Source organism: Mustela putorius, unplaced genomic scaffold, assembly GCF_011764305.1.
Source record: "Mustela putorius furo isolate JIRA1106 unplaced genomic scaffold, ASM1176430v1.1 tig00000127_pilon_pilon_pilon, whole genome shotgun sequence".
Taxonomy (NCBI): domain Eukaryota; kingdom Metazoa; phylum Chordata; class Mammalia; order Carnivora; family Mustelidae; genus Mustela; species Mustela putorius.
In genome coordinates, this window is record NW_025421288.1 from 9,212,663 (window position 1) to 9,678,446 (window position 465,784).

The following is a 465,784-nucleotide window of genomic DNA, read 5'->3' on the forward strand; positions in this document are numbered from 1 at the left end:
ATCCCAAGGGCCCACGATTGTGACGTGAGCTGAAGGCAGACACTTAACTGACTGAGCCACTCAGGTGTCCTTTTTTTTTAAGATTTTATTTTATTTTAAAGATTTTTATTTATTTATTTGACAGACCGAGAACATGAGTAGGCAGAGAGGCAGGCAGAGAGAGATGGGGAAGCAGGCTCCCTGCTGAGCAGACAGCCTGATGCGGGGCTGGATCCCAACTCTGGAATCATGACCTGAGCCGAAGGCAGAGGCTTTAAGCTACTGCGCCACCCAGGCGCCCCAAGATTTTATTTTTTAATAATCATTAGACCCAGTGTGGGGCTCAAACCTTCTACCCTGAGATTAAGAATCTTACCCTCCACCAACTGAGCCAGCCAGGTGCCCCTCCAAACCATTCTGCCTAAGAGGGATAGGGCTGGGCAGCAGGTTGAGAGGACCCTTGTTTACAGGTCCATTTGTATACTGAAGAGACAAGTCTGGGGTTTTTATTTATTTATTTATTTATTTAAATCCACGCATTTGTCAGAGAGACAGCGAGCACATACAGGGAGAGCAGCAGGCAGGGAGAGAGAAGCAGGCTCCCTGCTGAGCAAGGAACCCCAAGTGGGATTCGATCCCAGGACCCTGGGATCACCACCCAGGCCACAGGCAGAGGCTTAACTGACTGAGCCGCCCAGGTCTGTTTTTTAAGCCTGACACCCACCCCCGGGGAGGGAGGTGTTTACTTGGTGTTGGCAGCCTGGCTGGGCTCTAGCACCGGGTCACAACTCGCACTCCTTCTCACTTGTCAGAGCAGCTGTTTCCTGCCCTCGCCGTTAGTCCCAACCCCAGCTCCCTCATGTCCCTGTCTGCCCCACGGATGCCCTAGTCAAAATATGAAGGTGTAGAGGCGGAGTGGTCTTAACGTAGTTTTCGTTTTCAAGATTTTGAAAAGCCAAATAGAAATCATGTGGCTGTCATCAACTCTCTTAGCTCCTCCTTGGGGAATACCAGTTCTGCTAACTGGAGAGCTCACTGGCAGTTCCAGATTTCGGTGTCAAAATGGGGAAAAGGAATGAAGAGTTAGGTAAGCACCGGTCCAAACAGGGTGGACACTTTGCTTTCTTGAGCTCTGAAGCAACCCCAAGGCTCAATGATCCAATAAATAGTAGTTTGCAATGCTGCTGGAATACAAATCTGGCTGCACCTACCCCAGGACTGGGTGTAGCTCATGAGAATATTCGGTCATATTCCACTCCTGCACAGCCAGCGGGGAGTCTGAGGGGTCTGCTTGGGACTCAGGCACAGCCTCCTCCCGGCCTCAGACACTGCTGAAATGTCACGAAGAAGTTGGGAAACTGAGCCACAAACTAATTTCTCTAAACAATAGCATCTTTAGCATCTAAGACCTGCCGCTTTTTTTTTTTTTTTAAAGTAAACTCTATCCCCAATATGGGGCTTGAGCTCACGACCCCAAAATCAAGAGCTGCACGTTCTACAGATTAAGCCAGCCAGGCACCCCGCCCTTGCTGCTCCTAAACTTATTTTTGGGTAATTCACAGGCAATTTTAAAAAAATATTTTATTTATTGATTTGACAGATAGTACAAGAAGACAGAGAGGCAGGCAGAGGGAGAGGGAGAAGCAGGCTCCCCGCTGAGCAAGGAGCTCAATGTGGGACTCGATTCCAGGACCCTTCGGATCATGACCTAAGCGGAAGGCAGCCACCCAACCGACTGAGCCACCCAGGTGCCCCAATTCACAGGCAGTTTTAATAGGCTACACAGAGACATCCTGAGTGCTCTTTACCCAGTTTCCGCCATTGCTAAATCCCGCAAAACTACTGGACAGCACATACCAGAGTATTCGTACACTGTCAGGATATAGAACATTTCAGGGGCACCTGGTTGGCTCAGTAGGTAGACCATGCAACTCCTGATCTCCAGGTGGAGAGTTCAATACCTGTCTTGGGGGTAGAGTCTCTGAATCTCTGGTTGTGAGTCTGAACCCCACATTGGGTGTAGAGATTACTTAAAAATAAAATCTAGAACATTTCCATTTCCACCATTTCTAGAACATCTCCATTTCCATCGCTCCTGCATCCTTTTTACAATCACAACCACTCCCCTCCGGCCTCCCAACCCTTCCCTTAACTTCTGACAACCACTAATGTTTTCCATTTTTATCAACTCAAAAAGAGGAGGGGGGACTCTGCTTTTCTCCTAACCAGAGAGGCACGGAGTCCAAAGTTAGGTTCCAAGACTTTGGCCTTGACCGTAAGGGACGTTCTCCCCGCCGGAACAGGACACCGACGTCCGCTCAGAAGCGAGACCCCGTGGAACCGGGCGGTGATGCCCTGGGGCTCCCACGTTAGCACGATCCTCCGCCAGGCTCTCCCCACTGCAGGCGGTGCCAGGAGTTCCGGGGTCCGCAGCAGCACCGCTGCCTCCGGTGATTTTAACCTCACCTTCCCACTCATCTCGGTAACACAATCCGCGCTTCGAACTCCAGTGCAAAGAAACCTGAATTGCCTCCGGGAGGCTCTTGCCGTCGGGAACGTCGGGCAACGGGAAGATGGAGACCAGCAGGAGTGCGGCTGGAGGGTGGGCGGGGCGGCAGCCGCACCTGACTGCGAGCCCCACAGGTGACTGCGCCCGAGGGGATCCCGTCGCTAGGGGCGTTGCCAAGGAGGGGCCACGAGGAGGGGCTCCCTTCCGGGAGGAGGGCAACTGCTAACCCGGAAGCGGTCGGCAGTGCGGCGCTGTTTAAAGATGGCGGCGGAGGAACCTCAGCAGCAGAAGCAGGAGCCGCTCGGCAGCGACTCCGAAGGTACTGACCCGGGGAGGACCACCCGGCCCGGGCTAACAGGGGCGATGCCGGGTCGCCGGTTCCCGAGGAGGCTGGGCACGGGGCCGCCGGCGGCCGGAGGCGAAACGCACGGACGGCCCTTTCTTCCACTGCCACCGCCTCCCCTCCCCCTCACAATGGAAGGAGCCGCTGCCGCGACCCTCGGCCGGCCGGGCCGGCGGTCGAGCGAGCGAGCGGGGCGGGCCCAGGCCTGCGGCTCTTTCCCTCCGCGCGCTCCCGGGGCGGGGCCTGAGCCGCCCCGCCCCCCGCCCAGCCCCTCCGCGCCGGCCGCCCGGCTCCCGGGTCCCCAGCCCTCCGGTCCCAGTCCTTGCAGTCGGGCCGGGGCCTATAGGCCGGGCCCTGGCAGCCCGCCTTCTCCAGAGCAGCCCGCGCCCGGCAGGGCGTCGAGTTACGCCAGGCCGCGGAGCACAAAGGACTGGGCGGGCCGCTCGGGATGCTGCGGGCGGCCGCCGTGCGTGCCCCTGAGGACTGCAGCCTTCGTTTCCGGTAGAGCCCCCTCTTCTGGCTTTGCAGCCCCTTTCCGCCTGCCTAGGCATTGTTTTCTTAGACCTCTGGAGGGGGACCTTTCAAAAACGGTGCCGCCCTCTCCCTTTCCACCCACGGTTAGGCCGCGGGGACCGAGTAGGTCAGTTGAGTGGGAGAGACTGCCGTGTTTCAGGGCAGCGTAAGGGACGGGTCAGGGCCCCACTGAGGATCCGGGATGCCCAGGCCCGAAAGGGTTGGTCTTAAAAATCATTTAGCGCACACACACCCACTTCTAACCGCACACTGGAGAGACTGAATGCTGGGAGGCGCAGGCCCCCGGCAGGGACTTTCTCGGGATCACACGAGAGAGGGACCAGAGATCAGGTCTTCTGGCTTCTCACCAGTGGCTGTTGAGGGTGGGGTCCACAGGTTCACTGATGAACACTTACCAGTGTGCCTTCAGGGTACCCCCCCTCCCTCTTGACACTTCAATGAGGGGAGAAAGGTGGTGGTAGCCCCGCTTTCCAGCCGAGGAAAGGCCTCTGCAGCGAGGTAGCAGAGGAAATACTGTGGTAAGGAGCCCAGACTTTAGAATTAGGCACACCTGGGTTTGCGCTCAGGCCTTTGCTAGTTATGACCTTGGACAGGTTATTTCGCCTGTCTGCGTTTGGTATTTGTAAAAGGGGCATTAAGAAAACCCAGCACAACAGAAGGCGGAAGGGTGTGATGGACTAAAGTGCAGGTTTATGGGACGCTGTCCTCCAGCCCGGAACTCTGCCTCCTCATCTTACTTTCCCCAAGAGACCCTGCCTGGCCCCAGAGCATTCTTGGGCTGCTGGGAATTGATGTTAGAAAGTGAGGGTCAGGGGAGGGGGTGTTTAGAGCTGAATGAGTACACCTTGGGGCAGAACACATCTTTGCCCTTTCATTTTAAAGATGAGAAAATGAGGGCCTGGGAGGGAAGGGAGTTGGCCAAGATCACACCATCGGGGTAGAGCAGTGTGTGAAATGCAGACTTGCAGATTCCAGGCCTGCCCTTCCTGGTCCTGGCTGCTCGTCACTGGCCCAGCTGCCTGGCATGGAGAGAGCTAGGGCCCACGGTAATCCTTGGCTTGCTTCCTTCTTCCAGGTGTTAACTGTCTTGCTTATGATGAAGCCATCATGGCTCAGCAGGACCGAATTCAGCAAGAGGTGAGGGGCTGTGGCCATTGGCCCTGTTGTGGGGAAGCATAGCCTGGGCCTGAGGCCTGTTACTTATCTCTGCTGTGGAAGCCTCCTCCTCTCCAAGCTGTGCTAGGTTCTGGATGTCTTGGGGAGGGACAGGATGGGGGGTGTCATTGTGGCACGGGGTGATTGCTTTAGCTCTCCTCCTTTAGGTGTTCTGGCCGTTAGGTGTGGGTCACTCCATCTGCGTGCCAGAGCGTGATAGATTTCCTTCCCCCTGCAGATTGCTGTGCAGAACCCTCTGGTCTCGGAGCGGCTGGAACTTTCGGTCCTGTACAAGGAATATGCTGAGGATGACAACATCTATCAACAGAAGATCAAGGTGGGAGCCTGGCTGAGGGGTAGGAGTGTGTCTGCTTCAGACCCGCTCCTTGCTGGCCTGGCCTCAGAGAGGGTTGCGTGTTGGGGGAGCCCTCTGCTTGCCTGTTCTCAAGTGTGCGGGCTCAGGAATCAAAAAGACCTCGATTGCCAGCCTGACTCTGCCGTGCAGCAGCTGTGTCCTCGGCAGGTCCTTCAGTGTCTCTGAGCTGTGGAATCCTCTGCTGTGCGATCAGAATGAAGCAAGCATCTGCTCATGGGGTGGTTGTTGAGGCCTGTGGGGCCTGGTGCAGGCTGGGTAGGAGCTGCGGTCTCCTGCTGCTCGCCAGGGGGCTGAGCGGCTGGGAGAGGCGGGTCCTGGCAGAGGCACTTCCTGCTGCCTGTCTCTGGGATCTTGTGGAGCGCTAGCCAGCAGTGGGGCACAGGGGCCTGCGGACCTGTGCAAGGCCCAGCTCTCTCACAGCCTGAGGTGAGACCCTTAACCACTCGCTCTCCTTGGGAGCCCACACAGTGAGTGTGTGTAAATAGTATCCGGTGGGCACAGCTTGAGGGTTTAGTAAATCTCCCTACCCCCATCGCCGTCCCAAGATCAGAGATGCTTCAAGCCTTCCTCCTGAAGGGAGGGGCCTTTGGGGTTATGCACATCAGGGGCCAGGGAGCTTGGTGATGGAAAGTGGCCAGGGAAGGTGGTAGACGGTACCGCAGCTCTAGCAGAAGCCCCCAGGGCAAATAAGAGTGTCCATGCCTATCACTCTATTGTTTCTGGATTTGTTTTTCCAAAACAATCCAGAAATAAGGATTTTGATGTGAATCTCCTACTTCAAATGTAAAATGTTCTGTGGCCCAAACAGCACACCTGCAGGCCAGATCCTGTGGTGTGGGGCCTGTGGTCTACTCTGACCCCCAGCTCAGAGTGTGATTTACCCAAGAGGACTATGGAGAGCTGACGGCACTGGCTTTGGGGCCTGATAGATCAGGATTCAAGTTCTGGCTTCACTTTTGGCTGTGTGAATTTCGGCACTGAATTTCTTGGAGCCTCTGTTGTTCTTCCCGCTGAGTCATTCAGCAAATGTTTGAGTGTCCACTGTGCGTGGTCTGTGCGGGTGGTCTGCCCTAGTGCTGGTGACACCCCTACTCTGTGCCAGGAAGGTCCTCAGCCTGGACAGCAGAACCCAAGCAGACGTGGGCGCCTCTGCTCCTCTGTGAGGGTTTAGGGCAGTGGACACTAGCTGGCCGCAAAGGGCCTGGCACGGGGCAAGTGCTTGGGATGATTGTAGTAGCTTTTCCAATAGCTACAACAATCTGGGCTCTAAGTGTGCATTGTGTGCTGTAACTGACCGTTTGTGAGCACGTGCTGGGGGCCGGGCACTGGTCTGGGTACCGGCAGCAGAGTGAGGAGCTGACTCGCTCCTGCCCCCACAAAGCTCGTGTGTCCCAGTGGGAAGACGGAATCAGGCAGAGGGACTTAGGGTGTCAATGGCAGAAGGCGGTGAGGGCTCTGGAGACAAGTATAGCCGGGAAGGGAGAGAGGGAGTGGGAGGTCAGGTGGAGGGCCGAGCCGAGAGGGTGGCGTTGGCGTGATATCCGGGGAGCAGGCTGTGGGCGCTGGGCGGAGTGGGGCAGGCCAGGGCCGGGCTGAGGTGCTGCGGGGGAGCAGCACAGGGCTGGGAGCCGGCCCGGGGCCAGGGAGAGGAGGAGTGTTCACAGGTTTCTCTGGTTCCTCTGGCTGCTGGAGCAGGGACACCTGGGAGGAGGCCTGGAGGTGGGAGTGGGGGTGGGAGGAGTGCCCGAGGGTCTTGAGAAGCTGCCGACAGGAGACTTGGTGGATTGAAGCCTGTGTTGGATTGGGGGTGGGGGGCGCTGGCGGTGGTGATAGGTTTTGGCTAGAACAGCCAAGGGGCCGCGCCTCGCACTTGCCCCCCACCCCGAGGGGTGGGCTCTGAGGTGAGGGGCCCCGTGGGGGTCAGGATGGGCCCATGGGGTTGGGCAGCCCAGACAGGACAAGCAGGTGAGGCACAAGGTTGGGAGTCAAGGGCCGAGACGGGGCAGGCGGGGAGTTACATTTGTGGCTGTTGGAATCCCGAGAGCAGCAATGGTGAGGGATGAGTGACGCTGTCCCAGGCCCGAGTGGGGTGACGCGTGCCGCGCCCCCCCCAGCCCCCCCCGCCGCCATCCCATGCAGCCACTGCAGCGGGAGGGCGTGTGTGCAGGTGGCGCGTGCTGTGTGCTGTCTTGTGTAGTTTGGTAGCGGCCCTGACAAGGTGAAAAGACAAGGAAGACACGGCGAGGCTAGGGCCCGTGTGCTGTGCACGGGACAGGCTGGACGAGGAGGGGTGGAGCGGTGGGTGGATGGATCACGTGACGGGGGGCGTTTCCCCCACCCTCGTGGCAAAGGCTGTGAGCAGCCAGTCTGGGGAGGAGCGGGCTTGGCCCTTGGATTGAAAGGGCAGGTGTGGCCTTGACTAGAGTGAAAGCCTGCTTGGATCAAGTTTGCGGGAGAGCAGTGGGGACTGTGGGCGCCGACGACGTCCAGAGCAGTTTCGCTGTAAAGGAGAGAAATGGGGTGGTAGCTGGGGAGGAGTTCGTTCTCGTGAAGCAGAGGATTTTTTTTCTTTAAGCAAGAACCAGCCTTATATTTGTATGTTGAGTCTAAACCAGTAGGGAGAGGGAAATGCGTGATGCAGGAGGGAGGGGGCGCTTCCTGGAACAATGTCCTTGAGCCCAAGGGAGGGGACCGGCTCTGAGGTGGACCAGGGGGGCGGCTGGGGGAGCCTCAGCCCCTCCGGGGAGCAGGAGAGAAGGCTGCGGCAGGTGTCCCGGGGCTCAGGGGTTCTCGGTGAAAGTCCTCAGGAAGAAAGCGAGGTCACTGGGAAGAGGGGGGGTTAAAGTGAATGGAGCGAATGGAGCGGGCGTGAGATGGCCCAGGGGAGGGAGGCCTGGCAGCCTCAGTGGCCCACGTGTGTGGGGAGGTCGGTCAGACGGAGGCAGTGGCGTCGGGTGACGGGAGGAAAGCAGAGCTGGCCCTGAGCAGGGGCCTGTGATCAGGCAGCGGGTGGAGGAGACCAGGGATGCTGTTCTCCAGGCGGGGATTGCCGTGTGGAGCCCAGCCCTGGACCCGCATCCTAATTTTTTTGCCCTCGACTCATGATTTGAAAGACCGCTCTCTGGAAAAACCGTGTTCGACCAGCACGAATTCATCTGGCCATTTTCAGGAAGAAACGGCCCGTGGGCCCAGTTGCCCGGCAGGCCCGGGGGCTGGTGACGACGCCCGGATGCCCAGCAGTCAGTGTGTGCCTAAGTTCTGGGGTCCTGAGGCTGCTGGGGCTCCAGCCAGTGGGTCTCCCATCCGACTCCCATCGCCGGAGTCAGTGGCCAAGGATGGCAGGTGGCTGCTGGGAGCTCCGTTGGCCCTGCTATGGTGTGACCTCTGTCAAGGACAAGGATGGGGGGTGTTCCCTTGGCCTACCCTGGTTCTGGCCTGGTGTTGACGGGCCTGGGGGTGGGGTGGGGGTGCTGCCTCTTTGCAGGATCTCCACAAAAAGTACTCCTACATCCGCAAGACCAGGCCTGATGGAAACTGCTTCTACCGAGCTTTCGGATTCTCGCACTTGGAGGCGCTGCTAGACGACAGCAAGGAATTGCAGCGGTGAGGCGGGTGGGCGCCTGGGCGCAGTGGGAGTTCCAGGAAGGGCCGCCCGGGGCTCCTTCCCACTCTTGGGGCCTAGGAGGTGCAGCCCCCAGCTAAGGCCCTAAGGCTGGGCTCCTGCTTTGGTGTTCCGTGCTGAGCTGCACCACTGTGCCCCCCTGCCAGCCTTGGCCGGTGCCCCAGCTCTGGGCCAGCCTTGCTGCTGCCCCGTGAGCCCATGCCGGCCTCCCTTGCCCCCTCCCCCTAGGTTTAAGGCGGTGTCTGCCAAGAGCAAAGAGGACCTGGTGTCCCAGGGCTTCACTGAGTTCACAATCGAGGATTTCCACAACACGGTGAGCCCAGCCATAGCCCCATCGCCCTCCCGGCCGGGGTGGGGGTGGGGTGACCCGGCCGCGGCGGGGCTGACCCCTCTGTCTCTCGGGCGGCAGTTCATGGACCTGATCGAGCAGGTGGAGAAGCAGACCTCCGTGGCCGACCTGCTGGCCTCCTTCAACGACCAGAGCACGTCGGACTACCTGGTGGTGTACTTGCGGCTGCTCACGTCTGGCTACCTGCAGCGGGAGAGCAAGTTCTTCGAGCACTTCATCGAGGGCGGGCGGACGGTTAAGGAGTTCTGCCAGCAGGTGCCGCCCCCCCCTTTCCCTCTGGCCGTGGGGCGGGTGAGGGGCACGGGGGGGGGGGCAGGGTGTCCCCCCCCCCCCCACTGGGCTCTGACCACCCCACCCCGCCCTGCCTGTGCTGCAGGAGGTGGAGCCCATGTGCAAGGAGAGCGACCACATCCACATCATCGCGCTGGCGCAGGCCCTCAGCGTCTCCATCCAGGTGGAGTACATGGACCGCGGCGAGGGCGGCACCACCAACCCGCACATCTTCCCCGAGGGCTCTGAGCCCAAGGTGTACCTCCTCTACCGGCCAGGACACTACGATATCCTCTACAAATAGGGCCGGCCCCGGCGTGCCACGGCCCCGCCTGCCCTCCCCTCTGCCAGGCGCTAGACATGTACAGAGGTCTTCTGTGGTTGTAAATGGTCATATTTCACTCCCCCTCCCCCCGCCCCATCACGCAACCTTCCACGTTTTATTAAAGGGGATGCTGGTGGTGAGCCGCGTGTGTGCGTGTCCCTGCTCTGCTGCTGCCTGCCTGGCCGCTGTGTGTCTGGCTGTCCCCCTGCCGCCCCCTGTCCACACCCGAGCCCCCCCACCAGGAGCAGTTTTGAGGGGCCTAGGCCTCTTGGGGACCCCTCCTGGTTACCTGCTTCCTTCCCTTCAGGCACCCAGGCCTCCCTTCCTCTCCTTAGCTGGCTCAGGGGCTTCCACGAGAATCTGGGAGGTTCTTTGGGGCCTTGCCCAGGGACCTAGGATTTGGGCTAGCCCAAGCTTCAGGCTGCTCCCTCCTAGGCCCTGACTCCACCAAGCTGTCCTGCTCAGGGCCGCCCTCCCCTCAGGACAGGTTGTGAGGGTCGGGCACCCCCATGGACCCCGCAAATGGTACCCACCTGGCTGGGGAGGGGCAGCCTTCAAGCCGGCGCTTGGTCCGTGGTCCTGAGGTCGAGGCAGGGCTTTGCCAGGCGCCGTTCCTCCCCACCTCTCCCCCTGCCTGTGCCTGCTTTGCACCCCCTTTGCTTGGGCCACAGTGTCTCTGCATCGCCTGCCTTTTTGCCTTTACCTCTCTCTTCCTCCAGCCCAGCACATGTGGGCTCTTGGCCCCCAGGCTGTGAGCTCCTCGGGGGCAGGCCCTCAATAAATGTCAAGTGCTGCCGCCCACCTCTGCCGTCCAGCCCGTCCCTCCGCCCGCCCGGCTCACCAAGCGCTCTCGCCACCCTGTTAAGCCAGAGCCACCCTGTTAAGCCAGAGCCACCCTGTTAAGCCAGAGCCACCCTGTTAAGCCAGAGCCACCCTGTTAAGCCAGAGCCACTCATCTGCACCTCTGGGCTGCAGCCTCCTTCCCCAGCCAGCACTCAGACAGGAGGCCTGCTGCAACAGGGGTGGTCTTTATTAGAAGCCTGGAGGTGGGGGTTGCTGGGAGAAAGGGGAGGTGCTGAGGGAAAGAAGAGGGTGGGGGGTGGGGCCCAGGCCCAGCTGCAGCCTTCAGGGACCTCTTAGAGCTGGGAGCGAGGTCCAGCAGGCCCCGGCCAGTCTGTGGGCAGAGCAGAATGGTCAGGGAGTGGGGGCCCTGGGCTTCCCCCAGCCTCCCAGGCTGCCCTCCTGGCTTTCCTGCGTGGGGGTGAGTGGGGGGCAGGGAGTGAGCCCCTGTGTTAGTGGTCAGGTTAGTGGGCAGCCACGTGGTGGGCCAGGCCCTGCTTACCGGTCCTGGGCAGGGTGGGCGGCCGGTGGTTAGGCTGGAAGGCAGAGGACAGTGAGAGCCTGCCTGGGGTGGCTGGGGGCGGGGTGGAGCCAGCGAGGGCGCGGGGGGGGGGGGGGCGCTACTCACCCACGGGGAAGTAGTGGGGGAGCCGCTGCAGGTAGATGCTCTCGTCCTTCTCCAGGAACACGCAGATGATGAGCCGGTCCACCTGCGCCAGGACCGGCTTAGCCTTGGCGGGGGCCACCCGCACCCAGGCTGCCTGGCCTCACTGCTGCCCCCACCGCTGCAGGTTTTCACCTGCCTTGCTCCTGGGGGTGGGGGAGGTGCCCACAGACCCTTCACCGAAGCTTCGCGGTTCACCGCGCTTGACCGCCCCCGCCCGGGCTCAGGAGAGCAAACTGGTCCGAGGGAAGGGGAGGGGCTGCATCGAGGGCTGGTTAGCGGAGTCGGGGTGCACCCCCCTCATCCCTGTCTGATCCCCTGGACCGGGCCCAGGACTCACCTTGTCCTTGTGTTGCTCCAGCCACTCGCGCAGCGTGGCCAGCACTACCTCCGCCGCTGCCTCGCTGGGGTAACCTGGGGACCCCGCCGGGCGGGAGTGAGCCCAGGGTCTGGCCCGCCCCCTCACCCTCTTGGGACCCGCCCAACTCCACCCCTTTCCCCCGTCGGCCGGGGTCCCTTCCAGCGTCTGGGCCCACCCACTTCCTAGCCCCGCTCCGCCCCCTTCCATACCTTCCCCCCCCGCCCTCCACGCACCGCCCCCAACTCACCAAAAACGCCGGTGGAGATGCAGGGGAATGCCTGGAGCGGGCGCGGGAGGTGAGAGGGAATTGGAGACAGCGTCACTCTCCGCCCACCTCCCGCCGGTCGCCGGGGTGGGGGGTGGCGCGAGGCTCCTCCCGGGGGCCCAGGGTCCAGGCCGCCCCCACCCACCGCCTGGAGCCCCGCCCCCTCACCGCGGAGCGGAGCCGATGCTCCAGCAGCAGGTCGAGGCTGCTCAGGTAGCAGCTGCGGAGCTCCGCCGCCTGGCTGGCGCTGGGCTCTCCGTGGGCGATGGGTCCCACCGTGTGGATGACATCTAGGAGAGGCGACGGGGTCAGACCGGCCGGGGTGTCCACGGGGTCAGAGGCTTACTCCCCCTGCCGGCCTGGGCCTGGAGGACACAGGAAACAGGACCTCTCCCCAAATTCTGAGAATCCCCGGGGAGGACCCCACCCATGCGGGGACTCAGGTGTGCCCTCGAGCTCAAGTGCTCTCTTCTATAGTGACTGGCAGGTCCGCCCTGCCCTCACCACGTCTGTACGGACCCGGCTGAGACGTGGGGCAGAGTGGGCGAGCGAAGGTACTGCTCCCTCAGCTCGTCCCCTCCCCGGCTCCACGCATTCCTCTCCCGCCACCCGCTTCCCGGTGGGTTTGAGCGGGGGCCGGCTCCTGGCACTAAAGGTTAATCAGTGACCCCTGAGGGGGCCTCCAGCAATTCTGTGGGGGCTGCTCCCCTAATCCCGCAACTCCAAAAACTGCCCTGTCTACGCCCTACAGGAGTGGGGGATGGGGTAGGGACTCACACTTGGCCGGCAGCCGGTAGCCGCCGGTGATCTTGGCCTTGCCGGTCTCACAGCTCTGCAGGGTCCGGCACTCGTCAGTGAGCAGGGGTCCGGCGGCGCGGTGGATGCAGCCGTCCACTGTGGGGCAGGGGGCAGTGAGCCCTGGGGCTCCCCGCATCACGCCTGAGCCCCTTTTACAGAAGAGAAGGCAGAGGCCCGAGCACAGAATACTCCAATCCTCTCGGCTGTGCCAGGACTTACCGGGCCCCGCGCCTCCTCCCGCGGCCTCCAGCCGCCGGCAATACCCGCCGCCCCCACTTGTTCCACATCTGGAGAGGCCAAGGCGCCGAGGCAGGCGGCGGCGGATCCGGGAGGGAAGCGGCGCGGGGCGGCCGGCAGGGGGCGCGCCCGGCCCACCCTGCTCATTCCCCGCCGCGCGGCAGGTGCGCGCGCGGGGCGGGGGCCTCCCCCTGCCGGAGTGGCTCCGTTAGGCGGGTCCGCGGCAGCAGGCTAGGGTGTCTGGCCAAGGGGAAGGTCGATCTTCCGGCTCTGGCCCGGATGCCCCACCGTGGGGCCCGCGACCAGGGGCCGCCTCCGCCCGAGAAGCCCGGGGATGCCGACAGGCACCGCGCACCCGATCGCAAGGCGACCCCTCCGGGCCGCGTCCAGGACCCACTTCACAGATGAAGAACCTGGGGTCACCCAGTTACAAATGGCAGATGCGGTCGGGGCCTGGAGCCTGGGTCTTCCAGCCCCTTCCGTGCGCCACGCGGGGAGGTGGACGGGGCCGCGGATCCGGGGAGCGCAGGTGGATCCGGGAGCGCGCCCCTGCTCGTTAGCGAGTTGCCTCGTTAGAGCATCCGGCTTAATTGCGGCGGGCCTGGGCTTGTTTATCTGAGGGCGGCTCCGCAGCCTCAATAGGCAGCGACCCTGGGGACGCGGGCCCAGATAAACACCTCGGGCCCGGCGGGAGGCGCGGAGGAGACGCTCCTTCAGCCCGATCTCTCTCAGGCGCCACAGCCCGAGCAGTCCTGGCGGGCAAGGCCAGGCGAGGCTCGAGTCCGCTGTGCCAGTGGGGCACCCCGGCGAGTCCTTTCCGCTGGGCGTCCACGCCTCATCTGGAAAACTGCCACAGCGACCCCACCTCCGGGGAGGGGTTGGCACCCTGGCCAGGAGAACGTGACCCACCTCCGGCCGCTCCCTAGCTCCCGGGGCACCTCAGGCTCCTATCAGGAGCTCCTTGGCTCTGGCTGCCTGCACTCACCATGCCCAGCGGCAGGATAGAACCCCCATTTCTCCATTTTGCAGATGCGCAAACCAAGGCCCTTCCTCCTTCATCCCAGCCCCACCCCCAGTATCTTGGCCCAGGTCCAGGGACACCAGCTGGACCACCCCCTCTTTCTTCTCTTTTCTTTTGTGCCCTGTGGGGCCCAATTAAACCTAATTTTGTGACTTCACTTGGAGCCGCACCAGGCGATTTCCCAGAGCATCCTGCGGGGGTGGGGTGGGGGATGGATAGGGTAGCGGAGTTGGGAGAGCCCTGGGAGGGGTCTGGGGTAGGACCCTATCCCCTCCTCTCCTGTGCAGGGATGGGTAAAGGCAGGCCCAGCCGTCGGAGGGGGCGGAGAGTGGGACCAAGGCAGGGCCCCTGAGCTCTGAGTCCAGGTGGTGCTCAGCCTGCATTATACAGTGTCCCTGCGTGGTGGGCCCCATTCTGGGTGAGGTGCCAGGTGACTCCTGGCTTGCGCGTCCAACAGCGGGGCCTGGGGAGCTGGGCAGCCTGGGTTCCAGCCCCGGCTCTGCCAGTCACAGATATGTGGCCTAGAACATATTACTTAACTTCTCTGGTTCTCAGCGGCCCCATCTGTAAAATGGGCTAATAGTAGACATCTATCTCCCAGGGCTTTGGGAAGGATTAAGCAAGTTAATTTCTGTAAGGGGCTTAGGGCACGGGTGAAGGTGACATGTGTGTGTTGGCTGTTAGGGCAGTGTGATAGCAGGAGAATGTGCTCCGGGTGTGTATTCCTGGGAGTGAGGGGAGGTGGGGTCCAGGCATCCAGGGCTTGGGGCGGTGGTAAGCACAGGCACGGGTCTCAGCCTCCGCTCCCTGGGGCCTCCCCACCCTGCCCCAGCTGTGTCAGCCACTTGACACCGGGCTGCCTGCCACCTCCTGGTGCTGTCCACCCTGCAGGCGCCCTTGGCCTGCTGTAGACACTGTGTGGAAGTGAAGCTCGGCGCCCTCTGTGTTGCAGGGACTTAATGTTTCCTGCAGGGAAACAGGCCCTTGGGACTGACCTAGGAGCATGAAGGGGCGGAGGGAATCCAAGCTCGAGGAAGCCTTGGGCCAGAGCACCCTCACCCCCTGCACCACCGTCCAGGCCAAGGGCAGGGATCAGGACTGCCATGCCAGTGCCTAGGGGATCTGTTCCCCGCCCCCTCCGCCGCCCCCCCCCCCAGCCCAGGCAGAGATGAGGGACAGGCTCTGGGCCCCAGCCCTGCCACCCTCCCCTTCCCCAACAAGGTGGAGCACAGACACCCCCCCCCCGCTCCTGGGCCCCTCCCTGTCCACACACCAGCCTGGTGGCTCCACCGATCCACGGTCTCCAAGGGCCAGAGAGCTCCACAGCCTGCTGTTCTTAGCCACAGGCGCAAAGGGTGGCCCCGACCTGACTCCCCGTGTGAACCGTAGCCCCCCAGGGCTCTGCTTCCTAGGCCCTGTCCTGACTCTTGCATGGGGGGAAGCAGAACCCTAGACCCTGCAGGACATGCCTTCCCGGGGTCTCTTCCAAGGGAGACGTTCTCCTCTCCCATCGCCAGCCACCTGACCCCGGGGGGCGACCTGGTGGGAAGGTGGTGACCCCAATTCACACCAGTTTACCCTTGATCCCTTCCCGGGGACCTTCAGCCACATCCTAACAAAACTCCATCCTCCAACTCATCTCCTGCTCCATCCCAAGTCAGCAGAAAACCTGCCTGCCCCCCCCCCCCGGGGAGACAGAACCATGTGCAGCGGGGGGAGGGGGGGGGTGTCGCCTTCCTCAGACGTCTCTGCTGGTCCTTCCCCACCAGCCTGCTGTAAGGGCCACTCAGCCTCCTCCCCCAGCGCCCCCCACAGCCCCCCGCCCCCGCTCCCGCTCCAGGCTCCAAGCTCTGGATCCTGAGTCCCAGCCCACACAGCCTCTCCCACAGCGCCTCTGGGGGCTCAGCGGGTCACATCCCCCCTTGTCGGTCCTGCCAGCCACCCTAGGAAGTGTTACTATTTTCCCTGCTTTACAGAAGACCACACGAGGCACAGAGAAGATGAAAGACTTGCCCAGGGTCACACAGCTGGAGCTCTACTTCCTCTAGGAACGCAGAAGGCTTTCTCCGCGCCCCCCCCCAACCTCCCTCCCATCGTGGCTCCCCCCTCCCTCTTCGCCCAAACTCAGTCTGCTGTCTGCACACCGCTCTTTCCTGCAGTGGGGCCCCGTCCCCCTCTTCACAGTAACACATCACCTTCCCAATGGAGAGACTTTGGGGCTCTGGTTGCCCCGTGGTTGGGGGTCTCAGCGCCCCCCACGCAGCTGACCATCAGCCACCTCTGTCCAGCAAGGCTGCCTTGGAGATCGTCCACCTGCCTCCTGGACCTCTTCTGTCCTGGCCTGTGCACGTCAGATGGGGTCTGGGGGCCCTGTCTGTCCCCCACACCACCTCCCCATCTCTGACCCTGCCCTTCCTGGCCCTTCGGAAGGCCCCTGCAGAGCCCACCACAGCCCTCCTGGGTTCCCCCAACCCGCCCCCCTCCACCCTGCTGTGTGGCCTCTGCACCTGCAAGGGGCCTGGGGGTTGCTCAGCTCACACCCTGCCCCTTCCTAGGAGGTTGGAGGGGGTCAGGAGGGCCCCGGGAGTGGGCAGGGGCTAGAGCCAGACCCCCCCAGAGCCCACAGAGGCTGACGGCAGGCAGGGTCCTGTGGGGGCCATTTGCCAAGGCGCTTAGGAGAGGTTGGCCGCTATTAGGGTGCTGTAATATTCATGAAGGGAAGATTAGATATTTAAATTTATTCAGCAATAAATGCGTCTCAGTGGGGGAGCATTCCTCACGCTAAACAAACAAGCAAGCAGGGGCTAATTAATTATTTACAGGAACAGGAGGCTGCCTGTGGCCTGGGGGAGGGGGGGCAGTTATGTCCCTGCCAGGGGGCAAGAGACCCCAGGCCCTGGGTCGGATCCCCCATCTCCCCCCCCCCCCCGCTGCCCTGTGGGTCTGGCCCCCTGAGTGCCCCCTTCTGGGATTTCTTTTCCCAGAAATCCCACCTACAAGCCTGCTGATGGCTTTGGGCAAGTCACTTCCCCTCCGTGTGTCTCCACTCTACCAGGTAACAGGACCTCCTTCCCCATTCGGCTGAGGATTCAGTGAGAGACGCATCAAAATGCCCTGCACTTTCTCACATGGTCCCCCTGGGTCACTTGTTTTCCAGGTGGGGCGGGGGAGACCTAGGCCCAGTCACCCACCCTGTAGGCAGAAGGCTGCTCTGCCCAGCAGGCTCTTGGGGGCCTCTTTTGCCCCAGGGACAGATGCGCTGCTGGTGGGAGATGTTACTGAGAAAGCCCTGGGCAGAGAGGGCTGGGGCGCTGGGGATGAGCTTGAGGCCTGAGGGGGCTGGGGGAGGGGCCCGCCTCTTAAGCGCAGGAAGCCACCTGGGTCTGGGCCTTAGGGACCACTCCCAACCCAGACACCTTCCCCTGAAGGTCCCCCTGAAGCCCAGCCTGAGGAAAGGCCCCCTGCCACCAACCAGCCTGGGTCTAGCATTCAGTGGCTCCCCGAGCCCCCACCATCTCCAGAGAGATCCCAAAGGCCAGGGCTGAGAGAACTGAGTGGCTGGGGAAACTGAGTCCCCGAGAGGGTACCAGTGGGGTCAGGGACAGATGCCTAAGCCGCTAGGATGTCTCCAAGCCCCAGACCCTGAGGAAGACAAGCGGAGCCAGAAAGCCCGGAGAAATGACCTAGCCCAGGGGCACGGAGCCCCCTCCTCCCTCTGTCCACCCTACACTCTCCATCCCCGGCCTCCAGCCTCGTCCTGGGCCCCAGCTGAGCCTCGGGAGCCATGAACCCATGGGATGCCCATTGCCAGAACCACCTCCGGCCTCTGCCCACAGCCCCGCTCACGGGATCCACAAGCCTGCACTGGCCCCTGTTCTGTGAGGCTTGGCCTATTGGGGGAGACAGAGCCCACCTTGGCCAGACCCCACCCTTGTGGTGCCAAGGCCGGTGGGCACCCCAGGGAGAAGATGGATGGACAAGAGCTCCAAGATGTGATGCGAAGTTCATTACCGGGTGAGATCAACTCCTTAAATGGGGATTTGGAAACATTAGGCTTCATTACATACACAAAGGCGGCGTCTCATTCATCATGCAAAAATCACTCCCGTTATTAAAATCCCCACGGCAGCTGCAGGAAGGGGCCTGGCAGCATCTTGCCCGCTGAGGGTGGGGTGCGAGCCCCGGAGGCCTCTGCTAGAGTCCCCACTGGGTTGGGGGGGCCTGAGACCTCCTGTCCCTCCTACCCAGGGAGGAGGCCTTTGGAGGGCTAGGAGTGGGGAGCACGGTTCCCTCCAAGGACCCAGTGCCTCAGGGTTGTCATCTGCAAAGTGGAGCAGTTAGTGGTACCCCCAAACCCCGGCGCTGTGCTGAGGGTCCCCGGGATCCTGCAGGAGAGGCTCCACGAGGCCCGGTCCGCACCCTGAGCGCTCAGTCCAGGCATGCTGCTGCTCACGACGCCATTGCCACCTGGGCTGGGGCAGAGACGCCTGGGGTCTTTTCTTGGGGAAGGACACGTCACTCCCTCACCCCTACCTACAACCTCCCACGGCCTCCACAAGCCCATGAAATGAAGTCTTCCACCCCAAGTGAGGCTGGGGTCCCCTCTAGCCTCCCCCGGAGAGGACTGGCCTCTGCATCTCTCCCACCTGCCCAGCTGCGGGGTGGGGGGGCTGCCAGCTGCTGGCCCCATGCAGGGAGGGGATGGGGGGGTGGTCTACCTCACTGCAAGCCCTGAAGCGGGAGAAGATGTAGCTGGACAATAGGGAAAGAGGGGTGGGAGCAGGCAGGCCCTGTGTGCAGTTGGGAGGGCTCCCCTGAGGAGGTGGCATCCGAACAGAGCCCTGAGTGATGAGAAAGAATGGGCTTTGGAAAGCTGGAGGAGGCGGCCTCAGGCAGAGGCATGGGTGGGCCACAGGGAGAGTCCAGGGTGGGCTGGGGGTGAGGGGGAGTGGGAGGTGGGGGAAGGGGGCAGGGAGGGCTGCAACTGTGGGACTCATAGAAGGAGCTAGAACTGCTTCCGTGGCAGCCCTGAGAAATTTGAGCAGGGGCAGGGCGTGGCCTGGGACAGCCTCTGGTGTGGGGCTGCGGCGGGGGTGGGGGGGTGGGTTTGCTGTTCCCCATGGAATGCTCCTGCGGGGTCTGCTGGGCTCAGGCCAGAAGCCCCCCCCCCCACAGACCAGCCTCTCCCCCAACCCCCACCTGGCACACAGCGGGGCTCCAGACTGGTTTGGGGACTGGGTGCTCAGCGCTTGGGGCCCCTACTTCCCCTGAGTCCAGCCCCTTCCAGGCAGGGTACGGAGGCCACCCCGTCTGACCACTGTGCCCCGCCGTGACTATGGCCGTGGGCAGCCACTAGGCAGAAGTGGAGGCCCTGATGATGCTTGGAAGCTCCCATCCGAGGCTTTGCTAATCCTCCTGGAGCCTGCCTGGCTCTGAGCAGAGGGAGCCAGCGGGAGCGGGGAGAGAGCGAGAGGATGAGAAATGGGGAGCGGGCAGGCGAGCGAGAGAAACGGGGAGCGGGCCAGAGACGCCCTGTGGCTGGGAGAGACAGAGAGACAGAGACAGAGAGACACACAGAGACACAGCGACAGAGGCAAAGACAGAAAGAGAGACAGGGGCAGAGACAGGGAAAGATAGAGGCAGAGATAGGCAGAGACAGAAGCAGAGAGACAGAGACAGAAAGAAAACGTGAGAGATAGGAGAGATAGGAGAGAGGAAAGGGGCTGGGGCCACAGCCCAGGCCAGGGCCTCAGTGTGGTGAGGAGAAGGTGGGCCCCGGGGTGGTGGGCTTTCCTCAAGCCGCCGCCGGGGGCCAGGGCTGGGCTGTGAACACGTGCCCAGGTGCCCAGGCTAGGTGAGCGGGGCCCTTGGGCACAGCTGGTCTGCACACAGGTCAGCCCTGAGCACCTAACCTTGGCCAGGAGGTGGATAGACAGACACCCCGTGCATGTCCCGTCGGAGCAGAGTCGGACAGGGAGGTATTTGGTACTGAGATAACCACACAAATGGGAGTCTGATGACCACGGGTAACAGAATGCCAGCCCACGAGGTGCCGGGGCTGCTGTGTCCTCACACCCAGGACGGTGGCAGGGCATTAGTAAATGGAGCAGGACAGAGGGTGGTGGTGGTGGGAGGGGCTGCCCTGCCGTCAAGGTAAGGAGGCAGGACGGTTGTGGTGGGAGGCAGAGGAGCCTTAGGTCCAGGAGCAGCACATGCAAAGGCCCTGTGCCAGGAGGAGGAGCCGTGTGCCCAGGGTCAGGTGTGGGCACAGGAATCGGGGCTGCAGGGGGCCCAGTGGGCGGGAAGGTGGGCAGCCGGGCCGCGGTGGGGCCAGGGCTGTCTGCTGCCGATTTGCTGGGGCCACGGAGCTCTTGTTGGCAGTGAGCGGCCACGGAGGGGACCAGCCCTTCGGGGAGCCGGCCAGGCGAGAGCAGAGATGGCGGCCGCGTGAGCAGAAGGCGGCCCTGAATTAATCTGTCACTAAAGCTTGGCCGTGGCAGGCGCAGTCATGATTTAGATGAATAATTGAAACGCTCTGATACATTTATTATCCCTTTAGTGCAAAAGTGGCAGAGAAAGACGAGGGGTAATTGAAAAAGAGCGCACAAATCTCCGCGAGAAAGCCGGCTCCTTATCGCCAAGTAAACATTTCAGTCCTAATAAACAGGAGAGACACGCGTCAGGGCCCTGTCGATTCCCATCCTGATTTAGGGCCCGCCTCCCTTCTTACCCTACAATAGGAGAGCGGTCTGCTTTTTAAAAATATACTCGAGCCAGTGAAAGTCTCTTCAGGAAGGAGGCGGGGAAGCAGGCGTGGCCTCCCGAGGTCCGGGGACTGAGGGTCTAGTGGGTCGGTGGGCCGAGCCCACCCAGTGTCCCCAGTGCACCTGCCAGCGCTCCGCGGGGCCTCGCCACGCCTCCTTGCGCATCGAACTCCTATTCACCCTTCAGGGCCTGAATCAGATGCCCCCTCTGCTGGGCAGCCTCCTACCGAACTGCACTGCGTCTCTCTGAGGACAAAGCCCAGGAGCCCTGAGTCCCCACCGCCACCCACACTCAGAGAGAGCCCTGGAGAGGAATGAGGGTGAGGGCGGAGTCGAGGGGCTTCCCAGAGACTCACTGGGCTCCCTTCACCAAGGCCCTGCAGGCCAGGCCCCAGGCCTCCTCCTGAGTCACTGCTGTCCCCACCCCCTAACTCTACCTCCCCCCATTCCTGCCTGCTGTCCCTCTCCTCCCCACCACCCCAGGGCAGGGCTGTGGGACCTGTGTGCCAGCTCGGCTCTCTGCTGGCTCTCAGGGAAGGGCCCCACATACAGAGAGTGCAACAGCCCGCCCATAAATGGGCTTGGAACCCCCTAGAACCCAGTCCTGAGGAGAGTGCGTTCTTGTGCGCTCTAGTGGGGAGATAAGCGATAAGACCGAACCTTTCCACTAAAAGGGGAATCTGTGCTCCGGAAAAAGCCACAGAGCAGGGGGAGAGGGTCGGCTGGGGCCTGCAGCCCAACTCCGAGTGGCCGGAGCAGGCCACCCTTGCCTGATGCTTGCGTGGATGGGGGGGCAGGGGGATGGGGGTGCTGACGGTGTAGGTGGGTGGACAGGTGGCAGGAGGCACGTGGTTGATGGGGAAGGAAGACAGATGGGTGGTGGGGGTAGACAGAGGAGTCGGGGGTAGATTGGTGGGTGGTGGGGGCAGGTGGAGGGGTGGGGACAGGAGGGCGGGGAGTGAGCAGAGGCTGAACCCCCGTGGGGTTGGACGCAGGAAGAGAGGGAGAAGCCTCAGGTGACCCCGCGGGAAGACAGATGCGGGGTCTGGGTAGAGCCGGGTGGGAACCTGGGCCACCAAGTCCTTGCTCCTGCTGCCGGTGGCTCCCACCCAGGCAGTCAGGGGGAGGTTAAGGCTGGATAGAGCAGCGGGGGGCACAGGCGGCAGACACGGAGGGCAGAGGACATCTCAGAGGGCTGGGACCATCTGGGCTCCAGCCCTAGGCAGGCTCCAGGCCCCCAAGCCCCAGCCTCGCCCCGCCCGCGGTCCCCTCCCTGCCACCTCCACCTTGTTCCAATCACATTAGCAGAGTGACAGCCCCAGCGAGCTCTTGCGGCGGCTCCATAAATCTCGGCCGGTGTTAAAAGGCTGGACTCCAGGCCCACTTCCTCCTGGGTCCCGGCCCACCCCATCCATCTCTGCCGCAGGCAGGCAGCCCCTGGGGCCGGCGCTGCCGGAAGGGGAGCTGGAGGACCCCTCCCTACCTCCCCACTCAGTCTGGCCAGAACAGGTGCTCTTTGACCTCTCAGAGGGAGGTCGCCAGGCCACAGCTGAGCCCCTCCCTGCCCTGCCGAAACCCTCAGTGGCTCCCACTGCCCTCCCCAGCAAGTCCTTCGCGGAACGCGGGCCATCCCTGCCTGTCTGCAGTTCATTCATTCACTCAACAACCCTTTCACTGAGCACCTGCCACAGGCGTCAGACCCAGGTCTAGCTGCTGGAGACCCAGCAGTGCCCTCCGGAGCTTTGTTCTCAGAGGGGCAAGAGCCGATCAGCAGTGACGGCGACAAGTGAGTTACAGGGCACGCGGGGCGCTGGGAGACAGCAGCTCCGGGGCGGGCTGGGGTGGGGAAGGCAGGCGGCAGCGGCGGCGGTAGGCACAGGCAGCTGCGGTTTCAATGAGGGTCAGGGAGGGCCGCCCCGAGAGGGTGGCGAGCCCACGGGCCAGAGGCAAAGGGAGAGGCCGCGGGCCGCAGCTGGGGAAGAGGGTTGTGAGGCGAGGGGACAGCGGGGGCGCAGGCCTGGGGCAGGGGCAGCAGGGAGGCTAGTGCCCGGGGAGGGGGCCTGGCCAGTGGCTGGGAGTCTGGCAGGCGGCTGGGGCCCTAAGAACTTGGCCTTGGCTCTGAGTGACGGGAGAGCCCTGGCAGAGTTTTGAGCAGAAGAGGGGTAATAATGACCTGACTTAGGATTTAAAAGGCCTACAGCTTTTTGTGGTCTTTTGTCTCCCAGAAGGGCAAGGCTACAACTCCAGCTCCCCACGGGCACCGGGAGGCTCCGGCCTCCTCTCCCCTTGGGGGGGCTGCGATGGCTCCAATCTTCTGAGTCTCCCCAAATGCCCCATGTTTTTCCTCACTCTGGGCTTCACCCTTGCTGTTCCCTCTGGACAGCACACCCTTCCCGTGGCTCTTTGCTGGCTGCCTTCCAGCCATCCCTCAGGTCCCAGTGTAGGCGCCACCTCCTTCCAAGAGCCCTGCTCCGCCATCGCACAGAGCACGCGGGGGGTGGGGGTGGGGGTCTCATCTGACCTGTGAGCTCAGGGAGGGCAGGGACCAGGCCCCTCTGGTCCGGCACCCTGCTCGGGTCCCAGCACGCGGTGGGTGCTAGGTGCTCAGTCCCTGGGGGAATGTCTGAAGGCAGAGCACAGCAGGTGGCAAAGCAGCCACAGCCCCTGCGTCCTGCAAAAGGGACAGGCTTCAGCAAAAGGTCCTGGCTGGACCCCCAGCCCCAGTGAAGCCCGGCACTCCGTGAGGCCTCCGGGATAGCTGTGACCTCCACAGGGCCAGTGGAGGAGAAGCGGGGGAGGGAGAGAAAAAAGCTCTCGAGCCACAAACAGACCCCCCGCCACGCGTCCTGCATCCTGGCCGGTCACCGACAGCTCTTAGCACTGTTCTTATTTATTCCTGACCTCAATGGCCCTTTTATTTTTCCCCCTTTTAAAACCTGGCCTGGGCCCCGCCACTGCTGCCGTAAACACGGCCCCCGGGGATTTATCCGACGGCGCATTAACCCTTGCCCCCCAGCTCACCAATCATGCTGCTGCCTGTGCCGACAGCGGGCGGCCCAGCCGGTGGGGGCTGAGGGGCCCGGGAACCAGGGGCTGGTGTGGCCCGCCCGGGCAGGGCTCCCCAGGGGAGACGGGCATGGGGTGGGGGAGGGAGGAGCAGGGACTGGGCCCACCTTGGCCGCGCGCTGCCAAACACGTAGGCCGCGTCCCTGCAGGCTGGGCCCACCCTGCTCTTCCCAACTTGCCCACCTGGTGCTGCTGGAGCCCCTGCTTGGTGGCGGGGAGCCACAGTGAACACACACGCGCCTTCTGGGGGGGCCTCACAGCCCGCAGAGCGCTCCCTGACTTCGAGAGGCCTTCTCCTGGCTGTAGGGCCACCCTCCGAGGTCATCAGAGTGGAGCAGATGGGCTAGCGTGCCCAGGCGGGAAAACTGGAGCCGAAGGGCTGGGCTTTCGCTCCCACACTGCAGCCTCCAGTCCTAGGCCTCGTCTCTTTAACCCTCACATGTCTGGCCACGCTGCGACCCCCAGTCCCCCAGGTGCAGACCAGGAGGCCTCTTTCTTCAGAGCCTGGGGGCCTGCTGGGTCCCCCGGTAGCGAGTGGGGCCAGTCCCACCATCCAGGGCTCTGGTGTTGTCCCCAGCAATGGCAGGCCAGGCTTGGCCGAGGGGGTGGGTGTCAGAAAAGGTCAGAGATGGAGAAATGGGGGTGGGCGCACAGTAGGGGTGATGGGGAGGGCTGTGGGGGGCAGGCGCATGGCTGGTCATGGAGGCCCAGAGGAGAGAAGCAGCCATGCAAGGAGAGATTTCAGGAACCCAACCCCCAGGCCCATGTACCCCTCTACAACCCCCACCCCCCACCACCCCCCAGCCACAGAAGAGCCCACTTACCGCCGCCGCCTCCGAGCAGGGAGCTGTTGGCTGCAAGAGAGAGAGAGAAAGGCCAGTCAGCTGGGGAGTAGCTGGTGGGCCAGCAGCTCCTGGAGAGAGAGGGGAGGTGGGGGGCAGAGAAGGGGGGAGGCGGGGTCTCCCTCTCCTGCTGGGCCCGGGGTTTGCAGGGTGGAGGGGGCCCAGCTGCTCACCCCGGAAACAGCCCTGTGCGGGGTCTGGAGCGGCCGCAGACCTGTGGCCACGTGTATCCTTTCATTCATTCACTCTGGTGACCCAGTGTCTCGCGAGGCCCATCTGTGCCAGGCCTGGTCCCTGGCTTTGGAGCTCGCAGGACACAGCTGGAAGCCACTAGAAATCTCTGTGCACCTGTACTGAGTACTGCCCAGGGAACGAGTGTGGGGGTGGGGAGGGGGTAGGGGTGGGTGTAAGAACATGAGCCCGTGAACCAGGGCTGGGGCACCCAACAGACTGCAGGGACCCCATCCCGGGGGCAGCACGGAGAGGGCACAGAGCCCTGGCACTGGAACCGAAGCTGGATCAGCAAATGGCCGACTAGAGACTCCTTGCTCTGTGCCTCAGTTTCCCCCCCGGGGAATCTCCCAGGGTTGGCGTGAAGGCCAAGGCAGAGAGAGGGGTCCTCAGCTCCAGCCCCCTCCCCGGGGCCAGGGCGCTGGGGCTGACCTGTCCATCTCGCTCTGCTTGGCCTGCAGCCCCCTCCTGCTTCTCCATGGGGCTGACGGGAGGGCAAAGCGAAGCTGGCAGCTGCTCGGCCCGCAAGTCAGGGCCCCTCACCAGCCGGGCTCTGGCTCCTGGCCTCGCAGCTGCCTCTGCGCTCACTGCTGGGGCCAGTGAGGGGAAGTGACGGGCGAGACGGGACAGGTGCTGCCCAGGTGGGGGACCTGCTGTGCCTCAGCTCCTCTGGACCCTGGAGTCCAGGCTCCCAGGTGGGGCCTGCTGCTCCTCCACAGACCCCGCACCCCAACTACCTTCTGGGGTCCCGGTGCCGCCCCTCTGCGGGAGGAGCACAGGGAGCAGAGCCTGGGGCCAGGGGTGGGGGCCCGTCCTCCCGCCCGGGGTTCCGTGCAGACACCGTGGACCCTGCTAAGTGGTGTCGGGCGGCTCTGAGCGCCTGGTCTCCCAGAGCTGACAGCTCTTCGCTTGGGGAATAATTAATTCCACAGCCCGAAAACCCAGGGCTGCAAGTTGCCACGTTACTTGCGAGATTAATACAAGCAGCTAATTAAGATGGAGAGGCGAGGAGCGGCCGGGCGCTCCCACAGCAGGGCTGGGGGCTGCGGGAAGGCGGGAGGAAGGCCGGCCGAGCAGGCCCGGAGGCGGCTGGGACCCGGAGCCCCCGCCCGAGGAGGACCAGGCAGGGACCGCCAGGCAGATGCGGGCAGGCGGGCTCCTACAGGGCCCTGGAGGACCCTGGGGCCCCCAGAAAGCTCCATCCCGGCGGGCGGTGAGGACCCTCGGCTGGGCACAGATTGAGTGCTTCGCACACATGATCCCATTTAACAATCCCAGCAGGGTGCCACGGGGGTGCGAGGCTCCCATTTTACAGATGAGAAGCCTGAGGCTGGGGGCTGAGGGGCATCGTGGGGGTGGCAGGACATGAACCGGGTCTGGCTGTAGCCAAGCTGTAAGGCAGGCCGACCTCGAGGGCAGCTCAGGGAGGGTCACTGCCGTCCCCGCCCCCAACCCCGGCTGGGCCTGGGCCCGACTCTTCCACACTGCGGCCCTTCAGACGCAGTCTGGACTTGCCCCCCCCCAACCCCAACCCCACCCCAAGGGTCGGGCTGCAGTGAGAGGGGGCCGGACCTGGGGACAGCCCTGCCCTGGAGCCAGCAAGGGAGGCCTGGGCATCTGGGGTTGGCCCAGAGCAGTGCTGGCAGCTGTCGGAAGCTGCCCTCCACGGCCTCTCCCCACCTCCCCCCCGTCACCTCTCTCTCTTAATTAACACCGGCCGCAAACGAGCTGGCTCCCGCTCACAGGGGACTCGGTGCCAAATGTGTTGGCAGCGAGCCTCGAAGGGGCGGGAGGGGAAGGGGCGCTGACCTGCCGTTCTGCAGGCCCCTGTTGGAAGGGACCTACCCTACCGCCGCCTGGTTTCCCTTGAACCCCACCCCGTGTTGGTCTGCCCAGGTCGGGGATGAGGTGAGCTGCCCCGATGTCCACCAGGCCAGGAGCACTGGAGGGCTGAGTGGGGGGACTTGATCGGGGCGGAAAGGATTTCACCGGGCTGAGCCCGAAGAAGGGCAAGCAGGTGGCCAGGTCGTGTCACCTGTCCCAGGTGGGAACAGGCAGGCGCTGGGTCTCAGTCTTGGGCTACCCAGAGGACCTGGTCACTAGCTTGTGTGTCCCACGTATGAGGCTGGTCTGCGTGTCCCCTTCCTCCAGCCCACTAGGCTGACAGTCTCCGGCTCCTCCTCCTCCTGCTGTCCCCACCATGCTCCCTTCAGTTCTAAATCACAACTGGTCATGAGCCCATTTTTCAGATGAGAAAACAGGTTCACAGAGGGATGGGGAAGGGAGGGGAGACCTCTGACCCAGGATGGCTGGTTGTCAGCCTGCCTTCTCCTTCTCCTTCTGTTTCTTTCTTTTTTTTTTTTTAGATTTTATTTATTTATTTGACAGAGAGAGATCACAAGAAGGCAGAGGCAGGCAGAGAGAGAGAGAGAGGGAGGAAGCAGGCTCCCCGCCGAGCAGAGAGCCCGATGCGGGACTCGATCCCAGGACCCTGAGATCATGACCTGAGCCGAAGGCAGCGGCTTAACCCACTGAGCCACCCAGGTGCCCCCCTTCTGTTTCTTTTTAAATACTAATTTTTTAAAGTAATCTCTACACCCAGTGTGGGACTCGAACTCACAACCCTGAGATCAAGAGCTGCGGGCTTCACTGACGGGGCCGCCGGCGCCCCAGCATCATCCTCCTTGACCCCACGCGCTCCCTGTGTGTTCCCAACACCGTCTTGCCGAGACACGGTGGCGGGCGAGTAGCCGCGAGCTGCGGAGACAAGCACGGGGCTTCCAACTGAAGCCAGGGGTCGTGACCTGGCCCCACCCCAGGGACCCCAATATGGCCCAGCGAAGCAGGGGTCTCGGAGCTCCTAAGCGGCATTGCCCGGGACTTGGGGAAGGGGCATGAGGCCTGCTCCGGCTTTGGTGAGGGTGAGGTAGAGGGGGGCGGTTGCCAGGCCACAGCATGCACCCTGGGGGCTGGGGGTGCCTTTCCCCAGGGCTGCCACCCTGTCTGCTTACGGGTCGCCACGGCAAGGAGCGGTGGCCCAGCCCTGCCTCATCCCCCACTCACAGACACGCGTGCACCGTGCTCCACGGGGCGTCATTAACTAGCTCTGAGCCTCGGCACTGAGCCCGTGACCTTGGGGTAGAAATGAGGTCCACACCCCTTGATGCCAGTCACTGCCAAATGCTCTGTCCCCTGACAGGGGCCCACCAGGGTAGGGGCTGAGGGTCCCCGGGGACATCACCCCCCGCCCCCGGTATATTCTGCCTGCCCCTCCCTGCCCCCCACCTGCCCCTCATGCAGGGCACTTGCCCAGGCGGTCATTCCACCCTTCTCAGGCCCAGGGCACCTCCCCCAAGGGCCCCAGCCCCTTCCCCTGCCCCCCAGCCCTTGTGCCCCCCCCGGGGGGGCAGGGTGGAGTTGCTCCCCAGTTTGGGCCCCAGCATCCGGCCCACCACATCAGGGGCTGGCGTGTGGTCACTGAGCCTGGAAAGGGAGAAAGCCAGACCCCGAGGGCTTGGCCACTGTCCTTACAGGTCAGAGGAGGCCCCGGGCGAAGGCAGACAGACCTGGCTGGCCCCTTCTTCATTCTCAACCTGAAGCATTTTAATTGGTTCCTGACGTTTGCCACGAGCCACCAAGTACAAAGAGATGAAGAAGACCCAGTCCCTGGGCCTCAGGAGCTCCCAGGCCTAAAGGGTAGGCAAGGGAGGGACAAGATCTGGTGAGGCCTGGCAGCTGGGAGGGCTTCCTGGAGGAGGTGGTATTTGAGCTGAGGCTAGAGGAGGGAGGCAGCAGCACAGCTTCAGAGAAAAGGAGAGGCCTGCAGGGGAGGGGCAGAGCAGGGGCCCTAAGGAGTCTGAGCATTTCCTGGGGCAGAATGAGGAACTACAGGGGTTGGGGAAGGAGCTCTGCAGGCTGGAAGGAGGGGCGGGCTGGCAGGGACAGAGCCAGGGCACTGGACCTGGGTGCTGGGGAGGGGCCGGTGGGGGCGCCAGAGGGAGGCTCTGAGGCACACAGACACCTCCTCTTCTGACCACCTTCTGGCCACCCACCCCTCCTGCCCCTGCCAGGCAGCCCCTAGTGAAAAGAATGGCCCCCACTTTGAGGGCCGGGCAGTGCATAGTGGGCATGGGCCAGAGCCCATGATATTTTTAGGGACCCATGAATATGTAATTTCTTTTCAGATCAGAAGAGGAGGGGTGAGGGGTGCCTGGGTGGCTCAGCTGGTCCAATGTCCAACTCTTGGGGTCTGCTCAGGTCAGGATCTCAGGGTCATGGGACCAAGTCCGGCCCCCGCTGACTGGTGTGTCTGTCTCAGATTCTCCCACTTCTGCCCCTTGTGTGAGCTCACATTCTCTCTCTCTAATAAATAAATAAATCTTTAAAAATATTAAAAACAAAATCAGAAGAGTAAATGAACTTTGAGTCTGAAATTATTTTTAGTATATAATGTTAATACATTTTGTCTTTATGCCAACAAACTCATAAAATCAGCTTCTAACATACATTTTTTTTATGTTTGTTATTAATTGTTTTATGTGGTTAAGTGATCCTCTAATATATTTTGCTAGAAAAAGGGCCCACAATGGCAGAAGTGCCAGGGCCTAGGCCTGGTAAACTTGTACTTGCTCTGACTTCTTTTTTTTTTTTTTTTAAAGATTTTATTTAGATCACAAGTAGGCAGAGAGGCAGGCAGAGAGAGGGGGGGAAGCAGGCTCCCCACTGAGCACAGAGCCCAATGCAGGGCTCAATCCCAGGGTCCTGGGATCATGACCTGAGCCAAAGGCAAAGGCTTTAACCCACTGAGCAACCCAGGTGACCCCTTGCTCTGACTTCTTTAACCCTTACCCTGTGTGGAAGGCATGTTACTAACCCATTTTACAGATGAGAGAGCCGAGCCATAGAGAACTATGTTCTCATAATGCAAATTTGGGCATCTCCTGTTTTATCCTGGTTTCCTGTTTTATCCTGGTTTCCTCCCAAAGCTCCCCTGTGCTCTCAGGATAGAGAACGGGGCCCAGCCTGGGGCCCACTGGTTTCTCTCCTCCTCCCCTTCCCCTCATCTCCCCATGGGCCACACTCCAGGTCCTCAAAGTGGCTCCATTTCCTCCAGCCCCAGGGCCTTTGCATGGGCTGCTGCCTCTTCAGAGGAGACCCTGAGAGCCAGCGTTGAGGGGCACACCCAGCTACCCACCTCCGCTCCTGAGGGCCACAGATCACTGCCTCCAGCCTCCTTACCTCCCAGGTCAGTGCTGTGTGTGTCCATTCATACTTGTCCCCAACTCCCAGCCCTGAGCTCGGTACTCAGCAGGTGACTGCCAAGCATTTACACTGGGTTAAGGTCTATGGCCAGAGTCACTCAGGGAGGCCACCCTGTCTGCCCAGCTCTGCAGCCATCAGGACTTGTGGAGGAGCCTACCGAGGGGCCCTCTGGAGGATGGACCTGGGGTGGGGAGCATGCAGGTGACGGGGCTGGTCCAAGGGCAGTGGCAGGAGGCCACAGAGGAGCCGCCCAGCTCGTCCCTGACACATCCTCCAGGCTAGGGTGTGGGAGGCAGAGGCCAGCGGTTATTGTGCGGGGTGGGGGTGGGGGCCGCAGAGAGGAGATCCAGTGACCCGAGGAAAGCGCTGAGCAGGTTACTGGGCCGGGGAGAGCCCTGGTGAGCAGGCACAGCGGTGACTTTGAGCTGGTCACAGCCCCTTGGTGTGCGGAGGCTGCCGCCGCTGCTGCTCCAAATACCTCGTCCTGGTCCTCAGTGCCTGCAAGGCTGCCAGCCACCCCCCAGCCTCGGGGAATGAAGGCTGCTCCCCCAAAACCCCAGCCCCTCAGCCTGGCCCACTCCCCTCCCCCTTCCTCAGAAGGCTAGATCTCAGCTTCCTAGCATTTGACAAATACAAATCCAGCCCCTACTCTGTGCCAGGCACTGGGACACAGCTGGGCCAGGCGCTGCAGGCACAGAGCTCATTATCCAGGAGGCAAAGAAACAACAGAACAAGAATGAACTCGAACAAAGATTACCATTTGTGCCAGAGGTTAGGAAGTGAGGAGAGAATGGCTGGCCAGTGAGTGAGGGTGGGGTGGGGTGGGGGTGATCTAAATGGAGTCAAGGATCTGCTGAACATAAGGAGCCAGCTGTGAGGGGCACCCCCCCGGGGGGCGCGGCCTGTGCAAAGGTCCTGAGGCAGAGGGAGGAGACCATTTGTAGCTGAAGCAGAGTGAGTTGGGGGAGAGAAGTGGGAGAGGAGGTCAGAGCCAACTGGGGCCAGAGCAGCTCAGAGTGGACATGAAGGGGACCTGCTGGGGACTGCATTATGGAGGTGACCCCCCCAGGCCTGGAGCACCCCACAATGCCTGTGTGTGCCCCATCATTACTGTTCTGTTGTAGCCGCCCCATGCCTGGGTGTGAGCCCCCATGGCTCCCCAGCACCCCAAAGTCTGGCACAGTGCCTGGTGCCGGCAGGCCAGACCGCTAGTAGCCCCAGCCCCACCTGAAGGGTTAGGGGAACGGGCTTTGTTCTTGGGACACCAGAGCAGTCACCCGCCTCCACTTCCTGCAGGCCTGCGCTGGGTATCCGTGTTACTTGAGGGTGAGTTGTTTAAAACACGCTTTAGATTAGAAATGTCCCACAGATGGAATAAAATGTGACATGTGCTGAATTTTTGAAGATAAAACAAGAGACTTCAAAGGCATCTCAAGCTGTGAAAGCAGTTGCCGTGTTTGACAGACTTGGTCCCCCAGGCCAAGGTCACTGTCCTCTTAGGTGGGGCTACCTGGGGGTGGGGAATGTGAGGCTTCCTAGACCTTCCTCAGGCTGGGAGGCAGGGGCCTGACATGTGCACACACACCCCTTCCCGCCCTGTGGACAGATGGGGAAACTGAGGCACAGAGCAGCAAAGTGAGCTGCTCAAGGTCCCTGCTCTTAGTCGGAGGAGCCACCATTCTTGTGCTCTGCAAGTTCTGGTCCTGAACCCCCCAGCTGTGATCTTGGGCCCCTGGGGCCTTGAGCTCTCCTGGGGGCAGAGATGATATAGTTTAAAATCACTATAAAACCGGGTGCCTGGCCGGCTCAGTCGGAAGAGCGCTCGACTCTTGATCTCGGGGTTGTAAATTTGAGTCCCACATTGGGTGGAGGGATTACTTAAAAATGAAATCTTAAAAAAAAAAAAAGCCTATAAAATTGTTAGGTCCTCAGACCTCCACCGTGGCAGTGGGTGTGAGGGGCTGGGGTCCCTGGTCAGCCAGGGAGAAGGGGGTCAGCCTGCTAATGGGCCGGATTAATAATTTTTTTAAAAAGATTTTATTTATTTATTTGACAGAGAGAGGGCGGGGGCGGGGCAGACTCCCTGCTGACCAGAGAGCTTGATATGGGGCTTGAACCCAGGACCCTGAGATCATGGCCTGAGCGACCTGAGCTAAGGGCAGAGGCTTAACCCACTGAGCCGCCCAGGGGCCCCTGGATTAATAATCTTAACAGCAGGTTCTTCCTACCAAGGTTTGCTCACCAGCCTCCTAGGGAGAGCTGTGGGGATCCTGCAGTCTCTGCAGCTCCCTTTCACAGATGGGGAAACTGAGGCTCAGGTAAGTCTGGGGCCCAAGGCCACACAGGTTAGGGTGGCAGAGAGAGGGTTTGAATCCTCTTGGCCTGCCAGGAACCTGGGCTACTAAGAATCCCACTCAGCCAGATCTAGCCTGTCTGCCCTCAGGACTGAGTCCCCACTCCGTCTTCTCTGAGGGGAGCGCTGGGATTCCCTAAATTTGTTGGGAGCGGTACCCAGCTGGGATCCCCCTTCCAGGGTTTCCCTTTCCCACTGGCCCTGTATCAGCCTCCCTTTGCCATGGAAGGGCCTCCCCCAGTCCTGCCCCACACCTCCTGCCTCCCATCCTTGGTTCCAGAGCCCCCGGTCTCCCCCAGGGGGCCTTCCCCCGAGACCTCTGCCTACAAAAGCCACCCAGAAAAAAAAAAAAAGAAAGAAAGAAAAGAAAAGAAAAAGGCACCCAGTTGGTTATTTAAGCTCTAAGCGGGTGCCCTGGCTGGGAGAGGCCCCTCCTGCCTGGGTTTCTTTGGCTCCACCTCCGCCGAGATCCGACTTCCCAGACATCCGTCCCCAAGCTGGACCCCAAGCCCTTGGAGCCTCAATGTCCCTCAACACCCTTTCTCCATGCCCCGTCCCCAGGCCACTCCTACTTATTGGTATTTTTGTTATACAAGAAATTCATGTCGAATGCCCCAAATTGGAGGATACACATAAACAAAAAGCAAAAGAAAATGAGTCACCCATTAGCTCATCGTGCAGAGTGCGGGCTTTCGCCCCTGCCCATACTCTCCTGCAGGACCTCTTTAGAGGAAAACAAAAAATAGTTAATAACGCATTTATTGAGCAAATTCTCTGGGCCAGGCACTGGGCCAAGTGTTTCCAGTGGATTCTTTCATCTTTCCCTCCCCCCCAGAGCCTAAAGAGAGGGCCCTGTTCTTTTTCCCACTTTACAGATGAGGAAAGAGAGTCAGGGCAAGGTGTCAGGCCTCGCCCAAGGTCACGGAGCTGGGGGGTAGGGGGAGCCGGGGGTTTGAATCGGTCTGATTTCCAAGGAAGGGCTGCTGAAGGCTGCAGCGCTGGGGGACCCCCAGCCGCACAGGACCTCCCCTCCCCCAGGAGCCAGGGGGCTGGCGCTCCCAGCCGCGCCATTAGCATAACCATGAGCATCCCTGAAACCCAATTACCAGGAGACGGCTTGGGCCCCAGCCAGCCGGGTGCAGTCTCCTTCTCCGCAGGAATGAGGGGCTGCGGCCGAGGGAGCCGAGTGGACAGCAAGAGAAAATGTCCCGGGTGGGGGGGAAGCAGGAGGCCCCCCTCCTGCAGCTGGGAGGGGTGTGAGGAGGTCCCCAAGGCAGCCTTGACCTCCTGGCTCAGCCCCAGTGGAAGAGGCCTCAGGGTCATAGCTTCCTTCACCCCCAGCTTGCTGGGTGACCCCAGGCAGGCCCTTGCCCTCTCTGAGCGTCAGTTTTCTTCCTCGAGGAGAAAACCCGGGTGTATTGGAGCAGAACATAAACCATGGGCTTGGAGAAGAAAAGAGAGTGTTGGCCCACTGGTCCGCTGCCTCTCACCGTCCAGTCTGTCCCCTCCAGCAAATGATCCTTTTCTATTTTTTTCTTTTTTCAAGATGTATTTATTTATTTTAGGGGGAGAGAGAGAGAGAGAGAGAGAGAGAGCGCGCGCGCGCGCGCGCGCGCGCGCGCGCATGAGCAGGAGCAGGAGCGCAGGAGCACGTGCCCCCTGTAGGGGGTGGGGTGCGGAGGGAGAATCTTAAAACTCTGAACTCCCCTGAGATCATGACCTAAGCCGGAAACCAAGAGTCAGACGCTTAACCAACTGAGCCACCCAGGCGCCCTTTTTCTACTGACCTCATGCGCACGAAAGCTATGCAGCACATGCACGGTTGCCCCGATGTGCACCCAGCCCACCCCCTACTCCCCACCCCCAGCCCCACACACAGGACCTCACAGAGGAGGGCAAACCCTCCCCCCACCTATGGAGGAACCCGCTACCTTGAATTTGGTGTGTATTTTCTTTAGAGTTTTCCTTTGTAGGCCCCTCAGCAAGCTATGACCTTGGTCTGTTCGTTTTAGCTATAAAGGGGATGGGCTGCCCCAGTTCCCAGGGCTGCTTGGTCTGTCTTCACTGCTGTGTAATATGCCAGACTGGGGCTGGCCCGCCTCCTCCAGCTGTCCTCCCTCTGACCATCAGCCAGGAAGGCTCCTGAGGAGCATCTTTTTTTTTTTTTTTTTTTAATATTTTATTTATTTATTTGACAGACAGATCACAAGTAGGCAGAGAGGCAGGCAGAGAGAGAGAGGAGAAAGCAGGCTCCCTACAGAGCAGAGAGCCTGATGCGGGGCTCGATCCCAAGACCCTGGGATCATGACCTGAGCCGAGGGCAGAGGCTTTAACCCACTGAACCACCCAGACGCCCCTGTCCCGGGGAGCATCTTGTACACCCCCAAACCCACGTGCTGCAGCCTGTCTCCCGTACACATACACTGGGGGTGGGGGTTGTGGGGGTTGTGAGATACGCACATCTTTACTAGTTATTGCCAAATTGCTCTCCGAAGTGGTTGTTCAGATGATCGCTTTAAAATATAAATTAGATCATGTCACTTTCCTGCTTAAAACTCTCAAATAGCTTCCTATGACACTTAGAATAAAATCCATATTCCTCTCCATGAATGCACGGCTGCATACCACGCTCTGCTTCCCCCAGTGTCCTGGCCTCCTCTCTTCTCTTCCTTGAATGGATCTGGTTCTTTTATGACCCAGGGCCTTTGCATATACTGCTCCCTCTCCCTGGCACACCCTTCCAGCTCTTTCCAGACCCGCTTCTCCTCAGCTTTCAGGTCTCCATGACAACGGCGCCTCCTCTGACCCACCCAATGAGAGCTTCTCCTGCCCGGTTCCTCTTCTCACCTTGTTTATTTTGAAGACCACACCTTGGTCCCATCAGCAGGATCTTGTCTAGGAATTTGGTTACTGGTTTTAGCCAATGGGAGAGGACCTAGCATGCACTGTTCATTCCAGGGCCCCTGAAGCCAGCACAGGCCTGGCACCAAAGACCTACTCTTACTATACTGTTCACTCCTCCTCCGACAGACATTGATTTGCCCTCTGGTCACAAAGTCTGGAGGGATGAATGAGCTCTGAGTGTTAGGGAGGGAGGCAGTTCTGGGGAGGGGAGTGTGATCAAGCTGAGGGCAGAGGGTCAGCCCGACCCCAGGGGGCTGGGGTCCGTCTCCCAGGGTGGGGAGCCCTGGCAGGTGCTGGAGCGGGAAGCAGCAGGGCCGGGACTGCACTTGAGAAAAAGCCTCCTCAGAGCTGAGGGGGAGAAGACCAGAGAGGATGGGCTGGAAGACAAGGGCAGGGAGGGAGTAGAGAGGACCGTGGTGGCCCAAGATGGGTAGACAGAGGACAGGAGAGGTACTGCTGACCTGCAGAGACTACTCAGGGACTCAGAGGACCAGGAGAGACAGGATTGGATCCGGCATGGGATCGGCTTCCAAATGTGGCGCAATCCGGTCCCCTCCCTGGACCCCGGCAAGGCATCCTGGCCTAGCCCAGCCCCTCCAGGTACAGATGGAAAACTGGGACCCTAGAAGGAAAGGAACCGGCAGAAGATCTCACAGCTGAGTCCTTACCCTTGTTGCTTCTAGAATATCAGGTGCTGGACTGAGGCCAGACAGACATTCCCGTCTCAGAAGAGAGGCAGAGAGGCAGCCAGCACTTGCTGCGTGGAGAATTCGAGTTAGACACCAGGAGGGACTTCCTCAGAAACTCTACCCACCAGACACAGCCTCTGCTATCTGTGTGACTCGTGTGACTCCCGGGACACAAGGCCGGGGAGGTAACTCATTCAAGGTCATAGCCAAGAGAAGGTAGTTCTTTCTTTCTTTTTTTTTTTTTTAATTTATTTATTTGTCAGAGAGAGCGCGCATAAGCAGGGGGAAGCGGAAGGCAGAGGTAGAAGCAGGCTCCCCACTGAGCAAGAAGCCCCACGCGGGACTCGATCCCAAGACTCCGAGATCACAACCTGAGCTGAAGGCAGATGCTTAACCACTGAACCACCCAGGCGCCCCCTGAGGGCGCACTTCTGTCTGGTTCTAGAACGTCTCCGCCTTATACTGGGGCACCAGGAAGCCACCAGCGGGCCGGGCGGAGCGGGGGTGAGGAGTCCTAGCTCCCTCCCATCCCAGACCCCGAGGGTTGGGCAGCCCAGGGTGCCCCCTGGCCTGTGGGCCTCAGGGTGGTGGCCATTCTCCCCCACCCCCAGGCCCCTGTGGGGACAAGAGAGGACCCCAGCCTGGCTCTGGCCCTGGCTGCCCCAAGCCTGCCCTGAGCTAAGCGCCCCTTCTCTCCACCCCCCTGCTCTCCCAGCTGGGGCTCCTCTCCTAGGAGGGAGGGGAGGAGGCGGGAAGGGGAGGAGGCTGGCAGCGGCAGCCATTGGTATGCGAGACTGCGCCTCAGCCCCTCCAAAGCTCAGCCTTTCTGCTCAGCTCTTTAAGAATCCCTCCTTGCCGCTTGGTGGTTGCTGAGCAACGACCCCCCTCCCCCCCCAGCCCATGGCCGGTGCCCTCCCCCCTCCCCCCTCTCCCCTCTCCGACTCCTCCCAGCACCCCATCTCAGCAGTATACTTAGCTCAGAACCTGCCAGGCCTGGCTGCACCTTTGCGTAGCAGGTGAGGGGGCCCTGGACCATCAGGACTCAGGGAGGGGGACCCCGAGCTCAGGACACCCCACGTGCACACTCCCATTGGCACTCCCCCCACCCCCACTATCTTTAGTGGCTTGAGTTGCTCTGAGGTGCTGGAGCCCGCTGCAGGGACGGAGGGGACCCGAGAGGAAGGGGTCAGGAGCTGTCTGAGTCCCTGGGGAGGTGGCCTGCAGAGGCATCAGGCCCAGGAGCCCCTGTGCTGTGCGGTAGACAGAGGCAGTAAACTTGGACTGAGCCAGGCGGTGGGAGAAGGGGGGGGTGACGAGGAAGACAGAGTCTGCAGCCCCAGAAAAGGAGTCAGGAGAGACGCAGTGATGGGGTAGGGGTGTCACTGGAGGCAAGGATCCCCCCAGGAGTGTCTGAGGCTCCAATCAGCTTAGCTGGGGGCTCTCCCCCCCCCTCCAGCCTCCACCCTGCCCTCCCCCTCTCCCTCCTCAGGCCCTCTGGCTCCCCTGAGTCTTGGGCATGGGCCTTGCCTTTGCTCTCACAACTTCCTTCCTCATCAGCCTTCCTGCCCTTCCAGCCTCACCTCTGCCTCCCCCTCCACACCCTCTGCCCCCTACCCCTGCCACCATCTACTCCCCACGCCTTGGCGCATGTCGTTCTCTCCACCTGGACTGTCATTCAAGACACAATCCGCGTCCCCTTTCCCGAACTTGGGATGTGTGTAACAGGTGAATGATAGCCAGAGTCAAGAATTGCTCAAATCACCATAGAAAATGTTACCTCTGCTGGGAATAATGGCTGGGTGGGGGGAGGGAGGAAGGAGAAGAGGTAGCCCCCCTCCCCGGGTGTGTGGCACAGATGAGGGGTGGGGGGCAGTGATGTCATCTGTGGGGAGAAGAGGAGGCTCCCCAGGGAGAGTAGCTCATCAGAGACAAGCCTCCCTACGCCTGCCAGGGCTGGGGAGGGCGGGCCAGCTCGCCCCGCTTCTCGCCTCCGTCCAGTGGACCGGAAGAGGGACGTGGTCTGGCCCCTCCGGTAACCCCTGGACCGTCATCTCAGAGGCAGTTGCCAGCTTGAGGGATCACAGGTGGCCTTCGGCGGCTCTGTCACCATCGCCTTACTGGGCAGTTCTCGGTTAGCCTGAGGCTTAGTCTCCACACACGGGTCAGCTGGGGAGGGGGCGCAGATGTTTATAAAACCCGCACCACCGAACGCGGGCTCGTGTTGTCGCACATTCTTGGAGAAGCGCACAGGCCGCCAGCCCGCACCCACAGGCCCCTGCACCGTAGTCAGTGTCCAAGGACACCCAGACCCACACATCTCATGTAAGCACAAATGGGGCCACGCGCCCCCACGGAGAAATCGAGGCACCGGAGAGAGCAAGGCGACCTCACCAGGGAAGAGGGTGCTCAGGGAGGCCCCTCACAGGACAGGACCCTCAGACCCAGGACTGAGGGGTGAGGAGCCGCTGGCTTGGCCCCGGAATGGCAGCAAATCACAGGGAAATGAGGCCGGGAGCGGGGAGTTCCTGACCTGACCTTGGCTTTTCCAGAACTTTCCTTGGCCCACCTGCTCCCATTGCTACCCTGGGGAATTGGAGGCTTTGTCCCCCTGGCTTTGTTTCCGCTGTGCTCACTCCCTGGCGCCCTCTCAGGGACTCCCCAAGGGCTAGGGGCCTTGCCCCCTCCTTACTCAACCTGAGTTTCTGGGCTGGGGCTCCTGTACACGTGGGGGGGTGTGTGCCTCAACCTTTTGTGCAGTGCAGGATGGGAAGGTTTAGCACACGTGGTGACAGGGATTCTAGTGGCATCAGGACATGGATCACAGAAGTCCAAGAAGCTGGCAGAACTTTCTGGTGAGGGCTGGTCCGTTCGGCCAGGTCTGTGCTGCCAGCCAGTCCCCGGGCCACGTGCCTGTGGTTCATGGGGCGTCACCTGGGGGGCCAGGGTCTGGGGGACAGGGAGGACAGGTTTTCAGGGACTGATTCTCTGCCCCACCCCACTCTGGTGCCCCCAGACCGAGAGGACTGTGGGGATCTTGGAGGGTAGTGATTTCTAAAACCAAGAACTGTCCTCAGGACATGGTTGCGGTGGGGGGGTGGGGTCGGGGGTGGATTCCAGTCTGAGACGGGGCGGGGTGGGGGGGGGACTCCAGTAGGTGGCCCTCTTGCTCATGTTTGGGGCCAGAGGGGTCCTCCCCTCCCTGAAGATGCCACCCAAGTTGCGGCCTGTGGGGGAAGCTGAACTTCTGTCTCTCAGGTGTCTGGCTGACGTCCAAGATCATGCCCTTTGAACATCTGTTCTCACCCTCTGAGTGCGCTGTCCCCTGACCACCACCCCGTGGGCCGTCATTCCTGGACAGCCAGGACAAAGCCTCGGGCGAAGGGGTGCCTGGTGATGGCCCCTGACCACCAGAGGGGCCACTCTGTCCCCCACAAGAGTCAGGTCCACCCTTCCCCCACCCCCAGCCCAGAAGAGGCCCAAACAGGGCCAAGCGCAGTACATCCTTGGGTGACAAGGGTCTAACCACGGTGAGTCCTGTGGCCACAGCTTCACAGCGTAGAGGGCGACCTCACCCCCTGTCACCCTAGCCCAGGAAGGTCTGGGAGGACCCCACCAAGACGAGAAAAGTGAGCAACAGGGGGAAGGCCCAGGGTGGCCGGTGGGTAAGGGGTGAGGTGGCAAGCAGGCTGCTGATGTCGGGACTCCAGAGGGGACAGGCAGGTGGCAGGGCCGCGGTGACCTTGGCTGTCCGGTGGTGGGGCCCGCTGCACCTGGCTGCAGACTGCGCCTGGGTTATTGCCGTCCTGGGAGCAGAGCAGCTGGGGCTTGGCGAGCCCAAGGTTGAAGCCACAAATCGTCCCTGGGTGACTGGTGTTGCCTCCCACTAAGCACTGCATGTCTGAGAGCTCAGAGTTCTAAGCAAGTTCAGTCCCTGGGGCCAGGGCCCTATCCCCAGCACCACCCACTGTGCCCTCAGGGAGCCCCGCTACTCACGGGAGCAGAGGGGGGTGTGTGGGGTGTGTGTGCTTGGGAAGCATCTGCTGAATGCACACAAGGGATCCAAGGGATCCTAGTCACACTCCCTCCCTGGCACCCTAGTCCTTTCAAGATCAAGGCCAGGCTCCACAGGCTCCTTCAAAGCCCTGCACCCCCCCACCGTCTGGATGACATCACTCCCGTCATCTTCCATAGCCCCCAGCCCCCCCCAACCCCCCCCAGCCCCCAGCCCCTTCTCCCCGGCTCCCACCAAGAACTCCTGATCGCCAAACCCTGGGCCCTTTTATGTCACAGCCCCCGGGGAACAAAGGTGGAATAAGAACATTCCCCCTGACCCTCCAAGACCTAGGTCAAGAGCCACCTCCTAGGGGAAGCTGTCCTTGGATGTCCCGGCTGACTTGGCCCCGTGTTGTGGGGTCATGTGGTCACAAAGCCTGTTTCTCCAAAATCCTCCTAAGCCATCACTCTGGGTGTGTGTGTTGTGGGGTGGTAACCAGCCCTCCTGCTGTGTTTCCGGCATGGCAGGGAAGGGGCTCGGCAGGTGGGGGACAGGATCCAGCAGGGCCGCTGGCTTTTGGTCTATGGTGCCTCAGAAGTGCCCAGCACACAGAGGACCTCCAAGAGCATTCCCTGAACCGTGCTCATCACTGGGCACGAGCCGGTCCGTTGGCTGGGTGGAATACCATGCAGCCATTAAAACCACAATTATGAAGCAGGTATTTGGATATCTAAAGGCAACAGACAGAGCTAGAGACAGCCCATCCGTTCCACTCTGAGGCACCGAGTGGAAAGGGGCCCCTCCTACAGAGGGTTCCATTTAGAAGAGGGTGAAGACACAGCACCCACTTCCTGAGCAACATGCGTCGCGCCCCGATGGAGGCACAAGGGAGACCCCCCCGGGGGGCTCCACGTCCATCTGGGGGTCTGGGGAGGCGGAGGAGGAACCACAGCTCTGTACAGATTACAGCCGCAGGTGCCTGGACAGGCCTGGAAGGGAGCGGAGGAATGGGGCTGTTGACGCCACAGGGCGGTGGCATTGTGGGTGATTTTTCTTTCCTTTATTGTTGGTTTAATGTTGTTTGGGCAATAAATAAAAATTGGGCGAAAAAAATAGCTGTTTGGTGAATTGAGCAGAAAGCCACAGAAGGGAGAGAGGGAGTTAAGGGGAGGGAAACTAGGAGGGAGAGGTGAGGCGGGAGAGGCCAGAAGGCAGGGGTGCTCACCTGAGGCCTCAGGCAAGGCCTCAGTCTGCTCCTGGGCTGGGGTGGGGAGAGGGGGAGGGGAAAGCACAGGAGGTGGGGGGGGCTGTGTCCGTTACTGAGACCTTCCCCCCGGAAAAATCTGGAAGGCATCATAGAGGAGGGGTGGCCGAACTGGACCTGGAAGGACAGCAGAGAGTGTGATGTGGCCCCCAGAAGCATCTCACAGCGGCCTGGGCCTGGGACAGTGGGTGGGAGACAGGGTGATGGGTGTTGGGGGAGGGGTCCAGGCCAGACTGTGGGGAATCTGGGCATGGGGGACCTGCCAGCAGTGGGGCCTTGAGGAAGGGGGTGTCTAGGCAGAGGCAGGGGCTCACTCAGCAACCCTCCAGGGAAATGGGTGGCAGGATGGGGTGGTGGGGCTTGGTGACAAGGTCTGACCAGGCCTGAGGCTGGTGATGAAGAGTTCCTTGGTATCCTACACAATGCGGAGAGCCCTGGGACTTCTAGACTAAGAGGAGGGAGGTCTGGTGCCCCACCCCACATCCACATCAGACTCCCGCACACAACAGGCGCAGACATTTCCAGAGCCCCTAATGAGTGCCAGGCACTGCCCTCCTCTGCTTCACATTCCAGGGCTCCTTCAAGCCTCACAGGAAGTCTTGGAGGTAGGTTGTTAATGCTCCCATTTTACAACAGAGGACACTGAGGCTGGGAGAGGTTAAGAAACTTGCTCAAGGTCACAAGCGGCCAGTGAGGCGAAGGGCGGGGCTGGGGTGGAACGGGGGCGTGCCCCACCTGGGCAGCTGCGTGGAGCACCCCACCCAGGACGGATCAGATGTTTAGAGCAAGGCAGGTGAGGGGGGTCCCCATGGGGAAGGGGAAGGGAGGAAGCGGATACCTTGGCTCAAGGAGTAGGTGGTGGGTACCTGTTTGTGAATGAATGCACCGGTGGACGTGAATGAGTGAATGAATGAATGAATGCATGGCTGGAACGGTGGATGAATGAGTGGGTGCAGAGAGGAGCTGTGTAAGGGGAGGCGGCACGAGAGGGAGAACCCCTTTCTTTCTCCCCAGCCCCGGAGCTGGAGGCTGGCTTTGGAAACCTCCCTCTTCGCCCCCGGCGGGTTAGCTCCCCAACCTCCTCCCACCCCCACCCCCCCTCCCCGCCCCCAGCCATTTTAGCCGAGGGCAGGGGGAGGAGGACGCGGAGGCCGTTTCTTCCCGGCTGGGCCCGAGTCCCCGCGCGGCGGCGTAGCCTCCCGCGCCGGGTCCCGCCGGCCAGTGCGCAGCGCGGCGCCCCCGCCCCCGTCGCCTCTTCCCCGCCCTCCCCCCCACCCCCCCTCGCCTGCTGCCTCCCCCTCCTCCCCTCCCTCCCTCCCCGCTCCGCGCTCGCACGCACGGCCCCCGCCGCCGCCGCCGCCGCCGCCGCCGCTGCCGCCGCCGCGAGGGGAGAGGCGGCCGCACAGCCTGGTTCCCCGCGCCCTGCTCGCCGCCGCCACTCGCGCAAGCACCGCTGCCGGCCCTCGCCCCGCCGGGCGCACCCACCCGGGCACACGCACCCCGGCCGCCGGGCGCACCTCGCGCACGCCCCCCGCGGCTCCGCCGGGCGCCCGAGCTGGGCAGATGCGCCGCCGCGCGCCCCCCGCCCCGGGCCCGCCACCGCGCTCCGCCGCGCGCCGGGGGCTCCTCTCGCGGGCCCCCCTGGGCGCCCTCCGGCTCGGGTTCCCGCCCGCTCCTTGGAATAACCCCTGAGGCTTCAGCCGTCGCCGCAAAGTTTCCCGAGGAGACCCGCCTCCCCGGCCGCTGCGCAGGTAAGGAAGGATGCATGGGGCGGGGGCCGGGGTCCGCGCGTGCGGGACGGGGCTCCGGAGCCGGCGGGGCGGGGGCCGGGAGTGCGCGGAGGCGCGGCGGGGTCGGGCCACCCTGTTTTGCCCGAGCGCCGCGGGGGCCGCGCAGCCTTTGGGATTTGGGGTGGGGGGCCCCGGGTCGACAGCCGAGCGCCCGCGGCGCTGGCCCCGCCGCGGGGAGGCGCGGGGTGCACGGCCGGCGGCTCCACTCTCCTGAGCAGGGGCTGGAAAGGGCGGGGGCTCGATCGGAGCCCCAGCCCGAGCCCTCGTTGCGCCCCCGGGGAGGTGGCCCGGCTCGCAGCGAGGGGTGGGGGCGCCAGGCTGGGCTGCCCGGTTCCGGCCCTGGCCCCGCACCCGGGAACCCGAGGGTTAGGGGCGCGCGGAGAGAGGCAGCCGGCCGGCCCGGGCGCCTCGCTCCCGTCCCCACCATCCGCGTGAGTCACGGTTGGAGCGAGGTTTTATTTTTAAAACGACTTCAAGGGGGGCATAAGCAGCCTCCAACTTCCCTCCCTATGCGCGCTGTAGACTGTCAACCGTGTGTGGGGCCGGGGGCCTGGGCGGTGCACCTGGCGGGTGGAACGGGGTGGGGGGCAGCCGCGCTGGAGGCTGGGGGCAGAGGAGTCCCCCACCACCTCAAGCTGGTTGCCGGGCGCGGCCCCTCCTCTCCGGGGCTGGAGGCCCAGGGGCGGAAGGCTGGCGAGTGTTGTTGCCCAGCTGCAGGGAACCAGGCTGATCAGAGCTCTCAGGAGGTGGAGAAAGTTGTGGAGCTGGGCTATCAGGGGGCTGCCCCAGGCTTCCCAAGCCTGAGGGCTTCCAGGCTCTCCCGGGTGTATGGTTTGAAGAGAACACAGCCCAGCTGAGGTGTGCCAGGCCCCTGAGGGGCCGAAGCCAGAGTCCTGATGTGAATAAATAAGCCGAGGCCGGGGGCAGAGGTCTGGGATGGCTGGGTCCTTCCCTGTCCTGCCCCACCCTGTCCCCTGCCTCCTCAGGAGGCACAGAGGCCAGCCCGGCCGGTCCCCCACCCCAGGTAGCTTAGGAATCGGGGAGCAGGCTGCCGGCCTGGGGCACAGAGCCCCGCAGGATGCAGGAGGCCACTGGCAGAGGGATGCCGGCTGGAGCAGCCCCTCTCTGCCCAGTAGCCGTGGAGAAGGTGGCCACACTCGGGGGCTCCAGGCTGTTTCTGGAGTGAAAGCCAACTGCCTCTCTTCCTGCCAGCCCCAGAAGGAGAGGCACGAACATCACCTGTCAGCTGGTGCCGACTCCGTGGGCGACTGTTCGGGGCTTCCTCGGAGGTTTAAAATGGAAATGGCCTGAGCTGCCAAGGCCAGTGCGCGGGAGGGGATGGTGCCCAGCTGGGCAGGCAGGCAGAGAGGCTGCCCCGGTAGGCTCGAGGGGCATGAGGAGCCGAGGGACTGTCACATCCTAGCTCAAGGGCCAGCCATGGGCAGGTTATGCGAGTAGGGGAGGAAGGCAGACTGGAGCATGTGGCTGTGGGGGGAACACAGGGGCGCCCCCCGCCCCACCGCCTGATCTCACAGAGACAGAGACCAGACCTTTCGATACAAAGCCTCCCCAGCACCAGTGTAAGCCAGGCGGGCCCCCGGGCTGTGGCAGCCTATAGCAACTTCCTCCAGACCATGCGCCTGTGCGCCCTTGCTTTACCACCTACGGCTTGCGAAAGTCCCTCTGCCTCTCTGAGACTCAGTTTCCCCTGTCGCTCAGCGGGGTCAACTGTCCCCTCCACCTGAGGTTGAGCTTGGCGGGGGATGGGGAGTGGGACTACATTACAAAATGGGGGGACATGGACAGATGTCCCTGCTCCTGGGCTGGAGGGGGTCCCTGAAGACTGAGGGCACGTGCGGAGGCCTTGGAGGGCTTGGGGGTCAGGTTCCCTCCCCGCCTGGAGACTGTGGGGGGCTGCAGGCTGACTCTGACCATCAGCAGCGACAGCACGCTGCCGGGGGCCCCCCTGTGTTTCCTCCGAGGCCTCGTCTCTAAAGCCCCTGGGAGGCGCACCGAGTCTGTGTCTAAGGTGGTGGGGAGGGGTGCTGCCACCTTCCCATGTCACCTGCTGCCAGGGCTCCAGCGGGAGCAAGATGCAGCTCCGCACAGCTTGGGGCCTGGTGGCTGAGGCCATGTTGCCCGCTGGGTGACCCCAGGCCTTCACCTCTGGGGACCCCGCTTCCCTGCCTGCAGAGGGGGATACAGTGGCGGTCCCACTTCGTGAGAGCGGGGGGAGCACCCTGAGTGCAGGAGAGGAGGGTAGGGCCGTGCACAAAAGATGGGCAGGTTGTGTCTGTACTTACTTCCAAATTAGCGGAGTGAAAGACATGAGGTCCGGCGGGACCCAAGGATGAGGCCCTTGGGTTTCGTAGGGCGCAGCCCTCTCTGCCCGCCCAGCTGGGACGGGGGCATTGGTGGCGGTGCCAAGTTCAGTGCTGGGCGGGGCATGTGTGACAGGGGTGGGGCCAGGGAAGGGGCGTATGCCCTGCCCTCAGTGTGGCTGGCCCCACTGCGTGTCCTCGGGGAGCTGGGGACCTGTTGGTGGCCACGTCCCCAGCCAGCCAGGCTGCCCTGGAGTTAGGGCCGAGAAACGTCTTGATCCCAGAGACAAGGCCCATCTGAGACTGTGCGCAGGGCTGGCTAAGCTGGCCAGCCCTTGTGCCCGAGGGTCCTCTGGAGGTGGGGCTCCTGGCGGGGATACTCCGCCCAGCCCGCTGACCCAGAGCAAATGCCTGGATCTTGTGGGGCTCCAGATGTCCTCCTCTGTAAGGCAGGGTGCTAGCGGTACCCGCCTCGGGAGCCCCACTCTGGCGTGGTCCCCATGAAGCTCCTAGCCCAGACTTCATGCCTAGCAATGTGGGACCCTGGTGGTCTCTACCCTGGGTTCATGAAGGGTTTCTTCTGGCCTTAGGGTCACAAGAAAGACTGACTCGGCCCCCATCCCAGCCACTGAAGCCCACTTCCAGTGGGATGGCCCCCACTCACTGGCAGGGGTTCTAGCCCCAGTGCCTGGCCCCCAGTGGCAGTGATGATGTCCAGGAGGGACGGGGTGAGGCTGGGGGGGTTTGCCTTGGGGCTGTCACAGGAGGAGGTGTGAGGGGTGTGGACAGGGCTGGAGGTCCTTAACACTTGCTGTGGGATGGGTGCTTACTCTTAGGGGCGGTGTCTGTGGAAAGGTGGGCCCGGCTAAGGCCTCAGGCCCTGGGTGCTGGGCCCTCTGGGAGGGTGGGGGTGGGGTCCCTTCCCCAGAACCTGCACTTTTGTCCCCGAGACAGAGTTCAGGCCTGCTCTGGCTTGTGCCAGGCCACAAGGCAGCTGCATGCTGTCCTCCGCCTGGGTGCAGTCACCTTGGGGAGGCCGGGGTGGTGGGCCACAGGCCGCACGGCGAGGAGGAGACCCAGGGTGCCCCTGCCAAGCTCTGTCCGCCCCCACCAGCCAGCCCGGCATTCTCCAGCAGCAGCTGGAGCCGAGAGGGTTCCACAGAGAGGGGCTGCATTCGTGCAGGCCTGTGTTTGCCCGTGCGGCGGGTGGATGCCTGTTTACCATCGCCTGCGGGGCCCCTGGAGCCCAGCTGCTCCCTGGGGTCAGCGGCTCTGAGCATGACGTCAGCATCTGGGGGCCTCGATTCGCCGGTGGAAGTTGTGTGCCAGATTCCCCACAGCCCTGGGTTTTGTATTCCCACCGGGGCCTTGCCTGTGCCCCTCCCACCCCACAGAGTTGGGGCCAGAGCTGGGCTGGGGACTGTGGGGAGGGGACTGCAGGGGGGCGGGGTGGCATCGCTGGGGCAGGTGGGGGCAAGGAGCCAGCAGCCGGCTCTCCTGTCTTCCCCTCTCTCCCTCCTGCCTCTTCATTTGTTCATTTGTCCATTCATTCATTCATTCATTCATTCATTTATTCATGAGCTAGGTGTCCGAGCACGAGTTATGGGCCAGGCACCGTGCTGGGCTCTGGGGAGAAAAGAAGCAACCTGACGTCTTGCCTTCAGGGAGCGTACAGCTGGGGAGTTGGGGTCAGATAAAAATCAGAAACTTTCCCCCCCCTGGAGCGGGGGACTCAGCCCCGTGAGGCCGGGTGACAGAGGTGCCTGCTGGGGCTGGGGGTCTCGGAAGGAGGCGCTTGAGCCGGGGATGTGAAGCGAGGACAGAAGTCAATGAGGAGAAGCACAAGAAACATGGGCCCGGCAGACAGAACGAAGAGGAGGGCCTGGGTGCCTGCGGACCCCCTGGCAGGTGTGGGGAGCCGGGGAGGGCTGGGTAGGCAGCATCTTCAGGCCTGTGGCCTGTCTCCTGAGTCCCTGGTGCCCTGTCCGCCTTCATCTCTCACAACTCCTGGGCCTGCCTTACGGACCGCCTGCCCAGTCTTTCCGGGCGGGCCACTGAAAGGGTGGGCTTCCTGGGCCCAGGTCCCTGTTCCTGACAGCTGCGTTTCCTCCCACATGGGCCAGCTGACCCGGCCTCCGATGGACTGGGAAGGAGGATATTTGGGCTTGTTTGTGACAGGACAGCAGTCTCTGTGTAGACAGGGCTGCAGGTGCTAAAGGGGGTTCTCTAGGAACCCTCGCCTGGCTCTGAGTGTGCCCCTGCTCAGGGCTGGGGCACTGGGCACAGCCTGCGCCGGCTGCCGGAAGACGGGAGGGAGGCAGTGGGACCCGGCTGTATGGGGCTCGGCTAACCACTAGGGGACACTGCCTCCCAGGCAGAGCGCAGGACCCAGGCATCCGGCAGCCCAGGGGACCCCCCGCTGGCTGCAAGGCTGTGCCTGCCCAGGCCTGGCTGGGCTGTTGGTAGGGGGTGATGGCTTAGTACTTAATAAAAACCTGGATTAAAACTGGGGTCGCTGAGGCACTCGCCATGGCTGTTCCCGCCTGCCTTGCTCTCGAGAAGCTGCTCCGTGGCACTGTGTTTCACTCCCCGTTCCCTCCTTCTGCCTGAATTAATCGTTGGCACCAGATTACAACAGATTTAGCAAACTGTAAAAAAAAAAAAAAAAAAAAAAAAAAAAAAAAAGGAGAGAGAGAGAGAGAGCAAGCGAGGAAGAGAGAAAAGAAAGGGGAGCCTGGCTTCGGAGAGGAGCCGGCATTTATCTACAGAAGCAAATTGCTCTTGTCTAACCTGTTCCCCCATCGCCCCTCCGCTCCCCATCCCTGGTGATGCCTGGGAAATTCTTCCCCGGGGAAAATGTCCTCAAAAATGCCGCTGGGTGGGTGCTGGCGCCGGGATGGGCTTTTCCTGGGGGTGGCCTGCCAACAGCTGCCTGGTGGGGGTACGGTGAGCAGAGGGGAGAGCTGAGTTTTCAGGAGGCTGTGGCGGACACCCAGGGCCAATCTAGGGGGGCAGTGGGGGGAGCCCCATGGTTGGCTGGTCCTGAGTGGCGGCAGGGCTGAGGAGGAGGAGTCGGGGGCCAGGTGGGCAGCCAGGATGGTTGAGGGTAGGGACTGTGTCTCTCCATGTTGTTTACTCATGTGTCCCCACGCCAGCTACGGGGCCTGGCACATAGTAGGTGCTAAGTGTAGTGTGGGCTCAGTGAACAGGTACAGGAATGGTGAGCCGGGACTGAGTGCCCCCCTCAGATGGCATGGGGGGCTGCAGAGGGCCCAACCTGCCAGCTGGGCGTCCTAGGGACAAAAGCCACTGGACGGAGCTGCCCACAAGGGACACACCCACCTGGGTCCCGGATCAAGTGCCGACCAAGGTTCCCTGCAGACCCTGTCCAGCAGCTGCCTGCTGGCTTCTTGGGATGACCTTGATTTAAACACATTCCTCTGCGGTCAGACTTGAGGGGCCTGGTTCCAATTCAGGGGATCTGGCTGCTGGTGGGTCAGTCCCACTCCCTGGATCCTGGGCGTTTGCATGGGCCCCGGGAGGCCTGTCCCAGTGAAGGCATAGGGTGGCCTTTGGTCAGCCACTGGGCTTCTGGATGGGGCTGGGCTGCTTCGGCCGAGAGAGGGATGTAGGCTTAGCGGGGTACCGGGGGGGTCTCACTCACTTTCTCAGAGAAGCTGCCCGTGGTGGCCCCGGCCTGGAGCTGGCCACAGAGGAGTCATCCCCGGTCCCAGCCCTGCCAGGGCCATGTCAGAACAGAGAGGGAGGTGTGTGTCGTGCTCACACTTCTGGATCACATGTGCTTTCACAAACACATTCTTGCACCCAGAGGCTCACACCTAACCCTTCTAACCCACCTTCCCTTACTCGACCCGAGCCAGGCTGGGAGGTGAATGAACCGCATGCACACCCCACCTCTGCCCCCGGGGGGTCCCATGCTCAGTCCCGGCCCGGCCCATGGATACAGAGAGGGCTCCTTGGAGGGCAGAGGGGGCCTCGGAAGCCCTTCCCCTCCTCACAGAGGCTGCGCCCCCTGTAGACTGCCCACCAGTCCAGGGAGATAAACCACACGTACTCCCCGACCCTCCCGGTCACAGTAGATCTGCCTGTGCCTCAGTTTCCCCACTACTGCTGGCCAAGGGGATGGACCACAAGGCCCTGAAGGGCCCAGCAAGACCATGGCTCTGGGGCACCTGGGTGGCTCAGTGGGTTAAGCCGCTGCCTTCGGCTCAGGTCATGATCTCACGGTCCTGGGATCGAGTCCCGCATCGGGCTCTCTGCTCAGTAGGGAGCCTGCTTCCCTCTCTCTCTCTCTGCCTGCCTCTCCATCTACTTGTGATTTCTCTCTGTCAAATAAATAAATAAAATCTTTAAAAAAAAAAAAAAAAAAAAAGACCATGGCTCTGGACTCTGAGTCCCAAGACCCACCCGTCCCACCAGGCTTGGCTATCGTGAGGGCTGGGCAGTACCAGGCCCTCTGCCCGGCCAGCTGTGCCTGGCTTGTCTTCTTCCCACTGCCGGAGTAGGGAGACTTAGGCACAGAGTGGGGAAATGCCCTGTCTGAGGCCACGAGGAAGTCAGGATCCACCACGAGGCAGCTGGGCTGTGGGGAATCAAAGTGCTGGGCTCTGGAGTCTGGGGGACTGGGTTTGAATCCCGCTTCTGAAACTTATCAGCCGGGTACCCCTGGACACCTCATCCCTTTCTGTGCCTCAGCTTCTACTGTGAAACTTCTACCTGTGAAATGGAACCACAGAGCGCATCTCGGGGTCAGTACGAGTGCGATGCGGGAAGGTGTCTGTGGAAGGGCTTCTTGGGAAACTGGGGTTCTCACGTTTCAGTGGCTATGACAGGCTCCCCCGGTCCAGGGCTGGGGTGCTGCCTCTGTCCGGGGCTCTGTGGAGCTCCGGGCCTGGGGAGGGGTTCGCCTCCCGCACTCAGGGGCACCCACCCGGTCTGGTGGTCAGGCTCGCAGGGCACCTGCTCAGCTCCTGACTGGCCCCTCACTGGGCAAAGGTCAGGTCTCCTATATCACCTGTGCCCAGGCTGGATCCTCTTGGATGGGGTCAGGCAGGAACTCCCTTGGGTATTTACTGGGTAGCCCCTGTGTGCCAGACCTCAGTGTGGAAGCCAGGCTGGGGACCAGCGGACCTCAGTGCCTCCCATGAGGGCAGCAGAGAAGCCACTGTGGCTCCTGAGTGTTTACTGTCTACACCGCCTGTCGCAGAGCCACACTAAGGACCCTACCCATGCAGGATCTCCTTGTGGCTTCACAGCTGCCGTTTCACAGAAGGAAGAACAGGCACAGATGGATAAAGTGATCGGACCCAGGTCGCACAGCCAGGACCCGGCACCTCACCCTGTTAGCGCGCCGGCACACCACTGCCTGGGAGATGGCGGTCATCGTCCTAGCCGGAGTTGACACGGTCGGGCCTGGCTGCGTGCCGTCAGTATTCACTGGATTAATCCCCACCACAAGCCTCTGAGGGAGGTTCTGCAATTATCCTGATTGTCCCCTAGGAAAATGAGGCCCAGGTGGAGTGACCTGGCCGAGGTGACAAGGAGGAAGGGCGGCGACCATAGGGGCAGATGTGGTCCTGCTCCATCTGGGTCCTTACACGTGCTCTCACAGACGGGAAACTGAGGCACAGAGGTGGCAGGTAACCCCAAGGTCTCCAGGGCCTTAGCTCTGTCTCTCGCAAAGCTTCTCCTTCAACCATGCCCCTCCCAGAGCTGGGGACCTACCCAGGTACGCGGGCTGTCCCCCTCTGGCCTCAGAGCCCAGACCTCCTGGAGCGCCCCCCCCCACCGGCCCCTGGACTCTGCCTGCGACCCCTGAGGCCCCACCGTGCGCAGGCACCTGCAGGCCTTTGCCAACACGTGACGTCATTCAGCATCCCTGGGGTAAGGGGGTCAGGGAAGGGCTCACAGCAGAGGTGCATCTGAACCCTGGAGGGAGGCGGGTGGGGGGCTTCCTGGAGGAGTCTACCTCAGGGCTGTTATGATGGGCCTGGTCCACTGGGGCCGAGGGCGAGCAGTCTGGGTGGCCGGCATGCGCTTTGTCCCTCCATCACCGAGTGCTTCTCTCTGGGCCCAGACGCTGGCCCGTGATGTCAGCAGGTGGCCCAGCTGGGCCTTGCACCCCCCCGGTGCCCCCTGGAGGAGCAGGGCCCCAGGGGCCCCAGAGGGCATGAGCGGCCCGCGGTCATGGAGCAATCTCCATTAGGGCCCGTGAGCGTGAGCGAGTGGCTGCAGCTCCTGGAATCCTATTAAAAGCTTTTTCATTGTTCCCCGCGATATGCTCCACTCCGCCGGGACCTGGGCATGTTGATAATTTATTTGTGGAAGGGGAAGGGGACGAAGAGCACAGGGGAGAGGAGGAAATGTCATTATTTACTTAGCCGGCTTTCTGCAGCATGGCCCTTCCATGGGGCAGCTGGAGTGGGGGGGTGCGCCATCCCTCCCCAGTTCAGGAGGTTGGGGGGGTGGGGGAAGCCTTGGGGAGGTGAAGGCCATGTCCTCTGGGGGCCGGTAGAAGTTCTGAGAGTCAGAGAACCTACAACTGAGAGGGTACTCCCAAAAGCTCTGTTCAGCCCCAGATTCTGGTGTGGGCTAGGGGAAGAGTATGGCTGAGGCCTCTTGCTGCCCTGACTTTGGCCCAAGTTGGGGGCAGTGGCAGCCTTGCTGGGTCCTGAGGGTGCAGAGTGGAGAGATGGCTCCAGGGTCTATAGGCTGGGAGACGGGAGCCAGGCACCAGAAAGGAGAGACTGGGGGGCCCCACATGGCCCGCATGGGCCAGCACCCCAGATACCCTCAGTCAGGAAGTGGTCTTGGTTTCCCCGGGGGGCTGGGAGGGAACGCAGAGCCAACAACACTAGCTTCCCATGACCAGCATACGCTTTGCGCCGAGTGCTCCATGGACGGCGGCCCCGTCCTCACACTTCATGTGGCCCCGCTTTATTATTTCCTTCCTACACATGAGGAAACTGAGGCACAGAGGGTCCCGGTCACACAGCTTCTCAGTAGCAGGGGTCGGATTCGAACGCTCGCCTCTCTCAAGTGTTACTGTGTCCAGCACGGGCTCCTCGGAGACCTGGCTTCCCCTTGCTCCCCAGTCCCCCTCTTCCAAGGCGAGGAAGGCCAGACAGAGAACCGGGGTCCCCTCCTGGCAGACACTCTTGAGTGTCCAACTTAATCATCACAGTGGCACTGCAGGGCTCAGGCATCCTTAACCACCCCCCCCTTTTACAGAGGAGGAAACAGGCTCAGAGGGGTGACCCCATTTGCACAAAGCAGTGGGGCCCGAGCGGGAGTTGAACCCAGGCTGGTTCTGGGTTCTTGAAGTGTCCCCTCTGCTGGGCACCAGTCTGCCTGGGGGGTGGGAGGGAGCCCCTCCGTGCCCCAGGATGTTGGGGCAGCCGCGGGCAGGGCTGGCTTTGGGACGAGGAGCCCACAGAGGGTCAGGTCCTGGGTGGCTTTCCTTGGCCCGAATCCCCTTCGGCGCACAGTCCTGGCTGGCTGGCTCTCTGACCCGCCATGATGGGACAGATGGGCTGCCCGGCCTCCCTGGCCCGGCCCATCTAATGCAGATACTGCCAGAGGTTTGATGAACTCACACTTAATCAAGTCACTGACTTGGAGATCATCATTGGCTCCCCATTTCCTGAAAAAGTGAGTCGAAAGCCCTTGGCCTGGCCTTTCAGACCTTCTCAGCTTGGCCCAGGTTAGCCTGCCTGCCTTTCTTCCGCTCCCTGCCCCGTTAGGCCTGTGGCTGATGTGGCTTCCACACCTTTGCTCTTCTCCTGTGGGGAAGGCCACCCTCACTCCCCACATTGGAGGAATGCTCCCTCCCTCAGGAAGCCCTCCAAGACTGACCTGAGGAACCAGCCCTGCCTGCCTCCCATCTGCCCAGCCCATGTTAGGCCTCCTGTAGGACACTGGAGCTGGCTGTAGTTCCCAAGGTCGCCCCACCTCCTCCCGCCTTTATTCTTCCTCCTTCCTCTCCCTGGACCCCTACCAGGTGTGGCTTCTGGCATTCAGGGAATTCATTCGACCAAAGCTTCCTGAGCCCAAGGCACATTGATAAATGGCCGTGGTCTTTACAGCAACCCCACAAAAACGGGCCTGAGCCCATTTTATGAAGGAGAAAGCTAAGACTCAGGGAGGTTTGGTCACCAGGCCAAGGTCACCCCCCAAGTCAGAGGCTGAACTGGGGAGGAAGTGGCTGCCAGGCTGGAGCACCGATGGGGTAGGGATCGCCAGGCGCTCCCTGAGCCCTGGCCGCCTGCCTGGCCCCCAGTAGAGCATGAAACACAGGTCCTGTTTGATTCACACAGACGCCGGGGGTCGGGGATGTACTCGGAGGCTCCGTTTTACAGATGAGGAAACTGAGGCTAAGAGAGGGAGAGATGCAGGGGGGCAGAGCCCCAGGCCCACAGCGGCTTCAGAGAGCCTGGGGTGGGGGAAGTTGGGGCTTTCCGTCCCTGTGCTGGGCCTGGACTGTCACTTTGGAGCAGGGTTGGGGGCAAGCACTGTCCCCCGAGGTCCCCAACCTGGCTTTCTGGCCTGTGGCCCGCCCCAGCCACGGATCCTCCGGTGAGAGGCCGGGGAAGCGGTGTGCCCAGCAGTGGTTGGGGGGTGTGGGCCCTGCCCCCACAGCAGCTGCCTGCCTGGCCGGGTGGCCTCACAGACAGACAGGGCTTATGAGAGCCAGGCCTTCAAGGGGAGCTCAGCTCCTGCCGGCAGCTGCTCAAAGGCTTCATTGTGGCAGGAGGGCCCTTCACGGGCAGCTGCCCCCGCTACGGGCACAGACAGAGCCCAGCCTTTGTGCCAGCGCACTGGCCCTGCCCTGACCCAGGGTCAGCCGGACAGAGGCTCTTGTCTAAAGGGAGCCGGGGACCTTCCTGGGGAGGGGCTGCCCTGGGCCCACCCACGGCCTAGGATGGGTGTGGTCCGTGGAGCCAGGCCCTAGGAGCCCCCTCCCACCTCACAGATCCCATCGCTGAGGGGGCGGGCGCCTGGGTGGAGGCTGGCTTGGGGAGGGGGTGTGGCAGCTGGAGGGTTGGCAGGACACACAGTGACCACGTGGTGACTCCAGGGTGTCTGCGGGCAGGAGGCATTTGCCTGTCACCTCACTGATGCCACAAAGCAGCTCTACAAGTCGTGGACAGTTCTTTGCCCCATTTTACAGGTGACCCAACTGAGGCCTTGGGGGGTTAGGACATCATCCCACCATCACATGACTCTAAGGGGAGCCCCGGATCCCACTCCAAAGCCTGTTTATAAGCTGCCCGCCCCCCCGACCTGAATGACCACCGGAGTGCCCCACCCCCTGCCTCCCTGGATCTGCATGGCAGTCCTGTATGAGGGGCCCCGTCACCCCCGTTTGGAGCCAAGGAAGCTGACACCCTGAGAGATGATGGGGGGCCTGCCATAGGGTGGTGTTGGACAGACTGCGGTCCCAGCAGGGGGAACAGTGGAGGAGTCCTGGAGCTCCAGGAAGAGGGGCTGAGCCCCCAACTCCGAAAGTCATGCATGGGAGGAGCGTCAGAGACCACTGGGTTATACACCCAGTGTGCGGTCAGGGACCTGAGGCATGGAATGGGGAAAGGGGCCTGGCCCCAGCGCCACAGCCTTGGGGACTGACCATGGGGCTGCCAGCCATGGTCCACCGTCGACCACTGGTCCTGGATGGGGCAGGGGTATATCAGGAAAGTAAGTGCCTGGTGTATGCCACAGGCCGGGTACAAAGCATTTACCTGCATTAGCAGCTGATGCTTGCAAGGATCCTATAAAAGGGGCACCATTATTATCCCTGTGTTATTAATAAGGAAACTGAGGCACCTGTCCCCCAGCCACAGCTCTGAGGTCAGACTCCCCAAGCGATCTAGGTCTCCTAGCTCAGCTGCTTTGACCAGCTGTCGCCTCCCCCGCAGGATCTTGTCCACTGGTACAGACATCCTTATGGCTCAAGGTGGGAGGAGCTAGTGAGGGGGCGGGGCTCGGGGGATGGGGGGATGGGGCCAGCAGCTGCTCAGTCATCTTCCGCAGGGCAGGTGCAATCCTGCTGCGGAGCTTGCCTTCTCTTCTGGAGCTGGAGCCCCTTCTCCATCTGTGAAATGGGTGCCCATCTCGTGAAACCCCTTCCCAGGAGAACCACAGGTGAAGTCCTGTCTGCAGATCCCCTAACTGCTGCGGCTGCCCTGGGCTGGACTCCCACCCTCCCAGCTCTGCCCCTTTTATTCCTCCCCAAAGATTTCAATTATTTATTTGAGAGAGAGAGAAATTACGTGCGGGGGGGCAGAGGGGGATGGAGCAGAGGGAAAAAGAGAACCCCAAGTGGACTCCCTGCTGAGCACAGAGCCCAATGTGGGTCTTGATCCACTAACCCCAAGATCATGACCTGAGCTGAAACCAAGAGTGGGACGCTCAACCAACAGAGCCACTCTGGCCCCCCTCCCAGCTCTGCCCTTGAAAGGATCTGTCCCAGACCTAGACCCCACAGCCCCAGGGAGGAGGTCAAAGCCTCCCTCAGAGCCTGGTGGCCTGGGGATCGCTCACGGCCAGCCCAGGCCTGGATGCCGGATTAGAAATAATTAATGCTATTAATATTCATAACAAGCGGCCTGGTGAAATGATGAGGGTGATCATCTGCTCTTCCCTTGGGCTCTCTCCCGTGGACAGGAAATCAGGCCCTCCCTCCGGCCCCAGGCCGCAGTGCCTCCTGTCCAGGGCACAGGTGACCCCTGCTGGGCAGCCAGGTGTCAGGCTCCCAGCCCTTCCCCAACCTTGACAGTCCCCTCCCTGGGCCCTTGAACCAGCTTGGGGTGTGGGCGGGGACTGTTTGCCTCATTTAGCGGGAGGGGTCAGAGGCCTGGAGGCATTAAGCAGCTCTCCAAGGGCTCAGTCCCAGGGTCTGACTCTGAGTCCAGGGCTTTCTCTACTCGCTCTTCTAGAAATGGGCAGTCTGCCCCAGGGTGGCCTCCCTAGGGTATCTGCAGCTCCGAGGGCAGAGCCTGGTGCAGCCCACCTGGTAGGACGCAGCCCAGAGCGTGACTGTCTGGACTCTGATGCCGGCTCTCCTGCTGCCTGACCATGTGGCCGTGGCCGTGGAGGCGTCCATGCCATGGCATGCTCACCCCGTGCTCTGGCCTCCAGGGGTTACCTGGCAAGCACAAGCCTAGCGCAGGAGAGCCCCACAGTCAACAGCTCTTTTCTGAGCACATTCCTTCCTGGGCTGCACTGAGCAAAACATCGCCCTGCCCCCTGCCCTCCCCTAACTCCCTCCACCACCACATCTGAGGATTCGAACCGGGGAAGACAAGCAGGTTTGTGTGGCCCAGGGTTCCCTACACATACGTGCTGGAGTGGGGCTGAGGGCAGGGCTGCAGCTCGGTGTCCAGGTGGCCTAGGGGCTCTGCGCAGGGGCCCAGGTGGGTTCTGACCCATAGGGGGACCCAAAGGGCCCTGAGCGCCGAGGTCCACCATCATTTGGCCCGTCGTCTGAGCCAGGCCTTCCACGTTCCCTGCCTTGCTTTGTGGGGCCTTCTTGTTGCCGGCGGCCCTGTCCATCCCCTCTAAGTTCTCACTCAGCCTTGCCCGGGGGACAGCCTGATGCCCCCACCAGGCACTCCAGGGGTTGGGTCCCAAGTATTCTGCCCACCCATGGTGGGGAAGGGGGAGTGGACTCCAAGGACGCCATCCTCTAGCTGCAGCCCCCGGAGTCCTAGGTTCTAGTCCTCCTGGCCGCTCACCTAGCCGCCTCTGGGGGCCTCAGTTTCCTCATCTGTAACAAGGGGCCAGGGATGCCAAGATAGGACGATGCGGGCAGAGTTTGTCCCTCGTAAATGCCCAGTGGGAGGACGGAAGGGGCTAGTCCCTGCGGGTGAGGCAGCTGTGGGCAGACACAGCGCTGACAGCCCTCAGGACACCCAGATGGGCAGTGGCGTGGGGGTGTGGGTCTTTGCGGCTGGGAGGAGCTGGGGTGGTGGTGTGTGGGACTCCAGCAGCATGGCCTGACACTAGGGGTGGGACAGCCGTGTGGCACCCCTTCCCTCCCCGGGGCCTGGTGCTGAATGAGTCTCATGATTATGGGGCGGGGGCACGCTTGCTGGGACCTCACTCCTGGCTCCCAGGCGGCAGCAGAGCTGTCGGCCGCGAGCAGGCTAACAGCTGTTTGCGCGGAGACTAAATCTGTCCGTCTGACAGCCGCCGCCACCGCCACCACGGTTTCAGCGTGGGAGTGGGTCGCGAGCTGACAGCTGCGTGTCCACCAGCCCCAGGCTGTCTGGGCGGCCCCGAGGCCTTCCCCATCACGGCGGCGGGGCTGAGGCTCGGGACCCTCCTGGGGGTCTCCCACACTCCTGTGTCCTAAACCATAGCGTGTCCCGGGACGTCTGAGCTCACCCCCTGCCTGCCCCCGCACCCCCCAGAACACCAGAGCCTCACTGGGTGCCTTCGGATCCTGGCGGCCACCCTCCGCCTATTCTGGGCTCCTGTCTTTCCTCTCTTGGGGTTTTGAGAGGGAATGCGAGCGAATGTTCTGAGGCTGCGTGGTCCCTGGGCCCGTGTTTTCTGTTCATGCTTTTCCTGCTCAGGCAGGAGGTTGTCAAGGTCAAAGACGGGGGCTACTCATGAACTTGGCCGGTATCCTGGGGAGTGTGTGGGGAGGAGGCGGCCGCGTCCCCACACTGCGTGAATTCCTCCTTGACGGAGGCCTCGGTTCCCAACCAGGGATGCTGGGCTCCAAATGAAGGGTGACAGGACGCTCAGATGAATATTGTCTAGAAGAACACCTTTGTGAGCCGTGAGGAGTTGTGAGAATTATTTTCCTGTCGCTCTGGGGAAGGACTGAAACCCTGACAGGACGTGGAGCCTTCGCCTCTGCAGAGGCTGGCGGGACGGGTGGGACCAGAGTAGCACACAAGCCTCCGCTTCTCCTGCAGGGCCCTGGGCAGACACGTCTGGTCCTTCCCAGCCCCGGGAAGGCGGGCCTGGGAAGGGAAGCTGCCTGGGTCCCCCTGGCAAGGGGTTTACAAATGAGGAAGAGGGCTCAGAGAGACAAAGTAGCTTGTCACAGCCACCAGCCTCTAGAGGTAGAGGTGGGATTTTTAATTTATTTTTTTAAAGATTTTATTGAGAGAGACAGAGAGTGAGGGCGCGTGTGTGAGGGAGCAAGTGAGCGGGGGAGGGAGAGAATCTGAAGCAGGTTCCACGCCCCCGGCACGAGGCCTGATGCGGGGCTCCATCCCACGACTCTGAGATCATGACCTGAGCTGAAACCCAGAGTCGGCCACTTCACCAGCAGAGCCCCCCACGGGCCCCCCAGAGGGGGACGTGGGGTTTAAATCCCCTTCTCCTGACCTTAGTGCATCGTGATCGTGGAAGCTTGCGGTTTGGGGGCTCCTTGCCCAGGTGGGGTTCTGCCACGGTGCCGGCTCCCTGTGGGACCGGCACGGGCTGGCCAGGCTTGGTCTCCTTACTATACTGTCCCTCCCTCCTGGCCTGGTAACCTTTCCGTGCTGCAGCCCGCCTGTGCTTCGTCTAATTATGGCTGCTTACATTCTGGGCTTTTAACCGCAGCCAGGCGGTGCATGTGAATGCGGGACTTCTGGATCCCCCCAGCGCACAGAGCCCGACAGAGGGGTACGAGAGGTACGAGGGCTGGGGAGGGGGTCAGCGGTGGTGGCCTGGGGCCTGTCCGAAGCTGGGGGCTGGGCTCAGGGCCCTTGGATGGGCAAGCTGGTGGCAGGTAGGGGGCTCCTCTGCTCGGCTCCAGGGCTGCCTCGGCATAGCCTCATGCCTCGTTAGGAGGTGGTTCTGCTGGCTTCCAGGTTACCCTTTTAATTAAGCCAATTAATTAGTGCCTTTAATGAAGCAGATGAACTAGGCCGGGCTCTGCAAACGGGGCTGTTGCAGCCCATGGTTTCCTGCAGGTTGGGATTTTGGAAGTGGCTGCCCAGCCAAGCCTCCAGTCCTAGGGGGCTGGGCCAGGATGTCTGTGTCCCCCGTAAGAGCAGGACCCTGGGGCTCCCTGGCTCAGCACGGCCACCTGCCCCAGGGCTGATGCGGAAAGAGCCTCGGGGAGAGGAGAAGCCATCTACTGAGGGCCACCCAGGGCTAGCAGCGGGGCTCAAATGTGAGGCCAGGGCCCGGGTTCCCTGCGTGCCGTCCTGCCCGCCACCTGCGTGGCCTGGTGCTGGTTTCTTTACCGAGCGTTTCCTATGGGCTGGGCACTGTGCTGAACGCTCTGCTGGTCTCCAGCGCAGTTCGGGAAGGGAGGCCTGGCCTTGGGGGGGCAGGAGGTGTCCCAGCCTGTGAGTGGCCTGGCCCCAGGCTTCTCCTGCCTGTCTGGAGAGAGGAACCAGAAGGAGAGACTCCGAGAGGACCTGCAGGGAGAGGCCGAGGAGGCCCCCAGCTCCCCGGAGACATCTTTATGAGACAGGGACCCGCCGGTGTCCTGGGCACAACACACTTGTGCCCTTAGTGCGCCTAGCGCAGGGCATAGGTGAGAGGAGGGCCTCCCCGGGGCTGGAGGACAGATGGCAGCCTGCTCCGGGGTGGCTGGGCCTCACAGTGGTAGTTGGCTCCGCCGTCACGGGGGAGCGGGAAGGACTGCCTGACAGCGGGGAATAGTAACAAGTTTCCGAAGGCAGGAGCTGCCTCCCCAGGAGACTGAGCGTGCCAGGCAGCGGGCCTGACCGGAGAGCTTCAGGAACACCACTCTATGAATTCAAGGTGGCTTTGCCCGCGGATCGCAACCCAGTGGGTGCTGGCTCTCCTTAAGGTGCTCTCGGGGCCCTCACCCGTTTCAGTCCCGGTGGTGGGGGAGGGGAGGGGAGGGGGTGCCGCTGGTCTACATACCAGGGCAGGCCAGGCCACCTTCCTGTGCCTCGGTTTCATCTTCTAAATGAGTGAGTGCTTCCTGGGGAGAGACAGAGATGCCCTCATCTCTCACTTTGAGAAGACAGAAATTCCCCTCCATCCGGCTGTCTAACCTACGAACTTTCCTGCTCTGGGGCTCCGTCCCCACCCGGCCAGCCCCCTTCTGCCTCGATGAACCCCCCTGTCCCGCATCCTGCCTTCTTGAGGCGCACCAGGTGGTACTTTCCCTTCAGCTTTTAAGGACATTCTAGTGTTTCTTATAAAAACCAGCCCCCCCCCCCCAACCTCCCTCTCCCCTCTAGCTACTATGTTCTGTTTTCTACTCCTCCCCTTCACAGTGGAATTTCTCCCATCTGGTATTCCCCAGCCCACTGCAGTCTGGCTCCCACCTGCCTTTTCCTTCCTTTCCTGGGCTGACATTGCCTCCTCCAGGAAGCCTTCCCTGCTGCCCCAGGCTAGCCCCAAAAGTTGACCTTTATCTCAGCCAACCAATGTGCCCTGAGTGCAGTGCCGGGCCTCACTGCACTGGGTCTCTAAATCCACTGTGGCCAGCACAGGGCCTGGCAGGAAGCCCAGCCTGGGCGACGCACTCCAGTAGCTCTGCCTCTGTTTTACCTTGAGAGGGACACTGTAGGGTAGGCGGAAGACAGGAATGGGAACAACAAACGCCACCATCAAACTCAGACACACTTCTTTAAATACCAGCAGGAAGCAGACCAGGTTCTGGGTGGGGGGAGTTGCCCCCTTCCAGCAGGAACCACAGGAGACAGGCGCAGGGGCGGGGGGGAGCACCGTGGAGCTGGGGCTGGGAGTCTACCTGTCCCCATCCTACGTCCCTATCCTACGGGGCTTCCCTCCCACAGGGCCAGGCAGGAGCTGGGGAGCATCTCACCTGAGTCCTTCCCCAGCCCAGAGCACAATGTGACATTCTCTACTGTACTGTCCCCATCAGGCAGTGAGCTCTGTGGAGGCATGAACCTCATCTCCCCTCTGTTCCCCAGGGCCTGGCCTCAGGCCTCCCATCCACAAAATGGGATCCATTTGTCCTTGCCGGCAGGAGGGTGTATTAAGACAGGAAGAAGAGGAAAGGGGGCTCAGGAGGTTACTCTGACCGCACCCACCGCCCCCATACGGAGCCAAGGCACTTGGGACCAGAGCCCACTTTGCTATCAGTCTTCCGGGCCATCCCGGCCTGGACGCTTTCCCAGAGGAGCTATGTGGCAGGGCACAGCCCATTCCCCCATTCCAACCCTCCCCCCAACCCCAGCTTCCTGCTCCCCTACCCCCCACAGGCTCTGCTCCAGTGCCAGAAGGAACAGGCCCTTCCTCCTGGTGGAAATTCACACCCACAGCCTAGCCAAGCTGTCTGCAGGGAGGAGGGGTGAGGAAGGGGGAGCAGCTGTGGGAACAGGAGGCTCCACCAGAGAGTGGACAGACAGAGATGGGGCCCATCTGTAAGTGACAGCCGACAGAGAGCCGGGGTTGGCGTGGGGCAATGGGTAGGCCACCAGCTCCACCGCAGCCTAATGGGGGCCCTCAAAGCCTGGGGAGTGCGGGTTCGTGAGCGCGGAGTCTGGGTGGCAGCAGGCCAGGCTGCTTGTGGGACAAGTGAGGAGCTGACACGTTGGGAGAGTCCGTAAGGGATTCTGCCCACCAGCGGTGCTCCCTAGGGATAGCTGAGAACACAGTGCGGGTGCTAGACCAGTCCTGGGGTCTTCATGATGTGGGCAGGGGTGAGATGAACCCCCAGCTGAGGTGTGAGGGGCCTGTCTCACTCCCCTGGGAAGAAGCCTAGCCCATCTTCGAAATCATATTTGTACTTCCCAACGCTCCAGGCCTGGGGCTGGTCTACACCCCAGGCTCACTGCCACAAAGATAGCCCCCTCCCTTCTTCCCTGGCATCCCTGCCCAGCCCAAGGCCCGCCCTGGCCTTCCTTTTGGCCTCTGCCTACCCCCAGCCCCCAAGAAGCCTCTCCTTGTGGAATGCTGGAGCCTCGTGGAAGGAGGAATAAGGGAGAGGAGGGGCCGGGCATTTACTGAGCATGAGGGTCACAAGCCCACTGAATTCTCATGGCCCTTGAGCAGACAGCTGTACCCCCACTTTACAGATGGGGTAATGGAGCCCCGGTTTGGAACTCAGGTGGGTTTGACCCCAAAGCCAGTTATCTGTGCCCTGTGTCATCCCCGGGGTGTGGCTGCCCAGACAGCACTGCGGGATGCATCCCCATTTCTAGTCTGGAAGGCCAGCTCAGCCCCACCTTCTGCTCAGCCCTTCCGGGCCGCCAGCCCCTCTCGGATCTGTGAGCCGCAGCGTGATCTGCTAATATCTGGCTGCGTTACATACAATTGCAAACCCATTATAGTCCTATTTTCTTAATCTATGACACCTTATCACAGCCCCTGGTGGCACTGGGTTTCTGAGCATTGTCCACCCACGGAATTATTAACCCTCTCATTCAGTGGCTGGTAGAGGGGGTAGAGCCTCAGAGCAGGGGGACCTGCCCTTCCTGCCCTGAGCGGGGGCCAGGGCTGGGGCAGCTGGAGACCCTCGCCAGCCCGACTGGGTGCTCCCCGCTGCTCATCTCAGCTCATCTCATATCCCCTGAAGGGATACTTAGAACAGGCAGCCCTGGGCAGGGCTCAGCCTGGACAGTCACCTTTGGTGGGGAGAGGGCCTGGGAGCGGGGCCGGGATCTAGCCGTGGCTCCCCTGCATGCCAGGCCTGGCTGGTGGGAACACCTGCAGCCGCACACCTGGACAGGGGAGCAGCAGGGCAGGCCTCTCTCCGGGCAGCTGCCTTGTGCCTTCTGGAACGGGCAGCAGATGCCCCAGGCCTGGAGACGCTGTGAGGACCCTGGGGAGGGGGCCCAGCAGGCCCAGCAGATGCTGAGTGCAGCGGGCACGGCCCCGTAATTGGGCAGCCTGTTCCCAGATAAGGCCGATGACACTGAACAGCTTCCCGCTTCACAAGGGCTGCGGCCGCTCATTTCCTGCTCCCTCGGCCGGCGATGCCAATTACCTCGCCTCCTGCTCGCCAGAGGCGGCTTCTGGGGCGGCCAGACCATTCCTCTGTCATTGGCGGGGCCTGGATCCTCTCCGGAGGGTGGGAGGGTGTGGACAGGGCAGCAGGACCAGCGACCCCCACCCCCTGCCCGCGCTGGCCACCTCGCACTGGGCATGGCTGGAGGCAGGGGTGTGACACAAGGACCCAGGCCACCCTGGGAAGGCCCCTTCCTGCTCCTGGGCTGAGAAGGCGAGCGGGTATGTGAACAGAACAGACAAACGGGGCTCTGGCCACCCCTGGTCTTCCAGCCGTTTTCTCAGCCTGGCCCTCCCCTCCCCCATCCCATATGACTCCCTGGACAAGTCACTGAGCCCTTGGGGACCCCCTGCCTCCTCTGTAAAGCTGGGGGATGGGGCAGTGCCCTCGCAGCTTAGGTGTGAGGACCAGCTGGGCACTCAGAGGGAGCAGCTCGCCCAGGGAAAGGACACGCTGCTCCTTCTGTGTGGACACTCAAATTCTGCCCACTGGATGAGCACAGGCACCCATCTGGCACTAGGGAGACTGAGGCTCAGGTGGGGGTTTGGCTAGTGCCGGGGGGGATGACTTGAGCCTGGCTTTTCTTCACTGCAACCCCAGAGGACAGACTTGGGGGAAGGGGCCAGCTAACCTGGGGCAAATGTCGCCTCTGGGCGCCCATCACCCAGTGGGGAAGGGGGAGAAGGGCCGTAGGGATAGCAGGGAGGGAGGGCTGAGAAACTGCAGCGCCCCTTAGGGCAGCCCGGTCCAGCCTCCGACCTGGGATGAGTGAGCGGCAGAGCTGGGACTGCCCTGCTACCTGTAGGGGTGGTGGGAGGAGGTGCCCCCCAAGGTGGGAAGCTGGACCAGGAAGGTTCACCTGCTCTGAGGGGGCATCCCCGAGCCCTTGCGGGGCCAGACCATGAGGTCTCGGGCGGTGTCTGCGCCTCCATAAGAGGTCTACGGGGCCAGTCCTGAGGCGGTGCGGAGAGGGAAACGGAGGCCCGGGCCCAGAAAAGGGTAGATTTTCCAGCCTACTCCAGGCGGAGTCAAATCCCCAGACTTTCCAAGTCGAGGTCCATTCCCGCCCGCTGGGGCCTTAGAGGTGGAGCCTCTTGACCTCGAGAGGCCCGCCCCTAGGTGCTGATTGGCTGTAGCTCACCCTGACCCAATAGGAGAGGAACCTCGACGGCCCTAGGGGCGGGGCTCGGGAGCCCGGCGCCCAGACCAGAACTTGGGCTAGGGGGTGCGGGCAAAGTGCCCGCGTACCCTGCTGGCGGGGAAGGGCGACGCAGGGACGGCTAGGGGTCCTCTCCCACACGGCGCGGCGGGGGGGGGGGGGGGGCGGACGAACAACTCCCTAAGGGGCAACTAACAGACCAATTAAGCTGCCAATAAAAAATTTAATCAAGTAATAATGCACCTTACTTTGTTTAATTAGTGTTCTGTCAAGTGAATGAATATTTAAGGCGCGGGTGGCGGTGCCAGCATCTGCCCAGCGGGCAGAGAGGCCGAGCCCACATTTCAATCGGCCTGACAGCTCCCCACGCGGGCATTGATCGCCGCCACCGCGGTCCAGGAGTCCTGAGAGCGCAGGGCGCGGGTGGGAGCTCTCCATCCTGAACAAGAGGACCGGACCGCGGCTGCTCCTAAACCCCTGTTAGGGACTCAGTTGCTTCATCTGTAAAGTGGGAGCAGGAGACCCGGCCAGCTCTGTCAGTCCTAAAAAACCCAAAGATTGATTTTGTTTCTGGAACCCCAGAGTCCCTGGCGGGGACATTTGGAACCTGAAAGCCCAGTCTGTGCTCTCTGCGTCCTCCAATTTTACACCCTTAGAATGCCCAGAGTCTGTCGGCTCTGTGACTACAGGGTCAGTAGTGTGTGCCTGTGTGTCCGGCGATACCCTGGGAGGGAGCCTCTCCAGCGCCCCAGCCTGAGGACTGAGAGTGGGTCTTTCTCCGGCCTGGAGCAAGGTCTGCCTGGGCTATACTACTGTTCGCTGGCCCTTTGATTCATTCATTCAGCAACTGGGGAGCTCGTGCTCCGTGCCAGTGTTTCTCTCCCTGGAAAATGCGGGACTAGTGCTGCCTCTCAAAGGCCTGATCTTGGAACCCTGCAGGCCCCACGTCGCCCTCGTTTCCCTTGGCTTCTCTGCCAGCAGGTGGGTGCGGGCGGTGGCCCGAAACCTCAGGACCGGGCGTGTCGGCCCCGCCTCGCGGGGCTCGTTTGCATATTCATGCCCTAGGCGGGCATGCGCACCGCGGCGGCCGGGCGGCGTCTCCCTCCCCGACCCTGGCATCCTCACCCTCGGCCTCTTCCTCTTTCCTCCACGGAAAGGGCCCTGCGCACCCCCAACCCCGCACCCCAACCACCTGAGAGCCTCGCACTGGAAGGACTTTGGTAATTATTTGTTTCAGTTGAGCTGTTTTCAGTCCAGGCTAGGCTGAGTCTTGTAATGAGTATGGATTTGCCAGTAAATAAGTCCCCCGCTTCTAACCCCTGTAATAAATGCATTTGGAGTAATCTGGCGATCACGCGGTGTAATTGCTGGCTGTCAGGGCAGACGGATGCGCCGCGCTGACTTTGCCGCCGTCTGCCCTTCCTTCACGCTGCGCCGCCATCCCCGCCCCCGGCTGGAGGCAAGGGCCCTTCTGTCAGGGGAGAAGCGGCCAGGCCTGCCCGGACCCCAGGCCAGCCTCCGGAGCCTTCGGCTCCCTCCTAAGCCGGACAGCGTCACCCACCTCTGACCCCAGTGTCCGTCCGCACCGAACGCCTTGATTCAAAATGCAGGGTCCTAGGTGCCACAGCCACTGACTTGCTGGATTGGATTGTCTGCGCTGGAAAACGCCTCCTTCTGGCCCCAAGTTAGGCAGGCATCCTAGGAAAGCCCTCTGTGGAATATTAGGTTCTAACTTTACTTTTCAAAGGAGAACATGAGACACTCTCGTACTTGCAGCCTTCCCCGCTCCCCGACCATTTCCACGTGCTGCCCTTGGCTACTTTTCCAAATAATTGCCTTGTTGGTGCCCCCGAGACTTTGTCCAGGCCTCTGCCAGGCACGCTGTGGCCCCTTCTCTGCCTGGGGGGGGGTGTCCACTCAGCCTTGCTCAAATGTGCCCACCTCTGGGAAGCCTTCCTGAACTTCCCTAGACCCAGAGTCCCTCCTCTTTTGTGTCTCTGGCTGGACCTCCAGTTGTCTTTTTACACAGGGGCTGCGCCTCCCCTGCATTTCTTTGAGCAGCTCTTTGCACCTAGCACGGTGCCTGGCACACAGTATGCGCTCAGGAAACATGAAGAGCCCTGACTGCTTCTACCCACCCACAAGGGAGCCCCAAGTTTGTGGGCTGACCAGGGCCGGGCAGAGGTCTTCCCAAATCCCAGGGTCTTGTATCTGCCAAGTCAGATGGGGCATTGTGGATATGGAGGGGGAGCACACACAGGGGCTTCAGCCAGTTCAGTCCAGCCTAGTCTTGTCCCCTGGCACCCAGAGTGGGGTGAGTGTGAGGTTCTCGTAACAACTCGGTTAGCATTTACTGAATAGCCACACTGTTGCAGGCACTGTTCTAGGCTCTTGGTGTGGAGCTGCACTGACAGATGCTGACCTTGGACAAGACTGTCAGATTGCCATGGGGCAGGGAAGGAGCCCTGCTCTGTGTCACCTGCGGGGAAGTCATTGTGCTAAAGGCTCTTAGTGCTCTTGCTCTGCCTTCTGGGGCCCGACCCAGCCTGAGGCCCTGACTGCCACCCCGAAACCCGGCCACAGAGGGCTGGTGTTCCTGGAGGTCCCACGCAGCAGAGGCTGCTGGGGAAGGCAGGGGGGCCCTCCACCCTGACACCAACTCCTGGGCTAGCCCTTCCTGGCCGGGCCCCTGGGCTCCTGCACCACTCCTGTGCTCTGGCCTGGCCTGGGGCTGGGACCCCGAAGCTGCACAGGATGGACTCCTACCCTGCCTCACAGCTGTGAGGGATTCAATGAGATAACTGGAGGGAAAGCAGGGTGGCCTGGGAATCGTAGGGGGTCAGGGTTTCATCGCTCCGCACAGTCTGCAGAGGAATGAAGCCTTCCAGCAGACCTGGCCGTGGAGAGGCCATGGCAGGGCAGTCAAGGGCACGGGTACAGAGACCAGTGAACTTGGGCTCTGTGCGCCCTCAGGCTGACCACTTACCCTCTCTTTCTCAGGTTCCACATCTGAGCAGCAGAGAGAGCGAGAGCGGTGTACTCCCCATACGGTTACTAGGGATCGAGGTTGTAAAAAAGGCCCTAGCGTGTGGGAGGGGCCGCCCGTGTCCACTGCAAGCCGGGCCCACGTGTATACCATATACCGTGTTTACCAGATGCCAGGGAAACCCAGGGCGTGAAGGAGGGGGAGGAAAGGAATTCGGAGGAGGTGACGTGGGAATTTTCTTGGAGGATGAACAGGAGTTTGTCAAGGGGTGGAGAGAGGCTTCTGGAAGCCTCCACGGCTGGCTAGCACCCCTTCCTGCAGCTTCTTCCCCTTCTGCTTACTAAAGGTCCAGTGGGGATAAAACGGCCTCCAGAGCAGTGAGCTCTGGGTGACGGAGGTGTGTGTGTTGGAAGGAGCAAGAAGGCGGGGGCGGAGGCCAGCCAGTGCAGGGCACAGCAGAGGGGATGGGGTGGGGGGCTGGGTAGCAGGGGACACGCCCCAGTGTGTGGCGACAGGCGGCTCCCCCCCCACGGCCCCCCCACGCAGCAGCCAGGGCTGGCTCCCGACCGGCTGTCAGCCAGCAATCATGTTTAATAAAGGCCCCAAATTAGACAGCGAGTCTAAGTAAGCACCTTTGGTCTAACAATGCAATTAGCACAGACAAAGCCTCCCCTTCCTCCTTGGCCCCAGAGAGGGTGGAGAAGGACAGTCAGAGCTTGGGCCCTCCCTGGTGAGCTGTGGGGAGGTCTGCAAAGGACCCAGTGACAGACTAAGAGGTGGCCATGAACCCCGTCTGAATGACTGGCGGCTCCGGTTATCGGCAGGCAGCCGCGGGGAGAGCACATCTTCTGCGGATCTTTCTAGGTTATCTGGCTTTGAACGGCAACACCCATACATAAGTGAGGTCTCCTTCTCTCCGAGCCCCCCCGGCTCCTGGAGACCCTCTATCTCTTCCTTGCTGTCCTGCATCTTCTCTCTCCTTTTCCGAGGACAGAGGCCGACTGGGTTTGCATGAAAAAGACATCAGTGAAGGGGGAAAAATCCCAAACTGCATAGCCGGGCTTGGGGGACAGACAGCAAGCAAGCCCCGTTGCCAGCTCTGTGTGTAGGCCTGTTTGCATTGGGGTGGTTGTCCCACCTGGGGGAGCCCATCGGATGCCTCTGGGTCCGTAGAGAGGGGGGCCCTGGGGTCTGGGAGGCTGAGCAGGGTGATGCTTGGCCTGGGGTCCCAGGATCCTGGCTTCTCAACACTCTTGAGACAGACAGGTTCTCTTTACTCTTGGTCGAAGAGCGGGAGGCCTCAGGCTCAGCCCTGGTGGGTGCATACATGACGCACGACCTTCCCCTGAGACCTGCCCGCTGGCTGCTGGGAACCCGGCTTCTCCTGTCTGGCCCTTTTAAAACCCAGAGCGTGCAGCGGGTGGGGCCTCTGGCCAGACAGGAACCCCCTGTCTGGGGGGGGGGAGTAGGAGGGCTTTCTCTGAGTTCTCCCCATCCCTGTTCCCTCTCACCCCAAAAGCAGCCAGGCCTGGCACCTACCACCCAGCAGAGGCTGGCAGAAGGGGGGCTGCCTGCCAACACCTCGGGCACCCCGTGGCCAGGAGCCCAGAGTTTCACGAGGACCTTGCTCAATCATTTGTTTCTTCACTTATTTTCTGAGTGCAGAGCCCACTGAGGACAGGCTAGGCAGGAGGGACACCCTGGTCACCGAGTCAGACTCAGGTCCTGGCCCTCCACTGTGAGCACAGTCTGGTGGGGGTGGGGATAAGCCAGACATGGGGCAGTGACTGTGCTGGGGACACGGGCTGTGATGAAGGAGCCTGGGACAGACCCCTGACCCAGGCTTGGGGGCCCTGGAAGACTCCCAGAGCAGAAATGGGCTGGACACTGGCATTGGTGGCCAAGGAAGGGGTGCGGGCCAGTGTTTCGGGAGCAGGACTGGGGTTGGAGAGGCGTGGAAGTAAGGTGCAGAGGGGAGGGGTGGGAGCAGCACTGAGCAGGAGGGGGGTGATGCAGAGGGTGCCAGGTTCAGCAGGCCACACACAGGAGAGGGTGCTTGATTCAGGGATGCGTGGGGGGTCTTGGAGGGCTTTAAGCCAGGGCCTCACGAAGAGTTCACTCCCTCTCTCCACCCTCCCCTCCGAAACCAGACGTTCCCTAAGGCTGCAGAAAGCATGGCAGGCAGGGTGTGTGCTCGTTCTGGGCTAGACAAGATTTAAAAGATGAAAAGCAGAGCTCCCCCTGCCACCCCCACCAGTGCCTAGTGAGCTGGGTAGGAAGAAGACGCAGCCGCGGGAATGCAGAAGAGAACACAAGAAATCCTGCCTCAGGAAGGCTTCCCGGAGGAGGAGGCAGCCCTTTGGGAAGGCCTCACTGGGTGAATAGGAGCTCACCAAATAGATACAAAGGTGTATTTGAGAGTTCCCCTCCTTAGGAGATCTCTGGCTCCAAGGTGGGAACACGGGGAGGCTTATTACCCTCCAGGTGCTTCTGGACACTCAGAACCTATGTCATCCTCAAAGTGCCCTTCCAAGGACCCCATTTTATAGAGATGGTCTAAGGTCACGTAGCTGGAAAGTCGCAGACCCAGGACTCGGACCCAGGCAGCCAGCTCCAGAGCCTGCACTGGGAACCCTCATGCATGCCACCCCGAGACACAGGGGAGGTCTACACCGAACCCGTGTTGTGTGCCAGGCCCCTGCCAGGTGTGGCAGAGGAGCTCCTAGAGGACCCCCAGCATCCCAGCCCTCCTCCTGCACACCGGGCAGTTCCCGGGGAGGCTGCACGGTGGCCAGAGACTCCCAGTGACTGCGCCCCCTGGTTCATTTGCCAGGGGCTGGGCAGCTTCCCAGGGGACGCGAGGCTGGAAGGGCAGAACGAAAGGCCAGGCTGGCTCTGCTGAGCGCTGTGGGAGGGCTGGGAGGCCCACCTGTGGACGGGCCAGCTCCAGGAGGTGCGTGGGGGAGACCTTGCTCATTCCTGGGCAAACAGCAGCCTCTGATGTGAACGTGAAACACAGATTCAGTACCTGGGCCTTCCCGCTCACAAATCGTGCCTCCCGCCCAGGTGCCCCGCTCGGACGCTGGCTCACATAACAGGTTGGGGCAGGGGACAGACCTCATCCCCAGCTTCCCAGCAATTCTCCCTGGGGTACAGGGACCCAAAGCAGATACCAGGCTCTGCCCCTCTGCTGTCCTTCAGAGGGGTGACAGCACAGACATGCCATGGCTCACACACACCACTCGCTCCCCCCTTCCCCGAGCAGGTGGCGAAGGGTTAGGGTGCCCAGGTATGAAAGGGCCCACTCCCCCCACCCCGTGGCCATTGAGGACATGCCTTGTGGGGGACCTGGCAGGCACAGCCCCGGCTTGGGAACCCCGGGTGGCTCCAGAGCTGGTTGCTTCTCCGACTGCGGGCGGTTCTGCCAGCACCGAGGGGGTCTGGGAGGAGCTGGGCAGCCCACTTCCTGCTCCTGTCCATTTAACCAGCGGCTTGCACTTTTATGAGTGGGCTGGCGGTGAACTCATCCCCGTTACAATGCACTCAGGGACCCTGACAACTAATTTAATTTAAAACAGCCTTGCAATAAAAGCTCAGAACGGAAAACCGCCGAGTCTTGGGGGTTATTTAACAAATTGCCTCACAGATAAATACATTAAAATGATTCTCAAACTGGAGTCGTGCGAAGTTGAAGTAAAATTAAGAAAGTCGAATCAAAATGTAAATTAATGGCGTTGAGATATAGCGTTTGAATTGGCAAGAGTCACGCTCGGGGAGCATTGGCAAGGGCTCTGCCTTCTGTTCAGGTGACGTGGCGCCTCCAGGCAGTGCCAGAAACCCCTTCGGTGCCAGGCATCGGGGAGATGGGGGTGTGGGGAGAGGCTGCGCCAACCCCCCCCACCCGCCGCCGGGGCCCAGCTGGCCCACCTGTCCGTTCTGCTTTCTGGGAAGATCATGTCTCCCAGCCACCCATCACCAAGTGTGAAGTCCTCGGGTGACGGCTATCACCCACACTTACTGCTCAGCGAACCTTCCAGCAGCCCCACACCTCTGGCTGGGCCTGCAGTCCCATTTGACTGGCCAAGGAGAGCACGGGCAGGAGGAGAGGGGCTCCACCTGCAGAAGGACTTTTGCCTAGAATCTTCTACACAGCAAGGAGGGGCCTGATGTCACTTTTCTGTCTGTGTCTCTGTTTCTCTCCCCGCTGAGGGGCAGAGAAGGCAGGGCTGGGCCGGCTGCCAGCCTGGTGCCCAGATCATGGGCTCAGAATCCGGCTCTAGTCTCACAGGGATGCCCTGCCCCTGTGCGCACCGGCGGGCCTAGCTACCAGGCAGCCCTCCCGCCCCAGGCAGGGCCAGCCTCTCCGCTTCAGGGAAGGCGCTCCGAAGTGAAGGGGGGCTTGGTAGGAGGTGGGTACCCATGTGACCCTACGCCCCTCCCCTGGCTGGCCCCAGCCACTTTTCTCCGGGCTGGAGTGGCCGCAGGTGCTGACAGACAGCACTGGGAACATTATCTGAAGCTGCCTTTCTTGATAGTGCCATGTGCTAATCAGTCTGGGAAAGAAAAGGAAAGGGAATCCCCAGGGAGCAGTGGCAGGCGGGGCGGGGCGGGGTAGGGGGGGATGGGGCAGGAGATGCAGCCGTGGAGATGGGGGGGGGAGTGTGAAGGTGCAGGCAACCGCCCCTCCCCCCTCCTGGGATTGCAGGGTGATGGAGAGAGCAGAAAGGCAGTGTGTGCATGTGCGTATGTATATGTGTGTGTGTGTGTGTGTGTGTGGCTGGAGGCACAATGGACGTCTTCACCTGGAACCACGAGCCCATCTGATGCCCAAGACAGCTCTGAATGGGGAGGGGATGGCACCACCAGGGCTGGCCGAGGCGCAGGCTGTCAGCTGTCGGAGTGGGGTGGGTCCACCAGGCCGGCTTGAGGAGGGGACGGCGCTCGGGCTGAGCACAGCCCCTGGAAGGCCCTGGCAGTTCCCCTGGATGGGGGTGGCCAGGGCTTGACCCCATCCCAGGCCTGGGGGAGGCAGTCCCCTCCCTGCAGGGTCCCAGGCAGCGCGCTCATGCGGGAGGGCGTGTGGTGACAAGGTGACACCCTGGGCCTGGCCGGGGCAGATAGTCTACCTGAACGATAGTCTACCTGAACGCATCGCTGGGGCATCTCCACAGGCAGGCCGGCGGCACCAGACAACGCAACAGGCTTCTTATCGACAGTCATTAAGTCTTTAGCAAATGGTTTAGGGAGAAAAGAGCCATGGGGAGGATTTACGTGGACCTCAGAGGCAAAAGCTGGCGCACTTCCCGACCCCCCAGGGCCCAATCACTGTCCACAGCAGGGGGGAAAGGCCAGGGGGTCCTGGACACCTCCTGGAAGCTGGGGGTGGGGGCCTGGGGAAGGTGGCAGCAAGCTCGGTGCTGAGCTCTGCCTGCATCTCGGTCCTCCCAGGACAGACACTGTGACCATCACATTCATCCCTCGGACAGATGTGGCGGCTCAGGACCTCAGAGGCCAGGCGGTGTGCTGGGGTCACACAGCCCATGGGGGGACTCAGCAAGGTGACCCTGACTGGTGATCAGAGCCCCTCCACCCCCCAACAGGAGGGGCCAGGCCTGTTCCCTGCCACTGGGGAGAGGGGCGGGAGGCTTCTCCAGGCCTCCGGCAAGTCCCCAAGCCTCCCAGAGCCCGTGCCAGCTCTCCTGTGAAGTGCAGCCGCCACCAACCGCCACCAACCGCCACCAACCACCGTGCTGGGCCTGGGGAAGGGATGTGCGTGGAGTGTTTGGGAAACTAGAAACGCTAGACAAACAGGAGGCTGGCAGGCAGCTTCCCCCACCCTCCCGGCAGGCAGTGGGAAGCCCCCCTTCCCCAGGCGAGCCCCACACGGCAGGTGGGGCGTGTTCCCACCGCACCCGCTGCCCCTCAGGAGCAGCGAACAGGGTTCTAACCCGGGTAGGCCTGCTGGGGCCCAGAGGGCCGCCCAGCTGATCGGGGCAGATTTAACAGGACTTTGAAAAATAAAAAAGGTAAAACAGCAAACGGCTGCCCGCTCCTCCCGCTGCAATAAAAATGGATTTATTTGTTCGTGGAATGAAATTTAATAACTTTGGTGGGAGATGAGGCGTGAACAATAATAGTTTTTTCGCTCTTTCTCATTTTGGAATGGGGTGGGGGAGGGGTGGAGAGGAGGAAGGAGGAGCGAGGCGGGACCGTCTGGTGCGCTCTCGTCTGGGACATCTGGGACGCTGCTGGGGAAGCTGGTGCTCAGGGGTCCACGTCTTCCAGAGCTCGGTTAAGTGAACCGGAGGGGGCTGGCTCTATTCATTGCTCCAAAGGCACAGTCCATCCAGTCCCTCAAACCTTTGCATTTGCCACGCTGGCCACGCTCATCTCTTCACGTTCCCCTGCGCACCTGTCTTTGTCTCTGCTGGACCCTCCGCTGGCAGAGCCTTTCTGCTCTCTCAAAACTCTGTTCATCCAGACCCCAGGCCGAAGCAGCCCTGCAGCCCCTCTGAGCTCCCCATCAGCTCCGCCTCTCTCAGGGAGCCGCCCCTTCATTTTCCACCCAGTGCAGGGCTGTGGCGGTGCCCCCGACACCGGGATTCGCGGGGCCTGGCACAGAGTGGCTCTCTGGCAATCTGTGCTGCGTGAACAAGTGAGGGACAGTCGAGGGTGTTTACCTTTCCCCACAACCTGTGGCTGGGGTCCAGGGCCGGGCTGAGGCCAAGGAAAGAGTCCCCTCACCAGGTTCCCAGGCGGCCACTTGCTCGGGGACAGGCCTGGGGCCAGCCTGGGGCCAGCCTGGAGCCTATCCCCAGCCAGGGAGTCTGCTCCTGGAAATACCTGCTCTTCCCGCTACGACTCACGTCACTTCCCCTCTCCGGGCCTCAGTTTCCCCATTTGTGAAGCGGCTGTGGTGTTTTCACGAGTGGTGCTGCCCTCTGTCAAGCGGGAGCCCAAGGATCAGGCGGGACCTAAGACTCTGGCGGACACAGATCTTTCGGGGGGGACCTGAATAAGGACTCCCCCAGGCCAGGCTGTGTGCAGGGGCTGGGACCGGCAGGAGGCCTGGGTGGGGCCCTCAAGAAGCTGCCCATCCTGCCTGGCGGCACCTCCAGGTCTGGGCTTCCAAGGGGGCCAGGCGGCTTCCGTGCTGCACGGACGGGTCAATAACAAAACAAACGCGCTATTGACCGACTGCCTCGCACTAAATCCTCCCGGCAGACAAGATGATGTGAGCCCGATCGACGGCTGAACTCCTAACCCGCCCGGCCCTGCCTGGCCGGCAGCCAGAGGAGGCAGGGCTGGGGCTTGTCGAGGCCTCGCTTCATTCTGACATCCTGACCTACCGCCATGGCACAGGTCAGGTCCCCAGGAGTCAGGCAGAGGGACAGCAGCCTGTTGGAGGCATGTAAGCAGGGCCCATGGGGGATGCAGGTTTTAGAAGCCAAAGTGCAGAAATCCCAATCAGCTGATCCAGCTCTTTTGTTTTTAACGAAAAGAATCACAAAACTTCAGACAAGTGTGAAAACATATACGTGGTGTCCCTGTAAGTTCCAGAGCAGAACGAGAAACCACGCGCACTGACTCCACCACGCAAATTAAGCCCAGCAGTCAAATGCCCCGACTGCTGGGTCAAAATACCAGCTGCGTCACTTCCTGCTGTGTGGCCGTGGGCATGTCACTTAACCTCTCTGTGCCTAGGTCTCCACAGGCATAAGATGAGGGTAATAGAGAGTACCTCACCCTGCCCTGGTTATAGGGTTGTTCTGAGGATGAAATAAGATCCCGAGCCTTGGGAGCACAGGAAGAGGTAACTGTTCCCAGAATTTGGGGTTTGTGTCTTCCTTGCTTCCTGTCACAGCTTCACCCCATGTGTGGCCCAGGGCTCTCTCACCTGGTCTTCGTAGGGTCTGTGAACCCCAGGACTCCCGTGTAAACGTCTGGGACGGTTCATATTTTCCAGGAAGTGGATCAGATTCTCAAGGCGAGCCCCCCCAATGTGTCCCAATTGCCCCATTTTATGAAGGGTTTTAGGGCCCAGAAGGGGCTAGAACGCCGCCTGTGGTCAGCCTGAGGCAGAGGTGGCGGGCTGTGGCTGACTCTGAGCCCTTCTATCTGCTCCAGGATCCTCGGCCACAATAGGGAGTCTGGGGAGGGGGCCAGAGACTTCCCCCCGCCCCTCACTGCAGATTTCTGAGGGTTCATGGGTCCCTTGTGCAGACCCCTGGCCTACCTGATGTTGAGCACCTGTTGTCTGCCGATGGCGTCTGGTTGGGACCTGCGGGGCCACTGTTTCGTGGTCTCTGCGGATGCCCACCGTCCCTCCACCCACCCTCACTCCTTTCAGAGGCAACCTGGGCCAGGGGTCTCAGAGGTTCCAGAGGTCTACCTTCAAACCCTACTTGCCACTTCCTGGCTTCTACTGTGGCTGAGTTATTCAGATGCCTAGAGCCTCAGTTTGGGCATCTGTCAGATGGACAGAACAGGGAAGCTTGGGGAGGATTAATCGAGGTCCTATGGGGTGCCTATTAACTTATTAGTTCTAAATTAGCAGCTGTGCCCGGCCAGCCGTGCCCCAGGTATACGAGGCAGCCCCAAGACGGCATTGGGGGTGCACATCTGCGGCTGGGCTGTGAGCCTGTGTGGTCTGGCGCATCAGATGGTGTGTGAGTGTGTGTGTGCGCGTGGGTTCTCGCCTCCCAAACACACTCCTCAGGGAGTAAAATCTGGGCCTCGGCCGGGTAAACACTGCAGCTTCCCGTGGGGGAAGCCCAGGAGACTCAGGGAGGGGAACCCCTGAAGGCCCCCGAACCTTGCAGGGGCCAGAGCCACAGCGGGGACCTGGGTCTGGTCAGGCCGTCTCTGGGCTCTGGGGTCGGAGGGCTGGCTGGACTGAGAGTCAGAGAGGGGAGGGGCGCTGGGGCTCTGACCACTGGGAGGGTCTTGGAGGTCCAGGCACCAGAAAGAGGGGAGCCCCACATTCCCATAACGACTATACTTGGGGTGACCTGTCTGCCCAGCTAGTCAGAGGGATATTGGGGGGATACCCCCTCCCACTCCAGTCCTGCCTCACCCCAAGGAAGAGTCATCTAGAATTCACAAGGAGACAGGAAGCCGGTATAGGGCAACGGTCTCCTTTTGTGACGGAGAAACTGAGGCATTCAGGAAGGACTTTCCCAAGGCCCCAGAACTGAGTTGGTGAGGGTTAAGTTAACGAGGGCCATTCTTTACCTCTTCTACCTCCTCCACTCCCATGCATCCTTTGAGGCTCCAGCGCTGGGAGAACTTTCCTGATCCCTGTGCTCTCACCTCTAGGTCTGTAAGGGCAGGTTCCTTCCCTCCTCCCTTCCTTGCTTTCTTTTATTTGAGAGAGAGAGAGATCGAGAGAGAGCACAAGCCGGGGGCGGGGGGGAGAGGCAGAAGGAGAGGGAGAAGCAGACTCCCCACTGAGCCTGACGCAGGGCTCAATCCCAGGACCCTGAGATCATGACCTGAACCAAAGGCACACACCCAACTAAGCGAGCCACCCGGGCGCCCCATGTAAATGGCAGCTCTCTGTGCTGAGCCCTAGCTCTGTGTCCCTGCCCTGCAGGATCCCATGTGACTCTCAGAGCAATCCCTGGGAGAGAGGACTTGTCCTCATGTTGTAGAGGAGGACATAAGCTCAGAGAAGCTGAGTTTCTGGCCAGGGTCACACAGCAAATAGGAGTGGACAAGCCACTCTTAACATCACCTCTGTGCCCCAGCCTGCTTCTCCGCACGCACGCCGCTGCAGTCCTTCTCACATTCCTGTGCCGGGCTGTCCTCAAGGTAGGACCTGTGCCCTCCCTGTGTACCCAGATGCTCGGACCCCCTTTCTCCCAGGAGCCAGACATCATTAAATTGCCCTGTGGGTACTGAATCAAATCACTCCCAAGTTCCCGGAACTTGGGGTGGGGAAGGCTGTGGGTGCCCCCGTGCTCTCTGGCCTCACTTTCGGATCCAGAACATCCCCCTTCCCACCTGGGAGCCTCCTGCACGGTCAAGGGAGATGCCATGCTGGGGCCCAGGGGTTACCACCCCATCAAATCAGCTGGGTTCCTGAGTCCCCTAGAGCTGAAAAGGGAGGCATAGGGTCCAAGACTGCCCCAGCCACTTGCCTGAGTGAGAAAGGGCACGAGGACTGGAAGGTCTTGACCTTAGGGCAGCCTGGTCTCCACTATGGCCCCAGAAAGCACTTACATTTCTCTAGGATTCTTGTACTCAGAGATGATGGGAGGCGAGGCTGGCCCACGGGGTGGCTTAGGAGGCCCTCCCCAGAAATCGTGCTCCACTCTGTGTCCTGGGCTGGGCCCCACCCTCCTGATGAGCCCCCACCCCCGGCACTGGCAGAACCCGCCCTGCCCCTGGAGACCCTCCTGGGTCTGAACCAGTCCCAGGCTGCTGTCCCAAGTCTGGCACTTTGAAGACCTCGTTTGGGAGGGCCCCAGTCACAATCCACGATTGTGCTCACTTTCTAGATGGTGTAAGTGAGGCTCAAGCTGAGTAAGCCGCCAGAGCCCCGGCTTCAGCAGAGGCTGGTTAGATCCTCTGCCCCTGTGGCTCCTGCCCTGGGGGGCGCTGGATTCTCTCCCCCTTCCACACTGATTGGAAGGGGCAATTTAGCCCTGTTCCCGAGGAGGGGAAGGGGGGCCTGGAACCCAGCCCTGGGCAGCAAGGCAGCTGGAGGCTGCACCCAGAGGTCCTACTCGCCGTTCTCACTCCTTTCCCTGCTTCCTCACGGGTGTCTCCTGGCCACAGAGGCATCTCCCTACAGCACAGATCCTACCAGTCACCTCCGAGGAGCTGAGGCCCTGGTGAGACTACAGAGGGCCTCCACCCCGACCTCAGTGACCTCCTCAGGTCCTGACACAGTCGCCTGTCCCCCACTCTCCCTGTGCCTCTTGAATAAGCCACGCTCATGCAGCTTGCTTCCTTCTCCACCCACCCTGCAGATTTCTACTTTGTCAGCAAGGCTCCGCGGGCCCTCTGCAAAACGCCTTCATCCGCAGTAGGGCCTCCAGGCTTCCCACCTCCAGCGTCCAAAGATGCTTCCCACTGCGGCCTGCTGTAGCAGCTCCCAGGGTGGGACAGGACAGGACAGGACAGGCCTAGAGGCTCCCCAGGTGCCCCGAGTGGCCGAGCACTCTGATCCCCGATCTGTCTCCAGGGCCCAGAGTAGGGCCTGGCAGAGCACAGGTGGGCCATATGCTCCGGGTGAAAGAATGAATGAGCATTTCCTCTGTGCTGGGCCCTGTGCTGGCACTGAGCGTCCACAGACCGCTGTCTTTGGAGTCACTCTGAGCTTGCAGACACTATCAGCTCATTTAATTCCCACACGGCCTTGTGCAGTGAGCGCAACTGTTATCCGCATTTTCCAGAGGAGGCAGCTGAGAGTCAAATGAAATCGCCCAAGGTCATACAGCTGGGAAGATGGGGAGGGGAACCTTCCTTTTTTTTTTTTTTTTTTTAAGGATTCTCTTTATTTATTCACGAGAGAAGAGCTCTAGAGAGAGAGGGAGGTAGAAGCAGAGGGAGAGGCAGGCTCCCCGCAGAGCAGCGAGCCCGATGCGGGACTCCATCCCAGGCCCCTGGGATCACAACCTGAGCTGAAGGCAGGCGCTTACCCGACCGAGCCACCCAGGCGTCCGGGGCCCTCCCTGTCTGTGTTCAGGTGACGAGGGTGGCTTGGCTCCCAGGGCAGAGGCTCTGACAGAGCAAACACCTGCAGGCCTCTTCCACTTCTGCAGGCGCACCGGCCGAGGCGGGAGGTGGCAAGAGACTTGCTCCAAGGAAAGAGGGGGGCCAATTTGCACAAAAGACTGGATGTCCGATTACATTGGGATATCAGGGAGAAATAACCAATCATTCTTGTAGCATAAGTATAACCCATGTGATCTTTAGGACTTACTTATACATCAAGAAAGTATTTGTTGCTTGTCTGAAATATACCAGTAAGTGCGTCCCTTTATTTTATCTGCCAGCCCTTCTAAGAGGTAGAAAAGAACTTGGGAGGCAAGAGGCAAGATGTACTGTGAGGTTCAGCCCACTCCGAAGCCCAAGGAGCTGGCCAAGGCTTGTTACCAATGGAGCTAAGGCGGGAGCCAGGCTCCGGACTCCCATGGTGGGCTGCTCAGGGTGGGGGGGTTGGGCCAGGCCTGGTGCCACTGTCTCCCACAGCTTAGCAGGGCTGCCCCCGCCCCTCTGCCAGGTGCCCGCTGCCAGCCACAAGCCACCCAGCCGGCGGGGCCCCTCCTGTTCAGCTTCTCCCTCCACGGTCCCTATCCTCATGCTTCGCCCATGCTCATCTCCTCGGCCTGGGGCTAAGACTTCCGCACATATGGGAGGGATCCGCACTGCGTGAATTTTCACAGTTGGGTTCTCACCTCCTAAAAATAGGGCTGAATGATGGATGGGAGCTGTCGCCAGGCCCTCCAGCCGCGGGGCACTGGCAGTGAGGGAGGGGGATGGGCCCGGAGGAGGGGTCCAGAGACCCCTGGCCAGGGCTCTTGACCCCAGGGTGACTCTCCAGCCCTGCTGGGCCCTTGGCCGACAGGGCAGAAGCTGCCATGTGCTTGAGGTCTTAGGAGCAGGGCGTGAGCCTCTGGGAGGGGCACCTGGACAGCACGAGCAGCAGTGGACCGAGCACTTCACCTGCCCAACAGGAACCCCCGTGAGCAGCCGTGAGCGTCCAAATTCGGGCAGGCTTGCGGCCATGCCTGGGAACCGAGGACCTTGTGATGGGGCTGCCCTGCCAGCCCCCCTCCCCGGCTGGGCCCTGTTCCTTCTTTTCCCTTCTTCGTCTCTAAAGGCCCAATCGCCCGGCCTTGGGATCCAGGTGTTGTTGGGAATTTGCAGAGACACGGCCGGGGTTCAGGCTGCAGATAGGAAGGTGGGCGGCACAAGGGCTCCTGGCCTTCTAGCTTTCAACACACACACATACACGCTCAGCCCAGGCGGGGACGGACACAGCCACCGATGGGGGCATGTGTTCACAGACAGGCACATGGACATGCCCACACCCACCTCACTCCCTTGGTCTCTAGAGACACTGGGTGCCAGGGCTCCAGCTGGTATCACTCTTGGTCATTTGCAGTCACCTAGCACTGGGACAACCTTCCTGAGGCAGGACCCCCACAACCCAGGGCTGGCCGGGGCCTCCAGCTGCCCAGGGACCCCAGAAGGCTGCCGCTCAGCCGACTTGAGGCCTCCCCAAGGTGGTGGGTAAAGCTTTGAGACCATTCTGGCCCCGATCGTGGCAACGGCATACATGTTTAGACTGTGTGGAGGACTGTGGCCTAAAGCCGGAGGAGCCCCTGTGGGCTGCACCTGGCCTCCCTCCCCCAGTCTGCCCTCTGCTGGGGTCCCAGGGACGCACCCCCATATCCCAAGCCTGGGTGATGCCATGTTGCGTCTGGGAGGGGCCTGCCCCCCAGTCCTGCCTGCAGTCCTCACGTTAGCACCCTCCGGGCAGTGCCCAGTGATGGTCCCTCCCTCCCCTCCTCAAGACCCAGGCACTGCCCAGCCCACGGATGCTGGAGGAACAGGTTGTGCCTCGTGCCGGAAGGACACTGCTGCCCAGGAGATGGGCGCAGGTCAGAGACGTGAGGACACTCCCCACCCCCGCCGGCTTCGGCCCCTTCTCCATCCTAAAGCCCCTCCTTGTCCCATCCGCTTGTGTTGGCCGATACTCTCTGGGGGGGACGCGTCCTCGGAATTACGATATTAAATGCAGCTGCGCCGAAACATGGCCTCAATCCAATTATGCCAGGAAACAAGAGGAGCCGCTTAGGCTAATCTGGTTATTCCGCTCCGGCCTCCCTTGGCAGCCACACAGGGATGCCCAGGAGGGGCAGCTGTCTGGGGGGGCAGTGGCGCCCCACGGGGTCCCACAGGGCGGCCGCAGGACTGACTGCCCGACCCACCGCGGCACGGCCAGGGCACGTGGTTCCTGCTGGCCGGAGAGCCACTGGGCTGTGCAGCTGCTTCTTGGCTCCCAGCCGGCTGGGAGAGTCCTCAGTTGATCATCCTACAACTGCTTCCCGAGCTGGGAGCTTCCAGGTGCCCTGGCCGCATCTTCTGGACAGGGGGACCTGGCCGTGAAGGGACAACTGGGGCTCTGCCCTCAGGGAGAGCACCCTGGAGCTGGGGAGACAGATGGAGGGTAAAGCCGAAAGATGGTTTCAGATCGGTGATGGCAGGGAGGAAGACCCCTTTGAGGAGGGGACAACAGGCCGAGGTCAGCTGGGGCCGGGGGGCAGTGCTGGCGGGGGGAGACAGGGGTCTCCTGCAGGCTGGACCAGAGCCCAGCTCTGTTCTCAGGGGGAAGCTGGATGGGTCTGGGGTGTGACAGCAGGGGTGGGCGTGCCTGGGGCAGGGTGGGAGCCACACATGGACAGAAGTTGTCCTGAAAGGATTTGCAGGTGACCGTGTTGGGGATGAGGAAGTCGGCAGGCCTCCCAACCTCTCCGTGCTCCTACCTGAAAAGCCCTCCAGCGCACGTGCCGCTTTGTGATCACAGGGGCTCTGGCCGCTTTGTGATCACAGGGGCTCTGCCCGCTTTGGTGGGGGCCTCCGGGTCAGACAGACCGGCTCTGCCCTGTGGGAGGTTGTGCTTAAGAGAGGAGACAGATCGGTACAAGCGCTCATCAATCTGGCTGCAGGAAGGGGAGAGTTCTGAGCAGGGGACAAAATCGAGGCCAGGCCTGGGGGGCAGTCAGGCATGAGAAGACGGGGGGGGGGGCGGCCAGAGTGTGGCTGTCACACCTACACTAGTGACGAACATTCGTAAACCGGCAGCAGGCCAATAGGAAGCAGAATCGGGGAGGGGGACTCCAGGCCGGCTTGCAGTGCCGGGTGTGGCCCCACGGCCCCGACTGAAAGCAGAGCCCCCAGAGGAGGGCAGTCGGGGAGCACAGTGGGCTCACCAGTCCGGTCACAGCACAGAGGCTGCATGGGAGACCTTGCCGGCTCACGACACTCCTCCTGTCCCCGCAGCAACCTTATTTTGTCTACTTAAGGCCTACACTTGGTCATTCTTCTCCAATCAGCTGCCATGAATCCGTGAGTCTGGGGTGTCCTGCTTCTTGGGCACGCTCAGGGACATCACAGCACTGTGGTCCTGGAGGCTGGACCGTGCCTGGTGTTCGTGTGGGCCTCCCACCTGCTTTGCCACTTGGAAGGCGCAACAGGACACGGAGTGGCCAAAGCCCGTTCCCAGGCGGGGGTTGGCAGCTGGGCACCCCTGATCTCAAGGTCCCAAGCCAAGCTGAACAGGCCTGTGCCTCTCCCTCTCTGCCTCCTCCTCGAACAGCTGAGAAGCCAGAAAGAGGCACAGGGCCCATTCTCCACAACTCACAGACGGGAAGACTGAGGCCACAGTTCTAGGAGCTACTCAGAGGAGCTAGGGGCTCAGTGGTGGGGAGTTCCGCATCTCCCTGGACTCCAGACTCTCTCCTGGGCACAGCTTTCCTCGTGGTGTGTCCTAACAGCTGTGTGGTCCCCACAGCTGTGTCAACAAACCGGCCACGCACAGCCATTCCCACCTCCCAGAAGCATTATGAAGCGTGAGCTCCTAGGTGTCCCAGGCCGGAGCAGAGAGCCTGGGGTTGGGCAGGATCGGTTGGGGATCTCTGCTTGCAGTGTTCACCCCAGCAGAGCCTGGCCAGTCTGTGGTGGAGGAGGGGAGCCGGGCCCATCTCTCCAGGCCCCTCCTGGCTGCCAGGCCTGGACGCCCTCCCTGACCCCGGGAAGGAGATTATTTAGGAAAACAGCGTGGAGGGCCGGGAGCAGGTGATGGCTGGAGGAAGCCAGGCCAGGCTCAGCTCAGGCTGAGGTGATAATTGGGGCCGGAGGATGGTAGGGAGCGGGGCCAAGTGACTGAAAGGCCAGGCTGCGACCAAGAGCCTGGTCCTGTGGAGTTAAAGAAGCCCATGAACATCAGAGCCCAAGGCCAAAGTGAGGTTCAGATTTAGGTAAGACTCAGGGGCCAGGGGCTAAAGGCCCCACCTCTAGATGTGGGCACTAGAGGGAACGGTGAGGTCCCCAGCCTGGAACCCCAGACCTCAGCTCTGCTCCACCGTGTGGCTCTGGGTACCCCATGTGGGGCGATTGGGGGCTTGGGGTGTCACTCAGGGGCTTCTGCTTTGAGAGGAATCGGGGGAGATTCCTGGACTTGGGCACTGGAGAAGGTGAAGACCCCCCCCCCCCCAGCCAGGCCTTCCTCCCTCAGCTCAGACTTCACCAGGTCCCAGAAAGCACAAGCACTCAGAGACAGGCCACGCGTGCCCACCACCCCCGTCTGTCCCTGCCCCAACCTCTTTCCCTTTATCCTCTCTCCATGATGCAAGAGCTCCCATGTGCTGTCTGTTTCCCTGGCATTTTGCCACCTTATCCTGTTAACAACCCACTGGACAGGCATCGGTATCCCAGCTGACAGGTGAGGGAGCCGAGGCCCAGAGGCGAAGTGACCTCGCATCAAAAGTAAGTAAAGAGTAGGGGCGCCTGGGTGGCTCAGTCGGTTAAGTGTCTGCCTTCGGCTCCAGTCACGATCCCAGGATTCTGGGATCGAGCCCCGCATCCGGCTCCCTGCTCAGCTGGAAGCCTGCTTCTCCCTCTCCCACTCCCCCTGCTTGCGTTCCTTGTCTTGCTGTGTCTAAGTCAAATAAGTAAATAAAGTCTTTAAAAAATAATAAATAAAGAGTAGGATTTGAACCCAAGCCTACCTGCTTCAGAGCCTGGCATTTTCCACCCCACCAAATTCCCTTCTCTCGATCCCCTCTTATGAGGTTGTATTTCTGTAAGCTGCCGCAAATCCTCTAGGACGAGGTGGGAATAAATAAATAAATACATAAGTAAATAATGAGAGGTTGCCGCCAGATGCCCACACCGGTCACAGCCGGGAGCGGGAGGCACTGTGGGGAGGACTATTTCTAGGCCCTTCTGCCAGTGTGTGTGTGGGGGACAGGGAGCTCCCCGGGCCTCCCCACCCCAGCCCCAAGACTGGTGCTGCAAAGGTCAAGGGTGAGTCCGAGGCTCATTGGCACCCGCCAGGGGCAGGGGCACAGTGTGGGGGGCTGGGAGAAGCAGAGCCTGCCTGGCTCCTCACAGGGCTGCTCACATCCTCAGCCCAGACCCTGTTATCATGCAAATATGTTGACACACGAAGCCTTCCACCCTCGTGAGCCTTCAGCACTGGGAGGATGAGCTCAGCCCTTGCAAGGGACAGAGCGGCGTCTCCAAGCAAGGGGACGCCGGGTCACCCAGCCCAGACTGGAGAAGAGGGTGTGGACGGCTGCAGCACTTGGGAGGGAGGCCAAATCCAGGCTCCCCGGTCCCAGGGGATCTGACGAAAGGAGCCCAGATTGCTGGGGGCGGGGTGAGGGTGGCTCAAGGGTAAAAGAGGCCCCCAGGGGTATGTGGTCCCCCTCTGACACCGTGCTTTTAGTTCTCCGTGCCAGGGTGCTGGGCAGCCCCAGCTAAGGGTCCACTGTTGGCCAGGGGTTGGCAACAACCCACTCTTCAGAGCAGAGTGGCCCCGGGGCATTGCTGTGGGTCACTTGGCCGGAGTCTCACTGTAGAGCTGGAGGGCAGAGGTGCTGGGTTCGGGCCTTTTACTGCTCCCTCAGGAGGCTGGGCGAGGGGGGAGACCCTCCAGAGGGGGCATCTGGTGCTTGTCTCTCCCCATCCTGCCTGTACCTGTTGGCGTTCGTGCACATGTGAGTGTGTGCGTGTGGCTGGGGGTGGCTGTGGGCGTGGACAGGAACGCGTGTGCACGAGCACAGGTGCCTTCCACAACCGGAGAGGACTGCAGCCTCCCTCCCGCGCCCTCAGCCTCCTCCCTGGGACAAAGGGACTCAGCCTCCGAAGGTGACATGGCTATTTCTGAGCCTGGATTCATGCCAGTGGCAGCATGTGTTTTTGTGTGTGTGTGTATGTGTGTGTGTGCGCACGCGCGTACCCTAGACAGGAGGAGCTGGAGGGTGGGTGGCAGGAGTTGCAGGCGGCAGTGAGAGGGCTGTGAGCTCCGGCTCAAAGCATCTGTGCTGGGGTCGGCCCTGCTGACCTCTATAGAGCTCTTGGGCAGTTTCCTCATCTGTCTGAGCCTCACTTTTCATATCTGTAAAATGGGTGCATATTGCTTACTCAGGAGAGCACCTAGGAGGGCCCCAACATATGGTGGTGGGGTAAGAACCATGACAGGGCCACTCGGAAGGGAGGGAGTCAGCCAGGAGGACACAGGGTTGCCCACGGTGGCGGGGGGTAGTTCCGGGGCCCAGAGACAGGGCAGCTGGGAGCTGGTGGGCGCGGTGAGACTCTTCTGGAAGCAGTGCTGTCCCTGGGCACTCAGGGACACCCGGTGGAGGCAGTTCTCGCCCAAAGCCAATTCTGTCCTGTTCAATTTCGAGTTGAAGTGCAAACAAAGCCCAGCGCCCGCTGCTCCCACCCCAGATCAAATTTGGCGCTATGATTTCTCTGCGGGCGGCGGCCTGCCTTCCGGGGAGGGACCCTTAGGGGAAGGATGGCACCAGGGCCAGGCCCAACCACGGGGCTTGTGGGCGGGAGCCATCAGGGCCTAGACCATTTTTGTCTGGGACAGCTAGTTCGGACGGTGGGGCTCTTCCACCCAAATTAAATTTTAACTCAGCTCATAAATCTTCAAGTCGGTCCCCTGCCACCCCCACCCCCGCCCGGTCTACCACCAGCCACAGCCCAGGGGGAGCCCTGGGGGAGCCTCCTTGGATGCTGTGTGGCTGCTTTGGGAAGAAGGGACAGAAGTGCACAGACCGTCCTGAGGGTTCCCCTGGCCACCAGCCACTTGGGCTGGGCCTGTCGCAGGTGGAAGCTTAGTTCTGGGCTAGGGTTCGGTGGGCTCTGCTGGCAGAAAGGCCCAGATTCCAAACACAGCCCCGCATCTTGTCAGGCACGACCAGCTTAGGTCAGTTTCCGAACATCCGGGGCCCTTCGTTTGCTCAGTGGGGGAATGACTGCACCCCTTGTCGGTAGGGATGTGGGGAGGAATAAGGGGCGTGAAGTAGATAAAGCTCTGGGGCCAAGGGAGGTGGCCTGGGTACCCCCACCCGATGGCGAAGTGGCCTTGTCTGCGGGACCAGCCTCCTTTCTTTGCTCCCCTCCCCCCAGAGCACTGGGGGGCGTGCGTTTGGACATGGGTCTGGCTGGGAGCCCCCAGGGCTGGGCTGGGGAATGAAGGGCTGGTCATCCTGCCCCAGGCCCCCGGGCAGGGCCAGCGGGAAGCTTCCCTTGTTATTTGCTCATCTGTGGAGGGATAAGGTATGGGGGTCAGCTTGGGGAATTTCATGCCCTGTGGCCACCTCCCGCTCAGAGGAGAGAACATTCCTGTTGTGGCCCCAAACCTCCCCTCCCCCAGCTTTCTACTCTCCAGCCAAACGCCCCCCCCCATGTCCCCTGTGGAACCCCATGGCCCTAGGATGAAGTCCAGGCCCCTTTCTCTTGTGACCCCAGCTGACTGCACCCCCGCTTTGACGTCACCTTCTCCCGGCACCTGCACGGAGTCAGCCCTTTCTCTGCCTACCGACTGCTGCTCACGCTTTAGGAATCAGACTGTACACATTCAATCCACGTTTAGGGAAAAAAGAAAGGGAGGGAGATCCTCCCCATAGTACAGGTGACAGCACTGAGAGCGCTAGGACACGTCCAGGTCTCCAGGCAGCAAAGGAGCCCGGGTGGGACTTGCAACCTCATCCCCTGCCTGCCTGCTGACTTCTGCAGCCCCCAGGAGGGACAGCAGCAGGAAGGAGCCTGCCAGCCCTTCCCTGAGCCTGTGGGTGCTGACGCCATCCACTCTCCTCCGTGGCAGGGCCCCCCCCCCGCTCCTGTCCCCACACCCCCATCTCCTGGCTGTCGCCTCCCTGGAACACATCCGGTCCTAATGCAGGGTGCCTGGCTCGCCCCGGACCCCATCCTCGCCCTTCACGATCCCGGGCCCCGCCGTCGGTCCACCACCCTCCTGGGCTGCCTCTGTCCACGCGGCGGCCACTCCGCCACCTCCCGGGGCGGCTGCCATGGTGATCTACACCCCCCAAATGCATATCTGTCCTCCGCCAGCGGCGCGCAATTAACATTCCCACCCGTAAACGATGCGGGGCCATATTTCACCGGCACCCAAATGTGGACCACAAAGGCATTAACATAAATGATGGTGCCGTTAAGTGAGGCTGAGATTTCCGGGCCTCGCAGAAGTGCACCTGCACAGGGCTTGTGGGCCAGGAAACCAACGGAGCCCGCCCTCCTGACTCCCTGGGGCCCCCACCCCATCTCCATACCCAGAGCCCCCAGGAACACAGAAGAGGACTCAGCCTGCTGCTGCCCCTCCCACATGGGGGATGCTGCTTCTGCTGCCTGGGGAGGGACTATGGGGGGAGATCAGGGTGGGGAGTTGCCACGTTACAGATCTCACTACCCAGGCCTCCCAGCACCCCCAGAGCCTACGCCCTTGTTTTTGTCAGGGCTCCTACTTAGGGCAACGGGGAAGGGCCCAGGCCAAGGGAGGGGCCCTCGGGGTGTGTTTGGCTCCCATCCAGCAGGTCATGTGCTCGGGAACGAGGACAGGCGGCGTCAAGCCGGCCACACACGCCCCTGTGCCAACCTTCACCACCCCTTGCTGGAGCTCAGGCTGGGACGTGGGGGACCCAGGTCCCAGGCTGCCAGGTGCTGCCACGGATGCCCCGAGGTGACAGCGGCTGGTGGGATGGACACGGTGTCCAGCCAGCCTGGATGTGGGCGGCTGGAAGGAAGGCTGGACGCGTGGCCCAGCAAGGCTTTCTCCGCACTATGGCAATCCACTGCACACTTTCCTTGGGCTGTTCTGGAAGCCAAAAGAGGGCCGGCAAGGGCGGATGAAGGCTTAGCTCCTCATTTCTGGTGCCAGGGAGTGGTGGGAGGAAGCCGGGTCGTGTGGGCAGGGGAGTCCAGGCCTCCCTGGCAGCCAGCGGGAGGGCTCTGCTTGCCGGGGAGGCCCACCATTTGCCATGGCCTCCATCGCCGCCTGCCTGCCCCGGCCTCCTACTCTGCTCCTCCCATGGCCACCTGGGCCTTCAGTGACTCCCCAGCCCCCTCCCAGGGTCCCAGGAGCTCTGTTACTCAAAGTTACTCAAAGTGCTCGGCAAAAATAAAGTTGAGCCCCCTGGGGAACTCCTCCAAGTTGAGTTGGTAGCAGTTGCTGCCTCCTCTGGGAAGGGACCAGGCCAGGGCACTGGGGAGCTGTAGCCAGGAGACGGAAGGGCGTCAAGAGGCTCAGCGGGCAGGCAGGGCTGGGGAGGGAGGAGCAGCAGGGACTCGGGGGCAGAGAGGCCGGGCCCAGCCTCCACTCTGCTCCTCCAAGGCAGAGAGACCTTGGATGGGCATGGCTGCTCTGGGAGCTGCCGATCACCCACCAGCGGGGGAAGAGAGGCTCCTGGTGGGGGGCCGGGATGTAAGCCTGAGGGGATAAGCCCACCTCTCTTGGGAGACAAGCCACCTCCCACCTCTCCTTCCGCTGCTCACCCAGGACAGCAGAAGGCTTCGGCTGTGAGCTGTGGGACGCCTGAGTCCCTGTGCTCCCAGCTCAGGGGCTCCTCAGCAGGTACCCGCACATGGTCCTCCCTGCCCCGGGGGTGCTCCCTGCACCTCCACGCCAGCCCCGGGGCCTCTGTCCCCATCTGTGTGGCAGCTACCTGCAGGGCCCAGCCCTGTGTCCCACGCCCTGGGCCCCCAGAGAGGGGCTGTACACCATCTGCCTGGTAACACCACCTGTCCCTGTGGCTTCAGGCCTTCCAGCCCTTAAACTGGGACTTTCTGAGTTTCAGTTGCCTTGACTGTGAAATGGGGAAAATATGCTTCCTCAGAAGGCCACGAAGAGTATGAAACGAGTCTGTGCGGACGGGAAGAGACTGAACATGAGTCCTTCGCACGCAGTAGGCCCTCTGTGGGTGGAGACAGCCGTTCTGTTACTACTCGAGATCGTGGTGTCTTTACAGTCACTGGTGGTATTGGGGAAACCAGCGAGGGAGAGTGAGGCCGGCCCCACCTGGTGGGCAACAGTCCCGGAGAGAGAAGCGGAGGCTGTCGAGAGAGGGTCACCCAGAAAGAGAGATGTGGCCAGGGACCCCGGGGTCCATTCCTCTGAGCTCCTGGGGCTCCCCGTGGCTGGAGGCAGCCAGATGCCATGGGTGTGAGAGTCCGCGGGTGACCAGGAGGTCCCACGGCAGGCTGGGGAGTGATGTAAAGGGACAGCAGGCACAGCCTTTTGAAGTCCCATGGGCCTCAGAACAAGACGATGCTGGGTGGGTGACAGTGAAGGGGGTGGCCTTTTCCGTCGGCTGAGAGCAACCATGGGTTCTAGGTCAGAATGAGCAGGGCGCCGCCTTGACTCTGCTATTTACCAACTGCGAGATCGGGGTGAGGGGGCTGACTGTCCCGTGTGCCCAGGGTCTGTGCGGAAACCAGGAAGGTCCCAGGCAAACCAGGGCCTGTGGTGACCTCCATCTCTGGGCCTATCTCCTCACCTGTACCATGGGAAAGCAGCCCTCCCGGGGGTGGAGTGGGACCAGGATTCGACCCAGGAGAGGTCCTGGGAGAATCAAACCAGACCCAGCAGGGCTCATGGGCTGAGCGCGCGGGGCTCCTCCAGGCCCTGGCTGTCCTCGGGAAATGGATCCAAGGGTGTTTTTCCATCCAGGGGCCTAATAGTCGGCAGTAATTCACCGTCGCGTTTCCCGGTGGGTAGGAAATCCACAAATAAGTGAATTCAGGCAGCAGGGCACAATTATGGAGCCCAGTGCTTTATTTCCCCATCCCGTCTCCAGCCCCAGCCGGCTTCGGGTCGATAATAATTTATGTCGCAGCCCCCGCAGCAGAGGGGAGGTGGCCCAAACTGGTTACGTGGGCTTGGAGTCCCCCTGCCTGTACCAGCGGCGTGCTCACAGGAGGCTGGGAGGAACGGGTGGGGACTGGGGAGGAGGGGGACGTGGAGGCCGTGGGCAGGGCGGCCACCAGCCAGGGGAGACGCTCTGCAGCCTCAGGCCTGGTCCCTGACCACCGATTAGGCCCACCACCGTCCATGGCAGGGGCGTCGTGGGGACGAAAATGGGGCCGGGGAAAGCAGTGGGTCTTGCCCCCACGCAGTTTGGGCGGTTGTCCTACGCCCAAGTTCCCAGGGAAAACCTAAGGGGGGAAAGTGATGGGGGACCAGCCCAGCGGTGGCCTTGGCCAGAGTCACCTCCACGGGACACTCAGAGTAGAATGCAAAGCAGAGGAGTATCTGCTGGAGGCAGGGCCTGGCCTCTGACCTCTGGGCCAGTTAGGGGTCTGTATCGGGGACCCTGCCGGGAGGAGGGGGAGAAGGAGAGAGGGACCCTGTACGGGTGGGGCAGCTGACACTCGCAGCGGCCAGGGGAGGGGGTGCAGGGTGTCCCGGGGTCTCCGCGAACAGCCCCCCCTGCAGGGCGATCGAGCAGCATTTACCCTGCTGCGGAAGGAGCCGGGCTAGGATTCGGAGTTCATCATTTACGTGGCTGATTTCACCATGTTTCATGTTCTGTCATGTCTCCCGCCGTTAGAATTTCATTCTTCCCTCTGGGGACATTTGGACGTGAAAGAGGGATGCTGTGGGGGCGGCGGCACCAAGCTTCCCCGGGTCCCTGGGCCGGGCCCGTGCGAGGGCCGAGGGCCCAGGGCAGGCAGGGGAAGCAGCTTTACAAGAGAGCTCGTCTCGCAGGCGACAGTAATGACAGCTAACTCCTGTAGGTGTGCGGAGTGCCGGGGCCAGGCGTCTGTGCTGCCTGCAGTCCTCACCACAGGCCTGAGGGCGCGCCCCTCACCACCCCACCTCGGGAGTGTGGGAACTGATGCCCCAAGATCTCACACGCAGGCCCCCAGTAACACAGGGGCTGGAGCTGCCTGAGGGGCCCGACTCCCCCTCTGACTCCAGGCCGCTGACCACCTAGTCCTCCGGTAACAGCCCTCCTAACCCCAGTGCCGTAGGGTGGCCACTGGGCCCCAGCATGGTGGAGGGCTTGTCCAAGGTCATCCAGGGCTGAAGCGCCGTCCCTGTCCCCGCTGTCCAGCCCCCCTTTCCTGGGCCTCATGGCCTCTGGCCTTTCTCTCAGACGGAGGCCTCTCTCTGTCCCCGGCTGACCCCAGCCACACCTGGGGAGGCCTCAGGCTCCATCTCCTGACGGGAGCTGGGCAGAAACCTCACTTGCTGAGAGTGGACAGGGGAGAGGTCACGTGGCTGTCCAACCTTAATTAAAGGGGCCCCTCCTGAGGACCGGGGCCGACAGCACACCTTGCTGTACTCACAAGGCCCGCCTGGGCCCCTTCTCGACTCCCCACCCACCAGAAAGTGGGACCACCTTCCTCCTTGGCCTATATTAGGGGCAGGGGATGTCCCGGGGGTAGCTAGTGGGTTGAGTAGGGTTGGCCCCCGCCCTGGCCCCTGTCAGGGGCCATGTGGCCCTCCGGGGTGGCCTGTGGCATGGCACAGCCTCAAGGCCAGCCACTCAGAGAAGCCTCCCCTTCTCTTGTCTTTCCGCCTGGCTTTTAAAAAAAATTAAACACGGATGGTTTCATCTTGGGAGAATTAGTATTCCAGGCAGGGCTGGGGGATGTGATTAGAATGTCAAGGCCGGAGCCACGGAGCTGTAAGGGAAGGGAAGAGGGGCTGTGGCTGGCAGGGGCCCTGGGTGGGGGCCGAGAGTGCTGGCCTGCCCAGGAGGCACGATGGGCCTTCCAGGGCAGGCGGCTTCTAACCCGCCCGTGTCCCGATCATGGGGAAGGCTGAGGCTGAGCGTGGCCAGTGGGGCTGGCAGCGAGTCCAGGACTGGAGGAGGAGGAGGAAGTACTGGGACAGCTTAGGGCAGAGACTGGGCAGGACATGTGGCCCCAGCCCCGCTCCCCTACCCCATCCATTCCCCCTCTCATTCAGCTCTCATGTGCTGAATGTGTGTGCCTACTACGTGCCAGGCACTGAGCCAGATGCTGGGAGGCCAGGAGCCAGGGACACACCTGTCCTCAGCCACCAGATGTCCCTGACACAGACCACTCCTGGGGACACAGCAGGCACTCACCAGAGACTGGTTCGCTGGACATGTGAGGGGTCTTCCAGAGTGTGCTTTGAAGAACAGGTGAATCTTGGGAGGTTACCAGGTAATTGCTGGAGCAGATTTAAAGTGCCATCTTTGCAGCAGGACTTCTCAGGGCCTTTAATGTATGTTCATTGGAGGGGGTCCTGGGTGGCTCAGTAGGTTAAGTGTCTGACTGTCAGTTTAGGCTCAGGTTGTGATCTTGGGGTGTGGGATGGAGCCCTGAGATAGGATCCGGTCTCAGTGCAGAATCCGCTTCCTCCTTCTCCCTCTTCCTGGGCCCCACCCACTCATGCCTGCTTGTGCACACGCTCTCTCTCTCTCTCTCTCTCTCTCTCAAATAATTAAATAAATAAATTAGACGTGCTCATGGCCCTGTGAACCTGGGGGGAGGGGCGCACAGCCCGCAGCTTCCACTGGTGTGAGCACAGCCCACTTGTCCCCTGGCCACCCAGGAAATGCTGGTGTGGACACAGAGCACGGGCACAGCACCAAGATGAGTGGGTTTATACCCGGGCTCCACAGTGGACCCACTGGATGACCTGGGCGGGCTCTGGAACGTCCCTGTTTCCTCAGGTGGGAAGTCGAAATGGTCATAACAGGGCCCGTGGGCTCAGTGAGGGGGGTTCACCTGCCTCGGACTTCATACGGGCTCTGTGTCATCCACATGGGGCATCTGCAGGACTCTGTCAAGTTAGCCGGGTTGTTGTTGCTGCGGCTGACACGGTCTGTGCCCTTAAGAGCTCACAGCCCAAGGCGGGGAAGACCATTAGAACCCAGGGTGCAGGGCGCCTGGGTGGCTCAGTGGGTTAAGCCGCTGCCTTCGGCTCAGGAGGGATTCCACTAAGGAATGGAATCCCTCCTGAGGGTCATGATCAGGTCATGATCTCAGGGTCCTGGGATCGAGTCCCGCATCGGGCTCTCTGCTCAGCGGGGAGCCTGCTTCCTCCTCTCTCTCTCTCTCTCTGCCTACTTGTAATCTCTCTCTGTCAAATAAATAAATAAAATCTTTAAAAAAAAGAACCCAGGGTGCACAGTGCCAGGGCCAGGGTGGGGGGAGCCCGCAGAAGATGGACATGGGGTTCAGCAGGGGGGTGACAGAGTGGCTGTGGGAGCAGGCCTCAGGGCAGGAGGCCTGGATGGCCAGGCCCTGCTGGACGTGTCAACTCCATCCAGCCCCCCTGCCCTCGAGGGGTCTTCCATCCTCAGACTGGCACCTCCTGTCAGTGGTGGGCTGGGCCATCATTGGGCATCTCTGTTACTGATTTCTTCCTTAGTGGAATCCCTCCTGGTACGTTTCTCCTGGTCCTTCTAGATCCCGGTCCTCCCGGAACAGGTTGGTCTTACTTCTATAGGTCAGCTGTCCAGAAAGCCAAGGACAGGAGGTGCTGCCTTCCTCAAACAGCCCCTCAGTCCCTGCCCCAGGGCCTCCGGCCCCCATCACTCCCCCCGGGGGTCCTCTGTCCTGCAGCATGGCTGTGCCTGTGGTGGGGCCCAGCACTGAACAGGGCTCCGGTTTGGTCTGATGGGGCGGAACCAGGGAGGAAGCAGGGTGCATGTGACCGCCTTCCGTGCCCAGTTTGTCCTCCCTTTAACACAGCCTGTCCAGACCCAGGAGCTGGGCCCCTCCGTGCCCGCTCCAGGCAGCCACCTCGCTCTGCAGGCACAGAGAAAGCCGGGCTGATGGAAAGCAGGGTGCCCAGGGAGCCAGCGAGGCTAGGGACTTCCTGATGGAGGGGACACCTGTCAGCCTGAACTGAAAGGTAGGCTCCTGAGCGAAAACCTCTCGAGTCACCCCGTCTGCCCCCATCTGAGCGCAGGGAGCCTGGCAAAACTGTTTGGTTACTAACCTCGTGGGGCCGATGCTAGCAGCTGAACATGCAGGTGCAGAGGGAAGGATCATTTATTTCTGGGAAAAGTGGCCCAGGGAGGCTGACCCAGAGGCCAGAGGCTTGGCAATGCTGGACTGCCAGCTCCTCGTTTACCAGGATTCAGAAAGTCGCCCACCCTCCCATGACCATGGCATCTTTGGCTGTCCCTGTGGTCCCCAGGGGGGCTGGGGCCCAAGTGCCTCCTCCCCCAGGGTACACGCAGGGCAGGGGCCTGGGTTGACTTTAGCCCAATGCCCCCCAACCTGGGCCTGCTACCGGGGCAGTAAGGGCCTGGGTTTTGGTGGCCACAGGTCCCAGCAGCCCCTGGGCAAGGCCAGGCCCTGTAGGTTCCAGGAGCAAAAGGGGCCTCGTTAGAGACAGCTTCAAAGAGCCTCGTTATTACAAAAGTGTGCTTTGAACCCTTCTCCTTCTCTCCTTAAGGCAGCCTCCCCAGTGAAAAGGAAGGTACACAATGAGCCGCAATGAAGCAGCCTCGGAGGAAAGCCAGGCGTCTGCAGGGCAGAGAGGGAGCCCCAGTCCACCCTCGCGGGCCGGCATGAAGTGTGGGCTCCCTTTCTTCCTTTATTTTAAACGGGCTCTCTTTTTCCCCTTCCTCCTCATTCAGCGGGTCTCTCAGACTGTGCTTTAAGTCCTTTTGAAGTGTTACAACCATTTTCTCCTCTTTCAATTAACAAGAAAAGGAAGCTAATAGCTTTCGGAGCCACTCGCTGTAAGTATTAACAAAGTCTGGCCGTGCGGCTGGGGCGAGCAGCTCTGGGCCCGCATGTTTACGGGAAGGAGGGGAGGGGGTGGGAGATTTCGAACGCGGAGATGAAAATCCCTTGGCACGGGCTTCTGTGGTTCAGGGAAACGGGAAAACTGGGAGAGCCAGGCGAAAGGGCGCCCGTCCCTGGGGGCCAGAGGCTGGCGTGGCCGGCGGGAGGGAAGTGGAGACTTCTGGAAGAAAAGGCAGCTTCCACCAGCTGCACCCGGGTAGCCTGGACGGTCCACGTGCACGGCCTGGGATCCGTAGCTTGTGGCTTTCACTATGGTCAGGGGTAGAGGTCCTCATGGGACTGGCAGATTTTTTTAAAAGATTTTATTTATTCATTTGAGAGAGAGAGGGCACGAGTGTGTGTGGGGCACGAGCAGAGGGGAGGGGCAGAGGGAGGAGCAGACTCCCTGTTCAGCAGGGAGCCTGATGCGGGACTCGACCCCAGGACCCTGAGATCATGACCTGGACCGAAGGCAGATGCCCAACTGACTGAGCCACCCAGGCACCACTGGAGGACGGGCATTTGAATACAGCATCTGGAGGGTGGGTGCGGAGGGTCCCCAGGGTACACACCAGACCACAGCCCCTTCCTCTGTAAGACGGAGAGCTCCTGAAGGAACCCAAGACAGGGGAGCAGGCTGAGGGAAGCAGGGGGCAGGGGAGGGGAGCTGACAAGCCCTTGAGCGGAGCCTGGGTTCTGAAAGCTCCTGGGCCTTTTCCCCGGGGCCCCTGTGACACCCCTCCGCCAGAGGCCGCACACCTGCCAGACACCCCTACAAAGCGTGGCTCCACACAGCTGCCCCAGAGCACCCACACGCAGACCATGTAGGACCCGTTTCAGAGCCAGGGTGGCCGGGGGCCCCCACTGAGAGCACAAGGAGGCACTGGTGGCCCAGGGGAGGGGGCAGGACCAGATCTTCTGCCTCCAGACTCCACCGCCCACTACAGCCGAGGGCCCCGGTGTGGGGAATGCATAGAAGTACGCCTATTTGCTGGCAGCACTAAGCTCATCACATCCTGGGATCCCCCAGGGCTGGGTCACAACAAGGCCTGCGGAGTAGGGCCAGGCCAGGAGGCAGCCTCCTTCCTGGGAGCCGGTGGGCAGGGCGCCACAAGCCTAGAGCAGGCCTGGGCTTCCAGTCCTGTCCCCTGTCGTGAGCAGGCAGGCTCCTGCCGCTGTGCCGCTCCCTGTAGGCAGAGGGGCAGGCCTGTGGCCAGCGCTGTGCTCCTAGCCCTCCTCTGCCCTGCTTGAGAGGCTGAGAGCAGCCGTCCGGAGCCCACTGAGCCTAGTGCTGGAGGCTGGCCTTGCCCCTCGCCGTCCCCCATCACCCTGGCAGCTCACCTGGGCTTGTTTTGGGGGGGGGGGGTTCCACCACCTGCCCCTGCCCGGAGATTTCCAAGGCACACAAGCATTCCAGGGGCAGGGAGCCACTCTAGATGCCTGCCTGCTCTTCTGTCCCGTTGCCGCCCAGGGACAAGAGCACCTGTATGGTGATCTTTCGAGTCCCTGTTGCTCAGCGGCACCATGGGGCCCTGGTCCAACCCGGCCTCCAGACCACCCAGACGGGGCAGGTGAAGGGCTGCCAGGCCTAGCAAGGCAGGCAGGCAGTGAGCAGGGGACAACAGTCTGGGCTTGTTTGGGCCCTGGGCTGCCCTGCCAGCCCAGCACCAGGAGACGGGAGTGGATTCAAGGCCACCTCTGTCCGTAACTGCCCCCACCCCCAGGTCCTGGTTTCAGCTCACACGCAGAGGCGGGGAGAGGGGCGAGAGGGCGGGCGGCCGGGACATCCAAGTCCTGCGTCTTTTCTCCGAGAAGCTTGACCCAGAAGAGCAGCCCCTTGGGACCCCAGAGCTGCCGGCTGCTCTGCCCCGCTATGACCCGCCTCCCCTGCTCAGGGGTCTGTGTCTGAGGGTGGGCCTGGCAGGCAGCAAGGGCTCCCGCGGCTGTGGCTCCCCCACCCATCCGCCGAAGTCTGGGTTTTGTCAGGAAGCGGTTTAATTAGCAGAGCGGAGGCTTGGGGTTCGCGCTGTGCACGCAGCTCCCGCCTCCGTCTCTTCTCACCAGCGATGGGGTGCCGTGCTGCAGTGCCAAGCCCGGGGGCCAGAGCAAGCGAGAAGGGGGCAGGGTGGGCCATCTCTCAGTGCAGAGGGAGGAGCTGGAGCCTCTGTACACACCCCCTGCAGAGACCTTCTGCTGTCCCCGCCCCCCAGGGCCCCCAGACGCACCCCTCCAGGCAGGCTCCGAGCCCCACAACAGGCGGGCTATGCGGGGTGTTGTTTCAGTCCACCCCCCACTAGCAAGGAGCAGAACGGGGCGGGAACCCACTGGGCCTCCAGGCCTGCCTTCAGGGAGACTGCCTAGCCATTCCTTTCCTCTGAACCCCACTGTTCTCTGCCCCCAGCTCAGGTCCCCACCCCTGTTCCTGGGGACACCGTCCCAGCTTCTCACTGGGTCCCTCCCATGCACCCCAGCACCCTCCAGTTCTCCACGAATGTCCAGTCATGCTTCTCCTTGACTTAATATATTCCCTGACTCCCCAATGCCCTTGGTAGGAAAACCAGACCCCTCAGCAGAACATTCAAAACTCCCCCCAAGGCCAGAATCCCATCTCCCGTCAGCTCAGATCCCTGCCTTCCACTAACTCAGAGCTTTGAGACACCAGCCTTCCCACCACCCAGCCCTCCCACTCTGAGCCTTTGCATATGCTGTTCCCTCTCCCTGAAGTGCCCTTCCTGCCCCATACCTACTGTGAAGTCTCTGTTATGGGAACAGTCCATACACCCAAGTGGAAAAGCTCTCCCTGCCCTGTGGCCCCCAGACCACCGCCCACTGCCCCCTGGAGGGAGGGACACGGCCGTGACAGCTCCCAGGTCCATGCAGCCACAAGAGAGGAGTGACCCACACACTGCAGTCACTGTGGGGGAAGAGCAACAGGCCCCGTGGATGGCCGTCCTGGTGGGAGGAAGTCAGCAGCCACAGAACAAACTCTGGGTTTGAGTCACAAAGAGCCGTTTCATCTATACAGGTCGGATACAGATGCTGACCTCAGCCTGGAAGTCCCAAATAAAAGAAACCCTGGGTCTCCTCGCTTGCGCCAGCTTTGACCTGCTTGCGACGATCTAAACTCTGCCCTCTGTGCCACGGGGCAGCTCTGCCCAGGAAGGGGGGAGCAGGCGTGTTGTTCATTTAAAATACCACTCGACCTAAGTTACCAGCTTAAAGCCCACCTGGGTCTCCAGCAGCACGTACCAGGCATCTGATTAATGATACACACATAATAATCCATCCCTAAGAGCCATAGGTTGAAATGAAGCAGGAGGGCTAATTGCTGATACAGGAATTAATGTCGGTGAGAACCGATCCTCAGGGCAGCGGGGGACTGCAAAGCCAGAGTGTTTCCACTTCAGGGCCAGAGGTAGTGGGGGGAGCCCTGAAGTCCAAAGGTAGGGCCAGGCCCTAGAAGATGGACAGGACAGGTAGGTGGTTGCGGGAGACCCAGCCACACCTGCCCCCTCTCTAGCTTGCCCGAGTTCACATGTGACTATCACAACATGGGAGTCAGGGGAACCCCAGAACCACAGCACGGTGTTGCCTTCCCCATGGGGCTCCCAGTGATGCACCCTCCCAAGCTGGGCAAGGTGGGCTTTTTGCTCCCATAGGGCTCTGTGTGGGTCTCACACTGTGGCCCTCCGAAAACCAGTGGCCTTCCCACTGGACTTCAGGCTCCTGGGGGACAGGGGCTCCTCTCTGGATCCCACATCTTGCATGGTGCCAGGAGCAGGACTCGATGCAGTACATGTCTGGCTGGATGGGGGAGAGAGGGAAGGATGGACGGAGGGATGGATGGACAGATGGATAGGTGAACAGACAGAAAGATGGACAGGTAGATGGATGGAGAGAGAGATGGAGGGAGAGGGCAGTGACAGATGCATGGATGGATGGACAGATGGAAAGAGACAGGCAAATGGATGGAGAGACGGGGAGAGAGAGGGACTGATGTGTGGATGGACGGACGGACAGACGGACGGATGGATGATTGCATGAGAAGGCCTCAGGAAACCCAAGTTCGCTCAGGGCAGGGGGCCCAGGGGCCACCGTGGGTTTGGTTGATGGCATGTTTCTGTTGCACCGAGACTCCGTGTCACGCAGAGAGGGGGACTGGCCCCGAGGTCAAGGCCCTGGCTGTCACATGGGTTGTGCGACCTTGGACAAGCGCCCCCTTCTCAGTGTCATGGTCCTCCCTGCCCTGCCAGCTCTACTGGGCTGTCCCCAGGCTCAAGGGAGATGGCAAAGCAGAAATGACCTGGGAAAGGCGGAGGCAGTTTGTCCCCCGCAGACAGTGTCTCTGTGCGGGGCAGATCCGGCCCAAGTGGAGTGGCACAGACGTGTGGGATCGTGCACTTGGCTCCCTTTCCCCCTCTCAAGTTTCTTTTAATACAGTTATGATGCTATTACGTATAACAAAAAGTAAGACTGTAAGAATCTCAAGCACTTACGAATGCAAGCTTTTATTATGTTGACCCCAAAAATGGTCTGTTTGGCAGAGCTGAGACCTGGAGCCTGTCGGAGCAGGGAAAGCCGAAGCAAGGGGCGGCGAGCACAGACTGTCCTGTAGGGGGCGTACCTATGCGCTGGCCACAGGGGCCCTGGGGCCGAAGCGGGGCTCCTGGGGCAGAACCCTTGGACCGCACAGATTCATTCTGACCTCGCTCCATCCGAGCACTAGAAGGTCCACACGCCGCACTCACTGCAGCCTGGGCTTCTCGACCCCCTCGCGCACCCACTGGGGACGGGAGATATTTGCAGGACGGCGCATTGACGTATTTATTCCTGGGCTTGTCAGGGAGCAAGGGTGGCTTCCAGCAGTTGCCGCTACATACCCACACGCGGGAGGAGCTCTCCCCTCCCAGGCACAGCCAGCCAGGCCGACCCAAGATGGACAAAGTCGGATGGCTCCACCAGGGGCCTTGCTCAGACCCCATTTTTCTCAATGAGAAAGGAGAGTGGGGGGGGTCACAGGGTGCATCTGTGAAGCCTCTACTGTGTACAAGGCGCTGAGCCAGGTCCTGGGGGATCTGACTTGGAGAAGCAGAGGTAGTCCCTTCCTGGGGGCAGGGAGACCGCTCCTTTCAGGACACTGTGGGTTTATGGGACCACGGCCCCCCAAGGAGGAGGGCGGCCCAATGCAGGAGTGGAGGGGTGATGCTGGGCGGACTCTTGCAGGAGTGGGGACGGTGTGGGGGAGAGGCCTGGAGCAAGCCCTGCTTGGGCATTCCGGGGACTCCCGATGGACACCCGCAGGGGCTCCATAGGCTGCGGAGGAGCTTTGCCTTTATCCTGAGGACTGGGAAAAGGGCCCAGCGCTGGGGGGGGAGGGAGCCGCCCTCCTTGATTCTTAACTTCAAAAATGGTTCTTAGCAGTTCTTTGGCAGTTTCTTTCTGTCGTGGGGGATCAGCAGCTCTGGCCGGCTGGAGCCTCTGGGCTCCGAGGACACGGCCACCATCCTCCCGAAACACGGGGGCCCCAGCCCCTCCGCTCCCACCCGCAGCACTACAAACCAGTTTCCCCACCCTGCCTGGCAGGGAGGCAGATGACCTCACTGGACTGTCTCCATCTCTCCCTTTCATAGAGAAATTATGCTTTCTAATTAGATGAAATCACGCGGGGGTGACAGCAGTAAGAACCCGTGCCATAGCCTGGTACTCACCCCTCATACAGGGACGGTCCTGACCTCCCCTCCTGCCCAACAGCCCCCACCTTGGAGGAGCCGCACCCCGTGTCCTGGCTCGCACCTCGGCTAGCAGCAGCCCCTGGCCATGCAGGACCCATGGGGCTGTCTGCTTCTTGGACCCCCTTCCTCCTGGGGAGGCATATACCCGGTCAGCCTGGTCAGCCCCGTCAGCCTCTGCCTGCACCCTACCCCTCGTCCCCTGTGCACCCCACCAGGTCGGGCGTCCAGGGGGCAGTGCACTCAGCCCCAGTCCGGGCTCTGGGCTTATGAAAACATGCACCCCTAAAGATCCCTGTTTTTATGTGTAACCGTCCCAGACAACCAGCGTTTCTCAAATCAGCCACCTTCGGCCCGACAAAGGCGAGTGCCCAGATGCAGCTGAGCCCATCTGGATCCGATTTCAAACCAGAGCTAACACTCTCAGATGTGTCATAAAAGCCCTTTTCCAAAGAGGGGCTCCTGCAGGGGGAATACGGACACCGGGGCACCGCAGGGCTTCGGCATGCCACGCTAATGAGAGGCAATCCGGAGGGCTCGGTTTTGTTTTGGATTCTGAGGACCGGCCAGCCCTACGCCCCAGGTCTCTGTGGAAGGGGAGGATGGCCTTTGAGGGCACTGGGGGGCGTGGAGCCCTGACCCCGGGCCTAGGAAGTGGGGCGGCTGCAGGAGGCAGGCCGGGGACTCCGAGACCCAACTTCCCCGCTTCCCCGCTGCTCCTGCTTCCCACGGCGAGGAAAGGCAGTGCTGCTTCTGGAAGCCGAGGCCGCAGTGGCCCAGTTGGATCCTTTGAATGACATTTTGCGAGAGGAGCAGGTGCTGGGGGGAAGCGGAGCCAGTGCTGGGCCGGGCAGGCAGCCCCTGCACGGCCAGGAGCCCTCAGAACTTCTCTTCTCTTTCCAGTCCCTCCGCCCCCAGCAAAAAGAAACCGGGGAGCTTTGAGGAGGGTGCTCTGCGCGGCCCCCTGTTTGTTGTCTGGATTTGAGACAGGCAGGGAGATGATGGGGAGTCCTCCCTGCCCCCCTCCGGCTCACTGGAGAGCAGTTTCAAGAATGCGGGGTCCAGGGGGATGGGAGGAGAGGGGGCCGCGGCCCAGGCTGCCCGCCCCTGCGTGGCTCCTGATCTCCCTGGGTTTAATCGCTTGTATTGTTTTTTGGCAGGTTGAGGAGGCAGGGAGTGGGTGAGCAGGACTCCTTTTTGGACAGACAAGACCAGGGGCTGAAGCAGGAATAACTCGCCCCTCCCCCCGCCTCCCCGGCAAGGAAACCTTCTCCGAGGCAAACAGGAGAAGCCAAGCAGGGCTGCGCGCTCCCCCCAACATCCTTCCAAAGAGAGGGATGCGGGGCCTGACGGCTCAGCGGCGCGTGTCCGCAGCTCCAGCCCCGCGGTGAACATCTGAACTCCTCAGCGGGGTAATGGACCCCCGCCTGCCCCCCCGGAGACGCAGCCTGAGTGGCAGGAATACCGAGTCTTTGGAGAGTGGCTCCCTCCCAGCTCTGCCACGCAAGAACGCTCTCGGCACCGGAGCCCATTCTGCCAAGTGACTTAAAGGGATTAAAAAAAAAAAAAAAAAAACTTGGTGAAGAAAAGGGGGTAAAAGCCACGAGGAAGCCTTTCAGAGGAGGCGGCGAGGCCGACAGACAAAAGGGCAAAAGTTGAAAGGGGACAGCGAGAGGCCACCTCGGCAGGATGGACGCCGGGCTCTAGGGCATGCCTGGGGAGCAGGAGCCCAGAACCCCCTCGGGTTGTGCACGGGAGTCCCGGGGCTGCAGGGGGTGCCTCGGCAGGCCCCCCATGCATGCCCCTCGCTCCGGGGGGAGAGGCCAGCGGCGGCTGGAGCCCAAGGGACAGAGTGTGCTACCCCAGGCCCGCGACCACGTCTGAGCGTGAGGGGCCCCGCAGAGCAGAGTGCGGGGCGTCCTCTCCACTCCCCGGGGCGCCCCTAGCTCCACGCAGCACCCCAGCCCTGCGGCCTGCACCTGAGTGCCAGGGCCGCAGGGTCGGCATGTGAGTGTGTCCAGGCCCACCTCAACGGGAAGCATCCAGAACAGAGATCCCAGACAGGCCCAGCAGCTCAGGAGGTAAGGCTGCAGATGGGCTGCGGGTGGCCCGGGAAGGCCCAGTGGCTCCTCGTGCCGGAGACGGCTGCTCTCTTTCCCGCTGGGTTGCACTGGGGCATCAGAGCTCCCCGGGTCTGCAGCTCTGCGCCACAGCCCCATACAGACCATCGGGCAACCAGCAGTTTCTGCTTGCCAGGGGAGGGGTCTTCTGCTACCTGGCGGCATGCTGTACCCCCAGGTGGGTGGGTACAAGGGTTTTCTGGAGTAAACCACTGCTCCAGAGCTGGGGTGGGGGGGTGGGGGATGGGGTTGGTGTCTTACTTTGAGCCCCTCTGAGTTCTGCCCAAAGCGGGCAGTCGTGAGGCCTTGGGGGAGGCAGGACCTTGGGTGACACTGGCCAGGGCACCTGCTGCCCTCCCACTTGGCTGGGAGGACCCAGGTTGGGGTTGGGCCAAAGCCACCACCCGAGACCTCACACCTGCTGGTCCTCAGGCTTCACTGCTCTGGCTTCCAGTCAGCCCTGCTGCTGGGGAGAGTGGCTTGCTGGGGGCCCCGGGATGGGCACACAGCAGGCCCGAGCACCCCTCATCCTCACTCAAGCAGCAAACGGCCAGGGCTGGGCAGGTGGAGAGCTGGGTCCTGCCTGGGGGCAGGGGGGTGGCTCCACTCTTCCGGGCTTCCCAGAGGCCCGGAGGGAAGGCTTGTGCCTCCCTAAACACAAATTCCAGGCCACTTCCAGCAGCGGCGCCCAGGGCAGGGCAGGGAAGCCCCAATTCATTACCAAGATGGAAAATGACACTTCTCTGCACGCTTCCCCAGGAGAGGGGCTGATTTATGACTGCGCCAGAGCCCGGACATTCGTCAGCGCCGCGCGACGCGCACGCCGTCTGCGGGGGCATTAATAGCCGTGTTATTAGCCACCGGCGTGAAGGATGCCCTGCGGATCGGCTATTTGCTGTTATTTATTATGAAGGCGCGCCAGCCCAGCAGCGGGGCCGACGGGCGTCACCATCGCAGGGAGTCTGTGCTTGGCCCTGTCCACCTGGACTCCCCTCCCTCATCCCTACCACAGGCTCTCCCACTGTCCCATCACTTGCCCCTGCTCACCTCCCAGCCCCGAGGAGGGGTTGGGGTGCAATTCCTGGAGCCCACAGCTGCTCCCCAGGCCTGCACCCCTAATATTTATGGAGAGTCTGCTCAGCGTGGGGCTCTGCCTATGGTGAGCTGTGGAGCGAGTGTCCTTTCATCCCGAGGCAGAAAAGCAAAGAGAACCAAACTGGGGGGCCAGGCAGACATGGATTGGTGCCGGGTCCCTCTTGTTACGAGCAGTTTGACCTTGGGCACATCCCTTCCCCTCCCGGAGCGCGCTCCCCCACTTTGTGCGCTGGGTACATAGGCCAGCTGGAGAGGTGAGGAGGTCCTGGAGGGCCTAGCCTGCCGCAGGCGCTCCCTGGCCAGCTATTGCCACTAATGGGGCCCCCCATCTGGCCAGAGGGGTCTGCAGACCTGCTTATGGGGGGAGGCAGCCCCCATGAATCCCTGTGTGAGCTGGACACAGTGCACCCCCCCCCCCCCCCGGTGCCAGTCCTCTGCCGAAAGGGTTTGAGAGTTCAGGGCCGCGGTCAGAGAAGGTGAGCGCCGTGGGGGAGGAGTGTCTGCGGCTGCTGGACCAATCCCTTCTGCCCTCTGGGCCTCAGTTTTACCTCCCCTGGGAAAGGCAGACAATCTCCAAGGTCCTGTGACTCCCCGATTCCAGAGTTCTGGTTGCTGGGGGGGGGGCACCCTTGGGCGTCTCTGTGAGGTGGGAGGCAAGGGGCCTTCCAGAACGTGAGGCTGACCTGAAGGTAGAGCTATGGTCAGGCAGTGCCAGGCCAGCCCCCCGCTACCAGAGATGAGCGGGGCGGGGCGGGTGGGCAGGCAGCCAGACGTCTTCCCCAGGTTTCTCCCTCCGGGGCTGAGCAGGGCCCCCTGGGCAGCTGAGAGCGCAGGGAAGAGCACTGGACAGCGAGTCCAAGGCCTCGGTCTGTGTCCAGTTCCTCCACCACCGGTGGCACAGTTCAGACCAGGCAGTCCCTCTTCCTTTCTGGGCTACTGGGCCGAGGGTGCCTGGGTGGTTATCCCCTCCAGGGCTGGGGCCGAAGTGGAGCCAGCCTCTCTCTTCTCTCTCACTGCCTGTTTCTAGGTTTTAGATTGCGGCGGCCTTCCCTTTGGCATCTTCATTCACTCATAAATTCACTCACTCATTGACTCATTCATTCATTCACCAGATGCTTATCAACACTCCCCTGCCAGGCTCTGGGCTAGGCTGGTGAACGGGACAGAACGTATCTTGGTTTAGAGGAATTTACATTCTGGTGGGAATGTTTGGACCATCAACTCAGGATAAGAAGGGGATCTCTCCAGGAGCAGGGCCTGCGTGTGGAAGATGCCGCACAGCTCCCAGGGTCAGAGGAGAGCACCACCAGCCAGCTCCCAGCCTCTGTTTCATGATCCTGCTCCTCTCTCTTGGCCCCTGGCTGCCTGGATCCTGCAGGCTGCTGGGAAGGCCAGCAGCACTGACCCTACAAACCCCGGGGTCCCCTCCCCACTGCCCTTCTCTTCCTTCCTTCCGTTCCCTGCCCCAGAGAAAAGACATCAAGCCCCTCTTCTAGCTTCTGAAACTCCCCTGCCCTTTCCTTTTACCTTCCCCAAAGGAATAAAGCCTGCGTCTAGGCAGCCTGACTAAAAATGCGCGCAGACAGACAGAAATATCAGGAATCGGGATATCTTATTAAATAACGTGGGGAGAGAGGGAGAAACAAAATTACACATGTCTCCTTTCATCTCCCCACCCCCTCCCGGCCCTGCATAGTTTAATATCGCACACTGTTATCAATATAATTAACCTCCTAAGACACAGTTTTAAAGTCTTGTTTTTTTAAAGGGATTTGCATTCTCTGAAGTTCAGGACATCCCGCCGCCCGGCACCGCCCAGACGGCCTACGCAGCGAGGTGAACTCGAGGTACATTTTTAGGGGATTTGCATACCTGTCTGCAATTACCGCCAGTGATAACAGCTGATGCATAATGCATACAGCATGAAATTAGAAAAATAATTAACTTTAGGTTTTAAAAGAATCCCCTACCACCAACCCCGGCCCCCACCCCACTCCGCTCCCCCTTTTTCTACAAGTTCTCAACGGCACCTGTGGATGAGAACTGGGGCAGTCCCGGGGCTCACAAGGGCCTGGAGGGTCATGGCAGACGACTCCCTGCCCGAAGGCGGTGCCTTAAATGTGTGGTGGGCTTAGAGCCCCCTGGGCCTGAACAAGGGCTTGGAAAAGGCCCGCTCCCCAGAAGTTCCAGCTCGCAGTTCCCATCTGGATCTGCCTGGGAGCGCTGCCTACTGCTAAGACGGGCATGGTCCCCTGTTGTATAGGCCACTCTGCAGGCCCTCTGCTCAGGCCTGAAAACAGCCATCGCTTATCCTCCCAAGACCCAGGATAGGCGGATCACTAATAGTCCCATCTTACAGAGGAAGGCCTGAGACCCAAGGCCCCCCTTAGGTGGAGATGCTGGACTGAGCCCGGGCGGGCCCCCTGGGCTACTGGCGTTACAGGGGTGGGGATGGGGGACTTCCTGGAGGTCGGAGGGATGGGGACGGGGGGGTGGCAAGCTCTTCCAGCCCCCCACCTTGTGGCCCACCTCCTATGGTATTGCTTCGAGTTAAGCTGGAGGAGTAGTGCTGGCTGGTGGGGAAGAAAGCGGGGGTCCCTCACTAATTTAAGCAAAGGTTTAATTTAGGAGTCATCATGGGTGTGGAATGAACTTGTCTTGGTGAAGCTCCTTTTGGGGCCAGGGTCTCCTGCCTTACCCCTTCTGGGCTGAGGAACTGCTTCTGTCCCCAGCCTGCCCTATATACCCTGCCCCTGCCTCGGGCCCGGCTTTTCTGGGAAAGTCCTGGTGGCGGGGGGCATAGGAAAGGGAAGGGCGAGGGGCTCCCTAGCTCAGCTGTTTGGGGAGCCCTGCCAAGACAGGTGGGCAGTTGCCCGGAGAGGGTCATGGGAGCATCTCGGGGTCCCTCCCCGGGACAGGGTGAAGCAGCCCTTCTTTCTAAAACCACTTGGTCCTGTGCTAGGCGCTTTGCACAGCCCCTCCGCTCTTGTCCTTCCAGCAGGATGGTGCAGATGAGGAAGCTGAGGCCCAGAGACGGGTCACCACCAGGCACACCGTCAGGGACTGGTGAGGCAGGATTCAAACCTAGCTGTGTTGTCCCCTCCCTGCTTCTAGTTCACGTGCCTCCTTCTTGGGGTGAGCACCACCTGGAATTCTCAGATTCCCAAAGTGGGGGGCTGAGACCATGCCCAGCACTTCGGGGGACCCAGCATCAGGGCACCCCCATGAAAGCTGCCTTCACTGCCTGCCCTACCTTCCCTCTGCTGCCTGGGACCTCCAGCTCCTTTCAGAAACATGCTCGGGCCCCGTGGGGTGCTCACGGCTCACTGTGCCCCGGGAGCCTGCAGCAGTAGCCACCAGCTCCCAGCCTGCATGCCAGGGTCTATGCTGGGCCTCGCGTCCTGCAGCCGCCCCCTGCGTGTTGCCCTCCCTCCAACCTCCCACTTCCCAAGGGGAGTCCCCAGAAGTCCCTGGGCCTCTGGCAGCCCCAGCTTGTTGGGATGTGGGGAAGACACCAGGCTGGGGGTCTCCAACAGGGACGCGCCGCCATCCAGCGAGCAGATAAACGTCTCCCACCAGTGAAGCGGTGGTGAGCAAAGCCCACATGGGGCCGGCTTTGTAGCAGGTCAGGGAAAGCTTCCCAGAGGGGACTCTAAGCTGAGGTCCCGGAGGAGCAGAAGCTGGCCTGGCAAGGCAGGAGCAGGGAAGAATGTCTTGGTGTCCCAGATCAGGAACAGGGCGGAGCAAAGGCCCAGGGGCTGCACAAGGGAGGTCAGGGCTTGTAGCAACTGGTGGCGGGTGGGGGGTGGTAAGCTGTGGGCTCCGGCCACTCACACCCCCTCCCTGGACCTGGACAGTCCCCTGGCAGAGAGGCTGGAGCATCCCAGGGTCACAACAGGAGGGCCCAGCTATAGGACCAGGGTTTCCACCATAGCCTGGGGCATGGGGCTAAGGAAGCACAGGGGAGAGTGGAGGGGACCCAGCATCACAGCAGTCAGCAAGGAGCCTGTCGGGAGCCTGGAGGTGGCACAGGCAGGATGCGAAGCCAGGTTTCTCTGTCCTGGAAGATGGCAGGAGCTAGTGACTGAGGGAGAGTGCCAAGAATGATGGCCCGGGCTCCCCCTTGGTGAATGGGTGTCTGGATCCATCCAGCCTGAGCCACCTCCCTTCTCCCTTCCCTGGCCCCCAGGGAAGGATCCTGCTGTCCACCATGGTGCCGGCGGGTCATAACTCCCATCAGGCTGAAGTCTGCAGAATCTGCCCAGCAAGTGACCCCGTGGAAGATGGGCGATCTACCGGGTTTAATTTGATGGCCACATAAACCGTCAAATACACGGCAAAGGAATAAAAGAGCCACCTGGCACCGGGCATTAAAGGCTGCTCTGGGAAGGCATGCTCTCTTCCTTCTCACCGCCCGCTCCGCCCCCCCCGGTCCTGCCCCGAGCTGCAGCCTTGTGGAAGGGGTGGCAAGGGCAGGCTCGAGCCAAGATGGATGAGGCCTGCAGACAGGGGAAGGGAAAGGCCTTGGGTCCCTGCCTCCCAACTGCTTCTTGGTTATCCATCAGGCATCTCTGAAAGGTGCAATTTAGACTCTATTATGATGCCAGGGCTTCCGGAGGCTGAGGGCTGTGGCCATGAGCTGAGCGGGCACGGGGAACTGATGTCTGCCAGAGAATGTGGTGGCTGGCCTTGGCTTTGGCCTTAGCAAGGCTGCCCCACCCTGCTTAGGGCACCGGTGGGCCGGGGCCACCTACATCCCATGTGTCAGGTCTCAGCAGCCGACAGGTCAAAGAAGGTGTGTGTCCTCTGGCCAGATGCTGGGGCCCTGGACAGAGGGACTCAGACTTGACCTCTGAGAGTGAGGCAAGGTAGCCTTTGAGCAGGCTTAGGTCTTCCTGTCCCCTGCACCTGCTCCAGCCCTGCATCTTTGCAGCATCTTAAGATGGGACATCCAGGCTCTACAACCCTCCTGAGTATGCGTCTGTAAAGGGGGTTGGGTGAGACCCGGCTGGTTGGTCCCCCAGGGCCTGGGTTTATATCCCTGTCCTCTGAAGGTGGGCATGTCCAGGTGTTGGGGTGCTCCTGGATCTTCTGGACCACTAGACAGACAAGTAGGAGGATGGATGGATGGATGGATGGATGGATGGGTGGGTGTGAGACCTAGGGGAGGAGGGGTTGTATGAAGAGCAGTTTGCTAGACGGAGGGGAGCGGTTCTGGGATAGAGAGGGACAGACAAGGGAGAAGGTTTGACACTGGTTGAGAAATGGAGACATTCAGTCCCTGGGGCAGGAGAGTGAGGTCCCCTCTGACTCGTTTGGTGACCAGGTCCTGATTCTGCTCTGAATGCTGGGCTGGGCCAGATTCAGGCTGGGGCCTCGGCTCAGATGCAGGAGGCCATGACTGTGTCCCACCACCGAAAAGCCTTCAGCCTACAGTTATGTGGCAGACCTTTGCCGGCGGCATGAAGACCCCTCCCCAACTGAGAAATGAAAGATCATTTCTCTTTAATTGATTTTTTACCACTATGAACAGCGAAACAATAGGAGAAAAAATCTAGGCTGCAATTTTTCCATTTGTGAAAACCGAAATTATACCTTGCTGCTGATTCCCTCGGCGTGGACCCCTCCCCCCTTTTATTTCTGTCATTTCTTCAAATGCAAGAAAACAGATAAAAAATTTTTCTTTTCCAAATAGCTGCAAGCTTTGTGACTGGGGAAGGGGATATGGTGGGGACTGATTTCCCACACAACACGGGACGAGGAGCTAGAGCGCTGCGGATAAAAAGGGTTTCCCGTAAATACACAAGAAAGTGATCTCGCTGACACCTCGTTCTTCTGTCTGTAAAACCCGTGGGTGACAAATAGGACATGTTTTAAAACCAGACAATGAAGCTCCTTGCTCTCCACTGCTCACCAGTGGCGATTCAGCGGCCTCTTTTCTGTGGATTCCACTGACACCCCCTTCCTGTGCGCTCACGGGCCTCACGGAAACGAGCGTTTCCCTCAGACCCTGGGAACGAGCCAGACGGGGATGAGAGTTTCCGTTCCAGTGAGAAATGCAGGCTCGAGATCCATAAAACACACCTTAAATCCATCCCATCAACATTGACCAGCCACTTTTAGCATTAGCCATAAAGACTGGCTTAGTATGAAGCCTCCAAAGAAGAAACAGACACTGCGGAGCGGCTTTCACTAAATTAATCTCACCCGCGGCTGGACATCACCGCCCGGGCGGACCGAGGCTGCGGCCGCATCATTCACAGACATCTTTGCCCCCGATGGGATTTCACGTTGGCCAGATGTCGTTAGTGTCTGACCCCGGCCCGAGGGATCACCCGGGACGTGAGGCTGGTCCAGGAAGGGTCGCAGGGCGAGCGCTTAGAGGTTTGACCTCTGTCCCGCGGCGACCCCTGCGGCAGCAGGCGGGTGGGCGCCGAGACTCACTCTCACCGTCTGTGTCTTGTGCTCCCTGCAGGTGTTGAGGCTGATCAGGCGGGGCCCGGCGCCCCCAGCCATCCACCATGGTGGTGGCACCACCCACCGCCACTGCCACCACCACACCCGCTGCCACTGTCACGGCCACCGTCGTGATGACCACGGCCACCATGGACCTGCGGGACTGGCTTTTCCTCTGCTACGGACTCATCGCCTTCCTGACGGAGGTCATCGACAGCACCACCTGCCCCTCCGTGTGCCGCTGTGACAACGGCTTCATCTACTGCAACGACCGGGGCCTCACCTCCATCCCCACCGACATCCCCGACGATGCCACCACCCTCTACCTGCAGAACAACCAGATCAACAACGCCGGCATCCCCCAGGACCTCAAGACCAAGGTCAGCGTGCAGGTCATCTACCTGTACGAGAACGACCTGGACGAGTTCCCCATCAACCTGCCGCGCTCGCTGCGGGAGCTGCACCTGCAGGACAACAACGTGCGCGCCATCGCCCGGGACTCCCTGGCCCGCCTCCCGCTGCTGGAGAAGCTGCACCTGGACGACAACTCCGTGTCCACCGTCAGCATCGAGGAGGACGCCTTCGCCGACAGCAAGCGGCTCAAGCTGCTGTTCCTGAGCCGGAACCACCTGAGCAGCATCCCCTCGGGGCTGCCCCGCACGCTGGAGGAGCTGCGGCTGGACGACAACCGGATCTCCACCATCCCGCTGCACGCCTTCAAGGGCCTCCACAGCCTCCGGCGCCTGGTGCTCGACGGCAACCTGCTGGCCAACCAGCGCATCGCCGACGACACCTTCAGCCGCCTGCAGAACCTCACCGAGCTGTCGCTGGTGCGCAACTCCCTGGCCGCCCCGCCGCTCAGCCTGCCCAGCGCGCACCTGCAGAAGCTGTACCTCCAGGACAACGCCATCAGCCACATCCCCTCCAACGCGCTGGCCAAGATGCACCAACTCGAGCGCCTGGACCTGTCCAACAACAACCTCACCACGCTGCCCCGCGGCCTCTTCGACGACCTGGAGAGCCTGGCCCAGCTGCTGCTGCGGAACAACCCCTGGTTCTGCGGCTGTAACCTCCTGTGGCTGCGGGACTGGGTGAAGGCGCGGGCGGCCGTGGTCAACGTGCGGGGCCTCATGTGCCAGGGCCCCGAGAAGGTCCGGGGCATGGCCATCAAGGACATCACCAGTGAGATGGACGAGTGCTTCGAGACGGGGCCCCAGGGAGGCGCGGCCAACGCGGCTGCCAAGACCACGGCCAGCGACCGCGCCTTGGCCACCACACCCCAGGGCTCCCTCTTCACCCTCAAGGCCAAGAGGCCAGGGCTGCGCCTCCCTGACTCCAACCTTGACTACCCCGTGGCCACGGGCGAAGGCGCCAAGACCCTGGTCATCCACGTGAAGCCCCTGACGGCGGACTCCATCCGTATCACGTGGAAGGCCACGCTCCCCGCCTCCTCCTTCCGGCTCAGCTGGCTACGCCTGGGCCACAGCCCCGCCGTGGGCTCCATCACGGAGACCCTGGTGCAGGGGGATAAGACAGAGTATCTGCTGACGGCACTGGAGCCCAAGTCCACCTATGTCATCTGCCTGGTCACCATGGAGACCGGCAACACCTACGTGGCCGATGAGACGCCGGTGTGCGCCAAGGCCGAGACGGCAGACAGCTACGGCCCCACCACCACGCTCAACCAGGAGCAGAACGCTGACCCCATGGCGGGCCTGCCCCTGGCGGGCATCATCGGCGGGGCCGTGGCCCTAGTCTTCCTCTTCCTGGTCCTGGGGGCCATCTGCTGGTACGTGCACCGGGCCGGGGAGCTGCTGACCCGGGACCGGGCCTACAATCGGGGCAGCCGGAAAAAGGACGACTATATGGAGTCCGGGACCAAGAAGGATAACTCCATCCTGGAAATCCGCGGCCCTGGGCTGCAGATGTTGCCCATTAACCCTTACCGCGCCAAAGAGGAGTACGTGGTCCACACCATCTTCCCCTCCAACGGCAGCAGCCTCTGCAAAGCCACGCACACCATCGGTTACGGCACCACCCGGGGCTACCGGGACGGCGGCATCCCCGACGTAGAGTACACCTACACATGATGCCAGCCGCGCCGCCGGCCGCCTCCACCCCAGCTCCCGCCGCCTCCTGGCCTGGCCACGGCGCGGCTCCGCCCGGCCCGCTGCCATCCCATAGAGCAAGGAGAAGGAATACCATGATGACTTTCCTAGCAGAAAGCAAAGTTTGGGAAGGGTGGACACTTTTGTAGAACACAACAGCAGAAACAAGATCTCTCTCTCTCTCTTTTTTTTTTTTTAAAGAATAGAAGGCAGGAGGGGGATTTGACGTTGCTGAAGACATAATTTATACCAAATTATGCCTGTTGGGGAGGGAAGGACTAAAAATAATATTGCAGGAAGGGTTGGGTCAGGGTTTTTCGTTTTTTTGTTTTTTCCTGAACTGGAAAGCTACTACCTGTACAGCGTCTGTGTACGCCTCATGCTCTGTTCAAGGCCATCACAAAAGAACCGTCAGAGAGAACAGCCAACACGCAAAGCCCCCACACAGCTCTCGCTGCCGGCTGCTTGTGGGTGACAACGACATGACGGAAGGTTTTCAGGCTCCTCACAAAGGAGAAGGGGAAGAAAAGATCTTTTTGCTACGGAGATATTGTCCTAAAACCTCTTCCCTGGTTCTTTCCGTATCATTTCCCTTACAGATTTGCAGAAAGATCACGTCTTTCACTGCATTCTCTGAACAATGGTGTAGTCAATTAAAAAGCAAACTGTCTTTTTCCTATACCGAAGCCCTCTTCAGTTCCGTGCACCACGCTCCGTGGATGGCCCCCGGGGAAGCTGTGGCTTCCCAGCCACGCGGACGTGCGGCTATCTACCTGTCGATCTCTCTGTCATGTCTCTCAGTACAGATGGGTAGATAGAGCCCCATTTACGGTCCTTACTACTTCTTGGGTCAGTTCGTACAGTTTCCTGAGACAATAGAGTCACGAAAATGTTGCTCTCTCCTAGAAATCATTGAGTAAGTAGACAAAGCGTGTTGGGGGTGGGAGTGGGGAGGGGACAATGCTGTTCCTAAAGGCGGAGGTGTATCTGTCCTGGTTGGGTGGCCAGGGAGACCCCGGGCAAGGGGTGCCCGCGGTTCAACCCTATCTCAGGTCGGCGAGACCTGAGCCGTGCTCTTTTCTGGTACAGACAAAAGCGTTCTTTGACGGCCAGTGTCCTCGTCTCTCTCCCCACTGTCCACCCACCCCCAACACACAGACGCAGTCACCTCGACAGTGACTTTCTCTTTCCTCTGTGCCATATGCTTCCTCCTGGGACAGGTAATTGGCGCAGGGACTTTTTTTTTTTTTTTTTATCCAGCTGATTAGACCTAATGGTTTCCATGGCTGCTCAAACAAAGCCCAGAAAAAGACATGAACGTTCTCCGAAGAGCCCCGGGAGACAGCAGCCCCCCGAACGCAGAGCCTCAGCCGTACCCACCCCCGGCACTCTGCTCTGGAGAGGGAAGACCAGACCTCCAGAAATACCAGCTCCAAAAGGGTACTGACCAGGGCCCTCGGAAGAATTCAGGTTTTATTTCCTAGCCCCCCACCCCAGAACTGGGTTACCATCACTTATCAGCGGGCGGTGTGGTTTGGTGAGCCATGAGATTGAAATGATAATGGAGAGAAGGGAGGCATGGTGCCCAGGGTTCTGCGGTCTCCTGCGCCCTGGCCCTTGGAGAGCTCGGGCCACCACCTGTCAAAGTGCGCCCAGGTGCTGTGCCAGGGAAGAGCCACATCAGATGGGAGACACTGGCCTGAGGGCAGGGGAGGTCGAGGAGGTGTCCGGCTCTGGCAGAAAGAGGATGCTGTCCAGACAGGCCCGAGGGCTGGCCACTCACTGGTCATGGAAAGATGTGACTGGTCCCTTCAGGGAAAAGGCAGGGGTTGAAAGGAATGGCCGGAGAGCTGTGTGAGCAGGGTGGGGGGAGGCGTGGCCCTCGCCCGCCAGGCCGGAGGGAGGGTCTCGCCCCCCAACAGGGAGGCCGGCTCCCCAGCCCCAGGGAGAGGCGCAGGGCTGGGACACACTCCGCTAGAAACTAAGTCTTTCCCCTCCCCTTTGGTCCACTTGAATCATTTTCTCATACAATGAGATCAGGAGAGAGATTTTTCCAAGCCTTAATTTCATGTCTGTGTGAAGGTCGCCCTCTCTTTGGCTTCAAGCACCGACACAGGCCAGTTCTGGCAGCTAGGGGAGGAGTAGAGAGGGTATGTGAGGTCTTGGGGCACTGGCTCAGGAAGAGGGGGAAGGGACAGAAGCCTGAGGTCCCTGCTGTTTCTGAAGTGAGGTCTCCTCCCTCACGGCACCACCCATGCCTTCTACCGATGTCCCAGGCCCTGGCCTCCTCACGGCCAAGTCCCTGCTGCTAACATGCTTGGATCCCCAATCTTACTCCCCTTTCCCCTTGAACATACCAGGAGGAGGTCAAATTATCCCCTTAGAGGTTAGGAAGGCATTTGGGGGACAGTAGGTGAGCCTGGAGTCAGCCAGTGAGGTCCAAAAGGCCTGCAGGCCTGGGTGGTCAGCTTCCTTCCCTACAATACAGATCAGGCCAGGCCCACCTATGGTGAGGTCACTGGGGTCTCCCGCTCCCCGGGGGCTCAGACAGGGGCTCACCGAGGGCTCGCTGCAGGCATCCTCCTGCCTGTAGGTGCTGAGGATGGAGACTCACCATCCAGGCCCTGGGGTCTGCTCTCAATTTTCCTCTGCTCAACATCAGACATCCACACGGAGGTCTTTCTGAGAGCGAGCCCCCGAATGTCTGCTGCCTCACAGCCCCCCAAGCCAAGGAGTGGGCCTGAAGTTGGGTCCACGCTGAACCCCTGTCCCCTCCTGGTCCAACTGCTCTGAGTGCCCTCATAAGGAGAGAGATGCCGCAGAGCTATCCAGCCTCCCCAGCCCGCGGCAGCATGTGAGGACACAGGGCTCGTGGAGACAAGCCCAGGGCCCAGGCTACCTACTGCTGCTGTCTAAAATGCCCCTTCCACGGGCGGCCGACCTGACCTTTACAGCCTCTAACTAGCCAGAACAACCTCGTTGGCCTCAGCATCGACGAGTGTTTTCTGTGGCATTTATAGCAGGTTTTAAGTTTAAAAAAAAAAAAAAAAAAAAGAGCCCATGACACTTCTTTGGTTAAGTGGTTTACCCTTCGTGGTAATTAGATGTAGTGATTAGAATCTCTTTTCTATTACATGGCAATTTTCCTTTAAATTTCCCCTAAAAAAAAAAAAAAAAGTGGGGGGTGCAGGGGGAGAAAAGGGGAGGCAGGAGAGGAGGCTGCCAGGCGAGTCATTTGCATTTTGCGAATGAGGCCTCTTGTAAGCTCAGCTCAGGCGTGGGGCCCAACGTATGGAATGCTTAAGAGATTACTAAGAATAAAATCTATTAATTAGTCATACTCAATTCCGCAGACATGATGTGCATCAAAAGCTTCTTTTCTTCCCTTTTCTCCTTCCCTTTTCCTGCGGTCTCCCCGAGGAAGCCTCCATCTTCTCCAAATTGGCTCCGGCTTCCTGGGCCGCCTCCACAGGAACATGGCGGCCGCGTGGCTGACTAGAGGGCCTCTCCACCCAGGGCCGGAAGGCCAGGTTTGGGGGCAGGAGGTGGGGCAGTGGTCCCTTCCGGCTCTGAGGGACGCCGGCAGGAGAGGGGACAGCAGCTAGGGAGATGGCAGTGGCTGCGTGGTGGCGGCGGGGGGGACTGGGCTTCCCCACCCAGAGCCCAAGGCCCCTGCCTGCCCTGTGCCTCTTCTCCCTCCCTCTTCCTCCTTCCTCTAAGGGTCCAGGGAGGCCCACCAGGAGCAGAAAGTGAGGAGGGGCCAGGAAGGGTCTCCAGAGAGGTAGAGGAAAAGCATGTTTTGTAAATCCACAGCCTCAGTTTCCCCTTCTGCAAAGTGGAGGGCGGGCTGAAGCAGGGGTCGGGCTTCACCCCAAAAAGCTGGGGGCTCTAAAGGCCAAGTAAGGGCTCCTCCCTTGCACCGATTCTGGAAGTTTCTAGTTGACCCATGGCAGGTGACAGAGGCCCAGAGTGAGAGGGACAGGTCGGTCAGGTGAGGCTCCTTGCAGGGCCTGGGGTGGCTGACAGGCCTGGAGAAGTGGCGGGCAGCGTGCCCAGGACGCCCCTGAGCCTCCCTCCTTCACCTGCTTGGAGCTGAGGCAGGAGGAAAGGCCAGTCCCTGCCCCCCTTACCCCACCAAGGGCAGCCCAAGTCCCAAAGCAAACCCACTCCACTCCGGAAATCTGCTTCTTGCCGAACACACCAGGGAGGAGGACGGGGCTTCTGAGCCTCACGCTTATGAAAAATACAACAAGGAAAATTGGATGCGGCAGACAGGGAGCAACGGAGCTGGGGAGGCGACCAGGAGAGAGCTGGGGCATGTGCTGGGAGGAAGGGCTCTGGGGTGCACAGTGGCCCGTGTCCCCAAGAACTGGACCTGCTCTCAGGGCCAGGAACACAGCCAGGGGCAGCTGTAGGCACGCTGCGTGCCCTGTCCCTTCCCTGTGCTCGGATCAGTGCAGGTGACGGGGCGGAGGCCTCGAGCTGGCTGGGCGCCAGGGTGAGTGCTAACAAGCAATTCACAGCCCTGCACAGGCCTTCCAGAAGGCAGACAGAGGAGGCATCTTTTTTCTTAAGGAGGGATAAAAAGGCTCAAAAATGCAAATCATTACCGTTTACAACCAAGCGAGTCTGCTAAATTGATTAGAAGAGATTAAACTCCTTGGAGGTGAGGGGAAAGGGGGATTTTTCGCATGTTATGAACCTGCCCCCAGTGGCAGTGTGCAAAGCAGGGCTTTTCCAGGCTGGCTCCCGGGCTGCCCCCCAACAGCCCCAGGAGGAGCTGGGGGTCTGCGAGGGCTGATGCCACACAGGCGGGAGCGCACAGTAACAGGCTGTGTTGGGCAGAGCCTGGACTCAAGCACTGCTCAGGGAAGGTACTTCTGCCCCGGTTGCCTGCCTTGTGCTTGGGCCTCTGGGACAGGGTGGGCTACGCGGCCCACAAAGGTCATTCAGAAGCTGTCCCAGGCCCCAGCAGAGACTCCACCCCTGTCCTCCAGATTCTGTCTGCCTTCAGGGATGAAGGAGCTGGTCTAGTTACTTAGAGAGTAAGACTCTAGGGCCATGCACTTTTTTGCTTCCTTTCTGTCCCAGGGTGGGTCTGTGATTCATTCCTCCAGGAAAGGGTGCGGTGGCAACCAGAAAGGGAAAACTCAAAGTCAGGGAAGAGAAACCCCCTGCTAGCACAGAAATAAGATAGTGAGCTCTCTGTCACTGGGAGCATTCAAGTACTTGATGGGGATATGGCTGATCTTTTCCTCCCTAAGTCAAGGCCTTTGACTGTAAGACCCTGGTTTCTACCCTCATTTTATCATTTCCCCAAGACCCTATATGGAACCTATCAAGAGATGTTTACTGTGCTGTTCAAAATGACCAGCATCCCCGAAAAGCCCGCAGCCGGGCCACCCAGGCCTGTCAAAGAGCTGCTTGTGCCAACAGAAATGCTTCAAAATCCCCATCCTCAGGGTCCAAGGGGCACCAGGAGAGGAAGCACAGACACGCTCGCTCCATCTTGGAGTCTGGAGCTGGAGGCCGGAGGGTGACCACCCCCTGCGGCTGGTCCCTGTTCTCCAAGCTGGGACCCCCACCCCGCAGCGCGCCCTCTGATGTCCCACCCCCGGCCCCCTTCCCCTCCCGACACACAGCGCTGGGGGCTCCATCCATCCTTCCTAGCCAGGTTGACGGCTGCCTGGGGCATTTTTCACTCTGTGTTTTTAAGCATTTACCATTTCTTTTGAAATGGTCCAAGTAGTTGCCTGAAATATCCACATCTGCTTCTTTAAAAACACTCACAAAAGGATCCCCTTGGCTCCTGAATCCCCCCAAACACCCCTGGCCCCTGCCTCCCTTCTCTCCCCTCCGCCTCTGCATTTTTAATGTATTGTTTCTCTCTGCTTTCGGAAATTCTCCCGTCACTGGGGTCAGCCGCTTCTCACCATAAGTGGAGGTGCAGGTGTGCCTCAAACCCCCAGTGCTGCGGGGGCCAAGCCAGCCCTTTCTCCATGTCACCCCCGAAAGACACTGTGCAGGAGGCCGAGCCGGTGAGCTACCCTACTCCCCAGACAGAGCCTGGCAGGCCCTGGGCTTTTTGGGACCACTGTCCCCGAACGGCCCCTCCCGCTCCATTACTAAGATGCCGCACCCTGCGGAGGTCTGACCGGGGCCCCACTTCCTAGCAAAGCGAACCCCTCAGACACCTGCGGCCACCACGGTGCCCTGGGCCCTCTTTCCCACACCTACCCACACTGCCCCCCACTCCCGCTCCCACCTGAAAACCCAAAAGCCAGAGTCTGTGGAGAGTCCCTGCAGGAGGGTTGGCTGTCATCACTCCAAAATCACTTATAGGGCCATCAGGGTGAGTGGCCGCGCTGGCGAGATGCCAGGTCCCCATGCACCTCTGCACCCGGTCACTGAGGCCCAGCACAGGGCCTGGCACACAGGGGCGCTCCATTCTCTCTTCTCAGAGCCTCCCTGCCCCGTTTGCTGTCTGCCCACCCCGGGCTCAGCGCAAAGGTCCCATGCGGATGTGCTGGCAATGGCCTCCCTCCCATGCCGCACCTGCCTCACCGGCAGCCAGCACGGGGAGGGGCCCCTCTCAGTGGCTTTTCCTCCCAGAAGCATCTCACTCTGCTGTCCCTGGGACGCGCCGATCACCAGCTGTGAGCCTGAGGGGGGCATCCGGCCACCGGGCCAGCTCTCACAGCCAGCTTGACTCTGTGACTCGGTTTCCTCTCGCCGAGCAGGGCCTCACATAGGTGACACCTGGGTGTCTCCCCTTGCCTGACGCTCCCGTCCAGACTGCCTGCTGCACCCACCGCCCCCCCAGCCACCGACCTGGAGGAACTAACCAGGCTTTCTCCTCAAGACAGAAAAACCAACACAACTGGGCGACAATCAGCTAACGCAGACACGGGGCGGCCGGGCTTACCTCCCCAGAGCCGGGCCACCGGGCTCCTCTCCTCTGCCCCTTGCAGGGCGCGTGTTTGCATAATGTCCTACCCAACCCTGGCTGGTCTAGTTTTTGGAAGGTTCTGGATACCCATGAAGAAGACACACCACCCTGAAACTGGCCTTAGGTGTTTTTTTTTTTTTTTTTTTAACCCAACCCAGCTGAGACACCCACTCTGGCGTCCAGAGCCGAGCGCCAGGCTGCAGCACGGGGCTGGGGTGGGGGGAATTCTTTGGCTGGAGGACCCTGGTGCCTTCCAGCTCATAAAGAGATGCTGAGAGCCGTGGGGAGGAAGCCAAATAGCCCAGCCTTGGAGGTTTGTCATCTGCGAGGGAGAGAGACGGCGTTGGAGGCTTGGGGAGGCCACGGGGCTGTGAACACAGGCGAGCCTGGGCTCTGGCGCCCTTGTGCGGTGTGGCTGGCAGGAGCGGACGCCCGCTAATTATGAATGTCACCAGGCAGGTGTGGACAGGGAGGTAAAGGCAGGAAGGAAACTAAGAGAAACCCCATGCCTCAGCACCACAGAGTGACTGTTTGCTAAGAGCCACCGATGACAATTCCCTCTCCTGACGTTAAAAGGTTGTATCTCATTTGGTATTGTAAAGATTTCTGGAGCCACTCGGCCTTCGCTCCGTGGGATCCATTCCCAGCGGTCCAGGAGGAGGAGGAGGAGGAGGCCAGGGAGGGATTCTTGGCCGACCCTGGAGGATGGGACACAAGGCGGGGTTCGCGGCCACAGGAGGGCTCGGGGAGGGCGGGCCCGTGACCAAGGCCCCTTCTGCCTTCCTGCCACCACCCTGAGCTTCCGCCGCTGGGCCCCCACCTTCCCCACCTGCAGAGCCAGCCCTGGGAGGCCAGGCGGACACTGCTCCTGGTCTCTCTTCCTCCTCCTCCTCGGAAGGGTAAAGCAATCTCCGGGGCTGAGTGACGGGACTCCCCGCACTGCGGCCTGCGGCCGTCTGAGACCGGGGTCCCGCCTGCCTCAGTCCCAACCTCACCCCCAGACGGGGGTTTTCGGGAAACCGAGTCACCCAAACACCCACCACGACCACAACACAAACCAAAGTGCACTGCGAACCGCCCTTTGGCCTCCTTCCTGTAGGTGCCTTGAAACTTCAATGTTGAGATGAATGTGATTAACTATTTGGTCCTTTTTTCTGTTTGTCTGTTTTCATATAAAATGTCCAAGTCCATTTTCCTTGTCCTTTCTTGAAATAAATAGAAAGATTTAACTTTTACAGTCATCTCGGCTGCTGACTCGGCTTGGGGTCCGGCGTCCCAGGGGCCAGGTGTCTGCAGCCCCTCCCCAAGCCCCCTACCCCCAGGTTCAGCTCTGCCTTGTGGAGCCCACACCACGCCCTGGCACAGAGCAGTGGCCGGGGGGGACAGAGAACCTGGGGTAAGTTCCCGGGGCACGATCAGGATCAGAATCATGAATCTGTAGCAGGGCAAAGGGACCTCAGACCCCATCCCATGGGCCCTGGGAAGGTAGACTACCAGCTGAAGGCCGACTCCAAGAGTAGCCGGCTGTTAATGGGAGCTGTGGGTTATCCCATGAGAGCTCTGGCCTCCATGTGGGCAGCTAGGTTAAGGCTGGAACCGGATGGGCGCTGGGGACACCTTGCTGTTCCTCTACTGGGCACACACCAGCCTGGGTTCGTCCCCAACTGCCCAGACACCCAGACGCCCCCACTATACGCTGGGGCCTAGGTGGGGGTCACCCCTGCCTAGATGCGCCCCCACATTCACAACTCTCTAAGACTTCTATGATAACTCATACCCCAATGGGGGAGAAAGGAAAAAAATTATTTTCCATGAGAACAATAGCGGTTTCTGCTAAATTTAACTTAAAATAAGAACTCATTACTTCTGCCTTAGATCTGATTGTGTGTCTGGATGTGGGTTAATGAGTTTTTTCCTCATATTCCAAGGAAGCAAAGTTATTTCTCGACATGCCTCGATGGCGGGTGGCTGGGCCGGGGTGACACAGGCATCCCTGTCCCTCCTTGTGTCTCTTAGTCCTCATCTCCCACTGTGGTAGGAGCCAGCCAAGAGAGACCACTCCAAAGAGCAGCCCATGATGTGGCCTTTGGGCAAGGGCCAAGTGTGTTTCTGACCCTGCCTAGGCCCCAGTACACAGTGGGGGCACAGGAGAGCCACCCAGCCCTTACTGACATGAGACCCGTTCTCTGGGGAGCCATGTTTCCCCTGGGAGTGTTTCCCTGGACGAGGAGAGAGAGCAAGAGAGAAGGCCTGGGGCAGGGGGGCAGGAAGACAGGTCCAGTTCCGGAGCTCCTGCTTTGAACGCTCTGTGTGGCTCCTCCGTAAGCTTAGGAAGGCCCAGCCTCCAGCCATGCCTGATAATCTCCCTGGTAGGCCTGCCCTGACTTGGGCTCCTGGTCTGTGCCTTGGCTGATTTGTGGGCTCAGGTGCCCCTGAAGGCCCTGGAAAGTTCCACTCGGGCACTGTGTCTGGAAAAGCTGTCCCCTCCAGCCCCACACCAGGCCCACAGCGCTCGGGTGACGGGTTCCAGCACCTCCCTCACTGGCTGGTCTCACCAGCCACCCCTTCAGGTCCCCCGAGCACACTTGCTGGGTACGCAGGAGGCATCCATAAACGTGAAGTGAAGGAATGAGTCAATAAACACCAGTAAATCAATCAACCGGCAGATCTATTGATCAATGCGGAGTCCCAGGAGGGGCAGCTCGCCACAGCCCCAATGTCCCAGTAATCTGACTTGTTACTTTTTCCTTCTTCCCGCCCCGCCCTTCCCACCGCCCCAGGAGGGCAAGGGGAGTGGGGGACTGGGGCTGAGGCCCAGATGGGCCTGCCACTCTGTATATGCAGTGGCAATGCCAAAACCCAGCACAGCCACAGGGCTCTTTCCAAGCCGGGGTAGGAGCTGAGGGTTCCCAGACTGGGTTCCACAGACAGCCACCGTCTGCGGATGTTCTTGGAAACCCGCTAGAGGCAATGCCAGGCTGACCCAAGTGTTCCGTTTCAGGAGGGACAGGGCAAGGGGATGAGGGCACCTCAGGCTGTAGTGAGTGCCCTCCAGGGTGGAAATCCAGACAGGGCTGGGTCATAGGAGGGACTCACCGGGACCCATTGCGGAGGCTCTAGGATCTGTATTTCAGGCCAATGGAAAGAAGACCTAACTAACTAACTAACCCTTTCTGACGAGGTGTAGGTGAGAGGCCGTGAGCCTCGTCCTCACAGGAGAGCAGGCAGAGCTGGCCGCCAGTCCCTCGAGGGGCTATGAGCTCTGGGTGCTGGAGGGGATCCACCTGTCTCCCTGTCAGCTCTCTAGATGGACCCTGGGAGACAGGACCCCCACCACCCCCTCTTCAGCACCTGCCTTGCTCTGCTCCAACCAAGCAGCTTCTGGACCTTTCCTCCCCGAAGAGCTCTCAGGACTCACATACATTGAGGTTACCGGCAAGTATGGGGAAAGACCCCAGATGGCTGCCCTGTGGCCAAGGGGCTTCGTACAGCCAATTCCACTTGATTGGTCAGACGCAGGACTAAAAGTTCCAGTTCAAATGGGACAGGAAAAGGGTGGCCAGTACTCCTGTACCTGGATCCCACCCTGTACCTGGGGCCTTACCAAGCATCCCGGAAAAAAAAAGCAATCAAAGCCCAAACCACACCCCCACGCCCAAGTTCTGTGGCCAGTCCTCAGCACCCCGCTTAGGAGGTCCCAGACGGAGCAGGGGACACCCAGCCAACCCCAAAATACCCCCTCAGTGGGTCTGGGTGGTGCGTGCTCATTGACCCTTGGGCGCCCAAAACCAGGCAGGCTCCCGGCCTGGCCCCGACGCTGGCTGCCTCGCCCGCCCTCCGCCATGCCCCAGGCCCACTTGTCCACACCTGCCTCCCCGCCGGCCCGCCGGCCCACCACCCCACCCGGCGCCTCTGAAGGACCCTCTCCTCCCGCGGCAAGGTAAATAGGTTCTCTCGAGCTACTAACTGACAGCACAAATGAAATCCCGGCGCTCCCCCTCCGAGATTTACAGGGGAAGTGAAATCTTATTTGCACTGCTGCCAAGCCTGGGCCGCGATGAAATTATGCCTCGAGAAGAGACCCGGCCGGCTCCTCGCAGAAGCGGCTGCGTCAGAGACGGGCTTATTAAAAGCCACAGTGGCCACATTTCAACCTGTTTCAGGTGTTAAGTAATTTACTGCCACCCAGAATTCAGTGGCAGGTTTTTATCATTTTTACTTCCGTGACGCAGACGAGGGCCCCGCAAAGTCCCTACATAAGGAGTTGCGGGTCTGTATGCTCCCTGTCGCCCCCCACACCCGCCAGCACTGTGGAGGAAACTGGGGGAGCAGGAGCTGGGGAGGGGGTGAGGGTGTAGGGCCGGAGGGCCAGCCGACAGCCCTGACTCTCCCCAGGGTCACATCAGGCTTGGCCAAAGCTCAGAGTGACAGGGAGACAGGCTCTAAGATCCAGGAGCCCAGGGGTCCCCCCAAAGTCCCTGCCAGCAGCAATAGTGTAAGCTCTGTGACAGTATAGACCACCTCTGTCTCAGGACCTAACAGCCCACCCCATGACCGAGCCTTTACTGAGCACCTTCGGTGGGCCAGGCCCTGCCCAAATTAGGGCACTGCAGGGGGACCCCCAAAATCCTGGCCCAATGGAGCTCTCGTTCTACTGGTAAGGACTGAATAAATATTTGTGGTGGTTGATTAAAATCTCTGAGAGGGAAACAAGGCCTTGAAAGGAAAGACGGGGGCACACTGGGCAGCAGAGGGAAGGGGCAGGAGGGAGGAAGCCCACGTTCCTGAGTGTTCCTGAGCTACGGGCCAGCGGCGGCGGCAGCCTGCAGGCAGGACAGGCTCCCGGAGCACGGAGCACGAGCAGTGAGGGCTCCATGCCCTGCCTTGCCCCTCCCCGGGCCTCCCGAATCCCCCCAGGGGAATGCATGACCTCACGTTCCCAGGAAGCCAGGATGGGGAGCCCTCTGTGGTCTGGAATTGTCCTCTGAGCCCCTTCTCTGCAGTGCTGGGTGGAGGGCTGTTTGATGCCTGCTGGCTTTGGGGGGATTAAGCCTATTAAGGAGGCTACTGGGGGCTTATCCGATGCCCTTTCTGACACCCACCCCCCTTCTCCACCTGTTTTCAGATACTCCAGGAAGACCAAGGGGAATCTTCAAAGTCCAGGCTGAGCCAAGAGCAGAAATTCTTTAATTAGCTTTCTCTTGGATTGGGGCCCTGGCAAATGGATTAGCTGTGGTGGGTTGGGAGAAAGGGACTGGAGTCCTCCTTCAAGCAGAGATTACAAGCCTAGGGTGAAGGGCTGCCGGGGGGGGGGGGGCTGTCACCGGGGATGGCGGATCCCTGAGCAGGCCCTCCCCAGTCAGTGACTCCCCGGGGGGCCCGCAGATGAAAGCTGTCACCAGGAAGATGCAGGGTGTGCGCTCTCGGCGAGGCCTTGGTCCTCGGGAGCTGGCGCGGAAAGATGCTTGGCGCGGCCGGGCTGTGTGCCTGGGTCTCCTAATGAATGTGCTTCCTTCCCAGGTGGCCGCCCAGATCTGGAACTTCATAATTAGGGGGGATTTCCTAAAGGGGTGCCCATCTGTGAGAGGTAAGGCAGCACGGCCCAATGGTGGCAGGGACCAGACATCTGTCACTGTGTCCCATCCTCGCTTATCCACATTTTCAAGTGAGCAAACTAAGGTCCACATAAAAGGAGTTGGCCCAAGGCCACAGTGGCACAGGTTATAACTGGAACCAGGTCCGTCCAGGCTCCTCCCACTGCCCCAAATCCTGGCCCCCAGGGCTCCCTGAAGAGGCCTGAAGAGTGGCAGCAGGGAGGGTCTGTGAGCCCGGAGGAAAAGGCACAAGTGAGCCGCCACCGAAAATTGAGGCAGGGAAGTAGGCCTCGCCATGTAGGCCTCTTCCAGGAAGCCTTCCCTGACCAGCCCACAGCGCTCTGGATTCCCCATCAAGGCACTGACTGACAGCCTGTGCTGTAATTCTGTTGCCCTTATTATACACTGAGCACCTCATAGAGGCAGGGACTGGGTCTTCATCCCCCATACTCTCTGAATGAAGGCAGAAGGGCTGTGCCCACCTCAGTCTGGGGACAAGAAAGAAAAGCCCAGTAGGAGGCTGGGCCTCCAGAGCAGAGGAAGGGAAGGATCCCAGGAGACAAGGTCCAGGCTAGTGTCTCTCCGGAGCCCGGGGTTCTCTTGCTGGCCGGCTTTGCCCAGGGAGGTGCACAAGAAGTGGGTAGGGGGAGGATGCTTCAAAGACTCGGAGACCCAGATTCCTGGGACCAAAGCCGTTTGAAGTACACTCCACTCGTGCTCTCCCCCTTGAGCTCTGCATCAAAGGCAGCCCTGCTGTGGTCCGGCCCTGCTGCACTCTACAGATAAGAGCCGCCCTCACAGGGCAGGCTGCGAAAGGGCGTCTGGGCCACCCCCAGCTTCCCCCTGGCCTCCCTGCTCCCAGTGCAGGAAGCTGAGCCACCCCTAGGCCCCAGTCTGGGCGCTCCGGCTGGCTCCCCCGTCCTAACCCTCTGGACAGATCGGCACCAGGGTCCGGTCCCCAAAGCTGTTCCAGCTCCCTGGGGGATCTGGAAGCCCCAGCACCGAGGGCCCACTGAACGAATGAAGAAGCACAGAACTGAAGGAACCACTGTCTACAGAGGGCGCATGGGCGGGAGGTGTAACCCAGGTCCAACAGGTTGCAGCAGGAAGGAGCTGTGAGGGGCGGGGCCAGAAAGACCAGGGATAAGGGAGCTGGAGGGGGTGGTGAAGGGGGGAGCCCCCCCGGGGAGGGTGAGCCAGGGATTTCAGGCAGTGGTGGGGACCCCGCTGAGACTGGATCGGAGAGCTGTACATGTTTTCTGGCTTAAAGCAAGTATTCCCACACTCCTAGCTTGTGCTGGTTTGGTGCAAGCCGCTGGGGTGAGCCCCAGAGGGGCCCCCGGCTCTTGCCGACGCAGCGCCGCACCTGCGAGATTCAGGACTCCCAGCCCCTGCCTCTCCGGCGCTGAAGAATGATGTCTCTCATTTCAATTAGCCTTTTTCCTGATTACTAGCGAAGTTCTGCATCTTTTCGCTTGTTTACTGGCCATTTGTTTCTCTCCTACCGGGAATCACCGGTCTCCATCTTTTGCCCATTTTTCTTATTGATTTGTAGGAGCTCTTCACATATTAAGAGAGAAGCAGAAAAGGAGCCTTCCCCTGGGCAGACCCTCAGGGCCTCCCTCCAGGGTCCTCGGGCCCAGGAAAGGGAGAAAGATCTGCCTGGGTTCCTGGCTGCTCCCGCTGAATCTGTACACTCATCCAGCTCCCAAATGGCCAACTTTGTCAGAAGATGAAGCGCCTTCTGCAGGTGGGAGTCCCTGCCAGGCCCGCGTCTCAGCTGGCAAAACCCAAAGGGCTTATTTTTTACTTACACTGAGAAGCCTACACTGCCAGCGGCTGGCAGGGTGCTTCTAATGGCACCGAGGGGAGCCAGCAGGTGTAGCCAGGCGTGGAGGAGGGAGGGATGACTGCCACCATTCCGGGCTGTTCAGCGGAGGCCATCCCACCAAAGGGGCAGGTCCTGAAGCCTCTGGCCGGCCCTCCCACCAGAATTCCAGGGCTCCCTCTGGCTCACACCATCCCTGCACCCCTCCTAGCTCTGAGGGTTCCTAAAGAGTGACCCAGGCCCGAGAAGACACCTCTGAGCCCTACCCGCTCGCCCTCCGTCACCTGACCAGCAACCCCACGGTTTCTTTTGTCCCCAGTGCCTTCCGTGTCTCAGCGGACGAACGACACGGCCCGTAAAACTGATTTCCAAAGCCTATAAAGGCAAAAACATTTAGGGAGCCAGGAAGAGTCCGGCCCTTCCTCTCCTGGAGTGGTGGCTGCCTGGAGCCCCCGTGGGCCCTTCCGCAGCTGGGGCCGGTGCAGCTCGGGGCCAGCCCACACACCTCCTCCAGCCAGGTGGTAAATGGCCACTGGCCACATGTTCCGAGGGGCCCACAGCAGCCGGTGGGGGGAAAGCTGCAAACTGCCAGCTCACCCCTTCTCTGACGCCCCTGCCCGGGGCTGCACCGGCTCCCCTAGAGCCCGGAAGGAAGGACTCGGCGGCACCCCATGCCACCCGCTCGCTCATCCCCCATGAAGCACCTGGCAGAAGGGCCAGACTGCCGACCTCTCGGGCCACCATCTGGAGCCGGTTAAGGTCACCGCACGGTGGTCAGAATGGGCGAGAACCCCCGGCCGAGGGTGGCCTGGTGCGAGGCCTGAGCGATCAAGCCCAGCAGCCGGCTCTGCCCTGTCCTTGGCTGAGGCCTTCCAGAGCGCACACGATACCACCTTAATGGCAGCCACCGTGACCCCTGGATAATAAGGGAGTTGGAGTCCCTCCGGGGGCCTGGCTCAGCTCCCCGCCCCACGCCCTCCAATCACCCTCCACCCTGGGCCAACGAACCGGAGAGACACCGAGAACTCTAAGCGGCTACCACGTGCCCACTCCCTTTCATTCATTCACTCACTCACTAAATCAAGGGCGACGTGACAGAGTGGAAAGTACTAGGACGCAGAGCGAGCTCTGGTTCGAGCTTCCCGACTAGCCTGGGGACAAGCCCCTCTACAGTCCTGCTCTGCAGCTGCTCAGCCTGGAAAGGGGGGACACCAACGTCACCTCCCCCAGCCCAGATGGGGGGATGACGATCACCCCCCCTCCCCACTCAGAGAGTTGCCAGATGAGGGTGGGACCGCCGTCTGAAGCTGGGGGTGACAGGACAGGAGGCTGGGTCAGGGATGAGGGCAAAGCTCAGAGGGGCAGACACGGAGGACAAGGCCCACCCGCGGGCAGCAGGAAGGACCAAATGACCCCAGTGGTCTTTCCAGGCGAGGATGAAGCAAGTTCGGGAGACACGGCATTCAGGCATTAAAGGGCCACCTTCAGGGAAGATCCATTGTACGACCCACAGATCCACAGGCGGGGGGAAGTAAGGGACTCCCCACCCTCAGGGCCTGTGGGGACCCCCCCCCATCAGAAGTCCCCACCCTCTTTCTCCTCCAGGATCAAAAACACATCCTGACATGGAATTAGCTCAGCCTCCAGCTTAACCACAGGATGTGGAGAGAAGCAAGGATCTTCTTCTAACCAGGGACGCCCCCCTGCAAAGGGGCCCCGGAGTTTCTGCGGGGCACCGGGGGAACCGGGGTGCCAGCCCACGGGAGCGTGGCGGCGGCCTCCAAGAGGCTCTGGGGCTGGCTGTGGGGCTGAGAGGCGGCATTTGCATGGAGAGCGTTTCGGTGGCTTTGGAATTTATGCAGCTGCCCGTGTGATTCCGGAGGCGAGACGAATCTCCGGCCGCTTTTCTCAGCGGGAACAAGTCTTTCCTCAAATCGATGGTGACACATTTTTAAACTCTGATATTAAGGAGGGAAAGATTTTTCTGGCCCCCTGGGGGCAACCCTTATTAGTCACTGGCTCATCCGAGAGAAATCGCAGAGGCAGACCCAGTGGGCCCTGGCAAGGCGAAAGGCCCAGAGGCCAGGCTGGCTAACATGGGAATAGACAGTGACAAACAAGAGGGCAGGGGGGCAGGCGTCGTGAGTCTGAAGCAAAGCTGTACCGGAAAGACCTGGAGAGCGAAGTTAGGTTTGGGCTCTGGAGCAAGGTACCCAGTGTCCGCGGGGGAAATAAAGAACCACTGGTATGGGTGACAGAGGGGAGAATGGAGAAGAAGGGAGAGCAGAAAGGGGCATTAAGCTGAAGTATAAACTGATTCCAAGTGCGAAGTTATAGAAGCTAAAACCTTGTTCCCCATCTTGCCCTGGCTGCCAGGAAGCTCAAAGCCACTTTTCACATTCAGCAGCAATAGACTTGTTCAGCCTAGTTTTGAGGTGTCAACCAGGCAGGGCCAGGGTAGATGTCAGGAGCCAAGTTGCCCCAAGCAGCCCCTAAGAACATCAGATAGAACAGTGGGCACGAGTCGGGGTCTCTCGGTAGACCAGACACCGGCATCGAGTGGCAGGTGGTAGGGCTGAGCAGGGGCCCACAACCAGGCACGGGGCCATAGGCTGGCAGGGTGGAAAGCACACACCAAGGTCATCCAGGCCTAAGGCTTTCAGGTGTGGCCAAGAGCCCCAGGCTCAGTGTCCCCCGTGTCCCTTGTTTCTGTTTATCCCTATTTTAACGATTCCCTAGTTTTATTGTACCTATTTTTCAGTGGAAATAGGTGGGTTAAACATTTTTTAAAAATCAATTGCAGCTCAAACGCCCACTTGCTCGGTGATAACAGCCACCATTTATTGAGTTCCAACGACTTGTCACATTTGCATACATCCCACTCCATCCTCTCCATCACCTTGGGCGGGGATGGGGCTCTCCTGCATTTCTAGATGAGGAAACTGAGGCTCAGAGGGGAGGTGTATTCTGGTCAAGGTCACAAGAGTTCACAAGTGGCCACGGCAGCCCCATCCAGTCTGTCCCCTGGCATGTCCCGATTCCCACCCCTGAGCGCCAGAGTCCAGCACTCAGCTCTGTGCACCTGGAGGGGGGTGGGGCGGGTGGGGATGGAGGGGTGGGTTCCTGCCTGCCTGCCCTGTTAGCAGAGAGACAAGGCTGAGTCAAGATCAAGGCCGGAAGGCGGGAAAGACAGCCGGGGGACCCACAGAATTCCATCGTCCCCTGACCCCGCCTACAGCGCCCGGGTCCCCTCTCTGCCAAGCCCCGAGGCTTCAGCCACAACCCGGCCCACCTTCCCGTGACCCTCACCGGGAAAGTTCCCCGCCGGCTGCCAGACGGGATTTAGCTCCTTTGACAGTCAAAGCTGCAAAGCTCCCGTCGCAAATGTCAATTCTGGGCCATTTGCTTCGTAGATTTTAATGTTCCTGTTTCTCCTCAACATCCTCAGCAAGGTAGCTCTTGCTTTTCAAAAGGGACGTGGTGTTTGATGATGTTTAAACCGAACGTGAAATACAGCCAGGCGGCAATAATAAAACAGACGCGAGCCCTGCTGGCAGGGGAATGGCTGACAGCCGGGCCTCTCTCTCCCCACATGCTACTCCACAGCTAAGCTCCTATTTTTATGGCAATTACAATGTCCGACGAGGGAGAGGAAGCAGCGATGGAGAGGAGGAGGGTGGGAACCGCGTACAAGGACCACTTGTTGCTGCCGGGAGCGGGGTGCAGCGCATGGGGTCTTAATGAGGAGGAGCGGGCAATGCCCAGCGAGCGCCCCGGCTGCCGCCCCCAGACCCCTGCGGGACCCCGCTCCACACCCCTGGACCCGAGTCCTCACTGGCTTCCGTCTCCTAACACCCCATGGGACAGAAAGAGCTGTGTCACCTCCCTGGCCTGGGGGGGCGTGTGGGGAGCAGGAGTCCCCCCCCCCCCCCCCGCCGGGCAGCCTGCCTCCACCTAGAGGACCTCGGCCGCCACTGCCATGGGTGGGCAATGCCGCGTGCAGAGCCCTGTCTGGGGATGGAGATGTGGGGACAGCAGGTGCCCGCCCCCCAGGGGCTCCCCAAGGCCCCCCACCTAGTGGTATAGCTGGAACCCGCAGCTACCCTTCCCCAAGCCCCTAGGGCCCCTAGGTCCCCTTCCCTCTCCTCCGGCAGGGCGCACCTGTGGGCACGGAAGCTGAGAGAAGCTGTCCGTGGAACTGGATTTTACCCCGGTCTATTTCACAAGTGGCCTCTGGCCCCAGCCTGGCCACCCTCCCCAGGGGCAGCTGTACCCTCCCAACGGGCGATCCATCCAGACAGCAGGGAACGGGAGCCCGGGACAGGGCCCTACGTATGTCCGCGCCTACCAGCAGGGCCTCAGGAAGCATCCAGACAAGCAACGTGCAAAATGAAGAAATGAGCCCCAAGGGTGAGCTTGGATGGAGGAGGGAGAGGAACGGAAGACTAGAGGCTGCGGGGGTCCTGGGGGAGGCTCCGGCCCTGCCAGTGTGGGCCTGCCATGGCCACTTAGCTCCTACTGGGAGAGCAATTCGGGGACCAGCCTGCTCCAGGAGAAACATCCCCAGGCCCGGTCCCGCACCGGCGGTTCCCATGGAACATATACCCTTCCCCGCTGATGGCTCTGCCACAAGACGGGGGGAGCCTGGCCCCTCTGCCCTGTACCCCACGGTCAGGAAACCCCAAATCAGGAACGACCCCTGCCTCAGCCACCCCGGGCCCTGGAGGGGCTCAGTTTCCACAGGAAGGAGAAGAAGGAGGTACCCTCAGCCATGCCCTGCCCCCAGCCCTGATGAGCAGCAGGTGCCCTGCAGGCCCCATCCAGCGGGTCACAGCAGCCCTCCCTCCCAGACCACCACAACGGCAGCCGACGCAGGAGCCGGCATTTCCAGACTCTACTTTATCCTGGACGTTGCGTTGTCTCCTTTCCAACTCCCAACAACCCCAGGAGCTGGGACTGACTGTGCTCTTCTTCCCACGATACAGACAAGAAAACTGAGGCTTGGAGGTCACATGGCAGGCCGAAGGTCCCAGAGCTTGCATGCCATGGAGCCGAGACCCATACCCAGGCCGGCAAGTACCCTGCAGGGCCCTGAGATGGCCACAAGAGCCGGGGTCGAGGGGGGGGCGGTCTAGAAAGTGGGGCGCAAGGAGACTGGCTGAACTGTGGATTCTCTTTCAGGCCATGTTACGTCCTGAGACCACCTGCCCCGTTCCAGCCCACCTGGGGCTGGGCCAGGCCTCAGCCAGGAGGCCCCAGGGTCAGGGCTGGGAATAGGTATGAGCCCCCCCGGGGGGTCTGGAGAGAACAGCTTCAACCCAGCACCCCTGCAAACAGCTCGGGCTACAGAGCTGGGTGTGGAGAGGAAGGGAAGGGGCCCCGGTCCCTGGGGAGGGTCCGTGGCTTCCACGGGCTGCATCCAGACCCCTTCACCTCAGGGACACAGGGGACCATCCGTCTAATGGGCAGGCAAGCCACAGCCTCCTGGACAGGCCCGAAGCCGGCTGGGCAGCCTCTTGCCAAGGCGCTGGCGGAGCATTCTGGTAGAGCAAGCCAAGGGCTGCAGATCCAGCCCTTTTCATGCTTGGCCAATTTAATGGTCCCCATTAATTTCAAAACACACACATTCCCACAAGCTCCGGCCTCCTCAGCTCAGTGCTCAGGATCGCGAGCGCGCTGGGAACACAGGCAGGCACACAGGTGCGGGCGCTGGGGCCAGCCAGCCTCAAGGACAGGGAGGAGCCGCTCGGCAGAGAGTGGGTGGGCAATGGAGCCCTGACATGTGTCTCCTGACCTTGTGTCTGTCCTGAAGGGGAGAAAAAAGACAGGGAGGAAGGGCCCAGCTCTGGGAGTCAGGGAGGGCTGCTTTGCCACTTTCCTGCTGTGTGACTCTGAGCAGGTCACTGTCCCCCTCTGGGCTTAAGATACGCTCCCATTTTCCTGTCCAAGCCTGCAAATGCCTTGAGGGCAGGCACCAGGTCATACCGAGACTCACACAGAGCCGGGAACCTCACAAGCAGGCCGCACTGTGTACTCATATGCAAAATAGACCCCCCCCTTCCAGCCCTGGCATCTGTGACCAGCCATAAGGGGCTGAGTGGTGTCCGGGCTGGGGCAGGAGGAGGAGGCCCGGGGGGGGGGGGGGTCCCTGGCACATCTAATTCCTCCCTCTGTCTGACCCATTCTCCAAGGCATTCAAATAGTCATTTATTCAACACACTTTCGTTGAAACTCAGGACAAAGGGTCAATGGGTCGAGGGTCCATGGCCTGCCTTCGTGCTCCCTGTGGAAGGACAGGAAAGACCTGGCTCATACACAGGAGACTTGGCAGAAGACCCTAGGGTGGAAGGAGCTTTCCAGGGTCCTCGAATCTTGCCCACTGGCCAAGCTCAGCTCGCTGGACCAGGCCCTGTGAGTCCTCAAGGGAATCTCAATAATTCAGGAGGGATCCATCATTTATGAATTTATGTAACCGCTTCTCGACCTTGTGGAGATAAGCCGCCCTCCTCCTCCAGTGGTGGAAATTAGGCCTTGGCACTGTCTCGCATGTTCTGGGGAGGGGGCCAACTGGACCTCAGGCCTCCCTGCTGGCCTTCCGATCCGCTCTGCCCCTCACCCCAGACTAGAAGCAGAGGGAGCTTCTAAGCATCCCCCTGAAACCCCAAGTCTGAAAGGGGAGGGTTTGGTTCCTGACTCGGTCTTTTACCAGCACTAGGGCCCCTTCGGAGCCTCAATTTCCTAGTCTGTAAAATGGGGCAAATACTAGTTCCTGCCTCAGAAATGAGGCGATGTGGGGGACAGCCCCTGGCTCAGACACTGAATAACAAGTCGCCCCCAGCCTCAAAGCAGGGGCTCCAGGGGTGCCACCAAGCAGACCTCAGGAGCCCACAGCCCACAGGTGACAATGCACCTCTTTGACCTGAAGAGAAAAGGGAACAAAGATGAGGTATTTCCACACACCCTCAAAAATACAAGGATTTCCGGGGCACCTGGGTGGCTCAGTCAGTTAAGCCTCTGCCTTCAGCTCAGGTCATGATCTCAGGGTCCTGGGATCGAGCCCCGCATCAGGCTCCTGCTCGCAGGGAACCTGCTTCTCCCTCTCCTCCCTGCTCATGCTCCCCCCTCTCTCACAAAAATAGATAAAATCTTAAAAAAAAAAAAAAATGAGGATTACCTGGAAGCTCTAGGGTCTGGCAAATCTCCCCTTGCAGCACCACTACTGGTTAGCTGTGTGGCATTAAGCAAGTTACTTCACATCTCTGAGTCTCAGTTTCCCCCACTGGCACTGTGGGCTAATATAATAATACCAGGAGGCCAGGAGAAGTGGCACGGGAGTGCGTACAGCCTGGCCCTGGAAGGAGACCCTCACCCAGGACTGGCCAAGGCCTGTTCCAAATCCCTCGGAGCTTCCCCAAGCGCCTCCCACAGGCCCTGCTTCATCCTTCCCCGCAAGGGATCCCCCCCGCTCTGCCCCTCGAATGCCTTCTTCCAACTTCTGACTCAACGTCCCCCGTCTTTTGTTGTTGTTTTGAAGATTAATTTACTTATTTGAGAGAGAGAGAGAGTGTGTATGTGTGCACATGAACAGGGGGAGGGGCAGAGGGAGAGAAAGAGAATCTCAAGCTGACCCCCGATGAGTGCAGAGACCGGTGCAGGGCCCCCGAGATCTTGGCCTGAGCCGAAACTAAGAGTTGGCCACCCAACTGACTGAACCACCCAAGTGCCCCCACCCCGCCTTTTTTTTTTTTTTTTAAGATTTATTCATTTATTGTAGAGGGAGAGAGAGAGAGTGGGCGCTCCCTTCTCAGCACAAGCACCGCCTCCATTTTGCCTCCTCCAGGCAGCCTTCCTGTCTCCCCCACTCTGCAGGCAGGACTTCCAGCCCTCATGTACTTTGCTGTTCTTCTCCATTCACGGGTCTCACCTCACAGTTGGCATTCCAGAGTGTGTCTTTTGTAGCCCAGGGCCTACCCTGATGCCTGGCGCAAAACAGGCCCGCCACACGGGTTCGCCGAATGAAGGAGAGGCCGCACACCGATTCAAATCCCGACGCAGTCACCTGCCCTGGTCTGATCACTGAGAAGCTACCTGCCTCAAGGATGCCTCGAGGTCAGCGTCACAGGGTGGGTGCTGAGGGAGGGGTGGGTTCTCACTGTGTGCCCCCAGGGGCCTCAAGCCCAGCAAAAGCCCAGCTGCCCGCAGGCAGCCCATACCCGCCCCCCCCCCAACTGCAGAGAGGCTGCTGGCCTCGGAGGCAGCCGGCAAGCCTCAGCAAACACATTTAAATCCGAAGTGACAGATAAAGCGATTTACGGCGACAGTTTAGCGTCAGCTCACTTCCCACAAGGCAGCCAGCGTCCCTCAGCCCCTCCTGCTTGCTAGTCCATCAAGGCGGTCTCTAAATCATGGACTCCCAGCGGTGGCCCAGGGACGGCTGGGGCTGGGCTCCGGGGGGGGGGGGGGGGGGGGGGGGGGGGGGGGCAGGCAGCAGAGGAAGGAGGAGGCGAGCACCGGGCTGGCTCCCGAGGAGGAGGGGGCGAGGGCAGATTTTCACAAATCAAAGACCAAGACTTAGGGAAACAGAGTGCCACTTCACGCCTTATTTTAAATAAGTGGCTTCAAAACTCCCAGCGAGGCCAGCTTGTCGCGGTGAAACATGGCTCCCCACCCGTTCTGCACGTCCTGGCGTGCCCGCCTAGGCCCCTCAAAGGCCTCGCTGACCTGCCTTGCCTCGCGCCACCTCCTGGCAGAATTAATTGGTCCCTGCGGCGTCGCATGCCACTTTGTTCAGACCTCACTCCCAGGGCTTTGTCACATTATATTCTACTTAGCTGCTCTCGCACTTGACTTCCTGATAACAATTTACTAGGGGCTCGCTGTGTGCCAGGCCCAGGGCCCAGCACGGGATGGGCCTGAATTCCTGGCGTCCTCACGCCCACCCTGGGTAGGGCCGAGGATGCTCCCTTTTTCAGATGAGGAAACAGGCTTGGAGCGGCTTGGCTGGAGGCCACCAGGCCACCATCCGGAATGCTGGGATTCCAATCGGCCCCTGGTCTCTGTGCCATAGCCCTGACTCGCTGGCCAGAGATGGCTTCGAAGGGAAAGATTCCTTCTGTCCTCACAAAGTCTCACATCCATCCCTGCTCTGTCCCATTATGCCCTGAAGGCCAGTCAGCAGCGGGACCCTGGGGCTGGCCAAGAATGGAGGTCTTTCTTTGTGTTGAGACATTTCCTGCCTGGGGCTCAGCAGTCTGCCAAAAACTAGGGACCCACAGGCACAGGCCTGGTGAGCTGGGAACCTCAAGGGCAAGGAAGTGGCCCAGTCAAGGTCATCCCCACCCACCCACCCTGCCCATGGCAATGAGAAGATGGAAGCATTCCACAAGCTGAGGCACCCCCCTCCCCAGGTAGAGACCCACAGATCCCAGACCTGAGCTGTCTCTGGAGGAGGTGCCAGGCACGGCTGGCCCCAGACACTGCCTGAGGGGAGGTGTCATAGGCCAACCTGCAGGGACAGCCCTTGAGAATCTTCTGCTCCAGAACCGGGGGCTGCAGGGGGCTCCCCGGTTTATCTTGCCAGCATGGCAGCCCAATTTAATTAAGATGGATGCAGCGTGCCCCCATGGGTAGGAGCCATGGCTGGCTACCAGATGGCGGGAGCCTGACACTCTCTGGGTACTGCCCGAGCAAGCAGCCTGGGCAGCAGCCCGTGAAAACACAGCCAAGGTGGGCCTGAGCCTGTGCCATACCCGGATGCTTGGGGGGGGGGGGTAGTGGTCCTACTCATGTGACCTCCAGCCCTGCCACCCACCTGCCCGGCATCCCTCCACAGCACTCTCTGCCCCAGCGCCCCTCCACATACTACACAACATACTTCTCATCACAACACACACACCCACCATCACAGACACCACCCACAGTACACCCGCTCCAATCGCGTCTCAAATACCAACAGAGTGCGGTAAAAAGCAGGCCTGGACTTCAAAAGCCAGAGGACTGGCTGGTAAACAGCCTGGTCGCCCCATGTCCTGACAGGGGCCGGGGGGGCAGAGTGGCTCGGTGGGCAGGGAAGGAAGTAAGCAGGCCCCTGCCAACCCCAGTGGGTGGGAAGGAAGCCTGCAGAGAGGCGGGAGACACCCCAAGCCCACAGCTCTGCAGGATGGTGGGAGTTCTGGGGATCCCAACCACCACCCCCCCCCCCGCCCCCGTTACCTCGCAGGTCCCTCCCTGCTCCACTGTTGCAGTCCCTGCAGCTGGAGGGAGGCCCAGCCAGCGATAGCACCTTTCTGCCCTGCCCAGCCCCCACCCCCAACCAGCGAACAGCGACAAAAAGAGACACCCTCCCCACTACCGCCCCCACGCAAAATCCAGAAAGTCCAAAGCTGACCTCAAGTCCCCAGCCCAGTCCTACCCACACCGCTCCCCACGGGACCAACACTGGCCTTAGCTTCAAAAATAAAAATGTAAAAACTCCCACCCCGCTATAATTGCTCGCTCCTTTTCCCCATTGTGGTGGCTCCGCGGTCGGCGCTGAGAAGCAATTATTCATGGCTAATGATTATAATCAAGTCAAATAGAATTTAATGGACACGTATTCTCTTCCTGCTTGAAACTTTACATATGAATTAAGCACATATGGGTTTCACGAGGCACAGACCAGATTTATGCAGCCCCGAAAAGCCCCACGTTGCCGCGACTTTTATTCTGCTAATAAACAGGCTGATTTACGGGCGCCGCCGGGTGCGGAAACCGCGATCTCTGCCGCCCCCTGGTGGGCGGCAGGCCCGGGCTGAGCCAAGGCCGTGGCGGGGGGGAGGGGCCGGGGAGGAAACCAGAGGACTCTGTTGGGGGGAGGGGCTCCAGGCCAAGACCACCAAGGACCCCTGGGGTCTGAGTAGCGGCAAGGCCCCGGGGAACACCGGTGCCGGGAAAAGATCTTCCGGAGGACCCAGAGGGGAGGCTGGCTGTGTGCAGGAGCCCCCCATGCGGAGCCTGCCTCAGACATTCCCTGGGGTTCCACACCGGTTCTGGGTACCCCCTGCCATGAGACTCTAGAAAAAAGGGAGACCCCAGGAAAACATTCCAAGAAGTGCTGAATAAACTGAGACAAGCAGGGAGAGATGAAAGCTGCTTCTCGGCAGGAGGCACCCAGGCTCCCTTGGCACTCCTGGGACAGGGTTGATACCCAGGATGATGACTGGGGCATGGATTCTCGCAGCAATGAATGACAGAGGCAGGGGAAGAGGCCTCGGTTCATGCCAGGGGGGGTGTGTGGGGGGGTGCACGAGCATCACAATTTACGCACTGGCTCTGAGGTCCCTAATGCCCCTGGCAAACCAGCGAGGGGGCTGTCCACCATCCGCATCCTGCAGAAGGAGAGATGGGAGCCCAGGCACGTACACAGATGGGTCCCCAGAGAGATGCTGCGACCCCTCCAACCCCCAGCCCAGTGCCGCCGAATGCAGCCAGGACCAAAGTGCTATTTGGAGAGCGAGAGGGGCTGACAGCCACGGCACTCAGGAGCCTGGCCAGGCACAAGGACACTTCAGAAGAGCCATGAATCACACCCACAGCTCCACAGGCAGCCTTCGGAGCCCCCGCCCTGCTCCTGCTGCATCCCACCGACACACGACCTTGGTCTCCATCCCTCCCTCCGGCCTGTCAACTACCCGCCCGGCTGGGAAGGGGGTGATAAGATGCCCCACGTTTCCCTGCAGCCACTTTGCCGCTCATCAAGTAAACTATAGGCAGGGGATCCTCTCCTACCCTCGCCCCTGACCCTCAAAGCCACGGGCATGCAGCAAAGCAGATCCACAGGCCTGCAGGATGGAATCCTCAGCCACTGCTCCAAGGCTTGGTCCTCACACCCCAGACCAGCCCTCCTGGGGCCAGACAGCAAGAGGGCCCTTCTCCTCCGGGCCACTAATCCATCTGCCAACCCAAAGTGGCTTGTCTCAACCTCACATCTCCCCAGATGGAAGCACAGGCCTGCTAACAGCCCTCTTCCCTCCCACCCCCATCCTAGTGGCCCCAAGAGAAACACAGCAGGAGCACGAGCAGAAACCCAAAGAGGATCGAGCTCCCTCTAACCCTAAGTAGGGACTCCTGCCTTTATGTCACTGGTCACCTGTGTGCCGAGACGGGCAATGTGGGGGGAAGGGGACACCTGTGTGACCGCACAAACAGGCAGAGACATGCAGAGCAAATGCCACAGCCAGAAACACAACCCGGATCACGACAAGCAGGCCTGGGGCAGGCCGAGCGGCTCTGTCTCCCCAGGTCCCACAAACCCAGCCCCTTACCAGGAGGAACATCAGCTCCGCCAGGTCCCAGGGGCACTCGACAACAACAGGACAGGTCTTCCCCTAGCCAGCACTGCGGTCAGACACAATGGTCACCAGGACAAGGACAAGGAGGAGGAGATCTGAGATGCTCCTGGGGGAGAGGGGGCAGGTGCTGAGACTGCACAGGTGGGGAGGTGGCAGCAAAATGAGGTTTCCCAGAATAAGAGGCTCTGCCCACGTCTCCAGACGTTTCTCTACGAAAGCTCCTCTCCGTGAAGCTTGGTAAGCAGGCGAGCAAGGGCTGGGGTTCAGCCTCCATGGGCCCTTGTCCCACGAACCTCCTGGGTACCGGGTGGACTTGACTGTCCCTTGACACCCACTCTTGACCTTGGCCAGACAACCACAGTCTGGGAAGAGAGCACCCATCTTCCTTCTGCCCCCAGGAGGGGAGAGAAGAGGTTCGTCCACTCATCACAGTAAACTGCCGAGTCAGCCGGAGCCCCGACAGGAAGCTGAGCCTTGGGCACCAGGGCCTCTGCCCCCACCTTTCCCTTGACAAACCCCCTGGTCTGTGCCAGGTCTGCCGGGGGGGGGGCATGGCAGGCAGGAGGCAGAGGAGGGGGAGTGGTGGTGGGGCGTCTGCAGCCCCTGAGGTCAAACCGCCCTGTTCTGGCCTCCGCCTTCCTGGCAGGGCAGCCCGGCGCACTTCCAGCCACGCTCTCTTCCTTCCTGGCCGCTAATGGGGCTCCGAGCAGCAAGGCAGCTCGGCCAAGGCGCCCCCGACATAGCAGGTCAGGGTTTCGACGGAAAGGAGTCTGTGCAGCCAACACGCTGGGCTCCTGTGGCGCCAGCACGCCCTCCACCTCCAGCTGCCCGAGCCTCGCTGGAGCCAGGTGGCGTCCCCCCATGCCTGGCTCAGCAGACTGGATGGAGCAAAGGTGACAAGGCGGCCACCCAGGTCCCTGGCTCAGGCCAGCCAGACGCCCCCACTCACCAGCATTGACGATGGCGTCCACCTCCAGCTTGGTGATGTCACCTCGGAACAGGGAAATCTTCTCGTTGAGCTGCTTGTCCTTCTTGTACTTGGGCTCCTCCACCTTCGCGGTCACCCCTGGACCAGCAGAGGCCGAGGGACGGTTCAGAGAGAGGCCCTCACTGCACAGTGACCTCCATCCGCCCCCCTCCACCTCCAGAGGCAGGGGACTGGTGACACGGGCACTGGCCATCCGCAATGATCACGCACCTCTCGCTCGAGGCACACGCGTGGTCCCCTTGAACCTTCCCGAGGAGGGATTAATGTCACCCATCCCCATTCTACAGACGTGGAAACTGAGGCCTAGGCAGATGAAGTAACTCGCTCTGGGTGATGGGCTGTCAGGCCTACAGTGTGCAGGACTTCCCACAACTGTGAGGAAGCCCCTCACAGTTGTAACTGTGAGGTCGTGGCTCCCAGACTCAGTTTACCCAACAGTACAATGGGGATAAAAACTGAACTCTCCTCAGACCCGGTTCGTAACTGAAGTGCCCCCCACACAGCAAGTGCCCCGTGCGTGCTGCTGCCATTCTTCTTGGCGTGGTCAGTATGAGGCACCCGCCACACGGGGCTGATGAGGCCACCCACCAAATGGCCACCTGCCCCTCCCTGGCGCAGGGCCTACCTTTCGCCGTCTCTTTCCAGGTCGGGATCTTCTTCAGCCTGATGAAGTCCCTGCAGAAGTAATGTTCCTCCCGCTGTTTGTCACTCAGGCCCTTCAGAAACGCTGCAGGGGTAGGATGGGGCAGGCAGGAAGGAGCGTCAAGGCAGGCAGGGAGAAGGGCGGTCCAGGGGGCTTCTCTCCTGCCCCCGTGTCCCTCCTCTCCTCACCTGGACTCTCTCCTCACCCGAGGATGTGAGCCAGCCGTCCACGTCCACCCTTCCCGCAGGCACATTACGGGGTGGGAGAGGTTGGAGCTAGGAGGCCCCTAGACCATCCGGCCCGGCCCTCTTTGTTCAGGAGAGAAACTGAGGCCCAGGGAGACAGAGGGCCTCTCTCGGGTACCACAGACCTGAGTTCAGAATGCAACTCTGCCCCTTCCCGGATGTGTCCGCACCTCTGGGTCCCTGATTCCTTCGTTTACAGGCTGGGAATTAAGAGGCCCCTTACGGAGTAACTTCGCGCTGACTCAGTGCACATAAGGAAAACAGGCTGGTGGCACTGGACGAATTATATTCCCAGTTACATCCTCAATGGGTGACGTCATCACCATGGTTATTTGTAGGCAGCAGGACACGTGGGACAGGACAAACATCCTCAAAGAGCCAAAGAACCAAGCAGATCTGGTGCCTGTTCACAGCCTCCCCCCCTGCCCCTCAGCACTGGCAGAGAGGTCCCCACAGATGCCCGGCTGGCTTCTCCCAGTGTGCGCCAAGGGAGCAGCGAGAATTGTCTCCATCTTACAGATGAGGACGTGGTCACACAGCTGGTGAGTGGGAAGCCAGCCCCCCACCATCTGCTCACAGACTCTGGGTCCACCAGACCTGGTGTCCTTGCTCTAGCCCTGCTCCCTGGGCCTGGTCTTCCTTTTGGGTGGCCCAGGGACGCCTTCCAAGGTTTCCCAGGTGCACAGAGGTCCAGGCTTCTGACTCGCGGGCTCCCTCTGCCGGCCTGACGTCACCAGGCACCCGGGCTCTCAGCCCGGCCTTGGACTACCCTAGACCACACGCCCCCCAGATAGAGCGGCCCTCACTGACCCCTTGTTGGGGGGCGGGTGACAAACAGCAAAGGCCACACTCAAGGAACTCAGAAAGCATCAGTGGAAGAGGAAGGGTTTGCCTCCCGGAGCCTTCTGCGGAAAAGACCTCAAAGGGCAGATGTTCGAGACCGGTGGGTCCTCCACACATGCCCTCCAGCTCGCAGAAGCCAGTCCATCCAAAGCCTCTGTCCCTCCAGGGTGCACGAGGAGCAGGGAAAGGGCCCAGCTCACAGTCCAGCTCAGATTTATGGTTGGCATGATTCTAAAAAGCTCGCAGCATCCCAAATCTGCTTCAGCTGGGGCTCAGGCCAGAATTCCGCGTTCTGGCAGCCGCTTCCGACCCTCTTCCACAAACGCCTACGACGCGCGAGTCCTGCATACGGTACAAGGACATAACACTCACTGAGGCAGACGTGGTCCTGGCCCCTGGGAACCCACCATCCAGCAGAGGACACGGAGGCTGAGCAGGCCAGCGGCCAAGCTCTGGGGACGCGCAGGGGGCGGGACAGGAGGCAGCAGCAACGGCCGGCCTGGGGCTTCTTCAGTGAGACTCCGAAGAGAAATGGGAGGTAGCCGGGGCAGGGAAAGGTGCTTGACCACCTGAACAGTATGTTCAAGGTCGTGGGTGAGTGAAACTCAGGGCGTGGGGCAGAGGGCGGGCACTGGGGGCTGTGATGCTGTGAGGGGGTGGGGCCCACTGCGCAGTCGCCAAGGCTGTTGAGGCCTGACTTCATCCCAGGGGCACCTGAATCAGATCAAAGATGCTTTCACAGGGGCGCCTGGGCGGCTCAGCTAAGCGTCTGCCTTCAGCTCAGGTCATGATCCTGGGACCTTGGGGTTGAGCCCCACATTGGGCTCCCTGCTCAGCGGGGAGCCTGCTTCTCCCTCTCCCTCTAGTGCTCTGCCTGCTTGTGCTCTCTTGCTCTCTCTGTCAAATAAATAAATAAAAATCCTTAAGATTAAAATCTCTCCCCACCCATGGGGAGCCTGGGTGGCTCAGTGGGTTAAGCCGCTGCCTTTGGCTCAGGTCATGATCTCAGGGTCCTGGGATAGAGTACCGTATCAGGCTCCCTGCTAAGCAGAGAGCCTGCTTCTCTCTCTCTCTCTCTCTCTGCCTGCCTCTCTGTCTACTTGTGATCTCTCTCGGTCAAATAAATAAATCTTTAAAAAAAAAAAAACAATTCTCCCCACCCCAAGCAGCGCCACTTTCATTCTAAGAGGCCAAGGTACCCAGTGTGGATGGTCCCCTCTGTCACTAGTGTGTCCTGAGGCTCACAGCCCATCTCCCTGCTCCCCTTTCTCAAGAGGCTACCTTCCCCACTGGACACGTGACCCCACGTACACTCTGAGTAACAGGCCAAAGGCTCTTCTCTTTGTGTGCTAGGGGAGGGTGCTGGTATCTGGAAAGAGCTCAAGTGCTTCTCCAAGCCTTGACTACCCGCTTCTGTAAAGTGGGAGTAAAGGGACCTCCCTCTGGCTCTGAATGAGAAACAGAACAGGCTTCCCTGGGTACCTAGCGAAGCTGGCAGGCGAGGAACAGACTCGGGAGGGGAGGCCCGGCTCCCTGCAGCCCCTGCCTGGCCAGGGCCTGGCCAAGCAGGGGGGTGGCGGGACGGCTTGCTGGAGGCGGTTGGTACCTCTAGCTTCTCTGCCCTCCCCCAGAGGCTGCACGCCCGCTGGAGAAGAGCCTCATCACCAAACAGCAGGCTCCCTCTGAATTCCCCATCCCCTCCCCTGGCCGCCCCCTCTGCCAGGCAGCTCCTGACCCTGCTTGGGAAGTTCTTCCCCTCGACCTTCTCCCCTTTCCCAAGCCTCCCCAACTGTCTTCCAGATGCGACCTCCTCCTGCCAACTGGGAATCCAAGCCTGGCTCGCCCTCCCTCAGCCCAGGCGGCTGCTCCCCTTCCAGGGGACTCACTCCTCCGTGTCTGCCCTCAAACACCCTCTCATGCCCCCTCTGTGTCTCAAGGTCATAAAGCCTCCCTCAACCCTGGATTCCGCACCCCGCAGCTGTGGCCTCCGCTCTCCCTCCCCCACTGCCCCCACTTCCTCCCTCCTTCCCATGCTCCCCCAAGCCCTCACCAGCCTGGCCCCAGCTCTCCACCAAGGCCAAGGTCAGAGACACCACACGGGTCCCGTGGCCCTCTGTAGTGTCCCTTCTGTCCTCCCTTGTGCACTCAGGAACCCACCCCCCATCTTCCCCCTCAAGACCTTACCTCTCCTGGATCCCCCCTCTTCACTGGCCCTCCTGTCTCCTTGCTGCCTCCCTTTCCTTAGTCTGTGCCCTCCCCGTCATCCTGACATCAACCCCAAGCATTCTAAACCCTCTTTCAGCTAATGGTCCAGGGCGCTACACCACCAGCCCCTCAGCTCTCAGCCAGGCACCAGGCATGGGCTCCTCAAGGCCCACTGCCTGCTCTCAACCTCAGACTTCCTCGTGTGCAAAACTGAACTGCCAACTCCTTTCCCCATAATGTGTTTTTTTTCTCTCCTTCGTTCTTCCGCTTCTCAATGAACAGCCCCAGATTCTGCTAGAACCCCAAAATGAGGGGAGTCCTTTCTCTTAGTCTCCTGGCTCCATCCATCTGTAGGCTGTTGGATTTATCCCCACGATACCCCCAAAACCAAGCCTTCTGCTCTTCCCGGATAGGGGCCAAGCCATGATGACTCCCTAGCACCACCCAGAAGGCTTCTACCCGCCGTGGACTCCCCATGTCCACCCAATAGTCTGTTCCTCACTCAGTAGCCCAGGAATCTTTGGGGCAGAATTCTATTTAAAGCTGTTGAAAGCTCAGTTCAAAGTCCAAGCCCTTAGAGAGGCCCACGTGGATCCCTGCGGCTCTGCCTCCTCTCCTCTGTTTGCCTCCCCTCAAACTAGCTCTCCCTCCTACACCTCTGCAGCCCTGGCACATCACTCACCTTTCAGATCGTGCCCACAGCCAGGCCATTCCCTGCCTCAGGGCCTTTGTACCTGCCACTGCTCTGGCCTGACCTTCCTTTACAGGCCTTCCCCACTCTCAGAGTAGTCCCTCCCCTACCAGCTATACTTTATTCCTCACTTGACCTTGGCCTCTTGGGGATCAGGGTGTTTACGTTGGATGCCCACCATCTGGCACAGCGCATGGCATGTGTGGGCGTCCATGGGTGTCTGTAGGATGAATCAATGAATGACTGAGCTGAGACCCAAGCGTTGGGGGCATGTCTGCCAAGAGAACAGAGTCGTCCAGGGGGAGGAGACAACATATGCAGAAGCCCTGAGGTAGGAGAGAGCATGTGAGTGGGGAAATGGAGAGGAATCAAGAACGGCCAGACCAGAGAGCAAAAGCAGGCTGTGGCAGCCATCTCGACTTGTGGCCTGTCTGAGGAACGGAGCCTGGGGAAGGAACGTCCTGCTGTGGTTTCGATCCCTCTTGCTCCTTGGTCCCACCAGGGTTGGGCTCACCAGCTCCTGACATCACGTTCCTGGGCAGGTCACTTGCCCTCTCTGAGCCTCAGTTTCCGCATCTCTAGAAGAGGGACCAGGCAGGCCTGCCCTGAGTGAGAAGGGACTGCCAGGTTATCTCGCAGCTGCACGGAGCGGATACGCGGTCCTTCCTGTGAGCAAAGACTCGGAGGGCAAAGCGAAACAAGACCAAACTGGGGCAGAGGACTTGCCTTTTGCAACCTGGAGGCATAAGTAGGTAGAGGAGCTTTTTGAATTGTTTCGGTGCCCATATTTGTCATCTTGCACAGTTGAGACCAAAGATATGTGTCCGAACCCAGGGCGGGAAAGTGAAAGTGCCTGCCATGAAGCTGCAGGGGCTGGCCAGTCCACACCCAGGCCAACCCCACAGGACTCCCGTGTGCAGAGTCCCTCCAGCTGAGTAAGCCCCAGGTACCCCATGGGACTAGTCCGGGGGTCCTGGAAATGGCTAGAGTCCCCTAGCAGATGCCATCTGACAGAGGGCAGCACCCTGCCTTCCGGAAGAAACAGAGGTATGTCCCGGCCACAGGCAAGCCAAGAGGAGACCTGTCCTCCCTAAGATCCGAGGGCTGATCTGAGTGGCCCACAGCCCGCACAGCCCCCTCTCTCCAGCAAAGTCCAAAAGACGGCTCCACTTCCCCGAGTGGGAAGACAGCCAGAACTTCTGGCTCTGTTACCAGCCGACTGGCGCTGACCTTGGGGACATCTGTCAGCTTGTCCCTTCCAGTTCATGGTCCCCGGGCACACATCCCTTGAAGCCAGCATGTGGGGCACCATGACCTTATCTCCAGAGCAAGGTCGAGGCCCGAGTGACCCCTGAGGAGCGACACACTGCACGGGTCTCTGAGTTATGGGGCGGGAGAAGCCAATTCTGATTCTCCCTGGCTCCAAGGAACCAAGGGCCATCCTCATCACCTCGGCTCCATCTGTCAGATAGGCCCCACGTGTTTACAACATTTTCTCCCTCCTTTTGCCAGAAGGACAGATGTAGAGTGCACAGGCGAGTTTTATTTTTCTTATAAAAGATGTAAAACATACGTTTTAATTTTCTTTCCTTTCTGGAAAGGCGAGAGTATTTCACAGCTCAGTGAGACAGGTGTTGTAAAAAGATGTTTGCAGTAAATTTTGATGGGGTGGCCTGACCCTGGACGAAGCTTCCAGCGGCTCCCGGGCACGAAAGCCGAGCTGGAGGAAGCAGGCTGCGCCAGAACCATAAAGCACACCGGGCGAACGGGAATTCAATGATGTGTTTTAAGAAGTGTCTTTATGGCACTTTGCTAGACGGTGTTCAGAAAGGTGAGAGCGGCCTGGCACGGAAGGAGCCCCTCCCCCCCCACCCCCCAGACAGCTGGGTGGACTGGGCTGATAGCAGTGGGGCTCTGGGAACACAGCAGCAGGGGCATTAATTACCAGGGCTCATGGCACCCCCCGAGACCAGAGTCTCATCCAAGTGCACGGCCCGAGCCACGGGGAGACAGAGCATGAAGCACCTCGAAGCTTTTCTCCTCTCCCTAGGCCCCCTGCCTCTGCCCACACTGGGGCGCACCAAGGCTGCTTCCCCAGAATTCAGGTGGGAGAAGACCCCCCCCACCAGATCCCAGGTGAGCCTGAAAGTTTCCCCGGTTCAGTAATCAAATCAGAGAAATCATCCGCTCCCCATGAAACCCCACGGGGGCTGGAATGAGTCCTTATCACTGCCTGGTGCAAACGGAAGCTGGAATGCAGGAGACCTAGTCCGTAGCACTGGGGGGAGGAAACGTGGCTCAGGATATGCAGGTCATGGGCTCCGGCATCTGAGACCATGAGGGAGACAAGTTTATACAAGCCCCGTGTTGCTGTGGCCCAAAACAGGGCAGAGAGAGGACAGAGGTCCAAGGGGTGACAAGAAAGGGGGTCACTGGGAACCCTTGGTACACCATGGACCCTTTTATACACCACTGTATACATAATGGTTTCCAGTGTGATCCCAGCACAACCTGCAAATCAGGTGCCGGTCGTCCCATTTCACAGATGAGGAAACTGAGGCTCAGGGAGCAGGGAAGCAGCGGTGTGGGGCTGGCCCAAGGCTGATGGCACCAATGCCCGTGCTCTTCTTAGCAGACAGCTCTGCCCCCACTGCAGGTCAGAAGGAGGGTCTATGGTTTCCCCTGCAGTGACACAGCCCCTACACGCCCCCAGTGCCCAACCTTAAGTCCCCTCACATCGAACTGCCTTTAGAGTGTGACGGTTTCCGCAGCCTTGTGACAAAAAGGCACCACCTGCGGGGATAGGGAGGCTTCCCATCACTGAGACAACTGCAGATAGAATTCTCTGGCCAGTAAAATCAGATACTACAGAGATCTCCCCAAAGGACTGACGGGCTCTTACCCAGGAAGATCCAGCCTGGTAGTATTTACTTATCCAGAGGGAGAATGGGTCTATGGGTGTGGCCAGTCTGCTTAAGAGGGAGAAAAGGAATGCCTTTCCCTTGGCAGAACTGGGCCATGTGTCCAGAGGACTCACTGGGCCGGGAGCGGAGGCACTCTGCACCCAGAACCCAGCGCAGGCACTCAACAGCATAGAGACTGAACTACTGAGCAAACACCCAAGGAAGGGGATCCTGGGTGGGTGGGTCCACGCCCTGCAGGGAAGCTTGCCCAGCCTGCCCAGGGTAGTGGAAACCGCTTCCAAAATCATTCAGCCAGCTCTCCAACTGAAAAGACATGCTGCCCAGTGAACTTGGGACTATAATCTGGCTTCCAGAAGAGGGGGCCCTGCCCACGCACACTTTCCAGACCCACCACCATATTTCCCACCACAGCTGCCCATCAACCTTCCCACCTACATCAGGCTCTTGTGAGTTTGGTGACTGTGTGCCAGTCTTTTTTTTTTTTTTTAAAGATTTTATTTACTCATCTGACAGAGATCACAAGTAGGCAGAGAGAGAGAGAGAGAGAGAGAGAGAGAGAAGCAGGCTCCCTGCTGAGCAGAGAGCCCGATGCAGGGCTCGATCCCAGGACCCTGGGATCACGACCTGAGCTGAAGGCAGAGGCTTTAACCCACTGAGCCACCCAGGCGCCCCTGTGTGCCAGTCTTTGAGACACGATGATCCCAGGCACAGACAGGCATTTGGAGGCCTGGGTAGATCCCCAAGAGAAAGGCGAGCACATGTCCATCAAAGACATGGAGAGGAATAATCCCAGCAGCTTTATTCCCAACAACCTCAAACTGGAAAGCAAAATGCCCATCAACAGGAGAACGGGTACACAAAACGTGGTGTATCCGTACCATGGAATATCAGACGTAAGACGGCAAACTGTCAGTACACCGCCCAACCATGAGCAGAAGGTGTACCGGGACACACTGTATGCCTCTGTTCGTATGAAGGTCGAGAAGTAGTAAGAGGTACTGATTGCAAAGGGGCTAAAGGAACCTTCTAAGGTGTTGGCAACCTACTGACCACAACTGGGTATTTAGGTAAAAATACACTGACCATATGTTCACCTGAGGTCTGTCCACTTAGACCGGAAGCTCTTCCACTTAGACCGGAAGCTCAAAGTGTAAACCAAAAAGAAGGAAGAAAACTATGCGGGGTCTTCAAGGACCAAAGCGTAGAGCCCAGTCAGAAGCAGGGTCCAGCTGACGCAGCTCCCCAGCATGGCAGTTTTAAAAATATGCCCCCAGGGGTGCCTGGGTGGCTCAGAGGCTTAAAGCCTCTGCCTTCAGCTCAGGTCATGATCCCACAGTCCTGGGATCTAGGCCCCCATCAGGCTCTCTGCTCAGTGGGGAACCTGCTTCCCCCTCACCCCCACCGCCTGCCTCTCTGCCTACTTGTGATCTCTGTCAAGTAAATAAATAAAATCTTTAAAGAAAAAAATGCCCCCAATTCCTTGATCTTTTTCTCTTCCAAAGGTGGAGACTCATTTTCCTCCCCTTGAATGTGGGCCAGACTCCACGACGCCCTTCGAAGCCCCAGCATAAAGCAGAAGAGTCGGCATGGGACTTGAAAGACTAGGTCACAAAAAGGCACTGTGGCTTCTGGGTTGGTCTCTGGGGGAAACTGCCTGCCATGTCGTAAGGACAGTCAAGCAGCCCAGTGGAGAGACCCCCAGGGTGGTGGGTCTGAGGCCTTTCCCCACAGTCACTCCATGGGAGGGAACCCCCCAGCCAACACCGACAGAGACACCCACCCCCCCAAGCTACTCGTAGGTTCCTGACCCTCAGAGACTAGGAAGTAAGAAACGTTTGCTGTCCCAAGCCTTTGAATTTGGGGGTAATCTGTTACTCAGTAATAGGTCACTGAAACACACAGAGCACGCTGACAAGCCTGCTGGGGTCTTCACACCCAAGGTCACCGCTCCTCACACCGTCCCTGACTGGATCCTGGAGCTCAGGTAGCCCCATCTGCCACGGTTTCTTCACAGCTTTGGCCTTCGCCTGGCACCGGCCCACTGGCTTGACCACATTTTCAACTGTTTCCTACCCCTAGCAAAGAAGCTCCTTGAGGGCAGGGACCCTGTCACTCACAGCACCAGAACGGTGCTGGCCACACTGAAGGCGCTCGGTAGATGAACGAGGGGCGCCCGGCTGGCTTGATCTCAGGGTCGTGAGTTTGAGCCCCCTGTACGGATTACTTCAAAATAAATAGACTTAAAGAAACGGATGAATGGATGGAAATCCCAGCTCCAAGCAGAGGCACCCCAGCAGCCTGGGAATCCCTGGCCTGTCAGCTTCACAAGGTCTGGAAGTTTTCAGGGCCATCAAGGAATGGGAGAGGGCGGGAAGCTGATCCCAGAAACGTGACTGATCCAGGAGCCAGGGGCTGGGCCCCCTGCCTCCCTAGCTCTCTTTCCCACCAAGCTGGCTTGCTGCCCCTAAGAGAGAAGGGGAGGCAGGTTCCCTGCGGGGACAGTCCCCCTGCCAGGAATCTCAGCCAGCCCCCTCACTCCCTGCCCTAACCAGGGTTCTAGGGCCAGGGCTGAGGCCATGACAGACACTCTGTGTGGGCGCTGAGCCAAGCCAAGGGCTTTCTGCCTGCACTTGAAGATCCCGGTGGAAGAACACAATTCAGGACAGAAGGAAAGTCATCTTGAACTCCACCTCTAGTTCGGAGGAGGCCTTCCCTTTAGCCTCACCCTCCCCCGCAGCCCCAGACCTACCTTCCGTGCTCCATTGGCTGTACCCACTCGGCCACAAAGGCCCAGCCAATGAGCCTTCTCCCCTGTGCTTTTGAAAGGGGATCCAGCCAGCAATGGTTACAAGAGCTCTGGGAGCAGGCTCTGAAGGGCAGGGGCAGCTGGCTGAGCTTCGGGCCAGACTACTTGGGACGCTGCAGCAGGCTGGATTCCCTGTTCTGTGTGAGGGCCCAGGGTCCGGCTCTGGGACTCATGCGGGACCAGGACTCATGACCAGTCCCAGAGTGGGAGGAAATGGCTTGATTCCTGGGGGCGCAGGGTGTCATCGTTCTCACAGACAGAATGCCCCGTCTCTGCCCTGTGTCCACCAGGAATGGGGCAGAAACTCTTCACAAGTGGCCAGAGGCCAGGGATGAGGGCAAAAGGGCGTTGGATGACCGGCTCAGAGAGTCAGGCCTTCAGGGTAAGGGTAGGTGGAGGTGGGAGCAGCCTGCAGAGAGAGGGCGCTCTGTGGGGCTGTCTGATCCTACCAGGTGGAGACACCAGACCCAGAACTGTCCCCTCAGTCCATTTCCCCGCCACTCTGCCTAAAATGCCACCACTTGAGAAACCACAGTGCACAAAGCATGGGGAATTCGGGAGTCTAACGTCAGCTCTGCCAAAACTCTCAGTGACCTTGGCTTCTCAGCTCAGTTTCCCTCCCGTGCAAGGGAGTAAAGTGGCAGATCCTGGATGACCCCTGGGGGTGCCCTGGGACCCGTGCGGGCGGGGTAAGGTCGTCCTCCCCACACTGCCCCGTAGGGGACCTGCCCTCGGTCCCCTCGGACGGAGTGAAGTGGTTTGCGGGGCTGGGTACACGGGGGGCGTGGCTGCCACTGGAGGGGTCCATCCCAGGGCGCCTCTCGGGTGGAAGGCGGTGCTGGTGGCGGTACTGTCCAGCCGGGCAAGGCCCACGTGGGGCCGCCCTCGCCCCCTCGCGCCCCCCTCCTGCTTACACTTACATTTTGCCTCCTTCCAGTCGGTGGAGGTGCTCAGGTCCACCTTCGCCGCCATGGCCAGGGGGGCCCAGGTGCGCACCCCGGCGCTCCTCTCCGCCCCACTGCCGCCGCCCCCCAAGCCCCAACTCCCGCTGGGGTCCGCGCGCCGGGGCTGTCCGCGCCCAGGGACGCCGGGGGGACCGCACGCGGTGCTGCGGGTCCGCGTGGCCCCCGCGTAGGGGCCGGACCAGGGGCGCGGGACGCAGAGCAGCTGCCCCGCCGCGCGCAGCTGTGCCAGGCGGCCGGACACTTGGCTCCTCAGGGACATGAGCAGGCGGCGCGGGGCGGCTCCCCGCCCACTTGGACTCTATTTACGGGGCTGGGAGTCTCTCCCTGATCCGCTCGGGACCGAGCGGCGTGTGCTGGCGGCGACCGGCTCCGAGCCGGCGGGCCGCGCGGCCAGAAACCCCGAGCGCGCCGCTGGGCACCCTGGAACTTGTAGTCCCGGCCGCCGGATGGGCCCCCGCACTCCTATACACACGTGCGCGCCCCAGCCGGGCTCCGCCCTCTCCCCGGCGCCGGGATCGCGTCGGGCGAAAGGCTCCTGCTTCTTCGAGGGTCGCGCGGCCGCCAGGCGCCGGCTCGGGGCTCGCCGCCAACCTCCGGGTGTGGAGAGCCGCCCTCCCCGCCGCGCGGCCCTGGCCCGCCTCTGCCCTCCGTCCCCGGCGCTCGGCGCTCGGTACCGAACTCGGACAGCGGGGCGCCGCGCACCACTCCGCAATCCGATCCCGCCCCCAGTCCCCACGAGCCGCGGTCCCTCCCGGCCGCCTGGCCGGCCCCCGGGAGGGGACAAGCCGCGCGAACGGGTAGGTCTGGTTCGGCGACTTTCCCCAGGGAGCTGATTCCCGGGGGGTGGGCGGGGATGCGACTGGAAGCAAGGGTGCACACCGTGGAAGGCAGAAAATGTGCGTTCCCGGAGGCGTTCTCGGGTGGAACGACGGGCGTCATTTTTTTTCTTTTTATTTTTTTTTTCTAATTTTTTATGGAGACTCTGTAGATTTTTAAGTATAAGTTTGCTTATGTGTTTCTACACTGTCAACATTATTTGAGAAATATAATAGTGGATATTTTTTTAAAGATTTTATTTATTTATTTGACAGAGAGAGATCACAAGTAGGCAGAGAGGCAGGCAGAGAGAGGAAGGGAAACAGGCCCCCTGCTGAGCAGAGCCCGATGCGGGACTCAATCCCAGGACCCTGACATCATGACCCGAGCCGAAGGCAGCGGCTTAACCCACTGAGCCACCCAGGCACCCCAATAATGGATATTTTTATAATCTGAGGAGGAGCCAGGGTCCCGGAGAAGATTCCAGTACCAGCTTGCCACCCTGGGGTACATAGGCCGCTTGAGGTGCACTTCTTGAGCTGTAAATTAAAAATAAGGTGGGCCCGTCCGGGTGGCTCCGTGGGTTGAGCGTCTGTTCTTCTATCCAGTGGTGATCCAGGAGTCATGGGATTGAGCTCCCAGAAAGCCCCCGTGCAGCTCCCTACTCAGGGAGCCTGCTTCTCCCTCTGCAGCTGCCCATAATGGTGCTCTCTCCCTCTCTCTCTCAAACAAGTTATAAATTAAGATCTTTAAAAATAAATAAATAAATAAAAAGACAGGGTTTAGGTCAGGATGTGGTAGTCAGGCCCTCAGGATGAACGAACGTGTGGGTGCCCTCAGCACTTGCCACTTCTCCTGTACGCAACCTTGCCAGCTACAGCCGGGACAGCAGCCGTGTGCAGGGCCCTGGGTACCAGGGGGCACTGAACTAAGCCCTCTGCTTGCATTTGCTGTACCTTGAGCTCGTGGTGTGCTCCCAACGGCCAGGTGAGGCTGCAGGAACCAGCCGGAGGTCAACAACAGCACCTATGAGGGTCAGAGCCCAGACTGAGGCCTGGTAGTTTGGTTCTTATCTGTGTTCTGGAAAGCACTGCGCCTGAAGCATGTAGGTGACCCGGTGTGTGTTCTCTTGTTGCTATAACAAGTTACTGCAAATGTGGTGGCTTCCACTCCACAAATGCATTACCTTGATGTTCTGTAGGACAGATGTCTGACAGGGGTCTCTCAGGGCTAAAATCAAGGGGTCAACAAGGCTCTGTTCCCTTCTGGAGGTTCTTTCTGGCCTTTTCCAGCTTCCAGAGACACCCACGCTCCTTGGTTCATGGCACCCTTTTGCCATCTTCAAAACCAGCAATGTAGCATCTCCCCCAACAGTTCTTCCATTAGTGGCCCCTTGCCTCTGACTCTCCTCCGCTTCTCTGACCATTTTCGAGGACCTGGTAATTATGCTGCCCCCGCCAGGATCATCCGTGACAGCCTCTCTGTTTAAAGTCTACTGATGAGTGACATTAGCTCCATCTGGAACCTTGATTCCTCTTTGCTATGCAATGTAACATATGCGCAGGCTCCCAGGATGAAGATGCAGACACCTGTCGGGAGCGGTTATTCTGCCTACTGTACCCCTCCTTGCCAAGGTCTGGGGAGGAGGATGTAGGGAGAGACAGGGGGCCCCGCCATGGAAAGTCTTGGTGCCAATTAGGAGGCTGCCTTTCTGCACAGAGGCTGAAATCCACATCCCCCAGAGCCAGGCCTTTGAAACCCCTTTGCACACTCTGGACATCTGTACCAGTCCTTCTGATTCTTTTGCTGGGATTCAGCTCTGTTCTCATCTGGCAGCCAGAAGAAAGAAGGTTCCAGCTCACAGCCTTCCGCTATCTAGACTAACAGAGGCCTGAGCCCCCCACACAGTTGGATGTGGGCAGGGAGGCACAGTTCTGACCGGGCAAGGCAAAACCTCCTCATAGAGTTTGAGCCAGATCTTTTGAAAAAGGTAAAATATTGCCAGGTTCCAAAGGTGTGTGTGTGAGTGGGTCAGAGACACTCCAGGCAGAGAGACACCCAGAAGCAAAGGCCTGAGGAGTGCCAAATCTTCTAGCAAGGGCTACAGCATCGTCGGAGACAGTGAGCTGAGGGATTCTAATATTGTAGAGGGGCTCTTGTGCAGAGAAAAGCTACCTACTGCTGCTTGTGTTTAAATGAATACTGTATTTATTAAACTTATAAATTAAAGGAAGAACTAGTTTTTCTTAAACATCCAAGTGCAACTTGCAAATCTAGTTTTCTATTTATAAATCTGCTAATTTTTGTATAAAAATAAGAACAATTACTTTCACTTATTCTTTGATGCATATTTAATTAACTCATAGGTTCAACAGATTAAATTCTAAAAATGAATGCCAATTACAAACTTAGGTAATTAAATTCCCTAATAGATTTTAAACTACATGTTCCAGAGATGAGATAGCTGGTCTTCTCAAACACCTTGAACTCAACATCCTACAGGCATTTTTTTCTTTTTTGTTCCTTTTTCTTTACAAACAGGGAGGAAGTGGGGGAGCGCTGAGGACGCTCTCGCCACCCACCGTACTGTCCTCCCAACCAAGCATATTATTTCCTAATCAGGTAAGCAATTTTTAAAAAGATCTTGGTCATTTATGTATTTGACGGGGGCGGGGGGGACACAAGCAAGGGGAGTAGCAGGCAGAGGGAGAGGGAGAAGCAGGCTCAGCAGGAAGCCCAATGCGGGGCTCCATCTGGGGACCCTGGGATCATGACCTGAGCCAAAGGCAGTGTCTACTTAACCAACTGAGCCCCCCAGGCGCCCCAGCTAAGCAGTTCTTCTATGCTAATGGGTTACACTTGTAAATATGATCAGTCGATTCTCTTAAATGTTTCCAGGCTGTTTATAGACTTAGATCCTTTTACATTGTCTCAGTTGTCTGTTGCTGCATAATAAACTACTGAAGACTTACTTACTGACTTGGAATAATAACCGGGCATGGAGTCAGCCGTTTGGTCTGGGATAAGCTAGAAGTTTCATCTGCTGGTCTTGCCTGGGTCACTCCAGTGGCTGCAGGCATCTGACCCCCTGCCTGGGGCCGGGGGCCCTGGGATCGCCTCAGTCCCACGACTGGCAGTTGGTGCTGGCTGTCAGCCAGGCCCCTGGGTTCTGCTCCACGGGCCCCTCATCCTCCCCCAGGCTTGACGGGGGCAGCTTCACAGAAGGCTGGTCTCAAGGACCCGCTGCAAGAGAGTGACCCCAGAGGCTGCCGCTCTGCCTCCTGAGGCCTGACTCCGAAGTCATCCATCACTACCACCAAATTCTGTCGTTTGACACGGGGTCACAAGGTCAGCCCAGATTCGAGGGCGGGAAGAAAGAGACTGGATCTCTTAATGGGAGAAGCAGCCAAATCTCATTGCAAAGGCAGCATGCAGGGGTGGGAGGAATTATTACAGCCATTTTATCTAATTAAATCCATAAATTGGGGGCGCCTGTCTGGCTCAGTTGGAAGTGCGTGCAACTCTCAATCTTGGGGTTGTGAGTTTGAATCCCACACTGGGTGTGAGATGACTCTTAAAAAAAAAAACAACACAAATCAAATAGGACAGATTGATTTAAATGTCTCAAAACCTTAAGCAAACACTACTATTAGGACAATGTCACAAAACTTATTCCTAGGGCGCCTGGGTGGCTCAGTGGGTTAAGCCACTGCCTTCGGCTCAGGTCATGATCTCAGGGTCCTGGGATCGAGTCCCATATCGGGACTCTGCTGAGCAGGGAGCCTGCTTCCTCCTCTCTCTCTCTGCCTGCCTCTCTGCCTACTTGTGATCTCTCTGTCAAATAAATAAATAAAATCTTTAAAAAAAAAACAAACTTATTCCTACCCCAGTACCAAGATTCTGGGTTTGCTTTGCAGGTTTCCACACCTTTCAGGGCTGCAAAACCGCCAAAGGAGCAGATTCCATCACAGCGGGGCCAGGGGTGCGATGAGATTTGGGACCACAATATGGTGAGGGGTTTCCTGATCCTGGTCTGAGATTTTCAGAGCAGAGAGAGACCCAGAAGAATTCTGCCAGGTCTAAAGGAACCCCCAGGGACGCCTGCGTGACTCAGTGGATTAAAGCGTCTGCCTTGGGCTCAGGTCATGATCCCAGGGTCCTGGGATGGAGCCCCCGCCCCTCCCCGCATCATCAGCTCAGCAGGGAGCCTGCTTCCTCCTCTCTCTCTCTGCCTGCCTCTCTGCCTGCTTGTGATCTCTGTCAAATAAATAAATAAAATCTTAAAAAAAAGGGGGGAGGAACCCCCAAACCCATTCCTCTCTCCAGGAGCCGAATTGCAGAGCCCAGCGCATCCCTGTTTCCTGGGAATCTCTCAGTGTTCAACCTGACCCCATTGTACCAGGGCACCTTCCTTCTTTTTGTTGCTTCAACGCAGGTGCACTAGTCCCTGTGCCTCCGAGGTCCCCCGAAGGTCTTCACTATGCGATCGCCATTTTGAGCGTCCCTCCACCCAGGCTGTAATGCAGTCTTCATATTTGACCTTATCACCTGCCTGTATTCCATTCTACTGTTTGTGTCATGGGCCAATATCGTCCAGTCATTATAACGGGAAGCGTGAAAGGAAGAGCGGTTTAGGAGGTCCTAAGCATCGGTGGCGCCTAACTGTAAGTTACCGCCCTGGGCGGCAGAGGGCGCCCCTTTCCCTGCTTCCTCCCGGGGCGGGTCTGAGGACCAGGTTGGGGATCCCAGGAGGACTGCTGGGCCTCCCCAGAGAAAGGGCCCTGGCGTGGCCGGCATTGGCTGTCCCTCCTCCGACTTCAGAGAAGGCCTTGGAAGAAGGTGGACGTTCAGGGGATACTTAGCTTGAAGTATATAAAAGCCTCAAATAGTGGGGCACCTGGGTGGCTCAGTGGGTTAAAGCCTCTCTACCTTCATTTCAGGTCATGATCTCAGGGTCCCCCGGATCAAGCCGCACATCGCACATCGGGCTCTCTGCTCAGCAGGGAGTCTGCTTCTCCTCTGTCTCTGCCTGCTGCTCTGCCTACTTGTGATCTCTCTCTGTGTATCAAAAAAATAAGTAAAATCTTAAAAAAAAAAAAAAAAAGCCTCGAATAGTATCGTTGACAAGTTTTTGTTCCAAGATTTTATTTTTATTTGTTTATATTTATTTTTAAGCGGTCTCTACACCTAAGGTAGGGCTTGGACCACAACCCGCGAGATCAAGAGTTGCTGGCTCCGCAGATTGAGCCAGCCAGGTGCCCTGATTGGGACAAAGTCAAATGACACAATGAATCATGGTTATGAGCGGAATCCTCTTCCCCCCAGATTCTTAGGTGGAAGTCCCAACTTTGGGTCCTCAGAATCTGACTGCATTCAGAGAGAGGGTCTCCGAACAGGTGACTGATAAAAAAACGAGGCTGTTAGGGTGAGCTCTCACCAGTCTAAGTGGTGCCCTTGTAAGAAGGAAGTTGGACACGCAGAGACACAAAGACCATGTGAGGACACAGCAAGAAGGCGGCCATGTGCAAGCCAAGGCCAGAGGCCCTGGAGAAAACTAGATCTGCCAACACCTGATTTTGGACTTGCAGAACTGTGAGAAAATAAATCTCTGTTGTTTAAGCCACCGATTCCATAGGATTTATGTATAGCAGTCCTGGCAAGCTCATACAACACCCTCTCCCCAGCCCTAATCCGCGGAAGTATGCATCGGTTTTGGTACTGGCTGCGCATTCTTCTAGATTCTTCCCGAGCATTTATAATCATAAGTGAAGAAATACACATACAATTTCTTTCTTTTTTACAAAAATAGAATTTGGCCACAGACACTGTTCCACAGCTAACTTTCTTCATTCCATAGGACATCATGGGCATGTTTCCCTGTCATTATCTACCCAAGCCTTCTTTTCTTTCAAATTAAATTAAATTACAGTTAAACTCAATTAATTAACATGCAGTGTATAGTTTCGGAGGTAGAGGTCAATGATTCACCAGTTGCATACAATACCCAGTGCTCATGCCAAGACATGCCCCCCCTTAACGCCCATCCCCCAGCCATCCAACTCCCACCCACCTCGCCGCCAGCAAGGTTTGTTTCCTAGAGTTAAGAATCTCTTATGGTCTCTCTCTCTCTCTTTTTGTCTAATTTCTTTGTCCCTCTCTTCCCCTATGATCCTCCATTTTGTTTTTTAAATTGCACATATGAAGGGTGTGTCGTTGAGCATCTGCTTTCGGCTCAGGTCATGGTTCTAGGGTCCTGGGATCGAGCCCCGCAACAGGCCCCCTGCTCCATTGGAAGCCTGCTTCTCCCTCTCCCTCTGCCGCTCCCCCTGCTTTTGCTCCTCTCTCCCTGTGTCTCTCTCTGCCAAGTAAATAATTATAAAATCTTTAAAAATAATTCCACATGGGTCACCTGGGTGGCTCAGTGGGTTAAAGCCTCTGCCTTCGGCTCGGGTCATGATCCCAGGGTCCTGGGATCGAGCCCTACATCAGGCTCTCTGCTCAGCAGGAAGCCTGTTTCCTCCTCTCTCTGCCTCTCTCTCTGCTTACTTGTGATCTCTATCTGTCAAATAAATAAATAAATAATCTTTAAAAAATTTTCCACATATGAGTGAAACCATATGATTCTTTCTCTGACTGACTTATGTTGCTTAGCATAATACGCTCTAGTTTCATCCACGTCAGTGCAAATGGCAAGATTTCATTTTTAATGGTTGCGTAATATTCCTGTGTGTGTGTGTGTGTGTGTGTGTGTGTGTGTGTGTGTAGACCATATTTTTATCCATTTATCTGTTGATGGACACATGGGCTCTTTCCACAGTTTAACCATTGTGGACATTGCTGCTATAAACATTGGGGTGCACATGCCCCTTTGGATCACTACATTTGTATCCTTTGGGTAAATAAATACCCAGTAGTGCAATTGCTAGGTCATAGAGTGGCTCTATTTTTAACTTTTTAAGGAAACTCCGTACTGTTTTCCAGAGTCCGAGCCTTCTTTTTATTTTTATTTATTTATTTATTTTTAAAAAAGATTTAATTTATTTGACAGAGAGAGACACAGTGAGAGAGGGAACACAAGCAGGGGGAGTGGGAGAGGGAGAAGCAGGCTTCTTGCAGAGCAGGGAGCCTGATGCAGGGCTCGATCCCAGGACCCTGGGATCATGACCTGAGCCAAAGGCAGGCCCAGCCTTCTTTTTAAGGTTCCCAAATATTCCATTCTGAGCCCGGGTGGCTCAGTTGGTTAAGCGTCTGTCTGCCTTAGGGTCTTAGGATCTTAGGGTCCTGGGATCAAGTCCCATATCTGGCTCCCTGCACGAGGGGTGGCGGGGGGGGGGGTCTGCTTCTCCCTCTGTTCTTCCCCCTGCTCATTCTCTCTCCCTGTCTCTCTAAAATAAATAAATAAAGTCTAAAAAAAAGCCACAAATTTCCATTCTATGGTGACAGCATTCATAGTTTCCTTTCCTTTCTTTTTTCTTTTTGGCTTAAACAGCAGAAATTTATTTTCTGTGGAGTCTGAGAGTCCAAGATTAAGGTGCTGGCATTCTCAGGTTCTAGGGAGGGCACTTGACCCGCCTTGTAGATGGCTGCCTTCTTGCCTGGCTTGCTGGCTTGTCTTTCTTTCTTTTTCTTTTATAAACATATATTTTTATCCCCAGGGGACTGGCCTGTCTTTCCATGGCAGAGAGAGAGAACGCAAGCTCTCTGTGTGTCTTCAGGGCACTAACTCCATCACAAGGGCCCCACCCTCATGGCCACGTCTCAACCCGAGCTGCCTTCCGAAGTCTCCACCTCCGGTGCCATCACACTGAGGACTGAGGGCTTCAGCGTAGGACTCTGGGGCCCACAATTCAGTCCAAGAGGTAGAGACAGCGTCTTGTTTCCCAGCATCCTCCACGGATGTGCATGGTTGCCACTCCTTCTGCTGTGACAAACATCCTTGTGCCACCAGGCTGGGGTTAACCTGTGGGATAAATTCTGAAGAACGGAGTTGCTTTTTGCATTTTAGACAGATGTGGCTAAGTATACCTTCCCACCAACCGGATGTGCGAAGGCCTGTTTCCCCCATGCTCACCCTCTCCGCCACGTGGTGGTTTTCGAGAAACAGGTGATGGAAAGGAGAAGGTGAGGTTGGTGACATTTATCTCTGAGGGGATCTGACCGTCTGGCCCAGGGAAGGGAAACCAGAACCGGGGGTGAAGAAGTCCACGGGAAAGAAAGAAAGTCCGAGAGCCCCTCTGGGAGAGGCTGAGGGACCCGTAGTGGGAGCAGAGAAGGCACAGGTTTTATTTGCTCATTTGCCACGTGCTTACAAGCATGAGCAATGTCCCCAGCCTAGACTGTGCTCAGCGGTGAACAGAGCACCAGCCCTGCCTCTGTGGAAACTTCTGGTGTGAGAGACACACGGTAAACAAGGCAGCAAGCACATGTCATTTCAGGCAGGGCCTAAAGCCACAGAGAGAATGAATTCGAAGGGCTGGAGAGGCAGAAGCATGGGGAGGCGGAGGGAAAGGGGGAGGCAGCACCCAGGGCCACGGGGGGTTTGGTTCCATACGCTTCTGGAGGGTGTCGGTCAAGGGTGAGGGGCAGCTGAGTTTTATTTTATTTTTTTAAAGATTTTATTTATTTATTTGACAGAGATCACAAGTAGGCAGAGAGGCAGGCAGGGGTTGGGGGTGGGGAGCAGGCTCCCCCCGGCTGAGCAGAGAGCCCGATGCGGGACTTGGGTCCTGGGTCCTGGGTCCTGGGATCATGACCTCAGCTGAAGACAGGGGTTCTAACCCACTGAGCCACCCAGGCACCCAAGCACCCACCAGCTGAGTTTTTATTTTATTTTATTATTATTTTTTTAAAGACTTTATTTATCTATTTGACAGGAATCACAAGTAGGCAGAGAGGCAGGCAGAGAGAGAGAGAGAGAGGAGGAAGCAGGCTCCCTGCTGAGCAGAGAGCCCGATGCGGGGCTCGATCCCAGGACCCTGGGATCACGACCTGAGCTGAAGGCAGAGGCTTTAACCCACTGAGCCACCCAGGCGCCCCCCGCCAGCTGAGTTTTAAACGGTGCTTCTTGGCAGTCTTGGACACAATGGCACTCGGACGGGCATGGGGGACAGAGCTGGAGTAAAGTGGGAGGGACAAGCACTGTACCAGCAGGATTTCTAGCCTCAGCAGGAAAGAGGAAAGCATGGAACAGCCCTGGGGTGAGTCCTCTGGTTGTCTGTTGTCTCTTGCTGTGCAACAAACTACCTTGTTTTGACGGCTGAAGACAACAGCTCTTTGATTAAATCTCATGATTTGTGGGTCAGGGCTCAGCTGGGTGATTTTGTTCCACGCAGCCTCGACTCGGGTCACTCAGTGGTATCAGGAGATGAGGCAGGGCTGGGGGGCCCGAGAGAGCGTCCCTCCCCTTGGCTGGGATGTCTCCAGGCACTGTCAGATGTCCTCTGGGGCAGAATCAGCCAGATCGAGACCCAGAAGCTTGGGATCAACTCATCTGGACTCCAAGTCCCCATCCTACCCAGCCGTGAGGGAATCTTCCCCTGGTTACAACTAGGATTCTCGTCCAGGTGATCTCAGATCATGGGGGCGGGGCAGGGGGGGCACATATGGTGCCCTAAACCTGAGGAAAGGTTCCAATCCACCACCATAGCTGTTGTCAGGGTTCTCACTGGGCTCAGCTCAGTGGTCCCCTGAATCCAAAGATGCTCTCCTCCTACCCAGACCCCAACCCTGCACCTCTCATAGGATATGGCCTATGAGCACACCCTGAGAGTCTTCACAAGCATCTTGCGAAGTTTGTCCCCTCTGCCTCTGGTCACCTACCAACTCAAAGTTTCCCGGTCAAAGCTAGAAGATGGCTGGAGAGTTCATGTGTCTGTGTCTAGCTGGTAGAATTTGCTGGCAGACTAGACATGGTTGTGAAAGAGAGTTTTCAGCCTGAACCCGTCCGGGAATAAGGCCACTGGTGGGAAGGAAGCCAGGGGAGGAAGAGTCTGGGGGGAGACTATTGGGAAGTCCACTAGCGATCCAAGTGGAGACATCAAGGAGACAGCTGGGTAGAGAAGTCTGGAACCCAGGAGCAAAGCTGGGCTGGAGATGAAAACGTGGGAATCATCTGAGGTGCTATTTATAGCAACGAGACTGAGATCACCCTGGGAGGAGTGTGGAGAGCGAGGTCCCAGGCCGGGCTCTGGAGCTCTCAAATGATTATCAGGTAATAATTACCATCATTTCATTTCTTGAAGCATCTGGCACAGTGCCTGGCCCTCCGTACAGGTTCTCTGAATGGAAGAGAACACAAGGACCCGTTACTAACCCCCATGCTTTCCCTGCTAATCAGCATTTGGATTCTACCGCAGCAGGAGAGCAGGCAGTTAGAATCCCTCAGGTAAGTGGGAATGAAAACACTCTTTAGGCATTTTCCAGAATGGATGGGATGGAACTTTGCGATCACTTGCAGAAGGAAAATCAGGCTGTCTTAAGAGTCCCACTCCAAAAGGGAACATTCTTACTGGCACAAAATTCCATGTTCCACAGACCCCCGAGTTCTGAGCTGCCACCACTCCCTCCTAATCCATTCTCCACTCCTGCCCTGAGTCTCCTGAGCTCCAGCTGTTTTCCTTCTTCTCATATAGGGGGAACTTCAAAACCTGGGGTTTGCTCTGTGGGGAACACACACATTTACTCCTTCAGTCTCTCATCCGCTCCAGATCTGCGACCTCAGACTGACTCTGAATACAGCCTCCGCCATCTTGCTCCCCACCCTTGAGAGCAGCGGCCCCAAAATAGCAACATGAATCATTCTGGAACCGTCGGGTAATACAAGGCCAGGGCACCCTTCTGTGGCAGCGCCTCTGCTGGTGTTCCAGGGCTCTGGGCAGAGGGACCCTGGCCGGCTACTGTCATCTCCTCCCCATCCCATTCCAGAGGGCTGAGTCCACCAAGAGATTTGAAAGCCCAAGTTGGTGAAAAGTGTTAACATTTCTGAATGTCAGAGGGGCTTTACTGTGACCCTGAATAAGCTTTAGGGGTCCCTGATTCCCATCTCTTATAGTTTTCTTTCCTCAGAGGGGACTTTCCAAATGTTATGTTTTGGGTCTGAAGAGACTTGAAAATGGGTGATTTTGTTCAAGTCTCCTAGTAACCTTGAGAAGTCATTGGCACTTCATCCCCATTTATTGGCAAGGACCCCGGAGCATAGAAGAGCCTTCTTTGTGTTCCTTGAAAATTTCAAGCTTGTTTTAACCTCAGGGCCTTTGCACTTTCTGTTGTTCTGTCCGGAGCCCTGTCCTTGGCTGGCTTCTTGTCATTCCAGGTCTCAGGGATCTTCACTAACCACCCACCTGCAGGAGCTCCTTCCTTCCCTGCTTCCCCTTTACCCCTTACCTTCTGCTTTTTTTTTTTTTTTTTAATAGCACTCACCACTATTTTCATTTCTGTATGTTTTTATTTAACAAATGCATACAATGCTTTCTCTGTAGGTAGGCAGTGTTCTACGAGCATTACAAATAGCAAACAATTTAATCCTCACGACTGTTTCACCCACATTTTAAAATGGAAACAAAAGAAACAGAGATGTTAAGCAGGTTGCCTGGAGTCACACAGCTGATGAGTCTAACCATCATCTCTCCCACTAGAAGATCCACACAAGCAGAAACTGCCTTTGTGAGCTGTTTTGTTCTCTGTCGAGCCCCTGCATCCAGAGTAGGGTGCCACACGTACCAGAACTATATAAAAGATGTCAGTGATGATGGAACGAGGTTAGACAAGGGGGAATGGGAAAGAAGCCTGGACAGAAGCGTGGGGAGATGGAGAAGGAGCTCCTCTGGGGGGCAGTCAAGAGCATGGTGGTCTGGAGACAGAGCCAAAGAGAAATGAAAGGTCTTGTCAGCAGGCTGAATTCAGCTGACCAGTAAGATGCCAAAAGCCTGGGTATCACCTTCCTTCCTTCTTGAGTTCAACCCATCAATAGATCCTGTTGGCTTCTCCAAAAGTTGGAACCCAACTGTTCTCACACCTCCTCCGGTTCCACTCTGGCCCACAGCATTGTTACCATTCTCCTGGAGCATGGCAACAGTGTCCTGAGAGGTCACCTACACTGCGGCCAGAGGAGTCCTAATAAAACTATGTCAGATCATGTCCCTTTTCTGTTCAAATCGTGTTGGCATGAACACAATGGCCTCTCAGCCCAAGGACCTGGCCCAGCTCTGAACCCGCCCCTGCTTTCTCTTGGCCCCACTCTCCCACTCCCTCCCTGCTCCCACTATCCTGGCCACCCCAATGCTGCTCCCACCCCAGGACCTTTGCATGTGCTGTTCCAGGTTCATGGTTCTTCCCCATTATTTTCCATTCATCTCACTCCCTTACTTCCTCGAGTCTTTGCTCAGATCTTAGCTTCTCACTGAGATTTGCCCAAGCCAGCTTATTAAAAATGCAACACCATCCCCCTCGTCCAAGACTCCTTAATCCTTTCTCTGCTTCATTTTTCCCCACTGCACTTAGGCAGATATAATATGCTATAAGCTTTTTTGGCGTGTCTGTCACTAGAATGAGCACCCATTGACTTCTGTCAGGTTTGTTCACTGCACTTTCTCCAAAGCCCACAATCGCATGACGTATTCGGTTATACTCTATGGATTAACGAACACCTACTATGTGCCAGACGCTGTGCAAGGCTCCTGGAAAGCACTGACAAAGGAAAACAGACACGAGGCCCCTGTGTCCTAACAAAAGGTGGGAATGACATCCAAGTTGCTGGTTTAATTTGCGACTGGACACACACATAGCCCACAGTGCAGTAAAAGCAAGTAACAGGCACAACTTAGTGTCCTTGTAGGACCGAGACTGTTAAGGAACCCTGACTGCTCATCTTAGCCTGCAAAGACCGAATTAACCTGGCAGAATTGGTGGAAGACGGACGCCAGCAGAGGGACCAATTTGTAGGCAGGCCCAAAGGGAAGGCGCCCACCTAGTTTAATGAACAGAGAGGTCAGCGGGCTAGAATTCGGTGCTGAAGACGGAGGACAGGGAGAAAGGCCATATTAAGTGGGGCTGCCAGAGGAGACGGGCAGTGAGCCCCAATCTAAAGCCTCCCAGAACTTTAAGCAAGGGATGTGGACGTGCAATAGCTCTGGTGGCAGTGTTGACAAAGGATCAGGGACAGCGCGGCTACAAGAGGAAGCTGTGGAGACTGCCAAGGAGTGGGCACTTAAAACCCTGGGCAGGGACGGTACGACCCAGATGGGAGGATGGCAAGGACAGCACGCCCCAAGACCCTCACCCAAACCCTCTCCAGACCTGGCATGCGGCTTCTTTGTTCCATGAAGCACCCACTGGTCCAGGAGCAAAAGCAGCCTCCCTCTCCCAAGCCCTCAGCCCTTCCGCATCCCCGGGCGCTGTCGCACGTGCGGGGCCCTCCCAGGCCGCCGCCGCCGCCACCGCCGCCAGCAGGTGGGCAAGCACCTCACTCGTCTTTGACCCCGTCCCCCTGCACCTCCGAATAAGGGCGGCAGCTCCCGCTCACCGAGCGCTAAAGACGCGACTGCACGAAGGGACACCTCCCACGGCCCTAAACGACCAAAACCCGTGACACGAGCGGGTCACACGGAACTTGAGGGATGCGTCCCCACCGAAGGGACCCGGGGAGAGAAGCCGGGCTGTCCCACCCAAATCCCAGCTCCTTCGCTCTTCCTGGCTACGCGGCGCCTGAAAGCGGGCTCTGGGCCCGTCCCGGGCAGGGCGCTCCCCCGAGGTCCACCCAGACGTCACCCCCACGTGCTGGGACCCCCCGAGCGGCTCTGCGCCGCCGCCGAGGAGCGAGTCGTCAGGGCAGGACTCGCGGCCCACGGAGGCAGGAAGCGGCCCGTAGACCGGGGCACCGACGGCCACCGCGGCCACCGCGGCAGAGAGCGACTCTGGCCGTGAACTCCCATAAACCACTGCAGAGACGATATCCCTTCCACTGCCGTTAGACGAGCTGCCACTTAAACCTATCAGCGAAAAGTGGCAGTGATTCTCCGCCCAATCGTCATCTTTTTTTAATCTGAGGGTAGTGCGGTCACGGAGTCCGTCAGCCCAATGGGAGAGGTGGAAATTTCCAGAAAGAACGGGACCAATGGGCGCGGCCAGAGCAGCCACGATTGACGGACCAAGCGGCCAATCCCTGTCGCAGAAGCTCGCCCCTCCCTCCAATCGTGGAACCTGGGGTGGGCGGTGCCTTCCGGGAAGAGTCCAATCCGGAGGCGCGGGGGAGGCAGGGCTGAGGGATTACTCTCAACTGTCCAATGACAGAGAAGCAAAGATGATGGGCTAGACTTCAAGCCAATAGTAGGGAAGCAGAGAAAGCCCCCTCGGGGAGCGTAACCAGTGAGCAGGCGAGGAAGAGGCGGGATCCTGGGGTCCCGGCAGCTTCTAGTAGGTTCCAGAAGGCGGCGCGTGCGGTTGGGAACGCGGAGCGGACGGAGTCGATTCAACGGGGTTCCGGGCCGGGCTATGGAGCAGGTGAAGGGGGAGGGGCGGCCCAAGGCCCCGGGGCTCCTCGGACACCGGCTGAGGCCGGGCCGCGGGTGGAGGAGCGGGGCGGGGCGGGCGCCGGTCGGGGCGGCGGTCTGGGGTCGGCCGAGCAGCGGCCGCGGCGAGGGCGTGAGGGCCGCGGCCCACCGGGCGGGAGGTGAGCAGTGTAGCGAGGCGGGCCGCGGGCAGCGCCGGGTCCACTCCGCGCCTGCCGGCTCTGTGAGGAGGGCCGGCGGGCCGGCGACAGTTCGGCCTACGTCCGGCCCGCGGCGGGAAGAGAGGCCGTGGCCGGGCCCGGAGGCCTCCCGGGAGGTGGCTCTCGGCTCAGCGGAGGGGGCGGGGGGGACATGCTGGGGGCGCTGGGAGGGATGGAGGTGGGCGAGACGCCTCGGGAGAGGCGTCAGGGGTACCGCGTCCACACCGGGGTACTCGCCGGCTGGGAGAGCGGGCACTGCCGACGGAGAAGCCACGGGGACTTGGACACAGTTAACTTGAGAAGGAATGCGGGGACGGGAATACGCTGGAAGTGGCCAGCTGGGGGAAATCCTACTCTTCTCCATCTGGAAGGGCCGGGGTGGAAGAGCGGAGAGTGAAGGTTTGGTGAGCGGCGGGCCGGCCTCTCTGCCTGATGCAGGAAAGGGATGGTGCCGCCAAAGTCCTTGGAGCGGCTTCCATCTCTACCAGGGTTTTACAGATGTGTGTGCCGCCCCTCCCTCCTTTCTTTTCGGTTTTGTGTGTATGTGATTGGAGAGTAACTGAAGACTGATATTTCTGGAAGGTTGGCTTCTGATTACACAAGGAGGAATCGGTCGCTGTAGAGGATCTAGGCTATGTAGATAAGCAGCAAGAAGTAAGTTATTTGTCTCGGCTCAGCGTTTTTAGGGACCGAGTTTGTAGCTGCTGCTGGTTGCTTTCCGCCGCTTCTCTATATCCTCGGCGGCCTGGAGATTGTGAACGGCCCGGAGAGATTTTTTCCGCAGTCGGACACTGTCATTGAAGTGTAGCGGTTCAGCAGGGGCGAGAAAATCGGCCCCTTCTTTTCAGTGTATCTGCAAAGCCTAGTGTTGGCTTTCTTCAGGTATAGCCATTGGTGCTTTGATCAAATTTAGAGCCTCTTTAGTAAAACAGTGGAAATGGAGGGATGATAAATTTTCTGTTCACTCTGGATAATTAAATTGCAGCTGGGATTAAATAGGCTACGGTAGAGACAAGAAAAAAAGACTTCTAAAGTGAGAAACACAGTTCTTGGACCTTCAGAAAGGGGTTTGCTTCTCCATTTATCAAAATAGGAAAAAAAAAACTTTTTTAAAGTTGAGGTGCCCATTGTAGATGGAGCAGATGTGCAGGTACACTGTGAATGAATGACTAAACTCAGGGCTGCGACGTTTGCCACCACCAGCGACTGGCATTTTAACTCCGGGTGTGTCCCAACCTACTCCAGAACTCATTCACCATGTGATTCCTCTGCCTTTGCTTTTCATCTGCAATTGGGACATCTGTATTCCAGTTTTCAGAAGTACTGAAGTTGGACAGATTGGAGTGTCCACGATTTCTTCTTAGTACTTTTCAAATAAATCCCAAGGTAAAGTACTTTTTATCTTAGACCCAGTGCAGAGATACAGCTGTGTAACATATTTAACAAAATAGCGCCTGGGTGGCTCAGTTGTTAACTGTCTGCCTTTGGTTTAGGTCATGATCCCAGGGTCTTGAGATCGAGCCCCACCTTAAGCTCCCCGTTCTGAAGGAAGCCTGCTTCTCCCTCTCCGACACCCCATGCTTGTGTTTCTGCTCTTGCTGTCTCTTTCTGTCAATAAATAAAATCTTAAAAAAAAAAAAAAAAGTAGTGCTTGCTATTATGTGCATTCTGGGCTGGTATCCCCCCACCCCTTTTTTTTTTAAGATTTTATTTATCTGACAGAGATCACAAGTAGGCAGAAAGGGAGAAGCAGGCTCCCCGCTGAGCAGAGAGCCCGATGTGGGGCTCTATCCCAGGACCCCGAGATCATGATCTGAGCTCAAGGCAGAGGCTTTAATCCACTAAGCCACCCAGGCGCCCCTGGGCTGGTATTTTCTATTCTATCTTTAAGTGCTGGTCATGACCTACAGACTTGATTTCCATACCTACTGTGGGTCAGCACTCAGTTTGGCAAATGATGTTTTGTAGGGTAGGCAAGGATTTCATGGAGCTGTTCTCAGCTGCATCACAATGCTAGCGGAGTTTTAACTTTTTACTTTGTGGTGTCCTTCCTGGGTTCTAAGATTTTTTTTTTTTTTTAAGATTTTATTTATTTATTTGACAGAGAAAGATATCACAAGTAGGCAGAGCAGCAGGCAGAGAGAGAGGGAGAAGCAGGCTCCCTGCTGAGCAGGGAACTTGATGTGGGGCTCCATCCCAGGACCCCTGAGATCATGACAGAAAAGCAGAAAAAAGCCAAAAGCGGAGGCTTAACCCACTGAGTCACCCAGGCGCCCCCTGGGTTCTAAGATTTTTATCCTTTGCTAGATTTGGCGGTCTTTTCCTTTATTTTTTCCATTTTTAAAATTGTAAAAAATTTTTTTGAAGATTTTATTTATTGGACAGAGATCACAAATAGGCAGACAGGCAGGCAGAGAGAGAGGGGGAAAACAGGCTCCCTGTGGAGCAGAGAGCCAGATGTGATACTCATCCCAGGATCTGAGCTGAAGGCCGAGGCTTAACCCACTGAGCCACCCAGGCACCCCTGGCGGTCTTTTTCTGACACATTTTTTTCTCAAGGTCATCTAACCTCTCTGGTTAATGGGTGGAACATTCCTGGTACGTGTGCCTCAGGGTTCCAGAATGGCTTGCATCTGTATGTATTGGGCCATAGCTGGATGATAGAGAATGATTAGTAACTAGAATGCATGCTTGATCTCACCAAATGTGTTTGCATTTGAGATGTGGCCCTTTCACTCCTGTAGGGCATCCTTCTTAGGAGAAGCCCTCTAATTTAAGACCATGTTTTGAATATTTGAAAGGATGAGAGATAAAACTGCTAGTAGTGTTTCATTTTCTTGCGTACTTTGTATAACATTTGAACAGGGCAAAAACCGATTTGAGGGTCTAGCTGTTTACTCACTAAGGAGCAGAGCAGTGCTCTGCCCTGCCGTGAGAATGGAAATAGAGTCTTCCATGATGGTGGGTGAGCGTCTTGGTGCTCCCAGAGAAGCGGGCGGGAAGCCTGTAGGTTGGGAGCATGTGTCCGGACACGCTTCCTTCTATTCCTTCGTGAATCCTTCTGTGAGGAGCAGTGTGGCTCCTGTGTTTTGGTTTATCATTTGGGCTTCTTGACAGTGTAAGCAAATGAATTTGTTTTCCCATGAAAGGACCTTGTGAGTGTGCCCTTCATCAGCCCTAAGTAGAGATTTGGGGAGAGTGGCTGGGATTCCAGTTCACACTGGAGCTAGTGGAGAGCAGAGTCAGGCTTTTTTTCCTGGCTACTTACTGTTTTCTGGTTGGTTCCAAAAGGTGTGGGAGATGGTAAATGAATTCATTAATGGGTTCTTTCTTTCGGTGTGTAAAGTAACTCTTTTGTCGTGATAACTGAAGACAGGTAGAATTCACTTAGAAAATTGGGACCAAGCAAGTGTGTTAAAGGAGAGAAGAACTACACTGGCTGTTCTTCCCCCTCAGGTAAATGAGCTGAAGGAGAAGGGCAATAAGGCCCTGAGTGCGGGCAACATCGAAGACGCGCTCCAGTGCTACTCGGAGGCCATTAAGTTAGACCCCAAGAACCACGTGCTCTACAGCAACCGCTCGGCGGCCTACGCCAAGAAGGGCGACTACCAGAAGGCCTATGAGGATGGCTGCAAGACCGTGGACTTGAAGCCTGACTGGGCCAAGGTAAGCTGTGGGCGCGCTGGGCTCTCCGGACTTCGCAGAAATGCTCTCCGGTGCGCTGGGTCTACACACGGGGCCCTCCTGACCCGGCCCGTTGTGTGTCGCTGCGGACGGATGGCGGCATCCTCCCCGTCTGCGCGGGGGCCTCACGCTGACGGCACAGGCTGCCAAGTCGGAGATCAAGTCCGTTGTTGAGACGGGCCTTAGCGCGAGTGCTGCTGAGACAAGTGAGCACCGGCCAGGGTCCTGAGAGAAGCGGCGGTGGGGAGAGGGCGTCTTTGCTCTGTGGCTGGAGTCCTCGTTCTCAGTCTCGGCGGCGTGCGCTGCTGCTGCTGCTGTTTTTCGGCCATGGCGCGGACGCCTGTTTGTCTTGTGAAATGTAGAGCACGTTCTTCGGAGTTCATCTACTGGATTTGTCCCTAGGTGGCCTTTATTTTGTTTTGTGTCTTTTTTTGCTGGTTTAAGGGCTATTCGCGGAAAGCAGCAGCTCTTGAGTTCTTAAACCGATTTGAAGAAGCCAAGCGAACCTACGAAGAGGGTTTAAAACATGAACCAAACAATCCTCAGCTCAGAGAGGGCTTACAGAACATGGAGGCCCGGCTGGCAGGTAGGCGCCAGTGCACTGCTGGTTCTTTTTCTTTTTTTTTAAGATTTTATTTATTTATTTGATAGAGATCACAAGTAGGCAGAGAGGCAGGCAGAGAGAGAGAAGGAAGCAGGCTCCCCGCTGAGCAGAGAGCCCAGTGCGGGGCTCGATCCCAGGACCCTGGGATCATGACCTGAGCCAAAGGCAGCGGCTTAACCCACTGAGCCACCCAGACGCCCTTCTTTTTCTTTTTTAACAGGGTTAACTTTGAGTTTCCCCACGTACGTATCAGGCTCAGAGGCTACAGGGGCGTCGTGGCTCAAACCGATTTCTATAACGTGCTTTCCTTTGTTTGGAACAGAGCGGAAGTTCATGAACCCTTTCAACATGCCTAATCTGTACCAGAAGTTGGAGAATGATCCCAGGACCCGGCCGCTGCTCGCTGATCCCACCTACAGGGAGCTGATAGAGCAGCTACGAAATAAGCCGTCCGACCTGGGCACGTAAGTCAAGGCAGCGCGGTTTGCCGCTCGAAATGGACGAAATGGACGTAAACATTGTGCTTTGTCCCTGGAATGTTATGGCAGGGCGTGGAGGGGGTGGGAGCCCCTCCTTCAGACAGCAGGGTTTCTGTCGTCCTTTCTTCTCTAATAAACGGTGGGTATTCGTTGGTTGGTTTTTTATTTCTGGAAAGGGTCCAGTGGTACATGTATCAGAATAATTTGGAGTTTTCTTTTCTAAGCCTCCGTCCGCCTTCACTGTTTTACTGTAATTCTGATCTGGTACCAACTCTGTCCTTCCCGTGCGCACCAGATGCTGTCTCTCGGCACACTGGAGCAGGAACTGCTGGTTGAGATGAGCGTCAGGTGTAAAAAGCTGTTATTTCCTAAGTCACGCTGGTGTCTGTGACTCCTGAGATGAGATGGAGTATACCTGTAGTTCAGTGCTCTGTGTATCTGCTGCCTCCAAGCAATAAGTTTGAGGGCACCTGGGTCGCTCAGTGGGTTAAGCCTCTACCTTCGACTCGGGTCATGATCTCAGGGTCCTGGGATCGAGCCCCGCGTCGGGCTCTCTGCTCAGCAGAGAGCCTGCTTCCTCCTCTCTCTCTGCCTGCCTGTCTGACTACGTGTGACCTCTCTCTCTCTAAATAAAAAATACCTTAAAAAAAAAAAAAGTTTGAGGGCTCGTACCTCATCTTAGGCGGATTATTGGAGGGTGGGGTATCCCCAGGGGTGGCTTGTGGCCAGAGCACAACCTAGCAGTTTTTCTGTGGAGGAGACGCTCGTATACGGTGATCTGAAGCTTAGCAGTCAGTGGGGGTTTAAAATCAGTTGCAGGGAAGAATAATTATGGTTTTCTTTTCTTTTCTTTTCTTATCTTTTTTTTAAATCAATACTAGGAAACTGCAAGATCCCCGGATCATGACCACTCTCAGCGTCCTGCTGGGAGTGGACCTGGGCAGTATGGATGAGGAGGAGGAAGTGGGAACGCCTCCCCCACCTCCTCCTCCCAAGAAGGACACTAAGCCAGAACCGATGGAAGAAGATCTCCCAGAGAACAAGAAGCAGGTCTCGTTTTTTCTCCTTACTGTCAACATTCCTAAACAGGCTAGTCAGCTGGCAGTCCCTGTCAGCGGGAGCACTGTGGGTTGGGGCGGCTGTAACGGTTTTTGAGCATCTGGTTGCCGTCGTTACGAGAACGGTCAGTGTGTTAAAAGGTTGACTTGCCAAGCGATCTCCTAAGCATGGTGGATCTTGGGCTAGTGGCCCGGGTGCTGGTCAGGGCAGGCCGGTGGAGTTGCGTGTGGGACCCTTGTCCCCCTGGGGTCCAGAGGAATGTCTACGCATCTGACTGAGGCTCCTGTGTTCTGGTTGGATGGGCGTGTAGTTGAAAGTTGTCCAGTTAGCAACACAGTCTCCCAGAGCGGGAGGCATGTGCTTACACGATTTTATTTCCCTCCTTATAAATGGGAACAGCAGATTGTTTCCAGATTTAGCACCATCAGTTGGGTACGTGTTCGTTGTTCAGGGTGTCTCAGAGCTGGAAAAGAGCCCCGTGATGCGGGTGGTAGCGCGCTCTTCTCTGGAGACCTGTGCCCTTGGGTGGGCAGCCCCTTCTCCTCCTCTCCCTAACCCTCTGCTGCTGTTTCCTGAAGACCCCTGCCCCTGGGCGGCCCCTTCTTGTCCCCTCCTCGCTCCTTTGCTACTGTCCCCTCACAGTTGAGACCCCAAGGTGACTGCGCAGCAGGAACTGATTAGGCGCAGCCTCTCGCAGTAAAACCGGGTGCAGGACTTCTGTCCTCTTGGAGGTTGGTGCGGGCTGGAGGGGTTTCCTCTCCCCTGGAGAAGCTCTCTGCTTTTCAACAGCCTCAAGGAAAGTAGATGGAAAGGGGGGGCGCTCCAGAGGAAGTGGAGATGAAAGGTTTTTTTGTTTTTAGGGTTTTTTGTTTTAAGATTTTATTTATTTATTTGACAGATCACAAGTAGGCGGAGAGGCAGACAGAGAAAGAGAGGAGGAAAGCTCCCCACGGAGCAGAGAGCCCGATGTGGGGCTTGATCCCAGGACTCTGGGATCATGACCTGAGCCGAAGGCAGAGGCTTTAACCCACTGAGCCACCCAGGCACCCAGGAGATGAAAGTTGTAAATTTTCTGTTCCAGCAGTTAGCCCTTCCCTTTTCAGTCCATAGCTGGTTGAGGAGAGGCCGGCAGATGTGGAGACTGGTTTGTCATACGTGCTGTACAGGATCGGGGACAGGTGCCAGGCTCTTGCTCTCTTTGCCATCTGGGTTTGATTTGCTCAGTACTCCTTCCACACTTCCATCTAGGCGCTGAAAGAGAAGGAGTTGGGGAATGAGGCCTACAAGAAGAAAGACTTTGACACAGCCCTGAAACACTACGACAGAGCCAAGGACCTGGACCCCACCAACATGACTTACATGACCAACCAAGCAGGTGAGGCCGAGGCCAAGGGGTAAGCGTGTCCTCCGGCGGTCCTGGGGAGAGACCAGGACTGACTCTTCCTTAACCGTCCTGCCTGGCAGCTGTGTACTTCGAGAAGGGCGACTACAGTAAATGCCGGGAGCTTTGTGAGAAGGCCATCGAAGTGGGGCGCGAAAACCGAGAAGATTACCGACAGATTGCCAAGTACGCGTGCCCTTCCGGCTGTACCTCACGTGGTGTGGAGGGGTCGATGGCCGAGACTTATATGTTCCTGCATGGGGAGGAGGGTTGCTGGCCACACGACCTGCTCTGTTAACAGTGGCCTGGAGAGGAGGCCGCAGGCATCGAGACAAAAGGTGTTTGGAGGGCGTAGTGTCCTAGCAGTGTTGGGGGCCTTGTTCCTAGTTGCTGCTGTCTTTGCTCTTCAGGAGCTGACCCTGTCCCTGCTCTGCCCTTAGCAAACTCTTCTCTTGCTTGTTTTTGTCAGAGCTTATGCTCGAATTGGCAACTCCTACTTCAAAGAAGAAAAGTACAAGGATGCCATTCATTTCTATAACAAGTCTTTGGCAGAGCACAGAACCCCAGATGTGCTCAAGAAATGCCAACAGGTAGGTACAGAAAGAACAGGGATGTTCTCTTAAATTATTACTACTTGTAGTTGCAGGTGCTTATTAGCAAACCTTAAGTTTTTGGAAGTAGCGTTTTTTGGTCTAGAGTTTTATAGAACATCCTTGTCATTTGACAGCAGTAAGGAATAACGCGGGTTGTTTGCTGTACTTTTTTACTGGCCAAGATTTTGACCTTCCGCTGAGGGTCAGTGCACTGAGTATTATGGTTCTTATTCGAACTTTTTTTTTTTTTTTAAACCTTACACAACCAAAGTGTGTGTTGTGCCAGTTGTCATAAAGTGTGGTGGGAGGGGTGATTATATTCACGAAAAGATTGGGTCAGAATGTTTTTTTTTTTTTTTTTTTAAGTATCATTTATTTGGGGGGTGCCTGGTTGACTCAGTGGGTTAAGCTTCTGCCTTCGGCTCAGGTCATGATCTCAGGGTCCTGGGATTGAGCCCCGCATCGGGCTCTGCTCATCAGGGAGCCTGCTTCCCCTCCTCTCTCTCTGCCTGCCTCTCTGACTACGTGTGATCTCTCTCTCTCTCCCAAATAAGTAAGTAAAAATCTTAAAAAAAAAAAAATCATTTATTTGGGAGAGTGCTTCTGCACACATGAATGGGAAAAGGGGCCGAGGAAGAGGGAGAAGCAGCCCCATGCAGGGCTCAGTCCCCAAACGCTGGGATCATGGCTTGAACAAAGTCAGATACTTAACCAACTGAGCCACCCAGGCGCCCCAAGAATAGTCAGAAAATTTTGTTATGGACACGTGGAATATTTTTATTATCTTGCTTGTCTTTTTTGTTGTGTTTTGTATGGGGTTGGTTTTGTTTTATTTTGTTTCTGTTTTTCTGTTGTTTTTTTGTTTTGTTTTGTTTTGACGGAGGGTCAGAGGTGAGTAGAGAGACTCTTCAGGCTCCACGCCCAGTCTAAGCCAAAACGAAAACAGTTGGATGTTTAACCCAGTGAGCTACCCAGGCACTCCATAGTGATAATGAAGAATGTGTCGTTTTTTAAGTAATGTCCGCACCCTGTGTGGGGCTTGAACTCAGCCCCGAGATAAGACTTGCATGCTCTTTGAACAAAAACTAAAATGTTGCCCATGGTACTTTCTGGAAATCAGAGTACAAGTCAGGACTTTTTTAGTGCAGTATTTATATTCGGGAGACTTAAAATGATCATCCAAAGGGTTATCGTTTCTTAGGCGGAGAAAATTCTGAAGGAGCAGGAGCGGCTGGCTTACATAAACCCCGACCTGGCCTTGGAGGAGAAGAACAAAGGCAACGAATGTTTTCAGAAAGGTGCGGTGCGCCTCAGGCCGGGGCGCTTGCGTGAGAGTGGCGCGGCTGTCCCCTGTGCCCTGGCTGCCCGTGCGCCCTAGTCCCTGGTGTGTGTGTGATGGGGGCGGGGGGTTGCTTTTTGCTTTCTAAACAAGTTTCTGTTTCTTATTCAGGGGACTATCCCCAGGCCATGAAGCATTATACAGAAGCCATCAAACGGAACCCAAAAGATGCCAAATTGTACAGCAATCGAGCCGCCTGCTACACCAAACTTCTGGAGTTCCAGCTGGCGCTCAAGGTGGGCAGGTGGGGACGCAGAGTGGCCGCGTCTGATTGGCCTGCGGGTGAGAAGCGCGGGCTTCCCGCTTCCCGAGTTGTCACCAACACCCGCTGGAGGCTCTTCCTTGATCTTAGAGTCAGGGTGGTGGGGTATGTGCGGTGTTTGTAAAATGCGGTATCGAAGTGTGCTCTGTCCTGGCCCATCAAGCTACATTAGTGATTGGGAGCATTTGGAAAAATGGATCCTGAGGGGGAGCCTGTGGGGCTCCATCAGATAAGCTTGTGGCTTCACTCAGGTCACAATCCCCACGCGGGCTCCCTGCTCAGCGTGGAGTCTGCGTCTCCCTCTGCCCTTCCCACTCGCTCCTCCCCTGGGTGTGTACACTCCTTCACTCGCTCGCTCTCAAAAAAAAATCTTTAAGAGAAAGAAAACTGGATCCTTTTCCACCTTCTGTGATGCTAGCTACTTCTTCCTTCGTGATCCCCCTCTTCTCTGTCCTGAGCTGCTCAGCATGTGCGGCCGTGGTACCCAGCACGTTCACACCGCGCACAGCCCTCCGCACTGTGCACCTCTGGAACCTCGTCATCTTCCCAAACTGGAACCGCAGCCTTTCTGCACTAACTCCCCGTTCCCTCTCCCCCGGCTCCCGGGACAGAGCAGCCACCATTCTGCTGTCTCTGTGAAGCTGACTCCTGTAGGGACCTTCTGAAAGTGGGACCGTCCAGTGCGTGTGCTTTCGTATCAGGCTCCTTCCACGAGCACCGTGTCTGCGGGGCTCCTGCGGTAGCCGAGGTCCGCGTCGTCTCCCTTCTGAGCGCTCAGAGCTGTTCGGTTGCACGGACCTGCCCCCCTCCTGTCCCTCCTCTGCTCCGTCGGCGGCCTCAGTGGCCGTTTCCCCCTTGTGGCTACTGGGGTCCTGTAGCCGTGGCTGGGGTGTGCAGTGCCTGTTGGGGCCTCAGCTTCAGTTCTTTGGGGGTGAAGTGCTGTGTCACTGAGTGGTTCAAGGTTTGGATTTTTTTTAAAATTATTTTTATTTATATATTCTTTGGGGAGACCGCAGTATTGTTTCCCACAGTGGTTTTATCATCTGCTCTGACTTCTTGATGAGGTCAGTTAGCCCGTGTGCTGTTCTCAGTCACGCTGAGCGTGGTCAGGTATGGTTCTGTCCGCACCGTGAAGGGGGTTTGTCCCCACTCTCTTGAACACGGGCTGTCCAGGGCCTGTTGGTGATTTTTAAACTGTTCCCCAGGTGATTTTTAAAATGTCCAAGCTTGGAGCACTTTTTTTTTTTTTTCCTTTTTGGGTTAAAGATCTTGCTTATATATTTGAGTGCCCAGGTGGCTCAGATGGTTAAGCATCTGCCTTCAGCTCAGGTCATGATCCCCAGGTGTTGGGATCGAGCCCCATGTCAGGGTCCCAGTTCAGCGGGGTATTTGCTTCTCCCTCTCTCCCTGACTCTCCCTGGTTGCATTCTCTTCCTACCTCTCAAATATATGAATAAATTAGATTTTATTTATATGGGGGGGGTGGGGAGAGAACATGTGTGGCAGGAGGGGCAGAGGGAGAAGCAGACGCCCCGTGGAGCGGGAAGCTGTATGTGCTGGAGACCAGGACCCAGGTGCCCCAAGTCTAGAGCACCTTACTACCGTAAGGTGACAAAATGTGACTTGTGCGGAGACCCCCAGTACCTGAGTCCATGATAGTTTTTGTTATTGGTGCCACTGTGTTCTGGGCCCTTGTCTGGTTTTTAGAGATGTCACTGCTGTGGTATAAGGGCGACATCAGAGCCAGGTTGGTTCGCCAGGTGGCCACCTGTGAGGGAGAGCGCTACTTCCCCAGCTACCGGACCATTTCTGGGCTAGCTTTATGCCAGAAAAGGTGGACCTGGGCCTGGGTGTGAAACGATAGTGTATGGCAGTTTTTTCCCCAGAATTTTCCATTTCAAAGGCACTTCAAACAAAAATACCCAAGCACCTGTGCGTCCTCCACCTCCTTGAGTGGTGGATGAGTCTTTGCCAGACCGTTTGTGAAAGGGAATGGGAAACGTTGGGCGCACCACGCCTCCGCTCTAGAGTGCTCTTTTCCTGAGGCGTCTTTAAAGCCCCTGATAATAGCGGGACGAAGGTCGGGAGGCTGGGTGCTGTGGGCCCCTTCAGATTTCCCCACTTGGCCAAAACTGCACATTTAAGCTGTCGTGATCGAGGCCCATGGATTTCATCTGGTTCCACGTGTATTTTCTCTCTCTCTCAGACTAGAAGTTTCCCACTGTTGGTAGGATTTTGCATAAAGTCACCCTTTTGAAGAGTCTGGGCTCCTTGTCTTCCTTGGGGTGGTCCGTAGTCGGGATTTGTCAACGCTCGTGGTTTCACTTAATTTGCTTTTCTATCCTCTGCTGGACCTTCTGTGAAAGGGCCTGGGTGTCCGCGTTAACGGAAGCTCGGGAAACGAGACAAACTCGTGGGTCTGGACGGCGTGTGCCGCCGGTCATTCCAAGGGATCCCTCTGCCTTCAGATAGCTCGTAGGAAGGAGCAAGCCTCACTTTCTCCTCTTCTCTCTCTTCCAGGACTGTGAGGAGTGTATCCAGCTGGAACCGACCTTCAGTAAGTGCTTTTCCACTGCCGCCCCCACCCATGACCCCAGCGGGGAGATGGAGATGGAGTGGGGGATGGGAGCTAGCATCCGCAGGCCTGATGGAGACTGGGGTTCCCCGGGGCAAGGTGGACGTGGCAGCCTGCAGAGCCCCGTTCTGAGGACGCCCCACTTTTCCCACTTCTCTGTAGTCAAGGGCTACACCCGGAAGGCAGCCGCGCTGGAGGCCATGAAGGACTACACGAAAGCCATGGACGTCTACCAGAAGGCCTTAGATCTGGACTCCAACTGTAAGGTGGGGCCGCTCCTGCTTCCTTCGGCCTGTCTGGCCTATCGTCTCCCCCCTTCTCCACTCCCTGTTAGCTGGCCTGGTGGAAGCAGTGAACCGGTCGGTGCTAACGCCCCCCTCTCTGGCTTTGCTGGGGTGCAGGAGGCGGCGGACGGTTACCAGCGCTGTGTGATGGCCCAGTACAACCGCCACGACAGCCCCGAAGACGTGAAGCGACGCGCCATGGCTGACCCCGAGGTGCAGCAGATCATGAGCGACCCGGCCATGCGGCTCATCCTGGAGCAGATGCAGAAGGACCCCCAGGCGCTCAGCGAGTAAGTGAGGCTGGGGAAGACGAAGACAGGAAGGCTAGCAGCCGGGGGCACGAGGCTGGTGGGGGGCTACCGTGTCTGGCTTGCGCACAGCCGGATCACCATGATCGCCGGAGCGCTCCGTCGGAAAGACCCACTTTGCTGGGAGAGCGGCCTCAGCTTCAAGCTGTGTCCGAGGGTTTGTGCGGAGCAGGCCTGGCACGGTGCTGCCTGCGGGCTGGCCAAGGCCTTCCCGGAGGGGTCTTCGCCAGGCCTCCCATTCGGCCGCCTTCTATTGGGCCTTGCGTGGGGTTTGCATTCAGGTGTCTCCGAGAGCAAGTAAGACGTTTTTAGGTTAAGTCTCGTTTCTGACGATTTCGCTTTTCGTTCGTCAGACACTTGAAGAATCCTGTAATCGCACAGAAGATCCAGAAGCTGATGGACGTGGGTCTGATCGCAATTCGGTGATGACTCGCTCGTCATCCCCTCCCTTCGCCCTCCTGTGGAAAGAGGAGCTGGGACCGCGGCAAGCAGCGCGGAGCAGAGGGGAGAGCAGGGGAGAGTGAGCAGCTTCTCTCTATATATTTATATAGACCTACGTGGAAGATAGAGACTCGTGTTTGCGTTACTCGCACCGCCGCTGCCTCTGGGCCCTCCCAGCACACGCATGGTCTCTTCCGCTGCCCTTGGGTTCCCTGTTCCCTTCCCCGCCCTCCGTCGCCGTCTCAGCTGCTCTCCCATAGTTGGTTATTTTTTATTTGGGGCAGTGGGCCTGTGGGGATGGGAGGCTGTTCTTCCCCGACCTCGGGTCCCAGCTGTCGTCACATTGTTAACTCCACGTGCCCTTCTCCAATAAAACAAGCCAGTCGGGCGTGGTTATACATTGGCATGTCCTTGTGATTTTTTTTTTTTGCCAAGTGACCCTGAAGTACCTGTCCCACAGGGGTTAGAGCCTGAAGTGTGTGAGAGGTGGGAGTGTCCGCTGCCTGGCTGCTTTTCCAGGGAGGTGGGTCTGTGGGTCTGGGCGTGCCTCGGTCACTAGGTGGCACTGTCGCCCAACGAGCTGCTTAAAGGGAGCCTGGGGCCTTCCCTGCCCAGAGTGGCGCCAGCTCCAGAGGTCCAGGTCCACATTCAGGTGCTTTCCCGCCCTGTCCACGCTTCACAGTCTGCTCTCAGAACCAGAAACCAGCTAGATCAGGAACGCTGGGTCCCACCCCAGAACCACAACTTTCCCATTGGTAGAGGCTTCAGACCTCTGTCTCCAGAGACCAGATCTGCCAGCGGCTCCAGTCTTAGTTTTTATTTTACTATTATTATTATTTTTTAAGATTTTATTCATTTATTTGACAGAGATCGCAAGTAGGCAGAGAGGCAGGCGGGGGTGGGGGGAAGCAGGCTCCCCGCTGAGCAGAGAACCTGACATGGGGTTCGATCCCAGGACCCTGGGATCATGACCCAAGCTGAAGGCAGAGGCTTTAACGCACTGAGCCACCCAGGCGCCCCAACAGTCTTAGTTTTTAAAGAACTCCCTGCTCCTGAGGCGCCTGGGAGAGGCTCAGTCATTGGGTCGTCTGACTCGGTTTCAGCTCCGCTCATGATCACAGGGTCCTCGGATCAAGCCCTGGATGGGCTCTGTGCTCAGCGGGGAACCCGTTTGAGGATTCTCTCCCTCTGTGCACACAGGTTCTCTCTCTAAAATAAATCTTTTTTAAAAAAAACCACTGCTCTCACTCTTAGCTCTTTGCTCAGAGGAGGCTCCTCTGCATCTGTCCTCAAATCCTGGTTCATCCTGCACCGGCTGCCTCCGCCGGGCAGCCTGAAGTTTAACCCTGGTGAGGTCAAAGTCCTGTACCTGACATGCTCTGGTGGGGTTACTGTCTGCCCTGGGCCCCTGTCTGTTGGCCCCACTGTCCCCAAAAAAGGTCAGTAATGACATGGCCAGGGCAGTGACTGGAAGGGCCCGAGAATGACTGTGAGGCTGTTGAGGACAGGCCCAGGTCCTGGCGGGACCTTGGGCTGCTGCCTGGATGATCACAGCCCTCAAGGAACCGCCGAGAGAGGCAGAAGAACATTAAACCCAGTCCAAATCCTCACTTATCCTGTCAACATTGCCGGACAGATGCAGCCCCAGTCTTCAGCTAGAGAAATCTCTGGAACCATCGAAGAGGTCCTAGAGACTGCCCAGTCCGTGGGCTGCAGTGTGTGGTGCCCAGCCAGTGGAGAAGTACCAAAGAAACCACTTCGATAAAGGATCGTTTGACAACCAAAAAAAAAATGCCTCCCTGCTCAACTGAAAGGTTTTTGATTACACTTGAATGTGGTTGCAGCAAGCGATTTCTACAGCCCTGGACTGGGGTGGGAGTGAGACTTCCTCATTTGCTCCAACAGCACAGCTTTCTGAGCTGGGAAGCTGCTGAGGCCAGCAGCCGCGGCACTTCCTGCCGCCTTGACTTTGCATACACTGGCCTTCCCCTGGGAATCTCCAGCAGGCCCCTTCCTCCCTCTGGGTGGCAAGTGCAGAAAGCCTCGTCTCCATGGGCGTTCTGCTGCTCCCTGGTTCTCCTGACACTCTTCTGGCTCTGTTCCCTCGGGCCCCAAATGGATTCTCTCTGGAAGGGCTCCCGTTCCCGCCGGGGGCCAACAGCGAGCACCAGTCCTCTCTGCTCTACCAAAGCTGACCTCCCAGTGCCGGTGGTGGGTCCCTCCAGAGTCACATTTGAGTAGGGACTTGACGGGAGTGACCTTTGGGGTATTCGGGGTGAGCCGGAATGTCATGTGGAGGTGACAGGTTGGAAGCCTTGAACCCTGGAGGGGTAGGGCAAGAGGTTGTGGATGACCAGGGCCCCATTCCTATTCAGCTGTTGCCCTGGGCAGCTCGAAGTTCTACATGTTTGGAAACCGAGGCCAGCACGGGGGACAGGAAAGACTTAAGGAAGTTGTTCCCTCCTGGTCTTTAAGGATCTACTTCTTGGTGATAAGGGACCTACCCTACTGGAGCTCGCTTAAACTTCCAGCTTCCTAAATTACCTGGATCCCATGCCTCCCTGTGTGACTTTCCCTCTCGACAGCACAGTGATGTGCTGTGACCAAAAGCCCCCCACCCTCCCACTTTGTGACAGGCTGGATTTAGGAGATGACTTCCTATAGGGGACAATGGGTGTAGAGAACCTGAGTTGGTGACTTTCCTGGTTTGAACCGAGCTGCTTCCCTCCAGAAGAGGGGACACTCGGTGCGGTGGTGGGCCCCTCGCCTGCTCTTCCCTTGCTTCCTGTGCTCCCCAGGAACAAAGGTGGGGCCTCGAACAGGAGCCCTTGGGGCAGAAGAGCCCTTGGGGCGTGCTGTCAACTGGCTTCCTGCACCGGCCTGCCCGCCCTGGGGAGGGGCTGAGCCCGCCCTCACGATAAGGACTGCCCTCCCTCGAAAAGAAAGCAAAGGGGGAAGAGTCCCTCACTGAGCTGCAGGTGTTCAGGCTGAGGCAGGGAGTGGCTGACACTCCAAGCCGCCCCCCCCCCCCGCAGCCCCCAAACCCTTACAGGCAAGGTAAGCTGGGGCGGCGGCTGAAGGCGCAAGGACCCCGTTTCCTCACCCCCCTGCAGAGCCCTGCTGCTCAGCACGCCTCTGCCCATGCGGCAGCCCAGACTTCTCGGCGCCCCAGAGAGGCCTTGGTTGGCTTGGGATGTCAGGATCCGAGCTTTGGGCCAGGAGTGGGAGTATTTTCTGACTTGGGTCCCCCACCATTTCCAGGCCTCGGCAGCTGCCAGTATCGACTCGGGGGTGACATGTGGGCTGGGGAAGCAGATGGAGGTTGTGCCAGGTTCTGGCATCAAGCCTGGTGATCTTGAGCGAGGCTCTTCTTACTCGTTCCGGGTCTCAGTCTTCCTGCCTGTAAGATGGGAGTGGGCTGGAAGCGCCGTGCGGCTAAACCACCGGTAACGGCGAGAGGCTCTGAGGCCTGTGTCTCGCGGCTGCCGTGACATCCTGGCCCGTGGGTGCGCTCTCTGCTTTCCTGCCTGTCCAGGTCACCAAACGCCACTTCTACTCAAACGTGGGCAGCCTCCGAGGCCCCAGCACCCTGCCTCCTTCCCCACCCTCTGCAGAGCCGCCGCAGCCATGGCGGGCATGAAGACGGCCACCGGGGACTACATCGACTCGTCCTGGGAGCTGCGGGTGTTTGTGGGAGAGGAGGACCCCGAGGCCGAGTCTGTCACCCTGCGGGTCACGGGAGAGTCGCACATCGGTGGGGTGCTCCTGAAGATCGTGGAGGAGATCAGTGAGTGTCCCATGGCCCCCGCTGCTGACCTCAGCGCCACGGGGCCGCTGTGACTGGGTCCGTGGGCACTTCCGGGCCACCCGACTGTGCTGTGCTCGATAACCCCGCCACAGTGACTCAGGCACCCGCTTAATCATTTGGTTCCAAAAAAGACATTTCCCCAACTTCCCCTCCCTCCCGCAATCTTCCCTCCCTCCCTCCTGCTCCTGCCGGTTCTGCTAAGTCCCCAGGGAGCAGCCACGGGCTGTTCACCCATGTCCCGGGCAGGAGGGGCCTGGCCCCGGGCGGGGGCAGAGGCTACATTTGAGGTCTCGGGGGAGACCAGGGGACGCGGGGCCGGCTCCCATACCCTCTCCCCGGAGCGGAAGCCCTCCGCAGGCTGGTGACGGGCCTAGCCTGGGTGGGAAGGCCCTGCCCCCACAGGAAGTTACAGCAGGGCAGCCTGTGGTATCAGGCGTGGAGAAGAGCAGGGCTAGTGACACGGGGGCTTCTCATCCCCTTTCCCTGCCCGGGGGTCAGGGCTGCCCCTTCCTGGGAGGGCAGCAGGCCCACCCTGGTAGGCAGAGCCAGAAGGCAAGCCCACGATCATCTTAGTCCCTGGCTCCTGGGTCCTGGGCCACCTGCGGGAGGCAGGGGCAGACAGGCTTCCTCACGGCTGGCCAACCCGCCACGTGCGGCCTGCGAGCCCGGTGGGCTGGCTTGTGGACGGACAGGTCCCGGGACAACCCAGCCATGAGGCCGAGGTAGTGAAGGGGCTTCCAACAGGCAGGGCCCAAGGAGGCTGTGAAAGCAGAAGCGGGAAACAGAGGGTCCGGGGCATCAGGCCAAGCTGTAGACAGGCATGGACTGAGCCAGGGCAGAGGGGCTGAAGAGATAGGGCCCCAAGGGGAGATCTGGTTGGCTCTAGGGCAGGGGACACGAGCCATGCACAAGCCTAAATAAGGAGTCAGGCGGGCGGGCGGGCAGAGCTGATCCCCACACCTGCTGCTGGGTCCCCCCTGGCGGTAAGTCCCTTCAGCTCCTGTCCCCTGCAGTGAGGACATTGCCCCCACCCTTCCCAATCCCTCTCATTCCTGAGTGTATCAGATGTCCACTGAGGCTCCGTCAGGCCAGACCCCACGCCACGCCAGCCCCTGCCTTCCTGGAGTAAGGCCAGGTGGGTGAGACCGACCGTCCAGCTCCCAGCACGGGGCTGAATGGAGGCCTTGGCACCAGAGGCGAGAGCACAGGGCCTGGAGCCAGAGGGGGTGCACGCAGCCAGGATGGGGAGACTCCCTAGCAGAGTCCTGAGAGGGGCTGCAGCACAGGGGGCAGGGGCAAGGTGTGAAGTTGGAGCGCAGGGCATGTGCTCTGGGCTTTTCTGGGCACGACCAGAACAGGGGATGGGATGGCTGCCTTTAGGAGTTTAGACTCCTGGAGGCAGAAGCAACTCCTAAGCAACTCTAGACAGGCCCCTCGGCTGAGGGGTGAGCTGGAGGCAGGGAGACAATCCTCCTATGCTGCGCGGTGCGGACAGACCGGAGGGTGGCTTTTGGAAGTGAGATGGGCATCGATGACATGTGGGAGCTAACAGTGGAAGGGAGATTGCTCGGGCCTGGCGGGGAAGTCGGGTCGCCCTAGCCCCCAGATGCCCTGCGGAGGGGCCAGAGGGAGAAGAACCCCGGACCAGTGTCAGAAAGACCGAGTTTCACGCAGGCTTCAGGGACTGAAAGTAGGAGTTACCGCATTTCTGTCCCACAGGCAGGCACGGGGCCTGTAAACATTTTTCTGGAGCGAGTGAAGCCAGTGGGGGTGTCCTTTCGCCCCTGGCCTGTGGGTTTCTGGCCCAGGGAAGGGCCTGGTCCCGAGGTATGGTGTGTGGGGATGGAAGCAGGAAGATGAGGCCGTAGAGGCAGGAGCCCTGGGAAGAGGCCTGGGTCGGGGAGGAAGGGACTCCCAACCAGAGAAGGACAGGGACAGCCCGGGAAAGGGGCCGAGGAGGACAAGACAAGAGCCAGAGGTCCAGAGGAGATGGGGAAGGCGCCACAGGCCAGAGCAGTGAGGACGGGCGGCTCCAAGGACTCTGCGAGGTGGGACAGATTGAGCCAGAGAATGTCTTGCCGTTGGCCGCTCTGCTGACCGGAGGGACGAGGAGTGCAGGTGGAGACAGGGACAGAGCACTGGGTGGGAAGGGCTTTGCACACCCCAGAGGGCTGCCTCCGTCCACCCTTTGTCTTTGTGATCGCCACACACCAGCCCGCCTAGACGGAGCCCTGTCATCTGTCACTAGCTGCGGGACACGGAAAGTTCGAGGTTCAGACTGGATCCTCCCTCGCGGGCATTCACAGGCCTGAAGAGCGTGTCACCCACACTGAGGCAGGCGCGCTTCTGGGCCCACGGGCTTGGGAGGGTGACTCCTCACATCTCACAAACCACAAACCCGAGGCCCAGAGAGCGAGAGGCCTCGGCCAGGGGCACAGAATGTGTAACCCAGGAATGTTCGTGGACGGCCTGCTGGGCCGGGCACAGTGCCAGGGCCCCAACAGAGCCTCGGCCTCCCAGGCTCCTGGAGCGCCGGCGAGAGGCCCGCCAGCCAGGAGTCCCAAGCGCTGCTGTTCCAGGGCAGCTTGATGGGCCGGGGTGCATGAGGCGGAGGCAGGAAGATGGGGACACCTGGATCCTGGGGGCGGGGGGCTCCCTTGGAAAGTGATGTCACAACTCAGCCCCACAGAACCAGCAGGGTGAGCTGGCAAAGAGCCATCCTGCTGTGACCTCAGTCCCAGACCCCCAGCCAACCCAGCCTGGCCCTGTGTTGGCCTGGGCTGGTGTTCAGCTCCCCGGGGGGCCGGGCCCTCCATGGCTAATGCCCCCCCCTTCTTCCCTGTGGCCCCACAGAGCGCAAGCAGGACTGGTCAGACCATGCTATTTGGTGGGAGCAGAAAAAGCAGTGGCTTCTGCAGACGCACTGGACGCTGGACAAGTATGGCATCCTGGCCGACGCCCGCCTCTTCTTCGGGCCCCAGCACCGGCCCATCATCCTGCGGCTGCCGAACCGCCGGGCCCTGCGCCTGCGAGCCAGCTTCTCCCAGCCCCTCTTCCAGGCCGTGGCTGCCATCTGCCGCCTCCTCAGTGAGTCCCCTGCTGGTCCCCGCTCTTGCGCCCCGGCGAGGGTCCTGCCCTCCCAGTCAGGCTGTGGTCATGTGGTCCTCGCAGTCCTGTCCCCTGTCACGGCCCCAGAGTCCTGGGAGTGGGCAGGGAGGTTCCGGGGCAGGACCCCAGCCCCTGCTAAGGGGCCAGCTCCCCTGCAGGTATCCGGCACCCCGAGGAGCTATCTCTGCTCCGGGCTCCTGAGAAGAAGGAGAAGAAGAAGAAGGACAAGGAGCCGGAAGAGGAGTTGTATGACTTGACCAAAGTCGTCCTGGCTGGGGGTGAGCATGGCTGGGCAGGTGGGGTGGGGTGGGGTGGGGTGGGGGCTGGGCGCTGGCGTCCTGAGGCGGGGCCTGGGGCTGGGGCCTGTCTAACCCTGTCCTGCACTCCAGGCGTGGCACCTGCCTTGTTCCGGGGGATGCCAGCCCACTTCTCGGACAGCGCCCAGACGGAAGCCTGCTACCACATGCTGAGCCGGCCGCAGCCGCCGCCCGACCCCGCCTTGCTCCAGCGCCTGCCTCGGCCCAGCTCCCTGTTGGACAAGACCCAGCTCCACAGCAGGTGTGCAGCCGGCCGGCTCTGTGGCCTGGGGCTCGGTCCCCATGGGTCTGGGCTCCCACTGCCAGGGCCCCTGCCCTCCCCTGGATCCTTACCCCAGATCCCCACCTCGAGTTTCCAGGCCTGTCTTATGAGTCCGCTTTCCCTTCACCACAGCCCCCCCCCCCCAGCCCCCCTCCCCCTCCCAGGTCTCCCTCCCCACCCAGCACTGCCTCTGCCGTGGCCCTGACTTCTGCCTGCTCTGTGGCCCAGGTGGCTGGACTCGTCGAGGTGCCTCATGCAGCAGGGGATCACAGCTGGGGACATGCTCTGGCTGCGCTTTAAGTACTACAGCTTCTTCGACCTGGATCCCAAGGTGGGCTGGGCCGGGGCTCAGGGCCAGGGGCTGGTGCAGTGAGACATGAGGACTTAGGGTCAAGGGTCTGGGCTCTGGGAACATGAGGGACTAGCAGGGTGTCTGTCCATCCATCCACTGCCTCATCCACACCCCCGTCTGGGCAGTGTAGACAGTGGCGGGCGTCCCTAGGACGCCTGTGCAGGTGGGAGGTGCCTGGCACCTGGACTCAGAGAAGGCTTCCAGGAAGGGGTGACGCTGTGATCTGCAGGTTTGCCCTGCATGCTCTCTGTCCCCCGCTCCGTTCCCTCCTGCTTCTTACTAGGCCACTTGTGACCCCCATGAACTTGGGGGGGTTCCAGATGCCCTGTCCAGACTCCCCCCCGACTCTTCCTCCTGTTTCCACAGCCTGGCAAACCCAGAACGCCCTCCTCAACCACCCTTACCCCTTAGCCCGTTATAGCTCCCACGCGTGTGATCTCAGGGCAGACCTTCTCCCGAGACCCTCACTGGAGCACTAGACTTGAGTGTCCAGGTGGCTCCGCTCCGTTCACGGGCCTAACAGGCATGTCAGACTTCTGCCTGAACCGGAAGTCGTGATTCCCAGCCTGCCCCACACATCCTCCACCTTTCGCAGGTTCTTTGCAAAAGCTTTCATGGATTCGTTACTTACGCCATTCTGGAGCCATTCTGGAGCCGGCTCCTTCCCTTTCACGGTCGGCCGCTTCCTCTCCTGGGGACTATGTTGTTCCCTTCCCCAGCTCTCCTGCCTTACTTTGGTTTGAGTGGTCTTCCTGATTCCATTTTATCTCTTTTATTTTAGTTTATTAGCTATACTTAAAAAAATGGTTTTGGTGGTTGCTAGAAGGGATTTAGTACACAGACTCTATTACCATCCGGAAATACTCAAGGCTTCTTCCGGAGAAACTTACAAGACACTTGCGTTTCCCGTCCCGGCCTGTACATGCTGGTTCTCACACACTTCAGTTCTGCCGCTGTCAAAGCCCTCAAGACACTGTCATTCCTGCTGCTGTCATTATTCTTACAACGGCTATATTGAGAAATCATTCATATACCATATCTTCTGCCCATTTAAATGGACACCCTGATGGTTTTTAAGACATTCACAGACTTGGGCAACCATCAGCACCGTCCATTTTGAAATATTTTCATCACCCCGAAAAGAAAACCACACCCACCATTTATCCCTCACCCACTGAGCCCCAGACAACTCCTAATCTCCTTTCCGTCTCCATAGATTTGCCCATCCCGGACATTTCCTACAAAAGGGATCAGCCAGTATGTCGCTTTTGGTGGCTGGTTTCTGTTTTCATGTTTTAGCATGGTTCCGTTTCATTCCTTTTTACTGCAAAGTGGAATTTCATTGTAGGAACAGACCACATTTTATTGATCCATTCAGAGATTAATAGACATTTGGCTCACCCCTCCCCCCCCCCACCCAACCACAGGTTGGCTATTATGAATAAGGCTCCTATGACTATTCATTCAGATACAAGTTTTGGGGTGGTCCTATCTTTTCATTTCTTTTGGTGTAGACCGAGGAATAGAATTGTCCAATCATTATCGCTATTACTTATGCTTTAACCCTTCAATCTCTCTTTTTTTTTTTAATTTTTGGTGGAACTTTTGTGATAACTGGAAATTCCCAGGCAATTGTAAGAAATAATACCCAGAAGGCGGCTGGTTGCTTCAGCTGGCAGAGCACAGGACCCTCACCCTCGCCTTCTCCTGTACTCTTTATTCCCCGGGGTAGATCCCCATTTCCAGCTGCTCTCTTTTTCCGTCTGCCTGAGGGACTTTAACATTTCTTGTGGTGCTGTTCTACTGGTGATGATCCATTCAGCTTTTGTATGTCTGAATAAGTCATTATTTTGCCTTTGATTTTAAGACTTTTATTTTTAAAGATTTTATTTGTTTGACAGAGAGAGACACGGTAAAGAGGGAATGCAAGCAGGGGGAGTGGGGAGGGAGAAGCAGACTTCCTGCAGAGCAGTGAGCCCAATCCCAGGATGGGCTCCATCCCGGACCCTAGGATCTTGACCTGAGCCAAGGGCAGACGCTTAATGACTGAACCACCCAGGTGCCCCTGATTTTGAGAGAGATTTTAACTCGGTGTAGAATTCTTGGGTGATGGTTTTGTTACTTTCTTTCTTTTTTTAAAGATTTTATTTATTTGACAGACAGAGAGAAATCACAAGTAGGCAGAGAGGCAGGCAGAGAGAGAGAGAGGGGAGGAAGCAGGCTCCCCGCGGAGCAGAGAGCCCGATGTGGGGCTCAATCCCAGGACCCTGGGATCATGACCCGAGCCAAAGGCAGAGGCTTAACCCACTGAGCCACCCAGGCGCCCCGATGGTTTTGTTTCTTACGGTACTTTATTTATTTGTTTATTTATTTACTTATTTTTAAGATTTTATTTATTTGAGAGAGAAGGCATGCAAGTGAGAGTACCCAAGTCAGGAGAGAGTGGCAAAGGGAAAGGGAGAAGCAGGCTCCCCACTGAGCAGGGAGCCTGATGGGGGTCTCGATTCCAGGACCCCTGGGATCATGACCTGAGCTGAAGGCAGAGGCTTCACTGCTTAACTGACTGAGCCACCCAGGCGCCCCATCACTGGTTTTAAACAGTATGATTATCATACGCCTTGGTTCCCTTCAGGTTTTTCGTGCTTGGGGTTCAGTGAGCTTCTTGAATATGTGAGTTGATAATTTGTATCAAATTTGGAAAATTTGGGGTCATTGTTTTTTTCCCTGCTCCCTCCCTTGATAGGATTCCGGTTATATGAACTACTAGACTGCTTCACTTCATCCCACAGCCCACTGATGCTCTGTTCCCTGTTCCTTTTTTTGTGGGGTTTTTTTTTTTTTTTGAAGATTTTATTTATTTATCAGATAGAGATCACAAGTAGGCAGAGAGGCAGGCCTGGGTTGGCGGGGGGTGGGTGGAGGAGGCTCCCTGCTGAGCAGAGAGCCCGAAGTGGGGCTCCATCCCAGGGCGCTGGGCCGAAGGCAGAGGCTTTAACCCACTGAGCCACCCAGGCTCCTCTCTGTTCACTGTTTCTTTTTAGGTGATTTCTCCAGTCTTGTTTTTCTATGTTGCACTTGAGTAGGTCTCTTGCCCTATCTTCAGGTTTACTAATCATTCTTCTTCCATGTCGAATCTGCCATGGATATCATGCCTGTAAGTTTAATTGTGACCTTTTTTTTTTAGTAGTTTCCATGACTCTCCCTAAAATGCTCCTGCCTTGCTACCTCCTTGAACACCCATGATGCTTTTGTAATAACTCTGCATGTTTTTATCTACTAATTCTTCCATTTGTGTCATTTCTAGATTTGTTTCTTTTTTTTTTAATTTTTTTTTTAAGATTTTATTTATTTATTTGACAGAGAGAGATCACAAGTAGGCAGAGAGGCAGGCAGAGAGAGAAGAGGAAGCAGGCTCCCCGCTGAGCAGAGAGCCCGATGCGGGGCTCGATCCCAGGACCCCGAGATCATGACCTGAGCCGAAGGCAGCGGCCCAACCCACTGAGCCACCCCGGCGCCCTCTAGATCTGTTTCTATAGGCTCTCTCCTTGTTATGAGTTGTATTTTTCTGTTATTTTCATGCCTGACCATATTTTCCCTTTATTTGGGGGGGGGGGTGTTTTATTTTATTGTGGTTTTTTGTTGTTGTTGTTTATTTTTCTTTTTGGGGGGATAAGATTTTATTTATTTGTTTGTTTGTTTGAGAGAGACTATGAGCAGTGTAAGGAGCAGAGGGAGAAGCAGGCTTTCTACTGAGCAGGGAGCCTGATGCAGGGCTCAATCCCAGGACCCTGGGATCAGGACCTGAGCTGAAGGCAGACTCTTAACTGACTGAGCCACCCAGGCGCCCCTTGTTGTTTTTTTTCTTTTTCTTTCTTCTTTTTGTCCTGATCATTTTTTACTTAATGCCAGACAGACACTACAAATTTTATGTTCTTGGGTGCTAGATTTTTGGGGGTTTTTTTGGTAGTCCTTTAAGTATTTTTAAACCTTGTTTAGGGATGAAGTTAAACCACTTGGAGACTCTTTGATCCTTCCAAGGCTTGCCTTGAATGTTAATGAGGTGGGACAAAAACATCCTCTAATCTAGAGCTAATTTGCCTCATTACTGAGGCATTGCCTTCAGAGAATTCTATCTAATGTACCATGCATCGTGAGGCTTCTCTAATCTGGCTTTTGGGAGTGTGAACCATTGCCACTCTTAGGTGAGCTCTGGTGAATGTTCCATCTGCTCCTTTCAAGTTTGTTTTGTTTTTGTTTTTGTTTTTCATCAGCCTTGTGTAGTTTCCTTACGCACATACACTGATCAGTGCTTAAAGACTCAAGAGGAGCCCCCTAATGATTCCAGAGCCTTCTTTCTGTGCAGCTCTCTCCTCCACAGAGTTCTGCCTTGGACTAGCTGCCTTGGACTCACCAAATGCTCAACAACATTTCTTCAACTTGGGGAATATGCTGGACTGTATTTGGGGTCCCCCTCTTTGTGAAGCTCTCTCTAGGCAATGGGCTGGGCCAATCAGGATACACCATGTTTGTTTCCCTTCTGTCAGGGATCACTGTTCTGTATGGTCTCTTGTCCAATATCTACAATCTACTGGGTCATTGTTGCTCTCTTTTGGGGGTCTCTCTTGTAAGATACTTTCCATGTAGCTATGGCTTCTCTGGGGTCTTCACAGTGATGAAGTGGGAAGTTCCATTGCCAAGCCCCTCCAACATTGTATCCCAATCACAATACTCTTTTCAAACTGGTGGGTTGCTTTTTTTTTTTTTTTAAGATTTTATTTATTTATTTGACAGAGAGAGGGGGATCACAAGTAGGCAGAGAGGCAGGCAGAGAGAGAAGGGTAAGCAGACTCCCCCCCAAGCAGAGAGCCCGATGCTGGACTTGATCCCAGGACCCTGAGATCATGACTGGAGCCGAAGGCAGAGGCTTAACCCACTGAGCCACCCAGGCACTGTGGTGGATGGCTTTAGGATATCAGTCAGTGTTATCTTTGTCATGTCATGGAACCATCGAAGCTGGCACTCTAGACCCACAGCACAACTGTTGTCCTTGGACTACTCTTCCCTATTTCCTGAGCATCCCTCTGTTGGACCCCTTGGTTCCTGACTCTCATGTGTTCCTCTATTGACTAACGCCTTCGTTTGGATGAAACATTTATTTTAATAGCTTCCTGTAAAATGGTAAATGATTTGAAATCCTGCATGTCTGAAAAGGCCCCTGTTCTACCCTCACTCACATGATAGTTTGGCTAGGTATAGAATTCTAGGTTGGAGATATTTCCCTGCTAAATCTGAAGCCACCTTCCCATGGTGCTCTAGGTCCCGGTGGTTCTACTGAGGAATCTAATGCCATTTTGTTTTCAATCCTTCCATGTGAGACCCTTTTATTTTTTCTTGGAGAGGGAGGGGAGATACCAGAAGCTTTTAGTGTTCTTCTTATCTCCTGATGTATTAAAATCTCTCGATAATATGTCCTAGTATGAATCGGTCTTCCTTGATTGGTGTGCACACTTGCTGAGCCCTTCAGATGAGGAACTTGAGTCTTTCAGTTCTGGAGAAATGCCTTAAACAATTGTTTAAATCATTTCCTCCCACCACTTTTCTGTTCCTTTCTTATGGAACTCTGTAGATATTAGACCCCCTAGATTGCTTCTTCAAAGAAAAAAACATAGACATTTATCTCGTTTTTCTCATGTCTTTTTTTTTTTTTAAGATTTTTTAAAATTTTAAGTAATCTCTATGCCCAGTGTAGAGCTCAAACCCACAATCCCAAGAACAAGAGTCCCATGCTCCACTGACTGAGCCATCTAGGTGCCCCTTGTCTTTCTCATTACTAAGTTTGTTGTCTTTTGTTTTACTTTCTGGAGAGGGCTTTGACTTATCTTTTTTTTTTTTTTAAGATTTTATTTATTTATTTGACAGAGAGGGAGAGAGGGAACACAAGCAGGGGGAGTGGGAGGGGAAGAAGCAGGCTTCCTGCCAATTAGGGAGCCTGATGCAGGGCTCGATCCCAGGACCCTGGGATCATGACCTGAGCCAAAGGCAGACATTTAACGACTGAGCCACCCAGGTGCCCTGACTAATCTTTCAAATGATCTATTGAATTTTTAATTTCTGCAACTGTATTTTTTTCAAGTTCTAAGAGCTCTTGTTTTTGGAGTATTCCTTTGTAAGGTTTTTTGTTTGTTAGTGTAACATACATTTAGAAAAATGTACAAATGTATCCAATACTTCAAGCAGCAAGATGTCACCTGCCCCCAGAAGCCCCTTTCATACCCCTTCTGGTCAGTATCTCCCTGGGAGGAAGCACTAATGTTAATTCTAACACTATAGATCTTTGAGCCTGTGTTTGAAATCTACATATGTGAAATCACACAGTCTGTACTCTCTTGCGTCTGGCCTTTTTCACTCGGCATTATGCTCATACTAGTATGCTCATACAGTGCATACTATTGTAGCTTATTTCTTCTCATTGGTGTGTGACATTCCCTTATGTCAATATACCATAATTAATTTTCCATTCTACTGATGGGCATTGCAAAGTTTCCAGATTGGGACTGTTATGAATAAAGATGCTATGAACATTCCAGTAATGTCTTTGGTGAATATATGTACACATTTCTATAGCATATGTGCCCAGAGGTGGAATTGCTAGATTAAGGGGCAGCTTTGGTTTAACTATAGCAGACAGCTGTTAAGCAGCTTTCCGAAGTGGTTGTACCAGGTTACAGCCCCCATCAGCAGGGTCCAAAAAGTTTGCTTTTTCCACAATTTCACTGGTGTGGCACTGGCGTTTCCATGGTAGACATTCTGGTAGTTGTGTAATGGTGTCTTACATGGTTTTGTTGTTGTTGTTGTTGTTTTTAAGATTTTTATTTATTTGACAGAGAGAGAGAAATCACAAATAGGCAGAGAGGGAAGCAGAGAGAGAGATGGGAGGAAGCAGGCTCCCTGCGGAGCAGAGAGCCCTATGTGGGGCTCAATCCCAGGACCTGAGATCATGACCTGAGCCGAAGGCAGAGGCTTTAACCCACTGAGCCACCCAGGCACCCCTTTTTTTTTTTTTTTTTTTAACAGCTTTACTTAGATATAACTTGCCTACCATAAAAATCACTCATCATAAGCATTCAGTTTGATTACGTTCGGTAAATTTATACACCGGGTAGCCATCACCGCAATCAAGTTTTAGAACATTTCATCACCCCCAGAAGGTTCTCTACTGCCCATTTGCAATCATTCCTCCTCCCACACCTCACCCCAGACATCACTGACGTGCTTTCCATGTGGCTTTCACAGTTCCCTGATGACTAATCAAGTTAAGCCCTTTCTCATTGGGCTACTGGCCATTGGAAGATCCTCTTTGGTGACGTTTTTGCTCAACTTCTTTGCCAATTTTTAATATTGAGTCGCTTGCCTTTCATACTGCTTCGTAGGAGTTCTTTGTATATTCTATATATGGGTAGTACTTTGTCAGAGAAATATGTGATGATAGTTTCCCCCTGTACTTTGCCTTTTCATTCTCTTGGTTTATTTTGATAAAAAGAAGTTCGTAATTGTAATACAATCTGTCTTTTATTTTTAAACATTTTTTTCTTTTATGATGAATATCTTTTGGGTCCTGTTTAAAAACAAATCTTTTTTGTTCCAAGGTCACAAATAGGTAGACCCACTTTTCTCTAAAAGCTTTGTTGTTTTAACTTTCATGTTTAGATCTGCAACCCAGCTGGAGCTGATATTTTTATGTGGTGTGAGGTAGGGGAACAAAACAATTAAAAAAAAAATACGGGTATCCAATAGACCCAGTATCATTTACTGAAAATGGAATCCTGTCCCAGTGACAGCAAGGTCACCTTTGTTGTAGGTCAGGTGAACATAAGAGTGGGTCCCTGACTCTCTGGTTCCCTTCATCAATTTGTCTCTCTTTACCAATGCCACACAACCTAAAATTCTGTATCTTTATAATTATGTTCTTTTTTTTTTTTTTTAACATAGCATCACGTTTTTGTGCTCCGAGTACAGCATTTCGTCTCTCTAAGGATTCTGCCTGGTTGAAATTTTCTTCCTCTCCCTACTGTCTTGGTTCCCTCCAAGCTCTTGTCCTGTCTCTGTAGTTCCTGCCATAGTTGTCCTTACCTGGGGTGATCCCTGCCTGCCCTTTCATATTGAGAGGCAGGGCTGTAGGAACCCATAGAAGCCCCCCCAATGGATGAAAAGGGCTTAGCACTTTGGGGGCTCCCTGCGGGTGCTGGGGTAGGCCTGTCATCACCACTCGTTGGGGGAGTTTTCTCTTTGGCTCATCAGTTTCTCAGCAGTGAACCCTCTGATCTCCTGACTGGGAATAGAAGGCTCATTGTCAAAGTCTTGGGTGCCAAGTAGGGAAGGGCTGGGGATATCCCACCTTTCAGGATGTCAACCTTTCTCTTGGTACATCTGTTTGTTTGTTTGTTTGTTTGTTTAATGCATTACTTTCATTTTGTAAAAGATTTTATTTATTTATTTATTTGACAGATTTTTAAAAAATATTTTATTTATTTATTTGACACACAGAGATCACAAGTAGGCAGAGAAGCAGGCAGAGAGAGACGGAGGAAGCAGGTTCCCTGCTGAGCAGAGAGCTGGATGCAGGGCTTGATCCCAGGACCCTGGGATCATGACCTGAGCTGGAGGCAGAGGCTTCAACCCACTGAGCCACCCAGGCACCCTGGTGCATCTGTTTTAAGCACAGCAGCCCCTCACCCAGGCAGGTCTAGAGAACCAAATGCAGGGGTGCCTCTGGCTCACCATCTCCAGAGAGTAAATCTCTGGCTTCTGCCATGCCTGGCTGTCACTTGGCTGCAAGGAGTGGGGGACACTGGAGGGGGGGAACACCTGCTCCTTTTATACACCTTCTAGAATCATTTCAGCCCGCCCTCATCCCTTAGCCAGAGGAGCTCTGTCCGGAGCCTGCCAATGGCTACCACGCACACTGGATGCCTTTGTCCATGTCCATGTTCTTCTTGCTGTTTGTTTCCTGCCTATTTTCAAAACTCATTCATGCCTTTTCTACAGAACAAAAGAGGGGAAAGACCAAGAGATCCCAACTCTCTTGCACTGTAATTCAGTTCCCATTCATGTTTCTGCTTTCCCTTTGCCAAAACGTTGTCAGCGGGTCGTTCAGCTCTTTTCTTTGTCCTTTTGGATTTACTCTTTTTATGCCTTTGCATAAACTGGTGGTGGTTGGTTTCAGGGGGAGCATAGGCGTGGCCTTCTGTGGGTAACTGGGATCCCCCTTTGAGCTTTGCACTCCCTGTTCCTTCTTTCTGGAATGTTCTTCCTATCACTCTCCCATTAAGTGGCCCATTGCCATCCTCAGGTCTCAGGGCAGTCTGTCACCTCCTCAAAGAAGACTTCCTAGAATGCTTCTTCATGTGGAGTAGTTCCCTGTACCCCAATTCCATTCTCTCTCTTCGCCCTCCTCCTTGGGGTTGTCCTTGCCTGAGAGCATGAGTGAATGGCGCCATGGAAGCTATTTCCTTTATTGCTCTTATCACAATCTTGAATCATCTTTCTTATAAGGTTGATTGGTTTATTCAGTCCCCCTTCTGCCCCCACAGGCAGACAGTAAACACACAGTCAACTGTGCAAGAAGTCTTACAGGGAAAAAGGTATCACTTGCCTGGTCAGGCCTTAAGGCTGGCATTGAGGTCCGCTGCCCACGTGGGCCCACGAGCTGAGCATGCCACTGTGCAAAGGCGGGGCTGGTAGCTGAGGCTCACAGGGTCCAGGTACACAGCGATCGGGGCAGTTGGATCCCAATCGAACCCAGCCTCCCCCACCCCCGCTGCAGACAGATCCGGTGCGGCTGACCCAGCTGTACGAGCAGGCTCGGTGGGACGTGCTGCTGGAGGAGACCGACTGCACTGAGGAAGAAATGATGGTGTTCGCAGCCCTGCAGGTGTCCGGTGGGCGGGGGGACCCGGGGCGGGATAGGGCGCTCGCTGGGCCCAGGGCAGGGAGGGTCTTCCGAGGTGGGGGACCCATCTCTGGGAAGCCCCACTTGGGGCACTGTGGGCCGCCCGCTCAGCCCTCCCTGGCTGCGTGCCCCACCCAGTACCACATCAACAAGCTGTCCCAGAGCGGGGAGGTGGGCGAACCGACTGGCACAGACCCGGGGCTGGACGACCTGGACGCGGCCCTGAACAACCTGGAGGTGAAGCTGGAGGGGTCGGCAGCCACGGATGTGCTGGTGAGGAGGGGCTCTGGTCAGGGCTTGGGTTTGGGGTCAGGGTCAAAGGTGAGGACCTGATGATCCCCCTCTGACTCTTCGTCCCCACAGGACAACCTTACCACCATCCCCGAACTCAAGGACTATCTCCGGATCTTCCGGTGAGCTTGGGCCCAAAGTCGGCAGCCCTGCCGGAGGGGCCCCAGGTGGAGAGAGAGCCCAGGAGGGAGGGAGGCAGCCATCACCAGCCTCCTGCCTCACCCTCAGGCCCCGGAAGCTGACCCTAAAGGGGTACCGCCAGCACTGGGTCGTGTTCAAGGAGACCACCCTGTCCTACTACAAGAGCCAGGATGAGGCCCCGGGGGACCCCATCCAGCAGCTCAACCTCAAGGGTGAGTGAGGGTGGCCTGGCCAGGACGGAGACAAGGGCAGGAGCTGGCTCAGGGGCCACCTGGCCCACCTGTGGGCTGGGGACTTAAGTTCTCACCTCAGTTTCCCCCTGGGGGCGGGAGAAGACACCGTCCGCCCTCACGTGTTCGCCCGGGGACCTCTCAGGCAGGGCTCCCCACTGCCCCCACCCCGGCCAGGCTCCCACCTGCCCCTTCATCTCCCTCTAGGCTGCGAGGTGGTCCCTGACGTCAACGTCTCAGGCCAGAAGTTCTGCATCAAACTCCTCGTCCCCTCCCCTGAGGGCATGAGTGAGGTCTACCTGCGGTGCCAGGATGTACGTCCGGGCCGGGCTGAGGCTGGTGCGGGGAGGGGGCCCGGGGCCGAACCACAGCCTGTTCCTCACACCGCAGGAGAAGCAGTACGCCCACTGGATGGCCGGCTGCCGACTGGCGTCCAAGGGCCGCACCATGGCGGACAGCAGCTACCCCAGCGAAGTACAGGCCATCCTGGCCTTCCTCAGCCTGCAGCGGACGGGCGGCGGGGGCTCGGGCGGCCACCCGCAGGGCCCTGACGCCGCTGCTGAGGGCCTCAACCCCTACGGCCTTGTCGCCCCCCGCTTCCAGCGAAAGTTCAAGGCCAAGCAGGTGCCAGCCAGAGGAAGTGGGTGGTGGGAATGACCACAGCAATTCCCTGGCCACCCGTGGCCCCAGAGTCCTCTCAGAGCCTTCCTTTGAAAAGGCCCGTGCTCACTCATTCTTTCCCCTAGCCGTGTCCTTGACATTGAACAGGCCGGTCCCCACCCTCTGGGATGGGTCGCGGTGCAGCTGCCCACATCCACCCCAGGGCCTGGCTCAGCTCCTATCTGCTGAGCCCTGAGAGGGTGCTCGGTGGCCCCACCCCTGCTCCGGGCTCAGCATCCAGTCTCTCCAGTGGGGACATGCAGGGGGTCTCAGGGACGTTGATGGCCACTCACTGGTGTGGTCCTGCAGCTCACCCCACGGATCCTGGAAGCCCACCAGAACGTGGCGCAGCTTTCACTGTCCGAGGCCCAGCTGCGTTTCATCCAGGCCTGGCAGTCCCTGCCCGACTTCGGCATCTCCTACATCGTGGTCAGGTATGGGCCCCGCCCCTGCCCGCCGTGCCTTCCCCGGCTGCCTGCTGTGGCACCCCGAAGCCTCCCTTCCTTCCTGCCCTCTGTGGGTGCTGTGTGGGCGCCCCTGCCGTCCTGTGCCCCTGCAGCAAATGCTAGAGCGAGAGATCAAGCCAGGAGGGTGGGAGCCCCAGCTCGCCCCTCTGGCTCACACTCTCTCCCGCCCCCGGAGACTAGGTTCAAGGGCAGCAGGAAGGATGAGATCCTGGGCATCGCCAACAACAGACTGATCCGCATTGACCTGGCCGTGGGCGACGTCGTCAAGACCTGGCGCTTCAGCAACATGCGCCAGTGGAATGTCAACTGGGACATCCGGCAGGTGGGCCAGGGGTGGGGGGAGGGGGGCCTCCAGGGGCAGGGGCAGGCCCAGCCAGGGCAGGACAGGGGCTGCTCTCCTCCCCCTCCCCCACCAGCCCATCCGTCTGCCCATTCTGCAGGTGGCCATCGAGTTTGATGAGCACATCAATGTGGCCTTCAGCTGCGTATCAGCCAGCTGCCGAATCGTGCACGAATACATCGGGGGCTACATTTTCCTGTCCACGCGGGAACGGGCCCGCGGGGAAGAGCTGGACGAGGACCTCTTCTTACAGCTCACAGGAGGCCATGAGGCCTTCTGAGGTCTGTCTTATTGCCCCCACTTTGCTCACTACCTGCTCTGGCCACGCCTAAGCCCACACCCTCTCCAGACATGCCCCGAGCTGGGCATATTCACCTGCTGTCACTGGCTTCGCGCAGACAGGGACCTAACCGGGCCAGACTCTGCCATCCCCCAGGCTAAGAAGGGTGGGTTATGAGCTCACACAATACCCACCTTTCCCTTGTCCAAGTGGCCGGGACCAGCACCACTGACCCAGCTGGGCAATCCGAACACATGAGGAAGACTGGCTGTAGCTACAGGGTGATGATAATTCATGGTTTCAAACGGGAGCTTTTTTTTTTTTAATCTTTTTACATTTTTAAAAAAATAAATATTTTATTGTTGAGTCATCCTGCTTCCTCTGGAGCTGTGCTTGGGGCCACTCTGATACTCTGTCTCTTCATTACCAGCCAAGGAAAGGGACTTTCCTGAGAAAGAAACAAGATCTTAGGGAAAGGGAGACCAAAGTCAGCCTGGGCTGGGAGCTGAGAGGGAGGAGAAGGCAGAGGGCACAGGCTCCATGTACAGGAGAATGGTGGTGGTTCTCACGGGTGGGGCGAAGCTGCAGGGCCTCCTTGAAGTACTTGGGAAGCAGGAAGCCATCAGCATTCCCCGGGGTGAGGATCACTCCATTGGCAGAGCGGAAAAAGGGGATTCCATCTGCAGACAAAGCCAGAGGTGTGACTCCTGCTCTATCTGAAAGCCCTGGGGAAGTCCCTGCTGTGTCCAGGCTCACCTGCCAAGGCCCGGGGTCCGTCAATGAACACGGCCACTTCACAATTTGGCCGCATGCCTGTAGAGACAATTGGAGCTGGGGCCTGAAGCATTTGGGGGCCCGTTATCAAACCTGGGAGGCTCAGTGGGGGGAGGTCCTGGGATCAGGGGCAGGGATGGGGCTACCGCAGCATGCAGAGCACGGAGTGGCCTTGGACAAGAGAAGTTATGATCCTTGGAGAGAGAGCCGATAAAGACAGCTGGGGAGGGCTACTGACCACTGATGACACCAGGGTCCCCAGGCAGTCCCAGAGCCAGGTGGATATGTGTCCTTCCCCGGCAGGATAGGCCGTTGAGCAGGATGGATGGCCAGTGCTGCCAGAATGTGCCATGGACGAGCCTCAGGGGCAGGGCCTGTGGGGTCTCCAGGGGCATCAGCTCCAACTCCGGTACCTGGGATGGTTGGGGGAATGCATGGCAGTGAGCCCCCCACACACACGGGCAGGGGTCCTACCTGGCTCTCCCACTGGTCCCCTTAGCGCCCACCTGCAGGGAGTGACCCTGATTGGCCCGGATGAGAGGGCCTGTGCCGGGGTCCCCTGGCTGCAGAGCAAACCGCTGCTTCTCGTTGGTGTCCACGACTCGCTGCACATCTTCAGCCGAGAAGCCGTGGAACTGGGGTAGCTGCAGGAGGGTACCCAGGGGCACGAAGCCATCTGTGGGCAGGCAGGGAGCTTGGGAGCTGACCTAGTCCTGGCCTGGGCCAGAGTTAAGAGCGGGAGCCAGAGGAAACCAGAATAGGGCCTGGGCTCGGGCCAGGGTGGTGGGGGGCAGGTCACAGGGGTTTTATCTGTGAGAGTCTCCCCTTTCTGGGCCTCCGTTTCCTCAACTTCCATAGGAATAGGACCTGCCTTCGGGAGGGTCACAAAGATAAGGTACCCCTGTTTTAGCACAGTACCCTGACCAGAATGGATGCTCAGTAAACACCAGTTACTTCAACAGGCAGGCTCCTGGGCTCTGGGCCTCGGTGCTCCCTGTACATGGAGGAGATGGGCCCTCTGTGCTGTCCCCACAGGGCCACAGGGTAGGGCAGTCACAGATAAGCTCACACTGCTCCCTCACTTCCAACCACTCACCTCAGTCCCCAAGACTCACTTACCAGCCCTCATGGGAAGCCCCAGCTTCAGGGCCCCGTGTCGCAGCACGTAGGAGAGAGCCTTGGACAGCTGCACATCTTGGTCCTGTAAGAGCCAAAGGTGGCCCCAGCTCCACTCCCACCCGTCCAGCATATTCCGGGGAGCCAGGGCACCAAGTCCTCCTCCTCTACCCTCCCACCAAGAAAGTGGGGGTGAGGGTGGCGTGGGCGCACCTGTCCCCGGGGTCTGTGAGCCCTTCTACCCCTGGATCCTGTGGTTTCCTGCCTCCTTCCTCCACGGGAGTTCATGGCAAAGTCCTGCGAGGAACAGTGATAATATGGGGACTGTTAAGGACCCTCTCATGCCCCCGTCCTGCCCAGCAAGTCACAGAGCCTCAGGATGTAAGACCTGGGAGGGGGATATTCTGCTCATTAAATTCACTTCCCACCCCAAACTTCCTGGTGCAGATAGGGAAACTGAGGCCAGCAAGCAAGATTTGCCCAAGGTCACAAGCCGAGCCCCCCGCCCTCCAGGCTCGCGGGCTGCCCCTTAAAGTGGGCCTCAGGAGGCGGCCCGGCGTCCAGGCTAACGGGGCGGAAGCGTCAGGGCCGGCGAAGACAGACAGAATTAGCGGGTGGGAACAGACACAAGCCAGCTGGGCCTCACCAACTCCGAGGCATCGCAGCGACCCCGCCGGCCTAGGCGCAGCAACCCGCCCATGAGAAGCGGGGGAGGAAGGGGGAGGGCACTTCCGCTTCGGGAAAAGGGGCGGAGCCTGTGGGCCGCGCAGTCCGGTGAGTGCTGCTGGAGGCTGGCGCTTCCGGATCCTGCGAGGGGTCTGGCGCACCAGGGGTTGGTGGGAGGACCCTGGGATTGGGAGAAATGGGGATAGATGGGTGACTGGACTCAGGACCTCTGGGTGGTAGAGATGCACGGGAGTCCTGGGGATGTCAGGCAGCAGGAATCTCGGGGCTCTTGCTGGGATAAGACACTCTCCTGCCCAGGGAGAGGTCAGAGGGGATCAGAAGGGCTGGGGGAACCCTAAGGAGGTCTGTGGCCCAGGGGGCCAGCTGCTTGGCTCAAGGATCGCTGTGGGGCTGTCGGGGTGACGGTCCCGGCTGTGTCCTCCCCCAGAGTGGCCCTGTCCAGATCATGGACCCTGAGGTGTCTTTGCTGCTGGGGTGCCCCCCAGGTGGGCTGCCAGAGGAGCAGGTACAGGCTGAGCTGAGCCCAGACCATGACCGTCGCCCACTGCCAGGAGGGGACGAGGCCATCGCTGCCATCTGGGAGAGCCGGCTACAGGCTCAGCCCTGGCTCTTTGACGCCCCCAAATTCCGTCTGCACTCCGCCATCTTGGCCCCCACTGGCTCACAGGGACCACAACTGCTCCTGCGCCTGGGCCTGACTTCCTACCGAGACTTCCTGGGCACTAACTGGGCTGGCTCAGCGGGGCAGCTGCAACAACAGGGCGCCACTGACTGGGGTGACAAGCAAGCCTACCTGGCAGACCCGCTGGGGGTTGGCGCCATGCTGATCACAGCAGATGACTTCTTTGTCTTCCTGCGTCGCTCTCGGCAGGTGGCAGAGGCACCTGGGCTGGTGGATGTGCCCGGGGGGCACCCTGAGCCTCAGGTGAGATGCCAGGCTAGGTGCAAAGGCACACAGACACAAAAGGCTTTGTTTTCCTCATCCCTTTAGCGGGGAGGGTGACCTGGTGCTTATCTGGGTGGGAAACTAGGGGCTGATGGGGGGCATGGGGTGAGGGGTGGGGAACAGAGGACTAGCTGGATCTCTGGTTATCCATATGGAAATGTGAGCCTGGGTCAAGGGATCACCAAGATTCTTACTCTGTGCATAGCCAGGCCCTAAGGGCCAGCAAATATGGGGGAGGCAGGGAGGGAAGAGATGAAGAACAGGGGCTGAGCCTGACCTTTCCCAGGCCGTGTGCCCTGGTGACAGTCCCCTGCACAAGAACCTCCCTGGGGAGCTGGTGGTGCATGAGCTCTTCTCCAGCGTCCTCCAGGAGATCTGTGACGAGGTGAGTGGAGGGTGGCCCAGACAGGCGGGCAAGAAGGGAGGGGGTAGAACATGACAGAATTCCCCAGGTATGGGCTGGCAGGAGGGTCTGCAGGCATCTGGCCTTGGGGGAAGAGCTTGGCTTTGCAGTTAGGCACAAGTGGAGTGGAATTCTAGCCCTCCTATCTGTGTGCCTCAAGCTCCTCTTCTTTAAAATGGGAACAAGAGGGGCGCTTGGGTGGCGTAGTTGGTTAAGCATCTGCCTTTGGCTCAGGTCATGATCCCAGGGTCCTGGGATCGAGCCCTGTGCTGGGCTCCCTGTCCAGTGGGGAATCTGCTTCTCCCTCTGCCATTCTTCTGCTCTCGCTCTCTCTCAAGTAAATAAAACCTTTAAAAAAAAATTTTTTAATGGAAAAAAAAGGAACAATGATAAATGTCTTGCTTACTCCACTCCCCCACCCCACCCCACCCCTGTGCCGTGTGTTGAAAAGAGGAGTTAATGAGAGTCCCAGTTGCTCCTGACTTCCCTTGGGTGACCCTGGGCAAACTGTTTAGTTTCTTGAGTTCTCCTTTCCCATCTGTAATATGAACATGCCTAAGATCTGACATTTTGTGATTCTGGGCACTTGAACTACTAACCGTAAAATGCTGTACAAGGATAACGTTCTTCATTGAGACGGGCAGGGATGTGGGCAGTGGGCACTGACGGGTGGACCCCCTGTCCCAGGTGAACGTGCCACTGTCCACTCTGAGCCAGCCACTGCTGTTGGGCATTGCCCGCAATGAGACCAGTGCCGGCCGCGCCAGTGCTGAGTTCTATGTCCAGTGAGTGGACTCTGGGGTTCAGGGTTCTGGGGTAGGTGGGTGGTCCAGGGGAATGGCTGAGGCAGCTGGGGTTTCCCTTACAGGGCCTGGACACTCCCCAAGCCACCCTCCTGTCCTTTTCCAGGTGCAGCCTGACTTCTGAGCAGGTGAAGAAGTACTACATGGGTGGGGGAGCTGAGGCCCACGAGTCTACAGGAATCATCTTTGTGGAGACACAGGTGTGAAATGGCAAAGTGTGTCCTGCTTGGACAAAGAGCTGGTGTTGGGCTTGGCACAGGCCAGGTGATACATGTCTGTTTCCCTGGAGCTGGGTCAGATGGGGCTGCGAAATCTCTTAGAGCTTTCCTCCAGAGCCAGAAGGCCTCTTTGGGGATGCCCTCAGTCCAAGAGAGGGCCAGGAACCTCTTCAGCCTCCTTAACATGTCTCCCTAGAGATGGTGAAGTGCACAGGGTTCTGAGGCTTAGGAATGCTGGGGCACAGCTCCCACAAGAGACCTGAGGGCTGGATGTTGGGGGTCTTACTCTCTCCCCACAGAGGGTACGGAGGTTACAGGAGACCGAAATGTGGACTGAGCTCTGCCCGTCGGCTAAAGGTGCTATCTTCCTCTACAACCAAGTCCGGGGAAGTCCCACCTGAGTCGCCCGAGGGTCCCCAACCCTAGCACGACTTGGAAGACAATAAAGGGCTTTATTCTTGGATTCCATTGGCATCTGCTGTTTCTGTGAGACAGAGATAGACCGCTGGGAGAGACCTGGGTGGCTGCGAGGCAGGACGAGCGTTGGGAAACAACAAAAACCCAGCCTCCGTTCTCCCTCTGCAAACTAGAATGACGACGAAGCCCCCTTGCCAGGCCGTGGTGAGGGTCCGGGCCTCCTATGGGGTGGAAGCTGCTTTACGAAAGCCGTCTTGCTGCAGAGCAGAGTAACAGCCATATTCCCGGGACAGAGCAACGGAAGCGGGGTCGGAGGCCTCAGCGAGGGCAGGCAACGTCCCTCCGGCTTCGCCAACCCGCGCGCGTTGTCTTTCCGCAGGTCCGCGGGCCTCGCCCTCGTTGGGTGGACCCGAGGCGCCAAAAGCCAATGGGTGTGCGGGGTGTGGCCTTTGACGTACGTCCGGACCTTCGGGTTCTGTGGGCGGGGACTCGGTGTCTAGGCCAATGAGAACGCGGGGGCGGGGTCGCCCCGCATAGGGGCAGGAATAGGAGGCCGCGGAACCTGTGAGCGCTGCGGGGGCGGGGCGTGGCGGGCCCCTCCTTCACCCGCCCATCCCAAGGCTTCCAGGGTGGGGAGGGGGTCCCCGGCGTCCGGGACAGCTGGTCCCGGACACCGAGGCCAGTGTGGGGAGGGGCTCCGGACGCCCCGGTCAGAGGCAGGGGCAGGTCCAGGACACCGGGGTCTGGTCCTGAAGAAAGGAGGACCCGCCGCCCCTGGGTTCCCCGGGGCAGCTTCAGTTTGCCTTCGCAAGTAAACGGGGCCAGGCCCTTCCCGTTGGCCCTGGAGTGCTCGAAGTGTCCCATCCTGGTCCCCATGCACTCTTCTTTGTGGCCTCCTTTCACCAGCCGCCGGCCTGTCGCCATGCTGTCCCTGTGCCTGTGCCGGTCGTGGCACCACAGCCCTGCCACCCGGCTCTTCTCAGCGGCCTCCGGGCAGCGGTGAGTCGGGGGCAGGGGGCAGGCCCCTATCATTCAGTGGGTTTCGTTGAGGAGGGCCTGCCCAGCTCCAGGCCTGGATCTAGGCGCTATGATAGTTGTGATCTCTGTACTCTGTGTCAGGTGCCTTACAGGCTAGTTTCAGGAAACGCTCGCCTTCACGACTGAGGACACGAGATCAAAGATTAAGGGGTGACCCCCAAGATCATACAGCGAGTTAAGTGGAAGAAGTAGAGTTTGAGTCCAAGCCAAACTCCGTGCTCTTTTCATGACTGTAGTGATTGTCAAGCATCACTGTGCAACTCTGTGGGCGGGGGTGGGGTGGGGTGGGGGTGTGGCTTACAAATATGCAGATTCCCGGGCCTGGTTCTGGAGAGTCTGATGCGCAGGAATGAAGTGGGGCTCAGGAATCTGGTTTTGGGGGGGTGTTTGCTTTTGCTTTTGTTTTTTTAAACAAGATTTCTGGGTATTTATGCAAGGGGTCTGAGGGCTACACACTGAGATGTTCTGATCTGCACCATACCTGAAATGCTCAAAAAGGGAGGGATGATTTGCAGGTGGAGCTCCCTTGGCCTCAGCTTCCTTACATCCTGGTTCCTTCCTTCCTTTCTTTTTCTTTCTGTTTTTCTTTTCCTTCCTTCTTTCCTTCCTTTCTCCTCTTTCTTTCTTCTGTCCTTTCTTCTTTTTCTTTCTTTTCCTTTTAGTCTTTCTTTCTTTCTTTTTCTTTCTCTCTCTTTCCTTCCTTCTTCCTCTTTCTTTCTTTCTTTTTTTTTTTTAACCTCCTGGTTTCTGAATTGAGGAGTGGGGTCGGTCGGTGGGGGGGGGTGCTGGGAGGGGGAGGGGAGGAATATCCTCTGTGTTTCTACAGCCCCTGCAGTTTCTGGCCTATCTCCACAGGTCTGGCCCCAGGAACTACTATGAACTGTTAGGAGTGCATCCTGGTGCCAGCACTGAAGAAGTTAAACGAGCTTTCTTCTCCAAGTCCAAAGAGGTACCAGTGGTCCTAGATGGGGAGGAGGGACAGTCAGTCTGAGCTGGATAAGGTACATTTCAGATTCCCGGGAGAGGAGTTGAGTGGCTCAGTCTGGATGGTGCCACATCCCTCAGCATGCAGAGAGTGGGAGTTGCCCCCAGGGCAGAGGTCTGGCCAGTTGGGAGGAAAGGTTGGGCCAGGAGCCAAGGATTCTGTGTGATGGGCTGGATGTGGTTCTTTTGAACTGCCTGCTCTTGAGAAAGCCTGGACCAGGAAATATAGTGAGAGCCAGGCAGCAGGTGGGGAGGGCTTGAACAGGGGAGGGGGCAGGAGTCTGTGCTTCCTTACTCTCTGGCCTTCTAGAAGGGTGGGCCTCCCTGAGAGGGAGGATTACTGGCCAGGCAGGGCCTCTGGGGATGGTTTGAGCCTTTGAGGGTGGATGTTACTGGGCTGGGTTCTGTGAAGGGAAATGGAAAGAGAGCTGACCGGAGTCCTGTCCCACCCCAGCTGCATCCCGACCGGGACCCTGGGAATCCAGCCCTGCACAGCCGCTTTGTGGAGCTCAGTGAAGCATACCAAGTGCTCAGCCGAGAGCAGAGCCGCCGAAGCTACGATCACCAGCTATCCTCCGCAAGTCCTCCAAAGCCTCCAGCAACCGCGGCCCATGCCAGGTCTGCTCATCAGGCACACAAGTATCAGGCACACAGGTACAGTCGTCCTGCCCCTTGCTTGCCCCACCACCCCCAAGTCCCCTAGGGAGCCTCATCCCACACTTCCTTTCTCCTCCCTCCCAGCGGCTCCTGGGAACCCCCCAATGCCCAGTATTGGGCCCAGTTTCCCGGTGTGAGGCCTCAGGGACCAGAGTCGAGGAAGCAGCAGCACAAACAGAACCAGCGGGTTCTAGGATACTGCCTCCTGATCATGCTGGCAGGCATGGGTCTGCACTATGTCGCCTTCAGGTGACTCCCTGCCTTCCCCCTGGGCAGAGGGCGGAGGATGGTGGGGGGGGCTCAGTGTGGTCAGTCATACATCCACACCGCCTCTGGGGCCTGCACTTTTGTGTCTCTCCAGCTAAGAATGAAGTAGGTCTCCTGAGCATCATCTCCTGGGAAAAGGCAGCTCTGCTCCCACTAAAGGCTAATGTCATTTTCAGGTTTTTTGGCATTTGAGGGTAAATCTTTGGTGCTGCTGCCAGGGCGTGCTGGAGTCAAGCAAGATCACGCACAAGAAGGAAATATGTTGTAACTGGGCCTCACTGGCAACTGTCCTCACTTGTTGGGCAATCGGCTGTCTCCCTGCCACTCCTTTATGCATGCCGTGGGTACTGAGGTCTACAACAAAGATACCTAAGGGCTGATGCCCACAGCCAGCAGCCTGCTTAGCTCAGTGGTAGAGTGACATGAACACCCTTTCTAGTCTCCTGTGAGGAGGAACACCCTGATGTTCGGAGCTGTGGTCACCCCCTTCAACAGGGAAGCCAGGGACCTGAGTCACCAGTGGACCCTGGAGAAGCCGCGGCCCTTCTGGGCCCCTCTCCCCACCTAGCACAGGCAGTTGGCCTGAGGTCCTCATGAATGAGGAGACCCTAGAGCGGCCTGGATGGCGTTGGGGTGTGTTTGGGGGGCCGCAAGGATTGGGATTAATTGTAACCCCCTTGCAGGAAGCTGGAGCAGATACACCGGAGCTTCATGGATGAAAAGGATCGGGTCATCACAGCCATCTACAATGACACACGGGCGCGGGCCAGGTCTGTCCCAGCTCCGTCCTGCCCTCTCCCTTCACTGTCCTGGCACCACTCTCTGGGGTGCTCTGTCCTGACCACCCAGGTGCTCTCCCCTGCAGGGCCAACAGAGCCAGGCTCCTGGAGAAACTGCAGGGGCAGCAGCTGCAGCCCCCACCTGGAGGCCCAGGGATCGCGCCTCCCAACACAGGCACCCGGCCGTGAGCCGCTCACTTGGACGCGGGCTGCCGGTTGTTCCCTCCTTGCTACCCCGCGGGACTTGCCACCCCTCGAAACGCGTGCAATAAAGTGCTTCTCAGAGCTCAAGTCCGGCTCCTTGCTTCAGGCCCAGCGGCCCCCTCCCGGGGCCTCGCCGGGAGAACCGCACCCCGCCCTCCGGGTCCTGGCGGCTGCGACCCGGGAGCCCGGCCCCCTGGGCGGTGCGTCCCCTTTCCCCTGCTGCGGCGGGAGGGGGGTGTGTGGAGGGGGCGGGTCCCCGCGGCGGCCTCGCCCCCACTCCCCCGCCCCGCCCCCGCCCCGCGGCCCGGTGGGGAGCGCGTGTCTGGGTCACATGAGCCGCCCGCCCGCCAGCCCGGGCCCGGCCCCCCGCCGCCCCCACCGTCCCCGCTGTCCCCGCCGCCGCCGCCGCCCGCCGCCACCGGCCGCCCGCCCGCCCGGCTCCTCCGGCCGCCGCCGCGGCGCTGCGCTGCGCTGCCTGCGCTCAGGGCTCGGGAGGGGGCCGCGGAGGAGCGGTCCCCCGCGCCCGGCCCCCGCCCGGCGCGCCCGGGCCCGCGCCATGGGGCTCTGGCTGCCGCCGCCCCCCGCGCCACCGGGCTAGGGCGATGCGGGCGCCCCCGGCGCGCGGCCCCCGCGGGCACCATGAGCCCTCTGCTCCGCCGCCTGCTGCTCGCTGCGCTCCTGCAACTGGCCCCCGCCCAGGTACGTGCGTCCCCAACATCCCAACCGCCGGCCGTGCCCTCTCTCAAGGTTGGCGGAAATGGGGAGACGCGGATCGGCCTCTGCCTGGGGGACCCGCGGGGTCGGGCTGCGGACCGGGGCGTGGCGGGGATCCGACCAGGGCATCCCCCGGGAAGAATCCCTCCCCGCAGGCCCGCCGAGCCGCGGGCCCGCCAACCCAACCCCGGGCCACTCCCCTGCCCCACCCCGTCCCCTGGGCTCGGCCGAGGGCGGAGCCGCTCCGTACCCTTAGGACTTGGTTCAGTGCCCACTGTGCCCCCTTCGGACCTGCCGCCTTCGAATCAGCGGGGCCACCAGGCTTGGAGATTGGATGCCACCGCTGCCGCCACCACTGTCCTAGCCTGGCTGGGGAGGGTCTCAGGTGGCCAGGAGAGGACAGGTTAAGCTAGAGTGACCCCAGAAGCAGAGCATCCTGGAAAAGTGTCACAGAGCAGTTGAAGCCTTTTGATGGCAAGGGCAGAGCCCTGGGGACAGCCACAGGGCCAGCCCTTCCTTGAGTGCACCTTGGGTCCAGGTCCCTTCTCTCCTACAGGGCCCTGTGTCCCAGCCTGATGCCCTCAGCCACCAGAAGAAAGGTAATAGAAACAGTAACTCTGAGGTGCCTGGGTGGCTCAGTGGGTTAAAACCTCTGCCTTCTGCTCAGGTCGTGATCCCAGGGTCCTGGGATTGAGCCCCACGTCAGGCTGTCTGCTTAGTGGGAAGCCTGCTTCCTCCTCTCTCTCTCTCTCTCTCTCTCTCTCTCTCGGGAAGCCTGCTTCCTCCTCTCTCTCTCTCTCTCTCTCTCTCTCTCTCTGCCTGCCTCTTTGCCTACTTGGGATCTCTGTCTGTCAAATAAATAAGAAAGAAACAAACAAACAGTAACTCCTGCACTGAGGAGGTCTGTCCATCACGTTGTGTGATCCCAGCCACTCTCCAAGACACAAACTCTTCTGCCCATAAGAGAAAGTGGAAGCAGTGGGGTTCCTAGGTTCCTGGGCAGGGGAAGGAAGGTTGTGAGGGCAGAGAGAGGGCCAGTGGAGGGGGGCCGTGACACAGGAATTAGGGAGAACAGCTGCCGGGGGTTTGGGGGGGAGACAGGAACCAGGGAGGGGCTGCAGGAACCCCAGCGGGGTCTTAACCCTTGCGCATCTGCCCCCAGTGGTGTCCTGGATAGATGTGTATACCCGTGCCACCTGCCAGCCACGGGAGGTGGTGGTGCCCCTGACCGTGGAGCTCATGGGCACCGTGGCCAAGCAACTGGTGCCCAGCTGTGTGACCGTGCAGCGCTGCGGCGGCTGCTGCCCTGACGATGGCCTGGAGTGCGTGCCCACTGGGCAGCACCAAGTCCGAATGCAGGTGCTGGGGCCAGTGCAGTATGCCCAGCAGGGGGTGGAGTCTGGTGCTGGGGGTGGTGGCGCAACGGTGGGGGGGGGCGGGGTTGGTACAGGGGGTGGGGGGGGCAATGGCCAGAGCCGCGGCTGGTGGGCGAGCTCCTCTCTCTCCAGCCCGTGGAGCAGTCCCTTCCCCTGTCTCTCTCTCTCTCTCATTGTCTCTCACACTGTCTTCTCCTCCATCTCTGGAACACAGATCCTCATGATCCGTTACCCGAGCAGTCAGCTGGGTGAGATGTCCCTGGAAGAACACAGCCAGTGTGAATGCAGGTGCCAGCCAGGCCCCTCTTCTGAGCTCAGAGACCGGGTTCCCGGGGTTGGGGGGGTGTGGTGGCGCACATGGTGGTACTCCACAGTGGGGACCAGATTGCCAGGACTCCGACCGGGGTAGGCCTGGGATCTGGGGTAAAAGAGTAGGAGGCTTGGCTTTTCTGATCCTCTTCCTCCTCCTCGTCGCTGTCTGTCCCTCTTACTTTTCAGACCAAAAAAGAGAGAGAGTGCTCTGAAGCCAGACAGGTGAGTCTCTTGGGCTCTCACTGGGTGGGGAGCCCAGGCCCAGCAGCCAGGATGAAATGTGTGGGTGGGTAGGGGTGTGAGTGTGTCAGGAAGCTGCAGTCCTGTCCCTTCTTTCTCCTCCCACTGTGCCCCCCCACCCCCTTTTCCTCTGCTCCCCAAGTCTGTGTGCTCTGGCCCAGAACCAGCTCCTGGGAAGACTTTTCTTGCCCACCCCAGACACATTGCTTCTCCTCCTAGGGCTTCCACTCCCCACCACCGCCCCCAGCCCCGCTCCATTCCGGGCTGGGACTCTGCCCCCGGAGCACCCTCCCCAGCTGACATCACCCATCCCACTCCAGCCCCAGGCCCCACTGCCCACGCTGCACCCAGCGCCGCCAGCGCCCTGACCCCAGGACCTGCCGCTGTCGCTGCCGACGCCGCAGCTTCCTCCGTTGCCAAGGGCGGGGCCTAGAGCTCAACCCAGACACCTGCAGGTGAGGAGCTACGGGTGGCATCTGTTTGGGAAGGCTACAGGGCCCCGGGAGCGGGTGCGGGGTGAGCCCTCCAGGGAACGGGAAGCTGCTGAATGTGCCGAACAAACATTTACCAAGCATCCGCGGGCACCGCAATCAGTGTAAACAGAGTTCACGTTCTCATGGGGGAGGCAGACTTGAGGATATGGGAGGCCAGCAGAGGTCAAAGGTTGAGGTCAGGGGGCACCCGACATGGTCTCCCAGAGGTCAGAGAGGCCCCGAAGGTAACCTCAGCCTGTAGTCAAGACGAGAGAGATGGCTCTCCACTTGGTGAAGCTCTGGGCCCTCCTGAAAGCCTCCGTGGGAGACATTTGTCCCACCTTGGGGTCTCTGTGAGAGGCCAAAGGACACTGTGGAGTCCTTGTCCACCCTTGTCTGAGGTGCGTCTCAGCCACTCCTCCTTTCCACAGTGAGGCCATGGGGTGGCATCACGTGGGCAGGCCAGTTGGGGCTCCCCAGGAGTGGTAGAGAATGGGGTTCACAGAAGGTAATAAAGGGGTGAATGTAGAGAAGCAGGGGCCGAGCCGTGCCTGCGTGAACCGACCCCTTCCTCCCTCCCTCAGGTGCCGAAAGCTGCGAAGGTGACACGTTGCTTTTCAGACTCAGTCACTTGCCCTCACCAGCCACCCCCCTCCCAGAGGGGGACAAGAGGGCAGTATGTTGAGAAGAGCCCAGTCGCAAGATCTCCATGTGGGCAGAAGCTGCTCCAGGCCCTGGGCCTCTCAGAGGACTTCCCAGCTGTCCCAGGTCTCTCCAAGGCTGCCATCCAACAGGGTGGACAGCTGGGCAAGGAGAGGTGCAGGCAGCACCAGGGGTCCCGGACTAACTCAAGAGAGAAGGGGTCCCGTCTCAGTGTGCGACCACCATGTACGAGTGAGCATCTTAACAGCTGGCTCCATCCCCTCCCTAAGAAGACACCGATCCTCCGCACATACTGGGAATTGGGCTTCAGTGTGAGAACTGTGACCCCCAAGCCTGATAAAAGAGATGGAAGGAGCTATCCCTGCCTGTGTCCGTTTGTCACTGTCCTGGCTGGGGCATTCAGACATTTGGCGTCACACCGCCTCCTGGAGCCAGAGCTGGTCTGACTCCCTTGTGTGATGGAGGAAGCAAGGCCTGAGGTCCCTCACCAGGTCACAGAGCCGGAAATTTGTATTCTTTGTAGTCTCTTGTCCCATCCGGGCCCTGTCCCTCCTGCTCAACACAGAGGCTCCTTTCTGGAAGGAGACGGCCTACTGTGGCCCGTGAGCTTGACGTGGGACCCAGATCTGCGAAATGATCTTGGTTGTCACTGTCCCCTCTCGAGCCTAAGCTTCCACATGTGCACTTGGAGGGAATGGATGAGTGCTCTGGCCCCCATCCTTGGGCTCCAGGAAAGTCTGAGTATGTCTTCCCTTAAGAGAAAAACCCATCCTCTCGGCTGGGCAGGACCCTCTATATGTAACCTACTTCCTCTAGCTTAACTCTGAAGCCACGCACTGCCCTGTCCCCACCTCCCTGAAAGGGAAGTACCAAAGGGCTGTGGCTGGTGGGCTCGGTTTGGGAGATAGATCCCCTCAACCCCAACCACATGGTTTTCTCCACCTTCACCTCCCTTCCCCTTGGGCTCCCCTCACCAGCCCCTGCTCGGGACTCTCCTGACTTTTGTCTGACCCAGCCTAAGCTCAGTGCCTGGCCCTCTTCCTGCGGCCTCTAGTGTTCCTGGGGTGGAGCTCAGGGTGGGGGGTGGGGTGGTGCGGGGAACCAAAGGCCAACCTTGGGGACCCAGTGCTTTGCCTTGCTGAGAGAGGACATTCAGGGGCAGAGGTTAATCCTAAGTGGTTACCCTAATGGAGAGCTTCTCTGAGGTGTGATATTGGAGGGCATGGTAGTGATCTTATTAGGACGAAGGCAGGAGTGGGGTTCAACCAGAAGAGACAATTCCTGTGACTACCAATTTCAAATCATTTTTCTCAGCTATGCTGTCACTGAAAATGCCATAGCTCAACGGAAGTGGGACAGATGAAGGCTGGAGGCCCAAGAGCAGCGGCTCCCTCCCAGCCCACTCAGTGCTGGAGACACACAGTGCTTCATATGTGCCCCCTCCCTTAGTCCTCAATTCTAAGGTTGGCGCCGCTGATTAGCTTCCTTTGTTAATTGACGAACAGGATCAGAGAGGCTGATCGACCCGGGGTGTGACCTCCAGCTAGTTGTCTCTATCAGCTGGTTTAGGTTTCATTGCCTCCCAACTACACGTTCATTACTTCAACTGAGAGATGTTGACCGCGCACTGCTGGGTGCTGGGGCACCTGAAAATACCAGTCTGGTTGGGGGAACCGGCCCAACCAGACCACTGCCATCGTGACTCCGGTCAGTGCGTGGCAGGCAGAGGCAGGTCTGGAGGCCAGCGCGGAGCAAAGGGAGAGCATTAGCCGCTGGCCAGGGCCTGGTGGATCCCCTCATGGCCGCAATCCCACAGTGGCCCTGTCAGGTGGGTGCTGCCAAGCCCGGGGTACAGAGACTCCAGATCCTACCAGGCCCAGGAACTCGCTCAAGGTCACATTGCCAGTCAACGGCAGATCGCAAATTCAAACCCAAGTCTGAACCCCAGGCTCCTTCCATTGCAACGAACTGGAGATTGGGGATCACGAAGTGGCCCAGGGACAAACCGGAACGCTTGGGAGAACCTGGGAATGAATAAAATGGCGTCTCAAGACCCCCTCCGGGAAGCCCCGTCCGCCTGACCTCAATTTCACCTCGACCGGAAGTGCCGAAGGCACTTTAGGAAGTAACTTTCACCTAACCTTACCGACTACCCAGCCACCGGAAGCAGCGCGTCATCACGTGTTGGCGCGAGGGCGGGGCTGGGGGAAAGGCCGCCCCACCGGGCGTGTGGCAGCGGGTTTCGCACAGTCCAATGAGGGCGGGCGGCGTGGCCGGGCCGGGTAGCGACGATGACGCGCCTGCGCAGAGGCAGCAGCACGACTGGGGTTGACTCCGGGGGCGCGGAGAGGAGGTGAGCGGGGGCCACAGCCCGGGCTGGGGGGAGCCGGGGTGCAAGGGGGCAGGCTGGATCAGGTCGGGCAGGAGCGGGCCGGGGCTCCGAGCATCAACGAGGGATAGGTTAGGAGGAAATTGGGAGTTGGGGTCGGAGCTGTCTGGGGATGCCGCAGGGGGAGGGTTCTCACGCCGCACGGGGCGGAGCCCCGGGAGTCGGGGCGGGACGTGGAACAGAGACGGGTGGAACCTCTGATCTGGTTCCAGTAGAAGGCGGAACTCCGGGGCTGGGGGCGGAGCTAGGATCGGTGGGGGGCGGAGCCTGGTCTTTGGAGGAGGAGCTGGAACAGGCGGAAGGCGGAGCCTCGGGTGTAGAGACCGAAAGGGACGGAGCTCAGGCGCTGGGGGCGGGCCTTCAGCCGGTGAGTGGCGTGGCTACCGTTCAGGAAAAGGGGTCTGGTTCTGTCGAGGGTGGGGCTCCAGAGCAGGGGGCGGAACTACGTCCTCTAAAGGGTGGGGTCAAGGAGTCAAGCGAAGGGGTAGGCCCAGGTAATGGCCCGGGGCGTCCACGCGGGGGCGGCCTCCGTGGGGGCCGGGCCTGGGGACGCGGTAGGCCGAGAACTCCCCCTGGAGAGGTGGTGTGGGTGGAGCGGGCTCGGCGGCCACCCGACACGGGACCAGTCTGGGTACCCCGCAGGCCCCCGAGGGCTCAGAGCTGGGGCGGCGCCCCTGGCGGAGGCACAGGCCCGGCCTGGGGGGTTCCTCCGGAGGATCGGGGCTCCCAGGAGCCATCCAGCGGCGATGTGTGGGTCCCTCGGGGCAGGCCCCCTGCAGCGGCCGCAGAAGTGTGGGTGTGCTGGGCGGGGGGCAATTGGGTGTGGCGTGAATGGGGTCGCCCTGTCGAGGCAACTGCTGGACAGCCAGATAGGGTCTGGACTTTGCGTAAAGGTACGGGTGGGAACTGAAGAGTGGAGCTGGGGACCGGGAGGGAAGGAAGGGCTGGGGGTGAACAAAGGGGCGGGGCCCTGGCTGCTGTGGCCTCCCCTGACCCCCTCCCCCCGCTGCTGGGGTCCTCGGGCAAGCCCCCTTCTCACTGGACTGGTAAGTGTGGCCGCGAAGCCCCGGGGGATGGGGTGGTGACACGGGACAAGGGGATCCCCAGGGGCAGGCAAGTTACGGTGGGGGTGGAATTCTTCTGGAACCTGCCCCTATTCCATGCCTTCCCCGCCCTACCCTCCGGTCGGTTGGTCGGTCGGTCGGGGTCTGTCCCCGCAGAGACATGAGGCTGAGCTGGGTCCTGACAGTACTGTCCATCTGCCTGAGCGCCCTGGCCACTGCTGCGGGGGCGGAGGGCAAACGGAAGCTGCAGATCGGGGTCAAGAAGCGGGTGGACCACTGTCCCATCAAATCGCGCAAGGGAGACGTCCTGCACATGCACTACACGGTGGGTGAGGGAGTGGGTCATTTGGCGTGGGTGGGGCTTCTGGGGACCTGAGGAGACTTGGAAGCCAGATCTCTCAGCCTACAAGGTGGGTGACCTTGGGCACCTCCCCTTTCCCTTTTACGTAGTTTCCATAGTTCTCCCCTGCTGTTCACTGCCTGATCCCCAGGTTGGCACCAGCAAGCAGTGAGTGTCCTATGAGCTGCCCACCCAAGGCTCTGTCCCCTTCTAGGGCTATGGCTGCCAACGGGGAAATGGAGAGCCAGCTTGGGGAGAGCAGCTGGGTGGGGAGGTATCTCAGAGTGGACCCTCCTCTTCACTGGCCTTTCCATGGTCCCACAGGGGAAGCTGGAAGATGGGACGGAATTTGACAGCAGCCTGCCCCAGAACCAGCCCTTTGTCTTCTCCCTGGGCACAGGCCAGGTCATCAAGGGCTGGGACCAGGGGCTGCTGGGGTGAGTCAGGGGGCCGTGGGTGTGGTCCATGAGGTTGACTGTGGGAGGCAAGCCCCGGGGATGGGGTGGGGGGCAGGGAACCTGGGTGCTTGCCCTGTGCAGATCGTGTGTTGCCCTGCAGGATGTGTGAGGGAGAAAAACGGAAGCTGGTGATCCCATCAGAGTTGGGTAAGAGGCCCTTCCTGAGCCTGAATGGGGGAGTTTAGGGTGTGTGTCTGGGGAAGGGTGAAGTCTGGCTCAGCCTCTGCATTGATCTCCACCCCATCCATTCATTATGGCACATGCCTCTTCCAAGTCTAACTATGCTCAGCAGTGAGAACAGGGCAAGACCCCTGGGACACTTGATTCTGGAACCCGCTCTCTGCCCCCTACCTGACCTTTTGTAGCCCCTTGCCATCTCCATTACACGTTCTCCATTTCTCGCTTTCTTGTTGAGATGGGCAGAGGCCTGGCTTCAGGCTGGGTGTCTGCAGTACACCTCTCCCTTGGCCTGGTTACACCTCACTGTTTCTTTGTGCATCTTTGACAGGGTACGGAGAGCGGGGAGCTCCCCCAAAGATTCCAGGTAATATACCTCCCTGCCCCCCAGGGTCCTGCACCCATCTTGTTTCCCTGTGGTCCTGATTCTCATTCTGTCCCTTCTTCTCCCCTGCAGGCGGCGCAACCCTCGTGTTCGAGGTGGAGCTACTCAAAATCGAGCGACGCTCAGAACTGTAGCAAAACTGGGAAGGGGCAGTGGAGAGGCCCCCATCAGGGACCAGACTGTTTAAAAAAAAAAAAATACAAAAAACAAAACCCTTAAAGTCTGTGAAGTGAGCCTGTGTGTATTTGTGGGCCCCAAGAGACTGAGAACCCACAGCTTCAGCCAGTACCCCTTCCCCCTTGGCACCACTGACCCATCTTCTTGCCTTGGGTGTAGGCTCACTGGCATGGGGATCACAGTGGCCAGGCCCTAGGTGGCATGGTGGGCGGCCCCTGGCCCAGAGGAAAAGGAGTGTTCTTGCCTGCCAACAGCAACACCACTTCCCCCAGTTCCCAGCCACTTCCAGCTCTTGGTCTGGGAGCCAGCACTGGGCTATCGCCATGGCTACATGGCCCTCAGGAAGGCCTGCGGTCACCTGGGAAGACGCTGAGCTGGCAGCAGTCCAGTCATGGAGCAGTGTGTCCCCCCTAAAAGAGACCAGCTGAGCCTGTGAGCTGCACCAAAGGCATATCCTAGCTTTATTAAAGGGCCGCGCCGCAGAGTCAATATAAAAACACAAAAAGTCCCATCAGTTTAATAACAATAAAAAACCCCAAAAATGGAAAACTGAGGGGGCAGGGAAGAGGCCCCTGGGCCAGGGGCACGAGGAGCCCTGCTCATGGCACCAGGCCTGGCCGCAGGGCCCCCCCGGGTATTGCTGTTGCTACGAGGTCGGGGGGCAGCGATTGTCCTGTGGGAAGCCACCATTCACCGGGGTCAAGGACCCTTATTTCTTCTGGGGTGTGCTCAGCTTCTGCATGCCCCGGATCTTGTCCAGCAGGCCAGAGATGAAGGCCTGAACAGAAGGGAGGGCATTAGGGAGACCGGACCGCATGATGACAAACCCAGGCACCTCTCACCCCAGCCTCTGGGGAAACCACTTACTTACCTCAGTGGGTTTGTAACAGTCAACCAGCAGCTCCTAGGAGGGCATGGTAGGGGGTAAGTACAGCTGTGAGTTCTAAGACACAGGGACCTAAAGTTCACCTGTACCCACTTCCAAGGGACTGGGGCCACTCCCAAGGCACAGATGATGTCACAGCCATTCAACAGCTGGGCAAGCACCATTTGCCCCATTTGACGGAGGCAGAAGCCGAGGCTCACCATCACAGAGCTGAATGACTACAACCAAAGAAGGCCTAAATCTAGAGACTTGCTTACCCAAGGGGCAGTGCCTCCAGGCAGCCCTTTCCTCCCTGATCTCCCCTACCTACAGTCCTGCTGTCTCTCCTAGTCCCTCTCTCACCTTGACCCTGGCAGCCCGGGTATCATCACTCTCCATGTCCAGGAGTTCGTCCACATCAATCTCCAACTCTGGGATCTCCTCCTCCTGGGGTGGGGGTGGGGAAGGAGGGAGAGACAAGGGCCTGAGTTGGGAGAGAGGGTGTGAGCTCTAGCTGGGGCCCCTGCCCAACCGCGGGATGAGCCAGCCTTCTTCGCCCAGTAGACAGCGGCAGCTGTCCGAGGAAGAAAACAGATCAGGCCTGTGCCAAGGCAAAATGCCCAACGGGGAGGGGGGGGAGCTTCCTGTCCCTGCCAGTTGGGCACCGTGGGTGCCAGACAGGGCCAGACAGCTAGGGCTGGCGGACCCTGGGCTGAGAACCCCGCAGATGTGTTGCCCCAACTTCCCGCCCCCCACCCAAGTCAGCGCACAGGTGGGGCCAGCTGTCTCAACTCCTCACAGCCCCTACCCTTCCCCCAAACACCTGTCACAGCTTCCCAGGAGTGGGGAGGAAGTAAAGGGTGAGGGGTCAGTGGGAAGGACCCAGGGCTGGTAAGGGGGAAACAAAGAGCCTATACTTTGCTGAGGGGGGGGTGCCTGCCAACCCTCCCCCCCAGGAAGCCTCTATCCAGTCTTGAGCCAGCTGCATTCCAGGGCTGGTCTAGGGCAGGCAGCAGCACAGGGCAAGACCACTCCTCCACCCTGCCCCCCAGGGGCCTGAGTCACCGTTTGAGCAAGGAAGGAGTCATGGGGTGGAGAACCAGAACCCAGAGGAAGGCTACTTGCTCCTACACCAAAATGGAGCGGCAGGCTGGCCCATTAGAACAGCCCAGACCCTGTACGATCCCACCAGGCTCGTGCCTTTTAACCAGATACGGTTAGCAAGCACCAGGTAGGTCTCTTTGCACTGCCCGCCCAGGCTAGCCTCCTGCCCATGCCTCAGGCTATCCCTTGAGGCTTCTAGAAGACCCCTAAGCTTGACCACAGTAGGGACATGAGAGAGTCACGAGGGAGAAGACTGGAGTGACTTAAGGTCAGACAAGAAAGAGCACACACTGGGGGCGGGGAGTATAGAAAGGGAGGGGAGCGCGCGGAAGCGGAGCGCCCATTGACTCTGGGTGACAGGCAGGCGCAAGGTGGGGTTCCCAAGCAGTCCGACTAGGGAACGATCTTAGGGTGTCAGCGCAGAATAGGGGACACACCTGGCAGTCGTAGAGGCGAGTGAGCTGCTCCAGGATCCACTCCTCCAGGTTGAGGCGCTTCCGTAGCTCCTTGCGGTCGTACTTGACTGTGACCTTCCCTTGGCGCCTCACTGGGCCCTCGTCGTCTGCGCCGCCCGGGCCCTCGCCTGCAGCCCCAGGGGGGCTCTGGAAGTAGACGCGGGGCCCTGGGCCACCACTGCCTGGTCCGGGGGCCGGGGCCGCCAACGCCGCGCCCCCCGCGGGGCCGCTGTCCGCCATGGCGGCCGCCGGGGCCACGTGCGCGCGTCGGGCCCCTCCCTGCGCCGCCGCCTCCGGGACGCCCGCCGGCTGGCTCCGGGCCGCTGGCTCGGGTTAGCTTGCGGGCTCGGCTCCGAGCGGCTCGGCGGCGAGGGCGGCGGCAGGGGCGCCCGGGGGCAGCTGCAGCATGCGGAGCCCCCGGGCCTGGCCTGGCCGCGCCCCGCCCCCTCCCTGCCGATCCGCCCGCCCTTTGTCCCCCGCCGCCGCCGCCGCCGCCGAAGCCGCTTTCTCTGTCTCGCTTGCTTCCCCCGCCCCCCGACCACACCCCCTTAAAGGGCCAGTCCCTCTGCAGGTCCCTCACTCCCACCCGCCCCCGGGCAGCGTATAGGGGAGGGTCTAGCAGTCAGGGGTTTGGGCCTGGCTGTTTGATAATCCTTTTTAACCTTCCCGCCTCAATCCTGGCGTTTTAGGCGCCTGGTACCGGGATTTGGGCTTCTGCCGGGATCCTAGTGTTCTGTCCTTACTGACGCAAAAAGAGGGGTCATCTGGGAATGGAGGGGTGTGGGCAGTATGTGCAGGGCGGGGGTCTGGAGAGGAGACGTGGGAGCCCCCACGGTCTGGATCCTCCGGTCCTTGCTTGGCCAGAGGAGGGCAAGCAGCCTCCTCCGCCGTAGACCGACACGTGGACCAGGTTCCTAAGGGTGGAGGGGCGGAGAAAGTGGACAGGAGCTGCGCAGGTCCCCAGAGGCCCTACTGGGCGAGGACACACAGCCCCCATGGTGGAGGCCCAGGTTAGGGGCGAGCGGAACCGGCTGAACGGCCTGGAGGGCTAGACCCTAAGCTGCCACCGCCCACCGGCCAAGATGGCGGCGGAAATGGAATTATGGGAAATGTAGTTCCCGGAGTCTGGCCGGACCTGGCCGCCCCTCCCCCTCAGCGGGGCCAGAGCGGGGAAGCGCAGGACTTGTTTGGGGCGCCCTCGTTCGGCTGGCTTCCACAGGGCGCGGCCAGCCGCTCCTCACCGCACCCCCCTCCCCGCAACCGCTGTGTGTACAAAGAGTTAACTCAGGAGTAAAGAGCCGGGAAATGGGGGGGCGGTATCCCCGATAATAAAAATGATAATAACAGTTGACCCATAAAAAGCCTTCGTCCGGTCAGTTTCACACAGTTGGCTCCAGCTTGAGACCACCTCATTCGCTCTCCCACAGATCGTTGCCCTGCCGCACCTCTGTCCTTCAGCTCTCACAGGCGCCTTACCTGGCCCACCTTTCCCGACAGAACGTGCATGTCATTTCCGCACCCCGCGAGATCACCCCTATCTCTGCATGGTCTCTCTCCTTCATGGCATCTCTATCTCCCACTTCTAGACTATGTGCTCCGTGGGGCCAAGAGCTGTGTAGCCCTTGTTTACTGCTGGTGCCCAACGTGGAGTGACCGGCTGGGCTTCAGACCCCTGCGTATGGAGCAGATGACCCGATTCTTGCAGAACTCCCAGCGCCGCGGGTGTCAGACTTGTAACTGTTGGCTGAACACGTGACTGGATGAAAGAATGAATGGCTTTCTCTGTGCCTGGCATTTCCTCAGAAGCCTGTGGCCGAGATTCAGTGAGAAAATACGTGGAAGGATCAAAGACAGGACCACAGAGGTCAGCTTGTGAACTGAGCTTGTGAACTCAGCCCCTCTGAGATGCTTCCATGGACGGCAGGCTTGCCCTCCCCAGACCCAGGCTGATTCTCAGCATCTGAGGGCCAGTGAGTGGTTCTGTCCCAGCCTCTCGAAGACACCTTCTCTCTGGATGTCAGAGAAGCCCACTGCAGTAGAAAGGGCTCAGAGAGAGGCTGTGACTGGCCCAGGGTCACACAGCTGGTGCTGCCGTCAAACTCGAAGCCAGAACTTTGAGCTTACCCTGTCGCTGGGAAGAAGAGATGATGAACGCAGAGGGTGAGAATGGTATGTGTTGCAGGAGCGGCAAAGTGGGCTTCGGCCTGCAGGGCTTGGGTTGGGGGCAGGCTCTCAGGGCTCATCCCAGGGCCCATTGAGCAGGCTCATGCCTCCTCCCTCCCCAGCCCTTCTCCTGGCCTTACCTTCCTGTCCACCCACCTGGGGCAGCCTGTGGAGGGCTGACCCTTGCTCTTGCATATCAGGCAAGACCCTGATATGTCTTTTCACCAGGAGCCCCATCCCTGGCCTGGCCTCTGGCTCCCCGCCTGGCCTGTGGGAAGAGCAATTTACCCGAGTCCAAATTCCCTACCACACCCCACCTCACCCACCAGGGCAGGTCTGCACTCTCAACCACAGCATTGCTTCAGGCCTTAGGGGTGCTCATAGTTAAGAGGGGCACCCCTGGGGTTTCTCTGGGCAGGGTGGGGAGGAGCTGGAGATGCTCTTCCTGAAACTCCCTCTCTCCACTTTCTATGCCATTCCCACTGCTCTGGTGCCTGCTCCCTCCCTTCCCAGGGCCACCCCACCCTGAGAACAGGGTGGTCATGCTGGCTTGCAGCCTTGTGGGAGGCTGGGCTGTCCTGCACAGCCCCCTGGAGTGGAAGAACTGGGTTCAGATCCTCGCTCTGCTCAGCACATTGCAAGGCTGTGGACCTGTCACTTACCTGCTCTGAACCTCTTCTGGGGGGCTGATTTTACCAATCTCTGGTGTCTGGGGGCCCCAGAGCTCAGTGCTGAGGGCCTACATCCCAGCCCTTGCTCTCCTGCCTAAGCCCTCCTGGGACTGGAGTGTGGGGCGGCCGCGGCTCCTCATCCTGCCAGCCTCAGACTGTGGCCTCCCCAGCCCCACCCGACCTGAGGTTCCAGCCCCCTCTCCACCAGAGTGCTGCCAAGGTTGCTTTCAGCACCTCTCCGAAAGCACAGGCCCTGGAGAGGGAGGGTCCCGTGGGCCAAGACCCGCTCTCTTAATCCCTTAATCGAGGGTAGAGGCGGAAAGGCTGCGTTCTTTCCACCATTATTACAGCTTGCCGAGAAACCCTATTACCATTACCAAGACTGGAAGAAAGTGTCCGAGGAGGAAGGAGCCCTTTAATGGGGGCTACCCTGGCCTCAGGGGACATGGGGTGGAGATGGGGGGTGGTAGGAGGGAGAGGCTCAGGCTCAGGAAACAGGCTCTCATCCTGTTTTCCAAGGAGCTGCTGCCCAGTGTATCTATGAGGCATCCCTGTCCAAGGTCTAGAGCCCCAGCTCTGCCCCAACTAGCCCCAGCACTGGCTAGCAGGCCCCCTGCTTCAGAGCTGACCTGTGCCCTTTCCTCTTTCTCCCTGATGTCCCCCAGTCTGCTCGCACACTCAGGTGTCCAGCTGCCTGCAGCTGGGGGCATCTTGTACCCGTTTTTTTATTTCATGCTCCCACAATCTCCAGTTTCTGGACAAGGTGACTGAGGCACAGAAGGGCTAAGTTCTGCTGGTAGACTTGAACCCATGCCTGGGGGAGCAAAGGCCAGCCCTCACCACCCTACATGGTTCTGCCCAATGAGACCTGGTGTTCTCTGGATCTTTGAGCTTATGGCTCTGCTGTTCTTGTGAGAGAGGACTAGGGGATCACACATTCTGTCCCCCTTTCTTTGTCTCAAGGGCAAGGAGTGGAGGCAGGATGAGTCAGCCTTCAAGTCAGAGGGCTAAAATCCTCCTGCAAAGTTGTGTGACCTTGGGCAAGTCTCTTCAACTCTCCTGGCCCCTAGGGGAAATACTTATCCCACCCCACAGGATCTCTGCCAAAGGCTAGGAGATCCCTTAGGTTAGAGTTGGTGTCCAACAAGGTGGAGATTTTGAGGATGGCCAGCGCCAGGCTGGGCTCCCCTTAGGAACCTGAGAGCCTGGGGCCAGGGGCCTGCAGGGCCCGCTCCTCCTTGGCTGACCCCTCCTCCCCCAGAACCAGCTCTAGTCTCTTTCTGGGTTTCTAGGTGACTTGGCTGGCCCCTCTGGATGAGTTCTACTTTAAACCTACTGCTGCTAGTGTCTCTGTATTGGGGGGGCTCCCACAGGGGCCCCCAGGCAGGAGCCCCCCCCCCCAGCCAAGCCCTGCGGGAGGGGCTGCAGCCCCTACCTATTCCAGTGCCCATGCGCCTTCCCCCCTCCCATCCCTGGAGCACCGATTTCAGGGCACCTGCTGTAGGCCAGGCACCACAGAGCCCCTCCTCAACCCTCCCTTGTCCATGGACACCCGCGAGGCTCCTGAACCCTCTGGGCAAACGAGCAGTTGTCTCCTTCGCAGGGTTCATTAGGAAGCCCCACAGGGACAGGGCCCAGGTTGAGTCATGGGGGTCTACAGAACAGGAAGTGGGCTGTTCTAGGGCTCACAAGGGAAGACCAGGATGCTTAGGTCCTTAAAGAAGGCAGCAGGCACCCGGCCTCCCCAGGCTAGGGACGGGGGAGGGGTGCCTGCCGGCAGGAGGCCCATTAGCTGGCTAAGTGCTCCACGGGAGGGGGGACCGAGCTGCTGCAGGAGGGGGGTGAGGGGAAGTGAGGGCGGGGGTGGTGGGGTGGGAGTGGCTTTTCCTGCACTCAGTTAAGTGCTGCTGGAGTGTGGTGGGGGCAAGGATCTGCGCCCCCCCCTCGCCCATGCCTGGCCCTCCGATAGTACCCTAGCCCCGTCCCTCGGAAACCTAAGCCGGCTGACCCCCTCCCAGTCTTTAGCAGCTCCCTATACACCCACTCCCTCTGGCTGCACCCTAACAACCACTCTGGCCTCAAGCTCTGCCCTCCGACCCCAGGCAAGTCCGGACGAGCAGCCCCGGCGAGCAGCCCCCGCGAAGGGTCGGGGTCCAGGTTATGCCCCTTCCCCATCGCCCCCTCTGGCTGCAGTCGCCGCCCCAGCCGCTAGGGGGAGCCGCCGACCCGGGGCGGGCGGGCCCGACTTGGTGGGAGGGGGCGGTGCCGCTGCGGCCCCGCCCCCGCCCCGCCCCGCCCGGGCCCCGCCGATTCTCTGGTCTGTCCCGGACAGACTGGCGGGCGGGCGGGCGCTGACGCCGCGGGGCCGGAGCGGGCCGCGCGGGAGCGCGCGGAGGGAGCAGCGGCGCCGTCTGTCCTCGTCGGGGCTCCGGGGGTCCCCGACTCGCCCCTAGCCGGGCCATGGCCGGCGCCAGGCCCGGCGTCCACGCGCTGCAGCTGGAGCCGCCCACCGTGGTAGAGACCCTGCGGCGCGGGAGTAAGTTCATCAAATGGGACGAGGTAAGCGCGGGGGGCCCCCCACGTTCCACCCAGTTCCTGGGACTCCCTCGCCCAAGCCCAGTCAGACCCCGGAGACCCCCACCCGAGCCTGGCCCGGCCACGGCGCCCCCCCACCCCGAAGCCACTCTGGCTGTGCTCCGGAAACTTGAGTCCCCAGTCGTGCCCGTAATGAAGACTTTGTCCCCCACTCCCAGCCCCAGTCCATTCAGCTGTGGAAAATTTGGCTTTCCACTCTTTGGCCCGGAGACTTGGAACCCCGATGAATCCCCCCCCCCCCTCTTTTCACTCGTCCTTCCCACCCTCCCCGCCTGCCGGTCTAATTCTGATTCCCCCAACCCTGGCCTGGTCCTCAGACCATTGCCTGGCACTGGGCTCTGTCTGGAGGACCCTGACTCCAATCGGGCTCAGCGCACCCCATTCTTCCTAGTGCCCTACCCTGAACATTGTTCTCCATTCATCACTTTTTCAGCCTGTTCTTCCTGCACCCCTTTGCCCTGCTTCAGGAGCCCATCCCAGCTCTCTGCTCAGGAGGGCAGTCAAGTCACCCCCTAGTGGAGTCTTTGCCCCCACAAGTTCCTGGGGAACTTTGCTCTCCATTTCTTAGCATCAGGGACTTTGATCCCCAATAAATTCTTGCCCCCCCCTTTCTACCTGCCCTGCCCCCTGCTGCTTCCCAGATGCCCGGGTCCCCACCTGCGGCTCTCCGACCCATCCTGCGCCCCACCCCCGTTTTCACACCGCCCCCTCCTCTGCCCCTTGGGCCCTCTCCTTCCCCAGGGCCTCCACCGGGCCCGCCTGAACCTCCCCGTTGCTCCTTCCCAGTCAGGCCGGAGGCCTGGAAGACTCTGGGTTCCTTTCCGGCTGGGTGGGGCGGGTAGGCGTGGGAGCTGGGGGGAGGGGCTGGGGGCGTGGCCTGAGGCAGCAGGTGTGCCTTAGAGGGGTGCCTGGGAGCTCCGGGGACCGGGGGAGACCCCTCCCCCCAGTCCTGCGTGCGGGGAAAAGTTTCTCCTTTTCCTTCCAGTGTGATAAACCCAAATAAGGAAGTGGGAACTGGGAGAGGGCCCTGGGGGTGGGGTGGGGGTTGCCGACTGGGACTTAGGGCTGAAGAGCAGGGGGCCTGGGCTGTTTTTGAAGGCCAGACACTGGGAGTGTGGCAGAGGAAGGCCCTGGGGTCTGTACTCATAGACCTCCCCTCCCCTCACATTGCTGGGGGACCTGAGCCTCAGGGTTGGGAATCCCAAGGAGGGGCTGAAGGTGGGTGTGAGCACAGTGAGATGGGTTGGCCCAGGCACCCCCAAAGTTCCAAGGCCTCCTGGCCTTTATAAGAAAAGAGATGGGCGGGGCTGGTACGGGTCCCCAATTCTCCAGAAACAGAAACCAAGTCTGGAAAGTGGAGACTCATCCCAGTCCCCACTGTGGGGTTGCAGCTAAGGCCAGGAGTTGGGCGCCTAGCAGGGGTCCTGTTTCCTTCCTTCCCAGGCATCTGGATTCTGGAGCCAGACTGCCCTCGAGCAAATCCTAGGGCCTTTCTTGACCTTAAGCAAGCCACGTAGCCTCCCTGTGCCTCAGGCTCCTCAGGCTCCTGATCTGTTCAATGGGAAGAACAGTAGCACTTACTGTGTACTTCGGGAGATTGTTAGGAGGGCTAAGTGAGCTCCTAGAGGGCCGCTGACCCTGATGACCCCCCCACCCCCCGCCTTGGCTGCTGGTCCTGAGTCACACAGGGGTGGCCCTGGGAGTGTGCCAGAGACCAGATCCTCCTCAGAAAATAGGGCTGGCATATTCTTCCCTGTCCTCCTGCCAGCCGCAAGGCTGTTGGAGAGAAGACAGAATTCGCTGTCCAGTCCCAAGGGCAGGGCGCGTCCCCTTCTGGGGGGATTTAGTCTGTATTCTGTAAGACAGGGTGAGGCAGAAGACTGAGGCTCCTGTCGGGTGCAGGGCATGGGGGGGGGTGTCATGGGCTTTGAGGCCGATGTCAGGGCTGACTGGTTGTCATGAGGCCCTGAGGGACACAAGACGTGTAGAAGTCAGACTTCCAAACCATCTGCTTTCATCCCATAAATATTCTCAAGGGGGCTTCAGGGTGCTCCGACTCTGGGGAGGCCTCCCCAAGAAGGTGGGTCAGATTTCATGGGTCGAGAAGGAAGGAAAGAAAGGCTGTCCTAGCAAAGGAACAAAAATGTAAGAGCTGGAGGAGGGGAAAGGTAGTGGTTCCTGTGACTGAACCTTAGGGTCAGAGACAGGTGAGGCCGGGAGGGGCCTTGGGACCCCTGATGCTATGCCAGGGACAATTGTGTAAGCTTCATCCTGAGGACCCTAGGGGAACCTGTGGGCTGGATGAGGCTTCATCGCGACTCACCGGCAGAAGCACTGAGTGGATGGCCTGAGGGAGCCCAGGGCCCAAGCCCGAGCCCCAGCCCTCACTCACTGACCCCTGCCCTTCCATCCCGTCCCCAGGAGGCCTCCAGTCGGAACCTGGTAACCCTGCGTGTGGACTCCAATGGCTTCTTTCTGTATTGGACCGGACCCAACATGGTGAGGGGGGCGGCGGCGGTACTGCCTGCTTAGGTCTAGGGCCCCTGGCCCAGACCCCCCCCACCACCACCCACCCAGGAGGGTGGGGCCCAGCTGCCGGCTGACCTCTCCCACGGCTCCCTGGACAGGAAGTGCTCCGGGCGGGGGCTGAGGCTGGGGCTGCAGCAGGGGGTGGCCACTCCCTGGCTTGGGTGGAGATCTTGGGGGCCCCTGGCTCTTGCCCCATAGCCTTTCAGACCCAACCTGGCATCTGGTTTCCCCAGGAGGTGGACACACTGGACATCAGTTCCATCAGGGACACGCGGACGGGTCGCTACGCCCGCCTGCCCAAGGTAAGTGGTGGGGGCCCTGAACTAAGAAAGGGAGTGAGGCCTTGGGGCTGGGAATACCCCTCTTTACCCTTGGCTTTCGACTACTCAGGACCCCAAGATCCGGGAGGTGCTGGGCTTTGGGGGCCCTGATGCCCGGCTGGAGGAGAAGTTGATGACGGTGGTAGCTGGGCCAGACCCGGTGAATACGACGTTCTTGAACTTCATGGCCGTGCAGGATGACACAGCCAAGGTGGGCTGGGGCCCAAGGGTCAGCCCCAGGGGAGCCACCACCACTTAGCGTATGTCGCGCGGGAGCCTGTTCTCTGCCCCTGTTTCTAATCATCCTCTGACAAAGCAGTATTTAAGCCACATTCTGTGGCTCCTGCCTGATTCTGGGTGTCGGCTCGGGCTGGGCCCACCCCTCTGTTCCCAGATCACCCCCTCCCACCCTCACTCCGTCTCCTGACCCCTCAGGTCTGGACCGAGGAGCTGTTTAAGCTGGCTATGAACATCCTGGCTCAGAACGCCTCCCGGAACACGTTCCTGCGAAAAGCGTGAGTCGTGGGCCTGGCCGCAGGGTGGCGAGGACTCAGGTGACCACGGCTGGCGTGTGACCCTGAGGCCTCTGCCTCCCCAGATACACAAAGCTGAAGCTGCAGGTGAACCAGGACGGACGGATTCCGGTGAAGAAGTGAGTACCCCTGGCCCTCAGTACCTTCTCTCCTGTCCCCATCTGGGTGATCTTCGCCCCCGTGACTCTGACTCCTCTCACCTGCCCAGTATCCTGAAGATGTTTTCAGCAGATAAGAAGCGGGTAGAGACTGCACTGGAATCCTGTGGCCTCAATTTCAACCGGGTGAGGAGGCCGAAGCAACATAGGGAGAGTGGGGTGGATGGGTGCCCGGTCTTTGGGGGCCAGCTGCCCTGGGTTCTCACCCCACACTTCTGGGCTCCCCCCAACCCCCACCCCAGAGTGAGTCCATCCGGCCCGACGAGTTTTCCTTGGAGATCTTCGAGCGGTTCCTGAATAAGTTGTGTCTGCGGCCAGACATTGACAAGATCCTGCTGGAGATGTGAGCAGGGCTGGGCCCCCCTCCGAGCCCCCAGTGCTCTGTGTGTGGCCTCTGCTGGCATTCCTTCCAGCACAGTGAGGGGAAGCAGAACTTCCGGGGGTCCCGTGGGGGCCGGGGCTGGGGCGGTGCTGTGAACTGCTCTGTGCTGACCCTTTGCATCACCCTACGCCGGGGTGGGGGGACCAAGCAGCTTTGATGAGAGCTGTGGGACTTGCCTGAGCTCATAGAGCAAGTGGCTGCTGGAGCCGAGGTTGGGTCCAGCGTCCGGAAGCAGTCCTGGCAGGCCAAACCCTTGGTGGCTTCCGAAGCCCTTGCTAATGGCAATGCCAGCACCTCCGGGTTAGGAAAGTGGGTGGATGGGAAAACTGAGTACCAGAGTGGGCAGCCGTTTGCCCAAGTCCCAGTCAGCAGGTGCAAGAGCCGACCCCAACCTCCCGACTCCTGCTCCGAGGGCAAGGGCATGGTACAGGGAATGGGGACGGTCCAGCCTGACCTGTCAGCCTCCTGCCCTGTCTAGAGGCGCCAAGGGCAAGCCTTACCTGACGCTGGAGCAGCTCATGGACTTCATCAACCAAAAGCAACGGGACCCGAGGCTCAACGAGGTGCTGTACCCACCCCTGCGGCCGTCCCAGGCCCGGCTGCTCATCGAGAAGTATGAGCCCAACCAGCAGTTCCTAGAGCGAGGTGAGTCCGTGAGGAGCCCATCGGAGGGGCAGGGTTTGGGGGGGCATCAGGAGGCGCCCCGGCTGAGCCTGCTGACCCCACCCATCCCCCAGACCAGATGTCCATGGAGGGCTTCAGCCGCTACCTGGGCGGTGAGGAGAACGGCATCCTGCCCCTGGAGGCCCTGGATCTCAGTGCGGACATGACCCAGCCGCTGAGCGCCTACTTCATCAACTCCTCACACAACACCTATCTCACAGGTGAACGAGCCCCCCACTGTGGGCAGCTGGGGCGGTGGCCTCCGTGCCCTCTGCCCGCGGCCCCTCCTGTGGCCTCCCTCCTTTTCGGGGTGGCCGGCCGGGAACAGGCAGCCCACCCTGGGGGGGGACCTTGGCTTCTCTGCATGGACGCCTCTCCTGGGTGGTCTGGAAGGCTTCCGTGGGGAAGGGCTGAGGCCTGCACCTGTCGCCTGTAAAGGAGCACTGAAGGCCGGGAGCAGGACACTCCTGGGTGCTCTTCAGCTGGGAAGGAGGCCGGAGGCAGGGCGGGTGCTGGGGCAAGTAGAAGTGAGAAGGAGTGAGAAAAGGAGGCAGGGCTAGACCACAGGGCACGGAAGGAATTTGGATTGATCCTAAGTGGGCGGGAAAGGCTTTCTGGAGGGTGTCAATCAGGGGAGGTCACGAGACCTGGTATGTTTTGGGAAGCGTGACAAGCCAGGTGCTCCCCGGAGATGGGATGGGAGGCAGGGAGGGGCCCCAGGCAGAAGGTAATAGAGGCCATCCGTGGGTGGAAGGAGAGGGAAGTGGGGGGCCGTGGGGGCGTTGGGCACGACTCCCCGCTGCAGGTCAGTAGCTGGAGGCGGGGGTGGCGGGTGTTTATCCACAAGAGGGTGAGTCCTGGAGGAAGAACCCATCAGCAGCCAGCGCTGCTCGATGCTGACTCTGCCCGGCTTGGACGTGAGCCAAGGGCTGGGTGGCAGGACACAGGCCCTGCCCTGGGGGATTTCGGGAGAGATGGCGCTGGTTCCACAGCAAATTAAGGAGCGATCAAGGGCTGGCCAGACGGCGTGCCAGGGCCGGGCTGGGCTGCCACTGGGGCCTCCGTGTCTCCAGCGGGGCTGGGGCAGCGCAGGCCGGGGGAGGGGTGGTGGTGAGTGGGTGAGGAGACCGCGGGCCAGGCGGTGCTGACCGGGCCTCGACGCCAGCGGGGCAGCTGGCCGGGACCTCGTCGGTGGAGATGTACCGGCAGGCGCTGTTGTGGGGCTGCCGCTGCGTGGAGCTGGACGTGTGGAAAGGCCGGCCGCCCGAGGAGGAGCCCTTCATCACCCATGGCTTCACCATGACCACGGAGGTGCCGCTGCGGGACGTGCTCGAGGCCATCGCGGAGACTGCCTTCAAGACCTCGCCTTACCCTGTCATCCTCTCTTTTGAGAACCACGTGGACTCGTGAGTGGGCCCCTGACCTGAGGACCACCGCCCCCCACCACCCCCATCGGTCCAGAGGCAGCCATTCTGCCATGGCACTGTTCCTGTGACCTCTGACCTGAGGATCTTTGTCTACCCTGGGGACGTCAGCTTCGCACGCCACCCCCCCCCACTCCCCCCGCTGTCCCCGGAACCTCTGACCTTTAACCTTGGCCCCGCAGGGCAAAGCAACAGGCCAAGATGGCCGAGTACTGCCGGTCCATCTTTGGGGACGCACTGCTCATTGACCCACTGGACAAGTACCCGGTAGGAGGGCTTGGAGCTGTGGCAGGGCATGGGGGGGGTGGTGAGGACTCCCCGGCGGGCCCTGACCTGTCTGTGCCCACCAGCTGGCCCCAGGCGTCCCCCTGCCCAGCCCGCAGGACCTGATGGGCCGCATCCTGGTGAAGAACAAGAAGCGACACCAGCCCAGCACCGGTGTCCCCAACAGCTCTGTGCGCAAGCGGCCCCTGGAACAGAGCAACTCGGCCCTGAGCGAGAGCTCGGCCGCCACCACTGAGCCCTCCTCCCCTCAGCTCGGTACAGCCCTGGGCCCAGCCTTTGCCGACCCTGAGCTCTCGCCTCACTGAGCCCCACTTCCCTGGCGGTCCTCCTCCTGCTCCCAGCCTGTCCTTCCTTCTCACTAAGCCTCTCAGCCGAGGCTGGGACCTCTGACTCCCGACCCCGGGCCCTGACCTCCCCAGACTATAGCCTGACTGGATTGGGTTCCATCGAGTTCCTGACCCATCAGTCTCAGCCTCCCCCCGCCTCACACAGCCCTCCTCTCAGCCGCATTATAACTCTGAATTCTGACTTCTGGCCTCAGTGAACCACATCCTCATGCTTCGGCTCTGACCCTTTTCCTGTGACCCCTCTGAGTCTGCCCACCCAGCCGGGGATACTTTGAGCTAACCCTTGAGCTCTTACTTTGTTAAGGTCGTTTGTACTACCCACCCCTGACCGCTCGCCTCACTAAGCCTCCTCACTGGGTCTGGCTCTGATTGACACCTGACTCAGAACCCCACCATGTCATCCTTCGCCCCCACTGCCAAGGCAGTTGTACCCCAGTTCCTGGTTTCTCACCCCTCTGAGCTGCCCCACCTGCCTCTCTAATGGACAGAACTCTAACCTTGACCTTTGACCCATGACCCCTGTGCACTACTACTGGGTTGAATACCATCTAACTCCTGACCTCTGCTCTCTCCCTCCTTGACCCTGACTTCCCCACTGAGTCACCTCCACAACCCCTTCTGACTCCCAAGTGTCTGTGTTCGTCCTGACTCCCTGTGGCCCTATCCTCTGCAGGGTCCCCCAGCTCTGACAGCTGCCCAGGCCTGAGCAACGGGGAAGAAGTGGCCCTGGAGAAGCCCAGCCTGGAGCCTCGCAAGTCTCTGGGCGAGGACGGGCTACAGCGGGGCACTGATGCTCTTGGATCTGCAGACCGTGAGGATGAGGAGGAGGATGAGGAAGAAGAGGAACAGACAGATCCTAAAAAGCCAACCACAGATGAGGTCAGCCCTGGAGGTGGGAAGAGGCAGAGGGAGCCTGGATTAAGGACCCAGGCATTTGCTGAGCCCCTGTCTGGCCACGGTCCGGTGTTAGCCCTGCTGTTCTGGAGTCCATGGTGGGGAGGGTGTGTAGAGGGGGGAGAAGGGGTCTTAGGTAAACAGGCATGGGAGCAGGTGAAATTGTGCTCACGACTAGGCTGGGGAGAGGCGAGTTAAGCGGTAGCATTGTGGGGAAAGAAGAGAAGAATGACCTGGGCAGGGAAATGGGGCGATTGGACCTAAGGAAGAGGGATACCATGTGCAAAGGCCCTGTGGCAGGACGGGAGAGTACAGGAAGTGGCCACATAAGACAAGGGAGTGTGGAGTTCTGAGGAATGGAGGTGATAGAAAAGGTGGGTCCATGAGGTCAGATTTGGTAGGGGCCCAGAGTGAGGAAGGGTGCGGGCAGGGGTGGCCAAGTTCGGTATTGCAAGTGTTGGGTTCGGGGCTCTTGGTGGGCCACAGAAGGGACATGGCAGCATAGTGGCTGGAAATAATGGCTCATCCACATGGGAATCATTGAGTCCTGGGGCTGGATGAGGAGTGTCAGCTTCCAAAGATCAGGGAGGCAGGAGGCAAAGGAGGAAGGTGGGGGCCAGGGCAAGGTCCCAGAGGGAATGGGACCAGGACTGATAAGCCAGAAGGGGCTGGGGCCCTTGCTGAGAGCCACTGGGTAGCGTGATTGCAGAGGTGGGTGGAGAGTCAGCCCCTCCTTCCTGACGGGGCAGGTGAGGGAACTTCTGGCTGAGGGATGGGTGCGTGGCACTGCTGACCCTTCGTTTGGGGGCCACAGGGCACTGCCAGCAGTGAGGTCAATGCCACCGAGGAAATGTCCACACTCGTCAACTACATCGAGCCTGTCAAGTTCAAGTCCTTTGAGGCTGCTCGAAGTGAGTGGGTTAGGAGACGGTGGGAATAGGAGCCAGCCCAGCCTTGCCAGGCCTGATCGCCCCCCACTCCTCACCCCTCAGAAAGGAACAAATGCTTCGAGATGTCATCCTTCGTGGAGACCAAGGCCATGGAGCAACTGACCAAGAGCCCCATGGAGTTTGTGGAGTATCCTTCCACATTGCCAGGGCAGGCTAACCAGGGTGGGGTGCTCAGACGCCGGCTCAGATGTTTTGACCCACTGACGCCACCCACACAGGGTCCTGACCCTCGAGCACCCTGGTCTGGGTTTGGGGCTAGCCTCGGAAACTGCTCGGGGGCGAGGCAGAGAGGCAGGGGGCCAGAGGGGCAGCTAGAGCCAAGGCCAGGCAGTGGCTTCACAGGAGCTGAGCACAGGCCTGGCGTGCCAGCCAGGAGGCGGGGGCCAGTACACGGCATGGCCCCTGACCGCCAACCTCAGATACAACAAGCAGCAGCTCAGCCGCATCTACCCCAAGGGCACCCGCGTGGACTCATCCAACTATATGCCCCAGCTCTTCTGGAATGTCGGCTGCCAGCTTGTCGCGCTCAACTTCCAAACCCTGGGTGAGCACTAGCCCGCCTCGACCCTCTGGCCTCTGACCTCACTGACTTCTGCTCAGGGATCCTGCTCTCATTGTCTTGTAGGGTCCTCTGGCTCTATAGTGCTAGATCTCTACTCCGAACCAAGACCTCTGCAAACCCCACCTCCTGACCTTGGCTGGTCCTAGACCTTAGCCCCTGTCTGATCTTTCCAGAGTCTGGAGCCCTGATCCCATTTGATCAGACCCTAGACTCCCTGATCATCCCGCTGCGCTCAGCTGTCCTTCCTGCCTCCTCATCCCATGGGCCTTGGTGGCCCTTGGCCTCCCCCTGTCACCCCCAGACGTGGCGATGCAGCTAAACGCAGGCGTGTTCGAGTACAACGGGCGCAGCGGCTACCTGCTCAAGCCCGAGTTCATGCGGCGGCCGGACAAGTCCTTCGATCCCTTCACCGAAGTCATCGTGGACGGCATCGTGGCCAATGCCTTGCGGGTCAAGGTGGGGCCAGGGAGCCAGGGATGGCTCTGGCGGGGTGTCCTTGGGGTGGGCCTCTTAGCAGGGACCTCACTCTCCTGCCCCCCCACCAGGTGATCTCGGGGCAGTTCCTGTCAGACAGGAAGGTGGGCATCTATGTGGAAGTGGACATGTTCGGCCTCCCCGTGGATACGCGGCGCAAATACCGCACTCGGACTTCTCAGGGGAATTCCTTCAATCCCGTATGGGACGAGGAGCCCTTTGACTTCCCCAAGGTGAGCCTGCTGCCTGTGCCCACTCTGCCAGGCTCTCTTGGCAGGGGGAGCCGCAAACAGGCACGTGGTAATAGCAGGGATCAGAAGGCAGGGGTGCCGAGGGACCCCAAGCCTGGGCCTGTCCCCTCTAGGCCCCAGGTAGGCCCTGTGTGTGCCAGGGTCAGGCTCAGGCTCCTTGCCCTCTGTAGGCTTTGAGAAGAGGACAGGAAGGGGAGACAGCAGGAGGGCCTCCGTGAGGCATGGGTGCAGCTGCCCTGTCTCCCGGGCAGGAGGGACTGATCTGGGCTCACAGACACAAGCTCACACAGGCTCATCCCTGCCCCGTGGAAGGGTTGGGATCCTCTGTGGCCTGTGGGAGTGGGTGTGGTCTCAGGCCAGGACCCAGGACTCCCAGTCCAGGTCTAACCTGGCAAGGCCCAGAGCTGTCCCATCAGAGTGGTGCCTGGAGGGGTCTGCCTGCTGAGTGGCACGGCTGACGGATGGTCAGTCGCTGGGTCAGTGGTCTGAGGGTCTGCTCGGGGTGTTGGTCTCAGTCGCGGTGGTGCGCTGTGGCTCAGTGGGCATAGCAGCCACGGGTCAACTACAAGGCTTGGTGGCGCTCTGGGTCCTCAGGTGGTGCTGCCCACGCTGGCTTCCCTGCGCATCGCGGCCTTTGAGGAGGGCGGCAAGTTTGTGGGGCATCGAATCCTGCCCGTCTCGGCCATCCGCTCAGGTGAGGCCATCCGGGCTCCGGGAAGCATGGAGGCGGTGTGGGCGGGGTGCGGTTAGCGGGGCCTGGCCACCTCACTGTCCCACCCTCGTAGGGTACCACTACATCTGTCTGCGGAACGAGGCCAACCAGCCGCTCTGCCTGCCGGCCCTGCTCATTTACACTGAAGCCTCTGACTACATTCCTGACGACCACCAGGGTAAGCTGGAGCTGGGGGACCTAGGGGGACACAGGCCAGGCAGGGGCCAGGGCGCCAACACGGTCTGCTGGTGGCTGAGCCAGATGGCCCCCATCAAGGGGGCGCTAAACAGGCCTGACAGCAGGTTCTGGGGTCCTTGCGCGGAACCCGAACAGCGGGGAAGGCGTGGCCTCGGGGAGCATGTCTCTAAAAGCCTGCCCTCTGCCCCGCACCCAGACTACGCGGAGGCCCTTATCAACCCCATCAAGCATGTCAGCCTGATGGACCAGAGGGCCAAGCAGCTGGCTGCCCTCATTGGGGAGAGCGAGGTAAGCCAAGGCAGGTCAGGGATGGGTGGGAGGCAGCAGGCTCAGGCTGACCTGGACCCTGGAGACTGCTGGTGGGGGAGCGGTGGTGGTGTGGTGGCGGGGCGTGTGGCAGGGGGCTGGGTGGGGAACGCAGTGCGGGCTGATCTCTGGGGCTAGTCCTGGCGAAGCAGCCTGTAGCCTTCCCCACTCTGTTGAGCCCACCCCAGCCCCAGCTGGTGCCTGGTCCCTCTCTCCAAGTAGGGCTGGATTCTGTTCGCTGCCTTACTGTGGATGCCAGCCTGAGGCATTTACCCACAGCCTCTGTCTGGAGGGCTGATTCTTCTTTCTGGCTTCTCTCATCCAGACCAGATCATAAAGCCAAGTGAATGCTGAGTTCCAGATCTCTGCCTGGCCGGGTGGGAGCCCTTTTCACGCCCTCAGCTCATAGAACGCCCCCTTCCCCTACCACCCGAGTTTGGTCCTGCCACCCCAGTGTAGGCATGGGAATGCCCAGGCTCTCCAGCTGGGCCTCCAGCCCTCGACTCTGCCTCCGACAGCGGCATGGGACAGGGCTTCTGGCTTCTCTGACTCAGTGGGCTCAGCAGCCCTGGGTTACTGTCCACACATTAAGGAGGTGGGAACTACCCTTTTCGCCTGTGAGAGGCCTTCAGGACAGACCTGGGCTGGCATTCCTCCAGCAGCAGGGTCAGAGTTGAAGTGCCGAGTTCAGCTGCTTCACCAAAGCCATTGGAAGCCACAGAAGCTTTTAAAACCTGGGGTCCTGGGAGACAGGAGCTGGGCAGCGGTGTCTGCGTGGAGGGGTCGGGAGCAGAGGCTCACCCGCACGTCCAGACCCGGTCCCACGGGGCCTGTGGCCGGCAGAGAGAGGCTGCTTGGAGCTGTTAGCGGGAGAGGCTGGTGCCCACTCCGCGGTCACTTCCTTTGCTGATTTAATCAGGAGCCAAGCAACGAGGAAGATGAGCAGCTGTGGGCAAGGGTGGAGGGGGACTCGGAGAGAGGAGGAAATTTGGGGTGGGGCCAAGGCTTTCCTGAACAATCTGGAAGTTCCTGACCACACGCAACAGGGCCTGGCATCCTAGAGACATGATCTCTCATTACCTTTCCCACACCCTGGGAAAAGGGGTTTCGATACGTTTATTGGAGACCTCTTATTTCTCTCGTAGGTGTTTCAATGGCCCCACGTTGATAGATGGGGAGCCCAGGCCAGACCGGCTGAGGGAAGCCAACCAGAGGCACTGGGGAGCCCTGGGAGGTTAGGACAGCATTTCTGGAAAGAGCCTTCTGCTTTCTCCCTGTCAGGCTCAGGCCAGCCCAGAGACCTGCCAAGAGACTCCGTCTCAGCAGCTGGGGTCCCAGCTGACCCCAAACCCCACACCCAGCCCACTGGACACTTCCCCGCGCCGGGCCCCAGGCCCGGCCACGTCCTCTAGCAGCACCTCCCTCAGCAGCCCAGGTAAGGGGCGGCCTGGGCCTTGGGGGTAGCCCCGCCGTGCTCCCGCCCTGCCCCCCCCCTCCTCACAGCCCCGCCTCCTCTCTGCAGGCCAGCGGGATGACCTCATCGCCAGCCTCCTCTCAGGTGCGGGGCAGGCCTGTGCGGGAGGGGAGTGGGGCGCTCCCGGGGGGCCCGCCAGCCCCCGCCCAGCCCACCCGTGCTCTGTTGCTCAGAGGTGGCCCCGGCCTCGCTGGACGAGCTCCGAGGCCACAAGGTGCTGGTGAAGCTCCGGGGCCGGCAGGAGCGAGAGCTTCGAGAGCTGCACAAGAAGCACCAGCGCAAGGCCGTTGCCCTCACGCGCCGGCTGCTCAGCGGCCTGGCCCAGGCCCGGACGGAGGGCAGGTGCCGCCCACGGCCGGGTGTCCCGTGAGTGTCCGGTGTGCCCTGGTGTGACTACGAGGGTGTGTGTGCATGTGGGGTTTTCACTCGGCGGGGTGGGGGGGGCATGGTGGGATGGCCGAGGGCTGCCCCTTGACCCCCCGCAAGGAGTCAAGGTGTGGTGCCAGGGAGATCGAGGAGCCATCCCACGTGGGTCCCCCCCCGCCCTGCCAGGGAGCCAGGCCTCTGCTGGAGTCTCCCATGAACAGCCTCTCTTTCCAGAAGCTGTTGCCCTACAGGCTCCCACATTTGCATGGGGCTAATGGACTTGTCGGTGGCATCACAGACCCTGCCCCCCACCCCCACCCCGCCCCGGCTGGTGTCTGCCGTTGCCTGTTGGGATCTGCCCTGCCCGCTGCTACCCTCCCAGCCCAAGTCCATGTGACAACCTGAGGATCACCCAGTCGGGTTCTTCCTACAGAGGTGGGGAGAACGAGGAGGAGGAGGAGGAAGAGGCGAAGCAGTATCAGGAATTCCAGAAGAGACAGGTGCAGAGTCTCCTGGAGCTGAGGGAGGCCCAGGCCGATACTGAGGCTGAGCGGCGGCTGGAGCACCTGAGACAGGTGAGGTGGGCCGGTGGCCACGGGGGACGGCCCGCCTCCTGGACACACCTGGCGTCAGCCTGGGTTACCCGTTGGCCGCCTGTGTCCGCAGGCTCAGCTGCGGCTCAGGGAGATTGTCCTGGAGGCTCACACAACTCAGATCAAGAGGCTGAAGGAGGTGAACGAGAGGTGAAGGCCGAAGATCTTGTCGGGGTGGGGTGGGGCCTCCCTTGTTCTCAGAGAGCAGAGGAGACCCCCGGACCTGCTGTTGATCCTTTCTCCGCCCCCCGCCCTGCTCTTCCAGGGAGAAGAAGGAACTGCAGAAGATTCTGGACAGGAAGCGTCATAACAGTATCTCAGAGGCCAAGACAAGGGAGAAACATAAGAAGGAGGCGTAAGGGCCCTGGGGCCAGGAGCCGCTGGGGGGCTGGCAGCTGCTGGGGGCTGGGCAGGCAGGGCTGGGGGCCGGGCACCAAGCCCCCTCTACATCGCTCCCTGCAGGGAACTGACAGAGATTAACCGCCGGCACATCACCGAGTCGGTCAACTCTATCCGTCGGGTGAGTGAGGCTCGGGTCCCACCTTGTCCCCAGCCCACCCCTCTCTTCCTGAAGCTTGTGTCCTGGGGCTCCTGGGTGGTGCAGTTGGTTAGGCGGCTGCGTTCCGCTTGGGTCATGATCCCCAGGGCCTGGGATCGGGCCCTGCGTCCGGCTCTGCTAGATGGGCAGCCAGCTTCTCCCTCTACTGCTTGTGCTGTCTCGCACACGGGCTTGCTATCTCTCTCTCTAAATAAATAAAATCTTAAAAAATCTTAAAATAAAATCTTAAAAAAAATCTTAAAAAAAAAAAAGGAAAGAACAAACTTGTCTCCTTAGTGCCTGACCTATGGCTACATTGCCCTAGAGGGACTTCTAGAACCTTTTCCTCGGGCTCTGTCTTGCCCCAATACATCCAGAGCCAACTGTCTGCAAAGGTGTCCCACGGCTTTGGAGTCTTTGGGTCTGGAACCTTTGCTATAAGGGTCACCTCAGAACCCCGGCCCCCCAGCCCTGGGATCCTGTACCTGCCTGACCCTTGCCCCTCCCTTAGAGACCCTTGGTTGAGCCCAGCCCTCATCCCTACTCCCCCTGCAGCTGGAGGAGGCCCAGAAGCAGCGGCACGAGCGCCTTGTGGCTGGGCAGCAGCAGGTCCTACAGCAGCTGGCAGAGGAGGAGCCCAAGGTGAGGCCTGCGGGGGGCGGGGGGCGGGCACCCAGAGTGCCGGGGGGACGGGGCCCCGCCTGTGTGACACCCCTCCTCCCTCAGCTGCTAGCCCAGTTGGCCCAGGAGTGCCAGGAACAGCGGGCAAGGCTGCCCCAGGAGATCCGCCGGAGCCTGCTGGGCGAGACGCCGGAGGGGCTGGGGGACGGGCATCTGGTGGCCTGTGCCAGTAACGGTCACGCACCTGGAAGCAGTGGGCACCTGTCCGGCGCTGACTCGGAGAGCCAAGAGGAGAATACGAAGCTCTGAACTGGACGAGCTCGAGAGGTGGCCGCAGGAGGGGTGCTGGGAGGGCAGGAAGCTAAGACACTAATGCCTTTTTTTTTTTTTTAACTTTCTATCTTTAGAAATTTTATTTTTTTAAACTGGGGCGAGCACCCCACACTAACTCCCTTCTTTCACCCTCCTGGAGCCCCATTAGTCCCCAGCCCCTCCTTCCTGCCTTCAGTCCTAAGGAGGGTGCTGGGTCACTGGGCCACCCGGGTTTTGCCCTCCCATGATACCCACGCCCCAGAGTGGGAGCTGACTCCCTCACTTCCCCGGGGAACACTGGCAGAGACTTTGAGCTCTGGGAAGTAGGGGGTCATATGCTTTCTCTATTCTTTGGGAATCTTTTTTTTTTTTTTTTTTTTTACATGAATAAAAGTGGATTTCAGGGACCCTGTGTGCCATGTGGTTTGGGGTGGGGGAAGTTCTGGAGAGGACCCTGGGCCCTGGGCCTGGCTCTGCTGTTCTTCTGGGGGCTTTGGTTTCCTCATCTATAAAATGGGCTGGTGGGCATTGTAGGGTTGAGGTTAGGCCCCCAGCGGAGGGTTGCTAGCTTTCAACCTTGAGACCTCCTTGCTTGGGTCCTTGCAGATTCTCCCAGTGACCTGACATCCAGTGGCCTCCCCCAGGCTTTCCTGCCTTTATGGCCTCTGTCCCTGACCCATTGCTTCTTGCCCCCCCCCCGCCCCCCGCCAACCTCCACTTACATTACTTTTCTCCCCTCCTGGGCTCTTCTAGTCCTCCCTTCACAGAGGCTCAGGCCTCTGCTTCAGGAAGCCTTCCCTGCCCCCCCTTCCTGTGGCCTGATAATGACCCAAGCGCCCAGCATCTTCCGCTGAGGCTGCTCTGGGCCCCTCGCAGGCAGTTGACTCTAATTGGGGATGGACCTGGTCTGCTCAGAACTTGCCCGGGCTCACAGTGATACATATGGGGGGCCCTGGTGGTGACCCTTGGGAGGAGGGGAGCTGGCCATCACAGATGCTCACAGGGACTGGGAGACCCAGCATCCCCCTCATCCCTGTGAGGTAGATGTTACGCCTGTTTTACAGATGAGGTTAACTGAGGCCCAGAGCAGAAGTCACAGGTGCCAGGCCACAGCTAAGTCAGGATGTCCTGACCCAGAGGCAAGGCGGGCCTGGACCCTCTGTGGCAGACTGTCTTGGCCTTGGGACAGCCTGCGTGGAGTGGTACAGACCCTGCTGTGAGGGTGCGGCTAGGTTCTGCTGCAGGCTCAGGAGCTCAGGCTGGCACTTCTTCAAGGCCTCTCCCGGCTTCCTGGCGCTTCGCTTCCCGGCCTCACGGCCTCCCTCCTCCAGAGGAAGGCAGCCTCTTATCTGGGCTTATCTCCTGCCAATTGAGTGTTTTCTTTCTTTGTTTTTGCTGCAGCCTCAGGCAAACAGACAGGGTGGGGAGGTGATAGAGAAAGGGCCAGCCCTGCTCTGGGCTGGGGGCCTCTCCCCTTTGCCCTGTTCCCTCAGGGTTAATACCACGGCCCAAACCCTCCTTGCTTCTGTGGTCAGGCCTGGTCTTGTCTCCAAACTGGCCTACTCTATTCTGTGGCCAGGCCACTCAGCCACCAAGGCTTCTCTTCCTAATTTGGCTGGCCGCCACCTGTAGAAACACTCCATGTCAGTCCCTGGGTCCTCAAAGTCCAAGCTCAACTCCAAACTTCCTGGGATGACATTCCAGCCCCCTCAGAATCCTGGCCTCTGCTGCTCCCCCCTCCCATCCTTCCATGGGTCCACTCTTTACAGGGAATGACAGTTCCCTCTTCCACATCGCTCTTCAATTCCCAGGGCTAACTCACCTCCTCCCTGAAGCCCTCCCGGACTTTGCCTCACCCCGGTTCTGAGTCCCTATTACAGCACTCAGCTGGCGGTAACTCCACTCTGAGAGCCTGGTACTCCCCCTGCCAGGAAGCTTGAGGAGCTGTGGCGTAATTCAGCTCTGTACACCCTGTACCAAGCGCTAGCTGGTCTATAGGGGGCGCCAGTAAATCTTCCTGGAATTGAGCTCCGAGCTCCGCTCCCAAGCCCTGGTGAAGCTCCAGTTCTCCTGTGACCAGTCCGGTCACAACCCTGGGCCCAACCTTCCGTTGCCCCCCTCCCCCGCTCTGAGCGTCCCTGCCAGTTCCCTGAGCAGAGCTGGCCCCAGGCCGGCCACACAGTAGCTGTTTGAAAGGGCTGACCCAAATAGGAACAAATGACCCTCCCTGGGGGCCGGCGGCACGGTTTGCAGAGCGCGGAATTCCGGCGGCCCGCCGGCCTGCAGTTCCCAATTACCATATTAGAGATAAGGACCTGCAGGTCCCAAGGCCCGCTGCGCTCTGCTTTCCAGAGGCCAAGAAGCCCTGGCTCTCTGGTTGCCGCCTGGACCCGTTCCCGGTCTCGGTTCCAGGGTAAGTCGCTCAAAAAGAGCCTCACTTTCTCTTATGTGTAAAGCGAAGACTTCTTTTGAAACTGCATGTGCTAGCACTGCCCCTGCCTGCGAAGCCCCAAGCGACGGAAAGAGAAGACTCGGCGGCACAAACGCGGGCTTTATTAAGCACATGTCGCTGCAAGCGATGGCCCCCAGCGACACCGCGGAGGAAAGGGTTCTGGTGAGAAGTCAGGACTTCTTCGAATTGCAACTTGCAGACGATGAGGGTATCCCATCGCCGGGGGCGGGATCACAGGGCCACTTCCGGCGGCTAAGAGCCGATAAAACTTCAAAACTTCCGACGAGGACAAACCCCTCCGTGCTCTTCGTACACACCGGAAGGAAATCGGGCTTTGGGTCAGATCACCTCCTTCGAAAAGGAAAGGACTGATCCTCTTTCTTGCATAAAGCCTGCGGAAAAGACTTCCGCCCACACCCAAGATGGCCGCCGGCGGCGCCGGGAAAGGGGGGGGTTTCGGGCTGTGGGACGGGTCATTGGGAGGGGGCGGAGCCTCCTCTCCCCAAGTTCCGATCCCACCAGGACTGGATGACGCGCGTCCAACTGGGGCTCTGTCGCATCTGCGTGGCTGTGCCTGCGCTCTTCGGGCGAGGAAGCCCCTTCGGGTGGGAAGAGAGGGTTAAATGAGTTAGCCTGTCGTGGCAGCCCAAGTCGGAGCCCTCCACCTCTGAAATCCACCGCTGAGATGCCCGGGGCCCTAAACCATACATAGCTCCCCGCATGCCCTGTACGAGTGGCCTCCTCACCACTTACGGGAGCTCCAAGGGTCGCTTGGGCCCTCAGAAATGGGACTGGTTAGATCCCAGACGCACCCTGCCAGGGGCGCTGGGGGAGAACGCTTAGGACCTTGCGAGTATCAGAGCCCGAGACCTAGCCTCGAAGCCCGAACGGCAATTCAAGCACTAAGTAATTCTGAACCTGAGACCGAAGAACCCGGATATCCGAAAGGGGCCGATCGCGAGCACAAATACCAGCATGCCTCGCGCCCCGAGCATCCCGGAAACTCTGGCGCTTTGGCCTTCTGATCCTCGGTCCGGACTACAGATACCGGCAGGCACTAGGACGCAGGAAGAGTGGCCCGGGGCGGGGTGGGGTGGGGTGCCCCGAACTACAGATCCCGACATGCTTTGGGGCCGGCGCTCACCTTGAAGGAGCCCTGGAACTCGTCGCTCATCCTCCGGAGCTCGCGGCCGTAACGCAGTGCCGCACAGAGGTTGGGGGGCGCTGACCGCGAGCGCCCCCGGAAAGGGCTAAGCTCTTCTTCCTCCATCCCCTCATCTTCCTCGGTCCCCGCGGGGTACGAGCTGTGGCGACTCCGCGTCTCCACAGCCCCAGCGCCTGCACAGGGAACGGAGGCGGCATGAGTCCCCACTCCTCTGTGCCTCCAGCTTTGCCAAAGCCCTCGGCACCAGCTCCCTGCCCGCTGATGTCCCTGGGTGCCCAGTAGCTTGGCAGGTGCCTCAAAGTACCTCCGAGACCCAGTTCAGTTCCTTCATACGTAAAGTGAGGGAAGCTCGTGGGGCTTTTGTGAAGATTCGCATTAACTTCTCATTAATCCCATAAATCTTAATTGAGCCCCAATAATGGGCCAGGCCCTTAGTGTATTAAATGACCTCTGCTGCTGTCCGCGCCCGGGCATAAGTCGCATAGCTATCAGCGCAAGGCCACGGGGCCTCAGGGCAGTCCTTGGAGGAAATCAATCACTTGGATGAGATCTCCTGCCTTAGGCAGGGCTGAACTCCAGCTCTGCAAGTGACCTGCTGGGACCCATTTGTTTCACTGTTGTGCCCTAGGGAGACCTTGGGCCCTGGAGAGCAAGGACCTGTCAGCAGCATGTCTGTACCTCCCAAAACACCTGCTTTGAAGAGTCTGGAAGGGTCTGTTGACTTTTTTTTAAGGTAATGATTATGGAGCACTTACTATGTGCCAGCCCTGGGAATTCCCTCATGCTCCCAACCAGCCTAAGAAGGGAGTCCTAACAAGACCTCCATTTTACAGACGAGAAGACAGAGGCTTAGAGAGTGGAGACTTGTCCACAGTCGCACAGTATGATGTTCTCAGGTTGGAAGTCTCTAGACTTCCGGAGCCCAGTGATCAATAAATGAGCTACACCTCTTCCCTTATCAGACCACCCTTGAGCTCTGAGCCAGTGTGCTTACCCGTGTAGGGGTGGACCTGTCCCTGACTACCAGTGGCAGTGGAAAGGTCACATAAAACAACGTGAAAGTGCTCCGGAAACTGGAAGTACACGACAAGTTGTCTTTCATGGTCACCTCTCCTGTGTTCTTAGTCTGTCTGACCTGTGTACTGTGTGCCGTTCCTCCGCTCCCATCAACACCCATCCCCAAATCTAGACCAACAAAGACCTAGAACCAGTCCCAGGAGCAGAAACCCAGAGCTACCTAGTACCGTGAAAGCCAGCAGGGAAGTGGTGCAGGGGAAGGTTCTCAGGGCCCCCAGCAAGGCCCATCTGTTAGGAAAGGCATTGAGGAAGTAAGATTTAGGCTCAGAAGCCATGGCAAAACGGTGTCTCAGCCTCTCCCAGAGGACCTTATGCAAAGCCCTGTGGGTCACTTTCAGGGGCCATAGGGCCTCCAAGGGGCCCAGTTCCAGAGACGGGACTAAGAAAGCTAAGAAGGAAAGAGGGTACGGGATCCAGAAAGGCCTAGGCTAAGAGGGTGGTCCGAGCTCCTGGCTGTTCTGAGCTTTACGGAAGTCCAGGCCCGAGGTCGGGCAGGAACACCGCGAGGCCTCTGAGGAGTGAGGTGGAAGTGGGGAACAGGAAGCTAAATCAGAAATCAGGACTAGGGATACAGGCTGGAAGAGTCAGGAACAGAAACACCTTGACAAGGACACGCCCACCCACTGAGCCCTTATCCAGTTCTGTGGGGTGTGGGGGCGGGGCAGAGGCAGGGCCCCACCTCAACCAGTTTAATTTCCTGCTTTGTGATTTTAGCCCCCACTCCTTTATTTTAAGATTCTATTTATTTATTTGAGAGAGAAAGGGGAAGAGAGTGCATGCTCTTGGGCAGGGGGTGGGGCATGCTGAGTAGGAGCCCCACTGCGGGGCCATCCAGATGCTCCACCTTGGGCCCTTCCTACTGGGGCCTCAGTGTCTTCCTCTATGAAATGGGGGCAGGGGTGGCTCAGTCAGTTGGGCGTCTGCCTTCAGCTCTAGCCCTGCATGGGGCTCCCTGCTCAGTGTGGAGTCTGCCTCTTCCTCTCCATCTGCCTCTTTCCCAGCTCACACTCTAATAAAATAAAATCTTAAAAAAAAAAGGGGGGGGGGACACCTGGGTGGCTCACACGGTTAGGGGGTTAAATGTCTGCCTTTGGCTCAGGTCATGATCCCAGGCTCCCTCTTCCTCTGCCCCTCCCCCCATTCATGCTCTTTCTCCAATAAATAAATCTTAAAGAATAAAAAAATAAAATAAATAAATGGGGGCAGTCCCCGTCTCCCAGGACCACCCCAATAACAGATGAGACAAGGAGAGAACCAGGTTCTGACCCCTTTTACATCCTGAAACCTCCCAGCTTCCCAGTGAGGCAGCGGCAAAGTCCCAACCCCCACCCCCCTACTCATGCTACAGAGGAAGAAGTGGAGGCACCTAGAGGTTAGGAAGTTGCCAGAGGTCCTGCGGCGGGCACACCCTCCTGGCCATTTAAGGGCTCAAGGAACGTCAGCTATTCTCCTTCACTAGCTTTTAAGAAAGCGCACAACCCCTACACTTGACAGACGCCAGGTGCGAGAAAGTCAGAAAGCAAGTGACTTGTGGGTGGCCACTTGGTCTGGATGCCAAGCCCCCCGCCGGGAAATCAGAAGAGCACTGGCCATGTCAGTCAGCCTCACAGTTCTTCACCTGAATCAATTCATTACGTCCCCACCACACCCTGTGAGGAAGGTTCCTCACTGTCCCCATTTTACGGAGAAGACTAAGGCCCAGAGAGGTTAAGTCACTTCCCTGATGTCACCCAGCTTGTAGGTGGCAGAGCTGGGATCCAAACCCAACCAGTCTGGCTCCAGGGCCTGTGTCCTTAATGGTCATGCCCCAAGTTCCCAACATCCGCCTCACAGGCCACCTTGGGGGTGCCACTCAGGGAAGGCATCTCTGGGCCCTCCGTGAGTGTCAGCCCGACCAGGAACCTATCCTCTGGAGCAAGCTGTTTCCGCCAAAGCGGTGGATTTCGCGATGCCAAGCCAGCCACCATCAGAATGACAACCATACATGTAAACTGAGCTTTTAAAAGTGTCCTTCTTTGTACTGGAAAAAAAACCTGAGGAATTTTCTGTGAACTCCCTGGGGCAGTGGACATGCTCACTCTGAACCATCTCACTCTCCAATCAGCTCTCGCCTGGCACATTCCCACATCCCGGAGCTGGACAGAAAGGGCCTCTCCCCACTCTGGGGAAGTGAGGTGGGAGGGAGAGGGAGCAGCTCCTGCCTGGGCGAGAGCTAGGGTGGGTGCTCAGGCTTGCCTACACACACCACCCTCTCAGGTTGCCTGAGGCTGGGGTGTGGGGAGAGGGAGGGACCTCCGGTGGGAGGGGCCCCAAGCTCCAGCAAAATTTTAAATTCTTTACCATGGGGCCTCTGGGTAAGTGGGTGGGGGCCGAACACACCTAAGTTGACGCTTTCGAGAGCATCCTTACACACTTGATCAAAATGCTGGTGTTCCAGGCAGCTGGAGGCAGTGAAGCTTGGTCATCAGGCAACTCGGGGTTTGAATCCTGCTCTCCTGCCTGCAGGGGCTCACCCACTGCTAGCCTCCCACCCCCAGCAGGCAACCAGGCTGGTGGCCCAAGCTGAGCATGTGCGTGGCGCCCATCAGGTTCCAGCACCTGCAGGAAGCCCAGGCTCCTTGTCTACCCTAAAGCCATCTGGGGTACAGAAATCTCTTACTGGCCTGCAAAGAACACACCCCATCTTGCTCGGAGCTGCTGAATCAGAAAAACACTCTATAGCAGGAGCTGGCAAATGTTTTCGGTAAAGGGCCAGAGAGGAAATGTTTTGGGCCACTGCACGCCACACGGTCTCTGTGACAACTACTCAGTTCTGTGGTCATTGCTTGAAAGAAGCCATGAACAATATATAATTGCGTTGTTGTATTCCACTAAAATGTTTATAATGTCAAAACCATTCTTAGTTCACAGGCTGACAAAAAAAAATAGGGATTTAGGGACGCCTGGGTGGCTCAGTCAGTTAAACTGCTGCCTTCGACTCAGGTCATGATCCCAGGGTCCTGGGATTGAGTTCCGCATCGGGCTCCCTGCTCAGCAGAGAGCCTGCTTCTCTCTCTTCCTCTGCCTGCCACCCTGCCTCTTCCCCTGCTTGTGCTCTCTGATAAATAAACAAATAAAATCTTAAAAAAAAAATAGGGATTTAGCCTGTGGCTGTGGTTTGCCAACCCTTGCCCTAAATCCAACTGTGTCTGTCCTCTGCCTGAAACCTTCAACGGCTCCCCATTGCCAAGGAAATAAAGTCCAAACTCCTTAGTGTGGCTTTCAAGGTCTTTACATTCTGGTTCTAACTTAACCTTTCTGTGTCCATTATCAGGAGGCATGGGTTGTCCATGTCTATGGCAGTCCTCAGCTCTGCTCAGGGTTTGGGCCAACAATTCACATTAACAACAAGAGCAACAGGGGCACCTGGGTGGCTCAGTCAGTCGAGTGACTGCCTTCGGCTCAGGTCATGATCCCAGCATCCTGGGGTCAAGTCCCATATCAGGCTCCTTGCTCAGTGCAGAGCCTGCTTCTCTCCCTGCCTCTGGCTCTCCCTGCCCAAATGCTCTCTAACAAATAAATAAAAATTAACAACAACAATGGCAACAACTGTTGCAGTCTCGTAAGAACAGCAAAGGCTCCTCTGTGCCGGGCACTGTCTCTTTTTTCTTTTTTCTTTTTTTTTAAAAACAAAGATTTTTATTTATTTATTTGACAGAGGAAGGAAAGAGATTACAAGCAGAGAGGGGGAAGGAGCCTCCCAGCTAAGCAGAGAGCCGATGTGGGGCTGGAACCTAGGACCCCGGGATCAGGACCCGAGCCAAAGGCAGAGGCTTAACCCACTGAGCCACCCAGGTGCCCGCAGGCACTGTTTCTAAGCACTTTTCCTTTTTTTTTTTTTTTGCGAAGCTTTTTCTTTTTCTTTTGAAGATTTTATTTATTTGAGAGAGAGACAGAGAGAGTGAGAGAGAACACGAGCAGGGTGACGAGTAGAGGGAGAAACAGACTCCCTCCTGACCAGGGAGCCCGGATGCGGAGGCTAGATCCTGGGGCTCCAGGGTCATGACCTGAGCAGAAAGCAGACACTTAACTGACTGAACCGCCCAGGTGCCCCAGCGCGTTTCCCATATTAACTGATCAGATCCCCCCCATAAGAAGGGAAAGTTTCTATTCTCACTTTACAGGTAAGAAAACTGAGGCAGACAGTTAACTCGCCTGCTCAAGTTCAGCCCCCTAAGGGAGGGTGAGGAGGTGTTTGAACCCTGTGGTCTGGCCTCCCTCCCCACCATCCACACACACTCCCAGTTGTTCCTGTTCCCAGTGCACCTACCTGTCCAGGGCCCTGGGCTATGCGCTGGGGCTGTCACAGCACAAAAGGTGTCACAGTCTCTGCCCTGGGGACATGCACACATCCATTCCCACAGGGCCCAGGGGTCAGGGAATGTGGACTCGGGACTCCGGGACTCAGCGGGCCTGGAGGGGGCAGGGGCTCTGTGGCTCCCAAAGAGCAATCCCCCCCTCCCCAACCTTGCTGATCTTTTCTGGGAAAATCATTTGCTTTTTAGGCACTGAAAACTAAGTCCAGGGGCGCCTGGGTGGCTCAGTGGGTTAAAGCCTCTGCCTTCGGCTCAGGTCATGATCTCAGGGTCTTGGGATCCAGCCAGGCATCGGTGTTGGCTCTCTGCTCAGCAGGGAGTCTGCCCCCCCCCACCCTCCTCTGCCTGCCTCTCTGCCTACTTGTGATCTCTGTCAAATAAATAAATAAAATCTTTAAGGAAAAAGGAAAACTAAGTCCAGAGGTGGGTGGGGGGAGTGGGTACCTGGGCGAGGGAATGAGCCCTGTTACATGCAACTGGTGAGTCACTGACCTCCAACTCTGAAACTTATAATACAATCTATGTTAATGAATTGAATTTAAATTAAAAAAATAAAACTAAGTCAAAAGTTTAAGAACTCCCATCAATGGCTACTTTCTCCCTTGCTGTCCTCCTCAAGGAAGGGTCTGGAGCTTGGGGAGGCGCCCCCGCCCTCAGGCTACACACTCACTGGTGCAGGAGCTTCCTCCAGTCCCGAACCGAACCCCGTTCACTCCCAGGACCCAAGTGGCCCTTCTGCTTTCCAGCCTCTCCCTCCTTCCCCGGGAGAGAAGCTTCAGGAACTCCATCCTAAGCCTCGCAGCTTCTACCTGGCTGGCTCCCTCCCCTAGAAGCCCACTCTAATGATGCCAGAACTCCCAGAGCCAGGCTACACCCCACACCGAGACCACTGCCTCTCTGTGCAGACACCCTCCAGCACCCCTCCGCAGCTGGGCTGAGTCAGGCACAGCTCTGGCTAAACTCTAACTCCCAGCTGGCCCCTTGGACCCCCAGGCTGAAGAAAAGCATAGCCATGCTGCCTCCACTGAAATTCATGGCATGGGTGCCTGGGTGGCTCAGTCAGTTAAGCATCTCAGGTCATAATTCCAGGGTCCTGGGATCCAGCTGCACATCTGGCTCCCCGTTCAGCGGGAAGCCTGCTTCTCCATCTCCCACCCCGCCTGCTTGTGTTCCCTCTCTCTCTCGCTGTGTCTCTCTTTGTCTCTGACAAATAAATAAGAAAATAAATAAATAAATAAAACCTTAAAAAAAAAAAAAAAAAAGCGTCTGCCTTCGGCTCAGGTCATGATCCCAAGGTCCTGGGATCTTTACCACTCAGGCTCCTTGTTCAGTGGGGAGTCTTGCTTCTCCCTGTCCCTCAGCCCTTCCTGGCCACTCATGTTCTCTCTCTCCCTCACTCACTCTTGAATAAACAAGCAAAATCTTTAGGGGGGAAAAAAAAAGTTTATAATTTAGGGGCGCCTGGGTGGCTCAGTGGGTTAAGCCGCTGCCTTCGGCTCAGGTCATGATCTCAGGGTCCTGGGATTGAGTCCCGCATCGGGCTCTCTGCTCAGCAGGGAGCCTGCTTCCCTCTCTCTCTCTCTCTGCCTGCCTCTCTGCCTACTTGTGATTTCTCTCTGTCAAATAAATAAATAAATAAATCTTAAAAAAAAAACGTTTATAATTTAAAAAAAAAGAAACTGGCCACGTGGCGCCCTTGACATTGCCCCGCCCACCCCGCATACTCTCCCACCCCGCATACTCTGGGCTTGGGGACCGATGGCCACTTCAAGACTGATCCGCTCTCGTCCCACCCTTTCCTGGAGAAACTGGCAGCACCCCCAAGAGAAACTTCTGCTGGGGCCCCTGAGTGACTCAGTTGTTAACCGTGTGCCTTCGAGGCTCAAGTCCTGATCCCAGGGTCCTGGGACGGAGCCCCGCATCAGGCCCCCAGCTGAGTGGGAGGCCTGCTTCTCCCTCTCCCACTCCCCCTGCTTGTGTTCCTTCTCTCACATCTGTCAAATAAATAAAATCTTTAAAAAAGGGAGAGAGAGAGAAAGAGAAACTTCTTCTACTTCCTATCTACTCACAACCTCCCACTCCTGTCCACTGTCTCGCATTTAGCTGAGCCAGCCCTCCCCGGGTGCCAGACCCCAGTGTCCTACTCGAGGACTTCTCTCTAGTTAGTGTCCCTTCTCTCCTACCTCATATGGTAGTTCCTTGGCTCCTGGATTACCCCCCTCAGCTTCTAGACAAGCTATTTTCTTTCCCCTTAAACCACAAAACAACAACGGCAACAAAAACACCACCCCCTCCTTGGGTCTTCGCTGCACCCCTTTCCTGGAGCACCGCTGCCCAAAGGGGGCTCCCCTGTCTCCACCTCTCTTCCCATTATCCTTCCCTTCTGAACTGACGTCAGCCTTCCCCCCATCTCCTCACCCAAACTGCAACGGCGGCGTGTGTTGGCGACTCCAACGGCCCTCTCCCAGATCTCCAGCCAGAAGCAATCCCCTGCTGCGTGGGCCCTGCCAGCTCCTGGTTTCCCTCCTATCCTGCTAATTTCTTCCCTGCTGCCTCCCTCAGAAGGTCAAGGCCCCAGGCTCAGAGCAGCCCCCCCCCCCCCCCTACACTGGCTGCCTAGGCCTCAGAGAACACTACCTCTGGGACTGACAACTCCCAGGTGTATAAATCCCTCTTGGGCCTATCCAACCGGCTGCCCAGGAGGCCCCCCTACCCTCACTTGGCCCACACCAGGCTCCTGATTTGGCTGTAGCTCCATCAGAGTCAAGGGCAGGGTCCTCCAGGTGCCCAGCCCAGACGCCTCGAGGCCCTCCCTGATTCCTCTCTCTCCTGCACACCCCCACACCCAGTCTGTTGGCAAATCCTGCCAGTTCTACCTACAAAATAAATGTGTACCACTTCCTCTGCCTCCAACAGGCACAAGTCATCATCCTCTCTCACTGGGACTCTCCCAGCAGCCTCCCCTGCAGCACCCCCACGGGGCTGCTTTTGCCCACTGCATACTAGTCCCAACACAGAGGCCCTGGTGAGGTTCTTGATTCCGTATCAGACAGCCCTGCCTCTGCTCCCGGTCCTCCCCCATGTTTTCACTCAAAGTGAAAGCCAATGTCCTGGCACAGGCCTTCCAGGCCCCGCCCACATGCTCCACCCACCATTCATCTTCCCTGAGGCATCTTGACCTCTCCCCCCCACCTCAGTGACCTAGACTGTGTCCTGCCTTCAGGGCGTTTGCAGGGGCCCTTCCCTAGGCTGGGATATTTTTCCAGTTAGGATCTGTTTTTCTGGGGACAGGGGCAGGGCTCACCTCTCACCCCCTTCTAACCTTGCTTCCTACCATGCTGGGCTGACCCTGACCACCTCCGGCAGAGTCACTCCCCCAGCCTTCTGGTACTCGGGATCCAGAGAGAAAGTAGAGAATGCTTCTGGCACCGCCAGGACTGCAGGGCAGCATTTGTTTGTTTGTTGATGGCCTGTCTCTTCCCACTCAACTAGAACCTGGAGGCACCACAAAGAGCAAGGACTTTTATCTCTTTTGTTCACTAATGTACCCCCTGGCGGCTGGGGCAACACTTGGCACAAGTGAAGCCCTGGATACTGAAGGTGAAGAGGAACCACGAGGCCTGGTGGAAAGCCGAGAGCAGCCAAGTGCAAAGATCTGGACGCTAAAGGAGTTAAAGAAAGTCTTTGGGGTTCAGTCTGACAAAGTGTGTGTGCGCGCGGGCTGGGGAGGAGGACTTCGTAAGCCTTCTTGTTCGTGAGCCTGGGAGTAGTGGTCTTTCTGGCTTCATGATGTTAAGGATAGGTGTTTTGTTTACAGAAGATCTCTATGGTTGTTCTAGGTGCCAAGACCGGGGGTGGGCACTGGGGAGGTGGACACTGGGGAGAAATGGCTGCCATTCCTCCAGTGGACACTGGATGGACATCCTTTCTTTCGGCTCAGCACTGGGTCCCCTCGCTGAGTGTGTCCAGACCCCTTCTCCTCCATCTGTCTTTCTTGTTATGTAAAAGTAGTGTTGTCGTATTTTAGATTTTATTTACTTATTTGACAGAGACACAGGGAGAGTGGAAACACAAGCTGGGGGAGTGGCAGAGGGAAAAGCAGGCTTCCCGCTGAGCAGGGAGCCTGATGCAGGGCTCCATCTCCGGACCCTGGGATCGTGACCAGAGCCCAAGGCAGGACTGAGCCACCCAGGCGCCTCTGTCTCCAGGTGATTTCTGTGCTGGTCCTAGGCTAACAGCTACATTCTTTGAGCATTTACTATGCACTGGCACTATAATTAAGTGCTTCCTATATATTTCTGGTATCATCCCAACAGCCCTACAACAGTGGTGATTAATTGCTCTGTTTTACAGAAGAGGAAACTGAGGAGCAGACACGTTAGGCACTTACTCGAAGCCAGCCAGTTAGTGGGGATGCAGCTGGGATGTGGGGAGCTGCTGGGCAAGGTGGACAGGCAGGTGGTTGGGGGGTGGGTACCTACCTCCATGGTGGCTGCTGCTGGCCGGCTGCCCCTGCTGGTGACCAGCTTCCCCTAGGAGGCCTGGGGCCGTCTGCAGGTGCTTGCCAAGGCCTGGGGGTTGATCCCCTGTGGGGCTGGGGCCCAGGCCCCTATCTGCAGGGCTGGAGTCTTCCTGCTCACTGGGCTCAAACTCTGGGATCTGGAACATGCTCTGGGCTGTGGGGGCAAGATGGCAGGTAGTTAGGGCACAAGCTGGGGCAAATGGTGACTGGTGAAGGGAGGGGCAGATGACTGTAGTTCCCTCTCCCACCTTAGAACCCCACGTTCACCCTGCTTCCCAGGCCCAGATCTGTCCACTGAGCCTAGCCGGGCAGGTCGTTCAGCCTGTCCAAACAGGACCGAACTCTCCTCTTTTGGAGCCCTGGTGCTGTGAAGCAGTCCCAGTCCCCTACTCAGACCCAGGCCCAACCTGCCCTCGGTGGCGGCACACGAGTCTTACCCCAAGCCCGATCTCGAGGAGGCCCCTGACCCGGGCCTGCCGCCTCCCTCTAGTACCGAGGGAGCCCGGCCCTAGTTGCCCGGGCAACGGGAACTGTCACCGACCCGGCCCAATCAGCTCTTGAAATGTCACTAGGGCTGGCCAGGGGGCGTGGCCGCCCCGGCCCAGCCTCCGCCCCCGCCGGCGGACAGGCTCCCTGCCCACCGTCGTTCCACTAGGTCCCTGTCTCGCCTCCCGCCGCTCAGTTCCCGACTTCCTTGTGCCCGAGCCATGTGTGGGAGCAGATGAGGGATTCTCTGGGTCCCCATTTGGAACCTGGAGACCAGCTTCTGCTGACAAGCCCTTCAGCCCCTCTGGGCCTTAGTCTCCACTCCTGTAGAATGAAGATAATGACACCTCCCTTAGAAGCCAGACAACTTTGTAAACCGAGTGATTACTGTGGGTGAAAGCACTTTGCAAAGGCTTCAGTTGAAGCTCAGCCGTCGATGCAGGTGTTGTTGCTGTTGTCCCTGCTTCATCTGGATGACATTGTCGTTGCTGTTGTCACTGCTCCGTGTGGACTGGGTAGCCGGGTCGGGAAGTCCCGCTCCCTCTTCCCCACGGTGGAAACCTCGCACCGCCCGCCTCGGGGGCACTACTCCGCGCCAGCTCAGGAGAGCTCGAGATAAGCGAGGGAGCCTCCTCTCCGGCAGGATGACTGCCCCGGCGCAGGAGAGGGGGTCCCGTTGAGGGCGGCCGTAGGACTCGCGGAAGCAGGCAGCCGGCCAGGTGAGCGGGAACGGCGGCCCGCCGGGGAGTGGGGCGGGCGTGCCTCCCCGGGACTGCGGGGCCCTGCGGGTTAAACCCAGGGGGCGGGGCCCGGGGGCCATCTTGGCTGTGGGCGGAAGTTTCCTTCCGAGAGCGGGTGAGGGGGAGTTGTTGCCGCCCCCCAGGCCGGGCGGCGCAATCTGGATTTGGGGATAGGGAGGAGAAACCTGGGAACTGGCGGCCCCCCAAACAGACGAGGGCAGGTGGCTCCGGGCACTGCCCACCCGGGCGCCCGCCGGATGCGGTTCCGCCCCAGCGTCTCGGCCTCCCGCTGCTTCTAGTAACCCCTGGCGCCCGCCGCCGGCGCACCTCGCGCCAATTCTCGAACGGCTCCGCGCCGGGCGCGGCGCGGGCCTGCGGAGCTGGTGGGGGCCAGACCCTCCGCATTTAGCGTAGCGAACGGCGCCCGCGCAGGCGCAGGCGCAGGAGGGGGCGGAGCAGCGGGAGCCGGGGAGCTGGGGAGCCGGAGCCCCGGGTCCCAGCGACCAGAGCCGGCTCCCCCAGCGGCGTCCTGAGCACCCGGCATTGGCCTCCTCCCGGCCCTCGAGGCTGGAGAGTGGATGCTGTGGGGGGTGGGGTGGGGGCGGGGCAGCGTCGTCCGGAATTCCGAGGACGGAAGGCAGAGGCCACCCCCAATCCGGATTATTGGAGGGGAGAGAGACCCCCGGTTTGGTGGGGTGGGGGGAGAGCTGGGCGTTGAGCGTCCCCCGCAGGGGCCGCTGCCTTCAGCCGAAGGATATCTGCCGGCTCTCCCCCTCCAGCCGGGACGACTCCGACGACCAAGGCCAGGGACCCCTGTCCTTCAGGCTCTGCACCCCCTCATCCTGGCTCTGGGACTGGCCCAGGGAGGATATCCTGCCCACTTCCCGCCTCTGCCTTCCAGAGGGTCTGTCCTTCCACGCCCCAGAGTAAGGGGGCTGGGGCTGCGCTGCAAGGGCAGGGTCTCTCTGTTGAGGGGGAAGGGCCTGGCCAGCTCCAGTTTCTTTTCTCCTGAGCTCCCCATCTCTGTCCCTGCTCCCTGCAACCCCCACCCCTCCATATTTATTTCCCTGGCCCCCTGCCAGCCCCTCCATCTCTTTCTCTGGGATTCAGGCCTCCTGTCCTGACATGGAGAGTAACCTGTCTGGCCTGGTGCCTGCTGCTGGGCTGGTTCCTGCGCTGCCTCCCGCCGTGACCCTGGGGCTGACTGCGGCCTACACCACTTTGTATGCCCTGCTCTTCTTCTCGGTATATGCCCAGCTCTGGCTGGTACTTCTCTATGGGCACAAGCGTCTGAGCTATCAGACAGTGTTCCTGGCACTCTGTCTGCTCTGGGCTGCCTTGCGCACCACCCTCTTCTCCTTCTACTTCCGAGATACCCCCCGAGCCAACCGTCTGGGACCCCTGCCCTTTTGGCTTCTCTACTGCTGCCCTGTCTGCCTGCAGTTCTTCACCCTGACACTTATGAATCTCTACTTTGCCCAGGTAACCATGGTAACGGGTGGGGGTGGGCTGTGGGGTGGCAGGCCCAAGGGCCCAAAGGAATGATGGGCATCTCTGCTCCCAGGTTGTGTTCAAGGCCAAGGCGAAGCGCCGGCCGGAGATGAGCCGAGGCTTGTAAGTACATGGGATGTATGGGCGAATCCCCCAGGCCAGGGGCAGGGAGCAGCCTGGTGTCTGTTTCTTTCTTGCCCCCTGACCCTGTGCAGTACCAAGGCCGGGACAATTTAGCAGATGTTTGTGATAGAGTCATGAAAAGTTAGGCACGTGGTACAGACAGCTCAGCAAAGGCACTGCACCTGTGAAGGGCAGCATTGATGGAAACAGCCATGCTAGTGTGAAGGGATAGGGTCCCAGCCTCATCCCCAATGAAAGAAGAGCTGGAGGCTCCGGCCCTCAGAAGCCCCAGACCGCATTTGCGGCTGACCTTGGGCGGTGATAAGCTTGTCGTTTGTATAACGTCTTCCAGTTTATTAAGAGCTTTCACAAACACTATTACAACTTCCCTGGGAGGCTGTTATTATCCCCATCTGAGAGATGAAGAAACTGAGGCCTGGTAAGGTAAAGCCACATGTTCAAGGTCATAGATCTGGTGGAAGCCAGAACCAGGGCTTAAACACAGGTTTCTTTCTTTTTTTTCTTCCCTTTCCTTTTTTTTTTTTTTAAAGATTTTATTTACTTATTATCGAGAGAGAGAGTGCACAAGTGGGAAAAGGGCAGAGAGAGGGAGAAACAGACTCCCCGCTAAGCAGGGAGCCTGGGATCACAATGCAGCCAAAGGCAAACACTCAGCCTCAACTGACTGAACCACCCAAGCGCCCCGACCCCACGTCTCTGACTCTCAGTCTTGTGCTCTTTCTGCTCTACCATAGCTGTCAGTCACTGTCTGACCTCTGTGGGCCTCGGTTTCCCCATCTATGAAACTGGAGAGCCAGGGTTCAGATTGGTTGGTCTGGATTGATTCTGATTGACTCTGAGGGAGTTGAGGGGGGGGGTGTCAGTGAGTGCGAGCGATGGTTTCCTGGGGCTGACTGTGCTGTGGGCTGCAGGCTGGCTGTCCGAGGGGCCTTCGTGGGGGCCTCACTGCTCTTTCTGCTGGTGAACGTGCTGTGCGCTGTGCTGTCCCGCCGGCGCCGGGCACAGCCCTGGGCCCTCCTGCTGGTGCGAGTCCTGGTGAGCGACTCCCTCTTTGTTATCTGCGCACTCTCTCTTGCTGCCTGCCTCTGCCTTGTCGCCCGGCGGGCACCCTCCACCAGCATCTACCTGGAGGCCAAGGTAGGGCCACAAGCCCTGATCCCCGGGTGTCCCTTGGGGACTTTGGGTAGAGAGGGAGCTGGAGCTTCCCCTCCCTGAGGGTCCTCTTTTTTCATCTGTGCCAGGGGACCAGTGTGTGCCAGGCAGCTGCGATGGGTGGCGCCATGGTCCTGCTCTACGCTAGCCGGGCCTGCTACAACCTGGCGGCCTTGGCCTTGGCCCCCCGGAGTCGGCTGGATGCCTTCGATTATGACTGGTACAACGTCTCTGACCAGGTGGGCATTCAGCACAGCAGCTGCCTCCCTAGTGGCCATGGCTCTTGGCCCCCAGTTGGCCTCGACTCTGTCTGGGTCGCACCCCCCCCCCATCCCCCTGCACAGTTGTGGATTGATACAAACTGTCTTCCCACAGGCGGACCTGGTGAATGACCTGGGGAACAAAGGCTACCTGGTGTTTGGCCTCATCCTTTTTGTGTGGGAGCTGCTGCCCACCACCCTGTTGGTGGGCTTCTTCCGGGTGCACCGGCCCCCGCAGGACCTGGTAAGGGCCAGCAGAGAGGGGTGGTTGCCGGGGAATCCCTGGCCCAGGGTTTGGCGGGGCAGTGGGAAGCCAGTGGTGGGGCAGGAGAAAGCACGATGCTGGTTTCCTCCCCCAGAGCACCAGCCGCATCCTCAACGGGCAGGTCTTTGGCTCCCGTTCCTACTTCTTTGACCGGGCTGGGCACTGTGAGGACGAGGGCTGCTCCTGGGAGCACGGCCATAGCGAGAGCACCAGGTAGGAGCCCTGGCCCTGCTTCAGGTCCTCCCAGCTCCCTCCATTGAGCCATGGGGACCTAGAGCCTGGTCCTGCCACTTTCTCCCCTGGCCCCACCCCTGCTCCGCCCCTGCTTCCTGTCTGTACTGGGTGAGGTCTCTTCTGCTTCCCACCCCAAGTTGCAGTTTGCCATAGTCTAGAGGGTTCAGGCCCTAGGTACTGCAAAGGCGGAGGCCCTGGGCCGTGTGCTCATAAGCCTCTCTCCCTCCGCCAAGTCTTGGGATTGTGGCCCCGGTGCCTGCCTTGGGACTGATCCTTGTTTCTCTGCCTGCAGCATGTCGGGCAGCCTGGGCTCCGGCAGCTGGTACGGTGCCATCGGGCGGGAGCCGGGCTGGTGCGGAGGCAGCCAGACACGGACCACTCCTCTGCTCTTCTCCCAGGTGCTGGGACCAGGTGGCCACCACCACAGTCTCTACTCCACCCCACAGACGTGATGCCCTCCCACTGTCCCCGCTAGAACCCCCAGACCCTAGTCCTCCCGTCCCAGGTCCCTGTGCCAAGTTCATCTGCCGCTTCTTGCCCAGGATCATGAGAGGCTGTGGCCGCCTCTGCCCCTGGCCGGCTCCTTACTACTCCTGTCATAGTGAGCTTGTGCTGTCCCCTAGGATGGGGGGGCGTGGCCTGGCTGCCAGATGCCCACAGCACCTTGGCATGACCTGCCGTCTCCACTTCTGCACTGGAGCCACCTACCTCTCCTGCACCTGTCACTCAATAAACAGTGTCTGTGCCCCTCGTCCGTTCGCTGTCTTGTCTATTGTCGCCTTTGTGTTCTTCGCACGGTGGCCTGTACAGCTGAAGGCTGATCAGACCCAGGCCCTCCCAGGGTGTGGCTGGGGGGGGCGGGGGCACTTACCTGACCTAGGCTGGTGGGCAGGGAGAGGGAGGAGCCTGCAGTCAGAGGGGAAAGGAGGCCAGAAGAGTCTGTCCGCACTCCAGTGCCCTCTTCTCTTGACAAATGTCTACTCTCGCCTCAAAATCCTGCTTCAGATGTCACTTCCTTTATGAAGCCTTTCGTCTCCAGGTCAGGGAGCTATGCCCCCACTCCAGGGTCCAGTGGCACTGTGATTATGGGTCTCTTAGGCCTGTTCCCCTTGCTGGGTTGGGATTTCTGGAAACCCTGTTTCCCTGTCATCCTCCTAACCTGGCATTCTGGGCCAGGAATTGGTCCAGGGCCATGGAGGAGTTGGCCTGGGACTGAGAAGCCTCCACCTCCCCTCTCCTCCACCAGGTGTGGATTTGGCCGAAGAGTTGGGCTGCCCCCACAGTGCCTGCCTCATGGCCCGGAGGGCCCCTTCTCTGGCTCCCCCTAATACCACGGTCACTGCCTTCTACTGCCATGGCATTGGCAGAGCTGACCTCTGTCCTGTGGCTGGGAGTCATTTATCAGAGGGTCTCTCTCCTGTCCTATCAGAGGGCCTGATCATCACAGCTCATCGGAGTTCTGGGCCCAGCACAGATCCTGTCTTGAAACTCTCCGCTTGGGATGCTCCTGGGCACTGGGCCTTCAGGGCTTCCAGCAGGGGCATCTGACACGGACAATCAGCTTGAAGCTGAACAGCCACTCTCTGTTGAAATGAAGATTGCTAATCTTTGTAAGACACTTTATTGTGTGTGTCAGCTCTGTTTTGAGCATTTACAAATAGTGACCTCCTTAATGCTCAGAACAGCACTCTGAGGCGAGAATTAATCATGCCTTTTCTGTAAGTAGGGACAGGGAGACTCTGGGGAGCTTGCGAACCGCATCTGCGCCCTCTGCTGGTAGGGGGTGGTCAGCCTTAGAGCCCAGGCTTAAAGCCACCCACCGTGGGGGCTGAAGACCCCAGGCCGGAGAATTTTAGGAGAGTTCAGGGTTTCAAGAAGTGGGTGGAAACAGAGGGGAGCAGGTCCAAGGCCTGCCTGGGCCCTGGCTGTTCAGGCTGTGGGGGAGGGATGGTTCCATGCTGCGATGGCCACGGAGGTGAGGACAAGGGATGGCGCAGGAGTAGAGGTAGGAGGTGCCCCGGCATGACTTTCCAGAACTGGGTCCCAGCCCTACCTCGGCCAATTCCAGGTTGTTTCAGTGGATCCCTAACCCTTTGTCCCGCAGGGCCGCCTCCCTCAGGAGTGCTGAGCCCATGGGCCAGGGTGTCCCCAGGGGCGGGGAGTTGAGGGCCCTTCCGATCCGTAGTGGGCCTGGGAGATGCTGGGAGATTAGCGTGGCGCCTGTCCGGAGAGGTGAGCCGGCAGATGTCCAGGCCGGGGCCGTGCCGCGGGCCACACTGGATGGCCGGCGGGACAATACCAGGATTCCAGTCTGAGACTCCAGGCCGGACCCAGCGGCGACCCGTCTCGGGTTCCTCTGCCCCTCACCTGCCGAGACCCGCTGGAATTAGGGGGCTGGGCGGCCGCAGGTAAGGGGCTGCGGGGCACGGCGCTGGCTGCAAGGGCGCGGCAGGGAGGGAGGCGCGGCGCTGGAGGGGTTAAGCTTGGAAGGAGGGGGTTTCTGGCAGCGGGAGGGGGGTCCCAGCCCCGGCGGCCGCCCGCTCCGCCCCTGCCGCCGCCGCCGCCTCCGCGGCCCAGCCGGCACCGGCGAGGCCGCGCGGGAGCTCGGGCCGCAGCCGCAGCCGCAGCCGCAGCCGCAGCCGCAGCGGGGCCGACAGTGAGTGCGGGGCTGACGCGGGAGGGAGTGCGGAGCGCGGGCGGGACTCTCCGGCAGGGAGGGGTGCGCGGGGGGCGACCGGCCGGGCGGGGCGCGCACCTCCCTCGCGTGGGCGCCTCCGAGAGTCGTGCGGCAGCGCGTCCCGCCGCCCGCAGGCTCCCGGGCGTCAGCTTTGAAGACTCGGGAGGAGGTGGGAGTCAACGGCGGGTGTGCAGTGTGTCTGGGTGTCGGGCGCTGCGCGGTGGCCCGGCGGCTTGGGTGTGTGGACCGGAGTGTGTGCACACGTGCGCGTGGACCTCGGGTGCCTCGGCCCGGCGCGCACGGCCCCGGGGGGTCCGGGCGTGCAGGTGGAGTGTGTGCGTGCAGCCTGGGCGGCGGGGCGGGCGGGAGCGGCAGGACGGAGCGTGGGCGCGCGGGCCTTTGTGCCTGCGGGTGTGCGCGTGGGCGCCGCCGCCGGCTGTCCCGGGGGTGCAGTGCTGTCCTGGAGGATGCTAACCCCAGGGGCCGGCCCTGGTCGCTCCCGCCCTGTTCCTTCCCGGAACCCCGCACGCTCCCGGCGCCCCCATCCCCGCCCCGCCTCGCCTCTGCGCCGCGACCGGGACCCGCCCCTGGGTTCCTCGAAAGCCCGGCAGGACACTGGGAGACCCTGGAGGCTACCTGCCGGGCCCCTCGCGGCTCGCGGCCGAGCGGGGAGAGGCGGGAGCGGGGAGAGAAGCGCGAAGATCCTGCAGCAGCCGCAGCGGAGGAGCCGGGACCCGCCATCCCCGTCCCCGCCCTGCGCGGTCCGGCCTCTCCGCCCGCTCCCCCTGCGCGCGCCTCCGCGCCCCCTCAGCCTGCAGCTCCGGAGCCGGTTCCTCACGCCCCCTCCAGGCCCCCTGGCATTTTTTTGCTTCCCCGGGGGTCCCTCAGCAGGCTCAGTCTCTCTTACCCCTTCCACTCTCCTTCCTTTCCCTTCCCGGCGCCCTCTTCTCTTCTCATGTCCCGGAGTTCCCGGACAGGGGCTGAGGGCCGGGCAATGGAGGTAAGGGGGGGGGGGCGGACAGAAAAGGTGGGGACTGGGAGTGCCCTGGTACCAAGTGTCCTGGCAGAGGGACGTGAAGAGAAGTCATCTATGGGCAGTAGGGCTGGGGGCTCCAAGGACCTCTGGGTGTGTGGGGGCTGGAGGAGGAAAAGGGCGGAGGGGTGGCGGGCTGAGGGATTGACCCCAGCATCCCTGGTTCTACCCACAGTGACCGCAGCTCCCCAGGAGCCCCCTGCCCGGCCTCCCCAGGCGGGCAGCGGAATTGGACGGGCCCCTGGGCGCGCCATGCGCAGCACCACGCTTCTGGCACTGCTGGCACTGGTCCTGCTCTACCTGGTGTCCGGTGCCCTGGTGTTCCAGGCCCTGGAGCAGCCCCATGAGCAGCAGGCCCAGAGGGAGCTGGGGGAGGTCCGAGAGAAGTTCCTGAGGGCCCATCCCTGTGTGAGCGACCAGGACCTGGGGATCCTCATCAAGGTTCGTGGGTGGGCAGGAACCCCCTTCAGGAGTCATCCGTGACCCCCCAAAAGGAGCTGACTGCCAGTGGGGCCCTGCACTGGCTTGCCGCCTCCAAAGGGCACCCAGTGAGGGAAGGGTGCAGCCAAGGGATCCTGGATGGAGGCTGACATCCAGGTCTCTGTGTTTTCAATATGGTGTCCATGGGGACATTTGGCTGCCTTGCTTTTCCTGGCCTTGCACTGAGCTCCTGGACTGGTTCCTTCCGTGTGATGGTGGTTGAGCAAAGGAACCAATGAAGGAAGAAATGAAAACGTGGCTGGTACACACAAAATATGTTACCTTGTCACAGGCCTAACACACTGGTTCCTGGTTGCCAGATGAAACCCAAGGTGCCTGGGTAATTGTGAATTTTAGCCAGTAAGCAACGAATACTTTTAAAAAATACATGTGTCCCATGCAGTATTTTTATTTACTGAATCTGGCACCTTACACTGGTTTCTGTACTTCTTTGGAGTCCCAGATGCCTTGGAGATGCCCAAGAACACTGTGGATACTCCCTTACCCCCTGGAAAAATGCACTTAGATTCAGAGGGTGTCAGAACACATTTCAGAGGGTTCCAGGATGCCCTAAGCCTGCCACCATGGATATCAGGTTTGGCACCCCTTTCCCCCCAGGACACATGTTTATGATGAGGCTAGAGGAAGGGGTGGGTTCAGGTTTGGTTCAGTAACTAAAGAAAGTTCTGGGCTTCAGCCTCCTGGGGTGCTAGCACGTAAGCACCTTTGTTGCTTCTGTGATTTCTGAGTCACTTTCATATAAACAACCCAAGGATTAACTTTAATAAGTGGATGTTTATTACTTTGAAGAGTAATTGAAGAGTACCCCTTCTCCCCTGCCTCTTCTTTTGGAGGGAGGAACCATGGGCCTGGAGGCCCCAGTGTTCCAGCTGATTCCCAAGGTGGGGGGCAGGAGCAGGAGCAGAGATGAGTGTGGGGTGGGGCTGGGACTTAGGCTGCTTGACATTGACTCTGACACTTCCAGAATGCCCAGAGAGGCCTGGGCAGGAGGATGTGTCTGGCCAGACCACAGGGCAGAGTGGGGGAGGGAGGGAGTCTGACCTATTTTATCTTCACGATGTAAAGGCTTTTTTCCTGGATAAAAAAAGAAGAAAAGGAAGGGCAGAAATTAGAAGTGTGGGCGACAGCTGCTTTCTCTCCCACAGCTAGGCAGTCCTGCAGCAATTATGCACCTACTGTGTGCTAGGTGCTGTGCTACTACACCAGAGGATGAGCAGGGAAATTGCTATGGGGTGTAACAGAGGCAGGCTCTACACTAGAGGATGTCACTTTGGGATAGGGGGACAGTTCCACGGACAGATCACTGTAGGATTCAGTGGAAAGGGAGCATTCCTTGCTTCCTTCTTTGTTAAACACCTGTTGTATGCTGGGCTCTGAGCTAGGTGCTGGAGGCAAGGAGGGAGATGGGGTGGGGGTGGGGGGTTTTGGGAGGAGCTGGTAATTGAAATGAGGCAGGTGAGAGAGAAAGGTAGAATTTAGAGATGTGTGATTGGTTTGCAAGAGACCTGCAGGCAGAGAAACAGCCTGGGCAAAGGCGTGGAAGTTGGAAAGGCACAGAGTGTTTTGCAGAACTCGGATTTAGCAGATGCCTAGTCATTCGAAGCAAAAATTAGAACACACAGGATGACGAGAGATTTTTTTCCCCCCAAGCAGAAAATTTATTGGAAATGTCTTGCAAAATAAAATTTAAATCACCTTAATCATACATTTCACTTCTTGGCTTCATTTAAGAATTATTATTACAGGAGGTGGGATGTCTCAGAAAATCTGGGGGTACGATCACATTGCAGCTTGGGTTTCAGATGGGGCCCCAGGAGAGAAGGCTGGGGAAGGGGAGGTGGGGACTAGATGAAAAGGAGCTGAGATGCTGGCCTGGGAATTTGGACACTCTTCTGGGGCAGACAGTGGTGAGCTATGGAGGATTTGGGACTGCCACTTTAGGAAGATTAATTTGGAATGGGTGTTGCTAATGAGGATTGCAGTCAGAATGTGGTTTTGATCTTCCCCACTGTCTCTGTGCCTTGGCTCTGTGCCCCTTGGGGAACGGCCCCCTCTGCCCCCCACCCCCCATTGTGCTCTCAAATCTGTGTCACTTAAGGCAGACACTCTGACAACACAGACTCTGTCTTGAAGGGACCTGCAAGGTGGCAAGAGAGGCAGACACATGGTATTTCATTAATTTACTCCTATTTATTGAGCACGTACTATGTAAGCACAGGGTTTGGGTTGGGTGGGGGTTTGTGTGTCCATGAGCCTTCCAGTCTTGGGTACAGAATTTGATGGTATATGAGCCTTCCTGGAAAAAGGTTCCCTAACTTCCATCAGATTTTTCTAAGGCAAGGAACTAAAACTCAGCTTTCCTAGGGGCGATGGGAGTGGTGGAATCTGTGGAAAGTTGGAAATCACTGGGCATGGGACTAACTTAAATGCACAAGGGTTATTTTAATTCTTCACAACTGCCTGAGGTAGGCGCTAGCAGCATTGTCTGTTCCTGACAGAGGCAGAAACTGAGGCACAGAGAGTTAACTTGCCTCTGGGGTCACAGAGCACTGAGATTTGAACCCAGGCAATCTGGTCCAGGTCTGCTCCTGATCTCTGTAAACTAGAAATCTTTTGTGTGAAATTAAGGGGCAGATAATGAAAGTCTTTTTTTTTTTTTTTTTTTTAAGATTTAGTTATTTATTTAGAGAAAGAGTGCTCTAGCACACACACACTCTTGCAAGAGGAGTGGGTGGGGGGAAGGGGCAGAGGGAGAGAATCCCAAGCAGACTCCCTGCTGAGCATGAGCTCAATGGGGGCTCAGTCTCAGGACTCTGAGATCCTGACCCTGAGATCAAGACCTGAGCTGAAATCAAGGGTCCCACCCACTGGCTTAACTGCCTGACCCACCCTGGCGTCCCAGCTAAAATATTTCTAAAACAATGTGGAGTTGAAACACAATTGGGCCCCCCAGTTTGCAATGTCTGCTCCAAGGGAATATCCTCAGGAAGCCGGGAGGGAAGGGGAGAGCTGGGAGGGGGAGGAAGGAGGATGCCACTCTGGAGACTGGAGGGTCAGGGGCTTGGCCAGGACAGTTACGAAGGGCTGAGGTTCCTCCTTCTGCGCCTTGTCCTGCAGGATGTGGCTGATGCTCTGGGAGGGGGTGCGGACCCTGACATCAACTCCTCCAGTAACAGCAACCACTCAGCCTGGGACCTGGGCAGCGCCTTCTTTTTCTCGGGCACCATCATCACCACCATCGGTGGGGGAGGGGACTGGGCACGTGGAGGGGGGCTAGGGGCTTTCTCCTGGGGGAAGGTGCAGAGGGAGGAAGTGGAGGCCAGGCAGCCCCTAGACTTCCTGCACGGCCCCTCTGCCCAGGTTACGGCAACGCGGCCCTGCGCACGGATGCGGGTCGCCTCTTCTGCATCTTTTATGCGCTGGTGGGGATCCCGCTATTCGGGATCCTGCTGGCAGGGGTCGGGGACCGGCTGGGCTCCTCTCTGCGCCGTGGCATCGGTCACATCGAAGCCATCTTCCTGGTGAGCTGTTCCTTGCCCTGCGCGCCCTCGCGCTGAGCTCGTGTTACCCTTGCCTATGTCCCCGCCCTTCCCGTGAACGCGCGGGCCTCGAGGACGCGGGAGCCTCGCGCACTGGAGCCCCGACGAGGCGGTGGGGGTGTGTGTGTGACTGGAGGTTTTGGCGACGTCTTCGGTCCCTCCTACCCGTTGCCCTTCCCTGCAGAAGTGGCACGTGCCACCGGGGTTGGTGCGAATCCTATCGGCGGTGCTCTTCCTGCTGATCGGCTGCCTGCTCTTTGTCCTCACGCCCACGTTCGTGTTCTGCTACGTGGAGGGCTGGAGCAAGCTGGAGGCCATCTACTTCGTCGTGGTGACGCTCACCACGGTGGGCTTCGGGGACTATGTGGCCGGTGAGGCCACCTTTCTTGCACTGCACTTCCCTATCCACTTTATCCATGCCCAGGGACCCTGCACTCTTGTGTCTCCCTCCAAATTCCCTGTGGTGCGTGGGCGCTCACAGGCACTTGCTCCAATCCCCACGCGCCCTCGCGGAATGCACCTTCACGTTTTTGCACGGATGCAACAGCTCATGTGCCCTTACATTCTGGCATGCCTGCACCCCGATGCATGCTCACACATAAATTAAGTGCGCCCCTCCTATGTGTCACATTCTTATATATGTGCGCCCCTCCCATATGCCCACATTTTGGCGCGCGAGCACACTCACTCGCGTATTTTTATCTGGCACACTTTCAAGTAATGCACACTCGTCTTGCATGCGTTCACACACACCGATTGATTGCCCCGGGGGAGGCGGATGCTCTCACTGAACTGGGAAGAAGGGAGGTAAACCAGGAGCTCACAGGCTTAAAGCCTGCCCCACAAATCAACATCTTTCTGGCCTCCCCGGTGGTATCCCAGGCGCCAGCCCCAACCAGAGCAATGCAGCCTACCAGCCGCTGGTGTGGTTCTGGATCCTGCTCGGCCTGGCCTACTTCGCCTCGGTACTCACCACCATCGGGAACTGGCTGCGAGTAGTGTCCCGACGAACTCGGGCAGAGGTAGGCGCCCCGGGTCGGCGCTTGAGCCGTGCCGCTGATGCGCTGGTACCCTAGCAGCGGGTTGATCAGTCGGCCTCCCTTCCACAGTGTGGGCTTCTCAAAGCAGGGACTGAGTGCCGCCGCCACCGCCCCCCCCCCGCCCCCGCCATGTGCACACGGCCCGGGGGCAAAGGGTTAAACTTGGATCAGTTTGCTGAGGACTCTGTCTCCGCTGTCAAGAACCGGGCTGAGAAATTTAGGGAGAAAAAACAAAAAACCAAAACAAAAAAAAGCAGGAAGCCCAGTTGAATGTAACTTTCAGATAAATAGCAAGTAACATTTTAGTGCAAGTATATCCCAAATGTTGCACGGGAGGGACATGCATATATTAAAATTTTATTGGTCGTTTATCTGAAATTCACATTTCACTGGACGACCTGTGTGTTATGTCACGCTGCTGGCCGCGCCGGCCAAGGAGCTCGAGAGAAGCGCAAAGGTCTCTAAGGGGCACGGGAAGGGTAGCTGAAATCAACCCAGGGCTTTCTAGAAAAGCCCCTGGAGGAAAGGTCTCTTAGGTTCGGACGGAGGAGAGGAGAGTGTGTCGCTGGGTGATGAGTGTCCCTCCCCCCCCCGCCTCTCTGGCGCGCTGAGATAGGAGGACCGGGGGAAAAGGGTGGCCGCGCCTGATGGGGTAGGTTCCCGGGGTCGCAGAGGCGGTCGAGGACCCCGCGGTCGAGGACTGCCTTTACTTTTCGCGCAGATGGGCGGCCTCACGGCGCAGGCCGCCAGCTGGACCGGCACGGTGACGGCGCGGGTGACCCAGCGAGTCGGGCCCACGGCACCACCGCCGCTGGAGAAGGAGCGGCCCTTCCTGCCTCCGCCGCCGTGCCCGGCGCAGCCCGCCGGCAGGCCCCCGTCCCCGCTCCCGGTGAAGGCCGAGCCGCCCTCCCCGTCCTCCCCGTCCACCCCGCCCACGGCCTCGGCGCTGGATTACCCCAGCGAGAACCTGGCCTTCATCGACGAGTCCTCCGACACCCAGAGCGAGCGCGGCTGCGCGCTGCCCCGCGCGCCACGGGGTCGCCGCCGCCCCCCTAACCCTCCCCGGAAGCCCGCGCGGCCGCGGGGCCCAGTGCGCCCGCGGGAAAGAGGCGTGCCGGCGTAGGGGCAGGACCCCCGGCCCGGGCCTCTCCAAGGGCTTCGTTCTTGCGCTCTCCCCGGCATGCTCTGCTTGTTTGACCAAAGAGGCCTCTCTCGACCGGACCGAGGCCTGCGGAGGAGGCTACGGGCTGCCACACTCCGCTCCTGGCCCTTTCCTCACTTCATCCATTTGCAGACTCCCCCCCAAGGCTTTCTGTCTCGCTGTCTCGGCTGGGCCCGTCCCTCACCACACCTCACGACTGTGCCTCAAAAGCCTGCATCAATAAATGAAAACAGTTTGCACCGCTGCGGGCGTGCGCGCTCCGGGGACGCGAGTGGGTGTGGGAGTGCTTGCGTCGGGCCACCTCCCGGGCAAGCCAGGCCTCCTGTGACAACCCTCTACTCACCTCCCGGGGCCTCCTCCCTCCTCCCCACGCCTGCACCCGAAAGGGCCACGCTTGGGCCGGTGTCTCCGCCAGGAGGCTACCGGGTATAGGGTCCGGAATAGGAATCTGCCATGGTGTTCTGTGCGTCTCCAACCTCAGCGCAGATACGGGGCGGTGGGGACGGGGAAGAGAGAATGGCATCTAGCGTGGGGGTGGGGGCTGCAGATTGAACTCTCCCTCGAGAGACCCGCAGCACCATTCGGGAACGCGATCCGGCCCCTCCCCGCTCCTGGAGCGTGACCCCTTGCTCCTCGCCCCGAGGCCTGTGGCGAGCCGGTCCGTTGGGGCAGAACCATGGACGAAAAACCTTTCGGAGTAAGAACCCTTCCTTCCCTGGCCTCCTCCCCCCTGTGAGCCCCCAGCCAGGGTCCGTCCTGGGTCACTGGCTCTTCTCTCCCCCTGCCTCGGCTGTGAGCCCACTCGACAGGCACGGTCCCAGCTGGCTCTTCCTCTCCTTCCCAACTCCTGGAGGCCCTTGGCTTCCCTCGTTGTATGTGGCCCACAGGCGTCTTTGGGCAGCCGAGCCTCAGACATGTCGAGCCCAGAGGACATCCGGAATCTGTCAGACATGTCGAGCCCAGAGGACATCCGGAGTCTGTGGACCAGGGCCACGCTGTCGCAGCCGAAGCTGAATATGCCGCGGTCCAGTGTTTGCGAGGACTCGGACGTGGAGGGCAGCAGCGTCAGCAGCAAGTCTCACCCGTGGTACAACCAGCAGGCCAGAGGCGACTCGGACGGTGTTTGGGAAGAATGGGGTATCAGAGAGGACAAGGACAGTTTCAAAGAGGAGGATCTGGACAAGCCCTCCGCGCTGGCGCTGGAGCTAAGTCGGGCCCGCTCCCTGGGAAGCCATTTAGAGAAGCAGGACGGCGATTCCAAGGAGTCCAAGACGGACACCGGTCAGTGTGGCCTCACAGGGCTGTGGGTATCCACAGGGCAGGGGGCTGGCCAGGACCTCAATATCTGTTGCTGTGAAATAGGGGGTGGAGGGGGAAGCTGTAGGATCCTTTTCCAGGATTCCCTTCCCGGGACTGGTGCCAGTGTTCGCCTTCTACGCTTTAAATCAACCAGACATTCTTGGAGCGCCCCCTACCGGACAGGCGTCGTACAGGGTCCTGTGGCCATAGCACGCCAAGTCCGGGAGACACCTGCGGAAATGCGCAAAGGCAGGGCGGTACGACCCGTGCTTCTCATGGAATCACTGGGACGGTAGAGAGGAGGGAGTTATTTCCTTGTGTATGGATTTGCTGTCGTTGAGGAGGTGCCTGTCTTTCATTCACTCAGTCATTGGCTACAATTTTTAAGTACCTACTTCTTGCTGGGCACTGTCTCGGACTCCCCTCTCCCCCTCGCCCGGGCCCCTACCTACAAGGGGCATTAGAACGTATAACAGTATTTTTTTTTTAAAGATTTTATTCATTTGACAGACAAGAGATCACAAGTAGGCTGAGAGGCAGACAGAGAGGAGGAAGCAGGCTCCCCGCTGAGCAGAGAGCCCGATATGGGGCTCGATCCCAGGACTCTGGGATCATGACCTGAGCGGAAGGCAGAGGCTTTAACCCACTGAGCCACCCAGGCGCCTCAAGAATGTATAACAGTATTTTAATGCATTTTGAGTGCTTGCTGTGTGCCAGGACTGTCTTTGCATGATCACCTTAAACTTCACAACCTTCATAAGGGTCTATTTCTTTTCTTTTCTTTTCTTTCTTTCTTTCTTTTTTTTTTTTTTAAGATTTTATTTATTTATTTGACACACACACACACACACACACACACACACAGCGAGAGAAGGAACACAAGCAGGGGGATTGGGAGAGGGAGAAGCAGGCTTCCTGTTGATCAGGGACAGGGCTTGATCCCAGGACCTAGGGATCATGATCTAGCTGAAGGCAGACAATTGAGTACTGAGCCACCCAGTCACCGCATACTTTTTTTTGTTTTTGTTTTTAAAATTTAATTTATTTATTTGACAGACAGAGATCACAAGTAGGCAGAGCCAGGCAGAAGGAGAGGGGAAAGCAGGCTCCCCGCTGAGCAGAGAGCCTGATGCAGGGCTGGATCCAAGGACCCCGGGATCATGACCTGAGCTGAAGGCAGAGGCTTTAACCCACTGAGCCACCCAGACGCCCCCCCCCCCAGGGGTTATTCTTATTACCCCATTTGACCATGAAGAACTTGAGGGTCAGGAATTTTCAGTCACTGCTCCTAAGCCTTGTCTGATGGGGAAGTCAGAACTGGAACCTGGGTGGGTGGGACGATAAAACCCAGGGTAGTAAGCTACTGTCCCATACTGTTTCCCAATAAGGTGGTCTCTGAAGGCCACTCCCCTGCCACCACAAGCCTGCCCCTACAAGGGAAGACCCAGCAGTCCACAGATGACTGACCTCTCTTTTTCTCTTCTCCCAGAAATGACTTCCTCAGAGTCATCACTCAATATCTCAAAGCACACACCTCATCGAGCCTACTGGATGGAGCAGCAGAACAGGGTTAGAAGTACCCAGGGAGACTGGGGATTTTAGTGGGGTGGGGATGGGCAAGTTGGGAGTTGCAGAGGTGAAGGGATAAGGGTGGTTTGTAAAGGGGAGGGGCAGGCAGCTTGGTTGGGGGTCTTGAGGCTAGAGGGAGCAGGTGGGGCATTTCAGCTTGGGGCAGGGCTGGGGTCCCTGGGACATCTGAGCCTCTTGCTGCCTCTCCAGCTGCCACTGCCTCTGATGGACCTCATGGAGAATGAAGCTCTGGAAATCCTCACCAAAGCCCTCAGGAGTGAGCTACTACCCCCACCGCCCAGACCCTGGGGGATTTTGCAGGGGTTGGGCCTCTGGGAGTGGGGATTCAGGCCGTGTTTGCCTTGTCAGATTCCCTTACCACCCACGATATTCCAGGAGCCCTACCAAAAGTAAAAAATTGGACTGGACACAGGGATATCCAGTGGGGAGAGCATGATGTGACAGTCAGGGGCCTGGGCTCCGGCCTTCATGCAGCCTCTCTCTAGCTGATGTGGCTTTTCTCCATTCCCCAGTGGGGATGACAGTCTTTGTGTGGCTTTGGTCCCCTCCCTTGGTGCTGTGAGGAACCTCTGGACAGTGGATTATTTGGGTCAAAGTTCTCTCATTTGCCCTGCTTATAATATAAGACAGGGATGCTAGCTAATGGGTCAGGATGAGTGGTCCAAGGGGTGTCCACGAAGCTGCCCTTTACCACTGTCCTGGTTCAGGCCTGCAGCACTCTAACCTTGCCCTCATCCATGATCCATCTCAACACTCTCAGCCTCCTCCACGTCCCCCATCTGGAGTACAAGTGTATGACTTGACCTTTAAAAAGAAACCAAAACAAAAAAACCTGTCAGGGCCCAGCACCTTGGGAGATCCAGTTTTCCAGACTAACACAGACCCGAGGGCCGAGCACTCCTGCTACCCCAGATCACCCACGGTTCCTCAAATCTCAGGTGCAGCACTGCTGCTGGGGACGCCATGCCCCTGCTCACTGCCCTGAGCGGCCCCTCTGCTCTGCAGGCTACCGGTCAGGGATTGGCTGGGACCACTTCCTGACCAAGCAGCTGCAGCGATACATCGAGGGGCTCAGGAGGCGCCGGAACAAGAGGCTGCGCCTCTTGATGCACTGAGAACACCGCCTGGGGCTCGGGCTGGAGTGACAAGACAGCCCGGCTCCAGTCCCTGGGCCCCCGGCCCGTGCCCAGACACAAGCCCGACCCTGTCCACATGGAATTTGAGTCCTAGAGAAATAAAAGACTCTGTGCACGGTCGGTGAGTCAGTGCATGGCTGCCCGCGTGAGGCGGACGCACGTGGCTCCGCCTTTCCCCGTGACCTTCACGCGGTCACCGCAGTGACCTTGAGCGTTCTCCGTCCTGGCTCTATTGGCTCCGCCTTCCCGGGACTCGAAATCCAGGACTTCTCGCATGTTTTATGCCTGCTTCTCCCACCCTGGGTCCAGCAGCTGTGTGGAGATACTGGATCTGCGGTCCAAGTGCCCCGGTGGTGTAATCTTGGGGGAAGGGTGAGAAGGTAAAGGGGCAGCACCTCCCCTCTAGTTTGGGCATGCTGGGCCCCGCCCCTCATGCATATGCAGTTACACTAACCTCTCCGCTCCTCCCGCCCTCTCATTTACATATGTAAGTCGTCTCCCTGTCCCGCAACTGCGGCTACCAAGCCACCTCGCCCACTTCGATCGCGCACAGCGCTCCCCGCCTCCTTCTTTACGTAAGAGCGCTCCTGGTTCCAACACCCTCTCGGAGCCTCTCCAAGTCTCCTCTGGCCCCGCCCCCTCAGCTAGTGCACCGCTTCTACTAGGCGGCGATGGGCGGGACCTTCATGAAGGACCGCCCCCTGGCATCGCCGGCTCCGCCCCGACTGGTCCGGGCACGCAGGCGCTGCCCCGCCCCTCTTGTCTGATTAGCATAGGGCGCCGAGACCCGCCCCCTGCTTTGCATGCGCACGGCCGGCCCCACCCCCGCTGTCAGCTGGAGGAAGCAGAGTAGGAAGCGGCCGCGATGTCCTTTTGTGTCCTACAAGCCGCCGGCGGCGCCGCCGAGTGAGGGGACGCGGCGCGGCGGGGCGGTGCGGCCCGAGGAGGCGGCGGAGGAGGGGCCGTTTGCGGCCCCAGGCTCACCCCGGCGCTCCGGGCCGCTCGGCCCCCATGCCTGCCCGCCAGCCCTGCCGGAGCCCCAGGTCCGGGGGCGGAGGGGAGCGCCGCTGCGGGGGGTGGACGGGCGGGGCGCGGGGGCCATGTGCGAGCGCGGTTGGGAGGCGGGCGGGGGTGGGGCGGGCTCCGGGCGGGGTCCGGCTCCAGGTCCACCCCGGGTCACGGTTGGGACCGGGTCCAGGGCCACACGGGGCTAGGGTCCGGGCGGGATCCCGTGTTGGGGTCTCAGTGCGTCGGCCTGGGACAGGGGCCGGTTCTGGCTCGGGCTGCAGGTCCCGGCCGGGGTCAGGCTCGGGCCTCGGATCCAGTCCCAGGGCAGGGTTCAATCCGGCACCTGGAGCAAGTCGAAGTCCCAGGGGCGGGCCTGTGTGGAAGATAGGGAGGGCTCCCTGTCTGAGAAGGGGCTCTGAAGACCACGTGGGGGCGCTCGAAGGGGCCTTGGGCCACCCTCCTCTCTGGGTCAAAGGTCATCGCACCGGCAGGGGAGAACTTCCTCCTCCTTGGCGCTCCCCGTTTACTTCCTGATAACCTGATAGAGGTCCCCCGCGGGCGGAGGGGGAGGGGAGGCGCAGCAACTTTAGGCAACTTTCCGTAGGTGTGCGCAGGTTGGGGGGGCGGGGCGCCCCAGAGGTGGAGGATTCTGCGGGCGGCTGGAGTGTAAGAGTGAATGTGCTGGCGGGGGTCGGGGGTGGGGTGGGGTGGGGTGTAAGGAGGTGGCCGCGTCCTCCGGTGGGCCTGGGATTGGCATGGTGGGGCAGGAGGGGCGCTGTGTCAGGTGTGAAAGGCTCTTAGTGTGTTTCCACAACGGTGTGTGTCTGTGTGCGTGTCAGTGTGGGGGCATGGTGTGTTTGGGAGTGAGTGTGTGTGATTGTGAGTCTCGAGTGTGACTTTGTTTATGGGCTGTGCGCTTGGGCAGGAGCATGAGGGAGAACCTGGGCTTGGGGAAGGCCCTGTGTGAGAGCCGCCAAGCGCCCAGTAGAGAGTGAGCATGTGTGAGCGGGTGAGGACACCTGAGGACCCAGGTGAGGGGGAGTGTGTGAAGCCACCACCCGCCCTTGTGTGCCTGCTTTGGGCTTTTGAATGGAGGATGCCCAGGTGAGGGGGCAATCATCGAGGTCCCCAACATTGGAAGAAAATTGAGAGGTATCTCTCTAGGGGCTGGGCATTCCAGATGGGGTTGAAGGTCACTTGGAGACTAAGGCTATGATCTTCCTTGGCCCGGGTGGGAGTAGGAAGTTTCCAGACCTCCCCCAGGTTCCCAAGTGGAAGACCTTGCCGTCAGTTACTGGCCCTGGAGGCTTTGGAGACTCTGTTCCCATGGCAACAGCTGGGGGGAAGCCTTCTTCATGGGCAGCCCTTCCTTGGACTCTGCTCTCCTTCCCTCCCCCTTGATGAGCCTGGAAGCCTGGCCCTAGGCCCGGGGTTGGGCAACCAGGGTGGCACTGGGACTCCATCCCCCATCCCAGTGTCTCCCTGTGACCCGACAGGTCTCTCCCTGCAGGTGACCAGCGCCATGTCCAGCCAGGTGGTGGGCATTGAGCCTCTCTACATCAAGGCAGAGCCAGCCAGCCCCGACAGCCCAAAGGGTTCCTCGGAGACCGAGACCGAGCCCCCCGTGGCCCTGGCCCCTGGCCCAGCTCCCACCCGCTGCCTCCCAGGCCACAAGGAAGAGGAGGATGGGGAGGGGGCTGGGCCTGGCGAGCAGGGTGGTGGGAAGCTGGTGCTCAGCTCCCTCCCCAAACGCCTCTGCCTGGTCTGTGGGGATGTGGCCTCCGGCTACCACTATGGTGTGGCATCCTGTGAGGCCTGCAAAGCCTTCTTCAAGAGGACCATCCAGGGTGAGCCCCCACCGCGCTCCTGTACCCTTTGCCCTCTGGGCCTACTGCTACCCAATGGGTGCTCTGCCAGGTGGAAGTAGACGGTGGCGGTACCACTTGGGGTTCCCAAGTTCCTCCTCCCACCTGGGAGTGCCATTTCCCTGAAAAGTTAAATAAAGGATGTGTTGATGGCTTGGAAGTAGGATGTGAGGGAGGGCTCGGGAAGCCTAGGTTTCTGGGTACTGGAGGCCTAGCACGTTCCACAGTGGCTCTGAAAAATTGGAGGCAGCCTCTGTCTGCTTCTAAACTTCGTTCTTGCTTCTGGTAGTTCCTGACCTCTCTTAGCAGCATGGAACCCCTGCCACCCCGCCTTGGGTAGATTTCCCCAAAGCAACTCCAGCAGAAGGCAGGTTCTCATGGGTAACTGAGAGGGGCTGCCTCATACTTCAGCAGCGGACTTTTAAAAAGACTATTACTCACTGAATTCTCTTAGGAACACATACCAAAACCTGAGTAAGCAGGATGGAGATGTAATCAGCATTACTTGGGATGCTCCTGTTACTTGTGTTTTTATAGGAAACACTGCTTGCTTTGAGGCGATAACGTGTACTTTTGGAGAACATTCCTTGAGTGCTAACCCCGTGTCAGACATGATGCCCCCTGTGTCCGTGATCTCTTATTCCCCCAGCCGCCCATAAGGTGGCCAGTGCTGTGACCGCAGTTGAGGCCCAGGAAGGTTTTTTAAAACTTTGTTCAAGTCCCACAGGCAGAAGGTGGTAGAAGCCGGACTTGAACTTGGGTTGATTGCTGCCTCTGCTTATTACTTACAACTGAACTTCGGACAGATGGCTCCCAACTGATTGTGACATTGCAGTGGGTTTTGATTTGACCAACACCCACTGCTCTAAAACCCTTTGTGCTCTCTAATGGTTCCGAAGGCCAGGGAACTAACAGGCCCAGGCATTCCTACCCGCCCTGGACCCCTTCTCTGCCAGCTTTGTTGACAAATCTTTATTGAGCCCTAACCACAGATTGTAATCATTTATTGAGCTTTTGGGGGCTGTGAACCATGTGGAATATGTTACCTTGACATTCCCTTTCATTCTTACCAGGAATCTTTGTAGGAAGGCTTGTTTATATTTATTGATATTTTTAAAGATCGAATTTATTCATTTGAGACAGATACAGAGAGAGAGAGAGAGAGCATGAACAGGGGGAGTGGCAGGCAGAGGGAGAGGGAGAAGCTGACTTCCCGCTGAGCCGGGAGCCTGATGTGGGCTTGATCCCAGGACCCCAGGATCATGACCAGAGCTGAAGGCAGACGCTTAACCATCTGAGCCACCCAGGTGCCCAGAAGTCCTGTTTTTATCCCAGTTTTATAGATGGGAACACTGAGGGGTTGGGGGGCTTGGGTATGGGACTTGCCCAAGGTCACACGGTTGGTTAAGAGGTAGTGTCAGGGTGGGCCCCAGGCAGTCTCCAGACCCCTTGTTCTTTACAGACCTGTGCTTTGCTGTCCTGACCACTATGCCCGTGGACATAGCTGGGACTAAGCCATTTATACTCGAGCGGAGGGGAGAGAGGAAACAATGACTCGTACAAAACTCTGTTGTAGTACAGCTGTTTTAAGTGCTGGAGGGGGAGGAGTGGGATGCATGCCAAGGAACCTGGCTGGGTTGGAGGCTCTGGAGAGGTCTTCTTGGAGGAGGTGTCTTGAGCTGCGTGCACAGCCCTGAATACATAGGGTATAGGAGGAGTGTGTCAAGGGCATGTTGGCTGGTTGTGTCATTCGGTTCTGGCGGTAGCCCTGTGAGGCTGGGAGGGCCACCCCATGTTCATTCAGCGGCCATTACATACCAGGCCCTGTTCCTAGCACTCGGCCGTCCTGGCCCTCGTGGAGCAGATGCTAAAGGGGGAAGACAGATGGTAAGAGAAGTAAGTACGTGTGTAGCGGCTCAAGGCGTGCTGAGAAATGATCAGGCAGGGCAGGCGGCAGGAGAAGTCTGCAGAGGAGCCCTGACATTCTCACAGTGGGGCCAGGGGGGTTTCCCTGAGGTGACGGGGAGCAGAGTTCAGAGGGAGGTAAGGGAGCAGTGGGCCCTGAGCATGGCGTCTGTGTGAGGAACAGAGTGTGAGGGCTGAGGGGAGAAAGGTTGAAAAGCTGGGGGCTGGAGGCCTCACAGGCCTCACAGGCCTTCCAGGCCTGGGCTTTTACTCTGAGAAGGGACATCGTTGGAGGATTTGGAGCAGGGGAGGCGGGTGGGATCTGACTTGGGCGGGACGGGTTGTCTTGGCCCCTGTGTTGTCATTAACAAAGGAGAAAAGGACAGAGGAGGAGGTCAGTGAGAAGGTGGGGTGATGGTGACTCGGGGCGCAGTGGGTCAGCATCTGGACAAGGGGCAGAGGTAAAGCTGGCCAGGCCACGCTGATGGGCTGGATTTGGGTATAAGAGAAGAATCCAAGATGTTTTCTGGATTTCTGCTTGAGCCACTGGAGAGACGGAGTCGTAGGGTTCGGAGTGGTAGGTCGTGGGCTCCATTTTGGACAGGTCAAGTTTGCCACGCCTTCTAGACCCGCACGATGCTGAGGCAGTGGCAAGTGAGTCGAGTTCACGCAGTCCTGCTGAGAGAAACTGGAAGGCCCACGCCCGATGAGCTCACCGGGGAAGTGAGCTGGAGGAGACGAGGTCCGCGGGCAGCCCTGGGGTGGGTCCTTCGATGGAAGGAGTCGGTGGGAATGCACAGGAATGAGAGTGGCCAGTGAGGTGGAAGGAGTGGTGTCCTAGAGACAAAGGATGACAGGTGTCCAGGTGTGTGTGGGAGCAGGACATGATCACGGCATCAGATGCTCCTTCAGGCCAAGTACTTCCCGCTGTGGAAGCTGCTGTGGCCTCGACGAGAGCAGATGGGGTTAGTAGAGCCCAGAGATGTGGCTTGACAAGGGGCTTGGGGCCAGGATCAGCCTGACTCCCTGGGCGCAGTCAGGAGCCCCCAGCCCAGAGGCCATTCCCTTCACCGTCTCGGGCTTTCCTGCCCGGCTCAGGGCACTCCCACTCTCCCAGACCTGTGTTGGCCCGGGACGAGTGAGGGCCCTCCTGTCCTCTGGGCCCCCTCTGGACCCTGGGAGGCCGCCACTGGAGCCCTGTCTCTTGTCGGCAGGGAGCATCGAGTACAGCTGTCCGGCCTCCAACGAGTGTGAGATCACCAAGCGGAGACGCAAGGCCTGCCAGGCCTGTCGCTTCACCAAGTGCCTGCGGGTGGGCATGCTCAAGGAGGGTGAGCGCTGGGCAGGGGCTCACGGAGCGCAGGGCGGGGGTAGCCGAGGCCTGGGGCCTTCTGCAGGCAGCGATGGGGGACTGGGTGGGGTGGGGGTGGGGCTCCGCAGGGCAAGCAGCCCCCAGCTGCAGGGACACAGCCCTGTCCTGCCATTCAAGGAGTACGTCTGGACCGCGTGCGAGGCGGGCGACAGAAGTACAAGCGGCGGCCAGAGGTGGACCCGCTGCCCTTCCCGAGCTCCTTCCCTGCTGGATCCCTGGCAGTAGCTGGAGGCCCTCGGAAAACCGGTGAGTGCTGTGGGCCCTGGGAGCTCTAGGGTTGGGATGGGGCTGGGACACGAGAGGTCCATTGGGTGTCAGTCATCCCGAATGGATAGCGTGGGCATTGGGAGCCCGGTTTGCCCGTCTGTTCCCAACACATTTCCCTGAAAGCATACTTTTGAAAATACCTTTTTTTTTTTTTAAACCAGTCCCTGAGTAGTACACCTGGGACCAGGGAAAGATTTTTCTCACACTCGGAACCTGTTCATGGACTTGCTTTCCTGGGGAGATCTTAGGAGCCCTTTCCAGAGAGAAGTGTCCAAGCCTGGCTGCCCAGTGGCTATTAAGAAGGCCATGGGGTTGGGGCAGGGGTGATGGCTAATTTAGGGAAGGTGCTTGACCCCGAAGGGGCCTTCAAGGTGATGACTTCAAGGGCATCCTCCACCTGTCCTGGCAGCCCCTGTGAATGCACTGGTGTCGCACTTGCTGGTGGTTGAGCCTGAGAAGCTATATGCTATGCCCGACCCGGCGGGCCCCGATGGACACCTCCCAGCTGTGGCTACCCTCTGTGACCTCTTTGACCGAGAGATTGTGGTCACCATCAGCTGGGCCAAGAGCATCCCAGGTAAAGGGCCCAGGTGATCTGGGGCTTCCCTCTGCAGGCCAGGCCCGGCTCTGGTGAACTTGTTCAGCCAGGTCTGCTTCCCACTGCCCTCCAGGCTTCTCGTCACTGTCACTGTCTGACCAGATGTCAGTCCTGCAAAGCGTATGGATGGAGGTCTTGGTGTTGGGTGTCGCCCAGCGCTCACTGCCACTGCAGGACGAGCTGGCCTTCGCGGAGGACCTGGTCCTGGATGAGGAGGGGGCACGCGCCGCTGGCTTGGGGGAACTGGGGGCCGCGCTGCTGCAGCTGGTGCGGCGACTGCAGGCCCTGAGGCTGGAACGTGAGGAGTACGTCCTGCTGAAGGCCCTGGCCCTTGCCAATTCAGGTGAGCCTGGGCGGACGCTGACGGGAGTCTCCTCGAGGCCCTCCAGGTCCTCACCCTGGCCATGGCCCAGTCTCATTGGGCAGACAAGGAAGTCTGTGGCTTAGGGAAGAGTAGTGATTTGTTCAAAGTCTCAAAGAAGGCAAGGGCAGGTCTGGGAACCGAACGTAGGATTTTGAGCTCTAGGGCCATCCTTTTTTTTTTTTTTCTTCAAGATTTTATTTATTTATTTGACAGAGAGAGATCATAAGTAGACAGAGAGGCAGGCAGAGAGAGAGGGAAGCAAGGCTCCCTACTGAGCAGAGAGCCCGATGCAGGGCTCGATCCCAGGACCCTGAGATCATGACCCGAGCTGAAGGCAGCGGCTTAACCCACTGAGCCACCCAGGCGCCCTCTAGGGCCATGCTTACATGGAAAAGTGAACCACTCAGTGGGAAGGAAGAGGGGGAAGAGCAAAGGGGGCCACGGGGGCCACCGTTGAGGGAGAAAGCAGGGGGCCCTGGCTCATGCGCAAGAGTGGAGTGGTGCCTCGGTCAGCCCCTCCAGTCTGCGTCTGGCTCCTCCTCGAGCAACATCCGGCAAAGCTCAAGCATCTGGGGGCTCTGCCTTTTCTGGAGACCGTCCGTGTCCACAGCGTTCTCTCCTCCTCTCTTTGCAGACTCTGTGCACATCGAGGACGCCGAGGCTGTGGAGCAGCTGCGTGAAGCTCTACACGAGGCCCTGCTGGAGTACGAAGCAGGCCGGGCAGGCCCCGGAGGGGGTGCTGAGCGGCGGCGGGCAGGCAGGCTGCTGCTCACGCTACCGCTCCTTCGCCAGACAGCGGGCAAAGTGCTGGCCCATTTCTATGGGGTGAAGCTGGAGGGCAAGGTGCCCATGCACAAGCTGTTCTTGGAGATGCTCGAGGCCATGATGGACTGAGGCAAGGGGTGGGCATGGGTGGGGGTGCTGGCAGGACCCGCCCAGTATGGGGTCAGCCCCAAGGGGGCAGAACTGGGGTCCGGGCAGTGCCACAGCCTGCTGGCAGGGCCAGGGCAATACCATCAGCCCCTGGGAGCAGGCCCTACGCCCTCCCCTCCCCCCTCCCAGGGGGTCTTAGAAGCTGGGAATGTGTGCGCCCAGGCTCTGGGCACAGTGCTGCCCCTTGCAAGCCATAACGTGCCCCCAGAGTGTAGGGGGCCTTGCGGAAGCCATAGGGGGCTGCAGGGGACATGTGGGGGGGCAGAAGCCTGATCTCAGGGAGGGAAGGGAGTGGAGGCCACAGTCTCCCAGTGGGTGATGCTTTTGCTGCTGCTTAATCCAACCCCCTCTCCAGAGCAGAGGGGGATTTGGAAAGCAAAGGCCCCTGCCCCCTTCGCTCCTCTCCTCATCATTTGCATTGGGCATTACTGCCCCCCCTTGAAGCAATAACTCCAAGCAGGCTCCAGCCCCTGGACCCCTGGGGTGGCCAGGGCCCCCCATCAGCTCCCACCCAGCCTCCTTGGGGGGGTTAGGGAGAGCACTGCCTCTATGCCCTGCAGAGCAATAACACTATATTTATTTTTGGGTTTGGCCAGGGAGGTGCAGGGACATAGGGCAAGCCAGGGCCCAGAGCCTTTGGCTGTACAGAGACTCTATTTTAATGTATATTTGCTGCAAAGAGAAACCGCTTTTGGTTTTGAACCTTTAATGAGAAAAAGAAATATATCGAGCTCAAGAACACTGTGTTTCGTGTGTCACTGGGTCAAGGTTTGGGGATACAAGACAGACCTAACAAACATATTATACATAAACAAAACCATTTGGTTACAGACTGAAAAACTAATGCCTGGCGCGGTTAAGTCTCGGTTTCCTCATCACTCAGCAGCATGTTAGGGATTCCGCGACTGATGGGGAACAGACGTCCGGACTCTGGGCACTGCAAAGTGCCCTCCAGCACATCCACCTGCGGGGGGGAGGGGTGCGGGGAAGGAGAGGGGGAACAGAGCTGAGCACGGGCAGCCTGTGGCTGTGATGGCCAGAGAAGCAAGCGATGGGCTGGTTCTCACCTCCAGCAGCACGTGGTGCATCTGCCTCAGGAATTTCTCATCATGCTCATACCCTTCAATCGGCCCCTTGGGCACCTCGACCAGATGCAACTGTGGGCAAAGGCCTAAATCAGCTCTGGGCACCCCGCCCCTTGCTCTGAAACCAGGTTCTCCACCCCCCTCCAGGCCCCGGGGGAGCACGGGCGTGGGGGAGGGTCCTCACGGTATCCGCCGCCTCCAGAAGCGCCGCCCACTCCACCTTGGGTATCATACGCGCCACGAAGTCGGGGTTGAACTCCACCGGGTTGATGCGGACCTCGGTGGCCTGCGGGGAGGAGGGGTTTTGTTAGGGACAGGAGCCTGGTTCCCCCATTCCGCCCAGGAGACAGGCGCGAGACTGCCCCCGGCCGATACCTGGAGGCGCAGCGGGAAGCCACGGGGCCCCACCCCCCGCACATGCGAGCTCAGCAGGTTGTGGGTGAGCAGCTTCATGTCGCCGCAACGCGTTCGCCGCAAGCCGGAACCGGAAGGAGGCAGAAAGTCCTCTGCGTCACTTCCGGGGCCGCTCCATTCTCGTCCTATTGGACGGCTCGGAGGAGCGGAACTGGCGAACATGCTGGAACTTCTCGTGCTAGCCGGAGTAGAGGTATTTGAGGAGCTTGGTCGGATCACGCGCTCCTACCGGAAGCGTCCCGGCGGGAGATGGCTGCGGCGCAGGCCCAGTGGTTTCCTTTAGCTACAAGTCATGCACACTGTACATCCTACGTAAAGCAGCCGCAGTGCAGGGGCCTGCGCTGTATGCAAAATAAACAAGTTTTTCTTCATCACAGACGCCCGACACTATCGTCTCCCGCCCCTCGCTTCCGGCTAAGGAAAAGAAACATTGCAGGAACCCGTAAACCAGCCGCTTCACAACAGCGACACCCCATCCTTCTACGTGAATAAGTTGTGCGGCTACCGAATGCCCCGCCCATTCGTAACTGCGCCCTTGGTCCAGCCCCAAATGCAAATAAGCCGAGCGCCCCAGAAGTTCCGCCCCTGCACGCACCGCTACGCCAGCGCAATAGAGGAGCCTCGCTGGGGGCGGGCCCGGCAGTGGCTCCGCCTCTCGGAGAGGGGACTCGCTTTGGGTTCCTCCCACCAGGCCCGCCCCCTGCCACCGCCCCGCCGCTAGGGCGGAACGGCTGCGCGGTCCAGGATGGGCGTGCGGCTTTTTCAGCTGCGTGTCCTGAGTCGTCGGGCAGGCTCGGTGCTCTTCCCGGCAGCCCCCGTCCAGTCTGCAGCAGCGGCGGCGTCGAGAGCAGGCGGGTGCCGGCAACCAGGCAGGGAGTGGACGCTTGGAGGGGCCTGCGGTTTCAGAAGCGCCGCCTCAGCCATGGCCCCAATCAAGGTGACCGCTGGCCGGGACCGGCCTGAGCTCCCATCCAGCCAGTCTTCCCAGTGCCCTCCGTCCTGCTTGTCTGGGGAGAATCATCCTCCTTCCTGCCCTTCCGGACCTCTGTTCACCCTGCCAGGGACTCTTCCCGCAGTTGTCCCTCATGCCCCCGGCAGCCCCCGCACCCCCGTGGCTGCTCCCTCCCCAGTTTTTGCCAATCTTCGGGACTCGTATTTTATCTCCAGGACAGCCCCCAAGGCGCTCTCAAGCCTTCACCCTTTGTACTGCCGCTATGCGTGATGCGTCTCCACCATTTTTAGGCGATTGAATACCATGGCCTCTGCCTTCTGGAACCATCTCCTTTACCACAGGACCCCTTTTCAATCTCCATACGAGCTCCTGCGCCCCCCCCCATACTGTCCTGTACATTTTCGTTACATTCCTGGGCATCATTCTTCACCCCATGGTCTGAAGCAAGTGTTTTCTCCTAAAGCCCTACTGTGTCTACCCTGTTCCACTTCTCCCATGGCTAATTCCCACTTTTCTGCTGAGTCTTTCATCCCTTCATCTGGAATGACCCCCGGATTCTGGGAACCACCTCCCTTCCCCTTCCACACCCTTCTGAGACCTGCTCCTCTTCCTGCTTAATCTAATTCCCAATCCCTGATTTGTGTGTCCTCTGACTCCCTGAAACCCTCACACACTCCCAGGTAGACTAATCCAATCCCTTTGAGAGATGCCTTTTATTTAATGCCCTTCCCCCCCAACTTTTCCATCTTCTGCTCTCTTATCTTTTTCTCTTCCTGAGGGCTGGACACCAGACTTGACCAGGGTTCTCTCCCTCCCTGTTGTCAGGGTCTCCTCCTCGCCCCCAGATAGATCGATCCCCTGCCTCTCCTTCCCTACCCATTTGTCCCACTTCTTTCTGGTAGGAAGTTGACTCCTTGATTATGCAACCTCTTGCAACACCCAGAGAGGCCTCCTCTCCCATTTTCTGTGGTCACCAACAGACTGGTAAAAGGAACTGGGGCCATCTTAAAACCTGAGGGTGTGGAGGAACCAGGTGGTTAGAGGAGAGGGGAGGGCGGCCGGGAGGGAATTCTGGAAACTTGGACAGGTTAGGACATTACAACTCTGTCCACTCTGCTGCACTAGGAGCAAGTGCCTGGTCTGGTTTAACACCTTGACCTTGGCTTCTCCTTACCCACTCCCTCATTCTTCTACTCCTTATCTCCTTATCTAGTCCCTTTGCTCCTTCCAGAGTAACCAAGTCACTCCTTACCAAGTCCTTCTCTCTAGGTGGGAGATACCATCCCTTCCGTGGTAGTCTTTGAAGGGGAGCCTAAGAACCAGGTGAACCTGGCAGAGCTGTTCAAGGGCAAGAAGGGGGTGCTGTTTGGAGTCCCTGGGGCCTTTACCCCCGGCTGTTCCAAGGTGAGACCTGCCCTTCTGGGACTCAGCAGTTGGAATCTTGTGTGCGTGTCTGTATTGTTCCTGAATCCTAGGGTGGCTTGCAATGAGAGCGTGTAGCTGTCGTGACAGTTAAAAAGCCTATCAGAGTAGGACGCCTGGGTGGCTGAGTCCATTAAGCGGCTGCCTTTGGCTCAGGTCATGATCCCAGGGTGCTGGGATGGAGTCCTGCATCAGGCTCCCTGCTCAGTTGGGGAGCCTGCTTCTCCCTCTCCCTCTGCCGGCTGCTTCCCCTGCTTGTGCTCCCCCGCTCTCTGTCAAATAAGGAAATAAAATCTTAAAAAACAAAACAAAACAAAGCATACAAGAGCTTTGAGAAAAATGTGGTGGCTGTGAAAAGGTCGTGGGGCCAGGAATATAGGAGAAAAGGGTATTGTCATTCAATCCAACATCTGTTATTGCTGCTGTTGCTGATTGGCATTGGCGCTGTGGGAGATACTTGGGTAAATAAAGTATAGTCACGTCCAAGGGAAGTTCACGGTGACCACAGAGTGCTCAAATTTGGATCCGGGCTTCCTTGCCGCCAAGGCCAAAAGGAACTGGCTGACATTTCTAATTGATCAAAGATATTGGAGAGGGAAGTGAGGAGGGCCTGGAGATAAAGGGAAGGCGTTGCAGAGCCAAGGCATTTAATCTCTCTGTTAACCCTCTGTTTCCCCTCCTAGACCCACCTGCCTGGATTTGTGGAGCAGGCTGAGGCTCTGAAGGCCAGGGGGGTCCAGGTGGTAGCCTGTCTGAGTGTTAATGATGTCTTCGTGACTGAAGAGTGGGGACGAGCTCACAACGCCAGAGGCAAGGTGAGGTATGGGTCCTGCGGGGGATCCAGGCCAGCCTGGGATTTTTCTTTGACCTTTACTTTCTCCTTAGGTTAGGCTCTTGGCTGACCCCACTGGGGCCTTTGGGAAGGTGAGTGCACTCTTGCAAGCCCCACCTATAGGGTGGTCCCTTTGTCAGGCCGTGGATGCAGGAACTTGGAAGGGAACAGCTGGTGGGGGCGGGGCTTGGTCTGTTCTGGAAGTTTCTAAGCCTTGTCTCTGGTTTTCCTTTTAGGAGACAGATTTGCTATTAGATGATTCATTGGTGTCTCTCTTTGGAAATCATCGGCTCAAGAGGTAAAAGCAGGAGGGTCCTCTGTGGGGTTCCCCTGCCACCCCTTCAGTCTCCATTCCTTGTCTCCAGGCCCAGGCCATTGTAATTGGCTTGGTTTCGCTCTCCTTTTAAAGATTTTCCTATTTATTTTGGAGAGAGCGTGAGTGTGCAGAGGGAGAGGGAGAGAGTCCTTTTTTTTTTTTTTTTAAAGATTCCATTTATTTATTTGATAGAGCACAAGCACGGGGTGGGACAGAGGCAGAGGGACAAGCAGGCTCCCCGCTGAGCAGGGACCGCCCCCCCCCCCCAGTGCCTCCCCCTGCAGTGGGGCTCAGTCCCAGGATCCTGGGATCATGACCTGAGTGGAAGGCAGACGTTTACTCGACTGAGCCACCCAGGTTCCCCGAGGGAGAGAGAGTCTTAAGCAGACCCCACGCTGAGTGCAGAGCCCGATCTCATGATCGTGATCTTGATCTCATGGCAGGTTCTCCATGGTCATAGAGGATGGCACAGTGAAGTCCTTGAATGTGGAGCCAGATGGTACAGGCCTCACCTGCAGCCTGGCCCCCAACATCCTGTTACAGCTCTGAGGCCCTGGGCCCAAACTCCTTCCACCCTTTTCCATTTCACCTGCCCAGCCCTGGACAGAGGGCCCAGTCCAGCCTCAGCGGGGGCTATCAAGTGGGAATGGTGACCAAATTTCTGCAGTAAACACTTCTGGATCACAGTTAGTTGTTGCCTTTTTTTTTTTTTTAAGATTTTATTTATTTATTTGTCAGAGAATGGAAAGAGGGAACACAAGCAGAGGGAGTGGGAGAGGGCGAAGCAGGCTCCCCGCTGAGCAGGGGGCCCGATGTGGGCCTCAATCCCAGGACCCTGGGATCATGACCTGAGCCAAAGGCAGACACTTAACAACTGAGCCACCCAGGCGCCCCTGATTTTTCTTTATTTTTTTTTTAGACTTTTTTTGGGGGGGGGGCAGATAGAGATTACAAGTATGCAGAGAGGCAGACAGAGACAGAGGAGGAAGCAGGCTCCCTGCCGAGCAGAGAGTCAGATGTGAGGCTCGATCCCAGGACCCTGAGACCACGACCAGAGCCGAAGGCAGAGGCTCATCCCACTGAGCCACCCAGGCGCCCCTGATTTTTCTTTCTTTTATTTTTTAAGATTTATTTGAGAGAGAGAGAGCATGTGTGTGCATTGGGGGTGGGTGGGGGCAGAGGACGAGAAGCAGACTCCCTGCCGAGGCTGGAGCCAGGACCTAGGGCTCCATCTCATAAACCTGAGGTCATGAGCTGAGTCAAAATCAAGAGTCGGGCTCTTAACTGACTGAGCCAGCCTCCTTGGATTTGAGTTGCCTTAGGACAGTCAGAACTGTGAGGGTAGTGGGCAGGGGCTGATGGGGTACTAATGGGGGATGCTGATTGCATTAAGGACATAGGGCCTTTGAATGAAGTGTTAATGAAACGTCCCGTAGAAGCTGGGGAAGGACCAGTGATCTGAGGAGCAAGGGAAGGAGCATCTGTGCGGAGGGAGTGGGCCCTAGGAAGACGCGAGCTTGGCTTGCAGCTAGGACTTCTGCATTGATCACTGGGTGCTGGCTGACCTCACATAGACCATAAACCTCAGGGTAGGATTGTTGGCTTTGGGTGCCCCCCTACCTGGGCCAGGCTGAAGGGTGAGTTGATGGGGATCGGGGGAGAAGATGCCGGTGAGGCCTGACCAGGGCTGGGTGTGCTGTAAGGGCTGCGGGTCAGAGCGGCCGGCATGGTCCGGGCTGCAGGCCATTGCTATCTGCAGGTCCTGCCCTTGGCCTCTGCCTTTTGTCCCTGGGAAGCCTTGCACTTGGCATCAGGCAGCGATTACTGGCTCCTGCTGTGTTTAGGAGCTCACAGTCTTTTTTTAATTTTTTAGTTTTATTTGACAGAGAGCACAAGCAGGGGGAGAGGAAGAGGGAGAAGAAGGGTCCCCGCTGAGCAGGGAGCCCAATGCGGGGCTCCATCCCAAGACCCCGGGACCATGACCTGAGCCAAAGGCAGATGCTTAGCCAACTAAGCCACCCAGAGCCCCCACGGAGCTCCTTGTCTTAGGGAGGGCAGGTGCTTGGAGCTGCCTCTTCAGGTGCAGTCAAAATCCTCATGATGATCCCGTGGGGTGTGAGCCTGAGAGGCTTGGGGGGAGAGAGTGCGGGAGTCAGCGGCCGCCAGCTCCCCCATGGGCTGTGTGCCCTCCTCCTCTTCCCTGCAGAACCTGTGCCCCCCGGCACCTCCTTGCAACTAGCGCAAGCCGGGTCCCGGACGCTGCCACCCAGCAGCCTCTCTTTCTTTTACTCCTGGCCTCTTCCAACTGAGGCCCAGGAAGGCCTCTGAGAGGAAGTGTCATCTCCTGGGTGGACACACTGTGTTTCAGGCTGGTAGAGAAAGGGCAGGGCAAAGGGGCCTGGAGCAGTGGGTTCTGGAAGCCTGGTGCTGTACCTGGCAGGGCCGTGGGCATGAACTTCCTGGGCTGTTGGTGCGCTGATGTTAAAACAGACCCTGAGACAGTCACGCAACACATCTCCAGCTAAAACTCACCCACCTGTCCTGACCCTCCCAAGGGCACAGCAGATCTGATCTGGAAGGCCAAGGGTTTTACTCAGTATCAGCAGTTCTGGCCTTTTCTGGGTCCAGAGTTCCTTTGAAGAGCAGCTGAGAGCCATGCCCTTTTTCTTAGAAAATGCATTGGGCGCCTGGGTGGCTCAGTCAGTGAAGCGGCTGCCTTGGGCTCAGGTCACGATCTCAGGGTCCTGAGATGGAGTCCTGCATCGGCCTCCCGCTCTGCAGGAGCCTGCTTCCCCCTCTGCCGCTCCCCCAGCTTGTTCTTGCTTGCTCTCTCCCTGTCAAATAAATAAATTGAAATAATCTTTTAAAAAATCACTTAAAAAAGGAAACGCACATTTGCACATACGTATGCACAGTGGCACATGTGAATACCATGCTTTTTAAGGGTTTGCAGGGGGTCCCCTGAAGTCCTCCCAGAGATCCCAGGTGAACCCCCCCACTCCTGCCTGGCACTCATCATATCAGAGTGGGGTCACTAGGCTTTGGGCTCAGACCACTAGACTGAATCCTGACCCGCTACCAAGAAGCTGGTGACCTTGGGCAGTCTTCCATTTTCCTTGCCCCCACTTCCCTCATCTTTATTTTATTTATTTATTTTTAAAGATTTTATTTATTTATTTGGCAGGCAGAGATCACAAGTAGGCAGGCCGGCAGAGAGAGAAAAAGGGGAGCAGGCTCCCTGCTAAGCAGAGAGCCTGATGCGGGACTCGATCCCAGGACCCTGAGATCATGACCTGAGCCGAACAAAGGCAGAGGCTTTAACCTACTGAACCACCCAGGCGCCCCTTCCCTCATCTTTAAAGTCGGAATAATCCAGCCCACCTCATAGGGCTGCTGGGAACCAATGAGAGTTTATGTAAAGCACCGGGCACAGTGCCTAGCACGCAGAAAGAACCCAAAACATGGTTATAAAGAGAAAAAGAAACAAAGAATCCTTGCTTTCCACCACGCAGTCTCTGCGTGGGTAGAGAAAGAGCTAGAGGGGCGCCTGGATGACTCAGTCAGTTGAGCGTCTGACTCTTGGTTTTGGCTCAGGTTGTGATCTCGGGGTCATTAGATCGAGTCCGGCATCCAGCTCCACTGGGCACAGAGCCTGCCTGGGGTTCTCTCCCTTTCTCTCCCTCTCCTTCTGCCCCTCTCTGTGAGTGCTCCTTCTCTCACATAAGTAAGTAAATAAATAAAATCTTGAAAAAAGAGAAGGAAAGAAAAAAAAAGAGCTAGGAGTTAGGAGAGAAGTCAAACCTCAGTCCTGTTTTCTGTGATTGCGATGTCTATGCCTCCCTGGGCCTCAGTTTCCTTATCAGTATAATGGGCTAGTGACTCTCTTTTTATCCGCTGTGTGTAGGTCCCCAGGATTCTCCATACATTGGCTGGCACCTGAGGCCTTGAAGGTTAAGGAGCTGGGAAAGTGTCCCCGGGGGGAGTCTTGGCCAGGCCCTAGGGTGTCAGACCTGAGCTTTTGAGAGAAGGAGAGGGTTGGAGAGGTGCTATCATTCCTGGCCCAGACCTTGGGCTGTAGTTATGCAGGTCCCACCACCACGAGGATATTGACCCCGAGGGAACCCATGCTTGGGGTTTGGCCACGCGAATGTCGAGGAGTAACAGTGCAGGGAGAAGATCGTGTGTGTGTTGTGGGTGTGTGTGTACGCGCACACGTGTTTATACAACTTGGGCAGAAGTTTGGATAACATCTGTGTGGATGGATGGATTTTTGGTCTAATAAACATGCACACCAGTTGGTCATATTATTAATATTTGTGTTGATTCTCCCCGCTTGAGCTGGAAGGGTTTTTTTTTTTTTTAAGATTTTATTTATTTATTTGATAGAGATCACATGTTGGAGGGGAGGCAGGCAGAGAGAGAGAGAGGGGGAAGCAGGCTGCTGAGCAGAGAGCCTGATGTGGGCCTCAATCCCAGGACCCTGAGATCACGACCTGAGCTGACGGCAGAGGCTTTAACCCACTGAGCCACCCAGGCGCACCGGGATGGAAGGTTTTTGTTTGTTCGTTTGCTTGTTTGTTTTTTATTGAACACAGGTAAGGTGCCCTGCTCAGGACATGTTTTGGGAAACAGTAAAGAAATGAAGGATGAGAGAGAGAAAGAGAGAGAGAAAGCTATCCTTTCTCCAGTTTCCTGAATATTGGTTCTCATTGTTTCAGCATAAATTTGACCATAGCACATTTGAGTGAGAACTAGATTTGCTTGAGGGTGATAACAATTCCAGTGACTTGAAACAGAGGCTCACAAATATGCAGTAGGAAGGTTGATAGCCTAGTGCTAGTACAGCAGCTCTGTGATTACAAGGGACCCATGCTTCTCCTATCTTGCTGCTCTGCCATTTTAAATATCTGCCTTCTACCTCACAATCCAATGTGGCTGCTTGAGTTCCAGCTACCACAGCTGTAGTTCGGCCAGCAAAAAGTCCATGCCAGCTGTCTTTTAAGAAGGTTTTCTGGAAGCTCTCACGTATCATTTCCACTTAAACCTAACTGGCCAAAGCTTTGTTGCATGGTCACACCAGCTGAAAGAGGGGGCTGGGAAATGTCCAGCCTCTCTCCTGCTCCCTGCAAACCTTGGTCTCCACAGTCACCCTGATTCCCCAGCTTGTGGGTTGTCCGGCCTCTTCAGCATCTCCTAATGATGTTCACCACCTGGGATGCCCCTCCCTTTCCTGCCCCTGCCCAAAGCTCTCTACCCTTTGAGGTCGCAGGTCAGTCCTGTTTGCTGAGGACCACTGCCCCATTCCTGTCCCTTGCCTGAATGAGTCCCCATGGGCCACATCCTCAGCTTCATCAAGGATGGAGGTTTTTTTTTTTTTTAAGATTTTATTTATTTATTTGACAGAGATCACAAGTAGGCAGAGAGGCAGGCAGAGAGAGAGGAGGAAGCAGGCTCCCTGCTGAGCAGAGAGCCCGATGCGGGGCTCGAGCCCAGGATCCTGGGATCATGACCTGAGCCGAAGGCAGAGGCTTTAACCCACTGAGCCACCCAGGCGCCTCGAGGGGTTTTTGACATGTAATTCACATATCATAAAATTCACTCTTTAAAAGCACAGTTGAGTGGTGTTTTGTCTACTCACCGAGTTGTATGACTGTCACTGCCACGAAGACGGATCTTGAATCTCAGCGACTTCTCTCGAGATGAGTGACACACATGTGCTCATCCTAGTTATGAAAGGTGTGTTCGGACTTCTGGAGGGTTCTGCTTGCCCTCCACCCCCCATGCCCCTGAGGTCACATCAAGAATCTTGCAACCAGTGGTGTCCCCAAAGCCCAGCAATGAGCATGCCAGGCACGGGCCCTGCGGACACCACCACCAGACGGGACTCCAGGTGCCAGACCCCCGATGAGCGCTTGCAGTGTGTGAGGGGGAGCCGGGACAGGGCAGCTCAGGTTGGGGTGTTTGGGGAATGGCAGAAGGACTCTGGCCACTAGCCCGCCCTGCCGTGGGGTGCGGCAGGGGGTATGGCTTCTAGGTGCGGGCTGAAAGGTGACCAGAGGACAGCTTGGTGAACAGAGGTGGGAAGGGTGTTCTACGTGCCGGGAACAGCCTTGCCAAAGTCTAAAGGTGAGCGAGGGAGCCAGGTCTGGGCTGAGTGGCCCACTTGGCGGCAGAGATTGGGGGACTTTGTCCACAAGCCTCCGGCTTAACTGGTTCTCTCGTTAGACATCTGGGTGGCTCCGGTATTTGGCCAGGGGCGGCTTCAGAGACTTTCTATTTTCATTCCCTCCTGGGCACCTTCCGCGGGGCGTGTTCCCCAATGCTGGAGTGTTGGCTCATTGGGCTCCGGAGGTTTTATTGGTCTCTGGAGACTCTGAGGCCATCGTGACAGCCGTCAGTGATGCACGCGTGTGCTTGTCTCCTCGCCACGTGCCAGTCCGGGCTTCACCCTCTGGACTTAGTTTTGCTAGCTTAATGGGCATTTAATGGTATCTTGGCGCTGTCTTTCATGCATGTGTCTTTAATTATGAGGGAGGCTGGCAACGGCCTGGTTTGGCGCCGCTCTCCCTGCGCTCGCTAACCGGGTGCTGGGCTCCAGCCTCGCTCTCCCACTGGCCCCCCACAAAGCAGCGGGGAACAGGGGAGGTGATGCAGCTTTTGGGGTTGCCCGTCGTTTTACTGACCCCTGCACCCCTCTGAGCCTCACTCTCCTTACGTCTGACATAGGGATTCATTTGCTTAAAAACAGGACTTTGGCTGACTTCTGTCTTTTGGCTCTGCCTCTTCCTGGCTGTGTGGCCTTAAGCAAGGGATGTAACCTCTCTGTGTGTCAGTTTCTTCATCGTCGTGGTCTCCGTGGCTCGGCAGAGCTGAGTAAGTCTAGGAGGGAAAACGATGGGGGTCTGCTTTATTTTTTATTTTATAAAAAGATTTTATTTATTTATTTGAGAGCGAGAACGAGCAGGGGAAGGGACAGAAGGAGAGGGAGAAGCAGACTCCCCGCCGGGCAGGGAGCCTGATGCGGGACTCGATCCCAGGACCTCTGGATCATGACGTGAGCTGAAGGCAGACGCTTAACCGACTGAGCCACCCAGGTGCCCCTGGGGTCTGCTTTAGAAAAGAGAAAATCTTTTCCCCAAAACAGGCCATGCAGGAAGACCAGCAGGGTGAGAAGGAGCCAGACAGTGGGGAGAGAGAGGTTGCGTGTGTGTGGGGGAGTTCCAGGTTGGAGGAACAGCAAATTCGAAGGGGTCCAGGGTTGGAGTCTGAGGAAGCAGGGAGGGCCAGGAGGAGTCAGGGCTGAGCTTGGGGGTGGGGGGGCAGTTGGGCCCACCCGGCAGGGCCAGGTTGGAACTTGACTGAAAGCACAGGGAGAAAGCCCTTGGAGGGTTTTAAGCAGGAGGGGTTCATGAGTCAGTATTTCGCAAAGACTCTGGGCTGGGGGTGGAGGCTGCCTGGAGGACTGGGCCTTGGTAAGAGTGTCAGGGCGAGGGAGGGCGGGTGCCCCCTGGGAGTGTGGGGGCGCCCTGGGGAGAGCAAGCCAGGTGTCAGATGTGGGGGGTTGTGCGGTGTCATGCTCTCTTCAGCTGCCGGGACGTCTTGCAGGTGGTGCCCTGAGTCCCTGGGGACCTGGCTCAACCCTGGGCAGGTGGCCCTGGGTCCTGCCCTCCCTGGCTCTGGCTTCCTGCTGCCTCCTTCCATTGGACAGCTGGTTCCAGCCACCTCATGGAGCATTTGTGCTCCTGCCCAACTCTGGCTCTGCTGTTTCTACCCCCAAATGGTGGGGCAGCAAACCACCCCTTCTTAGCACTTGGGTGGGGAGGAAGGAGTCCCCCAGACAAGACACCAGAAGCCCAGGTACCCAGAAGTTCTTGGAGGCTGTCTTTCTGTTTTTAATTCTTGAGCTTGGGGCCCAGAAGTTTAGGGAACTGGGCCCTGGCCGGACTACAGGGGTGCCTTGTGGGGGTCTGGGCCTGCTGCAGGCAAAGGGCAGAAGTTGCCCTCTGACCTGGTTGGTCCCAGGCTCTGGCTGGATTTGGCCACCCCTTGCCCTGGCCGCCCTGGGCTCTGCTTTCTCAGACTCCAGGGTCCTCCTACCTCTCTGGCCTTTGGGGTCAGACCGGGGCTATCCAGAGAATTCAAAACCAGAGGAGAACTAGGAGATGGTATCCCTCCCACTCTTGACCTGTGCAGATGGGGAAACTGAGCCCCGAGGGAGGAGACTGCCATTGGTTATGTTGTCCATTTGTCTGTCTGTCTTTCTCCGCTTCTTGCCTGCCTCCTGGATCCCCATGCTGGCCATAGTGGAAACTGAACTCCCTTAAAACTACCGGAACAGTGCCCGGGGGTGGGGGCGGGCTCAGCTGGTGAAGCGTCAGACTCTTGATTTCTGCTCAGGTCCTGGTATCAGGGTTGTGGGATCGAGCCCTGTGTCCCGCTCCGCGCCCAGCGCCCAGTGCTGATCTGCTTGTTCCTCTCCCAACCCTTCTGCCCCCGCTTCACACACTTGTGTGCACTCTCTTTCTCTCTCTCAAAATAGAAAAATAGATAAAATCCTTTAAAAAAAAAAAAAACTGTCAGAAAAGGATACCTGAGAAAGGCAGTCACTAGAGCACCACAAACGTTTAAAATATTCGTCAGCGAGACACAGCTTAAACGATGATGGGCTAGCAGCACAGTAGAGTACCACACAGCCGTTACAAAGGCTGAGGCCAGCGGTTCTGAACGGAAAAGAAGCAGCCTGTAGAATATTTCGAGAAGGATGGAGGAGCACAGCCCTGTGTGTGGAGACAGACGTGGGCAGCTGCATCTCCGAAAGGACACAGAACATGCTAGCACGGGGAGCAAAAAAAAGGGTTGGGAGTCATGAGGGAGAGAATGATTTCTTCTCTATCCTTATGCACTCTTTCTTTTATTTTTTTATTTTTAAAGATTTTATTTATTTTATTTGACAGACAGAGATCACAAGTAGGCAGAGAGGCAGGCAGAGAGAGAGAGGAGAAAGCAGGCTCCCTGCTGAGCAGAGAGCCTGATGCGGGACTCGATCCCAGGACCCTGAGATCATGACCTGAGCCGAAGGCAGAGGCTTTAACCCACTGAGTCACCCAGGCACCCCCACTCTTTCTTTTTTAAAAAAGATTTTATTTATTTATTTATTTATTGGGGGGCGGTGATGGGGGCAGAGGGGGAGGGAGAGAAAGAATCCTCAAGCAGACTTCCCACTGAGCAGGGAGCTTGAGGCAGGGCTCGATCTCAGGACCCCGGGACCACGACCTGAGCCAAAGTCAAGGGGTGCCCTACTGACTGAGCCACGCAGCCACCCCCTCCTTCCACATTCTTGACACTTTCGACCATGTGTCTGAGAACAATTTTCAAGGGAAAAATCTCGTCACAGGCCAGGAGCCACTCACTGTTAGACCCCGACACACATCCCTCAATGGCTAACTGAGCCTTGACCCCCGGATCTCTTTGTCATCTGCTGGGGAGGCCCGGCCCTCCCTTCCACTCTCCCCAGAGCCTCCCTGGGCCTGACTTGGCTGAACCAAGTCAGAGAAGAAGGTTGAGGCGCAGCCAGGCGTGTGGGGAATGACAGGTGTGGAAGCCATAGGGTGACACAGCGCTGGCCCCTGTGGCTTGAGGAAGGGTGTGCCGGGGAGGTGTTGAGCAAGGCAGGGGCCCTGGGTCGCGGAGGGGTTAGGCGCTGTCACCGTGCTTGGCTAACCGTGAGCTGGCGTTCTGGGAGGACTTCCTGGGCCGGAGTCCTTAGGCGGGCAGGGCTGCAAATAGAAGCTAAAATCCACTGGGGGTCAAATCTGGATGGACCGTTGATCTTATTAATACTAAAGATAACAACCACACGGGGGACCATTTAGTGAGCGCTTCATCTGGGCCCCAGCTCATGGAATCCTCCTAACAACTCTCCTAGAGGATTCTCGGCGTCTCTAGATGTGTCTCAGGAGGGTGGAACGGTGGCTGAGCTCTTCTGCTAACATGCCTGCACACCTTCCCATTGCCGGGTAAGACCTGGGTCGCTGTGGCCATGAACTCCTTGCTCTTTACATGCCGACCCCACTGTCTTCCTTTAGGTTCTACCACTTAATAGCTGTGTGACTTTGGGCAAGTTCGGAACTCTCTGGGTCTGTTTCCTCCTCTGTAAACTGGAGACCCTGAGTCCTTACATCCCATGTTAGTCTAATACAAATGAGTCAGTGAGCGCAGTTTTTTAAAAAGACTTTATTCAGGGGCACCTGGGTGGCTTAGTGGGTTAAGCCGCTGCCTTCGGCTCAGGTCATGATCTCGGGGTCCTGGGATCGAGCCCCACATCGGGCTCTCTGCTCAGCAGGGAGCCTGCTTCCCCCCTGTCTCTCTGCCTGCCTCTCTGCCTACTTGTGATCTCTCTTTCTGTCGAAAAAATAAATAAAATCTTAAAAAAAAAGACTTTATTCATTTGACAGAGGGGCAGAGAGAGAAGGTGCACAAGCAGGGAGGGGGGCAGTAGGCATGGGAGAAGGAGTAGCAGACTCCCGGCAGAGCAGGGAGCTCGATGTGGGGCTGGATCCCGGGACTCTGGGATCAGGACCCGAGCCGAAGGCAGATGCTTAACCCACTGAGCCACCCAGATGCCCCTTTATTTATTTATTTTAGAAAGAGAGGGAGAGAGAATCTCAAGCAGACTTTGTGCTGAGAGCGGAGCCTGACACCAGGCTTGATCTCGCTACCCTGAGATCATGACTTGAGCCAAAAGCAAGAGTCTGATGTTTAATCGACTGAGCCACTCAGATGTTCCCAGCGTGAAGTTCTTGTAACCATGACTGGCTGCCAGTAAGCCTGTGTGCCACGGTTGTTGTTACCCCATATTTCATCAAATGTAAGATGTCACCCATTGAAAAATAATAGATGCCACTCAGGGAAAAAAAGAATGCTGCCGGTTGACTATGTCTCAAGTCTCTTTCATCACTAGAACCTTTACTTTATACTTCCCGAAGGAGCTGTTTATGACTTAGACAGAAATTCTCATATGTAATTCAGAGGCATACATAAAAGGGAAAATAGAAGCAAAATAAATTGGTTTACGGTATTCGGAAAACTCCTTCCCATTTAGACTCTGATAGAGACGGAGGCGCGATGTTTCTGTGTTTCGCCGCCACCTCCCCTGTGAGCCCTGGTGAGTCCTGCAGCGCAGCCCACCCCAACGATCCATCAGACAACTCTGAAGCCCGCAGCCCCAGAGCTGTCGCAAGCCAGCTTCTGGACTTCCGCTTGGGGAACTGTACCGATAAGTCTGGTTCTCTTCCCTGGGGCCTCACACCCTTTGAGTCCCGGGGTTAAGGGAGTGCCTGCTCGGTTCTTGCCTCCAGGGCTTCCTTCCTTCGGAGCTGCTGACGCCCTTTCTGCAGGGTTTGTTGCTTCGAAGCATGGGCGTGTGCAGGCAATGACAACTCTGTTAGGACTGTGGCCAGCCGGGAGACAACTCTACCGTGTAACCTGACTTGGGAGATTTCAGTGGGAGCAAGGAAGTGTCTTGGAATTGATGACACAGGAATAATCTCTGACCTTCGTGCTGGGGGTGGGGGGCTTCCATCCCTCCGGAAGGAGCCCTTGCATATGCTGTTCCTGCTCTCTCTCTTCCTCCCCTCTTTGCCTGCTTCACCCCATCATCCCCGGTCTCAGCTTCCTCATGTGGCCCCCTGCAGGCTGCCTTCCCCGACCATCCCAGGAGTCAGTCCCTTCACTGTCCATGCACATGGTATAGCTGCAATATTACATTTGAGCGCAGGTGTGATTTTGGGGGGTCATCTCCCCAGTGAACTGAGCCTTGTGGGTGCAGGGACTTGGGGGCTTTCATTACACCCCAGTATCTAGCGGTGTCTGGCAAGGCGCCGGCAGATGAAAGAATGAATGGAGGCGCCCTCGGGGAACTGGGAGGTCCTCCTGGCCTGTTTGTCTACAAGACATGCTGGGAGTCTCAGCAGTGCAGGGGTGGGGTAGGGAGGGTGAAGAGGAGACATGTTGAAGGCTTCTGCACTATACCCCTTCCTTCAGAGGCCAGAGTCCAGGCCACTTCTGGTTCAGAAGGGGAAATGGAGGCCTGTGAGGTCAGATGTCCTGTCTCAATCTGGTGTGCAGAGAGGATGGGGGAGGGTAGGGCGGAGGAGGGGGACTCACTCCTGGCTGGGGTTCAGAGGAGGTTTGTCGGGGTGGCAGCATCCGACCTCCCCAGGCTTCTGGGTTGGGAGCGGAGCTAGGGTGAGCTTGAGAAACACCGACGGGAAAGCGAAGCCGGCCATGTCAGAAGAGGCAGGTGTGAACGCCCCGACTCACCACAGGAGGCCCAGTGTCCTTGCAGAGGCCCTGGAAGACAAGAGGCCGAGGTCCTCTCCTCTAGTTTCAAGTTTCCAGAGGGGTGGGGGACTCACCCGCCATCATCCCCTGTGCCAGGAGGGCTGCGGGAGTCGCTCCGGGATGGCCCTGAGCCCACCTTCCCCTGCTAAGCTCCGGGCCAGTTCTGTGGCCCTGCAGAGATGCTGAGAGGATGTGGGGTGGTGAGGTGGGGGCTGAGGCAGGACTCTGGGGGTGCAGAGGCCCGCCTGCTCCCGGAAGGAGGAAGCTGCAAAGGCTGTCTGTGGCTGGGCCTCGGGATCCCCAACCAGAGGAACTTCCTCTTCCTCTCCGGGGCAGGTGTAGCTGCCACAGCGGGACCCACACCCTGACCGTGTCATGGATGGGGGCAAGGGGCCCAGACTCAAAGACTTCCTGAGTGGGAGCCTGGCCACCTGGGTGAGGGGGCAGGTGGGAGGCGAGCGGGAAAGAGAAGTGAGCAGCCAGGACGGGCTGGTGCTGGGTTTGGAGGAAGGTCCAGCAGAGTGGGGAGGGGGTAGGGACTGAGGGCAAGGGTGGGCACAGATGTGGGGCTGGAGAAGTCGAGGTAGCTGTGGGGCTGGAAAAGGAGTCCAGACCCAGGGGCCAGGGGCATTCAGGGAAGAGGTGAGGAGGAGGCTCAGGAGCTGGTCAGAGGGGCTCGGGAGTCACTCTGCTGGTAGGGGAGTTCCTAACCCAGTCGGCTGACCTGGCTTCGTTCCCCACAGGCGCTGGGACTGGCTGGCCTGGTAGGAGAGGCCGAGGAGCCGGAGGGGGAAGAAGAGGAGGAAGGAGAGGGGCCCCTCTGCCCGGAGAAGAAGTTCTTGCATCTCAGCGATGGGGCCCTGCTCCTCCGGGTGCTGGGCATCATGTAAGAAACCACAGGCCAGCCTAGAAGTCTGAGGTGGCCCCTCCCACAACAAGCAGCTGGGAGGAGCCTGAGGGCTGGTGGGAGGAGCCTGAGGACTGGTGGGAGGGGCCTGGTTGGGGGAGGTGGGGCCTTGATTGTGCCCCCTCCCACCTAGCTCCCTGTGCCCACAGCGCTCCGAGTTCTCGAGGGGGACCTCGAGTAGTCGGTGGCCGAGAGGGTCCTGCACCCCGGCGGGTGCGGAACCTGAACCACCTATGGGGCAGGCTGCGGGACTTCTACCAGGTGAGGGGCTGGGAAGGGGCGGCTGAGCCTGGGAGGCCCCCATGGGAAGGCCCCACTCCTAGGTCCTGTCTCCTTTGACCCCAGGAGGAGCTGCAGCTGCTGATCCTGTCGCCACCCCCAGACCTCCAGACGCTGGGGTTTCACCCCTTCTCAGGTGCTCTCTTCTACCACCCCTGCCTGCTTCTATCCCCTGGCCCCACCGCTAACTTTCTGTGGCTTGTGCTCCGCAGAGGAGGCGGTGGAGGAGTTGGAAGGCATCCTTCGGCTGTTGCTGGGGGCATCAGTGCAGGTGAGCAGGGCAGGGCAGGGTAGGGTCCAGCTCCGAAGGAAGACGTGGAGGCTTCCTGTGCCAGCATTTCCACCGCGTCTCCCCGCAGTGTGAGCACCGGGAACTCTTCATCCGACACATCCAGAGCCTCAGCCTTGAGATCCAGAGTGAGCTGGCTGCTGCCATCCAGGAGGTACTTGGGCTGGTCGAGAGCCTGGGACTGGTACTGCCACCTGGGGGCACCCTGCCCCTCTCCTTCCTCTGCTGAACTTCTCTCCCTACCTGCTCAGGTGACCCAGCCTGGGGCAGGAGTGGTGCTGGCGCTGGCTGGGCCCGAGCCTGGGGAGCTGGAGCCTCCAGAACTGGAGATGCTGTCTAGGAGCCTGCTGGGGACTTTGTTAAGGCTGGCGCGGGAGCGTGACATGGGGGCCCAGGTAGGAGGCACTGTGACCCAGGTGGAGGAATGGGACTGTGGCGCTCCAGATATGGGGGGGAGGGTGATGGGGGTTGGGGCCCAGATATGGGGTTGGAGTTGAGGGTCTTCAAGAGCAGAGCTGCAAGTGCCAGATGTGGCTTGTGGTGACCGGGGGGCATGGGTTGGGTTACCTCTGGCTTCTGACCCTCGACTTCCCACAGCGGGTGGCTGAACTGCTGCTGGAGAGAGAGCCGGCCCCCTTGCTGCCAGAGGCTCCTGCCAGGGCTCCCCCAGAGGGCTCCTCCCACCACCTGGCCTTGCAGCTGGCCAACGCCAAGGCCCAGCTGCGGCGCCTGAGGCAGGAGCTGTGAGTACCCCAGTCTCGGATGCGCCCTGGAGGGAGAGGGGCGATTAGACGTGGATAGAGACGTGGTGGCATCAGGCCTGGGGGTTCTGGGTCCCCAGAACCCTCCAGCGTCCCTTTTCTCCAGGGAGGAGAAAGCGGAGCTGCTTCTAGACTCCCAGGCAGAGGTGCAGGGCCTGGAGGCCGAAATCCGAAGGCTCCGCCAGGAGGTGCGCTCAGATGCTCCCTGCCGCTGCCGCATTCCCTAGCCCTCTCCTCACGCCTCCTCTGTCCCATCCCGGGCTCCTTCCCCTCCCCTAATCCCTCTGGCCCGCGGCTGGCCGTCCCCAGCTCCGCACCGTCTGACTCAGGCCCAGGCGCTGTCAGGACAGGCCAAGCGGGCCGAGTTGTACCGCGAGGAGGTAGAGGCGCTGCGGGAGCGGGCCGGTCGCCTGCCCCGCCTGCAGGAGGAGCTGCGACGCTGTCGCGAGCGGCTGCAGGTGGCCGAGGCTTGCAAAAGCCAGCTGGAGGTGAGACGGGAGGCGGGGCCTGAAGAGGGCGGGGCTCCGGGCGGGGCCTGGAGGCGGGGCTTGCTGGGGACCCAGTGGACCAGTAGGGGAAGCGACTTGGGGCCGGGAGAAGAAAGGTTGGGGTCTAATGGGCAGAGCAGTCGCGGCTAGGAGAAAGGGGTGAGGTGGTGTCTGGGGAGAGGCTGTCTGCAGAATGGGGCAGACGGAGAGGAGAGGTGGGGGCGGTAGGTAAGTGTAGGTCCTGGAGAGGAGGATGGGGCCGAGTGCTGGCGAAGAACTGTCTGGAGAGCGCCCTTCGCAGTGGAGCCTAGAGGGATGCCACCTTGGGAGGGGGTTCTTGGGGAAGAAGGGGCCTGGCCTACATCGGAGGGGGCGGGGCCAGATGCTAAGGAAGTGGTACCTGGATGGACCCTGGAGAGGGAGGAGCACGTGGGAGGGAGAGGCGGGGCCTGGAGAGCAAGCGGGCGCAGGGTCGGATGAAGGAGGGAAGGCGGGGTCTGTGGCCCTGGAGTGCTTGGGGGGTTAGCATCACATCGCCACTTGTTTCTGCTCCCCCCACCAGGAGGAACGGGTTCTCTCCGGGACTCTGGAAGCTTCCAAGGCGCTCCTGGAGGAGCAGCTGGAGGCTTCTCAAGAGCGCTGCGCTAGGCTGCACGAGGCTCAGCGTGAGAATCTGCTGCTGCGGACCCGTTTGGGCGAGGCCCATGCGGTGAGATGGCCCGAGTGACCCCCAGTCAGTGTCATCTGTGACCCTTGGCGACCCCAGTGGTTCCCCCAGAGTTCTCTAGTGCTCCCTAGGACCCTTGACTCCTTGTTTCCCCTAGTGATCTAGCCCACACGTTTGGTCTGGCCGTGGTGGGCAAGGCTTGTCTGACCCTGACCCGCCCCCAGGAGCTGGACACTCTGCGGCATCAGGTGGAGCAGCTGGCAGAGGAGAACGTGGAGCTGGAGCTGGAGCTTCAGCGGAGCCTGGAGCCGCCCCTGGGGTCTCCGGGGGAGGGTGAGTAGGGCCCCTGCGGAGGGGCTGTCTGTGGGACTGGCTGCCTGTTTTCCTGCAACTCCAGTGGGGATGGCTTCTGACTTCATTCTCATCCCAAGGTGTTGGGGGTGGGGGGAAGAACCAGGGATCTTGGCAAAGGGTGCAGAGGGGTCCTAACCTCATCTCCCATGTCCCAGCCCCTGTGCCAGGAGCAGTCCCCTCACTTCATGATGAAGTGAGAGAGGCAGAGGCTGGGCGGTTGCAGACCCTGGAGAGGGAGAATCGGGAGCTTCGTGCCCTGCTGCAGGGGCTCCGGGGGCAGCCTGAGGGCCGGGTGAGTCCCCTCCTCCACCCATTTTAGTTGGTCCTTCCCTGCCTCCTCCTGGGGGCTTGACCCTTCCTCTCCTGTGCCCTCAGCACCCCCTGCTGGAGGAGCGGAGCGAGGACTCCTTGGTTCCTGAGCTGCATGCGGCTCCCCAGGCTTGCCTGGCCTCAGACGAGCGACCCCGGGATTTGGTTGGCCAGGTCCGGGATGAAGGCTCTGAGGCCTCCGGCCCGGCTTCCCCAGTACCAGACTCGGCCCTTGAGAGAGTAGCTGTGCTTCCCCAGGCTTCTGACTCAGACGCACAGGTGATACAAAGGCCCCTCCCGATGGCTGCCACGGCCCCCCAGACTTCAGACTTGACCCTCCAGGAATCAGACCACGTTGGAGCAATACAGGAGCCCCTGGAGAAGGCCAGCCATGGAGCCCTTCTCCAGACTCCCAGCACTGTGGTGGCCCCTCAAGGTCCAGGGGTAGAAACTCAGGCCGAGCTGTTGGGAGGAGAGACTGGAGAGTCAGGGCCCAAAGCTCAGGTGCTGAGACAGGAGGGCCCTGCAAGCAAGCCTGGATCCTCAGAGCCCAGCCTCCGTGCGCAGCTGGAGGAGCAGGAGACCCTAGGCCAAGGGCTGGACCTACCCCAAGGGCAGAGAGAGGCCAGAGAGCATGAACAGAAACTGGAGGGGACGGTTGGGGACCCAGGCCAGCAAAATCCCCAGCAGAAGCCGGAAGGGGCCCTGGAGGCCCAGACCTGGGAAGGGCCCATCCCAGGGGAGATCCTGGCTGGTGATGTCCCTGAGCAGGAGGCCATGAGGGAGGAGGTGACAAGACTCAGGAGAGAGGCCGAGGCCCTTCGAGCGGAGCTAGAGGCTCAGGCCCGGAGGCTTGAGGCCCGAGGCATGGAGGCTGCCCGCCTCTCTGAGGAGCTGGCTCAGGCACGGAGGGCAGAGACGGAGGCCCATCGGGAGGTGGAGGCCCAGGCCCGGGAGCAGGCTCGACTGCGGGAGGCAGTGGAGGCAGCTGGCCGGGAGCTGGAGGCCGTGTCGCGGGAACGGGAGGCGCTGGTGGAGGCCCTGGCAGCTGCAGGCCGAGAGCGGAGGCAGTGGGAGCGTGAGGGGCCCAGACTGAGGGCCCGGGCGGAGGCAGCGGAGGAGCGGCTGCAAATGCTGGAGAGCGATGGCCGCCGGCACCTGCAGGAGGCTGAGAGGGAGAAGCAGGCCCTCCAGGAGGTATGTCCGGGCTCACAGCCTGGGGTAGGAAGTAGGGTTCTGGGCTGGTTGCTGGGGTTTGGGTTATCAATTCCATCAGTGGCCCCAGAGTGCTTGGCACCTACTGGGGCTGGAGAGAGAAAGGCAGAGTCCACCCCTGCCTTCCAAGAGGTGCTGGGCCCAGGACACTGGACTGATGGATGTCCCCTCTCTCTGGTGGGGTGGGCCGTAGGAGGAGATAAGAGTGTGAGTTCGGAGCCAGACTGCCTGGAGGTTCAGTCCTGGCTCTCGGACTGTGGGAGCCGACTCCCCTCCACCCTATTTCTCCTTCTGTAAAACGGGGGCGCTCTTCATCGCTGTCTCGGGTCTTTCGGGAAACCAAGGGCGATAACTGTGTGATGAGCCTAGTTTATGCCAGACAAAGGCTCAAGACATGTTAATTATATTTTAAAAAGATCTATTTATTTATTTTGATTTTTGAGAGAAGGGGGAAAGGGGCAGGGGGTGAGGGTGAGGGCAGGAGTGAATGTCAAGCAGACTCCAACATGGGGCTCGATCCCACGACCCTGAGATCATGACCTGAGCCGAAATCAAGAGTCGGACTGTTCACTGACTGAGCCATCCGGGTGCCCCAAGACAAGTTGATTATTATTAATATTATTTTTAAGATTTTAAAATTTATTTGAGAGAGAGAGTGTGAGTGCAGGGGGAGGGGCAGAGGAAGAGGGAGACAAGCAGACTACCCACTGAGCAGGGATCCTGACCCGGGGCTCGATCCCAGGACCCCAAGATTATGACCTGGACTGAAATCAAGAGTCAGACACTCAAGCAGCTGAGCCACTCAGGTGCCCCAAGACCTGTTGCAAAGGATGCAGGAGGCCATGGGAGAGGGAGCTGGTGCTGGGGTGGAGGCAAAGAGGCTTTGGAGAAGGGTGTGAGGAAGGGTCGGGATCCCACTAGGTGGGAAGGGCACTTTAGAGGGAACGGCATGTGCGGAGACCTGAAGGCATTACAGATGCTCAGGTGCCTGATGGGTGGGGGGTTCACCAGTTCACCAGCAGGTTCGTACTGGGCAGGGCCTCATCTTCCTTTCAAGCCGAGGAAGGAGTTGTGGTGGTTCTTGGGAAGGAAATGATCTCAATGACCTTTACATGAGGGCCATGACCTTTAAACCCAGCAGGGTGTTGAAGGGGGGGCCCCGAGTTGCGAGGCCCCTCGGGGGAAGCGGAGGAGGCTAGGAGGCGATAGGAAGGGTGTTCAGAGCTTTGCGCTGTGGCAGTATCGTAGCCAATGAGGTTTATCCGAGGCGCGATTATTGCTAATTGAAAAGGAAGGGTGTTCAGGCCCGGGGCCCCATGCTGCAGGGGTGGGGTGTGCACACTAGGAATCAAATCTTCCAGCTGAGCCATTTCCAGTCTCATCCCTGTTGTCCAGATGAGGACCCTGAGATTCAGAAAGAAGGGGTCATTTGCTGAGAGCCCTCTCGGGCGGAGAGGAGCTGGAACACACTGTTGGGTTGACCCGGGGTGAGGCGTCAGGCAGAGCAGGGCAGGGGAGTGGGGGAATGGGGGTGCGGGGGGAAGGTAGGTGGAGAGGGGGTCTCTGGGGTTCACTCTGTAGGATGTGACTGAGCCACACCATCAGGCACACCCGGCTTCTGGCCCAGATCTCCGACCAGCTGGCTGTGCCGTTAGGGGCATGGTCCTTAACCTGTCTCGTGTCCTGGGAAGCTCGAATTCAGATGACCTGCCTTCCCAGTGACCGTGGAGAGCTAGGGGCAGCTGGGGAGTGGGGATGCCAGCAGGCGGGCAGGGCAGGTGAGGGTAAGGCGTGCTCCGAGGACTGAGGACTGAGCGCTGGAAGAGCCTGAGGACAAAGGGGAATTTTGTGAGATTTCCTGGGCAGAGCGGTTCTGGTGATGACTGGGTGTGGTGTAGGCGGAGGTGGCTAGACCGGGGAGGTCAGGGAACCTGAGGCCAGGCGGCCTGTCCCTGTGTGCTGGGTGGAGGGCAGGAGGTGCAGTGGGGGCAGAGTGCTGAGGACCTGGAAGAGGCCAGTTCTGGGGTTTGGCCCGAGGTTCAGGTTTCTTCATGGGTACCACTGTTCTTTCTACCCTTAGCCCTTGGGTTCTCCTGGGTGTGGGCCAGCAGGCAGCAGGGCCTCATGGAACTCGTAGTTTTTCCAGTGAGAGGCAGTGGCCAAGGGTGTCCAGAAGGACAGTCGCCCCAGGGGAGACTCGGTGGGGTTGCAAACCCAGGAAGGTCAGAGCAGCAGCGGTAGACTTGGTGTCCAGAGACAGGCTTTGGTAGGCAGCTGGTCCGAGTTGGCCCTGGCTTGTGGTTTCATCCTGCCAGGGCCCCTGCATCTCAGAATGGTTTGGTCTATCTCTGCATCCCGCTCTGCCCCCTTCCGCAATGGTGCAGCCCAACCGCCATAGGACTCCGGCCCCTCTCTCCCCACCCACCAGCCCCCTCTGAGGTTGGGCCTGACATTCACCCAGTTCCTGTCCTCTGTCCCCATCCCTCTGTGGCCCAGGGCACTCCTCCTGTCTGCCTCTTCTAAATCCCTCTTTCCCTCACGTGGCCAGCATGGCCTCATCACGGAGGACACGGCTCGCTGCCACTGGGCGCACGAGGAACCGTGGGCTCAGAGAGGTAAAGACACTTGACTGGCGAGCGTCTCTGACTCCTGGACCATGGGTCTCCTTCCTCCGCCGCCAAGCTTACCTCCCAGCTCGTCCGCAGTCACTCTGAAAGGTGGCCAGGCTTTGTTCCCATTTTACAGATGGAGAAGTAGAAGGCCAAAGGGTTAAAGATCTTGGCCCAGGATGGGGCGCCTGGCTTGCTCCATCAGTAGAATACATGACTCTAGATCTCAGGGTCATGAGAACCTACTTATAAAGATATTTTCCTAGGGTGATGGAAGAAAGACAGAAAGCTAGGTCTCCAGATGCCATCTGGCCCTCCCTGGGGAAGGATGGGGGAGGGTGGTGGTCTTCCCTAACGCTCTGAGCCTGCTGTGCCTGCCCTCAGGAGCTGGAGAAGGCCGTGGTGCGGGGCCGGGAGCTGGGCTCGCGGCTGGAGCATCTGCAGAGCGAGCTGAAGCAAGCCGCCCTGGAGCGCCAGGAATTTCTCCGGGAGCAAGAGCTCCAGCACCAGAGGTGGGGTGTGGCCCCAGGGCAGAGAGGGGGCAGCCGGGACTGGGGGAGGGGTCGGTGCCACGGCTTCTCCCGACAGGTACCAGGGCCTGGAGCAGCGGCTGGAAGCTGAGCTGCAGGCGGCGGCCACCAGCAAGGAGGAGGCCCTGAGGGAGCTCAAGACCAGGGCTCTGCAGCTAGAAGAGGAGCTGGTCCAGGTGAGGCGTGCGGAGCGCTGGCAGCCTCGTCCTACCCCGCTCTCCATCCTGCCTGAGCACATCCAGGGCTGTGCACGCTCCGGTCCCTCTAGCCCCATGCTGGTCTTGCCCCTTGAGTTTTGGCCCGTCTTTCGCCTTGTGCCCCATTTGGGGGCATCTTGGAGAGTGCCCCGTGCTTGGGGGTCAGGCGGACCCTGCCCAGGCTCTGGAGTCTTCCGGGGTCCTGGAGCCTTGTTTCCCTCATTCGTCTGGCGGACGTACCCCAGTGGCTCTGCTTGGAGGTGCCGGCTGTGTTTCTCCAGGGCCTCACCGCTCCCGAGTGAGCTCAGTTACGGCCCTTTTTCTTGGCTGGCCATTGTTTCTGAGGCTCCCAGCTCAGGGCTCAGCTCTGGGGTGTGGGGAGGCCCAAGAACAGGCAAGGACACAGGTCACCATAACACGGGGTGTCAGGGGACAGCGGGCCCCCAGCAGAGCCCCTGGTGGGTGCATGTAGCTTGGCTGGGGGGGAAGTGGCGTTGAAACCCGAGGCCCAGAGGAAAAGCAGGGTGGAGAGAGGCTGGAAAATGCTGTAGAACTGAGTGACACAGAGCAGGGCAGATGGAGAGTGACAGATGGAGTGTGGGGGTGGGGGAACCCATGATGGATGGGGGAGGGGCACGGCCGAAGGGGTGAGGGTCCCCTGGGTTAGGTTCTTGCACCATCCTCAGGCCTCCTTCACGCTCCCGCGTGACCTCCCGGGGCCTCTCCTTGCAGCTGCGCCAGGGCCCCGAGGGGCTGCAGTTGGACAGATACGCTGAGCCGAGGACCCCGGGGGCCCAGAGTGGGCGGCTCATCGAGGTGGAGCGCAGCGTGAGTGTCGCCCGTGGCGGGCATGGGGAGAGGGGTTTGGCCCAGTGGCCTGGCCCCTGCTGACCCCCCACTCCTCTCTGGGCAGAATGCGACGCTGGTGGCCGAGAAGGTGGCTCTGCAGGGGCAGCTGCAGCACCTGGAGGGACAGCTGGGGAGTCTGCAGGGGCGCGCCCAGGAGCTCCTGCTGCAGAGCCAGCGCGCCCAGGAGTACAGCAGCCGCCTGCAGGTGGGTGGCGGTCTGGGTGCCCTGTCCCCTGCCCTAGCTCACGCCCCCTTTCCTCTGCCACCCACTGTTTTCTCTGCCCTAGCTCCCAGCCTACCGCCTTTCCCGTTGCCTTGTGCCTGACCTCTGAACACGCTAATCGGCACCCCTCTTCCCTGCTCCTGCTCCCTTGTACTTGCCCCCTCTGGCCCGGTCTTCCCCCTTCCCCTCATCTCTGTGGTTTTGCTCAGCTCCATCCCTCTCAACAGCCAGCCCTTAGTCCCTACTGCTTTCCCTGCCCTTACCCCGCCCCGGTTTCCCCACCCCTGCCCTGTCCCCTCCACGGCCTGGCACCAGCACCCATCTCCGTGATACCGCTCCCCTCTCCTTGCCCTCTAACCCTGCCTCTGCTTTCTGTTCCCTGTCGCCCCCGCTCCAGTGCTCTGCCTCTGTAGTTCTCTCTTGGATCCTCTGCCCTGCCCCTCGCCTTTTGCGCCCAGTCCCATACCTCTTTCGGAACTGGGATCACACCCACTCCTCTGCCTAGGCTGAGAAGTCTGTGCTGGAGATGCAGGGGCAGGAGCTGCACCGGAAGCTGGGGGTGCTGGAGGAGGAGGTGCGGGTGGCGCGGCAGTCCCAGGAGGAGACCCGGGGGCAGCAGCAGGCTCTGCTTCGCGATCATGAGGCCCTGGCCCAGCTGCAGCGGCGGCAGGAGGCCGAGCTAGAGGGACTGCTGGTGCGGCACCGTGACCTCAAGGCTAACATGCGGGCCCTGGAGCTGGCCCACCGGGAACTGCAGGGCCGGTGAGCCTCCCCCAGACTCCCGGCTTCTCTCCCCAGCACCCCCAACCTGCGTGGAGCAGACTCCCTGGGTGGGTCTGACCGCCCCCTGCTCCCCCTGCCCAGAAGCACCACCACTCAACACAGCCAGCTCTGCTGCCATGGCCTCACGTGTGGCTGGGCTCTGGGCTGAGCTCACCCCAAGGCTCGTTCTTCATGGGCAGTGGTGGGCACCCCGCCAGCATTCTGCTCCTTGGCTTTGTTTGGGGGCCGGTGCTTAGGAGAGGGCAGACCCCAGAGAGTCTGGCCGCCCGCTTGCTCCGGCCCCAGGTCTCTGCAGCCCTCTCGGTCCCTGTGCATCCCAGGCACGAGCAGCTGCAGGCCCAGAGGGCTAGCGTGGAGGCGCAGGAGATGGCCTTGCTGGCAGAGCGAGAACGCCTGATGCAGGACGGGCATCGGCAGCGCGGCCTGGAGGAGGAGCTGCGGAGGCTGCAGAGCGAGCATGACAGGTACCAGCCCTGGCACGGGCCCCGCTGCTCTCCGGCCAGGTCTCTGTGTTCCTGTCTGCGAAGTGGGTTGGTGGTGAGTTAGACACTGTCCCTGTGGGATCCCGCTTTGGTTGCTCTCCCCCAACAGGGCTCTTCTGGCCCCCGTGGGAGGCCTGGGATGGGGACCGAGTGCCCTGGGAGAGCAACTCTACCGGGTTCTGCAGGGCTCAGAAACTGCTGGCCGAGGTGTCACGGGAGCGGGGTGAGCTGCAGGGGGAACGCGGGGAGCTGCGGGGCCGGCTGGCGCGGCTGGAGCTGGAGCGGGCCCAGCTGGAGGTGCAGAGCCAGCGTCTGCGTGAGTCCAACCAGCAGCTAGACCTCAGCGCCTGCCGGCTGACCACGCAGTGCGAGGTGTGGAGAGGGGTGGGCGGCGGCCTGCTGGGGGCTGGGGAGTGGTCCGTGGGGGGTTGGGCAGGGACGGGGGATGGAAGGTAGCCACCTGGAGCCCCATTAAACCCCCCACCTGCCCTACTGTCTGCCTCCCACCCCCCCAGCTGTTGACAGAGCTTCGGAGTGCGCAGGAAGAGGAGAACCGGCAGCTGCTCGCCGAGGTTCAGGCCCTGAGCCGGGAGAACCGGGAGCTCCTGGAGCGCAGCCTGGAGAGCCGGGACCACCTGCACCGTGAGCAGCGCGAGTACCTGTGAGCAGGCCATGGGGGGCCCAGCTTGGCTGCCCAGAGCGGGGGGCGGGTCCTGGAGACCCCGTGCCTGCTCGTGGGGTGATGCCCAGGGAAAGGGCTGGGGCTGACCACCTGGGACTCAGGACAGCAGCGGTTCGCCAACACTGGATTAGCCCCAGTGTCCTGAGCCTCCCTCCTGCCTGGCCTCATGCCTGTGTCCTCCCTCCTGCTCGCAGGGACCAGCTCAATGCGTTGCGCCGTGAGAAGCAGAAGCTGGTGGAGAAGATCATGGACCAGTACCGAGTGCTGGAGCCCGGGCCTCTGCCCCGGATCAAGTGAGGGGCCCGTCCACCCCCTGGAGCCGGGGATCCTCCCAACCTCTGCCCCTGCCCTGCCCGCTCCAGGCCCCGATGAGGGTTTGCCTGGCTTTTGCCATCCCCAACGTGGCCCTCTTGTCCCTCCTTCCTCCCTGGCCTTACCCCCTCTTGTGCCCTCTTGCCCCCAGGAAGGGCAGCTGGTTGGCAGACAAGGTGAAGAGGCTGATGCGGCCCCGGCGGGAGGGAGGCCCCCATGGGGGGCCACGCCTGGGGGCCGATGGGGCTGGCAGCACCGAGAGCCTGGGGGGCCCCCCAGAGACGGAGCTCTCCGAGGGCAGGGAGGCAGATGGGACAGGTGGGTCTGGGGGCCAGGTGACCAGGATGGTCCCTACCCCATGTCTCCTATTCTCACCCTGGTGCTTGCCAACGCCCTTGGCTCTCCCTTCCTCTTGTGTACCCCGCTGGCCTTCCCTGTTGCAAGCCCCTCAGCTCGTGCCTCCCTCCTGCCAGCGCTGCCACTCATCCCATCCTGCGGGCCCGCAGCGGTGTTTAGGACCTCAGAGCAGCAGGGGACTTTAGCAAGAGGTCATTTATCCCAGGCCCAGGGAGGGGACATGCCTTGCCCAAGGTCATACAGTGGGTTAGTGTCAGAGCCAGCTCAGGCCAGCCTCCTGTCCCCTCCCTCCTTCACCCAGACCTCACCCCTGCCTCTTGCAGCCTCCTTTCCTTGCCCTTTAGCAGCATCAGCCCGCTCGCCCCTCCGCTCTGCCCAGCCCCTCCCTGCACAGCTCCACACCCTGCCTCCCTATACCTTTGCAGGATCCCTTTCCCCTGCACCCATGCGCCGGGCCCAGAGCTCCCTCTGCCTTCGGGACGAGACTCTGGCAGGGGGGCGGCGGCGGAAACTCAGCTCGCGATTCCCGGTGGGGCGAAGCTCTGAGTCGTTCAGTCCCGGGGACACCCCCAGGCAGCGATTCCGACAGCGCAGGCCGGGCCCCCTGGGTGCGCCCACCTCCCATGGCAAAGGTGAGAGACCAGGGTCCCTGCTCCCATTTGCTCTCTGGCTCCCTTGGACCCAGCAGCCCCTTGGCTTTCCTTCCGGTCCCTTGGGTCTCCGCACAAGCCCTGCCCACCTCTGCTCTGGTCCCCATGGCCCATTGGCTGCCTTGTGCTCTCCCAGGACCCAGCGTGGGGTGGGATGGCTCTATCGAGACCCTGTCGGAACACAAAGCCGATGCTGACGGAGAGGGTGAGTGGGGGTATCTGGCCTGCCGGGGCCCGTGGTGCATCCACTCATCTACTTGACAGTGAGCCTTTACCGAGTGCCAGGTGATATACGCTAGGGATACAGCAGGGGATCCAGCTGGAGATACAGCAGCGAGCATTCGGGTGCAGGAGGGAGATAGTAAACAGTGTGCATAAAAATAATAATTATCTACAACGGCCCTGTCCAGTGGAAATAGGACGTGAGCTACATGTGTAATTTAAAATTTTCTAGTAGCCTCATCAGGAAAGTAAAAGACTGGTAAAATTAATTTTTAAAAAAGATTTTATTTATTTATGGGGAAAAAGCCAGGGATAGCAAGGAGAGAGGGAGCAGGCAGGAGAGAGAGAAGCGGCTCCCCACTCAGCAGGGTGTCCGATGTGGGACTTCATCCCAGGACCCTGGGATCGGGACCTGAGCCGAAAGCAGACACTTAATGACTGAGCCACCCAGGCATTCCCCTGGCTTTTTTTTTAAATGGCTTTATTTATTCAGGTAAAATTAATTTGAATAACATATTTTATTTATCCCATTATACCTGAACTGTTACCATTTCAACCTGTCATCAGTGTGGAAATTCATTAATGAGCTATTTTAATTAATTCATTATTATTAGTTATCCTTTATTAAAGAGAGAGTTTGTATTATTTTTTTCTTGCTACGACCTTGAGCCCAGTGGCCGTTTTACACTCCGGCACGTGGAGGTTCAGATGGGCCACATCTCCCGTGCTTGGTCCCGCGCTGGGCAGCTCAGCCCCAGAATGTTAGGAGATGGCCATGCTCTGGGAAGGACGGAGAGCAGGGGGAAGGTCAGGAGCTCTGGGTGGGGCAGGTGGCAGTTTTGACTATAGTGCTCAGGGTGGTCCTGAGGGAGGAGGTGAAGTGGGAGCAAAGACTAGGAGGTGAGAGTTTTTCCTGTCAACATGCCTAGGGACAAGCATTTCAGGCAGAGGGAACAGCTGAAGCAAAGGTCTGGCAAGTTCAAGGACAGGCAAGGTGGCCAGTGTAGCTGGAGTGGGGGTGGGGAGGGTGGGGGGTGGGGAGCTGCGGTGAGCTGCAAGGGGCAGTGGGAGGGGCAGAAGGTGGAGGGCCCTGGGGGGCCGCCTGGAATGCTGGGAGCTCCTGTGGGAGCGGGTGTGAGCTGAGCCTTCCTCTTCAGGCCTCGAGGTGCAGGAACCGGAGAAACGCCCTCTCACCCCTTCCCTCAGCCAGTGACGCCCTGTGGACTGGGGGCTTGGGAGTGCGGTCCTTTCACTACCGGAGTCCCAGTGCGGGCCTCTGGTCGCCCAAGAACTCAGGGATCCAGGCCACCTGGAGCCAGTCCTTGGACAAGGAGGCCTGGGCCCCCAGCTCCTCCGATGCCTACCCTGGGGCCCTGAGATGGAGCAGGGATAAGCCTGTGGACAAAGGGGACAGCTGGTCCCCAGGAGCAGCTCCTCGCCAGGGTACTGGCTCTGCCTTGCGGCCCTCGCTGAGGAGGCCGGCTCTGGGTGACCCCCCAGCTGAAGGAGATGGGCAGAGGTGGGCACGAGAGCCCACTGCTTGGTCTGGGCGGGGGGCCAAGGACTGTTCACTGGGGAGGGTGACCTGGGCCCCTCTCTGAGCTGTATCTGGGATGCAAGGGTCATGAGAATAAAGCCGGGATAAGACCAACTGAATCTGTGTTCTGTGTCTGCTGGCCGTATCCAGGAGTCCCAGGGCACCTGCGATGCACACAGCCGTAGTCTGTGTGGGCTGGGTTCCTCCGTGCCCGTGGGCTTCCTCACCCTGCTTTCTTCGAGAGATGGGCTAGTCGGGCTTGCTTGGATGTCCCAGTGGGCTGGGGAGGTAGGGTTCTGGGCAGCCCAAGTCTGGGCTCTGTCTTTGCTGAGAAGGCGGGGTCTGGGCTCCAGGGAAGCCCCAGATGCTCCAACCCCTCCTCCTCCTCTACTTTTACTTCTTCCTGGCTCCTCATCCTCTTTCCCCACCCCTCAAGGGTTGAGCTCCTCCCCAGTGGGTTCTCAGCCCAGTGGGATGTCACCTAGTGTCTCAGGCTTTCATGGAGGGACACAGGAGGTAGAAAGACATTGGTCTCTGACCTGGGCTTCCAGAACGACACCCAGGAAAGGGGCAATTAGGCTAGCTGGCAGGACGTGAGTCAAGGCACCTGGTGGCGCCCGGGGCAGGGTGGGGCTGCCAGGGCTGAGGTGAGGCAACCTGAATGGGGGGGTGGGGGTGGGGTGGGTAGAGCTGGGAGGGGTGGCCCACGCTTCAGAGTCTGGTGAGGTGGGAATGGACCCCAGCCTCCAGCTGGGCTGAGGAGCTGAAAGGCCCTTCCCATAGCCCTCCGCCTCTGGGCTCTGGTGGCCATCTGCTCTGTTGGTGGTTCCTGTCAGTGGTCAGGGAGGCTCCAGAGGACAGGCCAGCCAGGGGGCCCTGGGTGGGACCATGAGAGGAGGCTGCCTGTGTGGCTCTGACGCCTTTTTTTTTTTTTTTAAAGATTTTATTTATTTTATTTGACAGAGATCACAAGTAGGCAGAGAGGCAGGCAGAGAGAGAGAGGAGGAAGCAGGCTCCCTGCTGAGCAGAGAGCCCCATACGGGGCTCAATCCCAGGACCCTGGGATCGTGACCTGAGCGGAAGACAGAGGCTTTAACCCACTGAGCCACCCAGGTGCCCCTCTGACACCTTTTTTGAGGTTACTTTGGGCTCTGTGCTGGGCTTGGGGACCACAGGAGACAGAAGCACAAGAGGGGCGCATGGCACTGGTTGGGCTTCGAAGGGTGGCAAGGGCCTGAGGTGCTTTCACTTGTCCACTCTAAAGAGATTTGGTCAGGAAATCAGTCACTCCTCCCTGCCACAGCGGGAGACTCGCCCGCACTGCCCCCTCCCCACCGTGTCAGCGCCGCCTGCAGGCGCCACCTGGGCAGGCACCGCCCGGACACGGGGTCCTCAGGGAGCCCCAGGAGCCCAGGCCCTCCTCTGCAAAGGCAAGTCCAACACGGAGTGAGAGGCGCTGGACCGAGGTTCCTCGGGCAGCACCTGGGCAAGGATACACCTGAGGCTTCCAGGTGTCAAGGGAACATATACATCCCCTCCCCGCTTTGCGCTGGTCGGGTGATCAAAATCGAGTGAGTGAACTGAGATCTTGATGAAAACTCTCACTGGCCTGGTGGCTAAGAACTGGACAGAATCGCTTGACTGCCGGAGGTCCGGTCCCCTGGAGGGGGCGGCTCAAAGGCGCCTGGGTGCCCCCCCCCCCACCCCCGGGCACGGCCCGGGTGTCTCAGCTTCAGCGGGCACTCCCGGGGGCAGACATCTGGCTCGGGAGCGTCCACCCAGTAGAGGCTCCAGGATCTCCCCCGACCGCAGACGCGGTTTGCAAAGGGTGTTCCCAGGACCCCAGGAGGGTCGCCCGCCGTCCCGGAGCGCACTGCCCTGCGGCCCGCCCCGCGCGCCCGAGGGAGCCGGGCCGCCCCCGCCCGCCCACCGGCAGCCCGGCGCTGTCACGTTCCAGCCGCCTGACTCAGGCCGCGCGGGGCGGGGAGCGGGAGGCGGTGCCGGCGCCCGCCTCGGCCCCCGGAGGCGGCACCAGGAAGCGCCCGCCCCGGCCGGAGCCGCCATGTAACCGGCGCCGCCCGGAGCAGAGCCGCGCGGGGGCCCCCCCGGCGACCCGCACGCCATGGGGGACGAGGACGAGGACGAGGGCTGCGCCGTGGAGCTGCGGATCACCGAAGGTGGGCCGTGGGGTGGCCGGGGGGCGCGGGACCGGGTGAGGGCCGCTGGGACCCGGCCGGGGAGGGGGCATGCACCGGCCGGGCTCATTCGCCTCCTGTGCCCACAGCCAACCTGACCGGGCACGAGGAGAAGGTGAGCGTGGAGAACTTCGAGCTGCTCAAGGTGCTGGGCACGGGAGGTGAGGACCCCCACACCCCCCTGGGGGCAGGTGTCCCCGGACTGGTGCCCTGGGCCTCCCAACCGGCACACCCGCGCCTGGTCCTGGGCCAGGCCTCCAGCGATGCCCCCCACCCTTTCCCGCTCGGCCCGCCTTGCCTGCCCCGCCCTGCCCTGCCAGGGTTTGCATGCCCACTCCCAGGGACATGCCTACTCCTAGCGCTGCTCCACATTCTCGTGGCTCCTCCCTGCGAGGTCCTCGGGGATTTGCCAACACCCTCCAGGCTTTGCAGCCCTCCTGAGGGATTTGCACACCTCCTCCCCCGAGCGGTATGGGAGTCTGGTCTCCTGCTTTGCTCACTCCCAGCTTTGCACAGTCCCCGGCCTGGGTTTTTTGCACATCCCTCCCTGGTCCACTTTGCATCCCCCCCGCATCTGTCCCATCTGCCCAGTTCTGCCTGTGATCTGCCCCCACCCTGCACGGCAAGCCTCCCGGAGTTGCACGCCTTCTAGCCTGTTTTGCACAGTCTCCTCCCCGCTTTTGCAGACCCTCCGGGGCTGCATACGCCTCCCGCACCCCAGCTCCCCCCACCCAAGTCTCCATCAGCCTTTTGCACCCTTGCCTCTCTCTCCAGCTCCTTCCCCCGGTTTCCACACCCTCTGGGTTGGCATCCCCCCCGCCCCGCCCCCACCAGTCCGCACCACCCTTCGGCTCACGGTCTGCCCTGCGCTGGCTCACTGCTCCCACAGCCTACGGGAAGGTGTTCCTGGTGCGGAAAGCCGTCGGGCACGATGCAGGGAAGCTGTACGCGATGAAGGTGCTGCGCAAGGCCGCGCTGGTGCAGCGCGCCAAGACGCAGGAGCACACGCGCACCGAGCGCTCGGTGCTGGAACTCGTGCGCCAGGCGCCCTTCCTGGTCACGCTGCACTATGCCTTCCAGACAGACGCCAAGCTGCACCTCATCCTGGGTAAGGGTGGGCCCCTGCTGACCTTGGGGGCCACAGCGGCAGCTGGGGCTGCTCCGCTCCATCAGGGCGGCTTCCCACCCTCCACTCCAACCCCCAGACTACGTGAGTGGAGGCGAGATGTTCACCCACCTCTACCAGCGCCAGCACTTCAAAGAGGCTGAGGTGCGCGTGTACGGGGGCGAGATCGTGCTGGCCCTGGAGCACCTGCACAAGGTGGGTGAGGACCTGGGCTCGCTGTGGCTCTGGGTCTGGGCCTGGTGCCAGGCCGCCCCACAGGGCAGCCTGGATGCGCTCTCTCTTGGGTGGTCTCGGTGGGGGCCAGAGTCGCTTCCCCAGGCCTTCTGGAAGGGAAGGCCTTAGTGCTGCCTGGGGAGGGGTCTCTTTCCTCTCCCCTTCTCTGCCCCCCCCCCCAGCCAGTACCTCCTCAAAGGGGGTTTCCTCTGACAGGGAACTTGGGGCTGCTCCCGGGGCCATACTCCACAGAACTTCCTCAAATGGAGACCTCATGCCTTGGCTCCCAAGGCCTTGCAATGGGTCTCTTCACCCAGGCTCTCCTCCTTCTGGGTCCTTCGGGCCTGTTCCCAGGGAGTCCTCCTTCCTTGCTTTTCCCATGTGATGGGAAGTGGCTTTTCCCATTTGATGGCCCGGGCCTGGGCCTAGTCCTGCACTGGAGATCCCTTCTCTAGGGGGGGCTCCCCTTATCCCGAGCTGGGTTTTGGTGCCCTGGCACAAGCCATAGGAGGGGGGGCTGTTGGGGAGGAAGAAACGTCAGTGCTTCTCTTGCACCTGCCAGCTGGGTATCATCTACCGGGATCTGAAGCTGGAGAACGTGCTGCTGGACTCCGAGGGCCACATCGTCCTCACGGACTTCGGGCTTAGCAAGGAGTTCCTGACGGAGGAGGTGAGCGAAGGGCAGTCTTCCCGCCTCCCGCACCTCTGTTCAAGCCTTCGCCTTCCTTTCTCCTGCTCCGTGCCTGGCTCTGCGTGCGTCATGGCGGCGAGGTGAACAGGTGGGGGGCCCGCCTGCAGGAGGCTCCCTGTGCTCTCACCCTCCCAAGCCCAGCAAGTCCTGCTCTGAGCCTTGAGCACTGCTGGGTGCCCACATGGGTCCTCTTGCCCTCCCAGAAAGAACGAACCTTCTCCTTCTGTGGCACCATCGAGTACATGGCTCCCGAAATCATCCGCAGCAAGTCAGGGCACGGCAAGGTGGGTTTGCGTGGGAGTGGGTGGGAGCGGCGGTGGTGGGGAGGCAGGGGCGGCCACAGGCCCTCACCCTGGCTCTGCCCCCGGCAGGCTGTGGACTGGTGGAGCCTGGGCATCCTGCTCTTCGAGCTGCTGACCGGGGCCTCGCCCTTCACCCTGGAGGGTGAGAGGAACACGCAGGCAGAGGTGTCCCGGTGAGCAGGGCTGGACGAGAAGGGGAGGTGGTGAGGGGCCTGGGCACAGTTGGGGAGGGGGCTCGCTGCCCCTGACGCCCCCCCAATCCTCCCAGACGGATCCTGAAGTGCTCCCCTCCCTTCCCCCCCCGGATCGGGCCCGTGGCACAGGACCTGCTGCGAAGGCTACTTTGCAAGGACCCCAAGAAGCGGCTGGGTGCGGGGCCCCAGGGGGCCCAGGAAGTCAAGAACCACCCCTTCTTCCAGGTGAGGCTGCTGACTCTCCCCCACGCCTCTCTGCATACTACCCAGGCCAGGCCACTGCTCTGGGTTGGGGGATGGTCTGAGACCAGCTGGTTTCACCTGACTTAGAAAAACCACCCCATAACGTGGGTTTGTTTTTCCCATCTCTGGTGCAACTTGGAAGGCGTGTTTCTGGGGGAAAGGATTGTAGGTTTGTTGACCGTCAGGGCTGGCAGGGGCTTGAAAATGGCTTCATCAGGTCCTTCCACCGGACAGGTTCAGAGAAGGGAGGCGACCTGCTCCGGATGGCACAGGAGATGGTGTAGAGCTGGGGACAGCTTGCAGGTGTCATCAGCAGTCCAAGTCACACTTAGGGTTCTCTGCACCCACCCAGGCATTCTGTTCTTTGTTCCTCTACTCTCTGTGTGCCTGTCATTCTGATGGGCAGTTGGTCAGCCACTTGGGTTTTGTTCACTTGTTAAGAGCACCCACAGGTTAGAGGGCGGGGTGAGATGAATTCTGTTTCCTGGCGAGATCTTGCTGGCTCGAGTGCTGTGTGTGGCTGGTGTCCTTGCCTAGCAGGGCCCTGTAACAGTGAACACCTGCCGTGTGTTGGCTCTTTGCTGATTATTTCATGTAACCTTCAGAAGCATTCTGATGATCCCCATCTTTCCAGATGGAGAAACTGAAGTTCAGAGAGGGTAAGTCATTTGCCCAAAGGTCACCCAGCCAGGAAGTGATGGAGCTCAGATCCAAACCCAGGTCTGGGTGATTTGAAGCCCAGACGCTTCTTTGCTGTGTCCTGTTTACTTGTGGCATCAGATTTGCCACTTGTCTGACATCCTAATGGAAGTGTCCCTTTCTGGGGATTTACTGCGGGTCAGGCACTCAGTTATCCCTGCTACGAATGCTGTTTCCAGTCTTCCCACCACGGTCCATTGGAGATGCTTTCTGAGACAGACCTCGTGGTGAAGTTGTCCCTTCGTGGGGGAAGGGGCTGAGCAGCGTCAGTTTCCTTAAGTGGACTCCTCAGGCCCCACCCTGAGCACATGCCAGCCCCTGGATTCTGGGAGTGGGTTGATTGGCAATCAGACTGGAGAGGCGCTAAGGTCTTTGAGGCCCGATGCTTAGAAGGTGTGTTCCCCACAGTACCCCTTCTCTCAAGATAGCCTCTTTGGTGATAGCAATGCTGAGGTCCTGGTGCCAGACCTGGGGCCTTCGAGACCAAATCAGGCCTCTTGGCTGCAAGTGATAAAAAGTTCAACTCAAAATGGTGATATCCCTGGAACAGTTTGACTGCCAAGAAAAGAGACAGTGGTCTAAATAAAACAGAGGTTTATTTATTTATTTCTGTTCTCATGTAAGAGGTTGGCGGGCCAGGGCTGCTGTGGTGTTTTCATAAATACAACCTCCTTTCTTCCTTTTTTAATGCTCCTCCATTCTTAGCATGCAGCCTCCAGCCCCAGGGTTGCCTCTTGGTCCAAAATGGCTGCTGGAGCACTTGCCATTTAGGCTCTAATCTAGGCAGAAATCAGGGGGGAAAAGGGGAAGGGCAAAATGGGCACGTGCCAACTTTCACCTTCCTCTTGAGGTTCTTTCTCTGGATTCTTACGTTTTTTGCTTACAGGTTATGGGTCACCCCTGAGTACAAGAAAGTTTGTTAAATCCTGGGTTTTAGTTATGTACATTGCTTCCTATAATAACATCAGGGCTATGGTACTAAGGAAGACAGGGAATATGGAAGTAGGGTGGGCGACGAACAGTCTCTGCCATCCTAGCTTAAACATAAAAAGGCATGTTTTAGCTCCTGTATTTGAAAAGTCTAAGGAAAAGTGATGCAGGCAAGGCTGCATCCAGGTGCTGGATTTATGGTTATTAAGAATTTCTTTCTTTATCTTTTGAGTTTTCTGCATGGGAACTTCATCATTAGACCCTGAGGGGTCCTCAGAAGCTCCAGGCCCATGTCTTCCCAGATTTAAGTCCAGTTGAAGAAAGAGATTTGTTTTGCATGGCAACACTATCAAAAGTCCCAAAATTGACTGAGTGTGGTGGAGGGATGATTTGCTAAGGGAAGTAGGGGTGTTCTTATCAGAGCGAGAAAAACAGAAGCCAGGGTGGTGGGTAGAACAGCTTTCCACCCAAATCCCAGAGACCCTTGCCTCACTGAGGAGCAGTCCAGGGAGGGTGGCTTGAGGGGACAGGGGTTTTAACTTCCTACCCTTTACCCCCAATCTCTCATTTTGCTTCCCTAGGGTTTGGATTGGGTTGCTCTAGCTGCCAGGAAAATTCCAGCCCCTTTCCAACCCCAGATCCGCTCTGAGCTGGATGTGGGCAACTTTGCAGAAGAATTTACTCGGTTGGAACCTGTCTACTCACCCCCTGGCAGCCCCCCACCTGGGGACCCTCGCATCTTCCAGGTGAGTGAGAGCTCACAGAACCGCAGGTGCTGTAGAGACAGGATGATACTCTTTCCACCCTGGATGGGGCCTGACCCTTGGCCCTGCATAGGCCCTGTGTTCTGATCAGGACTCAGCATCCTCCCCAGACCCCGTCCACTGGTGGGGTAGCTGGAGTTGTCAGTCATACACACTGTCGTGGTAGGACACGTCTTTGAGTCACATGGTTATCTTTAAATTTCATGATAATTTCTCTTCTACTCCATATATCTATTGTTATGTAAAGATAGTGTTTTAACTGTTCAGTTGCTTAAGTGGACAACTAGAAAGACATGCTGTGTTTATACTGTGGCTTTGCATGTTCCTTGGCAAACCACATCACATTTGTGGAAGCTCAGGCCCCCTCCACTCAGTTTTAGAAGCTTAGGCCTTTTGTACAAAGTCAAACTCCTTTGCTCGGCATTCAAGATCCTGCATGATGCAGTCCTTGCTCAGTGCCCTAGCCTCACTGCTCACTATGGTCCCACCTGGTATACTAGCACCTACGAACAGAACACATGTCCCTGTTTTTGCACTTGCAATTCTCCATGGCTGCACCACCCCTGCCCCCGGGCATTCCCATTCACCTTTTAAGCCTCCTTGTGTGACGCTGCTCCTGTGTGAATTTTTCCCCACTGCTCTGGTCCTGTGTTGCCCTCTCCTTGTGCACCCATCCTCTGGAGACGGCACCTCCTTCTGAGCACCATGTCAGGCTGTATCCTAGCTGCCTTCCTGGGACTGCCTCCCCTGGTCTGGAAGCTCCCAGAAGGCAGCGACTGCATTTAATTTCTGTATCCCTTTGCCCGGTGTGGGGGCCTGGCCTGGAGGACATGGTCCCCTAAATATGAAATAAGAACAGGCCAGTAGCAAGTGTAGATGGGTCAGCGCCCCTGTGAGGCTCTCCTGAGTGATGACTGTGTTGGAACAAGCCTCCACCGATGGTCTCGCAGGTTTTTTTTTTTAAGCTGTATTTACTTTAGAGAGCGAGAGAGTGGGTGGGGGGGGTGTGCAGAGAGAGAGAGAGAGTCTCCAGCCGACTGAGCATGGAGCCAGATGTGGAGCTCGATCCCACCACCCTGAGATCATGACCTGAGCTAAAGCCAAGAATTGGACTCCCAACCGACTGAGCTACCCAGGCGCCTCTCATTCATTCATTCATTCATTCAATGATTCAGAAATATGTACTGAGTGCCTACAGTGTGGCAGGCACTGATCTGGGCCCTGGGGATGGATCAGTGAACTTAAGGGACAAGTGTGGAGCCTGCGTTCTCCTGCACAGTGGGCTGTGTTTTTAGGAGAAAACAATCCGTTGTTAAACTTACTCTTAAGAATTCCTTGAATTGCCTCTTTGTCTTTCCTCAGTAGCCCCCCCCACCCCCTTGCAGAGGAGGCCAATGTTTGGTTTGAGAGGAAGGCATAAAGCTTTTTTGTATTCAGTGGGTGGATTTGAATTCTCATAAGCTAAGTGTGTGTGATGCCAGGCCGGGGCCCTTTCATGCCTCGGGTCCATCATTTTCTGGGTCACTGCATTGTGCTGAATAATGCCCTTGGCACTCGGGGGTGGGGGGTGGGTTTACTGTGATGGGAACCGTGGAGTCACACACTGGTGGGGGATGTGAACCCAAGTGATCACAGAACAAGGCGGAATGAAATGTTCACACACCTGTGAGCACCGGGATACCAAAGCAACGGTCTCAACCACCCACTCTTGTTCAGGGTCTTCCCCATGAGCCCTGCCCCTCTCTGGGTCTGGGCCTTCCAGGGACTGCATATGCACCTCCAGCCCTTATGCCCATAAGCCCCCTCCACCCCCGCAGGGATACTCCTTCGTGGCGCCCTCCATCCTGTTTGACCATAACAACGCGGTGATGATGACAGATGTGCTGGAAGCATCTGGCGCTGGAGACCGGCCTGGCCGGGCAGCAGTGGCCAGGAGTGCCATGATGCAGGTGGGCGGGGCCAAGATGGGAAGTTGATTTCGGGGTGTCTGGGTTCGGGGATTCCAAAGCTGGCTTCCCCAGGAGCCCACGGTGTCACCTCGGTGAGGTTTGGGGCCTCTCTGGGGTGGCGCGTGGCGTGGCCGCAGGGCTCCCAGGTAGGGTCTCTGACGCGCCCCCTTCGCCGCCAGGACTCGCCCTTCTTCCAGCAGTACGAGCTGGACCTGCGGGAGCCGGCGCTGGGCCAGGGCAGCTTCTCGGTGTGTCGCCGCTGTCGCCAGCGCCAGAGCGGCCAAGAGTTCGCGGTCAAGATCCTCAGCCGCAGGTGGGCGGGCCCGGGGAGGGCGGGGCCTGGCAAAGCCGCGTCCAGGGGGCGGGGCGGGATGTGGGCCCAACTGAACCCGCCTGCCTCACCCCCAGGCTGGAGGGGAACACGCAGCGAGAAGTGGCCGCCCTACGGCTTTGCCAGTTGCATCCAAACGTGGTGAAGTTGCACGACGTGCATCACGACCAGGTGACCCTTTCTTGGGCTGGGGCACAACGCAGGGACCCACGGGGCTGTTCTTGGAGGGCGGGTGGGCGGGGAGGCAGGCAGGAGGCCAGGGCTGAGGACTGGGTGGGTGGGTGGGGGCGCTGAGCGAGGTGGCAGGGCAGGGAGGTGGGATTTGAGCTGAGGATAGGAAGGGGGAGCGGAGGATGCTCAAGGGAACAGAATTTGAGGAAGACGGGGAGGGGCTAGGATTTGGGGCCTAACAGTGGTTTTGGGGTGGTCTTGAGTTCTGTGCTCGAATAGGGGGCAGGAACTGACGCTGCGGGGGAGGCCTGGCCAGTGGGTGGGCCCGGCGGGGATGGGGTGGCGAGGTCCATAGGTAGGTCGGTTGGTAGGTCGGACCTCGACCCAGGTGGTGACCTCGCCCTGTCACTCGGGCCCGCAGCTGCACACGTACCTGGTTCTGGAGCTGCTGCGGGGCGGGGAGCTGCTGGAGCACATCCGCAAGAAGCGGCACTTCAGCGAGTCCGAGGCGAGCCAGATCTTGCGCAGCCTCGTGTCGGCCGTGAGCTTCATGCACGAGGAGGCGGGCGTGGTGCATCGGGACCTCAAGCCCGAGGTGGGCGCAGGGCCTGGGCCGCCGGGGAGGGCTGAGGCGCCGAGGCCTGGCCTTTGACGTCCGCCCTGCCGCCCTCCCAGAACATTCTGTACGCCGATGACACGCCCGGAGCCCCCGTGAAGATCATCGACTTTGGGTTTGCGCGGCTGCGCCCGCAGAGCCCCGCGGGGCCCATGCAGACGCCGTGCTTCACGCTGCAGTACGCCGCTCCCGAGCTGCTGGCGCAGCAGGGCTATGACGAGTCCTGCGACCTCTGGAGCCTGGGCGTCATTCTGGTATGGGACGGGGTCCCTGGGAGGGTTCAGGGTGCCTGGAGCCTGAGGTCAGAGGGCTTCCTGATGTGGACCAGCAGGGACACCCCCGAGGCAGAGTACAGGGGTCCTCTTGGTGGGGGTGGCAGGGTTGCTCAGAGTCTGGGGTCAGGGCCTCCGAGTCTTAGGGATCAGAAGTCAGGGTTGAGCATCACACATGGGCCTCAGGAGTCACCCTCCTGGAGAGGGGGGATGGTTCTGAGGATGGGCTAAGTTAGCCCCCTGGCCCCTCTTGGCTTTGCAGCCAGGAGCGGTTCTCAACTCCCCCTCTCCCCACCTCTCCAGTACATGATGCTGTCGGGGCAGGTCCCCTTCCAGGGGGCCTCGGGCCAGGGTGGGCAGAGCCAGGCGGCCGAGATCATGTGCAAGATTCGTGAGGGGCGCTTCTCTCTTGATGGGGAGGCCTGGCAGGGCGTGTCTGAGGAAGCCAAGGAGCTGGTCCGAGGTGAGGAGGGGAGGAGGGGAGGAGGGGCGGGAGGGGGTGGGAGGTGTCATAGACACAGGTGTCCTTGGGGAGGGGGCGGCCATGGGGTCGTGCTGGGGCAGGGATCGACAGTGGGTTAGGTGTTTCATCTGGGGGACTGGTCAAGGAGAAGAGTGGGGCTGTTGGGATCTCTCTGGGGTGCAGACCCCACACACGGCCCCTCCTCAACCCTTCCCTGCCCTGCTCCAGGGCTCCTGACGGTGGACCCTGCCAAGCGGCTGAAGCTTGAGGGGCTGCGGGGAAGCTCATGGCTACAGGATGGCAGCGCGCGCTCCTCGCCCCCACTCCGGACACCCGACGTGCTGGAGTCCTCGGGGCCAGCTGTGCGCTCCGGGCTCAACGCCACTTTCATGGTGAGGGGCGGGGTCTGTGGGAGGTGGGGCTGGGAGGCGGGGGGCGGGCCTCTGGGAGGCCACGCCCCCAAGCCCAGAAAGGTGAGGTGAACCAAGGCCCGGCCTCTGGTTGGTGGGCACCCAGACCTTTGGGTAGGCTGGAGGCCAATGACCTGTTGGCCTTGACCTGGTGGAATGGGAGGGAGGGTCCCGAATGCGGTCAAAGCTAGGATCTGGAAGTCTGAGGCCCGGCCGGTGGTGGTGGCGCACTCACCCCCTCCTTACTGCCAGGCCTTCAACCGCGGCAAGCGCGAGGGCTTTTTCCTGAAGAGCGTGGAGAACGCGCCGCTGGCGAAGAGGCGGAAACAGAAGCTGCGGAGCGCCACCACCTCCCGCCGCGTCTCCCCTGCACCCGCCGCTGCGGGCAGGGCCCCCGCCGCCAAGGGAGCCCCCAGACGAGCCAACGGCCCTCTGCCGCCCTCCTAGCCCCTGCCACAGTGACCCCTCCTTCCCCCATAGAGTCTGTGACCTGGGAGCCTCAGGTGTCGGCTCCGCCCCATCCCCAGGGATTACCCTTGCCTCCCCCCCCCCCCCCCAATCCCAGACAGAGCAGAAGTATTTTTATAAGCAGAGATTTTTTTATGTCTTACCAGATAGAGTTAGAGATGCAGGGAGGGAGGGGCCTCTGCTGAGACCAGGCCTAGTCCGGCGCGAAGGCACTTCTCCCCCAGGGGGCTGCTCCACCCTGAAGGGCTCCTCCCCCATTTCTCCGCACTGAGTTGCCAGGGGGAGAATCTGGGACTGCTCCCCTGCCCCCCCCCCCCCCCCCCCCAGGCCCTGCTCTTGGGAGGGGGCTCCCCTCCAGCTGTCACTTTATGGACTGTCTGTGCAATTACGTCCACCAAAGACCTGTGTTGGGGGGGGTTCAAGGAGAGGCCCTGGGGGACCCCTGAAGCATTTCTGCCTCACTTTATGTCACCTGCTTCTCCCCTGTTGGGGCTAAGGAAGGAGGTAGGCAACCCCTAAAAGGGGAGGCCCCTTCTCCCCACTCCCCCGCTCCCCCTTGGCACAGCTGCCTCTGGCTGGGGCAGGGCCTTGAGGGTCTGGGCTGGGCCTCTGCAGTCACTGCCTCAGCCCATCCAGGCTGTGCCTTTGACTTTAAAATAAAAGTCCATCCAGCGCCGTGTGGGGCATCTGTGTGTGTGAGGAGGGTGTGCAGGGCAGAGGGCTTGGGGCAAATACATGTTCAGCCGAGCGGGCCTGGGGACTCAGAGAAGAGGAATAGGGCAAACCCTTCTTCTGGGCAAGACCAAGCCCTTGGTCCTTGACCGTTGGCCTGAGCGGCAGGAGGTCCAAGCAGTCATCTCGGCTTGTATATTCAGACAGCTTGGCCAAGTATACTTTAGAATTCTCTTAGTGGTTAAGTAATAGATCCTAAATTTCCATTAGCGGGGCGGGATCTGGACACAAACACATGATCAGGGCCCAGTTTCTCAGTCTGAACTTTTTATTCTGCTTTATTTTCCTTTTGGCCCTAGGATGGGTGCTGGGTGCTCGAGGGGCTACAGACTGGAATAGGGTGAGAAAGACGGTCTTCGTGGCAGCATTCCCCAGGGAAATGCCAAGATGTACACTGATTGGATACACTTGGGTCATGTGTCCATGGTGGACCAATCACTGTGCTCAGGGATGGGGGTGTAGCTTGCTGTCTATGTGGATCACGGCCTCCCCTTTGGAAGCTCATTGGGTGAAGGGCAGGAGGAGGGGTGGGCCCTTGAGAGAGGTCAGTTGCGCAGAACTCGGTTCTGGTCCTGGTCCCGGAGGGCTTGAGTGAGAAGGGAGCCGCCTGCATTCGAGGCCCGCGGAACCATCCGCGTGGCCCGCCCCAGCAGAGTGAGATGGCCCCCGCTCTGGGATCCCTGATAGGTAGCTGGGCCATTGCCCCAGCGTCTTTGTGGGCACCCCGGGTCAGAGCTATTTGTACAGTGCAGAGAACCCTACCCCAGGGTTGACGGGATAGTGACACGCTACGTGTCTGTCTCCAGGCCTTCTCTTCCCATATTACCCTGTGGGGGCAGCTCACGGGGGACCTTGCCTTCCCATCCTGAGGTTTGCCTCATTCAGGAGGAGGTCCCCAGAGGACATGAGCTTAGAGATGCTGAAGTCAGGGCAAAGGCAGACAGGCTCGGGGTTGGGGCTGGTGGGGAGGGTTCCGTGCTTGTGGATAGAGGGTCGTTGGGTGGTGACATCCATCTGTGTCCCATCCTGAAGGTCTGAGAGAGGAGGGAAGGGCTAGAAGAAGAGGAGAAGGGGAAAGCATCCAGAATTCAGAGTCCTGCGTTACTGACTGTGGCAGGAGCAGCTCACCAAACAGCCTCAGGCTTCGCCATTTTTTAAAAAAGAGGGTCACATGACTGTTAAGACCAACTGGTGAATGAACAGATGTGACACTGTGGTCATTCAGTCATGAAGGATTTACTGAGATTTACCAGGTCTTCCGATGCGCAGGGATGGACCCAAGCACTCCGCGTGGATTAGCTCCCTGCCTCCTCGCCGCTAGTTTATGAGAAAAGCATCTTCTTCATTTAAGAGATGAGAAAGGTGAGCCTCAGGGAAGGTCAGCACCTTGCTCAAGGTCACGGAGCTAGAAGTGCATTTGATCCCGGTGGGCCGATTCCAGAATTCCTTCAACCCCAGGAGTTCCGTTGTAAAGATGGGCTTTAGTTTTATCCCAATGCTGGATGTTCCGATTTTTCAGAACTTGGTTTCTCTCATGAATGATGCCGAGACAAACATGTTTGTACACAAATCTGTGCATTTAAGAATAGCTTTATTGAGATATAACTCATATAATGTGTTATTTAAGAGCCCATTTAAGACTACAGTTGAGTGATTTTTAGTATTTTCAGAGTTGTGCAGCCATGACCGTGGTCTAATTTTAGAACACTTTTCACCTCCGTGGGAAATACTACCCATTGGCAGTCACGCCCCATTGCCCCTCAACTCTCCAGCCCAAGGCAACCACTTGTCTGAGTCCTGTCTCTATAGGTTTGCCAGCATACTTTGATATACATTTTGAAATACACTTTCAAATAACCTTTCATAAATACTGCACGGGCATATAGTCTCAGAAGCAGGATATGAAAATGTCCCATTTCATTCTATGCACTGAACATTGTTGTTAAAAAACATTTGTTGGGGCACCTGGGTGGCTCAGTGGGTTAAAGCCTCTGCATTTGGCTCGGGTCATGGCCCCAGGGTCCTGGGATCGAGCCCCATGTTGGGCTCTCTGCTCAGCGGGAGCCTGCTTCCCTTCCTCTCTCTCTTCCTGCCTCTCTGTGTGTCAAATGAATAAATAGAATCTTTAAAAAACAAAACAAAACAAAACAAAACTTTGCTAATATGATCGATGAAAGTCTTTCGTCTTTGGTCTCCTTACCCTTTTATCCTATGTAACTCACCCCAAGAAAGAGGTCTTCTTGGCCTCATTTTGTGGGTGAAGATACTGGGCCTCTTGGGGGGAAGGCTGTTGTGTGTGGAAAGGGCTGGGGTTCAGGGGAATGAGCCAGCCTTGATCTGAATCCCGCCTCTGCCCTGTGTGGCCTGACTGCGTATCAGGGGAGACAGCTGTGACTTGGGTATAGGCTGGGCAGGGTGTGAACCAGCAGAATGGGTGGGGAGAGGCTGGCCACAGGCTGAGAGGTGGGGAGGACAGAGGTAAGTGATCAGAACCTGCCATCTGGCAGCCTGCTTTTACACCTTGACGTTGGCCTCTGAGCAGGCCAGCCTTAGTGGATGTGGAATCAGGAGAGTGGAGGGGACTCATCTTTTTTTTTTTTTAAAGATTTTATTTATTTATTTGACAGATCACAAGTAGGCAGAGAGGCAGGCAGAGAGAGAGAGAGAGAGAGGAGGAAGCAGGCTCCCCGATGAGCATAGAGCCTTATGCGGGGCTCGATCCCAGGACCCTGGGATCATGACCTGAGTCGGGGGCAGAGGCTTTAACCCACTGAGCCACCCAGGCACCCTGGGACTCATCTTTCTACACCAGGCCTCTGTCCCACTCGGAAAATGGCCTCAGAGGGGGGCCATCTGAGTGGCTCAGTCGGTTAAGCACCTGACTCTTGGTTTTGGTTCAGGTTATGATCTCAGGGTTGTGAGATCGAGCCCTGCGTTGGGCTTCACGCTCAGCACGGAGTCTGCTAGAGAGTCTCTCCTTCTCCCTCTGCAGCTCCCGCTCATGCTCTCTCTCTCTTTCAAATAAATAAATCTTTTAAAAAAAGTAGCCTCAGAGAGAAGACTCGGGGCCCTGGATCTGTTGTCCCGGAGAAGGCCTGAGACATTCACGTTCCCCACAGGTCACTGTTAACTAACTACTGCTGGAAGTGAAGTTGTGGCGCCAGCTTTTCGTCCGTGCTGTGTGCAAGCACTGTTTGACTCTGGGCAAGTTGCTCCTCCCTAACATTCCCTGGGTCTCTCAATAAGAATGTTCCATAGAGGAGCACCTGGGTGGCTCATTCAGTTAAGCATCTGCCTTTGGCTCAGGTCATGATCCCAGCATCCTGGAATCAAGCCCTGGGACTCTCTCTGTGTGGGGCTCTCTGCTCAGTGGGGAGCTTAGAACAAATATTTCACAGTAATGGAGTAGGGATTGCAAACTGGCAACCTGTAGGCACAGGTAGAGATTTTTTTTTTTTTTTTTGGGTGGGGACTGTAGCACATTTTTTTAAAAAGATTTTATTTATTTATTTGACACAGAGAGAGAGAGAGAGAGAGGTCACAAGTAGGCAGAGAGGCAGGCAGAGAGAGAGAGGAGGAAGCAGTCTTCCCGCTGAGCAGAGAGCCTAATGCGGGGCTCGATCCCAGGACCCTGAGATCATGACGTGAGCCGAAGGCAGAGTCTTTAACCCACTGAGCCACCCAGGTGCCCCTGTAGCACAAGTTTGAATGAGAAAATGCATGTGACAGTCTGGATGTTTGACTTTTGTTGAAAACTGGAAGGGCTGGCAGCCCTGGGGCACTCTTCCTGCTCTGCTGGACCAGCCAGTGCAGAATCGTGTTGCCACCACAGAGAGGGCCCCTGCTTTCTAGTTTGCCACAGTCCCCACCATTCCCTATTGCTCACACCAGCTCTGGCCCTCATTTATCTCCTTGGCCTTTCGAGGTATTTGAGTTTGCAACTCTGCAAAGTCCTTCCACATTCACTGTTGCACAAAAATGGGGCTTGTAAAGGGCAAAGAGGCAAAGGACCTCTTTGACCTTAAAAAAATTTGTTTGTTTCAAAATTTAAATTTAGTTTATATTTGTTATGAGATATAAAGCCATGATTCAAAATTCAAAGGATACAATAGAGCACATCGTGAACGAAATTCCCTTCCACATGTCCTGTGTTACTGGGGGCACTGATGTTCCCAGTTCTCCTGTATTTCTGTGTGGACACATTTCATGTCAAGTCAGACTAGCATAGTATGTATAGGTGATCAAGAAAAGTTCACCTTCATTGAATGTTAATTTTTTTTTAAGATTTTATTTATTTATTTGACAAAGATTGAGAGATCACAAATAGGCAGAAAGATCACAAGTAGGTAGGAGGTTGTGGGGGGTGGGAAGCAGTCTCCATGCTGAGCAGAGAGCCCGATGCAGGGCTCGATCCCAGGACCCTGAGACCATGACCTGAGCCAAAGGCAGACGCTTAACTCACTGAGCCACCCAGGTGCCCCTGAATGTTAATTTTTTAAATTAATTAATTATTTAACTTTAAGTATTTCATTTATTCATTTGAGAGAGACAGAGAGAGCACAAGCAGGGGGAGAGGCAGAGGCAGAGGGAGCAGCAGGCTCCCCGATGAGCTGGGAGCCTGACATGGGGCTCTATCCTAGGACCTGGAGATAATGACCTGAACTGAAGGCAGATGCCCAACCATCTGAAGCAGCCAGGTGCCCCTTTTTATTTATTAAAAAAAAAAAAACAATTTATTTATTTATTTGAGAGAGAGAGCACAGGCAGGGGTAAGGGGCAGAGACAGAGAGAGAAACAGGATACCCCTGATCAAGGAGCCCCATACAGGGCACAATCCCAGGACCCTGGCGTGATGATCTGAGCCGAAGGCAGAGGCTTACCCAACTGAGCCACCCAGGTGCCCCTGTTGAATGTTAATTTTAGGGAAAAAGGCTTCTGGGTGGCTCAGTGGGTTAAGCCTCTGCCTTCGGCTCGGGTTGTGGTCTCAGGGTCTTGGGATCGAACCCCACATCAGGCTCTTTGCTTGGTGGGGTACCTGCTTCCTCCAGTCTCTCTCTGCCTGCCTCTCTGCCTACTTGTGATCTCTCTCTCTGTCAAATAATAAATTAAAAAGAAATCTTTAAAAAAAAGAAAGAAAAAAATCAGGAAATACAAAAAGGAAAAACCATTGGTGGCATTACTCATAGATAATCTTGTTAACATTTCAATGCATTCACAACCAGATTTTTCTTTACCTTATTTTTTTTTTTATAAAGATTTTATTTATTTGACAGAGAGAGATCACAAATAGAGAAGCAGGCAGAGAGAGGAGGAAGCAGGCTGTTTTTGATTTCTTGCTATTTTATTTATTTATTTTAAAAGATTTTTATTTATTTATTTGATTTGATGAAATTAATTATTTATTTTTAAAAAGATATTTATTTATTTATTTGACAGAGAGAGAGAGAGAGAGAGAGATCACAAGTAGACAGAGAAGCAGGCAGAGAGAAAGGGGAGAGAGAGCGAGAGCCCGATGCAGGGCTCGATTACAGCACCCTGAGATCATGACCTGAACTGAAGGCAGACACATAACCCACTGAGCCACCCAGGCGCCCTATTTATTTATTTTTAAATATTTTATTTATTTATTTGACACAGAGAGAGATCACAAGTAGGCAGAGAGGCAGGCAGAGAGAGAGGGAGAAGCAGGCTCCCCACTGAGCAGGGAACCCAGTTTGGGGCTTGATCTCAGGACCGTGGGATCATGACGGGAGCTGAAGGCAGATGCTTAAGGACTGAGTCACCCCAGGCTCCAATTTTTTGCTATTTTAAACAGTGCTGCAATGAACATCCTTGTGCCTACATCTTTGCTCACCTGTCCAAGTATTTCCTTAGGATACATTTCCTAGAGGTGAATTAATAGGCTAAAGGATTGCTCATGCATGCACATTTTAAAGGCTTTTGGTATATATGACCGTATTGCCCTTCAGAAAGATCTTATCCTTTTATATGACTTGCAGCAGCATGGGCAAGATCCAAGATATGCTGTCTCCTTGAAAATGAAACGACGCATCTTCCTAGCCCTGTGTGTCCTTGCCTGGCCATCCACGTTTGTGTTGGCAGAGGTCCTGGAAGTTGCCGGGGGCCCGTTTTCCCCTGCGTAAAGTCTGGCTGGGCTGTGATGGTGGAAGAGGGGCACGTGACCCATGAACAGGGTGATGGGAAGCCCCGTCCTCTCTCCCTTTTATGCCTGCATGGGTTGGGGTGTCTGTACAGAGAAGGTGGAGGGTGGGCCCGAGGGAGCCCCCACCAGGGAGCTGGCATGCAGTGAGGGCAGGTGAGGTGCCGGTGGGAACACTTGGCCACTAAGTGGCCTTGCGACTCTGACAATCTGCGGGGGCCTGGGTCAGTGTTGCCTCTTGAGTGAAGTGGGAATAGGGCAGGACCCACCTGGGAGAGCTGGGGGCGTCCAGCAGGACTGCGGCAAGATGCCCAGCATACCATGAGCTCTCCACAAATGCAGATTAAATCGAAAAAGGAAAAGGAAGAGAACCCAGGGAAAATTCAGAATCGGCTCAGGCATGCCATCGACAGGGACTCGTGTCCAGGCAAGACATCCGGAATGATCCGCCCATCCTCTAGTGATCCGTGACTCTTTGCCTGGGAGCCCGCAGGGGCCCCCTCCAGCTTGTGCCTCAGCTGATGATGTGGTCCCCTCTCTGTGGCAGGAGGCCCACGTGGGCACCCTCCCCTGCTGCTCCCCGCGCCGGGACGGGAGTCATCTCTCAGCTCTCCTGACCTGGTGTGGTGTCAGATGCTTGAGAACGAACCCACCAGCTGGGAGTGGGAGGTGGTGGGAACACACTCTCGTGTGTGTGAGCACACAAATGTGTGAGCAAGTGAGTGTGCAAGTGGACGGGTGTGCGTATGCGTGTGAACATGGGAGCGTGTGAATGTGTGAGAGCACATGAGCATGTGAAGGTACACGTGTGAGATGTGTGAGGATGTGTGTGAGTACATGATTGTGTAACCGTGTGAGTGTGAGTGTGTATGCACTGAGCTTGTGAATGTGTGTAGTGTGTCAGCGCAGATGTCTGGGTGTGTGCGTGAGTGTGTTGTGTATCATGGATGTGTGAGTGTGCAGGTGTGTGTGTGTGAGCAAAGTATGTGTGTAGCGTGTGTGTATGTGAACGAGAGCACGCGTGCATGAATGTGTGTGTGCGCGCGTGTGTGTGTGCACACTCTCCTTGGGCACTCTGTGGGAGGCATGGAGCCCGGGGTAAAATCTTTGCAGCAAATGCTTTATTTTTTCACTTTATCCCTGCTGGCTGCGCCTTACTAACCATGGGGATTTGTGGGAATCAGATTGGGACTCTCCGCCCAGTGGGGCCAGGCATGCCTCGGGCTGCAAAGGTGAGTAAGAAGGTGACGTGGGGCTCAGAGCTCAGCTTCTGGGAACGTTCCTGCCGGAGTCCAAAGCTCCCTCCACCAGTTCTTAGCTGGGTCACCTCGGGTAAGTTACCGAGCCTCTCTGTGCCTCAGTGACCTTGTCTGTAAAATGGGGAGAATTATACTTGCTACCTCCTGGGGGTTTGTGAGGGATAGATGGACTAAAACATGCCGAGCACTTGGAACACGGGCCAGGTGTCGCCAAATGTTGGTGATGGCGCAGAGTGGCAGTTGAGGAGGTGGCGGGGGAGGAAGTGTCCCTTGGGGTGAGGCAGGGGGTTGCTGCCGTCTAAACTGGCGGACCTGGGCTGGCTCCCCCATGACCGTGAGCACTGGCCTCCCACCACATCTTTATAGAAAGGAAACCCTCACTTCCTTGCTGATAGAGGCATGGAGTCCAGACAGCAATTCCTTTCAGATTTCTGAAAACCTTAAAGGTTAAAAAAAGGACTTTTCAGCAGGGAAAACAGATTTATGGAAGGTTAACTTCCATAAGGTGCCTGTCCCAGCAGCCTTGCATTTGCTAGCTGATGGGCCGGTGGTACCCAGCCAGGGCAGGTGGGTTCTGGGGGTGGAGGTGGTGTGCAGCCGCCAGGCCAGTGTCTTCGCAGCCCCCGCCTCTCTTTTGCTCCCTTCTTGGACCCCCGTCCCTCTGGCTTTCCCTGGGGTGCGGGAGACAGTCATGCTTTGAGTGAGGCTGTGGGACACCTGAAACCTTGGCCAAATGGCAGCCCGGTGTGCCATGTCCTTGGGGAGGAGGACTAGGTGACTCCCTGGGCTGTCTCTGTCTAGCTGAATCCAAATTTCTGGGGCGTGGAGCTCGGAATCTGCCTTGTTGCAAACTTCCGTGCTACATGCTCGGCGTTTAGAGCCAAGGATCTCATCAACTTCCTGAACTTTCCTGCGGGAGGAGGCTGAGGCACATGGAGAGGAAGGGGCAGTCGCAGGGCTGCGGAATGGCAAGGCCTGGCCTCCTGATGCTCCAGCTGGAGTTTTCCTCATCGGGCCATGTTTTTTGTAGCGTGGAATTTTCCATAGGGACCCAGATCCAGTTTTATGGTAGATCTCAGAAACCAGCGTCTTCTGCCAGAAATTCAGGCCATCGCCGCTTTACCGGAAGGAGGGTATTCTTTGGAGTAGGGGGGTTTGCTGTGTCCCCCGCCCGCATACCCAGCTCCTATGCACATTCCTTTCCTGCCCAGCGGGGGCCAACAGGTGCCGCAGGGCCCGTTTGCCAACAGATGTCTCTGCAGACCGGTCACAAGGTCGACTGCTGAGAAATCTCCGGACACAGCCAGACAGGAGGGAGGAGAAGGTGTCTCTGAGCCCGGGGAACCCAGGTGGGCACTCATGGGTCAGCGTGGGCGGAGACATTTCTCTCCCAGAGGCGGTCAAGGGCGCCAAGCCGACCCTGCAGCTCAGAGCTCTATACAAGGGCTCCCCAGTCTGCTTCTCCCCTGGCTGAGGCTTGGAGACTCACAATGGAGGGTTCTCAAAAGAGGGAGCCAGATCCAGAACAAGGATCTCTAGTTGCCTATGAAAAGAGGAAAGACTTTCTGGACATTTCCCTCAACAGCAACTAGAATAGTAATGATGTTGATCCCATCTATCCAATCACCTGCACGAGGCCCTGTGCTCACCACTGTTGTCGCTAGATCAGACTAGTAACTGTTAGTGCTGTTGGGCACTTGGCCCGTGCCAGGAGCCAGGTGCTGGGCCAAGCACTGTCTAGGGGTGATTTCATTTCACAAACAGGTTCTACATTATTATTATTATTATCCATGGTCGTTCCATTTTATGGATGAGGGAAGTAAGGCTCTTAGACAGCAGTCATCCAAGGTCACATGATGGCTTCCAGGGATGCCAGCCCTGGACCCCACGACTCTCCCCTGTAGACCTTGGGCTCTTAATCACCATTTTATCGTCCACCTTTAAGGCATTTCCCCCCAGCAGCTGTGGGTTATCTGCTTCCCTCTGCTGTAAGTGTTAGCTTTCTTCGCACTGAGGGTCCCGGGCTCGCTTCAACTTGCAGAGCCAGGGAATACCGGCTCTGGGCTTTCTGTATGGGAGGCAGACATGCCAGTGGCCTTTTTGGAAATAAGTCCTGTCAGTCATCAGGTGGCATTGCGGTGTCCCTCATCTCAGTTCAGCTCTCCATTCTATCAACAGCTTAGCACCACAACGTGAAGACTCTGATCAGAAAGACCAAAGAAAGGGTTACAGAGTAAACTCTTCCAAGGAGAAAAGCAAACTACATAAACAAAAGATGGATGAGGAGGAACAAACTCTGCAGCTTGGGAGACAAGGATCCTGAGGTCCCAGTGGACCACCAGCTGAGCGTTAGTCAACTGGCTGCTATTTTAAATACCACTTAACCGTGACATATGATAGTGGACTTGTTAAGGCGAACACCACAAAACAGTATCACATCTCAGGGGTAGAATGGGCTGAGAACACCTGACACTCCGCTTCTTCTTTTTTTTTTTTTTCTGCCATAATCCTTGTTAAGGGACTTGTGTCATTCTCATTTGTGCCCCTGGTCCCCCTCCCCCAAGAAACCAGGTGAGAAATTAGTTTAAGGCTATATTCCCTTACTTTCTTGAGCTCACAAGAAAGTGCATCAGAGGCTGTATTTGCTTACCCTATAGCCACCCCCCTGTCTTCCTTTGACAACAGCAACAGAAGGCCTGTGATGTTGGGGGTTACAACCCCACGTTCATTGGCTTTCAGAAAGGGGTCAGTAATATGAAAGCAAAAGTTACTGGGCAGGGTTTCTGGGAAAGCTCTTCAAAGGAGGCTGACTCAGCAGGGAGGCAGGTCCTTTTAACCTTTGCCCCTTTTGCCTCTCTGCTGCCTGGGTTGTGGATATGACAGCTGGAGCGGAAGTAACTATTTGGGGATCATGAGGTGACTTAAGGACGGAAGCCTCCTGTTAATCATGGCAGACAGCACGATAGAGGAACCTGGGTCACTGATGGCTACAGAGCTGCTGTCTTCACTCTGGGCGAGACTTCTCTTTACCAGAGAGGAAAATTTCACCTCCATCTTATTCTAGCCTCTGTGATTTTGGTTCTCTGTTACTTGTAGTCAGGCGCAGTTCTTAACTGACACCAAAGGCTTCGAGCACAGCGGAAGCTTCCTTCCCAGCTCTGTTCGTGAGTAAAGCGGAGTTTGGTGTGGATGTCCCGGATTGTTGCTGGGTATCCAGACCGGGAGGCGGAGCCTGCTGTTTGCAAGCCAGGGACCTTGAATTGGCCTGGCCCTCTTTGCAGGAACGGGCGGACACACGTGGAAATTTCACGTCTTAGGACTGGAGGACGAGGATGGAAGTGTTTGGTGTGGCGGTGCCCAGGGAGAGGAAGGGAAGGCAGGAACGCTGGACAGGAGAGAGGGCTGCGGCTGAGACCTGTGAGCTGTTTCTCTGAGAGGTGGTGAGCCTCTGGCTGTGTCCCTTTGGGGCCTGGATGACACAGGACAGCACAACTATGGGGTGGGCACAGAGCCTGGCATTTCTGTCCCAATCCCAGCTCGATCCTGACTCTGTAGGACCAGCAGTCTAGGAACACCAGGGGCGGCTCAGAAAGCTGGGGTGTGTGTGGGGGACTGGGGGGGAGGACGGGATAAGGGTTGGGAGGTAGGGGGCTGCTTTCCCAGGGCGGGCCAGCGGAAGCAGGGGATGCAAATAAGGCTGGGGCGGAAGGCAGGTTTGGCTCCTACCTGAGCATGCGTGCAACACCCCGAGGGGGCTGAGGTGGGCTGGCCCTGTGGGCGGCCGCTGGGCGCTGGGAGGCTTGGCAATTTGTGGATCTGGAGAGACCTCATCTGTATCCCCAGGAAGCTGAGCTGGTTATCCTGGGAGTTGGAATCTGATGCACTCAATTAACATCATAAATCCTGCTGGGCTCCTAGGGCGGCACTGACCTCGGGGAGACTCACCCCTTCACAAACCTGGTTTCAGCAACTGCTCCATAAATAATCTTGAAGTTCACCGTCCCCTTTGCTGTCCTGGAGCTCACCCCAAATTTTCTGTCTGTTCGGTATTTGTTTATTGAATCAGCAATTTAGCCAGATGGATTTAAAGGCATACACAATTTTTTTTTTTTAAAACAAAAACCACTTCTGTCTAAACAGCTCTGTCTGCAACCATCTGCCCAAGACATCGTCCTCAGAAACATCCCTTTGCCAAAAAAGGAAAGAAAGAAAGAAAGAAGGAAAGAAAGAAAGAAAAGAGAAATATCCCTTTGCCAATCGGTGCCCATAATAAAGATCAGAGACACGTAGAAAGGATCAGAAGCATAACGGCCAATGAGTCTGCAGCCTATAAAGCGTAGCTTGTCCTCAGGATTAGGTGGAGAGAGATTTTTTTTTTTTTTTTTAGAGAGATTTTAACCTTCCTTTTGCAGATGGGGAATCAGAAGGAAGGTCTTATTTGCGGTGATGTGGACGGTTAATGGGTGGAGGATCCAGATTCTTTGAATGTGGTCATACCACCTTCCAGGCTATTAGAATCGAAGGAAGATGGACTCATTTATTAGCCAAAATACTTGTTTAAATAGAATAAAAGTGCCAGCCGACTGGCAACCATCAACTCTGTGTCTGGCCCGGAGCCAAGTGTCTTCTCTATGCAATTACACTCAACACGCACAACAGAGCATCCTTCTCTCCCACTTACACCTTCTTAAAATGCTGGATTTTCTTGCTTTCTCTCTTTTTTAAAAGATTTATTTATTGAGCGAGAGCAAGAGAGAGCGCATGAGCAAGAGCTCGGGGAGGGGCAGAGGGAGAAGCAGATTCCCCACCCCATCCCAGGACGTGGAAATCATGACCTGAACCTGAGGCAGACGCTTAACCTTGGCCAAAGTCCCTGGAAGGTGTGGGGTGCACACTCCCTTGCTTCCCGATAGCCTCCCGTTGTCTACAACGAGTGAGTGGGGTTACGTCAGTTAATAGCAAGCCCAGTGCGGGCAGGTATGGAGCTAGAGGGCAGAGGGAGTGTGCTCTGTGATGGCCGAGTTTCCGGGAAAGCCTGGCCCAGCTGCGGGATCAGATTCGGGCACCAGCTGGTTAGAGGCCTGGACACAGCTCTGGCAGGCAGCTGGCCGCTTGAGCCAGGCTGTGCTTCCATTGTGGGGCCCCCCCCACCCCGCCATTGTTAGGTGGGAGGGGCAGGTCTGGGGGAGGGTGCTGGGACATGGGAGGGACTGGATCTTCATTTTCCGCCTTCAGTGGGCACTGCCGGAGGGACTTGCTGTGGCCTGTAGGGGGCAGGGGAAGGACAGGAGGGTGGACTTCCTTGGGAGGAGAAAGGATGTTGGTGGGTGGCCATGGATCCTGGGGTTCTGTGCCTTGTAGCAAAGGAATGAAGGAGAGGGGCCGCTGGGGAGGAGGCAAGAGACTAAGCCACCGCACAGCGCAGGTCTGAGTTTTGCTCCGAGGACTCAGAAATTCCAGGCCACTGCTGAGAGCCCAGGTTGATGGGAACAGGCTAGTTAGCTCCCTGCAGCTCCCCACAGGAGGTGGGAGGGAACTGCCTTAAATGAGCATTTTGTAAACTCTGTTCCTTGGAGCTCAAGGTGTTTGTAAGGTATGATAGGTGCTTTGTAAACAGATTTTGTGGTCGGCTCTCTTCTTTGCTGCCTCTTGGAAGGTCATAAAGCCCATCCGTATTCTAAAGGCTCTGAGAAGTCCTGCAGCACAAAGCCTATCTGACTCAGGGTTTCCTGCTGCATGCCCTTGAACACCTGTGAAGTACCAGGATTCCCTGAATGTGGTTTGGGAAACTGCACTGGATGCTGCCCGCTCTGGGGCTGGACATTCTCTTGGAGGCAGGCCAGGCTTGTTACAGGAGGTGATTTATGGGCTAGAGAACCAATTCATTAATTTGCAGGAAAGCCATATCTGCCTGCCTAATCGATCGATGGCAGCAATTTGCCAGAGGCGGTCCCTCCCAGCGGGGAATTAAATGTGGAGGCCAGCAATGGCTTGGAAGTTGACTGGGGAAGCCCAAGGAGGAGAAAGGAGTGGATATTCTCTAGAAAGTCTGTTTTTACCCCAGCCAGGCGGTAGCTAAATAGGCTTCTTGTGGCGAGATTATCCTACATCTCTTTCTTTATGTGGTATCTTCTAGAAACTCATGATGACCTGCGGGCAAAGAGCAATAGGGGTACCTGCTCCCTGTAAGCACCTCACAGGTCCCCCCCCAACCCGCCTCCAGAAGGTGCCAGTTTTTGAGTGGGGGAGGGGAGCCAGATCCGGTCCAGCCAGCCCAGACTGCACAGCGAGGTGCTCCGCCTTTGGGCCTTAAGACTCAGCCAACCAGTGATTCCCCGGGGCATGTACAGACCCAGTGCTACGCGGAGCATCTCTGAGAAGCAGCCCCTGGTTGGTGGCAAGCCTGGTAGACACCGAAGCCTGGGTGCCAATGACCTTGCAGCCTGTGCATCGCATTGGTCTCTGGTCAGGTGGTCCGGAAACAGACTTGGGGGTGGGGATTTGCGGGCAGGAGGTGTCTTGGACCGGCTGCCCCTGGGAATCCCTCCTGCAGAGGAGTGAAGGACATGGGACTGGATGGAGGGAGATGTGGAAATGCAGCCAGAGAGGGCTCTGCCAATGCCAAGGCAGCTCAGGACAGCTCCCTCTCGGCTGCAGGTGTCCTCTAGCGGAGGTTCAAACCCCGGGGCCCGGGTCAGTTGTTGAGGGCCAGTCCTGGGGGAGGGGGGCACTCCACTACCATAAGCCATCACAGGCACCATCCCAGCACCTGGGAAGGAGGGTATCAGCTCCGCAGGTGACTACCTCACTGAACACCTCCGGGTCCTCGAGAGCATCCCATCAGAAATTGGGTGTTACCAGATCCTCGGAAGTGGACGTAGCATCTGTCATCACTTGGGAATGGGCTTGGGCCGAGATGGTACATGAGCAGGCGGCTCGGGTCGCTTTGACCCTGACCCCTGGGCAGCCTCCCCTGATGACACCCGGCCCTGAGCACACCTGATGGGGGAGAAGACATCATGCGCCTGGGTCACAGGTGCTTCGGCACAGTTTCCTGGCATTGAGTGGAAGTGATGACTTCAGCCTGGTGGCCCTTTCCAGGGCTGCCTGCGAGGTCACTGGTGAAGGGAAACCCTTTGGTGGGCAAAGGTTCAAACACACCACTGAGCTTTCTGCTTTGTTTGGACAGCCGAGAGACCTGGCATCGACAGTTCACGGGCAGCTGGTCACGGTTTTGCTGGGGCGGGGGGTGGTTGGCAAAGGAGAGCCCCAGGTCAGATCCGGCCACAGCCTGATTTTATAAATCAAGTTTTAGCTGAAGGCTCAGAGATTTGGAAAGAGCAGGATCGGGAGGTGGGAGGCAGAGGGGGTGAAGAGGTGTGGGTGAAGACATCGGTGGGCATTCTCAGAACGGACGTACACCGCCAAGACGCTCGTTTCTGATGGGAATGCTCCCCAAAGGGTGTCCCTCCGGCGGAGGGGGCTCTTCAGAGTCAGGGGAACAGAGTGACAAGGGCGTGAAGGAAAAGAATTTCTCTGTGGATGTCGGTTGGCTTTCCCCAGCCAGCCCAGCCAGCCCAGTGCTTGCTCAATGAGTTCAAGTTTAAAGCGGTCGTGGGGGCCCAGAAGGAGGGCATCTGGGGGTGAAGCGATCAGAGTGTTCTTCCTTCCATCAGGGCTGAGCTGGTTGGATAATGCTAATAAGACAGCGGCCCGTGAGGGACCAGGAACCATTATCCGAGGCCTCTCGGGGCCTTATTCACTGGCACGGCTCCACGTCGCTTCTGATCAAGGAATTCATTTCACAGCATAAGAAGTTTGGTGATGGCCTTTGCTTGTTGCAATTTTCTGGTCTTAATGAATACCTTATTAGCCCCAAGCAGCTGGCTGAACGGAATGGTGGAATGATGTACTGAAGGCTTACTTAGGTTGCCCGTGGGCAGGCAGCACTTGGAAGGGACGGCATTCTGTGTAGGATACAGTGTATGTTTTGAACCCATGACCTGTTCATAGTGTGCTTCTCCGTGACCAGAACATACGGTGGGGGGGGGGGGGGGTCCAGGAGCCAAGAGGCAGAACAAGACTGGCTTCTTTCCTTCCACCTAATACCCAACTCGAAGATTTTCTGCTTCTCTTCCCAGCGGCTTTGGACGCCGCTGGTTTGGAGGTTTTGGTTCCCAAGGAGGGACCGTTTCTCCAGGGGACACTTTTTTTTTTTTTTTTTTTTTTTACTGAATTGAGTCTGCCGCCGTTGTTCAGCCACAGAGCCCACAGGCAAAGAAGGAAGTTACTCATTGTTGGAGTTACTGGTCCTAGTTATCAAGAGAAATGGACTTCCTGCTCTGTAATGCACATTTTCTTCAGTCTTCTCTCTTCCTCTTTCCCTGATCTTTTCCTTTTATTATTTGAGGCAAGCTGGAGGTGAAACTTACCTAGGTAGCACAAGTTTCGGCAAGTTTCGGATGGGACTGAATTTGGGGATGGCTCCCATGTCCCGGAGGTGGGTGGGCTGCTTGCCTCCCAGGATGGATGCCATCCATGACCTTTGGGACTTTGCTTCTGCTGCTTTTGGGGAGAAGGTGAGAGTCTGTGTATGGAGGATGGTTTCACTTTGTTATTATTATTTTTTAAAGATTTTATTTTTTTGACAGAAATCACAAGTAGGCAGAGAGGCAGGCGGGCGGGGGGAGCAGGCTCCCTGCTGAGCAGAGAGCCTGATGTAGGGCGCGATCCTAGGACCCTGAGATCATGATCTGAGCCGAAGGCAGAGGCTTAACCCACTGAGCCACCCAGGAGCCCTTCACCTTGTTAGGTTAACGGAGCTCTTTTTGTTGTTGTGCAGAAATTCAAACCTTTGTAGAGGGTGTGGACAGTGGCCGAGTAGGGGAAGAATGGACCATTATCCAATCATTGTCTTTCAGCTTGCAATCCCGTTCTCACAAATTCTCTTATGTTGTGATGCTGGAAGTGGGATATTTCTGCTTTGTTCCCTGTCTGCCTGCTGGGGTCTGACAATAGGGGGTGTTCTAGGCTGGAGGAACATGAGGGGTCTTGTCCCTTCCCGCCCCTGGGAGCATCACGCCCACAAAACCCTATTATCCTGGCGGCAGCCCCTGGGCCCCCTGGGTGTCACCAGCACCAGCTGCAGTGGCTGTTCCTCTGAGGTCTGCTTTCCAGGCCCCACTGGAACCCTCTGCCCAGCTTCTGGGTTGAATTGTTCCAGTCTCGTTTTGTCCCTTTGCTGAGGGCTGGGTGTGTTCCCCAAACCGCGGACTCCCTGACACCTTAGAGTTCTCCTTTCTGCCTTTCCAGTTCTTCAATGCTTAGCTCATACTTCTGTATATGACATGTCCCCTGCTAAAGTAACATGTGATTTCTGTCTCCTGCTGCAACCCTGCTGGTTACAGACCCAGGATCCTGTAGACTGTGCCTCGTGGGGTCCCCATGGAGAGCCATCTGCATTCACCAGGGTCTGCTGTCCCAACAAGCCCTCACCAGACTCGGCCCAACGTGGGAGCCAGGGGTGAATCCACCCACTGAGGTCCTGCCAGCCTCCGGACCCCACCTCCAAGGGCATTGCCCTGGGGCTCAGGCCATACCCATCTCCTCGCCTGCAGTGACAGGGTCACCATGAAACCCACAAACAACCCTCAAGAGCCCAGCCCCGTCCTTCTGTGTCCATTTTCCTGGCTTCCTCTGAGACCCGTCAGCCCTCCGTGGGTCCTCCAGCTCCTCGTGGGGGAGGATCCCTCACAGCGGCTTCCGGAAGAGAGAAAATCTGCCCCACCCCCCTCCCAGGCTGCAGGCAGGCCACTCCCATTGTCTTTGGAGTTTGCCCTGGTCTGTTTCTAATCTCTAAGTCCCCTCCCATATCCGGGGACACTACGAGCCTCGCCTCTTCTTGTCCCACCTATCAGAGCCCTCCAGAGGCTGAAAAGTACTGACGCCATTTGTAGGGGTCTTTACTTTTCTCCTGAGGATACCCCTTTCTCCAATCAGCTGGGGTAGCATTTCTTTATCTTCCTGTCTCTCTGTCACCATCCTGGTCTGGCTGTAAGATCGGTTTCTGAGCCCGTTCCCTTTCCCCTTTAGTGAGTATGCACCGCGGGTAGCTGGCAACTGAATCCTGCGGGAGCGGCTCTGACGCGGCCTGCTTGGCTTTGGGGCTTAGAAGGGTTCCATCAGTCTGCCTTGTAAGAGGCGGTGGAGGGCAGTGGTAGGAGGCAGACCTCAAAGCTGGACAGCCCAGGTTGAAGCCACTGCCCCTTCCACAGCCAGCCGCGTGATCTGGGGTACGATGGACGTGCTCCGTGACTCAGTTTCCCCTTCTGTAAATGCAGGTAGTACCTTATCCAATGCTCTGAGGCGTAGTGTGAGAAGCCAACAGGCTAATAGGTGTAAGGCAAAGTGTGCCTGGCATGGAGTTAAGAGCCCTGGGTGGGAGAGAGTGGTCCCCCTGCCGCACCCTCCACACTCTCTGGGGATGCAGCTGCTGAGAGCCAGTCTAGGGCTTCAGACCCGCATTTCCGCACAGTGTGGCTTCAGTGTAAACCCACTACAACCCTGGACAGAAGCTGGCTGTTCTGGCTGGCTCTCTGGACAGAGAGCTCCAAAATAGCATCTTCCAGAAGGATTTCCAAGGGTAACCAATGACACATGATTTAGCCTCACATTGGGGGGACCTGTGCGGTCTGGGGTGGACTCAGTAGGAGAGGGTTAGCCAGGCTGCTCCAGTCCTGCAGAGGCCTTGGCCGGCTCCTGGGAGCTAACCTCTGGGCCCTCGAAATATCCTGCACGATAGGGAGTCTTGGTGACCCAGGAGTCTGGTGTGCTCTCGAAGTGGGACTTACGGCAAATGCCTGTTTCTGTTCACCTGGGCCTCTGGCCTCTGCTTCAGCCTGTCTGAGCCTCTGGGGAGGTTAGAGACAGAGCAGTTAAGATCAGTCATGCGAGCGCCCCTGGCCTTCAAGCCTGACTCCCAGTACAACCCTGGACCCCCAGGCTTGGGGGCCATGCGCGTTATCCCCGAGAGAGCGAACATCGTCCACAGGACTCCAGGGTGAGAGGACAGCTGGAGACTCGGCGGGTCTCACCTTGAACCCCATCTGCTGCACCTTTCCCTTTGCTGATTTTAATCTGTATCTTTTTTTTTTTTTTTTTCCTGAGATCTGCCATGATTGTGAGTACGGCAGCTTTTCTGAATCCTCTGAGTCCTTTCGTCAAATCATCGAACCCAAGGGGAGCCCTGCAGACCCCTGACACAGCCTTCCGTTCCTTTTCATCTGCTCATTGGTAAGACCCAATAGGTCATTGGTCACATCCTCTGGGAAGCCTTCCCCCCTTCTGGGCTGGTTTGAAATCCCTCTCTCTGCCCTCACAGCCTCCCCTCTTCTCTCAATCATTCCGTGCAGTTCCCATTTATCTTTTTTTTCCCATCCTTGTGCAACTAATGTCCTCTTGTTGTGTGTGTGTTTTTTAAAGCTCTTATTTATTTACTTGACAGACAGAGATCATAAGGAGGCAGAGAGGCAGGCAGAGAGAGAGAGAGGAGGAAGCAGGCTCCCCGATAAGCAGAGAACCCGATGCGGGGATCGATCCCCGGACCCTGAGATCATGACCTGAGCCAAAGGCTGAGGCTTTAATCCACTGAGCCACCCAGGCGCCCCTTGTGTTTTTACTATCCTTATTAAGCCACTCAAATCCCATCCAGAGTGAGGTCGGCTGGCACCAGACACGCCGTTCTCTGACCATGGGGTTTGATGGAAGAAATCCGTTGTGCCTGTCCTCGGACTGGTGCGGGTCACGGTTAGCTGTCTGGGCTCCACTCACGCCCTGACCTCTGCAGGCTCCCGCGAGAGAAGGGGACCAGCTGAGCCTTCTCCAGCTGCTGCCTTGGTGTATGTCTCCCCAAAGACGTCTTTTACAGGGACTCATGCTGTGGTTCTGAGGCAAGATTGTCATCTGAGCTTGGTTCACAGGCCTGGCACGCTGGGGACTGGTCAAAAGGGAGCTTTGATCCCATAGGGGTGGGGCTGGGGTGAGGCAAGCGAGGTGTCCCTCCCCTCCAAGGGGCTTCCCCCTTCATGGAGGCCCTCACCTCCTTGCTCAAGCTCTGCCTCTGACGGCTGTGAGAATGTCTCCTTCCTTCTAGGCGGATGCTGGAAGCGAACGGGACTGGCGTGGAATGTTCCGTGCATCTGAGTTCTTTGCTTCTGAGCACCACCTCATACGTGCCACTCCAAGCCAATCCAGCCATTCATTTGATAAATATTTATTGTGTCCTCTGTGCCGAGCATGGTCCCTCGTGTTGAGAGTCTAGCGGGGAATGGAAAAGGGGAAAATCCTGCCCTTGTGGAGCTTTAATTTCACTGGAGGAAAGTGAAGAGATGGACTGTCTAGTAGGTGAACCCCAGTGAGCGACAGAGGTAAAACGACATTGGGGAAGGTGGGCGAGGGCTGAGATTTTTAGGAAGGGACTACCAAGGAGAGCCTGAAGACCCGAGGGAAGGGAGGTGTGAGTGGGGCGGATAGCAGGAGGAACTTTCCAGGCCAGGAGAGCGGAGAGCTGGGTAGGGAGGCAACGGGCCGGCTGGGGCCTGGGGTGGGGGTGGAGGCAAGCTGTGGCTGAGGAGTAGCAGGGTTGAGGCAGGAAAGGAGCAGGATGCTACCCTGGCCAGGTGGGTCCTGGCAAGGACTTTGACTTTGACTCTGAACACCATGCAGGTCATGGGAGGCTTTAGAGCAGAGGCAGATGTGATCTGCCTTGGCTTAGCTAGGCAAGGATAGAAGCTTGGAGACCCTTAAGGAGGCTCTGGATAGAGGTGACTGTGGCTAGGACCAGGGCAGCGGCAGCGAGGGGTAGTCAGTGACAGATTTTGATGGTAGAGCTGGTGGAGGTTGGTGGGTTTATTTATTAGAGTAGAATTCATATACTGTGAAATTAACCACTTTAAAGCGTACAAACCAGTGGACTTTAGTACATTCACATTGATGGGCAACTGTCACCCAGATCTCTCTAGGTCTGAAACATTTCCATCACCCCAAAGGAGAGCCCCGTATGCAGTAAGCTTTCACTGACCAAGCCCCCCTCCCTCAGACCCCAGCAACGGCTGACCTACTTTCTGCGTCTGTGCATTGACCTGTTCTGGATGTTTTATGTAAATGGAACCAAATGTTGGTTTTTTGGGGTTCTGCTGGACAGACCACGTGTTGTATATCCATTCATCTGGTGATGCACGGGGGCTGTTTCGACTCTTGTAAATAGGATTGCTGTGAACATACATGTACAGGTCTTTGGACATACATGTACATGTCTTTGGTTCTTTTTTTTTTTTTTTTTTGATGTCTTCTGTTCTTTGGGGTGTATGCCCAGGAGTGGGATTGCTGGGTCCTAGGCTAGCTCTACATTCACCTTTTTGAGGAATTGCCAACATGGTTTTTCACGGTGGCTGTATCCTGAGTTCCCAGCAGCAATGTGGGAAGAAGGATCCAACTTCTCCACAACCTTTCCCACCCTGGTTATTGTCTGTTTTTTGTTTTTTAAATGACAGCCACCCGCGTGGGTGTAGAGTGGTATCTCATCGTGGTCTTGATCTGCATTTCCCTGATGAGTAATGGTGTTTGAGCATCTTTTCACGTGCTGGTTTGCCCTGGGCTCACCCAGGGCAACAAGAGGCTGGAGCTGTCTATGGATGCGAGGGGGAAGGTGGTGGGAAAGGCACTCAGTCTGACACTGTTTTGGTCCCCTCCGCCAGGTACAGCCATGGACCTGGCGTTTGGCTGTGAGGCATTGACAGTGGACTTGCTAACGCGCCTCTGGGATCCAGGCGACCTTGGATGAGAGCAGTTTCGCTTGCAAGCCTGCCTGGCGAGGGTTTCTGAGCCAATGGGAGTGAAAGCGGAGAGGGTGGAGGCCACCCTACCTAGGGGGCTGCTATGGGTTTTGCTCCAAAGGGAAAGAGAGAAATAAGACCGCATTTGAAGGGGGAGAGAGATCCAAGAGTGAGTTTCTGAAGTCCCAGGTAGGAGAATGTAGAGCTGATGGGAATGTCTGAGCTCAGATGCGGGAGGAGGGGAGATTTACTGGAAGGACATGTGTCCTTGACCATGAGAGGCTCTGCTCTGTGTGGCCTGGAGGGGTGGCTCTGGAAGCAACCAGGACAGAGCCTCTGGGATCAGGAAAGAAGGAGCAGGGCAGGTGTGCTGGGGGTGGTGGTGAGGAAGTTCTCAGAGCAAAACGCTGGGAGGACAACAGCCGAGAGGGAGGAGGAAGGGGTGTGTGTGATGCTGTAGCCGCTGGGGAGAGGGGTTGGGCGGAGGGGAGGGTATTCCCTGGGGGTGGTGAGGGTGGGGTGGGGTGGGGGTGTGTGAGCCTGCTTGAGGTTGGCCGAGGGATCCAGAGCTGTAAAAGGCAAACGTGCCGTAAGCAAGCATCGTCTGCACGCATGTGGCCTTGCCCCCGCGAAGCCCATTGTTCACATTTACAAACCGAGCATTTTAACTCCTTGTTAAAGCCCTGTTAACCCATATAGTCTAGTCTCGGCTTTTGTGCTATGGCTACCAAACTCAGACTTCCTTTCTTTCTTTTTTTAAGTTTTTATTTTACTTCCAGTAGCGCTAACACACAGTGTTGTATTAGTTTTGGGTGTGCCGTATAGTAATTCACCTGGTCTATACGTCACCAGGGGCTCATCACCGCAAGGGTCCTCCTCAGGCCTCATCTCCTGTTGCACCTGCCCCACCCCCCCTCACTGTAACTGTCAGTTTGTTCTCTGGAGTTAAGTCTATTTCTTTCTTTTTATTTTATTTATTTGACAGAGAGAGAGAGAGACAGAGAGAGAGCGCACAAACACAAGCAGGTGGAGGGCAGGTAGAGGAAGAAGCAGGCTCCCTGCTGAGCAGAGAGCTGGATGCGGGGCTTGATCCCAGGACTCTGAGACCATGACCTGAGCCGAAGGCAGAGGCTTTAATGCACTGAGCCACTCAGGCACCCCTAAGAGTCTGTTTCTTGTCTTGTCTTTCTCCCTCTCTCTTCCCACTCCCTTGGCTTGTTTGTTTCGTTTCTTAAATTCCGCACATGAATGAGGTCATACCGTATTTGTTATTCTCTGACCGACTTACTTCACTCGGCATACGGCTCTCTAGCTCCATCCATGGCATTGCAAAGCTCAGGGTTTCTGACTTGGTGTCCATGACTCCCTGGAGTCCTCAGACATATTGTCAAGATTCATGAGTGCTTTACAAGAATTCTTAAATTTAGGGGTTTCATGTCAATAACATGTCAATAACAACTGAATCACTCCATTCTGCGGCACTGAGATGACCACGCGTGCACATTGCCGGGTAGTTTCATGCTCACCGTGTGTGTGCGTGCACGCGCGCGTGCATGCGTGTGTGGTGTGTGCGCGTGTGTGTGCGTGAGAGAGAGAGAGACAGCGTGATGGAGTATTCAATGTCTTGGCTGATGGGAACAGAACAGAGGCAGATTAATAAGGGGCTGGTGCATCCAGGCAGCGGTTCCAGGGGAAAACTGTGGCGAGACAACCCGCAGAACCCGCTTTGCTACCACTGAGCAGCGGGTGATTTAATTTTAACAAAATAACATCATTTTTATGTTCATTTAGTGCTGCTTGACTTTCACTGCTCATTTGTTTTGTTTGTGTTTAATCTGTGTATTCATTTTGGCTTCTAGTTCTGTAAGAACTAGGAACATAGCTTTGGTGTTTGTCCATGCAAAAAATAATTTGTCTGACAAGTGGTGCTGGGAAAACGTGATCTCCCCATGCAAAAGGGCGAGGTTTGACCCTTACCATGAAACGCACACGATGTTAACTCAAAATGGATCCAAGACCTAAATGTAGGAGCTGGAACTATGAAATCCTTAGGATGAAACATGGGGGAAAAGTTCACATTGTTGGGCTTGGCAAAGATTTCTTGGATATGACCCCAAAAGCATAGACAACAAAAGGAAAAATAGATAAATTGGGTCTTCTTTGAAATAAAAAAACTTTTGCTGTCAAAGGATATTATCCATAGAGCAAAAAGGGAACTCATTGGATGGGAGATAATGTTTGTCAACCACAGATCTAATAAGGGGTTAATATCCATAATATATCAAGAATTCCTAAAATGCAGCAGCAACAACAAAAACCCCAAACAACCCAATTAAAAAGAAGAATTCTTAAATTTAGGGGTTTCATGTCAATAACATGTCAATAACAACTGAATCACTCCATTCTGCGCCACTGAGATGACCACGCGTGCACATTGCTGGGTAGTTTCATGCTCACACTTGACCAGACATTTCTCTGAAGAAGATTTACAAATAGCTATTAGGTGCATGAGAAGATGCCCAATGTCACTGATCATTAGGAAAATGTAAAGCAAAACCACAATTAGATATGAGTTCATACTCATTAGGATGTCTATTATTAAAAAAATAATAATACCTGTTGGTGAGGACATGGAGAAACTGGACCCCTTGTGCACTGCTGGTGGGGATGTGAAATGGTGCCCCAGCTGTGGAAAATGGTTTTATAGCTCCTCAAAAAACTAAACATAGAATTACCATATAGGCTTGGAATTCCACTTCTGTTTATAGACCCAAAAGAACTGAAAGCAGGTGTCTCGAAGAGATATGTGTACACCCATGTTTGGCTATTCACAACAGCCGAAACGTAAGAACAGCCCAAGTGTCCATCAGCAGATAAACAAAATGTGGCATATATATCCAAAGGAATATTAATTTCAGTTTTCAAAAGAAGGAGATTCTGATACCTGCTATAATGCGGATGAAGCTTGAAGGTATTTTACTAAGTGAAATAGCCCATCACGATAAGACAAATCTATATAATTCCACATACAGGGAGTCCCCAGAGAAGTCAAGGAAGACAGAATGTGGAATGGTGGTCACCAGGGGCTGGGGGAGGGAGAGTGGGGGATACCGTTTCATGGGTACAAAGTTTCCATTTGGGAAGATGAAAAAGTTCTGGAGATGGGTGGTGGGGATGGGAACATACTTCATGCCGTGGAAATGTACACTTCAAAGTAGCTAAAATGGTGAATTTTATGTTAGGTATATTTTACCACAATAAAATAAAAAACAAATTTAAAAATCCTAGGAAGGAGTTCATCAGTCTTCCAAAACTCTGGGGTGGTTCTGGTCTTAGCCAGAGTTTCCTAAGAGAGCATGCTGCCTGACCCCAGGCTCCTCCTCTGGGCTCTGTTTGTGCCCACTGGCAGTGCTCAGCCTTGCATCACCTCTTCTGAGGGCGCCTGTGAATCCACTGTACCTCCCTGAAGGGAATGGGATGAGGGAACACTTGGTATTTTCTGCCCCTCCTCAGGTCAAAATCAGCACCAGGAGCTGTTATGGAGTACCCACTTATGCCTGCTTGAATTCTGACAACAAGCTTGTGACTTGGCAATTTATTAACCTATCTGAGCCTCAGTTTGCTCTCCTGTAAAATGGGCATCTTAATACCGATCCTGCAGAGTAGTTGTGAGTTGGGTCAGGGGCACCCATCCTCCCGTTTCTTTCCTGGATCCCACCCCATTGCATCTAACATGTCAGTTTACCTCAAGTTTGCACCTTTGAATCTGCTGTGGGCTTGGTCACCATATCACCAAACTTGTTAGGCTTAGGTTAAGAAGTTTAATTAGGCTCAGAGGAAGTTAGAAGCCTGTCCTAGAGGTCAGGTCCTCAAGCCTCAGAATGTGGACTCATGACATCTTTTTGGTCCCCAGAGACATTCTTCTGTAGCTATGTGGGAGGTTTCTGTGCTCCAGACTGTGAGGTTGCCAGACAGCAAGATCTCCCATGTTTTGGGCAGCTGTGGAGTGATTGTGTGACACCGATTCTGAGAGGGACAAGGCTCACTATTCTCTGGACTGCTCAGACTCCACCATGCTGAGCCCTGGGAGGAGTAGTGATGAGCCAGGAAGCATTCTGAGGAGGACAGCCAAGATGAAGAGATCCCAGAATACAGCATCCCATGAGGCACTGGCATAGGAGGACTGTATCAGTCAGCTGTTGCTGGGTTCTGCTGCATAACAGCCACCAAAACTTAGTGGTTGTAATAACAAAGGTATATTCGTGATAATGGTACAAGTTGCTGCGGTTCTGTGCTCCACATCCTCTTTACTCCAGGGTTAGGCTGAAGCATCAGCTAGGAAAGTGCTGTATTGGGTGGGGGGCAGGGGTTGGGGGGGTAGTGTGGTGGTAGAACCATGTAAAGGCTCTGAAACCTCTACTTAGAGTGACGTGTAATCACTTCTGCTCAACCATCATTGGTCAAAGCAAGTCACATGACCACGTCCGTCACTTGTGGGGGTGGGGAGATGGGGCGCTCCCACACGGAGGGCTGGCGACACAGAGGAGATGCTCAATAACCACTGAATGAATGAATAAATGATTCTCTGATCCAGGAAGGATTTAAGCAAAGCATGGATGCCCATTCGTATTTGTTATCTACTGCTGCATTACAAATTGTTCGCAAAGTTAGGGGCTCCATGCAACAATAAATATTTATTATCTCACGTAGTTTCTGTGGCTCAAGAATTCAGGAGTGACTTCCCTGAATGGTTTAGAAATGAAGTTTCTCATTATGTTGGAGCCAAGCTGTTGGCGAGGGCTGAGGTCCTCTGTAGGCTTGACTGGCTAGAGGCTCTGCTCCCAGGATGGGTCACTAACAGTCGCTGGGGAACTAGGGCTGACTTTGGTAGGTGGCCTCAGTCCCCACCATGTAAAGTCACCCAGAGGGCTGCTTGCATGTCCTTACATGGTGGCTAGATTCCTCCAGAGTGAGCGATGCAAGAGGGAGCAAGGCAGAAGCCACAAAGCCTCTAATGACTTAGTAGTAGAAGTGATATACCATCCTTTCTACAATAGCCTATTAACCGGTTACACAGGACTTCCTGTGCACCATGGGAGGAAATGTGAACACCAAGAGAGGGGATCCCATGGGGCCGTTTACCATAACCTGCCCTCTGGTCCCTAGTCAGTCATGTCCCTCCTACATGGAAATATTCTTACCTCCTCCAGGGTCCCCTAAAGTCTCATATCACAGCTCATAATTTAGAATATCATTATCTAAATCAGGAACCTATGACATTTCCTGGGTGAGATTCCCCAAGTATTTCTCTCTGGGTACAGTTCCCCGTGGTCTGAAGATGCATGAACTGAAAAGACAGTTATCTGTTCTTCTCACCCACCCGCCCACACAGCGTACAATATTGTGAGAGGCTTAACCATCAGAGACACTCTCCATTCAAAAAAAGGAGACATTGGGAAGTCCCTGGCCAATAGCAATAGTGAAATATATCAGAATCTTCAATGTTGGGAGTTCTTTTCTTGGAACTTAATGGCTAGGAATAATTCTCCATGGCTCTTGGCTCTGCCCTATGGAATCTTGGTTTTTCCTTCAGAGCCATATTTCCTTTTCCATGAAAGGCAGCTTATGTTACAGTTGATCGATTTTCTCAGCCTTCTTCCTGCCTGTAGAGGTTTGGAAGCCCAAAGACATTCTTTAATTTTGAACTGTCTTTGTCTCTATCAGCTCAAGGGAGCAGTGGTTTTACCAATACAGTTCTCCTAAAGCCTTTATGGATGTCCTGTGAATCTTATTGGGATTGGCTCCATCAGACAAATCTCTTTGAGATAAACCCTTTTCCACTTTGGGATGCTGCTAAGACTACAGAGGAGTGACCCCTCTAAGCTTGCTTAGAAGCCTTATTAAGTGAACGGTCCTCCAAAGCGACTGACCCCTTACATTTTCTGATACTCAATGGCAGATTTTACAGTCCCTTCCTCAGTTTCATCTTTAGCCCACATTTTCTGGCTATTTCTCTGGATTGGCTCTTTTCCCAGAAACGGTCTCTTAATTTTACCATCATTTGCCATCTAGAGAGAAGCCAGGGATTTTCAAAACCAGAAAGTTCTCATTCCTTTACATTTCACAGCTACTCCTTCTGGCTCATTTCTCTTCTGTCTCATCCTACTAGAACAGGCAAGAAGAAACTAGGTGGAAACTCCAAAACTCTGCTTGGAAATCTCGTGGGCCCGATCACCTAGCACATTAAGTACATTTTCTACTTTCCAAATTCCCACAGGTGACAATGCTGCTAAACTTTTGGACATCATGTAACAAGAATCTCCTTTCATCCAGTTTCCAATCACATCTTTCTACTTTTTCTTTAAGTCCTTTAAGTACTGACCTTTAAGTCCTCCAAGGCCATCAGGCTCCAACAAGCTGCTGAAGCTCCCGACTGAATATCAGAGTTGCTATGGGTCATGACTCCTTTGTGCCCCCAATTTTCCCACCTTCCTCAGTGCCAACCCATTTCCTACACAGAGCATTTGAATTTGTCTCTTCAGTCTATACTGTACTTCTTCCAGATAGCCTCATGGCTCGTTCTCTTGCTTAATTCAGATTACCACTGAAATGCTGCCTCTTTAGAGAGGTTGTGCGTGCTACTCTATCTAAAATAGCGTCCCCGGGATGCCTGCGTGGCTCAGTCAGTTAAGGGTCTGCCTTCAGCTCAGGTCATCATCTCCAGGCCCTGGGATTGAGCCTCACATGGGGCTCCCAGCTCAGTGGGGAGTCTGCTTCTCCTTCTCCCTCTGCCTCTTCCCCTGCTTGTGCTCTCTCTCTCAAATGAATTTTAAAAAACTTAAAAAAAAATAGCATCCTCATTCTTTCTTTCTTTCTTTTTTTCTTTTAAAGATTTTATTTTTATTTATTTATCAGAGAGAGAGAGAGGTGGAGAGAGCAAGCACAGGCAGACAGCGTGGCAGGCAGAGGCAGAGGGAGAAGCAGGCTCCCCGCCGAGCAAGGAGCCCGATATGGGACTCGATCCCAGGACGCTGGGATCATGACCTGAGCCGAAGGCAGCTGCTTAACCAACTGAGCCACCCAGGCATCCCTCTTTCTTTCTTTTTAAAAAGATTTTATTTATTTATTTGACAGACAGAGACCACAAGTAGACAGAGAGGCAGGCATAGAGAGAGGAGGAACCAGGCTCCCCACCAAGCAGAGAGCCTGATGTGGGGCTCGATCCGAGGACCCTGAGATGATGACCTGAGCTGAAGGCAGAGGCTTAACCCACTGAGCCACCCAGGTGCCCCTCATTCTTTCTTTATAACCTTATCCTGCTTTCTTTTTCTTCACAGTGCCTTTTTGCTGCCTGATGTTATATTACATGTCATTTGTTTATCAGCAGTCACCCCATTAGAGCACAAGCTCAAGTGGAAAGGAAACTTGTCTGTTTTATTCACTGTTAAAACCCTAGCATCTGGAATGGCCCCTGGCAAAAATGGTTGAGTGAATGAATGAAGTGGCCTCTGCAGAGGCACCTAGCATCTCGGTAGATGAGGTTCATACTAGGGCCAGAAGCCAGAGCTCTTAAGGCCAGTCCAAGGAAAAGGGTCATTGAAAGTAACAGGCTACCAGAAAGCATAGCGGGCTCTAGAGCAGGGATGTGAGGGCAGGTCTCAGACTCAAAACACAGCCTGCTCTGCCAGATCTTGCTTTTTATTTTCCCAGAGGAGGTGAAACCCTGTGCGGGTCAGGGGATCTGAGCCTTTTCCATGCGGTCGGGGGCAAGAGCGTATTTCCTTTTTCAATATAACCCATTGGTGCCCTTGTGTCCACAGTTCAGCCTAAAAAGTGTTTATATACACAAAGAACTCTGAGCGTTTGCCAGAAGGTTAGGATGGATGACAAGCACCAAACTGGGGGTGGACACAGAAGCTGGGGGCCGCAGAATGTGGTGAGAATAGGCTTTTGTACAGAAAGAAGGAGAGTGTGGTAGTGGAAGGGTGAGGGCAGGAGGCGTCAAAGCAGACGGAGCTAGTTAGAGCTCAACTCTGTAAAACGTGCCCTGAGCTGATGAGAAGCTATTTATAGTTTAGGTTTATTTCACTCAGGGTGAATATTCATATACCTCACTGTGGAAATATTAATATGTTTGATTAAAGGGTGCTGCCCCAGGCCTATTGGGGGTGTTATGTAATACCGTTGAATGCATCACATTACCTTTCTACGGTTTGAAGAAGTCTGATTTCTGCAGCACATCTGGCCTCAGGGCTTTTGGAGAAAGACCGGTGGGTCTACAAAAGCATTGATCTCCCAGGGTTCCTGCAGGAGCACAGCAGGAAACAGATACCAAGTGCCAAGTGCAGACACTGCACTTGGGAAACACTGCACCGGGAGCTGTCGAGGCTGAGCACTGACAGAGGAAACATGGTCCGTCTCGGGGCGGGTCCACAAGGTGACTGGCTCCGGAAGGGAGGAGCTGTACCTCCATGAACCGATGTTCTCCTCTGGAAACCAAGGAGAAAGGACCTGCTGTGTTCTTGGAATTGGCAATCACTCCCCAGTTGCAGCCTTAAATCAGTCCTGCTGGATCTCTGCCTTTGAGGGGTTTGGGTAGCGTGAGGTGGTATCTCAGAATCTGGGTACCCCGCCGGCTGGAAGAGAAGCCAATTAGTGTAGATATATGTTTCCATTTCTGTTTATATCTAGTAGTGAAATTGCTGGCTTTTATGGTAACTCTATGTTTAACCTTTTGAGGAACTGCCAGACTCTTTCTTGAAGTAGCTGTACATTTTACATAATGGCCAAAGGTGTTGAATATCTTTTTATACATTTGTTGGCCATTTGTATTTCTTCTTTGGAGAAATGTATGTTGAGACCCTTTGCCCATTTCTCAATTGGGTTATTTGTCTTTTTATGATTAAGTTTAAGAGTTTGGGCGCCTGGGTGGCTCAGTGGGTTAAGCCGCTGCCTTCGGCTCAGGTCATGATCTCAGGGTCCTGGGATCGAGTCCCGCATCGGGCTCTCTGCTCAGTAGGGAGCCTGCTTCCTCCTCTCTCTCTCTGCCTGCCTCTCTGCCTACTTGTGATCTCTCTCTGTCAAATAAATAATAAATAAAATCTTTAAAAAACAAACAAACAAACAACAACAAAAAAAACCCAAGAGTTTATAGATTCTGGGACCCTGGGTGGCTCAGTCATTAAGCATCTGCCTTTGGCTCAGGTCATGATCCCAGGGTCCTGGGATCGAACCCTGCATTGGGCTCCCTGTTCAGTGGGGAGCCTGCTTCTCCCTCTGCCTCTGCCTGTCGCTCCCCCTGCTTATACACTCTATCTCTGTCAAATAAATGAACAAAATATTAAAAAAAGAACACATAGGAGTCTATAGATTTTGGATACCAACCCTTTATGAGATAGATGATCTACAAACATTTTCTCCCAGTAAGTGGGTTGTGTTTTTACTTGCTTTTTTTAAAAAAGATTTTATTTATTTATTTGACAGAGAGAGAGAGAGAGTGAGAGAGAGAGAGAGAGAGAGCAGGAGTAGGCAGAGCAGCAGGCAGACAGGGAGAAGCAGAATTCCCGCCAAGCAGGGAGCCCCATGTGGGGCTTGATCTCAGGACACTGGGATCATGATCTGAGCCAAAGGCAGCTGCTTAAATGACTGAGCCACCCAGGCATCCCATCTTTTTACTTGCTTGATGGAGTCCTTTGAAGCACAGAAGTTTTTAATGTAATGATGTCTAATGAATACATTTTTTTCTTTTATTTCTTGTACTTTTGAGTTGTATCTATGAAATCATTGCCTAATCCAAGGTCATGAATGAATCCAAGGTCATTTATGCCTGTGTTTTCTTCTAAGAGTTTAATAACTAGCTCTTATGTTTAGGTCTTTGATTCATTTTGAGTAAACTTTTGTATATGGTGTGAGGTAGGGGCCCAACTTAATTCTTTTGCATGTGGATATCCAGTTGGCCCAGCACCCTTTGTTGAAAAGGCTATTTTCCCCCCATCAAATGATATTGGCACACTCCTTGAAAATCAATTGACCATAAGTGTGGAAATTTATTTCTGGATTGTCAATTCTATTCTATAGATCTGTCTGTCTAACCTTATGCCAGCACCATGCTGTCTTGATTAATGCTGCTTTGTAGTAAGTGTTGAAATTGGGAAGTCAAGTCCTCCAGCTTCTTTCTTCTCTTTAAAGATTATTTTGGCTATTCTGGGTCTTTTGATTTTCCATAGGAATTTTAGAGTAATCTTATCAATTTTTGCAAATATGCCTGCTGGGATTTTGATAGAGAATGTATTGAATCTATAGATCAGTTTGGGGAGTACAGCTGTCTTAACAATGTTAAGTTTTAGATGGATGTCTTTTCATTTTAGGTCTTCTTTGATTTCTTTCAACAACATTTTGTAGTTTTCCAAGGATAAGTTTTGTACTGCCATTGTTAAATTTACGATGAAGTATTTTATTTTGTTTGATGCTATTGTAAATGGAATTGTTCTTAAATTCCTTTTTTTTAAATTATTCATTGCAAATATACAGAAATACTATGCATTTTTACATATGACCCTGTAGCCTACAACCTTGCTGAACTCATTTATTAATTCTAATAGTCCTTTTTAGAAAAGATTTTATTTATTTGGGAGGGAGAGAGAGAGTTTGTGAACACTAGGGAGAGAAAACAAGCACGAGTGGGGGGTAGAGGAAAGGGAGAAGCAGACACCTCACTGAGTAGGGAGCCTGATGTGGGACTTGATCCTGAGATCATGACCTGAGCCAAAGGCAGATGCTTAACTGATTGAGCCATGCAGGTGCTCCCCTTATAGTTTTTATTAGTGGATTTCATAAGTTTCTTCATATATAAGATCATGTCATCCTTAAATTCCTTCCTTCCTTTCTTTCTTCTTTTCTCTCTCTCTCTCTCTCCCTCCCTCCCTTTCTTCCTCTCTTTCTTTCTTTCTCTTTTTAGTATAGGTGTCTTTTATTTTGTTTTCTTGCCTAATCACTCAAGCTAGAACTCCAGTGCAACATTCAATAGGAGTGGTAAGAGCAGACATCATCATCTTGTTCCTGATCTTAGAGGGGGAAGCAACTATTCTTTTTCAACTGACATTGGTGTTAGCTGTGGGGTTTTCATCGATAGCCTTTGTTAAGTGGAGAGAACCTCCTTTTATTCTTTGTGTGTTGGATGTTTTTGTTATGAGGAGATATTGAATTTTGTCAATGACTCGTTCTGCATCTCTGTAAGTGATCATATGGTTTTTACCCTCCATTCTACTGATAAGGTGCATTACATTAATTGATTTTCAGATGTTAAAACAACTTTGCATTCCTGGGCTGTGAGATTCATATGAGATACACGTGATCATGGTGCAAAACCCTTTTTATGTGTTGCTGGATTTGGTTTGTTAGTATTTTGTCAAGGGTTTTTGTGTTTGTATTTATAGGAGACATTGGTCTGTTGTTTTCTTGTGATGTTTTTGTATGGTTTTGGTATCAAGGTAATACAGGCCAGAAAGAATTTGTAAGTGTTTCCCCCTCTCCTATGTTTTGGCTTTAATTCTTTAAATGTTTGGTGAAATTCACCAATGGAGCCAACTGGACTTGGACTTTTCTTGGAGGATAGTTTTTTGATGCTAACTCAATCTCTTTACTTGTTATAGGTGTATTTAGATTTTCTACTTCTAGAGTTGGTTTTGTAGTTTGTATCTCTCTAGGAATTTTTTTCATGCCACCTGAGTTATATAGTTTGTTGGTGTACCATATATATTTATTTTTAAAAAATAATTTCCCTACTTTAGTTATTTTATTTTTTTATTACATAGGATCTACACCAACTTGGGGCTTGAACTCATGACCCTGTGATCAAGAGTTGCAAGCTCCACTGACTGAGCCAGCTAGGTGCCCTCACTTGTACTCATTTTTAAGAGTGATCTATGGTCTCTGACTGCTGATGGCTTTTTCTTGAAACTCTTTCCTTTTGGTTTTCATGACCCACTCTCTTAATAGCCATGTGAGTTGGGACAAGCCATTCAGCCTCACTAGAATGGGGATGATCATAGGGCCTCCCCCACTGAGTTCCTGTGAGGATAGATAAGATGGCACGTGGGAAGCATGAATACCTGGTGATTTTTCTCCTTCCTCTTTCCTTTTCTTCTTTCCATTCTCTGACCACCCATTCTCAGTCTTAGCAGGCATACTTTTCAGCAGTGGTTCTCCACTGGGGGTGGTTTTGCCCACCAGGGGAGAGTTGGCCATATCTAGAGACGTTTTTGATTGTTATACCTGGGGGGATATTACTGGCAGCTGCTGGGCAGAGAGCAGGGATGCTGTTAAGTGTCCTTTACTGCACAGGACAGCACCCAGCAGCACAGAATTATCTGGCCCCAAATAATGCCAATAGTGCTGAGGTTTCTATGGAAACAGCTCTCCACGATTATTGCAAAAAGAGTTGAAAATACAGATAAGCCAAAAAAAAAAAATACCCCACCACAACCCCAAAAGAATAATTCCCCTATAATTCTGCCACATTGAAAGAACTTCCATTAGGAAAGAATATATATATTTTTTAAAAAATAAGAACATTGGTAGGAGAAAAATATTCTGACTCTTTTGAATTTTTCCCAGTTACACTGTCTACCTAATTATGTGACATAATGTGTTTAGTGCCACCTGGCCAGCCTGGGGATGTGCCCTCCCATCCTTCCTGGTAAGAGGGGCAGGGAAATGGCCAGTATCCATGGGTGGTCCTTGGAGGGTGAAGGTAGGGAAGAATGTTTCTCTGCAGGTGGTACTTACAAAAAACTCATTCTCTGGGTGGCCTGATGTCTTTCAATTGACTTCATGTGTGTCTGAGTGTGTGTGTGTGTGCCAGTGGGTTCCCACAAGTATGTTCTCATGTCATCATTCGGCCAGAAGGTAGACGTTATGACCTCGCTCATTATGGGAAAGAACAAAACTTGAGTGAACTTCAGTATATTCCTTTGGGTTGAATTCTTGGGTTATGTAATGGTTCCAAAGGGTTTTCCTGGGGCAGAGGGCTTTCTTGCCTGGACATGTGACTTTACTCGGGGCCAATACATATCACTCATCCCCTCGGTGCTGTCACACCTTGAACCACGTGTCTCCTTGACAAAGCTCCATGTCTCATGTGCTCAGGTGAGACCAGGGGTTCAGAGGACAGCTCCCCAGGGAGATTCTGGGATGGCCTGGGTTGTCCCTGAAAAGGTGGGATGCTGAAATTCAGGCCTGCCTGTGAAACATCAGCCCCATGGGCCACTGCTGTTCATTGCTGTATGTCAAACAGCCCATCAGCCTTGACCCGGTGAGCAGGTGAGCAGGTGAGCAGGAGCAGGTGAGCTCAGTATTTTACTCCCTGCCCTTTGGCACTTTGCAGGATCTCGGAGGTTGGTGTCCACCATCAAGCCCCACTCTGGCTCACCAATGAGGTCCAGAGAAGCAGGGACTATCCCAGCGGTGCCTGTCTGGGGCTGAGACCGGGGCTTCTGACCCCCAGGCCAGCAATCTTCCCTCCTTTCCCTCCCAGGAGAGCTGGGTCAGCCCACCCAAACCCCACGGGACCATCTATTCAGGCCTTGGGGCTCCCAGATATTGATTGGAGAACCATGACCTTGAAATTAGCAGGAAATTTCAAAAACAGGCAGGTTCCAAACCTAGGGAAGAGACATCTCTTTGGGGGGAGAATGGGTCAGGAGGGGCCAGTGCTGATTTAAGCCTCTCTTTTTCCAGAGAAGCAGCATCACATCATCCTGCCTGAAGAAGGTCTGGCTCTGGCCAATGAGTCCTCACTGAGTCTCTTTGTCTCTCTCTCTCCCTTGCATGTTGCGGGCGATGTGCACACGTGGGCTTGTACGTGCCATGTATCTGACCTTCTTTTCTCTGTCTGCTTCAAACCTTCCCTGATGCAGTGAGTGGTCTTTGGGATCTGTTTGGTGCCGATGTCACCCCCCCTCCCAATCAAAAGGGCCGCGATGCTGGGGATGGGCGATCCTGAGGTGGGGGCCCGCTGTTCTTCAGGAGCGAAAACCTGCTGTCTCGCTGAGCAGAGCCCCCACTTAACAACAGGAGGGGTGGGAGGCGGCTGTGTAGAAACTCGGCCTCTGGCTCTGTGAAAGGTGACTTTGAAAGGCTGCATTTGTTCTTGACGAGCTCTGGGCAGTGGAGCTCTGCTGTGATGGATGGTTCCAGCGCGAGGCTGCCCAGCCAGGAGCGGTGGGGGATAAAGGCTCCTTCTCAATGGCTCCCCTCAAAAAATTTTCCTTTTTATTATGAACTATTTCCAACATAAACACAAGTGGAAAGAATAGTATCAGAAAGGCCCAGATGCCCCTCACCCACCTAGTTTTGATAATTAGTGAAGCTTTGACACATTTGCTTCATCTATTCTGCGCTTTTTTGTTTTTCTATTGAAGTATTTAAAATAAAATAAAATAAAATCTTGATCATAATATGCTTCGCTTCTAAGTATTTCTCTGAACACACACACACGGGCACACACTCCACACTCCCCATTTTCTTATATAAGCACAAAGCCGTGATCGCACCTAACAAAATAAATAATAACCCATTGGGTTATTACTATATTATTGCGTTATATATATAAAACGTTGGGTATATAACATTGGGTTATTATTATTATATTAGGTCCCCACTGGGACCTAATATCCAGTCCATAATCAAATGTCCCTGTTTGCCTCAAAAATGTCTTTTTATTTTGTGGTTGGTTTGCTGGAACCTGGATCCAGAAAAGGTGTCCACATGGGGTTTTGTCTTTAGGTTGGTCTCCTAAAGAGCTCCCTAACTAGAGCTGATCCCCTTCCTTCTCTTTCTTGATTTAATTCTCTTGACCTCTTGTAGACCCCGAGTCCTTTTCCCCCAGGATTGCTGCACATTCTGGACTCCTCTGTTTGCCCCCTCATAGTATTGCCTACCTCTTTCCCCCATGCTTCCCGGAAATGAAATTTAGCATCAGAGGCTCAATTAGAGTGATGTTAATTTTTTAAAAACGATTTTATTTATTTATTTGACAGAGAGATCACAAGTAGACAGGCAGGCAGAGATGGGGGAGAAGCAGGCACCCCGCTGAGCAGAGAGCCCAATGTGGGACTCGATCCCAGGACCCTGAGATCATGACCCAAGCCCCGAAGGTAGAGGCTTAACCCACTGAGCCACCCGGGCGCCCCTAATTTTTTTTTTTTTTTTTTTAACAAGAACACTCCATGGATGACGATGGCCCTGGGCTTCCCACTGCACCATATCAGGAGGCACACAGTCAGTTTGCTGAACTTTTGGTGGCACTAAAAATGAACTGTGGGTTCCAATGGTGACAGACTGCCCCCTCCCTGGTACAGTTCCTCATTTGGTAGCTAGTCTCCACAGATGTTCTTCCAATGAACCATGCTTTCCCGTATTTGCTCTCTCATGCCGCCCATGGCCCCTTGAATCTGGCCGGCTCTAGGGCTCGCTTTCTGCCCTAGAATGTGGCACAAGAACTCTGTGATTTCAGAGGCCGAGCCCCAAGAAACCTGTAGCTTCCCTGTTTGTCTTTCAGAAGAGTCACTCTGGGGGAAGCCAGCTGCCATGCTGTGAGGAAGCCCGTGCCAGCCTTGTGGAGAGGCCACATGGCCAGAGAGAGGCCCTGGCTGTCCCCACTCTTCTAGACATCCTGAGGCATGGGACACAGGAATGATGGAGGAGATAAGGCTCGGATGGCTGCAGCCCCAGCCTCTGCTTGACCTCAGCTGTCTGAGAGGCCCCCGTGAGACAAGCTCACTGACAAGGGGACATCCTGTGACACTGTTGGCCATGATGCTTTGGCGTGGCTTGCTATTGATCAAACATCCATCGGCTTTCCCTCTAAATGTTTCAACTGATGGGGATCGTTGCTGGAACCAATTATTTGATTAAAAGTTACAGAATGGCGCTGACCTAATTCTATCCCTCTTCCCACATTTGTTTGCGGGAATTCTTTCCATCAGCAGCTAGGCATCCTTGGTGATCCTGACGTACGGACCCTACATAAAAGACAGGGAAGTCGTGGGGTTCTTTCCTGTCCATTGGTGGCCCCCTCCTGCAGCAGTGACCTGGCCCTTCTTGGTTGTGAGGCCCAGATCAAGGCAGGAGAGACAAGAAGCTTGAGGAAGGTGAGCTGGGGACTTGGTTTCCAAGGAAACCACAAGGTAATCATCAGGTCCTCTGAGGATCATTTTTTCTTTGTCCTGCTAAAAGCCAGATGCTGTCACCTTCTAAGCCAGCTCAGATGCTTGAGCAGGCACCAAAATGGTTCCCTGAGGGAGGAGACAGTGGCTTAGAAAGCTTACAGGAGTGGGTGCTCCCTCCCCTGGGTCCCGGCTTCTTTTCAGGAGGACTTCCCTCACTCTCAGACATGTACCCTTACCCTCCGATCTCCTTAGGTCACGAGTAGAGTCTAGTTTGGGGATACACAGAAAGCTGCCTTTCCTGGAGTCCCAAGGGACAGGGTGTCTTTGCTCAGAGTCTGCCCTGGTCTTCATCTGTGAGGATTTGAGACTGAGGGCTCTGCTTGGCCCTGGGGGGAGTGGGGGGGGGAAGGAACAGGGGGAGGGATGGCAGACCTGAGCTTTGAATCCTACGGAATGAAAATGAGCAATGACCCTACGTCCAGGGCTCAGATGCAGTGATCTGAGGAGGCCTTCGGCAGGTGCTTCCCTGGGCTGTCAGGAGCCACCCTCTATCGAGCACACACGTGCCAGACACGACCCGGGGTGGGCTTAGAGCCGCAGGCACAGAATCTCACAGATCCTGACAAGAACTCGCGAGTGGGTGTTGTCTTCACCCACTGCAAAGCTGGGTCACTGGCCCCACGTCGCCCAAAGCGCCCCCCCTGCTGTCTACCTGTAGAAATGGCCCCAGATGGTCTGTCCCAGCCAAGGTCCTCTCCTAGGGGAGATGTTCTGGTGACAGGTTCATTCTTCACCTCTGTGTGCATCTCTGACTGTCTCATGTGACCCATCATGTGTAGAAAGGATCCACTCGTGTTGTGCCCCAGGGCGAAGCCCGAGTTCTTGCCGTGGCTCTGATGATCCTAAGCGTGTGGAGGCTGGTGGGGTGAGGGCACTGGGTTCCGACTGCTGGGCACGTGTCCTGACCGTGTGTTCACATAAATAACGTCTGGTGGTGGAGCCAGGCCTGAATCTTTGACATTTTTCTTGGTGCAAGAGAGACTTCATTTGTTCTAGAATAGTATCCAACAGCATTAGGTGCAATGGATCCATGGAGGAAACACCCCTAAACACAACGTCCCCCCCCCCGAAAAGAATGGCAGAACACACAAGCATTTAAGTGGTGCTGCTTGAGCAGACCAGGCTCCGGTGGATGAGGGAGGGAACATCACCGTCCATACCAACTATGCCATCCTAGCTCTTCGATTATGGGGGCAGCGGTCCTGTGTGGCCCAGGGAGGTTCCTAGGGGCTGGGGCATCTCCACCCACTGTGGACACGGGGATCCTGGGCCTGCTGAGGGCTGTCTTCCCTTGGATTGACTATGCTGGCTTCTTGGAGGGTCTTTTTAAAAAATATTTTATTTATATATTTGACAGATGGAGATCACAAGTAGGCAGAGAAGCAGGTGGAGAGAGAGGAGGAAGCAGGCTCCCTGCTGAGCAGAGAGTCCAATGCGGGGTTTGATCCCAGGACCCTGAGATCAAGACCTGAGCCAAAGGCAGAGGCTTTAACCCACTGAGCCACCCAGGCGCCCCACTTGGAGAGTCTTGCTGCTTCCACAATCTTCCCGATCCTATCCCCCATTACAAACCAAAGACAAATGTCTTCTGGTGTCTGGAAATCTGCCCCTTCATAGATGTTCCTCTTCTGGGAAGCATGACCCCGAGAGTGGCCTGGCGATGTGGGCTTAGGAGACATTTTCACTTGTCTTTATACCTCTGCAAATTGGCCCTTCTCGGGAGGGGCTGGGGGCCTGGGAGCTCCATGGGTGTTGCTGGTGGGGGCGGCCCTGGGTGGGCGAGGGGCTTCTGAAGGTGGGGTGAGGAGACCCGAGGTGTGATGCAGTACCCCAGGTATGGACTTCTTGAGGCTGGAGACAGCGCAGCCTGGGAATTATGGGCTCAGGCAAGGGCAGGCTCTGTGTCCGACTTTGGGCGAGCTGCCTCTGTGAGTCTCACTTTGTCACCTGTAAAATGGGCACAGTGATCCCTCCCTCAGAGGATGGGGTGTGTGCGGTAATGGGGAAGGATTGTATCTCACAAACGTACGTGGGTGTCAATCCTGACAGGGTTTTATTCACATTTAGGGAAGTCTGACTCCGGGAGGAGCTTGAAGCCAGGACCAGCCATCCGTGGCTCCTCGTCAAAGCTCCCACAAAAATTCTGCGCAGTTCACAGCTTTGGGGACAGTCTCTGGTCTACACAGTTACCATGGAGGTGCCCTTTGCCATGCCCTGTGGTCTCTTGGAGTCCTGGGGTTTCTGTGGCCCCTTAGGATCAGGATCCATTCTCTCGAGGACACACACTGTCCCCTTCTTTGGGCTCTCCGAATCAGGGGCTCTGGGAGCTCAATCCGCAGATCACTGGGAGGCGTGGGCCCTCCGAGACGTGCAGCATCATCTCCCCGCATGTCTGGGTTTTGACAGAAAGAGACCATCTGGGGGGACTTCAGCTTCGACTCTATCACTGTGGCCTCCCAGAGGTAAGAAGAGCTAATGCCTGGTTTCCCTCCAGGACTTGGAGCAGAAATACAGGAGAACAAACCGCAGCAGACCTTCAACTGGCAGCCCTGCCCTCGAGGGGTGCTGTGGGAGCTACCCTCTTCTTCCTGGGCTCTCCCTGTCCCCAGCCCCTTGCGGGTCACACCACCACCAGGGCATGAACCAGAACAGCTCTGGGGGCTCTGGGCTGAGATATTTCATCTCATGCCCCCCAATAAACTGACAGAGGGACCATTCTCACACCCATTTCCCAGGTGAGAAAGCTGAGGCTCAGGGAACCTTGTCCGTTCAAGGTCACACATCTTGTTTGTTCAGTTGAGCCACAGTCTACATTCCGGTCCTGGAACCTCTTCTCTCCCCTTCCTCTGACCGACAAGGAAACCACAGCCTTGCTGATTTAGACCTTAAATTACAGGGGCCCCTAGGTGGCTCAGTCCATTGGGCGTCTGCCTTCAGCTCAGGTCCTGATCCTGGAACACGAGGCTCAAACCCTGCGTTGGACTCCTTGCTCAGCGGGGGAATCTGCTTCTCCCTCTGCCTCTGCGGCTGCTGCTCTCTCTCTCAAATAAATAAATAAAAATCTTTTTAAAAAAAAAGAGAAAATCATAAGGAAGAGAAAATACATCTTCAGTACTGTGCTGTATTTATTGAAAATATGTCAGTGTTGGTGGACCCGCCTTGTTCAGACCTGTGTTGCCAAGGGCCCCCGTATGCCCTTAGGCTGGTGGTTCGCCAACTGGACGGCGCATTAGCATCCCCTGGAAGCCTTGTGAAAAGCCGAGATCTCCTGGGCCCTCCCCCAGAGTGTCTGACTCAGTAGATGGAGGGAGGCAGGCATTTCTATTTCTAATGAGTTCCCAGGAGACGCTGGTGCTGCTCAGCCGGGGACCCCACTCTGGGACGCTGCTCTGGAGAACGGTCTTTTGACCTCTGAGCTGTTGACATAGGGAGGTCGTTCTCTGTTGCGGGGCCTGCCCTGTGCCCTATAGGGTGGCTAGCAGCACCTCTGCGCTCTTCCCACTTGATGCCCGTGGAACCTTCCAGGTCTAGGTCTCCAGACATTGCTGAGTGACCCCTGGGGGGGCAGCACTGCCCCTGGTGAGGACCCTGCTCTATCCTTATTTCCTGGGTCCATTTACGTTCGCTCAGAGAGACGCCCTGTCACACACGCACACAGGCACACACACCTTCCCTTTCCCTCAAGAATAACGTCACTCTACAAATACAGTTTTATAACTCGCTCTTTTTCACCTCACAATGCATTGCCAATTAACTCACCAATTAGCTCGCTGGCAGCTGGAGAGGCAGGTTTCTGCGCAGGTGATGCGCAGACCCTCCGTCTCGGCCAGGAGCAGGTGCTGAAACCTCCAACTTCGGGGACCAGGTCAGCATCTTACATAGTTGTCTGTCTGGCTTCCCAAAGCCCTGGCTGTAGCTTGTCAGAAAAATGGGCCACCCGACCACAGGGTCGTGAACCGCGACAGAGGGGAGGGTCAGGGATACTGGCTTTGCCCCTGCTTCCCACCCTCAGGGGGCTTCAGAGAGGGACCACGAGACCCAGAGCTTGCAGGCTGGGAGTGAGGGACCCTGGCTGCTCCCCTTTTGCCTGGAAGGGTCCCAGCTGTATTTGCAATGGGCCGTGGTGGCTGCTGAGGACCCCCGGGCAGCCAGGCTGCCGGGCACAAAGGCCTGATGACCGGGTCCTTGTAAGGGATGTCGGCTTTGGCTGCCTCCAGTTCCCCCAAAGGTCCTTCTGTCATGACTTCACTGTCCCTCAGACTGCCCATCACCACCCCAGCCGCCTCTGGAAGCTTCGAGATGCCAGCTGGGCTGGAATGTTGGAAAGAGAACACTGGCAAGATGGGAGGTATCCGTCAAGGCTGCCTCTCCCAGCACGGGCGCCTCCCTGCTCCCTGTACCTGCCACGCAGCTGACAGATGGTTTGGATGTAGCTGACCTTGCCCCGGCTCCCAGGGGGAGGGGAGGGGAGCTCCGATAGGTCTAAACCCATCCATGTGATCCCATCTTCCCCTCCGTGGGGATTTCACCTGCTCTGGAGAAGGATGCTACCCTACTCCCAGCAGGGTGCTGGAGCCGGTTAGAACTGGCCCGTGAGAACCTACCATGCCCATTGCTTTCCAACCGTGTTGTCAAGCTGGTAGCTTGAAGTCAGCATGTGGGGTCTTTGCACCACAGAAATTGGCAAAGCCTACAAATAAGGGTCCCTCCGACCCCAAGCTAGCTTACCAGCACACCAGTGACCCTCTCCCACTAATTGTGATCAAGGGGGAATGCTTGGGTGGCTGAGTCGGTTGAGCCTCTGCCTTTGGCTCAGGTCGTGATCCGGGGGTCCTGGGATTGAGTCCCGCATTGGGCTTCCTTTGCTTGTGCTCTCTCCCTCTGACAAATAAATAAAATCTTAAAAAAAAAAAAAAAAAGACTAATTGTGATCAAGGAACCAGGCAGCTCAGCTGCCGTCCTATGACCGTGGGAGGGGCTGATGGCAGGACGGAGCTAATGCTTCAGAAGACAGGGCAGAGACATAGAAAGAGCATAGTTTCTGGTGACATTGTCTCATCATGCCTCATCTCCAGACTTTTAGGTGATATTTCCCCCATTTTCTTGAGAGTACCCCAAATGATATAGCTTGGGAGCTGGGGTGCGATATTCCCAGGTCGGGACCTTCAGCCCCCTGGTTTCTGTGGAGCAAGTAGGGCTCATTTCTCAGTCAAGGGCAAAATTCCTCGGTCGGTGGTTGCTGGCTGGTTATTCCTCCTTCTCTTGCCTCTTGAGGGGACTTCTGCCCTGGGTGGACCAACTTTCCTGTCCTTTGAGACGAACTTTGTTTTTGCAAGGTCAGTTCTTGGGCTCCTCGATGCAGAGCTGGGAGGGAACAAGAGAGCCAAGGAGAGAGTGGGAGCTGCCTGGGAGCAGCCTCACTTCACTTGAGGGATTTGGGGTAGGCTGGCCTGGACAGTCAAGGGAGGGGAGAGTCTCGTCTTACCTCCCCTGATGTCCCTGCCTCCAGAGGCGCTCAGAGATCTGGGGCAGAGGTGGGATTGGAGGAGTCTGAGCAGTATTTTGGCTCATTCTCCTGGGATGTGCCCAGAAAAGAAATGATGGACCAGGTATTTAGGGAACAGTGATTCCACAGCTATGGAAACCAAAGTAGGTTTTTTTTTTTTTCTTTCTTTCTGGGAAATCTCCCAACCCTATTCATGGACTTCAGTATCTTTTGTACCAAAAAAATGTGGAGCAAAGCAGAATGTAGTGGCCTGGAGAAAAATGGAGGCAACAACCCAGTTTAGGAAGAGTTCTGGGGAGGGGTGCAGAACCTGTGCTTTGTCCTGTATCTCTGGGCATTACACAAATAACGCCGTGGGCGTTGGAAGCTCGTCCACACAGACTCCAGGCCCCTGGCTCTGAGCCCTCAGGAGCTCCTTCTTGTCTTTAAAAAAAAGAAAAAAAATCCCTTTGCATCTTGGCTTCTGCCTTATTGTGCTGCAGGAGGCATGGCCCCCTGCTGCCTGTGCAGGGGTGCGGGGTGACCGGTCTTTCCTGGTTTTCTTCCTTAGTTGTCCCACAGCACCTGCAGGCATCCCTCCCTCAGGAGACAAGGCTTCTCTCAGCCTTGAGGACATTCTGTCTCTCTCCTGGGTGTCTCCAGCTCCAGTGCCTGAAAGGGCCAGGCAGGTAATGCAGATGAGTGGTCTGGGCCAGGCGTGAGGTGACCGGGAGCCGGAGTGGGGTGTGGGGATCTGCATGGAGGGTGCCCCATGGAGAGGTCGAGGGACAGCTCAGCTCCACTGACTCTTGTCCTCGGGGAATGAAGAGGCTCGGTGTCATTGGATAGGAGACTCTCCCTTGCAGGGATATTGCTGAGGACCAGATACACACTACCTGACAGCCAACCGGCAGCCCATTGATGGAGCCACCCTCTCTGGGAAGCTTTTTTTTTTTTAAAGATTTTATTTATTTATTTGACAGAGATCACAAGTAGGCAGAGAGGCAGGCAGAGAGAGAGGGGGAAGGAGGCTCCCTGCTGAGCAGAGAGCCTGATGCGGGGCTTGATCCCAGGACCCCAGGATCACTGACCCGAGCGGAAGGCAGAGGCTTTTAACCCACTGAACCACCCAGGCACCCCTGGGAAGCTTCTGGATCCTTCTTCTGCAATGATCTTGCCTCTTCATTATGCCCCCACTTGGTCCTCGTCACACAGTTCTTGAGTGACAGGATGTTAGTGACTGCCACCATAATGTCAGGTAACAAATCATCCCCAAAGCCAGTGGCTTGGAATGACAATGATTTCTTCGTAGGACTTTGTGGATTGGTTGGGGCTTGCTGATCTAGCCAGGCTGCCGTTGCCCAGGCAGCTCAGTCCCACGTGTCTCTCGTCCTCCTTGGGCCAGTGGACTAGCTGAGGCACGTGCCTCACTACAGAAACACAAGAGGGCAAGCAGAACATATTAAGCCTCTTGGGACCTGACCAGCTGGCACTGGTCAAAGGAAATCACAAGGACACTCTCAAAGTCAAGGAGCAGGAAAGGGTCCCCCACTCATGGCCAGACCACACCAGGGGTATGGACACATAGGAGGTAGAACTGGGGCTGATGCTTTAGTCTGCCATGTGGAATGGGCACAGTCTATTTTGGGCCAATGCTCTTTGTGTGGCAGACGCCTTGGGGCAGGACCTTTTCTTGGTGGCCCTGGGACCCACTGGGAGCCTGAGGGAGGAGCTCAAGCAGCTCAAGCGAAATGTATTAGCAAAAAGTTAGATCTAGCTTTTCTGTGCTGAGCCATGGGCAGGGGAGGGAAGGACACAGACATACCTGCAGTAGGTGACTACTCAGTGTTTGGTGTCCAGGAGCGAGGGAAGCACATTTTCCTTGGGTGGAGGCAGGAAGGAGACCAGAATGGAAGGGGAACTTGGGGGGCTGCGACACCCCTTCTTACTGACTTCCAGATCACCCCCCCCCTCAGAGTGCAGAGGCACTGTTCAAAACATCAGGCAATGATGGGAGTCTGCAGAATGTATTTATTTTCTTTCTTTCTTTCTTTCTTTTTTAAAAGATTTTATTTATTTATTTGACAGAGAGATCGCAAGTAGGCAGAGAGGCAGGCAGAGAGAGGAGGAGGAAGCAGGCTCCCTGCTGAGCAGAGAGCCCGATGTGGAGCTCAATCCTAGGACCCTGGGATCATGACCTGAGCTGAAGGCCTAGAGGCCCAACCCACTAAGCCACCCAGGCACCCCTTGAAATGTATTTCTTTAGAATTTTCCTTTTTTCTCAAGCAAGTTAGTTTCTTTTCACTTTGTTTTAGATTTATCTTCTTTTCAGTAGCCTGATGGGATTAAAACATTTATTCACGTATAATAAACATCTAATATAGTGAGCAAAATGCACTAATCTTAAATAGCTGACTGGCTAACATTTTAGGTGGTTCTATACCCATGCAACCAGCACCCATATCGAGACAGGACATTTCTTGTTCCCTGCCACCCCCCTCACCAGGCTCTCTCTTTCCCCTCCCAGAGATTAGTCACCGCTATTCTGACTTCCACTATTGGTGTGTGTTCTATGGTCTGCACTCTTCTCTGTCTGGCTTTTCACCTCCGAATATTATGGTTGCAAGATTCATCCATGTTATTGGGTGTGTCAGTGGCGTGTTCTTTCTCCTTTGTTCTGGCGTTATCCACTGCATGAATATGCCATTATTTATCTATACTGCTGTTGACAGACATTTGTGTGGTTGCTAGTTTGGGGACCATATTGAGTGAATCTATGATGAACATGTTTGTACATGCCTTTCGGTGGAAATATGCACCCATTTCTTTTGGGTATTGACCTAAGAGAGGAATTGCTGGCCCACAGCGTAGGCAGCTTTACATTTAGCTTTAGTAGGTAGGGAGTGTCAAATGGTTTTCCAAAGTGGTTGTCTAATGGGATTTTCTCTCTCCCTTTCTTCTTTCCTCTCTCCCCGTCTTCCTCCTCTCTCCCTGCCTTTATCCTCTCTTCTCCTCCTTTTTCTCCCTCTTTCCTTCTTTCTTCCCCAATTTGAACTTAATTTAATTAGGGGATTTAGCCCATTCACATTTATTGTGATAATCGATACCATTTCTTTTTGGTCCATCATCTTATTTCATGTTTATTTCATGTTTACTCTTTGTATTTGTCACAGTTCAGTTGCAAGTGACAGAAATCATCTAGTTTAAGCAGAGGAGGTTTTATACAAGGAATCAGGTGCATACAAAATGGTTGGGATAGCTGGCAGAACTTTCAGGAGTGACTGCCTGAGAAGCTGACAGGCAGCTGCTATTCCCAGCATGACCAGGAAGCTGGGGACTCAGTTTGCCACTGCCTTGATGCTGGTCCCGGGGCACACTGTCTCCACTCGACACAGGGCTTAGGACATGGCTGCCATGACTGTGGGTTCCAGGACGGCATGACCTGACCATGATTCACCCCAGCAGAGTCTCTGCACCAGGGAACTCAGCCCCACCCCTCACCACCACTTTTCCCTGAAAGCAGAAGCAGGACTGGCCTCCCTTTTGCCCTTGAATATCCCTCAGGTGTGGCTGCAAGGTCATAGGCTATGTCTGGGAAATGCATTTTGTTTTCCACCTTCCCACAAACAGTAAGGTGCTCAGAAGGAGGTGGGATGCTACGGCTTTTCCAATTATTTCCCTTTGTTGTTTTTGCCTTTCTTCACTTTCACTGGCTTGAACAAATTCATTTTTATTTCTGGCCTTGGCCAGCCGGTCTGCTCCCAATTTAGAAGTTCCACCAGGCTCCTGGATTCTCCCAGTGGCTAATTTCTAGCCCTAAATAACCTTATTTAAACCTCTAATTCCCTCTTACCATATCCAAGTTAAGTGTTATAAATACCCAACCCCCGACATTTTTCTTGCCCAGCCTGCCCCCACCCCGGCAAACAGAGAACTCTAGAACACTTCCCCTCTCTCGCTCCCTTGCCGCTGCCCCCAACTCAAGTCTTGAGTTTTGCTGATGTCATTTAGACATTTAAGTTACATTTTTAGGCTATTTGTGATTAACTTTTCTCTTAGAGGATGTTTCCTCGTTTCCAACGATCCCTTTGAAAGAACTATACCCTATTTCTCAGGCACCTTAGCAGCCCCAGAAATACAACTAGCCAGGCTTTACGACTCTCCACTCTGTCTCTGTCTTCTGCTCTTGCAAGACTTTTGTCCATTTGATTTTCAACCAGTCAGAGCTCTGGTCTGTTTTCCTCGTTACTCCAAAGGAGCCTTTCCTGTCCTGAGCTGCCGTCCCTTTTGGGTTTATAAATGGGTTCCCTCCCTGCTCACTTCCAGGGATGCAAATGAGAAGTCTGCCTCTCTGCCTGTCAGGGGCCTTTCTTTCTGGAAGCTCCGAAGAGCTCCTCTCTCATCTGTGGAGCTCAGACTCCTCGCTGGGCTGCTAGGAGGTGGGTGTTCTTTATTTATCACTTCTGCCCGCGGCCCTTTCAAATCTCAAAGTTCTTTCTCCCTTCCACTCACTTCTTAAATCACCACATCTCTTTTGTTCATTTTCTACCTTCTAGAAACGCTATTAGCCACCATTTGGGGTCCTCAGTCTGATTTCACAGCCTCTTATCTTTTTATTCATGCTTTCATTTCTTTGCATTTTGGCTTTATGGGAAGAGTGAGCCCCTCCGTCGATCTTCTGGAATGAGGCTTTTGTTCTCAGAGGACCTTTCCTTTTTTCTCGCTTCCTCTATTAAATTTTAATTCTGAAAGTCCTGCGTATGTTTGTGTTTCGAGTTCTTGAAAGCCTTCTCTGTATACACTGTGTGCACCGCCACCCCTGCCCCCAAGGGTGCTCATCAAATCACGGAGGACTCGTCCCTTTAGCATCTGATAGTGGTTGAAGCCTCGGTCCCCCTGGGGTTGGCACTTTTCCCTGCTTGCCCAAAGCATCAGCTCCTTTGAGCTGCGCAGGCCCAGCAGAGAGTCTGTGGGTAGAGTGAGGGCTGGTGGCCCCCATCCTGTTCAAACTGGGAGCTGTCACTCTGATATGCCACGGGAGGGATGCATCGTGTACTCAGTAGGTCTCCAGATGTGGACAGGGAGGTTAATGCAAAAGGGCCTTCAGGCCATGGAGAGCAATGAGAAGGGGGTTTTGCTATGAGAGGAAATTCAGAGCCCAAATGAGGGGAGTCTTCTTTGTTGGGGGAAGAGCTGAATGGATGTGTGGTGACCCCAGGGGGAACTGAGGCAAGGACAGTGTTTGGTGATCGCTAAATTTGGCTCATTTTCTTCTGGGCACATAGCTAGACTAGAGTTCCCAGCTTCCCAGGTGGCTAGATCTGTCTATATGACCATGTGATCTGTTCTGCCCAGTGGAGCGTGAGCAGAAGGCACCAAGTGCAGTGATCTGCGGGAGGTGGGTTGAGGGGTCATATCTTGAGATGGAGAACACAGTGGAAGGGTCTTTGGTTTCTGAGTCATTGCCTGGAGGAGAACGGCTAGGAAGGAGCTCCCAACCAAGAATACCTATGTGAGGCTTTGCATGAGCAAGAGAGAAACTTTTGTTGTGTTAGGTATAAGGATCTGGAGGGTGTTTGTTACGCAGCTAGCAGCTCATGACTAATACAGAAATTTTTCCTGGAAGACCTCCTAGCAGACTTGTTGGCACAGCTCATTGACCAGAGCTAGACTGCATGCCATCCCCTGACTTGTTTGCTGGTGGCCTTGAGATCCAAACAACATCAGGGTTTCACCAGCAAGGAGGAAGTTGGGAATTGGTTGCAGTAGGCTACCACCAATGGCCGCCATATTGGTGCGGCTGAACAGCTTTTTATATCCTTGCTGGCTCATTCCACTTGTTTTGTCAATTGTCCCTTTAGGTCCTTTGCCTATTTTTCTAACAAGGTTTTCATCTTTTATTAATGGATGGTAAGGTCTTTTGTTGTGTTAGGCCTTGTAATGTGCATCTGTGGTTATTTTTGCCCACCCAGCATCTGAATTCCCTTCCTCCCTTGGAGGTATCCCCTGATTTCTGCTACGGAAGCCAGGCTCACTTTCCAACCCCCCCTTGCAGCAAGCGTGCAGGCCTGTGACCGAGGCTCTGCCATGCAGATGCTCTTGCCTCAGAAGCTCCTGGAAGCTAATGATCAAAGGTAGCGAGTGCTGCACGGACTTTATTCTGGAGAGAGAGGAACCAGTGGCAGCATTGATGACCAGCATGAGGACAGCATCAAGGTCTCTATCCGAACAGCTAGAACACCATGGCCATTTCTGTCTAGGAGGCCTTCAAGATAACTTCTCCAGCCCTCCCCGAGCCTGCTGGGAGCTCAGTGTCCATCCCTTTGCTGCTTAAATCAGCTAAGGTCAGTTTCAGTTGCTTGGAGCAAGAACAGAACTGTGATAGTAACCTTTGTCTGCACTGTTTGTTACACATCCTTTGTCCGGTTGTTATTTGTCTGCAACCTTGTATGTACAATAGCTTTTCCTGTAAAGAAGCTTTGGATCGGAGCACCTGGGTGACTTGGTCCATTAAGTCAGCTCAGGTCATGATCTCAGGGTCCTGGGATCGAGCCCCATATTGGACTCCCTGCTCAGTGGGGAGTCTGCTTCTCCCTCTCCTTCTGATCCTCCTTCCTGCTCTGCATGTTTTCTCTCTCTTTCTCTCTCTCTCAAATAAATAAATAAAATCTTAAAAGCAAAAAGAAGTTTTAGATTTTTTAAAAAGATTTTATTTGTTTATTTGATAGACAGAGACATAGCAAGAGAGGGAACACAAGCAGGGGGAGTGGAAGAGGGAGAAACAGGCTTCCCGCTGAGCAGAGAGCCCGATGCAGGGCTCGATTCCAGGACCCTGGGATCATGACCTGAACCAGGGACAGATGCTTAACCACTGAGCCACCCTGGTGCTCCTGGATTTTTTTTTTTTTTTTTTAAAGCAGTCTCCACACCCAATAAGGGGCTTGAGCATATGACCCTGACACTGAGAGCCGTATGCTCTTACTGACTGAGCCAGTCAGGATCCCTAGAAGTTTTGGATTCTTAGGCCACCAGATAGGTTGACCCTTTCCTTAGTTGTTCCAGATTTTCAGGTCATGTTATAAAGATTACAAAACCATTCACCCATGTATTAAATTTTTAAAATTTTAAGTTATTTCACTCAAATATTTACGTTTAAATATTTTATGCTTAAACATATACAGAGCTTAAAAAGCCAAATACTACCACTAGGTTTAAAGAAATTAGTACTCTACTCCATTTCCCGGATTCTTGAAACCCCCTCTGCAGAGACAACCACATTTAGCTTTTAATAGATGTTTCCTTTCTTTCTTTCTTTTTAAAATTTCCATGTCTAAATGAAACTGTTTATACCTTAATTCTCGGTTTTCAGTTTTAGCTACATCTCTCCACTTGCTACTGTGGAAAATGAACTTTTTTTTTTTTCCAAGTTTTTATTTTGAGCTTTTCTTTTCTGACCATCCACACTTGTATGACCTGCCCAGCCCTTTTAAAATCTTTTAGAATCTTAGCTGTGCTCCATTTTTATTGTTGTAAATTACATATTGAACACAGGGGTGCTTTCTCCTATAGTATTCTGGTTTTGCAACTTCGCTGGTTTCATGACCTTGGTGTTGCTGGACAAGTTCCTCTGCTTCCCGTATTTCTTGTAATTTCGTGGTTGGATCTAGGGCGGGCGTTGGTCAAGTTTTTCTGTCAAAAGCCGGATAGTAAATATTTTCAGCTTTGTGGGCCATATGGTTTCTGTCATAATTCCTCTGCTCTTGTAAAAGGTAGAGTGGAAACAGTCGTAGACAGTATGAAAAAAAGAGCAGGGGAGTGTTTTGGTCGAATTTGAATTGGGGTGGTAGTTTGCAGACCCCAGATTTAGAGCTGGGTCAGGTTCAGCTTTGATTGGGTGTCTTACTGGTGGTGTTGCCTGTGTGTGGAGACACCTTGTGTCCCATCATTGCCAATTCCTTTTCTTTTCTTTTTTTGGTGGTGGTAAAATGCAACAAAATTTACCTTTTTTAACCCCTGTGAGGTGTCCAGGGGTATTAAATTCATGCATGGTGCTATACAGTCCACCATGACTGTCCAGCTGGTAAAACAGAAACTCTGTCCCCATGAAACACTAACCTCCGGTCCTCCCCTCCTCCAGCCCCAGACAACCACCACACCTTCCGTCTTTAGGATACACACGCTATTTAGCTTGAAAAATACAAAAAGAGGTCAAAACTAGAAGTAGAATCCACCCATGATCCCACCACATTTTTGGGGAAGCGTGTAAATTAAGAAGTGAAAGCTCTGTCTTCTGCCCCCTCAACAGCTCTCCCCACCCCCCCAGGAGAGCAGCTACTGACTTGGGTACAGCTTTTTCCAGACTTCTAATGCACTGGCGAGGGCATGTATCTACACATAGCAGAGGCGTGTTCCCCGTGTGGAGGCTCCCTCCTCTCTGCCCCCCAAGGGGTGGCTGGAGAGGAGGAGGTTGGAATATGGACCTTCCTTGTATGCCTCTGGAGGCCAGGCAGCTCGCTTATCCTCTTCGCTGCCTGAGAGACCATGTTGAGGGAGTGGGTCCATGACCCCCCCCCCCAGGCTACTATCTGAATTTTCTCTTACCCATTTTCTTGGGATAAAGCAAATATCAGACCCATATGGATTTTAAGTGACTTTTTGGAATGTTCGGGAATGTCTCCCAAGAGCCAGGGGAGGGGCAGAGAGGACGTTGTGTCTCTGTTGAGCCAACATGCTCCCTTATGGTAGGGCAGGGGCAGGCTCGGGTGGGGTTCATGAAAGTCCCTTGGGAGTGCTTTGGTCCCTCCACTTTCCCAAGAGTCTCCTTCCTTTGTGTCCTTGGCCACGCAGCCTCTTGGCCCCACCCCACCCTGAGTCGCGGTCCCCCCGTCAACCCCCGGCAGATTCCACTGCCCTTGGCGTCCACTAGGTGGCGCACCCTCCCCCTGTGTTTCTCCCGGCTTGGCTTTGGGTGTGCGGGGAGAGGGGGGGGGGGGGGGTGGAATTCTGGCCCCGGTTTCCGCTGATTTGGGGCAGGGGTGGTAAGGGTGGGTACGCCCAGGGCTGGAGGATCCGGGGTGGGGAGTGGAAAGCTGGAATCAGATGCAGCTCACACGTTAAGATAACCGAGGGTTAACTTGAGACTTTCTGGCTTTCTTTGATGGAGGCTTTAAGCAAACAAGAACATGCAAATCCCTCATCCTTGCAAGGTTGGTCATGGAAAACCGACTCTGGAACTCCTAGATGACCCCCTCCAACCTGTCAAAGAGGTCAGAGAGGGCACGAGTGGCGTGGGAATTTGGAGCTTGGTCTGTGTTCCCTGCAGCTCGGGGGACACATTGGATAGGGGACTGACCCTCTTATGGGACACAATGAAATGGTGATTGACCAGGATTTGGCCTGAGGTAGCAGAAGAGAGGGCTGCAGTTCCAGCAGCCCCCGGTGGCATCCTACCAGATCCCTTTTCCAGCTGATGTGCCTTCTCTGAAGAAGTGCTCTGGGCTGACAGAGCCACAGTGCCTGGAAGGTTCACGGGACAGCCCGTAGCCCATGGTTCAGGATGTAAGAGGCTGTTCCCTCACCTCAGACCAGGATAAGTTCGTGGTACAATCCGCGCGTCAGGTCAAGGCTGGGTTTTGTCTGAAATGGTGTTGTTACTCATCGTCCTCTCTTCCTTATCCTGTTTCCTTCATTCCTTGCGGGGCTTGTATTGAGAAGCTCCTCTTGGCAAATCCCTGCTTCCAAAAACCCAAAAAACCATGTCTCAGGCTCTGCTTCTAGACAACCGAAGGCAGGTAGTGTCGAAAGTGGTCCTAGGAAGCAAACACCAAGGATGGGGTTTTGCCGCTGGATGCCTTCCTTTTCAGTTGTAATGAGGGCCCCTCCCCTCCCCCCGTGGGGACTAGAGCCCTGGTGACCAGACACCCCCCCCCCTTCTACCTTGGTCACCTGGGACAAGACTCAGGTGGCAGGGGATATTATGGCTTGTGCAATATCCTTGGGACTTGAGAGACTTGGGGAAATAATAATCCTAAGGACTTTGGAACAGGGAGGCTGTGGCTGGGTAGCACTGATGATCTGAAGAAGGAAAATGACAAGCTCAGGGCATTGATCACAGATTTAAAGCAAGGTCAGGAGGATTCCTTGGCAGTTTTTAAGGCAGCTTTCCTATAGCCAGAGGGCAGGCAGCTGGAGACAGGCTCAGGACTTAACTGTGATAGAATTTCAGAGAAGGCTGAGTTCCCAGCCTGGGGACATCTCTCCTCCAAAGTCAGAGGTAGGGTGGGGACCTGAGTCCTGAGATGGAGCTCTCAGGGAGGTGTATTTGACAATGTTAAACCCTCCTGTACTCTCAGGCCTGCTGAAGTAGCCCACTCATCCCCTTGGAAGATAGAGTCCCCCCCCCCCCCCCCGCCTTGCTTAAAGACCATACAGAAATCTTACCTAAGTGCTCCTTCAAGACAAGGCTTACCCTCTTTGGGATCTGCTCCCATCTCCTCTCTAGGCCACCAGACCCCAAAGTGCAATCACGTCTCAACATGACCTACCAGGGGAGTGTTTTGCCTATTAAGGGACAAGAGGAATGAATCGCCAAAGGAGCTGCAGGAGTAAGCCTACAGGGACAGGCAGAGACTGGGAGAAATTCCCAGGAGTGGACTCTGAAGACGTCTTCTCAAGGGAAGTTGAACATAGCAGAATAGCAAAGAATTTAGCAGCATGGAAAGACACTCAGATGGGACCCTTGGAAAGGCTCTGTAGAGATGGTTCTCTGAACACCGGGAGTCGTGATAGTCCCCATTGAAGGAAGCAGGTGCTGAACAGTGGTGGCAGACCACAGAAGAAGGTATACAAAGGTTCAGAGAAGTGGGCAAGCTAGATTGGGCCTTCTAGGACAGACTGAAAAACCCACTAGCTGACTAAGTTTTTTTGGGTGAACTCACTTCTTTATGAAGGTGATAAGGAATGAACTGGGGACGAGACACCAGAATCACTGACAAGCCCAGGGGGGCTGTCCTCTATAGCTTGGGGCTGACAGCGGACATGCTGCTAAGGAACCGAGCTCCCTAGTAGCGATGGGGATGGGAGGATCCCATAACGCCAGCACTTAACTGTCACCAGAAAGGACGACAAGGTTGAGATGGCAGCCAGGGGCCCGACCTGCAAGGACCATGGAGATGACTAATAGTACATGACATTTCCAGGGTCAAGCTATACGCACAGCCAGCAAGGCCATTTTTTAATGTATCTAATCAAAAGTGGTCAAGAGTGGGGTGTCGGGCTGACTCAGCGGGTAGAGCATGGGACTCTTGATTTCGGGTTTGTAAGTTTGAGCCCCATGTTGGGTGTAGAGAAAACATAAAAAAATAGAATCTTAAAAAAATGCTGGGGTGCCTGCATGGCTTGGTGGGTTAAGTGTCCGACTCTTGATTTCAGCTCAGGCCATGATCTCAGGGTGGTGAGATCAAGCCCCGCGTCGGGCTCTACACTGGGTATGGAGGCTGTTTGGGATCCTCTCTCTCCCTCTCCCTCTGTCCCTCCCCCAAACCCTCATGTGCACTCTTTTTCTCTCTCTCTCTAAAAAAAATAAAAGAAAAAGAGACCGAGAATGAATTAGCAGGGGGTGGAATTTGGTTGCCTCAATGGAAGGTAATGATCCTTCATCCAAACTTGAACAAGTTCTCAAGCTCAGAATCCATCAATTAAAGAAAGGGAAGGTCCCATAAGGAAGGACCCTGAAATATCACAGCCAGCATATAGAGAGTGATTTTTCCAGCCTTTTCCCAAAGGTGCTGTATGAGTTTTCGAGGGCTGCTATAACGAAATACCACACACAGGGAGGCTTCAACAGCAGAAACTCATTGTCTCGTAGTTCTGAGGCCAGAAGTCAGAAATCAAGGGGTTGGCAGGGCTGATTTCTCTTGAAGGACGTGAGAAAGACTCTCGCCCACCCCTCTCCCCCCGCTGCTGGGGGGTGGCTGGCCAATCTATGGCCATCCTCATCTTGCGAAAGCAGCACACTGATCTCTGTCAGCAGTCATGTGGTCTTCTCCTTGTGTGCGTGTGTCTGCGCCCCAGTTTCTCCTTTTTTTTTAAGGACACAGTCCTATGGGACTAGGGCCCACCCTAATGACCTCAACTTAGCTTGATCATCTATCAAGACCCTCTTTGCAAATGAGGTCATATTCACAGGTACTGGGATGGGGGGCTAGAGCTTCACCATAGTTTGAGGGGCCATGCAGTTCAACCCACAACAGTCAGCTCTAGCCATTCATTCTAGTAACCATGCTTGAGGCAAGTGTGTGTGTCGGTTCCAATCCTCTGGGAATGAACAGATGGAGTTAGAGGTGCAAGAGATCGGTAGGGCCATCGCATGTGAATGGCCCAGGGAAGGAGGAGGAGTGCCTTGGAAAAGCCAGCGGGTACCTGGGAAAGGAGATGAGGAAGAAAGGAAGGAAGGAGGATTGCAGGGGAGGCGCATGCCCTCGTGGACAGTGGCTAGACCGCTTGGTCGAGTCAGCAAAGTGCAGGATGGGAAGGCTGGGAACAAGGAGACCTGGAGGAGGGTACAAAGTGGGACGCTCTTCGTCTCACATTAGAATCAGAGGGCATCTGGTGCCGCAGAGACAATGAACAAGTGAGTGGATGATATGGCCCAGACAGCCATGGTCCTTGGCGGGCACAGTGCGTGGGCCATGGGCTCGTGAAGAGGAGCAGTGATGGTGGCAGAGCTGGAGGCCAGGCCCGGGCCCAGGACAGCGTGTCGCTACTCACCGAAGCTTCCAGTTACTGCCACCTCCCAGTGTCTGTCCTATCAGCAAGTGGGGCGGGCTCTGAGCTCCCAGGATGGAGCCATCCCCTCAAGGTGGTGAGCAGGCGACTTGGTGGCTGGTTTATTTCATCCCGCAAAGGGCGGTGATTGACCCAGATCCACGCGCTGGGTTCTGCGGCGGGGGGCTTGCCTTCCTTCTTTTCAGGGCCAGGGCCAGCAGCTCACGGACTGGCTGCCGCACTGTCCTGGGAGCCTGAGTAACATCACCCATGACCAACAGGTTCACCGTATGGGAAAAGAAGGGGTGCTCCTACTCCGGCCCGCCCCTGGGTAGAGCAGGGGAACGGCCCTGTTAGGATCTTTCAGGGTTCAATGGCTCTGTGGTCTGTGCCACCCCACGAAGCTGTGTCCACTCTAGAGGGCTCAGGGTGGCCAAGGGAGTGGCTCCAGGGACGCCGACCCCTGTGATGCACTTAGGGAATTTGTGTCTTGGGTCCTCATGTGAATGTCCAGAGGACCTGGTTCCACATGTGAGTGTGCGTGAGCACGTGTAGGCGTGTGTGCCTGAGTGTGTGTGTACGCATGTTTCCACGGGGGACGCGGTAACGGTCCCACTAAACTTCGCGCTGCTGTAACCTGTCTGTCTGGGCCCCATGCCAGTAGCGCCCCAGGTGCAGAAAGGAGCCCCCACATGAGCAGCGGGGAGAGCCCAGCCACTATGAGGGGCAGGGACGCTGCTGTGTCATGGGGACGAGAGGTGGGGACAGGATACTGGGATAAGGAAGGGAATATGTGTGGCACTCAGGTGGTCTGCGGAGTGTCCAGTTTCAGCCCGAAATGACACAGATAGCAACCATGGCCAGGGGGATGGAAGTCTGGGGTGCCCTCAGATGAGGGAGTGGGGAGGCAGCAGTGAGAGTCAGCGAGGGCCTCCCGGTCAAGTACAGGGGCAAGGCCTTGGTTTTCCCCACTCACCCACCCCTTGGAGTTTCCCCAGGAGTTGTGACAGCCGTACAGGAGAGACAGAGTCCCGGGGAGGCGACCTGATGCAGGAAACTGGAGCCTGAGTATCTCGAGGGGTGGCCTGTGGCAGACCCCAGTGTAGCCCGTCCAGGTCACCTTCTGGCCAGCGAGGTATGGACCTCGGCAGTGGCCAGGGTGGCTCAGAGTGTCCCTTCTTCTCCACACAACAACATACGTAGCTTACATATGGAACATATATGCACTGTCCTAACATTTTAAGTGTACCCTTGAGTGTACCCTGTACGTCACGTTCTTATGCAACCGTCATCACAATCCATCTCCAGAACATTCTCATTGTCTCGTACTGAGACTCTGTCCCCGTGAAGCATGAACTCCCATTCCCCCTTCCCCTCTGACCCTGGCAGCCAGCATCCTACTTCGTGTCTCTATACACCTGGAGACTCTAGGGACCCCTTGCACAAGGACCCAGACCGTATTCGTCCTGCCATGATGGGACTATTTCGTTGGGCATAACATCTTTCAGGATCACCAATGTGTCAGACTGTCCTTTCTGCTCTTTAAGGCTGAATAATATTGCATTGTATGGATACAGCACGCTTCGCCCCTTAACGTGTAATGCCTGAACTGAAGAGTTTCGTTTATTTTGAAATTCCTTATGGAGAGACATTTAGGTTTCCTTTGTGATTTTTCTATTTACTAGCAATGCAGAAAAACGTACCCCTTAACATATTTTTGATACACTCTTGGCTATTACTTCCGTAGGATACATTTCTAAAGGTGAGATGGCTGGGTCATAGGGTATAAGCATTTCGTCTGTTTTTGGATGTCACCAAATTGTTCTCCCAAAAGGTTCTGATGCCCGCTTGCTGCGGGTGTGTGAGCCTGTCTTCTGCAATGGTACTGATCTGGTAGATTAAATATGATGATCTCATTGCTTTCCCTTGGATTTCCTTAAGCATTATTGCAGTAAGACATATTTTTATGTTTCTTGGCCATTTGCATTTTTTATTTTGTAGATTTCCAATTTCTGTCCTTAGTTCATTTTCTCATTTTGTCTCATTTTATTCCAGGACGTTTATGCGTATGCTGGTCATGATCTTTTGGTGCTGTTCAAATATCTTTTCCTAATCTCTAGTTGGTTTTCCACTTTGTTTTCTTTTGTTGAACGGAAACACTGCATTCTGCTGTCATCCCATTTATCAATCTTTTCTGTTAGGATGTGCTTTTCGCATCTTGTTTAAGAAATGCTTCCTCTATGCAGAGATCATAAACAGATTCTCCTACATTTTCTTCTTGTAAATGTTTTAAAATAAATGTTTTAAAACTTTGCTTTTCATCTTTTCATAGTTGAGACTCCTGTGGACCCTATCTGTTTTTTTTTTTTTTTTTTTTTTTTTTTTTTGTAAGCTGTTATCTTAGGTTTGGTTCCTTGAGGAGCTGACTTGAGACTAAGACTTGGGTGCCAATGGGGAGAGGGGGAAGGGCAAGGAAGTGAGTGCTACTGACCATGTACCATGGAGGACAACTGAGACTCAGTCCTACTGGGGACCTCAGGGAGACAGTGTAGAACACACTTGACAATTATCTTGCTTCAGGAGCAAGGAAGTGGTGGCGTTCATTCTTCCACTCTGCCGAGCACCCCCTGAGCGCCATTCCTGGACTAAACTCAGCTTCCCCTTCCAGCCTGCTGTTCTTGCAGGATGAGTAGGAGCCTGTGGGTCTCAGAGGTGCTTCCAGGTGGACCCCTTTCTAGGTCTGCATCAGGAATGTGCAGGGGAGGGGCGCCTGGGTGGCTCAGTGGGTTAAAGCCTCTGCCTTCGGCTCAGGTCATGATCCCAGGGTTCTGGGATCGAGTCCCACGTGAGGTTCCTTGCTCAGCGGGGAGCCTGCTTCTCCCTTTGCTTGCTGCTCCCCCTGCTTGTGCTTTCTCTCCCACTTTCTCTGACAAATAAATAAATAAAATCTTAAAAAAAAAAAAAAAGAGTCTTCAGGGAATGGGGCACGGCACCTGTGTTCACTATAGTGTGAGGCTGGGACCCACGTTTGTTTCATGGCCAACCAGTTGGTCTAGTACAATTTATTAAATAGTCCTTCCATTTTCTTATTGACTTTATTATATCAAATTTCTGGGTTCACATTCTGGGTGTATTTGTCTATCTCTGTATTACGATCATGTTGGTTTTTTTATTTAGAAGCTAGAAAGAGTGCTTGGGAGTGGGGGAGGGGGAGAGGGAAATGGAGAGAGAGAATCTCAAGCAGACTTCGCACCAAATACAGAGCCTGACATGGGGCTTGATTTCACCACCTGAATAGAAATCAAGAGTCGGACGTCTAACCAACTGAGCCACCCAAGGACCCTTTAATTATCATAGTCTTTTAAGTCTTGCCTGGTAGGGACAAATCCCTCCCCTTACCTTCGTTTATTGTTCTCCTCCTAGTTTTGGTTATCCTCGACCCTTTACTATCCCAAATACATCTTAGGATTCTATTGTCAGGTTCCCCGAAAAGGACCATTCAGAATTTGATTGGAATTGTATTCACTTTTTAGATTAATCTGGGGGAGAATTGTTATGTTTATGATTCTGAGCCTTCAATTCATGAACATGCTATATATTTTTATCTGTTCATGTCTCCTGTGTTCTGCAGTAATAATTTGCAATTTCCTCTGTAAAGAACTTATGCATCACTTTCTCTCTTCTAATCTCAATTCCTAGTGCTTTTTACTGCTTTTGTAAGCAATGCCTTCTGACATTATATTTTCTGACTGGTTATTGCCAGTCATAGAGTAATATTGATCCCTTATGTTGCTCTTGTTATCTAGCAACCCTTCAATTACTTTTCAACGATTGTAGAAGCTCTTGAATTTTCTATGTAGACAATCATATTATCAGTAAAGAATTACAATGTTTTGGGGGCACCTGGGTGGCTCAGTGGGTTAAGCCGCTGCCTTTGGCTCAGGTCATGATCCCAGGGTCCTGGGATCGAGCCCCGCATCAGGCTCTCTGCTCAGCAGGGAGCCTGCTTCCCTCTCTCTCTCTCTCTGCCTGCCTCTCCATCTACTTGTGATTTCTCTCTGTCAAATAAATAAATAAAATCTTTAAAAAAAAAGAATTACAATGTTTTGGCTCTTTTTCCCTATTATTGTACTGCTTATTTCTTTTTCTTATCCTACTGAATTGGCTAGGATCTCTAGCACAATGCGCTAACTTGCTGGTATACTTATTTTATTCCTGAATTTTAATGGCCATGACTTTAAGGTTTTCACATTAAAGTATAATAATCTGCTATCTGCTTTGAGTTTTTAGATTTCTTTGATCATACCGAAGGCATTTCTTTCTATTTTTAGTTTGCATCATGAATAACTGTTGAAGTTTATTACATGTTTTTCTGCATCTCCTGAGATGGTGATGTCATCTCTTCTTTACTCTGTTAGTGTGGGAAATTCTATCTAAGAATTTTTCAAAAATTGACCATTATAGGCCTAGGTTAATTATTAATTAATTAAACCCAACTTCAAAAAAACGCATTATGAATTTGTTTTGCTTGTATTTTACTTAGGATTTTTACATATATGTCAAACAGTGAAATCAGTTTATAAATTTCCTTTCTTGTGCAATCTTTGTCCACCTGGCATGTCAGCTATAATATCTTCCTAAATAAGGGGGGAACTGTCTTTATACTATTTTAAAACATCCCTATTATAATAATTGTTATGATCTCTGTTTTCTTCTTCATGCTTATGACTTGACCCTTTGAGTTAATTGGATTTGCACAGAGTTTATTTTATTGGCCTTTTAAAGGAATCAGTTTTTGGTGCCATTGATAGTGTGAGGCTTTAGGAAATCTAATATCTATTATCTCTCCTATGGAATTTATAGATCATTTGAGAATAAGACAGAAATGGAAGCACCAAATTATCATCCTTATTATTGATAACATCAGTACAGGGGAATGAAATTTATAGATGAGGGCAAAGGCCCTTCCAGGACCGAAACCTGGAGTGAGACGGACTCATGTGCCTACCTATTCACAAGGTTGAGAAACGGGCACCCACACTTTGTCCCATGGAGACAGGCTTTTATGCTCCACTTAGTCTGTGGCCAAGAACTACAGTGAACACATTCTTGGCCCGAGTGGGGACAGAGGGCAAAGAGAGATTGAGAGAGGAGAAGAGGTGGGTTCATATAGGCTTAGCTTCTGCGTCCAACCAGGGAGTCACTCCTGTCCCCTAGGAGGTGTAAGGTGGGGGAGCAAGAGCACAGAGGCCTGACCGGTTCCTCCTTCCCCTTGGAAGGAAGCCTCAGAGGCAGGGAATGCACACTCTCACCTGACACTAATTATCTCCAGTATTTAAAAGTTCCTATTTCATTAGGTTTTATTTTACCATTTTTATTTCATTCCTTCTACTTTCTTTGGTTTTCTCTTTAATATTTCTCTAGCTTCCTTAGTTGACTGCTTCAGTCATTGTTTTCAATCTTGATTGTTTTAAAAATATATATCACCGTGGGATGGCTGGGTGGCTCAGTGGGTAAAGCCTCTGCCTTCAGCTCAGGTTATGATCCCAGGGTCCTGGGATCGAGCCCTGCATCGGGCTGCTTCCTGCTCTCTCTGCCTGCCTCTCTGCCTACTTGTGATCTCTGTCAAATAAATAAATAAAATATTTAAAAAAAGTATCACCGTTAAGGGTGTACATTTAGAACTAAGTAGCTGTGCACTTTTTCTGTGTCCCACAAATTTTGGAAAAGCAGTACCTCTCTCAACACCCAATTCTCAATACTTTGTCATGTATTTGTAAGTTCCTTTTTTTAAAAGATTTTATTTATTTGACAGACAGCCATCATAAGGAGGCAGAGAGGCAGGCAGAGAGAGAGGGGGAAGCAGGCTCCCCACTGAGCAGAGAGCCCGACACAGGGCTTGATCCCAGGACCCTGAAATCATGACCTATCAAAGGCAGAGGCTTAACCCACTGAGCCACCCAGGCACCCCTGTAGGTTCCTTTATTATCTTGATTTACCCAAGGCTTATTTCTTATTTCTAAATGAGTGAGGTTAAAGAAAAAGTTTTTTAAAGTGTTATTTTTCAGTTTAACTGCATTGTGCTGACAGATTGCAGCCTATAAGATACAGATTTTTCGGTATTTCTTAAGACTTCCTCTGTGACCTCTCAAATGGTCAATTTTTACATATGTTCAGTGTGTGCTTGAAAATAATGAATATTGTCTATGTGTTGCACCCAAATATGTAAGGTAGATCAGGCTTGTGAATTATGTTGTTCAGACATTATAAATTATTACATTTTTTATCTGCCTGATCTATAGTTTCTGATAGATGAGTATCAAAATCCTTCCTCCATGCGATTTCTCATTGTAAATGAGTCCGTTTTAGCTTTGTGCATATGAAGTTACATTGTTAGGTGCATGCAAATTCATGATTTGGATGAAAGTATACTTTATCATTATGTTGTATATTTATTTGTGTATGCCTAATAATGCTTTCTGTCATAAATTCTTATTTTAGTATTGTCAGGCCAGCTTTTGTGTTAGTATTTGTCTACTGTGGCAGAAGTTACTAGTTGTCATCCAGTACTAACTTTCCCATTCTTTCCAAGTAAAAGAGCCAAACGGTATTTGTGGTGAAAATGCACCTGGCTAAAACTACATTAAAGAGCCTCTCTCGCAGCATGGGGTGACACGTGAGATGTTGGCAGGACAGAAGGGCTGCTTGCAGGGTGTCAATCCAGTAGGGAGGATGCACTTTTGTTCTGTCCCTCTCCCCCCTTTCTGTTGCCTGGAATGCTGATTGGATGGTTGGAACTCTGGCAGCCCTTTTGGAACGTGAGGTTGACTTGAAAATGACACCAAGTACTGGAATTGTGGAACAGAAAGAAGGAAAAGTGTGGGGTCCTTATTGACAATGGAACTGTTGTACCATTTCTGGCTGACCTTCATCTGCATCTTTTTGTGTGTGAGACAAACGTACTATTATTTTATTTAAGCCACTGTTTTTTTTTTTTTTTGAGTTTTTATATGCAGTCAAAACTGCTTCTAACATACATTAAATAAATCTTCTGTGTGTTTGAGTGAGAGTGTACAAGTAGGGTGGGGAGGGGCAGAGGGAGAGGGAGAAAGAGAATCCTAAGCAGGCTCCATGCCCAGGACATGGGCTCCATCCCATGACCCTGAGACCTTGACCTGAGCCGAAATCAAGAGTTCAAACTGGATTGGGCACCACTCTGATGGTTTCATTTTAACTTTGTCATCTCCTCAAAGGTGTCCAAATGCAGTCAGTCACATCCTGAGGGATGGGGGTTAGGGCTTCAACATCTGACTTTGGGGGACACAATTCGGCCTGTGACAGTGAGTGAACAGTAGAACTGGGGTCTCCAGATTTCTCCAGTCTCTACCTCTCCAGGGAGTCAGGACTCTGTCGGTGGGGTGGGGCTGGGGAGGGGGATTGGATGTAGACACAGCCTTCCTCTGTAGTCCACACCAGGAATCTTCCAGGAGTGGGCAAGCCATGAACACAGGCTGTATTTCTGTTAATTCAGTTCCAGAGAAGGGACCGACGTCACCAAGGGAATCTCTCCCAGCGTCCCACTCTTTGGGGAGGCAGAGAAATTCTCCTTGGATTTTTTACTAGCCTTCCGTGCAAGGAATCTTCTAGTTCGTAGATTCTGACTGGTTTCCCAAGTGATTCCATTAAATGGGCTCTTGAGTTTCCTTCACTCCAAATTTCCATTCATTAGCTTCAGGAGGAAGCAATAAAGCGGGGGGGGGGGGCGGTAGCTTTGACTTGGAGAAGAGAGCCCAGGGGTTTTGGGAAATTTCCCAACCATTAGCAGCACAGATCTCACCTACAAAACCAGGATGGCCCTGTACTCTTGGAAAGCTCTTTGTAAGTTGCACGAAAGGCGTTATTAACATTAAGAATAAAAATAAAATAGACAAGAAAGAAAAAGACACAGAATCTGAGTCATTGATATCCGTAAGGGAAATAGAGTCTGTACATTCTGAAATAGAAAAAGTATGACCTTCTCCCTTAGTTGTGAAATTCAAGTTCATTTTCACCTGCTCCAGGCACTAATTTGATTAGAAGACACACCTCTGCCTTGGAGGCAATTGGTACCCAGAGCTGACAAGAGGCCATGTCCAGGCCCCTGATGAGCCGGGCTGCCCGCGATGCTTTCCTGCTCTGGGTGTTATCTGGTGATCATTGGCATCCTTGAGCTGATGAAGTGTCACCTGGGAAAATCCAGGTCCACCTGGGTATTTGGAAGAGTCTCCCCGTGGGCTGATTCCCTCAAGCAAACTAGATCTGGGTTCAAAGCACCTGGGAGCCCAGCACAAATGAATGAGCAAAGAGAAACCAGAGACATGCTTACCGCCGAGATGAGAAGGGGAATGTGCTCTTAGAAACACCGTGGAGGACGCCGCTTCCTGGGAGCAGCTATGGGGTTTGTGGGATTTTAATTAGATTCAAGGGCTCTTGTTTAAGCCCCCACATGGTAGATTTATACCCTCCACAAACTGGATCTGAATGGGGCATCTGGGGCGAGGCCCTCGGAGAGGAACGGGGCTTGGCAACATGGTCTCCGAATCCTCACCGGGGGCACCCAGGAGGGATGGGGTTCGCACATCTGATTCCGTGACAGTGTGGCCAGCAGCCACCTAACCGCGGGAAGGGCAGCTGCACTCGGGCTCTCCTCTGTCGAGGGGGCCCAGCGAGTCCTCAGAGGGTGCCGTAGGGCACCTGCCATTGGCTGGGCTGTGGAAGGAGCCAGCGGGACACTAACTTTAGATGGTGAGCGTGTTGGTTCCCAAGGGCTGCTGTAACAGTGCCCCAAACTGGGGGCTCATAATGACAGTCATTTCTACCCTTGCAGGTCTGGAGGCTGACATTTGAAAGCAGGGGGCCGGCAGGACCGCACTCCCTCCCAAGGCTCTAGGGAGGCATCTCCCCAGTCCCTTCCAGCTTCCAGACTGCAGGAGGTCTCCGCATCACTTGGCTTGTAGACCCATCTCTCCCGTTTCTGCCATTTCTGCCTCCGTCAGCACGAGCCTTCTTCCCCGCATCTCTGTGTCCTCACCTGCCTTCCCTCTGTGTGTGTCTGTGACCCAGTTCCTCCCCCCACCTCCGTATAAGGGCAGCACTCAGTGGATTTAGGTCCCAACCTTTTTAACTCATCTTAACTTGCTTTCAGCTGTAAAGACCCTATTTCCAAATAAAGTCACATTCTGAGGTTCTGGGTGGATGTGGATTCTGGGGGGATCCTGTTCAGCCCAGTGCAGTGGGAGATGAAAATTTGGGTCATCCCCTGACTTTTGCAATCACTCACAGAGAAGGAATGTCCTATAGTCTCTGAAAGTCTAAAGCAAGGTCTCAGTTTGGAAATTCAAGGTTTCTAGTCCCCATATCTGTCCTATTTTGCTCCCAGCCAAGACATGTCATGACGGCAGGCTGATGGCGGGCAGCAGCGAGGAGGTCTCAGCTGTGTCCTTGTCCTCTCCCCTCTGCAGCTGGCGGTGGGCCAGGGAGTGACCAGGAGGCAGGAAAGGCCTGGCACGACTGTCAGGTCCCAAGAGCTTTGTGTGTGCTCTGGGATCTGCTGGGATTGAAAAGCCACTTTGTCTCCTGGGCTGATGTGAGTGACAGAGACTCTCGGGGCAGAGGTCTGTGTGCTCTGGGGGAGGTGGTATCTTCTAGTGCCCTGTACGCTGACTTCCCTTCTCAGGTCCTTGGACTGAAACCCACCTCTGAGAGGGCTATGTGCTGTCCCCACTGACCGGTGGGACGCCAGCATGCCCACAAGTGTAATCTTTGTCCTCCTCTGCCTGGACCAACTCTGGGAGGCAGGCTGGACCCCGCTTGTCAGTGGGCCAGGGGAGCACCATGGTCTCGTCCTCACTGTGTGTCCCCAACAGTGGGGTCCATCCCTATCAAGTTCTGTGGAAGCCCCAGACTCTCTAGTCTTGAGGGGGGAGGCAGACACCCCTTTTTCTTCCCTTCCCTCATTACACTTGGTGGAAGGTGGGACTTCCAGTTTTCTCCAAAGAAACCCTTTTTATAAATACCTCCCCACTCAGAGCTTTTTTGGATTCTGGGATTGATGAGTTGTGAAACCCCTTCTTGGCCACCCCGCCCTCATAGGGCTCATGGCCTGCCTGGGGGTGCGGCTTTGATGGAGGGGGAGGAGGCAGTGTGGACCCCATGGGGTCATCAGGGAGGGCCCGGGAACACTCAGAGACCTAATGATCTTCCTAATGATCTGCTCAGGCTTGAGCAGGGGAGGTGACTGTGACATTCAGGCACGTGAAGATCGGGCAGCCTGTGTCGGGAAGGAGTGAGTAGGAGCCCTGAAGGCCGAGCCAAGGGTGATAGGCCTTATCCCATAGGAACAAGGGTATGGATGGTGTGAGAGCCGAGGACGGACACGGTGGATTCAGAGCTTCTCCCGAGGAGCCGCCCCAGACCCTGAGACCAAGAGTGGCCCCATGCCTTGCTTTCTCATAGACTTCTGCTTTCTCTTGGATCTTTCCCTACCCTTCCACGCATTATTTCCTGGTGTCTTAGGTCAGACTCCCCAGAAGTGGAATCCCTCAGATGGGGCTTCCTGAGCAGGTGGCTCACTGAGGGAGGGCTCTCGGGAGCGGGAGGCACAGGGAGCAGGGAGGAGACCATGTGTTGGCCCTGGTCCCCCAGCCTCAGCCTGATCCCGGGAGCCTGGAGCATGGGGGGCACCACGGAGCTGTCCTATAGTTGGGTGAAGAAGCAGAGCATCCCTGGGGCCCGGTGACCCTGGCGGGGGGTGTGACCTCCCAAGCTCTTCCAGGGAGGTGGCTGCCCTTGGCGGAGCACGTCTTTCCAGGTCAAGGGTCTGGGGGAGGCACCAGCTGCTTCCACGCCCTGATGCCTTCCTGGTGGGGGGCACACGCTCTCCTTCCCCCTCGTGCTCCTTTCCCCCAGGCCAGCCACCGCCAGCCCCTCCACGGTCTCCGACTTGCTGACTCTCCAATCCCACCTTCTCCAGAAGGCTCGTTCAGTTCATGACACCGGCTCCTCCTTTTAACATGTCCTGCATGTTTCACTCACCGAATCTTCCAGGTAAGGCCATTCCTGATGGCGGGCTACACTCTTTCTTCCGGTTTCTCATTTATAAAAAGGAACTGTAATTAACATTTGCATTTTGTGTTACGGTTTTCAAGGCCTTTCCACACATTTTATCTTCTTCTCATTTTACAACCCAGTCAAGTGAGTTTTTTTTTTTTTTTTTCCAAATTCTCACTTCAGAATTGTGGAATGTGAGCGTCAGATAGGCACGGTGTCTGGGCTTCTTAGCAAGGAACATGAGGAATATAGGATTTTATAGAATAAACTTCAGGAGGTACAATTTGTTATGATGATGTGAATCTTATTTTTTTTTTTAAGATTTTATTTATCTATTTGAGAGAGACAGAGAGAAAGAGCACAAGTAGAGGCGGAGGGGCAGAGGGGGAGCGAGAAGAAGGCTCTCCGCAGAGCAGGGAGCCCATGAGGGGCTCTTGATCCCAGGACCCCAAGATCATGACCTGACCTGAAACCAGACGCTTAACAGATTGAGCCACCACCCAGGCGTCCCTTTTTAAAATTTATTTATTGATTGATTTGAGAGAGTGAGAGTGAGAGAGAGAGAGCACGAGTGGGGTGCCAGGTAGAGGGAGCAGCAAACTCCTCACTGAGCAGGAAGCCCGATGGGGAAGCCCGGTGTGGGGCTCGATCAGGGGACTCCAGGAGCATGACCTGAGCAGAAGGCAGACGCTTAACCGACTGGGCGTCCCCGTGATGTGCATCTATCTTAAGTGTGTGGGTTTTGACAAGCATGTATGTCCGTGTAACCACCGCTGCAATCACTTTTAGCACTCCCCAAGCTTTAAAGGCAATGCCCTTCCTTCCCCCTCAGCATCCAGACCCATGGGACCATTCATACTTTCTGTCACTACAGTCTGGTTTTTACTCTTCCTGGAATTTCGTGTAAATGTAATCATACTTTATGCAGTCATTCACGTCTGGTTCATTTTGCTCAGCGTCGTATCTGTGAGACTGATCCATGTTTTGGCTATGAAGAAGACGATTGCTACTTAACGTACACATTCTTGTGTGGACATATGTTTCCATTTCTCTTGGGTAAAAAATGCCTAGGGGTGGGATTACCAGTGAGTGTGTGTTTGACCTTGTCAGAAACTGCCGGGCGGTCTTCCACAGTGGCTGTTCCTTCTGCATCTCCTCCTTGTCGACACTTGAGATTGTCGGTCTTTTCCATTTTAACCATCCTAACGGTGTGACCTGGAGTCTCACTGGGCTTTTAATCTGAATCTGCCCCAAAACTACTAACACTGAGCCTTTGTTCTTGCACTTATTGACCATTTGCATCTCTTTTTTGAGAAAAGTCTGTTGGACTCATTTGCCTCATTCTGAAAAATCATGTCGTCTTCATATTGAATTTTAAGGGTCCCTTGTATATTGTGGATACGAGTCTCTTGACACATACACATATTGCAAATATTTTTTCCTAGCCTGTGGTTTGCCTTTTTATTTTCTTAACAAAGTTCTCTGAAAAGCAGAAATTGAAAATTTCCTTGAAGTTCGATTCATCAATTTTTTATTGGCTCATGCTTTGGGCTCCCTAAGAAATCTTTGCTACCCAAAGGTTGTGAAGATTTTTTTCCTGTTTCCCTCTAGAAGCTTTATCGTGTTAGCTTTTATGTTTAGATCTATGAGTCATTTCAAGTTCAGTTTTGTGTGCAGTGTAAGGATGAGTCATTTCCATATAGATATCCAATTGTTCTGGCACTTTACTCAGTAGATTGTCCTTTCCCCATTGAATTGTTTTCTGGATTTCTTATTCTGTCCCACTGAGATTGGTCTACCCTTATGCCAAGTATCACCCTGCCTTGATTACCATAGCTTTATAGTAAGTCCTATTATCCGGGAGTATACATTTTCCCAACTTCTTCTTCTTTTTCAAAATTGTTTTTGCTATTCTAGGACATTTATATTTCCATGTAAATTTCAGAATCACCTTATAAGTTTCTACAGAAAGCCTGTTGGGCTTTTGATTGGGGTTGCATTAACCCTAAGCTCAATCTGAGTTGAATTGGCATTTTAACAATATTGAGTCTTGCTATCCAGCAGCACAGGTGATCTTTCCATGTATTTTTGTCCTCTGCAATGCTGTGCAGTTTTTAGGGTGCAGGCCTGACATATATTTTGTTAACTTTATCCCTGAGTACATCATATGTTTGAAGATTCCATTTATTTACTTGAGAGAGAGCGAGAGAGCCCAAGCAGGGAGAGCAGCAGAGGGAGAGGGAGAAGCAGGTTCCCCACTAGGCAGGGAGCCCAATGTGGGGCTCAATCCCAGGATCCTGGGATCATGGCTTCAGTCAAAGATAGACACTTAACAGGCTGAGCCATCCAGGAACCCCAAGTACTTCAAACTTTTGATGAATAAATTGTCCTAAGACATGTTGAAGGGAGGCGTTGGTGTTGGTTAACAAGTTATACATTGTAAATTGCGTTTTCAAACATTTCGTTTTCTTTCTTTTTTTTTTTTAAAGATTTTATTTATTTATTTGACAGAGAGAGATCACAGGTAGGTAGAGAGGCTGGCAGAGAGAGAGGGAAGCAGGCTCCCTGCTGAGCAGAGAGCCCGATGTGGGACTCGATCCCAGGACACTGAGATCATGACCTGAGCCGAAGGCAGTGGCTTAACCCACTGAGCCACCCAGGTGCCCCCAAACATTTCATTTTCTAATGGATTATTGCTAGAATCAAGAGAGGCAATGGATTTTGCGTATTGACCTCGTATCTTGCAACTTTGTTAAACTAACTTCTTAGCGAAAGAGGACGAGCCTGGGGCACACTGAATGCACATAGCCCCCTAGGTGGGTTGTGGGTGTAAATATAATCCCAGATTCATCCAGAGAGCCATTCCATCCCATTTCACTCAACAAAGACAAACTTCCAAGAAAGAAGAGTGAGGCATGTGAGATCCCCAAGGCCTCTAAAACTCAAGGGAGCCCCCCACCAGTACAAATGCAGGTTGGGCTTTGCAAAGGAATGAGTGTTTCCTTAAAGACTGTGCCACAGGCTCCCTACTCCCAGGTTATCGTTATGGAATCCAAATGGAATTCAACTTTCTAAAAACTCCTTCTTCCATATACTTACTTAGAAGGTTGAAATAAATTTGCAGAAAGCAAACAAACAGAACTCCTCAAGGGCAAGTAGTTCTTTTATTTCTCAGTGTCTGGTGTGCCCAGGTGTAAGTGGCAGACACCAGCATGGCACTCATGGCCATTCCAGATCCTGCAGAGTCAGAGGGATACTTGCTGCCCAGACTCCCAGCGACCTAGGTGGCAGCTCCACCACTGGGCTCAGCTGAGGGACCTGGGCATTTCTAACCTGCTCTTCACCCCCACCCTATCCCCCACTTTCTCCTGGAGGCCCTGGTGTCCAGTACACTAAACTCCCCATTTTGGATCCACATCTACCATTTTTGGGCAAAGGAAATAGTTCCCCAGCTCCTTCTGATCCACTACGGGCTTTATTCTGTCAGGAACTCCAGAGGAGAGGGATGGGTCTGGTATCTCATCGTTGCCCTGTGTCCAGCACCAGACTGGACACTTTCATTCAACCCTCAAAACAACTCTGTGAAGCAAATATTCATTTGTTCATTTGGGATTTGTTTATGGATCTAAGCACCGGGGATTCAGCAGTGAAAAAGAGCACATAGAACTCCCTGCTGACTTAGAGCTTATGTTCTGGGGGTGGTGGGGTGCCCCACGCAGGACAGAGGACAAGCAAGGCACAGCAATGACATGAATAGCTCCTCAGCTGGGAGTACATGCTGGTGAACGAGCAGGGAGGGCTGAGGAGCAGACAGTGTTGGGCTGGTCCGGGTCAGGGAAGGTTGTGCAAGTATCTGAGCAAAGATCCAAGAAAGTGAGAGTGTGCCCAGATATTGGGATATCTGGGCAGGAAATATCCAGAAAGAAGGAAGAGTGGTGCAAAGGCCCTGAGGCAGGAGTGTGCCTGGCACATTGGAGGAGCAGCAACCAGCCCATGGGACGGGGCATAAGAAGAAGGAAGAGCTAAGAAGCAGCATGGGGAGGTAACGGGAAGTCCTCTGAGCTGAGGAGGTGTCACCTGACCCTTCCCGTCACAGAGGCCCTCGACAGTCTTAGACCTAGAGGCTCCCTTCCCAATAGATGTTTTGTGACACCCTCTATGCTACCTGGAAATGAAATTTAGAGATAATATACTCTACCTGTATGAATAGTTTTTTAAAGCACATAATATTAAAAAGAAAGAAATGTGAATTACAATAAAACCATAATTATCAAAATGTAACTGCGCCTCACAATGACCCAAGAAGTCGAGTGCTCAGTCCCTCTTTGAGCCATTTCATGTGGCTTGCTCCTACTTACAATAAATAAATCTGAATTTCAGACAAGAAGTTGGAAGCCACCCACATGCTCATAGTGGGGAGAAGAGGGAGAGAGAGCTGGGGTGCAGTGGAGTAGTAGTTTGGGAAGGAATGGATGAGAGGATAAGATGCTGTGACAATGACAGATTCTCAGAGGTCAGAAAATGAGGAAACCTGTCATTCTTGCAAAGGAGCTGGGTCTTCTACTCACCATGGAGATGGGATCCTAGAGGAATAGCCCAGAAGCATAACCTGTACCCTGCCACGCCCCAGAATGTCACTGCTGGTGAGGCAGACTTCCACATCTGTACTTAAAACCATGGGACACCGGAGTGGCTCAGTTGGTTGGGTGACTGCCTTCGGCTCAGTACTGAGTCCCACATTGGGTTCCTTGCTTAATGGGGAGTCTGTTTCTCCCTCTGACCTCTTCCCTCTTACGCTCTCTCTGTCTCTCAAATAAATAAATAAAATCTTAAAAAAAAAAAGAGGTTTATTTAAACAATAATAACAACAACAACAACAACAACAACAACGACCACCACCCATGAACAGGGGGCTCCTGGGTGGCTCAGTCTATTAAGTATCTGCCTTCTGCTGAGGTCGTGATCCCAGGGTCCTGGGACTGAGCCCCATGTCAGGCTCCCTGCTCAGGAGGGTGTCTGCTTCTCCCTTTCCTTCTGTCCCCACTCATGTTCTCTCTATTGCTCACTATCTCTCAAATAAATAAATGAAATCTTAACAACAACAACAAGGAAAACCATGGAGGGTGGGGACAATACTTTGGCTGGTGACCACAGGGAGTGGGTGGTTGGAGAGAGAAGCAGTGCCCTCTGAGCTTCTGGGGGTTGGCAGTCATCGGGTGGTGGGGAAGACAGTCATCGGGTGGTGGGGAACCACCAGGCAAACTAAAACAGATAAATAATCTCATTTTGTCACTTCCCACAACATAGATTTGTTTTCACAGCGCTATGAGAGAGTAAAAAATTGAATGAACTTGTGTAATGAAATTCAGTGAAGTCTTTGCGTTTCCCTCGCCTGGGTATCTGATAATGCTTGTTCCCAGAATCTGTCGCCAAGCCTGTGGCCCGTGTCTGAGGGGACACCACAGAGGCTGCCCTCACCCACAATGTGGCCCCCGGTGTCTGGGGCTCTCCCATGGTGAGCGGTTCTCGGAGAAGTCTCCTGCCAGCAGAGCTCGCCCTCCACTCGCACTGTGTGGTAGCTGCAGCCCAGCCAGCGTCTTTGAGGCACAAGCAAAAGAAATTTCGGTTTTAAATGTAAAATAGAGATGAGTTTTAGGTACACGGAATTGGCCAGTAGATTTTGCACTGGCACTAACGACAGCCAGAACACCGGAAGTGCGGCCGGAAGTAGGCGTGTTTTCTCCGTGGCCGCCATTCCAGGCCCTGGGGGCTGCTCCGGCCCCACCATGATGTGCTCAGCAGCGGCTCCTACTGATTTCCAAATGCAGCCTCAGACGTTTGTGGAGAAAAGCTACTTTAAAGGGGCCAGTGGACTACTGGGTGGAGACGGGGGCGGTAGAATGGCACTGTGTGCCGGGGACCTGGTCCAGAATGGTAGCTACACAGGGAGAGCGGGACTTGAGGCTGGAGTCTGGATTTAGCTCAAGGTGAAGCTGACGGGATCTGCTGGTGGCTGGACGTGGAATGTGAGAGAAAGGGAAGAACCAAGGATGAGTCCAAGGGATTCTGGTCTGAGTCAGCTACTGTTACCGTTCACGTGGGAGAGGACCTGGGGGAGAAGATAGGATTCGTTTTTGGGTCTGTTGAGTTGAGTTGGCCGCTAGACATTCAAGGGGAGATGTTCCAAGCTGGACATAAGGGAGTGAAAGGCTGGATTGCGAGTCTGGCAAACCTGCGAGACTGGCAAGACCCCTCTCCCCCAGATACACACACCTGGTGGCTGTGGAAAGAGCAGAGCCTTGGTGCTGGGCCCCCAGCCCAGGGAAGACCAACAGGGAGACCGTGGGAGCCCCCCCCCCCCCCCCGTCAGTGCAATCAGGGGAGCCCAGAGGAGATAACAGGAAGGAATGTTTGCCACCTTGCCAGGCGCTGCAGAAAAGTCAGGTGATTGGGATCCCAGGGCTAACCTCTGGGTGTGTAGTCGTGAGAACATCACTGCTGGTCTTGATGGGAGATGGAACCAATGGTAATTAAAGAGAGGAAGAGAAGGGTGGCTGGAGAGTCATCCTTGAGCAAGTGAGAAAGGGTGCATGGGCCTTGGATGGGAGAGATCCCAGTGTCCCCTGTCTCTCTCTCTTTTTAAAGATTTTATTTATTTGTCGGAGAGAGAGACAGACAGAGGCAGAGAGAGAGCACAAGCAGGGGGATGGGAAGAAGGAGAAGCTGACTCCCTGCTGAGCAGGAAGCTCAATGTGTGCTGAATCCCAGGCCCCGGGGCCATGACCTGAGCCAAAGGGAGACACTAATCAACTGAGCCACCCAGGCCCCCTACCCCCCTGCCCCGCAACTGGTCTCTCTCTTGAAGGTGGATAACGCAGGCCCTGGAGGTGAGCTTTGGTCTCTTTTATTGCTTTTCTTGTTATAGAGAAAATCAAACAGTGAAGACCCGGGATCGAAGATCATCCACGTGTAGAAACTTCCTTTCAGAGAAAAGAAAAATCAAGTTTTCAGTGTTCCAGTGCGGCTTTGGTGGGGCTGGGTTGAGCCTGGGGCAGGCCTGCTTCTAAGTGAGCCCTGTGAGCAGCTCCCAGCCCGGGCAACCTCCACCCGATAGCCAACAGCTGCAAAGAAGCTTCTAATCTCTTTCCACTCTTGTACTGTAAACAAGGGTCCTCTTCAAGTCTCTTTGGTGTCACTGTCGTTTTTGTTTGTTTATTTGTTTTTGCATTTTTGTGCTTTTACTTGGTGATTTAATTGTTAAATGGTCTCGGTTGGTAAGGCTGAGGTGCTCTAGCATTCCTAGGCATGAGAAGGCTGTCCCTTACGGAGAAAATATTTGCGTTCAATAAGCCTCGGTCATGAGCTGTTCGCTGTGAGAGCAATATTAACAAAGCAACAATATATGTGAAATCAGGTGTTTTTTTAACAGAAGCACACATAAAACTGATGTGTGGACAAAATGCTGGGACTAGAGGCTGGCGGGACCCCAACCCTATACTTCCCCTAAGAGTGATAGTCCAGTGTTCAAGGCGACTTTGTAGAACATATTGGCTCAAATGCTGAGAATCGACTGTAATCTGAGATTCCTAGAGGGTTAGGGATGTGTCCAAGATTCCTTTATCTTGTGGGAAGCAGTCTCCGTTTTATAGATACGGAAATCGGCTCAGATGAAGCAACTCGTCATGACTGTTCCATCTCTGATGACAGGCTGAGCTGAAACTTGAACCCAGATTTTTTTGATTCCATAATTCTTGCTATACTGACCAGATGTTTCCACTGAAGCATCCTCCACATAGAAGAGTAACGTGTGTCCGCAGGAATAGAGAGGAGGGGCTGGAAATGACCCACCCAACTATAAAATTTCTTGAAAGTCTCCTGTTTTACCTTCAAAATTCTTGGACATTGTTCATGTTACTCCATAAACTCTGTTTTGGTGTTGCTATAAAAATATTATCTTAGGGGCGCCTGGGTGGCTCAGTGGGTTAAAGCCTCTGCCTTCGGCTCAGGTCATGATCCCAGGGTCCTGGGATCGAGCCCCGCGTCGGGCTCTCTGCTCGGCAGGGAGCCTGCTTCCTCCTCTCTCTCTGCCTACTTGTGATCTCTGTCTGTCAAATAAATAAATAAAATCTTAAAAAAAATATATCTGAAATCATGCGCCCAATGGTTTCACCCCCAGTGAAGTAGACACACCCGCTTTTGTCAAGGGAAGGGGCTTGACGAGCCTGGCTCATCTCTGGGTCTTGTGGGCCCAATGAGTAGATGAGCTCAGGGGAAGCAAGGATGAAGCAACACGTGGTTAGCGTGGCTCATGCCGGGATGCCGAGGTGGCTGGGGGAGCGACCCACAGCCTGGAAACTCACTTCCCCAGGCCACATGCACAGGAAAAGTCCTGCTTTGGCCCCTCGGCTGGAGTCCTCAGTCTTGATCTCTGGGACACCCTCTGGGACGCCCAGGCCCCTCTGCCATAATTGACCACTTGGGGGCGCCCCACACAAGCTGGACCCACATCCCCTTGGTTTTACTCTGATGTGTGGTCTTGGTTCCAGGGAGGTCCGCATCCTCTTCTGTGGTCAGCCGTGGTTACTATGGACACTCGTGGCTATCAGCCGCGAGCAGGGGGTCAGGGCCGAGGCTGTGCTGGTTTGGGGCCATCGACTCGCCTTCGGCCTTTTGGGAGACTTCTCTGAAACACAGTCTTGGCAAGAGCCGCAGGATATCAAGGGGGGAAGAATGGCCCGACACAGTCTCAGCCGAGGCACTGGACAGTCCAGCGGGGGTTCCCTGAGGTTAGCCCCTGGGGGGCTTGTGGGTGCACCCACAGGCCTTGTTTGAGAGAATCATCTGGGGGATTTTGCTGACAGTTACAAACTCTGGATCCTACCTGGCTCCACTTGAATCTGATCCTCTGGGAACCTCCCTTCAGAATGGTGGCACCGTCCATCAGCTGCCCACGGACACCGCCTCTCTGCCACCATGCACGTGATCAGGGCCACTGAGCAACCTCTTGTACCCTGTCCATGCCTCACCCCCTACAGACCTGCCTTCGCCCAACAGCCAGAGCCATTTTTATTCATTTAATTTATTTATTATTATTTTTTTAGACAGGGAGGAGGGGAAGAGGGAAAAGAAGAGAATCTTAAGCAGGTGCCATGTCCAGCACAATGAGGGGCTTGACCTCACGACCCGGAGATCATGACCTGAGCTGAGATCAAGAGTCTGACACTTAACCAACTGAGTCACCCAGGGGCCCCCAACAACAGTAGCTTTAGCCTTGAAGTTCACCTTCTATTTATTCACAGGACCATGCATGTCTGCATTCATTTCTGTCTGGGTTGATTGTGTAAGTCTTATTTTGGGTTTTCCATGATTTTACTCTTCTCATCCTTCCTTTTGCTTGCTTTCTTTTGGATTAATTTTTGCTTTTTTCTTTTACTAATTGCTTGTTTGTTCTTTTTGTGGTAACCCTAGATTTTTTTTCATGTGTATCCTGAAATTAACAAAGTCTAAATTTAAAAAATATTCCCACGCTTCTTAGTAATCAGGGGCCTTGGAATGCTTTCATTCCTATCATAACTCATCCAACTTGTATGCTGTTGTTGTCTGGGCTTTTATTTTTTAATTGCTAAAATTAGACATTATTATTATTGTTTTATAGTATTTAGATTTGCCCATATACTTCCCAATTTCCTTGCTCATCATTCCTTCTTTTTTTTTTTTTTTTAAGATTTTATTTATTTATTTGTCAAAGAGAGAGAGAGCACAAGTAGGCAGAGAGGCAGGCAGAGAGAAGCAGCCTCCCTGCCAAGCAAGAAGCCCGACGTGGGACTTGATCTCAGGACCCTGGGATCATGACCTGAGCCTAAGGCAGTGGCTTAACCTTAACCCAGGCGTCCCGATCATTTCTTCTTTTTTAAAAGATTTTATTTTTAAAAAATTGTATTTATTTATTTGAGAGAGAGAGAAAGAGTGTACATGAATTCATGTACATGAATGAGGGGGTGGAGAGGTAGAGGGAGAAGCAGACACGCCACTGAGCAGGGACCCCCCCCCCAACACGGGGCTCCATCCTAGGACCCAAGATCATGACCAGAGCTTAAGGCAGACGCTTAACTGACTGAGCCACCCAGGTGCCCCTATTTTATTTTAAGTAGACTCCTTGGCCAGAGAGGAGCCCAACTCGGGGCTTGAACTCATGACTCTGAGATCAAGACCTGAGCTGAGATCAAAAGTCAGATGCCCAACCGACTGAGTCACCCAGGCACTCCAAAGATTTTATTTTTGAGTACTTTCTACAACCAACGTGGGGCTTGAATTTACAACCCTGAGATTAAGAGTCACATGCTCTACCGACTGAGCCAGCCAGACATCCCTATAATTTTAATTTGGGATGATTTCATACTTATCCAAAACTGTAAGAAAGCTGCAAATAGTTTGTGGGTTTTCCCCCCTCCCTGAACCATTTGAGAACACATTGCCAATCTGATGCCCCATTATCTCAAGTACTGCAGTGTGTGTTTCCTACACAGAAAGACATTCTTTTGCATAACCACAACACAACATGAAAATCGGGGCATTAACCCTCATGCATTATTACCTCCTAATCAACAGCCATAGGAACCCATCCAGGGTCACAAGCTGTCTTTAGCTGTCATGTCTCTAGTCTCCTGCAAGCTCTGACCATTTCTCAGTCTCTCCCTGACATTCATGACCTTAACACTTTGGAAAAGTACAGGTCAGCTGTTTTCTAGAATGTCCTTTGCTAGGGTGTGTTGGAGGTCTTTTCATTCACTTCAGAGGATGCCTTTTTGGCAGGAATCCCACAGAACATGTCGGGTCTGTCTCATTATACCCTATCAGAGAGAACAGGATTTGAATTTGTCCCATGCCATCCACATGGGGTTGTGATGTCATGACTTCGACTACTTGATTGAGGTGATGTCTGCCTGGCTCCCCACTGCAGTTATTGTTTTTCCCTTTGCAATTGATAAGGTGTTCTATGGGGAAGTACTTTGACATTACATAAATATCCCACCTCTTCCACTTCCACTGACCTATTTTAGTAGCCAGTATGTTTCTCGGCCAAGTGGCTGGTAACCACGGTGGTCATCAAATGATAAGTTTCCTAATTCCCTCTCCTTCTACATTTATGAGTTGGCATTTAGTGTAAGAAACATTCTTCTCTGGGGAGCCTGGGAGACTCACTGGGTTAAGCATCCAATTCTTCATTTCGGCTCAGATCATGATCTCCAGGTGGAGGGATCGAGCCCTGTGTTGTGCCCCGTTCTCAGTAGCAAGTCTGCTTGAGATTCTCTTCCTTGGCCTCTGTCTCCCCCCTCCCCCCAACATAAGTAAGTAGATCTTTTTTTTAAAGATTTTATTTATTTATTTGACAGAAAGAGATCACAAGCAGGCAGAGAGGCAGGCAGAGAGAGGGAGAAGCAGGCTCCCCACTGAGCAGAGAGCCCGATGCGGGGCTTGATCCCAGGACCCCAAGATCATGACCTGAGCCGAAGGCAGAGGTTTAACCCACTGAGCCACCCAGGCGCCCAATAAATCTTTTTTTTTTTTTTAAAAAGGTTTCTTCTTTCCCTCATCAGCGTATCCACTCATTTATACGTAAATTTTTCTCTTGCTTCATTCACCGGGCTGTAACCTGTTATTGTTGTTACTTATTTTGGTGTTCAAATTGTCTCAGAGCCAGTGGGAGCCCCGTAGAGCTGGCTCCTCTGTCCTACAGTTTTGTCCCCATCAGTTTCTGAGTGCATCCTTACTTTCTGGCACAAAGGATGTTACAACCTGGAACTGGCCATTTTCCCCCAAATTCCTGGTTTGTTTTAGGGGAGAAACTGGGTCCCTCTGTGAGGTGTGCTGGTTGCTGTTGCTCCCACGCCTTCCCGGGGGGTGGTGGGTCGGGGGGAGCTAGAAGTAAGGGCTTGTATACACACATTTCATTCTTTTTTTTTTTTTAATAAAGCATTCCCCCCGCCCCAGTCTTGGCTTTACTTCAGACTCATATGAGAGTTTTATTTTTATTTTTGAGAGAGAGCACACACCCATGAGTGGGGCAGAGGGAGAGGGAGAGAGAGAATCTTTTTTTTTTTTATAAGATTTTATTTATTTATTTATTCGAGAGAGAGAAAGCACAAGCAGGGGGAGCAGCAGACAGAGGCGAAAGCAGGCTCCGCGCTGAGGAAGGAGCCCGATGTCATTTTTAATCCCAGGACCCTGGGACCGTGACCCGAACCCAGGGCATTCGCTTCACCCACTGAGCCAGCCAGGCGTCCCCACACGTTTAGTTCTACTCATTTCTGTATGTGTCCATGAATATTGAAAACCATCCATCCATCTCTCTAATGATCATGGAGCCCACAGGGTGGTGCACCTGTTCTCTCCCTTTCCCGGATTTGTAACCCCCTTCTCCGGCAGTAGGAAGTGGGCTTTCCAGTATCCTCGCTCTTTTCCTGGCTCCATCCATCTCTTCCAGGTACCCAGTCTGCCATCGAGCTGCCACAAGTCGCCAGAGGCCTGTGAGGCTGCTCACACTCAGTCTCACAGGGGGCACAGTGTTCCACTCAAATGCCGAAAGTGCTGCTGTGGCCCCTCTGCGTGGCCTTCCGAAAGGTGACTCATTCTCACTGAACATCGGAACATGGCAAAGTGCAATTTTCTCTCATTTCTCATGACAGTCGCAGTTCTGAAAAAGCTAGAGTTAGAAAAAAGAAATCCAGGGTCGCCTGGGAAGGGGGTCTCAGTCGGGTAAGGGTCTGCCTTGGGCTTGGGTCATGATCCCAGGGTCATGGGATCGAGCCCTGCATGGGGCTCCCTGCTTAGTGGGAAGCCTGCGTCTCCCTCTCCCTCTGCCTGCCGCTCCTCCTGCTTGTGCTCTCTCTATGTTAAATAAATAAATACAATCCTTTAAAAAATTAAATTAAATTTTAATAAAAAGAAAGAAAGAAAGGCTGGGAAGGAGCTGGTGAAGGGAGGAATAGTTGCTTCCTCACTGTTCCCCTGGGAGAGAAGACGCCCTTTGACCATTTGTTCATAAAAATATCCCTCGCAGGTGCCTCCCACGATCCACACTGTGCCACACAGTAGGGCGACCGGCAGAGTCCTGTCCTCCCAGAGCAAACCTGCTGACTGGGCCGGGGGTGGGGTAGGCAGACCGCCCACAGCGAAACACGCATGTGCACACTGACAGGGAAGGGAAGAGCAGGTGCCGGGCAGTGAGGGAACGCTGCAGAAGAATCCAGTGGCCACTGAAAGCTGCGAAGGGAAGGTTGGGGGCTGCCACATGGGGAGGTCTCTGTCCCTCCTCATTGTCACTTCTCAGGGGCAGGGAGGGACCAGGGGCTTGGGGCCCCGAGGTGGCTGGGGTCCTGCCAACACTAACGGTGATGGAATATTTACTTGGAGCCCAAGGTCCTAAAAGCCTTTTCACAAAGAGGAAAGGGTTGGGACCAGAATGAGAAGAGGGAGATCCAGGCCGGAGGGGTCCAGAACGCAGAGCAAGGGAAATGTGAGTTGGTTAATTACCAAAGGTATTTTGAAATCCCAGCGAAACACAGCATTTTTGGGGAAGGAATCCCCCAGATGGCTTCCCGTTTGGCGACAGATGATATCATTATGAAGACAAACCAAAGAAGAAGAATGTAAAGAAATTCCCAACTTTTGAGTTAGACCCAAGATGCAATGACCTCATTCAAATGAACACTTGACCCCACCAAACTGTGACCACCAAGCCCAGCCTTGCCATGGTTAAGGGATGAATCAGCTGCTCAGAATGGCCCCTGGGGGCCAGCGCTCTGGTGGAGTTGGGTTCACTGCCCCCAACCAGGTCCTTAATGACAGATCCTGTGGATTGTGAGGCCCCCAAATGGCCCCTAGGGGGTGCCTGGACCTGCTTGTGAATGGGGGAGGGAGAAGAGGAGCCCGTCCAGTAGGGAGGCCCTACCACACTGCCATAATGGCCCAAGCTCCCAAGGATACATTTTTTTTTTTTTTCCAATAGTAGATTCTTAAAAGCCTGCAGGAAGTCTGGAGATGCTGCGAGGTTTGTTCCTTCCTTCCTCACAACCCCAGAGCTTTCTTTACTGTAAAAGGATTTCCTTTTCCAAGCTTTAGCAAGTTTTGAAATGTGTGATTTTAAAAACCGGTTAGAGAAGCCCATTAAGGAAATTTTGAAAATCTAAAAAAAGGGGGAAAGTTGATTATATATTTGTTTCCACTGTATCATGTTTCTTTTTTTATAGTTAGGGCTTCTTCTTCTTCTTTCTTTTTTTTTTTTTTTTTTTTTTTTTAAGATTTACTTATTTATTTTAGAGAGAGAGAGAGAACACAGCAGGGAGGGGCGGAGGGAAAGAGAGAGAGTCTTCAAGCAGACTCCACACTGAACTTTGAGCCTAACACGGGGCTCAGTCTCATGACCTTGAGATCATGACTTGAGCTGAAACCAAGAGTCAGACACTTATCCTAGCCACCCCCCTCCCCATTTTATCATGCTTCTTGAACTGGAGTGTATCTCCTACCACTCCCCACGAATTCACCACCTCTTACCTGTCTTTTTACTCCTCAGTCACCACCTTTCCTACCTCAGGACCTTTGTACTGGCTCTCCCCTCTGCCTGGAATGCCTTTTTCCAGACATCTGCATGCCTCATTCTCTCATTTCTAAGTCTTTGCTCATATGCCAGCTTTTTGGTGGTGCTGACCTTGAACACCTTAATTAAATTGTGTTGCTGCCCATCCCTGGTTCCCTCGCTCTGCTCTGCTTTGTCTTTTTTCTGTGCTGCTCATTGCCTTCTAGCATTCTAAGTAACTTCTTTATTTGTTAAACTCATTTCTGATTACCCGCCTCCCCTGCTAGACTGTCAGCCCCACGGGAGGGGTTTTCACTGTTTCTTCATGGGAGTGCCTCTAGCATTTAAAAAAGAGCCTCTCACATGGCAGACACTCAATGCAGTTTTGTCTGATGAATTAAATGAATGAAGAGTAGCCAATATTCATTGAATGGGCCCTGTTCTAAGGACTTTATGTTCTTCCAACACCTCTTGAAGGAAGTTTTTAATAAACCCATTTTACAAATAAGCCACCGTAGGCACAGAGAGGTTAAGGAACTTGTCAAAGATCACACAGCTAGTACATGTCAGTGCCGGGTGAAAGCATTCTTGCCAGGCGCTGGGCAGTGACCATGACAGGCCAGGCTCTGCCCTGTGGGTACCAGAGCAACCCAAGCAGATGCTCCTGGCTGACCTAGGAGGAGAGGATGGTTTTCCTCGGGCAGCGGCAGGGTTTGGGTGGAAAATATGGAAAGGGAAGGGCAGGCAAGAGAGAAGCCAGCTAGGAGGCTGTTACACTTGTTCACCTGAGAGCTGATGGTTCTCTGCATGAGAGGGTGGCCATGGAGATGGGGAGAAGGGTTAGATGGGGTTCTCGCAGATGCTGACAGTAAGATGGGGACTTAAATGCAAAGCTTCATTAAGGAAGTGCCCCCACGAGAGGCAGGAAGTGGGAAGCAGGAAGGAGAGTGAGGAAGCAGGATCAGGGTGATGAAGCTAAACAAAGGTATAGTTTCAGGGTATGCAGTTTAGGCAGCTCTGGCTCTGGGAGCTGGAAATAGTAGCAGGTGCCAGCCTGGGAAGGGAGAGCACAGAGTCGAGAGAGAGACACACGACGAGTAAAGAGGATCTGGGGGCATCTGGGTGAGCGCCAACAGCACTGCTGGTAGGACAGGAAAAGCAGGAAGCAAGGAAAGCACCTAAGCCGCCTGCAGTCAGGTGGGTGATGCCGCCATCGTCGAGATGGAGGAAGACTGGCCGAGCATCAAGGAGGGGACTTGCTGGGTGGGAGAGGCCCGTCAGCAGTGGCAACGTCAGGCAGACTGTTGGTGTGGGTTTGGGGTCTGCCCTAGAGACATACCTGGGAGTTATCCCATCGGCTGGGCGCATGGCTGGTGTCTGAAGCCATGGGCCCACGTGGAGGTGACTGGTCAGATAGATGATGGTGCCTCTTTTATTTAAGGACCCCATTTCCCTCTCCACCCTGTCCCTCATTCTACTCCCCTTCTTTGACTCCCAGGATGCCCTGTGTTCTGTGCTGTCACAGGGCCTTGGCATATGCTGCGTCTTCTGCTGGGAATCTCTTGCTTCTCCTCCCCACTTGGTTGATTTCTATTTATATTGAAGTCTTTGACTCTCCCATGGCTTCCTCGGGGAGGTGTCTCTGAGCTTCATGGCCACACGGAAGCCCCCTGTATACCCTGCCTGTGAACTTGTACTTCTCCTTGGGAACAATGACCGCAGTTGTCAGGTTCTATCTATTTGTGTGATTTTGTGGGTTTGGTCCACCAGTGGGCCCTCAGCCCCTTTCCTCCCTGCCTGGCAGTGGAAGGAGCTCCTGAAGGCACTGCTGTGATTCATTCTTTCCTGACACTGAAGCTCGTTCGTTGGGTCCCCATGGCTCCCCTAGCAAAGCCCATGTGCCTTAGCTAGAGATTGGATCCGCTGCCCGGAACCCACCTATTTGTCCAGCTGTATCCCTGGTGGAGATATTCTCTGCCTCATGCAGATTTAATGGTTCACCCTCCCTTTCTGCCAGATGCCGTGTGACCCAGTTAGCGGGCCTCCCTGTCCCCATTGCTAACCGCTGGCAGCATTCATATCTCAGGAGTCCTTCCACATGCCTGCCCCTGTGGGTCTCCCCAGCCCTCCTGCCTGCAAGGACTGTATTTCTTTTCTTCTTGCTCTGTATACCTGCCCATAAAGTCCGTAACACATTCAGCCCTTCTGGAACACTTGGCAAATCTACCTTCGCCTTCTTTGTTCTCTGAGGGCAGCAACCAGGCAGGCTTGGATCCTGGAACAGAGCCCAGCCCTGATGTCCACTGATCAGTGTGGGTGGAATGGACTCAAGCTGATGCTGGGCTCTTCTGTGTGTGTGTGTGTGTGTGTGTGTGTTCCCGGACCTTGAAAAGAGACAGCCCATCATCACCTGGTGTCCAGAAGTCTCTCTGATAAGAAAACCATATAAAAACCCCAGCCTCTGCTCCCAGGATCCTGGACCAGATGGATCACCCCCTCTCAGGAATAAATCCTACAGATCACTAGGGTGTTTTGTTCTGTTTTGTTTTATCAGTGTGTTTTATCTAGCAGGTGTCGAAAGTTTCAGTGATCTCAGAAAATACCCCAGTTATGTTTAAGAGAGTCAGCTGAGCATAACCCAAAAAGAATCACGTACACTTATGTGTATGAAAGGAGTCTTTAAACATGTAGTGGTTCTATTCAGTGCGGTGAAACATACATAAAGTGAAATTTACCACTTTAACCATTGAGGGGCATTAAATCCATTCGTGTATTTGTGCAGCCATCATCACCATCTGTCTCTAGCATATCCCCATCATCTCCAGCAGAAACCGTCTCATGAAACACTAACTCTCCATTCTCTCCTCCCCCAGCCCCTGGCAACTACCATTCTATTTTCTGTCTCTGAACTTAACGATTGTAAGGGTCGCATGTGAGTAGAATCATACAGTCTTTGTCCTTCTGTGACAGGATTATTTCACTTGGTATGATGCCTTCAAGCTTTATCTATATTGTAACACAGCAGAATTTCCTTCCTTTTTAGGGGCGAATCATTTTCCATTGTATATATCGTCCCCTTATGGACTATATTTTCTTATTTTCTGTCTTTCTGAAACTCGGGACCTTGATCCTGGAGAGACTGCCTCCCCCAGGGGTAGCTAATGCATAGAGGGAGCAAAGGACTTTCCCATAATTGCACCTTTCATACACAAACCAGCAACCCAGAGCTCATGCTCCAACCATCCTCTTTATCAAACTCACACGCCACGCCAATATTCCCCCTCACTTAAACCATCCCAGGGCCAGGTTCCGGCCCACTAGGGGTCACCGCTATGGCCCAGAGCCCACCGAAATTACTCAAACCATCGAATCTTAACCTTACCTGGGGACTTACCCTCTTGTTCCATTTCTTGCCACAAAAAATCCCAGTAAAGGCACTGGGCCATGCTCCTGCCTCTCTGCTTCCTGACCAACACTGTACTTCCCCGCATGGCCTTGCCTCCTGTTCCCAGAGATCTGTGAGTGTGAACTTCCTCCTTCATGACAATGGGTTTCGAATTCGCGTGTCTTTGGTACATTTTAACACAACCATGTTGTAGGCATCCATTCATCTGTCAGTGGACCATTTGGGGACATTTGGATGATTTCCATATTCTGGCAGTTGTTGGTTTTTCTTCATTTTGAGGTAGGTTTTAATTATTTGAGAGAGAGTGAAAGCGAGAGAGATCACAAAAGGAGAGGGAGAAACAGACTTGCCACTGAGCAGGAAGCCCGATGCAGGGCTTGATCCCAGGACCCCAGGATCATGACCTGAGCTCAAAGCAGACACTTAACCGACTGAGCCACCCAGGTGCCCCAGCTATGGTGGTTTTGTTTGTTTCTTTGTTTCTTTGTTTGTTTCTTTCTTTCTTTCTCAACACGAGATATGTCAAGCATGCAAAAAGAAGTAACAAGAGTAATGAATGTCCACCTATGACCTCCTGCCCTGACTTTCCCTGGATCCTCCATGTGCCTTACCTGTGTCTCTCCTTTCCCAGGGGGATTCTGTCTGCTCCATCGGTGTTCTCCATCTCAGGCAGGAATGCACCTTTTAATTCCATACGAATGTCCTTGTAACTAGTTGATAGTATTATCTTGCACATTTTTAAATTTAGAGAAACAGCATCATAGGCTTTTCTCATTCAACATGATGCTTGAAGCTTGTAGATTTTGTCCATTCATTTTACCAGACTGGTTACTATTCCATTGTTCGAATATACCACGATTTATGCATCCATTCCCCTAGAACTGGGCCTTCCGGATGCTTTTCACTCAAACATGAATGTGTGTGTGTGGTGTGTGTGCGCTGCGTGTGGCCATCTCCAGGGGATGGACCCAGGCAGGGACCTAAGTGTATGTACATCTTCAGGTATCAGGGGCACCCAGACTCTTCTCCAAACAGAGATGCCAATTTGCGCCCCAAGCAGCTGGTGAAGGGATTCCTGTGGGGACTGACTCGAAACCCCCAAATTCACTTCTACACCAGACACCGCTTGGTCACGACCCTTCTCTCAGGAGTGATTGCTGTCCTGAGTGTGGTTTTGGCTTGAGGGGGACAGTGGTTTCCTAGCACTTCTTTCCACCATGGAGTCAGTGTCTTTTAGCCAGGATGTTTCTGGAGGGGAGCCCCTTGTTTTTGCTGTAGGGGGTCTCAGTTGTGCATAAAAGCAGCAGCGGGAGATTGGCTGACCAGCAAATTGTACCCACTCAGTCCCTGATGTCCGGTTGGCCGTCCGTGGATGTGCACTTGAACCTGACCTGGGGAAGGAGACCCCCTGAGCCTTGCTCCAGCCCTGCTCCGCCCCAGAATTGCGGTGCCTGGGCCGATCCCCGGCCAGAATTGCCCCGGCAATTCGCCAGCAGTTGGCTTGGCAGATCTACAGGCATCGAACCAAAGAAAATATTTGCTTAATAACGTACTTGTTGTGAAGGGTCTTTGTGCTCTTGTGCTCTGACAATGCAAAGTGTTTTGGCAAAGAGGAGGCAAATTTCTTTGAAATTAGGATATTCAAAGTAACTACTCAACTCGGGCCTTTTGATACTGCTTTAAGAAATCTGTTTTGCCCATAAAACCATGGTTCTGCTGTTGATGCCATTCAGCTGACATTTATTCCAATTTTCAAGTAGCGGCTCCTTCCACTTTAACTTCTGTAATTCAAAATCGGGATCTTTAAGTCCTCGGGAAATTGTTTCTGTAATATCCTAAAGTGAAGATACTTGCAAATGTGTACTTTTTAGAACCAGTGTAAATTTTAAATTCAGGATTAAAGTAACCGTTTATGTGCGATCTTGTCTGTCCCGTAAATCACCAAGTGTTTTATTCTCTATTCTTCGAGTGTGTCTCAATTGCCCTGTGTTTTCCCAAGACTGGAATTGCTGTTTACCCGGGTTGAGATCGGCTCAAAAGCTGTTCCCTGTACCTTGTAAGTTCAGAGCATTTGCTGCTGGCCCTACCCCAAACCTCCACAGCTGTGGGTGCCTAGGTAGGGGTGGCAGGGGTCACAAGTCTGGTAAAACCTGTGGTGGGAGGGGTACCTGGGGGGCCGCAGTGAGCTGTGCATCTGATTCTTGGTTTCGGCTCAAGTCATGATCTGATGGGTGGTGGGACAGAGCCCTGAGTCAGGCTTCCAACTCCCCTGGGAGTCTGCTTGAAGATTCTCTCCCTGTGCCCCTCCCCCACTCACATGTATGATCTCTGTCTCTCTCAAATAAATAAATCTTTAAAAAAAAAAAAAAAACCAACTATGGCGAGTTCTTGTCCCATTTTTCTTAGGGGTCTCAGCTCCCTTGTAAGCTCTGCTAATCCTCCTCCAAAATATTCCTGGGCATCCCAGTGCTCAAGCCCAGGCAACTAGCTACCAGCTGGTATCTGCCAGGCACCAGCACCACTGATGCTTAGCCCATAGGTGCCTGCTTCTGCCGGGCCAGGTTGTCCCTTCCCTCAGCCCAGCCTCCTGGCTTCTGCCCTCCCAGTGCTCCAGGGGGCAGGTGGGGAAGAAGGCCCCCTGCCCAGTCTGCAGAAGGAAGTAGGGATTGAGCCCTCTGTGCCCAGATCTCAAGAAGAGATCTTTGTCTCTAGAAGCCAGATGTGCCCCTGACTGGGCAGGGGACAGGCTGAAGGGTAGACCCCTGGCTGTGATCTGGGGCTTCTGTGGTGCCCCTCTTGTTGATGGATCATTCTTGGTCACCTGCTTCTACTCCCTGTTCCTCAAGGAAACGGACTTCTGGGGCAGCCTCACCATTTGCCAGAAACCTCTCCATTCTAGCTTGCTTCAGTTCACCATACTTGGACTACAAAGTTTCCTTGAGTCTGGCAAAGCTTGTCGCCTGGTTAACTGTATTTCTAAATGTTGATTATCCCAGTCCCTTCCCTGGGACATCATTCTGATGTTACTTCTTGATTGGCACAGCTGAGCACAAGCTACTGGGGGGGGGGGGATCAGTGGGACGATCAGAGAAGGGGAAGGGAGACTTCGGAGATCCAACACATGGTCAGGAGAAGGCAGCGCCATGAGAACTGATAGTCTCCAAACATCTCTGGGCTTTAATTCTCCAACCAGGAAATGAGTGGTTTGTACTAGTTGTATTCCTTAAGCTCTTCCAACTACTTGGGGATAGAATCAAAATTTGATTTGTTTGTTTGTATATTTTTTAAAACAGTGGTTTCTATACAGATTTAGCAAACATCCAAGACATCTTTTTCTTTGGTGACCTCATTTGAAATGTTCATCCATTTTCTGCCTTAGTTCTTTGCTAATATATCTGTATATGGCTATGAATTTCCCTGTACGGACTGCTTTATCTGTATCCTACATATATTGATAGTATTTTCACTACCATTCAGTTCTATTTATTTTTAAATTTCCAAGATCATTTCTTTTTTTTTAATTAATTAATTAATTTTTTAATTTTTTTTTTATAAACATGTATTTTTATCCCCAGGGGTACAGGTCTGTGAATCGCCAGGTTTACACACTTCACAGCACTCACCAAAGCACATACCCTCCCCAATGTCCATAACCCCACCCCCCCTTCTCCCAACCCCCTCCCCCCAGCAACCCTCAGTTTGTTTTGTAAGATTAAGAGTCACTTATGGTTTGTCTCCCTCCCAATCCCATCTTGTTTCATTGATTCTTCTCCTACCCACTTAAGCCCCCATGTTGCATCACCACTTCCTCATATCAGGGAGATCATATGATAGTTGTCTTTCTCTGCTTGACTTATTTCGCTAAGCATGATACGCTCTAGTTCCATCCATGTTGTCGCAAGTGGCAAGATTTCATTTCTTTTGATGGCTGCATAGTATTCCATTGTGTATATATACCACATCTTCTTTATCCATTCATCTGTTGATGGACATCTAGGTTCTTTCCATAGTTTAGCTATTGTGGATCCAAGATCATTTCTTAATTGACTTAAGAATGATTTAGAGGCATAGGGTTAAAACAGTTTGATGGTGGCGGTGAGGGATACATTTAAAGGCTTCAAAATCCAAAATGCCTAAAGGGTCAACACAGGAAACTAATCCTTCTACCCCATCCACCAAGAACCCATTTGTAGGCAGTGAATACTGGTCATTAACTGAGTGTGCTCCCACCCATTGTTTATGTGCACAAGGCAAAATGTATATAGATGAGCATATAAACAGTTATTATGTGCATATGTAAATATGCATATATCCCTTTCCCCCTTAGACAAATCCTATTCCTTTACATCCATATGGAAAAGGCTGCTTCATTTTTTTTATAACTGCATAGTGTTCCATCAAATGTATGTACCAAATCTAAATACCAAGTTTTCTATTGAAGAACATTTCTGTGGACTATGGTTTTTCAAGTTTATAAACAATGTTGTCATAAAAACCTTTTTTAGGGCACCTGGGTGGCTCAAGCGACTGTCTTCAGCTCAGGTCCTTGGATCGAGTCCCGAATTGGGTCCCCTGCTCAGGGGGGCCTGCTTCTCCCTCTCCCTCTGCCTCCTGCTCCCCCTGCTTGTGTTCTCTCTCAAAAAAATAAGTAAATAAAATGTTAAAAAAACACTTATTTCGAAATATGTCATTTCATAGATGTGGAATTGCTAGGTCAAGTGTATGTGCATTTGGATTTTGATAGCTGTTGCTGAAAGCCTTGTACAGATCCCTTCCACGCCTTCCAATGCTGCCATTTTACATTTCCAGGCATAGTATAAGGTTCTGTTTACCCCTCAGCTTTGCCAACAGAGTGTCTTATAAAATTTTGGTCCTCTGTTGCTCTACTAATGATGATGGTATCATTTTAGCTTTAATTTGCATTTCCCTTATTATGAAGTAGAGCATCTGTCATATATTTTAAAGCCATTCAAGTAGATCTCGGTTTCTAAATGCCATTCTTCTCATAAAAGGAACCAAGACTTCTTGGAGAGATGGCTGATTCCCTGGGGCAGGGAAAATGCAAGATAGACCTGGAGCATCTTGTAGTGTAAGAAGTAAGGAAGTGCTAGTAAATGAAAACAACCCAGCCACCACCGTGGCAGGGGTACATTAAAGGGTGGTAGGAGCCAACTGGAAAAGCTCCCAATGCAAAATAAATAATGTAGTACCACACTATAGGCAAGAATATAAATTAAATATACATGTACCCACATTGACAAATAAATGATTGTATAAATAAATAAATAGGGGAAAACAGACAAATTTTTCTCATAAAGGAATTCTGAGTCATTATGTAGGCACTCTCCTCTTCAAAAGGTTAAGTTTAATTCCCTTTCTCTTGGACTTAGGGAATGGCTTCCTATGAATAGAGAATGGAAAGAGAAAATAGAAGTCTGTCTGGAGGAACCTGGCCAACACCACCTTAACCAATGATCCAGGCTTCTATTGTGCATGATGTCGCTTGGCTCTGGTGCACTCTCTGATCTGACAGGAGGAGAAGGGCACTCACTTCTGCGGTACTCTTCCCCCAAACTCGTAACTCCAGTGGAATCCTGAAACAAACAAACAAACAAACAAAACGTGAGATGATCTCAGACTCAGGACATTCTACAAAATACCTGACCATGACTCTTCCAAACTGTCGAGGTTATGATAAACAAGGAAAGATGGCCTAGGAGGTATGTAAATGTAATGTGGGGGCCTGGATTTGGACCCTGGAACAGAAAAAGGACATTAGTGGAAAAACTGGTAAAATCTGAACAGAGCCTGTAGTTTAGTTAATAGTAATGTACTATTATTATTATCATGGTTTTGATTAATATACCACAAGTTATGTGAGTGTTAACATTAGGGAACTGGGAAAAGCATGTAGGGCAACTTTGTATGATCTTTGCAACTTTCTGTAAATCTAAAATTATTCCTCAATAAAAGTTTCATTTTTAAAAAGTTACTTGTATTTCTTCTTTTTTAAATGTATAGTTTGGTCATTTCTTTTGCCAAGGTTTTTTTGGTTGTTAGTCTCTTGTTTATCTGTAGAAGCTCTTTATATATTAGGCATTGATTATAATATGAATTATGCATATTTCCCCCAGTTTGAATTTGTCTTTTGATTTTACTTACTTTTTTTCCCATTCGGAAATGTTTTAATTTAGTCAAATTTTCATTTTTTTTCTTTTGTGGCTTTTAACTTTATATTACAATTAGAAAATCTCTTTCCCTCCAATATTATAAAATAATTCTCGCATGGTTTACTCAAGTGCTTTTACTTAAGATGTGTGTTTTTTACATTTCCAACATAGTCTGTATGACACCAACTTTTAGAAATTCTTAGAAATGTATTAATTTCTAAAGCCCATTGGAGCAGTCAGGAGACAGACAACATGGGCATTTGAATGGAGAGGATTTACTATAAAGAACTCAGTTGTTAACTAAGGAACAGAAAAGGTAAAAAGAGAACTCTATAAAGTATTCAGGGGGCTGGCAACCCCAGGAAGCAGCTGCCAGGCTCAGGGCTGCGGGATCAAATGGAAGAGGCTGGAATGACCAAGTAGGAAGTTAGAGGAAGGGTCCCCTCTTCTGTGCTTCTGCGCCTGGGACATACGCAGGCTCTGAGGAGCCACAGCTGGCTGTGCGAGTGTCTCAGAGGAGTCGTGTGAAGGCTCGGTGAAGTTGCTTTGCGAGTTTTGGAAAAAGCAACTGGATTCCAGCATGGTGACCAGGCTTTGCTGCCATACTGTTCACTGCACAGGAAGCAAACAGGGAGGCGCAAATCCCTTCTTCCTTCTCTAGCTTTGCAGTTGGTCTCTTTAGTGCCCCCTGTTGGCGGAACCTAACAGGGACCTTGCCGGCCACACAGAAATGCCAAATAGAGAAGGGCGGTTTGGAGCCGAGCGGATAATTTAACAACTGATCCATTTGCTTCAGTGACTTGTGCACACTTCTGGCCATCTTCTTCCCTCTTCCACCGGACTGGCCAATTACAGTAGCCACCTAAAAGCATCTTAGCTTTAATTCGTTTTTTTAGTCCCTCAAAATAGATGGTGTCATTACAATTGTGTAGAGTTGATGCTGGACTGGGTCTACCCACATTGCACGTTTGTTGATTTATTTGCCTGTCATTCCTTCTCCCATCTCAGAACTTTTCTTAGGGGATTGTTTTCCCTCTTCTTGGAGCACATTCTCTTGGACCTCCTTTATTTGGGATCTATTGCTGGTGAACCCTAAATTTTTGTATGTCCGTAGTGAGTTAATTACACAATCATGAAACTCTGAAGATGCTTTTACTTGGCCTCCTGGCTCTCAGCGTTGTTGGTGGTAAGTCTGTTTTCAGCCTGTCATTCTTTTATCGATGCTCTATCTTTTCTCTATGCAGACTTTTGAGATCTTTCTACCGTATAGTCAGACAACTTGGTGTATTAGTGAAAAGACAATAGCGTGTGTTTAAAAAGGTGTGTTCCAAAAGACCGAAGGTGGGGCGCCTGGGTGGCTCAGCGGGTTAAAGCCTCTGCCTTTGGCTAAGGTCATGGTCCCGGGGTCCTGGGAGTGAGTCCCGCATCGGCTCTCTGCTCAGCGGGGAGCCTGCCTCCCCCTCTCTCTCTGCCTGCCTCTCTGCCTACTTGTGATCTCTTTCTGTCAGATAAATAAATAAAATCTTAAAAAAAAAAAAAAGATGAAACATTGCTCTTGGCCCAGCACTGGCTGGCTCAATCAGTGGAGCATCTAACTCTTGATCTCAGGATAGTGAGTTTGAGCCCCACGTTGGGTGTAGAGATGACTTTGAAAAATATATAAAATATTTAAAGAAAATCAAAAATAAAATAAAAGGACATTGATCTGGAGAGAGACAAATGGTAATGGTGGTCAAACTCTTGCCCTATCTCTGAGGCCTTACACAAGTTTCTTAACAGCTGAGTCCTGTGACTCTGTGATAAGAACAAATGTACTCTGCAGAAACGCCACAGTCACAGGGTCTGGACAGAGACACCTCCCCCCCGCTGACATGGTCACGATTACTCCCACTGACCCCATTTTGTTGATCGTCACTGCAGTCTGAGGTTAAATTCAGCTCTGCCAACAATGATGCTTGTATTTGTTTTGAAATTTCCAAAAACCCAGTTCCAGCTATGGTTCATTTTATTGTTATTGCCTGTGACATAGAATTTTCTCTTGCATCAACTTAACGAAGGGATTCACGAGCCTCTGCTAATCAACTTCTCAGCACAAGCTACAGCAGCTCGGACTCAGAATAGTACCGTATCAAAACCAGACGAAAGAAGAAAGGGAAGTTGGGCTCTCCTTTGGGGAAGAGAACAGTAATTGTTTTCTGTCTCTATCCACATGGGATGGCACTGTGTGTTCATGAACACTACCACAGTCAGAACAAGGAAAGCCACTATTCTCAGAATTGACAGCTTCGGGACTTCTTTTTTCCATTACAAATTTTGATTTAGAAGTTTCTTAAAGTTGTCATCACATTTATATGTGTCCTGGAAAACTTGACATTGAAAAACAAGCAGTTTCCCCTTGAATTAAAAGTAGATCATGCATCTGGGAGATTATCTACTTTCCCGGTTCTCTCATTAACATGTTTACTCAACGGAGCCCTTGGGGTGTTTCTTTTAGGTCTTGAAACCACCCAGCCAACCCTGCACCTATCCTGTGTTCCTCTGTCAAGAACCAAAGTTGTACTCCTTTTAAAATCTCACTTTTCTCACCTTTTTTGAATGCATTGAGGTTGTACGAGGGAAAAAAGACAAGATCTATTGAGAAACAAGTTTGTATGAGAGGATTCATAAGTCCTCAGCTATCAACCTATGAAGAGTAGTAATAAAAATGTCTCCCTGTTCCATAAAAGCGTGGATGCTAATACCATTATTCTTGATATTGCAAAAGAAACCATCACTTCTCATATATGTGCTCTAAAGAAGATAATCTACTTTTTTGCCTGAACATTGTTTACACCATAGGACACTCTGTGTGGGTGTTAATATTTTCTTTTTTTTTTTTTTTCCTAAGACTTAGGAAAGACTTTGAGAGAGAGCACACATGCACACAGCAAGGCAAAGGGGCAGAGGGGAGAGGAAGAAGCAGGGAGCCCAATACGGGACTCGATCCCAGGACCCTGTCATAACCTGAGCCAAAGGCAGATGCTTAACCAACTGAGCCACACAGGTGCCCCCTAAAAGATTGTTAATATGAACCTAGTGGACATTCAAGTCCTGTATGTTATGGGGCCTCCAGGTACATTTTCTGAGTTTGTGGTTAAGATTATAAATCACTCGGGCTGTTTGAAAGAGCTAGCTGGAGAAAAAAAGGGAAAGTCAAGGTGCCCTCTGAAGCACCCTGTTCTGTGGGTGTCTTCCGTGTACACACACAGACCGGAAGGGAGCACACAGTGGTCAGCCCTCCAAAGTGGGTGGCCTTGGTTGGAGCCCTTCCTCCAAACCTTCTGTCCCTCCTTCTGGGACTTTGCTCCCTATTTCCTGCCCCGGGGATCCTGAGAATCTCCATCTCCTGGAGCTGGCCATTTCCCTGTTTCATCCAGGGATGTTTCCACTGTAGGGAATGTCCCTGCTTCAGGGGTCCCCCAGTCAAGTCTTATCTTTGTGGGTCTCTGCATTTGGACAGGCTGCTGAGAGGAATTTAAGTAGGAAATGGCTAAAAGAATGAACCCTTAAAGATTCTTTACATTTTCTGGGGCGCCTGGGTGGCTCAGTGGGTTAAGCCACTGCCTTCGGCTCAGGTCATGATCTCAGGGTCCTGCGATCGAGTCCTGCGATCGAGTCCTGCATCGGGCTCTCTGCTCAGCAGGGAGCCTGCTTCCCTCTCTCTCTCTCTCTCTCTGCCTGCCTCTCCATCTACTTGTGATTTCTCTCTGTCAAATAAATAAATAAAATCTTTAAAAAAAAAAAGATTCTTTACATTTTCTGAGAGAAATCTATAAACTTGAAGGAATGGCTATTAGGGGAAACATATGCCGGAGGGTCTAAATGGACCTGGTTCAACCAAAGGGGTGTCTTCAGCTACTCTGTCCCTCACCCCGAACTGTTATTCTATTTTTTTAAAATTGCTTCTCTTTTTCTTTTTTTAAAGATTTTATTTATTTATTTATTTGACAGACTGAGATCACAACTAGGCAGAGAGGGAGGCAAAGAGAAAGGAGGAAGCAGGCTCCCTGTTGAGCAGAGAGCCCGATGTGGGGCTCCATCCCAGGACCCTGGGATCATGACCTGAGCTGAAGGCAGAGGCTTTAACCCACTGAGCCACCTAATTACTTCTCTTGATGAACCATTTCCTCAGGAAACCTCCTCAGGGCTTGCTGCCTAACCCCTGACTGTTATCTGATCTATAACAACGCCGCTCTTCACACTTGGGGGCCTCTCTGAACACTTTTTAAAATAAATAAATAAATAAAAGACTGTTGCTCTGGGTCTCAGACCCCAAGCCAGTCAGTCACATGTCCTCACATGACCACATTTCCTGCTCCTTTGGGCTCCGCCGAGAGAAGAGGCTGAAGCCAGGAGATAGGGCCCCAGTTGTGTGGTTTCATCTGCGGTGGTGGGGACACAGCCTACAGGGTCCAGTGTTCCCTCTGCGCAGAAAGCTTCACAACTGAGGGGCGGCCGGGTTGCTCAGTCGGTTAAGCGTCCCATTCTTGATTCCGGCTCAGGTCACGATCTCAGGGTCGTGCGGTTGAGCCCTGTGTGGGGTTCAGGGCTCAGCGGAGAGTCTGCTTAGGATTCTCTCTCTCCCTCTGCCCCTCTCTAAAATCAACCCCCCCCCAAAAGAAAAAGAATCGAGATGCACGGTGGGACACATAGTGGGTGTAGGGGAATGGCTCAGATATGTGGGTAAAAAAATCACTGTGATACAGGTACATGCCTGCAGTGCCCACCCAACCACGAAATATAGTCTACATGATTAGTGATTTCTCTTTACTTATTGGTTACCATTTGGAAGATTTAGTTTTGCTTCCTTCTAGATTTTTGTGGTTTATTGTTTCTTCGTCTTTAATATGTGTGCAATTTATTTTCATGTGTGGTGTGAGGTATGATCCAACTTTCCTCCCCTCTATTGCTAGCCAGTTGTCCTGGTGCTATTTCTAAAGACTCCCACTCTTGCCTATTGAGTATGATGGACTGATTGCTTCTGATAAGCTGTGCTGTTCCTCCATGTGCACAATGTGTGAGTGTGTTGGGCTACAAGCAGAAAACCTACCCAGCTATGCCTACATAAGTCCAGAACGGACAGTTCCTGGCTTTGGCTTGGTTACCAAACAATGCCATGAGGCACCAGGCTTTTCTCTCTTTGCATCCATTGTCTGAATCCTGTCTGTCACCTCCTGCACCTCCATTACAGCAAGGCTGCTGCCATCGTGCCAGGCTTCATTTCTGCTTTAGAACAGGAAGAATGCAGTGGGGAAGGGGGTGCCAGCAGCAACCAGAAACAAGGTTCCCCAGAAACTCCCTGTTGACTTCTGCCTATGTCTCATTGACCAGCGCCCAGTGACATTCTGCTTCCTTGAACTGCAAAGGGAGCTGGGAAAATGGGTCACTGGGTGGTCCTAAGTGCGTTAAAAGAATCATGTTAACCTTGGGCTGGGTATAAAAGTGTGGGCTCAAGTCCTCACATACCCTCACCTCTGGATTTACTTACTGTGGGGTTATAGTCCCCCTGAGAGAATGCTGCCAGGGGCACTGGCACAAGGAGAAAGCAAACAGACATCAACTTGATCTCCCAGATGGGGCTGTGTTCTCTCACTGAGCTTATTATTCAGCCTGTGGGAAGTAGGGTGGGAGGCATGTCCAAACTTTCCCAGCAGTACTGGCTGGCCACACCCCCTCCTGACCCCACAGAGAGAAGGTAGAGGGCACTGTGCTGCCTTTGTAGAGCCCAGATCAGGGGCAGAGAGTGGGGGGTGTGAATAAAGAGTCCTCACCCATTGGGGAAAACCTGTAGCTTCTGTTACTCTGGTGTATTTATTTCTTATTGCTGCTGTAACAAATTACTCCAACTATGTTTTTTAAAATATTTTATTTATTTGAGAGACAGAAAGAGCTACAGAGGGAGATGGAGGGTCCCTGAACCTGATGCAGGGCTCAATCCCAGGACTCTGGGATCATGACCAGAGCCCTAACCGGCTGAGCCACCCAGATGTGTTACCACAACTTCAGCAGCTGAAAAGGAATGCAAATTTAGCTTATAGTTCTGGAGGTCAGGAGTCTGAAATGGGTCTCATTGGGCTAAAACCAAGGTGCCAGTAGGGCTGGCTCCTTCTGAAGGCTCCAGGGGAGAATTTGTTCCTTGTCCAGTGCCAACTACCCAGAAGTGTGGCAACTTCAGATCTCTCTCTGGTTTTGTCTTCATGTCCACTTCTCTCTTACAAGGATTTTTGTGGTGACATTGGGCCCACTAGATAATCCAGGATGATCACCCCACCTCAAGGTCTTTACCTTAGTCACAGCTGCAAAATCTCTGGGGATCAGGGCCAAATATTTCTCCTTGATGTCCCAGGTAAAGGGCTGCTGATTCAGCCTGCGGGTGTGGGACAGGAAATGAGGGAAAGGAAGGGAACTGGGGGCAGGGTTGAGCTAGGAACCTCTGAGAAAGGCCATGGCTCATTGGTTTCAGGGAATGGTTGTCAGCTCAACATTGTGGAGAACTGGGTCTGGAGGGCCCTCAGTCTGGTTCCAGGGGCCCCAGTCTGAGACCCACAGCCTTCCTCCCTCCCTCCCTCCTCATGTGCAACTGGCCCCAATGCAGAAGCCCTCAATGTCCTGGTGCCAATCCTCTTCTGTCCCCCCTGGTCTGCCTGGCCTCAGTCCATGCCAACTTCCTCTTGGCTGGTTTCCCACCTCCATCTGGCCCACCACAGTGTGGCCTGAATGAGCCTTCCAAGTCAGAAAGCTGAACAAATCACTCCTCCTTTGCTTAACATTCTGGGACAGCTCTGGGTTACCTTTTAGGAGGCAGCCCTACATCCCCAGCTTCACAGAGCAGCCCCCCACGGCCTGTGGCTTATTCTCACTTCATTTCCCAGACAATTGCATTCCACCCCCACTCTCCCCCCTTGCTCCAGATGTGTTCTGGCCTCTTTGCCTTTGCAGATGTGATTCCTTCTACCTGACACCCTTCCTTCCACCCCTCATCTGCCAACTCCTATTCTTCTTTCAGGGCCCTGGGGAATCTTCAGGATCAGCTGGGATCCTGTGGATGCAACAGAAACTGATTCTGACTGGTCCACATGAGTGGGGGCTGGGTGGTCCCCTGAAAGTTGTTGTCAGCACAAGAAGAAAGGGTGCTGGATGCTTGGGGACAATGTCCAAGTCTACACCTGCCCCTTCTGACATACCGGCATGGGCTTGGTGCCCTGTGGATGTCCAGAGCCCTCGGCATATAGCTCAGCCTTGGCACTGACCGTATTGAGTTCTTAGTGGCTGACTTGCTTGACTGCCTCACAGCCTCAGCTCTGGAGGAAGACCTTGCCTTGCTCAGGTGTGCATCTCTTGGTCAGTACAGCAGCTGGGAACTCCAAACTCCAAACTCCAAGGAACTGAGAGATCTGTGAGCTGTGGGATGGCACTGGCATAAGGCAGACAGAGGGGAAACTGAGGCTGGGGCCCTGAGTCCTTTCTGCTCAGAGATGTCTTTCTCAAGAATGGGTAGATTCGTGGTGCATACTGTGGAAAAGTGTTTGGCCAAGTCTAGGAAAGGTAGAGGCTCACTCTGGCTCAGCAAGTCCTCCTGTGTGTGTGACCAACTGCAATGCATGCACATGCCCACTGAGACATCACGTGAGCTCCTAGAGCAGTTATACTCACGACAGCAAGACAGCTCCAAGCTGGAAACGACCCAATGCTTTCCTCTGGACAATGGATAAATAGGTTGGACTATTCACAAAACGGAAAGAAAATTCGTGTAGGAATTGACTCAGTACAGCAGTTGGGGGGTTGAAACAGAACACAGAGGTTCCTTTGTGTTCAAAGGAACACATGTTTCAAACATATCCCGGGAAAGGAATATGCTTGAAAAGGAAACCCCAAATCTGTTTGGGGAACAGGTTTAACCCAGGGAAATTTAAAATCAAGTATAATGATAATGGAGTAGATCAAAACTACCGCCTTCATCATTTTGTGTTAAGCTCAGAAATCTACTTTATATCTCTGGCATTTTAAGGACTTATAAACTTTAAGAGAATTGAATATATTTGAATGTTCACATCAGACTTGTGATTCTAATTTTAAATGTGCTCAAGTCATTGACTTTGAGCTGTGACTGTAAGTTGAAATCTTACCAAGTTGGTAAACAGTTTTTGAATATTTAAAAACCCCCATAATTGTAAGTTTAGTGTCTCTGATTGATAAGAATCACTTAAGGACTTGGGAAGATTTGTTAGTCAGATAATTGAAAAACTTAGAAACGGAATATAATAAACTCTGATTGCAGCTTAAAATGTTTAAAGGAGTTTAATTAACTAAGTAGGTAAATGGTACAAACATTAATCAAAGTTTGCCTTAAAGATGATTGTTAAAATTGTCTGGATCTATTCATAGAATAGGATTTGTAAGTTGCATTTAAAAGCTCAACAAAGAATTAGGACTTAAGAACCAACTTAAAGGAGAAGACAAGCAGCAACCTCTTTGGCCTCCACCAAGGCAATTTCTTACTAGACACGTCACCGGGGTCAAGGGAAACAAAAGCAAAAATGAACTTTTGGGACCTTATTAAGATAAAAGTCTTCTGTACAGTGAAGGAGACAATCAACAAAACCGAAGGTCAGCCCACGGAATGGGAGAAGATATTTGCAAATGACATATCTGATAAATGATTAGTATCCAAAAATCTATAAAGAACTTATTAAACTCACCCCCCAAAAAACCCCTAAAAACAAAGAGTCCACTTAAAAAATGGGCAGAATATACAAACAGACATTTTCCTAAAGAAGACATCCAGATGGTTAACAGGCACACGAGAAGGTACCCCACGTCGCTCATCATCAGGGAAATACAAATCAAAACTACAGTTTGACTGACCTCACACTGGTCAGAAGGTCTCAGATTAACAAAACAAGAGACCACAGGTACGGGCAGAGGTGCAGGGAACAGGGAACCCTCTTGCCTTCTTGGTGGGAATGCAAACTGGTACGGCCACTCTGGAGAACAATATGGTGGTTCCTCAAAAAACTAAAAATAGAACCATCTTCTGATCAATCCAGCAACTGCACTACTGGGTATTTACACAAAGGATATTAAGATACACGTTTGAAGGGGTACATGTACCCCCAATGTTTATAGCAACATTATCAACAATAGCTAAACTATGGAAAGAGCCCAAATGTCCATTGCCAGATGAATGGATAAAGAAGATGTGGTATGAACTACCCACCGTTCCCACCCCCGCACACACAATGGAATATTACTTAGTCATCCCAAAGAGTGAAATCTTGCTATTTGCACTGTGGATGCAGCTAGAGTGTACTATGCTTGCGAAATAAGTCAGAGAAAGACCAATACCCTGATTTCATTCATATGTGGAATTTAGGAAACGAAACAGATGAACATTTGGGAGGGGTATAAAAAGAGAGTGAGAGGAAACAAATCATACGAGGCTCTTAATGACAGAGAACAAACTGAGGGTTGGTGGAGAGAGGTGGGTGGGGGATGGGCGAGGTGGGGGATGGGCATTAAGGAGGCCACGTTGGGAGGAGCACTGGGCGTTATATTAACGGATGAACACCTGAACTCTACTCCTGAACCAATATTGAACTATATGTTGACTAACTAGAATTTAAATTAAAAAAAAAAACTTTATGGGGTGCCTGGGTGGCTCAGTAGGTTAAGCATCTGCCTTTGGCTCAGGTCATGATCTCAGGGTCTTGGGATCGAGTCCCCCATTAGGCTGTCTGCTCGGCAGGGAGCCTGTTTCCCCCTCCCCCTCTGCCTGCCTCTCTGCCTACTTGTGATCTCTCTCCGTGTGTCAAATAAATAAATACAGTCTTAAAAAAAAAAAAAAAAGAAAAACCTTTAAAACATAAAATAAATAAATAATTTTTGAAATACCCAATTTTAAAAATCACCGTATTTCTGAAGTCTTTTCTCTGTCCAAAGCTGCCCTCAAGGACACCAGAAAGCTCCTTGGAGTCGGACTTTGGTGGCTTAAGGGAGGATGACCAAGCCACCACCCACCCGCCAATGCCAGGACATAGAGGGCAACAGGCATGGCAGGTGCTGCCTTCTCCGGGGGTCAGTGAACCCCCCAACCCAGCCTTCTGCCTTCCCCTCCCCCTCAGCTTGGAGGTACCCCTCAAAGCAGCCATCAGGCCACTGCTGAGACCTGGGAGGCACAGAAGGTCCCTGCCTGCACGCCTCACAGCCTCTGCGGGGGATGAGCATAGATATTCCCTGACCTTCACCAACCAGCCCAGTCTTCAAAGCCTCTTGTCTGCTTGGTGCTTCAGTCAGCAGAATAATGGCCCCTGAAGATATCCATGCCGTAATCCCTGGAACCTTCGAAGATTACCTACACGGCAAGAGAGACTTTCGGGGGAGTGTGTGATTAAATTAAGGTTCTTGAGATTAAGGGAGATGATCCTGGATTATCTGGATGGAACCTAAATGTGATTCCTTACAAGAGGGAGGCAGTGGGAGATTTGATGAAAGAAAGCAGACATATGAACACCGAAACAGGAGGCTGTGCCGCTGACCCCAAGGAATGCAGTTCTAGAAACTAGAAAAGGCAAGGAAACCGATTCCCCACCTAGAGCCCCTGGAGGTAAGCAGTCCCTGCCATCACCTTGACTTCAGCCCGGGGAAACTAACTCCGGGCTTCTGGGCTGCTGAGTGTTGCAGAAGAAACGAGCCCTGTTGTAAATGAGTGTTGGTCATTGTCACAGCAGCAACGGGAGACGATACACCTGCGGAGAGACTTCCTTGCTCTTGGCTTTTGATGCCAGAGCTCCAGCCGGGGGGGCCCCAGGGCCTTTGCTGACCTCTTGGACCAAGTAGGAGGCCTGAAAAGATTCCAGGCATCATTTTTCTTAGCAGCTGTTGACATCCCATATCTCTGAAGGGATGGGTATCTGCCTTCGGTCATTGGTGCAACGTTCCTGAACTTGGTAATGGCGCCTTTGCCAATGGCGGTGGCCGACAAGATAATGAGCTCAGGGCCTCTCTGCGAGTCTACAGGCAGCACCCCTTGGGGCCTGGTGTGCTGGCTGACAGTCCTTTTCTCTGCCCACCTGTCCCAAAGGCAGCCCTCCCCTGCAGGCTTCCTTCCATTGGGGGGTAGTTCGCAAACTGGGCTGGGACCACCATGGTGGCCATCGTCATCTACTGGTGGGGTTCACACTGCTGGGGACTCCAGGGCTGCTGCGCCCCAGACTCATACTCCTGCATCTCACCTTCTCTACCCCAGCACCTCCTTCCTGCACTCTTGGCAAATATGGTCTGGGGAGCCTGACAGCCCAGAGATGCCCGGCATTAGACTGGAGAGACAAGCCAAACATTTCACAACAAACCCTAGAGGCCACACCAGTTCATGTCCAGGTTAAGCTGAAGTTCTCAGTAGGTGGGGTGTATCCATGTCCCTGCGTCCAATCTAGAAATCTCCAAAGGAGGGTGCTATGCACGGGAGCAGGTATAAGACAATTTACTGGGGGCGTGGAAGGAAAGGTCAGAACTCCACCTGTATTGTATTTCTTGGCTCATTCTTTTAAACTTCCATTTCTTAAAGAGCTTTTTGTATTACATGTAAGATATTAGAACAGTAACAATAATAGTATGTATTTATAATTAAATAAAAGCAAATGGTAGGGGTAATGCTTTTAAAACATCTTTATGAAGACGATGAGTAAAGAAAGCTTTAGCACTCTTGATCTAATCAACAAGTATTTATCGATCATCTACTGTTGGTAAAGAATGGGGTGAGATGCTGTGGAAATTTTTAAACAGATAGAGAGCAGAGGGTATGGTCTTTAGCAGAGAGGTGAGAAGTGCTGCTCTGAATGACAAACTGCAAGAATATCTGTAACCCATATCATAGGCAAGGTCTAATTTTCCTAACATGTAAAGAGCATTTACAAATCAACAAGAAATGGCAACAAGAAAATGGCCTAGTGGGGAGGGAAGTGGGTGGAAGAGATCCACGGAAATGAACCACAAGTGGCTGTTGAACAGGTGAAAGAGGTTCACTCATTGTAGGAGAGCTGTGTATTAAAGAACACTGAGATAAGATATTAGTTCTCTTCGGTTGGGTTGGCCAAGATCCACAAGTGTGACCACCTGTGTATCGATAGTGAGATGGATGGGTCATCTGTTGTAGTGGCAATGCTGCAGAGTTTCAAACACACATGCCCTCCGAGCTGGCCACTCAGCTCTGGGGAATTCAATTACCAATACACACATCTGCAAGAAATAAATGACATACATCTCTACCATGGGGTACTATTCGGGCTTTAGGATGTCTTGATAAGGATAAGGATAAGGAATGAGTTCCAAGAAATACTGGTAGTGCAAATGGCTGGAAGCTACCGTTTGTAAAAAGGAGGAAGAAAAGAATATATGACCCACACCTACAAATCCATGGAAGGCACGGTGCTGGCAAGAGAGTGAAAACCACAGCCTCCTTTGGGGGGTGCTACTCAGGACAGACCCTGGACAGGTCAAGAGGTGCCCTGGAGAAGGTTCTAGGTAGGGATCCACAGATCGTGGCTCCGAGGCTCCACAGAGTCTCGTTAAGTTCTCTCCAGCCTCAGTTTCCACCACGCCTCCCTTAGCCTCTGGTCTGGCTGGGTGTCCAGCTGGCAGTCATCCCATGGCGCTATCCATCAGTCATTGGGGGCTTTCCAGGAGCCAGGCTCTGTGCTGCACGCATCACCAGCATTATCTCATGGAAACCTCGCAGCCCCCCACCCCCCGAGACGGCAGCTTTTTCTGTCCATTTTCCAGGCGCTGGAAGCGAGGCTTAAAGGGGTTAAAAAATTGGCCCCATGTCACCCAGAGCAAGATTCCACCAGTTCTTTCCAAAGCTGAGCCTTATTCCTCTACTTACAGACTGGAAGTCAGAAAACACATCCAGGCTGGTATCTCACTGGGTCCCATGAAGCCACCGACTCATACAGCCCTAAACCAACCTTGGGCGTCCCCCATGGCACCCGGTTTCCTGGGGTGCTGCTGCCTCACGTGCTCTCCTTGTCCCCATGAATTGAGGCCAGCTGTCTGTCTGTCCTTCCTGTGCCTGGGGAGCCAAGTACGGGCTCGGGGGGCTCTGAGGCGGTGTGGGTGCAGGCTTGATGCTGGATGAGGGCAGGGAGACCGCTGCTAGATCCAGGGGAGGAGCGGGGCTACTGTGCTACCTTTCAGAGTGGCTTTCCCTCCACGCCACCTCTCCATCCCCTTCCGTGGTACCATTCCCTGCCCTCCATTCTGTATCTTAGTGCTTATGGTTCATTGTCCCTCCTCCTCTGGTGGAAAGGAGGCTCCGTGTTAGAGGAAGTGTTCACTGAATGAATGGAGACCTTGGGCGCGGGAGGGGACCCCCACCTGAAAGCCCTCAGCATGGGGAAGCTGGAGGTGGACTAATTAGAAGTAGGGATGGGCAGCTTGTGGGACTGCTGGGAAGAGCAGTTTTGGCTTTCCTTGGTTGTTCCCAAGTTGGAAGTGGGGAACAAATTAGGGAAGCTGGTAGAGACCATAGCCCGCAGTTTGGAGTCGGTGCTGGTTTGGCTGCCCCTGCGGCTTGCAGCTGCTTGCGCATATTTACACGTGGTCTGGCCTCCATCCGTGTCCGTGTACACTCAGCTCTCATGAGCCACAGAGCCCTGGGCTTGCCCTGTGCCCTGCTTCTTTCTTTCTGGGCAGTCTGTGGTGCTGGGGCGCCCAAGGCTGTCCCCACGCCTGCCAGATTCCGCCTCTGCACCTGCTTCCTGATTTGTCCTTCAGAGTCTCCTGCCAGCCCACCGGGCCTTGCCGCGTGTTCTGCTCCCGGCACTGTTTCACGCAGTGCACTTGCCGGTAAACCGGCCGTGGGGCGTGCCTCGGCAGGAACTGCGCCTGCGTACAACCAGCGTGCTCTTTATCACTTGGGTGCCCAGGGGAGTGTGCTGGGTAGGCGAGGCACCATCACTGCTTTTGGGGCCCAGTCTCTCCCTCCTCTCCGAGCTGGCTAATGGGTAGTGAGTGGTTCGCATGTATTGGTCCTCCTTGATGGGGAAAGACTGCTGGAGGCGCTGGGGCGGAGCCAGCCTGATAGGTCCTGGAAGTGGGAGGAGTCTCTAAAAGCCGGCGGGCCTGGGCCCTGGGGGACAGAGCAGAGCCGGGCTGCTCCTTAACTACGTATCCTGGTGTGCTCAGTGCGGTGGGCGGGGGTGGGTGCTGTTTCACCAGGTCCTCCACAGAGACCCCCAGCACAGGTACTCCCCTTGCCCAAAGGCAGCAGGAGGCTAGACCTGCAGCCGCCAAGGTCCTCAGGTTGGACGCATCCAGCCCTGACCTGCCGCTGCCCTCCCCTCTGTCCTCACCTCCGGGTCTATACCCTATGTCTCCCCCACCCCTCATCCCTGCAGCGCCTCCCAGGGCCTCGGGGAGCAGGAATAACCCTCACTCCTCCACTGTCAGGCTGAGCCCCCCAAAGTGGGAGCAATGGCCCAGGTGGGGCACGGACCATTGCAGGTGGCAGGTAGCATCGGGATGGGGAGTAAGAAGTTTATTCCGGGTCCCTGATCTTTCAGCGCCGCCCCTCCTCCCGCCCCCCATTGGCCGAGGTGGGAGAATCTTCCTGTCCTTGCTAGTACATTCTTCTTAAAGCAAAGAGAGAGCCCGCAGGGCTCAGAGCCCTGGGCAGGCGGAGATCCAGGCAGAACTTCATAAGGTTCGGTTTCCGCAGGATGTGCTTTTACAGTTTCCTCTATCGGTGACAAGTGATGCTGATTTTCCAGTTATGCTAGTTGACATTCTGCGGAAGCTACATTATTTAGAAGTCGGTTGACTGGGAAAAAAGCATGAATTAAATAGCAATTCGAGTAAACAGAAGACATGACAGGAGCTGGAGTGACGTGTCGGTGACAGAAGTTTGGGATTCACTGCTCTGAGGCAAGACGATTGTCGCCTTCTGGGTCAGGAGCTCCTCCTGTTATGTCTTCTTGGGCTTCTCTTGCCTGGGACCTGGGCTCAGGGGGTTTTGGAAGCCAGAAACAACTCTTTCCGTATTAAACAGGTGCATGGCACTTTCTGGGGGCAGCAGGGAGGGGTGCTGACTGCTTTGCTCATATGAACCAGGAGATCCGTGCTGTTGTCCCTATATACAGGGGAGGCAACTGAGGCACGGTGAGGCTAGCCTGGGTTGGAACCCCGGTTGGCTGGCTCCAGAGTCTGTGCTGTGAGCTCGCACCGTGGGGCCGGCTTCCCAGTCTGGGTGCCCAGCAGCTCCATGGCAACGCTGCCATTTTGTCCCCATGTAGCCTTTTCAAATGTGTCTCTGGACAGAGGGTGCTCTGCAGAAAAGCCTCAAGTCTCTTGAGAGTACACTAGGGCTGCAGCATGGAGTGGGGGCCCCCGCATTCTGGGGACTGGGGGAAGGGAATAGTTCTCAGGTGCTTCCGGCCTCGTCCCCTGGTCAGGCAAGCCCACAGCCTTGAGTGGAGGTCATTCTCCTTCCAGGGCAGAGTTCGGGGAGAAATGCCACTAAAACAGGAGCCGGGTATCCTGGGCTCCCCTCTAGGAGCCTGGGAGCGGCCCCACCTGGCTCCTGAAGGGTCGCGGGAGGGTACAGGGTCTCTAGCCCTTACTTTATCTATCGTGTCCTTCCCAGCCTTGCCAGCTGGGGAGAGGGGGGAGCTCGTGTTCTTGGAATGTTTTCTGCTCCCAGATACCACCCAGGATGTGGGGACAGTAAGTGGGATTTTTGGAGGGGAAATAGAAGGGAGATTCTGGTAACAAAATCACAGAGAGGGGAAGCTCAGAGAAAGCCCAGAAGTCCCCGGGAGGGGAGCTGGGATAGCCTGTCCCTGGTCTCGGGCAGGCTCTAGATCTTCCCCCAGCTCCCGATGGTGGTCTGCCGGCCTTTGCAAGTAGCAGGAGGCCCCTTGCCCACAGAGAGCCCTGGAGGGCTGTGGTCAGTGATGCAAGGCCAGCACAGGACAGCTGACAGCGTGGCATCAGACCATCCCATGCGCCATGGGACCTCCTGTACTGGTCCAGAGCCTCAAAGCCTAGGCTGCAGGTCCCCTGAAAACAGAGTCCCCAGCCACTGGGGAGGCACATCCGTCTTTTGCATTCATGGGCCCTTGGCCTAAATCCCCTTCTCCTGGCTGCCTGAACTGTTTCCATCCAGAGTGTCAGCCCCCATCACGGGCCACCTGGTTTACTTCCAGATGAACACACAGCCACACCCCCCTCTCCCTTCATCCCTCGGGGCCCTCCCTGCCCACAAACTGGCCTTGGCCCTTGGCCTTGGGGCTGAGGAAGTGTGATGTGCCGAAAGGAAATCAGGTTGTGGATGAGCAATGATCCCTAATGAAATGTGAAACATCCAGGCTGCCAGGCCGCTTCCTCCAGCGCTGGTGACACCACGGTCCTTGTCAGCTTCACCCAGACAGCATGTGACAGCCCAGGGCCCAGAGCAGCCAGCCCGATGTGCTTTCATGCACTAGGTGGACCACACGGCTGGGTCCGGGGGAGGCAGCCTAGTGCTTGCTTCAGGGACCCTGGGTCTGAAACCTTCCAGCGGGACTGCACCCAGGCTGGGGGATCAGGGGGTTTCCCCTGCACCTGCAGGATTTCCCAGGTCCTCCCAAGCAGGGTCAGACACCTCTCTGATGCTCCCGTATCCCTGATCTTTAACATTTATTGCTGCCTTGACGTCGCATCAAACACCTACGGGTGTTAACTTTTACCATGTGCAAGTCATGGTCCAAACACTCTATGGAGCCTCAAAATGACCCACGAGACAGAAACTACCATTATAATTCCCATTTTACAGAGACAGAAACTGAGACCCGGAGAGGCGACGTCACTGAGCTGGTGAGAGGTAAAGCTGGAAGCAAGCCTGGACAGTCTGGCTCCAGAGCCCTGTGCCCTTGACCGTGGTGCCAGGCTTTCGGTCATGGCCGACCGACTCCTTCTTGTCTGAGCATCTGCTCTACTCACCTTTACAGCCGTAGTCATCGGCACAGGACCAGGTCCTCCGTGAAGACTGGTGCTTGAAATGATGGAGGGATGGATGAACGAAGGCCAGCGTCTCCTGTATGTTGCAAGAGTCATGGTGGGATCCTGTGCAGAAACTCGTTCCCATTCTCGAGGTTTAGACATCCCGCCAGGTCTCAGTCTGGGGCTTTCCCTGCCCATCTGTCCCGTGACCTTTATAGCGCGTACACATCCCTTTCTTACTTTGCCTTTTCTTAGCTTCTCAATCCACTTGGATTTGGGGAGGGGGAGAGAGAGACGAGTGCCCTGTCAGCCATCTGGAACCTCACGCCCCACCCCCCCCGTGCCCCAAGTGATGCCACTGGGCATGTTCCTTAAATCAGGCTCCTCAGCTGGGGAGGAAGGGGCTGAGTGGGTCCCAGCTGCAGCTGGGTTGAGTCGATGACGAGCCGATCTGGGATTTACCCGCTGCCAGGCGGAGGTGCTGCGTGTTGGGGAGGCTGGGGCGGGGGTGCAGTGAGGAACATGTCCCCAGGCATCTGTCTCTATGGCTTTCCACGCAAAGAGCACATTCTAGCCCGGCCTGGCGGGGACACATGTGCCATCACCCTCCTGCGTCATCCAGCTCCTTGCGCCATTGCCCGATGCGGCAGAGGACAGAAGTCAACGTGACACGGCACTCCATGATCACGCCTTCAGACGCCCTGTCCCTCTTTTATTCAGCAAACATTGACCAGGGGCCTCTGTGCGCAAACAGGGCTTGGGTGCTGGGGAGGTGAATGTAGATTCTGACTCAAGAGGTCTGGAGTGGGGCTGAGCTATCGCATATCTTTCTTTCTTTTTTTTTTTTTTTAAGAGTTTATTTATTTATTTGACAGAGAGAGAGATAGCATGAGAGGGAACACAAGCAGAGGGAGTAAGAGAGGGAGAAGCAGGCTTCCTGCTGAGGAGGGAGCCCCATGCAGAGCTCAATCCCAGGACCCTGGGATCCTGACCTGAGCTGAAGGCAGATGTTTAATGTCTGCATTTCCACAAGCGCCTGGATGCCCTGATGCTCTTAGTCCGTGGACCACACTCTGAGTAGCGAGTGAAGAGGGAAGCCACAGTTTCCTGCTACACACTTGCTTCTGGGCTGAGGGTGATGTGGGCACCCCACCGGGGTTCTGATGAAGGTGCTGTCTGCCCTACACCCAGTGTCAGAACGGAGCCTTGTTGGTGGGTCAGCCAGGCTGTGGGTCCCGACTGCCCAGCATCACACTGGCCCTTCGTGCCACCGCAGAGGGAAAGCACTGGGGTGCGGGTTTGCCTGGGTGGAGCAGCGCCCATCAGCTTCAGAGCTGGGGAAGGGGAGACCACTCTTCAGATCTGCAGGGGGGGGGCCCTCAGTCAGAGGGGGTCCTCGGATTTCAGAGTTTATAGTAACGTCCTGGTGAGTGCGGAGACCTGAGTGTGGAGTGAGTACACATGGCGGGGGGTGCCAGAACATTTGCTTATCTCCTGGCAAATAACTGCAGCGTTATGGCCACTGCCCTGATGCTTGACTCCTGCAGCTTCATTCCAGGTCAGGGTAGAGGCCCCTGGGCAGTGGCAGAGGCTCAGGACCAGGTCAGGTGCGGTCATCCTTGGAAGTAAGCCAGGAGACGCTTCCCCATCCACGGAGCTTCGAGGGCTTTCAAGACAGAAGACTGGCCCCCTGTTAATAGGCTTAAAGGTTAATCCAGCCTGTGACTGAGATAGGCTGGCTCTGCCAGGGGCCAGAGGCCAGGACCCCCAGAAGAGTTGCACATGAACACACCTATTCTGGACTCTGGAGAGACTGCCTAACGCGTCCCCGTGGGGCTGTGTCACGTCAGTTCACCAGCTCACGTTTATGGGACCACGCGGTTCTCACCACCCGCAGCTCAGGCTGGGTCCTGCACCGGGCAAGAGCCTCTCACTGGTTTTCTTCCTCACCCAAGTCCATCTCCACCCTGTGGCCGAGAAGATCTTTCAAAACCGGAAAGCTTGCTGTGTGCCCCCCTTCCTGGAGATGCTTGCTCATGCCCCCGGGCCCCAGTCCTCCTGTGGTCTTTCACGCCCTCCACATTCCTCCCTTCTCCACCCCTCCTTCCCAGGCTCAGAAACTTTGCCCATTTCCAGAACACTCATCTCATCTCCCCTGCTCTCTCCTCCGGCGAGGCCCCCATACCGTGAATATCTTCTGCTTTGTCCTGCTGTGTGTCGGGTCCAGCTGACATGGTGTGATCAGACCATGTTGTGACAATGTTTTTACATCGGTGCCCCCCTGGCTATGCCCCCTTGCTGACTCATCTTGGGTCCCCAGGGCCCAGCCCGGGGCCTGATCCCCAGTAGGCGTTTGATATGCTCTTGGGGAGCCGAAGTGAGGACAAATTCTCCCACCACCTTCAGGATCTGAGGCTGGATAGGCAAGAGGGAAATTGCTAGAAAACAACGTCAGGAACTAAGTGGGATGCCGAAACGTGTGTGTGGGTTTCCTAGGGCTGGGGGGACAAAGTACCACAAAACTACAACAGACGTTTATTCCATTCACGGCTCTGAAGGCCGAAGTTCAGAATCAAGGTGCCTCTCTGCAGAGCCATGCTCCCTCCAAGGATTCCAGCCGATAATCTTTGGTTTCTGGTAGCTCCTGGCAGTCCTTGGCTGTGACTACAGAACGTCGATTTCTGCTTTCGTCCTTATATGCACTCCTTTTCTCCTTGTACGTCTCCTCCGTGTGTCTTTTATAAGGACCCTTGTCATTCATTGGGTTTAGGACCCACCCAGATAACCCCGGGCATTCTCACCAATAGGTCTGGAGATCACGGTGTAGACATCAGGCTGCCCACATTGGAAAGGGCCAATGGACAAGGGCGAGGGTTGCAAGGGGACTCTGACAGACTTTCCAGGCCTTACAGTTCCTGCATTGATCAGAGCTCGGCCACGTGCCGGGGAGAATGAGACAGAACCCCTGACTCAAGGCATTCAGCAGCCCGGACCCACTTGAGGAAATAAAGCCCAAGTATGAGACTGTCTGATCAAAATCCTTCCTCCCAGAAAGTGCAAGCTTAGCCTACACCCTCTTCCGCTGTCTCCCCTCCTTCTCCCACAGCCTCCCCAAACCTTGTTAAACCACAGCGGTTTTTAGGGGTGTTTGGGTGGTTCAGTCTATCCTTCAGCTCAGGTCATGATCGGGGTCCTGGGATGGAACCCCACATTGGGAGTGGGGGGGAGGTTCCTGCTCAGCAGGCAGACTGCTTCTCCCTCTCTCTCTGTGCCTCCCTCCCACTCATTCTTTCTCTCTCTCAAATAAATAAATAAAATCTTTTTAAAAAAATCAAACCAAAAAACCCAACCCATAGCAGTTTATGGAACAACAATTCAAGTGGGCAGAGGAAGGAAGAAAAGCCCTCCCTTGTGTAAACTGAGGCAAGATGCCAGAGAACAAAGCCACATTATTTTCAATCGAGGGAAGGTAACATCAGTATCAAAACCTGCAAGGAAGGGAGGGGGAGGGGCAGAAGAATCACAGTCCAGCGTCCCGTGTAAAGATTCGTGAAAAACTCTAAGGAAGGGGCTCCTGGGTGGCTCAGTGGGTTAAGCCTCTGCCTTCAGCTCAGGTCATGATCTCAGGGTCCTGGGATCGAGCCCCACATGGGGCTCCCTGCTCAGCAGGGAGCCTGCTTCCCCCTCTCTATCTGCCTGCCTCTCTGCCTACTTGTGATCTCTGTCAAATAAATAAATAAAATCTTAAAAAAAAAAAACCTCTAAAGAAAACATTAACAAGCAGAATCCAGCAGCGCATTAAAGGAATAGCACAACTTGTCTCAGCATGTTCCCTCCTGGAATGAAAGGGTGGTTCGCCGTATTTTGGAAAATTCATTAATATGATTCAGGGAAGTCCATGAAGGTAATTCATCATATTCTTGAGTTTAATAAGAAGAGTCATACCGTGAACTTCATACGTGCTGCAAAGGCATGTGGTAGACTCAACAACCATTTTTTAAAGATTTTATTTTTTTTAAGTTTTACTAATTTAAATAATCTCTCCACCTAATGAGGGACTGGAACTCGTAACCGCTGGCATCAAGAGTCACATTTTCTACCGATCGAGTCAGCCAGGTGCCTCCTGGTCTGTCTTTTTCAAACAAGAATGGTTGTTGGGGCACCTGGGTGACTCAGTGGGTTAAAACCTCTGCCTTCGGCTCAGGTCACGATCCCAGGGTCCTGGGATCACGACCGCATCAGGCTCTCTGCTCAGTGGGGAGCCTGTTTCCCTTCCTCTCTCTCTGCCTGCCTCTCTGCCTACTTGTGACTTCTGTCTGTCAAATAAATAAAAATCTTAAAAAAAAAAAAAAAAGAATGGTTGTTGAGGGGCACCTGGTTGGCTCCATCAGTGGAGCCTGTGACTCTTGATTTCAGGGTTGTGAGTTCAAGCCTTGCACTGGGCAGAGAGATTACTTAAAATAAAATCTTTTTAAAATTTTTTATTTATTTATTTGGGGGAGGGTTTAGAGGTAGAGAGAAAGAGAGCCTTAAGCAGACTCCACATTGAGCGTGAGCCTGACATGGGGCTTGATCTCATAACCCTAAGATCATGACCCCAGCCCAAACCCAGAGTCAGCTGCTTAACTGACTGTACCACACAGGAGCCCCATAAATAAAATCTTTTAAAAAGAAAACCATAGAAGAATTCCTTTATCACCATGAAATGGAGAGGCTGTTTTAATAAAGTCAAATAAGAAAAGATTGAAAATTTGATGGCAAAAAAGAAATTTTACCAAAAAAAAAATACAGCACAGTAACAAAATCGAAAAACAGACTGGAAAAAATACTGGCAACTCTCACCACAGGCCAAGAGCCAACCTTCCTGATACCTAAGGACTTATAGAAATTGTATGGAAACCACAAACTGCAATCAAAAAGTTGTAATGGATGTGAAGAAGCAGTTCATAGAAAAAAGAAATGCAAATACATCTTAAAATATATTAAAAGTTGCTCAACCTCACTCATAAAAAAAAGGGGGGCAAAAGTCAGACTAATTAACAAGACACTCTGGAACTTGGCGCCTATGATCTGAGGCTGCCTGTGTCTCTCCCCTGCGCCCCTGGGCGCGCTCCACCTGGGAACCCTTGGACCCCCAGGATGCCCAGGCCAGAATGCCCCAGGGGCTGGGAATTCTGCAGTCCCGGGTATGACCAGCAGGTGGCGGCACAGCTGCACCAAGCCCTGCCCCCAAGCAGCCCCAGAAAAATCAAAAACCCAAATTTAAAAAATTCCTTGGCCTGAGAACCCACAGTCAGTTGGAGATTCCGGGAGCCTTCTGGCAAATCTGGGAGGTTTGACCTTCTGCTGTAAGCAAAGCCTAGGGGCGTCCATGACAAGCAAAGGGCAGGGGAGAAGAGAACATTTTTTACGCATATAGAAGAAGGAGATAGAGACCAGAATTCCAATTTTCCAAGTGAGGCCAGGGTGGGTCCCAGCCACCAGAATCACCTGGGGGCTTATTTGTAAATGAAAATTCTGGGGCCTCCCTTTGTGGAATGCCAGCACTCCTGTGGTTTCTGACCCCTGCTCAGGTTTGAGCCAGGCTGCCACCAACATGGGAACACCTCCTGGCATGGGCCAGAAATCAGGGGCCGGAGATGGGAGGCCTCAAAGTCACTGCCCCCCGGGGGCCAGGCCTTCCCTTGTGAAGATGCTATTTGCAAAAACATGGCATAAAGCCCAGTTCTTTCCATGTGAGATTCAGCCTTCGGGCTTCTGGACTAGGGCTGTGCCTAATCGGCCCCTCGCTCATGGCCTCCTGCTCTAATTTGGGTTGGTTTTCTCTACACCTCTCTCTATTCGCTATTTTAAAATTCACAAGGAGAGGCGCCTGGGTGGCTCAGTGGGTTAAGCGTCTGCCTTAGGCTTGAGTCATGATCTCAGGGTCCTGGGATCAAGTCCCATGTTGGGCTCCCCACCCAGCAGGGAGTCTGCTTCTTTCTCTCTCTCATAAACAAATAAGTAGAAATCAATAAAATAATATAACCTTAAAACTAAAGAAAATCTTAAATAAAATAAAACCATAAACAAATTAAGTAAATAAATAAAATCTTAAGAAATAAAATGAAATTCATAATGAATTCTTGCCCACAGAGCCAGCTTTGAAATCCAGGCCCAGACCCCACCCCTTGCTCCTCGGCCCCCTGGCTGGGTGTCACAGTGGCCGGATTCTCCAAGCCTCTGGGAAGTTCAGGGTCCAGATGCCTACCCGTACCTCACCCACACTTCCAGCACTTGTCAGACTTCTCTCCAGAACTGACTCAGCCCACTCTTCTCCTAGCCTGGGAGATGACTGCCGGCTCCCTGGCTGGCCCTAAGTCTGATGGCAATCCTGAACTCCAGCCTTTTGCTGGGATCTGGTCCATGACGGGCCAGAGGCCACATGGCAGCCGGCCAGGGGCCTCAGAGAGAGAGCTCTGGCTTTGGTGTCTTGTTCTAATCCCCACGCTGCTGTGTTACCTGGGGCAAGCTGCCTACCTTCTCTGAGCCTCAGTTTCCGTGTCTGGAGGAATTCGCACCAAGGGCTCGAGGGCTGCTATGAGGAGAGAAGGAGAGGGTCCGGACTGCACGGGCAGCCCAGAGCTGGACACAGCAAGCCCCCAGTGCCAGGAGCAGCTGCTACGAAGAGGCTCAGTCTAGGTGGCTGGCTTCACCCAGGGTGCAGGGTGACGGGGCTGCCTTCATCCCTCCTCAAGCCAGGCTGGGCTAGAGTTAGACCCTGGGTCAGGGAGGTATGGCTTCACTCACTTTCCTGGTCTGCACACCTGCTCAGCGCCAGGCCCAAGAGGGGCTTCAAATGGATGTCAAGGGATCACAGCCCTGCTTTCCACCTGGGAGAGCTTCCAGTCTAATAAACGCAACCTGGTACCTGGAAATAGAAGCTTCCCAAAATAGTGAGTCTGCAAGCTGGTCTCCCGGGCTGCCTGGCCGGAGGCGCGCAGTAAGGAGGGAATGAGCCCAGGCCTGGGTCCTCCTGGTGCTGGGATCCCACCTGCTTCCCTGCAGCCTGCGGGGGTGGGGGCAGCTACGGAGGACCCTGCCCAGTCCCCCACCTCTGTGCTGTAGCCAAATGGCCTGAATCTTCGTCCAGCACGGCTGAAACGCAAACCAACTATTTCCTGATTTAAAGAGCCACAGGAGAGGGACCTGAAAATTTCGTTTAGGAATGTGCGCAGGCCCCCAGCAGAGAGCTGCCAAAGCCTCCCTCAGTAGCTGCACCTGACTTTCCTGCCTGGGAGCTCACGGTGAAATTGAACTTTAACCAAGGTCACTGCCGGGTGCCACTTCCTCCACGACTGGAGCGCAGTAACATCACAGCTCAGTGCATCCTTTTTTTTTTTTCTTTTTCCACACCTGCTTGATCTTTTACTCTTGGTGCTGGTGAACCAGAGCGCCTCGGAGGCCCCAGGCAGCCTGGGGACGGTGAGCTTTGTCCCTGATGTCCCCTCTCCAGAGGGGTGGGGCACCCAAGCGTCATTCCCTGAAACAGGGTAAGGGGGAGTTTCTTCAAAGTATCTGGGGCGTCTCAGGACTGACTTGACTAACCGGTTGCGAGCCGGCTCTCCCAACCAGCTGCAGGCTAGCGAGGCCCGATTGCAAGGGTCCCGGCAGCTGCTAGAGGGTCGGATACTCGCGGGCTCCCTGACCTCTGGGACAGCTGCCCTGGCCACCTGCGGCTCTGCCCATGGCCTTCGCCGAGCTCCTGGAGCGAGCAGGGGGAGTGGGCCTCTTCCAGGCCCTGCAAGTTCTCACTCTCCTCCTTCCCTCCATCTTGGTGCCCTCGCAAATGCTCATAGAGAACTTCCTGGCCGCCGTCCCAGGCCACCGCTGCTGGGTCCGCATGCTGGACAATAGCTCCGAGGCCCCCGCAAACCTCAGCTCTAAGGACCTCCTGACCGTCTCCATCCCACCGGGCCTCCACCGTGAGCCACACCAGTGTCGCCGCTTCCGCCAACCACAGTGGCAGCTCCTGGACCCCAACGCCACGGCCACCAACTGGAGCGAGGCTGCCACGGAGCTGTGCGTGGACGGCTGGGTCTACGACCGCAGCACCTTCACCTCCACCATCGTGTCGGAAGTAAGGGCCTCCCCCCTGCCGACCCCACGGCTCTCTGACCCGGCTTCCCAGGGATGGCCGCCCACCCATGCCTGGAAGTTCCCAGCAGTGGTACTGAATTAGAGGCGACTTGCTCAACACATGCTGGCCCGGACCCTGATCCGAGGCCCGAGTTCCAGGATAAGCAGGAAGACTTAGAGGAATTTTAGAATTGGTCACCATTTAACCCTGCAGGAAAGGAACAGTGACAGGCACTGTTCTAGAGGCTCTTCCCCCTAGTCTCACTCCGAGCTCACGAGCAGGGGGCCTTGTGTGCGTCTGGGAAGGAACAAAGAGAAGCAGAGTGAGGGAGATAAGTTGGCCAGGACACACAGCTCACACACTCCAGCAGCGGCCTCAGCCCAGACAGACCATCAGGGGCCAGAAGCTGGGTCTCCATCACGGCCTGTCCTGCGGCTACCCAGGAGGAAAGCAGGTCCGGGGAGCAGGGCTGAGAGGCAAGTGGGGAAGGCCTCTCTGGAGGGGAGACTTGGATGAGACAAGGATGGTGCAGAGAGAGCCCAGTGGGGACAAGAGTCCAGGTCTGGGGTGCAGAAGGAGGTCCATTGTGTCTGGGCACAAGGAGTTAGGGGCCAGGCCACAATGCAAGGATCTGCTTGGCATTTTCCAGTGATCACTTTGCCCTGTGGGGACAGGGGGCTCCTGCTTCAGTGGCCCCGGCTAGAGAGGCCGAAACAGAGCGAAGCCATCAGGTTTTGGTGGAGGACTGCGTAGTGGGGCGTGTTGGGGCCATGGATGCGCGGACCCCGGCAGGAGCACTCAGAAATTACAGTCGCATGTACTTAGCCCTCTCTGCTCATCCCAGCGGCCCTGCCCCTGCGAGGGAAGCAGCTGCACCGCCCCCCTTCTGCATGAGAAACCGGGCTCAGCAGGTGCAGAAAACCCCGGGCTCCCCCAGCCAGCCGCAGGGTTAGAACTGCAGCCTGTGGTTCAGCCACCACGCTCCACTGCCCACCCCCGCGCACCCAGAGCGGCTGAGTCACGTGCGTGCCGTGCAGCTGGCTGGGAGGAGAGAGCGGAGCCCCCCAACCCCAGCACACCCAGTCCCGTCTCTAACGCCTGGCTCGAGGGACACCACCCCCAGGACCTAGGCTGACCAGGTGCTCCTGGCTGGGAACTCCCAACCTGGGTCTCCCTCTGCCGCCCAGGCCCCACTGTTCTGTGTCCCCTGAGCCCAGCTGCTGTGCCCTCCTTCTCTTCCAGTGGGACCTAGTATGTGACAACCAGGGCCTGAAGCCCATGGGCCAGTCCATCTACATGGCTGGGGTCCTGCTGGGGTCCATCTCTTGGGGCTTCCTCTCTGACCGGTGAGTACCTTCACTCCCCGCCGGCTTCTCCTTGACAGAATGAGCTCCACGGGGACAGAAGTACAGAAATGGACCATGAACATCCACATTCCTTGAGAGATGGGGCTCTCCGGGTCTAGACGAGAGTCCCAGGTCCCCAGGGAGCAGCCAAGAATGGCCAAGAATCCCATGCCAGATTAAGCTACATTGTGCGTGATCCCCTCAAACACCACACTCTCTCCTTTGGAGACACCAACCTTCCTAGGTACTCATTCTGTGCCGGGCGCTGCACAGCCCCCTCTTCCTCCTCCTCCTCCTTCTTCTAAAGGTTTTATTTATTTATTTCAGAGAGAGAGAGCGAGAGAGCGAGCGTGCACATGTGCGTGAGCTTGAGTGGGGGGTGGGGGGTGAAGGGCAGAGAGAGAGGGAGAAGCAGGCTCCAGGGCGCCTATGCTGAGCAGGGAGCTGGATGCGGGACTCAATCTCAGGACCCGGGATCATGACCTGAGCTGAAGGCAGACCCCTGACCTACAGAGCCACCCAGGTGCCCCCAGGACCTAGCCCCGTCCCTTCTCTTGGCCACTGCCCCCACCACCACCCCGACTTGAGGTTCCAGGTGGAGGAGCATTTGCCTCACATTTGCTAGGGCCAACGCTGGCCTCGTGACCCCCACCGCCAGCCCAACCCCTCGGCACCGGACTCCATCTGGGAAAACCGCCCCCCCCCCCGCCCATGGCACACCCCTAACCATGGGAGCCAGCCCTGGTCTCCTGCCCGCCCCTGCAGATCCAGCCCCAGGCCCCTCTTCTCCATACCTTCCCCTTGCCCAAGCCACCTGCCTCTCTGGCCTGGGGCAGGCCCTGGCCCCCTTGAGGGTCTCTTTCCTCCATTCGGAGTAACTTTGCGAAATCCTCTATGTGGATATGGTTGATGCCAGCCTGAGGTCCTCCAGGGCCATCGCACTGAGGACAGTTCCTGCTCCCCACCCCCTCCACCTCTGCTTGGCCCTTGGCTTCTCCCCCACACCCATGCAGGCCCTTACTGGGGCGCCCTGGACATCCTGGCTGCAGAGCTTGGAGGGGGCCCATGGTCAGTGGCTGGTGGCTGAGCCTCATTCTGAAGGTTGTTCCCCGGTCTCTTTGTGCCCGGTGCGCAGACCTCAGCCCTAGGCAGCCTTTTCCCACCACAGGCAGGAGGCCCCACCAGGGGCCTCGGGACCCCCGCCCTGTCCTCCGGCACCATGAGTCCCCTAATCGTGCCTTCTGTCCTTGCTCGCTGCACCTACTCTAACAGTGCTCACTCACTGGTCAATCGGGGGCGTCCCCCGGGGACATAGCTCCCAGAAGGCAGGGGCACGGCATCCCCAGGTCCCCAGCGTCCAGCACGTGGCAGGCACCCAATCCTTATTCAGTGAACACACGAACAGCTTCCCGCCTTTGCCACACCCTGTGGGCTCTGGGTCTGGCCCGTGGGTTCCCTCCCCACCTTTCTTTCCCTGGTTCCCTAGAAGGCGGGTGTGCTGCTTCCCATGTCTCCTCTTCCTGTTCTGGGGACCTGGCTCTGTCCGAGGGTCTGTTGTGGGTTAATCACATGAAGGACATCAATCACAGACAGACCTTGGGCCGGGCGGGGCGTGGTGTGGGCTCCTCCTGTTGAGGCTCTGCTACCATCATCATCATCGGTGGGCCTTATTTAATCCTGAGCATGGTGGGGGGCCCGAGCAGCAGGGAAGGACGTGGTCCAGGTGGCACTTTCAGAGGACAGCTGCCATGCAGCTCTGGCTCCTTCCCCTGGGGCTGTCCATGCTGGAAGCCAAATCACCATCAGTCTGCAGCCTACCCAGGGAGCCTGGCGTCGGGGCCCGGTGTCGGCATCCAGCCCTCGCCCTGGGTCTGGGCCACATGTCCTTGTTCCTGGGCAGTGCTCAGACAGGCAGGCCAACCATCGCCCGAATCTCTCCCATTGGACCGACGCATGCTTTGGCCAAGGGCAGGCCATGGTTCGGGCTAAGCCAGCCTTGGGGCTGGAGCAGCACGGTGGGTATGCTGGTAGATGTCCGAGGGCCCGACACGGGTGGTCTCACGGGAGCTCTGGTCCATGTGCTGGCCGGTTTGCCCAAGGCCATGTGCGCTCCACCCCCGGGCGCGCCGCCTCCTTGCTCGGCATCACGGTTTTCACGGCTCTGTAAGGCCGTCATCACACACCCCCCCATTGCACAGACAGGGGAACTGTGGCTCGGAGACACTGAGTCCTGTGCCCAAGGTCACCCAGGCAGGACATAGCTGGGCTCAAAACCCAGGCTTCTGATGCCTAGAGCCCATCTTTGTTTGGTTTTTATTTAAATTCCATTTGGTTAACATGCATTGTACTATGAGTCTCAGGTATACAAAACAGTGATTCAATCAAAGCCCGTTCTTTTTTTTTTTTTTTTTAAGATTTTATTTATTTATTTGAGGGGCGCCTGAGCGGCTCAGTGGGTTACTCCCCTGCCTTCAGCTCAAGTCATGATCTCAGGGTCCTGGGATTGAGCCCTACATTGGGCTCTCTGCTCAGCAGGGAGCTTGCTTCCCCCTCTCTCTCTCTGCCTGCTTCTCTGCCTACTTGTGATCTCCCTCTCTGTCAAATAAATAAAAAAATAAAATCTTAAAAAAAAAAAAAGATTTGGGGCACCTGAGTGGCTCAGTGGGTTAAAGCCTCTGCCTTCAGCTCAGGTCATGATCCCGGGGTCCTAGGATCAAGCCCTGCATGGGGCTCTCTGCTCAGTGGGGAGCCTGCTTCTGCCTCTCTCTCTGCCTGCCTCTCTGCCTACTTGTGATCTGTCAAATAAATAAATTTTCTTAAAAATTATTTATTTATTTGAGAGAGAGAGTGAGTGAGTCAGAGAGAGAGCACAAGCCAGGGAGAGAGGGAGAGAGAGAAGGAGACTCCCACGGAGCAGGGAGCCCAATGCGGGGCTCGATCCCAGGACGCTGAGATCATGACCTGAGCTGAAGGCAGATACTTAACCGACTGAGCCACCCGGGTGCCCAGAGCCCATACTTCACCCTGAGGTGATGTTGGCCCTGAAATCCAAGCATTTGCCATTTTTATAACAGGCAGACTCGGAGTCTGCTCCTGGGAGATCCGCGGTGGGGAGCAGGTGCTGTCCGTACCGAGGGGCCCCAACAGGTGCCCCACCCTCTCGAACCCTCCTTTCCCTTGAAGCACCTACCCCCAGGCCCAAGTCCCCAGCGCCCCTCTCCAGGCCCCCACGGTGCTTGTGTTCCAATCCAGGTTCGGGCGGAAGCCGGTGCTGAGCTGGTGCTGCCTGCAGGTGGCTTTGGCCAACACTGGCACCATCTTCGCTTCCAATTTCCTCATCTACTGTGGCCTCCGGTTCCTGAGCGCTTTTGGAGCGGCCGGCATCATCATGATCCCGGCGACGCTCAGTGAGTCCCTCCCTCGGCAATACGTGCCATGATGGGGGAGGGGGAGGGGACAGGGACCGAGACCACCAAGTGGGCCTTACCTGCCTGTCTGCATCACGTTTCAGTGGTGGAGTGGACCACAACCCGCAGGAGGGCCGTCACCGTAACAGTGCTGGGGTGCTCCTATAGCCTGGGCCAGATGGCTCTGGGGGCCTTGGCCTTCACCTTGCGGGACTGGCGGGCTCTCCAGACAGCCGTATCGATGCCTTTCTTTGCCGTCTTCCTGATCTCCTGGTTGGTACAGTGTGAGACCTTTGCCCTTGGGGAGGACGTCACTCACTAGGAGGGAGACCGGGAGGGCCAGGGTGCCCCTCAACCCCACCGCCCTGACCGGGCATGGATCCAAGGGGCTGAGAGCCACGGAGGACAAGGATGTGTGCGGTGCCCCTGCTCAGGAGAAACATCTCGGGGTTCAGAGTTCCGGGGTGGGCATTTTAGCCCGAGGTATGAGGCTCCCATCCGGCCAGCCGGCCCCCAGGTCTTCCCTTTCTCAGCCCCAGCTGCCCCCGCCGGCCGGACCCCTTCCTTCGCGTCACTGGCCCGACCGCCTGCAGGTACCTGGGTCAGTGCAGACTGGCGCTGGGTATGGAAAGAGACAATTACTACGGTTATTTGCCGTAGCATGCCCTGAGATCTGGAAACACGTGCTTGGGTGAGGGAGAGGGAAACAGACACAAACTCATAACCTCAACCGTTCTGTCGTGTCTGTGCACCGGGGCTGAGTACACCTGCACCCCGTAAGTCTGCTGTGCGGTACGGAGAGTAGCAAGGACTCATTCATTCCTTCTCCAGCATTTACTGCCCCGTGCCAGACGCAGTTTTAGGTCATGGGGACACATCAGCAAAGAAAACAGATCAAAAGCCACTGACTACGCAGAGTTTTGGCACAGCAACAGAATCAGTGAGCAAGGTGGAGGACATCCCATAAACACACTTAATCGGCCCTTCTGGTCACCTGTGTGGGGTGCATTCCAGATGCTGTTGGTCATACCAGATGTGTGTTCACTTCTTCTCACGAGGAAGGTGATACAATGACCGCCATTTTCAGGTGAGGGACTGAGGCCCAGAGAGGTTCAGTGACTTGCCCCAGGCCACACAGCTGGTAAGCACCAGAGGCAGGATTTGAACCCAGGCAGGCTGGCTCTTTGAACCACTGCACTTCCCTGCAAACAGGGCTGAGCCCTCCAGGCTGGGTAAACGCCAGACCTTTTCACCCAGGAGATGACTCTCCCTGCCGTTTCCCTGAGGCTGGGAGGAAGCAGGCTACTTTTATAGAACCACTCAGTTCTGGCTGGGGATGTAGTACACTGTGCACTGTCACAGAAACGGGCTCCGCATCGCCATAGACCCAGGCAGCCCGTGCACTGGCCACACGTGAGTCCCTGACTGCTGGGAAGCCAGATGGGGTGGCACAGGGCAGCCAGGCATGGGGACCTACCTTTTCTCTCGAGCCGTGGGGGCCTGCCAGTCTCCTGCCCTGGCACCAGCAGTGCCGAGGGGACAGCAGCTGGCTGCCATTTCTCTCCCGCTGCTGCTGGGGGAGCGGCTGCCCGCATCCCCCTCCCAACCTGGCGAGGAGGGCCCAGGATCCTGGAAGAGTGCAGGGGCCCAGGTAAGCATGTGGGTCTTTACCAGGTGGCTGCCGGAGTCTGCCCGCTGGCTGATTATCACGGGCAAACCAGAACGAGCACTCCAGGAGCTCAGAAAAGTGGCCAGGATAAACGGCCACAAGGAAGCTACCAAGTCACTGACCGTCGAGGTGAGAGCCCCTGTTTGTGACATGTGGGACATAGCAGGGAGACAACAGCCACAGATGCCTTATCGCCGCCAACTTCAACACTGCCCACTCTGGCGACAGAAGTGACACTCTTCCCCCAGCTGGCTTGTCAGGGGCTTTCAACCACGTGCATTGCATAGTGACCTCACGGGGCTTCTCGGTGTTTTGGGGGGAAACTGGATGTGCTGCTTGGGTGGCGATTCTTTCAAGAAGCAGGTGTGGGAGGATGTGCAGTAGAAACAAGAAAACTCAGTCTGGGGTTGGGAGGATCAGGGAAGGCTTCCAGGAGGAGGTGAGCTGACCAAGAGTGAGCTGAACACAGGGTGGGGCCCAGAGGTGCAGGAAGAATCTGAATGGGCACTTGTGTACAGTGAGGAGCCCGTGTGGCTGGGGTACGAGGCAGACCCTGGTGCCAGCCATGAGGGGCAAGGCGGGTGGTCGGGTTTGCCTAGGAGCTGCCGAGGGTAGCACGTAGCCCGCAGCTAAGAGAGTCAGAGCTGGGACACAAGACTGACTCCCTGTGTGCAGAAGGGAGCTCTGCCGGGGGTGGGAGGCCAGCTGCAGTGGGGGGCCAGAGAGATCTTTCTTTCTTTCTTTTTTTAATTTACTTGAGAGGCAGACTTCACAAGTAGGCTGAGAGGCAGGCAGAAAGAGGAGGAAGCAGGCTTCCCGCTGAGCAGAGAGCCTGATATGGGGCTTGATCCCAGGACCCTGGGATCATGACCTGAGCCAAAGGCAGATCTCCCACAGAGAGAGATCTTTCTGTTTCCGTGTCCCTGCTCCCACCCCCAGGCTTTCCAGTTTCCAGGCTGGGCTCCTCCCATCACTCTGCCCACCTGGGCACCATTCCCTGGCCTGGGGGCAGGGCAGGGCCAATGCCCCCCCCCCCCCACTGTGTCCTGTTCTCACCGCAGGTGCTCACAGCCAGCATGGAGGAGGAGGTGGCTTCTGTGAAGGCCCGCAGGTCGGTGCTGGACCTGTTTCTCGTGCCCACGCTCCGCTGGAGAAGCTGCTGTATGTTCCTGGTGAGGTACGCGCCCTGGTCATCCCTCCCAGGGCCAGGGCTGAGTGGGGAGCCTGGCGGCATCCGTGGGGCCACCTGATGGTCAGTGGAGGCCGGTGGCCAGGGCCATGTAAGTGGTCACCCAAGGCAGAACAAAAGACATAGAAGTTTATTGAATTCGCTGCAAGGGAGCGGCAGGCAGGACAGCAGAGGAGACACTGAGTGCCAGGTGGCAGTGGTGCGGGTGGTGGGGTTGGGGAGGGTACGGGACTGTAGTTATGGGGGAGGGGAAGAGGTAGGGAACGAGTGGAATGTTCCTTTCTTGCTAACAGTGCCCAGTTGCAAGCAGCCAACAGGTCAGCGAGTGGCTGTTTTGAGGTGGGTCCCAATGGATCTGTTTGCTTTTATCCGGGTGGTCTTGCTGTTGGCCCTTGTGCTTTCCTGGGGCTTCAATTGCTCAAGTTTGTCGCTTAAAAAACGGCCTAGGTCATTTCCAGGGTGGGGATGGGGGACAGCTCCTGCACGGCCTCCTCGAGAAACACCTTTCTGTTCCGGGGAGGCAGCTCCCCCAGGAGGCAGGAGTCCCAGCCAGCACTGGGGAGGGGCTATGGGGGCTCCTTTGGGAAACCAGTTGAAGGGCAGGGACAGGGGCACGGTGAAGCCCAGACTGGAGGTGAGTCTATGCCCCTAGAGCTTGGGGAACCCAAGTTCACTACACCCCCCACCCTTGGGACAGCAGGGCCCAGCCGGGCAGGTAACTCACCCAAGATGACAGAACAGTCATTTGAACCTCGGCTGAGCCCCCTCCTTGCCCACTGCAGCACCCCCAGGTCCCACATTGAGCACGGACTCCCCAGCAGGCCCCTTCTTAGCACCCCGACAGGCACCTGGGAGCAGGAGAAGGCTCCTAATAAAACAAATTCAGTTCAAGGGACTTGCAGGGACCATAATGACAAGTGAGGGTCAGGTCTGATGGAGACAGGATCTTGAAACTAAAGATCAGGAAAACGTTTTATTTTCTGCTATATTTAACCACATATGGATTCCAATGGCAAATATTTGCTACACCTTAGAGAATGGATCAAATGCTTTTTATTTTTTTTGCCCTGGCTTACGTTTTTTCTGACAAATGAAAAGGAGTGCTTGGTGCCCGGAAAGTGGAGGGGGCCATTCTTTCAAAACCTTCAAGGCTTCCTCAGCTCTCCCAGGAGCTCCTCTGCATCCTTTGTTATTCAGATCACAGGCTGGGAAGCTGCTAACCTGGTGGGTTTCTGGGCTTCTACCATTAACCCCTTTGGCTGCTTTGAGTGGAGCTGAGCCCCTCCCCCACGGGGCTTCCACAAACTTCGAGAAAAGCCAGGGACTGCAGCTTTATTTAGTCTACAGCTGGTATCTTGCTGTCTGGCTGAGTGCTACACTCCGGGGTGTGGCCCAAGGGGAGTGTCCATGAAGCCAGGCTGGGGACTGATTTGAAAAGTGGTAGCAAATAATTTCACAACATGGCCATCACTGGACCCAGATTTAATCTCCAAACTACGGAAATCCCGCTACTCTAGGTTCAGCTTTGGCTACTGGGGAGCCTGGGGGGTCTGTGGCAGGGCAGTCTGCCCCGTGTCCACTCTCTACCCCTCCCCCCTGCCCACCTTCCTGCCAGCAGACTTGGGGTGCAGGTCAGTAAGCAGGAAGTTCATTGCAGGGGGCTCTTGGGATCCCTTCCTGTGGATGGGTGGGGAGGCTAGGGCAGGGCAGGGGAGCTGAGGAGAGAAGCAAGCAGATGGGGCAGGGGAGCTGTCCCAGGGGTACGGGCACTGCAGCACCCCCCACAAGCCCATGGAGGGCTCAAGGAGCAGGGGTGATCCTTTTGAGCCGTCCCTCTGGCCTATGTCATGGGATGATCTCCCCAGCTAAGAGGTACATTCCCAGAGACTGGGAAAGTATCTTTCTTTTGGGACAACACAGCCCACCTCATTCTACGATGAACCCATCTTTCAGGATAAAGAAACTGGTATCCAGGGAAGGGCAGAGACTCGCCCAGGTTCATGACCACTAGAGCTGCGCCAGGTAATGGTTCTGGCCGCGACTGGAAGCAAAGCCAGAGAATGCTAGAGCCAGACTTGGAGCTCGGCTTGACCCACAGAGCCTCATCAGCCTGGAGAGTTATGTGTCCCCGCTGGCTGGTGGTCGACTGGTGGCCACGAGCCTGAGAGGTGACTGCCTAAGGCAGAATGAATGAAGCCTACCCTGTCTCTCCTGGGTCAGTCCCACTCTCGAGAGACTGTCCGACATCCAAAAGGCTTTGTGGGGTCCGGTAGTGACCTGCTCAGGACAGCCTGTGTCCCTGGGGACAGCCCAGGTGTGTGCCCTCTCCTTCGTGTGGCAGGGATCTGATTTCTGGCTTTGCCCTGCAGTTTCTCCCAAATGATCTCCTATTATGGGCTGGTCCTCGACCTGCAAAACCTGGGGAGTGACATCTTCCTCCTCCAGGTCCTCTTTGGAGCTGTGGACTTACTGGGCCGGGCCACCACCACTTTCCTGCTCAGCTTTCTGGGTCACCGCATGACGCTGGCCAGCTTCCAGGCCATGGCTGGCCTCTCCATCCTGGCCAACATCTTCGTCCCACAAGGTGAGGCAGGGCGGGGTCGACCTGAGGGGGCTGAGCGGCTGAGAGCCTGGTGTACTGGCCTCCTGGGGTCCTTCCCCTCTCCTGCCACCTAGCCCAGCACCCCTGCAGCCCTGTGTGCAAGCTGCACCCAAGCCTACACCTGCCACATCACCTCAGGCTTCGAATCCCCCCATCGGTCCCCCACCAACCCCCTAAGGCAACCAAGGTCCAGAGAGGTGAAGCCTCAGGTGTCTCAGCCAGCCAGTGACCAGTCCAGGGCTGGGATCAGACTTCAAGCCCGAGGCTGGTCCCAAGGTGGGAGGAGGGGCTGGGGAAGCTGCTGGACGCTCTAGGTTGCTTGAAGTGAGGCAGGAACACCAAGCCTGGGAAGCTGGGGTGTGCAGATTGCTGGCGAGGGCCCCTGGGCCCCTGTCTTACTCTTTTCTTTCTGAATGAAACTCTAATGCCCCGAAAACCCTCTCAGTCTCCATTTATGGCTCAAAGCAGGGCGGCGGGTCGAAGGGCGGGGATCCCAAGTTCTGGGCCAAGAGCCAAACGGGGAGGGAGGCAGAGGGACCACCTCCCATACAAGGCAGTGCTTGGGGAAAATTTGCCGCGACAGGTGTGTGACAGTTCAGGAGACTCGTCATTACAATGTGTGGGAGGGAAAGCTAAGGCGAGGCTTGGCTTTCTAGCTGGGGCTCCCCACGAAAGCCAGCGGCGGGACCAGCGTTCCCACGAGCAGACCAAGGGCAGTGTGGAGGACCTGTCATGACCCTCTCCTTCACAGAAGAGCCATACCCAGGTCCCAAAGAGACTTGCCCCAGGGACACTGGAGGGAGAAGTTCCGAGAGCCAACCTTGCCTGCCCCAGGCTCGCCCACCCCAGGCTGGGCTGGGTTCTGGCCCTGCCCCCCCACCTCCAGCCCCCCAACTGTGATGTCATTCTGCACCCACATCCCTGTCCACCCTGGGCAGCCTGGCACCAAGTCAGCACCGTGGGGCCCCTGGGCACAGTCAAGGGCAGGGGCGCTCCGGGCTGACTGGGGACCCCACAGGCAGACCCCACTGTCCCCATCTTCCTCTGCCCAGATTTGCAGACCGTGCGCGTGGTCTTCGCCGTGCTGGGAAAGGGATGCTTTGGCATAAGCTTAACCTCCATCAGTGTCTACAAGCCCGAGCTCTACCCAACTACACTGCGGTAGGCTGAGCGGCGCACTGCACCCGGGAGGGGCGGCCAGACCCCGGGGTGCATGAGAAAAGGGTGTCCCTGGAAAGGCCAGCAGGGGAAGGGCAGAGAGGGGCTGGGCATCCAGGAACAGCACAGCAGACCAGGGAGAATGGGGTGGGTCCTTGAGAGTCCGTGAAGGACTCTGGATTGGATGTTCTCGGAAGCAGAGGGTGGGAAAATCTAGGAGGGCTCCGTGGAGGAGGTAGTGTCAGGAGACTCTGAGGAGTAGAGCTCCTTCAACCCCGCTTTCCCTCCCCTGGCACATCCTGGCCTAGCCAAATGCCTCCCCCTCCTCTCCACCCACCCAGTAAAGCCTCCTTCTTGAAAGTGGCAGCGGTGACGAAGGTCTGGGCCCTCCTCTCCACCCACAGGATGACAGCAGACGGCTTCCTGCAGTCGGTAGGTCGTCTAGGGGCTGTGATGGGCCCCCTAGTCAGGATGACTCGCCAGGCCGTGCCCCTGCTGGCCCCCGTCTCCTACGGTGTCACCCCCATCGTGTCCAGCCTCATCCTCCTGTTTTTCCTCCCGGAGACCCGGGGACTCCCACTTCCTGATACCATCCAGGACCTGGAGAACCTGTGAGTGATCCTTGGCCACCCTGGGAGTAGGGCTGGGCTTCCAGGAGGTAGCTGGGCAGGGCTGTGGATGTGGGGGACGGGACAGGAGAGCCCAAGGATCCGGGAGAAGTGCTAGACAAAGAGGCTGGAGCTGGGCTGGTCATCGAGATGACACCAGCCGCCTGAGTTTTCCAAGAGCCGACAGCATCCCCGGTGCCTCGGGGCAGCGACCCAGTGGGCATCACGGTTTGCATCTGAAACCACGTAATCACAGCCACAACACAGCCAGGAAGAGACTATTTCCAACCCTGTTTACTAGAGGCTCAGAGAGATGAAGGGACAATTCAAGGTCTCCCAGGTAGAAAGCGCTCGTCCCTTGGGCAGGGAAATTCAAAGGCTACGAACCAGGCTCTGCAGCCAGACTCTTCTGGGACTGAATCCCTCCTCCCCCGCCGCGCACGCGCACTGACCTCCCTCACCGCACTCACCCACGAGGCTGGAGCCTGACCCTGACCGCCCTAGTTCAGTCTTCCTCAAGGAATCCCAGGCCCAGAGGGATCAAGAGCTCAGTTTCTGGAACACACTCTGCTACCCTCACGCCATCCTTTGAGAGAACAGAAACGAGGGAACATTCCTCAAGTTTATCTTGTGGCCTGAATCACCACGATGCTTCCGCTTCCTCATTTGTAAAATGGGTTTAAAACAAAACGGAACAAAATGTCCACCCAAGCTCAAAGACCACTTTTTGAGTTAAAGTTATTCTATTAAAGCACCGAGAACAGTGATGGGCCCACAGCGCAGGCCCCAGGCTGCTGTGTCCTGGGTGAAGGTGGTCGTGCAGCGGCAACAGGCCGCTGAGAGGGAACCGAGGTCATGCTAATGGCTGGGGGTTGAGCATCCCACTCCTGACTTGGGCTCCAGTCATGATCTCAGGGTCCTGGTGAGCCCCGCATCGGGCTCTCCACGCCCAAGTGGGTGTCGGCTCATCCTTCTCCCCTCTACTCCTCCTGGTTCTTTCTTCCTCTCTCAAATAAATAAATAAATAAAACCTTTTAAAAAATAGTAATACCAACAGCTGGTTCTCAGGGGGCCCTTCCTGTGTCAGGAGAGCATCTCATTTAATCCCAACAACCCCACAAAGTGCTGTTGGGGTCAGTTTCATGGCCAAGGAAATGAAGACACAGAGAGGTCACGTAACTTACCCAAGGATGCTCAGCTCAGAAGCAGGGAAGACGGGACTTAACCTACTCTTTCACTTTTTTGAGCACCTACTGTGTTTCCAGGCACTATCTTGTGCTTTGGGGACATGGCGGGAAATCCATCCCTAATCCCATGGAGTTTACCTGCTCATAGACTCCATCCCCCAGTTCCTCCCTCCAAGCCCTCCAGCCATCTCACCGCACAACGCCACTCTCTGTCTTTTGATTATTCTAGGAAATCGGCAGCAGCCAAGGGCAAGCGGCAAGAGGTGGTCATTACAGAGAGTACCTGGTTCTAGAAATTCTGCCTGCATGGAGCCCCTTTGGCTGAAGATCCCCATGAAGGGAATTACCTCTTCTCCAGTGGAGGAAGGAGGCAATTTGGAGAAACCCGAGGGCCTGGCGTGGCTGGGGTCAGGCGGCCGGGGTGAGAGGCAGCATTGAGGCTGAGGGCTGCTTTCCCACTCACTTCTGTCCCCCACCTCCCCACCCAACCTCAGCTCTGCAGAGTCCGGCCGGTTCATAAGATGGGTTCTGTCCCCTCCTCGCCAGGCTCCCATCTTCATACCTTCACTCAAAACTCCAGACTCGCTTCACTGAACTGGAAGGAAGCTGCAGATTTCTCACCTCCGGGCTCCCAGAGGGGATCCTAGGACACAAACGGAAAGATCTGGACAGACCGGAGTCCCAGCCCCTCCCTCACCATCTGCAGAGTCCTCATCTGTAAAATGGAAATAATCACAGAACCTACTGGGGTGTGTGTGTGTGTGTGTGTATGTGTGACAGGATTAACAGATCTTAGCACAAATCACAGTCCAACACGTAGAACCTGCTGCCTTTGCAGCCCATGGGAACAGCAGGAACTACCGGGGGCCATGAGAGGCATTACAAAGCCTGCAGAGTGACCGCTGGTTCCTGAGGGAGGATGTGACTGGTGTATCTGAGGAATCCCACCCATTGACAGGGGACTGAGGCCCCCTCCTCAGGAATAACAGGAATGGCCCCTGGTTGCCTGATGAGAAGTGCTGTTGTCTATGGGACCATATCTACAGGAGCAGGTGGGGCAGGAGTGGGGTTCAGCCATTTGAGACCCTCCTGGTTTCCCTTACATGTCAAGGGAACACATCACACTGGGTCTTCATTTGAGTTCTTACATCACAGGGGCCCCCTTGGTGTCTAACTCAAGGGGTCACCTTTGCCTAATTCACACAAAACCCCTCCTCCCTGTGCTGGTAGCAGCCCTTGTTGATAGAACTGGGGGATCATGGAGGCTGACCACCTACTTTAGAGGTAAGAAAAGTAAAGCTCAAAGAGGTGGAGGGATACGCTTGGAGTCACATGGCTGAGCCCTGGCCAGGTGGCCAGGCTCCCAGTCCAGAGCTCCTTCCCACACATCAAGCTCCTCACCTTCACCTCCAGCCCCGCCCCCCCAGGCCTGACACCCACATCTGTGTCACAGAGTTACTCCTACAACCTTCCCAGAAGAGCCAGACCCTCTAGACACCTGCCCACTCTCCTTGGATGACTCAGAAGCCTCAAGCCACAGGCTTCCCATCGCATGCACACCCATTTTCCCCCATCAAATCCAATGCATGGCAGGCCAATCAAACACAATTCAAATAAAATCCCCTATCTGCTTAACACCCTCTGGGGCCTCATGATAAAGATCACACCTCCCCCCACCAACAGGCTTCCGTGGGTCTCTAGCCTTGCTTCACATGTAATAAAGGTTTTTAAGAATTCAAGTCATATAAAGTATGTTCTTGGATCGTCATGGAGAGAAATTGGAAATCAGTAGCAGAGAGGTATCGGGGAAACTCCTTCATACTAAACAACACACTTCTAAATAACCCCTGGACCAAAAGAAGCCATCACAAAGGTAATTAGAAAATATTTTGAATTGAATGAAAATTTTTTTTAAAAATGACATATCAGAGTTTGTGGGATGAAACTAGAGAAGTGATTCAAGGGAAATTTATTTCAATTTTAGTATATGTGCTGCCGAAGCGAGCACAAGGGAAATTTATTTCATTAAGTGATTACATTAGAAAGGAAGAAAGTCTCAAATCCAATATCTCAGCTTTCACCTTTAGAAATTATAAAAAGAAGAGCGAATTTAAACTGAAGTAAGTAGAAAAGGAAATAATAAACAGAAGTCAGAAAAATAGAAAATGATCGAGAACATCAATGAAACCTGAGGCTGGTTTTTTGAGAAGTCCATAAAATTTATAAATCTCTAGATGTATTGCTCAGGGGAAAAAAAAAAAAAACCCACAAAGGAACACATTATCAATATTGGGAGTAAAGAAGAAGCATCACTACCAATCCTACAGACATTAAAATGGTAAGGAAATATTATGAGCAACATTTTACCAACAAATTTGACAACTTAGATGAAATTAACAAGTTTCCTGAAGGATATGAACTAGCAAAGCTTCCATAAGGAAAAATAGATAACATTATTGGCCCCATTTCTATGAAAGAAATTGAAGTTGTGGTTTAAAACCTTCCCATAGAGGAAATTCCAGGCCCACATGACTTCACTGGTGAATCCTGCCAAACAACTAAACAAAAAGATAGTAACGATTACCCTCAAAGTCTTCCAGAAGATTGAAAAAGAGAGAACACCTTCTGGCTCATTTTTTTGAGGCCAGCATCACCCTAATTCCAAAGTCAGAAAAAGATATGACAAGAAAATGATAAATCAGTATCTTGTAAAACATGGCACAAAAATTCTTAACAAACATTTAGAAAATTAAATGCAACATTATGCTAAGAAGGGCAATGCATCATGACCAAGTGGAGTTTAACCCAGGAACACAAAGTTGCTTTAACATTCAAAAATCAAGGGGCACCTGGGTGGCTCAGTGGTTTAAACCTCTGCCTTCGGCTCAGGTTGTGATCTCAGGGTCCTGGGATCAAGCCCTGCACTGGGCCTGCTTCCCACCTCTCTCTGCCTGCCTCTGCCTACTTGTGATCTCTCTCTGTCAAATAAATAAATAAAAATCTTTTTTAAAAATTTCAAAAATCAAGATTAACAAACTAAATTATTAAAAAATTATAGAGGAAAAACCACGGGATCATCTCAATAGATACAGAAAGTGCATTTAACAAAATTCAGCATTCGTTTCTGATAAACAACGTTCAGCAAATTAGGAAAATTAGTGAATTTCCTCAACCTGACAAAGGATGTCTATGAAAAAACTACAGGTAACATCATACGTAATGGTGAAAGACTAAATGCTTTCCTGTCACAATCAGGACTGAAGCTAAGATGTCCACTCTCACCACTTCTATTCAAAATTGGTTTTAATCAGTGCAATAAGGAAAGAAAAAATAAATAAAAGGCATCTAGACAAGCAAGAAAGACATAAAACTATCTTTGATCTGCAGTTGACAAAATTGTAGAAAATCCTAAGAAATCTACAAAAATGTTAGGGTGCCTGGGTGGCTCAGTCGTTAAGGGTCTGCCTTTGGCTCTGGGTATGATCCCAGGGTCCTGGGATGGAGCGCCGCACCGGGCTCCTTGCTCAAGGGAAAGCCTGTCTCTCCTTCTCCCTCCGCCTGCTGCTTCCCCTGCTTTTGTTCTCTTCCTGCCTCTCTCTCTCTGTCAAATAAGTAAATAATTTTTTTAAATGCCACCAAATATCCACTAGAAGACCAAAAGTTTAAGAGACCAAACATTGGCGAGATTGTGGGGCAGCTGTGGGAATGTAAAATGGTGCAACCACTTTGGAAAACAGTGTGGCAGTTTCTTGGAAAGTTACCCACATGCCAACCCTATCACCCAGCTGTTCCACTTCTAAATATTTACCAGAAGAAATGGAAAACTGTGTCCATGAGGACTTGCATGTGGATGACCCCAGCAGCTCTATTTGCAGGTTCTAAAAGCTGGAAGCTACCCTCATGTCGATCACCAGATGAGCAGATAAACAGATTTTAGTGTATCTATGCGCTGGATTATAATTTATATAAAATATATGCATAGAAAATGCTAGAAATGCAAACCAGTCTGTGGCACAGAAAGCAGATCTGTGGTTTGCTCAAGACAAGAGGAGGGGAGGGAAAAAGGATTTCAAAGTGGTGATGGAGGCTCTTTGGGGTGATGGATACGTTCATTTTCTCGATTATGAAGATGGTTTCATTGGTGTGTACATATGTCAAAAACCATGAAGTTATATACTTAAATAGGGAAACTAATCAGGGACTCCTGGGTGGCTCTGTTGGTTAAGCCTCTGCCTTCGGCTTGGGTCATGATCTCAGGGTCCTGGGATGGAGCCCAGTCTTGGGCTCTCTGCTCAGCAGGGAGCCTGCTTCCCCCGCCACACCCTCTGCCTGCTTGTGATCTCCCTCTCTCTGTGTCAAATAAATGAATAAAATTGTTAAAAAATGATTATCAAATGCCTGTGTATGAGAAATGGGGCCTTACTCGTTCTTAAAAGCCCCTGCATGGCCCCCACTGACGTCACTGTCTCCCGGCCACGTGCCTGCCCCTGACCCAGCCCTCAGAACTTTGCTGTAGCAATGCCAGCATGGAATTCTACAGCCTTCCACTGGTCACGACTCTCAACCAATATTACGTGACACATCCCTCCCATTGATGGCTGTGGCACTTGGCTCCCTGACATGTTAATCAAGCTTGAAAGCCAGCCTGGAGCGGAGCATCTATGGGAAGACAGCTCTCCAGTCCAGGCCCTGAGCCCACGCACGCTGGGCTGTGAGTGTGGGGGGGCCAGGCTGGCGCGGTGGTCACACAAGGCACAGGGCCGGTGGCCGTGGTGGGAAGTGTCGACTGGATTCTGGGTGAGAAGGGGGCCTGTAAGGTCTTGAGTGAGGGCTGACTTGCTATGACCAAGATTCTGAAAGGTGGTCCTGGACAGGGGTAGGGAGGTTAGGGGGGTGGGGGTGTCTGGAGAACCTGGGACTGGGCTGCAGGGTGGGGGGCAGGGAACCCTGTCCAGGCAGCTCCTGTGTCCAGGCAAGAAATGACCTGCTTCACCCAGTGAGAGTGGTTGGAAGGCGTAATTTGGATGGAGTCCCTTGGATTTGCTGAAATTCAGGAGCAGTACTTGAAAGATAGGAAGCCTGAGGTTTTCTTTTTTTTTTTTTTTAGAAGATGAGTTTCTTTTTCTTTCTTTCTTTTTTTTTTTTAAGATTTTATTTCTTTATTTAACAGAGAGAGATCACAAGTAGGCAGAGAGGCAGGCAGAGAGAGAGAGAGAGGAGGAAGCAGGCTCCCCGATGAGCAGAGAGCCCTATGCGAGGCTCAATCCCAGGATCCTGGGATCATGACCTGAGCTGAAGGCAGAGGCTTAACTCACTGAGCCAGCCAGGCACCCCAGGCCTGGGGTTTTCTGAATGGCCACCTGGTGGGGATTTACCAGATGGGTGACGTCTTTTCTCCAAACAGGAGAGTGAGGTTCACAAACTCAAACATCTGGGGAGAGCCCAGGGGGTTGGGTGGGGGGCAATACAAGGCTCAGCATCAGGGGCCCAGGGCCACTCTGGCCCAGACAGTGTCACCCTGAAGCTTGAGCCCAGGGTTGCCAAGCCTCCTGAGGGTTTTTAAGCCAGAGGCCACAATTTTTTTTAAAGATTTTATTTATTTATTTTAGAGCGATCACAAGAGATCACAGAGAGATCTGCTCTGTAGGCAGCAGCAGGCAGAGGAGGGGGGCGGGAAGCAAGCTCCCCACTAAGCAAAGAGCCCAATGGGGGGCTTGATCCCAGGACCCTGAGATCACGACCAGAGCCGAAGGCAGAGGCTTAACCCACTGAGCCACCCAAGCGCCCCAAGAGGCCACAATTTTTATGTGAAATCTCCAGAATATTCCATTGGCTCACTTGTTTACAACACAGCGTTTGGGCCACACCCCGTGCGTCTGGAGCAGCCAAGCCTCTCTTGCGTCCCAGCTGCGCCAGGAGCCCCACGAGGCCTCTCTGGCTGGAGCGGGCACCCAGGCTCCCCACCGCTCACTTTCCCAGGCCTCTCCAGCCAGACTTCCCAAGACTGGGGTCATCTGTGTCGTGGCAACCCTTCTCACAGCAGCTGTGACCCAGCAGACGTCCTGCCCTGCTTTGCTGACGTCAGGACCTCGCCAGGGCCCACAGTGAAGCCTCGACCTTCCCCCAGACCCAAGATGGCCCTAACTCCAGTCAGCGTGGAAGCCAGACACCCAGGAGGTGTCCTTGAACCCTCCTTCTCTCGCCCCATGTTACCATGTCTCATTGTCTTCCTCTCTGAAACATACATCCGGTCCATCCGTGTCTGTTCTCACCATGGCCACCTCTCAAGCTACTGTCCCCTCTCCCCTGGACCCCGCAGGAGCTCCCACTGCCGCCCCGGCCCTCCACACACAGCCACCATCCACCACGTGATCTCCTGCTTGTGTCCTCTTTCTGTCTCTCTCTCTGTCACTGCCCACGGGAAACCCTCCAGGGGCTCCCCACGCTCTGTGGCTTCTCACGAGACCCCCAGGACCCTGCGTGACCTGGTCTCAGCCCCTGCCGGCTTCCCCCTCTCTCACTTGGCTCATGAAATGCCATGAACTACACAGGTCCTTGCCCACCACAGGGACCTCACACACCACTCCCTGCTGTTCTGCTCGGGCCCTCCACGCTCGGCCACTTCCCAGTCTAGGTGTGAGCGCTCGTCTCTCCTGGGCGAGGCTATCCCCACTGCTGGCTGAGGGGCCCTTCCCACCCCTCCCTGTTACTCCCGAGCCCTCCTGATGTCTTTCATCACCCTTCTGGGTTCTGTCTTCACAGAGTTAGTGGTTGGTGCACCTACTGGCGGGAATGCGTCTGTCCTGTTCTCACCGTGCGTGTCCCCAGAACTCTGCTCCAGAGCCTGATTCAAGGTATTTTCTAAATAATTGTTGGTGGGATGAACAAAAGAATGAGTGAATGAATGAATGGCAAAGAAGAGAGCATGAGGGGGCCGAAAAGAACATTCCATCTTTCAGTTGCGTCTCCATTCTCTGCCTCCACCTGCTGGAAGCCTAAAGCCCCACCTCCCCGACTTCGAGTGTGGCCGAGAGGCTCCAGAGACCACCCCCCTTCCACAAACATCCTCTTTCCAGCCCCACCTCCAGGTACCAACGTCAGATCAGGCTCCCTGCCCTTACCTTTCCCTCTCCCCGTGGCATCACCGGAAGATTCCACGTCCTCTGAGTCCAGGAGGCAACACGTGTCCTCACTGGCCCACCAGAACCACCCTCCCCCCCCACCAATCTGTTTCTAAGCACAGGAAGAAAAAAAAATCAGCCCTTTTCTAGGGGTGGAGCAGCAAACACGGACATGTTGGGGCAGTGGCTGCCACGCTCTCCTCTGTGTGGAGGAAACGGATTTGTAGCAGGACTGAAGCTAAAACAGGGGCGTCTGGGGAGCTCAGTCCAGTAAGCATCTGATTCTTGATTTTGGCTCAGGTCATGATCTCAGGGTCATGGGATGGGGGCCCGCGTCGGGCTCTGTTCTCAGCGCCGCGTCTCCTTGTCCCTCTGTCCCTCTTGCTCCTTCCCGTGCCTCACGTGCGTTCTCGCTCTCAAATCAATCAATCAATCAATCAAATCGTTCTTAAAAGGGGCGAGAAAAAAGATGGAAGCCAAGAGAGAAGCAGAAGAAAGGGGCAGAGGCAGTGGCCAGCCCCAGGGTCCCATGCCGCCAGCGTACCCACTCCTCCTGTCACCAAAACCCAAGTCTGGCTGCCCGACTTTTGTCATCCGATGTGGCTCAGGAGACCAATGTTGAAGAGACAGGTTTTGACTGGCAAAGAAAAGGAGCTTCATTCAGGCAGCTGGTCACCTGAGAAGGTGGATTCTTGTCCCAAAACCAACACGAGGTTTCTGCCTGGCCCAGAGGTTTTTAAAGGGGTTTGATCAGCTAAGGGAGTATTGGGGGGGGAGGTCTGTGGCTTTTCTTGCTTATGTGGGGACTCCCTCGGTGCCCCCAGGGCTGGTGGTGCAAGATGATTCTGTTCTCTCTGCAAAGGGGGGCACGTCTACACATGCACAGAGGGAGGTCAGTGAAGTCCTAGGTGTGATCTTAAAAAGAAAAACCACGTCGCTAAAAGACTGCTGGACTAACCAGAGCGCCAAGGCGGCTTCAAGCAGACAGGCTGGCCTCTGTGGCCTGGGAACGTTTTGTTTTGGTCCCTGATTCCCTAAGCCCAGCAGTGTGTGACTCCCAAGAAAAGCAGACTGATTCCATTACAGATCAAAGGCCTTAGGTCAGCAGGCAGGGAAGGTTGTTAACTAGCTTTGCCTTAAGACCTAGTGGGGTGCGGTTACTCCCCTAGCTCGTGGGATTTGAGGCAATGTCAACCCCTCCCCAAAGTGCCTGATGATCCTGGGCTGGGGGCCCGGAGCCTGGTACCCCATGGAGGCGGGGTATCCATAGGAACTGAGAACTGGCCCCTCAGGGATACACTGTCTCCATGAGGAAACACCCTCCCCCCAACTCCGCTCCAGGCCACATGGGGGAAGGCGAGACCCTGAGGACACCTGGTCTTGCAGGAGACACTACAGCAAAGAAGAGGAGAGGACAGAAGGGTCCTGGGATAGAAGGAGCAGACCTCTGGGGGCGGGAGGAAGCCAGGAAGCCAAGGAGAGAGAGAGGGGAGGGAGAGAGGAAGCCAGACTGTTGAGTTCCAGCCAGACTCGGATGTCCTCATGGCTACGGGGCAAAGCGCCCTCTGTCTCCTCAAACCTGCCTGACTGAGGCCAGCCGTGCGCACATGTGAGTGTGTCCATGCAGGCACGCGTGTGCAAGTATGAGCGTATAAAGCCTGGAAGCTGGCCTTGGGTTTCTAGGATACAGAGCGATGGAGTACAGACACGCAGGGAGAGCCACAAGCCACGTGGCAGACAGAGACTCCAGCAGGGACAAGAAGTAACCAGAGGCTGGGAAGCCCCGACTTCACTGCCCGCTGCCCCCCAAAATGCTGCCCCTCCTGCACTTTGTTCAAACAACATGGATGGGGAGTGAGCCCCAAGGTCCAGTCCCCTCACTGTTCCTCCAGAAGTAAGAGCTCCCCATCAAAACGGCCAAGCAGATACCAGCCGGGTTCGGAAAGATGAATCACAGTTTGACCCAGATTTACAGCAGTCTGAGTCCGTGGATGGCCTTCGAGGCCTGTCGTTCAAACAACATCTACCCGGGCTTGATCTGGGCCAACCCCAGCCACCCATGAACCCTTCTCAAGGTAGCTTCCTGGGGCGGCCAGGTGTCTCCCCATCCTCACTGTCAGAAAAATAAAAGATGTTGGTGACCGCATTAATAACGGCCATTCGCTGCTCTTTGGGGGCTGTTAGAGGTGATCTGTGCCCACTTACACTGGCCTCACGGGAGCTTTATGAGATCAGAACTCTCATCACCTTCATTTTACAGAGCAGGAAACTGAGGCACAGAAAGGTTAAACTCCTTTCCCAAGGCCACGCAGCTTGGGCAGAACAGGGATTTAAACCCAAGCGGCCAACTCCAGAGTCTTCCTGCATAACCTCGGACCACAGGGCCCCTCGTTTCAGAAGAATTCATGGGTTTGTTAAAAACCCGGCGGGCGCCAGCTGCTCTGATCGCTAGCTGTGCGCTTCTCATCCCCAGAAGCAGAAAAGAAAACTCCCGATCTCACAGTGTGTTTGCCCACCACCGGCCAAATCCCGCCACTGTGTTTTCCAGGTGAAATGAGAGGGATTTTGCCAAAATCCCTGTCTTGCCGTCCCCCACCCCCCAAACCTCCAGCTTGTCCTCACACCCCCCTAAAATCACTTCTCTGGACTACAAGCTCTGCGGCCCGGTGGCGGGGGGCGGGGGAGGTGTTTGCACCCGACCTTGTTAAAATGTGCCAGCCAGCGGCTGCGGTGGGCCCAGCCCTGCACAGAGCGTGGCAAAGTTCAGCCTGTTGGAGCAGCCCGTGCTCTGACGAGTCTTATTCCGACGGCTGGTTAACATCTCTCCGTTGAATTTTAACATGAAATATCTTTTTGACACAGCAAGGAGAGCGAAGTCCCTTTGGTGCAGGAGGGCCAGACGTGCGCC

The 465,784-nt window shown here is 56.5% G+C and overlaps 23 protein-coding genes, 3 long non-coding RNA genes and 1 pseudogene across 49 annotated transcripts; 21 read left to right on the plus strand and 6 right to left on the minus strand.

Annotated features, from left to right (window-relative positions):
• The first annotated feature begins 2,665 nt into the window (after nt 1-2,665).
• Nucleotides 2,666-10,263, plus strand: OTUB1 (OTU deubiquitinase, ubiquitin aldehyde binding 1). Its single transcript, XM_004770202.3, has 7 exons — nt 2,666-2,807; nt 4,441-4,502; nt 4,759-4,857; nt 8,381-8,499; nt 8,747-8,831; nt 8,928-9,122; nt 9,244-10,263. The coding sequence occupies exons 1-7, from the start codon at nt 2,750-2,752 to the stop codon at nt 9,439-9,441; spliced, it is 816 nt and encodes a 271-aa protein (XP_004770259.1). The 5' UTR covers nt 2,666-2,749; the 3' UTR covers nt 9,442-10,263.
• Nucleotides 10,264-10,474: 211 nt separating this feature from the next.
• On the minus strand, nt 10,475-151,880 carry MACROD1 (mono-ADP ribosylhydrolase 1). The gene is given in 12 exon segments (XM_004770200.2): nt 10,475-10,636; nt 10,931-11,012; nt 11,307-11,380; nt 11,575-11,605; nt 11,761-11,882; nt 12,370-12,486; nt 24,303-24,332; nt 140,122-140,238; nt 140,786-140,887; nt 151,438-151,525; nt 151,528-151,611; nt 151,613-151,880. Coding segments are annotated over 12 exon segments (1,014 nt in total). The 5' UTR covers nt 151,742-151,880; the 3' UTR covers nt 10,475-10,598.
• Nucleotides 42,417-120,656, plus strand: FLRT1 (fibronectin leucine rich transmembrane protein 1). 3 transcript variants are annotated; one of them, XM_045064100.1, is made up of 3 exons: nt 42,417-42,768; nt 101,854-102,774; nt 110,384-120,656. In XM_045064100.1, exon 3 carries the CDS (start codon nt 110,430-110,432, stop codon nt 112,452-112,454), a length of 2,025 nt encoding a protein of 674 aa, XP_044920035.1. In that variant the 5' UTR covers nt 42,417-42,768; nt 101,854-102,774; nt 110,384-110,429; the 3' UTR covers nt 112,455-120,656. The 3 variants fall into 3 exon arrangements, with proteins under 3 accessions (XP_044920035.1, XP_004770255.1, XP_044920043.1); XM_004770198.3 differs by lacking the exon at nt 42,417-42,768 and having other exon boundaries at nt 101,533-102,774; XM_045064108.1 differs by lacking the exons at nt 42,417-42,768; nt 101,854-102,774 and adding an exon at nt 104,340-105,755.
• LOC123388298 (translation initiation factor IF-2-like) lies at nt 151,740-157,290 on the plus strand. The gene is made up of 4 exons (XM_045067752.1): nt 151,740-152,279; nt 154,840-154,920; nt 156,216-156,962; nt 157,239-157,290. The coding sequence occupies exons 1-3, from the start codon at nt 151,740-151,742 to the stop codon at nt 156,333-156,335; spliced, it is 741 nt and encodes a 246-aa protein (XP_044923687.1). The 3' UTR covers nt 156,336-156,962; nt 157,239-157,290.
• A 9,371-nt stretch (nt 157,291-166,661) lies between these two features.
• STIP1 (stress induced phosphoprotein 1) lies at nt 166,662-180,409 on the plus strand. Its single transcript, XM_004770196.3, has 14 exons — nt 166,662-166,794; nt 170,459-170,668; nt 171,131-171,272; nt 171,613-171,754; nt 172,651-172,819; nt 174,077-174,203; nt 174,293-174,395; nt 174,679-174,799; nt 176,004-176,100; nt 176,253-176,377; nt 178,924-178,960; nt 179,141-179,244; nt 179,380-179,552; nt 179,924-180,409. Exons 1-14 carry the CDS (start codon nt 166,786-166,788, stop codon nt 179,994-179,996), a joined length of 1,632 nt encoding a protein of 543 aa, XP_004770253.1. The 5' UTR covers nt 166,662-166,785; the 3' UTR covers nt 179,997-180,409.
• Nucleotides 180,410-182,928: 2,519 nt separating this feature from the next.
• On the plus strand, nt 182,929-200,586 carry FERMT3 (FERM domain containing kindlin 3). Of its 2 annotated transcripts, none has more exons than XM_004770181.3 (15): nt 182,929-183,068; nt 183,547-183,798; nt 186,673-186,906; nt 187,086-187,205; nt 187,317-187,485; nt 187,735-187,837; nt 197,682-197,789; nt 197,946-198,080; nt 198,171-198,220; nt 198,327-198,451; nt 198,677-198,783; nt 198,860-199,093; nt 199,439-199,563; nt 199,777-199,918; nt 200,037-200,586. In XM_004770181.3, the coding sequence occupies exons 2-15, from the start codon at nt 183,639-183,641 to the stop codon at nt 200,214-200,216; spliced, it is 1,992 nt and encodes a 663-aa protein (XP_004770238.1). In that variant the 5' UTR covers nt 182,929-183,068; nt 183,547-183,638; the 3' UTR covers nt 200,217-200,586. The 2 variants fall into 2 exon arrangements, with proteins under 2 accessions (XP_004770238.1, XP_012900110.1); XM_013044656.2 differs by having other exon boundaries at nt 182,944-183,068; nt 183,626-183,798.
• Nucleotides 183,805-186,083, plus strand: LOC123387320. The gene is made up of 2 exons (XR_006601714.1): nt 183,805-184,954; nt 186,034-186,083. It is a non-coding gene; the product is annotated as an uncharacterized LOC123387320 (long non-coding RNA).
• TRPT1 (tRNA phosphotransferase 1) lies at nt 200,511-202,864 on the minus strand. Of its 2 annotated transcripts, none has more exons than XM_004770184.3 (8): nt 202,753-202,864; nt 202,320-202,403; nt 202,110-202,191; nt 201,497-201,666; nt 201,229-201,403; nt 200,973-201,029; nt 200,786-200,896; nt 200,511-200,664 (listed from the first exon to the last, which is right to left on the minus strand). In XM_004770184.3, the coding sequence occupies exons 1-8, from the start codon at nt 202,804-202,806 to the stop codon at nt 200,573-200,575; spliced, it is 825 nt and encodes a 274-aa protein (XP_004770241.1). In that variant the 5' UTR covers nt 202,807-202,864; the 3' UTR covers nt 200,511-200,572. The 2 variants fall into 2 exon arrangements, with proteins under 2 accessions (XP_004770241.1, XP_004770240.1); XM_004770183.3 differs by having other exon boundaries at nt 200,763-200,896.
• NUDT22 (nudix hydrolase 22) lies at nt 202,830-205,626 on the plus strand. 3 transcript variants are annotated; one of them, XM_004770185.3, is made up of 6 exons: nt 202,830-202,880; nt 203,221-203,718; nt 204,026-204,124; nt 204,830-204,927; nt 205,052-205,145; nt 205,463-205,626. In XM_004770185.3, the coding sequence occupies exons 2-6, from the start codon at nt 203,239-203,241 to the stop codon at nt 205,562-205,564; spliced, it is 873 nt and encodes a 290-aa protein (XP_004770242.2). In that variant the 5' UTR covers nt 202,830-202,880; nt 203,221-203,238; the 3' UTR covers nt 205,565-205,626. The 3 variants fall into 3 exon arrangements, with proteins under 3 accessions (XP_004770242.2, XP_012900111.1, XP_012900112.1); XM_013044657.2 differs by lacking the exon at nt 202,830-202,880 and adding an exon at nt 202,886-202,938; XM_013044658.2 differs by lacking the exon at nt 202,830-202,880 and adding an exon at nt 202,886-202,922.
• Nucleotides 205,627-206,109: 483 nt separating this feature from the next.
• On the plus strand, nt 206,110-209,590 carry DNAJC4 (DnaJ heat shock protein family (Hsp40) member C4). Of its 2 annotated transcripts, none has more exons than XM_004770186.3 (6): nt 206,110-206,579; nt 207,474-207,567; nt 208,057-208,256; nt 208,344-208,508; nt 209,210-209,296; nt 209,392-209,590. In XM_004770186.3, the coding sequence occupies exons 1-6, from the start codon at nt 206,455-206,457 to the stop codon at nt 209,492-209,494; spliced, it is 774 nt and encodes a 257-aa protein (XP_004770243.1). In that variant the 5' UTR covers nt 206,110-206,454; the 3' UTR covers nt 209,495-209,590. The 2 variants fall into 2 exon arrangements, with proteins under 2 accessions (XP_004770243.1, XP_044920100.1); XM_045064165.1 differs by lacking the exon at nt 206,110-206,579 and adding an exon at nt 206,950-207,133.
• A 305-nt stretch (nt 209,591-209,895) lies between these two features.
• VEGFB (vascular endothelial growth factor B) lies at nt 209,896-213,645 on the plus strand. 2 transcript variants are annotated; one of them, XM_004770190.2, is made up of 7 exons: nt 209,896-210,208; nt 210,780-210,822; nt 211,386-211,582; nt 211,814-211,887; nt 212,098-212,133; nt 212,472-212,606; nt 213,209-213,645. In XM_004770190.2, the coding sequence occupies exons 1-7, from the start codon at nt 210,149-210,151 to the stop codon at nt 213,228-213,230; spliced, it is 567 nt and encodes a 188-aa protein (XP_004770247.1). In that variant the 5' UTR covers nt 209,896-210,148; the 3' UTR covers nt 213,231-213,645. The 2 variants fall into 2 exon arrangements, with proteins under 2 accessions (XP_004770247.1, XP_004770246.1); XM_004770189.2 differs by having other exon boundaries at nt 209,897-210,208; nt 212,371-212,606.
• Nucleotides 213,646-215,493: 1,848 nt separating this feature from the next.
• FKBP2 (FKBP prolyl isomerase 2) lies at nt 215,494-218,320 on the plus strand. 6 transcript variants are annotated; one of them, XM_004770172.3, is made up of 6 exons: nt 215,494-215,640; nt 216,897-217,065; nt 217,405-217,517; nt 217,639-217,685; nt 218,047-218,082; nt 218,173-218,320. In XM_004770172.3, exons 1-6 carry the CDS (start codon nt 215,579-215,581, stop codon nt 218,232-218,234), a joined length of 489 nt encoding a protein of 162 aa, XP_004770229.1. In that variant the 5' UTR covers nt 215,494-215,578; the 3' UTR covers nt 218,235-218,320. The 6 variants fall into 6 exon arrangements, with proteins under 6 accessions (XP_004770229.1, XP_004770233.1, XP_004770232.1 ...); XM_004770176.3 differs by lacking the exon at nt 215,494-215,640 and adding an exon at nt 215,936-216,043; XM_004770175.3 differs by lacking the exon at nt 215,494-215,640 and adding an exon at nt 216,087-216,170.
• Nucleotides 218,321-218,715: 395 nt separating this feature from the next.
• PPP1R14B (protein phosphatase 1 regulatory inhibitor subunit 14B) lies at nt 218,716-221,124 on the minus strand. The gene is given in 6 exon segments (XM_004770451.3): nt 218,716-219,055; nt 219,149-219,181; nt 219,506-219,589; nt 220,684-220,965; nt 220,967-221,073; nt 221,076-221,124. Coding segments are annotated over 6 exon segments (609 nt in total). The 5' UTR covers nt 221,110-221,124; the 3' UTR covers nt 218,716-218,986.
• Nucleotides 221,125-225,845: 4,721 nt separating this feature from the next.
• On the plus strand, nt 225,846-241,429 carry PLCB3 (phospholipase C beta 3). Its single transcript, XM_045064213.1, has 31 exons — nt 225,846-226,094; nt 228,552-228,629; nt 228,893-228,961; nt 229,050-229,190; nt 229,415-229,494; nt 229,578-229,631; nt 229,721-229,796; nt 229,913-230,013; nt 230,531-230,697; nt 230,790-230,936; nt 231,881-232,121; nt 232,322-232,406; nt 232,490-232,679; nt 233,445-233,650; nt 234,480-234,576; nt 234,658-234,742; nt 235,035-235,159; nt 235,479-235,633; nt 235,723-235,884; nt 236,497-236,596; nt 236,688-236,792; nt 237,009-237,100; nt 238,400-238,553; nt 238,641-238,676; nt 238,766-238,958; nt 239,392-239,533; nt 239,625-239,701; nt 239,817-239,906; nt 240,014-240,071; nt 240,645-240,731; nt 240,816-241,429. The coding sequence occupies exons 1-31, from the start codon at nt 225,996-225,998 to the stop codon at nt 241,017-241,019; spliced, it is 3,696 nt and encodes a 1,231-aa protein (XP_044920148.1). The 5' UTR covers nt 225,846-225,995; the 3' UTR covers nt 241,020-241,429.
• Nucleotides 241,430-243,558: 2,129 nt separating this feature from the next.
• Nucleotides 243,559-256,198, minus strand: BAD (BCL2 associated agonist of cell death). Of its 2 annotated transcripts, none has more exons than XM_045064226.1 (4): nt 256,005-256,198; nt 254,553-254,747; nt 244,619-244,812; nt 243,559-244,073 (listed from the first exon to the last, which is right to left on the minus strand). In XM_045064226.1, the coding sequence occupies exons 2-4, from the start codon at nt 254,737-254,739 to the stop codon at nt 243,948-243,950; spliced, it is 507 nt and encodes a 168-aa protein (XP_044920161.1). In that variant the 5' UTR covers nt 254,740-254,747; nt 256,005-256,198; the 3' UTR covers nt 243,559-243,947. The 2 variants fall into 2 exon arrangements, with proteins under 2 accessions (XP_044920161.1, XP_004770222.1); XM_004770165.3 differs by lacking the exon at nt 256,005-256,198 and adding an exon at nt 255,031-255,147.
• A 51-nt stretch (nt 256,199-256,249) lies between these two features.
• On the plus strand, nt 256,250-259,958 carry GPR137 (G protein-coupled receptor 137). The gene is made up of 8 exons (XM_004770166.3): nt 256,250-256,745; nt 256,930-257,301; nt 257,384-257,433; nt 258,366-258,591; nt 258,696-258,845; nt 258,982-259,110; nt 259,226-259,344; nt 259,658-259,958. Exons 1-8 carry the CDS (start codon nt 256,398-256,400, stop codon nt 259,815-259,817), a joined length of 1,554 nt encoding a protein of 517 aa, XP_004770223.3. The 5' UTR covers nt 256,250-256,397; the 3' UTR covers nt 259,818-259,958.
• Nucleotides 259,959-261,092: 1,134 nt separating this feature from the next.
• On the plus strand, nt 261,093-269,731 carry KCNK4 (potassium two pore domain channel subfamily K member 4). 3 transcript variants are annotated; one of them, XM_004770160.3, is made up of 7 exons: nt 261,093-261,773; nt 263,251-263,516; nt 266,694-266,817; nt 266,937-267,097; nt 267,300-267,486; nt 267,998-268,137; nt 268,877-269,731. In XM_004770160.3, the coding sequence occupies exons 2-7, from the start codon at nt 263,328-263,330 to the stop codon at nt 269,276-269,278; spliced, it is 1,203 nt and encodes a 400-aa protein (XP_004770217.1). In that variant the 5' UTR covers nt 261,093-261,773; nt 263,251-263,327; the 3' UTR covers nt 269,279-269,731. The 3 variants fall into 3 exon arrangements, with proteins under 3 accessions (XP_004770217.1, XP_044920183.1, XP_004770216.2); XM_045064248.1 differs by lacking the exon at nt 261,093-261,773 and adding an exon at nt 261,956-262,021; XM_004770159.3 differs by lacking the exon at nt 261,093-261,773 and having other exon boundaries at nt 262,179-263,516.
• A 162-nt stretch (nt 269,732-269,893) lies between these two features.
• On the plus strand, nt 269,894-273,480 carry CATSPERZ (catsper channel auxiliary subunit zeta). The gene is made up of 5 exons (XM_004770163.3): nt 269,894-270,014; nt 270,205-270,598; nt 272,106-272,185; nt 272,396-272,462; nt 273,212-273,480. Exons 1-5 carry the CDS (start codon nt 269,994-269,996, stop codon nt 273,319-273,321), a joined length of 672 nt encoding a protein of 223 aa, XP_004770220.1. The 5' UTR covers nt 269,894-269,993; the 3' UTR covers nt 273,322-273,480.
• Nucleotides 273,481-274,155: 675 nt separating this feature from the next.
• ESRRA (estrogen related receptor alpha) lies at nt 274,156-282,395 on the plus strand. Of its 3 annotated transcripts, none has more exons than XM_004770155.3 (7): nt 274,156-274,385; nt 275,861-276,197; nt 279,335-279,451; nt 279,610-279,738; nt 280,169-280,336; nt 280,431-280,700; nt 281,356-282,395. In XM_004770155.3, the coding sequence occupies exons 2-7, from the start codon at nt 275,873-275,875 to the stop codon at nt 281,613-281,615; spliced, it is 1,269 nt and encodes a 422-aa protein (XP_004770212.2). In that variant the 5' UTR covers nt 274,156-274,385; nt 275,861-275,872; the 3' UTR covers nt 281,616-282,395. The 3 variants fall into 3 exon arrangements, with proteins under 3 accessions (XP_004770212.2, XP_004770213.1, XP_012900117.1); XM_004770156.3 differs by lacking the exon at nt 274,156-274,385 and adding an exon at nt 274,498-274,954; XM_013044663.2 differs by lacking the exon at nt 274,156-274,385 and adding an exon at nt 275,069-275,502.
• TRMT112 (tRNA methyltransferase activator subunit 11-2) lies at nt 282,344-283,274 on the minus strand. Its single transcript, XM_004770158.3, has 4 exons — nt 283,115-283,274; nt 282,924-283,025; nt 282,722-282,811; nt 282,344-282,618 (listed from the first exon to the last, which is right to left on the minus strand). Exons 1-4 carry the CDS (start codon nt 283,190-283,192, stop codon nt 282,511-282,513), a joined length of 378 nt encoding a protein of 125 aa, XP_004770215.2. The 5' UTR covers nt 283,193-283,274; the 3' UTR covers nt 282,344-282,510.
• A 573-nt stretch (nt 283,275-283,847) lies between these two features.
• Nucleotides 283,848-287,361, plus strand: PRDX5 (peroxiredoxin 5). The gene is made up of 6 exons (XM_004770154.3): nt 283,848-284,090; nt 285,375-285,509; nt 286,211-286,342; nt 286,413-286,451; nt 286,596-286,657; nt 287,119-287,361. The coding sequence occupies exons 1-6, from the start codon at nt 283,899-283,901 to the stop codon at nt 287,222-287,224; spliced, it is 666 nt and encodes a 221-aa protein (XP_004770211.1). The 5' UTR covers nt 283,848-283,898; the 3' UTR covers nt 287,225-287,361.
• A 2,101-nt stretch (nt 287,362-289,462) lies between these two features.
• LOC106003565 lies at nt 289,463-299,312 on the minus strand. The gene is made up of 3 exons (XR_001176138.2): nt 298,997-299,312; nt 292,314-293,554; nt 289,463-289,509 (listed from the first exon to the last, which is right to left on the minus strand). It is a non-coding gene; the product is annotated as an uncharacterized LOC106003565 (long non-coding RNA).
• CCDC88B (coiled-coil domain containing 88B) lies at nt 296,432-313,532 on the plus strand. 3 transcript variants are annotated; one of them, XM_045064300.1, is made up of 27 exons: nt 296,432-296,691; nt 297,777-297,839; nt 299,761-299,903; nt 300,074-300,185; nt 300,416-300,474; nt 300,563-300,646; nt 300,744-300,887; nt 301,090-301,235; nt 301,360-301,441; nt 301,583-301,741; nt 302,304-302,450; nt 302,633-302,741; nt 302,918-303,054; nt 303,138-304,268; nt 307,280-307,407; nt 307,484-307,601; nt 308,355-308,450; nt 308,536-308,676; nt 309,200-309,456; nt 309,798-309,941; nt 310,145-310,331; nt 310,475-310,620; nt 310,836-310,934; nt 311,105-311,271; nt 311,736-311,942; nt 312,097-312,165; nt 313,340-313,532. In XM_045064300.1, exons 2-27 carry the CDS (start codon nt 297,800-297,802, stop codon nt 313,393-313,395), a joined length of 4,308 nt encoding a protein of 1,435 aa, XP_044920235.1. In that variant the 5' UTR covers nt 296,432-296,691; nt 297,777-297,799; the 3' UTR covers nt 313,396-313,532. The 3 variants fall into 3 exon arrangements, 2 of the variants coding, with proteins under 2 accessions (XP_044920235.1, XP_004770210.2); XM_004770153.3 differs by lacking the exons at nt 296,432-296,691; nt 297,777-297,839 and adding exons at nt 299,332-299,452; nt 300,270-300,339; XR_006601729.1 differs by lacking the exons at nt 296,432-296,691; nt 297,777-297,839; nt 311,105-311,271; nt 313,340-313,532 and adding exons at nt 299,332-299,452; nt 300,270-300,339.
• LOC123388715 lies at nt 305,509-305,684 on the plus strand (annotated as a pseudogene).
• Nucleotides 313,533-315,736: 2,204 nt separating the features above from the next.
• On the plus strand, nt 315,737-326,431 carry RPS6KA4 (ribosomal protein S6 kinase A4). Its single transcript, XM_004770450.3, has 17 exons — nt 315,737-315,896; nt 316,004-316,075; nt 316,804-317,022; nt 317,120-317,235; nt 317,816-317,923; nt 318,148-318,228; nt 318,316-318,419; nt 318,515-318,665; nt 320,894-321,058; nt 322,894-323,025; nt 323,205-323,338; nt 323,434-323,527; nt 323,949-324,122; nt 324,203-324,397; nt 324,719-324,878; nt 325,107-325,270; nt 325,541-326,431. Exons 1-17 carry the CDS (start codon nt 315,842-315,844, stop codon nt 325,733-325,735), a joined length of 2,319 nt encoding a protein of 772 aa, XP_004770507.3. The 5' UTR covers nt 315,737-315,841; the 3' UTR covers nt 325,736-326,431.
• A 16,991-nt stretch (nt 326,432-343,422) lies between these two features.
• On the plus strand, nt 343,423-393,297 carry LOC101683536. 2 transcript variants are annotated; one of them, XR_001176143.2, is made up of 3 exons: nt 343,423-343,998; nt 345,074-345,199; nt 393,166-393,297. It is a non-coding gene; the product is annotated as an uncharacterized LOC101683536 (long non-coding RNA). The 2 variants fall into 2 exon arrangements; XR_200732.3 differs by lacking the exon at nt 393,166-393,297 and adding an exon at nt 346,059-346,192.
• A 48,584-nt stretch (nt 393,298-441,881) lies between these two features.
• SLC22A11 (solute carrier family 22 member 11) lies at nt 441,882-457,489 on the plus strand. 3 transcript variants are annotated; one of them, XM_045064337.1, is made up of 11 exons: nt 441,882-442,002; nt 442,309-442,589; nt 443,832-443,935; nt 447,188-447,342; nt 447,447-447,615; nt 449,017-449,140; nt 450,073-450,188; nt 452,570-452,784; nt 453,855-453,963; nt 454,365-454,571; nt 455,985-457,489. In XM_045064337.1, the coding sequence occupies exons 1-11, from the start codon at nt 441,951-441,953 to the stop codon at nt 456,046-456,048; spliced, it is 1,596 nt and encodes a 531-aa protein (XP_044920272.1). In that variant the 5' UTR covers nt 441,882-441,950; the 3' UTR covers nt 456,049-457,489. The 3 variants fall into 3 exon arrangements, 2 of the variants coding, with proteins under 2 accessions (XP_044920272.1, XP_004770207.1); XR_006601732.1 differs by lacking the exon at nt 441,882-442,002 and having other exon boundaries at nt 442,019-442,589; nt 455,985-456,176; nt 456,302-457,489; XM_004770150.3 differs by lacking the exon at nt 441,882-442,002 and having other exon boundaries at nt 442,019-442,589.
• The last annotated feature ends 8,295 nt before the right edge of the window (nt 457,490-465,784 follow it).

Excerpts from the sequence above, each read along its gene's own strand:
- FKBP2 (XM_045064205.1), top strand. The coding sequence starts at position 216,174 with ATGGCCCGGGGCGTCCACGCGGGGGCGGCCTCCGTGGGGGCCGGGCCT. Across the intron at positions 217,066-217,404 it reads TCCTGCACATGCACTACACG|GGGAAGCTGGAAGATGGGAC; the intron begins GTGGGTGAGGGA and ends ATGGTCCCACAG. Across the intron at positions 218,083-218,172 it reads AGCTCCCCCAAAGATTCCAG|GCGGCGCAACCCTCGTGTTC; the intron begins GTAATATACCTC and ends TCTCCCCTGCAG.
- STIP1 (XM_004770196.3), top strand. Across the intron at positions 171,273-171,612 it reads CATGGAGGCCCGGCTGGCAG|AGCGGAAGTTCATGAACCCT; the intron begins GTAGGCGCCAGT and ends TGTTTGGAACAG. Across the intron at positions 174,204-174,292 it reads TTACATGACCAACCAAGCAG|CTGTGTACTTCGAGAAGGGC; the intron begins GTGAGGCCGAGG and ends CCTGCCTGGCAG.
- FLRT1 (XM_045064100.1), top strand. The coding sequence starts at position 110,430 with ATGGTGGTGGCACCACCCACCGCCACTGCCACCACCACACCCGCTGCC.
- TRPT1 (XM_004770183.3), bottom strand. The coding sequence starts at position 202,806 with ATGGGCGGGTTGCTGCGCCTAGGCCGGCGGGGTCGCTGCGATGCCTCG. Across the intron at positions 201,404-201,496 it reads ATCAGGGTCACTCCCTGCAG|GTACCGGAGTTGGAGCTGAT; the intron begins GTGGGCGCTAAG and ends CAACCATCCCAG. Across the intron at positions 200,665-200,762 it reads AGAACCACCACCATTCTCCT|GAAAGTCCCTTTCCTTGGCT; the intron begins GTACATGGAGCC and ends TTTCTTTCTCAG.
- OTUB1 (XM_004770202.3), top strand. The coding sequence starts at position 2,750 with ATGGCGGCGGAGGAACCTCAGCAGCAGAAGCAGGAGCCGCTCGGCAGC. Across the intron at positions 4,858-8,380 it reads TCTATCAACAGAAGATCAAG|GATCTCCACAAAAAGTACTC; the intron begins GTGGGAGCCTGG and ends GCCTCTTTGCAG. Across the intron at positions 8,500-8,746 it reads GACAGCAAGGAATTGCAGCG|GTTTAAGGCGGTGTCTGCCA; the intron begins GTGAGGCGGGTG and ends CCCTCCCCCTAG.
- NUDT22 (XM_004770185.3), top strand. The coding sequence starts at position 203,239 with ATGGACCCTGAGGTGTCTTTGCTGCTGGGGTGCCCCCCAGGTGGGCTG. Across the intron at positions 203,719-204,025 it reads GGGGGCACCCTGAGCCTCAG|GCCGTGTGCCCTGGTGACAG; the intron begins GTGAGATGCCAG and ends GACCTTTCCCAG. Across the intron at positions 205,146-205,462 it reads TCATCTTTGTGGAGACACAG|AGGGTACGGAGGTTACAGGA; the intron begins GTGTGAAATGGC and ends CTCTCCCCACAG.
- PLCB3 (XM_045064213.1), top strand. The coding sequence starts at position 225,996 with ATGGCCGGCGCCAGGCCCGGCGTCCACGCGCTGCAGCTGGAGCCGCCC. Across the intron at positions 229,797-229,912 it reads GTGGCCTCAATTTCAACCGG|AGTGAGTCCATCCGGCCCGA; the intron begins GTGAGGAGGCCG and ends CCCCCACCCCAG. Across the intron at positions 240,072-240,644 it reads CGGTCAACTCTATCCGTCGG|CTGGAGGAGGCCCAGAAGCA; the intron begins GTGAGTGAGGCT and ends CTCCCCCTGCAG.
- GPR137 (XM_004770166.3), top strand. The coding sequence starts at position 256,398 with ATGCTGTGGGGGGTGGGGTGGGGGCGGGGCAGCGTCGTCCGGAATTCC. Across the intron at positions 256,746-256,929 it reads CTGTCCTTCCACGCCCCAGA|GCCTCCTGTCCTGACATGGA; the intron begins GTAAGGGGGCTG and ends TCTGGGATTCAG. Across the intron at positions 258,846-258,981 it reads GGTACAACGTCTCTGACCAG|GCGGACCTGGTGAATGACCT; the intron begins GTGGGCATTCAG and ends GTCTTCCCACAG.
- CATSPERZ (XM_004770163.3), top strand. The coding sequence starts at position 269,994 with ATGGACGAAAAACCTTTCGGA. Across the intron at positions 270,015-270,204 it reads TGGACGAAAAACCTTTCGGA|GCGTCTTTGGGCAGCCGAGC; the intron begins GTAAGAACCCTT and ends TGTGGCCCACAG. Across the intron at positions 272,463-273,211 it reads CCTCACCAAAGCCCTCAGGA|GCTACCGGTCAGGGATTGGC; the intron begins GTGAGCTACTAC and ends TCTGCTCTGCAG.
- CCDC88B (XM_004770153.3), top strand. The coding sequence starts at position 299,393 with ATGGATGGGGGCAAGGGGCCCAGACTCAAAGACTTCCTGAGTGGGAGC. Across the intron at positions 300,340-300,415 it reads GGGGTTTCACCCCTTCTCAG|AGGAGGCGGTGGAGGAGTTG; the intron begins GTGCTCTCTTCT and ends TGTGCTCCGCAG. Across the intron at positions 312,166-313,339 it reads AGCCGATGCTGACGGAGAGG|GCCTCGAGGTGCAGGAACCG; the intron begins GTGAGTGGGGGT and ends CTTCCTCTTCAG.
- TRMT112 (XM_004770158.3), bottom strand. The coding sequence starts at position 283,192 with ATGAAGCTGCTCACCCACAACCTGCTGAGCTCGCATGTGCGGGGGGTG. Across the intron at positions 283,026-283,114 it reads GCTTCCCGCTGCGCCTCCAG|GCCACCGAGGTCCGCATCAA; the intron begins GTATCGGCCGGG and ends TCCTCCCCGCAG. Across the intron at positions 282,812-282,923 it reads TTCTGGAGGCGGCGGATACC|TTGCATCTGGTCGAGGTGCC; the intron begins GTGAGGACCCTC and ends CTTTGCCCACAG.
- KCNK4 (XM_004770159.3), top strand. The coding sequence starts at position 262,998 with ATGTCCCGGAGTTCCCGGACAGGGGCTGAGGGCCGGGCAATGGAGGTA. Across the intron at positions 267,098-267,299 it reads ACATCGAAGCCATCTTCCTG|AAGTGGCACGTGCCACCGGG; the intron begins GTGAGCTGTTCC and ends CCTTCCCTGCAG. Across the intron at positions 267,487-267,997 it reads CTTCGGGGACTATGTGGCCG|GCGCCAGCCCCAACCAGAGC; the intron begins GTGAGGCCACCT and ends GTGGTATCCCAG.
- RPS6KA4 (XM_004770450.3), top strand. The coding sequence starts at position 315,842 with ATGGGGGACGAGGACGAGGACGAGGGCTGCGCCGTGGAGCTGCGGATC. Across the intron at positions 323,528-323,948 it reads ACGACGTGCATCACGACCAG|CTGCACACGTACCTGGTTCT; the intron begins GTGACCCTTTCT and ends TCGGGCCCGCAG. Across the intron at positions 324,398-324,718 it reads GGAGCCTGGGCGTCATTCTG|TACATGATGCTGTCGGGGCA; the intron begins GTATGGGACGGG and ends CCACCTCTCCAG.
- FERMT3 (XM_004770181.3), top strand. The coding sequence starts at position 183,639 with ATGGCGGGCATGAAGACGGCCACCGGGGACTACATCGACTCGTCCTGG. Across the intron at positions 198,784-198,859 it reads TCTACCTGCGGTGCCAGGAT|GAGAAGCAGTACGCCCACTG; the intron begins GTACGTCCGGGC and ends CTCACACCGCAG. Across the intron at positions 199,919-200,036 it reads TCAACTGGGACATCCGGCAG|GTGGCCATCGAGTTTGATGA; the intron begins GTGGGCCAGGGG and ends CCCATTCTGCAG.
- DNAJC4 (XM_004770186.3), top strand. The coding sequence starts at position 206,455 with ATGCACTCTTCTTTGTGGCCTCCTTTCACCAGCCGCCGGCCTGTCGCC. Across the intron at positions 207,568-208,056 it reads TCTTCTCCAAGTCCAAAGAG|CTGCATCCCGACCGGGACCC; the intron begins GTACCAGTGGTC and ends GTCCCACCCCAG. Across the intron at positions 208,509-209,209 it reads CTGCACTATGTCGCCTTCAG|GAAGCTGGAGCAGATACACC; the intron begins GTGACTCCCTGC and ends ACCCCCTTGCAG.
- LOC123388298 (XM_045067752.1), top strand. The coding sequence starts at position 151,740 with ATGAGCAGGCGGCGCGGGGCGGCTCCCCGCCCACTTGGACTCTATTTA. Across the intron at positions 152,280-154,839 it reads GGGACAAGCCGCGCGAACGG|GGAGGAAGTGGGGGAGCGCT; the intron begins GTAGGTCTGGTT and ends CTTTACAAACAG. Across the intron at positions 154,921-156,215 it reads GCATATTATTTCCTAATCAG|GTTTCCACACCTTTCAGGGC; the intron begins GTAAGCAATTTT and ends TTTGCTTTGCAG.
- SLC22A11 (XM_004770150.3), top strand. The coding sequence starts at position 442,197 with ATGGCCTTCGCCGAGCTCCTGGAGCGAGCAGGGGGAGTGGGCCTCTTC. Across the intron at positions 442,590-443,831 it reads CCTCCACCATCGTGTCGGAA|TGGGACCTAGTATGTGACAA; the intron begins GTAAGGGCCTCC and ends CTTCTCTTCCAG. Across the intron at positions 447,616-449,016 it reads GCCGTCTTCCTGATCTCCTG|GTGGCTGCCGGAGTCTGCCC; the intron begins GTTGGTACAGTG and ends GGTCTTTACCAG.
- ESRRA (XM_004770155.3), top strand. The coding sequence starts at position 275,873 with ATGTCCAGCCAGGTGGTGGGCATTGAGCCTCTCTACATCAAGGCAGAG. Across the intron at positions 279,739-280,168 it reads TGGAGGCCCTCGGAAAACCG|CCCCTGTGAATGCACTGGTG; the intron begins GTGAGTGCTGTG and ends CTGTCCTGGCAG. Across the intron at positions 280,701-281,355 it reads CCTGGCCCTTGCCAATTCAG|ACTCTGTGCACATCGAGGAC; the intron begins GTGAGCCTGGGC and ends CTCTCTTTGCAG.
- BAD (XM_045064226.1), bottom strand. The coding sequence starts at position 254,739 with ATGTTCCAGATCCCAGAGTTTGAGCCCAGTGAGCAGGAAGACTCCAGC. Across the intron at positions 244,813-254,552 it reads CAGCAGCAGCCACCATGGAG|GCGCTGGGGCTGTGGAGACG; the intron begins GTAGGTACCCAC and ends TTCCCTGTGCAG. Across the intron at positions 244,074-244,618 it reads AGTTCCAGGGCTCCTTCAAG|GGGCTTCCTCGCCCGAAGAG; the intron begins GTGAGCGCCGGC and ends TCCCACCCGAAG.
- VEGFB (XM_004770189.2), top strand. The coding sequence starts at position 210,149 with ATGAGCCCTCTGCTCCGCCGCCTGCTGCTCGCTGCGCTCCTGCAACTG. Across the intron at positions 210,823-211,385 it reads CCTCAGCCACCAGAAGAAAG|TGGTGTCCTGGATAGATGTG; the intron begins GTAATAGAAACA and ends ATCTGCCCCCAG. Across the intron at positions 212,134-212,370 it reads AGTGCTCTGAAGCCAGACAG|GGCTTCCACTCCCCACCACC; the intron begins GTGAGTCTCTTG and ends TTCTCCTCCTAG.
- PRDX5 (XM_004770154.3), top strand. The coding sequence starts at position 283,899 with ATGGGCGTGCGGCTTTTTCAGCTGCGTGTCCTGAGTCGTCGGGCAGGC. Across the intron at positions 285,510-286,210 it reads TTACCCCCGGCTGTTCCAAG|ACCCACCTGCCTGGATTTGT; the intron begins GTGAGACCTGCC and ends TTCCCCTCCTAG. Across the intron at positions 286,658-287,118 it reads GGAAATCATCGGCTCAAGAG|GTTCTCCATGGTCATAGAGG; the intron begins GTAAAAGCAGGA and ends ATCTCATGGCAG.